General features: G+C 42.6%; 2 protein-coding genes across 10 annotated transcripts; one reads left to right on the top strand and one right to left on the bottom strand.

Moving 5' to 3' along the window:
* Positions 1 to 5,526: 5,526 nt before the first annotated feature.
* On the bottom strand, positions 5,527 to 8,787 carry LOC142492405 (uncharacterized). Its single transcript, XM_075595048.1, has 3 exons — positions 8,486 to 8,787; positions 7,010 to 7,087; positions 5,527 to 6,644 (listed from the first exon to the last, which is right to left on the bottom strand). Exons 1-3 carry the CDS (start codon positions 8,760 to 8,762, stop codon positions 5,527 to 5,529), a joined length of 1,473 nt encoding a protein of 490 aa, XP_075451163.1. The 5' UTR covers positions 8,763 to 8,787.
* Positions 8,788 to 248,997: 240,210 nt separating this feature from the next.
* On the top strand, positions 248,998 to 553,173 carry MLIP (muscular LMNA interacting protein). 9 transcript variants are annotated; one of them, XM_075598163.1, is made up of 13 exons: positions 248,998 to 249,170; positions 368,954 to 369,112; positions 370,524 to 370,919; positions 373,361 to 374,920; positions 376,824 to 376,895; positions 403,820 to 403,888; positions 403,969 to 404,052; positions 404,160 to 404,216; positions 410,927 to 410,971; positions 430,748 to 430,792; positions 447,823 to 447,942; positions 549,009 to 549,135; positions 550,572 to 553,173. In XM_075598163.1, exons 1-12 carry the CDS (start codon positions 249,108 to 249,110, stop codon positions 549,126 to 549,128), a joined length of 2,790 nt encoding a protein of 929 aa, XP_075454278.1. In that variant the 5' UTR covers positions 248,998 to 249,107; the 3' UTR covers positions 549,129 to 549,135; positions 550,572 to 553,173. The 9 variants fall into 9 exon arrangements, with proteins under 9 accessions (XP_075454278.1, XP_075454286.1, XP_075454283.1 ...); XM_075598171.1 differs by lacking the exon at positions 373,361 to 374,920; XM_075598168.1 differs by lacking the exon at positions 447,823 to 447,942.
* Positions 553,174 to 576,716: the final 23,543 nt, after the last annotated feature.

Genomic DNA, 576,716 nt, shown 5'->3' with positions numbered 1-576,716 from the left:
CTATACAAGCCTCAAAAAGTGTCTGATATTATCCTTGCCTGTTGCATTTTGCACAATGTTGCACTCAGGCACAATGTACAGTCAGACCTAGCTGAGCCTGTGGTAGACGAGCATCCCACCCATGTAGCTGCTGAAAATGAACAAACAGCCAGTGGTGGCCAGACACGCCAGAATCTCATCAATTCATTTTTTTCTTGTAAGTACAAACATATATGTTCCAAGTTCTACTTTTATACTTACATTATGTTATCTTAACAATAATGTTTTTTTATATACCCTTCTGGTAGGACACAGATGAATATGGGTTGCACACCTTTCTTCTCTCTGCTGTGTGCACAAAGGGATGTTATTGTTGCACAGGTTATATAATCCCTCTTCAATTTTACTTTAGTTGTGTGTATGTGAATAAAACTGGGGTAACAAAGCACTAATATTTTAGCATTGTGTTGTTCCTTATGCTAACACAATACACATATAATGCCCATACTCATTCATGCTTCTAGTATGCTTACATACAATGTTATTGGTGCAGTGTAACATGTACATCCATATGATGTGTACACCAGCCTGATTTACATTTTGAATGTCATGAAATATACATGGTGTTGCAGATTTAACACCAAATACACACTTTGCTGTGTTGTTTACGGTACTGAAGATGGCATGTCAATGTTTGCAATTTATATATTGTTCCTTTGCATTATAGGTATATCTCCAGTATGACTGATCATGGTATGTATATTTGCTGACATCTCTCATAAGATGTGCCTACATCAATCTTCCTATAATTATTTGAAGTCAAAACCCAACATATTGGTTTAAACACAAATGTTACATATATGTACTTTCTGTATCATGTATATGCATTTAGCTACTCTTGAGCTTTCATGTGCATTGTATTAGAAAATGATTACTCCCATTTCATCACATTTTATGTATGTTTCCTTATAAATTCCATTAATGTAATATAGAGGTGTTTGGAGACAAGGGGATAACTGTAGTTATTTCTTTACTTACGGGAGATCATTCATCACGGATGAAATTGACTGATCATAAAACTCCATGCATGAATGCCTGCAATCACAACAATGCGTACTACATCTTATATTTAGCAATGTTGGTGTTTTGTAATGCTAGGAATTAATAGTCAACATTAATTTAAATTTGTGACATGTGTATGTATAAGTCACACGTGTGTGGATGTGTCCTACATGTACCAAGTGTTAAACTGTTAACAGAGAAGACAAATTTGTCACTAATGTTACTGTCATTTAGCATTTATAATTTACCAATATGACAATGTTGGTAATATTTTTGCAATATAAATCACGTCACTTCATCATTATCATGATGATAATTATCAAGTATTGTCACAATTGTAACGTCAATCACGTGCACATTAGCATAGACACACTTTGTAAGACAACTGTTTGTGTCTGTATCAATTTGTGTAGGATCCATGTATAACACCGACAAATGATAACACCAGCTTTATTATGGTAGCTTATATCATCATATTGACTATACTATGTATTTTTAGAACGTTTAATAAACACAGTAAACTATAGTTAGTTAGGTTAATGAAATATACACAGAAACGTACTTCATTACATGATGTTGATGTCATAATCAGAACATCATGCATTGTAGGGGACCACAACATCTGGCCAATAACATTATTTGCTACAGTCCCAAACCATTTTATCAACATACCCATGTAACAAGAGATTTTTAACAATAAATGGCTAGTTGGTTGTAAGTGTCCTTTACATTGGGAGAAGGAGTGGCTCAGTGAGTAAAGACACACACTGGCACTGAGATTTTGAAGCAGGGGAGTCTGGTTCAATTCCCGGTGTGGGCTCCTTGTGACCTTGGCCAAGTCACTTTATCTCCCTGTGCCTCAGGCGGCCAAAAATAAATTGTAAGTTCCACGGGCCAGGGACCTCAGCCTGAAAAATGTGTCTGTAAAGCGCTGTGTACAACTAGCAGCGCTATACATGAACATGCTCATATTATAATTATTATTATTATTCTTATTATTATTGTTACATAGTTTCGACAGTCATACGTTCCATTACACAATATAATTCACAAATGTGTTAGCAGAGTGGGAATGGTTGTTATATATAAAACACACCATGCCATAAAATGATAGTAGTCATTAAAGAACACTCAATAAAAATTCATGAGGCACTATTTTGCAACATCATTCTGTTAATTAAGTGCTTATGCAATATAGGCATAAGGGTATCACATTTTTAATTGTTTGTTAATAAGCGCTGCAAGCAATATAAAATTAGTTCCATATGTAGTATAGTAGTCGGTGGCTCCTCCTCACAATCATCTCATATAAAGGTAGACTCTTCTGAAATCATACATTGATCCGATTGTATCTTCCCCGACATCTCTGAAATACAGCAAACACATGATGGTCAAATATGGCACCTTACTATATATGTATCCGTGACAACGCATTACACAGCTCTATATGATTGTGTACATACACACGTCACTCACTTATATGTTAGAAGTACAAGTGTACATCAGTATGTAATGTTTCTTTAAATTTGTAGCAGGCATAACTATGTATATGATGTGAACGTTGCCTGTATACTGAAAAATGTGCGCGCACATCTTAGTGTGCGCACGCACTTCACGCTTGGCTGCACTAACTGTTAGCGCATGCGCAAAACAAAGCGTACGTTGTGCGTTCAATACATCTTGAAAATACCATTAAACATAAAATCTTTATTTCAAATACAATGAATACGAAACTACATTCGTTCTAAACGAGTACATCTGTATTCTTTTTAAACAGATGTGTTTGGACAGAAAGGACGGCCGATAACACAATGCGCAAATGCAATACGTGTGACGTCATGTTAAACCAGCGTGAAACGCACGCTAACACTCCTCCCACTCAATTAACATTCAGCTAACGCCCAGTTGACGCCTACAAACACTGAGCCGCACACATGACACACTGCAGTTACCGTTACTATAAGAAAACATGACAGCCAATAGGCTTTGAGGCGCGCACGTCGCTTGGGGGCGGGACTTACATCCGTAATCCTTTTTAAGGACGCCTTGGGCCATGACAAGGGTCCCACGTCATACGTGGTGGACCCGCTTTTAAATGTTGCATGATAACAAAACAGGTATGTGTTAGAGTTATGTTAAAATGTTGCTAATATGGTTAAAGGGATAGGAAAGTACGTATATTTATTCCGTCAGCAATGTGTACTACTCTTTCAGGTTATACTATATTGTATTCGGCAACAATTTCTTTGTGATCGCTACATGTTATGCAGTCTGCAATGTTACGCTGTATCCACGCATTGGAAGGGAAAATGGTGGTTAAAAAAAAAAAAAAAAAAAAAAACATTTAAACGCACAGTCAACGCATAACGGTTGTTATATTTACCATTCTTCTAGAATTAACTGTTCGTCTGGCTGCAACTGGTCGCTCCAGAAATGCAAGGCATTTTCATCCATGCTTGACCCACCCGCTGAATCCAGTATGACACACATCTCCTCCATGAAGCGCTCATAGGAATCGCCACTGCTTTCTTCAAACAATTGGTCGGGAGGTAGGTTCATTTCTTCTGGTTCCCATTCCAATGCATTTTCAGCTGAAAGGCTTGGTACATAATCATAGTACTTTTGTTGTTGTACAATGTGGGTTTCAGGAATGGAGGGTGCAGATATTGCAGCAGGTATCGATTCACACGGAACAGTAGTAGCGGATCCATTGCTATTGGCATTAGGAATAAATATGCCTTTCACAACAATATATGTGCCCTCTTTCAGGGTAAAATGCTTTTCCTTTGCAATCTTCCAGAAACCATAGGTGTGTTCTAGCTTATCCTGCACACGTTCAAAAAAGTCATTAGTTGATAAAGTGAATCTTATTGAGGAATTAAAATTCCGCGCATGCCTACGGTCTTGGTAATAAGGATATTTAGCTCGAATCAAATCATAGATTTGGCGTGTGCTTGCTTTGTGTCCGCGACTGTTTAAAATTGCTTCTGAAACCATGTACTTATAACCTAAGAGGGGATTCATATTGTTAACGAATTCATCAGCCATGTCAGAGTAGCACAAAAGATGTGTGCAGTTCTGTCTTCTTTGCTCATCAAAATGATTCTGCTCAATGGCTAACAAATTCCTGTGTTTCGTTTTCAAGGTCAACAAAAGTAACTACTTTTACTCCTTATTTCAAACGCCAATTGGATGTGTCCTTTTAATTGGTTTAAGTTTTGTGGTTAGTGATAGGCGAATGTGGGAAAAACATGTATCATTTTTTTATCTCGTTTGTGAAAACATTCCTACACTTATTTCAGTAACATTGAGTTTTCTAGAAAAATAACAAAGAGCACTGTGTGAAAATAGTGCTTAGACAGCCATATCAGTAAATACACACACCTGCAAAATGAAATGTTTTTTTCCCACATACATTTCTGTGTGTATTTGAAATTCTGGTTAACTACCTGTCTGCATGAGTTTAAATACGTGTGTATCTATATATATATAAATATATCTCTCTCATAAAAATATATATATATATATAAAGTGTATATTGTACTATATGTATAGTGTGTGTGTGTGTGTGTGTGTATATATGTATATGTATATATATATATATATATATATATATATATATATATATATATATATATATATATATATATAATGTATCTTTTTTTTTTTTTTTTATATTGCAGGAGTACACACAACATATTGATGGCAGTAAGTAGGCCTTGTATGAAACCTATTTAAATGGTGATAAACATGAGTGAATTAAGTAATAAACTTTTGTTTGCACCCAATAATGTTAGAGGCTCACACTTAGTATAGTTGTCAAACATTAGGCCTGTATTATTAAAATAGTGTGTTTTCACAAGGAAGCATGAAGTGTATGTTTTTTGTAAATACATCTATACCAGCTTAGATAGTACTATATATATACACACACACACACACACACACACACACACACACACACAGTGTGTGTCTGTGTGTGTGTGCATATATCAATACATACTACATATATATTAGTATCAATTCAGAGATGTTCTTGAAACAAGAACACATAAATGATTAAAGGACAACATTACAATGGCCACCAAAGGTAAGTAATATTTAACACAAAATCCTGCTGTACACGTACAAGAAAAATGTTTGCAGTTAAATAGGTGCTTTTATAATTGCATGAAAATAATATGCACATGCAATGATTACATCAATTAACACACCCAAATGCAATGTTTTGCTGCAAAGTCAATGGCAGCTTCTCTAAACTTAGCAACTGGCTCCTGGTGGACCATTACTGAACAGACGATTAAAACATAAATATTTATAACACTATTCATTAATTAGGAGTGTTAACATTTCCAAAACTTCACGTGTACAAGAACATACTTGAAAGTTTGGAAACAACACAGTCTTCAGCATACATACAATAGTAATTAGATAATCTGAAGTCAACAAAACAAGGCCAAAGACATATTTTCTGAATTATAACATTTATTTTTTTTGTTCCTTTTGCGAGCGAGTAACAGGCCTGCTTGTTGTCTCTTGAATTTTCCTTTTTCTTTTGCCACCAACTTTAGGCACAACAGAGCCACTTTGAGTGGCCTCTGGCACTTCACGGGCAGGGCTTGTGGCCAGTGACTCACCTACAGGGCTTTTGGGCAGTGACTGTTCACCTACGGGGCTTGTGGCCAGTGACTCACCTACAGGGCTTGTGGCCAGTGACTCACCTACAGGGCTTTTGGGCAGTGATTCACCTACAGGGCTTTTGGGCAGTGATTCACCTACAGGGCTTTTGGGCAGTGATTCACCTACAGGGCTTTTGGGCAGCGATTCACCTACAGGGCTTTTGGGCAGCGATTCACCTACAGGGCTTTTGGGCAGCGATTCACCTACAGGGCTTTTGGGCAGTGACTCACCTACAGGGCTTTTGGGTAGTGACTGTTCACGGACAGGGCTTGTGCCCACTGACACATGTGAGCAAGTTGGTAGACACTGCACAAGTGATGGTTGGTCTGTTTCATGTGTGTCTTGTTTTGTTTTTGTCGCCTCCTTTGTAGGTGTCTGCTGCTGAATTTGTACAGATGGCAGCGGTAGGATGTCATCAGGAACCTGCACAGCAATGTCTGCTACTTGACCGGTAACATTTGGGCCTGGTGAATGAATATCAGATGAATGTGGTGAAAACTGACCTGCATGAACAGATCCTGGCTGTGAGGTGTTGAATTGTGGTACATTAGTCATTCTCCAGTAATTAGCTTGTGTTTGCTGAACAACTAATGCTTCGAATGAGGTGTTGATTTTTTGCAACTGTTTAGGCACTTCAATGAAGACTCTGTGGAGATGTGCCAATTGTGAAACTGTTTCTTCCTGCAGTGCAATCATCCTTTCCAGCACTGTCATCAGGTCAGAATGGCGACGATTTTCTGCTTCCACAATTTTTCCCTCAGAAGCTACAATTGCATCATATGTGGTATTTGCTGGACGTTTTGGCGGTAAAACAGTTTCAATTGGAACCTCTTCATGGTCACTTGCTTGTATTTGTGTGTCTATGGCGGCGGCGGCGGCATCATCATCATCATCATCATCATCAAAATCCTCTTCATCATGTTCTACAAATAAATGTACACATTATTAAATGGCATGTTAATCTCTGCTGTGTTACTATGTAATTGTACTGTGTCATAAGTAACAACTAACATGTTTCCATACGTTTTATAACCTCACATTAAAAACTACCTTGACTTAAGAATAATGTTTGGACTCAGTATGAAATATGAGTGAATGAAAACTTGCTGTAAACTCACAACTCCTACATGAAAGTTAACATCACTAACACAATACAAGTTGGCTTACACTTCATTTTCACTGACACTAAGTAATCCTATTTAAAGAAGATGTGCAAAACAAATAATGAACATGACAACATAACATATAGAAGAGCACATATTATATGGCCACCAACTGATACACTCACCTTCTAGGTGTGTTGAGCTGGCTGACCCAGGTGAAGACACTTGTTCAGTCTCAGGTGACACATGTCCTTCAGGGGCAACTATATATAACAATAACATAAGTTTTACATTTACATGTGTAAATATTGAACAAACAGTTATTGTATGTTCTGTATTTATGAGTACCTAACAGCATCATTTCCTTAACCCAAAATGTGTGTGTGAAAGTGAACATAAATAGTTGTAATAACAATGTACATGCCTGTGTACTTAGAACTTTTGAGTTCCCTAACATAAAACATACTATGTTCCTGCAGTAATGTGTGAGGATAAATAGATTAAATTTGAACATAAAAATCATATGTTGTGTAGTGATATCAGTATCATAATGTACATAACTATCATGAGATGACCATTCACAATGGTTATCATGAAGGTGGTCATATTGCACAAAGTGTTGTTTTTGGTAGAGGATATGTGTGGTACATTAATATAAGATGTGGCACACATGAATGTGGCTGTGACTAAACAAGACAACACATGCAGTGTGTGATAATGTGTCGTTGATAGTAGTAGTTCAACTATAGATATGAGTGAACTAATGTGTGACGTACGGTTTGATAAGTAATGAGTTGTTGGGGCATTTAGTAGCTAAAGTGAAGCTTTCAAATGAGTGTGATTAACTTCAGTTGTGCTAGTCAGGTTGTAAGAACGGTATTCCCTTCCCCAAAAAGCCTAATCAGCCACACCTTTCAATTACTTGAAACAGGTGAAAATGGTGTGAACTAAGTTGACCCTAAAATGAGGCTGTAATTAGTGTGTGTGCTGAACCCCACCCCCTCTGTTGAAGTGTATGCTGTGATGAGATATTAATTGCAGCTGCTTTAACACAATGGTAGATGAGCTAAATAGTCGTGTGCAGTTTTTAAGTTATGAAAACAATGACATAAAATATGATACGTGTGCCTCATTATGCTGTCTGTATATGAGTTAAAGCAAAAATGGACCTTTTCATAAACAACTATAGATGTGTTAGTGCAAGTGATGTTTGTAGGCCGTTGCATGCAATATATTTGATGCATGCTTAAAATAGGCAGTAATGTCATGTTTGTCGGAGTAAAATAAATAAAATACACAATAATATTATACATATTTCTGTTCTGTACCTGTAGCTAGTAATAATTTCTCATTAACATGTGTTACACATGTGTACTACCCTGTTGTTCCCCATCTTCGCTCACCATCAATTGCTTCCACTGCAGCAATGCATTTTGGGAATTCACATGTAAATGAGCACGCAATGGCACGTGCTATATTAGTTACTGCTTTTAGTAGGACTACAACATATATGTCTATTTTGAGATATATATATATACAGAATCAGACATATACATATATAGATGCAGGTATGCTTATATTGTGAAGACAGTATAAAAAGCAGTGTAACTATGCAAAATAACTGTAAGCAACGACACGCCTAGTACAGTAATATTTCTCACCTGGTGGAAATTGTGAGGGGTAAATTCCTATATCACGGTCACCAGGTAAGCCTTCCACGACGACGGGAAGTAATTTTGCCCGAAGCAGCTCCTCCAATGGACTTAATATGAGACGTTGTGGTGTCGGCCCACCTCCAGTGCCAGTAGCATGCACGCGTTGGTGTTGTATTTTCTTTTTCAATTTGGACCTAATATCATCAAATCTCTTGTGACAATTCCGCTTGTCCCTCACATGATTCCCACACGCATTGACACCAATGACTATTGTGTCCCACATTTCTTTTCTGCTTGCTGAACTTGTCCGCCATTGAAAAACATATAAAATATATGAGGTAAATTAATAATAATATAAGCACCAGTTTCCTACACTGCTAGCTGTTCCAAGAGATAGCAAACATGCTGTTTTAGGTGTAATATGTGAAGCACATGAGCATTCACTACTAAACCTATACATGTAAGCAAGCTTGCATTCATATTGTATGCAGTTATGGCAAATTGACCGCCTGTGTTTAGTTGTCCTTGTAAGGCATGATAAAAAGCTGTGTTTCCAGACTAATTAACATAGAAAGATATTGTGAACCCATATTTGCATATGAACAAAACTCAGATGACCTAGGATCACATGTATTTGAATAATAAATGTAAAGGTACACTTACCTAGTAAATGTCCATATATACTGTCATAGTGCTCCAGAATGCCAGTGACAAGAGCTGTATTTTCCTGGTCATTGAAGCGAGGATTACGTGGCTTCTCCACACGTTTCTTCCGAGCAGGTTTAGGGTCAGAGCTTGGCTGGTGCTGACTGGACTCTCCTTCTTCCAATGGAAGAGCCTCCAAAAGCTGCCCACCAGCAAGCACGCCACCACCATCCACCCCATCAGCAACTGCGCCACCAGCAGCACTCCCAGCACCAGCACTCCCACTCCTAGCACCAGCACTCCCACTCCTAGCACCAGCACTCCCACTCCTAGCACCAGCACTCACACTCCTAGCAACAGCACTCACACTCCTAGCACCAGCACTCCCAGCACCAGCACTCCCACTCCCAGCAACAGCACTCACACTCCCAGCAACAGCACTCACACTCCCAGCAACACCACTCGCAGCACCAGCACTCCCACTCCCTGCAACACCACTCTCACTCTCAGCAACATCACTCCCCTGAACAGTACGTTCACTCCGACGCGTACTCGCACGAGTAGCACTCCCACTCCCACCAGCATCACTCTTCCCACGCTTTGCGGGCATACTTCCAGCACTCACAAAAAACAGACAAGAAATGTACAGCCAATCACACGAAACACTTCCACATATAAAACAAGACAAAGATGTAAACAAAACAACAATGGACAAAGCTCACCCAATACACAACAAGTCTCTCAGTCAATATGCAAATGTTCAAACAGCCAGCTCTGTGCGTCTCTCTCTCACTCCCAACAACACAGAGAATGATTAGCAGTACACGTTGCCTTTAAATATGGCGCGCAATCCAATACATGCTTGTTTCGCCTGATTCAGCAAGATTTGTGATTGGGCAACCTAACAGCACCGCGCCACGCACGCCGATACACCTGTGTGTGATCGGCTAATCATCGTGAGAGTGGGCGGATTTGTTTTCGGCTTGATTTGGAATGTATTCGGCACTTACTGCATACGGAGAGGAAAAATCGCCAATAACATGACTAATCGGTAAGATTGCCGATTTCACATAATCGACGCTTACTGCATGAGGCCCTATATGTGCACATACCATGTAGCTAGCATTTGTCTTCATTTTTGTTAGGTCTATGATGATTTTTAAACTTTAACATTAAAACATTTGTTTTTTAATAATGATTCTAATACTTCATCACTGGATGAATTCTATATATTCTACGTAGAACCTACATTCCCCATTACCGAATGGTCACTACTGTATTCAGTAAACATACTGCATATTGTGGTTACCGTATCCATAATTTCCACCACTCATTATCTGGTGCCCACTCTTCTCGTCCTTCCATCATTTAGTCTCTTAGGTCACCGTCCATGTTACCTGGGGTCCTTTAAACACCTTTTCTATAGGGTGTTTACGTTGTTGTATAAGACCAAAGTCCTTAAAAAAAGAAATAAAAGCAAAGGACATTGCAGGTTAACATCAATGATTTTATAAATGCATATATTTAATCATGTTCTTTTTGTCCAGTTTGCCCAGTGGTTTCATGCAGTCCTCACGCATTAAGAGGTAACTCCTGTATCTATTCATGAAGGTTCCAGCTCTTAGGGTGGTCATATTCCTGGAAGGCAGTCAGCAGCACATGGGTGCTGCTTGTCTTCCAGAAGTTAGATGGCTAAAGGAAGACATTTTTCAGGTTGTGGCAACCCTAACTATCCTTGCGGCTGGGGAATGCCAGGGGAAACCGACCTCAACATTCACCAGCCGCAGGGGGAAAAGCCATGGGCAGCTAGTAAGCTAATATTGACCTGTTGCAATTTCCTGCGGCTCTTGCCTTTCCCAGAGCTGCAGGATGTTTTTCTCCTGTGGGTCTGGAGAGGGTTAGTCTATACACAGTACATCTGTAGTAAACCTCATTGTTCTCTCTTTCTGCTGCAACATTACCACAAAAGCCTCTGGGGGTCTGAGGTATATCCGAGGTATGCCTGGGCATATTTACTGTAATCAACTATGGCAGTGTTTCTCAACAAGGTTTCCTAAGAGCCTTTGGTTTTCCCAGGCATTCATAAAGGTTCCCTGTAATTTTCAGTTCATTTTAAAATTGTACCAAATACAGAAGAATTTACAATGCATCTGATCTCAGAAGAGCTATTAGACAGGGTTTGGGTTCCCCAGAATTTCGCTTAGGGTTCCTTAACCAAAAAAAGGTTAGAACCCACTGAACTAGGGGAACAATGTTATGCAGTATATCTCTAGTTCTAATGATAGTGAACACAAAATGGCAACAATTTTGGTTAAGAAATGGCAACGCAACACCCATTGCTGCCATGATAAAATGATAAGACCTACACTGGCATTTGTCTTTCTTTGATTAAGAAAAGAATAGTAGTAAGTATTCCACTCTGGACTAGAAGGAGCTAGTGTCTGAAAGCAAGCTCTTTTTTTCTTCTTCATGGTTTAAAGTGCAAAAAGCAGTTCGGCAAACTACACCATTTCACATGCTCCTTCATTTTCTTTGGGTTTGAATTTAAACGAATAAAGACCCAGTGTTTTCCCACTTATTATATGTCCAGCTGAGAAAAATCACGTGGTTTATAAAGCATTTCCTATTTAGAAAAAGTACAGGCCATATATAAAAGTAATTATGACAACGTTTGGCAATGTCATAATGCCTTAATTATTTTTGTGACGCGTATTTGTTCATTATGTGTCTGAACTTTTAATATGTTGTATGAGAAATTACAAGAATGATTTTTTTTAATACATTATAACTTAGTAGCTTTAAGAAACATAAATCAATGTAGCTTTCCTTTACACGTTATATGCCATAATTCTGTGCAATAATGTTGATTATTCACAAAAGTAACATTGCTTACATGTTTAAATAGCAGTTACTGCCTAGATACACTGAGTTTGCCTTGTTAAATTGCATAAAAGAAAATGATTACAAAAATTACATTAAATAAAATAGGGGGGAGGGGGAGCTGATGATCAACTGGATCTCCACACTAATTTTAGGTAATAGATAAGTGAGTCCTAATGATGGACTGGTGGGTACAAAAGCTGTGAATTGAGAGTGAATAAGCAAAGCACAATGCACAAAGCAAGAGCAAGAGAGAGTGAATAAGCAAAGCACAATGCAGAGCACAGAGAGACTACCAAAGAATTCACTTTGTTGCACACCACCTAATTAAAACCTAACCTTTAATATGGAACTAATAAAACATGTATCACTGTATTAAACGTATGAACATTAATTAAGAAGTAATATAGTGGGACAGGGTGGCCATGAAGCCGACATAAACCCCGGAAGGGTCTTAGAGTAGAAAGTGTATACTTGATGGCCAGGCATCCAAGAAGGGAGCTCACATTCCTACAGTATGAAGGCATTATCATTTCGCTTGACTCATGAATGCGTTTCACGCACTTATTTTGAGCCTTCCGAGATTTACGTCCGCTCCCTGGCCACCCTGTCCCACTATATTACTTTTTAATTACTGTTTATACCTTCAAAACAGCGATACATGTTTTATTAGTTCCATATTAAAGGTTATGTTTTAATTAGGTGGTGTGCAAGGAAGTGAATTATTTGGTAGTCTCTCGGTGCCCTGCAAAAAAATGACATTCAAGTGACATTTTATATAATAAAAAGTAGAAAAATCACCAGCCGTGCGTCTTCTACTACTTGTTACAGGTCAGGGACTCTGATTTGCAGCCACATGTGGTTTGTCATTAAGCAGAAATTAAAATGTTCTTCTAGTGTTTACTATTATTATTGCACAATGTCATTTCTAATGCCTTTCTCTCTGAAATGAATACATATAAGGGAAATGAGTTTGGGGAAATAGAATCCCATAGCTGATTATTTGCTGACTTTTTATTCTGTCCATGGGCCCAATGACTGTAACATGGCATAGGTTTTTGTAATGAAGGTCAATTCAATCTGAATAGGAGATTACGTTTGTAAAAATAAAGGTGACTTCAAATAATTCAATTAAATTATCTCTTGCATTTACACAGACTTGCAGGTGATTTCAGTCCATGTGGTAATCATTACAAAAACATTCATAGCATTTGGCTTATTTCTAGATCTCATAAAGAGAAAGACAGATTAACATTGTCTGGGCTTTAACTATCCCACTTTTGGCAATAGTTTCAGCAACATTTAAATCCTCTTGGTTATGAAGATGATCTGGTAAATTATATTTTCTTGTAATTCATGCATGTTTTAGTTACATTTAAACAACGATTATTTGAAATACTCTTGATTCAAGCTTTTTTTTCTTTTGCTACTTGAAATCATGCAGTAAATAATGTTACATTTGGAATTGTAATAATTCTGTACGTCCTGAGCAGCTACAGTATGAGTGAAAATTAAAAACGTTTCACCATTATCGAAATATTAAGCTTTGTACATTCATGAGAACCTACAGTACAGTATATGAAAATAACCTACAGTACAGTATATGAAAATATCAATCAGTTGATGGGCCCAATCCCATTAGAAAATAGAAGCAAGGGAATTGTGCGAGAATTTTGGGTTAAGGAGCCATAGTAATGGCTTGTAGCCTTTAATGCAGGTTACCCACTTTAAGCTCCTTGTAGCCTTGCACAAGTCACTTTAACTCCATGGCCTCCACTCATTACTATTTAGACTGCAGGCTCTATTGGGCAGAGGATTGTGACTGAAATGTTCTATGTACAGTTTTGCGTACTACCCAGCACAATATAAGAAAACACATTATTAAATGGATTGAGCACATAGAAGAGGTGGTGGAGTATGTTTCATATAGTATGTAACATATAGTTAAACCACATCTAAAACTGATTATAAGGGAAGAAGTTTATGAAAATGTAGAGACCTTGCGGATAGAAATTAGCAGTGGAGGTAAAAGTACAAAGAAAATGTTTATAGGGATATGCTATAAATTAGAGGTACAGAAATTGGGGGGGGAAATGTGGCTCTTACGGAGGCCCCGCGCTCTTCCCATGCTGGGGGAACGCGTGAGGCCTCTGTAAGGCCATTGACTCCGGCAGCTTCTGGCGATGCAGTGGGCGTCTAATGATGTGTCTGGGTCACATGACGTCGTTAAGTCCGAAAACGGCAGAGAAAATGTGAGGGGGCGGAGAGCAGGCAGGGGGAGCAGACAAATAAGTTTGTGTACCCCTGCTATAAATCACCAAATACTGAGATTGAGGAAGCCAAAATACTTTTAGAAACGGAGAAGGCATCAAAACTAGGTCATGTTTGCATAATGGGTGATTTTAATTATCCAGACATAGACTGGGGCAATGAGATTAGCATTACAATGAAAGGAAACAGGGTTTTGGGAGTGCTAACAAACATATACATGACCCAAATTATTGAGGAATCAACCAGGAGATGGGCTGTACTGGATGTAGTGATATCATACAATGTCGAAGTAATAACAAATTTTAGAGTCCAGAAATATTTGGGCAACAGTGATCATAACATGGATTATTTTAAATAAATGATCAAAAACCATATTACTTGGGTTCAACAAAGACTTTAAACTTTAGATAGATTTTAATAAACTGAGGACTAATCTACAAGTAATACATTGGGATGATGTTTTTGCAGTGAATAATGTGGAATATAAATGGGCTAAATAAACAGGTAGGGGGGGAAATGGACAAGAAGAGGCAGGCATTTAGATTCTTAAAGTCAAGGGACGGAGGCATCATATCAGAATTATAAGGAATGTAACAAGAGTTGCAAAAGGGCAATCAAATTAGCAAAAATTGAAAATCAAAAAAAGGATTGCAATAGAAAGTAAGATCGACCTAAAAAAGTTCTTTAAGTGCCTTAATAACAAAAAGATTAGAAAATAAAATATAGGACTCTGTCAATGTGAGATGAGCAAGCACATTATTGGAGATAAGGAAAAAGCAGAGGTATTAAACAAATACTTTGCCACTGTACTTTCTAGGGAAAATCAATTGCAAAAATAGAGCCACAGGTTTAAGCTACACAACTTATCAGTGAACAATTGGTTAACTGAGGAAGAAGTGCATAGGCAGCTTGATAAAATGAAAGTAAATACGGCACCTGGCCCAAATCGCATACATCCAAGGATTCTTAAGGAGTAATTGCTAAGGACTATTTCCACAGTACCACAGCTCAGTACCACAAGATTGGTGTAAAGCAATGGTGCCTATATATAAAAAGGGAGCTAGATCACAAGCAGGGAACTACAGACCTGTTATTCTAACAGCTATAGTGGGGAAGCTACTTGAAGGTTTAGTATGGGATAATATTCAGGAATACCTAATGAATTACAACATTATTGATAAGTCAGCATGGATTTATGAAGGATTAGTCATGCCAAACTAATCTTATTTGTTTCGTTGAGGAGGTAACGAGATATATAGAACAGGGTAATATGGTTGATGTTGTCTACTTAGATTTTGCAAAGGCTTTTGATACGGTCCCACATGATGTTAGTGTACAAAATAAAGCAAATTGGACTTGTAAATATATTTGCACCTGCATTGAAAACTGGTTGAAGGATAGACAACAGAGAGTTGTCGTAAATGGAACCTTTTCAGGTTGGGATAAATTTGTGAGTGGCGTACCTCAAGGATCGGTACTGGAACCCCTGCTTTTTAACTTATTTATTTATGATCTTGAGGTTGGCTTAGGCTACCCTTATAGTGCTGGCAATGCGACGGTCGCTGGAAAATCAAATAGAGATGACTTCCAGCGATCGCGACCAATATGTCGCGCTGTCGCGTCTACTATAAGCGCACACGATGGTGACAAAGCATTTGTTTTGCTTTGATGTCGCGCTGCTGTCGCCGTCGCTGGCACTATAAGCGCAGCCTTAGAGAGCAAAGTCTCCATCTTTGCTGATGACACTAAATTGTGTAAGGTAATGCAATCAAAGCAGGATGTAATTGCTCGCCAAAAGAACTTGGATAGACCAGAAACTTGGGCAGGTAAATGGTAGATGAGGTGTAATACAGATAAATGTAAGGTTATGCATTTGGGAAACAAGAATAAAAACAGGCAACTTACAAATTAAATAGGGATAAATTAGGAGAATCCTTATGGAGAAGGATTTAGGAGTGCTTGTATAAAGCAGGCTTAGCAATAGTGCTCAAAGTCATGCAGTAGCTGCAAACGCAAACAAGATCTTATCTTGCATTTGGAAATGGATGGAAGGGGAATAAACATGATTATTCCCCTCTATAAAGCATTAGTAAGACCACAGCTTGTATATGGAGTACAGCTTTGGGCACCACTCCATAGAAAAGACATTATGTAACTAGAAAAATTGCAGAGAAGAGCCACCAAATTAATAAAGGGGATGGATAATCTGATTTATGAGGAGAGGCTAGCTAAATTAGATTTGTTTACATTAGAAAAGAGGCATCTAAGAAGAGATATGATCACTATATACAAATATATTCGGGGACAGTATAAGGAACTTAAAAAAAAACCTATTCCTCCCACGGACAGTACAAATGACACAGGTCATCCCTTAAGGTTACAGAGCGCCATAGTGGGCGTGAAACATGTGGGAGGAGGAGTTTTGTCATTTTATGTAGTTTTCATTAAAGATTTTTTTAACCTTCAAATCTGGTGAGTTCCCCAACTTCTTTTCATAGCAAGCGGTAGTCCACTGGATCATTTTTTGTTTCCATCCCTTAAGGTTGGAGGAAATGAGATTTCACCAGCAACAAAAGGAAAGGGTTCTTTACAGTAAGGGCAGTTAAAATATGGAATTCATTACTCATAGAGACTGTGATGGCAGATACAATAGATATCTTCAAATGGAAAAGTATACAGGGATATACCAAATAAGGAAAGATGGGAAGGATGATGAACCAGGGAGAAATCTGATTGCCATTATTTGGATTTTCTTTCACATTAGGGGAGCGCAGCTTGCTTACCCAGAGTAACAAGAGATAAACACAACATAGTGTAATGGGTCTTAAACAAACTGGAATATGTGAACTGGGGTTACTGGTCTTACTCACATCTTCCCCAAAATTAAAGGTATTTCCAAAACAATGGCAAATATTTCAGTGTGTGCTGACCGATGAAATACGTTGCCTGGAAGAAAGAGAAAGTGCACTAGTGCAGATGGTAATGCAAAACTCTTTGTAGAATAAAAATGTCTTCAAAAAGCATACTTATAAGATGTAAGGTCTTTTTGGCCTATACCAATATAAACAGAGTAACAGTTTTTTTTACTGGGATTGAGGATAGCTCACTCTCACCACCTCTTCTCACTCAGATGCCGGCATCTCTCAGTCGAGCCCTCGCACTTCCAGGAACACGCTCCCAATGTTCCTCCATTGCAGTGCAGAACAGAAGCATCTTTTACTCGTTCTGGTATAAATGGCTCTCACTCAATGCGTTTAACCGCTTAACAGCTTCGTCAGGAGTGTGTTGTCTCATCAGTCAGCGTATTCTTTTATATCTCATCTCTCTTACTCCTTGGGCAGAAAATAGCTAATGGCACAAGTGCAAGCAATTATTAATTTGCTCCTATTTCAATCATTTCTATCTTTACCATACTGAAGTAAATTAGGTGTCAGAAGATTATAATTTAAAAAAGGGGGTATTAAAACCTGGACGTGCCTGTGTACGCACACACAAAATGTATGTAAAAACCTGCACCCCCAGATCTCTCTGACTCATTTTATGCCATAAATATATTCCATACTTGTCTTCACTTGGTAAAGGTAAAGGAACACATAATACAATAACGACTTAAACATTTTTAGTCCGTGCTTACATCACAGTACTTCAAATAAACATACTTGTATGGAACAGAAATGTGTCTGTTTTCAGTAATAGAGGAAAAACGATACCATTCTGTATAAAAAATGGGAGTAACACTGTAAACGTTTTAAAATAGATGTTCCAAAATTCTAACTAAATAAGAAATACCATGTAGATCTATTAGGGGTTGAAGTTTTTTCCTTCCTGGCACTCTTCCCGCCGTCCCTCCACCCCTCTTCCCTCATTTGCCTTTAGGGCTACTCTACCTGTGATGTGTTGGCGTTACTTGACAAAAAGTGCGAAAAAACATTAGATTTATGCCAACTTCTACCCCGAACAGCTCCACAGGATATAATTTGTTATGTAGTTAGAATTTTGTAAAATCTATTTTAAAACCTATACAATGTTACTCCCACTTTTTAGACACAATGGTGTAGTTTTTCCTCTAATACTGAAAGCAGACACATTTCTGTTCCATACAAGTATATGTATGTTTAAAGCATTGAGTAAGAGACGTTTGGAGCAGAGAGAGAGAAAGATGATTCTGTTTTGCGCTGCAGTGGAGGAATATCTGGGAGCTGTACCCAGACGTGTGAGGGCTCGACTGAGAGACATCGGCATCCGAGTGTGGAGAAGCGGCGAGAGCGAGCTATACTCGATCCCATTGAAAAGCTGATACGCTGTGTATATTGTTATATGCCTAAAAGACCTTACATCTCGTAAGTGTGCATTTTTAATCTATAAAGAATTTTGCACTACAGACTGCACTAGTGCACTTTCTCTTTCTTCCTGACAAGCTATTACATCAGTCAGCACACACTGAAAGATTTGCCACTGTTTTGGAGGTGCCTTTAGCTTTGGAGAAGATGTGAGCCAGACCAGTAGCCCCCAGCTCACATATTCCAGCTTGTTTAAAACCTATTACATTATGTTGAGTTTACATCTTGTCACCCTGGGTTTTGTGTACGTAATGTATTTATTTCGGTTAAAACTGTACATAGAGCACTGTGTATTGCTCACTCATTCTGGAAGGATTGGATAGCCCTATTGGATGCTGCAGTATTAACAGGATGAGCAAAAGGCCTGCAATTTGGGAGATATACAATCCTCTGTTATTTATCCTTTCTAGGAAACTAAAGTACACTCAAGCAATGCGAGTTAAAATGATTTGGACTGATTGAGTACGTAACGTTTTCAAGGAACCAGACAGCTTGCAAATTCACAAAAAGTTTCATCAAATTGTTTAGCCAATTCTATATTTCAAAAATTCAGACAACATCCAGAGCCGGGAAGGGAGAGAGAGAGAATCATCTCTACCCTCTTTCCTTTCTTCTCTCTCCTGCTTGGTGAAGGTTAATACTGTTTGTGTTCAAGCCATTTTCAGGGAAGAAAATGAGCAATTTTACTGGGTTTGTAAACTTTGACTAAAATGTCCCGCATCTCAGGTCATTTGGATATTCAGGGAACATCATGAGGGCAGTCTAAGGGTTAATTTACTTCCCATACAACCTTTCTACTAGTAAAGCAGTGACAGCTGCATTCAGAAATATTAAGGAAATTATATTTGCAGAAAAAGATAGTGCAACATCTACACAAATATTTTTACAGGCACTCAGTTCAGTGCACTGAAAACTATTAGGCTCTGAAAAATAAAAAAAATACAAAACCTAAAGTTGAATAGTAAATTACAGGCCACATACAAATCTGATGCAACATTCTGTACAATCCTAATGTGCGTTTACTATTTTTCTATTTACCAGTTTTCCTTATTGGTCACTTTCATTAATAGATGCGAGGAGTGCATATCCATGTACAGTCACATACAGCATACAACTGCATTTTATTTTGGAGCGAATTAGCTGTTATCATTTTATCCTTTCACAACTTGCACCAGAGAAGGAGAATAACCAATTGCATTAAATATAACATTGTTTCCATCAAGATGACTCAACGAAAAAAAGTAACCTGCCACAGCTCACATGTACTGTAACATATCTCTCTATTAGACATGTTCCTTAAAGGAACATACAAGCTTTTGAGAAAATTATAACTCCCCCATTTTAAGGGGTAATCAAAAAACAACTTGAAAAGTCAAGGAAATATGATGTGTTGCTTTAAAGTATGGTCAGGAAAACTAGGATAGCCCTTAATTGTGTAATATTACATTTGTTTCAATGGGTTTAGTTGAACGCTGTATTGTTCTTGTTTGGTATTTAAGACAGAGGATAATCTGCAATTATTAATTCTGGTTACACATGGGGAGTCAGGCAACATTCCAGACGCCACATTAAAATATAAAGTATCTCAACTAATAGCCTGTCTATTATGCGAAGCCATAATTAACATTTATTTTCTATGTAACTCTTGAATGGCTGTTGGGTGAAAATAAAATTATATTTCCTTGGTTCACCACTGTTGGACAATGACAGTTTATTTATTTATTTTATTTATTTATAAAATGTTTTACCAGGAAGTAATACATTGAGAGTTACCTCTCGTTTTCAAGTATGTCCTGGGCATAGAGTTAAGACAAATAATACATGGTTACAAATACAGTTACATAAATGAACAGGGTATACATTATATACAGTACAAGACATTGCATGCACAGTTAAAGAAAAAAAATATATATATATGTAGCCCTGGTTCCTAGCGAACACAGACCACTACCATATGCTGTATAACCTGTAGGCGCACAGGGCCTGAGCCTCTGCCACGGAGAGCCTGGGGTACGTTTAATACTTATAACTTGGTGCAGCGCCTCCACCTGCGACAGCTTCCGCCCGAGGGGAAGTGGGTCTTCGCAGGACTTATATACCTTAACCACACACACAGCAATATACTGTTATCAATATGCTTTACTTGCAGCAACTATAAACTTTATTAACAGGTGTCCCTCCCTAGAGGAGACACTACTCTCGCGTCCTTCCGAACGCTCACTCTCCCCTCCCCTTCACCGGGTGATCCCACCCCATGTCCAGTTCCCTCTTGGAATACGTTCCCCACCCTCACGTGAGACAGTGAATGTATATGTATGTGACTGCGCAGCCACTGTGTCCTGAGTGAATGATGGTACCGTTGGTGCACTTGACGTTTACCTGCCGGGCACTCCAGTACCCGGTTCTGCTACTATCTTCACAAAGGATCGGTGTGGGCGTAGATGACATCACCGGTAGGTGTCCGGGGCGATCCCACCCAGACACGCTGCCACTTGGTAGCGGGGCCTGATCCCAGACCTCCTAACTGTCCCGGTAGCGATCGGTTAACAATAAGGAAACCGGAACCTGTCTATGGCCAGTCCCTAGTTCAGCTTCACACTACTGGGGCTCAAGGCCTAACTGGGCCAGGGGCATACGGCCTAGGTAGGGGGCGGACTGCCTCCCTATACCGGAGCTCCTTCTCCTTCCTCCTACCGCTCGCTCTGACCCAACGTGCGTGCCACCACTTCCTTTTCCTCCCTACCTCGTACCTGATTGGTCCTCGCACGTCATGGGGCCACGTGGGTCTGCTGGGACCCGTAGTCCCCTAACTCCCCGCCTATCCGAGCTCTCCTCCTTCGCGGGCTTTTGTCACATAGTCTGCGCATGCGCAAACTCCTGCCAGACCAGTTCTGTGCTGGCGCCAAGCTAACATGGCGGCTCCCTCAACGCGGAACCTCCGTTATCGGAGCGTTCCCTAGGTGCAGCATCTCCCACCCCACAACAACAAATGGTGGAAAAGGGATCCCGGCTACATCTAATAGGCTTATGAAACAGTTACAGACCAGATTAAAATGTGAGACAGCCATAGTTTTGAAAGAACTTAAACTGGTGGTGGATGTGAGAGTCTCCGGTAGGTATTACTTCCTCCCCCCCAAATATATATACAGTATAAAACCCCAATACATATAAACCCCCCAAAATCCACATTAAACACCTCCAAATCTATATAAAAAAACCAATGCATTAAAAAAAAATAATATATAAAGATACTCAATACATAAAAAAACCACAAATACATATAAAATAAAATACATGTATAACCTCCCCCAATACATATAACAGCCCCCCAATACATATAAACCTTACCTTGGGGTTGGTCTCAGGTGTCAGGCCTCTGGCTGGGCCCAGTGGCTTTGGGGGGCCTGGCAGCCGGACAAAACAGTTGGGGCCGACCTCTCATGGCTACCGGGCTTCAGCTCTCCCCTAGCTGTGGGCTGCTGTCACGCTGTCCCACGCCAAGCTTCTGACATCCGTGCGCATCAGAATCCGACCCCAGATTACTTACGCTGACGTCATAGGGACAAGTGTGTGCCAACAGCTCGGTATGTCACAGTTAAGGAGTAGCAAGGCCTGCAACTGGGGGACAGCCAGGGCCCACCGGACATGAGAGGTCAGGCCCAACTGCTTTGTCCAGCCTCTGGGCCCCCTCAGACACACCTGTCCCGGCTCTCCTCCACCCTGTCGGCAGCCCTGGTCCTCAGAGATTTCTTTTGATTGGTGACATGACATGTTCCCACACACACCTGTATGGTAAAGACCAAACCCACAAAGTCTCTGATCTCTATACACAGTAGGATGGGGCCTCCCGAACTCACACCTGCAGATCTACCTAATTATTTCAACACCTGATTCTAATTATCCCTTTTAATTTAACCAATAAAACAAGGGTTTTGCTTACTTTTGCACATACCTTGACTGTTAATTACAAATTGTTTGTCTAATTCACACATCATTTTGTTTCAAAAGACATGGAAATGGTTAATATAAACCCAAATGGATATTGAAGAAAAGACTCGTTTTGATCACAAGAAGGTTATGATGGGAAAACTATGAGGTGTCCATAATTATCAATGGGGTTTACAAACTTTTTCTCGCCGCTGTCGATGCGGCCGATAACTCCAAACACATCTCTTTTTAGAATATTGCAAGTTACTGCAATATAACTGCAATAAAAGTAACTCTTGCAGTTTGATTTTGAAAATACGTACAATGATATCATGTCAGTGTTGTGGTCTTGAGTCCCAGACATTCTGTTTACAATTTCAGACCAAGTAGGGCAGGGTTACATGGTTACGAATAGGTCTGGCTTTCCAAATTTATGCACTATTGCCATTGCATGCAGATGGTTTTGCTGCATATATCTTGGTCTTCCTTGAAATGTGGATTGGAAAATAATAATTTTTCCCTCTCTTAAGATCTGATTTCCAGCTCTCGCTTATACCGCATCCAACAGTCCTATTTTTTTCCAAGTGTAGTATGCTGGAAGTGTGGATTTGTTTTACCAGTACACCCAGCTGAGACCATCTGTTTTTGCTCCATTTGAATTGGTATCCTATAAGTACATTCTTTATAGCAGGAATATCCAATCAGTATTTACATATTACACTATGTTTTTTTTTTTTCTCTCCTGTGTGCTATGGGTCGTTTTGCTATCCAATTTTGACTTTTTCTCTCTGGGTGAGAGTCTGGGCCAGCTGCAGGGAGAGTTTAGATAATATTTGTATTGACTGATTTTATGTATATCCTTTAATTTGTGTATTGCAGTTCTGTATTTCTGCCATTTGATAATCTACTGTATATGCATAAAATTGCAATGTGTTTTCAATTCCAAATGCTGGCCACTTTCTCTGCATGGAAATAATGATGGGTAAGCCATTTGGTCACAGTTCCCCTTCACAGGATATATCGTTTTGCAAGTATCACCTTCTAGATAAATACAGCAGACAGACAAGGGAATGGCTCCCTAATTGGGTGCTCTAATGTCCTCCTGGTGAACCGTGCAATGTCTAGTAATATTTATCAATGGTTTCAGTGAGCAGGGTTTCCAGTCCCAGATGAATAAATAATGTCAATAGTTAAATCCCAGCATTTTGTGAAATCACAGGGGAATACATGCCACCATGGGGAAAGAAGCCTTCTAACCTGACCGGTGCCCTGATGGCTCCACCCGGCGGTCCCTCTTTGGGCGGGCTTCACGATCCCCATGGCTTCTCGTAGCAGGGAGTACACATACTCACAGGACTGCTTCCATTCCGGTGTGCTGGTTGTGGGGGAGAAACCTCACTTCTGCTCCGTCGCGTGTGTCCGTCCCGGCGGTAGGATCCAAAATACGAGTGAAGGGACTATGAGCACTGCTAGATAGTATCAGGCTGGAAGCATCGTGCAGTACAAAAAAACTTTATTGCGGCATAACGGCCAAGATTAAAAGGACATGAAGATCAATCCTCTGATGCGTTTCGTCTTTCGACTTTATCAAAGAGTGATGTTTTTGTGGCAGCCAGACCCTACTATAAATAGCTCTATTCTCCCGCGCGTGGGTGGAGATTCCCTCCCCACTGCTGCGTCCTCGCTACAGCTGATGAATACAAAACGTAATTAAGATCTTATCTCTTACGCTGCTAAGGATTAAATGGGGGCTCTGAATACTGACCTAGACCAGGTCATACGCTTGAAACCTCTAAAATGATACATTTGTAGAATGCATACTATATGGTTATACAAGGATACAACTAAACAACATAGTCTCACACTCAGGACAATAATATTCAAAGGATTCAAACACAGATGGTCTGGCTGCCACACCAGACTGACACATGGAGAATGCAAATTTAAAAATAAATAAGAAACAAAAAACATAGAACAGATTGACATCCTCTCATACAGAAGACTGCATGACACAGATGAGTAACAATCTGCAAAAGATATATATACAACCTTAACATCTATTAAACATGCATATAAATGTGCTGAAACATACAGGACTTACAAATAAAGTGATAGTGATCAACCAAAAATAAAGAATATTATAACATGTAGAAACTAAAGAATAATACATTTATTGTTATTAAAAGCTGACTAATTACTAATCAGTCAAAATAATAAAAATCAATATAAACTAAGTGTATATATTGATAATACAAAATAAAACAAAAATACAAAATAAATCCTATGTCTACTAAAACAAGAGTTACGAATAGGAAAAAAGAAAAAAGGACTGTTATAAGATATTATATTGATGAAGAAGGCAGAAAGGGGTGTATATAACTAGTTATTATATATATATTGTATTTAATACTACTAGTGGTGCTATACACAAATGACTTCTAGTCATGTTCATTTGATAATGTACTATGCAGGAAATCATGGACTTTGCTTAACAAAAGTGTTCTATAATATTCAAAACAGCAACAGTAATACAATCAATACGTTTTACATGATATAAAAAATAGCATAAATCTAGAATTGTTGTTCTTATTAAGGAAATCTACAGAAAATGGGCCAATTCCCAATCCACATTGATGCCAAGTGGATGAAGGCTTTCCATACAAAAAATCCAAGACATTTCTCTTTTATTCAGGAGTTTAAGTCTATCTCCACCCCTTCTATTTATTGGCACATGCTCAAGGCCCGAGAAGGAGAAACCCTTTATTCCCCCCATAGGGCACATTGAAAAAAGCCTTTAGGTACATTACTTATGCCCCTAGTGTCTTGTGATGAAAAAAGACTAGGTGACAAGTATGTCGTAAGAGATTTAGCTCTGCGAAACACAAATTAGGCCCCTAAAGCTCAGAATCCCAGAACATGTATACCTAATAAAGAAAAAAGACACATTACATCCGGTTCCGAGACACTTTTCTACGTGCCCTATGGGGGGAATAAAGGTTTTCTCCTTCTCGGGCCTTGAGCATGTGCCAATATCAAACCAGCCCATCTGTGTTTGAATCCTTTGAATATTATTGTCCTGAGTGTGAGACTATGTTGTTTAGTTGTATCCTTGTATAACCATATAGTGTGCATTCTACAAATGTATCATTTTAGAGGTTTCAAGCGTATGACCTGGTCTAGGTCAGTATTCAGAGCCCCCATTTAATCGACAGCAGCGTAAGAGATAAGATCTTAATTACGTTTTGTATTCATCAGCTGTAGCGAGGACGCAGCAGTGGGGAGGGACTATCCACCCACGCGCGGGAGAATAGGACTATTTATAGTAGGGTCTGGCTGCCACAAAAACATCACTCTTTGATAAAGTCGAAAGACGAAACGCGTCAGAGGATTGCTCTTCATGTTCTTTTAATCTTGGCCGTTATGCCGCAATAAAGTTTTTTTGTACTGCACGATGCCTCCAGCCTGATACTATCTAGCAGTGCTCATAGTCCCTTCACTCGTATTCTAGATAAATACAAATGTCCTGTTCAGCAGGAGGTTCACCATCGTCTCCGACAAATATAATTGCAACTTCGGTCTTGGATGTAGGGAAATGATATCTTTGTAGGTGTATTTCAGGATTTAATGACTATATCTCACTTGGTTGTTATTTGTCTAAAAGATGACCTGTCGGCTGAAGTGGTGGATGTTGCTGCCATGTGATCTCACATACCTCTGAAATAAATTAATAATATGTAGAAAAAGCATATTTATATATAAAGAAATTTATTTGCTCAAAGATTCCATTTTAATATTTTATTGCACATGGGAGAAATCATTAGCACGGAACAACATGTTCCTGACATCTTTATCTTTCTTTCCATCAAGGCTGTTCAAAGACTGTACTTTATGTTTTTCTCAATGAAATAATTGGACTACTACTGACTTAATCCCCACCCACTAAATTAGAAGATGACGATGGATTCAGAAGGATGTTAACCCCTGCGGTGGGCGGACTCGGCAGGAGTGACGAGCAAGTGAAGAAACTTCAAAGAAATGAAGCAGTGCCATAATCTCGCGAGATTTCGGCCGAAGGACCAACCAAGTGAGGAGGATCGACGCTGGAACGCGGAAAGAATTGCATGGAACGCACAAGGACGCTTGCGCGTGATGCACTTCCGGGTTCATCCGGAATCAACATGGATCTGCAGCAGCAGTGGGTATTTTTAAGGAAAGTAGTGAGATCAAGTCACAGCCAATCGGAAGCCTAAATATAGGACTGTCAATTGGAACTATGTGTTGATTGCTATTTGTTCAGCTGTTTGGGGTTTATCACTTTATTATTGATTGTGGGGGGTGTGTATATATATCCTATTTCCTGTCTTTGGCATCATTCCTTTTCTCTTGAAAAAGACCTGTGCACGGGCGGCCAGAGGCTCCGTGCTGAGGCTGCTTCCAGTTCTCTGCTGGGTCTGCCTGCAGAGGGGGCGGGGCCTTGCTGCGGGGCCTTCCCTGCACACAGAGAAGCCCTCCTCCTCCTGTCTGTTACCCGCCCGTTTTCAGCAGCACATAGGGGGACCGGAGCAGGTTTAGTTACTCCCTCCACCCACCAGGTGTGTGTGTCTATATATATATGCTCTCCAGGCATTACGTGGTTAACTCCACTTACCACAGGTGCTGTTACTTGATATATATATATATATATATATATATATATATATATTGTGGCAGGACGACCTCGCGGCGGGGTCAGTAAGACGCTAGACACGGTGGGAAACGTTCAACTATAGTGGTTTATTAGCCACAACCAAAATAAATACGGGTGCACTGTCCCTTTAAGAAACTACTTTCTTGCAAATTAAAGCCTAGTCCCGTTAGGGACACTAACTCACTTCTTGAGCCCTTACTAACAGGACAGCCAGCTAATCTGGTCATGCCCAAAACATGCTACACAAACGATAACCAATAAGCATAATAAGAATAAAGTCTTATCAGTTTCAGCTCCAAACAGCAAACAGGAACACGGTTCCGGTGAGCAGGCTGTGTCCAGCCTCGCAGCAATGTTTATCTTTATCCTGGGTTGGGGTCCCAGCTGGTCTCAGCAGCAAAGCTCCTCGCAGGACTGGGGACCAGAGCAGCAGCAGCTGCTACGGCTTCCAAGCCGGGAGAGTTCTCTCCACCTTCCTGTGGAAAAACAAGCTCTCCTTGTGTGAGCAACTTCCTGCTTTTTAAAGCACTTGTTTCACTAATGAGTTCAGCCCCTGTTTAATCAGTCTTCAGCTGTGCTTTCTCTGTCTGAGGAGATTAACACTCAGTGATCTGGCTGCAGCATCTCTCCATTCACTGTCACAGCCTACTGAGTCAGTGACTCTGTCACATATATATATGTGTATATATATATATATATAGATATAAATGTGTATATATATATATATATATATATATATATATGTGTGTATATATATATGTGTGTGTGTGTATATATATATATATGTGTGTGTGTGTATATATATATATGTGTGTATATATATATATATATATATATATATATATATATATATATGTGTGTATATATAAATAAATAGATTTTACCAGATTGGAGTCCGGAAAAAACGAGACAGCACACAGTCCAGTAAGTCCAATAGAACTGTATTCAGTGTAACATGGCACCACCTCCAACGTTTCGATCAACCAAGCGTGACCTTCCTCAGGGACGTGCAATAAGTGAATGCTACTGATCCCCCTTATGTACCCATGCTAATCAAAAATAAAACGAACTCACCCGTGTAAGGACAAGATTGCCCGCGAAACCACGCCGCTGTGACACGCAGGCATGTGTTGGAACGCATAGCCATCTTGGATATGATAATTAGGCTTCTCAGGAGCAACTACGGTGGCCAGTGTAGCACATAGAGCCAATCTAGTGGCGGTTCGCGCATGCGCGAACCTCACGGTGTCCTACGATGACTGCAATGGGCTACACATAGAAATCCCTATGTCTCTACGTCTGTGTTGTGACGGTTCGCGCATGCGCGAACCTCACAGAGCCCCACGATGTATGTAGTGCGTAGTGCATAGAACTCCCTATGTCTCTGAAGCTATCACTATAACGCGCATAAGCGCGCATGCGCAAGGGTTTAACCAAAAAAGTACTGTTATCAGCGGGACACTTGCGCCTACCTTGCCAAAGTAAGGAGGGCTAGTGACAACTGGGGCAGCACTAAAATAAGCTCTGGCATGTTACTACAACGCATACATAGAACCTATAAATTCAAGGTTATAAAAGAGTGAATTATACTACTGTTATGTTATAAACCTACATCCTACCCAAGAAGGCATGCTTTTTTGTGTTATTTCTTTATGTGGCCCTTGTTATGTTATCCTCACGAGGTCACTCCTGGGTGATGGTTTGTGTATCGAGTTGTTGACATTGCTCCACTTCGGGAATTATGGTACATTATGGTGCATTTGATATTGTGGTATATCTATCATGTTGTTTCCACATGTCAGTGATATGTTGCTCTAGGACGGAGTTAGTTGAAGGAGTCCGACTTTTATCGTTGATCCTGTTGGATCTACTCTTGTCTATTAGAGTGGGACATGTTAGATTAACACTTCTTATGCCTAGTGGTACATCTATTTAGCAATAGAATGTTTTGACTATATATTGTATCACTTTGCCGATTTTAGACTGTATTGGTCAATGTAATTATACTATTTATTATAGTTGAGCAGTTAATACATTACACTGTAATTTGATACACATATTTTATAATGATAGTTTTATATTTCTTTTGGGTTACGTAGTTATGTGTTGGAGCATGCCTTCTTGGGTAGGATGTAGGTTTATAACATAACAGTAGTATAATTCACTCTTTTATAACCTTGAATTTATAGATTCTATGTATGCGTTGTAGTAACATGCCAGAGCTTATTTTAGTGCTGCCCCAGTTGTCACTAGCCCTCCTTACTTTGGCTAGGTAGGCGCAAGTGTCCCGCTGATAACAGTACTTTTTTGGTTAAACCCTTGCGCATGCGCGCTTATGCGCGTTATAGTGATAGCTTCAGCGACATAGGGAGTTCTATGCACTACGCACTACATACATCGTGGGGCTCTGTGAGGTTCGCGCTTTCGCGAACCGTCACAACACAGACGTAGAGACATAGGGATTTCTATGTGTAGCCCATTGCAGTTATCGTGGGACACCGCGAGGTTCGCGCATGCGCGAATCGCCACTAGATTGGCTCTATGTGCTACACTGGCCACGGTAGTTGCTCCTGAGAAGCCTAATTATCATATCCAAGATGGCTATGCGTTCCAACACATGCCTGCGTGTCACAGCGGCGTGGTTTCGCGGGCAATCTTGTCCTTACACGGGTGAGTTCGTTTTATTTTTGATTAGCATAGGTACATAAGGGGGATCAGTAGCATTCACTTATTGCACGTCCCTGAGGAAGGTCACGCTTGGTTGATCGAAACGTTGGAGGTGGTGCCATGTTACACTGAATACAGTTCTATTGGACTTACTGGACTGTGTGCTGTCTCGTTTTTTCCGGACTCCAATCTGGTAAAATCTATTTATTTACATGTGCATATGGGACAAGCATCAGCATTTTTTTCATTGTTTACAGTGTGCCTACTGAATGTGATTTTTTCATGTGTGTATATATATATACTATATATATATATATATATGGACTGCAGGGTGTGTGTGTTGGTTGTGTCTGTGTGTGTGTTGTGTCTGTGTTTGTGTTGTGATTGAGTGTGTGGTGTGTGTGTGTGTGTGTGGTGTGTGTGTGTGTGCTGTGCCTGATGGTTGTCTGTCTGTGTGTGTGTTGTGATTAAGTGTGTGTGTGGGTGTTGTGATTGAGTGTTGTGTGTGTTGGTTGTGCTTATGTGAGTGTTGGTTGTGTGTGTTGTGACTGTGTGTGTGCTGTGATTGAGTGTGTGTGTGTTGGTTGTGATTGAGTGTTGATTGTGTGTGTTGTGATTGTGTGGGTGTTGTGATTAAATGCAGCGATGCAGAAACTGAGGGCGGGGGGGTGCCCCGGGCGCGAGATTATTTAGGTGGGGGGCTTGCGGCAAAACCTGGGTGCGCAGGCAAAAAAGATGTGCACGGGTGGCCAAACAGAATAGTGCAGGTGGCGGCCACGTGATACAGAGGTACGGGGGAGGAGCATGCCCCAGCGCTGTGATGTCAAACGCCCCTCCTTCCGGTGTCTGCCCTACAATAGCGCTGTGTTCCTGCTCTCCTCCGCTGGCAACCTGCTTCGCTGCGATCCTCTGCAAGTGAAAGGGTCGGCTGCCACTATATCAATCGTACTATGAATGTACAGAAATAATTTAAAAAAAAGTGTAAACACTTCCCCGCTCGTGCTTGCAAAATTATGCAGGACACCCTGTGCTCATGCTTGGAGAGTTGGTGATGTCACCGCTCTCAGCGGCAGCGTGGACGCAGCCTAATTTTGCAAGCGCGAGCTGTTGAAGTATGTAAGTATTTAGGCTGTGCTTATAGTGCCGGCGACGCGACGTCGCCCGAAAACAAATGCATTGTCGCCGCCGCGTGCGCTTATAGTTATTATTTTTTTTTTTTCAGGGCTGTCGCCTCATGTGACAGCCCCTGAACCAATCAATGGCCTGGTCGCCCATGCCAACGCCGCAAAGCAAAATACAACTTTCGCTAGCGGCGACGGGTGACGTTGCCGTTGCGGGCACTATATGCGAGGCCTTAGACATATTTGTATTTATTGTATACCGTTTAATAACGGCTTTTTTTTCATGTGATTTTGATTACATCAGGCAGGGGGGGCCCGAGAAATTTCATGGATAAAAAAGCGGGGTCGGCATAAAAAGTTTGCCACCCCTATGCTAAGGAACAGTTGATTGTTATTATGTCCTGATATGTAAAACTATGGAATTCAAAGAAGGTGTACTTTCTTTTTCACACTGGTAAATAGTGAGTAAAGGGTGAACGATGTCACCAAAAAGTGAATATAAACTCAATAATAAACATCAAAAACATATGTATAGAAAATGTCAATTGATATTTATTAAGAAATACATATAAGGAAATGGGTGATAAAGACCAACTATGGTACATAACCTTAACACAAAGTAACAAACACAATTGGGGAAATGAAAACTACAGTGAGTACATAAAACAACTAAGTAATAACTCGGTTAGGAATACACAAAGTATAAGTAACAAACAAACCACAGAGGGGGAAGCCAAGATAATGACCAGGGAGAGTTAAAAGCGGAACTGCTGTGATCAGCGCTGATGTTATTGTCCGGACTGCACCTATCAAACAGCTAATGTTTCTCTGCTACAGCTCCACCACCCTTTTTAAATACTCCTGTCCAACATACACAGCCACATTTCTAAAACTCACACCAGAACCAAACTAGACACAGCTGATCTGTTCATCAATGGGAACATATCCCTAGCATCTATTGTGTTATGTTTACATTTTAGCAGCATAGTTACTGTAGTTACCTATCCCTTCAATGACAAATAATAGTAACAATCTCTTTATGCAGTATCACAATCGCTTTCACTACATACTCAAAGTTGTCCCAATGAGAATACTATATTGTAGCAATACTTGCTACAATGTTGCAAGATAATGTCAGTTAGACCAGGGGCGAGCAAACTGGTGGGCGCACCCTTCAGTGGGGGCGCAGGATTTTCTTGGGGGGGGGGGGGACGACACAGACAGTTACAGAGGCTCCGTGATCTTCCCCAAGGCATTTAAATTAAATGCCGGGGGATCGCATGAGGCCTCTGCAACGCTATACTTATCGAGGTTCATCCGGCTTCAGATGATGCGTTGACATGGCAATGCAGCGTCAAATGACATGTTGACACCGTTGCCATGGAAACGAGTACCATGCCGTCACTTCACATGACCTCACTGACGCCGACTGGCATGTAATGGGGGCGCGAGCACCAGGGGAGTGGATGCAGGGGGGAGCAGCATCAGAAGTTTGATCACCCCTGAGTTAGACAATTAGTCAATGAAATTGTACCCCTAGCGCCTACTCTGTTATTCCTCCAGTTCAACAGCATAGTAAAGCGTCTGTTCTTAAAGTGACAGTAACAAACAACAATTTCTATATGCAGTGTCATTGGGATAAACCTTAAGCTCTCAACACTATCTTAATTTAACACCATACTGTACTTTCTTCTTCTCTAATCTAATTCTAATATATCTGCACTTTATAGTTTGCTAGACTTGGAGTATATCATAATACAATCCATAACAGGAACTTACTGCACCGACACACTTTATTCGAGCAAATACCCAGTATGTACCTGGCAGATACCTGGAATGCGCCGCTCCTCACCTCTGACAAGCCCCGTTGCGTTTGCCTTCCCAGCCTGGGTTCATGCCTGGCTGATGGGCGGCTGATCTGTTAAATGATAATGATTAGGATTTAATAGGCTGCAATGCTTCGCGTGTCTACCAGATGGCATAAATTCATGAATTGTAATGCAGTATATATATATATATATATATATATATATACTGTGCAGTATTGCAGTCAGCGGGAATAAAATGCTTCAATCCCTGCCTGGAAAATACCTCAATGCACTCGGGCAGAAAACAGTCACAAACCTCAATACACCCGGGTATACCCGAATTCGTGGGACTAGCCGAGCTCGAATAAAGTGTGTCGCCAGTGTATATCAATATAGCAATATACATACTGTAAGTATCAGCCAAGGGCAGGGACAATTAAACACCACATACTGTAATGTAACAACAATAAATAAATCTAAACATCAAACAAATTCACTTAAGAGAAAATTTTAGGAAGAAATGGAGAGTTACATTGTGGCAGAGCAGTTAACCGCTATCTTTCGGATGGCATCCCTACAGAATTTGGCTCAATAGAGTACATAATATTCTAAGAATCTGACATGATGGTGTAATTCATTTTACTTACCCAGGATTCTTATTCACACGCAAAACTGGCTGCTATACTCACACTTACTACTCGGGGATCATGGAGGCAAGCCCTCAAGCTTCCCAGTGACACTAGGGCTTAAAGTCTACCCAAACCGTATAGACGGACTACCCCATTGGGCTCTCCCAGAATAATGTGACTCACTGTAAGCACCCCATTATGTTTTGCTAATTGAGCCCAAAAGGGGCTTTAGTTTGGAACTAATGAATCTAGAATGTTTCCCTTTGCATCAATAGTCTCTGCCTGTTCCCCCTTCTCAGGGGACAGGGTAAATGTTCAACAACAAAATAACGTAATTGGGAGACATTATGTCTTGCTGACACAAAGTGTCTCGCTACTGGTGATTGTACTTTTCCTAATCCTATATTTGATTTATATTGATACAATCGTTGTTTAAATTGTCTGAAGTTTGTCCCTCGTTCATCATGACACATGGGCATTTCAGAACATAAACTACCTATGAACTGTCACATGTGAAAAAGTCCTGGAAATTAATCAACTTGCCACTTCCAAGCATAGAAATCCCCTCTCATGATGGCATTACAATGGCAGCAGTGGAGACCGGGAAATGTACCTTTTTTGTTAGTAAGTCTCGTTTGTTTAATAGGGATCCCTACTGTAGGTCTGCTTTAATTAAATTGTCCCATATATGGTAGTTCTTGCCCATTTATATGAAAACAGTGAGTAATCTCTAAACAAATGGCTGACGTTGTATCTATCCTTAGTATCTGCTAATGGGCTTTTACTATTCATTTGATATGATTTTACATACTACAGTACATTGAAACAAAGGTATTTTTTGACAACTCAGTTTTGTCTTTTGTCTTTTTCAGAAAGAGTGATTCTCTTGGTAATTTAGCCACCTCAACTTTACATGTATGCAATGAGACTGCATCATACTGTAGCCTCTATTTACCAATTTTGCAATCATTCTGTCTGCATTTTTTATCATATTTTACAGCTGCAGTGGCCGTTATTCGAACACTTCACGCAGTGTATACATCGGAATACCGATGTCATGGCGCGTGATCTCTTCCAACCGTACCACCTTAAGATGCGAGTGCAGAAAATGGCATTTTAGTGTTCTGGATTTTAAACACCTGAAATTAGCACAGTAGCACAGTAGCACAGTAGCACAGTAGCACAGTAGCACAGTAGCACAGTAGCACAGTAGCACAGTAGCACAGTAGCACAGTAGCACAGTAGCACAGTAGCACAGTACTGTGCACATTACAATTCATTCATTTCATTGCAACCAAAGAAACAGAATCCATGAAATTAAAACAAAGCAATTGCGATAAGCGCGGGTGCCTGGGGCGATTGGCCATGTTCATGCCGCATGGAGTAAAGCAGAGCACACAAAAATTTGTTCGAATAATGGCCGCTGCAGCTGTACATCACTTCCTACTCGAGATTCCTCGTGCCCTAAGGAGATGGTTATAGGCTAAACCTCTCCCTGTGCTCCATGGATGAAACTTTTGTGCATGTAATAGGTTATTCCTATCTGTATCTTTACTAAATAAGTCTGTAATCAGACTATCACCCTGCTTAGATATTAACACATCCAGATAGTTAATCTGGTTCAAGCTGTATTCAAGTGTAAATTTGATAGTAGGATGCTTGGCATTGACTTGACGCATCATATCCTCCAAATGGGGGATGCTACCCATCCAAACAAAGAAAATTATGTTACTGTAGTGCCCCCAGTGGAGGATATGTGCATTAATATTCTTATTTTGTAAGAATAAATTATTCTCAATCGTGTACATGAAGATATTCGCATACGATGGGGCCATATGGGCACCTATAGCCGTACTTTGTACTTGCAGATAGAATTGTTTAGCAAATATGAAATAGTTATTGGTTAGAACAATCTGTAAGAGTTCTATCAAAAAATTACACCTATCTTCAGAAATCATAGTGGCACAAAGAGCATCTCTCACAGCTTCAATTCCATCTAAATGGGGATGAATGTATATAATCACTGTACATCTATTGTGCACAGAATATCTAATGGCTCAATCTCCTTAAATCCATCTATAATGGTAATAAAATGTGCAGTATCGTAAATGATGGTATTTAGTGTCTGTACAGTCATCTGAAGGAAACACTCAAGATATTCAGAAATGAGTTGCAATACGCTATCAGATCTTGCCACGATTGGCCTTCCCAGAGGAGCCACCAAATATGTGTGAATCTTGGGAGCACATACATCACAGGGGTGACAGGGTGCTTTTTAATAAAAAAAATCCCTAGTTTTATCATCAATCAAATTGGCATCTCTTGCCTTTAATCCAACCCATTGTATCACCTTTAATATATCCTCAACTGGATCTCGGGGGAAACAACTGTGATTTGGATTAGATATTTGTTTCAACCCCTCAGCTATATATTTCTCTCTATCCATCACTACAGTTTCCCCTCCTTTATCTGCCTTCTTAACTATAATGTTTTAATTTTTTTGTAACGTCTTGAGTGATAGAAATTGTTTACTAGACAGATAGAGATGCACATTTTTTTTAACCACTCTAGATTTCTATTATCATGTGTCACCATATTCATGAATGTTTTAAGTGAGGCATTTTGTATAGGTGGACAGAATGTGCTTTACATTTCATAGAGATATCAAAAAGTTTACAGTTTTAAAAATAAGGCTCTGTATGTGGGACAGGGGTAATTAAAACGGGTCGGTGTTCACTTGTGTAATATTGCACATGACAAATGGGTTACCCCCGAAACATTGTGATGTGTCACTGTAAGTCTGCTATTAAAGCCGCTAAAAGATACTACACTTCTGTTGCAAGTAGTCTGTGAGTGCTGAGGGGATTCATTGAATTTCTTCAAAGCTATATTATATATATATATATATATATATATATATATATATATATATATATATATATATATATATATATATATATATATATATATATATTTGTTTTATTATTTTGCTCATAAGGATTGTCTTCCCATATTTATGAAGCAGTGCTACTCCATAAGATAGTTTCTAGCACATCTTAATAAATATGCCCCCTAATTGCCTATTCACTGCTGCGGCCAAGTTTATTCGAGCATTTGCCCGTTCTTGGCCGCAGCAGTAGCCTGGCGCGCGCCCGAGAGTGACGGGCGCGCGCCGAAGCAGCGGAAGAGCGCCCTCCGATCGGGGCGCTCTCCCTACCGCTGCCGGGTCCGCCGGGTCCCCCGGAACCCCCTGCCGCCGTCCCGCGATCCCTCGGGGAGCCCTGGACGCGCGTGCAGGGGGCGCAGGCTCCCGAAGACGCGTGACCGCGCCGAGGGGCGGCCACTAGCAAGCCGGGAAATCTCCCGGCTTGCGGTACCGGCCACACTTTAATAAAGTGTGTCGGTAGTGTCAAGTGAATGTTCCGTAAGGTATCTTCCAGAGCAACACTACTTCGTAAATAAGGCCCATTCACTTGAATGGTCTGTAAGGTGTCTTTCAGCATAGAAGGTGTCTTATGCAGTGTAAGGATGTGTATACATATATATGTATGGTTCCGCGCTGTCACTGACATAGGAAGCGCCATACTGTTCTTTTGCCAGTAAGGTCACTGAGTAAGAGTCAGGCTGCGCATGCGCGAGGAAAGCGCGCGAACGGCAACCAATCTGGAGAGACTTTGGGGGTTGCACTCTGAACTCTGAACTGTGGGAGAGTCAGCTGAGGCTGGGGACCAATAGGGTGCGAGACTCTGGATAGAGAAAACAGGATGCGTGTGGGCGGTGGGACACACGAGTGAGAGGTGAAGGAGGAAGGTGGCGGAACCTCGTGTGCGCGAGCGGAGGGTCAGTGACCCTTCCGCTTAGGTGAGAGACATTCCCCAGCCCCCAGGAGCATTACCCCTGTCATCGTAGGGTGCCGCTTTTGTAGGGACGGCCGTAGTAGTTAGGGACCCATCCTTTAGTGCGGTTCAGCTGCGGAGTGGCGGACGCCATCTTGGTCTGGCGGACAGACCTCACAGCATCACGGAGTGTCGGCGAAAGGCTGGAGCAACCCTGAGTACCTGTGTGAAGTGGTGTGGTCACCGTAGTGACCGGAAGGTATCTTTAATCAGCAAGTGCACCTACACCGGTCATCAGGCGCTGATCCCGCCTCCCACTAACTAATTGGGGGCACCAGTGTGCCAGCGTACTATGCTGTACAGACACTAGTTACAGGACATACTCCTAGGGAGAGTGGCAGAGCCACCTGTGTACAGGACATTATACCGAACAAGGTGTGGCTGAGCCACTGTGTGTGTGTTTTACATGATGTGCTATATACATAGAGTATAAGGGTTATGATGTGTCATGTATATTCTATAATCGTGCATTTCATATTGCAATAGTAAAAGGTTGCCCGTTGCACAAATCGTTGTATGTTTCTTACTCAGGGCAGATTCTCTAATATGGGGATCCTGGGTAAGTGGAGGCGCTGCACCATGATAGTTAAGGGTATGACCCCAGGCTCTCCCATGGCGGAGGCTCAGAGCTCCTGAACCTACAGGTATATACAGTACACCAGTGGTTCCTTTCAATCCAGGATTCACAAAAAGGGCTACATTTGGAGGCGCTGCTGAGAGACTTAGACCTGGGGTGTCCACTCATTTTTTTTTGTTCGTATTGTGCAACCAAAACACATCATGTCGGTGCCCTCTGCGCTCGAGGTGCGCAAGTGGGCCCAGCGGCGCGGGATTCCCCTAAATCGTGCTTTCGCGCTGGGCCATGTTCCCGCCACAATCTCGTTAGGTACAGTGACCGAGCAAGTACGCAAACTCCCGCTCCTGGACAATGCCCAAGTACAAGATCATTTCTATGACCGCGACCAGGCCTGGCGCCGGGTCTTGTATGCCACTGAACAAGATATATGCCCAGAGGCCTTGCCCCGTATACTGCTGCTGCCCGAGGCCCCCGGGGGTGCGCTGCCCCATAGTCCAGGCGGACGCCCCTGCGCCCCTGGCCACTTCCACCCCACAGAGAGAGCATACAGCCGCAGTAGGTGCCGCGACTGGGGTCACAGACCATTCCCCTGACCGTGGCCTGCAACCGCGCTGGCCAGCAGCCCTGAACCTAGGCTCCTCGGCCACCCCGCCAGGCCTGCGGTCCGGCCTCAACCGACTTAGCTTATCCAGACTAGACACTTACCCCGCAGTCGGGGATAGCCTACCGGGAGACACCTCTATTCCCGCGATAGCAGCCGCTCTCCACAACACAACCCAGTCGCTCCAGTATAGGAAGTTAAAGGCCTTCTCCGGCGAGAAACCCACACCCCAAGGGGAAGTAGGGATAGAGAACTGGTTGGATCACACAGAACAAGTGCTGCCTGAATGGACCTGCACGGACGCGGTCCGGAGACAACGCATCGTTGAGTGCTTGCGGCCCCCCGCGTCCCACATGGTGCACTACTACCGAGATGACAATCCGGAAGCTGATGCAGCAGATCTCATCTACTGTCTGACAAAGGCGTATGGGGCTCCGGTGGATACTTATGCGTTGATGGCCAAATTTCACGCGTTAGCCCAGAAGGAAGGGGAAATGGTATCCGACTTCCTCAGGCGGCTACACCTGGACTTATGGAACCTGGTGAGGAAGGGTGTGGTGCCAAGGATAGAAGCCAATGGACTGCGCACCACTCAGCTGTTGAGGGGGCTCCTGCCCCTACACCCTGTGTCGGTACGGGTTAGTAGCTGTCTAACTCCCGGGCAAGCTTTATCGTTTCACGACCTAATGGATCGGGTCCAAGCGCACGAGACGGTGTTGTTAGGACGTGACCTGGCTCCGGGGAGAAAGCCCCCGCCCGGCAGTAAGGAAGTCAAGAAAGTGGAACCCAAGGCCGACGGACCTGAACCTGGGGACCTCGATCCCGACCACGAGGACGCCAGCACGCCAGTGGCGCCCCGCCCTCGTCTCTCGACTGGGCGAAGCTCACCAAACGGGAAAAGCGAGAATTACCTCAGCCAGATTCAGTGCTACGCGTGCGGGAAGATGGGACATCTGCGTGCCCGTTGCCCCACCTTACGGAAAACGGCCTCCCGGCCCACGCAGTCAATGCCGTGCAAGACTCTGGAGGGTGGAGGAACGTCGCCGCCATCCCCAAGCAGCCGGATCGGCCCCGCCGCCATCATTCGGGTAGTCATCGAAGGCATCTACGCCGCCGCATTACTGGACACGGGATCTCAGGTGACCATCGTATACCGGCCCTTCTACGATCAACACCTCCATCGATTACCGTTACTCTCTGCGGATGCCTTGCGACTGAGGGGATTGAGTCATGAGGATTACCCCATAGACGGCGTAGTAAAGGTGCAGTTAGACATTCCACAGCTGAACACTGGTAAACATCATCCCATGGAAGTGGAGGCCCTAGTGTGCCCTGAACCGCAGGATCACCCCAGTGCACCGATCATCTTGGGCACTAACGCTGACATTGTGCGCGCGGTGTTCCGCATGTATTTGCAAGAGGCGGGAGAAGCCCCGTTGCTGGCCCTGGCCGACTGCCCTGCTCTCCAAGAGGTCTGCGGGAAAATCGCGACAGAAGAAGAGCATGGGACGCTCTATAGTCAAGAGTGGGGACTGACTCAAATTCCCCCGGGGGAAGGAAGGATGATGGTCGCCGCATGCCACTACCCGGATCGACGCCCGGAGGATCAGCTCTTCTCCTTAGAAAGTGTGGCCCAGGATGAGCACCGGCTGGGCTACGAAGTGTTGGCCTCCGTAAAGAAGTGGCCTGGAAAAATCCCTGAGCGCACCTGGGTATACGTGCAAAATATCTCCCCATATCCCATGAGCATTGATCGACGCCAGCCACTAGGCAGAATATACCCCGTGACTCCCGAAGAGAAGAGCGTGACGGGGCGACCCCATAACTATGGTCATACCTCCGGATCCTGGCTAGAATTCGACTTTGGGGATTCTCCGCTCCCCGAGGAGTGGAGGGAAAGGCTGCGGATCGAGTTACAAAAACGCCAACAGGTGTTCTCCACCAGTGACATGGATGTGGGATGCAGCCGCAGTGCCCGCCACACCATCCGAATGAGTGATGCTACTCCCTTCCGGGAACGTTCTCGACGACTCGCCCCCCGGGACGTAGACAAAGTGAGAAGGTTAATCGCCGAAATGGAGAGGGCTGGGATTGTGCAAGGGTCCCGCAGTCCTTACGCCTCGCCCATTGTGGTAGTCCGCAAGAAGAACGGGACCGTACGCTTATGCGTGGACTACCGAACACTGAATAACCGCACCATTCCCAATCAATACACGCTGCCCCGAATCGAAGATTTATTGAACGCTCTGACGGGAAGTACTTGGTTCAGTGTACTCGACCTCCGGTCGGGGTATTACCAGGTACCCATGGGGCAGGAGGACCAAGAAAAGACGGCCTTCATCTGCCCCGTGGGGTTTTATCAGTTCACTCGCATGCCGCAAGGGATCTGCGGGGCACCCGCCACGTTCCAGCGATTAATGGAAAAAACTCTCGGAGACCTGAACCCGCAAGAATGCCTGGTGTACCTGGACGATATTATAGTGTTTGGGCGGACTCTAGAAGAGACTAATTAGAGAGACTAATGAAGGTGTTGGATAGGCTTCAGGGGGAAGGCCTCAAACTATCTCTGGACAAATGTAAATTCTGTCGGTCCTCTGTGACGTATGTGGGCCACATCGTATCGGCTGAAGGGGTGTCCACCGATCCTGGGAAGATAGAAGCGGTGGTGAACTGGCCTAGGCCTCAAAATATTCAAGAGCTGTGGTCGTTTTTGGGATTTTGTGGCTATTATCGGCGGTTCGTGGAAGGCTACTCTAGCAAAGCAAAGCGGCTGAACGATCTTCTAAGGGTGTACCCAGGGGAAACCGAGAGGAAGGGGGTCACGGCGCAGACGCCCTTTGGGGAGAAATGGACCCCAGAATGTGAACAGGCCTTCCTGAATTTAAAGACTAGCCTCACTCAGGCTCCAGTCTTGGCCTATGTGGATCCAGAACGGGAATATGTCCTACATGTCGATGCTAGCCTTAGCGGGCTGGGAGCGGTATTGCATCAGAAGTATGAGACCGGGCTACGTCCTGTGGCCTATGCGAGCTGAAGCTTGACCCTTAGTGAGCAGAACTATCCGGTCCACAAACTGGAATTCTTGGCCCTAAAATGGGCCGTGGTGGACAAGCTGCATGACTACCTGTATGGGGTACAGTTCGAAGTACGTACGGACAACAACCCCATGACCTATATAAATACATCAGCCAAATTGGATGCCACTGGACACCGTTGGTTAGCTGCCCTGGCCAACTATAGGTTCAACCTCAAATACAAACCCGGACCCACCAACATAGGTGCCGATGCTCTATCGCGTCGACCTGGCCTTCAGGCTACCCCTGATGAAGAGGTGTGGGAAGAAATACCGGGCCCCGGGATTCGTGCTCTCTGTTCCGTGGCTGCGATAGTCGACAATCAGGTTGCATTCTCGGAATTACGGGTTGCTGACTCGTTGGGATGCCATTCACGAGCCATTCCTCGGGCCTATCAAGGTCGAGAAGGGATGAATATCACGGAAGACAATATCATCTCATGGAGGGATCTAGTGCATTACCAAACTCAAGACCCCATAGTGGAGATGGCTCGTCAAGCGGTACAACGAGATGATCCTTCTATACTGAAGCAAGCCCCCAAGAACTTGGTGAAACTCCTGTTGAACGAGTTTGGGAAGTTCGAAATGAACAATTGTTTGTTATATCGGGTGATACCATATCATAACCACCCCGATCGGCGTCAGCTGTTTCTACCGGAACGCTTGAGGACCCTAGTCCTTCGGGCCCTTCACGATGACCATGGCCATTTGGGCATTGATAAGACATATGGGCTGCTACAGGATAGGTTCTACTGGCCTAGGATGAGGGAGTCCGTGGAGCAGCATTGTCGAAGGTGTACCCGCTGCCTACAAAGAAAGACACTGCCCACCAGGGCAGCTCCCATGGCACATTTGAAAAGTTCGGGTCCCATGGATCTGGTGTGTATGGACTTTCTCTGTATTGAGCCCGACAGTCGCCCCGTAATGTTCTCGTGATCACTGACCACTACACCAGGTACGCCCAAGCGTTCCCTACGAAAGATCAGAAGGCCGTAACGGTGGCCCGAGTCCTGTGGGAGAAGTATTTCATTCATTATGGATTACCAAATCGTCTTCACTCTGATCAGGGCAGGGACTTTGAGAGTACACTGATAAAGGAACTGCTCACATTACTAAACATTGCCAAGTCGCGGACTACCCCGTACCACCCCGAAGGGGATGCGTTGCCCGAACGGTTCAATCGCACCTTGTTAGACATGTTGGGGACACTGACAAGCCCACAAAAGACGGAGTGGAGTAAGCACGTCGAAGCGTTGGTGCATGCGTATAATTGTACCCGGCATGAGTCCACTGGGTACACCCCGTACTTTTTGATGTTCGGAAGGGAAGCCCGGTTACCGGTGGATGTGCGACTACGGATATCTACCGATGGGGTATCCAATAGGACGCATTTTCGATATGTACAGCGACTGAGGGACAGTTTGCAGCTGGCTTATAAATTGGCTGAACGAACGGCAGCACAATTGAATGCGGGAAATAAAAGACGCTACGATCACAAAGTACGTCACAAGGAAATTCACCCCGGGGATGCGGTCCTCTTACGCAACTTAGGTGTTCCTGGGAAACATAAATTGGCGGACCGGTGGCGAGAAGGTGTGTACGAGGTGGAGTCACAAATGCCTGGCCTTCCAGTGTATCGGATCAAGGACTCCGAAGGCCGCGTAAAAGTGTGGCATAGGAATCATCTACTTCCCATACCTCAAGTAGGGAACAATGAGTTAGAATTATCTGCTACGCCAATAGATGGAGAAGCTGAAATTCCAGAGGATGGCCTAGAGACTGTAAAAATTGCCACCTCTGAAGATCCGATGGAAGGAACCTCTCAAAGGGGCCTTCCGGCTGCAGGGGCATCTCCCGAAGGAGCTACGGGTAAAGAGCCTCTTGGCCCGAACATTGATAATCTGACTCCAGTGAGTCAGTCCCTAGATCCACAAAGCCCATGTTTCACACCCCAAAGAGACTTTAATAATGTTGAAAAACCCTCAAGGGTAGAGATGGAAATACCCGATGAAACTGGATACTCTGTAGAGGAAGCAGAGGAGAATCAACCTAGGCGAAGTCAAAGAACCAGTCAGCCTCCCATGCGAATGGCATACGATCAATTTGGGGCACCCCATTATGAGGCTCGGCAGTGGGCTCGGCATAGAATGCAAGCTATGGTGGTATTGTTCAACGAAATGTGTAACCTGATCTAGGGAAGAGAGGGCGGTGTAAATAAGTTCACATATATGTTGGTTAGGTAGTCCAGCGGGGACGTTGGAATCTGGAGAGGGGAGAATGTAAGGATGTGTATACATATATATGTATGGTTCCGCGCTGTCACTGACATAGGAAGCGCCATACTGTTCTTTTGCCAGTAAGGTCACTGAGTAAGAGTCAGGCTGCGCATGCGCGAGGAAAGCGCGCGAACGGCAACCAATCTGGAGAGACTTTGGGGGTTGCACTCTGAACTCTGAACTGTGGGAGAGTCAGCTGAGGCTGGGGACCAATAGGGTGCGAGACTCTGGATAGAGAAAACAGGATGCGTGTGGGCGGTGGGACACACGAGTGAGAGGTGAAGGAGGAAGGTGGCGGAACCTCGTGTGCGCGAGCGGAGGGTCAGTGACCCTTCCGCTTAGGTGAGAGACATTCTCCAGCCCCCAGGAGCATTACCCCTGTCATCGTAGGGTGCCGCTTTTGTAGGGACGGCCGTAGTAGTTAGGGACCCATCCTTTAGTGCGGCTCAGCTGCGGAGTGGCGGACGCCATCTTGGTCTGGCGGACAGACCTCACAGCATCACGGAGTGTCGGCGAAAGGCTGGAGCAACCCTGAGTACCTGTGTGAAGTGGTGTGGTCACCGTAGTGACCGGAAGGTATCTTTAATCAGCAAGTGCACCTACACCGGTCATCAGGCGCTGATCCCGCCTCCCACTAACTAATTGGGGGCACCAGTGTGCCAGCGTACTATGCTGTACAGACACTAGTTACAGGACATACTCCTAGGGAGAGTGGCAGAGCCACCTGTGTACAGGACATTATACCGAACAAGGTGTGGCTGAGCCACTGTGTGTGTGTTTTACATGATGTGCTATATACATAGAGTATAAGGGTTATGATGTGTCATGTATATTCTATAATCGTGCATTTCATATTGCAATAGTAAAAGGTTGCCCGTTGCACAAATCGTTGTATGTTTCTTACTCAGGGCAGATTCTCTAATATGGGGATCCTGGGTAAGTGGAGGCGCTGCACCATGATAGTTAAGGGTATGACCCCAGGCTCTCCCATGGCGGAGGCTCAGAGCTCCTGAACCAACAGTTATATACAGTACACCAGTAGTTCCTTTCAATCCAGGATTCACAAAAAGGGCTACACAGTAACACTGCTAAGTAAATATGACCCTTAATGACCTATTCTCTTGGATGGACTATCAGGTATCTTCCATCGCAGAAGGTATAGAGACATACAAGCAATGGGGGAGCGTGGGATTAAAAAAACATTTGACAATAAAAAACAATAAAATACAATAAAATTAATGTGGTTACAACAATATTGCTGGGGGTTGGTGAAAATATTAAATACACTTACACGGCCATGTGCAAGCGGACACGGTAATGTGGTTTCTTTAAGCAATTCCAGTCACTCCCAACAACAGGTAATGGTGGTTTAGAGGGTTTTGAAATAAATATATAAATATATCTGTACTCACACGGCCATGTGTGAGTCCTTGCAGGAAATTGGTAACTTTGGGGTTAAATTAACCCATCTGCATCTCCCCCCAGTGTAGACTCTTCTTTGTTTACAACCAACGTGGGGTTCTAACCCCGGTCTTGGGCATCAGATGGGGACTCTCCCCAGTGGTGGTAGTAGGGGGGGGAGTAGGTAGAGAAAGTGAGGCACGTTGTCAGTGGGGTTTAAAACACATTTATTAGTTTTAAAAGCAATTGGTACAACAAGACTCACATACATACATAGTGGTTGGACCCCTGGCCTCCTCGTGCAGTCCAGGATACAGTTTAAGCAGCCGTTATTGCCAATCACGCGTCCGTGATGCAGGAGGAAAAAAAACAAAACTTTTTCTCCTTATCTGCAATGGCTGCCTGGTTGATCCGGCTACGGGAGCCACGTTGGGCCAAATTCAGCAGGAACTTTAGAGCTACGCGTTTCGTCGAATCATCGACTTCCTCAGGCTCATATTCTGACGTGGAGGGGGTCTCTGAGTTTTATAAACCCCCTGTGTAATCAAAGTCTAATTGGGGCGGGCTGTGTTTAATAAAGCCCTAATTACAAAGTTTTTTATTTTTTTTATTTTTATGTTTTTTTTTTTTGTTTTTTTTTTTATAAACGAGATTTACATAATTCATGTTCTGTAATCACACTGTCTTGCCTTTTAGAATTGGTTTAAGTTAAAACATTCTTGTATACTTAAATTAATATCCCTAACCATCAGGGGTTAATAGATGACTGCAATAAAATACATACTTGTTGATTATTTAATGAGATAATTTTATCAGAGTATTGTCAAATTTATTTGTAAACTTCACACACATTTAAACAATTTTATACAAATTCTACTAAAATTAAAATTCACAGGTATTTTGGTTTTAAGACCTCCAATGGGGTCCATCTAATCATATGTCAGAATTGGTCATCTGGTGATAATAGTTCAAAGTGTACTTGCTCCTTGAACCTCAACATTTAGATAAAAAATTCTTACCATGTAGATTTATAAACACATATAAATTAGTTAGAACATTTTGGCTATCAAAAGTGCCCAAATCCTTTAATATAAAAAGTAAATTACCCATCCCCGTCAGGGTTATACATTGGTTAAAAAACAATTATAAATGGATCATACGCAATATGTTCCATTTTAAAAATTAATCACTTTTGTAATAGTCGCACAAAATATTATTATCATTCTAAATCTAAAAGCTATGAACTAAAAATCTAAAAACAAGACTGACAACTAAAAACTAAAACTAAAAAGGGAACTGACGCTGGACAAAGAAAATCTAGGGAACTAAAGGGAGCTGTAACAGAATGGAACTGTAAATGAATGGAACTGTAAAAGAAGAAGGGGAGAGGGGAAATACAATCAAACCCACATCTAATCCAATTTTCTTATGGTTCTAGATAGGGGTAAAAAGTTCCTCCCTCATAACTCTATATAGTTTAATGAATGCCTCAGTAGCCCAGTAAAATTTAATTAAATTTATTCAATTGAAAGCGGCGATATCGAGGTCGACGTTGAGGCCTGAGGGGGACATGGATTTCAAACGGTATATCCAAAACGTCTCCCTCTGCCGTAAACGTCTCAATCTATCACCCCCCCTCCAATTCTCAGGGACCACTTCTAATCCCCTATAAAGTAGTCCTGAGGGGTCCCCCCCATGTTTCTGGATAAAATGAAGGGGCACACTATGGGTGGTCATTCCCCTTCTTATATTGCCCAAGTGTTCCAGTATGCGGGTCCTAAGACTTCTTATGGTCCGGCCCACATACTGGAGTCCACATGGGCATTGGAGCATATATACCACGTATTTGGTTTTGCATGTGATGAATTGTTTGGTCTTGAACCCTTCGTTTGTAACATTTGAGCTGAATTCTATTTTATCAGTCATCGCATGCTTACAGGCCTTGCATTCAAAACACTTAAAAAACCCCATCGGTTTAGGTAACCAGTTATTGTTTTTAATCTCAGTTTCCTTCCTGTATACGCTGGGCACTAATTTGTTTTTAATGTTCTCCGCCCTTCTGAAGATAACACGGGGTGTTTCTGGCAGATAGTCTTTTAATAGTGTATCTTTGCACAGCACGTGCCAATGTTTCATTAAAATCTTTTTAATATTATGGGCCTCGTTGTTATATCTTGTTATGAATGGAACGATGTTATTGGTGGTGTCTCTTTTTTGCTTGGGTACCATCAGTTCTTCTTTATTTAAATTCAGAGCTCTCATATGTGCTTCTGCAATTAAATCCTGTTTATACTGCCTTTCTTCGAATCTGGTTTCCAGAACTCCTGCTTGTTCTCTATATATCTCAACCTCTGAGCAGTTCCGTCTAATTCGTCTGAATTGTCCGAACGGAATATTCTTTAGCCATTTTTGATGGTGGCAACTGCTGTTTAGTAAAAAGTTATTAGCATCAACTTCCTTGAAATAGGTCTTGGTTTTGAGAATATTCTTCTCAATGTAGATGGTTAGGTCAAGGAAGTTGATGCTCTCTGTACTCATCTCTGATGTGAAACTCAGATTAACCTCATTGTTATTAATATAGGTCAAGAAGAGTTTAAGATTTTCCTCGCTCCCCTGCCAAATGATGAGCACATCATCGATGTATCTCTTCCAGAGGACCAGGTTTGCTCCGTATGGGTTTTCCGACCAGATGTTGGTCTCTTCCCAATGTGCCATGAAGGTGTTGGCATAGCTTGGAGCAAACCTGGTCCCCATAGCGGTCCCGCATTTTTGCAAGAACATGGACCCATCAAACCAAAATAGGTTATGAGACAGAATAAACCTTATTCCATCTAGTAGAAAACATTTTTGTTCCTGTGGGACTGATGGGTCTTTCTCCAGCGCAAATGCCACCGCTGCACACCCATCCTCATGCCTTATTGATGTGTACAAAGACGTCACATCACAGGTCACTAATATGTAGTCTTCTTGCCACTTAATTGTTGATAGTATGTTTAGGACTTCTAAAGTGTCCTTTAGATAGGCTTTTGCGCTAGTCGCGTACTTCTGTAAGTATATGTCAACATATTCAGAGAAGTTCTGTGTCAGAGACCCGATACCCGATATAATGGGTCTACCTGGTGGTCTCTGACGGTTTTGGGTAAAAAGTAGAACACTGGTTTTACTGGTTCAGATTTGAAAAGATAGTTGAACTCCTTTTCACCCAAGATCCCTACGTCCCTTGCTTCACTCAAAATCTGTTTTAGTTCCTCCTGGTATGCCTTTGAAGGATCTTGTGTCAACCTCTCGTAGGTTGTCTCATCACCTAGAATACGGAGACACTCAAAGAGGTAATAACTGGTGTCCATAATAACGACACCACCCCCTTTGTCTGCTGATTTAATTGTAATGCTAGTGTCTTCGCTGAGTGTTTTTAGAGCTTGCTTTTCCTCCTTTGTTAAATTTTCTCTATGCTTACCCTTTTTGGATGCAAGTTTTTCAAAATCGTCCATAACAAGTTTGTTAAACACCTCCAGATATTGCCCTTTGCAATGGGCTGGATAGAAGTTCGATTTATTCTTAAGGTTAGAGTGTATGAACACATCCTTGGGGGTAGCTACAATTTCTGATTCCTTCGTTGATTGATCTTGGCTACACCCTGGGGTACTTTTATTTATAAAAAATCTTTTTATCGTTAATTGCCGTAAATATTTTTGTGCATCGATAAAAAGATCGAAGCCACTAGGCCCCCGTGTAGGCGCAAAATTAAGTCCCTTCGCGAGTACCTGTGTTTGCACTTTGTCTAATGTTTTTGAACTTAAGTTAAAAACCCCTTTTAGCGTGCTGCTTTCTTGCTCCCTACATTTTCTTCTTCCTCTCTTCCCTCTCTGTCTCTTTTCCTTCCTTTCCCTTCCGGTGTCTCCGGTACCCCTGGGTCGTCCAGGCAAGAGAACCTGTTTTTTATCTCCACTGTTCCCTGTGGTGCCTGTTCTAAAAAAGAAACCCCAGCTCTGGGGCCTTCTGTGCGTTCCCAAATAGGGTTACTGGGTTCCTCATATTTGGTTCTCATTTCCCTGTGATCTCTTTCTTCTCTCCTATTCTCATACCTTTCCCTCGACAGTACCTCTCTGGAACGTCTTGGTGATCTTTCTCTCCTCGGTGAACGATCCCGCCTTACTGAACGGTCTCGCCTTGGGGAACGTTCCCATCTATAGCTACGGTCATCTCTGGTATACCTGTTATCTCTGTTATATGAATAATGGTCGCCTCCTCCCCTGCTATAGTAATTGGGATATCTTCTTTCTGTCCCCCCTGTGTGATCTTTATCATACCTTGAGGAACCCCCTTTTTTGTAGGTGTTCGCGGGATATTTCTCCCTCCGTCTATCTTCATGCTGAGACCACCAGGTAGACCCATTATATCGGGTATCGGGTCTCTGACACAGAACTTCTCTGAATATGTTGACATATACTTACAGAAGTACGCGACTAGCGCAAAAGCCTATCTAAAGGACACTTTAGAAGTCCTAAACATACTATCAACAATTAAGTGGCAAGAAGACTACATATTAGTGACCTGTGATGTGACGTCTTTGTACACATCAATAAGGCATGAGGATGGGTGTGCAGCGGTGGCATTTGCGCTGGAGAAAGACCCATCAGTCCCACAGGAACAAAAATGTTTTCTACTAGATGGAATAAGGTTTATTCTGTCTCATAACCTATTTTGGTTTGATGGGTCCATGTTCTTGCAAAAATGCGGGACCGCTATGGGGACCAGGTTTGCTCCAAGCTATGCCAACACCTTCATGGCACATTGGGAAGAGACCAACATCTGGTCGGAAAACCCATACGGAGCAAACCTGGTCCTCTGGAAGAGATACATCGATGATGTGCTCATCATTTGGCAGGGGAGCGAGGAAAATCTTAAACTCTTCTTGACCTATATTAATAACAATGAGGTTAATCTGAGTTTCACATCAGAGATGAGTACAGAGAGCATCAACTTCCTTGACCTAACCATCTACATTGAGAAGAATATTCTCAAAACCAAGACCTATTTCAAGGAAGTTGATGCTAATAACTTTTTACTAAACAGCAGTTGCCACCATCAAAAATGGCTAAAGAATATTCCGTTCGGACAATTCAGACGATTTAGACGGAACTGCTCAGAGGTTGAGATATATAGAGAACAAGCAGGAGTTCTGGAAACCAGATTCGAAGAAAGGCAGTATAAACAGGATTTAATTGCAGAAGCACATATGAGAGCTCTGAATTTAAATAAAGAAGAACTGATGGTACCCAAGCAAAAAAGAGACACCACCAATAACATCGTTCCATTCATAACAAGATATAACAACGAGGCCCATAATATTAAAAAGATTTTAATGAAACATTGGCACGTGCTGTGCAAAGATACACTATTAAAAGACTATCTGCCAGAAACACCCCGTGTTATCTTCAGAAGGGCGGAGAACATTAAAAACAAATTAGTGCCCAGCGTATACAGGAAGGAAACTGAGATTAAAAACAATAACTGGTTACCTAAACCGATGGGGTTTTTTAAGTGTTTTGAATGCAAGGCCTGTAAGCATGCGATGACTGATAAAATAGAATTCAGCTCAAATGTTACAAACGAAGGGTTCAAGACCAAACAATTCATCACATGCAAAACCAAATACGTGGTATATATGCTCCAATGCCCATGTGGACTCCAGTATGTGGGCCGGACCATAAGAAGTCTTAGGACCCGCATACTGGAACACTTGGGCAATATAAGAAGGGGAATGACCACCCATAGTGTGCCCCTTCATTTTATCCAGAAACATGGGGGGGACCCCTCAGGACTACTTTATAGGGGATTAGAAGTGGTCCCTGAGAATTGGAGGGGGGGTGATAGATTGAGACGTTTACGGCAGAGGGAGACGTTTTGGATATACCGTTTGAAATCCATGTCCCCCTCAGGCCTCAACGTCGACCTCGATATCGCCGCTTTCAATTGAATAAATTTAATTAAATTTTACTGGGCTACTGAGGCATTCATTAAACTATATAGAGTTATGAGGGAGGAACTTTTTACCCCTATCTAGAACCATAAGAAAATTGGATTAGATGTGGGTTTGATTGTATTTCCCCTCTCCCCTTCTTCTTTTACAGTTCCATTCATTTACAGTTCCATTCTGTTACAGCTCCCTTTAGTTCCCTAGATTTTCTTTGTCCAGCGTCAGTTCCCTTTTTAGTTTTAGTTTTTAGTTGTCAGTCTTGTTTTTAGATTTTTAGTTCATAGCTTTTAGATTTAGAATGATAATAATATTTTGTGCGACTATTACAAAAGTGATTAATTTTTAAAATGGAACATATTGCGTATGATCCATTTATAATTGTTTTTTAACCAATGTATAACCCTGACGGGGATGGGTAATTTACTTTTTATATTAAAGGATTTGGGCACTTTTGATAGCCAAAATGTTCTAACTAATTTATATGTGTTTATAAATCTACATGGTAAGAATTTTTTATCTAAATGTTGAGGTTCAAGGAGCAAGTACACTTTGAACTATTATCACCAGATGACCAATTCTGACATATGATTAGATGGACCCCATTGGAGGTCTTAAAACCAAAATACCTGTGAATTTTAATTTTAGTAGAATTTGTATAAAATTGTTTAAATGTGTGTGAAGTTTACAAATAAATTTGACAATACTCTGATAAAATTATCTCATTAAATAATCAACAAGTATGTATTTTATTGCAGTCATCTATTAACCCCTGATGGTTAGGGATATTAATTTAAGTATACAAGAATGTTTTAACTTAAACCAATTCTAAAAGGCAAGACAGTGTGATTACAGAACATGAATTATGTAAATCTCGTTTATAAAAAAAAAAACAAAAAAAAAAAACATAAAAATAAAAAAAATAAAAAACTTTGTAATTAGGGCTTTATTAAACACAGCCCGCCCCAATTAGACTTTGATTACACAGGGGGTTTATAAAACTCAGAGACCCCCTCCACGTCAGAATATGAGCCTGAGGAAGTCGATGATTCGACGAAACGCGTAGCTCTAAAGTTCCTGCTGAATTTGGCCCAACGTGGCTCCCGTAGCCGGATCAACCAGGCAGCCATTGCAGATAAGGAGAAAAAGTTTTGTTTTTTTTTCCTCCTGCATCACGGACGCGTGATTGGCAATAACGGCTGCTTAAACTGTATCCTGGACTGCACGAGGAGGCCAGGGGTCCAACCACTATGTATGTATGTGAGTCTTGTTGTACCAATTGCTTTTAAAACTAATAAATGTGTTTTAAACCCCACTGACAACGTGCCTCACTTTCTCTACCTACTCCCCCCCCTACTACCACCACTGGGGAGAGTCCCCATCTGATGCCCAAGACCGGGGTTAGAACCCCACGTTGGTTGTAAACAAAGAAGAGTCTACACTGGGGGGAGATGCAGATGGGTTAATTTAACCCCAAAGTTACCAATTTCCTGCAAGGACTCACACATGGCCGTGTGAGTACAGATATATTTATATATTTATTTCAAAACCCTCTAAACCACCATTACCTGTTGTTGGGAGTGACTGGAATTGCTTAAAGAAACCACATTACCGTGTCCGCTTGCACATGGCCGTGTAAGTGTATTTAATATTTTCACCAACCCCCAGCAATATTGTTGTAACCACATTAATTTTATTGTATTTTATTGTTTTTTATTGTCAAATGTTTTTTTTAATCCCACGCTCCCCCATTGCTTGTATGTCTCTATATCTTTAAAAGGGTTCCGGATTAACCCTTCCCTGGGGTTGCAGCAGAGGGGAACTCCATGCTGGCTCAAAGCATCTGTCATAGAGCCGTGGTCTAACTTACTGCCACATTGTAAGCACACCTCATATATTAAGCTTAAGGTAAGCGCCAGGTTTTTTCCTATTATCGCAGAAGGTATGGAATAATACTGATAAATAACTATGTCTCTTCTTGCCTTATTCAATATTCTGTGAAGCGGCTTCTTCAGAGGCAAGGGAACATCTGAATGGGCCCCATTCACTTGACATTTGCAGAGTTTATATGATTCAGTCTTTGGTTCCTGTTAGTATTGCGTCACTTATCCCATTGTTCCATTTGTTTTGACAGCTGTGGCATCACAGAAACTGCAGATGTAGCTGGCGTTATTGCACCGTCTGACGTGCGTTAGTGGGTGCAATAGCACATTAGCCGACCCCTTTTTTGCACTCAGCTAATGCAGACACAATAGTGTCTGTTCCATAGTGTCTGCTCCCCCTGGCACATTCTGTGTGTCCCACTACAACACACAAGCGGGAACATTAATTCCTCATACATCTGTAATGACATATTTTACTAAATGATTTCACTCTAGCACACATGTGGTATTTTGGGTAATATCTTCACATTCACCTTTATCTTTTACATACAGAAGAATGTTTTGGAATCATCACATCAATCACGATGGTCTCGATTTTCTGTACATCTTCTTTGGACTTAATAGGCTTTTAGTGCATTTGTATTGTAGAGGCTACTGAAGAGGAAAACTGTCCTGCGCTCCGGAGTACGCTCACATAAATGTACTAGAGTAGAGGTAGGATCGGGGAGAGAGTAATGGAGGTCCGTCAGGGAGCTATATGTGGTCTTGGAAGGTATGTAGAAGTACTAACCTCCTATTGAAGACCCGCTGAGGATAGCAAGAATCCTATTGACTCTGGGATTCAGGTGAAATGCTGTTAGGGAACTACATGGGATGATGGAGGTAGGTAAAAGTACTCTTACCTCCTATTGCAGACCTACTTTGGTAGCTTGAGTCCCGCTTGCTGTGAGAATCAGAAACTGCTCACGTGGCACGCCACTTACCTATGGGTCACATTAGATGTGGCTTCATTATATACCATCATTGCACATCAGCACGGTCTCACAGCCTTTCGTCACTATTTAGAAGACATATCCACACTATCACAAGCACATAAAACTTTTTTACTTGATGGTATTCATTACCTTCTCACACACAAATATTTTCAGTTCGACCGGCAGTTTTATCTCCAAACACGTGGGACTGCGATGGGCAAATGTTTTGTCCCATCCTACGCCAACCTTTTCATTGGTTGGTGGGAAATGTCCCACATGTTTGGAGACAACAATCCCTTTCGACACAATTTAGTGTTTTATAAATGCCACATTTACAACGTGCTCATTATTTGGAATGGATCTATTCAAGATTTACTTCTCTTTTTTGATTTAGGAGACAACACGCTCAATATACCTTTCACTCACACTCATCACCGACATCACATCCAGTGTTTGAACTTGTATCTCTTTGTAGATCTAGATAAGAATATTCAAAGCGATATTTATCGCAAAGAAAACTCTCGAAACGCTTTGCTACACGCAAAGAGTTGTCACAATAGATCCATTTTTTAAAGGAATTCCAAGAGGAATTACGTTGGAATTGTTCCTCATTGAATAATTATAAAAGCAGATCAATGGACCTGAGGAATCGCTTTTTGCAAAGAGGTTAACGATGACCAAGATTTGTCTGAGGCTTATTTACACGCACTGTCAGTAGATAGGACTGATCTTATTTCAATAGACAATTTTGATACAGATATGGATATCACTTTTCCATCTCACAAGACTACACATGATCCACACTACTTCATTACACAGTATAGCAATCAGGCTGCAGCAATATCTGCCATTGTTAGAAAACATTGACATGTTATTTCTCTTGATCCCACTATACACAAAATGGTATCCTTGGATCCTAAGATAGTATTTAGCAAATCCCAAACACTGGGCAACATGATCTCTCCGAGCATGTTTCAAACTCAGAAATCCAATAGGAATAAAGGTTTCTTCCCACTACTCATAGGTTCACATAAATGTGGTCACTGCAAAATCTGCCCATATGTTAAAAAAGTTAACCTTTGAAAATAGTGATAGGACTATAAAATATTTAATTAAATCCTTTATTACATGCCAAACGAGCTCCTTAGTTTATCCACTTACACGTGGTTATCTGAAACAATATGTGGAATTAACCACCAGGTTACTTAAAATACATATTTTAGAGCACCTAAGATTAATTTCCAACTAAGATACCAACCATCCTGTGTCTAAGCATTTTTTGGAATGTCAATCAGGTTTTTTACAGTCTCTTAAATGCACAGCCTTAGAACATATTCCAATCCCTAGAAGGGGTGGTAATAGGACCAACATTTTATATCAATGGGAGGCATATTGGATATTTACTCTGGGTACACTGCAACCCCATGGTCTAAACTTAGAGCGGGATCTAAACTGCTTTCTCTAAATTAGTAATGGTCTTTATGCATTCCTTAAGTTACTGTTTCATGTTCCTTTGTTTGTTATATTGTACAAAATATAACCAATGTCTAGACATGTATACTTTTAGACATTAGAATCTTTTCTACTAAGATTCTATGATCAAAAGAATAGTTAACCTCTCTTTTGTACAGAGTTATAATTCCATTTTTGATTTGGGTTGATACTGATTTGTATTATATCAGACTAGTCTCAAATTACTTTGATTTTGCTATTCTGTGCAATTTATAGATATCCAATCTTAAGGTTTATACTACTCATTACCTTTTACATATCATTAATTTTTGATGTGTATATTATTAAGATCTTGGTTACATTGGTTATGTTTTTTACATATCTATGTAGCCCCGTGTAATTTTAGGGTTACATGCTTTTCTCCTCCTGTTCAGTAATCCCTGTTAAGAGGGCAGGTTTGCTAGGAGTAATCATGAGGTTTGCCCTCATCCCCTGTTTGGTGTAATGTGTAGTGAAGGAAGTGACATCATGCTCTGTGTCCACTTACAGTGACACAGGGGTGGTGCCTACTGGAGCTATATATTACGCATCACTTCCTAAAGTTAGGAGGTTCTGTGTGATGTGCTGCAGAGAAGAGTTGCAGTGTGTGACTGTCTGACCCAACACAGTGCCAGGGCTCTGGCAAGGATTGTGGTCCTCCCTTAGGGGAGAGGTGGGCAGACTATTCCCCTTACTCTATTAGAGAGTAAGGGAAGAGCAAGGGCAGCTTCTAGGGCCCTGACTAGGAGTGGTGTCCAGGGACTTCCTTGAGGTAGGCAACCTTGAATATGTGCGGATAAAGACCGGCCACTATGATGGGCAGTCTGCCAGTCAAGTTGCCAATAAAGATTGCCCTGTTTGAAAGAACCTTCTTGCCTGAGAGTGGAGTCAATCAGGGAGAAGCTGCACCAAGGGGTTCCCTTCCAGAGACTCCTCCCTGCTGTCGTGGGGACCTGGAAGAGATGGAGGCGCTGTACCAGAAGGGAGTAGTTCTCAGCATTACCTCATGAGCCAGTCCTGGTGTATTCCCCTATACCATCAAGCGGGAGACTCAGGAGTCCTGTAAGCCAGGTGCATCACACTACATTACATGTAACATGGGACAGTTTCCTCACATAGGGGCCAATATGAGATTGGGTGGGGGTACAACCGTTACATTTATATATTGTTAACTTAATACTATGTACGGTACATGCCTTCCTCTTTGAAATTTCATTGAGGCATGAGTTAAACATCAATTGCTCATAAATACAATACAGTTTATTTGTGCTTCAAGCACTATATCTTTAGTGAGTGAAATGTAGATCATATATACAGGTTGGTTATATGTTAATGTCCCTGTATTGAAATAACTGGTGAGCTATTAGCTAATATATTACATTTAATTCACCTCTATGATTACTATCAATATATCCTGACGTATGGATTTATTACTATCTATGAATTAGTAACAGAGGTTGTTTTTTCTTTTTCTTTTTCTTGTTGTCTCAGCCAATGGGATTTAAATTTAATTGATCGAACAAATGTTTATACCTTGTTATACCACGATCAGCTGTGTCTGATGGGGTTTTCTTAAATCACTTACCCAGCACCTGTATAGGTGGTTATTTCCTGTATATCCAGCACTCCTTGAGAAAGTGCAATTATGGGAGGACATAATCTCTTTGAGACTACCACTTTGACATAGGTTCCAATAAAGCCTTCACTATTTTTTCTATACCTGGGTTCCCTGTCTTTCTGATCAAGGATTTCATTACGTGAGTGCCCTGGATCTTCTGTTACAGATGTATTGTAGAGGCTTCCTGATGTTTACAGATTTCAAATATACACATTTGAGAAAATAACAGCTGCCACTTTCTAGCCCAGTATGAGATTGAATGGCACAATTGCACTCTGCATGACATCAGCTAGACATCAGCTGCCACTTTCTAGCCCAGTATCAGATTGAATGGCACAATTGCACTCTGCATGAAATCAGCTAGACAATATTCAGTGCATATTCTAATTTGCAACTAAAGGTGGGGTTGATAAATTTTTTTAAAATAATTATATATATATATATAAATATATATATATACATATATATATATATATATATAATATCTTTTTAGAATTACAGTAATCTGAATCATTCTTCAGCTTTCTATTTTGCGTATGGAGCATTATATTTTTATACTGATTAAAAAACAGATATGAAAAATCTGATATTTGATACTATGGAATATTAATTGTAAAAATGTAGAATTATTATTGAAATAAAAAGTGCAGAGTCAATTGCCTAGATTCTAGTTATTATAGGTAAATGAAAATATAACTTTTGAGCACATTCATGTCTTAGACAGGTCTGCAACACAGCTTTTCATCATTATCTCCTAGCATACAGTTCTTCCTCTGCAGTAAGGGATTCTGGGAAATTACATGCAAATGAGCACACATTTTGCTTCAAATCCATTTTGACATAAACCCCTATAAGCTTATGCCTGCTGCATTACACAGATTTCCAGCGCAGCCTGGGTTTACGTGAATAGCCAGGAAACATACTCATAGGTGGCTGTTTCGATCTTTTGGGTCTCATCAGTGTGATGTTGGTTATACTGGCTTTGCAATTTGAAGCTGGGATATGTTTCAACCACACATTAAAATAAGTCATGGTGGGTAAACAAAAGTGACAAAAATCCCTCCAACGTTTAGTATACAGCAAATGAAATGATCATTTGTGAGCACATCATAATTATTATTGGTGAAACCATTACGTTCCTATAGCAACCTTTTAAGATGTGAGTGTTTAGGAATATACAATGAAACATAATTCAGTGAATGAAACATATGTAAATCTCACAGTAACACACACACACATACATACATACATACATTACACATTATCTTCTAGAAGTAATACAAAGTTTCCCAGGATATGGGCGAGAGATGTCTGAATTATATTGTATAGACCACAATCAGGGCTACTGTAAGAGACATGCAGAAGTACAACCAGGGAGACAGATTTGGGGGAAATTAAACCGTGGCTTTATTCAGTCACTTCAAACAATGCAGAAAACCACAAAAATAAATAAACAACCTATCCCTTTGTAAGACTAGGTCCCCAGTGACCACGGCTGTGCACACAACAGCGTGCGTTCCGCACACAAGGCACAGCCCTCTATGAGGCAGGCCCCAGTCGGCGTGTGTGCGTGCGTGCACAAGCTGTGGTATGCGACCGCCTTGACCAAAAGACAAGATTTTTGTTTCAGGGTGTGGCGGCCGAGCATTGGCTATGCACGGCGGTGGTTCAGCCAATCAGGGCAAACCAGCCGTGTGATGTCATGGCCGCGCCTCTGCCACGCTTTGCTAGGAGTTCACCTGGTCACGCTGCTGCTGAGAACGAGTGCTGCCAGGCACCCAGTTGCTTGCACACTGCCTGCACTGGGGCCTTAGCCTAAGTGCGAGCTCGCTTTACCAGTCTTTACCTGCAGGGCTTTGAGGATAGGCCTCTTTCCAACCTATGGCTAGGGTTGCCAGGTGTCTGGTTTTGAACCCTTTTGCCCCCTGAGTCCGGTATAAAATGAAAGGAAATACTGGACATGTATTACCTCTCTCCGAAAACAGGGTGGCTGCAGGGGAGCTGGCGGCTGGTCAGAGCGGTTGTCGCCATGCCCTATTCTCCCCCAGCTTCTCTCCAGCAGGCTTCTCTCTCCTTGTCTGTCCCATGCCGAGGTGTCTGATAATGACGCGCACCGGGTCCTCGGACGTCAGCGCTTGATGTTAGTTGGGCTCAGATTCCAGTGAGGCCCGGCGCACGTTAGCATCAGACACCTCGGTGTGGGACAGACAGGGGAGAGAAGCCTGCAGCAGGGGAGAGCCGGACATGGCGGCAACTGCTCTGTATTTTGTATATGTATTGGGGAGGTGGGGGTATTTTGAATATGTATTGGTGAGGTGGGGGTATATTCTATATGTATTGGAGAGGTGGGGGTATCATTTATATGTATTGGGGAGGTGGGAGTACATTTTATATGTATTGGGGAGGTGGGGGTATTTTGAATATGTATTGGAGAGGTGGGGGTAAATTTTATATGTATTGGGGAGGTTGGGGGTATATTTTTATATGTTTTCGGGGATGTGAGGTATATTTTTATATGTATTCGGGGGCGTGGGGGTATATTTTTTTTATTTTTATAACTTTGGTTTTATTGGGTGAAATACATCTTACATGGTAACACCCTCCATTATCTCCAAATATATCACCATAATAAAAACTTTCATTTTTGTTTTATACAAACCTTCCAAAATTTTGACGAACTAGACTCACAAGACGAACAGGGGGGGGAAGACATGCCCAATGGTTACTGGGGCAGGGAGGGGGGGGGAAGGGAGGGCTGGGGAAGGGAGAGGAGGAGGGGGGGATGCTCCGTGAACGATCCAAACTGCCGCTGTCAGGTGGGCTTCTTTTTTTTTTTTTTTGTGCTATATGTCGAGGCGGGCCGCGTACTATGCTTCTTTTGCTCTCCCTGAGACCCCACCGGTCACCCCTCCCTCCATTTATCTCCCAAGGCCTGGGTCCCACTCCTGCTCTGGGCTTACGGTCACTAAGCTGTCAAGGATCCCTTTCGTTACCGGAGAATGCATTTACCGGTAATCATTGCAGAATTGTGGTGATATCTATTCCCGGGATGTCTGTCTGTGCCAACCAAGGCTCCCAGACTTTTAGAAAATTTGAGCCGGTGTCGTTGACCAGACCCGTCAACTGTTCCATCCGGCACACAAACCAAATTCTGTGTCTAATCTTTGGGAGAATTGGAATCTCTATTTGTTTCCATACTGCTGCGATCTCGCATCTGGTGGCAGTGGCCAGATGTGGGGGTATATTTTTATATGTATTCGGGGGTGTGGAGGTATATTTTTATATGTATTCGGGGGGTATGGGGGTATATTTTTATATGTATTGTGCAGGTTGTACCTATTACCATTGCATCCAGTATTTTTTGGACAAGCCACCTGGCAACCTTACCTATGACCCAAAAGTCTAAAGAGGTACCTGTAAGCATCGGCTCTTTGTGTCAGGGTCCGTCTTTGTGGCCAGTCTTTTGCGGGTTCCCGGGTTCGCTGCACCCCTGGTATCTTGCTGCCAGCACACAATCCTTCTGTGTGCTCAATATTCTCTCTAAGCAGTTTTCAGCAGGAAGCTTTTCTACATGTCTGATTAGCCAGGTGGAAACTAGTTAATTATCTTTAGCTGCAATTAACCATTCCCTGCTGGATTGCTCAGACCACTAGAGGCTTTCTATTGAAGCCTCATTTAGACAGGGTTAAGTCCCTGTTACAGCTACCAACAGCAATCCCGGGCCCAGAACTAGAGTCTCCAGGTGGGCACTCCTGTTAGCAGCCTTGTGAGATCTCTTCCTCTCTTTCCCCTCTCTTTCCTCTCTCTCCTTTACTTCTACCTCTCTCCCCATTCTTCTCCCTCACTCCCTTCTCTTTCACTCCTCCCCTCATCTCTCACTCTCACTCTCCCCTCTCACTGCCCACCTCCTCTCTTTCTCTCTCACTCTCCCCTCTACTCCTGCCTCTCTAGATGAACAGGATTCAAAACAATCAGGTCAAGGATTCTCATTACACATTGTGTTACATTAAAATATCTACATTACATTTATCATATCACGTGCATCGCAGCAAATGTTATAGGAGACAGAATAGAGAAATGTTTATTCCGGAATTTTGATGTTAAACTAATCAGCATGTCAGTGACCTGCAGATAACATTTGATTATTCTGAACATGTGTAGTCCTAATTGAAACAGGGACATATTTTGTGTGTTTATTTTTTACTCCAAAGTCTCTTCATTTCCACTTACTTTCACAAATATCTATGATAACACCAATCATTTTCTTCTTTGTATTTATTATTATTTATACTTTACAAGAAGCCTCTAATTTGTCATAAACATTAGTGTAGTGCATTACAGTATAAAACTTGATGTGCTTTGAAATGTAGGTAGCCACACTTACTGTGTTCCATGGGAAGCACCAATTGGTTTATGGCCTTGCCAGGTTTTCGGCACCATCGTAAAGTATTGTATGTCTTTATTTATATAGCGCCAAAAGTGTACTCAGCGCTTCACAAAGAATACAGTACAGGGAATTATAATAATACAATAAGCGCAGCAAAATCAGACAATAGAAAAGGAAGTCCCTGCCCCGAAGAGCTTACAATCTAAGTGGTATAATGGGAGACTTACAGAGATATCAGGTGAAGGAATAAGTGCTGTAGTAGGCAGTGCTTGGCCACAATGGGTGGTAGGAGTGACCGTGGGTGTGTATGTCTGGGTACTTGACAACAAGTCATTTATTCTTGTAAACTTGCTGTGAAATATAAGAAATTTAGATCACTTTTTATATAACTTCCATTCATGAATAGGGACTCTGCACATGGTTTTGCAGATATGAGAACAACTCACTAGAACCTTTTATACAAAAACATAGTGAACATTAATTGCAGAATAGACATATCTTGACACATAAAATTCAAATATGTCTCAGTAACTGTTCTAATTCTTCTTATTGCTTAACATAATAATGCCCTAAATTATTGGTAGATGCAAGTAAGGAAACATTGTGGTCAAGTACCTTGATATTGATGCTTAGAGACACAAGCCTGTTACATTTAGGGCAAAGAGAATTTAAAAGAATGAAAATTGTTTTTTTTATATACAGTACAGTACATGTATTCTCAGAAGTAAAACATGAGAGAACCAAAAATCATAACAATAAAAGTATGAGTTAATACAAAAACAATTGCTAGTAACTTAGAAGGTTAGAACGGCTTTAGTCATCTGAATGGAGCAATATCACCAACATAATACACACTTTGCTTTTCCTACTTAATACAGGATTTGCTACTTAATAAGAAACCAACCTTTAAATCACCTAAAATGTTATTAAACGCTAAATGTACAATACTAACAAACATGTTATGCAAAAAAAATCTTATATTCAACTATATTTGTTAAACTAAATCTGAGTTAATTCATATTTAAGGTGTCCCAATACGTACAGTTCCTTGAGTAATTTTAGTGGCATTTCTCAGTGTTTTTTTTATGCGAGTATTATTACATTTTATTTACAATATTTAGTGTGCTCTCACCTGGAGAGGTGTTGCTCATTTTTAAACCACTGCTTTTAAATCCTACTAAATGTTATTCCAAATTGTCTATTATTATGTGGCTTTTTTTTTTCTATGTAGGAATCTAACTGGCTTCCAAAGTATCTCAAACACTGCTCAGGTCATAACTGGAGCCTTCCAGATTTCCAAAGACAATCACGACCAGGAAAGGAGGGCAATCATTCTGTTCCTCTGTGTAAGCCAAGCTCAAACGTAGACAACCAGAAGGAAGGGAGAGTCAGCCCAGAACAGGAAGCAGAGGAAATGGAAGATCAGTATGAGGAGGTAAGCTTCGTTCTTCTGTGAAAGATATCAACTTTTAAATATTTCAGAAACGTGCCCAACATGCAGTTTTTCAAAGGGATAGTCAAAAAGATACTTTACTAAAGTCAACATCAATTATTTGTTAAAGGAAAACCATTTAGAAATTTTAATGAAATATTTTTCATACTTTTTAAAATGTTATTTAGGATTCACTAGTAAATACAAAACACCCCCCAGACCACCTGCATGTTTTACAAGTCTATTCCAGCCTCTAAAACATGGAGCAGTATTTCAATTGCAGGCATTCAGATTCATGTCCTTGAAAATGTGCATATTGAGCATCTTTTACTTTTCAAGATGCATTTTAAATAGAAATCTCTGAAGCTTCAGACTCCTCCATTATCATTGGAATATCTTTCACGTCAGTACACTTATGTGGGTTAATGGTCAAGAGCGGTTTTCGTCATATGAAAAGGTACAGAAAGGGAGCTAATTATTATTGTGGTAATATATATATCTTATCTATAATGTGAGAGAATCATGTTCTCTTAATGATACATTTTGCCTCATTGTGTGATAGAAAACGAACATGAGTACTCTTATTTCAAGATGGATCACAAGTTTGTCTGAAAGATTGCAGGCCGGCCTTTGACACTTTTTCCAACCCCTAGTAAGGAGCAGTGAATGATAGAAGAGAAAGCAGACATTGTGTGTTCTTTTGGAGTTCAATGCAACTATCAAGGCCTTTAAAAACTGGAGAAAAAGACATGCTGACTCGGAACAGAATATTAGAGTAGTTTGTGATTCCCTTTAAGAGTCCAACATGGGAGTTGCTTAATAGATTAAATGATGGTGTACAGAGCATTTGAAACATGATATGTAACTGAATCAATGCAGAATTTCCATGGACCACTTCTCCAGGACTAGTATAACTACTTCATCTTAAAGCTGCAGACAAAGCAATATCCTAAATGAGAAAATACATGCAGCATTTTTGTTTAAACAAAGCTGAATTTTAATGTATTATAAAATAACAAGCATTTTTTTTCTATAGCAACCATTTACAAAGTCACATCCCCTTCCTTTTTTGAAACAGGCTCTGGTACACCCCATTTGAGCCCTGCCCTCTCTCTTGCACCAATTGTCTAGTAATCTTCCACCCACAGAACTTTGCATCTTTGGTGCTCTTCTGCTGCACTAACAGCCATTTACCCCAGAGCCGAATTTTCGCCGGTCGATCACAGGAGAACGGATTGATAGGCATCCTAGCAAATTACTTATCATTGCATGGATTGTATTGATGCACATATTCAAGGGGGAAAAAAACATCAGCTTGGACTGCTGCTTTAAGAGAATATTAAAATAAAAAGCATTAACTTGCCAGTTTGTGGGAAGAGGACTCTGATAGAGCACTTTGGAATCACCTAAGACTAATCTGCAGTCTGCGAGAAGTATTTATTAAAGGCACTGAAAAAAAAATAAAAAAATAGATTTTGATTTTAGAAGATTTATTTTTTGGGAATGGAACAAGTGAAAAGATGAAAATCAAAATAAGATATTGAGAAGATTTCCTTTCTGATATTTGGTTTCAAATGCATTTTTGAAGTTTTGTGAAGTAATGGACAAGTTATTACATACAAGTCCAGAACCACAAAATGGTGCTAAGCTTTAGCGATCACTTACTACCATACATATGAATGAGATTAAAGGTGTAATAACATTTAGCGCCCTTTTGTGGATCTGGTCCTTGGTTCTTTGAAAACATTACACACCTACAACTTTCTGAGGAGTAGGAATTATTATTAATATTATTATTATTGTTATTGTTTATAAAAAGCTTAGCAGTCCTGTGAGATGCTGCTAGTATTTCAATGGTTTGCAAGCAACATTTCAATTGAAGTTTGAAACACTATGGAACTAGACAATTAATGATAATCAAAATCTGCTGAGAAAATATGAATTATTCAATTAGTGGACTTTTACCTGTATAAAGTGTGTGAGGGGACTACCAAAATCTTTAATGCAGACATTATCTAAATGACATCCCTGGGGACAGCTAGATATTTGTTTAAAGAGCACGCATTAAGAGAAAGCATGACATACCCCTGATGAAGTGTAATTCTATGATATGCGTAGTGATGTTTGCTCTGCCTGTAAGTTTCTTGGAAACTTGCAAGAGCAGTTCTGTCTCTTGGAGGCTACACATTGAGGGGTTGCTCATTTACATTGTAGCTGTTTATCTATCCCCCAATCCCCCCTCCTCCATCCCCTATATGAAGTTGACACCGTTACCTATTTCACTATACCACACTATATAGTGCCTTCTACAGTTTTTTGGGATATCATGGTCCGTCTCGTCCATTCTTTTGGATTACGTTTATCCACATATTGTTCACAGGAATTTTAGTAGCACCATTTTTCTAAATGCGTAGGGTTGTTTGCTCTGCCTGTAAGTTTCTTGGAAACTTGTCTAGCCCTTTTTCTGATGCTCTAAAGAGACTACTGGTCACTGCACACCTGTGGCTCCAGGAGATCTGAGCCTCCGCTAGCTGGGAGCCTGGGGTAACACTTATTAGCGCAGCGCCTCCACTTACCCAGGAACCCCATTATGTAAGATTCCCCTGGGCAAGAAACATAACAACACATATGAGTGCAACCAGTTTTACTGTATGCAATAGTAACCTTATTACTTTATCATTGACATCAACCCATAACATATAACCTTATTCTATACGCTTATCACGTTATGCACTAACACAGCTAACTGGTAATGTCTTTTAGAACGGTAGTGGCTCCGCCACGCTCCTACTGAGTATTGTCCTTATAACAGTTGTGGTTCAGCCACGCTCCTTATGAGTATGTCTCTGTCCCGTCACCGCGTGCCCCACACACCGTGTCCTTGCACTAATAGAAAAAATTGTTCTGTGTACTTAGGCCTTTGGCCACTTCACTAGTGTCCCCAAACAGTTACGCCTAAGGCGGGATCAGCGCCTGTTGACTGGTGTTGGTGCACTTGCTGTAAATACCTTCCGGTCACGGTGGTGACCGGTAACAACTTCGAAAAGGATCAGACGAATCCTCGGCCTTCCTTCGATGTCGCACTGTGCAGCTGTCTGGTCCCAAACAGCTTGCCACCACCTTGCTCTGCACACTGGTCCCTAACTGCTATACAGTAAGGTGAAAGATCACTACCACTACAGGGTGTCCCTGCAGCACAGCCTACTGTGACTCAGGGGATACTCCTAAGGGCCTGGGGGGGATAGCTGTCCTATGCAGGCGGGACAAGGACCCCCTGCACTCACACTACCTCCTCCAGCACCTTCCGGATCTCCTCTGACTAGCGTGGTCTCTCCCCCACGCTTCCCTTTCCTCCTCCCATAATTCCAGCCCCCTTATTGGCTCCCCTGTATCAGGTGACTGCCCTAGAGCTCATGGGAGTTGTAGTCCACCAACGGAGCCTTTCCCTTATTGGTCCGTCGTTCGCGTGCTTACACTGCGCATGCGCGACCTCCACGCTCTGTCAGTGCCCTCTGCAAGGTTGCGCAATAACATGGCGGCGCCCTATACTGTCGGGCCACCGCGGAACCTGCACTACTCCCTCCGAGCACACACTACATCCACATGAGATATTAACACACCCCTACATTTTCCCCCCTGCAGAATCCAACGTCCCCGCTTGGGTCACCACTTACGTAACTATACACAAAATGTTATATAATAAAAATGACACAACATAAATGCGATCTTATTTATCAACTCTAGATTAGATTGCACATTTCATTGAACATTGCAGCGACAGATTGCACTCTGCTGCGAGCCCTCTGCTGAGCCTCATAATGGGGTGCCCCGAATCGATCATAAGCCATCCTCATTGGAGGTTGACCAGTTCTTTGGCTTCGGCGAAGTTGCTCTTCAGCTACCTCCTCGGGAGAATAGCAAGTCTCGTTTGGTATTTCCGACTCTGCCCTTGAGGGGCTTGATAGGTCTACAAAGTCTTTTTGGGGCACAAAGCACGGGCTGTGCGGGTCTAGTGGCTGACTCACAGGAGTCAGCGTATCTGTCGTTGGACCAAGGGGCTCTTTATCCGTAGCTCCTTCGGGAGATGCCCCCGCGGTCGAAAAGCCCCTTTGAGAGGTTCCTTCCATAGGATTCTCAGAGGTGGCATTTATTACAGTCTCTGGGCCAACCTCTGCACTTTCAGCTTCTCCATCGATTGAAACAGTGGGCACTTCCGATTCGTTGTCCCCTACTTGAGATATGGGGAGCAGATGGTTCCTATGCCATACCTTTACCCGGCCTTCGGAGTCCTTGATGTGGTATACTGGGAGGCCAGGCATCTGTGATTCCACCTCATACACCCCATCTCTCCACCGATCAGCCAGTTTGTGCTTTCCGGGAATGCCCAGATTACGAAGGAGAACCGCATCCCCCAGGCGGATTTCTTTATGTCGTACCTTATGATCGTAACGCCTTTTGTTACTCGCATTCAATTGCGCCACCGCCTTCTCAGCCAATTTATAGGCCTGCTGCAGGCTGTCTTGTAACCGTTGTACATATCGAAAGTGCGTCCTGTTGGATACCCCATCGGTAGATATCCGCAGTCGCACATCCACGGGTAGCCTAGCTTCTCTCCCAAACATCAAGAAGTACGGAGTATACCCTGTAGACTTGTGTCGAGTACAGTTATAGGCATGCACCAACGTCTCCACATGCTTGCTCCACTCAGTCTTCTGAGAGCCTTTTAATGTCCCCAGCATGTCAAGCAGCGTTCGGTTGAACCGTTCGGGCATAGAATCCCCTTCTGGGTGGTATGGGGTAATTCGTGACTTAGCTATATTTAACAACTTCAGCAGTTCTCTAATGAGAGTACTCTCGAAATCCCTGCCGTGATCAGAGTGTAGTCGGTTCGGTAATCCATAATGAACAAAGTATTTCTCCCACAATACTCTAGCCAATGTCACCGCCCGTTGATCTTTGGTGGGGAACGCTTGGGCGTATCTTGTATAGTGGTCTGTAATCACCGGTAAGTTACCGATGCCCCGGGTGTCCGGCTCGATACACAAGAAATCCATGCACACCAAATCCATGGGGCCAGAGCTTTTCAGATGGGCCATGGGGACAGCCCGAGTGGGAAGTGTCTTCCTCTGCATACAACGAGTACATCGTCGGCAATGCATTTCCACCGATTCTCTCATTTTTGGCCAATAGAACCGGTCCCGAAGTAACCCGAACTTTTTATCAACGCCTAGATGGCCATGGTCATCATGTAGTGCCCAGAGGACCATATTTCTCAGGTTTTGAGGCAAGAATAACTGTCGCCGGTGGGATGATTGTGGTACGGTATGACCCGGTACAGTAGGCAGTTGTCCAGTTCGAATTTCCCGAACTCATTCAGTAGTAGTTTCACCAGTTCTCTGGGGGCTTGCTTAAGGATAGAGGGATTGCCTTGTTGCAGGGCTTGGCGAGCTAGCTCCACTACGGGGTCTTGAATCTGATATTGCACCAATTCTTTCCAGGAAATGATTTTGTCCTCCGTAATGTTCATTCCTTCCGGACGTCAGTACACCCGTGGAACTGACCGGGATTGACACCCTAGTGAATCAGCTAGTCTCAATTCCGAGAATGCCACCTGATAATCTACTACTGCTGCTAGTGAACATAGAGCACGTATGCCAGGCCCCAGAATTTCTTCCCACACCACCTCATCAGTGGTAGGTTGAAGCCCAGGTCTCCGCGACAGGGCGTCGGCCCTATGTTGGTAGGCCTTGGTTTGTATTTAAGGTTGAACCGATAGTTGGCCAGCGCCGCCAACCATCGGTGACTGGTCGCATCCAATTTGGCAGACATGTTGATATAAGTCATAGGGTTGTTATCTGTCCTGACTTCAAACTGTACCCCATACAAGTAATCATGCAGCTTGTCCACTACAGCCCATTTGAGGGCTAGGAACTCCAACTTGTGGACTGGATAATTCTGTTCGCTTGGAGTCAAGCTTTGACTTGCATACGCCACTGGTCGGAGCCCCGTATCGTGTTTCTGGGGTAACACTGCTCCCAAGCCGCTGAAACTGGCATCCACGTGTAGGAGGTATTCTCGATCGGGATCGGCATAGGCCAGTACCGGGGCCTGCGTTAAGCTGGTTTTCAATCTCAAGAAGGCTTGCTCACAAGCAGGGGTCCTCTTCTCTCCAAAGGGTGTTTGTGCAGTGGTAGCTTTCCGGCCTGGGTCTTCAGGATAGATTTTTAAGAGGTTATTCAGGATTTTAGCTTTGCTTGAGTAACCTTCCACGAATCGCTGGTAGTAACCGCAGAACCCCAGGAAGGACCGTAGCTCCTGGACGTTGTTGGGTCTGGGCCATTCACTACCGCCTCTATCTTCCCTGGATCAGTGGATATCCCTTCGGCCGAAACAATGTGGCCCACACAGGTCACCGACGTGCGGCAGAACTTGCATTTGTCTAGGGACAGCTTAAGTCCCTCCTTTTGAAGTTGGTCCAACACCTTTAACAGCCACTCTTCATGCTCCTCCAGCGTCTTCCCGAACACTATAATGTCGTCCATGTACACCAAGCATTCTTGCGGGTTCATGTCTCCCAGCGTCTTTTCCATTAACCTCTGGAAGGTGCCCGGAGCTCCACATATCCCTTGCGACATACGGGTGAACAGGTAGAACCCTAGCGGGCAGATGAAAGCAGTTCTCTCCTGATCTTCCAGGTCCATGGACACCTGATTATACCCTGACCTCAAGTCCAGCACGCTGAACCATTTACTTCCTGTCAAGGCGTTCAGAAGGTCCTCAATGCGTGGCAGTGTGTACTGATCAGGTACCGTGCGATTGTTCAATGTCCTATAGTCAACGCAGAGATGTACGGTCCCATTCTTTTTGCGGACCACCACGATAGGTGAGGTGTAGGGACTGCGTGATCACTGAACAATACCGGCTTCCTCCATCTCTGCTAATAGTCTCCTTACCTCTTCCACATCTCGGCGTGCTATGCGGCGGGAACATTCGCGGAATGGCGCTGTGTCGCTCAATCGAATGATGTGACGGGCGCTGCGACTGCACCCCACATCCATATCACTTATGGAAAACACTCCCCGTCGCTCTTCCAGTTTGGTCTGCAGTCTTCCTCTCCACTCCTCCATCAATGGTGAGTCTCCGAAGTCAAACGCCAACCTTGAGGTTACGGCATGGGCGGTGGCCACCGGGCGGTCACCGGCCGTCTTTCCTTCCAGAGTTACTGGATAGAATCGACCCAACGGTTGTCGGTGGTCAATGCACATGAGGTACGGAGAAAGGTTTTGGACATATACCTGGGTCGGGGCCGGAATTTTCCCCGACCATTTCTTCACTGAAGCCAATACTTCGTAGCCGAGCCGCTGGTCATCATGTGTCGTGCTTTCAAGGAGAATAATTGATCCTCCAGGCGTCTGCCCGGATAATGACAGGCGGCGACCATCATTCTTCCTTCCCCGGGAGGGATCTCGGTCAGCCCCCGTTCTTGACTATACAGCATCCCGTGCTCCTCTTCGGTCGCAATCCTACCACACGCTTCTTGTAGGGCGGGGCAAATGGCTAGCGCCCGCAATGGTAATTCACCCGCTTCCTGCAGGTACATGCGGATCACAGCTTGTACGATGTCTGTATTTGTCCCCATGATTATCGGGGCGCTGGGATGATCCTGAGGTTCAGGGCACACCAATGCTTCCACCTCCATGGGATGATGCTTGCCTGTGTTCAACTGAGGAATGTCCAGGTGTACTGCTGCGACACACTTTATTCGAGCAAATACCCAGTATGTACCTGGCAGATACCTGGAATGCGCCGCTCCTCACCTCAGACAAGCCCCGTTGCGTTTGCCTTCCCAGCCATGGTTCTTGCCTGGCTGACGGGCGGCTGATCTGTTAAATGATAATGATTAGGATTTAATAGGCTGCAATGCTTCGCGTGTCTACCAGATGGCATAAATTCATGAATTGTAATGCAGTATATATATATATATATATATATATATATATACATATATATATATATATATACATATATATATATATATATATATATATATTGTGACAGAAACCAGGGGATGGTAATAAATTCCGTATATAGGGCTCCCAGGATACTAGACAGTTTCTATCCTGTTTGGCCTGGGAGTGCAGCCTTATAATACATACACTCCATCCCACAGTTTGGCAAGCGCTGGAACTGAGGGATGAGAGATCCAGACCAGAGTTTGTCTGCTGCCTGATTTCTGTCACCTGTCATGCTAATTAGGAATCAGGTATGAAAGACTGATTTCCTGTTTGCTCTGGTCTCCCCACAAGAGCCAGGAGGCTGGAAGGCTGCTGAACTACAGAGGGGAGAAGCCTCTTCCCCAAACAGGTTCAATCTTTCTGTTCATTTGTGTAAGACTGCAAAAGTACCGTGTTTTGATGTTGGAAGTGGAAAAGCCACTTCCAACCCTGAGTCAGGGATATCTAAGTTAAGTTATCGCTCAGGTGAGCAGCTTTTGTTTTGATCTGTTTTCTGTTGTATGCACTGTGGCAGTCTCAGTGCCTGGGACTGAATAAACCAGGCATAGCCTGTTTAAAGGAACAGTACGTGACGCCTCATCATTTAACCTACCCTAAAAGACCGTGTTCTAAACAGTCCCGGACAAACGACGGAGCCCCGGAGTAAGCCGTTTGTCACATATGGTGGAGAATGCGGGCAGAGCACTAGGGGGTCTGCGGGTTGAAGAACTTTGAAAAAAAAAAAAAAAAAAAAAAAGTTTTTTTCATCCTCTGCAAACAAGATGGAAGACGTGGTGGGTGCGCTGGTACGCAATGTCGCTGCCCAGAAAGACGCGAATGAAACCCAGCAACAGCTGTTAATAGCCCAGCAAGAAACTAATGCAAACCAGCAGCAGACGAATGCAGCCCATCAACAGCTGCTAATAGCCCAGCAAGAGATTAATGCCAACCAGCAACAGGCGAATGCCAACCAGCAACAGGCGAATGCAAACCAGCAACAGACGAATGAAGCCCTGCAAAACGCGAATGCAAACCAGCAAGAGACAAACCGCTTGCTGAGAGAGGAGCAACAGCGGTTCGCTCAGGGCTTACAGCAGGAACTCGAGATCCTGAGGGGGACTATCAGTAACCTTCCACTGGCAGCGGCAGCCCCAGTACCGAAAATGACCAGGGCAAGCCACTACCTTCAGAAGATGGGACCCTCGGATGATGTGGAAGCCTATCTTCTCACGTTTGAACGCACGGCACAGAGAGAGGGATGGCCAGAAGCTGAGTGGGCTGGTCTAATCGCACCCTTCCTAAGCGGCGAACCCCAGAAGGCTTACTTTGATCTAGAGCCAGCCGAAGCTAACGTCTATGCAAAATTGAAGTTCGAGATCCTCGCCCGCCTCGGCGTAACCACGGCTGTTCGCGCCCAAAGGTTTCACGCATGGTCCTTCACGATGGATAAAGCCACCCGAAGCCAGATGTATGACCTCATCCACCTCGCCCGGAAGTGGCTACAACCCGAGATCAACTCAGCCAGCCACATCGTGGAACGGTTGGTCATGGACCAGTTCTTGAGGAAACTTCCCTCTGCCTTACGCCGTTGGGTCAGTCGGAGTGACCCCCACAATGCGGATGAGCTTGTGGCCCTCGTAGAAAGGTACAATGCAGCAGAAGAGCACCCGCAACCCACAGTCGTGGAGCAACCCCACTACCCGAGGTTCCAGGACTCTTCCAGAGACGGTAAAAGGGTACCGGGGTTAAGGGGCGCTGAAGAGCGGCGACCACCTTCACGCAGCACCAGCAACAGTGGTTCGCACACTAAGGGCAATAGCCAACATGGGGAGCCGGGAAAAGGCTCTAAGTGGGACACAGACTATGTACCTAAATGTGTAAATTGTCATGAGAGGGGCCACACAGCAAAAATCTGCCCACTAAATGATGAGCCCATGCAATGCAACAGCGTGGAACCTTATTCGCTGTTGTCCCAATGTATGGGCCCTAGCCCAGAGGACCCCTTGAATAACCATCTGTGGGCATTTGTAAAGGTTAATGGTAAGAGGGTTCGGGCACTTCTTGACTCTGGGAGCATGGTCACACTAGTGTCCGAATACCTCTTGCCCATTAAGAAGAAACAGGGAAACAGTTCACAAAGAGTGGCAATTTGTTGTATACATGGGGATAATCATGAATATTCCACTGTTGATGTTTTTTTGAAACAGAGTTTGGTTCTTTAGATTTCAAGGTGGGTATTGTACCCAAACTGGCACATGATGTGTTAATAGGGACCGACTTTCCCCATTTTCTAAAAATGTGGTCCCCCGCTCAGAATAGCGCCCAGAGTTCAATAGCGGACCATAATGAAGTATTAGAAGAAACAAATCCTTTCCCTTTTTCAGAAATGGAGGTTGACGAGGGCCCAAATAAGAAGGGGGAAAAGGAGGAGTGCTGTAAAATTCCCTTCCCCATCACTACTTTGGTAGGGAATACCCCAAATCAAGATGTTGAGCAGACACTTACCACCCCAGAACCGGATAAGACCCTCGCTGACATAGAGGTCAGTCCTGGGAGTTTTAAGAAGGCCCAGTGGGAGGACCCCACATTAGCGGTAGCAAGGGGAAATATACGGGACCAGAATAGTACTCCTGGCCAACCAGATAGGTCACTTGCTTACCCCTACTTCGAGGTAGAGAACGACCTAGTATATCGGGTTGATAAAAGGAAATCAGTTACAACTAAACAATTGTTGGTACCACGGACATTCCGTAACGTAGTATTACACCTCGCACATAGTCATCCATTGGGGGGACACCTAGGGGTGGAAAAGACAAAAGAAAAGGTTCTCCGAAGCTTCTATTGGCCTGGGGTTCTGGCAGAAATTACGAATTATTGTTCCTCATGCCCAGAATGTCAGATCACCGCCCCGTTCAGGGCGTACCGCAGCCCATTGGTACCCCTTCCCATAATAGAGGTACCATTTGACCGGATTGCTATGGATCTAGTAGGACCCCTAATAAAGTCTGCTAGGGGACATCAGCATATATTGGTAATATTAGATTATGCCACCCGATATCCGGAGGCAGTTCCCCTACGTAGCACCTCAGCTAAAAACATAGCAAAAGAGTTAGTAGTTCTGTTTTCCCGGGTCGGGATTCCTAAAGAGATTCTATCTGACCAGGGAACACCATTTATGTCCCAAGTAACGAAAGAGCTATGTAAACTCCTAAAAATCAAGCATCTCAGAACCTCAGTCTATCATCCACAAACAGATGGTTTAGTGGAAAGGTTCAATAAAACCTTAAAGAGCATGTTACGGCGGGCGGTTGATAAAGATGGGAAAAACTGGGATTGTTTGTTACCGTACCTGTTATTTGCCATTAGGGAAGTTCCCCAATCATCCACTGGCTTCTCCCCGTTTGAACTATTGTATGGCCGACACCCAAGGGGCTTACTGGATATAGCCAAAGAGACTTGGGAACACGAGGTTACCCCTTACAGAAGTGTAATAGAGCATGTTGCCCAGATGCAGGACCGCATTGCTGCAGTCCTACCCATAGTGAGGGAACACATGGAGAAAGCTCAAGAAGCACAGAGGAATACATATAATAAGGGTGCTAGGGTCAGAATTTTTTCTCCAGGTGATAGGGTACTAGTTCTGGTTCCCACCGTGGAGAGTAAATTCCTTGCTAAATGGCATGGGCCATATGAGGTCTTGGAAAGAGTGGGAGAAGTAAATTATAAGGTAAGACAGCCAGGTAGGAGGAAACCTGAGCAAATTTACCATATAAACCTACTCAAGCCCTGGAAAGATAGAGAAGTCTTGTTAACCCTAGTACCCCCAGGTCCGTCAGAGAATCAAGAAACTGACCCAGAGGTTAGCATAGCTGAAACCCTGTCTGTTCATCAGAAACGAGAGGTTCAGAATTTAGTGAAAAGAAACAAAGAAATCTTCTCTATACGGCCAGGTAGAACTAGCGTAATTGAACATGACCTAGTCTCTGAACCGGGGGTCCGAGTTAACCTTAAACCGTACCGAATCCCAGAGGCCAAAAGAAAGGCTATAAGTTTAGAGGTTAAAAAAATGCTAAAACTAGGTGTAATTGAGGAATCCCAAAGTGGGTGGAACAGCCCTATAGTCTTAGTCCCAAAGCCAGATGGTACAACAAGGTTTTGTAATGACTACCGGAAACTAAACGCGGTGTCAAAATTTGATACTTATCCTATGCCCAGGGTAGATGAACTTGTAGAGAGACTGGGCAAAGCCCGATATCTCACAACCCTAGACCTAACAAAAGGGTACTGGCAGGTTCCCCTCACAGAAAGGGCAAAAGAAAAGACAGCCTTCTCAACCCCAGACGGCCTCTTTCAGTATAAGGTGTTGCCTTTTGGCTTACATGGAGCTCCCGCCACATTCCAAAGAATGATGGATAAAATTTTAAAACCACATGCTCGGTATGCTGCCGCCTACCTGGATGATGTGGTAATCCATAGTGAAGATTGGCAATCCCACCTTCCAAAGGTCCAAGCTGTGCTTGACGCAGTCCGGTCTGCTGGACTAACTGCTAACCCCGCTAAATGCACTATTGGTCTGGAGGAGGCCAAGTATCTGGGATATTCTATTGGCAGAGGTTTACTCAAACCCCAAACACTCAAAGTGGAGGCGATACAAAATTGGCCAAGGCCAGTTACAAAAAAAACAAGTAAGGACCTTTTTGGGGTTAATTGGGTACTATAGAAGGTTTATTCCCAATTTTGCAACTAAGGCAACCCCACTAACTGACCTCACAAAAGCAAGAGGACCGCTAATGGTAAAGTGGTCCCCCGAAACCGAACAGGCCTTTAGAAGCCTGAAAGAAGCTCTCTGTGCCCAACCAGTGTTGGTCACACCTGACTTCTCCAAAGAGTTTGTAGTCCAAACCGACGCATCTGAGGTAGGGCTGGGGGCGGTACTCTCCCAGGAGTCTCAAGGTGAGGAGCACCCCATCCTTTATTTAAGTAGGAAACTAAATCCCCAGGAGAAAAATTACTCCATAGTAGAGAAAGAGTGTCTCGCAATAAAGTGGGCTGTAGAGACGCTCAAATACTACCTGTTGGGGAGAAAATTCCGGTTGGTCACAGATCATGCACCCCTTACCTGGATGTGTCAAAACAGGGAAAAGAATGCTAGAGTGACCAGGTGGTTCCTAAGCCTACAACCCTTTAAATTTTCTGTGGAACACAGGTCAGGGCACAAACATGGCAATGCTGACGGGTTGTCAAGGATGCACTCCCTAATATCCATGGTCGCTCATCCCTCGAGGTCTGAGCTGGGGGGGAGGATATGTGACAGAAACCAGGGGATGGTAATAAATTCCGTATATAGGGCTCCCAGGATACTAGACAGTTTCTATCCTGTTTGGCCTGGGAGTGCAGCCTTATAATACATACACTCCATCCCACAGTTTGGCAAGCGCTGGAACTGAGGGATGAGAGATCCAGACCAGAGTTTGTCTGCTGCCTGATTTCTGTCACCTGTCATGCTAATTAGGAATCAGGTATGAAAGACTGATTTCCTGTTTGCTCTGGTCTCCCCACAAGAGCCAGGAGGCTGGAAGGCTGCTGAACTACAGAGGGGAGAAGCCTCTTCCCCAAACAGGTTCAATCTTTCTGTTCATTTGTGTAAGACTGCAAAAGTACCGTGTTTTGATGTTGGAAGTGGAAAAGCCACTTCCAACCCTGAGTCAGGGATATCTAAGTTAAGTTATCGCTCAGGTGAGCAGCTTTTGTTTTGATCTGTTTTCTGTTGTATGCACTGTGGCAGTCTCAGTGCCTGGGACTGAATAAACCAGGCATAGCCTGTTTAAAGGAACAGTACGTGACGCCTCATCATTTAACCTACCCTAAAAGACCGTGTTCTAAACAGTCCCGGACAAACGACGGAGCCCCGGAGTAAGCCGTTTGTCACAATATATATATATATATATACTCTGCAGTATTGCAGCCAGCGGGAATAAAATGCTTCAATCCCTGCCTGGAAAATAACGCAATGCACTCGGGCAGAAAACAGTCACAAACCTCAATACACCCGAGTATACCCGAATTCGTGGGACTAGCCGAGCTCGAATAAAGTGTGTCGCCAGTGTACCTTCACCACTCCGTCAATAGGATAATCTTCATGACTCAGCCCTCTCAGTCGCAAGGAGTCAGCAGGTAGTAGTGGCAGTCGATGCAAGTGTTGATCGTAGAAGGGCCGATACACTATGGTCACCTGAGACCCAGTATCCATCAGCGCAGAGGTGCAGATGCCTTCAATCACCACCTTGACGATGGCCGCTGGTCCGATTCGACTATTCGTCGAGGACTGGCCCGTTGCTTCGCCGTCCTGCGGAGTACACAGCATGGACTTGGCAGGCCGAGACGGTGTTCTCCGTGGGGAGGGGCAATACGCTCGAATGTGCCCCATTTTTCCACAGGCATAACACTGGAGGTGACTGCGGGAGGCACTGTCTAGGAAGGGCGGAGATGTCCGACCCGACGTAGGGCGCTCTCGGGCGGCTGCAGGCGCCTCCAGGTCCTCTCTTTCCGGGTTCGGATCACCTGGCGCCTCGGCTTTAGCTTTCGACTTCTTGGCGTCTCTGACCGCAACCACCGTCTTCTTTCCCGGGGTTATGTCATGCCCCAGCAGCACAGTCTCATGTGCCTGGACCCGATCCATTAGATCGTCAAACGCCAATGCTTGTCCCGGCACGAGGCAACCGCTGACGCGTACGGACACCGGGTGCAATGGGAGGATCCCCCTCAGTAGCTGGGTGGTGCACAGTCCGTCGGCATCCACCTTCTGGTCCACCCCCTTTCTCACCAGGGTCCACAGATCCAGTTGCAGGCATCTAAGGAAGTCAGACACCATCTCCCTCTTTCTGGGCCAGAGCATGGAACTTGGCCATCAGGGCGAATGCATCCCCAGGAACTCCATACGTCTTGGTAAGGGAGTAAATGATGCCTGCCGTATCAGCATCCGGGTGGTCGTCCCGATAGCAGTGCACCATGTGGGCCGCTGGGGGTCGCAGGCACTCAATTACACGCTGCCTCCGGATGGCATCTGTGCAGGACCATTCAGGAAGTACCTGTTCCGTGTGATCCAGCCACTCTTCGAATCCGACTTCTCCCAGAGGGGTAGGTTTGTCACCAGAAAATGCCTTCAGCTTTCGGTATTGGTGTGACTGCGTGGAGTGGTGAATGGCTTCTGCAAGCACAGGGATGGAGGCATTATCCAACAGACTACTCCCAGCCGGGGAGTAGGCGTCTAGTCTCGACAGGCTGGTTCTACTCAACGTTGGCCTAATGGCTGAGGGGGTGAACGAAGTGCCTAGGCCCATTGCAGCGGGCCATCGGGGGTTCAAACTGCTCTCAGGGGTACGGGAAGGACTGGTCGTGACGGTACTTAATGGGCCAGAGTAGCCCCTCTGTGTTGTGGAGGCAGCCAGGGGTTCGGCGGAATCCACCTGTACTAACGGGCAATGGATGCCGGGAGCGTCGGGCAGAAGTAGTACTGAGGGCAGTGCTTCGGGGCATATATCCCAGTCGGTGACGAATAGTATCTTACGCCAATTCTTCTCCCTGTCATAGTAGTGATCTTGCACTTGGGCAGTGTCCAGGAGAGGGAGTTTCCTGACTTGATCAGTCACCGTGCCCAGGGAGATGTAGCGGGAACGTGTCCCAGGCCGAAGGCACGTGTTAGGGGAATTTCATGCCGCTGGGCCCACTTGCGCACCTCAGGCCGCGAGGGCACAAACATGGCGGGGAAGAAAAATGTCTCACAGTTGAGAAAAAAATATACAGGGCACCCCAGTTCTGAGTCTCTCAGCAGCGCCTCCAAATGTAGCCCTTTTTCTGACGCTCTAAAGAGACTACTGGTCACTGCACATACCTGCGGCTCCAGGAGATCTGAGTCTCCGCTAGCTGGGAGCCTGGGGTAACACTTATTAGCACAGCGCCTCCACTTACCCAGGATCCCGTTATGTAAGATTCCCCTGGGCAAGAAACATAACAACACATATGCGTGCAACCAGTTTTACTGTATGCAATAGTAACCTTATTACTTTATAATTGACATCAACCCATAACATATAACCTTATTCTATACGCTTATCACGTTATGCACTAACACAGCTAACTGGTAATGTCTTTTAGAACGGTAGTGGCTCCGCCACGCTCCTACGGAGTATTGTCCTTATAACAGTAGTGGCTCAGCCACGCTCCTAAAGAGTATGTCTCTGTCCCATCACCGCGTGCCCCACACACCGTGTCCTTGCACTAATAGAAAAGATTGCTCTGTGTACTTAGGCCTTTGGCCACTTCACTAGTGTCCCCAAACAGTTACGCCTAAGGCGGGATCAGCGCCTGTTGACCGGTGTTGGTGCACTTGCTGTAAATACCTTCCGGTCACGGCGGTGACCGGTAACAACTTCGAAAAGGATCAGAAGTATCCTCGGCCTGCCTTCGATGTCGCACTGTGCAGCTGTCTGGTCCCAAACAGCTTGCCACCACCTTGCTCCGCACACTGGTCCCTAACTGCTATTCAGTAAAGTGAAAGATCACTACCACTATAGGGTGTCCCTGCAGCACAGCTACCTACTGTGACTCAGGGGATACTCTTAAGGGCCTGTGGGTAAAGCTGTCCTATGCAGGCGGGACAAGGACCCCCTGCACTCACACTACCTCCTCCAGCACCTTCCGGATCTCCTCTGACTAGCGTGGTCTCTCCCCCGCGCTTCCCTTTCCTCCTCCCGTAATTCCAGCCCCCTCATTGGCTCCCCGGTATCAGATGACTGCCTTAGAGCTCATGGGAGTTGTAGTTCACCAACGGAGCCTTTCCCTTATTGGTCCGTCGTTCGCGTGCTTACACTGCGCATGCGCGACCTCTCCGCTCTGTCAGTGCCCTCTGCAAGGTTGCGCAATACCATGGCGGCGCCCTACACTGTCGGGCCGCGGAACCTGCACTACTCCCTCCGAGCACACACTACATCCACATGAGGTATTAACACACCCCTACACTTGCAAGAGCAGTTCTGTCTCTTGGAGGCTACAGTCCGTCAACCCATGCATTTACTGAGCTGGACTGTGTGGGACGTTTGCTGGTAGTCCCCTGCATTGTTAGCACAAATAGAGAAAGGAACCAGGGACTGTGAGACATCACATTTTATAAGCTATTTTACAATTGTCTTCATGTAAATGCAATACTTACATTGTTCCTGTATGTGCAATAACTTTGTCAATACAATATCACACTATTTGCATTATTTGCATGTTTTATTTGTTATTTTTAATTGATATGTCTTTTATGTTCTATAGAGGCCAGTATCAAAATTAGCTGGTAACCTTTTTGAATCTCAAGACAACATTAGAGATGACAGATGCCCCAGGACAGTTTTTCATGAAAACCACAAGGCTTCAAAACTGAAAATATTTTTGAAGACTAATGGTAATACACAGAACTTTCTCTCAACAAGCAATGTTCCAATGGAAAATAACCACACTGAAGAGCATGCCCAGCGGATATCTGGTGTTACTCAAGCACCACTCAAGGTACCATGTTTAAATACCAGAAAGTATCACATAATGTTGGTACTGCTACATGATGAAAATTGCTTATTTTTGAAAAAATTCTGCAACTTAAGAGTAAACAATAATCAATTTTTTTATTGCTGAAAATGTTCTTTTTCATAAACTTTTCTTCCACACTTGAAACGCAAAATAATTTTCAAGTATAATTGTCATGTTCCTAAGGATGCTGTTTATTGTGTCCAGCTATCATTAAAATCTCTATGAGTTATGTAGCTTTTGTAAAGACAGGTCTCCTCAGACATAGAACAATACACTACCGACACACTTTATTGAAGTGTGGTCGGTACCGCAAGCCGGGAAATCTCCCGGCTTGCTAGTGGCCGCCCCTCGGCGTGCCGCGCGTCATAGACGCGCGGTCACGCGTCATCGGGAGCGTGCGCCCCCTGCACGCGTGTCCAGGGGCTCCCCGAGGGAGCCCTGGTGTCCCGCGATCGCGGGACAGCGGCAGGGGGTTCCGGGGGACCCGGCGGACCCGGCAGCGGTAGGGAGAGCGCCCCGATCGGAGGGCGCTCTTCCGCTGCTTCGGCGCGCGCCCGTCACACTCGGGCGTGCGCCAGGCTACTGCTGCGGCACAGAACGGGCAAATGCTCGAATAAACTGTGCCGCAGCAGTACATACATAGGGGCCTATGCACTTAGCGCCGATAAGCCACTTATTGAAGCCTTTTCACCAAAAAGACCTACTGCTATTCAGTAATCCCCGATAAGTCACAGATAAAAGCCCTTTCTGGCATTTTTTTTCCCAGAGGAAAAAAAAATCGCCAAACGATTGGCGAGAAGCCACTTATCGGCAGGTTTTCAAACCTGTGCAATTCTAGTAGCCCTGAATAGCTTAACAAAGGTAATTGCGACTCTAGAATAGAGATTTCCTCTCAAAATCCTCCCGCCAGGAAAAGTTGGCAGGAAGGTGGGGAGAAGCTGCGATGTGCAGCAAGAGGGGACTTAGAAAAAAAATGAATTTTGCCTGTATCAGATTGATGCCGGGAGTCTCCACAGCTGATATCCATTAGCATCAGCACCGGAGGCCCCTGGCATGAATTCCATGCAGTAAAAATGCATTTACAGGCATCTTCCTTAGCGGCTAACCGCTAAGGCAATGAAGGGGTTAAGTAACAACAGCTGCTTTATTGGTGGCAGATGGGGTGAGTGTGGTAGCACATATGACATCATGTGACTGGATGCCCTTGCATCAGTGACATCATGGCATGGTGATGTCACTGTTGCTCCAGGTTGTCAGAGTCTGTAGCGGAGGAGAGGAAGGACCTGTGTTTCACTTGATGATTTAACAATTGTTTGTAAAATCATTAATGTTGCAATATATATATATATGTGTGTGTGTGTGTGTGTGTGTGTGTGTGTGTGTGTGTGTGTGTGTGTGTGTGTGTGTGTGTGTGTGTGTGTGTGTGTGTATACACACACACACACACATATATTTCAACATTAATGATTTTACAAACAATTGTTAAATCATCAAGTGAAACACAGGTCCTTCCTCTCCTCCGCTACAGACTCTGACAACCTGGAGCAACAGTGACATCACCATGCCATGATGTCACTGATGCAAGGGCATCCAGTCACATGATGTCATATGTGCTACACCTTTGCTAATACAACCAAAGAATAGTCTCACACTATATAGACTAAGAAAATAATAAACATTAACCAGCCAACAAAAGATAAACATTTACTAACTGATAAAATAAATCAAAACAATAAATAAAGGCCCATTAAGAAAATAAATTAGCAATAAACATACTTCTGAACATATAATTGTGCCTTACATGTGTGTGTGTGTGTGGGTGTGGGTGTGTATACACTGTGACAAACGCCCCTCTTTTGTAGCGCTGACGTCTGTCTGGGTTCTCCCCGACACAGTCTTCTAGGGTTATTTATACAAAAAACAGGATCATGCAAAGTATTATGCTGCTTAACTCAGGCTTCTGCCTGCTTTATTTTCATCCAAGTAAGGTACTGCAGCTTTAACAAGTGTAGATTAGAGGTACTCAGATACTTTCATTCAGCAGTTCACTCATTTCAGTGTTACAGTATTTCCCACACTGTTATTTTTAAGAAATAAAACCAAAATCATATAAACAAAATCCTATCCCTTTCAGGGATCTAACTACACATCAGAATCAGTCTCTCTAACAGCTGCTGGCCAACTAACCTGGTTCCCCAGCTTAAAACAATGCTCTCTCATTTAGGGTCACTAGATGCAGCACAGTCTTTTAGCAACAGCAATAACCATTTGTTTTGTCTTATCTGTTCATGGTGGGAACTCGGTCCCAAGTGTCCAGGCAAATCCTCTGGTACTGTGATACTTGGAGGGGCCGTCCACCCCGTAACTGGAAACAGGGGAGCAGCGATACCCCCAGCCTCCAGGCTCTAAGGAGAGAGAGTGAAATGCAAAACCTCTCTGCTCTAAATACCTGTGCATGTGATTAGAAGAGCAGGTGAGGGAGAACTAGAGCCATTGTAATCTGTGGTCTGGATTTTCCATCCAGCTGCCTGAGTTAATGGGAAGCTGTGGAACGGATCATTTTTAACTATTCCTGCACTTTCTGACCTAAAATGGGGCAGAAAGCTGCCTAACATCTTTGGACTATGTCACAACACACACACACACACATATATATATATTTCCCCATCCCCCTTGATTTGTATTTATTTTATCAGTTAGTAAATGTTTATCTTTTGTTGGCTGGTTAATGTTTATTATTTTCTTGGTCTATATAGTGTGAGACTCTTCTTTGGTTGTATTAGCAAAGGTGTAGCACATATGACATCATGTGACTGGATCCCCTTGCATCAGTGACATCATGGTGTGGTGATGTCACTGATGCTCCATAAACATACTGTAGTGTCACAGAGATATTGATTTCAGCTGAGATGGGGGAGGAATTTGCTCCAGTTTACTGCGGTTGTTACTATCAAAATTCAGTAAGAAAGAAACTTAGATAGCATCTAATTTAGGGACACGAGCCCCCAAAATATCATGTTTCTACCTCTCTGTGGATAATTCTGCCACATTAGCTATATATTTTTTATTATTTGTATTATGTTTTGATGTTTTGTGGATTCTTGTTTATATTTTCCATAATTTTTGTATTTCAGTTTTTATTATAATAGAATTGTCCATCAAATATCAATGATTTGTTGTTGTGCTCTCAATGATATTCTTTATCTATACCTCATTTGATGGGTATTGGGGGATAACTACTGTATCTGATACACTAGCACGCTTTGTGTAATATGCTTGTAAATTGTTCACAGTAGGCAAGGGGCTTGAAGGTCTCTCAATAGCACTACTCACATATTCCTCATTATTAAAAGCACGTATCCCAATCTGTAACAATTTCTCCAGCAGTGGTCTGTATGCCAGGCAATCTCAAAAGAACAGAAATAGAGACAACAGTGCAGACTGTCTGTAAACTTCCTTTATTATTCAAAGCAAAATGATAAAATGCACACTTAGTGTGACTAATCTTTAAAACATGTGGTTTGAAGAAGTAGGTACACCCTACCAATAATGTCACAAGTTATTGAGTTGCAAATATTGTATGCACTTTTTTGTCAAACAAACTATTTGTATTCAACGCTACAAAGCTGTAGTGGTTAAACTGAATGAACAAACACTTCAAGTATATGAGGAGGAGGTTAAATGTCAGTAAAGGAAATGTACAAAAGGATATTTACTAGTTGTATTAGTATCTAGCCTTTTAAGTCAGTACTTTGAATAAGCACACATTGCAGCAATGACTGCTATGAGACTTTTTGGAAAGGTCTCTACTAGCTATGCACAGTAGGATGGTGACATTTCTTCTCATTCTTCATGAGAAAATTGATTCAGTTCTACAGTAATACATTTGTTGGAGATTGTTGATGGACTACAATCTTCAAGTCTCGCTATACTGCACCGACACACTTTATTCGAGCAAATACCCGGTATGTACCTGGCAGATACCTGGAATGCGCCGCTCCTCACCTCTGACAAGCCCCGTTGCGTTTGCCTTCCCAGCCTGGGTTCATGCCTGGCTGACGGGCGGCTGATCTGTTAAATGATAATGATTAGGATTTAATAGGCTGCAATGCTTCGCGTGTCTACCAGATGGCATAAATTCATGAATTGTAATGCAGTATATATATATATACTGTGCAGTATTGCAGCCAGCGGGAATAAAATGCTTCAATCCCTGCTTGGAAAATAACCCAATGCACTCGGGCAGAAAACAGTCACAAACCTCAATACACCCGGGTATACCCGAATTCGTGGGACTAGCCAAGCTCGAATAAAGTGTGTCGCCAGTGTAAATGTTCGATTGGATTCACACCAGGACTTTGACTGAGCCCCTCGAGAACATGAATTCTCTTCTTGTTCAACCACTTCAGTGTACAGGTAGTTCTTATTTCCGGTAATTGTTTTTGTTTCCCCTGCTTTGGAGAAGAATTTGTTCTTTGGAAGAACTGGAGAAACATTTCTTCACCAGAGCTTGAGAAGCATTCATCTTTTTGTTTCTTTTCCCCCCCTTTTTCCCCTTTTCTAACTTTTTAGTCACTTAAGACACTGCATATGTTTGTTATATCTATATCGAAGGAAAGAAAATGTAACCAGCAACAAAGGAAAGGGTTCATTACAGCAAGGGCAGATAAAATGTGGAATTCATTACCCATGGAGACTGTGATGGCAGATACAATAGGTTTGTTAAAAAAAAAGGTTGTACATATTTTTAGAAAGGAAAGGTATACAGGGCTACACCAAATAAGTAAACGTTGATCCAGGGAGTAATCAGTCATTATTTGAAGACAGTACACAAACAAACTAACTAAATAATCTCTAATCAAGCGCTAACCTAAACCAAATAATGTGATGTGCTAATTAGAAATAAATAGTGAAAAACAATATTAATTGACCTTAAATTAATCAATTAATGGTGATGTGATCATGTGCAGAAAAGCTGCCAAGGGGAACTTCATAAAACAGATGATCCCAGGACCTGTTGGATAAAATAGCAAACACAAAATATGCGTACGACGGCGCTGATATGATATAATGTCCAAGATATCGTAGTCCAAAAGATAGTCCTTGGGTATAGGACGAAATCTGGAGTGGACTGTTGAAATAACCAAAAGAAGTTCTGGACAGATGAATGGGTCCCTGTGAGGTATCTCCAAGGGTAATCAAGAAATGAATCTTGCTCAGACAGGGGAGAGAATCTGTTCTTGTGCCGTGTCTTCACCTCTATCTTCCACGGACCCCACGTGGTCTGACCGGATGATTTCCCTTCAGATGATCCTAAAAATTCACAGGTTACACCAATGACAGCGACACCCAGTGATAAAGGGAAAAGGACACAGCCTAGTGTAATACGAAACTACACCTTTAATTTAAAAAACAGCAAAACTACCCACACTTACAATGTGTACTTTATGTGGTAGCTGAACAACTCACGGATGCCGTCCGCAACATGCAGTGAAACCAACCGGCTGGCGCGCACGAGAACTCCCACGGCTCGCCGATGATGACGTCAGCGACCGGCGTCTCACCTCCAGCGTCGGGCGGCAACAGGGGCTGAACAGGCCCACACAGTACTAAGCTTCTCCTCCCTACGCGTTTCGTGACGGAACTTCACTTCCTAAGTTTCTCCCCTGTCTGAGCAAGATTAATTTCTTGATTACCCTTGGAGATACCTCACAGGGACCCATTCATCTGTCCAGGACTTCTTTTGGTTATTCCAACTGTCCACTCCAGATTTCGCCCTATACCCAAGGACTATCTTTTGGACTACGATATCTTGGACATTATATCATATCAGCGCCGGGATACGCATATTTTGTGTTTGCTATAATTTGAAGACAGGGAGGAATTTATTTTCCCCCGTATGAGATATAATTGGATGATATTTCACTGTATTTTTTGTTTGCCTTCCTCTGGATCAATATACTGTAAGTACAAATATAGGATAAAGTATCTGTCATCTAAATTTTGCATTGGTTGAACTTGATGGATATGCATTTTTCACCCTCATCTACTATGTGACTAGCTATATATATATATATATACATACATACATACATACATACATAAATACAGGGCTCGACAAATGCACTCGCCTGGGGCGTGTGCATTTTAGCTGCAGGAGACCCATCACTCACCCGTATTCACCTTACGCTCTCTGTGTAGCATAGGAAGAACAGAGCATAGAACAGAGCACCGGCATGCGCAGGATAAGAGGAGATTTGTGGGCTGATGCCTCATCATGTGGACGGGGCACCATCAGGCAAAAGCCACTAGGAGAGTGTTGCAGGGGTGTGTGGCTGTGCATTGTGGCGGTGGGTGACACATGGCGTGTGCTGCTAACGGCATTGTGGGACCGGCAGAGACATGAGGCAGAGGCAGCAACTGGAGCAGGTACTGGGGGAAGGGGATATGGACACACATGTTGTCCCGGGCCAGGATGCCTGGTCAGCACTGACAGTTGTGCTTGACCTCAGCTGTCTCAGCGCCACCAGCTCCGTGTCCAGCTCCCAGGCCTCAGATTATTGCTGCGGCCTCCTATGCAGGCCGAGCCCCCGTGCCGGAAGTTTGGCTCGCGATGTGCAGTAGAGGAGGTGATCTGAGATCCAAGGGGGGGGGGGGGAGGTGATCTGAGATGCAAGGGGGGGTGATCTTAGATGCAAGGGTGGGTGATATGAGATGCAAGGGGGATCTGAGATGCAAGGGGGGGTTATCTGAGATGCAAGGGTGCGTGATATGAGATGCAAGGGGGATCTGAGATGCGGGGGGATCTGAAATGCAAGGAGGGGGTATCTGAGATGCAAGGGGAGGGTGATCTTAGATGCAAGGGGCGTGATCTGAGATGCAAGGGGTTTTATCTGAGATGCAAGGGGGGATCTGAGATGCGGGGGGAGAGGGTGATGTGTGGGGGTGGGGTGGGGGAGATATGTTGGGAGGGGGGGGAGGGTGATATGTAGGGAGGGGGGAGAGGGTGATGTGTGGGGCGGGGGGAGAGGGTGATGTGTGGGGAGGGAGGAGATGTGATATGTGGTGAGGGGGGAAAGGGTGATGTATGGAGAGGGGGGACAGGGTGATGTTTGGGGAGGGGGAAGAGGGTGATTGTGGGGGGTGGGGGGAAGAGGGTGATGTGTGGGGGAAGGGGGGAAGATGGTGATGTGTGAGGGAATGAGGGTGATGTGTGAGGGCATGAGGATGATGTGTGAGGGGGGAGAGGGTCATGTGTGAGGTGCAAGGGGGGAGAGGATGATGGTAAGTGTGTGTGTGTCTGTGTTGGTAGGTGTGTGTGTGTGTGTGTGTGTGTGTGTGTGTGTGTGGGGGCACTGGTATGGGGAGATAGGATGAGGGGAGAGGGAGGGGAGAGGGAGGAGAGAGGATGGAGGGGAGGGTGAAGGGGGAGGGGAGGGTGAAGGGAGAGAGGATGGAGGGGAGAGAGGATGGAGGGGAGATAGGATGGAGGGGAGAGAGGCTGGAGGGGAGAGAGGCTGGAGGGGAGAGAGGAAGGAGAGAGGATGGAGGGGAGAGAGAATGGAGGGGAGGAGAGAGAGGATGTAGGGGAGAGAGAGTATGGATGGGAAAGGGAGGACAAATTGACAAATTACCCAAAAAGCTACTCACCCAACCAGTAAACTACTTGCCACCTGGCCCGCCTCCAATTTGAAAAAGAAATGGAATAAATTCCTAATAAGAAAAATTCTGTATCTCTCCGCACCATTCTTTTTCCATTTTATTGTCTCAAAACAATCTGCCCCGTCTGTAGTGGCACAAGTCTACAATTCTGCATCTCCTCCCTCTCCCCCCTTTTCATTCATATTCTTTCTATCTCTCAAGAAAAGAGCATAAACACATAGCGTAACACATACATTTAATATGGGTGATGGACAAGAGAGGGAAAAGGTTCACATAAATAAAAGCATTTGTGAATGTATCACCGGCACGATAATAGTCCTCCGAGGAGATTCTGCTGCACGGATTCGCTCACGAACAGCTGGCGCGCCTAGATGGTAGAAATGGAGTCCCGTTGTGTAGCGAGCTGAATACTCGCAGCCTCAGTAGCAGCCCTGGACAAGATCCGGCCCGACCGCATCAACCGCGTGATGACGTAATGTCACTTGAAAAAGTCATTACGCATTTCACCGCACAAGGCTGCTTCATCAGAGGATTATGGGTAGAATTGACAGCGACGCCTAAATACCCTCACCGATGCTAAGCAACTTATAAACAAACAGAGATATACTAATTACCAGCGGAGTGGCCAGTGGAAATTGAATGTTAAAAAGGCCTGTAGAGTAGTACCTCAGCACTGCCTCAATACAATGATTATCAGTAGTGGCTAAATGGTTAATACATACAATATACCCAATCAAAATTATATAACTAAATCATATAGTAGAGAATTATAATCCACCATTAATTATGTAAAATACAAAAAACTATAGATAAAAAGTATACATGTAATTAATTATTAGCAGATGCTTTGCAGAGGAACAACACATAAAATCCATAAAAGGCTAACATATGGTCTATAAAAATAGATCCGAAATATATTAATAAAATATTAAACTTTAAACATTAATTAGTGCCTGCTTAATGGGTATTGACTAAATTGAATTATATATATAAAATAACAAACATTTAATTTGAGAAAATATTAAAATAGAATATATATATTCCTTCAAAAACAGTAAAGGAGACATAGGAGAAAGAGCACAGAAATATGCTAATAGGACTACAAGGAGGGTAAAATCAGCAGAGGAAGAAGCTATACTACACTATCGTACTGGTATCAATGCATTCATTGAATCCACCAGGGGCCAAAGTGCCCAACTGGTAGATCCAGAATGTTTCCCATCTACATAATATCCTAAATCTATTGCCTTCTAATGTAAGGGGCGATATTTGTTCCAGTCATGTACACAATATGGGTACTCAGGCAATTAATATTTGGTTTAACCTTGAAGGTGCCACCTTTAGAATATGAAGTAAAACTAGAAGACAGCGCCAGGTTTTTACAGGTAATACAGCGGCCTCGGCCACATCCGTGATTTCCAAATTTGTTCTCCAAGATAGCAGACGAAGTGGAACATCTTTTAGAAATTTTACTGAGTTCAAGTGTCCCCTTAAGACTCCTAGCTTTCCTATATAAAACTGGGACCTTTTGGGGTAATATGGATCCCAGTTGTGGATCACATAGTAATATACTACAGTATTTATTTAAAATTGACTGGATAGCCCTATATGATTGGTTAAATGTAGTCACAAACCTGGTGGCAGACTGATTACTATATATCTGACTGGCTTTGTCATTATATTTTGACTTAGCTACTCATTTATCCTTTGATTGTTTTAATAAAGTCGTACAATCAGTTGCTAAAACCTTATTAAAAGACTCCTCAATCAACTTAAGACTATATCCCTTTTCCACAAACTTTTTGCCTTGAATCTTTGATTGTGAAATGAAATTGCCTTCCTGGGTGCAGTTATGCTTCAACCTATGAAATTGGCCAGTGGGAACATTGTTCAACTACTGGCTATGACGGTTGCTGGAAGCATGTATATAGTTGTTAACAGACTCTGGTTTGAAGTTGGTCTGTGTAGTTATCTTGAATTCTTGATCAACAGCCAACACAAGGTCAAGAAAAACAATTGATGTTGGACTAATACTATATGTAAATTTGTGTCCCAATTGATTGTCATCAAATATTATTCAAAACTGTCTCCTCACCTACCCAAATAATAATAACGTCATCGATTAAACAGCAACAGTACACAAGGCCCGCCCCTAAGTCCCGCATGTTGCCAGATGGAGAGTTCCTCAGAGAACCCCATAAAGAGGTGCGCATAACTGGGGGTGAACCTTGTGCCATGGCCGTTCCACCGATCTGAAGAAAGAAAACATCATTAAACAAAAAATAATTGTGTCTAAGTATGAAATTAACGCCGTTTAACAAAAAATCCTTTTGAATTTGGGGCATAGTTTTGTCCACATCCAGCCAATATTTAATTGCTTTGAGCCCCCCTGGAATGATCAATACACGTATAAAGTGACAATACGTCACATGTTGCCCAAAGAAAAGTGGGTGTCCACTTGATCTCTGAGATGGAGTCAACGACGTGCAGTGTGTCCCCAATATGGGACCTCAATTTGAATACAAATGGTTGAAGATAGTAGTCAACATATTGGGACAAGTTGGACGTCATCGACCCCACCCCAGAGATTATGGCCTTCAAGGGGGATCTAGCATTGATTTGTGCACCTTTGGCAGATGATAATGTTAGATATGAGTCCAATTTAGCTGCGTCTATTTCTTCTGGGATATTCTTGATACACAGATTATTGCGGCGAGATCTGTTTTCGCTATCTTCTGCTTTTTCAATCAGACCATCTACCTGTCTGCGCAAATAGAGTAATTCCTGGTCAGCCCTGTCTGAAATTGATGCACTTTCTCCAGGCTGCATTCCACTGCATCGGTTCTTTCCCTCAATCTAGTCAGTTCTGTTTTGAACTTTCCAGGGATCTGTCCAATTCTGTCTGAAAAGTCTCTTTTAATTCTGTTTTTAGATCTTGCATCGTGGAAAGCATGTCTTGCTTTGTCAGATATATGTGGTGTCTTGTTGTCAGATATATTTTCCTCTGGATAATAAGCAGCTCTTGCGGATAAACCAAATCCAATGTGTAGACCTAATAAGGGAAAAAAAGAAAAGAGCGCAAACCCCATAGCGTAACATGTAAATTTAATATGGGAGATGGACAAGGGAAGGCAAAGGTTCACTCACAAGGTTCACCGAAATAAAAGCATTTGTGAATATATCACCACCACGATAATAGTCCTCCGATTTATGATAGCAATGCTGATGTGGTACATTTCCCCTATAGACCCAAATCGGTATTTTTTATAACATAGTATTGAAGGAATTTGAGAACCTATATATATAATTGAGAATTTTCCCTTTATATTTTACATTTGAGAGTTTTGTGAAATTGCCTCAGTTGTCATCGTGCCACATAAATAATCATATTAGATGTTTATGTTTATTCCTATTGGCGCTACTATCTTTTCTTCTTTTTCATATGTGTATACAGTATATAGTGACAAACGGCTTACTCAGGGGCTCTGCCGTCTGTCCAGGCCTGCTAGAACACTGTCATTTAGGGGGAGTAAAGTGAGGAGACGTAGTGCAATGTTCCTTTAAGCAGACTTCTGCCTGGTTTATTCAGTCCCAGGCACTGGGACTGCAACACTTTGAAAACAAATACAAAAGAAACCCTGCTCATCTGAGCAATAACTAAACACAGGATCACCCTGGCTAGGGTTGCGCGGCTTGCCTGTTTCCACCAACAAAAAAAAGGAACTATACAAGTTAACATAGGATCAGAAGGATTTACCCTTTTTGGATTAATGCTTTCCGCTTCCAGCAGCAATCCTGCCTCCAGGCTCTTGGAGAGAGGGAAGAGGAACCAGGAAACCAGCTTTAAATACCTGTTTTTTGTAATTAGCAAGACTGGTGACAGAAATAAGGCAACAAACTCTTGTCTGCATCCCTCAGTTTCAACACCTGCGAAACTGTGGGAAGGAGGACATCCATTCTGTGGCTGCACTTTCCAGCCTAAACAGGATAGAAGCTGTCCAGGATTCTGGGAGCTCTGCATATTGAATTCATTACCATTCCCTGGTTTCTGTCACATATCCTCCCCAACAGCTCAGACCTAGAGGGGTGAGCGACCATGGATATCAGGGAGTGCATTCTTGACAACCTGTCAGCATTGCCATGTTTCAGCCCTGACTTGTGCTCCGCAGAAAAATTAAAGAGTTGTAGGCTTAGGAACCATCTGGTCACCCTTGTATTCTTCTCTATGTTTTGACGCATCCAAGTGAGGGGTGCGTGATCTGTGACCAACCGGAATTTCCCCCCCAATAGATAGTATTTGAGGGACTCCACAGCCCACTTTATTGCGAGACACTCTTTCTTGACTATGGAGTAATTTTTCTCCTAGGGATTTAGTTTACTACTTAAATAAAGGATGGAGTGCTCTCCATCCTTGGCTTCCTGGGAGGGCAGAGCCCCCAGCCGTACCTCAGAGGCATCGGTTTTGACTAAAATGTCTTTAGAGAAGTCAGGTGAGACCAACACTGGTTGGACACAGAGAGCTACTTTCAGGCTTCTAAAGGCCTGTTCTGTTGTGGGGGACCACTTTACATTTGCAGCCCTCTTGCACTTGTGAGGTCAGTTAGTGAGTTTGCCTTAGTTGCTAAATTGGGAATTAACCGTCTATAGTAGCTAATTAGTCCCAAAAAGGTCCTTACTTGTTTCTTTGTAACTGGCCTTGGCCAATTTTATATACCCTCTACTTTGACTGTTTGGGGTTTAAGTAAACCTCTGCCTCTGGAATACCCTATATACTTGGCCTCCTCCAGACCAATAGTACATTTAGCGGGGTTAGTGGTTAATCTGACAGACCGAACTGAATCAAGCACAACTTGGACCTTTGGAAGGTGGGATTGCTGTTCTTCACTATGAATTACCACATCATCCAGATAGGCGGCAGCGTACCGAGCATGTGGCTTCAAAATTGTATCCATCATTCTTTGGAATGTGGCAGGGGCTCCATGTAGGCCAAAAGGCAACAACCTATACTGAAAGAGGCCACCTGGGGTTGAGAAGGCCATCTTTTCTTTTAACCTTTCTGTGAAGGGAACCTGCCAGTACCTTTTTGTTAGGTCTAGGGTCGTGAGATATTGGGCTTTGCCCAGTCTCTCTACCAGTTCATCAACCCTAGTCATAGGATAAGTACTGCACCGACACACTTTATTCGAGCAAATACCCAGTATGTACCTGGCAGATACCTGGAATGCGCCGCTCCTCACCTCTGACAAGCCCCGTTGCGTTTGCCTTCCCAGCCTGGGTTCATGCCTGGCTGACGGGCGGCTGATCTGTTAAATGATAATGATTAGGATTTAATAGGCTGCAATGCTTCGCGTGTCTACCAGATGGCATAAATTCATGAATTGTAATGCAGTATATATAGATATACTGTGCAGTATTGCAGCCAGCGGGAATAAAATGCTTCAATCCCTGCCTGGAAATAACCCAATATACTGGGGCAGAAAACAGTCACAAACCTCAATACACCCGGGTATACCCGAATTCGTGGGACTAGCCGAGCTCGAATAAAGTGTGTCGCCAGTGTATCACATTTTGACACTGTTTAGTTTGCGGTAGTCATTGCAAAACCTTGTTGTACCATCGGGTTTGGGGACTAAAACTATAGGGCTGTTCCACCCACTTTGGGATTTATCAATTACACCACGTTTAAATTTTTTTTTAAACCTCTATACCTAGGGCTTCCCTGGCTATGTACCCATAATCCCCAGATTGACTGGATTTCAGGGACAGATAAAAACTTGGGGGTCTGCCTCCCATGGCAAATGTCATTCACACTGTTGTCCTGTTGGTACTCTCTTACTACTGTACCTGCACTGGAAGACTTACCCGGTCTCCCAGCCTATTACTCTAACCTGAGGCAGGTTTTTGACAAAGGGCAGGCTGAAGAATTAAATATGCATCGACCTTTTGGTTGTGCTATCGACCTTCTTCCTGGGTTGACTCCTCCTTGTGGACATACGTATCCTCTTTCCGAACCTGAAACCAAGGCGATAAGGACATACATTGAAGAGAACCTGAAGCGGGATGTGGCAAAGAAGGACGGGTCATTGAGGCCTTGTATCGACTACCAGGGTTTGAATTGGATTACTATCAAGAATAGGTATCTTCTCTCTCTGATCATCAAAATGTTTGACCGTATGCGTGGGGCAACCTTTTTTTACTAAACTCGATCTAAGAGGGGCTTATGACCTTATAAGGATAAAATAAGGTGACGAGTGGAAAACTGCTTTCAACACACGCAACGGATACTATGAGTACCTGATGATACCCTTCGGCCTATGCAATAAACTCGCAGTCTTCCATTTCTTTGTGAATGAAATTTTCAGAGACATGTTAGTCTCCTCCGTTACCGTATACTGTACCTTGATGATATCCTCATCAATTCTAAGTCTCTGGAACAACATGTTCATAACAGTGTTCATAAAATGGTCTCATTTGAAATAAATGATCAAAAATCAGATTACTTGGGTTCAACTGTGACGGTGCTTGTCTCAAATCAGGAGGCAGACCCACAGGGCTGAGGTAGGGATGCAAATAAAGGTAGGGTGCAAAATAAATAGAAGATAAATGGTCAGTCTTTAACACATTGTTAGAAAAGCACACTTATCCGTGTATACCCTTGGTAATAAGTATAAAAGAAATAAGTCAAAGCCAATGTGGCTAAATAAACAGGTAGGGGAGGAAATGGAAAAGAAAAGACAGGCATTTAGATTCTTGAAGTGAGAAGGGACGGAGTCATTAAATCAGAATTCTTAGGAATGTAACAAAAATTGCAAAAGTGCAATCAAATAATGCAAAAATGGATAATGAAAAAAGGATTGCAATAAAAAGAAAGATCAACCCTAAAAAGTTCTTTAAGTACTTAATAACAAAAAAAAAATCAGAAAAGAAAATATAGGACCCTTTACGTGTGAGATGGGCAGGCAGATTATTGGAGATAAGGAAAAAGCAGAGGTATTAAACAAATTCGTTGCCTCTGTGGTTACCAGGGAAGAATCAATTTCAATAGTAGTGCCACAGGAGGAAGCCACAACCTCCATATTAATGAACAATTGGTTAACTGAGGAAGAAGTTCATAGGCGACTTGAAAAAAATAAAGTAAATAAGGCACCTGGCCCCGATGGCATACTGTACATCCAAAAGTTCTCAAGGAGTTAAGTTCAGTAATAGCCAAACCATTATATTTAATATTTAAGGACTCCATTTCCACAGGCTCAGTACCACAAGATTGGCGTAAAGCAGATGTGGTGCCTATATTTTAAAAGGGTGCTAGATCACTACCGTGGAATTACAGACCTATAAGCCTGACTTCAATAGTGGGGAAAAATAAATCAACACACAGAATACCGCAAGCTCAGGAAACCCCAAAACATACCATATACTATATATATATAGATATATAGATATATATAGCCCAAAGCTACATCCCAAAGCTACATCCAATATGGCAAAAATACACAGTGAAACACCTATATATTATCTTGAAAAAGGGTCTTTTAGTTAAACCCTTTGGCCAAAGCATTATAAGTCTGCAAGCCACATCAAGGCATGACCAAATTTGCAGGTCCTAACACTACCTGATTAAAATTCTCATTTACCTCTTTGTATACATCTGGCCACGCCCAGCTGGTCTCAGCTGTTTGGAGGTTAGTGGCCCCTCGCCCCCATGTTTAAGCTTGTCCATCCCTACTTTCCAAGTTAGCAGATCTTTTTCATGTTGCTGGGTTTGGACTGATCCAATGTGATCATTCTCCCTCCTAATATAGAGGTAAATGAGAATTTTAATCAGGTAGTGTTAGGACCTGCAAATGTGGTCATGCCTTGATGTGGCTTGCAGGCTTATAATGCTTTGGCCAAAGGGTTTAACTAAATTACCCATTTTCAAGAGAATATATAGGTAATTCACTGTGTATTTTTGTCATATTGGATGTAACTTTGGGGTTTTCTGTCTTTTGTTGTATTCAATAGTGGGGAAACTACTTCAGGGTTTAATACAGGATAATATTCAGGAATACCTAATGGAAAACAAAATTATTAGTAATAGTGAGCAGGGATTTATGAAGGCTAGATCATGCCAAACAAACATTATTTGTTTTTTTGAGGAGGTAAGTAGGAATTTAGACCAGAGTAATGCAGTTGATATGGTCTACTTAGATTTTGCGCACAAGAGGTTTGTGTACAAAATAAAGCAACTTGGACTCATTAAAAATATATGCACCTGGATTGAAAACTGGTTGAATGATAGACAACAGAGGATTGTCATAAATGAAAGATTTTCAGGTTGGCTAGGTTCGTGAGTGGAGTACCTCAGGGATCAGTACTGGGACTCCTGCTTTTTAACTTGTTTATTAATGACCTTGAGGTTGACATCGAGAGCAAAGTCTCCATCTTTGCTGATAAAACTAAATTGTGTAAGGTAGTAGAATCAGAGCAGGATGTAATTTATCTCCATAAGGACTTGGAGAGACTGAAACTTGGGCAGGTAAATGGCAGATGAGGTTTAATACAGATACATATAAGATTATGCATTTGGGAAGCAAGAACGACACAAATTAAATGGGGATTAATTGGGGGAATCCTTGATGGAGAAGGATTTAGTAGTGCTTGTAGACAGCAGGCTTAGCAATAGTGCCCATAGTCATGCAGTAGCTACACCACCCCTTAGAAAATACATAATGGAACCAGAAAGAGTGCAGAGAAGAGCCACCAAATTAATAAGGGGATGGACAATCTAACTTATGAGGAGAGGCTCGCAAAAGTAAATTTATTTACATTAGAAAAGAGGCATCTAAGAGGGGATATGATAACTATATACAAATATATTCGGGGACAATACAAGGAGCTTTCAAAAGAACTATTCATCCCACGGGCAGTACAAAGGACTCGGGCCATCCCTTAAGGTTGGAGGAAAGGAAATTTCACCAGCAACAAAGGATAGGGTTCTTTACAGTAAGGCAGTTAAAATGTGGAATTCATTACCCATGGAGACTGTGATGGCAGATACAATAGATTTGTTAAAAAAAAAAAGGTTGGACATATTTTTGGAAAGGAAAGGTATACATGGATATACCAAATAAGTAAACATGGGAAGGATGTTGATCCAGGAAGTAATCCGATTGCCAATTCTTGGAGCCAGGAAATAATTAATTTTTCTCGTTATGTGAGATATATCATCCAATGATGTCACCGGGGTTTTTTGTTTGCCTTCCTCTGGATCAATAAGTATATATATATATATATATATATATATATATATATATATATATATATATATATATATATATGTATATATAGGAAAAGGTATCTGTTGTCTAAATGTAGCATAGGTTGAACTTGATGAACGCATGTCTTTTTTCAACCTCATCTACTATGTAACATCATTAGCAGGTGAGGGCGGTACTTAAGTATCTCCTGGATAAAAACCTCTTCGCTAAATTTGAGAAGTGCGAGTTTGAGAAATCCCGCCTTTCTTTTCTCGGATAAATCATCTCTGCCTAGTGCTTAGAAATTGATCCTGCCAAGGTTGCTGCCGTTCTGGACTGGCCAGTACTTAAGGGGTTTAAAACCATTCAGAGATTACTGGGCTTCGCAAATTATACAGGAGCTCCAAATCACTGCCATGACAAAAAAACAGGCAGATGACAAGAACTTGTCTCCTCAGGCTCAGGCGGCTTTTCTAAAGCATAAGAAGATCTTTTCCTCGGTACCCATCCTGAAACACCCCGATCTTCCCCATCCTTTCATCATGAAAGTGGATGCCTCTGACGTTCGAGCAGGTGCAGTTGTCACAGAGAAGTGAGTTTCAGGGTCTGTGACATCGGTGTTCCTTTTTCTCAAATAAGTTTTCTCCTGCGGAACACAACTACGATGTGGGCAATCGTGAACTCCTAGCCGTAAATATGGCTCTGAAGGAATGGAGACACCTTCTTGAGGGAATCGCTGTACTAGACACGATCCTTACAGACCATAAGAACTTAGAATACCTCGAGGGGGCACGCACGATAAACACCTGTCAGGCTAGATGGGCACTTTTTTTAGCTGCTTCAATTACATAATCTCCTACCGCTGGGTTACAAGAATGTAAAGGCGGATCCTCTATCACGCCAGTTCTCCATGGATGACACCGATTCTACGGACAAGGGTCTCATCATTCCCGCATCCAGAATTGTGTCAGCAATTACAATTCTTCATCGTATTCAGAAAGCTCAGAACAAGGTGCCCGCTGGAATAACCATTCCCCCATAAAAAATGTTTGGTTCCCCCTTCTTTTCGGCAGGAGGTCCTACATTGGGGACACAAATACAAACTTGCAGGCCACCCAGGGGTTCAGAAAACATGCGAAATTCTTGAGAGGACTTTTTGGTGGCCAGAATTAAAGACAGGTACAGGACTTTATCGTGGTCTCCAGTGTATGTGCCCGAACTAAGTTTACCCGAACACTGCCCTGTGGGCTTCTGCAGCCACTGCCGATATCCTCCAGTCCTTGGATGCACCTATCCATGAACTTTAATGTGGAACTTGCCCCGCTCATGGTATGACAACCATTCTTATTATTGTTGACCGTATCACGAAACAGGCTCATTTCCTACCCCTGAAAAAGCTTTCCTCCTCTTCTGAACTGGCAGACATCATCACCAAGGAGGTATTTTGTCTGCATGGACTGCTTTTACAGATTGTCTCAGACAGGGGGTCGCAATTCATTTTGAAAGTTTGGTAGGCATTCTGCAAGCGATTGGGGATTGATCTTCATTTTTCATCTGCCTACCACCCACAATCCAATGGGTAAACTGAGCGCACCAACCAATCCTTGGAGCAATACCTCAGATGCTATATTAATGAACATCAAAATGATTGGGCATAGCTCCAACCACTGGCAGAGTTTGCCCGCAACAGTCTATCTCATCACTCCATGGGCTGTTCCCCATTTTTCGCAGCATGGGATTACCATCCCCGTACCCTTCTCCTTCATTCTCCAGCAATAGGTGTCCCAGTGGCTTATACCATGGCACAGAACTTGCAGAAGCATGGAACCCCACAGTGCTAATCCTTCCAGGCAAGTTACTGTCCTCAGGGCCACGAGATCTGTATCCACAATGCTGTCGCACTGCAGCCGCACCGGCACAGTGAAAATCACGGCACTGAGGACGATAAGTCTTGCTGCATCTGTATATGGAGCATTATCAACAGATATGAATAAAGCTCTTTGATTGTGCTATAAAAGTTCCTGGTGCTCTTCATTCTAACATCTGCATATCTACAGCCAGCCTGCAAGGACCCTTCAAAAGTATGAAACACTAATCATAGCCATTTACATAGGAAAATATCAAATAGTGACATAAACTCCTTAAGAGCTCGGCAAGGAGAGTTAGAACTATAAATAACTATCGATAAACTATACTGTAACTAACTCATTATAACTATATAACTAGAACTATAGAACTATAACTATTATCAACTATAACTGTAATATTACAATAACCGTATAACTATAATTAATTGGAACTATATAACTAACAATAAAATCTTTGTTATTTTAGTTTCACTCTATAATTCTCTCCACTAACACCCTCCTGTTTCTGCTCACTCACCATGCCAAACACTCAAGCAAATGTATTTTGATCTCATGACCGTTTATATACTTTTGGTTTCACAAAAATGTTCTACACTGGTGTTTTCACAAAATTGGCACTTTTTCGATGCTTTAGTGAATTTTTTTGTGAAAACATAAAATTGACCAGAAGATGTAAAAAATGCATTTTAAAGACATAAACACAAATTTTCAATGCATTCTTTCCTTGTTTATCATTCAAAAATCTCTTGGGTAACATACCCAACTAACATATTACCACAAGAGGTCACATCAATATTTTTTCCTCAGCGCTGAAACTCATCTCTACAACTGCTTATTACTGTTAATAAATATAAGTAGCTTTCACTTAGAGTTTACTCACAAAGCTGTTTTTCTGTTTATAGAAGCTTTAGCACTCCTACAGTAACTTAAAATTTATGAAAAAAAATAAGAGTTAGGATTGTATGAGTCATAGATAAAAAGCAGGAAGGCTGTCATGGGGATAAGAAGAGTGATACATTTAAATATGTTTTTAAGACCAAGTATATTTGAACTAAAAGCATATTTTTTTTATTTAATCCATGAATTTGCAAAAGTGCTATTTTTGGATGATGTGGTTAAAAAGATCCCCTAGTGGGCGAGACGGAAAATATATGGTGAATATAGGTGCTAGTTTGAACCTATACTCATAGCCCCATAGAAATATATGGAGACAGGGTCCAAAGTATACTAACACAGCTAAATAACCTCCCTATAACATAATGCAGAGTAGCAGCATTAAAACACAGGATAGTGCTAAAAATAAAGCATACCCAAGAAAAACATTAATATGTCACACCTGAAATAGTAACCACTATCATGATGGTATAAAGTGGATACAGTAGGCTAGGTGTTTAGTTAGCTAAACATATATGCACAGTGTTAACACATAGATGTTAATGGGTTTAACCGGCTGTATAAGATGTAGGTAGCCTGCAATGAAGGAGGAAATATACAACCTGGTATATGATGCTGCAGGAACAGCAATATGGTAGGAGTCCTGTTTATGCAGCGTTCTTCAGTGTATATCAATAGAAGGAGCTGCGTGTATGTTCCATCGCGTCCCACGTGACCGTTAATGTAATAACGTCACTAGACGTTGACCGTATCACGAAACAGGCTCATTTCCTACCCCTTAAAAAGCTTCCCTCCTCTTCTGAACTGGCAGACATCATCACCAAGGAGGTATTTTGTCTGCATGGACTGCCTTTACAGATTGTCTCAGACAGGGGGTCCCAATTCATTTAGAAAGTTTGGTAGGCATTCTGCTAGCGATTGGGGATTGATCTTCATTTTTTGTCTGCCTACCACCCAACTCTACAAATGCTTATTACTGTTAATAAATATAAGTAGCTTTCACTTAGAGTTTATTCTCAAAGCTGTTTTTCTGTTTCTAGATGCTTTAGCACTCATACAGTAACTCACAATTTATGGGGAAAAAATAAGAGTTAGGATAGTATGAGTCATAGATGAAAAGCAGGATGGCTGTCATGGGGATAAGAAGAGTGATCATTTAAATATGTTTTTAAGACCAAGTATATTTGAACAAAAAGCATATTTTTTTAATTTAATCCATGAATTTGCAAAAGTGCTATTTTTGGATGATGTGGTTAAGATGTGTTCATTTTCAGGACTCCAGTATTTATTACCGGTATATTAAAAAAATTATTCATCATATTTAACACCTTTTTTTGTTAAGCTTACATCATTTAAAAAATGTAGTGCGGTATGTATATGATGTAGATCTATGTGAGTTCAGTATATGCCAGCAACAAGATTCCTACTAATTCTCTCTGATTGCACACTGGCTACTATTTTAAAAGTGCATCAATAAAAATTATTTATATAATAACACTTTACCATTTAAAATAACAAATTCTGGAACTTAAAAAAAAAAAAAATAGTTTCACCAAAAGAAAGAAATGATTTTCAATAAAAAAAGACAATGAAAGTATAGTGCTACAGAGATGATAGCAGAATAATTGATGCATCCTGCCTATAACATGTCTGCTATAGCAAACCAAAGTATTGCTTAATGCAGTGTAATAAATGACAGTTCTGATTTATGTTTTGTTTTAATTTATATGTACTGTACCTTTTACTTCATGGGAGATTTCCACTTCTATGTTGTTCTAACTTCCTCACTTTACTATCACTTATCTAATTGTGATCATTCTAATACCAGATAATCTATTGGTTTGGTTCTTGAATTTAGAAGTGGAAACCTCCTATCACATTTGTTATCTATTGACAATCGCAATACTATTTCAGCTGCTCCACCATCTTAACAACCAGTCCTCTCTCCCATTTGTAACCTTTCCTGCACAGACCTGGTAGCCTCTATATACAACAGTACACTTTCATCCGCCTTAGACAACTCAACTTCTGCCACCACATGTTACCCCCAACGACTTAAGTCACAACCATGGCACACACGCTTTACTCGCTACCTCCAAAAAGGCTCATGAACGTTACTGGAGGAAATCACACTCTGAAGCCAATTTCTTTCACTATAAATTCATTTTCTCCTCCTCCTATAACACTGCCCTTTCTCTTACACAGCAAACCTACTTTTCTTCTCTAAAACGAATTCAGTCCTCTAATCCGCAATGCCTATTTGCTACTTTTAACTCCCTTCTCTACCCAACTGCACCTTCACCCCTTCTGCCCTTATGGCCCAAGACCTTACCAATTACTTCCCAGATAAGATTGAATCCATCAGACATGACATCTCTTCAGGTCATGCTCCACATGGTACCTCCCTAAGCACACCAAAATCGACCCTCATCTCATTTGCTCCGGTGACGGAAGAGGAGGTCTCTGTGCTCCTGTCATAATCCCACCCTACAACCTGCCCCTTAATTCTATTCCCTCACATCTCCTCCACTAACTGTCTGGTACACTAATCCCTACCCTAACTAACCTTTTTAACCTCTCCTCATTTCTGGTACATTCCTATCTTCCTTCAAACATGCACTCATTCTGCCCATTCTAAAGAAACACTCTCTAAATTCAGCCTCTATGTCTAACTACCACCCTATCTACCCTTTTGCCTCCAAGCTACTTGAGCGACTTGTATACAACCGCTTGACTCACTTCCTTTCCTCCAACTCTCTGCTTGACTCTTTCCATCTGGTTTCCGCCCTCTACACTCCACTGAGACAGCACTAAAAAAACAAACTGACCAATTATCTACTCACAGCTAAGTCTAAGGGTAATTTCTCCTTACTAATTATCCTGAATCTCTCTACTGCCTTAAAAATTGTTGATCACCCCCTTCTCCTGCACACCCTAAACTAAATCTATTGGCTTCTGTGATGCAGCCCTCTCCTGGTTCAAGTCTTAACTATTCAAGTGCTCTTTCAGTGTTTCCTTCTCTAGTGTCTCCTCTTCTTCACTGCCTCTTTCCATCAGGGTTCCAAAAGCCCAATGGGGCTTATTTGCTATTAAAGCCACTGACAGTATAATGTGGTCTGTGAGGGCTCTACATGGGATTTACTATAAGACACGCATATTCACTTACCTGTTTATTACTGTATATATTAATACACTGTGGGTTTTTCACTTATTTTGCACAGTCAATTTAGATTTGTTTCAATCGCCTACTCGTGTCACACCAGCCCAGACCCTGATATACTACCAATGACCATATATAGAGCATTTATTAATCAGTCTCTTGGTTCTTTGAGATGACTGAATCTCATTTTAGGTGAAAAAAAGAAAAAGAATGGGCACCATTGGTGTAGAAATGAGGCTGTCAGTAGGTATAAGATGACATTTCTTAATTTAGGCATAATACTGTTGCCAAATTTTTAAAGGACAGTAGCACAAAAATGCTCTGACGCATTTACCCGCCTCGTTAGGCGCTTTATCAAAGAGTGATTTGGTGCGGGAGAATGTGTTTCTATATATAGTTCCTCCCACCAGCCAGGTGCAGCCAACCATGTCAGTATACCATCACTATATCCACGCAATCTGTATACTATTCAAGCACACACATGGGAGTCATCTCCCGTTCTCCTTACCATGAATCTCATTTTAGAAGACATACTTTGCAGTACATTTATCTCCACATCAATGTTACCCAAAAATCAACTACTGTATATTTTTATTCAAGCAGACCTACTTAATATTAAGAAAAAGCTGACATTTATATTATAACATGAGCATGCCCCAGGAACTTTAACTATTAAAGCATTAAAACAAGAAAAGACTGAAGCTAGATGGAGCCTCACTGACCAAGTATCATTATCCTGACATTGGACAAGATATCTTAAATGCTGTGGTTACTCTCACTTTGATATAAATTCCTCTGATGAGATTTCCCCAACTTCTTCACGGTTTGCATACAAAGCAGTCATCAGAGGAAAAGGTATTAGAATAGCTTCATACGAGAAGCAAACACAACAAGAAAACCTTTACTGTCTAAACAATACATCCATACAAATACACCTAAGGTACTGTAAATTGAGGGCTGAATATATAGCAAACACAGAAAAGCTATGAGACTATACAGGTATTACATGACAAAGCAAATAAAGCAGACTTCTTGATAATAAATTATGAAACAAGATAACCAATGTAAATATCAAAAATAAATCTGTTTAACTTAAAGTTGACCCTGTCAATATTAATACAGAGTTTGTATATCATTACACTCCTTTATATAACCAAGTAGATTTGAATATTGATCCTTAACTTGTGATATAGTATTGATTTTCAAACCTTTCAGACTATAATTTGCCTGGCTTGGATATTGAGGCCACGGAGAAACTGGGACTCTCCACCACTTCAGATGAGGTTTTGCAAACAATCCAGGAGCTTGGACCACAAACTTTTATTATAAATAATTTGCACCTCTCCTTGTCCCTCATCTGATTAAGTTATTTAATGATGTTCTTGATGGCTCACATGTTCCAGAAGAGATGCAATTTGTCTTAATTACTGTTGTCCCCAAAAAGGGTAAAGACCCCATAGTGTGGTGTAGCGATAGGATATTTTCTCCTATTAACAGATTGTAAGATTTTAGCTAACATCTGGCCACCAGACTTAATAACTACTGATTCATTTGGACCAGGTCCCTGGAAGGCAAACCTATGATAACATTCGTAGAGTTACTAATCTCATATACCACTGTTATACCTCATCAACGCCTTCGACTTTGCTGGTCCTGGACGCAAAGAAGACCTTTGACTGCATCAGCTGATCTTCCTGTGGCAGGTGCTTAACAGAGTGGGCTGGGGACTCCAATTGATCAGTATCATTAAACTGTTGTATTCAGCTCCATCTGCAATGGTTAAAACCTCCAGCTATATATCTCAATCATTTTCAATATAAGGCGTGATACGACTTTAATAACATTGAATAAAATCACAATTATACCAAAATAACAATTAACGGATCAAAATCTGCAGGACTTAGTATATATATATATATATATATATATATATATATATAAGTATATATATATATATATATATATATATATATATATATATATATATATATGTATGTATGTATGTATGTATGTATGTATGTATGTATGTATGTATGTATGTATGTATGTGTATATATATATATATATATATATATATATTCGGAGGTCTATTAGATCTTTTGAAATATTGGTATACAATTATTTGCAAGGAAAAAGCTTCAAATATCTAGTTGTTTATTTTTTCCAATACATGCTTTTTCACCATCTTAAAAAGGGTTGCAATTATGGTAAAATTGCACTATCCTGGTCTGAAAGTATTGTAGCTCTTAAAATAAATATACTGTACTTCTGCATATTTTGTACTTGTATTGTATTGTACTTTTTCCATGTTCTTCCAATTGATATCCTTATATTAAATATTTTGAAAAATCTATTTCTAACTTTATCTGGAACTGACAAATACCCAGAATTAAGCACTTGGTTTGTACAGATCTTCCCTCCAAGGTGGGTCAGCAGAGCCTTACCTACTTATATTATAAAGTGGCTAGTCTAAGCCACATGATACTATATACTGGTCACTCCCAAAACGACCAAGACCCTGAGTTGATATAGCGAGAAAAGAGTCCAAAAAGATATGTTTGCAATCTCTTATGGATTCCAAAAAAAAAAAAGGCAGACCACAAAAAATATTCTCTCACCCAATAATTGCATATTATTTGGGTATTTTGGACTCATCTTACTCAACTACCAATTTTTGATCGATTCCCTCCTCATTAACCATGACATTTGGTAAACCAAACTTTATACCGGGACTCCAGAAAGGGACTTATAATCACTGGCAACAAGCCAGTACTGTGTCTGCAAAATCAAAGACTTATTCATTGACAAACTAATTAAACCCTTTAGGTCTCGCCATGAACACCACCATTTCCTTCATAAATAGTTTTACCAATATTTACATTTGAGGCATTTTCTCTCATCATCAATTATTAAGTAATATCCACCACACCACTTGCTATATTTGAGACGCTTTATTGTAAGTCATGTTACAGAAAAGGAACTACTGCATTTCCTAATTTTATCTATCACTATATCCAGAGGATTAATTACAGCACGTTTCAAATTGTATGATGTGCTACAACAATTTTATTTTTGATATATTCCACTGCAAGTGCTGCCTTAGTACCTGTTTTCTTTCTTGGCGTTTGTTGTTTTTTTCTGTACATAGTACAAAATATACTAAAATATATATTTTTCAAAAAGGCAATGCTTATTGTGAATTCCAATACCGAAGCAGATCAGGTCACATGGTCAGTGTGTGGTCTGCGTGTGGTCTGCATGTGGTCTGCGTATTGCTATTTTCTCAAAATTCTGGCAAAAATAAAAACATGTGGTGGTCATTTGGCAAAAATGTTGCACCTAATGTAGGTGTATTTTTGTTTTCACTTTAATTGAAGCAAAAACGGCTACCAGCTTTGAGAAATACATTTGAAGATGTTTGCACAACTTTATTCATTACCTTTAATTAACCTTTCAGTATTATCCACCGTATCATTTTGCAAAGCATGTTTTTTTTAATGTAAACTTTGTTTTATTTTGCTCCTTCAATTGATAAATCTTATCCAATTTTGCATTGAATTAGTGTACGTCCTACAGCAGCTAATTTTATGTGCGTAAACAAAAATAACAGGCAACCATTTAATTGAAAATAGAGCAGTCCTGACATATTCTGAGCGCAGCAGGCGAGCATTTCTGTAAACTACCTTCTTGAAGAGTTAGAATACTAGACCATTTTAGTTAACATGGTTTGTAGTGTAGAAAAAAAGTTTGCTTTTCTACTAAAAATAAACTTTATAACAACATTCTGTGGGTCTAGTGTACTTAACCATAAAGTGCCCCTCGTTTCAAGTGTCTGGGCATATCCTGAACATCAACATTTAATTTCACGTAAAAACAGAAACTGATTGCTTGTATGGTAAAAGTGCAAGTGTATTCTCAGTTGTATAAAGTTATTCCATTATATAATAGGTACACACATAAAGTCTTACCTGCCTTTATCTGCTGCAAAATATAGATGCCACTAGGGGCCAGTGTGATCCAATTATTAGCTGAATTGAAGCGACCATTGTAAATACTCTCTGACAGAATGAACATTAAAAAATTGTGTGGCCATAGAAGGTCCTTGGGAATAGGAATGAATTGAGTGAATGAGAAACAATGCAACCCATTCAACCTGAGAGAAAATAGATAAAAGGCAAATAAAGAGCACAACATAAAAGCTAAACTTGGATTCAACTGTGCTAATTGCACTAACAAAGGAGATGACAGGCAGTCACAATGACAAGAACTGTGACAATGTACTTTAGAAGTGTAGGCAAGAATGTTAGTGTTTTTCTCCAGTAGATTACGTGTTGCGTAAACTGCATATTGCAAAGGTTTCATAACCGAAAAACGCTGGACCAAGTTGAGATATGTAAAGACATTTAAAGTTTCCATTAACATTCACAAGTGATGAGGACAAATGTGAGGTTTACTGGCAAAAAAAGTTCCCTTTATTCAGAAAGGAACTGTGTGGTATGTTCCTTCTCAGAATAAACGTAACTTTTAAGCATCACTAAAGCTCTGGGTACCGTTTCATATAAATCTGGGGAAAGTACTGTACTGTGAGTGAGACGCTGGACATGGGATTGCGTGCTGCACTTTCTATATGGTAAAATAGAACAATTCCTGCTCTCTTACCAATTGTGGTTGCCTTTTCTTTGACTGATTCTATGTATTGTTGTGAGTGCGGCGACACAGTTGCGGATCTACAATTTTGGTGCCCTTAGGTCCATTCCTTTTTGCCGCCCCTAAATTTTTTTGTCTTGCCCTCCCCTCAAAAGACATAATACCGCCATTTATTTATGTTATTTATAAAATGTTTTACCAGGAAGTATTACATTGAGAGTTACCTCTCGTTTTTAAGTATGTACTGGGCACAGAGTTATGATGACAAATACATGGTTACAAATACATAGTTACATTAAGTGAGCAGGGTTATACATTATATACAAGACATTGCATGCACAGTATGAGATAATATATGTTATAGGCGTATGTAACAGTTACAGACCAGATTCAAATGTGACAGCTTTAGTTTTGAAAGAACTTGGACTGATGACGACAGTGAGAAACTCTGGTAGATTGTTCCAGTTTTGGGGTGCACGATAAGAGAAGGAGGAGCGGCCGGATACTTTGTTGAACTTTGGGACCATGAGCAGTTTTTTGGAGTCAGATCTCAGATGATAAGTGCTGCATGTGGTAGAGATGAGGAGCCTGTTCAGATAGATGGGTAGCTTGTATAAACACATGAGGAAAGCTAGTAGGTCCCACAAGACAAGACCTACAGAAACTCCAATCTGTTGCACTCTTTAAAGTGGGTACAAAATTATTAAGTTATTGGATAAACAATGGACGAGGAAAAATACTGACAAAAATATATAAAAACACTAAAAAACATTTAGTGGACCATCTCTGGCACAATATAGACCTGATGGTACAAACAAAATATATGTGGGTAAGTAGAATAGTGACATGTAAATGTGAGTCTGATATCTGCCCACAATATAGCTGAACTAAGTACCATCAAAAAGTAGACTGCACAGTAGTATCAAGTATCAAAACACTTCCACCCAGCTGCAGGCACAGCTAGTAATAAGAATAATGGGCAGCAAAAGAATGAAACATGTGAAACAAGCAAAATAGCTGCATGTCATGTAAAACAAATGCCTACAGTACATAAGACTGAGACATTAAAGAGTCAAAAATATGCAAGAGACCTGCAGTATAATTAAATCTCAGACTTGCAATAAAGTCTTGGTCCTATACCCAAAGCAAGCTAACTGTGGTGTCAAATTACACTGCACTAGTATAGCTACAAATAAGCTAAGGGTGAATAGAAGAACAGCAGTGAGTGAATTGAACTCCTAAAATGCTACATGATAGTAACCAAGTGGAAACACTCAAACAGATACAAGTAGCTAGATGCAAAATCCTGGAGAGTGACTAAATGCTACATAAATGCTCAGAGTGTAATAACAATGATGGTGGAAGTAATGAAACCCCCTGCTCCAACATCCATAATACCGCCCTCCCCTCAACACACATAATACCGCCCTCTCCTCAATACACATAAAAAACCTCCCCCAACACACATAATACCGCCCTCCCCTCAAAACACATAATACCGCCTCCCCTCAATACACCTAAAACCGTTCTCACCTCAATACACCAAATTTAATTCATCAGCCTCCCGCAGCACACACAAAATAGCAACCCCTTCGGCACACACTAAATTGACCCCCCTCCTGCAGCACATACAAAATGTAACCCCCGCCTCAGCACACACATTCCCCCCCTGTGCAGCACACACAAATTGCCCCCCTCCTGTGCAGCACACACACAACATGGCACCACCCCTGAGCAGCACAAACACACACACAAACACACACGGCACCCCCCCTGTACAGCACAGACACACAAAAAACATGGCACCCCCCTGCACGGCACACACACAACATGGTACCCCCCTGCAGCACACACAAAACATAGCACCCACCCCTGCAGCACACACCAAATGGAATTCCCCCCCCACACACACACACAAACCAAGGAGGTTACACTGCTGCTGGGTATTTGCAGGTTGCAAATAGAGGTCCAGGAGAGAGGTCCCCCTGCACCCGGATTAAAATTTACAGACACACAGACACACAGAAATGTGTAACTGTCATGCGCTCTGGCTGGCGCTGAATGATTAAACACACTTGGAAAGTGTGAGAGCTGGAGGTAAGACACGGAGAGTATGAGGGGACCACTAGAAAGGTCGATTAATTCAATTAAGCGATTTCTACACCAAGACAAATTTCCCTAGCCAATTCCAGTCTGGGTTTCGTCCCAAACACTCCACCGTAACTACCCTGCTAAAAGTTTGCAATGAAATCCAGTGTGGAATGGAACGGGGACAACTCACTGGTGCAGTATTCCTAGATTTTGCAAAGGCTTTTGACACAGTTGATCATGTTATCCTGCTTAACAAACTCCAGAGCTCTGGAATAGGCAAACATGCTTTAAACTGGTTTCAGTCCTACCTATCAGGAAGATCCCAACATGTGTCCATCTCAGGCTCTAACTCCAACCCCCTGGATATCACCTGTGGTGTCCCGCAAGGCTCTGTTCTGGGGCCCCTACTCTTCTCAGTGTTCATTAATGATCTTCCCACAGCTTGTAAGGAAGCCTCAATACACATGTATGCAGATGACACAATCCTGTATGCACACAGCCATAGTCTCTCTGACCTTCAACACAAACTTCAGTCTGACTTTTTGAGACTCGAAAACTGGATTTCCCAAAACAAACTGTTTTTAAACACTGACAAGACTGTAACAATGGTATTTGGGACCAAGACTAAATTTGTAAAGCTTCCAGTGACTGAGCTCCTGATTAGAACCAATGCTAAAACCACCCTAACACCTGTCACTAGTTTTAAATACCTGGGCTTATGGTTGACTCCCACTTAACATTCGGGATGCACATTGATACCCTGACAACCAAGACCTATGCCAAACTAGGGGTACTTTACAGGAACAAATCCTCCCTAAGTCTCCTGGTCAGAAAGCGTATTGCACAGCAGATGCTAATGCCAATTATTGACTATGGAGACATAGTATATGGCTCGGCTCCTCAAACCCACCTTAGCAAACTTGACACCCTCTACAATTCAATTTGTCGTTTTGTTCTCCAATGCAACTACAACACATATCACTGCGAAATGCTCAAAGAACTAGATTGGTCATCACTAGAGTCTAGGCGCAAAGTTCACCTTTCCTGTCTCACCCTCAAATACTTTCTGGGCAAGCTACCCAGCTACCTCAACAAGCTCCTCACCCCTACCACATGCAGTACCTATCACCTGAGATCAGACTCCAAAAGACTATTCATGGTCCCAAGACTCAACAAAGTATCCGGACGTTCCTCCTTCTCCTTCCGTGCACCCCAAAACTGGAACAACCTACCAGAGACTCTCATATCCACCACCAGCTTAAGTTCTTTCAAATCTAAGGCTGTCTCACACTTTAATCTGGTCTGTAACTGTTTCATACGCTCATAATATATATTTTCTTTAACTGTGCATGCAATGTCTTGTATATAATGTATACCTTGTTCATTTATGTAACTGTATTTGTAACCATGTATTTTGTTTTACTCTGTGCCCAGGACATACTTGAAAACGAGCGGTAACTCTCAATGTATTACTTCCTGGTAAAATATTTTATAAATAAATAAATAATGAGTCACAGATCCCAATTGAAAAGAAAAGAAACAAGAAGAAGGGGGAGGGGGAGGGAAGGGGGAGAGGGGAGAAGGGAGAGAAGGGGGGGAGGAAGAGAAGGGAAAGGAAGGGGGGGGGAAAGGAACTGAAGAATGAAAAGGGGCCAAAGAGAGAAGAAGTATTCATAACATAATAAACAGTATAATATGTATAAAAATACAATATATAAATAAACTTTAGAAAAATGCAATCATAAAAAAAATCTTAGATCCCAATCAACATTCAGTCCATTGGGCTGCAACGTATTACGAGTAAAAATCCAGTGTGCTTCTCTTTGGTGGAGGATTTTAATCCTATCTCCACCCCGTAAGGGTAAAGCAATTTGTTCTATTGCCACACACTGCAATGACCCTGCACAGCCCAATGGACATGAATTAAGATGTCTGGACACAGGATGTAACATGTCATGATTACGGATCAATCTAAGATGCTCTAAGATCCTAATCTTAAGCATACGACTTGTTAGGCCGACGTACTGTTTAGTACAACGGCAAGTCAATAGGTAGATCACATAGTCAGATCGACATGAGATGAAAGACTGTATCTTAAATCTACATGTCCCACCTGAATTGGAGAAATGGGTAGCTTGCAACATGCTTGGACAGACTTTACATCTCCCACATTTATATGAACCAATTAATTTGGGAAAGAACATCCTAGCGGACTGAATGGGTTTAAGCACACTAGGTGACAGTTTGTTACCCAATTTCGGAGCCTTGCGGAACACAATTTGTGGACCTGTACTAACGATTTTAGATAACATGGGATCTAGTGTCAAGGTACCCCAATGTTTGTTAATGATAGATTTGATAGCAGGGGCTTGGTCGCTATAACCTGTGATAAAGAAAGGAACATCTGATCTATCAACTTGTCTAGATTTAGTTGGGGTCATAGAAATTAGAGAATCTCTATTAGTATCAAGGGCTATTTCAAAAGTTCTATTGAGATCTTCCTGCTGATAGCCCCTGGCCAAGAATCTATCTTTCATTTCCTCTGCCCTCTGAACAAAGTCCTCCACGGAGGAACAGTTCCGACGTAAACATAGGAACTGCCCCCGTGGGATACCTCTGATCAGGGGGCGGGAATGACAGCTGTCAGCATGTAATAGTGTGTTCCTAGCATTCTCTTTATGAAATATATCTGATTGGATGCATTTGGAATTGTCCACATATAGTTTAAGATCCAAAAATTATATGTTATTGATATGATAATTATGTGTGAACTTCAAGTCTAATTGATTATCTGACAGGTAGTCAAAGAATGCATGCGCGACTTCTAGGGGTCCCTGCACTACGGAGCGCCTCTTGTGCCAGTTCTCCTACACTAAAATGGCCGCCGCGTCACTTCTGCGCATGCACGAGCCTCCGTGCACGCGCGGACATAACAAAGATGACGGCGCCCTGCTTCCGATGCCACTGGGAGATGCGCTTGCCCCCCGCAACTGCCTTCTCACTGGTGAAGGTAAGGGGAAGAGGAACGGGGAACTGGGGAGCCACAGGGGACCTGGCCACCATATTAGTCCCGATAATTTCATCGGGGCTCTGAAATATCGAACTTATCACAGATCTCATCTCATCCATTGGGGTGGCGAGTTGGGATTGGAGAGTAGGCCATTAAAAAATATTTTTTTTTCCTGCACCGGATTGAAGCCGGGAGTCTTACAGTATGTAAAAAAAAATACATTTACAGGCAGCTTCATTACCTTAGCTGCTAACGCTAAGGCAACGAAGGGGTTAAATACTAGTGCCAGGTTTATTGTGGGTAGCGGGGGTGGGTGAAGGTGGTATTTGGCGCGCGGTGGCCTGGGCATAATGGCAAATCTATCCCTGGCCACAATCTATGGGGTTAAGCACTTCTCCTATTTAAAATATTTTGAATTCATGCGGTGCTATCTTGGGATCATGTTCCTTCTCCATTTTCTGGGTTTACTGGCTTACTAACATAATACTGTAAAATAAGAATGTAACATTGAATCAAACAAGCAAATGATATATACTTTTAGTAGGGTAACAAAAAAGCAATACATACAGTTTTGATGTGTCTATAAACCTGACATATTTGTAGAGAAGTGTGAAATATGTATCTATCTATGTGGGAAAGGTAGCTCTAATTTAATGAAGGAATATTCTACATAAGGTCATTTGAACCTTTTTCTCATCACTAGCTGCAGCTCAAATGATTTATAATCACAGATAGTAGCAATTTCTAGCATATTTTCTTTGCATTGTATCTACTTTTTTGCTGCTTTCCAGTTTCACAAAAATTGAGTTTTTTTTTTAGATCTTTCACTTACCAAATATAATAACTTAAAATGGCCTGAAGCTAAATAGTAAACCTATTAAGAGAGAATATTTAAAATAATACTGTATACTGTGTGAGGGAAAAATGAAAGACATTAAAGAAAATTGTCAGTAGCTATATATACACAGTAGAGAGATGCAAAGATGTCTGTATATGGTAAAATGATTAATATAAAGGAGCCTATGCTAGTAGCCTTCATAACCCACGGATCGAGGCTTTTTAGCTGTTAGTGGCCAAAAATACCTACAACAATTCAGAAAGCCTTGATAAGTGGGCGGCAAAAGCATTAATCACCATTTTTTTATGTCGTCCAAAACACATCGCCAAGTGAGCCGCAATCAGCCCCTTATCGACAGGTTTTGAAACCCGTGCAATTCTAGTAGCCTCGATTAGGTAATCGAGGCTATAAAATGGCGATTTCCTCCCAAATTCCTCCCGCCAGAAAAAGGAGGTGTGAAGCTGGTGAGAAGCTTCTGAGGTGGCGGCAAGAGAGGGGGAGACCAAGTTTATTAACACATTTTTATAACCGGGATCATTAATTGAGCAAAACAAGATGGTAAAATAAATGGTAATTTATTTCACGAAAAGACAGACACAATATAACACAATTCACAAGGTTAACACACTTACTGGGAACGGGGCTAACAGATAAATCCGTTTCTGGAATGAAATTCACCAAGATTACCTTTTTAGAGCATTTTCCAATGACCGGTAGTTACACACAAATGTCCTGGAACTGTTTTCGGCATGCAATGCCAGATGCGACTGCTACGTTCTCAAAAGCGGGACTTAGAAACTTTTCTGAGTTCAAAATCATTGAAGCCGGCTCACGTCTATTCAGTCCAGAGCATCTCTGAATTTGCTGATGTTGGTTTGGCGCTTGGAATCTGTGCTCCTGATTGGCTTCAAGCTACTACCACTAACCTGGGCAGCCTATCAGAGCGTGGGAATTTTCTGCCAGCCAGTCACCGATTTCACGGTATTGTAAAGCCGGGAGGGCACCTTTTCTCAGGTTGTAAAGGGGCATGCGCCAACCTGGCACCTCTGCCTCTTTGCATACCGAGCCCACCCCCTGCCCAGGCTCCACAGACTCTGGGTTCTGGTAAATGGTTGCCGGATAGCCTTGTTTTAGCCCAGGATGTGGGTACTCAAGCAGAACTACAGTACCCTTCCTGTTCTAGCACCTTGGTATCCCTGAGGCTTTCAAGTATGGAGGCTGGCCTGAATCCATGACATGGAAATCCCTCAGTTCATATACACATTAAACTATAACCATTTAATAAAATATATTGTGTCCTGTTTTCTGTGTGCTAAAGGTATAAGTTCCTATTCTGGTGTCAGGGATGGAGTGAGCGTATATATTCCCTACATTCACTCGCCTCATTCTAGGCACACATTAGAAAAAATAACTTTAAAAACTTTTAGACACTTTGATCATGCCCAGCTTTATAACTTAGCTGGAGCATCCCCATAACCCTTACACTAGGGTCAGTGTACCTGGGTATGTATCTGGGTATCTGTCCTATAATGGGGAACCCCGCTACACTAGGGACTCTGCGTATAGCTGCAGATATAATTTAACCCCTCCATGGCCATTTACCTTGGCTGGATGATGCTGCAGCAGAGATCCTGACAGTGAGCCGCAATAACGCTTTCAGAGTCAGAGTTTGGCGGAGTAATGTGCTTGGCTGCATCCAAGAATCTCACCCAATACCTGGATACAACTTTTGGGGTATCCCATAACTCTGGAACCCAATACAAAGACACATTCTGTAAAGACTTTCTCCGACAAACCCACCCTGAAACTTACAGCCTAGAAATCTCCCGATCCCAGCTCCCCAGTAAAGGCAAAAGACAAATAAATCTTTAATGTCGCAAAAGTGGCACACAGTCTCAGCAATGCATTTTTGACATAGGGGTCCCAGAGCTGACACTCTAGGACCCCCACACACGGGTCAGGGGTAACCAGGTGGGCTTGACCTTTATTCATGAGCCCGGTTTACCCCTTCACCGTCAGAAAACAAATGAATTTTTCCTACATCAGATTGCTGCCGGGGGTCTCCGGAGCTGATACCCATTAATATCAGCTCTGAGGAACCCCAGCATCAATCCAATGCAATAAGAATGCATTTTCAGGCAACCTCATTACCTTTGCGGCTAACCGCTAAGGCAATTAAGGCATTAACTAACAGTGCCATATTTATTGTGGGTAGTGGGGGTGGGTGAAGGTGGTATTTGGCCCTTTGTGGGGGAGGTTGTGGGATGAGTTAACCCCTTCATTACCTTAGCGGTTAATATCGCTAAGGTAATGAAGGGGTTAACACCTACCGCTACCCACCCGGTAGGTATAAACACCCACCAAGGGCCAAATGCCAACTTCACCCATCCTCGCTACCCACAATAAACATTCAGAAACACAACAACCCTACTACCCACCTCCTCTACCCCCAACAATCCCCCCAACAATCCCCCCAACATATAATGTACAGTAATGAGCAAAATTACTATTATCTAGATATGGATAATAGCTCATTTGCCCATTCAAAATCAAACATTAGCCAGCCAGCATAAATAAAGTAAATACAACTTCTACTACCCCTGCCATCATGAAGGGGTCCTCATCACCATACTCCAGGTCCATGACCTCCATTGGCAGCAAGAATACAAGAAAAAATACAATCTAATGGACCCTAAACCCTTAATCACCTTAGTGGTTAATAACCTCTATAGTAATTAGGGGGTTAACCCACCCTCCCCCGCTACCCACCCGAGGGGCTTAACCACCCACCCCAGAGCCACTGTACCCTCTTTCCATTGAATGGCACAGTGGTACATCATAGCCATATAATATGGGCATGATAAGCCACTATAGCAGTCAATGGCCAATCTACAAAAAAAAATCATCAAGCCGAAAAATACACAACAATTAAAGAAATACACAAACACAATTGGCTGAATCCTGAACTCTGCCTTCTTCTGCTCTATAACTCACCATTGCCCAGACATAAGAGCATATGTTCCAATCATGAATCCATTCTGGAGGAGGCAAAGGGAAGCAATCAGCACCTGTTTCTGCTCTGGTGTCTTATGTAGATCTGAGCCCAAGTCTTTACAAAAATGATTAGGAAACTAAAATAATTAAAATAAAAAATGTCAACACTTCAGATTTTCAACCCCACTGGTGACTGCCAGCAACAAGGAGTGCCTACTCTGGGATTTAGATATCTTCTTGGTCATCTTCTTGATAGTTCATGTCATCATCATCAACATCCTCATCCTTGTTGGAATTAGAATCCTCTTTAATTTGCTTTTGCGTTGCGTTCTTTTTTATTAAGGGAGCTGTGGTTCATTTAATTGTAGCCCTTTTTCTGACGCTCCCCAAAGAGACTACTGATCACTGTATACAACCTGCGGCTCCAAGAGATCTGAGCCTCCGCTAGCTGGGAGCCTGGGGTGACACTTATAGCGCAGCGCCTCCACTTACCCAGGATCCCCGTGATGTAAGATTCCCCTGGGCAAGAAACATACAACACCTTATGATTGTAACTGGTTTTACTATAATAATGCACGGTAACCTTATCACTCTATAATGCAACGTAGCAATAACACATAACATATATACTTATACTCTAACGCTCGTATAACCTTAGTGGTTTGCCCACTCATCAGGAGTAACATCTCCGTCCCCTCACCGCGTGCCCCACACACCGTGTCCATGTATAGTACTATTGGTACAGGCTCAGTTCTTTAACCACTCGCTCTGTGTTCCTAAAGAGTTTAGCCTGAGGCGGGATCAGCGCCTGTTGACCGGTGTTGGTGCACTTGTTGTTATAGTACCTTCCGGTCACGGTGGTGACCGGTACCTCTTCGCAAACGGTCAGATGAATCAGCGATCTGCCTCCTGGGTTTCAATGTCCAGTCGTCTGGTCCCAGACGACTCACCAGCAAGCCTGCTCCGCACGCTTGTCCCTTTGTCCCTAGCTGTCTACACAGTAAGGGTGATGCTCGCTACCACTATGGTGTCCCTGCAGCACAGCAACCTTCGGTGACTTCAGGGAACACTCCTAGGGGCCTACGGGGTAGCCTGTCCTATGCAGGTGGGTCACTGACCCCATGCACCCACACTACCTCTCCCTTCACCTCCCGGATCCCCTCTGACTAACTCAACCTAAACCTGCAGCAAACACACTGCACTCACACAGTACCTGCAGCAACCACACTGCACTCAACCGGTACCTGCAGCAACCGCACTGCACTCAACCGGTACCTGCAGCAACCCACTGCAACCAACCTGGTACCTGCAGCAACCCACTGCACTCACACACTGTGCCTACTTGTCAGCGCTCACAGCACTGCCAGCCGTGACACTGACAAGACTGCACACTCACACCCAAGGGCAGGGTCCCTAACCTAGGGGCCGTCCCTCAGTACCTACCCACTACCCTGGTGGGGATTGGGGCCTGCCTGGGATCTGAGGAACTACCTTACCTGGTGTAGGAGCCACTTGATCCCTACACCCTGCCTCCCCCTTCCTGCTCCCAGCTTCAACTGCCAAACGTGGTCCCCGCAACATTGTAGCCATCCTCCACAGGAGAAGCTGCAAAACCCTATTTGCTGGCTGGCTGCACGTGATGTGGGTGAAAGGGCAATCCCCAGAGGCTGCTGGGAATTGTAGTCCACTCAGGACCTCTTTAGCATTGGGACCGCGTGCGCTACCCTTACTGCACCTGCGCGATCCTGTAATGGCTACCGCGGTGGTTCTACACATGTGCGACCTCACGCCAACCTTAACATTGCCGCTGGCACTCCTGGCACTGTACAGTGCGTGCGCGACTACACTGCGCAACCGCGAGCAGACACAAGGGCGGCCCCCGCTAGCCGGGTGTGCCGCAGAGCCTCGGAGCGCTCCCTGCTCCGGCCCCCACCTTCTCGGTGTGCCGGCGGGTCCGTCGCTGCCTCCGGCGGCACTCGCAACCGCTAGGCGCGCAGGCAAGGGGGTCTCTGAGGCTGAAAAGCGACCGGGGCTACATAATGAATACCAACTATTCCAGATTTTTGGGAAACAGCTTCTCACGTGCCACTCACTAACAGTGTTGAGAGCAGTGCTAAAAAGTCTTACAGAGTTTTCAATTTGTTTTTGTGAAACCCACGAAAATTTAGATCACACTTTTGGTGACAAAAGTTCTAGCAGTACAGCCCAAACTGTGATCAAAAATCGCTACTGTATTTTGATTTTGTAAAGTGGTGAAATACAGTAGCAGTTTTGCAAATTGAACAATTATAGCTTTTTAAAAGAATTTTGAAAGCAAAAGTAAATTAAATTAGTTCAAGATGCAATGCAATTGAGTTTCAGCATTAAGTTAACTTGTTGCAGTTTTCGATTGGAGTAGACTTTTTCGTAGAAACAAAAACTGTGACATTCGAGTACAAAAATTTCACACATCTCCCGCATTGCTAACTGGCACAAAAAGACAGAGTAGAAAAAGCTGTAGCAGCTAGAAAAGCAAAAGGGCTTGCTGGTCCATCCTCGTGGGGTCTTCATGAAGGTCTTTAAACAGGTTATTAATAATGCTGGTAAATCTTACAGATTCCTGCTATAAACTTTCGGTCTGCTTGTCTAGCTTTTTTCAGTAGGTGGAGGAGGATATACTTGACTTAGGGTAACATTTGTGCTACTTCAAAAGGTTGTAATACAGTGTCATGAGTGTCCACTGCAATGGAGTGAAGAAAACCATTCCCCTTTTAACAAAGATATGATATGGCATGTAACTGGATATGAACCTAACCCAGGTCCTCCCATTTCAGCTCTGTCCCATGCCCCTGAGAATTCCACCTTTAAATTCCAAAAAGGGCTATCTGTCGCCCATATAAACATCCGGAGCCTGCTGCCCAAACTGGACGAACTAAGGGCATGGTGCCTTATGCATAAACCCAAAGCCATCGTTCTTACAGAAACATGGCTATCCCCTAAAACCCCTGATGCAAATATTGCCATTCAGGGATACTCCATTTTTAGGAGAGATAGGTCAAAGAGAGGAGGAGGGGTGTTATTTTATATTGCAGACACATTACAATTTACACTGTTAAATTGCCCACCAAGCCCACCCTCTTTTGAAATCCTATTTGGCAAAATCTGCCTCCCCTTTTCTAAGCCCATCTTGCTTGCTGGCATCTACCGCCCCCCTAACGCCCCTCTACAATCCTTGACTGATATCACCCAATTTCTTGGCTACATTTCCTCTCTGAATGAGAAGAGTGAGCTGCTAGTTCTTGGGGATTTCAACTTCAATTGGCTTGACCCTAAAAACCACAAAATCCAGATACACCTCAAGTCACTTAACTTATCGCAACTCATTTCCCAACCCACACGGATAAACCTGAAATCGCATAACCATTCCTTGCTAGACTGGATTCTCTCCTCAAACCCCAGCAGAATCCAATCCTCTGGCATCCTCCCTGATATTTTCAGTGACCATGCAATAGTGTACTGTGTAAGGAAAATTAAACCGCCCAATTCAAGCCCTAAAGTTCTCCTCACTAGAACATTTAAAAACTTTAACCCACAACAGTTTCTGGATGACCTTACCAAGTGCCCATGGCACAGAATCGATTTAATTCCCGACCCTGATTCAGCGCTCGACTATTTCCAATCCGAGTTCTTAAAACTCTGCGATACCCATGCTCCACTACGCAAAATAAGGGTACGGGGGGCCCACCTTCCATGGGTTACACCTGACCTTATAGCACTCTACCAGTTCAGGGAGGCCTTGTGGAAAAGCTACAAAGTAACTGGCACTACCAAGGATCTCAATCACTACAGATGCTTGCGGAACGTGCACAAGGCAAACAAGGCACGCAAAAGCACAATATTACTCTGACAATCTCCACCAGAATACATCAAACCCAGCTAACTTCTGGAAGGTTATCAACCATATATTCCAGCCTCCTAACCATCAACAACCAAGTAATATCACTAAGGGGGATATTACTCTGACAAACCCCACTGACATTGCAAATGCATTCAATGATTACTTTGTGGGGTGTGCCACTAACTTATTAGCGAAACGCAGCACAAACCCCAAACATGAATCTCATCCTGGGAGTATCCCTACAGTCCCACCCCGTCCCAACACTGCCCACAATTTTCAATTTGGCCCAGTATCTGAAGAGGAGATTATACAAACGCTCCTCAAACTAAAACTAAGCAGCCAATGTGGACCCGACTTACTACAATCTGGGTTCCTACGACTTGGTGCCCCAGCCATTGCCAAACCAATTGCGTCCATAGGCAACTCTATCCTGTCTGCAGGCCATATCCCTAAGACCTGGAAAACTGCCAGAGTTGTCCCAATCTTCAAAAGTGGGGACAAAAACACTGTCTCAAACTACAGGCCAATCTCACTTCTCCCAATTCTATCCAAAGTCATGGAAAAATGTGTCCACTCCCAATTAAGCGATTTCTACACCAAGACAAATTTCCCTAGCCAATTCCAATCTGGATTTCGCCCCAAACACTCCACCGTAACTACCCTGCTAAAAGTTTGCAATGAAATCCAGTGTGGAATGGAACGGGGACAACTCACTGGTGCAGTATTCCTAGACTTTGCAAAGGCTTTTGACACAGTCGATGATGCTATCCTGCTTAACAAACTCCAGAGCTCTGGAATAGGGAAACATGCTTTAAACTGGTTTCAGTCCTACCTATCAGGAAGATCCCAACATGTGTCCATCTCAGGCTCTAACTCCAACTCCCTGGATATCACCTGTGGTGTCCCGCAAGGCTCTGTTCTGGGGCCCCTACTCTTCTCAGTGTTCATTAATGATCTTCCCACAGCTTGTAAGGGAGCCTCAATACACATGTATGCAGATGACACAATCCTTTATGCACACAGTCATAGCCTCTCTGACCTTCAACACATACTTCAGTCTGACTTTTTGAGACTCGAAAACTGGATTTCCCAAAACAAACTGTATTTAAACACTGACAAGACTGTAACAATGGTATTTGGGACCAAGACTAAATTTGTAAAGCTTCCAGTGACTGAGCTCCTGATTAGAACCAATGCTAACACCAACCTAACACCTGTCACTAGTTTTAAATACCTGGGCTTAACTCCCACTTAACATTCGGGATGCACATTGATACCCTGACAACCAAGACCTATGCCAAACTAGGGGTACTTTACAGGAACAAATCCTCCCTAAGTCTCCTGGTCAGAAAGCGTATCGCACAGCAGATGCTAATGCCAATTATTGACTATAGAGACATAGTATATGGCTCGGCTCCTATAACCCACCTTAGCAAACTTGACACCCTCTACAATTCAATTTGTCGTTTTGTTCTCCAATGCAACTACAACACGCATCACTGCGAAATGCTCAAAGAACTAGATTGGTCAACACTGGAGTCTAGGCACAAAGTTCACCTTTCCTGTCTTGCCTTTAAATTCTTCATGGGCAAGCTACCCAGCTACCTGAACAAGCTCCTCACCCCTACCACTTGCAGCACTTATCACCTGAGATCAGACTCCAAAAGACTATTCATGGTCCCAAGGCTCAACAAAGTATCCGGACGTTCCTCCTTCTCCTTCCGTGTACCCCAAAACTGGAACAACCTACCAGAGACTCTCACATCCACCACCAGTTTAAGTTCTTTCAAATCTAAGGCTGTCTCACATTTTAACCTGGTCTGTAACTGTTTCATACGCTCATAATATATATTTTCTTTAACTGTGCACGCAATGTCTTGTATATAATGTATACCCTGTTCATTTATGTAACTGTACTTGTAACCATGTACTATTTGTTTTACTCTGTGCCCAGGACATACTTGAAAACGAGAGGTAACTCTCAATGTATTACTTCCTGGTAAAATATTTTATAAATAAATGTGTGTGTGTGTGTCTTTCACCATTATCACCTAAAGTAGCATGCAGTGCTTCCACTGCAACAAGGGATTCTGGGAAATGACATGTTGCTGCAGTGGAAGCACTGTATGCTAAGTGATAATGGTGAAAGACACACACACACACACACACACACACACACACACACACACGATACGGGGTGCACACTACAGAACCGGTATGAACAGTTGAAAATATACTTAGCAGCAGGGGTGCAGGCGGAGAAAAAGGGAACACCAACAAGTACTACTATACTGTAGTTGTGACAATCGCACTGAACACCTGCCAAAAAACATCCAGCAGAGGCCCTGCTGATGCCATTACTCAACACAAGTCCCACCCATTCAGGAAAAGTTAATATAATTATCAAGACCTGACCATGCAAAAAAAAGTGCAACAAAAAAAATAATAAAAATAAAAACATAACTTAAAAGAAGCAAGACAATGAACATGATGGAAAACCAAATGAAAGCACAGAACCACACATTCAACAAAGGGTTACAATGTGAAATCACTTGACAATACATAAGAGAAGATTAGAGAATAAGCAAAAAATATATTCTACAGAATACTGTATCAACACTGAAAGAGCAGTGTAACAAATTATCATACAAAGTAACTAAGGCTCTAAGTAGACAACCCAACCTTCTAAGCTTCCTGGTCATCATGTCAGCCATACGCACAAAGGAAACAGGATACATAATAATGAGGCTATATTATAAATAATACTTGAGATTAAATAAGAAATCATCTACACAATTGTGTAGAAAACTGCCTCTCTCTTGCAACAATAATAGGCTCAATATTATTGAAATCGTCAGCCTAACCTTAGTCTGTCCTAATTAGCTCCACATATTATTGTCACTACACTATATCTTGTGTATATCTACACTATATCACTGTCTATGTCGTGTTCTGTATGTTCTGATAAAGGTGTGAGTCAAAACACTGAAACGTTGACAAAATTAATAATAAAATGTTTTTATTAAAAGGATCAAGTCTGGTGTGCCATAGCTTTTCCGTGTAATCTTTATATTGATAGAAGCAGTGCCTGTGTACTGTGCTACACCCAGCATGTATCCAACATCATTCAGACTTCTATGCTGTGCATGCTCCTTTTCTATTTTTGAGCATTAACATGGGACCCCTTGTGTTGTCTGAAGACAGCTTATGGCTCGTTCAAGTGATCATATCAAGGATCATATCAGCGGCTGAAGATACCTTACAGACTGTTCAATTAAGTAGGCCTTAAATGAAGGGACATATTTACTAAGCAGTGTGTAAAGGTGTCATGGAATAACTAATTAGTCAATATGGCCTTAAATGCTTATGTTATGACAAATCTAATTTTAGTCTTTGTACTTTTCTATTCTCTCAAGATACCACGGATCATCTTAACACGACCCTCCACTTCGGATGAGGATGCTGATCAATTTACTCAAGACCAAGAAGACTTTGACATTGAAGGGGCTGATATAGCAGATGATCATCTATTCTTGGACTGCTTGAAAAATGCAGTATTCCATTAGCTGATTAGAATATTTCAATTCATGATTTTATGCACTCCTGTTTTATATGATATAGTACAGTACTTGAACCAGTATGCCTTACTAAAAAAATGTAATGCTTTTTGTAAAGCTGCATTGCACTGTAATGCGTGAAGAAATCTTGCCTTCCTAAAACACACAGAAAGGATCGCACAAGCCAGTCTGTTTGATTTAGTAAAATGAACACAATCCACATAAAAAGACACGGATTGATTTATTCAAATAAAAGTCAATCTCTTCCATGCTCATGCCAATTGATGATAGTAAATCTTTCCTAAAGAATTTATACTTCAGCTGGCACAAATAGCACAGATCCACTCTTCCTCTATTTGACTACTCCAGATATACTGAAGCCTATTTACCATACTACCAATATTTGTCGAGAGAAAGGAAAAAAGGAAATACAAAAAAACATTGCGACTAAGCAACACCTATATACAAGACAGACTAAATTATTTAGCATACCGTAGTAGTTTTATTTACTGTAGTATTCAATACTTTAGTGTCCACACCACTAAAAGAAGAAATTTGTATGAGTACACTGCATATATTTAACACTGAATAGGTTTATGAGAACACAGACATGACAATTTAACTAAAATTGATGAATACAATGACCAACATATAGGTCTATCAACTGCTGATGTACTGTACAGATGCAGCGGCCATTATTCGAACAAATCACGGCGCCGTTTTTGTGGGCGCTGCTGTACTCCACGCGGCATTAATGCCGCCAATCTCCCCAGGCACACGTGTTTATCGCGGTTGCTTCATTTGAATTTCATGGATTGTGTGCAATTAAATGCAATGAAATGAATAAATTGTAATGTGTACAGTACTGTGCTACTGTGTCAATTTCAGGTGTTTAAAAGCCAGAACACTAAAATGCCATTTTTTGCACTCGCGTCTAAAGGCGGTACGGTTGGAAAAAATCGTGCGCCATCACATGGGTATTCTGAGGTATACACCGCGTGAAGTGTTTCAACAACGGCCGCTGCATCTGTACTGTACCCATCCAAGCAATGCAAAATCAACAGAAATTCCCTTCATATGGTGAACTTAAAATACTTCCAAATGACTATTTATTTTCATGTTATTTGCACATCATTAATACACATGCGGGGTGGGGGGGGGGGGAGGGTCATTCTTCTGTCAAAACTGTTAGCTTGACAGGATTTGTAAATTGGGTTTGGATCAGAACTGTGTCCTCTGTCAATATTTTAGATCTTAAAAAAGCTGTAAAAGGAAACATTTAAATTGACAAGGGAAGAGATTCAGTTGTCAAATGCAAAGTTTTCAGTAAATTAGATGCTTCGTCTGGATGTTTGGGTTGCTGAAACTGATAGAACAAAGTTTAAAATTATGTACATTAACTCATTTGACGCTATTGTACAGTAAATACAAATACCACTTGTGGTGCATACAGGTCTGTAACCCTGTTTTTCCCCCATTGTCACTTAGCAAACAGTGCTTCCAGGGATTCTAGGTAATGACATGCAAATGAGCACAGGGTGTCACTCTCTACTTCTCGCACATTTTAATATGGTCCCCTATGAGCTTATGCCTGCTGTACTACACAGCTGTATTACACAGCTGAACTGTTTGGATCTCATCAGTACAAGGTTGGTTACTGGCTATTAAACGTGGTGCTTGTATGTGCGTATAACCAAACATTCAAAAAATTATAGTGGCTAAAAAAATAGTGACAAAAAAACTCCACTGTACAGTGTACAGCACATACAAATATCACTTTTTATTGTTCCAATTCTTACATTTGCCTTTAGCATAGTCTAAGCACCAGAGGAATATAACATAAATATACATATAAAAAGTATAGGATATAGGCAGCACTCCAGATGTCAGTCTAAACAACAAAATGGTGAAGATGGTACAAAGGGAACAATGGAAGGACCCTAGGCCCTCCCAAATAACAAACAGAACACCAAACTGGGTTCCCAGCACTCAACAGTAACAAAGAATAAGGACCAAAGGGATAAGCCAAATATATCTGTCAAAGAATGTTCAATCAGCGCTCTGGCTTCCTATAATAATCTTCAAGTAGATTCACTCCGTCCTCTTGCTGCTCCTATTTCGTGAAGGCACCACTCCTCCTGTATTGAAAAATAGAATCACCACAGGGTACATTGTAGTGAAGACAAGAAGGTGTAATAATGACCTATACTGACCAATAAAAAATGAACGTACAGTAATATTGCAACATAACATAACATATATACAAAAGGTGAACAATCAAAAAAAATGCAGAAGGAGGGGGGTTGGGGGAAGGGAAAAGGGGTAGGAAAATAGGGGAATGGAACAAAAAAACAGAAGGGAAATTAATGTGCTGAAAAATAAGGGGGGGAAACATTGCGGGGTGTAAACCCCTTCTTCTGGCCCATTCCCGCAGATCAGGAGGGTCTATGGTACTTCCCTTCAATCTTCCACCCACTGCTCCCTATACAGATGTACTTTAGCACATGTACCCCCACCCTCTAGGAGATACAAGTTGCGGCTACTAGCTGTTGTGGTGCGGCATACCTGTGAGGGTTCAGGAGAGCTGAGTGGTCTGCGATGGGGTGGAGACCAGGACAGGCTTTTGGTGTCATCTTAGGTTCTGGGTTCGGTATCAGCAAGGAGACAGTCCCCTCTGAAGCACATATCTCATACACCACATGCACTGACTCAATCCAGGCAGGTGTAAAAGAGTAACTAAGGGGCTTTATTGCCGTCACTGCATAGATGGTATTACATCAGTGCAGGGTCTCAGATGATCCCAGGCATCTGGATGCTGCTTGCTCATGAGTCTGGAGCCTTGATGATTCAGGCCAGTCAGCCCTGCGGCCTGGCTGGCCTCTCCCACTCACTGGAGGGGAGGAGAGGGAACTCACATCCTCTCCTTAGGAAGGAGGGGAACAGACTGACTAAATTGGGATCTTCCCCTCTGAGGAACCAGGAAGGGGCGGCTCATGGTCTGTACACAGGCCATGAGTCAGCACAATACTTTGTCACTCAGAAAGGAGCATGAGGGGGTTCAAAATCCCACAAAATGGCCTGTCACAGCCTAGACTGCTTAGGGCTTATGTGACGGGGAGAAAGACAGGCAGAATAGACTAACCATGTTGCACAGAATAAAAATGTATAATACACAATATCTGTGTGTAATGTCTAATTAATGTGTAAGCACAAAGAGCAAACTGGAAAAATGCAAACGAAGATAAAGTCACTCAGACATACACTAAAACTAAGCAACCTCACACCCTACCAATACCCTGTAAAATAAATGCTTATATAGAGAAAGCAATCACTATAACTATCAGGAAGACTCAAATTCCTTAATGGGTAACAAAGAATGCATGTCTATTAAAAAAGATCAACAGAACACATCATAACACAAGCCCTCCGGTAACAATACGTGTCCGCAGAGACTCAGCGTTTGTCTGAAAGGGGAGGCCCCTCTCTGCACGGCTGCCGGTATCCTTTTTAAAGTCGACCGTGTCCCGCGACTTCATCAGTAGGCATTCGTTTGCATTTATCCAGTTTGCTCTTTGTGCTTACACAGTATATACCCTGTGGTGATTCTATCTATCAATACAGATATATTTAGCTTATCCCTTTTGTCCCTATTCTTTGTTAGTGTTGAGTGCTGGGAACGCAGTTGGGTGTTCTATAAATATACATGTGATTTATGAACATATTGAGGGTGTCAACATCTCAGTGGATTACATTCTGTACTTTTAGTTACAGTATTTCAGGTTCAACTAAAGACAAAGTATATCTGTAGGCTTTGAAAGGTCTTGGGAGCAACTAATTTAGAGCTGCAAACTTTAAATTAAATAAGGATAAATGCACTTTTGGGGTTACAGAATTAATGTTTATAGGTGATGTTATTTCTATGAAGGTATAAAATCTGACAAAAGAAAAACGTTTCAGACATTAAAATGATGCCTCATTCCAAAAGGTTTTTTTTTAGCAGTTCCTTGGAAAGTTTATTCCTAGTTTAACAACAAAAACAGTGCTACCGATGACACTCTTAAAGAATTAAAATGAATGGTTATGGACTACGGCGCAGAAGGAATCATGGGAAATTTTAAAACAACAATAGGTTCAGGAATTAGTGTTAAAGTTTGATGTACCAGAAATGCCTATTAAAATGTAAGTAGATGCATCACAATCAGGGTTGGGTGTAGTTATTCTCCAAAAGCACAATGATTGTTGCAACCAATGGCTTTTACCTCCAGATCAGGAAATCAGGTATGCACAGATTTAGCTTTTAATAATATTGCTTTAATCAACATATCTATAGCCAGATGGTAGAAATAAAAACAGATCACAACAGCCCCCCCCACCCCCCCACTACCTTATTTGGTGAAACACTACATTATTTCACTTTAAGGATTACAAGAATAATGATAAAATATGATTTAGTTGCAACTTGCCCAGGAAACTATTTTTTTTTACAGCAGAAGCATTTTCCAGACCAATGGCTCCATCAATGCACTGTGGGGACACCTCTGAAACAGAGAAGCAAGCATATGTTTATCTCATTTTTTGTAAACCCAGCTCCCGTAGCATACAACCAACTGCAAAGAATCAGACAGAGAAGGATTACTAAGGATACTTGCAGATATCAATACATGGGTGTCCTAACAAAAAGGGAAACTGCTGCTGGAACTGCAGAAATAATCTTGCAGGGATAAAAAAGCTTTATAAAAGCACTATGACTGTACGACCAATGAGCCTTCGAAAATAATTGCTACTAAACATCCATGAAAGTGTTTTGTAAGTAGAGAAGGGCAAAAAATAGAGCCTGGGTAGTAATGTATTGGCCACAAATTATTCAAGACAATTAATGTGGTGAAAAACTGTTTTCCATGCTTGAAATACAAACCATGACAAAAGGCAGTCACTGAAGCCTCACCCTTTAGCCACATAGACCTTATGAGAAGGAGATGATTTATATACTGTAAAAAAAATACCAAAACCCTGCGCTCTTCCCAAATTGGCTTGCAATTTATTAGGGAAATTCTATGTTTTGATCCTAAGGGCCGGATACATCAAATTGCGGTAACCTAGAAATGTGGTTTCATCTCCCCCAAAAAGTGCATTATTTTTAGAGCGCAACGCATCAATGTTAGACCACCAAAAATATTGCACTTTTTATCGGATGCATTAAAGATATCGTACCCGGTAAAATATAGTTTGGCATTACAATGCCATACAACAAGTTCCAAGAACATATTGGCCATTATACTGTTTACATAAGCAAGATACAGTAAGATACACCAACCTGAAATAAGTGATAACATATTACTTTTAAGACATTACAGTACATATTAACCCCTTAGAAGCCCAAGTGGTTAACTACTCATGGCTTTCCATGACCAGCTGGCTACAAAGGGGTAATATCAATATAAAACTAAACTACCTAAGCCCCCTTGGCCCCCTTTGTGGCTACTAAAGCATTGACATGCGATGCTTTACTAACTGCTAAGGTAATCAAGGGGTCAACCCCTACTAACTCACCCCTCTGGACTAACGGCCAATAGCCAGATTAGCTATATGTGATTAACAGAGCTTTTGACCATTCTCACAATAAAAAATAAAAATATTAGTAAAATGGTAAAATATTAAAAACAAAATATATATTGAAAAACAACATTGCAACCATAAATCCATTGATTGTCACTACGGCTGCATCGGCCCTCTCAATTGTGCCAATCAATGTTGACCCATACTAAACAGTTGATTACTTACCTGGATGAAGGTCGATCTGATCTTCACGGCTGAAGCCAGCTATAAAAAGAAATCAATGAAACACGGGGAAGCATTTAAAAACCTGTCATGTGTGTTAGCAGATTTAGAAGCAGTGTCTAAGGCTCAGATACACAATAGGATGCTAAAACACTTGCTGCCCCTTCCTACAATTAAAGTGTGTAGAATATGAGCACTTTCTTTTTTTATTTTTAAAACATGTTTTCTTCTTTTATATGAGGGATTCTGGATATGGACTAAGGACAAGGGATTTTTCCTCCTAACAGATATGTTTTTGCAAGACTGTAATGTTCACTTATGTGTATCCAATATTACCTTCATAAGCAAAATACTGTCTAAAATGATATTATTAATTCTGATATATGTTTCTGTCAGTGCAATTATTGCACTAGTTCACATTACCATGTTCAGATTCTTTTCTTACTGTGTATTGTAAATGTACATAGGCCAATTCCTTTGGAGATGACATTAATAAATGTTAATTTTTGTTTGACAATGTACAAAACATATTATATTCATATATTCATTAAGAATAAAAAAAAATATACAAACACAGTATCCAGTCCTTTTTCATAAAATAATCTATATACAGTTCAACACTATGTGTCACTTTCTTTGGGAAGAGCATTTGTTACTAATAATGGCTGTGTTTTGTTGTGTGTGTAGCCATATGTTGTAAACTGTTTATGGAAGTAATATTTGTAGTACCATGCATCACGTAATTGTAGTTATATGAATGGCAAATGACTATTGCTATGCAAACTATTAATTATCTTATAAATAATTAACAGAAACATTACCGAACTTGTATGAGATTTTGTCAAATGTAACTTACATGCCATAAAAAAAAACAGCATTATTAATATACAGTTAGGTCCTACAATAATTGGACACTGATACAAGTTTTGTTATTTCTGCTGTGTACCAAAATAAATTCAAGTTACAGTTAAATAATGAATATGGGCTTAAAGTGCAGTCTATCAGCTTTAATTTGAGGGTATTCACATCCAAATTGGAGGAAGGGTTTAGGAATTACATCTCTTTAATAGGTTGCCCCCTCTTTTTCAAGGGACCAAAAGTAATTGGACAATTGACTCACAAGCTGTTTCATGGACAGGTGTAGGCTATTCCTACCTTGCCTTGATAAAGTGCTCTGCGTAGCACGAAACATGTTGGTAAGGTAATGCCTCGCCATTTTTCCCTTTGTGACCATTAAATATTTTAATGGATAACGCACTTTCCTCCTAAACTTTTTTGGAAGTTTCCGATTGTGCTCTGTCATCTCTCTCTTCTTCTGTATCTAAGCAGGTAAAAGTTCTGGAGTTGATTCCAGGTGTGGCATTTGCATTTGGAAGCCGTTGCTGTGAACCCACAACATTCGGTCAAAGGAGCTCTCAATGCAAGTGAAACAGGGCATCCTTAGGCTACAAAAAAAAAAAAGAAGAAAATCCATCAGAGACACAGCAGGAACATTAGGGGTGGCCAAATTAACAGTTTGGTACATTCTGACAAAAAAAAAAAAGAATGCACTGGTGAGATCTGCAACATAAAAAAGCCTGGATGTCCACGGAAGACATCGTAGGATTCTTTCCATGGTAAAGAAAAACCCTTGCACAACATCCAGCCAAGTGAAGAACACTCTCCAGGAGGTAGGCATATCATTATGCAAGTCTACCATAAAGAGAAGACTTAACGAGAGCAAATACAGAAGGTTCACCACACGGTGCAAACCATTCATTAGCCTCAAGAATAGAAAGGCCAGATTAAACTTTGCCAAACAATATCTAAAAAAAGCCAGCCCAGTTCTGGAACAGCATTCTTTGGACAGATGAAACTAAGATCAGCCTATACCAGAATGATGGGAAGAAAAAAGTATGGAGAAGGCTTGGAACGGCTCATGATCCCAAGCATACCACATCATCTGTAAAACATGGTGGAGGCAGTGTGATGGCATGGGCATGCATGGCTTACAATGGCACTGGGTCACTAGTGTTTATTGAGGATGTGACAGAAGACAGAAGCAGCCGAATGAATTCTGAAGTGTATAGGGATATATTGTCTGCTCAGATTCAGCCAAATTCAGCGAAATTGACTGAACGGCACTTCACTTTACAGATGGACAATGACCCAAAACATACTGCAAAAGCAACCCAGGAGTTTTTTAAGGCAAAGAAGTGGAATATTATGCAATGGCTGAGTCAATCACCTGATCTGAACCTTATCGAGCATGCATGTCACTTGCTGAAGATAAAACTTAAGGCAGAAAGACCCACAAACAAACAACAACTGAAGATAGCTGCAGTAAAGGCCTGGCAAAGCATCACAAAGGAGGAAGCCCAGCGTTTGGTAATGTCCATGCATGCCAGACTTCAAGCAGTCATTGCCTGCAAAGGATTCTTGACAAAGTATTAAAAATTAACATTTTATTTATGATTGTGTTAAATTTGTCCAATTACACTTGAGCCCCTGAAATAAGGGGACTGTGTATGAAAATTGTTGCAATTCCTAAACGTTTCATGCAATATTTTTGTTCAACCCCTTGAATTAAAGCTAAAAGTCTGTACTTCAATTGCATCTCGGTTGTTTCATTTCAAATCCATTGTGGTGGTGTACAGAGCCAAAATTATGAAAATTGTGTCTGTGTTCAATTATTTCCGGACCTAACTGTAGATAGAGTAAAACAACGGTATCTTTATTTGTTTCACAGCATATATATTCTAGTGCTTGGAGCAAAACCCAAGGGGCTTGAGGCCCCAAGAGCCCCACTTTAGCTCCCTTACCCCTGATTTGATAAGGGGAATCAGCTCTCACTCCCCTGTGGGAGGGAAGGAAGAAAAAGAACCAGAGCCCTGACCCAATCACAACTAAGTTGAACTGCAGACCCTTTTTATTACCAAGGGAGGGTCCCAAGTCTTAGCCCGGTAGGTGGGTATCACCTCGGCCGTGGGCCCACCCCCCTGTAACTACTGGGGATTTACTTACTACAGCAAGAACACAAGGGATTAACACTAACACTGCATGCACTGATACTAGGCCTTATATGTTAGGGCAGATAATTTTAGTAGCCACGGGCTATAATGCTACATGCTCCCCCTGGTGGAACCCTCTCGACCTCGCATGAGACACCCAATTTATGCACCTTCAATAAATTGGGGAAACAGGAAAAACATAACAGTCTTATAACAAGAATAATGACCTGAATAATAACATGATCCTCCCTACACTGGAGAACCCACACTCAGTACATTAATAATAATGGGCTGGGTCAGGCTCATGTACCATCCTGCTCTCACTATCCGGTACTGTTACCGAATAGCAATGCTTCTGGCCCCTCTCTGAAATATATTCCACCCTATCTAGGTAGATGTTCATGCCTACTTTCCACACTCTTTATTAGGTAGGATACCTAATTTTCCTCATTGTAATAACAAGCAACAATACATATAGCGGGCAGACAGGTAGTCTAAAATGGCGCCTCGGACCGATTTCTCCCTATTAGCCTCAGCTTCTCTCATTAGGGGTTCATTTACATAAGGATAGTCGTATCCATGAGATTTTCTGTAACGCTGCAGCACTATTCTATCAGCCCTACTATTCTTGATGAGATTCTGCCCACAGGCTTGCCCTGGCAGTACCCATAACAGTGGCTCTTTTTGTATAGGCTCATGCTTTACCACCTCCAGACCTGAAGGTGATATCATTCCAAGGGTAATATCTCTACTGCGATCCCTGATAACCTCTTCTCAGGGGTAAACTCCCCTTCTTCCCACCAGTGATCCACTTTATCAGCGTTCATTAGCAGGAACCTGGATCTATTCATATGTGGCACGTACCCCTGGAATAGTGGATCCCACCAGTGTACAACTTCCTCACATTATTATCAGGTAAAACATTATATTCCTCGGTCACAGAACCCTTAGTGGATGATGGCCTAGAAACAACAGATTTACATGACCTCTAGAGGACACAGAATAATCCGACATTCCCCCGGGCACATCATCATCAAACCCACCCCACACTACATTGTCCTTGTAAGAGACGTGTTAAGAGGTATGCAATGGAGACCGTTTAAAGTGAAACTAAAATTAGGCTTTATTGCGCCTGTCCCTTTAACACAGCAAAAAGAAAACCTACTCCACTTTGGAGAATATCTACACATGTAGTCCAGCCCTCTCTAACTGGGTGTTTAGCTAGGCTAATTACCAGCCCCAAATATATATACATTTATACAGATATACAACAGTCCCATAAGAAAGTCTTATCTGTCTCTTATAGCTGTAGGGGAAGACTTCTCTGCTATCCTGGGTCAGCATCCTTGTCTGCTAAGGCAATGTCTGTTCAGGTACAGAGAGGTCTGCTCCCCTTTGTCTTGCTGTCAGCCTGCAGTCTCTTTGCAGCTCAAGACATCTGTCCTTCCTTGGTTCAGCCCCCAATTGCGAGACTCAGGAATCCTCCTTCCTGTCTCAGAACAGGCTATTTCTGAGAGAGCTCTGATTAGGCAGGTGGGGTTGGTTGATTGCAGGTGTGCAATTAACCAGCACACTGCTGGATTAGAGGAACGTTTCTTAACAGGGTTAAGTCCCTGTTACTGTCCTGTTCAGGTTTTGAAGCAATATCAGTGTCCTGGGCAGGGTCCGATGGGGCCTTAAGCCCAGAAATGTGTCCCAATGTCTCAGAATTTTTGCGCCGACTGTGGCCCATTACCATAAGTAATTTGTGGGCAGTTAGGTCCTCGGTTGCCCTACGGTCTCGGGCCTTGTCAACGGCACAGGACTGCAGCAAGAAAAGGTTGGCCATGGCCTTACTCACTGGAGCGGAGGTCACTGCTTCCGTATCTGCCCAGGTGGACGAATCCTTGATGACGACTTCCGGTTGCACTGAAAGGGTGGTGGCAACTGCAGAAAAAGAAGTACCGACCAGTACCTCCAAGATGGACGCCTCCACGGGAACAAGCTGGCTGAAGCACCCTCGTCATTCAGCGGGGCTGTTGCATCCGCGGGAACCATATAGCTGGCGGCAGACTGTAAGTAGCGGACCCGCTCTTGCACCACCAGCGATGGTGAAAAGGGGCCATCTTCCCCGATCACCTCGGCAGGTAAGTTGCACTGGTATTCACAATTAAATTCAGAATCGGGGAAACAGTTTCCTCTTAGCATCAGCTTCCAGAGAGTCCACTCCCTTTTCAGCACTCCATCGGCCATAATCCCGGCAGTAGCCCACGTCCAGGCATCACCGATCAGCATGGCACAGGTCATAGAGGTTCAGCAAACAGCCCTGCTCTTCCCATGGAGAGGCATCGTACATGAGCTTTTGTAGCCCACATATTAGGTCATTGAAGCCCCTTATTTCCATTAGGCTGGGCGCAGGTTGAGGCGGCATCTGTGGCAGGAGGTATGGAACACCACACCTCTTACAGCGGGACTTGGCTTCCAATTCCCCACCAGGGCAGTTGCATAGCGAGCAGACACATTGGAGAAAGTCCTTCCCATTTATTTTCACCACCAGGATTCCTCATGGTAGCACATAACGGATAGCAACTTGTTCAGTCATAGTGTTGCAGAAACAGGGAGCAAGCCTATTGTAGATCTTCACCCCCTCAGTCACCACGTGCATCTGCAGGGTGCAGTAGCTACATCCGGCTATGCCCCTCATGGTGTCACTCCAATCGATGCCTCCTCCCCCTGGTGGATCCAGGAGTCTAGGCACTGAATATGGGCGCGGCTTCAGTTTTTGCACCAAACCAGGCACGTTTTTGCAAAATAAAAGCTTGCATCTTGCATAGCTTACCACGTGGTTCTCCCGTTTTGGCGGTAACCGCTATTGCACGCGCTGTACTGTCGATATATATATATATATATATATATATCACAACAAAAGAAAAAATTGGCGCCAACCTGAACCACTATATATATAGCCTCTAAAAGATATATGTAAAACCTATACTATGCACAGTGGAACAAATACAAAATATATAACTAATACAATAAAACAATAAAAAACATACAAAAGAAAAAAGGAAAATGTCCAGAAAAATGAATAATAAAAAATAATAATACAAATCCTAAAAAATACTCCAATTGCTATCCAAAAGAGTCTCTGCAGCCCGATTGAAGGGAACACCACTTTCTTGAAGATATCTATAAAAACACAGAAAAAACAGGCGCACTCATAGCGTAAAATAGTATAACAATAAAGTTTATGGAATGAAGGATTTAAAAATACACACTCACAAACATAGCTGATTATAAAGCATTTTTGAGTAAAAACTCAGCCCGTCAGACGCAGGAACCCAGTATGGAGGACTTCGCTGTGATGTCCGTGGTATGTCCTACTGCAGTAGCCCCTCTGTGTCCTTGCAGGGACCGAATTGCACGAGGGACGCTGCCTTCACCTTGCTCCGGCGTCACACAGTAAGTTCTCTGATAAAAATCTCGCGAAAATTCGGTGACGTCAGTGAGTATCAACCGGAGAGGATTCACAATGGAACACGGGCTGGATGGCTGGGCGGCTGAGTAAATGCTATCAGCACAGCAAAAGTATGCTGTAGTGCATGAGTGACAGTAATAAAGATAAAAACTGGAAAATATAACCACCACCGCACTCTCTACGCGTTTCGTCTCGAGCGAGACTTCATCAGGAGTAATGGTATAGGTATTGGACGTAGTGATATAGTACGTTAGACCAATCCTCTGAAAAAAAAAATGCTATGTTTGTGAGTGTGTATTTTTAAATCCTTCATTCCATAAACTTTATTGTTATACTATTTTACGCTATGAGTGCGCCTGTTTTTTCTGTGTTTTTATATATATATATACACCCCGTGGGCATCACATCTTTAATATTTTAGTCCCAGATTAAGGCAGGAAATGTAGTATTTCTCTATATGGGGTTTATTATAATATATATAATATATTAACAGGCCCACTGTCCCTTTAAGTCAAAATGAAATCATAAAACCAACTCCTACGCCTCTTAAGAGACTAACTACACACTTGGCTTCAAACCAAACTACCTGGATGGACAGCTAAACTGGTTACCACCTTAAAACAGGTACTATTATAGCTGAACACATATAAAGTCTCTGAACACAGCATAAAAGGGTTTCGCTTATCTGTTATTCCTTTGGTGCAGATGTCCCCGCTTCAGTACAGTCTCGCATCCTTCCTTCCTAGGGGAGCTCGGTCCCACGAGAGTTCAGAGAATCTCCCCTCTTTAAGTTCAATGTTAAGGGTAGGACATCTCCACTTCAGCATGGTCTCTCGTCCTTCCTTCTTCCTGGGATTAACAACCCAGTCAGTCCCAGCAGGCTCCGCGCACCGTCCAGCAAGTTTAGGGGGGTTGTGCCAGCTTCCACAGCTGGGGAGAACTCTTTTCTGTCCCCTTCTCTCTGGGACAGCAGTCAGACTCACTCTCTCTCTCTCTCTCTCTCTCTCTCTTCTCTCTCTCTTCTCTCTCTCTTCTCTCTCTCTCTCTCTCCTCTCTCTCTCTCTCCTTCCTGTGTCTGCCTTAAAACACTTCCTTGATCATTCAGACCAGGCTGATTAACTGCACCTGAGGGTATGTTATTTAGGGGAAATTAACTCCCTGTGCATTGGAAAAGTCCCATAGCTGCCCTATTCCAGCACCTAGAGGACAATGATGGTATCACTATATATATATATATATATATATATATATATATATATATATATATATATATATATATATATATATATATTGTGACAAACGCCCCTCTTTTGTAGCGCTGATGTCTGTCTGGGATCTTCCCGACACAGTCTTCTAGGGTTAATTATACAAATAACAGGATCATACAAAGCATTACATTGCTTAACTCAGGCTTCTGCCTGCTTTATTTTCATCCCAGTAAGGGACTGCAGCTTTAACATATATAGGCAGGACGCACTCAGCTATTAACCTTCAGCGGTTTACTCATATCAGTGTTATAATATTTCACACACTGTTACTTTAAGAAACAGAAATAAATCATATAAACAAAATCCTATCCCATTCAGGGATTTAATTCACAGCAGAATCAGCCTCTCTAACTTCTGCTGGTCCAATTAACCTGGTTCCCCAGCTTAAAACAATGCCCTCTCATTTAGGGTCACTAGATACAGCATTCAGTCTTTAGACACAATAATAAACATTTGTTTGTCTTATGTGTTCGTGGTAGGAACTTGGTCCCAAGTGTCCATGCAAATATTCGGGTACTGCGATACTTGAAGGGGGCGTCCTCCCCGAACTTGGATGCAGGGGAGCAGCAATACCTCCAGCCTCCAGGCTCTAAGAAGAGAGACTGAAATGCAACCCTCTCTGCTCTAAATACCTGTGCTAGGGATTAGGAAAGCAGGCGAGGGAGAACTAGACACATTGTAATCTGTGGTCTGGATTTTCCATCCACCAGCCTGAGTAAATGTGAAGCTGTGGAATGGATCATTTCCCACTATTCCTGCACTTTCTGACCTAAAACGGGGCAGAAAGCTGCCTAACATCTTTGGACTATGTCACATATCCCCTCCCCAGCTCACACCTACTGGGGTGAGCGCCACAGACCTCACTGGGGTGAGCTTCCTACCTGAAATACTTCACTAACTCCCCAGTACAATATTAAGCATTCACATGACACGAATATGAACTTTTTTTCACGGCAATTATGGACAATAGGTTTCGTCATAAGAGACTATACTTGGCAAACATATTTTGTTGCTCTCTATTAGGGAACTATTTTCAAAAAATATATGTCTAGCAACAAATTCTTATAACCCAGGATATGATAAATAAACTCACAAAACCGGACAGTTTCTATCACCTCCCTGGGTTTTTTTCTTTTCTACTCTAGAATATGAACCTCATTATATATTTACCAACCAAAAGGGCCATCAACCCTGTATAGTAATTTGCAGTTTAGCTACATTTTCAACGCAGAGAAACAATATAACATTGCAATATTTACAAAAATGCTTATTCTAGAGGCCTAATATGGCATAACTACACTAGCTTATTTGCAAAGTTAAGTGTCCGTGACCTAGTCCACACGTGTAACATAAAAATTGGTCCGTTCCCAAAAAATGTTTTTTCTTCTTGACTTCCGTTCATTACATCCTCTGACTTCATTTCAACGCCCGCTGCATCATGCAAATTACTGGACTGTTTCTTCAGCAACTGACGAGACACCCGGATCGGATTCTGCTTGGCTCTACACTGTGGTCCAGAGTGGCGAGATCTGGAACTATTCAGGCGCCGTGTTGACCTTCGTTGCTTTTTCTTTTCAATCTTTGATTTCCCTTTTGGGGCCATTACCATGCCTTTGGGTTTTGGAGACCTAGTTGCCTCTGTAGAAACGTAGTCCATATTAACAACGTCATCAGGATCTGTCATCAAGTTTGTGTTTTCAGGAACTGCCACCCACTTGGCTAAAACATCTTCTGTGGTGGCCTGGGTGTGTTCACTAGTTTGATAATCATCTGGACAACGTAAATGAAATTGAGGATCTGGATTTTTGAATCCCATATCAGGGAGAACATTCACGGTATTCGCAGGAGGGTGCCTATCTGTTTCTGGAATAACAGCAGCACAATCAAAGTCAATTCTTTCTCCTTCCTCTTTGTCATCAGTGACGGCATTGAGTTTATGTGTATAGGAACATACAGCTTGCTTGGTTAGGAGGTAGGGTTGATATCCCGACTAAACCACTCTAGCAGCTTCTCCCATGTCCTGTTAGCATCTTTGTTGATGTCCTTCTGTATTTCTTTTTCCCCTCAGCTCGCCTGCTTTATTCCGGCGATTAAACTGACGAATTTTCATCCCTCTGTAGGCAGCCTGTAAGATGATAGTTGCGGCGCGTTTACGCCGATAATTTTCTCTTTCCCTTCTTCCTTGGACAAGAGCTTTGCAGTGCTTCTGAATTATTCTAATGCTTTTCTCCCTTTTCAATATGTTAAGTCCCTCCGTGAGAGAATTCTGTTTTGTGCATACATCTCGCAATTCTGTTCTCAGAGCCTCCATCTCTTCCTGGTGCTGGCTCTGAGTATGCATCAACGCATTCTGTAGTGCTTCCTGCACTTCTAACTTTTCCTGAGTCAACTGTTTCTTCACTTTTTCTGCTTGGTCAGTCAAATCTGAATTTTTCATTTTCAGACTCTCATTTTCTCGCTTTACAGTCTCTAAATTACTCAGGGCAATCTCATGGGTTTGCTTCAACATTCGCAGCTCTGTGTTCAGACCGTGGCCCTCCAGGCGTGAGTGTTGCACTAACAAACACACAAATGCTTATCGCTCTCCAACTATTCAATATAAAGTCTAATTAACTCATGGTGCATAGGGTAAAAACTGATATGAATACATAAATCCAAAGGGGGGGTTGAAGCCCCCAGTGGAGCAAGAAACCCAGGGCTGCACTCACGAGAAATAGGTAAGGGGGACTACACAATGTGTCCCGGGCTAATAGCCCTGTGCTATGCAACCCAAAACAAAAAAGTTTTATTTATATACAAAAGGAGAGGAACATCAGGGGGTGTGGGGTAAGGGGGGAGAAGTGCGTTAAAAAATACGTTAAAAAATATGGTAGGTGGTGACCAGGGCAGAACAAGGTCCCATATATCAGGTATATTCAAGGTGTATGTTGATTCCTAGTATATATAATACTTAGGGAACTGGCTGATATGAGACTTGAATAACCAGGAGAAACAAACAGGGTGTATACTCTGGCAGCTGCAATCAGCTAAAGTACATAGAGGCCAGTCTAACACTAGTGATGTATTTCATTGCTACTAATGTCCCAAATTGACATAAGGGAGCAAAACTAGTGTGTGCCCATGCATCTATATTCAAACCGTAATACTGCTATTAGTAGGGCACATACTGCTGCGGCCAAGTTTATTCGAGCATTTGCCCGTTCTTGGCCGCAGCAGTAGCCTGGCGTGCGCCCGAGGGTGACGGGCGCGCGCCGAAGCAGCGGAAGAGCGCCCTCCGATCGGGGCGCTCTCCCTACTGCTGCCGGGTCCGCCGGGTCCCCCGGAACCCCCTGCCGCCGTCCCGCGATCGCGGGACACCAGGGCTCCCTCGGGGAGCCCTGGACGCGCGTGCAGGGGGCGCAGGCTCCCGAAGACGCGTGACCGCGCGTCTATGACGCGCGGCACGCCGAGGGGCGGCCACTAGCAAGCCGGGAAATCTCCCGGCTTGCGGATCTGGCCGATGCGCAATAAAGCGTGTCGGCAGTGTACAAGTACACAGTTAGTCCCCTTGATAGGGAGCCGCTTGTATTAGTAGCCTCCCGCAAATGCAGTGTGTAGTGCTGTATCACTACATACAGGGCGGTATAACCGGCATGATAAATGCATAAGTCAGAGACAAGGTCTAATACTACCCGTTCCGCTGCGTGACTGTTAGGTGACTTCGATACACCAAAGCTCCTGGCATCATCCTGGTCGCCCCCACCTACGTCAAAGGAATGACGTCATCTAAAACCGACGGGCCGTTTCGCATAGGAACCTATGCTTCGTCAGGGCTTAAAGAGGTAAGGAGACTCACTTCACTAATTCCTTAAGTACCCGTTTTCGTAACAGGAAGTGGATGGTCCCCTGATAGTTAACTCCTTGTTAGCATCCTATTATGGATGCTTAGTGAAAAATGTTCCTCACAAATAGGTTTAAACCAGCTGCAATGTTATGCTGCGCTCTGAGGATCTTGCAGGTTGCTGCAAGAACTGTTATCAAAGAATGATGTGGGAAAGACCCATATTTACCACAGACCCCCATTATCCAGCACATAATTACATGAAATAAATATGCTAACAAACCATGGCTGTTCTAATTGTGTCAGTGTTGATGTGAGCCCAGTACTGGTATAGGACATAAGGAAATGTATGTGTATGAGGTGTAGGAGTGTGAGCCCCTACATGGAACCACCTCTAAAAGTCAATGTGGTTCCAAAAGAGTATATGACTCATACATATGAAATATAAAACATATCCCTGGGTCCCCCATACCAAATTGTGCATTGAACCCCCCCTATGGGCAAGCGGTATAGCGTGACATCTCAGAGGTGATCTAATAGGTCTCATATATTTGTTAGGTGTAAAAGTGTAGGAGTGTAAACCCCTACATGGAGCCACCTCTAAAAGTCAATATGGTTCCAAAAGAGTATATGACTCGATTAAAAATAAATCCCCGGATCCCATAACAGACTAGTTACAAGAGGGGTTCATAGAAATGGAGTATAGATGAAACCCTCGTGGAGACCATCTGGGTACAGTGTTTTCAGTGTGTATATCCACCTGCACTCTGTTTGCATTAAATGGCGATCCCAGTCATCTTTCCTTGGTCCCCGTCTCACATGTTCAATACCACAAAAGGTTAAGGCAGTTAGATTACCATCGTGGGCTACGTTGACATGTTTTGCCACAGGTAGATCTTTACTGTTTCTAATGGACCCTATATGCTCGAGGATCCGTGTTTTGAGTTGTCTGTGGGTTTTCCCCACGTATCTCTTTCCACATTTGCATGAGATAAGATAAATCACCCCCGTGGTGAGGCAATTTATGTATTCCCTGATGTGATATGTTTTGGATTTTGGGCCCAAAAAGGTCTTAGTCCTGGGCATATAGGTACACGCCTTGCATCTACCACATGGGAAGGAACCGATGGGCTTCGTGTCCCCTAACCAAGTTCTTGGTTGATCCCCACGATAGTGACTATGCACTAAAGTGTCTTGGAGATTGCGGGCTCTTCTACAAGTCATTGTGGGATTTTCCTTAAGTACCTGTTTGAGGTCGCCGTCCTCCATTAGGACATGCCAATGTTTGGAGAAGATGTTCCTGATGTTACTCCATTGGTTATTGTATGTACCAATGTACCTGATAATGTCTTTGTCAGTATCATGATTAGTTCTTTGACCCGTCACTAACAATTGTTTTCTTGGCACCTTTCTAGCCTTTTTGTAGGCATTTTTGATGGACCCTTTGCTGTATCCCCTTTGCAGAAAATGTGTGGTCATATCTGCAGCCTGATGATCGAACTCCTCTATATTGGAACAGTTCCGCCGCAATCTTTGGAACTGTCCAATAGGGATACTGTTTATCATTTATCTAGGATGGTGGCTGTCCGCTACCAGGAGGCTATTTGTGGAAGTCGCCTTCCGAAAGATCGTTGTTTCTAGGGTCCCATCATGTTTCTTACTTATGGTTAAGTCTAGAAAGTTGATTTTATGACTATCTACTTCATAAGTAAGTTTCAGGTTGTGGTTGTTGGTATTGAGGACCTTTATGAATTCACCAAGAACTCTTTCTGTTCCACTCCACAACAGTATGACGTCGTCTATATAGCGGGCCAACAGGACTATGTGGCCCGTATATGCGTCCAGAGCCTCGCTGAAGACCACAGTTTCCTCCCACCAGCCTAGGTATAAATTGGCATAGGTGGGAGCACATGTGGTCCCCATCGCAGTGCCCTGGATCTGGTGGTATATTTTGTGGTCAAACAAAAAGAAGTTCTTAGTAAGTACAAATTGTAGTAACTTAAGGGTGAATTCATTATGTAGGTCAAAATTCCTTCCCCTGGATCGCAGAAAATATGATACCGACTGTATACCATATTGATGTGGAATGCTGGTATACAGTCCCTCAACATCACAGGTGAGTGTTGCACCTCTGTGCTGAGCTCGTGAACCTCTTGTAGAGCCTTCCCATACTTCTGTTTTAGGATAGCAATCAATTTGTCAGACTTAATCTGTTTTTCATCCATGGTGGCACCTCTTCCATCTCACTCCGTAAGAGACACTCTGTTTTCTTCAAAGCCTTGTGCTCTTGTAAAGCTGGGAGTATACACCTCTGTAACTCGGCATTCACTTCTCGCTCCTTCATCAATCCCTGCCACAGGACTTCATAATCATGGCGGGCAGCTTGGAGTGCAGAAATGAAAGCCTCTTTATCCTGGATCAAGGATTCAGAATCCCTATGCTCCTCCATTTCCTTTGCCACCGTTCCCATGACAATTTTGCCCGTCACTCCGGTCTGCAGGACATCTCGGCGCTTTTCTGACGCATGTCCTGACAGCGCAGGTTCAAGTTGCTCGGTCACTTCCCCTGTGACTTGAGGAACAGTTTTCTTTTTCTTCTTTCTTTTTGCTTTATTAGCTCCAGAGATATCACTGGTACTGGGAACACACTCACTGGTATCAGCTTCCATCTTGCTTGCACTCACAGGGCGTTGCTTGCTTTTGCAGCTGTTTGTCTTTGAAAATTTGGGGTCACACATCTTCCATGTGACCTACTTCATGACAGGCCCAGTACACTAAATTCATCTGTGGGTACGGCTCTCTTCCAGGGGCCACATACGAGTCGTCGTCATCGTATGGCCTGAAGGGACACTGTTTTTCATGGTTATGTACATTACAAAACAAACATTTCACGTCGGCCATTTTAGAAACCCGGCAGGGACAACTTGCTAGCTGCAATTTTCACTTTCTTCAGAAAACCAAATTTTTAAATTTTTTTTTTGTTTGGGTTCAGGGTGCTATTGCATCCACATTTCGCACATTCTCTGTTTATGCTGGAAGCACAACTGGTTATACACAGTGGGACAGACTTCACTCATAGCATCTGTAATTTTACTTCGGCTGGACGGCCATTTTAAACCCCCGTATTTATTTGCAAACCCACCCTTTTTTGTAGCTCTGACGTTTGTCTGGGATCTTCCCGACACAGTCTTCTAGGGTTAATTATACAAATAACAGGATCATACAAAGCATTACGTTGCTTAACTCAGGCTTCTGCCTGCTTTATTTTCATCCCAATAAGGGACTGCAGCTTTAACATGTGTAGGCAGGACGCACTCAGCTATTATCCTTCAGCGGTTTACTCCTATCAGTGTTATAATATTTCACACACTGTTACTTTAAGAAACAGAAATAAATCATATAAACAAAATCCTATCCCATTCAGGGATCTAACTACACAGCAGAATCAGCCTCTCTAACTTCTGCTGGGCCAACTAACCTGGTTCCCCAGCTTAAAACAATGCCCTCTCCTTTAGGGTCACTAGATACAACATTCAGTCTTTAGACACAGTAATAAACATTTGTTTGTCTTATCTGTTCGTGGTGGGAACTCGGTTCCAAGTGTCCATGCAAATATTCAGGTACTGCGATACTTGAAGGGGGCATCCTCCCCAAACTGGATGCAGAGGAGCAGCAATACCCCCAGCCTCCAAGCTCTAAGAAGAGAGACTGAAATGCAACCCTCTCTGCTCTAAATACCTGTGCTAGGGATTAGGAAAGCAGGTGAGGGAGAACTAGACACATTGTAATCTGTGGTCTGGATTTTCCATCCACCAGCCTGAGTAAATGTGAAGCTATGGAATGGATCATTTTCCACTATTCCTGCACTTTCTGACCTAAAACGGGGCAGAAACCTGCCTAACATCTTTGGACTATGTCACAATATATAATATAATATAATAACTTTGGTACCTGTACCACACAGAATAATGCATATAGTCATACACATGGACGTGCACCGGGTGCACCCATCAACATAGGTATTCCCCAAAGTACCTTATGTCCAAACCCCACCCACGTGTGTTGGAGATAGCGCTATCCCTTGACGTGTTGTTGCACTCTTTATAGATACCTGCCCGGGCTCCAGCCACGGGTGCCGCTATACAACTGGAATTGGATCCGCCTGATCCGACGTGATGTACTCCTACGCGTGGGGTGAATTCCAGCATGGATAATATCACCGCAGCTCTGCACCGTCTGTACCTTGACGGGGATCTGCCGGCCGCCGGTAGGCCGCAGTCACTGCTTGGTGTGGCCTCTGAGAAGATAGTCTCTATAACTGAGGGGTCTGAGCCCAGACCCAGCAATCACGCTGCGCGACACTGGGTGTCTCCTTAACTAAACAAACAGCTAAAGGGGCAGATCTCCTTACGTACGGAATGTCCCTGAAGCAACCACAAACTGGGCAATGGTAACTTATCTGGGGCCTCTGGGGGTAACTAGGCCTTGTTCCAGGGGCTACTGCTCCCTGCACATACACCCTAACTCACCCAGCTCCCAGCTCCAACTCACGTTCTGCAAACCCCGCGAAATGTATCGCTTTCCCTGCTCCCGGGAATCCTGGCCTCTCATTGGCCACTCGGGGACACCTGGTATCTGCCTCCCTTGGCCTCATGGGACTTGTAGTCCCGCGGGGGCTACAGATACATTGGTGCCGCGTGTGTGCTTGTAGTGCGCATGCGCAACTTTGGTAATGGCCGCCGCACCTCCCGAACTTATTCTGCGCATGCGCGACCACTGCGCATGCACGCACATTTACAATGGCGGCCCCCGCTAGCTGGGTGCGCCGCAGAGCCTCAGAGCGCTCCCTGTTCCGGCCCCCACCCTTGCAAGCAGTCGGCGGGTCCGTCGCTGGCTCCGGCGGCACTCGCGACCGCGGGGCGTTCAAGGAGGGGGGTCTCTGGGAACCGCGTAAGGGACCGGGGCTACATATATAATGGAACAGTAGTTGGCACATACTCCTTCTTCGTGGACCGAAACGTTGGTTGCAGTGCCCTGTTTGTTCAATACACGTCTTGGAAATTAAAATTCTGTGTGCTGTCTCTCCTTTACTGGACCTCCATCTGGTAACTACAGTAATATAATTTATAGTATAGATTTCAGCGTGTGGATTAGATTTGGCCTCAAAAGGGCAGAAAAATCCGCGGATCAGATTCAGACAGTTTCACACATATCTAATGGTAAGTATTTCATTCATAAAATGTGGATTATGTTTTATGTTATTGTTTAGTTTCAAGCATATTTTTTTGCTGAGCAAGTGAATTGAAGCCATCAACTAGACTTTGTGGCCACTTTGGGTGTGTGTTTTTTTGGCCCTTTTTTTGTTCGTGTGTTCGCTGTCCATTGGCCAAACACCTAGACCAATGCTGATGAAATGTTGAGGGTACCTTTCTGCCACCCATAACATAGAACTGCCGGAAGTTTCAACCAAATTGGTGCAACCCCCATCTTGGAATAATAATAAATTTTTTAAGTGCAAAAGAATAAATAAACGGTACATCTCATTGACCGCATTCTTGATATAAAACATTAAATATATTATTTTGCAACTTGTACTACATTTTCAGACAATATACTTGAATTGTTTCAGACAAATTAAATATTAAAAATGAAAATAAATTGGTAACCACTGTAACAAACAACACTATAAAACAACCTGTAGATTTACTTTAACATCTCAGTGGCAGTGACAATTATTCACTAGGCGAGAGGTTTTTGATTGGTTTTCCACAATGTCCGTATCTATGTTCATACATCACAGCCTTCTTGAGAATAATGAGTGTGTTGTTTTTGGTTTTCAACTTTCTGTCAGCTTGTTGCGAATGAGATTGTCATTGCTGCATGGAAGTGTTTTGAAGTTTGTGATATTATGTTAAAAGTATTTCTTTTCAAGTCGTAATAATGTGAGAGTTGGTAGTCAGTATTTGCAGTATATTTTTGTCTGTGCCTGTGCAGGTCAGTGTCTGTTCAGGTCAGTGTCTGTGCCTGTGCAGGTCAGTGTCTGTGCAAGTCAGTGTCAGTGTCTGTGCAAGTCAGTGTCAGTGTCTGTGCAGGTCAGTGTCTGTGCAGGTCAGTGTCTGTGTCTGTGCAGGTCAGTGGCTGTGTGGTCTGTGCAGGGTCAGTGGCTGTGCAGGTCTGTCTGTCCAGGTCAGTGCCTCTGTGAGTGTCTGCATAGGTCAGTGTCTGTGTGTCTGTGCAGGTCAGAGAGAGAATGGGGGGTAGAGAGAATGAAGGAGGGTGGAGAGAGAGACTGGACAAGGGAGGGGGGAGAGAGAGAATAGAGGAGGGGATTGAGAGAGAGAAAATGGATGAGTGGAGGAAGAGAGAGAGAGAATGGGGAGATGGGGAGAGAATGGGGGAGAGAAGGGAGAGATTGGGTGGGAAGGGGTAGGAAAAGGAGAGAATGGGGGGAGGGAAGGGAGAGAGAGAATGGGGACAGAAGGAGTGAGAGAATGGGGGAGGAAGGGAGAGAAACGGGGGAAAGGGAAGGGAGAGAGACTGGTGGTGTGAGAGAAAATGGGGGGGGGTGAGGATGAGAGAAAATGGGGGAGGGGAGGGATAGAGGGAATGGGGGAGAAGGTAGACAGAGAATGGGAAGAATACAGGAAAAAACAACCAGGCGCTTACCTTGAGTATTAGATCAAAAAAGGGGTGCTTATAATACAGCAATAAGATATACAATGACTCTCTTGTAGGTGTCTAGAGTCAGCTTTAAAATCCCATCTGCTTCTACCCCAATAACAGGGTTAATCCAGAGCCCTTATACAAATACAAAAACAAACAAGAATAGGGGGAGCATGGGATTAGAGAAAGATGCAATATATATACACATACGGTATGGCACTAACAGAATTCTCATGTGGTGAATAGGGGACAAAATGCATAGGATACTATTGTACTTACACGGCCATGTGTAAGTAGAAATGATAAAGGGTATCTTTAGTAGAACAATTCTAGCCCCTCCAAGCGCTGGTGCAGATAAATCAGTAGAATATATATATATATATATATATATATATATATATATATATATATATATACACTCACATGGCCCAGTGTGAGTAATTACGAAGGATTGGTATATTTGGGGTTAACTTAACCCATCCAAATATATTGGCCGGACGTGGGAGACTGCCCTCGAGACTGACGTCAGCAGGGACTCACTTCCCAGTCTTGGCCGTCAGTCAGGGTCTCTCCCCGGTACCGCAGTGGGGGCGGGGGGGGGGGGAAACAAGTGAGGCGCGGTATCAGTTGAATTAAAAAAAAGGCATTTATTTGGTAGGATAAAAAAAGTGAACTCACATACACATAAAATGCACCCCTGGCCTCCCCACGTAGTCCAGGATCAGGCTTCAGCAACAGTTTGCACCGTTCCCGCGTCCGGGATGCAGGAGGATGGAACTTTCCTGCTTGACTGCAAAGGCTGCTCTGCGAGCTCTATGAGCCTGAGGAAGCCGATTATTCGGCGAAACGCATTGCTCGATCCAGTAGCTGATTGGCTTCCGTAGCCAGATCGCAGAGCAGCCTTTGCAGTCAAGCAGGAAAGTTCCATCCTCCTGCATCCCAGACGCGGTAACGGTGCAAACTGTTGCTGAAGCCTGATCCTGGACTACGTGGGGAGGCCAGGGGTGCATTTTATGTGTATGTTGGTTCACTTTTTTTATCCTACCGAATAAATGCCTTTTTTTTAAATTCAACTGATACCGCGCCTCACTTGTTCCCCCCCCCCCCCCCCACTGCGGTACCGGGGAGAGACCCTGACTGACGGCCAAGACTGGGAAGTGAGTCCCTGCTGACGTCAGGCTCGAGGATAGTCTCCCACGTCCGGCCAATATATTTGGATGGGTTAAGTTAACCCCAAAGATACCAATCCTTCGTAATTACTCACACTGGGCCGTGTGAGTATATATATATATATATATATATATATATATATATATATATATATATATATATATATATATAATTATATATATATATATAATTATATATATATATATTCTACTGATTTACCTGCACCAGCGCTTGGAGGGGCTAGAATTGTTCTACTAAAGATACCCTTTATCATTTCTACTTACACATGGCCGTGTAAGTACAATAGTATCCTATGCATTTTGTCCCCTATTCACCACATGAGAATTCTGTTAGAGAATGGGAAGAGGTAGAATGAATAATACAGCATCAATGGTGACACTATTAGATATCATTATAATATTCATTTTTTAGTTATGTAATTTGTTGTATTAATATTTTTTTTATGTGTCCTGGTTTTTCATTTTCAAAATTTGGTCGCCCTATGTGAGGTGCAGGGGGGGAGAGGGTGATGTGAGGTGCAGTGGGAGGGGGAGAGGGTGATGTGAGGTGCAGGGGGTGGGATGTGTGTGGTGTGCAGGGGAGTATTGTGTGTGTGATGTGGAGGGGGAGTATTATGTGTGAGGGGGAGACATGGGGGTGTGAGAGAGAGGGGGAGTCTCGCAAAGGCCACTGACACTGGGGCCGTGGGGGCAATGGAACAGTTGTCTTGACTCTCAGGAAAGCAGTCTACGGCCCTATCTGGTATGACCACCCTCATCCCCCACAGCACCCCTCATCATCACCCTCATATCTGGGTTGGGGGGGGTGATATGATGATTATCTGTGGGGGGAGGGGGGAGAGAAGATATGATGAGGATGATGATGATGAGGGGTGCTGGGGAAATATGATGATGATGATTTTGATGATGATGATTTTGATGATGATTTTACTCATGCGGCCTAAATCAATTTTCTTTGGAGCAGTTCGGCCCTTCTCACTTTACAAGTTGTGCAGGCCTGCACTATAGCAATAAATGGGAAAGCAAAAAAAAAAAAACAGGCCCAAAATAAACACATTACATAGAAAAATAAACACATTACAAATGCAAATAAACCAATTGATTGGCACAGTGGTATATAATATGGGCATGATTTTACACTATCACAGTCAAAAATAAACAACCACCAACAATATCAAATTCAATCAAAACAATCTCAAAATAAACAACAATAAAAAAGTAAACACAAAAACAATACCAGAAATCAATTAAGCAAATACAAAATAAGCATGAGAATGTAAAATAATTAGACTAAAAATAACCCACAATTAAAAAACAAACACCAAAAAAAAATTGAAAAAAAATTGAAAACATAACAAAAATCTCATAATTAAAAATCAAAACACAAAAGAAGTAGCAGAAATAATTAAAAGCAAACAACCAAAATACATTTTAAAGAAATAAAAGCAAGCATTTGACAAAAAATGCATTGCTTGTCACTGTATGTATAGACCTAAAGGGAAGGAGGAGGAGAAGAAGAAGAAGAAGAAGAAGAAGAAGAAGAAGAAGAAGAAGAAGAAGAAGAAGAAGAAGAAGAAGAAGAAGAAGAAGAAGAAGAAGAAGAAGAAGAAGAAGAAGAAGAAGAAGAAGAAGAAGAAGAAGAAGAAGAAGAAGCAGCAGCAGCAGCAGCAGCAATTGGATTACAATTAACTGATGAAGAAAAGAAACAAGAAGAAAACTCCTTACTGTATCTGAGGACCTGGCTTTTTTGTTCGAGAACTTCCTGAGACCCCGGGAATCGGAGGGTGAAGACATCTAAAGGTAAGAAAAACCATTGAGTTTATGTTATTTTAATTTTGCAGGTTTTTTATTGTATTTTTTTTATTTGTATTTTTTTCATTGCCCATTGATTGCCAAAGTATTTATGTATTTATCTATATTTATATATGAAAAGCAGGATTGCAGACCTGTCTGAGACAGGTGAATGTGCTCACAAGTGATATTTTGTTTTGCTGTACACTGTACGTTGAGGGTTTGTCACTTTTTTACTCACCATAACTTGCATAATGTGTGGTTGCAATATATTTGGCAAATAGAATTACCCAAATACAGGTAACAGGCTTTACATTTGTGTTTTTTTTTAAATTTACGGCAACATCATTTTATATCATTCAATGTGTACCGTTCAATAAAACAACATTACGCTTTCCAAGAATGGACCCTTTCAAATGCTGTCCTACAGTATAGCTTTAAGGCTCTAACAGTAAGGTGTTCCTACAGTATGTGTTCTTGCAACACATTATTCCAGCACTGTTCCCTGTCCCACTGTATGTTGAGAGACAGAAGCAGCTGCATTGAGAATCTAAAACTGTAAGCACAGATAAAGCTTACCTTCCCCCACCCTCTGCTGTGGTGTCAGTTGAAAAGTGAGTATTTTTAGTATCAGTCTGGTAGAGAAGCTTGAGTATATAAAGTTCAAATGACAGTGTTGTCAACCTATATCTTGATCACTGAGAAATCCTAACCCATTTCTAATTCAGCCTCTATTTTCCTAGCACATTTAATCTCATGTTACTATTCAATTAACAACTAAATTGTAAAAAAATCAATATTAGCAGCATTAGTTATATGTAGAGTAACGGGTTTATGTAACAATGTGGTTGCATATCCAACAACTGCTTTCTTATCCCCTTTTCTCTTCTATCTCTATTTCTTTCACTATTTACATTATGCTGTAGTGGTTATACTGTCAGATATTAAGGACATTACAATGTTTACTTCTACGACTTTCTTATTTGTGTATAGCATTTATATGTGTAATTTGTATTTGTATGTGTGTGGTGTGCCAATAATAATTCACAACTACAATCTTTTGCTGGTCTGCTCAGCTCTGAAGTGGTTAAATAACCATTAGCATACATTTGTGATTGCCATAGTAACTATAAGGGAACATAAATTGCTTTGTGTTCTGCTTTTCAAATGTAAATTATCTAAAAAAAAAAAAAAAAACAGAAAAAAGACTGTCACAATGTATTTTAATTTTTTTTCAGTTGTAATCACAGTTCATATTTTCAAGCAGGATAAATGCAAAAGGAAGAACAATATACTGTACTCTGGTACATTTTGTATTGACTACAGTATCTATAATTTTGAGGGCCAGTGAAAATTTTAAATATAATTAAAGATTAAAAGAGGTATTTACTTTGTAATATTTTCTTGCTACAGTATAAACTGATAGTACTGTATCATATTAGTATGTGCGGTTATATTTATATATACAATACAGTGTGCAGTTTTCCATGCTTCTCTGACATAACACGGTCAGTTTGTCACTAAATGGACATGATTCATATGTTGCAGTAAAACGAAAAAAAGTTCACTATTGGAGGATAGGCAGTTATATTGAAATGAGATAGGAACCACCTGCCCCACTGGATTGGTCCTTTTTCATTAACTTCTCTAAATACTTAAGGGGGTTGGGTATCAATGCAAAGCTGCAGTGTCTATTTTAGGACATTCTCATCTGTAATATGAAACTCTGTCCTACCTCCTTCCAACTCCCTTTTTAGGCTGTGTTTGTATTGGAGAGTGGCTGTGCTCTCCAGCGCTGATGCTTGCTGAGGCCTTGGACATGGTCAGCGCTTATGCGCTGACCCGTGCTGAGGCGCGCTCTCACTTACCAAGCGGCTGTTTTTCATGTTCTTGCCCATCAGACAGAGCGTGTGCTCTAGTAGGCGGGGCTTGTGGGCGGAGGCGGGTCGGGAGGCGTACCTGACAGATGTCATTGTGCAGTGACGTCTCCACAGGGTGTGACGTCACAGTGCAGCGACCACGAGGAACCAGCGAGGCACAAAGAAAGTGAGGCAAAGAGGCAAAGAGCCCGACAGCTAGCCTAGTTGTGGCATTAATATTCATTGTGTGTATATATACAGTGGTTGACAAATCACCAAAAAATCTACTCGCCACACAAAAAAATCTACTCGCCACCTAGTACCAAACGTGTGCTGCTTGGGCCAATATTTACTCGCCCGGGGGTTAAATCCACTCGCCCGGGGCGAGCAAATGTATAGGTTTGTCGAACACTGTATATATATATATATAATGCCAATGTCAAGAAAGACCAAGAAGCAGCTATGCTCATCTTTATCACAAACATATTGTGTCCTGTTTTTATGTGTGTGTGGCGTAGTGACGATTGAGTGCAATTCGGTCACTCTGCTTGTTTGCGTGTGTTGGTGTCTGTGTCAGCCATGTGGCCACATCCTATGTCCCTGAAGTTCCTATATAAAAAGAACATACAGTATACATTGAACAACAAAACAGTACAATGTTCTTAAACAGAATATCAATTTTATTTTAAAGTGCAACGCAAAACTGTGTAAAAAATAAACAGTACAAACAAACCCCCCCCGCGCTTGTTCCCCCGAAGGGTTCATTTGCCCCCCCACCCCACAGCAGCCCGTTTGACCCCCCCCCACCCCACAGCAGTCCGTTTGCCCCCCCCACCAGCAGCCGTTTGCCCTCCCAGCAGCAGCAGCCCGTTTGCCCCCACACCCCCCAGCAGCAGCAGCCCATTTGCCCCCCCACCCCAAAGCAGTCCATTTGTCCCCCCACCCCACAGCAGCAGCAGAAGCCTGTTTGCCCCCCCACCCCCCAGCAGCAGCCCGTTTGCCCTCCCCACCCCACAGCAGTCCATTTGCCCCCCACCCCACAGCAGTCCGTTGGCCCCCCAACCCCCACCCCCCACCCCACAGCAGCAGCAGCAGCCCATTTTCCCCCCTACCCCCAAGCAGCAGCAGCAGTCCTTTTGCCCCCTCCCACCCCACAGCAGTCCATTTGCCCCCCCACCCCAGCAGTAGTCCGTTTGCCCCCCACCCCCCAGCAGCAGCAGTCCATTTGCCCCCTCCCACCCCCAGCAGCAGCAGCAGCCCATTTGCCCCCCCACCCCAGCAGTAGTCTGTTTGACCCCCCAGCAGCAGCAGCCCGTTTGCCCTCGCAGCAGCAGCAGCAGCAGCAGCAGCAGCAGCAGCAGCAGCAGCAGCAGCAGCAGCAGTAGCAGCCAGTTTGCCCCCCCACCCCACAGCAGTCCATTTGCCTCCCCACCCCCCACCCCATAGCAGCCCGTTTGCCCCCCAAATCCCAGAAGTAGTCCGTTTGCCCCCCCCCACCCCAGCAGTAGTCCGTTTGCCCCCCCCCCACCTACAGCAGCCCATTTGCCCCCCCATCCCACAGCAGTCTGTTTGCACCCCCACCCCAGCAGTAGTTCGTTTGCCCCCCCACCCCACAGCAGCCCATTTGCCCCCCCACCCCACAGCAATCTGTTTGCCCCCCCACCCCCCAGCAGCAGCAGTCTGTTTGCCCCCCCCACCCCCCAGCAGCAGCAGTCTGTTTGCCCCCCCCACCCCCCAGCAGCAGCAGCCTGTTTGCCCCCCCACCCCAGCAGTAGTCTGTTTGCCCCCCACCCCAGCAGTAGTCTGTTTGCCCCCCACCCCACAGCAGCAGCAGCCCGTTCCCCCCCCCCAGCAGTAGTCTGTTTGCCCCCCACCCCACAGCAGCAGTAGTCCGTTTGTCCCCCCCGCCCCCAACCCAGCTACCTCTCTCTCTGCATATGCTTGAAAATGGCTGCTCTCGATTGTAAGTTAATTTCTGTGCTGCGCTCTGATTGGACGGCAGTGGGTCACGTGACCGAACCTCCTCTCCAGCAAGCACAGAAACACAGATTTGCCTGTAGCTGGAAGCTGAGCGAGGTTCAGCAAGTGTGAGCAAGCAAGCAGAAGCTTTCACTCAGAATGGCACTATAACATATAATGGGTCTCTGAATATATGCTAAGCGCGCCTCAGCAAGCACTACGCCACTATAAACACAGCCTAAGTCTCCTCTAGCACTCTGTCCTACTGTACCTCTTCCCAAACTCCCTCCTGCATCCATCAAAACATCCTCCTCCCTGCGTCTAAACTTTCTTCTTTATCCTCTAACTCCACCCAGGATGCTATAAAACTTTCTCCTCCCTCTTCCAAAAATCATCCCTCTATCCCGCTTCAAAGCTCCCTCCTCCTAAAATCCATCTTCCTAAACTCCCTCCTTCATCCTCCAAATCTCCAGACTCCCTGCTCCTAAACTCCATCCTCCAAAACTTAGTAAAAATTATTGAAGTAATTAAATGCATAAATAATTGCATAAGTAATCAATAATGTATTTCCTTTAAAATATTTGAATATGATCATTATGTTTTTAATTAGTAATCAATTATTAAATTAATGTTTTAATGATGAAAAAATATTGTGTTTAAATAATGTTTTTAACATGATTTGTAGGTTATCATTTTTTTATGCATTTGCAACTATAATGTTAGTTATTCATTTTTAAATAATAGATATTTTAAATAATTAAATTTATTTAATGTAAAAAATGCAATTATGTCTAATTGGACTGATCATTTTTTGAACATATTAAAACATTTTAAAATTAAACATATTTAACGATGTATTCAATTATTCATTAATTACATAATTTTGATGGAAGGAGAAAAGGAGTTTTGTCAGAGGGAGTTTCAGAACAAGGAGCAAGGAGAAGGGTGTTTGGAAACAGGAGGAAGTTTTGAGAGATGGAAGAGAGAGTTTGGGATGATGGGATGGAGTTTAGGGGGTGAAGATGGGTGTATTGAAGCAGAGAGCATATTTCTCTAGATTTGTTCCCTACCATAGTATTTACAGCCTTTGTGTACTCTTGTGTCTAAACAAATACTATTGAATTCCTGAGTTGTTTTAGCCTTCACTATCTCTTTTGGGAAACAATTCCTTTATCGACGGAAAAAGTTCTCATGTTCCCAAAGCTTGCCACCCCCCAGCTTCAGTTCTTGACTTGACTTTTTTTGAAATATGTCCATCTTGCACCTCATTGATTCTATTAATGTATTTGTTTTCATAACAATTTCCATCTTCCTATGTTCTTCCAGGCTGTACAGTGTACATGTTGAGATGTTTTTCTATTTCCCGATATGTTTCATGATGTAGACACAGCACCATCTTAACTAGTGTAGCCATGCTGTAAAATGGTCTGCAGTTTTCTCTCCTGCTGGCAGTAAACCTGGTAAGTTACAGGGATGCCAGCAGTAATCATGGAGGTTTGCCCTCACACCCTGGTGAGGTGCCCTGTGTATGGATGGGAGTGGCTACATACTCCGAGTCCACCGTTAGTGACATCAGAGATGTGCCTGCCTCCTGAGGTATATAAGGCACAGCACTGATCAAAGTTAGTTGTTGGAGTGAGGAACAAGTCTAGGTCGAGACTTGGGAGTGAGTGGCCCACTAGTGCTTTAACTGGTGGCCCCATTCCATGTTAATTAGCATCAAGCTGACAAGGCCATACTGTGTCCAGGGACCTGGCACAGGGGTGATCTCCCCAAGGGGAGAGGGGATTCTACTCCATTGGGAGGGTGTGCCTTTGAAAGGATAGCACAGCAAGATATGTGGCTAAGCTAATCACTGTAAGGGGCAGTTCGCCCGCACCGTAAGCCACAATAAAGACAACCTTGATCCAAGACATTCTCATGTGTGAGTCTGGAGTTAATCTACAGAGGATGGCACCACGGAGGAGTTCTTCATCAGAACCATCCCCTTGCGGACGCAGGGATCCTGATGAGGTGGAGGCGCTGCACTGGATATAGGTAGGACTCATGCACACTACCTCAGCTGCCTGTCTGGGTTGGCAATCCCCACACAACATCATGCGGGAGACTCAGGAGTCCTGTTGCCAACAGGTGCACCACCAGACACGACCATGTAATGGGGACTGGTTAGACCACAGGGGCCAATGTGAGATTGGGTGGGTCAGGCAGGTCAGAAAATCTGTTACACTAGTTTAAGCAAGCACTAACCCGAAATGAGGCACTGACCACTAAACAGAGGTGGGCATGATAGAAAATGATAGAGCTAGGTTGCTCGCTTAGTATGTCAGCTGTCAGGTGGGTGAATTTGGCAAACCATAGAAGGAAGTCAGGGGATGGGGGAATTGTGTTTTATTTGTTGCTTTAGGAGCTGTACCACCTATTGGAAGCGAGCCATCCTGAAGTAGGACAGAGCAAGGAGCACTAAGATTGTTGGTATTCTTGGTGTCAGCTCAGACGTAATCGCATATTTAAGAGGCAATTGCATCTTACTGCGCTAGGATTGCAAGCAATCTGCCGTACTTGAAAACGAGAGTTAACTCTCAATATATTACTTCCGGGTAAAACATTTTTTCTAAATAAATAAATTAGGTGAAAGGGCCTATGTGGTATTTGGAGACTATGGCTGGGTGCAGTCAGGTAAAGCTGCATCAATTATTCAGTTTCTTTCCCTTAAGGGAGTGTGAGGAATTAACGAGATTAACTCCCTCACTATTCCAGGCCCAGCAAGACAACACTCTGGCCTTCCGGTCTGCTAGGGTGTTCTAATTAACTCCTGATTAGAAAAAGGTTAAAAATGCGGCAGGAAACTCCCTGCCATTTCTCCCCCAGCATGCAAGAAAGAAGGTTCAGAAGCCTGCTAGGAGGCAGGGCTTCAGTTCCCAGAAAAGATTACATGGGAACAGCTGGGAGTCACAGCCAGCACCAAAACAAGAAGCCACAGAAGCCTGCAAGGGAGCAGGGGCTTCAGTCCTGAGAAAGGATTACCTGGGAACAGCTGGGACTCACACCCAGTACCCGTACCAATGTTCACCAGACTGCTAAATTAGAAGATTCCCAGAACAATTACTTGGAAATACCTGGGACTCAAAACTAGCACGAAACATAAGGACATTTTATGTTGCTCCAGATTGATGCTGTTTTTCTGTCTTACCTTTGCACTTATGTAGAAAGTATGTTGTACTTTATTTTGGCGAGAAACTACTGTGTTAACTCCTCACTGACCCTACCTACAAAGCTAATCGGTACAGGGTGGTATAGGATTATTGTTAGTGACAGGTCTGGAGTCACAGGTTTTAACAGAGGATAGTGTAAAAGAGGTTGGCAAGATGAAAACAGTAGTTTTTCTCTGTACTATTTTTGCACGTTAAAAAGAAGATTTGGAAAGCTAAATTTGGTAAGAGTTTGTCCCTACTGCTGGGTCTAAGGAAGTGACTTGACCTGATAGAAAGAAAATGGTGAAGTAGTCAAGAAACTATTTTTAGAAAACATTTAGCAGTTTTCTCCATGGTTTTTGTATTTCTGCAAATATTATACACAAAAGAAACCAGAGTTTTGTCTATCATGGTTCAAATACACAGACACATTAAGGAAGCTTATTTAACACCCCTATCTCCCCCCCCCCCCACTGCAGAAGATAGGGTGTACACAAATCAGTCTCTCCTTGCACTGCAGACAGGGTTTCTACCTGCTTCAGTGTAGTGTAGCTTAGTCAGTTGTTACCTTTTAGTCACAGGGCTTCTCTGGTGGATCCAGGCCAAGGCTTGTAGTGAGGAGTAGAATAAGTAGAAAAGAACGCCGCCAGGAACTTTTAACAGAATGCTTGCTTTAGTATCAGCAGGATCAGCATACCAAATATCATAGGACAGGCTTTCAGTATCTCTCTCATGCAGCAGCCCCCCCTGGTCTGCAGTTCCTCCCATGACCCAACTTAATCCTGGATAGGAGTGGAGTAGGCTCAGTCCCAGGTCCCTTCTTAAACCTGGTCTATAGCCCTGCTCCCAGCAGCATGGGAACCTCTGTGCCTGAACCGGGAACCTCTGTGCCAGAACCAGGCACCTAGGACTCACTCCACCAGCCAAGCACAGAACAGACCCTACAGTATCTCTAGGGTTGGTCCCCATCTTATATACCCAGGGGGTGTAAACCTTTCCCCCTCTCGGTCTCTGGGCAAACATGCTGTAGTAAGTCTGTCACCCCACCTGTCATATGACCTACCAGAACTCTCCAGGCCCTGCCAGACAGAGCTCTGGAATAGGGAAACATGCTTTAAACTGGTTTCAGTCCTACCTATCAGGAAGATCCCAACATGTGTCCATCTCAGGCTCTAACTCCAACCCCCTGGATATCACCTGTGGTGTCCCGCAAGGCTCTGTTCTGGGGCCCCTACTCTTCTCAGTGTTCATTAATGATCTTCCCACAGCTTGTAAGGAAGCCTCAATACACATGTATGCAGATGACACAATCCTGTATGCACACAGCCATAGCCTCTCTGACCTTCAACACATACTTCAGTCTGACTTTTTGAGACTCGAAAACTGGATTTCCCAAAACAAACTGTTTTTAAACACTGACAAGACTGTAACAATGGTATTTGGGACCAAGACTAAATTTGTAAAGCTTCCAGTGACTGAGCTCCTGATTAGAACCAACGCTAAAACCACCCTAACACCTGTCACTAGTTTTAAATACCTGGGCTTATGGTTTGACTCCCACTTAACATTCGGGATGCACATTGATACCCTGACAACCAAGACCTATGCCAAACTAGGGGTACTTTACAGGAACAAATCCTCCCTAAGTCTCCTGGTCAGAAAGCGTATTGCACAGCAGATGCTAATGCCAATTATTGACTATGGAGACATAGTATATGGCTCGGCTCCTCAAACCCACCTTAGCAAACTTGACACCCTCTACAATTCAATTTGTCGTTTTGTTCTCCAATGCAACTACAACACACATCACTGCGAAATGCTCAAAGAACTAGATTGGTCATCACTAGAGTCTAGGCGCAAAGTTCACCTTTCCTGTCTCACCCTCAAATACTTTCTGGGCAAGCTACCCAGCTACCTGAACAAGCTCCTCACCCCTACCACATGCAGTACCTATCACCTGAGATCAGACTCCAAAAGACTATTCATGGTCCCAAGACTCAACAAAGTATCCGGACGTTCCTCCTTCTCCTTCCGTGCACCCCAAAACTGGAACAACCTACCAGAGACTCTCATATCCACCACCAGCTTAAGTTCTTTCAAATCTAAGGCTGTCTCACACTTTAATCTGGTCTGTAACTGTTTCATAAGCTCATAATATATATTTTCTTTAACTGTGCATGCAATGTCTTGTATATAAATGTATACCTTGTTCATTTATGTAACTGTATTTGTAACCATGTATTATTTGTTTTACTCTGTGCCCAGGACATACTTGAAAACGAGAGGTAACTCTCAATGTATTACTTCCTGGTAAAATATTTTATAAATAAATAAATAAATAAATAAATGTGCCTGGATATTGCAACAATATAACTTATCGCTCAGACTGCTCACATTCAGGGCCGTGTGCAAGGGGTTTAACCCCCAAACTGCCAGCAGCTGCCATAGCCTACATGCTAAAAGGGGCCTAATTTTAGCAAGGGGGCTACACTTATAAGATTTTCAGGGGTATCAGTGACATGTTTACAAGAGTTGAGTATATATCTGGCTTGATGCTTTGGGTATTTTTGAGTCAGAAGCCTCTTTCACTCAATGCCTTCCTCCTCTCACTCAATCTAACTCCCTCAACATCCCCCCTGATACTCCCCCCCACACACAATTACCCCCCTCCCAATACCCACACACTTCCTCCCTAGAATAGCCAGACAATTCCCCCCACAAAAGCAACACAATCACTCCCCCCACAATAGCAACACAATCCCTCCCCCCGACAGTAGCCACACAATCACTCCCCTAAAAAAGCCACACCCAGAGATGCTGTACTGCTTAGGCCGTGTTCAGGGTGGCTGCTGCGTGACGTGTGCGTGCTTGCATGCGCGCGCATGTCCGTTGCAATTTCAGGTTGTTCGGTGGGAGTGTTCAAACTGAAAACTCCACCGGCGGCAAAGTGCAGCGTTGACGCTGCACATTTTGCTACTACAACCAAAAATGATATTTGGGGCTGCGTCACGTGGTTCAGCGAACCAGCTCCGTGACACATTTGCTCTGCCCCCCGCCGTGACCCCAAACGCCGTGACCCAACTCCTACAGCCAAATCACTGATCGCTGGGCTGCAGCAGCACGCGGGGGAGACACACATGGACGCTCGCGTCCGTAGCAGCCACCCTGAACTCGGCCTAACTCACTTCCAGTTTGCAAGGGCTTTCTGCCTGTGCTCTTCAGTGGAGGTGGATGAGTAAGGTACCCATTCTTTTTGCATTGGTAATGCTCGGAAGAGGCTTGGTTGGGTCTGAATGAGGATGTCATTTTGGGAGTTGGGAATCAAGTAGGTTATATTCTTATGTAATACAGGCATACCCCGCATTAACGTACGCAATGGGACCGGAGCATGTATGTAAAGCGAAAATGTACTTAAAGTGAAGCACTACCTTTTCCCCACTTATCGATGCTTTGTACTGTACTGCAATCATCATACACGTGCATAACTGATGTAAATAACGCATGTGTAACAGGCTCTATACTCTCCCTGCTTGCGCACAGCTTCGGTACAGGTATGAAGCTGGTATTGCTGTTCAGGACGTGCTGACAGGCGCATGCGTGAGCTGCCGTTTGCCTATTGAGCGAGATGTACTTACTCGCGAGTGTACTTAAAGTGAGTGTCCTTAAACCGGGGTATGCCTGTATGCTAGTTTGTGCTTCATGTTTGGGGGGAATTTTTAACATTTGCTCTGTTCTGTATTTTGTTTGTTAAGGGGATTGTGTACTGCAAATATTTGCATGCCGTGTATTGGGTGGAATGTAGAGTAGAACAAATTTGTGAATAATTAGACAAAGTAAAGTTATCTGCAAGCTTTGCAGTGCTACTTGCAAATGCAATAGTAGCAGGGACACAAATAATAAATAGGGGGCAGTAAGTGCAAAGGGAATGCAAGAGAGACAAGAAGTTACCTGAAGATCTGCAGAACTAGAAGCCAGATGAAGGGGAAACAGGAAAAGACACAGCACTAAGTACAAAGGAAAACCTGAGTGCTGACCTGTAAAACAGAAAGTGTGGCAAGCAAATAAACTAACAGACTGGGTGGGGTTTTATATCCAAACTAAGGCTAAGTCTCCGCTGGCTCTGAGCGAGCTCATGCTTGGAGAGCGCTCTAAGCATGCGCACCGGATGTCCTACTGTACGTGGGGGAGCGGGGGAGGTGTGGGGATGGCATTGCGGCCCAGCTGAGTGTGCGGTAAGTATTGATTTTTTGTTTTGCTAAGGGCCGATCGCGGCTGAGCACGTGCACGAGCGCCGCGTGAGCGGGGACTTACTTATATCTATATATGTAAGTCTCCTCCGCAAGCGCCGCCAGCTCAGCCCGGTCAGCGCTAGCGGGGACCTAGCCTAAGATGGCAAATGGCCTCTTGCACCGTTCTGGTTCCTTCTTGGAACCTAAGTTCAAGTTGGCTAAAGTTGTGAGTGGAGTACCTCAAGGATCTGTACTGTGACCCCTGCTTTTTAACGTGTTAATTAATGAATTTGAGGATAACATAGAGAGCAAAGTCTCCCTATTTGCTGATGACAAGAAATTGTGTAAGGTTGTAGAATCAGAGCAGGATGTAATTTCTCTCCAGAAGGACTTGGAGAGATTGGAAACCTGGCAGGTAAATGATAGATGAGGTTTAATACAGATACATGTAAGGTTATGGATTTCGGAAACAAGATTAAACAGACAATGTACAAATTAATTGGGTATAAATTAGAAGAATTGTTGATGGAAAAGGATTTAGGAGTGCTTTTAGACTGCAGCCTTAGCAATAATGCCCAAAGTTAATGCTGTAACTGCAAAGGCAAACACAATCTTATCTTGCATTAAACAGGGAATGGATGGAAGGGAAGTAAACATAATTATGCCCCTCTATAAAGCCTTAGTAAGACCACACCTTGAATAAGGAGTACAGTTTTGGGTACCACTCCATAGAAAAGACATTATGGAACTAGAAAAAGTACAGAGAAGAGCCACCAAATTAATAATGGGGGTGGATAATCTGATTTATGAGTAAGGGCTAGCTAAATTAGATTTGTTTACATTAGAAAAGAGGCATCCAAAGAGGGATATGATGACTATTGTCAATGTTCCAAATTGACAAACGGGGTTCCGTTGATAATAAGTAGTTTATTGTACAGTATCATCATACTCATTCAAAAGTCTACAAGACTCTGCCAGGGAGTCTCCAGGCAGCAACTTTTATACATTTTTGGTTCCTTTGTTCAAAATGTGTTACTAGGCAGATTATACTAACCACTCCTTAATTCTTAAACCAATCATCTTACAGCTCATTAAACCTGGTTAGAACCTGGCCTCAAAACAGCTATGAATAGGTACCTGTACTCACTATCACAAGAATGTGGGTGTTACTTTAGGCACAGTCGTAAATCTACTCAGAAACTAAACTCTAATTCACACCAGACACATTCTTACTCACAAAATGGATACTAGACATAACTGACTTTACAAAATGGAAACTGAACATCACTTTCAATCCTTCTCCAGAGACCCCCCCAGTCCATGTCAGTAATATATCAACAGTATAATAATTTCAGCAATATTATTTTGTCACTATATACAAATATATTCAGGGATGGAGCTTTCAAAAGAACTATTCATCCCACGGGCAGTACAAAGGACTCGGGCCATCCCTTAAGGTTAGAAGAAATGAGATTTCATCAGCAACAAAGGAAAGGGTTCTTTACAATAAGAGTACTTAAAATGTGAAATGAATGACCCATGGAGACTGTGATGGCAGATACAATAGATATCTTAGAAAAAAAAAGGTTGGACATCTTTTTAGAAAGGAAAGGTATACAGGGATATACAAGGATGTTGATCAAGGGAGTCATCTGATTGCCAATATTGGAGTCACAAAATAATTTATTTTAACATTTATGAGATCATTAAATATTTCACTGGGGTATTTTGTTTGCTTTCCTCTTGATCAATACACTGTAAGTACAAAATTAGGATAATGTACCTGTCGTCTAAATTTAGTATAGTTTGAACTTGATGGACGTATTTCTTTTTTCAACCTCATTTACTATGTAACTATGTAACCAGCCCATTTTAAATGTCATTGGCGTAGTAGTATCTATGTTAAGAGTTCCTTTAGGTTGCCAGATTATGTCGAATGCCTCGATCCTTTGTTTAGTGGGACTTTGCCGCACCTGAATTGGGGAATGTGTGGTAATCGTGGGTGCTTGATTGATGACATTATCGTTCACCAGGGTGCTGGGTGGCAACTTTTATGTGAGGGGTGCGAGCTGTGGAAAAGGGTTATACCATGGACTTGATGTGACTAATACCAAATCTTGCTTAATAGCTTGTTGATTTTTAATAAAATCTGTAGCTATTTTCCCCCATACTTGTGTCATGATATTTATGTGAGTTTTCTGGAGGGGACTACTAATGCTTGAGGACAGGGAGGACTCAAAAGGATCAAAGGTCATGGGCTTCCCACACATGCTACAGACAGGTCAGCTGTGTAAAAAAGTTCCTTTAAATTCTAGGCTCCAAATTACCAAGTCATTTGCAATCATTAGCTATCAGTATTGGGGTAATAACAATGTGAGTTAGTTTTTCAAATAGCCAGCAATCAGGACAATGGTCGTGACATTCAGAAAAAATAATTATGTTGTATAATATTCAAATAAATAGTCTGGTAAACGCTTAGTAAATACGGTGTTAACATGTCAATAATCTCTAAATAATAGTACATGATGGAAACATACTACAATGTTGTCATAATAAGTACATTACAGTATAGCAGTGCATACATGTCTTCATGGTAGTGTCTACAAATAGCCAATTTTCACCTTAGGAAAAAGTGAATTCACATGGGTGATTACTGGAACGGTTTCTCTTGTATATATACCAAGTAATTGCAAAGCCTTTCTTTGTCGAGTGGTTCCACTTATGAGGCATACTGTAAACAGTGATCTGCTCTCCCTTGCTAATTCTGGAATGATGTCATTCTCTTCTAGTCTTACTGTAACCTTTTCGCTCTTTTTTTTCATGTGGGTATTAAAAATATATATTTTACTTAAAATAACATTGCTGCAGATAAACAAAATAAGATGCACATTAAAATCTAGCAGGAGAACACAAGGGCCCATATTCTCTAAGAATTGCTACTCCATTAGACACCGTCCATGCTGGAAGACACCTTACAGTGCTTGAAGCTGACTTGTGGAGGAGCACTGCATAGTACAAATAGCCAAATGTCTATTGGGGACTGTATTCTGGTTCTCTGGAGAATGTTACTTTAAAGCTTCGAGCGACAGAGTTCCCCACATTAGAACCAACACTAACACCACCCTAACTCCTGTTACTAGTTTTAAATAACTGGACATATGGCTTGACACCCACTTAACATTTGGAATGCACATTGATACCCTGACAACCAAGACCTATGCCAAACTAGGGGTACTTTACAGGAACAAATCCTCCCTATGTCTCCTGGTCAGAAAACGTATCGCACAGCAGATGCTAATGCCAATTATTGACTATGGAGACATAGTATATGGCTCGGCAACTCAATCCCACCTTAGCAAACTTGACACTCTCTACAATTCAATTTGTCGTTTTGTTCTCCAATGCAAGTATAACACACATCACTGCGAAATGCTCAAAGAACCAGATTGGTCATCACTCGAGTCTAGGCGCAAAGTTCACCTTTCCTGTCTTGCCTTCAAATACTTTCTGGGCAAGCTACCCACCTATCTGAACAAGCTCCTCACCCCTAGCACATGCAGCACTTATCATCTGAGATCTGACTCCAAAAGACTGTTCATGGTCCCAAGGCTCAATAAAGTATCCGGCCGCTCCTCCTTCTCTTACCGTGCACCCCAAAACTGGAACAACCTACTGGAGACTCTCACATCCACCTCCAGTTTAAGTTCTTTCAAAACTAAGGCTGTCTCACATTTTAATCTGGTCTGTAACTGTTACGTAAGCCTATAATATACATCTTCTCTAACTGTGCATGCAATGTATTGTATATAATGTATACCCTGTTCATTTATGTAACTGTATTTGTAACCATGTATTATTTGTCATATTAACTATGCCCAGGACATACTTGAAAATGAGAGGTAACTCTCAATGTATTACTTCCTGGTAAAACATTTTTATAAATACATTTTTTATAACTATTGTCTGTCCACTGTCTCCTCAAGAATTTCCCTTTGCTGCCTCAACCTCAATAAATGTCCAATTTCCTGATTTTCCAAAATGGCTGGCAAGACCAGCAAGACCAGCATCATACATCTTCCTACGCCCCAGTCCCCAACTTATTTTAACCTGCTCATCTAAATATTGAGGATGATACAATCATTAACACATATATATCCTTATGGCCAAGAAACTTCCCCTTTATCCTACACATTCAGTTGCTCGCCTAAAATCCAGGCCTATCTCCCCCCAGGATAACCCATAATTATAATTCAATCACTTACTATGGCTCTCTGTTACTTCTGCAATCTGCTTCTCTCACTTGACTGTTTTTACCAGTCCATACAAATTACTATTGCTACGTTAATTTATCTTGTGCACTCTTATTCCTGTAAATGTTGCACTCCACACAGATGTAGCTGGTATTTCTTCATTGCTGGTGCATTAGAGCTGCACCGAGAACATGCCGTTCTCTATTGGCTCATGGTCAGTTCAAAAGAATGGAGCTGCCACCTGCTAATGCATTATGTTCTTCCTTCCTCATAACAATAATCATTTTCAGGTCAGGCATAATCTCTGAAATTCTCTGCCAAGCATCTTCAGGCTGCTCCTAAATATTCACACATTTAAATGTGCTGAATGAGATAAAATCCCTCTTCCCCTCCAGCCATCACCATCACACCTGGATGCATTGCCAATAGAAGAGCGATATAGCTTCTGGTTGCAGAGTGTGCCGTGTGAACATCTCAATTACAGCAATCTTTCACAGCCCCCTCCCCATTATACTTTGTGTTTTCACTCTCTACTTTTGTTTGTTTATAAAAAGGATTATTAATGTCTTACATAACAATATTACTGTGCTTTGAAATATGTTAACACCTTATAAATAAAGGGTTGTGGTAGTAAATAATAATGTAGAAATACTGTAGTTGTTTGTTAACCACTACTTGCCTTTTGGGGAGTTTTGCAATAATGCAACATTAGAGGATGAAATGAAACTCCTAGACTGGTACAGTAATTAGATTATTAAAATATATGGTATTTCTTTTCTAGAAAACAATTGGAAGAATAAAGGCGATTTTGCAGAAACGTTGAATGCTTTAAAAAGGTAAATGTCATAATTTATCTCAACCCATAAACTGTCCTTATTACAGTATGTACCCTGAACATTCTGAGGGCTGATATTCAAGGGACCATTATGACGATCAGGGTGCTACTTCATGCTATTTTTGCTTATCTATGGGAAGATACCATTCAGTGCTCCAATAGAGTCGTGAAAACCATTGAAACAGGATTGGTATCCCCTCAACACAGTATATTAATGTCATTGAAGGCCTGCCAGTGAACATGCAATCTCTTGGGGTGGCAATTACATGGCTGTGATCCCGATGACATCTACAGTAGTACTGAGGTGATGCTGGTTTCCTGGCAGAAAAAGGGTTTAATGCAAGGTTTTAATCAGTAGAAGACTCTGTGGTCTGTGACGAGTAAGAGCATATTCCTCTGAAGCAGAGATACATTTTTGAGGGAAATAGAACATGAGAGGATTTTGAAAGCAACAAGTAAAATATAATGGCCAGATTTAGCAAGGAAGATAATACAATCTGAAAGCATGAAAAGGAAAACTAAAAAAAAAAAATACGGACAGGTAAAACGATACATGAAACAGTTTGGTTGAAATATAACACAAAAGAAAACAGCAGGAGTCAGGAGCAAGACAGAATAAAAGCTGATTATTGGGCTTTTCTAAGGTTATAAAAATATTAGAGCCGTAGGCAACATTTAAGTTCCACAGGGCAAAAAGGGAAAGCAATAGTCTCTTCACATCAGCAGTCTGTAGGCTTTTCTCCCCAAAACAATGCACAATGCATTGCACACTGTTTTGAAATAGTACAGTAGCAGCATGTGAAATTGATGAATCACTGTAGATGTTTCAAGTACAAAAGGGAAACTTTGTCAGAGACAAGTTCTGTATAGAAAGAATATAGGCATTGCTCTAATAATAATAATAATAATAATAATAATAAAGTCTTCGGATCTGGAGACAGGTCAGAAGCCAAAGCTCGGATAGTATTCTCAGTAAAACTAGGTGTAACGGGTATTACCCCACCCCCAATCGCAGATAGAGTGCAGATAGAGGGGGAACCTCGATGTTACCAGGTGTGGTGCAATATACCTGTTAGGCTGTAAGGAATCCGCTCCACAGTTTACTGGTTGCCTTACCTTGCAGACCGGTGCAGTTCTGGAACAGCTCTCCTGAGGTTTGCTGCAGCCTGGATTCACTCACCAAAGCAATACACACTCCCTCTGGTATCTACTGCAGCTGTGCAACCTATCACTGCAACCTATACTTGCATTCACTCATTGGAGCAGTACAGTTAACACCCCCGCCGGGGATTGGCCCGCTGGCCTTTAAGTATTGCTTTCCCATAATGCTCCTTGCCGAGCATAGTCCTAACTGGATGTCACTACTGTTTTGCCACAAGCTCTCGCTTGTTCTCCTATGCTGATACCAGGTTCCGCCCTGCGTCCTTCAGCTTCCTTCAAGCCGCTTGTTCTCCTATGCTGATACCAGGTTCCGCCCTGCGTCCTTCAGCTTCCTTCAAGCCGCTTGTTCTCCTATGCTGATACGGAGGTTCCGCCCTGCGTCCTTCAGCTTCCTTCAAGCTCCCGCTTGTTCTCCTGTGCTGAAGTGGAGGTTCCGTCCTGCGTCCTTCAGCTTCCTGTTCTCCTGCACTGAAGCGGAGGTTTCCCTGTGTATCTACAGCTTCCTGGTTCCTGGGGCCTACTCTTTCCCTAATCTAGAGAGGCCGTGTCCTGGTTCCTGCACTGTTACAGAGGATTCCCCAGCCGCTCAGGACTCTTGCGCTGTAGCACTGGTGCACCCGTGCAGCAAAGCGGTGTGCTACTCTGGTCTGCCTACCATCTCCTGTGACCAGTACCATGGGCCATGGTCGTCGCTCGCGCAGAGGCCATCCCCGCGCTCCTAAGCTGAAGCGGGGCTCTCCTGACTACCTGTTGCCGAACTCTTGCCTGAACAATGTTTATCCTGATGTCTCCTGCCCTGACCCTGGCTTGTACAACGACGACGCTGTCTTCTCCTATCCTGATCCTGCGATATATGACAACGAACTGCGCAATCCGGATCAGCCTGCGCGGTCTCAGGTCGGTGCTTTTACAACCCCACCTCAGCCTCGCGGTCCGACCCTGGTTTGTGGCGAGCAGAACCCTGACATAGGCTCACCGGAGGTCTGAGCCTCCGCCAGTGGGAACCTGGGGTGAATCCTCTGGAACGATCTTATTTACAGTGCCTCCACCTGTGTAGGATTCTAGGAGTGTAGAATGTTCCGTACACAGGACCCACATACACAGTAAGCACATACACCAAAGTATTTATATAAGAACAGTTTACTGTATAGAAAACAATAAATAACACAACATACATCAACAATATGACATTGACAGTGTCCCTCTATGACACACATAGACACAATTACCCGTCTTTTCAGTGCCTTAACCCCCACACCTTATTCCTCCCCCAACACCATGTACCCAGAGTCCCACGAGTCCACTAAGAGACCCACAACCTATAGGCAGGATCAGCGCCTGATGTACCGGGTGGTTGGTGCACTTAATACGATACCTGCCTAGGCATACGTTCACGCCCGGGTGTAAAGATCTTCACAAAGGGTCGGGCGCAGGAACAGGAATCCACCTCCGCGGTGGGTGGCTCCCGCATGGAGTGATCCACCTTTATAATGTCTCAATCACCGCATGCAACTGGCACCGGTGATATCACATAACACTGTACTGTAGAAAGCAACCCCCCTTTGCACTGAAAGGGGCCTTTCCTGAAACTGCCAAACTAACTGCTGTGCTGCACTGCATGCAACACTGTCTCTTCTTGTCAGAGCACACAGCACGGCAGCCGTGTCAATGACTAGATTCACTCTCAGCTAAGGGCAGGGTCCCTACCTACGGGGCCTTCCCTATGAACTTACCCACTAACCTAGTGGGGAGTGGGGTTAACCTGGGCCTGGGGTATTCTCTGTGGCCTAGTACAGCAGAGCACTGCTCTCTGTACACTACCTTCCCGAATCGCTTCCTGGATCCAACTGACACTCCCTGTCTGCACACAACAATGTATCTTCTTTGCTGCAGGAGAATCTGTAAACCCTAATGGCTTCAATGCAGCAGGTGATAGGGGGGAAAGGGCAGTCCCCAGAGGCTGCTGGGAGTTGTAGTCCACTCAGGACCTCTTTTACATTGGGGCCGCGTGCGCGAACTGTAATGGCCGCCACCGCTGCTAACTGCGCATGTGTGAACTGGAGGATGTCCCTGACTATGGAGCGCCTCTTCTCACTCCCTGTAATGGCTGTCGTGTCGCTTCTGGGGCTATACTGCGCATGCGCGAGCTTCCGCGCATTTGTAAATGCACACAAGATGGCGGCGCCCTGTAGCCGATGTTGCCGGGAGCCCCCGGTGACGCGATCACCCCTGCAACTGCCCTCATGCTGTCGCAGGTAAGAGAGAGAGAACCGAATGTCTGGGGAGCCAGAGGCGACCTGGCTACATTCTCCCCCTAGTGGAAATACTAACGTTCCCGCTTGGAGGACATCACAACATAAGGTTACACAATCAAAATGCAGTGCATAGAAGGTATAAATTAACATATGTATTCTAACATCAATGGTAAATAACATACTCACATCAGTGATACCCGAGGCCAGCTGAGTGTTAGCTGTTTGCTGAGACCAATTGTGGGGTGCCCCTAACTGATAATGTGGGGGTACCTCACTTTTACTTTTGTGAGCCTCTGCTTGGGTAGTCTCCGTTACCAACCCTGGAGTCTCTGTAGACTCTTTGAGATTATGATCGGGTGCTACAGTCTCTGGTTCCAAGTTACTTCCTCCCCCTGGTGGAAGGATCAGCAAGGTGTCTCTGTGCCAGACCCTTACCCGGCCATCTGCGGCATGGATGCAGTAGGCCAGGAGGTCTTGACCTTTTCCCTCGGTCCACCACATGACGAATGAAATGCTCCATGTCGCGCTTAGAGGAGGCAAATTTCACTGGATCACTCACAACACAATCTTTGTCCCTAAGCACTTGAGAGGCTTCCAATGGGAAACGAGTGATTAGCAAAGTCTCTGTACTCAATGTCTTTACCACATCCTGCAGGGGGTAAAGGATTGATACCTTACCACTGCATTGATTCACGGTGGCCAGCAAGTCATCGGGAATGCTGCCAATTCCCACCTCGGTGGTCCGGGAACCTGTCCCCGGCACTTCTAGGGCAGTCCACTCACTTTCTGGAAACTCGGGAGCATTGGATCCCAGTGCTGGGACCAATTGGGTTGGAGCGCACGGGCTCACAGTTCAGTCACAGTAATATTTATGGCAGCACTGGACATCATGATGGGGCTGACTTTCCTCTTCACCTGGACGATAGGCGGTGAGTACTGGTCCACTCGCACCACTGGACAGCAATCTTCAAAGGGGGACACCTCCGCCAGGACGCAATGCCTAGTGGAGCCAATCGCCCTGGTGGCCAGACTTAAGGAGCTACCGTGCTCCGCGGTCACCTGGAAGCTCACACCCGACACCCCTGGGGTAGTCAACTTACCCTTGTCGTCGTTAGGTACTGATCCCAAGCCTACGACCGATGGTGCCATCATAGTAGGCCGGACTGGCCATTGTAGGGCACACAGGCCAACATCAGGGTCCGCTGCAATTGAGGTAGTTGGTTCTTTGTCTGCAGCTTCACTTGAGTGGTCTGCCGGTTGGCGTATCACCACAGGTCGTTGACTACTGTCTTCAGTAGTACAGGATGGGAGTAGGGAAACCTCCGCAAGGGAACAGCGTCGGGGCGCCTCGCATTCACTGGCGGCAATCGGCATGAAGCGGTCCTGCACCGGCGGTACCAGTGTAGCGATCCCCCTTCTCCCTGGGCAGTCACTTTACCCTTCGTTGATTCCGTCATCTGGGGTTCCGTCATCTGGGGTTCCGGTTTTGGAACCGAGTCTGGGACCGGATCCAGAGCCGTCTGTCATCAGGGCTTGGTACTCCTCAAGCGTAGGCAGAAAAGGGCTAGACACAAGATGGTTTGCTCCATTCACAAAGAAAATAGCTCCCCAAACAAGTTCTTTTCCCAGGAATATATAATCAGAGTCCAAACACCTCAAGCTGGTGATCTCGTCAGTGGATACTTTCAGAAACCCTTTAGGCAATGAGTAATAGGAAAGCCCATATCGCCTGTCCTCACTTTATGCAGACACGGGCACAAAATAAATGGTTGACTTACTTTCCTCGCTTGCCATGCCCCTGGTAGCTGAGGTTGTTGTTTACTGCATCCTGTATCTTTCTTATGGGGAACAGCCATTGCTACTGACAGTTCACTGTGCTCACTCCCCCTGGTGGATTTTAAAGGAGGGGCGGCACACTCTTTCAAGGGGTGTTTCTGGCTCTGTGCTGAGTCACTTACATCTCAGGAAGGGGCTCTGATTTTTGCACCAAACCCGGACAGGTTGTTGCAACACTTTTCTGTGCAGGCTGGCAGTCAGCAGCACGTGCGCTCTCCTGACTTGGCGGGAGATGCCATTTTAGGTGTGACTCACTTTTGGCATTCCCTGATGAGAAAACCTCCATTTTGTGCACAGTCCCTTTAACTACGCTAGGGCTCTCTGCATATACAAGGGGATAGCCTTCTAGTGGGGCACCTGGGGCTGATAAAGTCCAAGGGGCATTTTCCCGGCATAATTCCTGACCCGCCAATATCCATAGGCTACTCCACTGGGCAGTGATGTCAAACCTTTGCTCCATCTGCTTCCACCCTTGGTCTAGGCCCAGGAGTTTCTTTAGGGCCTCTCAAATTTCAATCCCGTCCACATGAGTGGGAACGTTCCCTACTACCAGCACGTGACTAGGCAGTGTTTTACGCCAGCAGGCACAAGTATGGACATCATGGATTGAGGGTATGAACATGGTGGGCAATTTGACACAAAAATAAAATAGGTCACCCCAGGTCTGATCTCAGCAGCACCACCAAATGTAATGGGTATTCCCCTACCCCCAATCGCAGATAGAGTACATGAGAGGGGGAACCGATATGTTACCAGGTGTGATGCAATATACCGTTAGGCTCACAGGAGGTCTGAGCCTCCGCCAGTGAGAGCCTGGGGTGAATCCTCTGGAACGATCTTAGTTACAGTGCCTCCACCTGTGTAGGATTCTAGGAGTGTAGAATGTTCCGTACACAGGACCCACATACACAGAAAGCACATACTGTACACCGAAGTATATATATAAGAACAGTTTACTGTTTAGGAAACAATACATAACACAACATACATCAACAATATGACATTGTCTGTGTCCCTCTATGACACTCATAGGCACAACTACCCGTCTTCTCAGAGCCTTAACCCCCACACCTTATTCCTCCCCCAACATCGTGTACCCAGAGTCCCACGAGTCCACTAAGGGACCCAGAACCTATAGGCGGGATCAGCGCCTGATGTACCGGTTTGGTTGGTGCACTTAATACGATACTTGCCCGAGCATACGTCCACGCCTGGGTGTAAAGATCTTCACAAAGGGTCGGACGCAGGAACAGGAATTCGCCTCCGCGGTGGGTTGCTCCCGCATGGAGTAATCCACCTTTATAATGTCTCTCACTGTAGAACTTGTCTGAGCCTAGACGCAGGCCGCAATCACCGCGTGCAACTGGCACCGGTGATATCACATAACACTGTACTGTAGAAAGCAACCCCCCTTTGCACTGAAAGGGGCCTTTCCTGAAACTGCCAAACTAACTGCTGTGCTGCACTGCAAAGCAACACTGTCTCTTGTCAGAGCACACAGCACGGCAGCCGTGTCACTGACTAGACTCACTCTCAGCTAAGGGCAGGGTCCCTACCTAAGGGGCCTTCCCTATGAACTTACCCACTAATCTAGGGGGGAGTGGGGCCTACCTGGGCATGGGGTATTCTCTGTGGCCTAGTACAGCACAGCACAGCACTGCTCTCTGTACACTACCTTCCCCAATCGCTTCCTGGATCCAACTGACACTCCCTGTCTGCACACAACAATGTATCTTCTTTGCTGCAGCAGAATCTTTAAACCCTAATGGCTTCAATGCAGCATGTTATAGGGGTGAAAGGGCAGTCTCCAGAGGCTGCTGGGAGTTGTAGTCCACTCGGGACCTCTTTTACATTAGGGCTGCGTGCGCGAACTGCCGCCGCTGCTGCTAACTGCGCATGTGCGAACTGGGGGATGTCCCTGACTATGGAGCGCTTCTTTCCACTCCCTGTAATGGCCGTCGTGTCGCTTCTGGGGCTATACTGTGCGTGCGCGAGCTTCCACGCATGTGCGAACGCACACAAGATGGCGGCGCCCTGTAGCCGATGTCGCCGGGAGCCCCCGGTGACGTGATTACCCCTGCAACTGCCCCCACGCTGTCGCAGGTAAGAGAGAGAGAGAACCGAATGTCTGGGGAGCCAGAGGGGACCTGGCTACATAGGTAATGCAGACAGGTATAATCATGCAAACTACAGTACATTGGCTGCCAGGCAATAGCTTCATTTGTTAAATCAAACTTTACTCTACTGAGTTTTCAGATTAATGAGTATAGACTGTACACATCAGGATTATCCAGCTATTGACATTGTCTTTTTAAAGTTCTGTAAAGCCTACACATTGATAAGGGGAAATTTTCATGTGTTTAAACTTATGAGAACAAATATCATGTTTTTGGTATGACACATGAATGGGTTTGCATGAAACTCTATGAGTGTCTACATACCTGTACTGTAAGAAGCATATCAAACATTTTCACTTGTTTGAAGCAGCAGCAGCAGCACCACCAAGACATTAGTACAGAAAATGTGCATAAGAATAAATGCTTCATACTCATGTTTTGCTTCAAAACACTTTTTGTGTTTTGGTTTTTGATATGGTTCAAGTTATAAAGACTGTTTCTGTTTTGGATGTGGTTTAAGTTATAAAAATGTTTCTGTTTTTGACGTGGTTTGAGCTCTATAGGATGTTTCTGTTTTTGTTTTTGTTCTACTTTTGCGTACTGTCTATTTGTTTGGTTTTGGTTTAGTATTTTGAAAAAGTATGGCAATAAAAAAAAATAAGCAGGAAAATGCTAAAATAGCATAAAAAAGCATGGGAAATACTTTATATATAAGTAATAAATCATAAACACAATTAGAAAACTTAAATAATGTAATTGCAAAATTTAAAATAAATCAAAAAGATATGGCGAAGAACACCTAAAGATAAGCTATTGGTCTGGTTTTCTGGTTTTGGTCCTAATTTTTTTTTTTAAGTTTTGGTTACAAAAAACTTAACGGTTTGATTTTGGTTTCAGATTTTCTCCTTGATATAACGTAAAAAGGTCATGCTATAGTGTATGATGTTTTATTTATTTTTTTAGCAAAGATAATATTACAATTCACAAAATACAAAGTTATAATGTATAACATATAAGCTATTTATGTGGTGCTGTTAAGTTCTGGGAGAGATACTGTAGCTTGCAGTCAATGCTGTGCTGGGCTTCTTTCCCCTGCATCCGTACATCACCTGGTATTCTTCTCTTTGCTGGTGTTGAGGGGTGCCCCCTGGCTCCTAATTTCTTTGGCCCTTCCAGCATCATAGTCCAGTAAAGAGAGGGCAGTGTTGGGAGTAAATCCTTCAGGGCCAGGTTATGTTATTGCATAAGATGTTAGTTGTGAAAAAGAAAAAATGTGCACAAGCGCTAAAGACTAAAACACCAGTGTGACAATTGCAATATATATATGTAGCCCTTTTTGTGAACGCCTGAACTAAGGGACTACGGTGCATAAACCTGTGGATTCAGGAGCTCTGAGCCTCCGCTTATTGGGAGCCTGGGGGTATACCTTTATCACTTGTGGTGCAGCGCCTCCACTTACCCAGGATCCCCATTATAGAGATTATACCCTGAGCAAGAACCTAACAACAGCAGTATGCAACAGCAACCTTTTTATATCACACATGAATAACAAATGATCTGCAGACTTATCATATAACATTTACATACACACACACAACGTGGCTCGGCCACACCTTATTAGGGATAATGTCCTGTACATAGGTGGCTCTGCCACTCTCCTTAGGAGTATGTCTCATAACCAGTAAAGTATGGTACCATATGCATTCTCTCAGGAAACCCAATTAGTTAGTGGGAGGCGGGATCAGCGCCTGGTGACCTGTGTAGGTGCACTTGTAGATAAGGATACCTTCCGGTCACTACGATGACCTTGACACTCCACAGGGGGTCCTGGTGTTAATCCAGCCTTGCGCCGTCTCTCCCCTCTGCAGCACCGTCAGATGGGAAATCCAAGATGGCGGCCGCAGCTCCGCAGCTCCGCAGCTCCGCAGCTCCGCAGATAAACCTCACTAAAGGGAAACGTCCCTGACGACTATGGGCGTCCTTACAAATACAGCACCCTACGATGGCAGGGGAAAGACTCCTGGGGCTGTGGGCATACCCTACCTAAGCAGACGGGTCACTGACCCTCTGCTCTCGCACACGAGGTTCCGCCAACCTCCTCCTTCACCTCCCTCGCTGCTCTGACCCACCGCCCACACGCCTCCGGTTCCTGCATACACAGTCTCGCATCCCATTGGTCCTCAGCCTCAGCTGACCTTCTCACAGTTCAGAGTTCATAGTTCAAACCCCCTCCAAGTCTCTACTTATGATTACCCTTCGCGCGCTTCCCTCGCGCATGCGCAGCCCAACTGGTACGCAGTAACTTCGCTGGCAAACAGGGACAATATGGCGCTGCCTATGTAATTGACAGCGCGGAACCTTTAATATATATGCACATCCTTACATTCTCCCCCCTCCAGAATCCAGCGTCCCCGCTGGACTACCTAACCACATATATATTTAACTATGTACACAACCCTCTCTTCCTAGATTAGGTTACACATCTCATTAAACAGTACCATCATAGCTTGCATCCTATGCCGAGCCCACTGCTGAGCCTCATAATGGGGTGCCCCAAACTGATCATATGCCATTCGCATGGGAGGTTGACTGTTTCTTTGATTTCGGCGGGGTTGATCCTCCTCTGCTTCCTCTGCAGAGTGCTCAGTCTCAACTGGTATTTCCATCTCTACCCTTGAGGGGTGTTCAGCATTAGCACAGTCTCTTTGGGGTGTAAAACATGGACTTTGTGGGTCTAGAGGCTGACTCGCTGGAGTCAAATGATCAATGTTCGGGCCAAGAGGCTCTTTACCCGTGGCTCCTTCGGGAGATGCCTCCACGGCCGGAAGGCCCCTTTGAGAGGTTCCCTCCATTGTATCCTCAGAGGTGGCAATTTTTACAGTCTCTGAGCCATCCTCTGTGTATTCAACTGCTCCATCTAGGGCAGTGGCTGGGGCTTCCAATTCATCCATCCCTACTTGAGGTATGAGAAGCAGATGATTCCTATGCCACACTTTTACGCGGCCTTCAGAATCCTTGATCCGGTACACAGGAAGACCCGGCATCTGTGACTCCACCTCATACACACCCTCCCGCCACCGGTCTGTCAATTTATGCTTCCCAGGAACACCTAAGTTGCGTAAAAGGACCGCATCTCCGGGGTGAATTTCCTTGTAACGTACTTTGTGGTCATAACGCCTTTTATTCCCCGCATTCAATTGTGCGGTCGTCCGCTCAGCCAATTTGTAGGCCAACTGTAAACTGTCCTTTAGTCGCTGAACGTATCGGAAATGCGTCCTATTGGATACCCCATCGGTAGATATCCGTAGGCGCACATCCACCGGTAACCGGGCCTCTCTTCCGAACATCAAGAAATACGGGGTATACCCAGTGGACTCATGTCGGGTACAATTATACGCATGTACCAATGCTTCGACGTGTTTACTCCACTCCGTCTTTTGCGGGCTCGTCAATGTACCCAACATATCCAACAAGGTGCGATTGAACCGTTCGGGCAAGGCATCCCCTTCGGGGTGGTACGGGGTAGTGCGCGACTTGGCAATATTCAGTAGGATGAGCAACTCCCGTATCAGTGTACTTTCAAAGTCCCGGCCCTGATCGGAGTGAAGACGATTTGGTAACCCATAATGAAGGAAATATTTCTCCCATAGTACTCGGGCTACCGTTACGGCCTTCTGGTCTTTCGTAGGGAACGCTTGGGCGTACCTAGTGTAGTGGTCAGTGATCACAAGAACATTACTAACTCCCCGACGGTCGGGTTCGATACAGAGAAAATCCATACACACCAAATCCATGGGACCCGAACTTTTCAAATGTGCCATAGGAGCCGCCCTGGTAGGCAGTGTCTTCCTTTGTAAACAACGATTACACTTCCGACAATGTTGCTCCACTGACTCCCTCATTCTCGGCCAATAGAACCTATCCTGCAGTAGTCCAAAGGTCTTGTCAATGCCCAGGTGACCATGGTCATCGTGAAGGGCCCGGAGGACTAGGGTTCTCAAACGTTCCGGTAAAAACAACTGACGGCGATCGGGATGGTTATGATAGGAGATCACCCGATATAACAAACAATTGTCCATTTCAAACTTCCCAAACTCATTTAACAGGAGTTTCACCAAGTCTTTGGGGGCCCGCTTCAGTATAGACAGATTATCTTGCTGTACAGCTTGACGGGCTAGCTCCACTATTGGGTCTTGTGTCTGATAATGCACTAGATCCTTCCACGCTATGATATTATCTTCATTGATATTCATCCCGTCTCGACCTTGATAGGCCCGAGGAACAGCCTGCGAATGACATCCCAACGAGTCAACCACCCGTAATTCCGAGAATGCTACGTGGTCATCGACTATCGCCGCTACTGAACAGAGAGCGCGAATCCCGGGGCCCGGTATCTCCTCCCAGACTTCCTCATCAGGGGTTGATTGCAGGCCAGGTCGACGAGACAGAGCGTCGGCACCTATGTTGGTGGGTCCGGGTTTGTATTTAAGGTTGAACCGGTAATTGGCTAGAGCAGCTAACCAACGGTGTCCGGTGGCGTCCAATTTGGCAGACGTATTGATATAGGTCATGGGATTGTTGTCCGTGCGTACTTCGAACGGTACTCCATATAGATAATCGTGCAGCTTGTCCACCACCGCCCATTTTAGCGCCAAAAATTCCAACTTATGGACCGGGTAATTCTGCTCGCTAGGGGTTAAACTTCGGCTCGCGTAGGCCACTGGACGTAGCCCGGTCTCATACTTCTGATGCAAAACCGCTCCTAGCCCGCTGAGGCTAGCATCGACATGTAGGACATAGTCTCGCTCAGGATCCGCGTAGGCCAAGACGGGGGCCTGAGTGAGGCTGGTCTTTAAGTGTTTGAAGGCCTGTTCACATTCTGGAGTCCATGTCTTCCCAAAGGGTGTCTGCGCCGAGCTCCCCTTTCTCCCGGTTTCTCCCGGATACACCTTGAGAAGGTCATTCAGTCTCTTGGCCTTGCTGGAATACCCCTCCACGAACCGCCGATAATAGCCACAAAACCCCAAGAAAGACCGCAGCTCTTGAACATTTTGAGGTCTGGGCCAGTTCACCACCGCCTCGATCTTCCCTGGGTCGGTGGACACCCCATCAGCTGACACAATGTGGCCCACATACGTTACAGAGGGCCGACAGAATTTGCACTTGTCTAACGACAGTTTTAGGCCCTCCCCCTCAAGCCTATCCAGCACCTTCATCAGTCTCTCGGAATGCTCTTCTAGAGTCCGCCCGAACACGATAATGTCGTCCAGGTATACTAAGCACTCTCGCGGGTTAAGGTCTCCGAGGGTTTTTTCCATTAGTCTCTGGAACGTGGCCGGGGCACCGCAGATCCCTTGAGGCATGCGGGTAAACTGGTAAAACCCTAATGGACAGATGAAGGCCGTTTTTTCTTGGTCTTCCTGGCCCATGGGCACTTGATAATACCCGGACCTGAGGTCGAGCACACTGAACCATTTACTCCCGGTCAACGCATTCAGGAGGTCCTCGATTCGGGGCAGTGTATACTGGTCGGGAATAGTACGGTTATTCAGTGTTCTGTAATCCACACATAGACGGACCGTCCCGTTCTTCTTGCGGACTACCACAATGGGTGAGGCGTAAGGGCTCCGAGATTCCTGCACGATGCCAGCCGTTTCCATCTCGTCGATTAATCCCCTCACTTCGTCAACATCCCTGGGGGCAAGCCGGCGGGAGCGCTCCCGGAAGGGGGTAGCGTCGCTCATTCGGATGGTATGGTGGGCACTGCGACTGCACCCCACATCCATATCACCAGTGGAGAACACACCCCTTCGGTCGTGTAGCTCATTCTGCAGCCTCTTCCTCCACTCATCCGGGAGGGGCGAGTCGCCAAAGTCAAATTCCAATGCAGGCTCTGTGGTAGTAGGCGAGCTTCTAGCTAGTCCCGTCGAGACCTTCTCCTCGGAAGTTACAGGGTATATCCTTCCTAGCGTCTGCCGCCAGTCAATAGTCATCGGGTACGGGGATATATTCTGCACATACACCCAGGTGCGCTTCGGGATCTTCTCGGGCCATTCCTTGACCGAGGTTAGTACTTTGTAGCCCAAACGTTGTTCGTCCTGGGCCACACTCTCCACGGTGAAGAGCTGATCCTCCGACCGTCGACGGGGATAATGGCAAGCGGCGACCATCATTCGTCCTTCCCCCGGGGGAATCTGGGTCAGTCCCCATTCTTGGCTGTAGAGGACGCCATGCTCTTCCTCAGTCGCAATTCTACCGCAGACCTCTTGGAGGGTGGGGCAGGCCGCTAAGGCCAGCAGTGGGGCTTCTCCCGCTTCTTGCAAGAACTGGCGAAACACCGTGCGTACTATGTCAGCGTTGGTCCCCAAGATGATTGGGGCGCTGGGGTGGTCCTGAGGTTCGGGGCACACTAAGGCCTCCACTTCCATGGGGTGATGTTTACCCGTATTCAGCTGGAGAATATCTAGCTGCACCTTTATGACTCCGTCTATGGGGTAATCTTCATGACTCAATCCCCGTAGCCGCAGGGCATCCGCCGATAGCAACGGTAGTTGATGTAGGTGTTGGTCGTAGAAGGGCCGGTATACGATCGTTACTTGGGATCCCGTGTCCAACAATGCGGCGGCGTAGATGCCTTCGATAACTACGCGAATAATGGAGGCGGGGCCGATTCGGGAGCCCTGAGGAGGCGGTAATGCCTGGTCATCCTTCAGGGGTTGGCACGGCATTGAATGCGCCGGTCGGGACGACGTTCTCCGTGAGGTGGGGCAGTGGGCCCGCAAGTGTCCCATCTTTCCACATGCATAACACTGTATTTGGCTGAGGTAAGCCTCGTTTCTCCTGGTGGGGGGGCTCCGCCCGGTCGGGGGACGAGGTCTGGGTGTCACGGGGGTAGGGGCATCCTCGGGGTCAGGGTCCCCAGATTCGGGCGCATCGGCTTTGGGTTCCACTTTCTTGGCCTCCTTACCTCCGAGCTGGGGCTTCTTCCCGGTGGCTAGGTCACGCCCCAGCAGCACCGTCTCATGCGCTTGAACCCGGTCCATTAAGTCGTGAAACGACAACGCTTGTCCGGGCGTTAGGCAGCTACTGACCCGCACCGACACGGGGTGTAGGGGTAAGAGGCCCCGCAACAGCTGAGTGGTGCGTAGTCCGTTAGCTTCTATCCTTGGTAATACGCCTTTCCTCACCAGATTCCAGAGGTCCAGGTGTAATCGTCGGAGAAAATCGGACACCATTTCTCCTTCTTTCTGGGCTAACGCATGAAATTTTGACATCAACGTGTACGTGTCCACCGGGGCTCCATAGGCCTTGGTCAGGCAGTAGATAAGATCAGCCGCGTCAGCTTCCGGATTGTCATCTCGATAGTAGTGCACCATGTGGGACGCGGGGGGCCGTAAACACTCAACTATGTGCTGTCTGCGGACCGCGTCCGTACAGGTCCATTCAGGCAGTACCTGTTCGGTATGATCCAACCAGTCCTCTATCCCTACTTCCCCTGGAGGCGTGGGTTTCTCGCCGGAGAAGGCTTTTAACTTCCTGTACTGGAGCGACTGGGTGGTGTTGTGGATAGCGGCGGCTATGGCGGGAATAGAGGTGTCTCCTGGTAAGCTGTCCCCGACTGCAGGGTAAGCGTCCAATCTTGATACGCTAAGGCGGTTGAGGCCAGCCCGCAGGCCGGACGGGGTGGACGAGGAGCCTAGGCTCAGGGTGGCTGGCCAACGAGGGTGTAGGCCACGGTCAGGGGAGTGGTCGGGGCCTCCCGTCGCGGCACCTGCGGTGGGAGCATACTCTCTCCTAGGGGTAGAGGTGGCCAGGGGCGCAGGGGTGTCCGCCTGGACTAGGGGGCAGCGCACCCCCGGGGCCTCAGCCAGCAACAGTACACGGGGCAAGGCCTCGGGGCATATGTCCTGTTCAGTGGCGTACAAGACCCGGCGCCAGGTCTGGTCGCGGTCATAGAAGTGGTCTTGTACTTGGGCATTGTCCAGGAGTGGAAGCTTGCGGACCTGCTCGGTCACGGTGCCTATCGAGATCGTGGCGGGGACATGGCCCAGCGCGAAGACACGGTTCAAGGGAATCCCGTGCCGTTGGGCCCACTTGCGCACCTCGAGCGCCGAGGGCACCGACATGATGTGGGTTGGTAGCACAATAGAGACAAAAAAAATGTGGGGGCACCCCAGGTCTAAGCTCTCAGCAGCGCCTCCAAATGTAGCCCTTTTTGTGAACGCCTGAACTTGGGACTACGGTGCATAAACCTGTGGCTTCAGGAGCTCTGAGCCTCCGCTTATTGGGAGCCTGGGGGTATACCTTTATCACTTGTGGTGCAGCGCCTCCACTTACCCAGGATCCCCATTATAGAGATTATACCCTGAGCAAGAACCTAACAACAGCAGTATGCAACAGCAACCTTTTTATATCACACATGAATAACAAATGATCTGCAGACTTATCATATAACATTTACATACACACACACAACGTGGCTCGGCCACACCTTATTAGGGATAATGTCCTGTACATAGGTGGCTCTGCCACTCTCCTTAGGAGTATGTCTCATAACCAGTAAAGTATGGTACCATATGCATTCTCTCAGGAAACCCAATTAGTTAGTGGGAGGCGGGATCAGCGCCTGGTGACCGGTGTAGGTGCACTTGTAGATAAGGATACCTTCCGGTCACTACGATGACCTTGACACTCCACAGGGGGTCCTGGTGTTAATCCAGCCTTACGCCGTCTCTCCCCTCTGCAGCACCGTCAGATGGGAAATCCAAGATGGCGGCCGCAGCTCCGCAGCTCCGCAGCTCCGCAGCTCCGCAGATAAACCTCACTAAAGGGAAACGTCCCTGACGACTATGGGCGTCCTTACAAATACAGCACCCTACGATGGCAGGGGAAAGACTCCTGGGGCTGTGGGCATACCCTACCTAAGCAGACGGGTCACTGACCCTCTGCTCTCGCACACGAGGTTCCGCCAACCTCCTCCTTCACCTCCCTCGCTGCTCTGACCCACCGCCCACACGCCTCCGGTTCCTGCATACACAGTCTCGCATCCCATTGGTCCTCAGCCTCAGCTGACCTTCTCACAGTTCAGAGTTCATAGTTCAAACCCCCTCCAAGTCTCTACTTATGATTACCCTTCGCGCGCTTCCCTCGCGCATGCGCAGCCCAACTGGTACGCAGTAACTTCGCTGGCAAACAGGGACAATATGGCGCTGCCTATGTAATTGACAGCGCGGAACCTTTAATATATATGCACATCCTTACATTTATATATAAAGGCTGCCTAGTAATACTGTCAGTACTGACAGAGAAAGTGAAAGTGAAAACAAAGAAAAACCTGGCGCCAAAAGTTCATTGGATAATCCTGTACTCCTCAGGGGATCAGCACACTTGCTTGACAGGCCATATAGGGGAAAAAACACAAACAGACACAGATCATAGTGCAACACTGTAGGGTTAAAACAGGTCTACACTAATACACACACTGCACATATAACATAGAGACTCCTAGTGACTATAAAAACTATTTATTAAATAAAAAGAACTATGCCATAAAATGGTTTGGACAAATGAGAACACCGCTGGTCATCCAGATGTGAAAAATCAGAGCCCTACTTACAAGCAGCAAGGCAAATACAGGCAATGCAGCAAAGAGTCTTCCGGCTGCTGCTGATGTCTTTGCAGAGATGTGATTCCTGCTGCACCGTGACTCTCGTGCTGACTCTCCCTCCAGGGGTTAACAGGAACAGTGGCAGTGTTGGAGGCCTGCTTGTGGGGCTCACAGCTCTCCTCCACGTGAGGCTGCTCTCCTCACTTCCTCCTCCGGTTACACAGGCTGTCTCAGCGTGCCTGCACGCGAGTGTGCACGTGCCCTTAAAGGGACAGTACAAGCGTCCTGTATGCCAAGAACTAACGGCTGCAATGGGGCTCAAATGTGACCAAGTGTCCCAAAAAGTCCAATACCAAGCTCAACGTGACTGTGTCACCTGCCCGTGACAGGTGACACAGTCACTTTGAGCTTGCAGGCACGCTGAGACGAGAGTCACGGTGCAGCAGGAATCACATCTCTGCAAAGACATCAGCAGCAGCCGGAAGACTCTTTGCTGCATTGCCTGTATTTGCCTTGCTGCTTGTAAGTAGGGCTATGATTTTTCACATCTGGATGACCAGCGGTGTTCTCATTTGTCCAAACCATTTTATGGCATAGTTCTTTTTATTTAATAAATAGTTTTTATAGTCACTAGGAGTCTCTATGTTATATGTGCAGTGTGTGTATTAGTGTAGACCTGTTTTAACCCTACAGTGTTGCACTATGATCTGTGTCTGTGTTTTTTCCCCTATATGGCCTGTCAAGCAAGTGTGTTGATCCCCTGAGGAGTACAGGATTATCCAATGAACTTTTGGCGCCAGGTTTTTCTTTGTTTTCATAAGATGTTAGTTAATACAGTTCAGGGTTAGCCTGGTACTACAAAGGCCTATGCCTGGTCTTACAAGCGACTCCCTTGGGAAGGGTTGGGGTTTTCCTCTAAATTTAGAGTTAAGTGTTTCTGAGAGCAGTTCTGTGCTGAAATCTCTGCATGGAGGGAGCACAAGAAAAGCTTCTCCTGGATAGGAGTGGCGGAGGCCTTACTCTGTTAGGGGGTGAGGTATTTGAGGAGGGGTGCTTAGGCCCTCAAGCCCTGGATACTACCTTCAAGGGAATGAAGACTGCCATGCCTGTGCTGTACTTAAATAAAGATCCAGTTATATCATCATTGGCATGGGCGTCCGCAGGGGGGGATGGGGGGGTGCTTGCCCCCCCTGGATCACTCGCAGTCCTGGCCGTGCCCAATGAAGTCTCAAAAACAATTCCCCTGCCGGACTCCCCCCCCAAACCTGATTGGCTGGCGCTTTGCCAGGATTTTTTTTTTTGGCTCGCAGCCAGGCTCTGAGCTGTGAAGCCACCATTTCTTCTAGAGCAGGTAAGCAATGTCCCATGTCCTCCATGCTTCTCCCCTGGCCTCCTTTGGCCCCCTCACTGGTCTCCCCACGGCCTCCCCTGGTCCCCCCACGGCCTCCCCTGGTCCCACTAGGGCCTCCAGAGGTGCCCCCATGGCCTCCAGAGGTGCCCCCATGGCCTCCAGAGGCGCCCCCACGGCCTCCCCTGGTCCCCCCCACGGCCTCCCCTGGTCCCCCCACGGCCTCCCCTGGTCCTTCCACGGCCTCCCCTGGTCCCACCAAGGCCTCCCCTGGTCCCCCCACAGCCTCCCCTGGTCCCCCCACGGCCTCCCCTGGTCCCCCCAAGACCTCCCCTGTTCCCCCCACGGCCTCCCCTGGTCCCCCCAAGACCTCCCCTGGTCCCCCCATGGCCTCCCCTGGCCTCCCCTGGCCCCCCCATGGCCTCCCCTGGTCCCCCCACGGCCTCCCCTGGTCCCCCGAAAGCCTCCCCTGGTCCCTCCAAGACCTTCCCTGGTCCCACCATGGCCTCCAGAGGTCCCCCACGGCCTCCCCTGGTCCCCCCACGGCCTCCCCTGGTCCCCCCAAAGCCTCCCCTGGTCCGCCGACGACCTCTCCTGGACCTCCTCTGGCCCCCCACAGCCTCCCCTGGACCTACCCCTATGTCTCCCCTGGTCTCCCCCCTGTCTCCCTGTCTCCCTCTCTCTGTCACCCTGCCTCGCGCTCTCTGTCACCCTGCCTCGCACTCTCTGTCACCCTGCCTCGCTCTCTCTGTCACCCTGCCTCCCTCTCTCTGTCATCCTGCCTCGCTCTCTCTGTCATCCTGCCTCGCTCTCTCTGTCATCCTGCCTCGCTCTCTCTGTCACCCTGCCTCGCTCTCTCTGTCACCCTGCCTCGCTCTGTCACCCTGCCTCCCTCTCTCTATCACCCTGCCTCCCTCTCTCTGTCACCCTGCCTCGCTCTCTCTGTCATCCTTCCTCGCTCTCTCTGTCACCCTGCCTCGCTCTCTCTGTGACCCTGCCTCCCTCTCTCTGTCACCCTGCCTCCCTCTTTCTGTCACCCTGCCTCCCTCTCTCTGTCACCCTGTCTCGCTCTCTCTGTCACCCTGCCACCCTCTATCTGTCACCCTGCCTCGCTCTCTGTCATCCTGCCTCGCTCTCTCTGTCATCCTGCCTCGCTCTCTCTGTCACCCTGCCTCGCTCTCTCTGTCACCCTGCCTCGCTCTCTCTGTCACCCTGCCTCGCTCTCTCTGTCACCCTGCCTCGCTCTCTCTGTCACCCTGCCTCCCTCTCTCTGTCACCCTGCCTCCCTCTCTCTGTCACCCTGCCTCGCTCTCTCTGTCACCCTGCCTCGCTCTCTCTGTCACCCTGCCTCACTCTCTCTGTCATCCTGCCTCGCTCTCTCTGTCATCCTGCCTCGCTCTCTCTGTCACCCGGCCTCGCTCTCTCTGTCACCCTGCCTCCCTCTCTCTGTCATCCTGCCTCTCTCTCTCTGTGTCATCCTGCCTCGCTCTCTCTGTCACCCTGCCTCCCTCTGTCTGTCACCCTGCCTCCCTCTCTCTGTCACCCTGCCTCCCTCTCTCTGTCACCCTGCCTCGCTCTCTCTGTCATCCTATCTCGCTCTCTCTGTCTCACACTCTGGATCTGGATATCTTATTTACCCTATATATCTTAACTGTACCTATACATGTACCTATACTGTACCTACACCAAAATAACCTATACTGCTTTCTTCCAGATCTGACTCTCAAGCTTCACATGGGAGAAAGCGGAATTCCCCCTAACGCAGAAGACTTTCTGCACTTAAGCGCCAGAGTGACATGGCAAGTTCTACAGGCACCCACCAGATCCGGCAACCCTGAGTAGCTGCTCTTTTTTGATGTCATAACTACACTTTCACAATTGCTTTATTAACCTGCTTTCTCAAATTTGCTTGAAAATGCACCATTTGCACACTTTTTTTCAAAATTTTCTCGGGGGGGGGGGGAAACCCCCCTTATGCTGGTCGGGTTCGCTCGCCACGGTGCACTCACCACCACTTTTACGCCGGGCACTGGCCGTTAAAATTATGCCCCCCCCCCCCCCCCCTGAAAAAATTTCTGCGGACGCCCATGATCATTGGTGTGGTCTTTGAAAAGAGTTGCCTGTTAGGACCATCCTGGCTATCTCTGGATCCTCATCAGATGGAGGCGATGCGCTGAATGAAGAATCACCAATTGAAAGCCTGACCTGATGCCTCCCCACAACATTGCGGAGCCCTCAGGCCTTCTGTCACACACATAGATATGCACCAGCACCAGAATACATCAGGTAGCTACATGATCTCACGAAAGGGTGGAGCGGGGGAAACAGGTGCTACACTAATTATTATTATAACATATTACACTGTATACAGTGTCACAGGAGACCAGGTTATTTACAATTTTTTACCAGGATCAATCATTAAGCAAAACAAGGTAATGAAATGAATTGTAGTTTATTCGGCATAAATTTGCTTGCACACAATGATACACAAAATACAGACAAAAAGACACACTTACTTTGGGACTGGGGTCGAAAACTAGACTTTCCTAGGTGCTGGGAACTCTATGGGAGAGTTTTACCCTGACCGAGACATAGCCTGGAATCTCCTGGAACCGAAATCTGCTGGAAAAATCCATACGCCACCGCTACGTTCTGTTCTAAGAACTTGGTCCCTCCTGACCGCGAGTTAGTCTACATTTCCTGGAACTCAAAATGGCATAAAATCCAAGCCGTGACTTCTACGTTCGTTTCTGAGAACTTGGTTCCAAAAAGCTGGACTCTGGCGGGCAGGCTTTTCAGACTCAAAATCGAAGCCAGTTGCTCTGCTATTCTTAAAAAAATGAACTTTAACTGACATCCTCATGCGTCTGTCTATGTCCTGTATTGTACAGCTTCAAATTGGTAATGAGGTGTTATTTGCATTACTTATGGTATTTTGAACTATAACAATATAATTCATGTACAATTTATGAAAGCAGTATGTACTGTATATACTAGAAACCAGGCCAAACGGATCTCATGATACTCTGGAGGTGCTTGTAAATTAGATTAATGTCACGTTAAATAGAATAATGCTGCTTATTGAATCTGGGCCATAGAGTCAACTATTAGGCATGTTGGGCTACATAGGCAGACTTCAGAATATCTGAATATAGAACACACTTGCTTGACAGTGTTATGGTGATACACTTGACCTATTATATGCATATGGTTTATCTTTATATTATTTGTTAAAGTGTTATACAGTATTATGTATCGGATTTTAGCTTGAGAGTTGCTCACCTGACAGCTTCAATTGCATCATGGGAAAAGCAAACAGTGAAAACTGATTAATTGTTTTATTACATCAAGTTTCCTTGATAAATGTATGAATTAATCTTTTGTTTGATTATGGTACAAATAAAATGTTCCTCATTTTTATAATACAAAATTATACATTTGTTTTTTTTTCCCTTCAAAGTTGTAACACCTTTTGTTCTTACTTAGAACATATTATCCTTAGTTAGAAATAAATCCATTATTCCTGACTGAATTAAGTTGTACTAGGAAAAAATATCACATTATTTGTTCATAATTTTTTTTTATATCCAAAACGTTACAAAATCTTGCACATAAGTGTTTTCTTTAAAAAAAAAATCATAGATCTTCTGTTTCTGATTGAAAAAGCAGTTTTCTAAAATAAAACTTATTTTCAGTTCCAAGATTGTCTCTTATGTTGTGGTTTAGAAAGCCTCAGTTCTTGCATAGATCACACAGTTTTTAAGAGAGTCTCTAAATCATCTACCCTTGCATAGGCAGAGTTTGACTGCAAGAAATATAGGAGTATTCTCTATCTTACATATTTTCTGCTGTGTCCTTATAACCTTTTCTAGGGAAATAGCTGTAATGGTATTTCCCACCCTCTTTGAGAGATTCTGCCATTACACAGTGTGTGTCAGGAATCGGCGTTCTCCTCGCTCCCCACACAGAGCACTTCCTCCCCGCAGGGAGCCCCTGGACACACAAAACAATCCTGTCTTACCGGCCTCCACGGCTCCTCGCCCCTGCCGCCGTCGCGGGATCACTCCCCTCGGCGATTCCTCTGCTCAGCGCCGGGCGCGCCCACGCCCTCCTGCACGCACACCTGCACCATCCACTGGCTCGGTTCACACGCGTACACGAGTTACGGAGCACGCTCAGTCTGCACACTCTTATTCCCGTCCCCCGGACCTCAGGCTCCGCCCCCGCACACTGCACGGGCATACTCAGGTTACTAACAAGACTCACCTGGCATGTTATGCCTGCACCAATCTGCAGTGTCTCCCTGTAGCTCTTCCTGTCCCGCCTCCGTTCCTAATTGGACCTTCCTGCTTTATCTAGCTCCTCTCTGCTCTCAGTCTTTGCTCGACATAGTCTCTGTATGGAAGTACTTCAGTATTCTCTCAGTGTTTTCACAGGTTCTGACGCGGCTCGTACGACCACCCCCTCTGGCTCTCGATCTCGGCACTCCTTGGACAACGCTCACTCTGGTAACCCCTTGAACACGGCTTGGACAACGACCTATCTCCACTCTCCACTCCCTGACTTCGGCGAGGCATCCTTCACTCTATCTCTACAACCGGTACCGGCAAGTATTGTCTACCTTACTACACCTGGCCTGGCAACGCTTCATACCACACTCCGGGCACGCTCCCTTTGCTGCGGGTGCATGTATTACCACTTCCCCCTTCAGCTCAGGGGACGGGTCTGGTCTGCGGGCAACACCGGCGTAACATTATGTCGAGCCCACAAGACGCAGACCAGACCGAACTTCAACAGTTTCTCTCCAATCTGCTTCAGCAAAACCAGGCCAAGGTGGATCACATTGTGGCACTTACACGTCAGGTCGCAGTACTCTCAGACAGGGTACCGACCGCGATCCCGCCAGATGTAAGCCCCCACTCCGCAAGCGCAGTTAGCAGCTCAGATGTAAGGATTCCTCCCTCCAAGCCTTATGCAGGTGAACCACAAGATTGTAGGGGTTTCCTAAACCAGTGTGAGGTGCAGTTTGAAATGGCCTCCCATCTCTACAATACTGATCGCAAGAAGGTAGCCTACATTTATAACCTTCTCACTGGCAGCGCCATGGCTTGGGCTTCCCCGGTTTGGGAGCGACGTTCTGACCTTACCCAAGATTACCCGGCATTTAAAGCCGAGTTTCAACGAGTATTCGATTCTCCCGCTCAACGGGAGATGACATCTGTTTCTCTCCTCCAGATCACTCAGGGACGGCGAATGGTGACACAGTATGCTGTGGAATTCCGGACTCTAGCAGTCGAGACTAACTGGGGACAAGAGGCTCTCGTCTCCGTATTCTGGCAAGGCCTGGCAGATCCCATCAAGGACGAACTCTCTCGCCAATCCAGGCCGGATCAATTGGAGGTCCTCATTGATTTGGCTGTCCTTGTGGATCAACGTATCCAGGTACGCCGCTCTGAGCGTCAGCGCACTCGCTTCCATAACATTCAAGTTCCGTTCTCCAGTACTCCCAGCAACACTCCTGCTCCCCCAAGTGCTACCATACCTCTTTGTCCTGCACTGGAGTTGCCAGAGCCAATGCAATTGGGGGTACAACGCATCCGCACACCGATACGGCAGTTCCGCCACGCCGGGGGATTGTGTTTCTACTGCGGATCCATGGAACATCTGGTTCGGGAGTGTCCACTGTGTCCGGGAAACGGGAACGCCCAGTGAGTACAGAGGGGCTCTCTCTGGGTGTAATGTCTCCACGTCCCCTTTGTAAAGGTGAACTCCCTAAAAAACTTACATTTCCAGTCTCCCTTTCAGGCGATAAGTTCAAGACTTCTACCGCCGCTTTCATTGACTCAGGAGCTGGAGGAAACTTCCTGGATCTTGAATTCGCCAGCTTAAACCACATACCACTCGTGAGAAAGAAGGTTCCCATCGCACTCGTCGGTATCGATGGACGTCCTCTTACCCCGGCCCATATCTCCTTAGAGACGGCTCCCTTGCTTCTGTCCTCACATCTGCACAAGGAGATCTTAGTTCTCGATGCCATTCATGCTCCTGGGATACCCATCACCTTGGTCTTCCTTGGCTACAGCTTAACAATCCTCTCATTGACTGGAATTTCTCTGCTCCCATTTCCTGGAGGCCGAGGTCAGGCGAGACTCATCAACTGCTGGCCAATACCTCTGTTCCCGAAGTTATTCTACCTTCCGTTTACCATCAATTCCGGGACGTTTTCAATAAGGTACAGTCAGACCTCTTGCCGCCACACAGGACTTACGATTGTCAGATCGATCTAGTTCCAGGTTACTCCCTACCCAAGTCCAAGACCTACCCCTTGTCATTACCAGAATCTCACGCTATGGATGAATATATCCAGGAGAATCTCAAGAAAGGCTTTATTCGTCACTCCAATTCCCCAGCAGGGGCTGGGTTTTTCTTCGTCAAGAAAAAGGACGGGTCGTTGAGGCCTTGCATCGACTACAGGGGTTTAAACCCCATAACTATTAAAAATCGTTACCCCCTTCCCCTTATTACCGAACTGTTCAATAAATTACAGGGGGCCAAGATTTTTTCCAAGTTGGATCTACGTGGTGTCTATAACCTGGTGCGCATCAGGAAGGGGGATGAATGGAAGACGGCCTTCAACACGCGTAGTGGACACTACGAATATCTGGTAATGCCTTTCGGTTTATGTAATGCTCCCGCTGTCTTCCAGGATTTCATCAACGACGTCTTCGTAAGGTACCCAATATTTTTGTTATTGTATACTTGGATGATATCCTGATTTTTTCCAAAGATCTCCAGGACCATATACGCCACACCTCCTACGTCCTTTCCCATCTCCGTGAACACCATTTGGACGCCAAACTGGAGAAGTGCACCTTTCATCAGACCTCTACTCGTTCCTGGGGTACATCATTTCCGATGAGGGGTTTATGATGGACTCCGGTAAACTTCAAGCAGTCACTGATTGGCCAAGACACAACTCTCTCAAGGCCATACAATGTTTTTTGGGGTTCGCTAATTATTATCGTAAGTTTATACGGAGTTTTTCCACCATTGTGGCACCCCTTACTGCGCTCACCAAAAAAGGAGCTGATCCTTCTGCTTGGTCATCGAGGCCATCTCCGCCTTCGAGACACTCAAGGAAGCCTTTATATCCGCACCTATTCTCCGTTATCCCAACATTGAACTTCCCTTCGTCCTGGAGGTCGACGCTTCTGATTGCGGCGCTGGTGCCGTTCTTTCTCAGAGACCCACGCCCCAAGATAAGTTACATCCCTGTGCATATTTTTCCAAGAAATTCTCATCTGCCGAGAGGAACTATGAAGTGGGTAACAGGGAACTTCTGGCCGTGAAGATGGCTCTTCAAGAGTGGAGACACCTGCTAGAGGGGTCGAAAGAGCCGTTTACTATTCTCACAGACCACAAGAACCTTCTTTATATAGAGAACGCTCGACGCCTTGGTCCACGACAGGCTCGTTGGGCTCTTTTTTTTTCTCGATTCGATTTTCACCTTTCCTATATTCCCGGGACCAAGAACTTAAAGGCAGACGCACTCTCCCGAATACATTCTTCTGAAGAGAGGCCAGAGGAATCTTTGGAGACTATCCTTCCACGAGAGGATTCTTGCCACGTCTACTTTCAAGAATCTTGACAAGATTTTGCACTCCCAGAGACGCATTCCCAAGGACTTGGTCGTTCCCGACAACAAACTCTTTGTACCATCCAAATTTGTTCCAGAGGTCCTGTCTTGGGGTCACTCCTCTAAATCTGCAGGTCATCCAGGTTTTAAGAAGACTACTGATCTCATTCGTCGGAATTTCTGGTGGCCAAGGATGTCTCAAGATATTCTGGAGTTTACCCGCGCATGCCCCACGTGCGCTCAAAGCAAGACTCTCCGTCAAAAGCCTTTCAAGAACGTCACATCCGTTCTCCCCAAAGCCTCTGTCACATGGTCTACTGGAGCCAATCATAGTTGGGATGGAGTTCCAACGCTCTGATTGGCTACTGTACCATGTGAGGCCGGCCATCTTTCAGTTCATGACGTCATCTTAAAGGCAATTGAAGCACAGCCAAATCTGATTGGCTGTGCTTTCATTGCCTTTAAGATGACGTCATCATTTTTTTTTTGTCGGCCAAAACACATGGTTTTCACGGCCCAATCAGGGCCGTGAGACCCATATGACGAAAATGTGACGTCATAGGCCTTTAAAAGCCTATGTCGTCTCATTTTAGGCTTGACGCCGAGGAGGAAGGACCTCCTCTGAAGAAAGAAGACCAGGGCGTGGCGGATGAAGATAAGAAGACCCCGGAAGAAGAAAGAAGACCCCAGAAGAAGACAGAAGAAGACGGAGAAGACCCCACGATGGATTACAAATAGAAAAAAAGAAGATAAAGACACTTGTGGATTGTAATGGATTTTTTATTTTATGGTTACCTGGTTCCTGTTGTTGGATTAGCTGCTCCAGTGGTTCCGGTTCCCCTTGATTGCTGTGACTGGTTCATCTAATGGTAAGTAAAAAAAGAAAATGTATTTTAATTTTATTTTACAGGTTTTTTGGACTTTTTTCCCTGACGTCCATTTTTTTTTAAGTCCATTTATTTGTCCTGAATGTATGTATGTCACTATGGGTATACATACGTACAGGACAAATCAGTGGTTGTATTGTATGTTCATTTTTAATGTGAATAAAGTGTTTTTATTGCTCTTTTATTGCACCTGTATTTATGTCTGTAAACTATAGATGGACATACATACAGGTATAATAAAAACTTGTTGGCTTGCCTTGTTTGGATGTTTTTTTGAATGGTAATTTGCTGCTTTGTGTAAAAATGTGTTGCTAATGTACATTTAATGTTTGCAAATGTCTAGTTAAAGGCTGGTTTCTATTGATTATTTTATTGGCTTATTTTTGGCATATAGATGTTGTTTGATGGTTACTTTGTCATAGATTAATTTACACAATGGTTTGATTGTAGGATTTGAAGTGTGTAATTGAATTGGATTATAATTGATTGGTGATTGGATTAATTGATGGTAAATTAATTGTGATGATGCTTTGTTTTTCTTTAATGATTGTATCTGTATCTTGTTTGGATTAGTGTCTTTGATTTGGAGCATTGTTTGACATAGTATATATGATGCAAAGATTATTTGTATCGTATACACATTGTCAAATTGAGTGTTTGTATTTTGATTTATTAGATATTGATTGAGCTTGGTGATGTTTGATATTGGGAGACATTTGTATTTGGCCATGTACAGTATTTATTTGTATATTGGTTAATCATGCATATACAGAATATATATATATATTATAATATATATATATATATATATATATATATGTATATATACATGATGAAGCCACTGTACAAATAAGTGGGTATCGGGTCAGGGTGGCTTAACCCCTTAATGACTGTAGCGGTTAATAACCGCTAAGGTCATTAAGGGGTTAGGGGACATTAGTTTGGCACTTGTTCTTATTTTGTATATTTTTCAGCCCCCCAGTGTACTGTATGGATGAGGAGGAAGATGCGGCTGGCCTTCATCGTGGGTGCCGAACAAGGGTGAGTACAACATGTATGTAATGTATTTATTGTATTAATGTATATTTAATGGGCAAAAGCATTATTATCCATATTTGGATAATAGTAATTTTGCACATTCATGTAGTGTATGTGTTAGGGGGGTGTATTTAGTTAGAAATATTGTTTAGTATTTTTGTTGGCACAACATTGGTACCGCAGGCCCGCGGGTACCCCAGGACTCCCGCGGGGACCCTGGGATGGCCGCGGAGTCAGCCGTTGACACCCGCGCAACCCACGGCCTCCCTCGGGGACCCCTGCGGGGTCAGCTGGGGACACCGGCTGGCCTGTTCTATTGGTTTTGCGCCTGCAAAAAGGTAAACAAAGAATTTTTTCTAAGTCCAGCTTCTATTATCACCAGCCTTTAGCTGGTGAGCTTTATTCAGCGCAACTTTAACGTACGATCAGTTTGCGTTGCTTAGTGAATCCCGCAGAAGGGCAGGATTCAGAGCAAACAGCTGATCGTACGATAAAAGTTGGACTTAGAAAAAATTCAAAGGAAAAGCCCGTTTTAGAGCGCAAAGTGCCGGCTTAGTGCATAGCACTCGGCGGAACTTCACGTTCTAAAAGCACTTTGCGCTCTTAAAATGACTTATCACTGCTTAGTGCATAGCCCCCTTAGTCCCACCACCTCCCTTGTGACTCCCTGAAGCTGCTGTGGGTGGGGATAACCCATAATAACTCCTTGCAGCCTGTTCTTACCAGGGCTTACTGCCAGGAGGGGGCAGACTGGTAGCCAGAAACCAGTCCTGGCTAGATAGCATAGCAAATAAACTGAAGTAAGCCAGAACACATGGTCAAGAGAGCTGGACATTTTAACTTATTTACAAAATGCGGGAGACATTCTAGAATCTGTATTTAGTAAACCTTGGTAAGGAAGAACAATATTTAACCTTCAGATTGTGTCAAGTCCTGTGGAGAGGCTCCCTGTGATTTTCTATTATTCATCCTGTACCCTGAGGTCCTTGAAGTTTTTCCATGTTTGTGTTGTGGATTCAAATCCTGTGCACATGGATATCCTTCATTTATTTTAATTGTACATTAATATAAGTGAAATATTAATTAATATTGTTGAGGTATGTATGGGTATGCATTATTGTACACCTATACTTTATACAGTCAGTATTACATTACATACCATATAATTAATTGAATGTTAATAAGTGTAAAAACGATACATTTCTAATATTATAACAAGATTTGCATTAGCTGTAGGTTACGTGCATGAAAATCTCTGTTAATAACGCAACCTTAATAACACACCTTCAAGTTTGACCAATGCGCATGTGCAGTGTATTGGAAAACACAGGTAACATAATGATGATGGTTTTGCTTATGGACTTTATTAATGCATACGATTAGCTTTGAGGATCCCCGTTAAATGAAGGAAAAATAATGTCCATTAGCTAATTAGGTAACAACGTTATTTGCCCTCATTTAGGACATTTATGAAGATCTACCCCTTTTTTTCTTGGGAATAAGAGTTTACTATTAGGTATTGCATATAATTATGGCACTTGACTGGGGATATGAACAGCTGCCATGCATTCATTAGATTCTAGAGTGTGTGACTTTAGAGGGTTCAAGAAGCAATGTAATCAATACCAGAAGCAAATATATTTACAAAAAAGGACTGAGATATAATGGTATACTGTATATCGCTTGTTATACCATTATATCTGTCCTTTTTTGAAAATAGTTGACTGGACATTCCTAGAAATTGGGACTTTTTTCAATTATACATTGCAATCTATATTTCATTAAGCTTAATCTAGGTTCAGGCATACAGATTTGTATTTTAAATTGTATTTTTATTTTTTGTATTTTAATAAATGTATATTTTATACTGTGTATCTACGATTTACATGCTGTGTTAAGCCGATGGGCCATTAGTCTGCCGTGGCAAATTTTGAAAGAATTTTTGGGAAATCGCAAAAACCAATTAGATAAATGATCGGAATGGCCGCTGAATCTGTATGAGTTTTGCCACATTCTCGGAGTCTACTGGGCTGCCTAAGGCAAACAGTTTGTAAGCAGGTGCTTATAATTACAAACAACTTCTTCAAGGTACAGGTCTCCTCTAAGACAGAGATTCACAGTAGAGCTCTACTCACAAGCTCATAATGAAGTTCTCCACTTAATGTGACAGCCAAGAACAGTTGAAAGACAACACTTCAGGTCCCATATGGACCTTTCACTGGTCTGTGTTGTACTGGCTGCACAAGCGAGATTCTACACACCTGAAACTCGGAGGAAGAAAATGTTCTGTGTGTGCAAGATCACTAGTGCAAGCCAGCAAGGTGCAGAGCGACCTGTGTGTGTGAGAGACTCCATAGAATGAATCTACCTTCAGTACTCCTATGTGTAAGAAAACCATGTAGATCTAGAGCACTGCACTAGGAATGGCTGCTTAACTGGCTCTGGCAGCACTTATATACAGTGCAGATGTTTCGGGCGTTATTGCATCCGCTGGTGCCTTAGCCCCTACCAATTTTCACATTAGCCACGCCCCTTTATTATAACCTGACCGCACTATACACTGGCGGAAAGTATAACCTGACCGCACTATACACTGACACAGAGAGGTACCTGACCCCTTATTTTTATTGGTATGTTTCATGTACCCATTGAGCCTATGTAACACAGTAGGCTTGAAGATTGCACCAGTAAGGATAAGCTCTAAAAAGGAAGGAAATGTAATTTTATGATTCAGCCTCAGACACAACTTTTTGTGAATTACCTAACAGTTGTTAGGTAGAATGAGAAGGTGGATGTATAGTACTTGACATGCCAAATGGCAGTAAGTATTTTTTGTTTCTCGGTATTATCTGTAGCTGTTAAAGCTTAGAATTCTGTACAGGCATACCCCGCATTAACGTACACAATGGGACCGGAGCATGTATGTAAAGCGAAAATGTACTTAAAGTGAAGCACTACCTTTTTCCCACTTATCGATGCATGTTCTGTACTGCAATCGTCATATACGTGCATAACTGATGTAAATAACACATGTGTAATAGGCTCTATAGTCTCCCCGCTTGCGCACAGCTTGGGAGCTGGTATTGCTGTTCAGGAAGTGCTGACAGGCACATGCGTGAACTGCCGTTTGCCTATTGAGCGAGATGTACTTACTCGCGAGTGTACTTAAAGTGAGTGTCCTTAAACCGGGGTATGCCTGTATATAAACAATTCTCATTACCAATAGACTGGTTTCTCATACAGATACACTTTAACAAGTCCAAATATACAGATGAGGCTGTGCTTGTGGTAATTTGCCTAGTCTCCAAGCGTAGGTTAATTCTGCTGCTCCCACTCACACTCGTGGTATAGAACGCCGACTTCCAGACCTCCTCACACCGGCGGGTGCTTCCGCATCAGGTGATCCGGTGCTGCATGGCTCTCGCGAGATTTCCCTCTGTGGTATTCAGTATTACACTGCCAATGCTCCATTCAGCTCTCGCTAGGAACAGTCTCTCGGCGTCACTCTCCCTGCTCCAATCACGCTGGCCCTACGCGTTTCTCCACTCGGGCTTCATCAGGGGCTGCTATGGTTACCTTTTCCACACCCTGGGTATTTAAACATACCTCTATTGACCGAGAGGTGAGAGTGGGAGAGTGACGCCGAGAGACTGTTCCTAGCGAGAGCTGAACGGAGCATTGGCAGTGTAATACTGAATACCACAGAGGGAAATCTCGCGAGAGCCGTGCAGCACCGGATCACCTGATGCGGAAGCACCCGCCGGTGTGAGGAGGTCTGGAAGTCGGCGTTCTATACCACGAGTGTGAGAGACTCGCTAAACACTCTCTACTGCTCGTTTTTAACTCGTAGAATGTGAGTTAAATACCTTTCTTTTTTATCCTTAGATGTTTTATTTAAAGGTTTTACACATGTTTCTCCTTTTATTCCCTACCCATCCTCTTGTATGAGATCCATATCAAGGTATAGTCTGCTAAAACAGACACAACGCGATTGCTGCAAGGATCCTTAAGGACAAACTCCTCCAAAGACCCAGGAGCCAAGAAATAGACGAACTACAGGAGCTGAGTTCGGGAGTCCCTAAGTGGATTAAAGGCTTTAATTGATCATACTAGTGTAAGTGCATATCTCACCGATTTATATCTGTTTGATTTGATATTCTGCCCTATGATTTTTTTCCTCTTTTTATCTTCTCTTCCCCTGCACATGTGCGCCTAGGTCATTCTTTGCTATACATTCCCAGCGGCGTTGTGGAGCCACAGACCTAATCTGGCTGCAAGTCTGTAGGGTTAGTAGATTGTAAGGGTATATACCTTCTATTGATTGATTGGCTAAGAGTGTGGTTTTTCAATATATTTTAACCATACTCAACATATTGTTTATATCTGCGCTGTTGTTTCTTGTTTATATATATATATATATATATATATATATATATATATATATATATATATATATAAAATAGTTTCAGATAAGGTGTATAATAGCTATTAAAATATATTAAATATTAAAGCTGTTAAAAACAATGTCCTGTTCCTCTGGACAGGTTGGTTTATTTGTGCTCCAAAAGCTGTTTTCAAAATAAATTATGCATGATTTTAGGAATTTTTGCACAACTCTAGTTGACTCAAAAGTCAATTAATTTACTGTATTTTGACCTTAATTGTTTGATAAATTATTGTACAGCCAGGTAACATCCCAACATTTATTCTAGCTTCCTCCACTTGCTTCTATCTTCACATTTGCTTCATATCTATTATTCTTTTATTTTACAGTAATTATTATTTCTGCTTGTATGTTAATATATGAAATGCTATTAGTAGACACAACTCATATACAAATTACATTAAAAATAGGAGCGCTCATTATATAGAATGGACAAATCCACAGAACTCAAAATGTATAAATACAAATTCAGTTTTAATCCATCAGCATACAGAAGTTAAAAAAAAGAGCGATGTTTTGGACCAAGAGGTTCTTTGACCTAACATTCATTATATAAAAATGTACTGCAGCAATGATTTAAACCAATTCAAAATTAAGATACAGCAAAGAATGGGGAAGATTGGATTTTCCTTCCAACTCTCTCGTCCCTGACCTCTGAGGTGACTAATGCAACCACCCACCATAGGCTCTATAAATGCTCAGTATAACAGCAGTCATAGAGAATCGGCAGCATTATCATCTGACTTTAAATTATAACTGGTGGAAAATAGAAGAATAAATGAAAATGTTAACATTTCTTTGTAAATGGTATACAGCAAATAAAAGTACAGTACCACTTGTGGGTACATTTGCATGTCACAGACAGGGTTGCAGACCTATCTTTCCCCATTATCGCTTAGCTAACACTGCAGCAAGGGATTCTTATGTTTTTTAACATGGACTCCTATAAGCTTATGCCTGCTGTATTACGCTGTAAATTATGATATCCTCCAGACTTTTGCTACTGATTCCCTATTATTGCTGTGTCCAGCTTTCTGGTCCACTGGAACTAAAATCATAATACAATAATCATGTTTTTAAAGGCTTCAAGAACAGATGACAAAACAGTTTACACTGAACCTGGACATGGTGTACTATTAAATGTAAAATGTGAAAACCTGAATAGAATCTTTATGGAATTGAAATCAGAACATGCAGAACAATCTCATTTTATTCTCTGTGACCTTTGTGGCGTGGTAATGGCTTCTGACTAAGTTATGTATTACATTTTTTTGTAACCAATTTAAAAGATAAAATGTAAAGAGATACAATATACAGTATAGGACCAGATTTTGAGTTTAGATGTACTGGTAAAAATAGCACTGCCATAGAGAAGATTATGCATCACTATTTCAGAAATGTGACCCCAATTTAGATTTCAGCACAACACAGTCGTAGATTAATTCATTACCACAATCCCGACAGCACTTAAAAAAAAAAAACATAATTCACATCAGTGAAGCATAAGGAGAAGCCTCCAATCTTAATTATAAGCATCAATGAATGGTGAAAACATGCAGTACCAGCACATGGTTTAAAATACATGCAGGGTAATTGTGAGCAGGGTAATGCTATAAATCAATGTCACCTATTTCCACAATCCTGACAAAACCCAACAAACAAGGGGAAAAAAGGGGAAGATAAGCACAGCAAAGGAGCACAGGAACTGAAAGATATCAGTGCTCAAAACAATATAAACCAGAGCAGCTAACTTACTACTAAACACCCAAAATGGAAAGCACAAAAGATGGACGTCCTCTGACGCATGGACCAGATAAATACGATTAAATATATAAAAAGGGGATAAAAAATAGCTGTGTGTCTCTGTACATATATCAATGGTGGCTAAGTAGATCTATGAGAAGCACTCACAAAGAATACGGTATAGATTGTATCATGTTAAAGATGACTATAGGGGGACAGCTCTTCCGAATCTTTCATCAATTTAGTCAGTGCTTAGCTTCATCTTAATCAAAAACATAAGAAATCCCATAGCATAATAACGTTTTATTAAAATAGCTAAAAATAAAATGTGTATATCCACACAAACCTTTCTTGTATTAAAAGCACTAAATACAAGGCTTTTCAGCACATCGTAGGTATTCAAGATCCAAATTGCACCCGCCTACTGGACTATGGTATCAGCCATTGTTTGCCTTTCCTGGCTGTTAGTGATTGGTTTCTACGGAACAAGTCCGATAGAAAATCTCCTTTGTATGCGGGAATGGTAAGTCTGTAGTGTGGTGCGCTCAGTTGTACTTTCAAACTGAGCACTTTCTAATTCAGCGCTCAGCAAAACACCTATGGTGGCCTGTACTGGTCAACCCAACGTGTTTCACTCTTGCTTCTTCGTGGTAACCGCATTGGTGTCCATGGGAGTCCCACTGTGGTACGGTGGAGATGAATGACGAAACTCAGGAGAAAACAGATGCAGCCTGTGATGTGGAGGCAGAGTCTGCATAATGGTGGGGTGATTAGGATTCAATTGGCAATGCGGATAGGGAGATCTGCAATACCCTCCTCCTTATCCAACATGACATATAGCATGTGTTTTAACCATGTGTTGGTATATTTTCACATTCATTGATGCTTACGTAACCCTTATTCCCCCCCCCCCAGACTCATCTGTGGTGTCTAGGGTGCGTGACGGCAGATTACATGCGTAGTGGTGGTGCATACCTGCGTGGAAGAGGAGGGCCTGAGCTTCTCGCATTGTTATTGGGGAGACAGGACCAGGCTTCTGGGGTGGTAGCCTCCATGCTTTCTTAGTGGTGCAGCGCCTCCATCTTCTATACTCCCAGGAATATGGGATAGGACCCGTACAGAAGAACCTCCCTGATCCAGGGGTTGAATGCTCCAAACTCACAACATAGTCTTGGTATAAAAGTATTTTCTCTTTATTGGTCAGATCAGCGACCCCAAATGTAGTGGCGACCAGCAGCCCCAGCAACAACAGCAAAGCCTCGGTATTCACTCTCCCCTCTCCTTTCCTCCAAATCTCTCCTCCGACAGGATGGTCTGGGCTGGGTGTCAATACCACGCAGCCCATCTCAGAGGTTATCCTCTGGGTGGAGACTGGATTCTCCCCATCACCCCCAGCAGCGGGGTGAGGGGCATTGGTCCACCGGGGCTATTGTGCTATCAGCTCTACTCAAAGTGGCTGAGTCTCTCCGCTCCTCTCTCTGCTCCTGTACGGCTGCACAGGTGAGACCGCCGGTCTCCTCCAACTCCTCGGACAGCACAGGACTCGAACTAGCCCAGGAATAACAGACCTGTCACTTACAGGAGCGGCTGCTAAATATAGAGTCAGCCCACCCCTAATGATGTCAGCAGAGCCTCCCCTCTGTCTCGTGCCTGCAGCAGAGTCAGGGGCCTGCGTCTATCACTCAGGGCAGGGCTAGGAAGGGGAAAACCCATGATAACTACTGGTGCCTGCCCTTAACAGGACTTACCACAGTAGGAGGAAGATAGGTATAGCCTGTGCTGTTTACAGGGGGCTACACTCTCCCTATGGTGGAATCCAATGGTCCCCACTTGGACCTAGTTTTAGCAGAGCCATCCTGCGGCGAACAACCTGGGAAACAGCACACAATATGAGACATTGTCATATACATTGCGTAATGAGGTAGTTAATTGACAACACAACCGGTTCTCCCAACATGGAGAACCCTACAGATAATGCTTTGGATCAGGCTTTCTTATTCGCCGCCCATTATGATCCGTGACGGTCACAGCGAACGATTGGACCGGCCAATGCTCAGGACGATAAGTTACACCATGCATGTAGATACATCTACCTATGCTCCATATGCGGACCAATTCGCTTATTTGATCCTCATTATGATATCCTCCCTGACCGAACTTGGTCCGAAGATACTCCTGCACAGCCTCCCTGAGCAACTATCCCTATTCTCTTCTATCTCTCTCATGATGGGCTCAGGCACATAAGGATACTCATATCCGTGGGACTGCCGGTATCTAGCAACTATGGCCCGGTCAGCTCGACTAAGTTTGGTGAGCTTGCGATGCCCCGCCCTGCTTGGCAGTACCCAAAACACAGGCTCTTCCGGAGCTACTTCATCGTACAAGATACTGGGGCATTGGGGTACAATAATTTTCTGTTCTATCTTCCGAAACCGGTGATCTAACTCATCCTCCACCTCCTGCGGAGTGAAAGAACCAGCCGCCCACCAATGGTCTACTACATTGTTCTTAATTAATAGGAACCGTGTACGGTCCATCCTCTCATGGTATCCGGTGTACAAAGGTACCCACCATTTGTCACGGTGCTCGTACTGAGTGGCAGGACTAGGGCGTTCTACCTCCGACTCTACCTGTGATGATACACCGGACGTACTCGCATCAGTAGATCGTGAGCAATCTCTCCTCCCTTTGGCGTTGATATATACCGTAGGATTCATTTTGTGCACCACTTTGCTGGTAGGCCCATCCTCTACTGGAGTGTTGGACCCACGGGCCCTCCCTCTAGCTGCAGGAGAAAACGGCACAGGGTTAGGTTCAGGTATAACACTTGAATACGGTATCTCCCCATCAGAACCCTCATCGCTCAATTCCCAATCCCACAAGTCCTTGGAGTATTTGGGGTATTTACATAGCTTATCCCTGGTAGGTCCCGGTGGCACTACTCGTGACGGGGCAGGGGCAGTGGCCGGGCCGATGGAGCTAGGGGCTGGGGCGGGGGCAACGTTCATGTCATTGTCCAGCAAGCGGGTGATACCACGACCAGTGGACGCTTTCTTGGACGCGCTCTCCGCCATGCGTCTGGCTTCCCTGGAAGGGCCTCGACTCTGTAGGGTAGCCAGGGCAATGGCTGAATCTATGCTTCGGGAGGAGAACACTCCTCCCGGTCTTCTCTTTCCGGTGGAACCGGAACTGACGTCATCAGGGGTGCCCGCAGAATCTCCATCCGCTCCGTGGTCACGCACCGGAAGTGCGTCGAGGACCGGCATGGGCGGTGGCGGAGCTTCTGGGGCACGGCCGGACGAGTAGGCCTCAAGCCTCTCCTTCTTGTCCTCCACGGTCGCTGCTGTCGGCTGGCGGGGGGAAAGGGGGTGGTTGAGTCTCCCTACCGCTCTGCTGCTGTTTGATGACATCGGGCTCCTCTAGGGTCGTTTCGGTCTCCGTCTCCGTTTCCGCCGCACTGGGAGTCATCACAGCCGTGGGACTCTTACGGCCTGCAGCCGCACCAGCGCTCACCGTCGGAAAGTTTCCGGACTCGTCTGCTCCCTCTTGAGGCCTCTGGGGTGGTTCGCCGGTAGGCGCATCGCCACTGAGGTCACGCCAACCTCTTCCTCCGAGGATATCAAGATCGGTTCCTCCGCTAGGGAGTCACCCGGTTCTTCTGCGATACAACCAGTGGGTATAGGAACAAAGTAATCTCGCTTTGGTACCTCCACTGCGGTCGCGCTCTTCTCCGTCGACAGCTCGCTCAGTTCAATAGCGGGCTGGGCCTTGGTTCCTCCCGCTTGGTTAGGACGGATAACCAGAGCAGTCTTGTCTTTGCCTTCCACCAACTCCGTTAATGTTCCCGGAGAGGCACCCCGCGGGGTCTCGATCAACGGCCACGGCTCGTTCGGCCAAAGGTAGTACGTGCCACATTGAAGGCATCGGGCCTTGGTGCTTGGTACCGCACCTGGTATCCCACAGTGGACGCATAAACACCAGAGGTACTCGTGCTCAGCTACCTCCACTACCAGTAAGCCTCCGGGTAGTTGGTAAATTGAAGTGTTCATCTCAGACATGGTTCGCTCAGGGTTGGAACAGCTCCGTGTCTCAGCTCCTTGCTCCTCGAATGCCAGACAGAAGTGAAGCTCCTCGCTATGGCTTCCGATCCCTCCCTTCACTGGGAGGAATCTCCTGATTGGCTCTCATTGGGCCCCCTCCCTCTGGTGGAATCCAGAGGTGGGGCCTTTTCTCCTTTAGTGTGACGTGGCTTGGCTTTCTGACCAGTCACAGCACATGTGGGTGGGATGTCGGCTTTCGCGCCGCTCCACTCCCCCTGCAAGGAATTTGGGTGTGACGCCAGACTCTTGCACATTTCCCGCCACATGTTTCTCACTGTCTCTTTGCACGATTCACGTGCTTGCTCCAGGATTGGCGGGAACCGCCATTTTAGATCGTCTCTCTTGCTCCGCGGAGCACATGTAGGGACGGCCGCCATTTTGGATGCGTCCTCCAAATGTCCATGTGCCCTATTTTCAGTGTCTACTGGTCATCTCGTACCTAAACACTGACTAACCTCCAAATGTGTGCTCTGCATTCTGTTTCCTACTAATATGAGGTGGTTTTATCCCAGGCTCAGCTGAACTCCTCTCCTCGATGCACTGTACTCGGTGTCTACCATGCAATTGCTCTGTGGTGTGTTTGTGTGGGTGATAGCTAGTGTACCTCTCTTCTTTAGGAACGGGCATCTCCTACTTTTGGCCACTCATAGCGCGGACCCTGGGCCATGGTCTCTGGACTCGTTAACAGGCTGACCCCACCAGTTGCCTCACACTATCTGCCTCAAGGGACTCGGACAGCTATAGCTAATCACCCCTCCTTCGCCACCTCCTAAGGGTGCCCAAGGCGTACTGTGCGGGAGTCTACGCTCCCCTGACTACCCTCGGTATGTGCAATTGCGCCCTTCCTTCTCCAACACTTGCACGGGGAGTGCATCTCACTCTTCCCGTTCCACCTTGCTATAAGCCTGACCTGTTCTGGCATATAAATCTCAGCAGCGCCTCCAAATGTAACCCTTATCCCCCCCCCCCAGATTCATCTGTGGTGTCTAGGGTGCGTGAGGGCAGATTACATGCGTAGTGGTGGTGCACACCTGCGTGGAACAGGAGGGCCTGAGCTTCCCGCGTTGTTATTGGGGAGACAGGACCAGGCTTCTGGGGTGGTAAAAACACAAAAAACAGCGCACAACGCTCATAGTGCATTAAAAATTATATAGACATAAACAATTAATAAGGTGAGTATCGTGCGTACATCAAGATGATGTTAAACAAGCATTTTCGGGATAATGTTACCCAAACAAAGCGTGGAAGCCGGATCAGATGTCCTCACACGTATTGGAAGCTGGTTCCTTGGACACCGGTTCCTAATCGGGTAGGTATGGAGTCTTTGAAAGTCCTTGCTCCCACACAGGAATCAACACGTCTGCAGCTCAAACATAAATTGCTGCTTCAAACGGAGCTCCACGCCGGCTGAAATCCTCTCACTCCCCTCCGTTCAGACACTTCCGGATCAGTGACGTCACCGTAGGGTTCTCGCCGGTACTTACACCGGTTTCACTGGATCAGCTCGCCGTAGTGGGGCAATATAGTTGAAGGCAAAGATGCTAGTACACTTTTCCAACACGTTTCGAAACCCGTGGGTTTCTTCATCAGTGAATATACACAGGTGGAAATCGGAGGGTTTTAAATACCCCACGCCAGTGCCTCATTGGTCTATCGGACTACCTTCTCCACCAATGAGAGAATGGCGGGGAGGAGTCAAAAGGCCCGGACTACACGTATTACCAGTTGTCATTGACAACATAACAAAAACAAAATTAACTTTATTAACAAGCGGAAACTCAAACACAAATTACATTATACAACCACGATAGGTGATTCTAAAACGAAAAGAGGGATATTAGTGCATAGAAAAAATAAAAAATGAACAACCTATTCAAAAACGCATCAGATAGTGATACGCTTTATATTCACCCTCAAGTCAGTAGAGATCACATAGTTCTATAAAAGAAGCACAAAAATAGAGCAAAAACTCATATTAATAACTATTTGTAAAAAAACACTATTTGTAGAAAAACACTATATAATACATATCAAAATACATTATAAAATAAATATAAATAAAAGGACTTAGAGGTAGAAATTGAAATTCATAGATGTTAAAAGATTTTAAAATTTATATATTTATATATCAGATATAGACCACAAAAAACATGAGGATAAATCAATAGAGAGACCAAATATCTATATCCTCATTTAAACCCCCTGGATACAAGGTATTTAGTTTGTGTATCCAGAAGGTTTCTTGCCTAGATAGTTCTTTGACTCTGTCACCCCCCCTTCTATTTATTGGTATATATTTAATACCGTTAAATAATAGAGAGGAGGGATCACTGTTATGGCATTGTGCATAATGTTTGGATAGGCTGTGTTTCATATACCCTATTCTAATGTTGCGCAGATGTTCCTGAATGCGCACTTTTAGTGGACGCTTAGTACGTCCCACATATAATAGGCCACACGGACACTCTATTACGTAAACTATATGATCTGAGTTACAATAAATACAATCTTTTATGTCATGGACTTCTCCAGTTTTTGTACACATAAATGTTTTCTTATCAGGGTGCAAATGCTTGCATACTGAGCACTTACCACATTTAAAATTCCCAATGGGTTTGTTGTTCAACCATTTTTTATCCCCACTCTGATGTTCTTTTAGTTTTATATCACTTGGGGATAGTATGTTTTTTAAATTCTTTGCTTTTCTATATTTAAATTTCAGGAATTTTGAGATGTGAGCACCCAGCAGCGAGTCATTTGAGAGAATTGACCAATGTTTTTTTATTATTTTCTCAATTTGCCCCGTCATCGAGTTAAAATCTGTGATAAAAGACACATTACATTTTCCCTCATTCTCCTGTAAACTCTTTCTTTTTTTTGCTCTTTGGTAATAACATTGTTTTTCTTTCTATTTTCCTCACTTTTTCCAGGTCTAAATATTCAATTTTTCAAGGCGATAACCCCTCTCTAAGAATCTCAAAGTTAGTTTCTTAGCCTGTTCTTCGAAGTCTAAATCCGAGCTGCAATTTTTTCTCAGTCTGTAGTATTGGCCACTTGGTATGTTTCTTATCCACGTATTCTTGTGATTACTTGTGGCTAAATGGAGGTTGTTTGAATCAACCTCTTTGAAATATGTTTTTGTCACCAACTTCCCTTCGTCAGAGACCACAAGGCTAAGATCTAAGAAGTGTATTTCTTTATTATTATCTATATGTGTAATGGTTAGATTCCTATTGTTATTGTTAATATATTGTATAAAGTGGCCAACTGAACACTGGTCGCCGTCCCATATGCATAGAATATCGTCTATGAAACGACGCCATAAAATAATGTTTGTTTTAAAGGGATTATTGTTATATATATATAATCATTTTCCCATCCTCCCATATACAGGTTTGCGAAACTGGGGGCAAACCTAGTGCCCATCGCAGTTCCGCAAACCTGTAGGAAATATTCATCCAAAAACATAAAATAATTATGCTTTAGTATATAATTTATTGAATCCAAAACAAATTTTCTATTAAGAGGATGTAAGTCTACATCATCCAGTAGAAACGAATGAACGGCTGTGAGGCCTTCCGCATGTGGGATGTTAGTGTATAGGGCCTGCACATCACATGTGAGCCACCTATATGTGTCCTTCCACTCAAAACCTTCCAGCAAATTTAGCACTGATGTTGAGTCTCTCAAATATGAAGGAAGTTTTGCCACATAGGGTTGGAGGAAGTAATCGACATATTGGGACAGATTAGCTGTTAGACTCTGAATTCCCGAAATGATCAGTCTACCGGGCGGATTCGTTAGACTTTTATGTGTTTTTGGGAGGTGATAAAAAATAGCGATTCTTGGGCAGCTGGAATACAGGAAATCATATTCACTTTTTCCAATGACATTGGTGGTGAGGGCTTCATCTAGAAGGCCTTTCAATAGAATCAAAAATTCCCCAGTGGGATCTTTTTTTAGTCTTTTATATGAGGAGGTGTCGTTTAGGAGTCGTAGGGCCTCCCCCTCATAATCCTTCCTATTCTGTAACACGACACCTCCCCCTTTATCAGCTTGCCTGATAATCAGATCTTTGTTTTGTTGTAAAAGTTTTAGAGCTAATGTCTCGTTTTTATTTAAATTATGTCTAATGTCACCACTCCTAACATTATTAGTTAAAAAATTAAAATCTTTATTGACCATATTAAAAAATGTCTCTATGTGATGGCCTTTAGAGTGTGCAGGGTAAAATTTGGATATCCATCTAAAGTGGGTATGTGTACAGGCTTGTTCATTGTTCACAATCTCTGTCTGAAGAGTTATAGGTGGATCAGAACTATTCTCAGTTCCCACATTTGGTAAAATATTTTCCAAATCAGATTTAATAAAGTGTCTCTTCAGAGTGAGGTTGCGAACAAACTTCTGGAGATCTGTGTATAGTTGAAATGCACTTGGGCCACATGAACGTGAGAAAGTAAGGCCCCTGTCTAAAACTTTCTTTTGGTCATCTGTCAAGATGACCGTAGACAGATTAAAGATCCCTCTGGGAGATGGTGTTTTCAGGCCATCTCGCAGTCTCTTTTCTTTAGATCTGGCCCCCCCTTTTGTTCCTCTCCTGATAAAACCCTTTTCCTTCTTTCTTTTATTTCCGGTTTTTGTGCAGAACCCTGGCCCTCTTCCTTCCTTAGGGGATCTATATGCCTGTTCTTGACTGAGTCTAAAAAACCCGATGGAGAGGGTTGAGCTATACCTAGGACTTGGTTTAAAAGCTCTTTGATTAAAATTTGAATCATTTCTTTCATACTCTCTTTGTCCATATTTAAAATTTGGAATGTAATTTTTCCCTTTGTAATTGGGATTTCTAAAATGTCCCTCATGTCTAGGGTGAGGCGAATACCCATTATTCGATGCAAAGCCTCTTCTATCATCATACATTTGGGTATCCCTGCCCCTCTCATTCCAATTTTCCCAACCTCTCTGATTGGGATGGGAAATACACTTCTTAGATCTTAGCCTTGTGGTCTCTGATGAAGGGAAGTTGGTGACAAAAACATATTTCAAAGAGGTTGATTCAAACAACCTCCTTTTAGCCACAAGTAATCACAAGAATACGTGGATAAGAAACATACCAAGTGGCCAATACTACAGACTGAGAAAAAATTGCAGCTCGGATTTAGACTTCGAAGAACAGGCTAAGAAACTAACTTTGAGATTCTTAGAGGGGTTATCGCCTTGAAAAATTGAATAATGACCTGGAAAAAGTGAGGAAAATAGAAAGAAAAACAATGTTATTACCAAAGAGCAAAAAAAAGAAAGAGTTTACAGGAGAATGAGGGAAAATGTAATGTGTCTTTTATCACAGATTTTAACTCGAGGGCAAATTGAGGGCAAATTGAGAAAATAATAAAAAAAACTTTGGTCAATTCTCTCAAATGACTCGCTGCTGGGTGCTCACATCTCAAAATTCCCGAAATTTATATATAGAAAAGCAAAGAATTTAAAAAACATACTATCCCCAAGTGATATAAAACTAAAAGAACATCAGAGTGGGGATAAAAAATGGTTGAACAACAAACCCATTGGGAATTTTAAATGTGGTAAGTGCTCAGTATGCAAGCATTTGCACCCTGATAAGAAAACATTTATGTGTACAAAAACTGGAGAAGTCCATGACATAAAAGATTGTATTTATTGTAACTCAGATCATATAGTTTACGTAATAGAGTGTCCGTGTGGCCTATTATATGTGGGACGCACTAAGCGTCCACTAAAAGTGCGCATTCAGGAACATCTGCGCAACATTAGAATAGGGTATATGAAACACAGCCTATCCAAACATTATGCACAATGCCATAACAGTGATCCCTCCTCTCTATTATTTAATTGTATTAAATATATACCAAGAAATAGAAGGGGGGGTGACAGAGTCAAAGAACTATCTAGGCAAGAAACCTTCTGGATACACAAACTAAATACCTTGTATCCAGGGGGTTTAAATGAGGATATAGATATTTGGTCTCTCTATTGATTTATCCTCATGTTTTTTGTGGTCTATATCTGATATATAAATATATACATTTTAAAATCTTTTAACATCTATGAATTTCAATTTCTACCTCTAAGTCCTTTTATTTATATTTATTTTATAATGTATTTTGATATGTATTATATAGTGTTTTTCTACAAATAGTGTTTTTTACAAATAGTTATTAATATGAGTTTTTGCTCTATTTTTGTGCTTCTTTTATAGAACTATGTGATCTCTACTGACTTGAGGGTGAATATAAAGCGTATCACTATCTGATGCGTTTTTGAATAGGTTGATCATTTTTTATTTTTTCTATGCACTAATATCCCTCTTTTCGTTTTAGAATCACCTATCGCGGTTGTATAATGTAATTTGTGTTTGAGTTTCCGCTTGTTAATAAAGTTAATTTTGTTTTTGTTATGTTGTCAATGACAACTGGTAATACGTGTAGTCCGGGCCTTTTGACTCCTCCCCGCCATTCTCTCATTGGTGGAGAAGGTAGTCCGATAGACCAATGAGGCACTGGCGTGGGGTATTTAAAACCCTCCGATTTCCACCTGTGTATATTCACTGATGAAGAAACCCACGGGTTTCGAAACGTGTTGGAAAAGTGTACTAGCATCTTTGCCTTCAACTATATTGCCCCACTACGGCGAGCTGATCCAGTGAAACCGGCGCAAGTGCCGGCGAGAACCCTACGGTGACGTCACTGATCCGGAAGTGTCTGAATGGAGGGGAGAGAGAGGATTTCAGCCGGCGTGGAGCTCCGTTTGAAGCAGCAATTTATGTTTGAGCTGCAGACGTGTTGATTCCTGTGTGGGAGCAAGGACTTTCAAAGACTCCATACCTACCCGATTAGGAACCGGTGTCCAAGGAACCAGCTTCCAATACGTGAGGACATCTGATCCGGCTTCCACGCGGTGTTTGGGTAACATTATCCCTAAAAATGCTTGTTTAACATCATCTTGATGTACGCACGATACTCACCTTATTAATTGTTTATGTCAATATAATTTTTAATGCACTATGAGCGTTGTGCGCTGTGTTTTTTGTGTTTTTATCTGCTAGTTCTAGGGGGTTTCTGAGCCATCCCTATACCGCAGCTGCAGACGCTCTGACTTGTTCATTTAAGGTCACGTATATCACCTTATATATTCATCACTTTACGTATATATTATATTAGTTGCGCACTTATTTCCCTATTTATTCACTTCTTTGCTCTGTTTGGTGCTGCACTTTATACTTATATATTCTTTTGTTAAGTCACTCCTTCCGGACCATGGTTTGGAGCCTGGTAGATTGCCGGAAAAAACACGATGAAAATTTTGATTCTCTATTTTCAGAGGAACACACTGTAGTTCCTGATAAGGGAAATGTAAAGGGGTCTATTGAACAACATTTTAAGGTTTTACAACAATTACTCCATTACGAAAGTAAAATACACCTTGAAAAAAGAACCATACAAAAATATGTTGAGTGTGATAGAGTCCCTAGGGGCCTGCGGTTTCGCAAATCACCTACTTTCGGTAAGGATAATGAACATTTTTTAAAAGAGTGGAATAGAATTTTGGATGACTGCTCAATATCACTAATGAAGCTTTTTATCTATGAAAGAACAAAAACATTAAAAACCATGGATAAAGAGATCTGAGATGTGATTAAATTGCTCGAGCCCTTAGTAATCGAATATGATTGCTCAGAGCTAGAGCATGACCTCCGCATGAAACTTGAACATGCGAAGGAAGAAACTCTAAAAAAGAAGCACGGAACGTTTTTTAGGGATAAAGCTCACTACGATAACAACAGACAGAGGAATTTGGCAAAAGATCCAGATAGAAGCAGATCTTTAAAAACAAATCCCAAAGGAGGGGGTGGTAGAGACTCCTCCCAATCCCAAAATAGAAGTATTGATCAGCAAAGACATTTAAAATCTCATCCCAATCAGAGAGGTTGGGAAAATTAGAATGAGAGGGGCAGGGATACCCAAATGTATGATTATAGAAGAGGCTTTGCATCGAATAATGGGTATTCGCCTCACCCTAGACATGAGGGACATTTTAGAAATCCCAATTACAAAGGGAAAAATTACATTCCAAATTTTAAATATGGACAAAGAGAGTATGAAAGAAATGATTCAAATTTTAATCAAAGAGCTTTTAAACCAAGTCCTAGGTATAGATCACCCGCTCAACCCTCTCCATCGGGTTTTTTAGACTCAGTCAAGAACAGGCATATAGATCCCCTAAGGAAGGAAGAGGGCCAGGGTTCTGCACAAAAACCAGAAATAAAAGAAAGAAGGAAAAGGGTTTTATCAGCAGAGGAACAAGAGGGGGGGGCCAGATCTAAAGAAAAGAGACTGCGAGATGGCCTGAAAACACCATCTCCCAGAGGGATCTTTAATCTGTCTACGGTCATCTTGACAGATGACCAAAAGAAAGTTTTAGACAGGGGCCTTACTTTCTCACGTTGATGTGGCCCAAGTGCATTTCAACTATACACAGATCTCCAGAAGTTTGTTCGCAACCTCACTCTGAAGAGACACTTTATTAAATCTGATTTGGAAAATATTTTACCAAATGTGGGAACTGAGAATAGTTCTGATCCACCTATAACTCTTCAGACAGAGATTGTGAACAATGAACAAGCCTGTACACATACCCACTTTAGATGGATATCCAAATTTTACCCTGCACACTCTAAAGGCCATCACATAGAGACATTTTTTAATATGGTCAATAAAGATTTTAATTTTTTAACTAATAATGTTAGGAGTGGTGACATTAGACATAATTTAAATAAAAACGAGACATTAGCTCTAAAACTTTTACAACAAAACAAAGATCTGATTATCAGGCAAGCTGATAAAGGGGGAGGTGTCGTGTTACAGAATAGGAAGGATTATGAGGGGGAGGCCCTACGACTCCTAAACGACACCTCATCATATAAAAGACTAAAAAAAGATCCCACTGGGGAATTTTTGATTCTATTGAAAGGCCTTCTAGATGAAGCCCTCACCACCAAAGTCATTGAAAAAAGTGAATATGATTTCCTGTATTCCAGCTGCCCAAGAATCGCTATTTTTTATCACCTCCCAAAAACACATAAAAGTCTAACGAATCCGCCCGGTAGACCGATCATTTCGGGAATTCAGAGTCTAACAGCTAATCTGTCCCAATATGTCGATTACTTCCTCCAACCCTATGTGGCAAAACTTCCTTCATATTTGAGAGACTCAACATCAGTGCTAAATTTGCTGGAAGGTTTTGAGTGGAAGGACACATATAGGTGGCTCACATGTGATGTGCAGGCCCTATACACTAACATCCCACATGCGGAAGGCCTCACAGCCGTTCATTCGTTTCTACTGGATGATGTAGACTTACATCCTCTTAATAGAAAATTTGTCTTGGATTCAATAAATTATATACTAAAGCATAATTATTTTATGTTTTTGGATGAATATTTCCTACAGGTTTGCGGAACTGTGATGGGCACTAGGTTTGCCCCCAGTTTCGCAAACCTGTATATGGGAGGATGGGAAAATGATTATATATATATAACAATAATCCCTTTAAAACAAACATTATTTTATGGCGTCGTTTCATAGACGATATTCTATGCATATGGGACGGCGACCAGTGTTCAGTTGGCCACGTTATGCAATATATTAACAATAACGATAGGAATCTAACCTTTACACATATAGATAATAATAAAGAAATACACTTCTTAGATCTTAGCCTTGTGGTCTCTGATGAAGGGAAGTTGGTGACAAAAACATATTTCAAAGAGGTTGATTCAAACAACCTCCATTTAGCCACAAGTAATCACAAGAATACGTGGATAAGAAACATACCAAGTGGCCAATACTACAGACTGAGAAAAAATTGCAGCTCGGATTTAGACTTCGAAGAACAGGCTAAGAAACTAACTTTGAGATTCTTAGAGAGGGGTTATCGCCTTGAAAAATTGAATAATGACCTGGAAAAAGTGAGGAAAATAGAAAGAAAAACAATGTTATTACCAAAGAGCAAAAAAAAGAAAGAGTTTACAGGAGAATGAGGGAAAATGTAATGTGTCTTTTATCACAGATTTTAACTCGATGACGGGGCAAATTGAGAAAATAATAAAAAAACATTGGTCAATTCTCTCAAATGACTCGCTGCTGGGTGCTCACATCTCAAAATTCCTGAAATTTATATATAGAAAAGCAAAGAATTTAAAAAACATACTATCCCCAAGTGCTATAAAACTAAAAGAACATCAGAGTGGGGATAAAAAATGGTTGAACAACAAACCCATTGGGAATTTTAAATGTGGTAAGTGCTCAGTATGCAAGCATTTGCACCCTGATAAGAAAACATTTATGTGTACAAAAACTGGAGAAGTCCATGACATAAAAGATTTTATTTATTGTAACTCAGATCATATAGTTTACGTAATAGAGTGTCCGTGTGGCCTATTATATGTGGGACGTACTAAGCGTCCACTAAAAGTGCGCATTCAGGAACATCTGCGCAACATTAGAATAGGGTATATGAAACACAGCCTATCCAAACATTATGCACAATGCCATAACAGTGATCCCTCCTCTCTATTATTTAACGGTATTAAATATATACCAAGAAATAGAAGGGGGGGTGACAGAGTCAAAGAACTATCTAGGCAAGAAACCTTCTGGATACACAAACTAAATACCTTGTATCCAGGGGGTTTAAATGAGGATATAGATATTTGGTCTCTCTATTGATTTATCCTCATGTTTTTTGTGGTCTATATCTGATATATAAATATATAAATTTTTAAAATCTTTTAACATCTATGAATTTCAATTTCTACCTCTAAGTCCTTTTATTTATATTTATTTTATAATGTATTTTGATATGTATTGTATAGTGTTTTTCTACAAATAGTGTTTTTTACAAATAGTTATTAATATGAGTTTTTGCTCTATTTTCGTGCTTCTTTTATAGAACTATGTGATCTCTACTGACTTGAGGGTGAATATAAAGCGTATAACTATCTGATGCGTTTTTGAATAGGTTGTTCATTTTTTATTTTTTCTATGCACTAATATCCCTCTTCTCGTTTTAGAATCACCTATCGTGGTTGTATAATGTAATTTGTGTTTGAGTTTCCGCTTGTTAATAAAGTTAATTTTGTTTTTGTTATGTTGTCAATGACAACTGGTAATACGTGTAGTCCGGGCCTTTTGACTCCTCCCCGCCATTCTCTCATTGGTGGAGAAGGTAGTCCAATAGACCAATGAGGCACTGGCGTGGGGTATTTAAAACCCTCCGATTTCCACGAGTGTATATTCCCTGATGAAGAAACCCACGGGTTTCGAAACGCGTTGGAAAAGTGTACTAGCATCTTTGCCTTCAACTATATTGCCCCACTACGGCGAGCTGATCCAGTGAAACCGGCGCAAGTACCGGCGAGAACCCTACGGTGACGTCACTGATCCGGAAGTGTCTGAATGGAGGGGAGAGAGAGGATTTCAGCCGGCGTGGAGCTCCGTTTGAAGCAGCAATTTATGTTTGAGCTGCAGACGTGTTGATTTCTGTGTGGGAGCAAGGACTTTCAAAGACTCCATACCTACCCGATTAGGAACTGGTGTCCAAGGAACCAGCTTCCAATACGTGTGAGGACATCTGATCCGGCTTCCACGCGGTGTTTGGGTAACATTATCCCGAAAATGCTTGTTTAACATCATCTTGATGTACGCACGATACTCACCTTATTAATTGTTTATGTCAATATAATTTTTAATGCACTATGAGCGTTGTGCGCTGTGTTTTTTGTGTTTTTATCTGCTAGTTCTAGGGGGTTTCTGAGCCATCCCTATACCGCAGCTGCAGACGCTCTGACTTGTTAATTTAAGGTCACGTATATCACCTTATATATTCATCACTTCACGTATATATTATATTAGTTGCGCACTTATTTCCCTATTTATTCACTTCTGGGGTGGTAGCCTCCATGCTTTCTTAGTGGTGCAGCGCCTCTATCTTCTATACTCCCAGGAATATGGGATAGGACCCGTACAGAAGAACCTCCCTGGCCCAGGGGTTGAATACTCCAAACTCACAACACAGTCTTGGTATAAAAGTATATTCTCTTTATTGGTCAGATCAGCGACCCCAAATGTAGTGGCGACCAGCAGCCCCAACAACAACAGCAAAACCTCTGTATTCACTCTCCCCTCTCCTTTCCTCCAAATCTCTCCTCCAACAGGATGGTCTGGGCTGGGTGTCAATACCACGCAGCCCATCTCAGAGGTTATCCTCTGGGTGGAGACTGGATTCTCCCCATCACCCCCAGCAGCGGGGTGAGGGGTATTGGTCCACCAGGGCTTTTGTGCTATCAGCTCTACTCAAAGTGGCTGAGTCTCTCCGCTCCTCTCTCTGCTCCTGTACGGCGGCACAGGTGAGACCGCCTGTCTCCTCCAACTCCTTGGACAGCACAGGACTCGAACTATCCCAGGAATAACAGAACTGTCACTTACAGGAGCGGCTGCTAAATATAGAGTCAACCCCACCCCTAATGATGTCAGCAGAGCCTCCCCTCTGTCTCGTGCCTGCAGCAGAGTCAGGGGCCTGCGTCTATCACTCAGGGCAGGGCTAGGAAGGGGGAAAACCCATGATAACTACTGGTGCCTGCCCTTAACAGGACTTACCACAGTAGGAGGAAGATAGGTATAGCCCGTGCTGTTTACAGGGGGCTACACTTATGATTAAAATGGGAAGCTTCCCCTTGTGCTTCACTAATGTCAATTACTTTTCTTTTTTTAGTACTGTGGGTGTTGTGGTAATGAGCATATTTTGTGAGGATTTGGGAGATCCTCTTGCCGTGTGCACCTTGATGAGATTTAAGGTTGATTGGGTTGGGCTGATTAACTGTCTATTTGTGTATAGAGTCTTAGATTAGATTAGCACCATTAACTATGCATCATTTTCACATTTTGAACAAATTTTCATTTCTGGGTTTTTGTGTCTGTACAGAATAATTACATAGCGTTCCTTCAGGAAATCAGTTCACACCCTATACATTTCACTTTTGGGGGCAACCCTTCACTCGGCAACAATTCTGCATAGCAGAAGCAAGCACTGCAACATCGTGATGGAGGAAAAAGCAGCCAGCAAGCTGAAAAGAAAGCACAACTGTAGCATAGAGGACATCTAAGTGCTCATTGAGTACAATACATTCTGGAGCATTGAGAAAAGCTATTTATAGATGCCTCCATGAAAACTTCAGGGACTGGCAAAGATCCACTATGGAAGGCTGCATGCAAAAAAAGGTAATGCTATAGCTCCAACCTCAACATACTGTTGAATAGCTCAAGAAAAGATGACACGACTTCAGGTGGAGGCTCAAAGTAAAGTTTGTTGATTTCTTCAAACATGCCTGAGGGACAGAAGGATGTTAATCCGCTAATGTGTAGTAAATACAAGCGGTAGGATCCATTGATACTGTAGTTGTGCTGCTGAGGAAAGTAAGCCAAAATGTATTTTACACACTTTATACATATACTGCACTTTCTCATTAGTCACACATCTAGATAGCACCATCATGCATTGCTACAGTCTTATTAACCCACACTGCAACACTCTCACTCTTGCAATGCAAGGTTTACAGTATAATCTGTATTGCACTACATCACATGCAAATCATGTCCTCAGAATCAAACACAGGCTTGATTTTGGTGCAGTACAGTATATCCCTATTATCAACAAGGAACATCAGCATTTACATGTAGCACCATGTTGTTTTTCCATAGCCTGGAATATAAGTCCTGGTAATAGCAGGCAGTGCTAGGGTTAATAAGTCACAAGGTGTGAGATCACATCCCCTCATGTTTCAATAATGTAGCAACTTACAGGCACGTCTGGGCCTGGAAGGTGCTGGGACCACATGACAGGATGAGGGCCTTGCTAGATTTGATTCTGCCCAGTTAATAGGGCTGACTAGCCTGACTCCCCCTACTGCATAAAGATGAGTGGTTACTCAAAATTAAGGAGTTGTTCCAGTCCAGCCATGGGCTAGGGACCAGTTCCAGTGCAGTGCTACTTGGGAGTCAGTGCAGCCTGTTCTGCCTGACCCCTTAGGGGGTAAGGGGGGAGTTCATCCCTATCACCAGGGTTTAAGATGACTCCTCCTAAGGACTGTGAGTTTTCCCCAAAGGGGGTGGGGGAAACATATCCTCAGTCCAGTCCAGTCCTACCCATGGGGGTAGTGAGAGATATATGCAGGGACCTGTCCTGATGGATTCTGCAAAGATGCCATGCAACCAATAAACAGTTCTATTGAAAAGTTTCTGGCGCCCTGCTCTATCATTCCTCACAACAGCCTTGGCCTGAGCCCACATGGAAGAAGACCTGAGAGAACAGAAAGGTAAAGCCCACTGAGCTAACACTCTATGAGCAGGTCTAAACCTTGTCAGGGAGAGTGAATAAAGACATTAAATCGCTGTACACCCTATCTCTGGGAGTCGGGGGGGGGGGGGGGGGGATAGGGGTGTTACATACATATGTCTTTATTTATATAGCACCAAATGTGTACTCATTGCTTCACAAAGAATACAGTACAGGGAATTATAATAATACAAAAAGTGCAGCAAAATCAGACAATAGGAAAGGAAATCCCTGCCCCGAAGAGCTTACAATCTAAGATAATAACTTATCTAACATATAACAATATTACCAAAATCAACATCATTGTTCTCGCTATTGGCTGAGAAAACATTAGTGACACCTGAAATGGAAACTTCAACATATCAGATGGCTCAAACAGATACAAGTACCTCCTGAACCTGGGACCAATGCAAGAAGAACATATGCAAGTCGGTGTCAGTACAGACACACAACCTGTACATGACATTTTAGCTCTTAATTACTTTATTCTAAAAGTCTAAAAGAGAATATCCTTGTTGATGCCTGGAGATGTGTTTTTTTCTATCCGGAAAGGTTTCACTTATTTCTCACCCCCTCACTGAACGTATTCCCGAATGGACTACATATTTATTGACCATTGTCTCCTGATACAAATCAATTAATCACAAATGAATTATATAACTTGGTCAGACAATGCAAGTACAGTATTGAGGTCACCTTAAAAGGTCTGGTGATATCGCTTGCATAATTTACCTGGAAATTTAATAATTTGCTACTGAAGGTTACTGATTTTGTTTCAGATTTAAATACAGGTATCTTCAGATTCTTTAAAATATTAACACACCAGGAATCTCCCCTGCGACACTTTGGGTAATGGACAAGGCATATGTTAGAAGAGAAGTGAGTGGAAAGAAAGAATCCCTATTGTGTGACACTAGAAAAGAGTACATCCTAATTAAAACTCACTCGCCCCTGAAGAATCTCCGTCAAGGAGGGAAACGCGTAGGGCGTTTTGGCGTGGTGACGTCAGCGCGAGGGAACTGAGAGAGACGGGTAGTATTAACATTTTGTGCTTGTGGTCTCTGCTGGTGCTCCTTTTAAATGCGATCGTGTCCAGGGTTAACTGGCTCTACTCGCTCAGTGGTTTTTTGCTACAGCCTGCCTCTATACTGTGATATATTGTGTTACTCTGTCCTGTAGCTAGCAGGGATTTTGTAGCAATTAGTTGCGATTCCATGTATGCTCCATCTCACTACTGCTAGTCTGCCAGCATCTGCTACACACTGAAACCCATTCATGCACTTATGGTTCAATGACATGTTAAAAGGTTATGTGTGCAGGGATCTTTACTAAGGACAATTATTTACAGTATTGATTATTTGTTGACGGCTTACTTTACAACCACAGTAAAAATCTGTTTACTGCTTTAATACCTAGCAGAGTGTCTAGCATCAGCTTATTCTGGTCTTTTATTATTTAATAGCTTGCCGTATATACTATCTGTGTAGAGTGATTGTTAAATGTCATTGGGCGCAGAATCAATCCACGTACCACCAACCTGTTATTGAGTTGCACATACAGTGATTATATCTACCAGTTTCAATATGGTAGGTTACATCTATTAGCCATAACATCATATTTATTAAACTTAGGACTAGCACACTGATTTGGGCTATTTATCAATACAGGTTGGGTGCTCGGTACGCTATGCCACATGACACACAATACACATACACAGGGCAAGCATTTTTTGAGCTTTCCCAGCTGAGTAACCCACTCTCTCATCAAGGCCTAATAGGTATCACTGCTTTTGATCTGTATAATTAAGCATCAGTATATCAGACTATATACCTTGGCCATCTATCATCTCCTCATTCCCTCCCGCCACTGTACATTATATGTATTTATTATTATCACTTTGTGTTAAGAACTTATTTTATCTCCATTAATAATTAAATGTTAAGTTTTAAAAGCCTAGGAGTGCACTACGAAATGAGCTTCTAGTTGTTAAGTGGTAGCAATAAATATGCCTTCACTTCTCAGCTGAAACCTAATTTTTATTATATGCTTGTTAAAATAAACTGTTTGGAGAAGACCACATGACAAACAAAATGAAGCCAGTTACGGTGAAACGTACGTAGGGTATGTCTGACGTCACCGTCACGTGACGTCGGCTCATCGGTGAGGTGTGGGCTGTATACTGTCTGAGTGCTTCGCAGACTGCGTCCGTGGGCAGCAAGAGCACTCAGACCCTTGGGTTAGTCTCTCTTATCTCCACAGTTATTATAGCTTGTCCTGCATTAGACTGGATCTATTTATATTGACAGATGTGTGTATGGTTGTTTCATTTCAGCCACCATTACATTCAGTCTGATTTTGCTTTCAGCAGACAAGCCTATATATAGCTATATATACCACATCCACCTACATTGGTTACAGGGGATTTGAGATACATTATCACTGTAAGTACTCACACTTATCCTTGATATAGAGACCACCCATATCTAATATAGGGTTCATTAAGGTTTAATTAAGAGGTATACATATAAAACACCTCCATTAAACACCCTACCACACCTCTCCGTCCTTTTAATTATTTTTGTTGTCATGTGGTTTTCTCCAAACAGTTTATTTTAACAAGTATTGTGGCAGGATGGTCGTGGTAAGTGAGGAGACAACACGTCTTTTCCGGTGAAATAATGCTGATGGGTTTACTTGTCCAAAAACGGTAACTAAACAATGGGTACACTGTCCCTTTAAAATTGAAATGAAACAAAATCCTAACCCCGGTCGGGGTACTAGCTAAACAAAAGTGCAGGCTAACTATCTGGCTGGCTAGCTAACCTATTCCAGCCCAATAAAGTACAGCAAACGCAGTTGGCTCCTTACCTGGGAGCTTTATTCTTCCCTCTTGGGACAGGATCGCTTTGGGCAGCTTGTGTCTGTCTTAACACTCCTCTGTCTTCCCTCTATGCCTCAGAGAGAGACTGCCACCCCAGAGGTATTTCCTCTTCCTGTTTTTAAAGCAGGTGAAGGAGCTTAATTCAAATCACCTGTGGTCTGCTTGACAAGCTGAGTTAACCCCTCGTTTACTGGATAGCATGCATACTGCCATCTCCTATTCACATACACGGAGTCAATGACCCTGTCACATATCCCCCTTTCCAGCGTAACATTACTGAGTGGAGCGGCCCGTGCACCGAGACTGTGCACCCTAGAGAGTGCATCAGCATTACCGTGCAGTATGCCTGGCCGATGTTGGATCGTAAAGTTAAAAGGTTGTAACGACAGGAACCAACGGGTAACTCTCGAGTTCTTTTCTTTATTTCTGTGCATCCACTGTAGTGGTGCGTGATCTGTTATGAGTGTAAAAGACCTGCCTAAAAGGTAATATTTCAATGTGTCTGTTGCCCACTTTACGGCCAGACACTCTTTTTCCACTGTGGCATATCTTTGTTCGCGGGGACACAATTTGCGACTTAAATAGAGGACCGGGTGTTCCTCTTCTCCTACAAACTGGGACAGTACAGCTCCGAGACCTACTTCGGAGGTGTCCGTTTGCAAAAAAAACTCCTTTTTAAAATCCGGGGATACCAAGACTGGGTGACTACAGAGCGTTGTGCGTAGGTCTACAAATGCGGTCTCCGCATTCCCGTTCCATTTTACAACATCAGGTGCCTTTGCCTTTACTAGATCTGAAAGCTGTGCAGCCCGGGTTGCAAAATGGGGTATAAATCGCCTGTAGTAACCTACAATGCCCAAAAACATCCTAACCTGGTTTTTTTTAAGGGGACGGGGCCAACTCTCAATGGCCTCAACTTTATTGAGCTGGGGTTTTACTGTCCCCCTTCCCACAACATAGCCAAGATATTTTGCCTCTGCTAGGCCGACTGAACATTTAGCTGGATTGGCTGTAAGACCCGCCTCCCGAAAGGTTCTTAACACTGCTTCAACCTTTACTAGATGTGAGTCCCAATCTGGACTATGAATTACTACATCGTCTAAGTACGCTGAGGCGTAGTTCGAGTGTGGGTGTATCAACTTATTCATCAACCTTTGGAAGGTTGCAGGCGCCCCATGAAGACCAAAGGGTAAAACAGTATATTGAAATAGACCATCAGGTGTGGAGAAGGCCGTTTTCTCTTTTGCTGACCTCGTTAAGGGGATTTGCCAATAACCCTTTGTAAGATCTAAAGTGGTTAGAAAACGTGCCCTCGCCAACTTCTCAATTAACTCGTCTACCGTGGCATAGGATAGGCATCAAACTTCGAGACTTCGTTTACTTTTCTGAAGTCGTTACAGAACCGTATTGTCCCATCTGGCTTAGGTACCAAGACAATAGGGCTGGACCATTGACTATGGGACTCCTCAATTATGCCTAGATCTAGCATTTTCTTTACCTCTGACTGATTAGCCCCTCTTCTAGCTTCTGGGATTCTATAAGGTCTTATCTTAATGACTACCCCAGGCTTGGTGACGATATCATGAGAAACCATCCTAGTTTTCCCTGGTACGCTGCAAAAGACATCTCTGTTGCTCTTTACCAAATCTACAGCTTCTCTGTGTTGTTCAGGCGTAAGTTATGCCGATATTTGAACAAGTGGTTCCTCCCCTTTCCTGGATTCGTTAGCTACTACGGACAGACATACCTCTCTATCCTTCCAGGCTTTTAATAGATTTATGTGATAGATCTGCTCTACCTTCCTCCGGTCTGGCTGTCAAATTTTATAATTCACCGGGCCAACCTGTTCTAGAACCTCATATGGCCCCTGCCAATGTGATAACAGCTTGCTCTCGGCCGTGGGAACAAGGACCATTACTCGATCCCCTGGTCGGAAGTTACGAACCGTAGCCTGTCTGTTGTAAAGGTTCCGTTGGGCCCTCTGTGCCTCTTCTAGATGCTGTCTGACTATGGGGGTAATATGCGCAATACGGTCTTTCAAATCTTCCACAAATTGGACGACATTTTTCCCTGGCACAGCTTGTTGCTCCCACTCTTCTTTGAGGCTATCCAGAATCCCTCTAGGCGTCTCCCATACAGGAGTTCAAATGGGGAAAACCCCATAGAGGCCTGTGGTACCTCTCAGATAGCAAACAAGAGATAAGGCAACAAGGTGTCCCAGTTCTTCCCATCACTAGCGACCACCTTTCTCAACATCATCTTCAACGTCTTATTAAATCATTCTACCAGTCCGTCCGTTTGCGGATGGTACACAGAGGTTCTTAGGGACTGTATTTTTAGCTCTACACATAAGTCTCGCATAAGCTTAGATGTAAACGGGGTACCCTGATCTGTCAAAATTTCTTTCGGTATCCCGAGTCGGGAAAATACCTGTAACAATTCCTTAGCTATAGCTTTGGAGGAAGTGTTACGTAAAGGTAGTGCCTCTGGATATCGAGTGGCATAGTCTAGGATCACCAGAATGTACTGATGACCCTTAGCAGATTTTTCCAAGGGACCCACTATATCCATGGCAATCCTCTCAAATCTGATCTCAATAATAGGCATAGGGATCAATGGTGCCCTCAAACTTGGTCGGGGGGCTGTCAACTGACACTCGGGACAAGAGGCACAGAATCTCTTTACTGCATTATATATCCCTGGCCAGTAAAACCTTTTTTAGGATTCTTTGCTGTGTCTTACTGTATCTACGCCCAGATGACCCCCCAACAAATGAGAGTGTGCTAGCTCTAGGACCTTCCTCACTAAGGAACTGGGTACCAACAATTTTTCTATTTCTTGGCCCTCCTCTTGGCTCACATGGTATAACAAATCATTCTTAATATAGAAATATGGATAGGATTCCTTTGTGGTTCCTTCTACCGGGACCCCATTAACTTCTACCGCCTGGCTAAACCCATTTTTCAACTGGGGATCATTAGCCTGTTCTCTACCAAAGTTAGTTAGGGACAATTCTAGATTTCCAAAACCTTCCTCATCGGGAGTTTCGTCGGTTACCTCCACGGGTACCTCATATACCTGAGCCTCAACAGGACCTGTCTCGGACAACTCTTCTCCCTCTGGTCTCTCTCCGTTAGGAGTAGTGACCAGTGCTAACTGGGGTGTGGGTGTACCTCTTTTTTTTTCGGTCCTACGTTCTCGTTTTGACTTAGGGGTTTTAGACACCTCGGTGACTAATTCGGGGTCTGTAAACGGAAAAAGCTCATCTGGAGTAGGATTGTTCAAGGTGAGCTGTCCTTTGATCAGGGTGTCAAAACCAGGGAAATTACAGCCTAACACTAGGGAATGGGGTAATTTGGTACAATGGCTGCCATAGTTTCGATGACTTGCCCCTCGACGTTTACTTTTATCAGAGTCGTGGTGTACGGAAGCGTACACCCATGTACACATAATACCCGCAACTTCTCACCCTGGGGTAACCGGAGAGGCTTAACCAACTTCCCAGATACCAAGTTAATATTGCTCCCTGAGTCTACCAGTGCGGAGACTGGTTTTCCATTTAACATCACCGTGGTGAGGAAGTTGTGGGTACGTTTTCCCTCGTGGGTCATACCCACCACTCCACAAAATTCAGATTTCACAGAACCATATGCACACTCCATTGGCTCAGATAACTGTGGGCAGTGAGCCTTAATATGCCCCGTCTCCCCACACTCAAAACAAACAATTGGTCCAGTTCGTTCTTGAAACCCTTTCTGAAATTTAGAGTTTCTGTCCCTATCCGGGTTTTCTTCCACCCGTTCAAATCGTGTGAACGGTCGTGTGTCCTGGCGCCAGCGCTGGCCTCTACTGGTCGTGTTGGGACGTGGGTTGTAGTTGGTGCGAGTGGGGCGTGACAGTTCACGGGTAGCCAGAAACTGCTCCACTGCGCCTACCATGGCATCACAAGAGAGGGGATCTCCCTGTCCCACCCACTGTTGAAGGTCCTGGGGTAATGCTCGAATGAAGCGGTCCAACACCACCATCTCCAGGATCCGTGCCGGGCTATGTTCCTCTGGTTTTAGCCACTTGGTCGCTATGTGAATGTAATCCCTTGACTGGGATCTGGGCGGCTTCTGTTCCTGGTATTTCCACTTATGGAACCTCTGTGCACAAACTGCGGGAGTCACACCAATCCTTGCAAGGATTTCGCTTTTCAGACAGTCATAGTCTGCTGCGGCTTCTTCGTCAAGGTCACAATACGCTTTTTGGGCTTCCCCCAGTAGAAAGGGTGCGATAATCCCAGCCCATTTGGAGCGGGCCCACCTTTCCCGGGAAGCGATTCGCTCAAAGGACCTGAGGTATCCCTCAACGTCATCGTGCGGCGTCTTTTTCTGTAGGTACTCATTCGCCTGGACAGGCCGTGGCGGGGCCGTACTTGACAAGCCCATTTTAATCTGGGTCAGCTGCTCAATCAGCTGCTTCTGTGTGTCTGCAACAACATCAAGCTGGGCTGCAAATAACCGGTTCGTCTCGCGTTGTGCAGCCGTGCTGTCCTGTCCCTGTTTGTTAGCTTCTTGCTGGACAGCGGTGCTGTGTACTAAGGCCTTCACAACGTCCTCCATAGTGGCAGCTACCGTGTGGACAGTTTCCACCAGACGCAATCTGTAGCTCCGCCCCTTTTACAGGGTGTTCGACATCCCACTTCTGACACCACGTGTGGCAGGATGGTCGTGGTAAGTGAGGAGACAACACGTCTTTTCCGGTGAAATAATGCTGATGGGTTTATTTGTCCAAAAACGGTAACTAAACAATGGGTACACTGTCCCTTTAAAATTGAAACGAAACAAAATCCTAACCCCGGTCGGGGTACTAGCTAAACAAAAGTGCAGGCTAACTATTTGGCTGGCTAGCTAACCTATTCCAGCCCAATAAAGTATAGCAAACGCAGTTGGCTCCTTACCTGGGAGCTTTATTCTTCCCTCTTGGGACAGGATCGCTTTGGGCAGCTTGTGTCTGTCTTAACACTCCTCTGTCTTCCCTCTATGCCTCAGAGAGAGACTGCCGCCCCAGAGGTATTTCCTCTTCCTGTTTTTAAAGCAGGTGAAGGAGCTTAATTCAAATCACCTGTGGTCTGCTTGACAAGCTGAGTTAACCCCTCGTTTACTGGATAGCATGCATACTGCCATCTCCTATTCACATACACGGAGTCAATGACCCTGTCACAGTATATAATAAAAATTAAGTTTTAATTAGGGTGTACTCTTTTCTAGTGCCACACAATAGGGATTCTTTCTTTCCACTCACTTGTCATTACCCCATTCCCTGTGAGCACCACCCTCTGATCCACTGTTTGGCTACTTTTCCCTCCCCTTGCTTGAGCAGAGTATATTCTGCAGCTTTCATTTGCATGCAGATCCCCTTTTCTGTTACTATGTTAGAAGAGATTTGATTTGGATAGCTTCACTCAGGAAAAATTGACAGACTCAAAAAGATGAACTGACAAGGGCCCTAGCTAATCTTGAGTCCATAGATAAACAGAGATGCTCTCCCCAATGAACAAATCAAATCTCCATAGCTAGGCATGAGTTTAACTTAATTGATCAGACCAAAAAAGTCCTTTACTGGACTGGTCAGTGGAGGTACGAGAAAGGGAATAAAACAGACACCCCTCCAGCCCACTGATTACAAAATAGACAAGATCAGAGTAGTATCTAGAGATGGCCTACCAGTCCAAATCCATTTCCTGTAATTTCCCTGAATATTTAGAGCAAATATCCCCCCCAAAACAATATAGTCTGTGTATTGGGCACTAAAAAATCCATGCAGATTAATCGAAATCCGCCATTTAATACAATCCGGACGGATTGTTAAGAATTCGAGCAGTAGATTCCATGGTCCATTTCAGGTTGGTTTAGCTTGTCTTGTCTATCTATATAATGCAAATAGGGAAAGGGGGGAAGGGGTGGTGTAAGCTCTTTCACCAGTTTGTGATAGTTGAGCTTAAAGTGAACATATTACCGATATATTGCCGAAGCAAGTAAAGAGCCCTATAGCCCCTAGCGCACTCAATTCTTCAGTACAACGAATGGTCTAAATGTAACATTTATTGGGTCTCTAATATAAAATAAGGGGAGGACAAACAGATACACAGTGGTCACCATGTTATAAATTACACAAATCAACGCAATAACAAGGAGGATTGGGTCACAGTGGCGCCAATGTTTGCGATTCTGAACTGGGTGTTAATGAACCCCCCAATATTTCTAGAGGGGCACAAATGCTGATGGCTAAGGACTGCTAGAGCCCTAGGCTATATATAGTGTGGAGCGGGATAGAGTCGTGCAATTTAGTAACCTATTCTAGGTAGGTATATTTGCTCATGTGACCTGAACCGAATACTGTATGTGTTCGGATATCAATATTGAGTTTGTGGCACTAACTGCTTATATCCCAATTAGATATGAAACCTATATGTTTATATAGTAAACATTAGCCAATAAAGATCCACAAACAGTCCTGCTAGTTAATGACACAGTCCGCTGATATATATGGGCGGACAATGGGTCATCAGCTAATGTGATGTGAATTGCAGGACTTATAAGGTTTGTAGGACCCTATCAACCTCACCTTGTAATTATTAAAATAATAGATGGTAAGTGCCGCTTGAGATATATATCAAATACTCCTTGTATTGGAGATAATAATAATTATAAGGATGTCACCACAGTCTTAGTTTCGCTGTTGAAACATAATTCTGTGTAATAACTTCACCACTTCTAAAAGTGGTTGCAGCTGCAAGGATTCAAGTGTTACTAACTGCAATAATATTCTAAAACTTGGGGTGCTGGTCTACTTAAACAGCATTGGCATAACCCTAGATAGAAACAACTATCTATATCAGCGGTGCGCAAACTGGGAGGTGCGACCCCCGGGGGGATACGAGACTGCCTGTGGGGGGGTGCGCGGTTTAAAGAGGTCCTGCGTGCTTCCTGAAGGCACATAAATTAAGTGCCGGGGGAGCTGCAGGACTTCTGAAAACCTTTACTTACCTTGGCTCCACATGCGTCGCCATGGCAACGCTGCGCCAAATGATGTCGCAAGGTCATGTGACATCACGTTGCTATGGCAACGTGATGTTATGACGCCGGAGCCAACGCCAGTGAGGATGACGGGGGCGGGGGGTGAGGTGACCGCCGGCAGGGGGCGTAGGGAAAAAAGTTTTCACCCCCCATATCTATATAATGGCCAGTATGTTGGTCTTTATATACATACTGTAGGAAAGACAGGGCAAATGCCAGCCTGGACTAGTTGAAAAATTATTTGCAGTATTTCTGCCTTTCATTCCACTTCGATAAATATCAGAACTTGGTGTATGGCCGTTTTTACCTAATAATGCAGTATTATGCATCTTTTTTCTCAGATCCGATGCTGTTAACGGATCCAATAAAAAGTGTTTTATTTTTGGCAGTGCATCATTGATGTATTGCGCGATAAAAATAAGACACTTCTAGGTTACATGAACAAAAATCCACAGAGGGGATAGAGGGAAAGGGGTGCTTATAAATGGTGCACAACCTTTAAACCATGTTGGCCACTAAAAGTGCTGCTAATGTAGCTACAGTGGGTCCCTATGACCCATTGGAGTAGACAGGTTTTATGGCAAAGGCAGTGAGAGGGACATATATTATCATGTAAAGTAAAAACATGGAGAACAGTGATACGTGTACGTAAAATTCCATCTTTATTAGGTACTGAGTAAAATTAAAAAACTGTATATAGGCGCCTAGCCAGTCCGGGACAGTTCGGTCTCTTCGCTGCTCAGCTACCAGGCTCCAGGAGAGTTTCCATGGCTGTTGGTCCTTCACTACTCTAGTCCGCTCTAGCATAGGAATCTCTCTTCCTCCCTTCCCTGATTGAATAGGTGTTCCCCCCCCTCCCTCAGAGGGATTTGGGAGCTATTTGCTATGACAGCCAGGACTTACTGATTAGTCCCTACTATCATCTGAACCTGGGGATTTCTACGGGGATCCCACTCCCACCTGGCTTTAATTTCACTGACTGGATATCATCTATGTTGTTTTTGGAACAAGGAGATACATACCTGCCCATTATGAGACTGTTTTAATGGGACCCTACCCCCACTTAGCATTATCCCTGTTCATAGGGATATTATTTGTTCACCTGTGGTGGTTTTACCTGTGGCATCCCCTGTTAAGGAACCACATTGTCCCCACCCTCTTTGAAGCCATTAAGCCCATTTACACTTACAATTGGATTAGCTATTCCCCGGACTAACTTCCACTTAGTATTGCTACTTAGGGTATCATCCTCCATTTAATGTGGTTTTCATTTTTATTAGATGTTCAAACAGTTAAGCACTACTGATATATTTGTTTTTTATTTTACTCAGTACCTAATGAAGATGACATTTTACGTACACTCATAACACAATACAGTATTACTGTTCTCAATGTTTTTCCTACATACAATAATAATATATGTCCTTCTCACTGCCTTCGCCATTATACCTGTCTACTCCTATGGGTCATAGGCACTCACTGTAGGTACATTAGTAGCACTTTTTGTGGCACACATGGTTCAAAGGTTGTGCACAATTTATAAGGAACCTTTCCTCTTTATCCCTCTGTGAATTTTTGTTCATCCCCCCCCCCCTCACCCCATGTTCCCTTAGGTTGCATCTTTTGAGGCCACACTGAACACTACAGGTGCAGCCATGAGTATTCTAACACTTGCCTTGGAAAATCTGGGGCAATCTCTCAGTAATGCTGCAACATTTCTGTGACATTTCTGCAGAAAGACTAATGGCCCATTGGATTAACACAGCGGGGGTCCCTGGCAGTCCCATTAAAACTGACCAGGGATCCCTGCTGTGTTAATCCGATGGGCCATTAGTCTTTCTGCAGAAATGTCAGAGAAATGTTGCAGCATTACTGGGAGAATGCCCCAGATTTTTCAAAGCAGTGTTAGACTACTCGTAGCTGCATCTGTACAATTATCAGTATCTTTTGCTGATCGGTGGACACTTCTACGTTTATATAAATACTTTTAGGTTACAGCAGTTTGATGTATCCAGGCCATTGTTTAGAGAAGTAAGAGGTGGTTAATGAAATCAGATCCCTCCTGAGTGGCCAAATTATAATGATATAGAACACACAGGGACATTTTATATTCTGAAAAAGTGCCTGATGAGATAAAATCAACTACCCTGGTGGGATGGCAATTTTCTGCTTCTACTCCAAGGAGATGAGCAACCCCTTCGCTTTATAAAACAAATTTGAAGGAAAATCTCTCCACTGCAAACAGGAGTTTTCTTTTACTTTGTAAAACAGACCTGAAAGAAAAACAGGTGCTACTGAAATCAGTACAGTCTTTGATCCCGTATGATGTTACAAAGGGTCCCTTTCAAATATGGAAGTGTTTGAAGGTTGGGTGTGAAGGTTTGAAATGAATGAAGAAGTTGCATGCCAAGCTCTCCTTTTATGGCTATCCCAACATATAGCCAATAAAATGGAAGAGGTGACTTGACCCACTGAGGGAAGGTCAAATACCAATATGACACAGGGGCAGAAATTACAAATGGTAGTTAAGGGGGCAACAGGTGTCTCCCAGCTGGGACACACATTCTTTGACTCTTTCCAAATCTCTCTGCAAGATGATTTAGAAGCTTCTGCTACTGGTTGGGAAAATGTTTGAAAGATTAATTATGGAAAAGGAACAATAAAAATTGTGTGAGGATTATAACAGACTACTAAAAGTACTGGAATTTGATAAAGGTAGGAGGGTGATGGTTTTGGGTCCCCCATATATATCAGCAGCTGCCAAAATGTTAGTGACTGTGGGATTAGTTAAAAAAGGAGGTACAGTTGCAAAACAATAGTTGTTTGACTATGAGGAACAGGCTCATGGAATTCATATGACCAAGGCTATAGGGGAAGGGGGCTATGGCAGAGGAGTGAAAAGTGGTTAGGGAGAGTCACAACAGTCCCCTCATGGTCATGTTTTACCTTTTACCATCGTAACAAGCCTGGTCACATGAAAAGGGATTGGAGAAAAAGTATCCCGGGGTTAGAACAAGGAGCTGATCCTAAGGATAACACCCCTCTGTACTCAGTAAAGGGAATGAGAATGGGTTTTATTCTCAGCAGAATAGAGATATACTCCACAGCTCCCCTCTTGACTAAAACATTCTTATGGCCTGGCCAAGCAAGCTATGGCGGCCATGGTAGAAGGTGATGGTACATATGGCTCCAATTTCAATTTTGGAGATGTGCAATGGGGAGGGACTGGTAATGATTCAGCATAGAGGTGTGTTCCTCATACCACTCTGTCGTTTGTCACTAAAATCTCCTTGACAAATGACGGAAGATCTCACCTTTAATGAAGTGATAGAGCTCAACAACAGGACTCTCAATTAAAGCTCCAGTCCAGGCCAAAACAACAATATTTGTCAGTTTTAACAGTCACCAAACAATGGTTAGTTTATGCCCCTCTGTTGAAAATTTGTTACCAGAAATTAAAATTACTGTTCCCTTGTGGAAAGCCACATGATATTGCACTCTCTACAAGCAGATGTAATGAGAAAGTTGGAATGGATTCTAGATATCCCCATCAGGTTGTATGGGGTACAGGGATTCCTAGTAAAATTATTCTAGCAATTTAAGGACCAGTTTATATCCCTGTAGATGCCTTCAGAGAAGAATGAAAGGAAGGCATGTACCCAATCTTGCAACAATTGATTCAGAAATTTCCAAATTTGTGGTTGAAATCAAAAACTGATAGGGAGAGGATGGAAGTTAAGGTCCATATAGGTCCTCCCTAAGTCTGCTGGTCAGAAAGCGTATTGCACAATAGATGTTAATGCCAATTATCGACTATGGGGACATAGTATACAGCTCTGCATCCCAAACCCACCTTAGCAACTAAAATTGTTGTTCAAAAATGTAAAGTCTTTGTTGAACCCACATAATGATTTTGGATCATTTATTTCAAATGAGACCATGTTATGATCACAGTTTTCCAAATGTTCCTGGACTTGAATATTTGTTATTACATTTACATGATTTGATATTACTAATCCAATAATACCCCTCTCCTGGTTAGTCTATGTCTGTATAATTAAAATCATCCATTATGCAAACATTGCATAGTTATGATGCCTTCTCCATTTGCAAAAGTACACTGGCTTCCTCAATCTCACAGATATTTGGTGGCCCATAGCCTATCCCTACAAACATTTTCTTTGTAATTTTACCTCCACTGCTAATTTCAATCCACACGGTCTCTACATTTTCATCATTCCCTTCAAAAACATCAACCAATATAATAAGTTTTAGATCCGGTTTAACATATAAACATACTCCAACGCCTCTTCTATTTGCTCAATCCTTCTGAAAAAGGTAATAACCCTCTAAAGTAACTGCCCAGTCATTAGTTTAATCCCACCATATTTCAGTAATGCCTTTGATATCATACTGCTCCCTTGCAGCTATTAATTCAAGCTCCCCCAATTTATCTGTCAGGTTTCTTGCATTAGCAAGCATGAATTTTAGTTTTTTTTTTCAGTCTGTGCTTTTACCTTATCTGCTCCTTTCTACTCCAATTGGATTTAGTCTTTAGACGTTTTCAAGTATTATTTGTATTTAATATGGATGTCTCCCTGCTTACTGTGACAGGGCTGCTTGTACAATTTTGTTTAAGAAAGTAAAATGCAATTTTTTTTCTTGCAATCAGTGCACTGTCTTTTCTTTTTCTGTTTCCTTTTTTCTAGATCCAGCTATCGTTTCACTATTTTTCCCACAACATTTCTAACTTTTCATTTGGTGTCCTGAAGGTAGTGAAATAAATGCAGGAATTGTTTATTTTCTTGTTACACAGTACTTAATATTTTACCCATGCTAGATGCAATTCTAAAACAAGAAACAAAAGGAGTTCTACTTGGCGTGGCTAATTGTATAAAACAAGTGTAACGGGTATTCCACCCCACCCAATCTCATATATAGTGTGGGTGAGTAGAACATGTAGTGTTACCGGTGTGGTGCGTATACCTGTCAGGCTCACAGGAGGTCTGAGCCTCCGCTAATGAGAGCCTGGGGTGAATCCTCTGGAACGAATCTTCTTTCAGCGCCTCCACCTATGTATTATTCTAGGGAAATGTAGAATGACCCTAACATAGGAACCCACTCAGAAACCAGATACACCAGTATTAGGGATAACAGGTTTACTGAATGAACAAACAGTAATAAGGACAACTATTACATCATCTCTTGTACCATCACAACAGTATAACATCCCCACACGGTGCCCACAGCCCAACCCTTGTCCCGTGGTCAGCGCTGCCACTATGTGTTAATAGAATGTTATGATCTGTTGGTGCACTTGTAGAGTACCTGCCGAGTGCTCCTGCACTCGGGCCTGCAACTACTTCTCAAAGGATCTGTCGACCTGGATCCCGTCTGATCCGGTGCTGTGAATCTTTGCTTGGGGTCCGCCAGGGGTGATCCCACCCGAGAGATAGTCTTTATCTTTGAACACCGACTTGAGCCCAAGTCGCCTTATGGGAACTGCAGCATCCGCTGATCCCTATCTAACCTTGGCGCTACATGACAGGGTCCCTAACCTAGGGCCTGTCCCTGATGTACCACAACCTGAGGTGACTTGGGGAAAACTCCTAGGGCCTGCGGGGTTAATAACCTACCCCCCTCCCCTACTACCCCAAGTCCAGAAACCTCACTAACCACTAGCTCCTAACTCACTAATCCTAACACTAACACGCCTGCAGCCGACACAGTTCTCACAGTCAGCCTGCAGACAATAACACACGCTGCACACACACTGCACTCAGTACACGCAGCGTCACATACAACACTCAACACAGCAACCTGGAACCCGCAGCAAACACACTGCCCACACTGTGCCTATTTGCCAGTGCGCACAGCACTACCCGTTGTGGCACTGCCAAACCTGCACCTTACATACACTAAGGGTGACCTCCCTATCTAGGGCCGTCCCTTATCAGTTACCCACTAACCTGGTGGGGAGTTGGGGCCTACCTGGAGGGTGAGGGTACCTATCTGGATGCAGGAGCTGCACTCACTCCCTGCATCCTTCCTTCCCCTTCTGCTCCGCTGCTCCAACTGACGTGACTCATGCAAAGCCCGGGAAATGTATCTCTTTCCTCCAGGGCAGTCCTGCAGCCTTATTGGCTCCTATGAGGCACCTGGTGCCTCCCTCGCTATGCTCCATGGGAGTTGTAGTCCCGAGGCCCCTACAATAACATTGGGGCAGCGTGCGCTCCTCCCCTCTGCCTACACTAACTCCTAATGGGCGCCGCAACCCTTCCTGAGCTGTCCCTACTCTCGCGCGACTCTCCTGCGCTTTCCCTGCCCTCACGCAACTGCTCCCTGGCGCTAGGGTTCTCCCTGCGCATGCACGACTATTTCGGGCCGCCGGGGACTCACTGCGCATGCGCGACTTGAAGCGCAATGGCGGCGCCCTGCTCTGCGGCCGCCGGGACCTTAGAGACGCGATCGCGGCCTTAGCAACGGCCCGATCGCGTCCCAGGCAACCGGCCGCAGGCAGGAGAAGCCGCGCTGCTCCCTGCTCCAGCCCCCACCCTTGGAAGCAGCCGTCGGGTTTTTCATTACCCGCGATCGAGCTGCACCAGGGAAGGGGGGTCTCCAGGAGCCATGGGAGCTCCAGGCTATAACTCCCCCTGGTGGAACTCCAACGTCCTCGCTTGGATAGCAGTTGTAATCTTGCACAAACATTACATTGTGAAAATGCAGTACACAGAATACACAACACATGTCAAATTTATACTTCAGGTTACATTGCACTTCACACCAATAACCCGAAGCGTGCTGAGACCATTTGTGGGGTGCCCCTAACTGAACATGTGGGGGTACCTCACTTTTGCGTCCGTGAGCCTCCCCCAGAAAAATTTCTTGGAGAGCACACTCTAAGGCGACAGCTACTGGCTCTTCGCTACTTCCTCCCCCTGGTGGAAGGAGTAGCACAGTGTCTCTTAATTGGGCCTTTACCCGGTCATCCGCGGCAGGGATGCGGTAGACCAGGAGGCCAGGACCTTTCCCGCGGTCCACCTCCTGGCGAATGGCACGCTCCTTTTTGGGCGTAAAGGAGGCCAGTTTCCCTGGATCGTCCTTTACACAGTCCTTGTCCCTACGGACTTGCGAGGCTTCCACTGAGAAGCAAGCACTGGGAAATGTCTCAGTTTCACCTGGCAGGGGGGAAAAAGTAGACACCTTACCCCTTCGGTGATTCATGGTGGCCAACAGGTCCTCGGGGACGCTGTCAGTTCCCACCTTGGTGGTATCGGGACCTGCCCCCAACTCTTCTGGGACAGTCCGCTCACTGACTCGAACTTCGGGAGCGTTGGATCCCAGTCCTGGGACCACTTGTGTCGGAGCACACGGGCTCACACTCCGCTCAGGAACCGTAGCTTTGGCCTTCTTCGCGGCCACCTCCATCGGAGTCTGTGGGGAACAAGGGGGTTCCTTACCACTCGGCTGGCTGGCGATGGGCTTCCCTTCTTCCGGAAGGATCGGCGGTAGACACTGGTCCACTCTCTTCTCTGGACAGCTACCTTCTAATGAGGACACCTCCACCAGGACGCGATGCAGAGGGGAGCCCTTCGCCCGGGCGATCAGACTTAAGGAGCCATCGTGCTCCGCGGTCACCTGGAGGCTCACCCCCGACACCCCTGGGGCAGTCGACTCACCCTTGTCGGCGTTAGGTACTGGTCCCACGCCTAGGACCGATGGTACCTCTGTAGTAGGTCTGACTGACCATCGTAGGGCACGCGGGCCCACAGCAGGGTCCGCAACATCGGGATACACCTTTTCCAGGGTACACGGACCCACAGCAGACTCTGTATCCTCTGCATCACCGCTGGGGTGGTTCGCCGGTAGGCGCATCGCCACCGATGGGACTTCCACCTCTTCCCCGGAAGATATCATGACAGTATCCTCCGCAAGGTAGTCACCAGATTCTTCTGTAATACAGCCAGTGGTTGTGGGTACGAAGCTGGCGTGCTCCGGTACCTCCACTGCGGCCGCGCTCTTCTCCGCCAAGGGTTCACTTGGCTCCTTAGCTGGCTCTGTAGGCTGGGGTACAATAGGCATCAAGAAAATTGCACCGCAACAATCACATCTGGGCTCCCACGCCAGTGCTCCCCTAGAACAGTCACAGGTGGGGCTAAAGCACTGTGTACACGGCTCCCCATCTACCTCGGTGATCCTGAAGTCTAGTGGCACTTGGGACATGACGGCTCCCTCGTCATAGGCTTCTTGCAAGCAGGGGCACAGTAGCATAAGGAGATCTATTCCTGGCGCTCGCCAGGGCACATACACATTAGGATGTATCCCTTGACAGTCTATCTCATCCTCATGCATCATCTCATCCTCAGAGATCAGAGTGTCTATCACAGCGTCCACGTATGGTTGAAGATAACCGTGCTTGCTCCCCCTGGTGGAATCTAAAGGAAGGGCATTTTTTACAAGGGAGTGGTTTTCGCTCTGCACTGAGTCACTCACATCACAGGGGAGGGGCTCTGATTTTCGCGCCAAACCCGGACAGAATGTTGCGACATCTTTCTGTGCAGGCTTGCAGTCAGCAGCACGTGCGCTCTCCTGATTTGGCGGGAGACGCCATTTTGCTGGGTCGGCATAGACTAGGGGGTACCCTTCTGAGGGGCCCCCGGGCATTAACAGTGCGGACGGTGCCTCTGCCAGGCATATATCCTCAGTGTGAGTTACAACAAAAAGTATGGTTTTCCATGTGGACGTGGGATCTTGTTCCTCCTCTAAGACACATGCCCACGGCCACCCAGGAATTTTACACATACCCTCCCTGACCTTCATTGCGGGTATACTAGCGGGTATGCCCCCTACCGCCACTACCTGGCCAGGCTCCATATACTGCCTCAACGCCCAGGCAAGGACCTCGTCTCCGGACTTTACAAACATAGCGACAAAAATAGGAACGGGACAATTTAGAAAAAATGGACAGGGCACCCCAGGTGTATCTCAGCAGCGCCTCCAAATGGAACGGGTATTCCACCCCACCCAATCTCATATGTAGTGTGGGTGAGTAGAACATGCGGTGTTACCGGTGTGGTGCGTATACCTGTCAGGCTCACAGGAGGTCTGAGCCTCCGCTAATGAGAGCCTGGGGTGAATCCTCTGGAACGAATCTTCTTTCAGTGCCTCCACCTATGTATTATTCTAGGGAAATGTAGAATGACCCTAACATAGGAACCCACTCAGAAACCAGATACACCAGTATTAGGGATAACAGGTTTACTGAATGAACAAACAGTAATAAGGACAACTATTACATCATCTCTAGTACCATCACAACAGTATAACATCCCCACACGGTGCCCACAGCCCAACCCTTGTCCCGTGGTCAGCGCTGCCACTATGTGTTAATAGAATGTTATGATCTGTTGGTGCACTTGTAGAGTACCTGCCGAGTGCTCCTGCACTCGGTCCTGCAACTACTTCTCAAAGGATCTGTCGACCTGGATCCCGTCTGATCCGGTGCTGTGAATCTTTGCTTGGGGTCCGCCAGGGGTGATCCCACCCGAGAGATAGTCTTTATCTTTGAACACCGACTTGAGCCCAAGTCGCCTTATGGGAACTGCAGCATCCGCTGATCCCTATCTAACCTTGGCGCTACATGACAGGGTCCCTAACCTAGGGCCTGTCCCTGATGTACCGCAACCTGAGGTGACTTGGGGAAAACTCCTAGGGCCTGCGGGGTTAATAACCTACCCCCCTCCCCTACTACCCCAAGTCCAGAAACCTCACTAACCACTAGCTCCTAACTCACTAATCCTAACACTAACACGCCTGCAGCCGACACAGTTCTCACAGTCAGCCTGCAGACAATAACACACGCTGCACACACACTGCACTCAGTACACGCAGCGTCACATACAACACTCAACACAGCAACCTGGAACCCGCAGCAAACACACTGCCCACACTGTGCCTATTTGCCAGTGCGCACAGCACTACCCGCTGTGGCACTGCCAAACCTGCACCTTACATACACTAAGGGTGACCTCCCTATCTAGGGCCGTCCCTTATCAGTTACCCACTAACCTGGTGGGGAGTTGGGGCCTACCTGGAGGGTGAGGGTGCCTATCTGGATGCAGGAGCTGCACTCACTCCCTGCATCCTTCCTTCCCCTTCTGCTCCACTGCTCCAACTGACGTGACTCATGCAAAGCCCGGGAAATGTATCTCTTTCCTCCAGGGCAGTCCTGCAGCCTTATTGGCTCCTATGAGGCACCTGGTGCCTCCCTCGCTATGCTCCATGGGAGTTGTAGTCCCGAGGCCCCTACAATAACATTGGGGCCGCGTGCGCTCCTCCCCTCTGCCTACACTAACTCCTAATGGTCGCCGCAACCCTTCCTGAGCTGTCCCTACTCTCGCACGACTCTCCTGCGCTTTCCCTGCCCTCACGCAACTGCTCCCTGGCGCTAGGGTTCTCCCTGCGCATGCGCGACTATTTCGGGCCGCCGGGGACTCACTGCGCATGCGCGACTTGAAGCGCAATGGCGGCGCCCTGCTCTGCGGCCGCCGGGACCTTAGAGACGCGATCGCGGCCTTAGCAACGGCCCGATCGCGTCCCCGGCAACCGGCCGCAGGCAGGAGAAGCCGCGCTGCTCCCTGCTCCAGCCCCCACCCTTGGAAGCAGCCGTCGGGTTTTTCATTACCCGCGATCGAGTATCGCCATATTACCATGGGAGCTCCAGGCTATACAAGAAACAAAGAAGAACAGAGCAACATCCAATGTGACAAAAATACACAGTGAAATACCTATACCTCTTGAAAAAAGGGTAATTTAATTAACCCTTTGGCCAAAGCGTGTAAGCCTGCGAGCCACTTTCATGGCATGACCATAATATCGCAGGTCCTAACACTAACTGATTAAAATCCTTATTTACCTCTATAATTAGAGGAAGGATGGTCCCGTCCATGTAAGCAGGTTTTCTTTTCATGCAGCTGGTTGTGACAGGTTTAAAGCCAGGACCATCCTTCCTCTAATTATAGAGGTAAATTAGGATTTTAACCAGTTAGTGTTAGGACTTGCGATATTATGGTCATGCCTTGAAAGTAGCTCACAGGCTACTTTCACAACGCTTTCCCCAAAGGGTTAACTAAATGACCTTTTTTTCAAGAGATATATAGGTATTTCACTGTGTATTTTTGTCACATTGGATGTTGCTCTGGACTTCTTTGTTTCTTGTTTTATACAATTAGCCACGCCCAGTAGCACTCCTTTTGACACTTATATACATATATATATATATATATATATATATATATATATATATATATATATATATATATTGTGGTAATTTTTTTTTTCTAAGAGCTTGCTGGGTATCTGTGTGTTTAGATGCAATTATAGTAGGAATAAATGAAGGGGGGTTAATTCACAGGTATAAAGATGGACAAATCCTTATCTGGGATATATCAGGATTTGTTAAAGTAGTTTAGTGTTTGCTGTTTATTGGGCAATATATGTTAAAAGGAAGGGGAGTTCCCTTCCTGCAATTCCATACATGGTGGATTATACCGTTGCAGGTGTTTAAATTAAGGCAGGTGATACTGCAATGGTTTGAATTCTCACTTTATAAGTGTACAATAAGTTGCAGGTGGTATTTATAATATTCACTTATGTTTGGCTATAGGGTACTGTATACTTAATGCAAAGTTTATTATGGTTTCTAATTTGATTATGTTTTGAAATGTTTCCCCTGTGTATTTGGCTAAATTTGGTTTAGTTCTGGAATGAACCAGGTGTCTGTTACTATTTAAGGAGGGATCTGTGCGTGTGGGCCCTGCAAGTTCCAGAATCTGCCACTCCTGCTTCCTTAAAGTGCTGTTTCATGAAAGTCCAAATAAAGGAAGGGGGTTATGAGCTTAAAGAAACCCTGCAATCCATAAGGTACTTTAAACCAGGTTTTTCTAGTTTGCTTCTTTAAATTTTTTTTTTTTTTTGTGATCCGATTACTTCTGGATCTCAAGCCAGAAACTGTGAAAGGAATAAACCTGTCCTGGTATATCAACTAATGCTTGTCGCTGTCTGACTTACTGACTTTTTCTTGCAAGTACACAGCCTCCGACACTTTCCAAACTCTCACTTGCTCCCATTCTACCTCCCTGACCGCTAGCAACTATATTTCTCCATTCCTACCTATTCTGTCTAGTTCATTATCAGTTTTGTGTCCCTCCCCCCTCCCTAGTTTAAAATCTCCTCCAACCTATTTAACATCCGCCCCCAGCACAAAATATCCTCTCATTGAGGTGCAATCCATCCCTACCAAAAAGATCCCAAACCCTTCTTCCTTCACTACTTTCTTAGCCATGCATTAACCTCCCTAATCCCCCTGTCTCCTTGGGTAGCGCATAGCACTGGTAGTATTTCAGAAAATAGAACCTTGGAGGTTCTTGCCTTAAGCTTGAGGCCTAGATCCCTGAAATCATTTTTTTGGACCCTCCATCTTTTTGTAACTGTGCCATTGGTGCCAACATGTATGAAGACTGCCCCTGTCCCAGCCCCTCCCAATAATCTGTCTACTCGATTCACAATGTGCTTCTTGGAGACAACACACTGTTCAGATCATGCCAACAGATTCCCCTATCTACGTCCTAATAATGGAGTCCCCTACCACCACAACCTTTCTTGGTCTCTGAGTATCCCGAATCCCCTCTGTGTGGGAGCTACTATTCCCCTGGCTGCTAGAGGAATCAAACTCCCCCAGGCTTGCCCTGTCACTCCCAATATCTTCACTCAATCTGGCCAATTTATGGTGATGGGTCAGCTTCTGTTATAAAGAGGGACCCGCACACCAATCAGATGTGTTAGGTAAACAATCAACTAAACCACACCCACTACAGGCTTAATCAGGCAGGAGAGAATAAAAAGATTAGTTACAGACTTTCAATTCCCACACAATTAAAATTAAATAAACCCAGTGAACACTCCCCAAGTTCAGCCACTCCTGCTAGTATACACAGCAGAGCACTTCTGGTTCTGACTCCAGAAGTAATACAGACAGAACTTGAAATCCGTGTGATTTAAAAAAAATAATAATAATATATATATATATATATATATATATATATGGAGAAGTCAAATGGTTTGTTATTGTCACAGCTGGCAGATGGTAATGTTTACATTGCACGGGTCAAGGATGAATCAAAGATCCGGTTTAAGTAAGTGGGAAGGCATTGCTAGGCTGTGCTTAGGTGGCTGGTATGGTGATGTTCTTCTGGTTTGGATGGTGGTATATTATACATTCCCTGCTTTACTGGTACAGCCATTGGGTTTTTGAGCATCATACTGCACCGACACACTTTATTCGAGCAAATACCCAGTATGTACCTGGCAGATACCTGGAATGCGCCGCTCCTCACCTCTGACAAGCCCCGTTGCGTTTGCCTTCCCAGCCTGGGTTCATGCCTCTCTGACGGGCGGCTGATCTGTTAAATGATAATGATTAGGATTTAATAGGCTGCAATGCTTCGCGTGTCTACCAGATGGCATAAATTCATGAATTGTAATGCAGTATATATATATATATATATATACTGTGCAGTATTGCAGCCAGCGGGAATAAAATGCTTCAATCCCTGCCTGGAAAATACCTCAATGCACTCGGGCAGAAAACAGTCACAAACCTCAATACACCCGAGTATACCCGAATTCGTGGGACTAGCCGAGCTCGAATAAAGTGTGTCGCCAGTGTAGGTGACGCAGGTGGATCATCACAGGTTGGTGCATTCTGATGCTGCTATTTGGTTTATGTTGTTTTAATAAGTGCTGTGGCCATATTACCATTTTACCCAAAATTTGGAATCTGTGTCTTTTTTGGTGTAGGGAGGTGGTCTATGTACCGTGGGATAAGTCGAGACCTTCTGATGTCATGTGTTTTGGTTTATAATATGCCCATCTCCTGACCATAAAAACCTCACCATCACAGTCACCCTGGTCCTTTCTTGACTGGACAGTAATAACTCTCTCTACATAGGAATGCAACCTACTTTTTTTCTACATTCCAGGTGATCCAGAACTCAGCAGCCTGACTTATCAGGGGCACCAGAAAGTTTGACCATATCACCCTTCAATTGAGTAAACTTCACTGGTTGCCTACCAAGTAAAGAGCAACGTTTAAACTTCTCACCATGGTACACTGGGCGCTCCATGACACAGGACCCCTCTGCCTTCAAACAAAATGTAAGTTCCACAGACCTTTCAATCTACAATCCCAATACCGTCAACTTATAAAAGTCCTCAGATTCAAACTCACTAGACGAGCTGGTCGTGACCCTTCAGTTCTGGAACCGGGGAAAGGAATTCACTCCCCATATCCATCAGAAACATTAACAACCATCCCACTTTTACAAAAACGGCTCAAGACTTTGCTCTTTTAAATCTCCTTTCCAACCCAGATAGATCCTTCACTCCACCTTTTTGGAGTTTTTAAAAAGCACATATGAGCAGGGATCACTCTGTGTATGCACTATACAAGACATTGAGATAGATAGATAGATAGATAGATAGATAGATAGATAGATAGATACTGCACCGACACACTTTATTCGAGCAAATACCCAGTATGTACCTGGCAGATACCTGGAATGCGCCGCTCCTCACCTCTGACAAGCCCCGTTGCGTTTGCCTTCCCAGCCTGGGTTCATGCCTGGCTGACGGGCGGCTGATCTGTTAAATGATAATGATTAGGATTTAATAGGCTGCAATGCTTCGCGTGTCTACCAGATGGCATAAATTCATGAATTGTAATGCAGTATATATATATATATATATATATATATATATATATATATACTGTGCAGTATTGCAGCCAGCGGGAATAAAATGCTTCAATCCCTGCTTGGAAAATACCTCAATGCACTCGGGCAGAAAACAGTCACAAACCTCAATACACCCGGGTATACCCGAATTCGTGGGACTAGCCGAGCTCGAATAAAGTGTGTCGCCAGTGTAGATAGATAGATAGATAGATAGATAGATAGATACATTGATAGATACATAGATAGATACATAGATAGATACATAGATAGATAGAGGCTTCATTTTCTATTTATACAGATACTGTACATCATCCAACAGGGAGAAGATTAAATAATACCTAATGTTAATGTTTGGGAGGCAGATTTGTCATGGGCGCTTAACCCTCAGGTTTGGATAGACATTTTGGAAGCCATTATGAAAGTATTTATCAATACAATAATCATAGAAACTGGCAATAAAATGCTGTCAAATAATCAGTGGACAAAATTTGCCACAGTGCTTCGGAGGATTTGGATTCACATCTGGTGGACATGCTCCATGTTGGACCCTCTTTGTGTTCCCATTTTCGTTTCTGTAACCTCTCTCCCCTCTCAGTCATTGGAAAAATATGTAACAAACTTCAGTAAAAAAAAAGACAAATTGCAATGTACCAAAATGAGTAATACATTTCCAAAATAAATCATTCTGTCTCAACTGAAACATGTAGTGCAATAGTTCATTACATAAGCATTCTTTGCTACATTTATTGCTAAGAAATAGAAAGAAGAAAACAACAAGGATTCCAAAACCTGTCAGAATATTGCTTTACTTCACAGAGGTGACAAAATCCCAACAAAAATAATGAGTGCAACAGTAAATTACATTACAATTGATAGAAAATGACTCATTAACAGTTAAGCAGAATAATTTTAAGCTTTAATGTCTACAGGGGAAATCTCTAATCTACAGTATTTAAGGCCCATATTCACTAAGCTATGTGAAATAAGAACTCATAATGGGATGCTACCTAAAATAGGAACAGATTTGAATGCAGTATTCTTAAAGCTAATATGTGTAAAATGAACATCCAAACTACAGGGTATATATCATTTGCGTAGAAGGAAAGGAGCACAGCCTCCGCATTAATAGAGCAAAAATAGGTAGGGCAACTCCAGATATAGTAAAATTTTTGTTTATTGCACAATCAGCTTAGCAGTGGATAAGTAGGAAACGCACCAATGCGTTTCATCCAATAGGACTTTATCAAGACACCTTGATAAAGTCCTATTGGATGAAACACGTTGGTGCGTTTCCTACTTTTCCTCTGCTAAGCTGATTGCGTTTCCTACTTTTCCACTGCTAAGCTGACTGTGCAATAAACACAATTTTTTACTATATCTGGAGTTGCTCTACCTATTTTTGCTCTATTGATGTGGAGGCTGTGCTCCTTTCCTTCTACACATCCTGATCTCTACCATTGAGTACTGCACGCCGGAGAGTTCGTCCTGTCTGGATATCACTGTCAGGTAAAGGGCATCAGCCCCTCTGTATTTACCTTCTCAGTGCCTGCTTGCTTATTTGTCACACCCTATGGGGTAGGTAGTACTTTACCAGGGGACCTACCTCTTTGGTAGCCAGGTGGGCACCACTAGATCCCCAAATCTCCCTAGGGTGACTTCTGTAATTATACAGTCATTCTGGACATTGGAACTATACTCTGCATATATTGTATTCATAAATTGAGCACATATTTGTAAAGCACCAATCACCAAATAACCTATATATCATTTGCGTAGGCTTATGGTCACGTTATTGTAGCATAACATTGCATTTTGCCAATCGTGGCATTTCTCCTATATGGGCTCCCTGAAATAGGGCTTTTGCTGTAGTGGAGAGAAAGAGTAGAGGGAAATATCGCTATATTATTTAAATTACACCTCACTGTGGTGTTATATTGATCCAGACACTGCAAAAGCTGTATTTCAGTACCTGGATAGGAGAAACACCAAATTTAGATATAACTTAAAAAAACTTAACATTAAGTCCCTGTGTTAATTCTAGCAGACTTTTAGAACATGCGATATTATGTCAAATGCATAATACTGTATGCCCATCATTTGCATATCACGTGCATGTTAAAATCTGTCCGACAGATTCGGAATCCAAATTTGCAAACGGAATCAGAGTCTGGATTCTCTCTTTCTATCTCTCTCTCTTTTCCTCTCTACCAGCCCCTTCTCTCACCAGAAAGTGTGTGAAACAGGCAGGAAGTGAGAGTTGCTATATAAAAATACGAATTCTGCATAATCCATGGAAAGGATTTCGGTTGCGGATCCCGTAGAATCCACATGGCAAGACCGCACTGCCGGATTTCGAGGATTCAACTCGAGTAAAGATGACAACTTCCAAATCCTTGTTTTATGACGCTTATCAGATTAGACTACAGGCGTACCCCGCTTTAAGTACACTCACTTTAAGTGCACTCGCGAGTAAGTACATATCGCCCAATAGGCAAACGGCAGCTCACGCATGCGCCTGTCAGCACGTCTTGAACAGCAATACCGGCTCCCTACCTGTACCGAAGCTGTGCACAAGCGGGGAGACTATAGAGCCTGTTACAAATGCGTTATTTACATCAGTTATGCACGTATATTACGATTACAGTACAGTACATGCATCGATAAGTGGGAAAAGGGAGTGCTTCACTTTAAGTACATTTTCGCTTTACATACATGCTCCGGTCCCATTGCGTATGTTAATGCGGGGTATGCCTGTACTAAACACAAGGGAAATCGACGGAACAGATACCGACATCTGAAAACGTGACCATAAGTTAGTATAAAAAGTATAGAAATATACAGTATAATCATCTGAAATAACAAAATGACTATTTTTATCATTCAATATTTATATTGCAATGGCAACATACAGTACAGTATTCAGCACTTTTCTTGCAGTACAGGAGAATAAATACACTACAGCGACAAGAGATGTGTATAAAAAATGAATTCATAAAATACGAGATAAGCGGAATCCCTTACCCAAGTCAGAGACCACAAAAAAGGTACTGTAAGAGTAAATAAATGAGTAGAATACTGTGTAATGGTCAGGCCTGGTAAGGATGATGGCAATATACTTTAATGCTCAGTTATCCAGACCATTAAATATTAACTCCCTCAATGTGTGTCAAGAGGTTTGTAGCATCTGCTTAGTAAGCCATGCTCAAGTCACTTCTACACTTCAAAATATTAAATGTACAACTCACTGCTTGAGCTCAATTTCAAGACTGTTAGGGATTTGTGAAAAAATGTTTATGGGTGAGGAAGGAAAAATTACTCCTGCACCATTATTTGTTCTTGAACAAATAAAATCTATACTGTAGTAGAGATAAATATTTTAGCATAGAAGAAGTTATGTATTTCTTTTAAATTGTTTAAGATACTTTTTGGCTGTGATACATTTTAATGGACCAACATATAAACCGTAAGGTTTCAAGACTGTAGTGGTCTCTTCATCAGATGTCATATAATGTTAGTCCATTAAAAAGTGTCATTGCCCACTAACCCCTTCCATTTTAAAAATGTTTTAAATTATGATTCTGGAAGTAAACTTCGCCTTTGTGATTTGACATGCTATAACTAACACCAATTGCATACTCATTGCATTTTCTATGTATTTCTAACTTTAAATGCAGACTGAAGTTTTTTTTTTATACCATCCTAAACTCCACAACATAATTATAACCGCAGGTTTGTGAACAAGGCAGTTAGTTAGTGTGTACATTTTATTATTAAGTAAATCAGAATAGCACACTGGAAATGTAATTGTTAATATTATTTTGTAATATAAATTAGCCTTGAAATAGTCAGCCTGGCAAAACATGAATTGTTATCCAATCCAGCTGCCTGCTTTTCCAGGGAGTACTATTTGTGAATTTTGTAGATCTATAAATGGAAAGATGAGTTAACAAGAAGTTATCTGCAGGACAGACTGGGAGAGTTGTGCTGCAGCTTGAAAAGAACCGTGATATCCAGCAAGTCAGAAGATGGTATTATTTTACTTAGGATCTATCTCTGGAACATGGAATTAGAAAAGTATGAAACTGAAACCCCATCAAACAAGGTTTTAGGAAAGAAGATTATGGTAAGACAGATAACATTTTACATAAGAAACATGTATACATTTATTGAGATAAGCAAAACAGCTGCTGTAGTTTATGAGAGTTATTTTGTGTGTTCTTGTCGGTGACCTTGCTTTTTCAGTTCACTGGTTTACACAAAGTGCTTGGACTGCATTAATAGAAAAAAAAATGGAATAAGTTTACCAAGGTTTTACAATGCAATTTGATTGGCTAATCGTAGGTTATTATCATGTATTTGTTATATTGTTTTTCTAACACGCTGGCCGAAGTTGGCTGTTTAACGTAGACATAACAAAGAATAATACAGTTCTTAACTAATGCAGCAGACTAGAGATTGTGATGACAGAAAGTAAACTGGATAACAGGCTAGGAAGGCTTGAACATGTAGAAAATAGATCATTAAGGATTACATTTTACTTTCAAATACTGCATGAAGTGCTATGAATTAATGTAGAACCATCAAATATAACATGCATCATAATGTTATTTACTTACACACATTGATGAGGTAATAAGTTAAGGTTAACGAAAGGTGCTATTGACTTTCACTGAAAATACATGTTATGACCTTCTCTGGGAAAAATAAGTGCATCTGTAGTTGTTTTTGCAGCTGTTATTCAAAAAAAAAAGGTTGCCACCCACCGTACTTTCACTTGTAAGTGTTGTGGAGTCTTGATGGAATAATAATATCAAGGTTATATAACAGTTTTTTTTTTTACAAATACAAATAAAATACATTTGCAGGTTTAGATCTTTCCATTAAAAAGTGTTTGATAACACAACAAGATATTATAATCTAAGACAGCGCAGATGAAAAAATATGATTAAACTGGGCATTGAAAGTGTAGTGGCAAATGTCTTGAGAAATAACATTAGGTAGCACCATACAAAATATGTAATGAATAGGGAGCACTCACGATACCAAAGTCCTATCGGTTGCTCCTGAATCAAGTACCCAAGCGGAACTTCTATACTGTAGGAAACAAATATCCAGGCATTCCAGCGGTCTTGGTGAAAAAAATAAATATTTATTTGAGCAGGATCCATGTTTCGGTCAAACCTGGGACAAAGGTCACTGGGGTGCTTGGATGTATTTTTCCTTGCACCGTAGAAAATATACATACTCGTCGATCATCATAAGAAACAATGTTATTTAATTTGATAGTAAACTCAAAATGCATACGACGTCTCTTTAATCAAATTGAGAGCATTATTTGATGTAATAATATGACATGGGCCCAGGTTGACAAAATGGTGTTAAGCTTTGGCGCGCCTTAACTCCTATTCATTTAAATTATAGTTATGGAGTGCTAGCACCCTTAGTAAATTTGGGTAAAACTGGTTATTGTACCATCAATGAGATGAAAAATCTGATTTACTACTGAATGTTTTCTACAAGTGCTCATTGTGACCAGTAGTACTGCAAATAATTGTTGTCCATTTGTTTCCAGCATGTACTCATTGTATGTTCTGTACCAGACACTCAAACATCTGCCATATGAATAGAGGTACATTTTAGTTCCTCTATCATTGTGATATACAGGAGTACATATGATGTATATTTGTGATATATATAGTACAGCGAGTACCTATTACGAGGGCACTTTAACATACAATTTACTAATGAAATATCGATGTTTTATTCATTTATGTGGAATTATTAATACACTAACTTTAACTCAACGCTAAATACATCTGCTCTGTTATAATACCAAAACACACCAACCTTCTCACCCCCCTGTACTCTATGTCTCCACTTACCCTTCCTTATAGAATGTTAGCTCCTTACCTACTGTAACAATGTACTGTATAGTATGTATGTATGTATGTCTTTATTTATATAGCACCATTAATGTACATAGCGCTTCACAACAGTAATACAAGTGACAGTCATATAAATAACAAATAATACAAATAACACATAAAAGGGTAGAAGTGCTTCAGACATAAAAGGGATATTTAAGAAAAGGAGTCCCTGCTCCGAAGAGCTTACAATCTAATTGGTAAGGAGGAAGAATGTACAGAGACAGTAGGAGGGTGTTATGGTAAGTGCGTCTGCAGGGGGCCAAGGTTTATGTATGAGATGTAGTATCAACCACGGAGCTATCATATGCTTCGTTAAGCAGGTGTGTTTTAAGGTGGTCTTAAAGGTGGATACATGCTTAAGGTTTAAGGTGATAATGTTTATTATGTTATTGTCTTATGTCCTCCAACCCTATTGTACTGCGCTATGGAATATGTTGGCAAGTTATACATAAATGATAATAATAATATTGTAACGGGTTTCCCCCCCCCCAATCGCAGATACAGTGTGAGTGTGCAGGGAACATATAGTGTTACTTGGTGTTGGTGCTATACCTGTTGGCTCACAGGAGGGCTGAGCTTCCGCCACGGGGAACCTGGGGTAATTATACTAGGGGTACTTACTTACAATGATGCAGCGCCTCCACCTGCAATGGCTCCCACCAAAGGGGGAGTGGTTCCTCGCAGGACAAACACAATAATCACATAGACAGCATGTATATTAACCATAACCTTTTACTAACATGCAAGACCACCATATCATATCATAATAACTTGTGTCCCTCTCACGAGGAGACACTAACCGCGACGTCTCGCAGGACGCTTCCCCAACACCAGGTGATCCCACCCAGTGTCCAAAGAACCCCACCCAATGTCCCGCACTCTGGCAGAGAGAGTCAATGGGTGACTGCGCAGTCACTATTTACGCTAAAGGCCCGGTGGTGAACTTATGACTGTAGGTACCTGCCAAGCACTCCGGTGCTCGGGTCAGCAACACTTCACAAAGGATCAGTCGGGCGATGACTCCTTCTGATCCTCCAACCGAACTCCGGGCACGCGGACTGCCAGGGCGGTCCCACTCTGGAATAGTCTCTGTGGACCCCAACGTGGGTCCGAACCGCTTCACAGGAACAGCAGCCTCCGCTGTGTCCCTATCTAATCTAAGTGGCACGCGCTATACTATAGGCCGTCCCTATAGCACAGCAACCTGTAATGGCTTTGGGCAACCTCCTAGGGGCCTACAGGGGTTAATGACCTGTCCCACTCCCCTAACTACCCAAGTCCCCTCAGCCTCACTAACACCTAACGAGTCCCAGCGCCTACAGCAGCAAGCTGTAGCTCACTGGATGCTGGCAGCCAACGTGCTGCGCAGCAAAGTGCCTGCCTGTCAGACCTCACAGCACTGACAGCCGTGACTCTGACAAGGCAGAACTCTAACACTAAGGGCAGCGTCCCTATCTTGGGCCTCCCTCAGCACTTACCCACTAACCTAGTGGGGGGTTGGGGCCTACCTGGGGTATGGGTACCTATGGGGCTGCAGGAGCTGCACTCGCTCCCCGCACCCTTCCTTCCCTCACAGCTCCCCTGCTCCAACTGACTATCCTGAGTGACAGGGTCCCTCTCTCTAGGGCAGTCCCTGGCAACACTCTCTCTCTTGGGGTAACTAGCTACCTCAGACCCTGGGGGTGCTGGCCTAGTACAGGGAGTCCCTGACTCCTGTACCCTACCTCTTTCCCTGGGCTGCTCCGGTCTCTGACTGCCTAACGTGCTCCAAGCCCGCCAAATGTATCCACTTGCCTGCCTGGAGATCCTAAGCCCTATTGGCTCCCTGGTGTCACAAGGGTCATACAGAGGCTCATGGGATCTGTAGTCCCTGCTCAGAGCCTTCCCTGAATGGCTAGGGGTTCGCTGGCTTTTTCCTACCTCTCCTGCACCTGCGCAAGCTGTTTGGGACTGCCTCAACCTTTCCCTGACTAACCTCACTCGCGCGCGACTTCGCCATTACTCTGGGGCTCTACCTGCGCAGGCGCAACCACTGCGCATGCGCGAACTAAAGGGGCAATGGCGGCGCCCTTACCGCCCGGCTCTGGGAGCGCCGGGAGCCCTGTGACGCGCGTGCAGCCTTGGCAACCGGCCGCATGCGTCCCCGGCAACCCCCGAGCCGCGACCTGACCGCCCTCTCCCCTGCCGTCGCCGAACGGAGCCGCCATTGGACGCGGCGGCACCCGCGATCGGCAGCCAGGTGAGGGGGGCACTGGCAGGCTGGGAAGACCTGGCTACAATAATAATAATAATAATAATAATAAATACAGTACCTTTTTCAGATCTACTTTTATTTCCATGTAGTAACTATGGCATCAATCCCCATCTGTTTTAATCAGGTGAAGGTTGTAAGTTTCATCCAATAGGAGTAGGAGATGAAAAATTGATTCATGCACAGGCAGAAATAGATACAATAGGTGCAGCTGGTACAGATGTAGCAGAAGTTATTACTCCAGTTAACACACAACATAATGAGTTAAATAACAAATCAGTTATCTCCTTAACCCTTTGGGTGCCCAAGACATAGCCATAACGTCATAGGGTCTGGAACTCCAGGGCCCCATGACATAGCGGCTTTATTATACCCTGAGAGTGCTCATTTTTCGAGGGGGGGGGGGGAGATTGTGAGTGCAGGACACAATTTGTAGTGCAGAGAGATGGAAGAGGACTCTGTTTCTGTGTCTGCCGTGATCACATGACTGCTTTCTTGAGGGATCATGTGGTTATGGTTTGCCAGAGGGGCTGTCACACTCTGGTGCCTCTGCCCCTCTGGTACTCAAGGGGTAAACCATTGTTCTCAATAGCACTGCTGTTAAATAACACTCTGGCATATGTGGATAATAGTTATTTGGCCCATTACTATTACTGTATATGTTAGAGTGCGGGGGGTTTATTTATTTAAAAGTTTTTATGTGTGTTTTAATTATTTTTTGGGGGCACAGACTTGATACTGCAGGCAAGCAGGGACATCTGCGGGGAACACCCAAGGGCCACCGCCAGCCTATAGTGTCATTGCTGTGCATACCAAAAATGTTAGGGACCTTAAGGGGTTGTTGGTGTGTATATATATATATATACAGTATATATATTAGAAAAAGAGGAAAGCGCCCGATCCATGTGTAAAATCCAATAATAAAGGTTTAATGACACGAACAAAGACAAATGCACAGTCACACTTTGCCAGTAAAATAAGAGCGTTGTATGGGACAAGCCCATGTGCCAGCAAGTACCGGACTGTGGTAAGTTCGTTCCGTCCCGCTGTGTGAACAGTAAGGCTTCACTGCTGCTGGTGAAGCAGCAGTGAAGCCTTAGGCTAAGGCCCCGCTCCCTCAGTCAGCGCGCCCACACTGCAGACAGGCGGTGCGCTGACAGGCACAGACGCGATATGCGGTCTGTAGGGAGCTGGGAGCCGGAGCGGGAGGGGGGGGCGTGGTTTGAGCGGAGGGACCCGCTACTCCCCCTCCCTCCACGGGCTCGGTCTCCCGGGCTGCAGGAGGGAGCTGCTGCAGGCTGCTGGAAGGTAAGCAGCTCCCGCTCCCTCCCCCTTCCCCACAAATGCCCTCCTCACATACACTGACACACACACACACCAACACCTACCTTGTGGAGGAAGCTGTCTGACAGCTCCCGCTCCCGCCCCCTCCGCTGATAGGCTCATCAGCGCACCACGTGATGCGTCACCGCTCGGGATCATAATTTTGTTGCATCCCCTGGCAGCTGATGCGTCACAGCACGTTGTGAGCCATACAGCGAGGGGGGACTGGGACCGGCTAGGAAAGGATAACCCTGCTGGTGAGAAACGCGCACACTGCCGCGCGCACGGCCGGACGCAGCGGGACCAAAGCCATACTGTTCACACAGCGGGACAGAACGAACTTACCACAGTATGGTACATGCTGGCACATGGGCTTGTCCCATACAATGCTCTTATTTTACTGGCAAAGTGTGACTGTGCATTTGTCTTTTTTCGTGTCATTAAACCTTTATTATTGGATTTTACTCATGGATCAGGCGCTTTTCCTCTTTTTCTTTTTCTAATAGGTATCTGCTTGGAGGTTGTTGACCCCAAGGAAGAAGCTGCCCGAACCACAATATTCCTACAAGGTTATCCTACATCAAAGACACAGGACATTTTATCTCCTTTTTGTTCATTTGGACATTATTTTTTGAACAATATATTTTTTTCACAACTTAGACAATTTTTTATTTTATTATGTCATTTTTTACATATGTCATTTTTATCTATAGCACATTTTTTTACATATTTTTGTGTCATCATATTTTTATTATATCCACCGTCGTAGTCTATACCATTTAATACATTTGTATTGTTTGTTCACAGGCATCTGTGCTGGGTGTGTTATATTTTGGTAGATCAGTTTCAGTGTCACAGCAATTTGGGTGTATGCTACAGTATCACAGGCGCTGTCTATAATTCTTTGTTCTCAATATATATATATATATATATATATATATATATATATATATATATATATATATATATATATATATATATATATATATATATATATATATATATATATATAGTGACAAACGCCCCTCTTTTGTAGCGCTGATGTCTGTCTGGGTTCTTCCCAACACAGTCTTCTAGGGTTAATTATACAACAAACAGGATCATGCAAAGTATTATATTGCTTAACTCAGGCTTCTGCCTGCTTTATTTTCATCCAAGTAAGGGACTGCAGCTTTAACATTTGTAGGCAAGAGGCACTCAGATATTTCATTCAGCGGTTTACTCATATCAGTGTTATAGCATTTCACACAGTGTCACTTTTAAGAAATAAAAACCAAATCATATAAAGAAATCCTATCCCTTTCAGGGATGTAACTACACATCAGAATCAGCCCCTAACTGCTGCTGGCCAACTAACCTGGTTCCCCAGCTTAAAACAATGCCCTCTCATTTAGGGTCACTAGATACAGCACAGTCTTTTAGCAACAGCAATAAACATTTGTTTTGTCTTATCTGTTCGTGGTGGGAACTCGGTCCCAAGTGTCCAGGCAAATCCTCTGGTACTGTGATACTTGGAGGGGCCGTCCACCCCGTAACTTGAAACAAGGGAGCAGCGATACCCCCAGCCTCCAGGCTCTAAGGAGAGAGAGTGAAATGCAAAACCTTTCTGCTCTAAATACCTGTGCATGTGATTAGAAGAGCAGTTGAGGGAGAACTAGAGCCATTGTAATCTGTGGTCTGGATTTTCCATCCAGCTGCCTGAGTTAATGGGAAGCTGTGGAACGGATCATTTTTAACTATTCCTGCACTTTCTGACCTAAAATGGGGCAGAAAGCTGCCTAACATCTTTGCACTATGTCACATATCCCCCTCCCCAGCTCACACCTACTGGGGGGAGCGGCCATGGACCTCACTGGGGTGAGCGTCCTACCTGAAATAGTGGAGCTAACTCCTCAGTACAATATTAAGTATTCACATGACACGAATATGAACTTTTACCACGGCAATTATGGACAATAGGTTTCGTCATAAGAGACTATACTTGGCAAACATATTTTGTTGCTCTCTATTAGGGAACTATTTTGAAAAATAAGTGTCTAGCACATATTCTTACAACCCAGGATATGCTAAATATATTCACAAACCCAGACAATTTCTATTACCTCTCTGGGTTTTTCTACTCTAGAATATGAACCTCATTATATATTTACCAACCGAAAAGGGCATTTTTTTTTCTATATTGTAAGCTACCAATGTTTTTTTTTTTTTTCTTATACTACAGCCTTGTAATCTTAAGGGCCATCAACCCTGTATATTAGTTTGTAGTTTAGCTACATTTTCAACACAGAGAACCAATATAATATTGTAATATTGACAAAATGCTTATTCTAGAGGCTTAATATACCTTAACTACAATAGCTTATTTGCATAGTTAAGTGTCCGTGACATAGTCCACACGTGTAAATAAAAAAAAATCGGTCAGTTCCCCCAAACTTTTTTTTTTTCTTGACTTCCAGTCCATTGCATCTTCTGACTTCATTTCAACACCCGCTGCAGCCTGCAAATGACTGTACTGTTTCTTCAGCCACTGACGAGACCCTCGGACCGGATTCTCCTTGACTCCACAGTGTGGTCCAGAGTGTTGAGATCTGGAACTATTCAGGCGCCGTGTTGACCTTCGTTGCTTTTTCCTTTCAATCTTTGATTTCCCTTTTGTGGCCATTACCAGGCCTTTGGGTTTTGGAGACCTAGTTGCCTCTGTACAAACGTAGTCCATATTAACAACGTCATCAGGATCTGTCAACAAGTTTGTGTTTTCAGGAACTGCCACCCACTTGGCTAAAACATCTTTTTTGTTGGCCTGGGTGTGTTCACTAGTTTGATAATCTTCTGGACAATGTAAATGAAATTGAGGATCTGGATTTTTGAATCCCAGATCAGGGAGTAAATTCTCAGTATTCTCAGGAGGGTGCCTATCTGTTTCTGGAATAACAGCAGCACAATCAAAGTCAATTCTTTCTCCTTCCTCTTTGTTATCAGTGAGGGCATTGAGTTTACTTTCCCTGGTCTCCTTTTGTGACCGTGTCTCTTTTAGCCTTGGAATCTCTTTCTCCAACTTCATCTTTATAGCAAATCGTAATATTGCAACAGCATTGAAGATACACGTATAAGGAACGTACAGCTTGCTTGGTTAGGAGGTAGGATTGATAGCCCGACTGAACCACTTCAGCAGCTACTCTCATGTCCTGGTAGCGTCTTTGTTGCTGTCCTTCTGTATTTCTTTTTCCACTCAGTGCGGCTGCTAATTCAACTTCTTTGGAGTTGAGTCGCGATTCCATGTCTGTTATCTGTTTCAGAGCAAGATTTAACTCTGTTTCCTTTTCTCTATTCTTGACCTGCAGCTGCAGGTTCTACTCTCGGGTCTTGTCCAGCTTCAGCTGCAGCCAGGCCCCCTCATTTGCCGTGTGGTCCAGCTGCTTGTGGATATCGGCCATCTCGCTTTCATAGCACAATGTCAGGCAGACCACCTGACGGACGGACACCTCCTCCCTTTCGGTGCACTGTATCTCACGCTCAGCCATCTGCTTCTGTAGCTCTTCTTGCATTTCTAACTTTTCCTGGATCAATTGCTTCTCCACTTTTCCTGCTTGGTGAAGCTTCTTATCACCTTCACTGATCTGGTCAGTCAAGTCTGAATTTTTCTGTGTCAGAATTACATTCTCTCTCTTTACAGTCTCTAAATTACTCAGGGCATTCTCACAGGTTTCTTTCAATATTCCCAGCTCTGTGTTCAGACCGTGGCCCTCCAGGCGTGAGTTTTGCACCTCTGTGCTGAGCGCGTGAACCTCTTGTAGAGCGTTCCCGTATTTCTGTTTTAGGATAGCAATCACGGTGTTGGCCTTTTCCAGACTAGTCGTCACCTCTTCCAGCTCACTCTGTAAAAGAGACTCTGTTTTCTTCAAAGCCTCGTGCTCTTGTAAAGCTGGGAGTATACACCTCTGTAACTCGGTGTTCGCTTCTCGCTCCTTATTGTTAGCTTCTTGCTCCTTCTTCCAACATTCTCGCTCCTTCATCAATCCCTGCCGCAGGACTTCATAATCATGGCGGGCAGCTTGGAGTGCAGAAACCAAAGCCTCTCTATCCTGATCAACGATTCAGCTTCCCTTTGCTCCTCCTTTTCCTTTGTCACTGTTCCTGTGACAATTCTGCCGGTCACTCCAGCCTGCAGCACATCTCGGCGCCTTTCTGACGCATGTCCTGACAGTGCAGGTTCAAGTGGCTCGGTCACTTCCCCTGTAACTTGAGGAACAGTTTTCTTTTTCTTCTTCTTTCTCTTTGCTTTATTAGCTCCAGAGATATCAGTGGTACTGGGCACACACTCACTGGTATCAGCTTCCACATCTTGCTTGCACTCACAGGGCGTTGCTTGCTTTTGCAGCTGTTTGTCTTTGAAAATTTTGGGGCACACATCTTCCATGTGACCTACTTCACGACAGGCCCAGCATACTAAATTCATCGGTGGGTACGGCTCTCCTCCAGGGGCCACATACGAGTCGTCAGCATCATCATCGTATGGCCTGAAGGGACACTGTTTTTCATGATTATGTACATTACAAAACAAACATTTCACGTCGGCCATTTTAGAAACCCAGCAGGGACAATTTGCTAGCTGCAATTTCACTCACTTCAGCAACTTACATACAGCACTTGCTAGCTGAAAATTCACTCACTTCAGCAAAAGGCATTAGCTTTACAAACAGCACTTGCTAGATGCAACTTTTTCTTTTTTTTTTCTTCAGCAAAACATTTTGGTTTTCTGTTTGGGTTCAGGGTGCTATTGCATCCACACTTCGCACATTCTCTGTGTATGCTAGAAGCACAACTGATATACACAGTGGGACAGACTTCACTCATAGCATCTGTACTTTATCTTCGGCTGGGCGGCCATTTTAAACCCCCGCATTTATTTGCAAACCCACAGACCTTTTAGTGTCGACCCGCATTCTCCACCATATGTGACAAACGTACCTCTTTTGTAGCGCTGACGTCTATCTGGGTTCTTCCCGACACAGTCTTCTAGGGTTAATTATACAACAAACAGGATCATTCAAAGTATTATATTGCTTAACTCAGGCTTCTGCCTGCTTTATTTTCATCCAAGTAAGGGACTGCAGCTTTAACATGTGTAGGCAAGAGGCACTCAGATATTTTCATTCAGCGGTTTACTCATATCAGTGTTATAGCATTTCACACAGTGTCACTTTTAAGAAATAAAAACCAAATCATATAAAGAAATCCTATCCCTTTCAGGGATCTAACTACACATCAGAATCAGCCCCTAACTGCTGCTGGCCAACTAACCTGGTTCCCCAGCTTAAAACAATGCCCTCTCATTTAGGGTCACTAGATACAGCACAGTCTTTTAGCAACAGCAATAAACATTTGTTTTGTCTTATCTGTTCGTGGTGGGAACTCGGTCCCAAGTGTCTAGGCAAATCCTCTGGTACTGTGATGCTTGGAAGGGCCGTCCACCCCGTAACTGGAAACAGGGGAGCAGCGATATCCCCAGCCTCCAAGCTCTAAGGAGAGAGAGTTAAATGCAAAACCTCTCTGCTCTAAATACCTGTGCATGTGATTAGAAGAGCAGGTGAGGGAGAACAAGAGCCATTGTAATCAGTGGTCTGGATTTTCCATCCAGCTGCCTGAGTTAATGGGAAGCTGTGGAACGGATCATTTTGAACTATTCCTGCACTTTTTGACCTAAAATGGGGCAGAAAGCTGCCTAACATCTTTGGACTATGTCACAATATATATATATATATATAAAGGAAAAAACACTACTGCGCTAGCCGGAATACCAGACAACAAGGGTGATGATTGCACACAAATAAATGTCCACAGGAAAACACTAGTACCAGTGTGTACAAGGTGACTGCTAAGGACAAAACATAAATAAACATACAACACAAACAAATGAGAGGGAAAGGGTTAATGAAAGGGGGAAGGGAATGGGGAAGGGGAAGGGAATGGGGAAGGGGAAGGAAAAGGGTTAAAAAGCCCCAAGAGATGTGGTGAATAAATAAAATGAAAAATAAAAGTGTCTTTCAACAGCTACTGGGTGTCGCTGCCAGTCTTCAGGAAAAAAACACCTTCCTCTTGATCTGTAGAACGAAAAGAAGACAGCGCGGCTCCCATAGCATAATACTGAAATGTAATAATGAAAATCAACGTGCAGATGAATCACAGACACTTACATTGTGCAAAATGAAATAAGACAATGAATGAAGTCTTTACAGTCACCCGATGGAGCCTCCGTGAATAAATACCGTGTGTGGTGTCCAACACACTCCTGTCGTGGATGCCAGGAGGGTGCGCACCCCTGAGGAAGTCGCATATCGAAGTAGCTAGCATTGGACTTTTATCGTACACAACTCATATTTTGAGCAGTTCTTTCTTTTGCTCGCTTTGGAGCCAGTCCGTCTTTCATCACGCTTGGAACCCTGATGCAGGAAGTCTGACTGCCGTGACAGCATCCTATTGTATCGGTGGACACATACTCTCGCGGGATTTACAACCAGGGGGAGACCGGGTGCACTCGCACCCTCCTGGCATCCACGACAGGAGTGTGTTGGACACCACACACGGTATTTATTCACGGAGGCTCATCGGGTGATTGTAAAGACTTCATTCATTGTCTTATTTCATTTTGCACAATGTAAGTGTCCGTGATTCATCTGCACGTTTATTTTCATTATTAAACTACAGTATTATGCTATGGGAGCCGCGCTGTCTTCTTTTCGTTATATATATATATATATATATACAGGTATATATATATATATATATATATATATACACACATATGTACATATATACATATATACAGTTAGGTCCGGAAATAATTGGACACTGACACAATTTTCAGAATTTTGGCTCTGTACGCCACCACAATGGATTTGAAGTGAAACAACTGAGATGCAATAGAAGTGCAGACTTTCAGCTTTAATTCAAGGGGTTGAAAAAAAATATTGTATGAAACGTTTAGGAATTGCAACCATTTTCATACACAGTCCCCTTATTTTAGGGGCTCAAATTTAATTGGACAAATTAACACAATCATAAATAAAATGTTCATTTTTAATACTTTGTCGAGAATCCTTTGCAGGCAATGACTGCTTGAAGTCTGGAACGCATGGACATCACCAAACTCTGGGTTTCCTCCTTTGTGATACTTTGCCAGGCCTTTACTGCAGCTGTCTGCAGTTGTTGTTTGTTCGTGGGACCTGCCTAAGTTTTGTCTTCAGCAACTGAAATGCATGCTCGTTCGGGTGGAGATCAGGTGATTGACTCGACCATTGCAGAATATTCCACTTCTTTGCCTTAAAAAAACTCCTGGGTTGCTTTCGCAGTATATTTTGGGTCATTGTCCATCTGTAAAGTGAAGCGCCGTCTAATCAACTTCGCTAAATTTGGCTGAATCTGAGCAGACAATATATCCCTATACACTTCAGAATTCACCCGGCTACTTCTGTCTTATGTCACATCATCAATAAATACTAGTGACCCAGTGCCATTGTAAGCCATGTATGCCCATGCCATCACACTGCCTCCACTGTGTTTTACAGATGATGTGGTATGCTTTGGATCATGAGCCGTTCCAAGCCTTCTCCATACTTTTTTCTTCCCACCATTCTGGTACAGGTTGATATTGGTTTCATCTGTCCAAAGAATTCTGTTCTAGAACTGGGCTGACTGTTGTAGATATTGTTTGATATTGTCTGGCCTTTCTATTCTTGAGGCTTATGAATGGTTTGCACCTAGTGGTGAACCCTCTGTATTTGCTCTCGTGAAGTCTTCTCTTTATGGTAGACTTGGATAACGATATGCCTACCTCCTGGAGAGTGTTCTTCACTTGGCTGGATATTGTGAAGGGGTTTTTCTTTACCATGGAAAGGATCCTACGATCATCCACCACTGTTGTCTTCCATGGACGTCCAGGCATTTTTGTGTTGCAGAGCTCACCAGTGCATTCTTTTTTTCTCAGAATGTTCCAAACTGTTGATTTGGCCACTCCTAATGTTCCTGGAACTAGTCACCATGGCTACCAGGGATGCAAATTCCCTACATGTGGACTGATATAGCTCTGTTTACTTTTTCAGTTCTCTGCTGCTTTTCCTGCTAAGGCTATGACAGCTTTAGTGCGACGGCAGATCATGAGGGGTTGATCATGGGTCATGATTATCAGCTCTGGAGCCCCCCGGCATCAATCTGACCCAGGAAAAGGGCCTGATTTTTTCTATGTCCTGTATCGCCGCTCAGCGCCAGCTTTTTGCCAACTTTTCTTGGCGGAGCGATTTGGAGAAAATTTTCTCCATTCTAGAGCGGCGATCAGCGCCGAGATGCTGATCGGCGCTAGTAGAATACAGCGGGATTTAAAACTGGCGAGATATTGCTTCTTGCCACCCGCGCGGCGAGTTTTATTTTCTGCCAAAAAATAACGGCGGATTTTGCTCATCTCGCCAGCAAAGCAAATGTAAGTGGCTGTCTGCAGTTTCTTTGTGGTCGCAGTTTATGTGTGAGTGTGTCAGTAGCTGCGTGTGTGCTGTGCTGTTGTATATCTGTGTAGAGGTGCTGTGTGTGTGTGTGTGTGTGTGTATAGAGCTCCAGTGTGTGTGTGTGTGTCAGTGTCAGCAGCAGTGTTTATGGGTGTAGCGTGTGTGTAGCAGCTGAGTTTGAGTGTGTAGAGCTGCTTTGTTGTGTGTGTGTGTGTGTGTAGAGCTGCTGTGTTGTGTGTGTGTGTAGAGCTGCTGTGTTGTGTGTGTTTGTGTAGAGCTGCTGTGTTGTGTGTGTGTGTGTAGAGGTGCTGTGTTGTGTGTGTAGAGGTGAGTAGAGGTGCTGTGTTGTGTGTGTAGATGTGTTGTGTTGTGAGTGTAGAGGAGGTGCTGTGTTGTGTGTCTAGAGCTCCAGTGTGTGTGTGCGTGTAGAGCTGCAGTGTTGTGTGTGGTGTGCTGTTGTGTGTGTGTGTGTGTGTGTAGCAGCAGTTTGGGTGTGTTGAGCTGCTGTGTGTGTGTGTGTACACAGAGGGGGCGGCAGTGTGTGATATAGATATCTGCAGTGTAAAATGAGGGGATTCTCTTTTTACATCACTTATGTGAATTGCAGTTTTTTCTCTGAGTGCTGTGGGTATTATTTCTATTTGTGTACTCCCCAATTCCTCTTCCTGTCCTTAAGGTGCTTTCATGTATTTACCATTTTATTTTAATAAAAAAATCTAACTATACAAAAGTGTCTATTATTTATGAAATAAGCCTACGTTTAGCCTATAAAGTATTAAACCCCTCAGAACAGGGCATTTTTGGCCAGTAATGCCCTGTTCTTCGGGGATTATTACTTAATTAGAACACTTTGAGCCTTATTCAGAGAGGGTTCATAAAATAAATCGCCAGGGAATTTAAAATGTTTTTTTTTGGGGCGTTGCTATCACGGTATTCAGAAAGGCTCGAATACCAGTGATAGCAAAATTCCCAAAACGGGCAAGTTGCTGCCAGTGAGAGCATCAAGCCTCTGAAAAGGCAAAAAACAGCGATTCATTTCTGCTGCAGAGAGAGCTGCTCTGAGAGAGCCGCCTCTCCCAGCTGAAATGTTGCCCGAAAATTATTTATTTAAATATACATTTCTTTAATAGTGTAGAGGTGCAGGGGGTCTCCGGAGCTGAACCACGTTGGTTTTATGTCCGGGGACCCCCTGCTTCCCGAGATACAGGCCCCATTATGGGGTGCCGGTATCTCCTATGCAAGGAAATGTCCCGGTCACGTGTAAAGTTACAAAACAGGAACAGCCATGTTTAATAAAACATGTATGTAACATAGAGGTAATAAATCTGTAGCTATTCCAGATTATAATCTATTTGGAAGTGGCAATGTAGGAAGAAAGGGAGTAGGAGTTGCCCTTTATGTGAGGAACTGTGTAAGATACTTTAATGCAAGGTTCTGGGGAAAACACTGAGACACTTTGGATAACCCCAAAGGCTAGTGAGACGGCTATTCTTCATACTGGGATGATCTGCAGACCTTAAGGACAGGAAGAGGAATTGGGGAGTACACAAATAGAAATAATACCCACAGCACTCAGAGAAAAAACTGCAATTCACATAAGTGATGTAAAAAGAGAATCCCCTCATTTTAATGGTAAACCAACAAATAGTTAGACAATATGCACAAGGTAATACTGAAAAACAGAGTCCAACATTCCCATACTAACAGAGGAAACCCAACACTATGGGAAAGAAAAGGAAAAACAGGGTACGCAGAAAACACACAAAGGCAACAAAATATCTGATCCAATGTCAAAGCTAAATAAGCATGAACTATAGCAGCTAAAAATATCTACTTAGAAAGTATCCAAAAATAAGGGGTAGGGGGAGGGCAAGTATTGGCACTGTAGGCTTCTTCAGCCCCTTTCCCACCTGAGAATGATACATCCTTTTTGCATGATCCTCTGGTTTGTCCAAAATCAGCATCTGCTGAGCTCTCCTGTTGCTCAGCTTCGCCCCTCACCATCTCACCAACTCCCAGTGCAAGTTTAGGCCTCAGAGGGAGACGTTTCCCAGCAGGAAACGCAGGGAGAGCCAGAGGAGTTCTTTATTTTAAAAATAACAGGCCAGGAATATCACTACACAGCGCCTAATTCAGGATGGGGCTCTATGGCACTCATCAATGGCACAGGGCAGATCATACAGTCAGTTGCAACACAGCACAACTGCTACCTAAATAAATCCTCCTAATAACAACCCAAATCTCACATTGGCCACATGCTTGAACAAAGATCTTGAGACATTGACACTTTTTTTTTTGACACAACACCCGCTAAATGTTTTCATATGGAGTCTGAAAAATGTGGTATCCACTTTCTCGAACAACGTTGCTGAAAATATATTTTGCATTTCTTGACTTCCATCCGGAGGGTAACTCTCGTTGCATCTATAAGGACTTCTTAATCATAGCATTTCTTATCAGAGCTATCTGGAAAATATCCAAAAAAGTGTAGTTTCAGCGCAATACATGGGACTAGGCATTTGAGCACCAACCCGTTTCCTATTTACAAATTCTTATCTGAAAAATAAACAGTTAAATGAATCATTCAAATAATTGCACAATAATATTTGTATTCAATATTTGACATGCTTATAAGCAAATAGACAAGTATCAATGATGACCCTGCATTCATATGTTACATGGAAATAACCAATGTTGGATATGAGTCAGACTTTCAGAGAGTATTTTTAGATGGAATCTTGTTTGTGACATAGTTGCATCTCTTTCCAACAAGATGTAGTTGTTAATGATTGAGTTCCTGCAGCACTTGCTAATAAAAAAAATACATTTATATTTGCGTATTAATTGCTGCAGTATATTCTTTTGCTTAAAAATGATGACGGTTTTAGACCTGAGCAAAACACTGACAGAAAAGATATATTTTTGCCCATGCTTAATATGGGTTACAAAGCCAGAGTGATGTTTTGGTCTCCCAGTTACCATAATAATAATAATAATTGTGGTTGACGGGACTCCTGGACCGTGCTAGCCCCGCGTAAATCTCTGAGATCAGACCCTTCCGGTATGTGCCTACCATACACATCTTTTCAAAAGACGTTGGACCTTCAAATTTGGATGTTTGGGAAATTGTTAGGAGAAAGTGTCTGATCTGAAGATAACCATAAAGTGGGAGTTTCAAGGGGAGGCGTCAACCACAATTATATGATGAAATGGGCTGAAGACCTCAATCTTGATATAGACAGAGATGAATGGGAGGATATTTGGGAAGCAGCAGCCAAAACTTCTATTTGCACTACTACTAAGGAAAATATATATAAAATTCTATATCAATGGTACTTAATCCCGAGTAGGCTGAGCCGGATCTTCCCTGGCCTGTCTGACCTCTGTTGGAGGGGGTGCGGCCAGAGAGGAGATATGGTGCATATATGGTGGACATGCCCAAAGATCCAGACTTTCTGGAATATGATATGCTCATTGCTTGAGGAGACGGTAGGAGTTGAGATCCGGATGGACCCGCTGATATGCCTACTCGCGAAACCCATCGAAGATATCTCTGTCCCTCTTAAAAAATTGGCTTCGTTCATCCTGACTGCGGCTCGCTGCTCAATAGCAGCTAATTGGAAAAAGATTAAACCCCCTTCGAAGCAAATGGTCCTTCGCAAGGTAAGCGAGGTCAAGCTTATGGAATACCTATCGGCGCTCCTGAAACAGAATATAGTACAATATGAGAAAGTTTGGGCACAGTGGCCTTATAATTAAAGAGATTAAAAATGAGATATGGTTTCCCCGTTCCTATCCCCTCTCTCCCCTCTTCTTCTGTTTTTCTCTCTTTTCCCCCTCTTTCTCTCTGTCTATCCTTTACAGTACTAATATAAGGGGTTTGATCTAAGATCCTCCTATAACTGTTAATTCTCCCGGACGGGGATCTACATAATAGAATCTAAATGCATAGGAGGTTACAAAATACTAGGAGCAGATCAACTCTTCTTGATCAATCAACTTTGAGATGCTTCGGGTTGTTCACTTTTAAATGTATATGTTAATTAAGTTTAATGTCTATAAACAACCATGTGATGTGAATGTACCCCTGTCAGAAAACAATAAAAATGTTTGAAACATAATAATAATAATAATAATAATAATAATAGAATGTTCTTGCATAGTGCTACTAGCTTTACAGAGACATTTTGCAGGCACAGGTCCCTGCCCTGTGGAATTTACAATCTATGTTTTTGGTGCCTAAGGCACAAGGAGATAAGGTGACTTGCCCAAGGTCACAAGGGGCTGACCCTGGGGATTGAACCAGGTTCCCCTGCTTCAAGATCAGTGCCAGTCAGTGTCTTTGCTGTTTTATTCTTCAAAACACCAACGTTTGTGTCAATGTTTAAAAGTGTGATGTTCTGACACTGTACAGTATATGTCAAGATGATACTATCGCTGAAGGATATACAATTCACAGATGCATTTTCTGGCGGTTAGATAAGGTATTCTGTCAAACTATTATCTTAAGGCATGTACTGTATATAATTTCTCTAGTATAGTAAATGTTCAGATAAAAATGAATAAAAACTCTATAATTCATTCCACAAAGAAAGCAACCACACAATTTATAATGAGGATTTATCACAAAGCTATAAATACAGTATAATGCAGAGTCATAATAAACTACAGTATGTCAGTTTTCCAAATATAATATAATGAATTATTTGGAATTTGTAAGTGCTTAGTCTAATAAATGAGATGGGAAAGATTTACGGGGAGAGAGAGAGATACAATCATAAAAACAAGAAACTTAAAATCATTACAAAAAAGAAATAGGTTGAGAATCACCTTGAGATTCTGTTTTGGAACTAGATAATTTTCAGTTTGTGGTTTACAGAAATGTAAAGGTTTTGGAATGTAAGGTTTATGTTAGTTTAGCCCCGTTTACCCCACCCCTAAGTGAGATCAGGGGGTGGTGACTGTAATTAGCTACTGGTGCTGCCCTTTTACCTGTTTGGCTCGCAGGAGCCTAAGCCTCTGCCGCTGGGAGCCTGGGGTGAATTACTCTTACTACTAGTATATGGTGCAGTGCCCCCACCTGTGAGAGATCCCAGCAGAGTGGGAGAAGCCCCTCACAGGACACTCTTGCAATGAACCACACAGCTTGGTAAAATAGAAAATGGCTTTACTGAACATAACATATCTCTTAACACTCTAATGTAATGACTATGGTAATATCTTATCACTCTACCCACTAAAGACAACTATCCACACACTTCGCAGGGCTTTGTACCCCACACCATGTCCACAGTACCCCAAAGTCCCAAGTGTTCTGCAACCCACCCCTTAGGTGTGATCAGTGCCTGTTTGATACCGGTAATGGTGGTGCACTTGGTGACTGTACCTGCCAGGTATGTTCACACCCGGTATGATGAAACTTCACAAAGGATCCGCTGATCCCGCGATGAATCCGCCTCCGCGTAAGATGGTGTCCCGCCGGACGCTCCCACCATGAAGACATTCTCTTTCCTGAAGAGGTCTGTTCCCAGACCAAACTTGTCAGGCCACGTGCACACAGCTGTGTCCCTGAATATATTAGAATACCCCTGACTGCTGAGGGGATCCGATCCCTATCTAGGGCATGTCCCTGTAACAGCTCCAACCTTTCAATGACTGGGGCCTTGCTGGGCCTAGGGGATTACGGGCCTAGTGCACTGGGTCCCTGACCCCTGCACACACAACCTCCCCTGTCTGTGTCCCAGCTTCATCTCCTCACACACACACAGCAAACAACAAAGTAAGTATTCCCTGCTGCAGAGAGTCCTAGAGCCCTATTGGCTGTAATGAGTCACCTGTGCTCCAGCCCCTGGGGCTGCTGGGAGTTGTAGTCCCTTGGAGAGCTCTTTTGCATTGGGCCGCGTGCGCTATGTATCCTGCGCAAGTGCGACATTGTAATGGCCGCCGCTAGCACTATCTGCTCCTGCGCAATCTATAATGGCCACCGGGATTCCACACACTGACTGCGCATGCTCAAACCTCGCACCAACCCCAACATGGCCGCCGAACACCTTCTGCACACGCGACACTCCGCGCATGCGCGGAAACACCAAACATGGTGGCGCCCTGCCGCAGCTGCCACCGGGAGACCCCGGTGACGCGCTCACCCCCGCAGCATACCCGCGAAGCTGGAGGTAAGGGGGAAGGGAACCTGGAGTCAGGGAGACCGCAGGGACCCTGGCTACATTAGGTTCAGATACCTCACACAATCTTGCCCTTGTATACTGTACTTCTATACATATAGTTTTTTTTATATGTTATGATTCTATAAATTATTATAAATATGACAATAGTTATGTCTGTTTTAATGTGCATCATTTAGTTTATTTAGAAATGTGGTAAATTTCAAGCTACAGTAGGTGGGACAAGGAAGTGAAAAATGAACTTAACTGAGGAAGTTACATGTTCAGCCAGAATGTGTCAAGCAGCAGATAATATATATATTTTTGCTTTTCAATATTTTTTATTTTACTTGTGTTTATGATATAATTTTATCACTGCTTACGGGAACACCATCTAAGTCAAAAGTATGCCCTTACTGAAGGTCAAAGAATATTATTTTCTTAGCTGTAATTCAGATGTTAGATCTGTTTTAATAAATATGTTTCTACAGTTACACTTTAAAATGTGCATATATGCCGCCTTAAATGCAGGGTTGCCACCTCTTGGGGTTTGACCCAGAGACTCTGGGTTTTGGGTACTTACCTCCGGGCTACGGGTTTAGCCCGTCAATCTCCAGGTGATGGCAAGGTGCGGCGTGCTGCGGTGGCGTCTCCTTCATTCTTCGGTGTTCTTCTGCAATTTGCCCTCTATCTGCAGTGAACATGGCTGCGCGCAACGGGACGCTACGTTACGTCATGGTGCTATGAGGCGTCATGTTGCCATGGCAACACGGCGTTATTTGAAGCCGCGCAGTCATGTTCACTGCGGTTGGAGGGGCAGTTGCAGCAGGATCCCAGGAAACGCCGCCACCGCAGCACGCCACCAAGTAATGGAATTTTAAAAAAAAATATCTGGGTTGGCCATCAGTTGAAAGTGGCAACCCTGCTTAAATGGTAAAGAAAATCCACAAATAATTAGGAGTTTTACTTTCATAAAACACATACTGCACAAGGCAACGGTCATACAGTATATAGATTTATATCTGTAAAAATACACTACCTACAAATATAATAGGGAAAAAAATGGCCTAATATTGAAAATGACTTTCAATTAAAATTTGTTTTATGAATTTTAGTGAATGAAAATGAACTGAGAATGGCATTTTTTTAAATTAAATTCTACAAGTATTGTTGTGAATGCTATGAATGTACTATCTAATATCTTATTAAAGTGTCTTGTAGTCAAATTAATTGCATGGTTTGTAAATACTGTACACAGAATTAGGACAACTTTGAAAATGCATCCCCATTCCCTGTAATCCATATAAAATGCCTTTTTTTTTAAACTGTTCTCTGTAAGTGTAGAAGACAAATACAGAATTATGTTATTTCAAATTCAATTCTCTCCTTGTTTTACGATGTATAGTGTACAAAGCAAAAACAGATTTAAATGCTAATGTGTTTTACAATGATTTTAATCAAATGTTTGAAACTCTAGCCTCTCCTAAACATTTGCAAACACCATTAACTTTCAAGCAAACCATTACAACATTAACAAATACTTTGAAAGCAATGCCATCGTACATTGAATGTAAAAAAAAAGTAAAACAGTTCATACAGTACAGTGTGATCGGTCAGTTTAGTGAGAATGCAGTTAAATGCATTCTATTGTATTGACTTGTAAGAATGCATTATCATTTTTTATCATTACCATAGTATCCATTCATTTGTTGAAAATAACAGTTGACCCCACTAGCATTTTATTTTAAATCTGCTTTAAAAGCAATCTTGACAATAGACTCCAGCAACTCCCCAGAGCCACAGATGCATGAAAAATTAACTGAGCATTGATCATAAAGATGATAAAACATATTGATGGATAAGAATTGCGGGTTGAGCATTGTTAAACTACAGTAAATCCAATGGGCTTATCCATGAAAAATTATTGAATGTTTATAAACTGTGGAAACATGACTTGTCGGTGCAATGTTTGTTCCTGACTCTGCAGTTCTATATGTATGCAAAATGAGATATTCACTTAACGGCAAGATATCCCCCAGAATGTCACAGCCAGAGATTCAGCCTACCTCTCTTTCCTCTCCTGTTCTGCAAGTTTGCAGGAGAGGATTTCTGCCTGACTTTCTGGGTGGTATTGAATCAATTTGGGTAAAAAGTGCATATGCAAAGGTTATGTCAAACTGGGATTTTTGTTCATAGATAACTGATGAATACTGTGAGATCCCAGATTTTGGGGGGACGATTTTGCATTGAAAATATTAATGTTTAATGAACAGCCCCCCCAAGAGTCAGTTTCTTACTGTTTGTAGCATTTATTTCCATCAATATTTGCACTTTAAGATACATTCTCTAAAATGTCTCAGATTTTGTCTTGCATCGGCAAGTGAGTTGGGGAGATTATTTTGAAATGGGGAAGGTGTTGCTCTGCCCATTTGCATGTATAAAAATGTTCTCCTGCTAATTATGCAGATTTTCTTTTTCATGTACTGTAACCATTAAAATTCTCCAGGACTGAGGTTTCATTAATCTGTTTGCTCAAGAGATTAGAGTTAGATGTTAAAAACGCAAATAACAAGTTCTATCCATTTTTCTCTGTGGCCAGATGACCCAAATTAAAAGGTTTCCATTGTGTTATGAAAAAAATTGCATCATCGTAATTAAAATTCCTTACTGTCCAAGGAGATGGCTCACAGTCTATTAAGAGATGGGCCATAGTGTAAATCAAAGCAAGCCGACATGTTATTCAAAGAGTAATTAGCTCTATCGTAGTCTCCACTAGATAACAATTGTATCATTTAGCCAATAAAATGTATTACCCTACTGTACATCTGTTTTTATTTTTTATGGGTAACAATTTTATTGGATAATAACTTTAATTGAGTTACACACTGAAAATATACAATATGGCACTAACTTAATTTACTTTGCCACATAATCAAAAACATAGAAGACATTAATAATTGGATTTGGTATTGCAAAATATAATACATAAATAAAACAGAATTTTGATGGAAAGAAACCCCATGGGAAACGCAAGGTTTGTTTTCCTATGAAGTGACAGTTGTATCATGTGAACAAAGTTTGGAATGTAATAGAGGAACAAAGTTCATCAATAGTGCTCAAAATGACTATAGAGGAATGGTTATGATAATGTCCATGTAGGATTTCTTGATTGAAGATGTAGTAATGCAGGCGTCTGATATAAATGTGAGTGATGAGTGTATAGGTGAGCGTTGTGTATAAGACATATATATTGAGGTCCTAGGGGTGCTGTGAGTGGAGAATGATTAGCTCCACCACATTACTCCTAATGAGGACAATGTCACACACGCTTGCAACCACCTTAGTAATACACCTTCCAAAGTAGAAAAGGATAAAAAACTCACATGAGGAAAGCCTGTCTTCTTCTTGTAGATGGCGTGCATCCGTGATAACGATGAATAGATGAGTATACTGCAGGAAGCAGTGTGTCAGGGCACAGCCAAGGATGATCAGGATAACAGCTGGTGTTAAAAGGTAATCTTTATTCGAACATCATGGTGCAGACAAAAAAATGGAGGGTAGCTCTTACGCGTTTCACGCCTAAATGGCGCTTCGTCAGAGAGTAAAAATGTTATGCTGGGACCCCCTTAATATAGTGCTTCTGATTACTGTTCAAATTATTCACAGCCGCGGCTCCGTTGGCCGGAAGTGACGAAACCGGAAATTGGAAACCGGAAGTGACGCGACGGACTCCATGCAGTGAATGATTGTTTACAAGCTAAACTTGTAGTCATGGAGACCGCAGCGTCATCCCTCGGTGTCAATGAGGGAAAGTGTTACTCACAGGCTGGAGCCAGCATTATCACCCCACCATGCAGAGAAAAAGAAAAATACATCAACGGTGTTGGTTTTAAAAACAATAGCTAAAGCATATCAACTATGCATGAACTGAAGGACTCTGTAGTTGACAAATAAAATGTTGCCCATAATATATGATTGCATTAATGTTATTAGAGCTTTTTTAGAGCTTTATAGAGCTTTTTGGAATTATTGCAGATCTATAAAGAAATAATGTATTAATGACAAATCTATGATCTCTAGTTGTTTTTTTGTATGCAATCTTGCAATCATATATAATGACACATGTGATGAAAAACTGAGCAAACATATTAAATCAATGGAACAAGACTTAATGACACAAAAACAAAAAAAGTATGAACGAGACAAAACAGACTATATACACAATCAAGTTTATATGTGGCAAAAACCTAATCAATATAGAAACTCATTTAAAAATAAAAATCAAAAAAGATACCAACAGAAAGACAGAGACCATTTCAACAAATCTACACCGAACAAGTCCATCTTAAAAAACAAAGTTGACAACTCTAGTATGTCCGACATCTCAGACAATGAAGGACGTCCATCATCAGTTTCTTTTTCTAATGACACAGACACAGAGAGGTATACACATGGGAATAGCGACCAGGAATCTAGACCATCCACTTCATATACCAGGAGATATGAGTCCTCCACTTCATACCAATCCAAGGCCCCAAAAAACTATTCAAAAGAACAAGGCGCTCGGCCAAAAGAAAAAAGTCAGAAGGAAAAGAAAAGAAAGATGGACATTTGAATCCAAAAGAGAATAATGTCATTAATATATCAGGGACAGTCCTTAACCCAGATGAGATGGATTTGTTGAACAAAGGGTTAAACTTTGCGCCGAATGACAACTTTGACCTGTTTTCTACTGTAATTGATGTACAAAGATTTATAAGAAAATTATTGTTAAAGAAATGGTTTAGTAGTAGGTCGGAGGCTGTGCGTCCCTCGTCTCCGCCTCAGGCTCTCGAGGCTTCTCCTCGGGAGCCCCGGGTGGACATGATGGGCGTACACTTTTTTGACTTCAATGAACTTACCATTGTTCAAGATCTAAATGACCTGTTAGCGGAACATGAAGAAATAGAATCAGAAGATGTTAGTTTATTCCTTACGCATACAAAACACTCAGGGTTAAAAAACCGATCATCATTTTGTCCAACATACAACAAGGGGCCTTACCTAGAGACCTTCGAGAAATTAGTTGAACGTGACTTACAGACTCTAGCCCAGGGGTACACTTTTTCCAACATAAAATCTGACAATTTGACCACAACAGAACGGAACACTCTTTTTCAGCTTAAACACAATAACACACTAATTATAAAAAATGCTTATAAGGGTGGTGCAGTTGTAGTAATGTCTAAAGATAATTACTATAAAGAATCAATAAGACAATTAAATGACAGTAATTCTTACTGCAAGTTGGAAAAAGACCCCACATCACTGTTCCTTGGAGAGTTACAAACACTTATTGATCTTGGCAGAGAGTTGCGGGTTTTATCAATTCAAGAATCTCAATATCTATTCAACCGTTTTCCCACTGTGCCTATTTTTCACCATCTCCCAAAGATCCACAAGTCCCTGGACAATCCGCCAGGCAGACCAATAATTTCTAGCATTGGATCTTTGGGAGATGGTGTATCTAGGTACGTGGATGTATATCTACAACCACTAGTGGTGGTTCTTCCTTCCTATATCAGAGATTCCACACAACTATTAAATATGTTACAGAAGATCACTTGGCGTCATAATTACACTTGGGTTACACTAGATGTATCATCTTTATACACAATTATCAGTCACCATCTTGGTATCTTAGCTGTCACTCATTTCCTTAATTTATCAAATTTACACACTGCACAAATCACTTTTTTGTTGGATTGTATAATATTTTTATTACAGCACAATTATTTCCTTTTTGATCAACACTTCTATCTTCAAAAACAGGGCACTGCTATGGGTACTTCTTTTGCTCCTTCTTATGCAAATCTTTTTATGGGTTTCTGGGAAAACAAACACATTTTCGGTGACACCAACCCTTATCGTAAGAATATTATATTTTACCGCCGTTACATAGACGACCTTATTCTGATATGGGAGGGAGACCACGACACACTGGGGGCCTTCATCAACTATTTGAACGATAATACTTTTAATTTAAAATTCACATCTTCAATAAATATCAATCATATAGACTTTTTGGATATAAAACTATTCATTGATGTGAATTGTACAATTCAAACGAATCTATTTCGAAAAACCAATGCCCGCAATTCTCTTCTAAGAGCAAATAGTAGTCATCCAAGACCCCTGCTAAGAGGCATACCCAAAGGCCAATATCTCCGACTGAGAAGACTTTGTTCTACTGAAGAAGCCTTCATACAACAGTCGGAGATATTGAGTGAGAGGTTCAGAAACAGAGGGTATCTGGAACAAGATATCCACTCTGCTTTCATACAGTAGCGACATACTTTATTAAAGTAAATGCCGGCGGCATGCCGGGATCTACCCCAGCTGCCGCCAGTCAGAAACGCGCGCCGCCGCGTTTCCCCCACGCACCCCCCCTCCACATCGCGCGCAATTACCCCCCCAAAGACACCCCGAACCCGGCTTCTACTCTGCCCCTCTGCTTCCCCGCACCCCCGCTTACCTAGATTTGAACTCCAGGGGTGTCGGGGAAGCCTGGGGAAGCCGGGGAAGACGGGGAAGCCGGGCGCGCTTGTGACCGTGACGTCACAGTGCGCCGCCACGCGCCGCGGCTACCCGCTTCCCAGCCTCATTCAGCCAGCGGCATTTGCTCGAATAAGAGCTGCCGCTGCTGTACATGCATTACAATCAAATCGCTTGGATCTTCTAAAGAATCCAAAACGGAGGAAAAATACCACGAATACCACGATTGCAGAATCTGAATCTGAAACCCCGCTCTTCATCACCACCTTTAGCAATCAAGCCATAAAAATAAAAAATATTATAGAAAAACATTGGAGGGTTCTGCAGTTAGACAGAGGACTAAAATCAGTCACAAACAACCTACCGAAATTTGTATACAAAAAGGCAAAAACCATAGGATATCATTTATCTCCAAGTTTATTTTCTGCAGGACAAAACACATCTCAAGATAGTCTCCCAAAAGGTTTTCACAAATGTGGCAAATGCACATATTGTAAATATGCAACACCATTATCCTCAGTCACCAGTAAACATACTAATCAAAAATACAAGTTAAAACATTTCATGACATGTTCTACTAATTATGTTGTATATAAACTTAATTGTGCCTGTGGCAGTACCTACATTGGGAGGACAATTAGACCTTTAAAAATAAGAATTTCAGAGCACTTACGATCTATAAAAAAGAAAGATCCTAACTTACCAGTGTCTAAACACTTCATAAATTGTCCAAGAGGCTCCATTGATACTTTCACATTTAGTGCTCTAGAGCATATCCCAAAACATAGAAGAGGAGGTAATAGAGAGAACATACTGAACCAGAGAGAAATGTTCTGGATTTATACCCTCGGGTCCCTGGCACCCGGGGGTATAAACACGGACTGGGAGCTAAAACATTTTTTGTGAAATATATTTCTCTGTTTCTGTCAATAATTCAATTCATATAATTCCAATGTATATATAGAGAAACTAATATGTGTATATGTAATATACCATCAACTGTACATTGACTCCTATGTATGCTTTTCATATATATTGTGTTTATGCTCTCGAATCATTATTGAAAACAACTATAATATTATGTAAAAACATGAAGAATCCATTGATTTAATATTACCATTAAGTTGTTTTTTAATATCTGTAAAAATATTAATTAGATATGTACAACTGTTGCAAATGTACTTTTTCATGTAAAACTTGGCATCTATTTTACCAACATATGAACCCATTATATATGATTGCAAGATTGCATACAAAAAAACAACTAGAGATCATAGATTTGTCATTAATACATTATTTCTTTATAGATCTGCAATAATTCCAAAAAGCTCTATAAAGCTCTAAAAAAGCTCTAATAACATTAATGCAATCATATATTATGGGCAACATTTTATTTGTCAACTACAGAGTCCTTCAGTTCATGCATAGTTGATATGCTTTAGCTATTGTTTTTAAAACCAACACCGTTGATGTATTTTTCTTTTTCTCTGCATGGTGGGGTGATAATGCTGGCTCCAGCCTGTGAGTAACACTTTCCCTCATTGACACCGAGGGATGACGCTGCGGTCTCCATGACTACAAGTTTAGCTTGTAAACAATCATTCACTGCATGGAGTCCGTCGCGTCACTTCCGGTTTCCAATTTCCGGTTTCGTCACTTCCGGCCAACGGAGCCGCGGCTGTGAATAATTTGAACAGTAATCAGAAGCACTATATTAAGGGGGTCCCAGCATAACATTTTTACTCTCTGACGAAGCGCCATTTAGGCGTGAAACGCGTAAGAGCTACCCTCCATTTTTTTGTCTGCACCATGATGTTCGAATAAAGATTACCTTTTAACACCAGCTGTTATCCTGATCATCCTTGGCTGTGCCCTGACACACTGCTTCCTGCAGTATACTCATCTATTCAAAGTTTGGAATGTACTCTAACCACCAATAATGGAATGACCTTTATTTCTTTCTGTACTCAGATCAAAATTTAAATATTATCTTTACTAACTAATGTATTTACTAGAGCTATGTTCATCTGTTCCCACTAAATCGTCTTACTTGCACATGTTCTAATAAATAAGACCCTGTATGTCATGTAGACTGTTATAACAGTTCTTATGATGATTACTGTTTGCACTGAAGGAATGATGAAACAGATTTTTGATCATCAGGGGAACTCTAAAAATGATTTTAGCTTTTTAGATTGATGCAAAAGTTTTTCACAAAGCTATAATTAGTGAGTAAGTATAGTATTGCATGAAAAACATGCAGCGACATGTAGCGTGGTATCCCCGGCTACTATTCTACCCAATGGGCTGGCAGTAAATCCCGGTATTTACAGGCTTGCCAGTAGTTGGTATGGGGTTTCCCCCTTCACATTTGGTACTGCACTTGAGTGACAGCAGAGGGTGGTACATCCTGTTATAGCTGGGGTGCCCGTCTTCTCGCTGTACTTAAGGACAGGACCGCCCTAAATTTGGAGGTTGTTCCTTCCCTCCGAGGAAGGCAGGTCACATGACTGGGAGCCTGATATTGGGGCCTACCAATGTGCTTATCCCTACGGGGAGGAGTGAGTGTGGACCAATACCTCTGCCTCCGCTAGGGAGGTGGGGAAGAGCTAGGCCGGCTGCGGGTGCCCTTGGCCTGCAGTGACGGTCCAGGGACCATCTTCAGTGATAACTGAGCCAAGAGACTGCATCCAGCAGTAGACTGCTGAGTACCTGTTGTGTTACTGCAGACCGTATTAATAAACCTTTCCTGTTTGCAATATACCTCCACCCTGGTGTGTGATCTAACTGGGGGGAGAGGTAATCAGTTCTACCGTGGGAGATCATCTCCATTTCCCTGGATGGAGATAGGTAGGAAAACAAAGCACTACTCGCACCAAAGGTTGAAAAAATGAATGAAGTCAAGTAGAGTGAGTACCCACAAAAAATTACAATTTATTGGATCCAATTAATAAAGCTGCATAATGGGGCAAACAAACCCCCACCTAATAGTCAATCCATTTCCCTGGAGCCTACAGCAGATGGAGGCGCTGCACTGCTAAGTATTATGTGGGGTATGAACCCCAGAAGCCTGTTTCTGTGTCCCCAAGTCATCGTAGACGACTCAGCCCTCCTGTTGCAAGCAGGTATATGCACCATACATCCTGTAATGCCCCCTATCTGTGATGGGGGGGGGGGGGACACCATTACATACAGTAGAAAAAAACGTAAGACATGACTTTCTGTTTTAGAGAGAGAAAAGCTTGATGTCCTAAAAAAGGCGCCATCCATATTTGCCAAGGAAGCTCAAAAAAATATATAGGATTCTGTAAGAAATTCAAATGCAACTTTTAAAAACAAATTACTTTAATACAGTAACTGTAACATATATATATATATATATATATATATATATATATATATATATATATATATATATATATATATATATATATATATATATATATATATAATTCAATTATGTTTAGTGATCAATATATAAACTAGTGCTGTGCTGTTCAATCACATCTTCAGGGACTCCCAGCCAGAGCAGATCTCAAAAATAACTGATCAACAAGCAACACACACTTGAATATATTTAGCATTAAGAAATACAACCATCAGTACATATATGGAAAGATATGTCAATCGAAGGAAAGTTGTTTTTAGGTGCAATATTTTTTTTGGTTGCTTGCTACATAAGATAATTGTAAGTCATGTTTTGTACATGCGGACAATTCTTTTGCCACTACGCCATGGGATACTTTCCCTGGGGTGGGTGGTTAGGCCTCTCGGGGGCTGTGGTGGTGGGGGTTTAACCCCTTCCTTACCTTAACGGTTAGCTACTAAGGTAATGAAGGGGGGTTATTAATGTATTTTAATATTGCTGTTTTTTTTATTATAGCTTAATATTGAGTTGCCAACAGTGACAATCAATCATTTTATGTTTAAAATGTATTTTTAATGTTCTTTTTTTGTGCTAAATATGTGTATTTTATTTTGGTTAATGCTCAAAACCACTGTTAGCAAGATTTGGCTAATTGGGATATTGAGCAGTTGGGGGTATGTTTATTTGGGGTAGGGCTGGTGGATGGCAAGGGAATTAGTAACCCAAGGGGACTTGGCTACATAATGATGAATACACCATCTCAGAAAGCAGAATTATATAAGTTCGTTGTTTAAACCTTTTGAGCCAACTATGTCAAGTGGTGGATCCCCCTTGCTTCTCTTCTAAGGCCACATTTATAGTTGGGGACCGAGTCATCTCGTGATCCTCAAACTAAAGGCATTACCTCTATGAGTGAACAAATAGAAAAAACAAATAAGTGCGCACTAAAATATATACTTAATACAAAGTGTTAATTGTGATGTCAATTTAAATCAAAAAAACACACCCCACCATGTGGAAAAGGTAAATAAATATATACCAATGTAGATGAGCGTCTGCTGCTGTGTAAAGGGTAGCCCAAGACCCTAGAATCTAGTAACAAAAAAAACAAACAAAGCGCACAACACTCATCGTGAAAAATGTAATAAACTATGTTTATATATAAGGTGTTTCAAGGTTATGCGTACATCAAGGTAGATTAATCAAGCATAGAGCCACAGAGTGGCAGTTACCAGCGTCTGTAACCAGGAACCACCAGAGCTTCACTCTGTATCAGAGTTTATACCATTCAAAACCATATGATTGGTTAACAATTTAGTAGTATCAACGAATCACTGTGCACCATGGTAATGCAGTACAGCTGCAAAATCAGAGCTGCCTTTTTACCCCTGAAGAAGTGGCCTGTTGAGCTACGAAACGCCGCGTAGGAGAGATACCATTCAACCTATATATTTTTATTATTCATGTTCCAAGGTGTATTTTATTGTTGTCAAACGGTTTGCTGAACACCGAGTTGATTTCCTCTTCTGCGCATGTGCCGCGCTGTTGCCTGCCTCTGTGGTTGCCAAGTGAGGTCTGAATCATTACTGGCAGACGCTGTTACTCAAAGCAGAGCAGGCGCTCTGACGTCACAGAAGGGCCCGCGGGACCACGCCGTCACGCTTCCTGACTGATCGGGAATCACAGTGTGGTCTGCAGAGGAACCTGTGTACTACTTGCGAGCAAAGGACAACCACTCCCCAGGATCCACTAAGCGCATTGACGCTATTTACAGGACATTGAGACTGTGGCAGAGTCATCAATTATCTGGCATTTCACCTACCTGTAGGTGGAAAGGAGAGTGAAGCTCTGGTGGTTCCTGGTTGCAGACGCTGGTAACTGCCACTCTGTGGCTCTATGCTTGATTAATCTACCTTGATGTACGCATAACCTTGAAACACCTTATATATAAACATAGTTTATTACATTTTTCACGATGAGTGTTGTGCGCTTTGTTTGTTTTTTTTTATTACCTCTATGAGGCAGGCTATAGAGCTTGCATGCACACGCTGGAGCCAACTGCGGTTCTCCAGCCAATGTTCAATTTTGTATTTGTGACGCGATGGCCGGGACATGTGCACGGTTCAACCAAAGAGGGCGAACCGCGCACGTGACGTCACATGCTATGTGTGTATATCGTGTGAGCGATAGGCGTGTGTGACGTCACATGCTATGTCGCGTGTGTGCGCAAACTAACTAAAAGCGAAGCCTTAGGAGCAATATGTCAAAGTATCCTCCACTTGCTTGCTTTTTGTATTCCAGGGTTGATAGCTGTGTCCTTTTTCAACAGTGTCTCATAACTGGTTTGCTTGATTGACCTCCAAAAAGGAACCCTAAAACTTGAACGGTTCTCATTCATGTGTTCCCTAAAACTTGTTTTGGTATTACCTATATTATTTATTTGTAAAATTGTAGCTAGGTCCCGCCTGCCTGTCGACCCCCCCTCACCTTGCTGGCGATCGCGGGTGCCGCCGAGCCCCATGGCGGACCCGTCGGCCGGGTGCAAGAGTGGGGGCGGATAGGAGCTTGTGTGGGGGTTGCGGGGGACGCGTGCGGCCTGTTGCTAAGGCCGCAGTCACATCGCGAGGGCTCCCGGCGGCTCCCGGTGCAGGGCGCCGCCATGTTGGATTGCGCATGCATGCGCAGTGGGGATTTCGGCGTGGTGATGCCAGGTAGCCAATAGGGCTGTAGTATCTCCCTGCAGGGGAGATTGGATACATTTGGCACGCTGAGCCCACGCTAGTCGGCATCAGGAGCAGCTAGGGGTGCAGGAGTCAGTGACTCCCTGCAGTAGGCCAGCAGCCCCCTAGGCCCCAGATAGCCCTGAGTCACCAGTAGTATTGAGTGTTGTAGGGACAGGCCTCAGGTTAGGGACCCTGCCCCTTACTAACCAGAGTCAGTTAGGGACACAGCGGACGCTGCACGTCCATCCAGAGGTTTGGGGTCAGACCTCCGCTGCCGCTGCAGCAGCCATCCGGGTGGGATCGCCCCCGACGGTAGTTCCTGTATTCGTCAGCCTTCGGATCCTTTGTGAAGCTCCTTGGCAGGCCCGGGCACTGGAGTGCTCGGCAGGTAAGCATCACCAAGTGCACCAACGATCCTACATATATTATATTCATACGGGACTAGTGGCTGCACAGTCACACATACAATCTCCCTTTAAGGGTGCAGGACATATTGTGTGGGGTTATGGACACGAGGTGGGATCACCCGGTGTAGGTGGGAGCGTCGTGCGAGACGCAGTAGTTAGTGTCTCCTCTAGAGATGGACACCTGTTGATATATGAATAAGTATATGCTATACAGTAAAGTCATTGGTTATTTTACATGCGGTGTGTGGAGTGATATATATATATTTGTCCTGCGCGGAACCACTCCTCCTCTGGCGGGAGCCATCGCAGGTGGAGGCGTTGCACCACGAGATTGTGTTATATGTATGTACCCCAGGCTCCCCGAGAGCCACACAGGTTTACACAGCAGGTAGTAGCATCTGTATTCACAGGGAATACCCGTTACATTTGGAGGCGCTGCTGAGATTCAGTCCTGGGGTGCCCTACTCAGTAGTTCACGTAGTATCCTATCAGTCAGCATGTCTGTGCTCACGCCCCAACAAGTGGCTGACTGGGCCGAAAAGCTAGGAGAGCTCCTGCAACACGTAGTCGCCGTAGATGGGGTACCTGCCGATGTATCCAAGTTTGCTGTCTGCAGCACAGTAAGGACATTACCTGGTCTGTCAGGCGCCCGCCTCATCAGCAAGCACTACAACATTGACCGGCAAGAGAACACCCTATTGCTGGCCACCGAACAAGCTATACCCCCTGATAGAGCCCCACTAGTAGTGTATCTACCAGAGACATTACCGCAAGGGTGCCCTCTAATTTACCCTGGAACCGTTTCCAGTCACGTAACTTCCCTTACCAGACATGCGGGTTGGTTAGACAAAGATATGGCTACCAGTACTCCCATCAGATCAGACATATCTCTACCCCGAGTGACCTTCTCTTCTGATGCTAGGCAAGGGGCCACCAGCTGGGCTGGTAGCCCGCCAACATCACCGGTCCCTAACTGGTTAGTGAACAGCTTCACCCCAACCTCTAACAGTCAGGGAGCGGGAATCGCAGGTTCCTCAGACAGTGGCGGCTCCATGCTAGGAGTGACATTCCCGCAGCTTGTGGAAGCAATAACTACGTCCGCCCAAGCCCAAAATTACAGGAAGTTGAAGGCGTTTTCAGGAATGGTTCCTGTCCCCGCAGGCGAGAAAAGCATCGAGTCTTGGAAGGAACACACCCTCAAGGTGATCGATGAATGGCCCTGCTCTGAAACGGTGAGACGTCAGAGAATCCTGGAAAGCCTCCGACCCCCAGCAGCCACCATGGTCAGTGCACAGCGTGACCAAGACCCTGATCTCTCTGCTCATCAGATGGTAGACTTGTTGGTCCAGATCTATGGCAAAGATGAAGAGGAGAGTGAGCTGTGGTTCAAATATTACAGTCTCCGACAGAAGGAGAAGGAAGACCTGTCAGATTTAATTCAACGAATCCAGTTAGTCCTGTGAAAATTGCGAACTTGCGGCCTCATCCTAGCCTCAGAGATGGACGAATACCGGCGCAAGCAGTTCCTCCGAGGGGCCATTCGCACACATCACATAGTGATCATGATCAGGTGCTCACTAATGAAGGGGCCTCCCCCTACCTTCATGGACATTTTGGGGATCATTAAAGGGCATGAAGCCTATACCAAGCTGCATACAGGCACCAAGGTCAAAGGTCCCCCTGCGAGTGACATCCCGGGAGTCTCCGCTCGCCGGATCAAGAAACCTGTCAAAGAGGAAGAGGAGCCACCCAAGTCACCCTCAACGAAAGGCCGGACTTCGGGGAGATCCTCCCCCACTTACCCAAGACAACTGGATCCTAAAGATATCGTCTGCTATGGCTGTGGACAGAAAGGCCATTTCTCCAGAGAGTGCCCTGATGGAGTCACCCAAGAAAAGAAAACGTCCAGTAAAGAAAGCCCGGCTAGGTCCATAATCTGTTGGATACAGACCACAGAAGCCAAGACAGCCGAGGCCACCCCTGCGCCTCCCGAAGCTCCTACTGACCTAAGCCCAGACGATGGAACTCCGGCCGGGGATGGTTACTGTCAGGTAGGCCCCTCTGCCATCGTGCGTGTGGTAGTAGAAGGAGTCTATGCCTCTGCTTTACTGGACACCGGGTCCCAAGTGACCATAATATACCAACAATTCTACGACCAACACCTTAAGCACTGTCCCCTGCGGTCGGCGGAACATATGAAGGTGAGGGGGTTGAGCAATGAAGATTACCCCATCAATGGGATTGTGAGAATTCAACTGGAGATACTTCAATTGAATACCGGTAAGAAACATCCCATGCATGTGGATGCAATGGTATGCCCGAAGCCTCAAGGACAGTGTCAGTACCCGGTCATCTTGGGAACAAATACGGATATAGTGCGAGCCGTAATCAGAGCCTACCTGAAAGAGACCAATGAATTGCCAATGGCCAATTCACTCCTTGACCCTGTACTGAGAGAGGAGTGCAACAGAGTATATGCCTTAGAGCGTCATGGGGACCTCTACAATCGTCAACGCGGACTGACGACCATTTTACCAGGGGGAGTGCAACGCATGGCCGTCTGGTGCTGTTATACGGATGGAGATGACACAGATCATCTGTTCTCTCTGGAGAATGCCCCTGAGTAAGAGACCCAGAGAGGGTATAGGGTAATACCCAAAGTGAGAGAGTGGACGACCAGAATTCCTCTACGAACCTACGTGTATGTTCAAAATATCTCTTCATTTCCGATGGACATTGATGTAGGATAAAGTCTGGGCAGCATATATCCCGTCAGCCCGGTAGAAACAGTGCCCCAGATGAACGCCACTGCAGTGGGTGAGCAGTTAGTCGATCTGGACTTCAACTTCGGAGACTCAACGCTGCCAACTGAGTGGAAGGATCGACTGACGGCCAAGCTGAATGAAAGAAGGACAGTATTTTCCACTAGCGAGATGGATGTGGGCCACAGTCGCAGCGCCCAACACACCATTAGGTTGAGTGACGCCACTCCGTTCCGTGAACGCTCTCGTCGCATCGCCCCCAGGGATGTGGACGATGTAAGGAACGTCCTGAAGGAAATGGAGACCACTGGGATATTGACGGAGTCTCGGAGTCCTTATGCATCACCATAGTGGTGGTAAGGAAGAAGAATGGATCTGTAAGATTGTGCGTCGATTATCGAACTCTGAATAATCGTACGGTACCCGATCAATACAACCTCCCTCGCATTGAAGAAATCCTGAATGCTCTAACCGGGAGCCAATGGTTTAGTGTGCTCGACTTGCGATTTGGGTACTACCAGGTACCTATGAGTGAAAAGGACCAGGAAAAGACAGCCTTCGTCTGCCCCCTGGGCTTCTACCAATTTACGCGTATGCCCTAAGGTATATGTGGAGCTCCTGCTACCTTCCAGCGACTGATGGAGAAAACAATCGGGGACATGAACCCTCAGGAGTGTCTTGTCTACCTGGATGACATCATTGTCTTCGGGAAGACCCTAGAAGAGCACGAAGAGAGGCTGCTGAAGGTGATAGACCGTCTTGGAATAGAAGGATTGAAGTTATCCCTCGACAGGTGTCGGTTTTGTCACACCTCGGTGACCTACGTGGGACACATCGTGTCTGCTCAAGGAATTGCTACCGATCCAGCCAAAGTAGAAGCTGTAGTGAACTGGCCATTTCCCGAGAATGTCACGGAACTGCGATCATTCCTGGGTTTCTGTGGGTATTACCGTCGCTTCGTGGAAGGGTACTCTAGTCGAGCTAAACCCCTGAACAATCTGCTGAAGATATACCCCGAAGATACCGGAAGGAAGGCCACGTCAGCCCGTCAACCGTTTGGCGATAAGTGGACGTCCGAGTGTGAACGGGCCTTCCTGAACTTGAAGAAAAGCCTGACTGAAGCACCAGTGCTTGCGTATGCTGATCCAGAACAACCATACGTTCTGCATGTGGATGCCAGTCTCAATGGACTGGGCGCTGTCCTGCATCAGAAGCACCCCGAGGGTCTTCGGCCTTTAGCCTACATCAGCCGCATTCTGACACCCAGTGAACAGAAATACCCTGTACACAAGCTAGAGTTCCTGGCTCTCAAATGGGCTTTCACAGAGAAACTTCATGATTACCTCTATGGTGTTACTTTTGAGGTGAGGACGGATAACAATCCCCTCACGTACATCAATACTTCCGCCAAGTTGGATGCAGCAGGGCACCGATGGCTGGCAACCCTATGTAACTACAGATTCTCTCTGAAGTACAAGCAGGGGCCTTTGAACATTGGAGCTGACGCTCTATCACGACGACCAGGTTTAAGTGCTACTCCCAATGATGATGAATGGGAAGAGATCCCCGGGCCAGGGATGCGAGCAATGTGTAGCATAGCGGCCGTCATCAATGATCAAGTGGCCTTCTCCGAACTACGAGTTGCAGATTCGTTAGGATGCCAGACGCAGGCTATTCCATCCGCTTACTGAGATCCCAAAGGAATGAACATAACCCATGACAAAGTCATAAGATGGAAAGACTTAGTGGACTATTAAATGAGAGATCCAGTAATCAGCATCATTCGGCAAGCTGTTCAAAGAAAGAATCCAGCTCTACTGAAGAGTTCTCCCCGAGACCTGATCGCGTTGCTAATGCGTGAGGTGGACAAGTTCTAGATAGTGATTGCTTGCTCTATAGGGTAGTCCAATATCATAACCACCCTGATAGGCGACAACTGGTTCTACCCCAAAACTTGAGATATATGTGTTGAAGTCTCTACATGATGAACATGGGCACCTCGGTGTAGAGAAGACTTTTGGGTTAGTCCGAGACCGTTTCTTCTGGCCCAAGATGCGAGAAACGGTGGAACAACACTGCCACCGTTGTTCCCGGTTTGTCCAGCGCAAGACTTAGCCTACCAGAGCAGCACCCATGGCCCATCTCAAGAGTTCTGGTCCAATGGACCTGGTGTGTATGGACTTTTTGTGTATTGAACCCGATACCTGAGGAATCTGTAACGTGCTGGTCATCACGGACCATTACACCCGGTATGCTCAGGCCTTCCCCACAAAAGACCAGAAAGCCATCACAGTCGCAAAAATACTATGGGAGAAGTTCTTCGTTCACTACGGTCTTCCAAACCGACTTCACTCCGACCAAGGGCGAGATTTTGAGAGCACTCTGATCCGAGAATTACTCAAAATGCTGAACATCGCCAAATCCCGGACGACTCCATACCACCCCAAAGGAGACGCTTTGCCTGAACGATTCAACAGGACCTTGTTGGACATGCTCGGAACCCTGAAGGGTGCGCAGAAAACGGAATGGAGTCGACACGTAGAAGCTTTGGTACACGCGTACAACTGTACTCGCAATGAGTCCACTGGATTCTCCCCATACTTCCTCATGTTTGGGCGGGAGGCAAGACTCCCAATAGATGTGCGTCTTCGAGTATCAACGGATGGGATACACAATGCTACCCATTTCAAGTATGTGAAAAGACTAAAGGACAGTTTGCAGCAAGCATACCAACAGGCTGAGAAGTCTACAGCTAAACTGAATGCTGGCAATAAGAGACGATATGACAATAAAGTCAAGTATAGGGAGCTACATCCTGGGGATGCTGTGTTGCTTCGTAATCTGGGATTCCGGAAAACATAAACTGGCGGATCGATGGAGAGACGGCGTATATGAGATAGAGTTACAGATGCCCGGCCTCCCGGTCTATCGCATCAAAGACACTGACGGCCGGGTAAAGGTTTGGCATCGTAATCACCTTCTCCCCATCCCCCAAGTGGGAGACGAAGAAGCAGAAATACTAGCCACACCGCTCAACGGTGAGTCCGACAATATCAGAGATGGGTCAAGAGACTGTAAATGACGAAACCCACTCTGAAACTCCTGAATACCCTATGGAAGGATCCTCTCAAAGGGACTATTCCACAGAAGGGGCATCTCCTGGAGGAGCTACGGGTAAAGGGCCCCGTAGGCCAACGCCTACTAAGGTGGCACCAACAGGCCAGCCTTTGAATCCACAGAGCCCGTGCTTTGTGCCAAACAGAGACTGTTCAGAGACATTTCTCCCCTCAAGGGAAGAGGCTGAGCCTCAGAACTGTACTTAGTACTCCGCAGAGGGAGTTCCTGAAGAACAGCTCCGTAGGAGCCAAAGAGTCAGGTACCCTCCAAATCGGGTAACCTATGATCAAATTGGGGCACCCCATTATGAGGCTCAGCAGTGGTCTCGGAGCAAAATCCAATCTGTGATTGTGATGCTCACCGAATTGTGCAACATCGTATAAAGTAAATGCGAATGTGCTAAGTTATATAATTGAACTGCATTTTTATTATATAACTGATGTATGTAGTTTTGAAGTTATGTGTCCCAAGCGAGGACGTTGTTTTTTTTTACCAGGGGGAGGATGTAGCCAGGTCCCCCCTGCCTATTGCCCCCCCCTCACCTTGCTGGTGATTGCGGGTGCCGCCGAGCCCCATGGCGGACCCGTCGGCCGGGTGCAAGAGTGGGGGCGGATAGGAGCTTGTGTGGGGGTTGCGGGGGACGCGTGCGGCCTGTTGCTAAGGCCGCAGTCGCATCGCGAGGGCTCCCGGCGGCTCCCGGTGCAGGGCGCCGCCATGTTGGATTGCGCACACATGCGCAGTGGGGATTTCGGCACGGTGACCAGACGGGATGTTCGCGCATGCGCAAAGGAAGTGCACGCGAGGTGGTCAATGGGAGAATAGCTCCCAAGAAGAATACAGTCCCCAGGGTGCACAGGGGCAGAGTCAGGTGACGCCAGGTAGCCAATAGGGCTGTAGGATCTCCCTGCAGGGGAGATTGGATACATTTGGCGCACTGAGCCCACGCTAGTCGGCGTCAGGAGCAGCTAGGGGAAGGAGGTAGGGTGCAGGAGTCAGTGACTCCCTGCACTAGGCCAGCAGCCCCCAGGCCCCAGATAGCCCTGAGTCACCAGTAGTATTGAGTGTTGTAGGGACAGGCCCAGGTTAGGGAATCTGCCCCTTACTATCCAGAGTCAGTTAGGGACACAGCGGACGCTGCACGTCCATCCAGAGGTTTGGGCTCAGACCTCCGCTGCAGCAGCCATCCGGGTGGGATCGCCCGGGACGGTAGTTCCCGTATTCGTCAGCCTTCGGATCCTTTGTGAAGCTCCTTGGCAGGCCCGGGCACTGGAGTGCTCGGCAGGTAACTATCACCAAGTGCACCAACGATCCTACATATATTATATTCATACGGGACTAGTGGCTGCGCAGTCACACATACCATCTCCCTTTAAGGGTGCAGGACATATTGTGTGGGGTTATTGGACACGAGGTGGGATCACCCGGTGAAAGTGGGAGCGTCGTGCGAGACGCAGTAGTTAGTGTCTCCTCTAGAGAGGGACACCTGTTGATATATGAATAAGTATATGCTATACAGTAAAGTCATTGGTTATTTTACATGCGGTGTGTGGAGTGATATATATATATATATATATATATATATATATATATATATTTGTCCTGCACGGAACCACTCCTCCTCTGGCGGGAGCCATCGCAGGTGGAGGCGTTGCACCACGAGATTGTGTTATATGTATGTACCCCAGGCTCCCCGATCGGAAACTTAGGCTCCTGAGAACCACACAGGTACAGTATACATAGCAGGTAGTAGCGTCTGTATTCACAGGGAATACCCGTTACAGAATGTTTTACCAGGAAGTTTTACATTGTGAGTTACCTCTCGTTTTCAAGTATGTCCTGGGCATATAGTTATGATGACAATACATGGTTACATTAAATAAAAAGGGTTATACATTATAAAGACATTGCATGAAAATTAAATATAATATATGTTATGGCAGTATATAACTGTTAAATACCAGATTAAGATGTGAGACAGGCTTAGTTTTGAAAGAATTTAGACTGGTGGCGAATTTGAGTGTGTCAGGTAGATTGTTTCAGTTGTGAGGTGTACGGTAACAGAATGAGGTTCTTTGTTGAATTTTGGGACTGTGAACAGCGTTTTGGAGTCAGATTGGTGATAAGTGCAGCATGTGGTAGGGGTGATGAGTTTGTTCAGATAGGCGGATAGTTTGCCAAAAAAGTATTTGAACGCAAAACAGGGAAAATTAAATTTGCGCCTAGACTCAAGTGATAGATAAACTAATTCTTTGAGCATTTCACAGTGATGTGTGTTGTAGTTACATTGTAGCACAAAGTGGCATATTGAGATGTAGAGGATGTCTACTTTGCTATGGTAAATTTGGGGTGCTGTTCAATGTCTTGTATATAATGTATACCCTGTTCATTTATGTAACTGTATTTGTAACCATGTATTATTTGTCTTAACTCTGTGCCCAGGACATACTTGAAAACGAGAGGTAACTCTCAATGTATTACTTCCTGGTAAAATATTTTATAAATAAATATACTATGTCCTCATAATCTATCATTGATATTAGCATCTGCTGTGCAATGTGCTTTGGCTTAGAGAGGATTTGTTCCTATAAAGTACAGTGGCGACAAAGTTTATTCGAGCAAAAGCCGCCGGTTGACCGGGACTTACTCCGGCTGGTGCTGAGAATAGTCAGCGCGCCAGCCGCATCCAGCCGCGTCCCCTCCGTTCCCCCCCCCTCCAATCCGCGCACAATTTATACACCTTCCCGACCCCCTAGCTGCTCCTGCTGTGCCCCTCTGCTTCCCCGCTCCCCGCTTACCTCACTTCAAACCTTCAGGGGAGTCGGGGAAGCCGGGGAAGCCGGGGAAGCCGGGCGCGCACGTGACTGTGACGTCACCGACGTCACGCGAACGAGCCGCTTCTCAACGCTTCTCCACGCTGCCGCCACGCATCCTGCCGTGCGGCTTTTGCTCGAATAAACTTTGTCGGAGCAGTACGCCTAGTTTGGCATAGGTTCTGGATGTCAGAGTATCAATGTGCAACCCAAATGTTAAATGAGAGTAAAACTATATGCCCAGATATTTAAAACTAGTTACAGGGGCTTGAATTGTTAGGAGTTGTTTCAGATTTCTAGCTCTGTCATTGGTAGGTTTAGGAGTTTAACCTTGGTCCCAAATAACATTGTTACAGACTTGTCTGTGTTTAAAAACAGTTTGTTTTGGGAAATTCAGTTTTCAAAATCTAGAAAAATCAGATTGAAGTACAGTAGGGTCCTGTTTCTCGGCATTTCGCTTCTTGGCGATTCACCAATACGGCGGTACCGAGAAGGGGGCCGCCATGTCTGCGCATGCAGATGTAGCCATGCCCCCCTTTTATCACCAGGCGGCAGGAGGGGGACAGCTATAGGGTCACCTCCGGGAGCTGCTGCTGTGAGGCAGAGGGACGACAGGGTCGCCGGGAAGCTTCGGGCGGACACCAGTAAGAGTGCCGCCATTTTTAATTGCCACGCAGATGCACCGATGGGTCGTGCATGCGCAGAAAGGATAGGAGTGCACGGTGGCCATCTTGCTCCACCTCACACATGTGCAGGAGTCAGAATAACGGCGGACATTACACTCGGGGCTCCACAAGGGAACTACAGCTCCCAGGAGCCCATGGGGCTGTTATGAGGTGATGTGCCTCAGCCAATATGGTTGCTAGGATCTTGGCAGTGAGATAGATACATTTGGTGTGCTGAGAGGGACTACGCCAGTCAGAGACAGGACAGAGAAGGGGAAGGTAGGATCTAAGTGTAAGTGGCACTTAGACAAGGCCAGAGTAGCCCGCCTTCGATCCTAGATAGGCCCCAGTCAAGTGAGCTTGTGGTTGCTTCAGGGAAGGCCCTAGATAGGGACGCTTCCTCATAGTACTGTTTAGTGTCAGGGACACAGTGATGTCACCGTGAGGTGATTATGGCCTGTGGTCTGGGACCAGACCACCTATGTACAGAGACTCTTAAAGGTGACCATCCAATGCAGAGGTGGACGCCATCGCTGATGTCCTGGATCAGCGGATCACCATCATTAAGTCGTCTGCACCGTGTACTGGAGTACTCGGCAGGTACCTCACAAAGTGCACCAATAACTCACGGAGTAGCGCTACTCCCTACACTTCTCGGTGGCCCCGGACATTGGGGAAAAGGACATCAGGGTATTGGTGCCTAGCACCTAATGTACTTTGGGGACACTCATTGGTGGTACTGAGTTGGGGGGTTGTTATACTTTGTGGTACAGGGTACTGTTATGTTTCATAGTAAAGGTTGTTATTATATATACAGATGTGTGTGTATTAATGGTATTGTTCCTGGGAGGGGAAAAAAAGAGTGGTGCAATTAGCGCTAGAAGCTAAACAATATATGTGTAGTGCAAATTGGTGAAAAACACTTAGAAAAACCCAGCACTTACTAGGCAAGGCTGCCAGGAATTAAATTACCCAAAACACAGTAAAAAAATACACAACAAAGAACAATACAAACCGGCGCCTAAAATGTCCAAATTCAGTCTGATAAAGTCCAAATGAAGAAAACTCCAAAGCTGTGCTTTAACTTCTGTACTTCCAATGTTGGATGAATCCACAGCCAATTGACTCGTGATATATGAAATAAAGAAAAAGAAATAATATTGCCATACTGTTGATCAAACAAACATGTAACACAAACACAGGACAAACAACCACTAAAACAATAGACAATAAAAGCAAGGCTGAAAAAGAAGAGCTAATTTATTGCAATAAAAGATAAAAATAACAAATAAGAACAATAAGCAGATAACTGGTCCAGTCTGTTTAAAACTGGAATCCGACTCACAAGATTCTGTGAGTAAAATCACAGTATACTGCAGTCTTAGGAACAGCTTCTCCTCTGGTGGCGTCAGGCTGTTCTCCTGAAACTCTCCGACGCTTTCACACTCCTCTGGATCCTAGGGTCCGTCGCTGGAGGTGAACCGATGCTTGAGGCTATTATTCCTGCTGCTACCATACACTGAACGCTGGTGCGGCGCCTGCATGTGTTCTTGATAAAAGACTCTTACATTCTGACCTTACGCGTTTTGTGCGCATGCGCACTTCATCAGAGGGAACAATAGCACTGGGCTATGGACACAGTTATAGCTAGTAACGGTGGTTATGATTGGAGCAAATGTAAAGCTACCAATCCTTACTACGAGCTCAATAATTGGCTCAACTACCGGTCCATCACACCCAGGGCTAGAAAGACAGCCTCGCTTTTAACACTTGATACACTGGGACCTTACAACATGGAAATACAACGACTACACAGAATACATAATACATGCACATATATAAAAGAGTTATTACTCAACATATAACATAAAACATTATACTTTAAAAATTGTATAGTTTATAAACAATCCTTAGTTTAAAAATTAAACACATCTTAAACATAATCTCATGTACCTCTAAAAATGTATATATACATATTCTAACCTTATTATGAGAGTTTAAATAACACTGTAACTATATAAATATTATTTTATTTAAAAAAACCTCCCAACTCAAAGTCAATATTCAGGCTATTTGGAGAGAGGGTTTTCAACTCATAGATCCAGTAAGCTTCGTAGATTTTATTACTGTCGGTCCAGGGTACTCTAACGGGCAGCTAGGAGCTATTTTCGAAAAGTACAAAGTCCTTTAAATCTAATGTGACTTCAAAAGTGTACTCTATCAAATCGTTTATAAATTGCCATTCCATATATGTAATATATTTATTACAATGCCCCTGTGGTCTTCAATATGTAGGCAGAACAGTTATCAAAGGAGTATTTATGAACATATCTATAATATTAAAAAAGGATTATTAACGTACAGTGTTTCTCATCACTTTCACACACATCATAATCAGAACCCACTAGGGTTGAAATGTCAGGCAATTGAACTGGTGTCGGCAAATTGGAGAGGGGGGGACTAACTCAATTGGGCCATTAGGCATGAAGCTTACTGGATCTATGAGTTGAATACCCTCTCTCCAAATGGCCTGAATATTGACTTTGAATTGGGAATTTTTTTTTAAATAAAATAATATTTATATATTTACAGTGTTATTTAAACTCCCATAATAAGGTTAGAATATGTATATATACATTTTTAGAGGTATATGAGATTATGTTTAAGATGTGTTTAATTTTTAAACTAAGGATTGTTTATAAACTATACAATTTTTAAAGTATAATGTTTTATGTTATATGTTGAGTAATAACTCTTTTATATATGTGCATGTTTTATGTATTCCGTGTAGTCGTTGTATTTCCATGTTGTAAGGTCCCAGTGTATCAAGTGTTAAAAGCGAGGCTGTCTTTCTAGCCCTGGGTGTGATGGACCGGTAGTTGAGCCAATTATTGAGCTCGTAGTAAGGATTGGTAGCTTTACATTTGCTCCAATCATAACCACTGTTACTAGCTATAACTGTGTCCATAGCCCAGTGCTATTGTTTCCCCTAATGAAGTGCGCATTTGCACGAAACACGTAGGGTCAGCGTGTAAGAGTCTTTTATCAAGAACACATTCAGGCGACGCACCAGCGTTCAGTGCATGGTAGCAGCAGGAATAGGAGCCTCAAGCATCGGTTCACCTCCAGCGACGGACCCTAGGATCCAGAGGAGTGTGAAAGCGTCGGAGAATTTCAGGAGAACAGCCTGACGCCACCAGAGGAGAAGCTGATCCTAAGACTGGAGTACACTGTGATTTTACTCACAGAATCTTGTGAGTGGGATTCCAGTTTTAAACAGACTGGACCAGTTGCCTGCTTATTGTTCTTATTTGTTATTTTTATCTTTTATTGTAATAAATTAGCTCTTCTTTTTCAGCCTTGCTTTTATTGTCTATTGTTTTAATGGTTGTTTGTCCTGTGTTTGTGTTACATGTTTGTTTGATCAACAGTATGGCAATATTATTTCTTTTTCTTTATTTTATTTCATATATCACGAGTCAATTGGCTGTGGATTCATCCAACATTGGAAGTACAGAAGTTAAAGCACAGCTTTGGAGTTTTCTTCATTTGGACTTTATCAGACTGATTTTGGACATTTTAGGCGCCGGTTTGTATTGTTCTTTGTTCCTGGGAGGGGCTTATCCTGCTGCGTCAGGATCCTTTTCAGGTGGAGGCGCTGCACTGAGGTGGATATCCAATCACCCCAGACTTCCAGTGGTGGATGATCTGGCCTTCTGTGAGCCAACAGGTAACGGCAGTACCAGTAGTCTCTTTAGTAGGGGGAAAGAGGGCTACACACAAGGGGGACGGCAGAGTTCACATATGCGCAGAAGCAGGACGGCTGAGTTCGCACATGCGTAGAATGGGGGAGTGGCCGAGCTCGCGCATGCGCAGAAAGGGGGACTGCAAGTCCGCGCATGCGCACAAGGGTAGGAGCCGCCGTAGATGGCCAGTTCTGCTTTTCGATAATTTTCACTTTGCGACGGGCCATGGAACAGAATCCACCATATGAGCAGGGCCCTACTGTACATGTCCAAGGTCAGAGTGGCTATGGCTGTGTGCATATAAGACTGTGTCATCCGCTTACATGTGCATTAAAGCTCCCTTACAAGAGCATTAATGAAGTATGAAAGGGGTAGGGGCCCCAGAGCAGAGCCTTGCAGGACACTGCAGGTTACATCCAAGGGGTTGGAGTTAGAGTCTGAGATAGACACATGTTGGGTATCTGATAAATAGTAATCAAACTAGTTTATAGCTTGTTCCCCTATTCCAGAGCACTGGAGCATGTTTAACAAGATAGTGTAATCAATAGTTCCAAAAGCCTTTGCAAAATCTAGGAATATTGCACCAATAAATTGTTCCAGTTCCATTTCACACCGGATCTCATTGCAAACTTTTAGGAGAGTAGTTACCGAGGAGTTTTTGGGGCAAAAGCCAGATTGGAGTTGTCTAAGGAGTTGTCTGTAGTAATCGCATAATTGGGAGTGGGCACATTTTCTATGACTCTGGATAATATTGGGAGAAGAGAGATTGGCCTGTAGTTTTTGTCCCCACTTTTGAAGATTGGGACAACTCGGACACTTTTCCACGTCTTTGGGATATGGCCTGCAGACAGAATAGAGTTGATTAGGGAAGCAAGCAGTATGGCAATGGCTGGGGCACTGAGTCATAGGAACTTTGATAGCATTAGTTCAGGTCTATATTGGCTGTTTAGTTTTAATTGGAGTAGCACATGTCTAATCTCCTCTTCAGATAATGGGACAAATTGAAAATTGTGGGCAGTGTTGGGAGAGAGTTGGGCTATAGGGATTCTCCCAGATTGACCTTCATGTTTGTAGTTTGAGTTGCACTTTGATCATAGGGAAGTAGCACACACCACAAAGTATTCATGGAATGCGTTTGCAATTTCAGTGTTATTTGTCAGAGTAATATCCTTCTTTATGATATTAGATGGTTGTTGATGGCTAGATGGCTGGAATATATTGTTGATAACCTTCCAGAAGTTAGCTGGATTTGATGTATTTTGGTGAAAATTATCAGAGTAATATTGGGCTTTGAGTATCTTGTTGCCTTATGTATGTATTCCACAGACATCTGCAGTTATTAAGATCCTTAGTAGTGCCATTTACTTTTTATCTTTTTCACAAATCATCCTTAAAACGGTAAAGCACAATTAGATCTGTTGTAACCCACCAAAGGTGCCCCCCCCAGACCCCCCTACCCATTCTGTGTAGCTTAGTGTGTGTGTCAGAGAGTTTTAAGATTTCTGTTTGGAAACAATCAATCACAGAATCCATGTGAAGTATCAAATTGATTCTGTACCAAGGGCATATAGTAAAATCAGCCAGACACTGTTGTGGGTTAAAGTTTGTACACTGGCGACACACTTTATTCGAGCTTGGCTAGTCCCACGAATTCGGGTATACCCGGGTGTATTGAGGTTTGTGACTGTTTTCTGCCCGAGTGCATTGAGTTATTTTCCAAGCAGGGATTGAAGCATTTTATTCCCGCTGGCTGCAATACTGCACAGTATATATATATATACTGCATTACAATTCATGAATTTATGCCATCTGGTAGACACGCGAAGCATTGCAGCCTATTAAATCCTAATCATTATCATTTAACAGATCAGCCGCCCATCAGCCAGGCATGAACCCAGGCTGGGAAGGCAAATGCAACGGGGCTTGTTAGAGGTGAGGAGTGGCGCATTCCAGGTATCTGCCAGGTACATACCGGGTATTTGCTCGAATAAAGTGTGTCGGTGCAGTAAATGTATTTTATTTATTTAATTATAAAAATGTTTTCCCAGAAAGAAATACATTGAGTCACCTCTCGTTTTCACGTACTGTATGTCCTGCACATAGAGTTATGATGACAAATACATGGTTACAAATAATACAGTAGTTACAAGTGAATATGGATATACATTATATATATATATATAAAAAACATTGCATGCACAGTTAAAGATAATATATGTTATCGGCGTATGTAACAGTGTTGTAGTAGAACTTAAGGGCTTGATTTGAGTGGCCTGATTTTCCTTATACAGCACACTATTGCATGGTCACTGAAAATGTTATGTAGGATACCTGAGGATTGGATTCAGTTGGGACAAGAGGATAGAATCCATTCCAGCAAGGAATGGTTATGAGATTTTAGGTTTGTTTGTGTGGGTTAGAAAATTAGTTGGGTTAGGTTTAGTGACTTGACTTGTCTGGATTTTGTTGTTTTTAGGGTCAAGCCAATTGCGGTTGAAATCCCCAACAGCTAACAGCTCACTTTTCCCATTCAGAGAGGAAATCGAGCCAAGAAACTGAGTGATATCAGCGAAGGAATTGAAGTGGGACTTAAGTTGGGTGGTAGATGTCAGAAATACGAACAGGCTTAGAGAAGGGGAGGAAAGGGATTGGGGGCAATTTAGTAAGGTAAATTTGTAAGGAGTCTTCAATATAAAGTCAAAAGAAAATATAAAAAGAAAGGCGCAAAATGGGCAATGAATAAAACCAATTTTATAGATAAAACAAGTTATAACATAATTAAAGCATAAATCAAAGCATGAATGCAAGCAAACAGCAGAAAAGCGGTTTAAGTGAGCCAACTGAGACTATCACCCAGGAGGCGACTTCACTACTTAGCAACTGAGCACTGCAGTACAAAATCGGCACAGCTATAACACCAACCCCCCTTCAACCATCCGACACCACCCGACGGGGACAGGCTTGGAACTCTGTGGGAGAATACCATTGTCTTGAACTGTCATCTCTGACACATCGGCAGCAGTACCAGTGATATCAGGCAAAGTCCCCTTTTTTTGTGTTCTTTATCATCATTTTTATTATTTATTCTTTCATTATTTGCTTGCATTCATGCTTTGATTTATGCTTTAATTATGTTATAACATTTTTTATCTATAAAATTGGTTTTATTCATTGCCCATTTTGCGCCTTTCTTTTTATATTTTCTCTTTGAGGTTTTGGCTACATTATGGATTGGGTATCCTTACTTTGAGAGGCTGCACCATTTCTGCATGTGAATAAGACATTGGACTCTGAACACAAAGACTTAATCAATATTTCATCATATTCAATTGCATTTTTTCAAATATATACATATATATTTTGTCTTTTTGCACACTTTACTGATCTAAGCCCCATATGTGAAGCTCCTCGTTGGTTCATGTCACTTTCTTTACCACGCTAGTGGTTTATTGTTTCACATTGTGTTTTACCCTTTCACTTTTTTATTCTATTGTTTTATTGTATTGTATTGTATGTCTTTATTTATATAGCACCATTAATGTACATAGCGCTTCACAGTAGTAATACATGTGGTAATCAAATAAATAACAGATAATATAAATAACAGATCATGGGAATAAGTATTTTAGACATAAAAGTAACATTAAGGAAGAGGAGTCCCTGCCCAGAGGAGCTTACAGTCTAATTGGTAGTTAGGGAGAACGTACAGATTCAGTAGGAGGGAGTTCTGGTAAGTGCGTCTGCAGGGGGCCAAGCCTTATGTATCATGTGTTCAGAATATCCACAGTTCTATTCATATGCTTCTTTAAGCAAGTGGGTCTTAAGGTGGGTCTTAAAGATGGATAGAGAGGGTGCTAGTCGGGTACTGAGGGCAAAGGCATTCCAGAGGTGTGGGGCAGTCAGTGAAAAAGGTTTAAGGCAGGAGAGGGCTTCAGATACAAAGGGGGTAGAAAGAAGACATCCTTGAGAAGAACGCAAGAGTCTGGATGGTGCATAACGAGAAATTAGGGCTGAGATGTAAGGATGGCAGAAGAGTGTAAAGCTTTAAAAGTGAGGAGAAGAATGGAGTGTGAGATGTTGGATTTGATGGGAAGCCATGAGAGGGATCACATGAGGGGAGATGCTGAGACAGATCTAGGAAAGAGTAGAGTGATTCTGGCAGCAGCGTTTAGGATAGATTGTAGGGGATTGGATGGCTGCGACATCGATCTTCTTTTTTCTTTTTTTTTTCTAGATTGTAGGGGAGACAGGTGAGAGGCAGGAAGGCCGGACAGCAGAAGGTTACAGTAATCAAGACGGGAGAGAATAAGGGCCTGAGTCAGAGTTTTAGCTGTCGAGCAACAGAGGAAACGGCGTATCTTTGTTATATTGTGGAGGAAAAAACGACATGTTTTAGATATGTTTTGAATGTGAGGGGCGAATGTGAGAGAGGAGTCGAGTGTGACCCCTAGGCAGCATGCTTGGGCTACTGGGTGAATGATCGTAGTTCCAACAATAATGTGGAAGGAGGAAGTAGGGCCAGGTTTGGGAGGAAATATGAGGAGCTCTGTTTTAGCCATGTTGAGTTTAAGGCGGCGGAGGGCCATCCAGGATGATATAGCAGAGAAACATTCAGAAACTTTGGTTTGTACAGCAGGTGTAAGGTTGGGTGTTGAAAAGTACATTTGTATGTCATCAGCATAGAGGTGATATTTAAACCCAAAAGATGTTATTAGGTTACCTAGAGAGAGAGTGTAGGAGAGGCAGCTGAGGGTGGTTTGAGTAGAGTATCAAAGACAGAGAACAGTTGGTGTGGGTTAGACTTGTACATGTTGATTTGTGAAGAAAAGTAGGCTTGTTTAGCTTGCGAGAGGGCAGAGTTGAAACAGGAAAGCATAAATTTGTAGTGAAGGAAGTCTGAGAGAGTATGAGATTTCCTCCAGAGGCGTTCAGAGGAACGAGTGGAGGAATGCAGCATGCGCGTGTGGGAATTTTGCCAGGGTCTAGGGTCCAGGGTCTTATTGTTAAATATCAATTTTTTTTTTATTACAACAAAATTAAGTGGGTATTAATTTCTGGTTGATTTTCACTCAGAATCCAAGGTAACCACACCTTCTGAAAATCTGTGTAGGTGTCGTTATTAAGACTAACCAGTTTTTCCATGTAGCAAATCTGCCAGACTTTATTTTTAACTTTGGGAATTGAGGGAATAATTGTTTGTTTCCATACTGCCGCTAATTCGCGTCTTGCGGCTGAAGATATGTGGCACAGTAATTTCTTTTCATGTCTCGTGAGGAGGTAATATGGTTTGTTTAAAAGAAATAACCAGGGATCCATTGGTAGGTCCAAACCGAAAAACCTTTGTGATCACATTTTGATTTCCAGCCAATAAGCTGCTATGAGTGGGCATCCCCACCACATATGTATAAATGTGGCTTGTGCTCCACATCCTTTCGGACATATAGTTTTGGTACTCTGGGCTGAATTTAGCTAGTCTCATGGGGGTTAAATACCACCTCATCATAACTTTATAGGCATTTTCTCTGATTGTGATACACATTGATGATGTGGCAACTTTTTTAAAAATATCATTCCAGTCTTCCATGTCTAATACCTTCCTCAGGTCTCCTCCCATTGTAGCATATATTTCAGTTTTTGATTCATTTGTGGAGGAGGGCTAACAAAGTATCCATACAATTTAGATATCAGTCCAGATGTGTTACTATCTGCTAGACAAAGTGACTCAAATCTAGTTAGCAATTCGGGGGGTCAGATTTTGTTATAAAAGGCTTTCAATTGAAGGTATTGGAGGAATTGATTGTTTGGGATAGCCTTTTCTATGTGGAAATATTCAAATGGTCTGTGAAATCCTTCTGAACCTACATCTTTTAATCTTGTGATACCTGCTATTTTCCAGTCTATAAACCCATTACGGCCTATTCCTGGACCAAATTCTGGGTTATCATATAGTTGTGTCATAAGTGTATTCCGTGTTGTAAGAAAGTGTCCATTTGCCACTGAGTTCCATAATTATATAATTATATAATAATAGGGTTTTATTGTTAACTTCAACCGCTGCAATTATTGCCTATGGTTATAGCCCCACCCCTATTCCAGGTTTAATATCCTTCACCCCCCAGTGTTCCTTTACAGTCACTAGATACTAAGCATACTGTAGTGTGTTGGATCTGGTTTTTTAAGTGCACCCATTTTTTGTATTTGCGTTCCCTTCAATATAATGTAACACCTCTCCTCCTATCTTAGATCTATCTTTCTTAGAAATAGAGTATCCCTGAATGCTGATAGTTGCATAAACAAGCTATATAATATATATATATATATATATATATATATATATATATATATATATATATATATATATATATATATATATATATAAAATAAACTTGTCTCCTTAGGGCAAGTCGCTAATGGGGGTTTGCGCTTACTTGAAGTGTCCTCTTGTCTGATATGGGATTTTTGTCTATGTGTGTGATGTTTCTCGTAAGGGTGGTATCTGTCCAGGCCCCTAAAAAATCCATAGTTTCTAAAATAATATTGCCTTGTTTATTATTAGTACATGTTCCATCAATAATATCGGTCTCACTGCCTGAAGAGGATCTAACCGTGTTGTAATAGACAATAGGCCTATGTCTACTGTAAGTAGGCATCTCATAGCTGGCTCAGTAAGCCTCTGTAGTCAGCGTTTACTTTATGTAATGTTTCGCTTTTGAAAGCAATACTATCTTCTTTATATTTACAAAGATTGGTGTCAAGTTTTGCCAGGCCTGGTTTTTATCAGCATAAGTGGTTCAATACTGTGTAATTCAAATCAATCAATGTCCTTTTTGACTTTAGATTATTCTTTCCCAACTGGGTCTACTGCTAAGTCCATGAGGTCAAGGGAACATTTATTCAAAATATTGCACCACTTGCAGCAGAATTCAGGATTTGTCCTGCCAATGGTACGTATATATTTAACTCTGAAACCTCTGGGTATACATCATTCTCTATAATTATCCGAAACTGACGAACTCCATGCTGCCAAAGACAGAGGTCATTACACTCTGCTCATATTACTCGACCTCTCTGCAGTATTCGACACCGTGGACCACCCTCTTCTCCTTCACATTCTCCATACTCTTGGTATTCGGAATAAAGCTCTATCCTGGATCTCCTCTTACCTCCCCCATCGTACTTTCAGTGTCTCTTTTGCCAACACCTCCTCCTCTATTGATCTATCTGTGGGGGTAACCAAGGGCTCTGTCCTGGGACCCCATCTCTTTTCTCTTTACACACTCTCTCTAGGTGACCTAATAACATCTTTTGGGTTTAATTATCACCTCTATGCTGATGACACACAAATTTACCTTTCAACCCCTGACCTTACACCTGCTATACAGACCAAAGTTTCTGAATGCCTCTCTGTAATATCATCCTGGATGGCCATCCGCCGACTGAAACTTAACATGGCAAAAACAGAGATCCTTATACTTCCTCCCAAACCTGGCCCTACTACCTCTTTCCACATTACTATTGGAAATATGATCATTCACCCAGTACCCCAAGTACGCTGCCTAGGGGGTTACACTTGATTCCTCTCTCTCATTCTCCTCTCATATTCAAAACGTTTCTAAAACTTGTCGCTTTTTCCTCCGCAATATCACAAAGATACACCCTTTCCTCTGTTACTCGACTGCTAAAACTCTGACTCAGGCCCTCATTCTCTCATGTCTCGATTACTGCAACCTCCTGCTGTCTCGCCTTCCTGCCTCTCGCCTGTCTCCCTACAATCTATCCTAAACAATGCTGCCAGAATCACTCTACTCTTTCCTAAATCTGTCTCCGCATCTCCCCTCCTGAAATCCCTCTCTTGGCTTTTGATCAAATCCCGTATGTCACACTCAATTCTCCTCCTCACTTTTAAAGCTTTACATTCTTCTGCCCTTCCTTACATCTCAGCCCTAATTTCTCGCTATGCACCATCCCGACTCTTGCGTTCTTCTCAAGGATGCCTTCTTTCTACCCCTTTGTATCTAATGCTCTCTCCCGCCTTAAACCTTTCTCACTTTCTGCCCCACACCTCTGGAATGCCCTTCCCCTCAATACCCGACTAGCACCCTCTCTATCCACCTTTAAGACCCACCTTAAGACACATCTACTTAAAGATGCATATGAATAGCACTGTGGATAATCCTGAACACATGATACATAAAGCTTGACCCCCTGCAGACGTACTTACCTGAATTCCCTCCTACTGTCTCTATAGGTTCTCCTTACCTACCAATTAGATTGTAAGCGCCTCGGAGCAGGGACTCCTCTTCCTTAATGTTACTTTTATGTCTGAAGCACCTATTCCCACGACCTGATTTATATTATTTGTTATTTATATGATATGTATTACTACTGTGAAGCGCTATGTACATTTATGGCGCTATATAAATAAAGACATACATACATACATCCGAAAGAGTAGTGCCATGTAGCAATTCTATTTCTTTCTTTTCCAGTTTAAGACATATATGGTAACTGTCTATAACCTTAGATTGGCCTGCTACTTCACTAAAAGTACTCATACAAAGAATCTTACTAATGTCTAAATCAGTATAGGAAAGGGCATCCGTTCGCTCTGAATTGGCACACACGAAGCATTCCATAATATTAAGCAATGCACAAACACACCAAAAAATTACAATAAACTTACTATAAAAAACGTTTCCAGTGATAAGGAAGTTATAAACATGATAAGGACGTTATAAACATAGTACTTCATTGAAAAGCATAGACATTTTTTACTCTACAATTTTGGAAAAAATAGACAATGTCCATAACCACACGCTGGGTGCATCCTATTGTTAGTAGCATATAAATAATGAATAAAATTAGCAATTGTTGCTGCCACGGGTTCTCGCAAAACCAGACAAGTAACCAGACAGGTAAGGTATTTGATTAAAAAAAATGCAGAGGATCGTCACTCCAGGGAACTGGTGCTAAAAGTTAATATTTTATTACATATAGTCAAACATATCATCAACTTTGCGGTCCCAACATGGACCTTTTTCAAGATAAAAATACAGTGATCTTATTGTAATATATATATCCTCACCAGACGCCCGTATAACAAAGGGGGGAGGAGCGAGCCAGGAAGCGGCTGGTGGGGAATGGCGCCAAAAATCCCAGAAGTGATAATCTATGCAACACTTATTAGCAGATTTCTTTTTGGGACAAAACAGAATACCGTGTTTTCATTCAATATTTTATTGCTCACAATTTAAAACTATTGTGGGATAAAACTTCCAATAAGGACTAGATGAGCTTCTATTGTAGTGGCTCGCAAGTTTTATCTTTTGTGAACTGAAAAGTTTGTCCAGTTTATAAAAATGTAAAAAAACATTAAAAACAAACAAACAAAAAAAAATTAGAGGATGAGCTTCTCTTTGGGTCTTGGCTCAAATATAGCTTGGATGTGAAAATTAGTTCCAAAGTTTAAACTTACTGTATGAGAAAACGTCCACGTTCATGCAATTCGGATTTAGTATTCACCAACAGGTTCATCCTTAGCTGGGCATATACAAGGGATGGCCAATTTCAGTCCTCAAGAGCCATCCATAGGTCAGGTTTTCAGGATATCCCTGCTTCAGCACAAGTGGCTGTCCCTTGAGGATGGGAGTTGACCACTCCTGATATACAAGCTCTTCACTGTGCACATCAACTGAGTTAGTGTAATAAAAACATGCTTTTTATTTTTCACTTCACAAATCCATTGATTTAAAATCGTTGCAATAGACGAAAAAGGCAATAGCCAGTATTGCTGTTCAGGACGTGCTAACAGGCGCATGCGTGAGCTGCCGTTTGCCTATTGGGCGATATGTACTTACTCGCGAGTGTACTTAAAGTGAGTGTCCTTAAACCGGGGTATGCCTGTAATGCCTGTAATCATAGGCACCACAGGTAAGACTGACACAGCTCCCAATGTAATCGATTTGTCAAGGGAGAATAACTGAGGGTGTTACAACAGGATATTATATAGGAAAGAAAAATAAGAACCATGAAATATTAATGACAAAATTTAAGTGCCTAATTTTGAAATACATCTTGATTCTTGTAAAAGTATCATTAATGTATCCCCTTCATGCTTTAAAGTGCATGGTTCTGAATTATGCAATTCCATATAATGTTTAGCCATCACATAGTCTAAACTTGTATCCTTGATTGCTTTGGCAAACTGAGAGATTCTGAGATATAATTTTCTTAGCATTCTTCCGACATATTTAAAGCCACATGAGCACCATAATAAGTACATAATATAGTCACTTTGGCAGTTAATAAAATGCCTCACAGTGTATTCGTTTGCATTCTTTTGTTGAGCTGTAAAAGATAACAATTTATCACTATCTTTACACACAATATTATTTTAGAATGTGTATGCCCTGCATCAGGGTGGCTGTGTGCTAGTTGCTCTTTAACATATTTTCCCTTTCTATATGTACATCTCTGGATTTTTGGTACACATGCTGCTAAATCTTGATCACACACTATAACAGTAATTATTAATGTATAGTCTCATCTGATTTAAAGGTGGAGTAATAAATACTGTATAAATAAATCTAACTTCCTTATTGATATCCTTTTATTTCTTTTTAATGGTGTTAAAAGAGTCTGTCTCTGGGTAGTTTTAGGTCTACAAAATGCTGTCTCCACTGCCAACTTTTCATATCCTCTGTGGAGAAACTTATTTCTCAAGCTTGTCTGCGGATTCCGCACATTTGTTTGCTAAAGTGCACAAACTGTCCAGTTGGTATACCCCTAATAATAGGCTTAAAGTGATTGCTACCTGCTCTGAGGATGGAATGTGTTGCTATTGTTTTAGTGGAAGTTTTACACTGTTTACATGTTATGAGAAACAAAAAAGGTTAAGTCCCCAAAAATATAATTTTGTCTTATCAAAATGTGCAGTATATTTTTAATTAAACATGTTTTCATTGGGACAATTGGTCGACCTGGGGGATTGTGTCAATCTTTATGGACATTTGGTAGCATTTATTATGTTGGTACAATGCAATACTGTACAGTAAGAAATGTTTATTCAGCCTCTGTAAGTAAACCTTGGTTGCCAAAGAAAGACACTTTCTTACCCAATTTTTCCTTATACAACTTCGTTAGGTCAAAAATCTATCTTTTATAGTAATTTGAATTTCTTTAATGCTCCAACACAATATTACCGTCTATGGACTTGATTACTACTGTAGTTGCTTATTTATTGACAAACCCACAACCACAGTGCTCGAAGGCTGCAGCTCTAGCTGTGTGATACTGTACATCAGCTGCTGGGCAGCTCCACTGTTTCAGCATACTTCTGAGCTCCACAGGATTACTTGACCAGCATGCTGCTGCCCCAACCCTGAGCTTCCTTTAAAGCTGCCTGTTTCCTGCTCCTTGGTTCAGCCATATTCAGACACAGAATGTGGTTTAAAAAAATAAAATAAAAATCTTTCAGAATAATCACCAAATCCCACACGAAAGTAATCTCAACAGGCTAGTAGACCAGTATCATAGGGGAAAGCTGTGTACAAGCTTTTTACATCTATGACTGCAAGTATTTCATCCCCTTGTAAGGAAATTTAGAGCCTTAATTCTCCACTGGAAATCTGAGGTATATTGCATGTACTCAGGGTTGTCACCTCTCCGGGTTTGACCTGGAGACTCCGAGTTTTGGGCACTTACCTCCGGGCCACGGGTTGCCATCGTCAATCTCTGGGTTGCGGCAGGGTGTGGTGTGGTGCTGCGGCATCTCTGGCACTTTCCGTTATGCTCTTGCAATTTCTTCCCTGCAACTGCAGTGAACATGGCTGCGCGGCGTGAAATGACGCTGCGCTGCCATTGCAACCAGACGCTATGTGATGTCATGCAGCTACCCGCGTCACGTTGCCATGGCAATGAGGCACCACTTAGCGGCATGACGTCACATAGTGTCCGGTTGCCATGGCAACGCGGCGTCGCTTGATGCCGCACAGACATATTCACTGCAGTTGGAGGGGGAAATTGCAGCCGGATGCCGGGGCACGCCACCACACCACCACGCCACACAAAGTAAGGGATTTTTTTTTCTCTGGGTTCGCCTTCACTATAAGGTGGCAACCCTGTATGTACTGTAGGAAGAAGCTTTGGTGAGGAATAGATTAAGAATACCATTAGTGAAGATGGCTAATTTTAATTTTAAGTGTCAGTCACAGTCAGGCAACCTTTTGGTTTAACTGGGCTTTTTAAACATGTTGGGCAGTATGTAGACTACTGAAGGGATAGGAACTTTGTGTAAGAGAAAATCTTTTTGTTTGGCAGTGTTCAGGTCTGCAAGCGAAGGATTCTGTAGGTTACACATGACCTAACCCATCTAGATATTCTAGTAGTTGGATCTGTATTAAATGGTTTGTTGTTTCTGGTATCAGAGAGTTTATTTACTGTTAATATTTTCCCTGTTCATTGTTATGATTGATGTTCCCTGTCATATGATACTCCTTTGCCAGCGGGCTTGATCAATTGAGGTGTTTAATATGCAGATTCTCAAAAGAGAAGAAAGAGTACTACTGTAAAATCAAAATTCTCTGTTGTTCATTATCTAAAATTCTGTGAGAAATGTTGAAGATTAAGTTGCCCTCTGTGATCTGGTCTGTATTCTGGATTGTATGTGGTGTATTATTTTTCCTCCTCCACTTCAGTCTTATAAAGTGATTAAGGGGCCATTAGATTTTATTTTCTTATTGTGCTGTTGCTGTTGATGTCCATGGAGGACAAGGACGGTGATGAGTGAGGATGAAGACAGCCTTCATCCTGGCAGGGGTAAATGCCATTTTAATTTACTTTATGCTGCCGATTTATGTTTTATTATAAATGGGGAAATGCACTAGCACAGGGGCTAATCGGGTGTTTTGGGGAAAGGCATTCCAGAGGTGTGGGGCAGTCAGTGAGAAAGGTGTAAGGTGGGAAAGGGCTTTAGATACAAAGGGAGTAGAAAGAACAAATCCTTGAGTGGAATGCAATAATCGGGATGGTGCATAGTGAGAAATTACGGCTGAGATGTAAGGAGGGGCAGAAAAGTGTAAAGCTTTAAAACTGAGGAGTAGAATTGAGTGTGAGATGCGGGATTTGATAGGAAGCTAGGAGAGTCATTTCAGCAGGAGAGACACAGACAGATTTAGGAAAGAGTAGAGTGATTCTGGCAGCAGTGTTTAGGGTAGATTGTAGGGGGGACAGACGAGAGGTAGGAAGGCCGGACAGGAGGAGTTTACTGTAATCGAGACAGAAGAGAATGAGGGTCTGTGTCAGAGTTTTAGCAGTCGAGCGACAGAGGAAAGGTCGTATCTTTGTAATATAGTGGTGGAAAGAGCTACAGGTTTTAGATACGTTTTGAATGTGAGAGGAAAATGTGAGAGAGGAGTTGAGTGCGACCCCTAGGCAGCGTGATTGGGTTACTGGGTGTATGACAGAACTTCTAACAGTAATGTGGAAGGAGGTAGTGGGACCAGGTTTGGGATGAAATACACTACCGACACATTTTATTGAAGTGTGGTCGGTACCGCAAGCCGGGAAATCTCCCGGCTTGCTAGTGGCTGCCCCTCGGCGTGCCGCGCGTCATAGACGCGCGGTCACGCGTCATCGGGAGCGTGCGCCCCCTGCACGCGTGTTCAGGGGCTCCCCGAGGGAGCCCTGGTGTCCCGCGATCGCGGGACAGCGGCAGGGGGTTCCGGGGGACCCGGCGGACCCGGCAGCGGTAGGGAGAGCGCCCCGATCGGAGGGCGCTCTTCCGCTGCTTCGGCGCGCGCCCGTCACACTCGGGCGCGCGCCAGGCTACTGCTGCGGCACAGAACGGGCAAATGCTCGAATAAACTGTGCCGCAGCAGTATGAGGAGTTCTGTTATTGACATGTTGAGTTTAAGTCGGCGGAGGGCCATCCAGGATGATATCGCAGAGAGACATTCAGATACTTTGGTCTGTACAGCAGGTGTAAGGTCAGGGGTTGAAAGGTACATTTGTGTGTCATCAGCATAGAGGTGATATTTGAACCCAAGAGATGTGATTAGGTCACTTAGAGAGAGTGTGTACAGAGAAAAGAGGAGAGATCCCAGGACAGAGCCCAATGAGGTTTTGAAACTATTTGCACTATGATTTAATCTATGTAGATCTCTAGTGTTGGTCTTCTAAAAAGTATAACAGCCTACAAGAATTGTTTAAGTAACACACTCTACCTTTCTACTTTTTTTCTTATTGAACATTATCTTTCCCCAACATTCCTCTTATTATACAGCAACTATAAGTGTCGAGTGAAATTAAAGTGTGTTTGTAAAATGACACATTTCCTTTTGATTACATAATAGCCATGTTGTGTTTCAGAACTAAAAATACATTCTGCAATCTTGTTATGATATGAAGACATTGCTTAATCCTTTTATGCAATAGTGTCTTGTCCGGTGGCTGAATCTACTAATACAGTTTGAGGAATAGAATTGTGACTGAGTTATGTGAGCATTTTCAAGTAACAAAGACCATCATTGGCATTTATGAATGGCATGGACTTGTGGAAACAGAAAGTAGTTGTCTCAAAGTTGGAGACCTTTTAACAGTTGTCAATAGACTCACAGTTAGGCGCAAATAGAATTTTGTTTATGAATACAATTATGTTTCTGAATAGGAAAATGGAAATGTATTCACCAAGGTCAGTTTTCTGAAATAAGCATTACACATCTAACTGACTGAATAGTTTCTTTTTACATTCATTGAATGTTTTTTCAGTATTCAAAGGACAAGGTGAATTCCATTTAAGGTTTACAAACATAATCACATATATCTGATACCGGTATTCAGGTATAAATACTGTGAAAAACTTGATTTTTGGTGAAAATATATCTAATAATTTAATCTCATAATTATTTCTTAAACTAATTTAACAATTTTTAAACGGGAAATTCTGATTAAAAAGTAAATTACGAGGAGGCGCATGCGCGAAGGCGAAGTGGATGGAAGCTTGAGTCAAAAGCTCCGTCCCTGCCAGCGCATTATTTGAATAACATAACCAGACCTGCATCGGCAATCAACTTTATTCGAACAGTAACTGCCGTCGGAACAACCCAAGATGCTGACACAGACCAAGCGGGGGAGAAACCCCCCCCTACTGACAGACGTCTATGCAAAATCGGGGAAGTCAAGGGCGGGAAGCAGAGAGCCCCAAGATGCCGGCTCAGGCTCCGAAATTGAGCATTCAGAACGGAGTGACACCCCCAAAGATAAAACCTCAGCCACAAGAGAAGACATCAAAGATTTCTGCAACCAAATGAAATCTTTCTTCAAAAGAGAGCTTTGGGAAATGAGGAAGGAGGTAGATAGGCTGGGGGAAAGGACAAATGTGGTAGAAAACAAAATGGATGACACTATTAAGTCTCTACAAAAAAATGTCAAGACCACGAACATACTCAGCGCAAAAGTGGGAGAAATAGGGGACAAGATTGAGGACATGGAAAACAGAGAGAGGAGGAACAACTTGAGGCTAAGGGGGGTCCCGCAGTCAATATCAGACGAGGATGACTTAATGTCAAAATGGCTGAAACAGCTAATCCTGATAAGGCTGAGAATGAGAGGTGCCTGGACAGATGCCACCGAGCGCTGCGATCCAGGCCACAGCCCTCTGACCCCCCAAGAGATATCATCCTGAGGTTTCACCATTATAAAACAAAAGAGAGGGTCTCCCAGATTGCGAGAGCAGCAAAAAATTTGGACTATGAAGGAGTGAAATTCCAGGTCTTCCAGGACCTGGCGCCATCTACCCTGGCAAGGAGAAAGAGCTTTTACCCGGTGACCAGAGCCCTGAGAGAGAGATAAATAAAATTAAGGAGGCTCCGGATGGAAGGGCTAGTTGAGGGAGGCAGCTCACATAAGTTCTCATTCGTTAGTTTAGTTAAGAGGGATAGATAAGAGATTAGGTTTTAGAGCTAAAATAGGTTAAAGGATATTAAAAGATAGTATAAAAGTAGATACAAGAGCAGTAATATAGAGGGGTTTATATAGAGGAAGGGTAGAGGGATTATACTAGAGAAAGTATACTACAATATATCTTTATATAAACACACACTTCAATAAAACTAATGCTCCGAGGTTTTTTTGATAAACAATTTCGGCAAGTTCTGCTGGTCTCAGCCCTAGGGAAAATGAAGGGGTGGCGATTCTTCTCAATAATAGATTTCCATTTAGGGTCAAAGAAACCAAAAGAGACAAAAATGGCAGATTTATAATCACCGTAGGTAAGATGTACGAACAATATTTAACACTAGCCACAATATATGCCCCGTGTGAGAATGACCCAGACTTCTTCACTAAGTTTTTGGGGGTACTACACAGGGTGGCAAAAGGAAACATTATTTTAGCAGAGGATTTTAACATGGTCCTAGGTGCAGGAGTTGACAGCTCCAACAGAGGGAAAATGTCTCATAGCAAAACCCTTAGAGCTCTGAGTCTAGGGCTTCGAACCAACCAACTTATAGATGTCTGGAGGGAGCAGCACCCCGGGCAGAGAGCATATTCCTTTTTCTCTCAGCCCCACGGCACATATAGCAGAATCGACTACCTATTTGTCTCTTGTAGAATGGTTCCAAAGGTCTCTCACTCAGAGATCCACGATATTTCATGGTCTGACCATGCACCTATAGAGCTGAAGTGCGAGCAAATTCACTTGACCCGCCCAGGAGCGAATTGGAAGCTTAATGAATCAATCCTAAGGAACCCAGAGACCCTGTTAGTAGTGCCGGAGGAATTGGATCGGTTCTTTAAGATAAATGACGGTAGTGTGCAAAATTACTCCACATTATGGGAAGCCCATAAAGCGACCTTGAGAGGTTTCTTGATTGGCTTATCAGCTGCAAAAAAAAGGGAAAGAATCGCTGAAATCACAAAACTCCAGGCTGATTTGAAACCTCTCACAGATCGCCATAAACTCACTAATAGCCCCTTAATCCTTAAAAAACTGCAGGACACAAGGATTAAATTAAACCTTGTGCTGACTTCCCAGGCAGAGAAAGCATTGAGCTGGTCAAGGAGAAAATACTATGAGAGGGCAAACAGACCAGATACTATGATGGCAACTAAATTAAGAAATCCTCAAACGAATTATAATATTCAGGGGATACACTCCTCCGCTGGATCAATTACAGCTAATCCTAAACAAATAGTTGAGGAATTTAAGAGCTTCTATGAGGTACTGTACAATGGTGAGAAAGTATTATTGAACCGTAAAACAGAGAAAGCACGTCGAGAATTTCTCGAATCCTCCAACCTGCCAAGGATGGGGGATCTGGAAAGAGAGGTGATGGGGGCAAAATTTACGATAGAGGAATTAACACAGGTGGTTAAGGAGTTGAAAGCATCTAAGGCCCCGGGGCCGGACGTTTTTTCAAATCTTTACTATAAAAAGTTCTTGAAACTTCTGCCCCCATATCTCCTTAAGATGTTTAATGCGATCCTTGAAAGAGCGCCTTTCCCTGAACAAATGCTACAAGCGTCTATCTCTGCAATTCACAAACCAGGCAAGGACCCTCTAGATTGTAAGAGTTACAGACCAATTTCACTAATTAATTCGGATATTAAAATATATGCTAAATTATTGGCCAACAGATTAAGTTACATCTTGCGTAGGCTCATACATCCAGATCAGGTTGGGTTTATCAAGGATTGTCAAGTAGCTGATAATATCCGACGAATAATTGATCTGATAGAGGTAGCCAAAGTTAACAAAATAGAAAGTATGATGTTGAGCCTAGACGCTGAAAAAGCTTTTGATAGGATTGACTGGCCATATCTAAAAGACACGCTTGGGCACTTTGGCTTTTGGGAAAAGGTGAGGAATGCAATCATGGCCCTACAGTATATACAAATCCAGCAGCTAGAGTAATTCATCAAAGCTTCCCATCCGGGTTGTTCCAGATTAAGAGCAGGACGAGACAGGGATGCCCTCTTTCACCCCTGTTGTTTGCCCTATGCATAGAACCGCTGGCTGCATAAATTCGGTACAATTCCAATATTGCGGGTATAGAGATCAACTCGCAGACACACAAAATAGCGCTATATGCAGATGACATTATGTTAGCCATTACTAAACCCCTCACCTCCTTGCCGAATCTGCTAGACTTGCTGGGGAACATTAAACGAATCTCCGGCTTAAAGATAAATCAGGCCAAATCTGAAGCCCTAAGCATTATCCTACCCAAACACATGGAAAACTAATTGAACTCAATTTTAATTTTAATTGGCAAACTAAAAATATCAAATACCTAGGCGTTCGCATCACTAAGGAGTGTAAGAACCTATACGAGGTGAACTTCCCTGAACTGATTCATACATTGAAAATATATCTTCGGGATGGGGCTCATATAAAATATCATGGATTGGGATGATATACAGCCTCAAGATGAACTTGCTCCCACGCATTTTATATCTCTTTCAAACATTACCGATACCCTTAAAGATGCGTGAGATCGGTTCACTTCAATAGCGATGTCCGAGTTTGTTTGGGGAGGTAAAAGACCGAGAGTAAACAAAACAATTATGAATAAATCCACCCTGACGGGAGGCCTAGCGGTACCTTGTCTGTTTTCCTACTATAAGGCGGCACAATTATGCCAAATTATCCAGTGGCAGAGTGAACCAGGATTGAAAAGATGGGTTGCCCTGGAAAGAGGTTGCTGCTCCCCATTGGAGTTAAGAAATATGATATGGATACCTTAAAAAGCGCTTAAAGCAATAAAGAAGCCGCTTTCCTCAGTGGCCAATTCTCTCAGGATCTGGAAAAGATGTAAGTTTAAGCACACACTGACCACTAGAAATTCTGCTGTGACCCCCATTTGGGGAAACCCGGACTTCGCGCCTGGCCTGGATAGAGGTAACTTTACAATTTGGCAGCAGAAAGGCTTTAATAACTTTCGAGATCTGGAGGGGATTAGAAATATTAAAACATTTGACTAAATCAAAGTAGACAAAGACATCCCTAACTCTGAATTCTTTAGATACCTCCCGATCCGTGCGTTTTATAACAAAATTGCCCCCATCCCCCCACTGACGTAATTCGAAAGGCTCTGTATTGTGAAATCCGATATGAAGGGACTCATATCGCAAATGTACAGAGAGGTAGTCGATTCTGCATCAGGGAATAGTCCCAAACTAAAATATATGAGACAATGGGAGGCGGAACTAGGAGAGGAAATAGATGAGGAAAGCTGGACAAAAATAGTCACGGCTGCCGCCAAGTCCTCAATATGCACAACGTTAAAGGAGAACGCATATAAAGTCCTGATGAGGTGGTACCTGACCCCACTCAAATTATCGAGATTTGTACCAGGTTACTCCCCATTGTGCTCGCGACAATGCGGAGAAACAACAAATCTGTTACACATTGCCGGGAATCTCTAAAGCAGCTAACAAGCTGATTGCACATTTTGCAACTGCTACGAGATACGAGATCGCAGCAGTGTGGAAACAATCTGAAATCCCAAGTATCCCAAAAATTTGGAACAGAATTTGGTTTGTGTGTCAAATGGAAAAACTAACAAGCTTGGTTAATGACACAGGAGAAAATTATCTAAAAGTCTGGACACCTTGGTTGGCCCAGACGGACATCCCCGGGATCAAGGTATCCACAATTTGGCATTGATTGAAGTAAATGCGTTCTCCTTTAACCTGAAGCAATTAGAATGCGAGGAAACTTACAGTTAAATATGGGATATCTAGAGTCCAATCTAGGCTTGGAACCTCCATGGAGTGGAAGAGACCGCTGCGACACAGTCAACCCCCCCCTCTCTCCCCCCACCCCTCCTGTTTTTTTTCTTTTTTTCTTTCTTAATTTTCTTTTGTTTTATTAGTCATGTTTGTACATTTGCAGTTTATTTTCATAAATATAATGTTGTTATATACAAGATTGAGACGTGTTAGCTAAAGAGGTTAAGTATCACAGAATATGTAATGCCAGCAATGTTGTATGTGAAGCTGTGATAACACTTAAAAAAAGGAAGAGAAAAAAAGAAAGGGGGACCCCTTAGGGGGATCCTCATGAGCTCAATGTATGTTTGCTTTGTTGAAAATGAATAAAATGTAAGTTAAAAAAAAAAAAAGTAAATTACAATATTTTCTTTCTTCAGATCATGCAGTTTACTGTAAATGGCAATAAGGTTGACACTTTTACTCTGTACCACTTTGCCCCAATATATCAAAGCTCATTACATCAGTTTACTCTGATTGTTCTTGGCAGTAATCTCAGGAGAGTTAGGAGTGATGAATCAAAATTAGCATCTAAAACTGGAGTCATAGTTACATAGTTACATAGTAGATGAGGTTGAAAAAAGACATAGGTCCATCAAGTTCAACCTATGCTAAATGTAGACTCGATTTAGAGTCGTTTTCCTTCTGTTGGACCTAGAGTCATCAAACTCGATACACTATTTTAAGGTGACCTGCGATGTAGTAATTACAGTAACTCCACCAATAAATACAGGTTAATGACACAACGCGATACAATGGAGGAGGGGAATTCTATTTTTCTACCTAAGGGTAATGTAATATAAATGATAGAAAACCGTATGGTAGAAAATGTATACCACAGCTACCAAAGGGGTTATTATGTAAGTTAAACTACACTGCATACCCCCCTTGGCTACCTAAGTAACTAGTAAGGCATTGTCATGTTCCCGGGGCAACTACCCCCAACAATCAGCCCCTCTATAGTAAGGGTCAATAGCCACATTAGCCAAATGTGGATAATATGACATTTGTACAATAGATAAATACAGTACAATAAATATATACATTACCGTTAGAAATATAAAATATAAACATTATTACATATATATTTTTAAACATTAATCCATTGAGTGCCAGTGGGGTAAACCACAGTATGTTCACTCAATGAGACCCTAGGTAGTCACATTGGCACTTAATAGTAGCCTGTACAAAGAGATTGACACGTACCACATTCAGGATGGAGGCCGTCCTCGTCTTCATGACCAATAGCGCCCCCTCCACCCCGCCCTAGCCAGAATTAAGCCTAGAAACTGGCCATATCATAAAAAAACATAAAGCAATCTAAATTCTGTCCTGTTGCTCAATTTGTAATCCAATTGTCAGATGGCATAAATGTAACCCACACCGATCCCTGGGCCTGCAATAGGGACCCTCAACTTCACCCTATGCCCTTGATCCATTGATTGAAGAGTCTTCCTAAGTGAGTGTTTCTTTATTCTTCTTTCTTCTCTTCTTTTCAACATCTTATTTATTCAGTCTTCAGCCACTTGATGTGGCCTCTCGGGTGACTTCTGGTCTTCTATGAGGGCCCTGGTCTTTTAAAGTAACTAGCACATTGCTGTACAATGTGATTCTTAACATTTATAATGACATCACAAATTTTCAAATCATGCTGCCCATGGTTTAAAAATGTGTGATGTCATTAGAAATGGAGGGAATCACTTTGTACAGCAGTCAATACGATTGCTTGCATTAGCGGTTAGTAAGGCATTGCCAGTTTGGAAGCCAAAGAGGGAAGGTAGTATAGTTTTATTTAAATTGTAATCCCTTAGGGGTCTATTCAGTAAGTGCCGAAAAAGTGCAATCGCCAAGGGTTGCCGATAGGCCTTATTTTGGCGATTTGCCCTCGCAGTATTCAGTAAGGGCCGAATCCATGCCGATCCCTGCCGAATCACTGCGAAAGCAAAACAGCCGATGAGCCTGTGCCAAAACAGCCTGGCTCCTGATAACCTGACGATAAGCCGTTTCTGCCGATATGTGTTTGCAGCAGAGAGAGACCAGCCGCTCTCTCAGCGCAAACATCGGCAAAATATAAATTATTTATAAACAACTTTGACTCCTAGTTTACATGTGCAGGGGGTCTCCGGAGCTGAGCCGCATTGGTTTCAGGTCCGGGGACCCCCTGCTTCCCGAGATACAGGCCCCTTTATGAGTATTTTATCTGAGAGGTTGCCAAACATGTTAATAAATGTCAACGAGGGGACTTGAAAGCAATATCCTTTGTGGGAATAGATCAATTTTCCCCGGGAATCAGAAAGGGGGACTGGGATACTGAACTGCTGAAGATTGAGTCAAGATGGATATATACTCTAGGAACACTAAGTACATCTGGACTGAATGAAGGGTTTGTATTCAGCCCCTTCATCTGACCATATCTCTGCCTCTCGTAACACTATTCTGTATGTAATTCTGGACAACAATTATCCATCAATTTACATTACAGCATCTAGTCAGCCTCCTCTATAGCCAAAACACAAAACAAAATAAACAAATGAATAATGACATCCAGACATTTTGAGTGTACTGATTATTTATTTATGATTGATATTACATCATTCAGGTATAGTTTTAAATATAGCTATACCACACTTATTTCACAGTGACCAACCATCACTACAGATTAATGAACATTAAAATCATTATACGTCTAACTCTGTATATGTGAGCACTTGCTACAGTAGTTGCTCACTGCATACTGATACATTTTTGCCACAGATACCCAGTCCCTGCTGCCCTTTTGACTGACATATACAGTATCAAGTGCAGTGGGGGCTTTTGGGTCTGGCTACTACAAGTTGCTAATTGTATCAGACCACTAACAATGTATTTCTTGCAATGAGGACTTATCCTCTGCTCTGATCCAGCAACCATAGGGTTAATTCGTTTTAACAGCCATACCTACGGTGACTATATAACCTATCAGTCACACACAGGGACCTCCCCCTACGTGCCCTGAAGAAGCGTTCACTCGTGAAACGCGCGCGTCGGCAACTTACCTACTCCAAACGCGGGAAGCATTTCATTTGAAATCAGCAATCACTGACACTGCTCTCAGCTGTGGTATTCAGAGCGCCCCGCGTGCGGTTGAAACTTTGCTCCTGCGTGTTCATATAACACTGCAGGATCTCTCTGAACATAGGGACCGTGCGTGTACTCACCTTATAGTTAGGCTTGTCCTCGAGCATATCAGCGCTGATATACCAATGATCAGCGCTGATATAGGGGACAATGCATTGTCAGATATCTGTATTGTGTGTTCTATCTGCCCTTTGTGTATGATCTTACTTACCTGCTGATCAGGGGGCCCGTGTGGGCTATCAGTATACTCTGACCTGCCTGCCACCGGCTGAGCCTGAATCAGCTGTTCTATGCCGGTATGTGAGAAGCACATTCCAGCTGTCGGCTGATTTCACTGATCCTCAGTGTAACCCTTAGGACTATTAGCCCTTACTGATTGAAACCATTACCCTATTAAGGGAGCTCTATTTGGAGAATGGTTACTTCTACCTGCTATTTGGTTTTACGGGGCTAAAAGGGGTTAAACTCCTTGTTCAAGGATCTCTGTCCGTGAATAACCTCACTGATCAGCCACCTGTGTGTGCTCCCCTTGCATATTACCCTTTAAACACTTCCCTGACAGGGTGGTTGTATATGGGTCCTGGTATATACTATTATTACCTTTGCAGATATTCATACCATTATCTGTTCATACTGTACCTCTAGCACAGTTCTGACTGCACATTGTTGGGTGAGCAGATTCCCCAACTAACATTTCCCCGTATAAGGGGGTCTGTGTGGGTAAATGATATACACTCCGTGTATCACTGCTGCCAATAGAACAGAATATAACAAACCATATATATCTAGTGCAGAGGATATATATATGAGCAGCTGCCTGTGACTCTATTTAGGATGTTTCAATATTCCCTTCATTAGTCCCATAGCCAAGTTACATCTTGTCTACACTTCTAGAGCAATAAGGCATACTCAAGGTACCCCTAGAAGGTGTCCACATAAATCACTATATTGATTCTATACTTGCAGACCTTTGCCTTATTTGGCTCTAGGGGCTATATTCACGGAACGCCTCATTAGGTATTACCCTTATGGTAGGCAGCTTCCAGTGTTTGAATGGGACCACAACATCAGTCACACGTCCACAGATAGTCACATACTGTACAGATATCTACTTTGCCTTGCTTAGATGTTATACATGTACACCACATATATGTCACCATTGATTCAGAGCGCCTATATATACACGCTCTAAGAATATACATGTACATTAGGACTGACATCCTGTGTGGTGGGTACATCACGGACTTATCTCCATACCTATAGGAGGCTATATACATAGCACCAGATCCTAAATATCTATCCAATATTAAGAATTAATATGGATGAAGAGCAAGAAGTAGTTAGTGAACAGATCACAACCACATTTCTGGGGCATGATCAGGAGCGGAGGCCGCTATGTCCAGTCCCTTGCAGCGTGTCCGGAGTCTCTCCGCCGCTGCTGTGCCCCCCTAGCCTCCCGTTCCGTGTGTCCTCGGGGGGGGAATGCTGTGGTAGCGCTCCTCGGCGGCCATCTTGGTGAGGGGCTGCGTCAGCAGCAAGCGCCTTCGCTTCCTCCCTCTACTGCACAGGCGCCAGGGATCCAGTTCTCGCGAGAAGACGGCATGGATGATGACGTCACTGGGCAAGCCCGCGAAGATCAGTGATGTTCCCGCACGCTTCGGGGAAGGAGCAAGGGAAGATGGCCGCCGGTCCAAAAACGTGAGTAGGACCTGCCGCGTTGTAGGGCGCCGATTCTCCTCTCTAGGGACTGGTGAGGGCTGCGGAAGAGGTATCATACGGTCCAAAGGTCATTAGGGGCAGTGTTGGGGTTGTTCTAGACATCAGATGCCGGTGGTTGCGGATAGCGGAGGGTCTTCCATGCAGGGCTCAGTATATCCGTCGTGGGTTAGATCATGAGGGCGCGGGAGCGCCATCTTTAGCCGCCGCGTTGCGTTCTGGTAACTGAGGCCATTGCTCTCCGTTTTGCTAGCGTGGCAGGTGACAGATCCTGATACACTTGAAATTTTATTTTCTCAAACTCCACCACCTTCAGTTCCCTTGCTATTTGGCATGTTTCTTCTTTGGTGCGGTAACAGTGGAATCTAAGCACCACGTCCCTCGGGGGTTCTCCTTGCTGAGGTCTTTCCCTCAGCGCCCGGTGGCATCTGTCCAGATCCAGGTCTCTGGCAGCCATGTCTGGGAATATATGTTCCAGCCACCTCGAGGTGAATTCCTCTGGGTCTGTTATAGCTTCTGGGACCCCTCTCAGCCGTATGTTACAGCGCCGGTCGCGGTTCTCTGCGTCCTCAATTTTATCTTCTAGGGAAGTGACCTGTGCCTTTAAGGCGGATATTTGAGTCTGCGTTTGTGCTGTGGATGTAGCTGTCTCATCTGCCCTGGATTCCAAAGCGGCCGTACGCTCCCCTATTGCATCCACATCCTTCCGAAGTGCCCAAAGTTCAGACTTAAACCATTGTTTCATATTGCTGCAAAACTCCTTCATGTCCTTACGTCTCATTACAGCCATATCGTCTGGTTCTTCAGGTGAGGAGTCCAATTCTGGGTCTGCTGATGCTGTCAGCACTGGAGACTCAGGTATGTCAGCCCTGGCAGCCTCTTTGCTCTTAAAATAAGTAGATACCGACTGTGTTTTTTTCCTTAAAGTCTTAGTTGATGCCATCTCTGTATATTTAGACACGTTCTGCAGGTTCTGGATTATGCAGATGCTGTGTTTTTGCTGGAGTTAGATCGTTTTGAAACGCCGGAGGGGATGGAGCTCACACTCTAAGCTGCCATTCACCTCCCTGTCATGCACGCCTCTCCTGTACTCTACATGTTTTGACCTGCTGTACTGTACTTAAATAAAGGAGATGTTGTTGTGTGTTTTTTAACTTGTATTTATACAGAAATGTTTTAATTTGCTGTACACACACACAGGACCTGCACAATTCCAGTCCATGGGGGCCGCAAACAGGCACGGTTTTCAAAGGTTACCCTGAAATCCCGCCCTGTTTTCTGCCCTCATTGACTGTACTGGTGCAGACTGTTTTGCACACCATCCCACTGTACAGTATATGTTTTGACTTGCCGTTCTTTAATAAAGGAGATGTTGCGTTTTGTTTATTTTATGAATAAAGAATGTGTTTTTAAAACGTGACTGTAAACCATACTGACTGACATAAATGTTTTCACAAATGTAGCAGTAAACCATACACCTGTTGATGTTTTGAATTGCTGTGCACTTAAAATGTTTCTACATTGTACAGTATTTGTAAATAAATGTTTTTGTACTTACTCCATCAATAAAAGAACATGTTGATTTGTTTTACATTGTTCCATTGGCTCCTTTGCTACTGTAACAAAATACAGTGTTTCTAGAATGTCGAGGCATACTGCACTGTATACTGTAGGCATGCTCAGTATAAGAGTAGTAAAAAAAAAATAGAAGACACGTACTGTACTGTACTGTATGTATTGGCACTGTAATACATGTAGAATAAATGCATAGTTTTTATTTTTTCGGGTTTATTACACAGTATACTGTATATAAAAAAGTATTGTATACTGTACGGCCGGAAAACATCAGCATACTGTTTCAGGTACAGTATTCTATCCTAATCAATAACAATGGCCACTAAACTGTAGACTCCTGTATGTGGCTTTTAAAATCCGATTCAGCAATGTGCAGGCATTGTTACACAAAGTGATATTAGCCATAGAAATCCCTCCATTAGCCGTTTTCTTTTCTGAGGAAAAACAAAAAGAAAAGTTTTACTGTAATGGTCAGCCCCCTAAAGAAGTGCCCAGCCAGTCCCACCAATAATTTTCTCGGGGGGGCGTCTCCTGTTCACATGCGCACGCGCCTACCGTCGATTTAATGACACGCATATGCGTTTCAAGAAGATTCCAATGCGCATGCACCTAGCGTTCCACCAATTGTTCAGTATCTCCAGTACAGTACTGTAGAAGCCGCTCAGCCAATGATATTGCTTACAGGAGAATCGCTTGACTTTCGAATCGCACCGATATTGATACTGCATTGTCAAAATAAAAAAAACCACAGAAAATAATACGGCAACAATACTAACAATACTCACCATAGAATTTCCCATTCAGCTGGCGCCGGTGCCGGTCCACTGCCAGTCCAGTGTTCTTGATCATCCACGTCGATAGTTTGCAGCGGGACTAGTCCACCTGTAGTCAGCTGATGAGGCTGGAAATTGCTTAGGTACATGCAAGTTTGATCGAAACTGCACGCGAAATCCGGCTCAGGCTTGCTGGATAGACAGCAAGGGTTGTCACTGACGGTGGGACCGTCATTGGAAGCCGTTGCTGGTGTATTGGTTGGCTGCGACTGTCGTTTCTTAGTTGGTTTTAACACGACCCTTCGCCTTTTGCGTCATCATGATCATAGATACAGGAAAAAGCCGGTGATACACACCAATACCCTTCAACAAATTGTGGCTCAATACGATAAAAACAGGGATCGCTACATAACCTTTTCCTTATTGCACGCTTCCACGTATGAGGAGCTGGTGAAAATTTGTAAAAGTCATAGTTTTCGATAAAATACTGATAAATTTGAACAACTGTTGCCATCTTATCCTCTGTTGCATTAATCACGACCCATATCAAATACGCGTAACTTCTGTCGGGTTTTTGGAAAGCGGGCTGCACATGAACACTCATGGCGGGCGGGTCTCTGGAGAATACTGTAACCGAAAAAGGTCTTTGTCTTTCTTTAATATGAAAAGCCTAAATTGATACATTTTTGCAACCTCTTCCTTCAGTCTCAAGGCCAAGTTACAATAGCACACTGTGGTATCTTTTTTACACGAAACACCTGCAAGTCGACACATTACTGAAGCGCATGCGCATTACAATTCATGAATATCTGCCATCTGTCGGACACGCGAAGAATTGCAACCTATTAAATCCAAACCATTCTCAATAAACGCATCAACCGCGCGTCAACTGCGCATGACCCGTGGCTGAGAACGCAAAATGAATGGGGCATGCTTCAGGTGAAGTGCGTCGCATTCCAGGAAAAAGCCAGGGAAAAAACGGTGATGTGTTAGACTCAGATGCGCTGCAGCAGTACGAGGAGCATACAACCAGGTAAGAATTCATCAGGGGGATGAGTGGAAGACAGCCTTTAACACGGGACAGAAATTATGAGTACCTAGTGATGCCTTTCAGTCTTTGTATTGCGACCGCAGTGTTACAGGACTTTGTAAACAACGTTTTTAGAGATCTTCTCGATCAATATGTTTTAATCTACCTGGATGACATACTGATCTTTTCCAAGACCGCACGGGAACATCTGGGACATGCTCAAACGATTACGGGAGAATCATCTATTCGCCAAATCGGAGAAATGCCACTTCCATCAGACTACAACGCCCTTTTTGGGGTACATCATCTCCGACACTGGTCTTGCCATGGACCCAGCTAAAGTGAAGGCAGTGGTGGATTGAAATCGCCTCATGACTCTCAAAGCCGTATAACAGTTCTTAGGTTTTGCTATTATCGGAGATTCATCCAAGATTTTTCCTCCATTCTAGCACCTATTACGGCACTGACACAAAAAGGAGCCAATCCTGCGCTTTGGTCCTCTGCAGCCATTCAGGCATTTGAAAGACTGAAGAAAGCTAAATTCAAAATGTGGGCTCAGTGCGGGAAGATGATATTGATGCCTAGCGCATCACCTTGAGGTTACCTGCTCAGCACCAAACTTCTCTTGGGTCACCATCCTGGATTTATTATTGTCTCTGATCACATGACCATGGCCTGGTTCCGAGAGGAAATGATACAGTGTAACAGAGACCTTCCCCAGTAACAAGGGGGGCTGCTGCTTCACACACTGGGTTAACAGTTAACAGCGTTAATGCACTGTTATTTTTATTAATATTAACACATCTTCATAAATGGCAAAATTGCTCCACACATCTGTTTCAGATCCTCTTCTTTTTTGACTTACGTTTTGCATTTTTCATTTAAAGCTGCAGTTCAGTCTTTTTTTTTTTTAATTTATTTTTTTACTTCAATAGTTTCATGTGTGCAATCTCTAATTACCTAAAGAACTGTATACTGTAGCTGCAGGTCAATTCGTTCTCCATTTATTGATAGGCGAAATTTGGTGACATAATTAGTGAAGGGATCTGTTTTTCTTCTGATCAGTCTCTCAGTGGAAGCTCATGAATATTCATGAGCACTCCAGCACTGACATGTGCTAGAGGGAGGGCAGGGCTGACAAAGGGGTGTGCCAGGGCTTGTGACAGGACATGAAGGGGCAGTGCCTTAGCAAATGGCTGTTAAAATAGAATACAAGAAATTGGTCTTTCAAAGTTGTTTTTTTTAAAACAGAAAATGCTAAAAGTATTTTTTCTTACTACAAAACTGATTTATTAAAAAAAAAACACACATGCAGGATATTGAGTGAACTGCAGCTTTAACTGGCAACTACAATATCAACTACTGTACATGTTGTGGCCATCTTATCTTACAGCACGCTAGCAAACTACTGTCTTCAAGGCCACTCAGTTTGGCACTCAGCTGCACAATTATAACATTTATAGAAAGCAAAAAAACTGTTAAAATTGTCCTTTTCGTTATTTAAAGATGGTAAATTACTTTTATTGTAGATCTTTTAGAAATGTATAAAATTAATCAAAATAATTTACCATAAAACATTCATTACTTTTTGTAGGCCTCCTTTTTTTGTCGGCCCTAGGCATAGTGCTTATAGTGCCAAACCATAACTCTAGCCTGTCCCCTCTCCCTATTTCCCATAGTCTCTATATCTTTCTCGCTTTCTTTCTCTCTCTCTCACTCTATTTCTGCCTTTCTCTCTCTCTCTCTAAAGGCCTAGATGAAATAGTTAATTGTGCCTTTTGAATTTAGTGAGATTGGCCAATTTTCCATAATGTGTGGATTTGGGTGCGACAAGTTCAACATCTCTAGTTTTCATGTATCTTGTGAGTGATTATATGCTACATTTTTTCGAATACTGTATGTAATAACCGTGGGGTTTGAGCTTTTTGTGTTTTCTGTTGCACCCCGAAATTGTCATGTTTTATGGTATTTCATTTTTATTATTTTTTAACAGCATACTAAAGTTGTAAACATTAGAAAAAAATAGTGGTGATACATCACTGTCAAAAAAACTTTGGTCTTAAATAAACTTTTTATATTAAGACCACAAACCTTTAAACACCCCTCTCCTGCTATAATCAAATGGTCATTCTAACAGGCAGTAACAGGAGTTACTGTGTCAATGACATCTTGAAATGTGACAGTCGAATCACAGAGAGATTAAGAAAACTGAACATGACAGCACATAGGGGAAATTCAAGTCCACTCATTTGTATAATTTACTTTGATTATTTCATTGATACTTGGCCCTTTCTTGATGTATTAAACACAGTTATAACCTCACATGATAACATTAAAATGACATTTTTTTCTTAAAGCAGCAATCCTGCAGTCCTTTTTAAAATGCTAAAAAAAATGTTGTTATAGTTTGGAAAAAGGAGGTCTCCGGAGCTAAACCACATTAATTTCAGTTCCAGGGACCCCCTGCTTCCCGAAACACATACCTCTGTAGTGCGTGCAGATAGCAGCTCCTGCTGGGCTGTGTGGGCTATCGAAATGGCGGCTTAAATATTCCACGTCAAGCAGGCAAATAGGAATCAGTGACATCATCCCTTGTGGCTTCCTATTGGCACGCGTGATCAGGACCTTAAAACCTGCAGAGCTGCTACTGGCATTACCTACGGAGGTAAGTTTCTTAGGTCGGAGGGTCCCCGGAGCTGAAATGAATGGGAGAAAATAAAACGAAACATATTTTGCTCCTTTAATTGGTATGTAGCTTGTCTTTCAATGTTCAGTTCTATTGATAGGTTTCTGTTATCCTCAGTATGTCGAAGGAAGGATTTAAACAGTTGAACATGTTGATTACCTTTTACACAGTGAAAGAAACCTAACCGAGAAAGGACATTTTGTTCAGAGGTGGTTTGCTTTTTTTGAGTGAATGAGTTCATGTAAAAACATAATGAGATAAAGAGATTATTAAAATAATGTAACAACATAAACTGTCTAATGTTAAAGGTTAAAAAATACCCAGATGCTCAATGCCCCAGAATCTCAGAATGCAAATGCAGCTACAAAGTAGACAAATTTTTCTGACCCAGTTGATTCCACTGTCCTTTGTGAAAGTTGCAGATGCACTGTGGTTTGGGTCATTATCTTGGAAGAACGATGACGAGATGGGAAGTTCTCTGAAATGTATGGCCTGAGCTAGAATTATTCATGATACCTGGTGATATAATAAAATATTGTACACTGTCAGATGACAAAAAGGGACACGCACATTAGTATAGTTACTGTACACAACACAAAAACAAATGAAGTTACACTCACAGATAAGAAGAGGTCCTGGGCTGAGTATAGAGACTTCCCATAAACACAATGATCTTCTCCACACTCACACTAACAAGTATAATGATTCGGTGTTGAAGTAGTCAAGTATATATTTACTTTATCAAAATATGGATACACAGAAATAGACACATCTCAAAAAGAAAAATATGTAAACAAACACAGCATGAAAAGAAGCCTAATATAAGTGAAAATAAAGTCCAAAATGTATAACCAAGAAAAAGAGAAAGTTACTAATAAATCGAAAAAAGGGTGCAACGTTAACATTTCAGGGTACTGGCCTATTCCTCTGGCCTATGCCTTCGTTTGTAAAATAAAAAAAAACGTAGTACATCCCTTTGGTAAGAAACTTCTCAAAATCCAGTTTAGAGATCGCTTCAGATGCTACCCGACAAAGCGCCGCTCGAGAGATCAAAGTTAAAGAATACCGCTGCAACTGTCATCCGGTGCAGCGCTAATCAGAAGGTTCATCTGGTTTAACTTCTGTACTTTAATGGAATATTTATCCGATACAAGCCAGATATACTGGCAGAGAAGGTGACTTGCTGACACGGAACAACAGATGATTACGATGGCTCCCATAGTCCAATGTTCTTAGTGGAATTGAGGTCACATTCAGGAAACAGCGTTGCCGGTTGTCATAGTGGTAGTAATCAGCGTCCGTCAGCCTCAAATCCCAGTCAGAGCAGGCTCCGGATGTGTTTATAGATGGAGAAAATACAAAAGACAAAACTATCAATAACTGAAATGGATTTTTAGGCAAGTAGAGAACAATGTGCCCTTGGCTATAGGAATTAATCAGTTTAAATACAGAATGTGTGTAAATTCAGTCCCTTGACAGCACGCAGAGTGCTCGTGCTAATCAGATCTACAAATGGACAATAATGTTGTCCATTTTGTGGGTAATGGTCCCTGATATTCTGGGGACATGAAAAGATCAACACATTCATTGGGACAGAGGTAGAACACGAAATGCCTTTATTCAATGCCTCTATGATGGGTAGAGGTGAGTACAGACCCAATATGGTGAGGGAGAGGACCCCCAGATAATGTCAGATATGTAGGAATGCAACCAGATGCATATTTGGGCAAGCCAAGGTCAGTCAGTAAAGAGTGGAAGACTGTCAAGAAAATGTGCAGAAGACACACAAGGATTAAACAAGTATACATCCCAAATTACCCTAGCAAAATACCACACAATGTCTCACACCACCAAAAATATTAAAACCACTGTTTAGAGTTTTAACATATACAGTTGGTTATACATTGGTGGTGCTGATTGCAAGATTTGAACCTTTAGTGGATGCTTAGGTCTCAGTTTCAAGGATAAATGAGGCTTTTTGCGAAATGCCATAGTGGAGAATTGTTCCAAGACAATAGATGTTTCATTACTCTTTTAATTTTGTTAACATATCTGTGTTGGTGTGGACTCTGCAATAATAAAGAAATGTGGCAAGAACAGATTTATTTTATGATACTAATGTACATTACTTGGTATACGATATGTAGAGACAAACTGTAGTGTACCTCAAACGTCCAAAAGGTTTAGCTCAAATCTCGTCTCATTTTTCTGATGCTGGACTCAAACACTGGAATATCATTCTTTTTGCCACAGAATATTCTTAACCTCTACAGCAGGTAATTCAACATTTCCAGGCTGATCTTATCCATCAGCCAAATAGCTTCACTGTGAATAAACAAAATAATTGGCAGATTATAAAGAGAACAGAGGCAGAACTGACTCATGACAGGAAGAACAGTGTTTTGTACACTGTAATGCAATGTACTGTAATGTTATGACCTTGCGGACCATCCTATGAACCTTTTTCTTCTCTTCAGCAGGATACCTAATGCAACAGAGTGTCCGCTGAATGCCCACGAAATTGTATTTTCGTGGTTGTGAATCCTGTTGTACATCTGCATTATTTTCAGACTTGCTTCTCTATTTATTTATTTGGGCATTGTTAGTATTACAAATATACATTTTATTGTTTACTAAGGTTTGATAATGCTAATTTTATACAAGTGTACTGTAGCAGAAAACAAGAGTCCCCCTTTTGACACCTTGTCATAATAGACATCCAATCACAAGTTCATGCGGAACATAGATTTACACCTTTTAAAATATGACGGTTGCCCCAATCAATGTGACCATTAGACATCCAAACATATTCTTAATCGCTAGCACTAGTATGACTGCATCAGCTGTACAGTATACAGTATAATGATCCCTTAAAAAATTGATTGGCATACAATACATTGTAAAGGCAGTTCTAGATCAGAACTATTTTGTGCATCACTCTTTTCCATCTACTGCTTCACATCAAGTTTCTACGGACACAAGAACCTTCTCAAGGCTTTACCAGTTGCAGCAATTCAGACCCTAAGAAGGCACGGGATACTCGATGACAATGTCAGATGATCCATCATCCCAAAAAAGCAGCACTGGCCAGAATTCAGCTAGGAAAGAAAACCCAGTTTGGTCGACAAAAGTTTAAGGGCAGACTGTGGAATCAATGAAGAAATAGAAGAAACAAACAAAACCATTGCAATCAAACATTACAGGAAAGTTGCTTCTGCAAGTACAGCTTTGTACCTTGATGTTATGATACTGGGTTTAATATAGAAAAGTGTTGACAATAAACAAGAAAAAACCTTACAAAACATCTCTTTTCTGTATTTTTTTATAAAAACGTGCAGATACAAGGTCAACACAGATTATGTGTGGGCCTGCCCCAACCAAACCCGGACACATCTAACTCCACACCGGACCCGGCTCACCCCTCCTTGGACTGAGCTCACCACACCTGGGACCAAGAGCACCCCACTTCAGACCCAGCTTAACTCACCTTGAACTAAGTGCACCCGACCTCAAATCCAGCACAACCCACCACATAGGAAGAGCTCCACTCTAAGTTTTACTGGTGCTTGTTCATGAATAGCACTGTATTGTCAAGTGGTATTCTGTTTGACAAATATTCTGATGGTAGGCCTTGCCCACCTATGGCCAAACCTGCCACTGATCGTGTACAGGGACCTGAGCATGACCTTGTAGAAAAAAATGGACCTCATGTTAGATACAGTACATGGTCTCTATATACTATAGACTATTGCAAGAGAGAGCCCCATGTGTCTCAAAGGAATCTCCAGATGGCGGAAATTAATTACAGAGAATCCAGCTTAATCAGCTATGATAACATTGTGGCTCTGACTCCTCATCCTCCTGAGTCAAACCTGCGAGAAAGTGGCATCCTGAAACAGTTTTTTGTTCCAGCTTGCTGCTGGAAAAAAAAAACCTACTGGAAGGGAACAAGCCCAGCTGATATTCTCCAGATGCGTCATGTGTTTCTGCAGACCTGACTGATCCACTGAGAGGTGCTGCAGTTGGAGAGGATCCAGACTACAGCAGACTAGCTGATTCGTTTCAGCAGCTAGCTGCTTTCTTTTGGACCCTCCTGAGTGTCTTACATGCCTGATACCCACATATGTTTGTGAGTTTTAAATTATATTACTTTTTCTGTCAGGTAAACTGGTTTGCACTATGTACTTTCCTCTCTTATTTATTAGGTGATTCTGGAAAGACACTACATCCATATAGACCTATAGAAAAGGGTTGTTTTCATAAAGCTGGGGAAAACTGTGACATTTGTGAGTAAATCAACTATAATATTCTCCTAAAAATAATGTTTTTAAACTTTACTGCACCTTTTGTATTTTTTCTGTTTATCCTTACACATAACCCTGGGAGGATTTGTACCCTTTTCTACGTCTGCAATGGGGATCCTCTACCTGACAGCACTCTGTCCATAATACCAAGGAACAAATTGGAAGGATATTCTGTATGCTGCGCTGCATGGGACAACCACATAGATTTGCCCAGTTGGGTTTCCCGCATCATATGCCTTTCAAGATTTATTCTGATTGGGTCAGAAAAGTGAACTTAATGGCTTGTATAGTAAGAAGGCTTTATGGATAAATTTGAAGGATGCTATTTTGGATGCTATTTTAGATGCTCTTCGAATGCAGTACAAACCCACTGCTGCAGAACTAAAGAACATCAAAGACACAATATATTAACTATTAAGGCATCTGAAACCAGATTTATCTTTTTTTTCTAATTACTGCTGTGTTGTATTTAGTCCTCTCCATAAAATAGCAGTGGTAGGGCATTTAAGTTACGCAATTAAATCGTGGATAAATGTGCTGATATTTGTCTTTTGTCAAGAATAGACATTTCTCTCTTGGATGCCTCTGTCAGCATTTATTTGGAGTAAAACAAATTGAACTCGACCACCTGACTGAAAAATGTACTACAGTGGATATATATCAAAATGACACAAATAAGTTGTTGATGTAGTGCCAGTCTTTTCTCAAATGTCAAATTGTTAAGGTTTCAAATGTATAAAATGTTATTTAAAATCTATGTATTAACCATTGTAGTTAAAGGAGCCCGCCCATTCTTTTTATTCAAAAATATACTGAATAAGCATAATATATTTAAAAAAAATACTTTGAAATGTTTTGTGACTACTGTCACGTACGGCACACCTGGGAGCATGTGACCTGCATATGGGACAAGGGTTAATACACAGCTTGCAAGCTGGCCCACTTTTCCCCTTCACAAAGGTCCCTCAAATGAACAATATCTCCCCTCAATCCATCCCAATATACCATCTGTCATGAACAGCACACAAGTGAGCACATGACTTGGATATACAACCAGGGTTAATACACACGGCTACTATAGCCAACTCGCCTTTCTCCTCCACGGTACTTTCAATTAGTTAATATTAACCACTTACTCAATTACAATCATATATATTAGCAACCACCACCCAAGAAATATGCTAAATATGTAATTAATATATATCTACCAGGATCTCAGGTCTGTTTATTATTTTTAAAAAATATGCACTTAACACACACGAATCTGGTGTAACAAAATGTGTCTGAAAATGTAGCTTACCAAATGCATAAGAGCTTTGTCCGGGGCCCTCTCTCACCAGTCAACTTTTGTTATGCACCTTTGTTTTAATCTTTATATTTACATTAGAATTAATTTGAATGTTTTACCCTTAGCTGAGCCGTTTTGGAGGAGTCGCTTTGTCTCCTGCTGCGCATCTTCTCCTCTTGCCCCTTCTCTCCAGTAAAAGCCCTGTGTTGTGTGTATAGGAGTAATGCCCAGATGTTAAATAATGTCCTGTGATTTGAAGAAATCGTAGCTTTATCCTGAAATAACCCTATGCCAATGAGCTACTGTAAATAACAACCGCTATTTTGTCCTAGCGTTCTCAGGGAATATAAGGTTACCCCCCATTCGTGAATTAGGTAAGATCATAGTATTTGCCCTGTGAATAGCTTAGTGAATATGGGCCATAGAGCAGTAGTAGGCAGGCAATATTGAGGCACAGCCATCAACATTTTAGACTACACCAATGTATATGCCTACAATTACATCTTTAATAAAATGTATGCATCATTTCTATCTTCAAAGATACCTGCTTATCTCTGCAGACCAGGGGTTGGCAACTCTAGTCCTCAAGGGCCACCAACAGGTCTGGTTTTCAGGGCATCCCACTTCAGCACAGGTGGCTCAATGAGTGGACCAGTCAATGTCTGAGTCACTTGTGCTGAAGCAGGGATATCCTGAAAACCTGTTGGTGGCCCATGAGGACTGGAGTTGCCCACCCCTGCTTTAGACCCATACTCTTAAAAAGATCTACAAATCGATTAAACTACAAAGACAGAGACCATTAATATTATCCATAATTAACCCTAATGAACATATTAGCATAGTAACAGGTTCAAGGAAAGCATAGAATTTCACAGAATTCACAGAACATTTGTACGCATTTAGCGTAGGAACCTGCTATTGAGACTTACCTTGACGTTGGTTAGCAGGCTTGCCATTATTTGATCAACGGATGCAACCAAAAGTCTCCTTTGTCTTACAGACTTAGGTTTCACTATGTACATTTATTTCCCCATCTATTGTTAGCCCAATGGGAGAAGCGCAGGGATTCACTTTCTGTTTTAAAATAATAGGTACTGTACAGACATAGCCAACCTTATTGCAATCATTAATGATTCAACGTTTAAAGAAAAATGCATTAAATGATGCCTGGTAGTGCATTATTGAAATCGTCAACATTTGTTTCAGTAGTGCGGCATTAAATCATGTGTAACGGGTTTCCCCCCCCCACCCCTCTCAATCTCACATTGGCCCGGGTACTTTTATAACCAACCCCCATTACGTGTGTGTTTGGTGGTGCACCTGTAGGCAACAGAACTCCTGAGTCTCCCGCTTGATGTTAGTAGGGGATATCCAACAGAACAGGTATCTGAGGTAGTGGGTGCGAGTTCAACTTACATCATGTGCAGCGCCTCCACCTCATCAGGATCTGTGCTTCCGTAGGGAGATGGTCCTGGTGAGGAACTCCTTCTTGGTGGTGCCATCCACTGCTGAGTAATTTCACACTCACACAGTGGGGGTATCGTTAACAAGGTCATCTTTATTGTAGACTGTGATGTAGCAGACTGCCACATGCAGCTGCCGACTCTAGCCGCACATCTCTCCGTGCTGTCCCTTCGCCAGGTACGCCCTCCTGAATTGAAGTGGGGTTCCCCCTTCTCCTAGGGAGACCCTCTCTGTGCCAGGTCCCTGGACACAGAGTGGCTAGACAGAGTGGCTGATTGGTCAACCTGGACCGCTAGTTACTTCACTAGGGTCACAAAGTGTTCCTACAATCCCTTATGCAGGCCATACAACTTCCTAGCAGCATTCCACAGCTGCCAGAACACTACTAGAACACCGACTTCCACTAGAACAGCAGTGTAACTAACTGTGTTGTGCCTTATATACTTCAGGAGGCAGTCGCATCCCTGATGTCACTATCCAGGGACTCAGAGCATACAGCCACTCCCCTCCATACACAGGGCACCTCACCATTGGATGAGGGAAAACCTCTATAACTACTGCTGGCATACCTGTTCTTACCAGGACTTACTGCCAACAGAGAGGAAAGCAATATACCATTATTATGCATGGCTATATACTCCCCCTGGTGAATCCCCACCGACCCGGCTGGGTCCTAAATTTGGTGTACCTTGCTCCAGGAAACACTGAAAAAGAACACACAAACTTAGCATTTAAATATTGTCACATCCTCATAATAATGACAGAACATCCGCTCACTGACCAGCAGTAAGCATTAAAGAAAAAGGCAGACCACTCGTTAACGGACCTAATAGTAGTGCCGAGGCTCTGGTTTCTTCACTTCCCGCCCCGCTGCATCATGAACGGTTACACTATACTCTCGTGGCAATCCCCGCTCATTACAGTATACCACCTTGTGCATATACACGGTGCGCCCTATCTTCCAGACCCGCATGAGTTGGGAGAACCTCTGCTCAGCCTGAACTCCCTTAATGGCTCCTCCCTTATTAACTATGTAATATTCAATATCATTTCGGAGCCACCTCTCTCGATTCTCTTCTATTTCCCTCATTAAAGGTTCGGGGACATAGGGGTATTCGAGCCCATGTGACCTCTTATATTTGGCTGCAATAGCCCGTTCAGCTTGGCAAGTCCTGGTCAATTTAGTTTGCCCAGCCTTTCCCGGCAACACCCATGACAGGGGCTCATCTAACTCCACCGGAACATCTAATCCTTCCGATCCTTTTGGGGTAATAAGGCCCCCTTGTATGCGGTCCCATCTTACCCTTAGTGCCCTAAGGTATGCCTCATCATCAAAATCTCCGGGAGCCCACCAGTGATCAACCACCCCCTCCCTTTCTAGGAGAAAATGGGTGCGGTCAAGCCAGGCGACATACCCCTCGTATAATGGTGCCCACCACCTAGTTTCCCGTACCTCCTCGGAGTTAGGTTCTAGTGGCTCCTCCTCATCATCAGGCCCACCTGAGGATACCCCTGAAGTACCCTCAGATCGCATAACCCTTCCCTTACTTTGTGACCAATGTCCGCCCTCACGACTCAGCGCGCTAACAATCGAACCTTGTGGTGAAATCCTCCCTCCACCCTCCGATCCATCATCAGAAGTTCCCCAGTCCAGGCTTCCAGTCCGTTCTGTGATAGGACCCCGGGAATCCCCTGACATACCCAGACTAGAAGTAGACCCAAAGGAACAGGTGACAGGGACAGGGGCTTGAACTAGGGCCTTGGGGCTAACCCTGGGAATGGACGGGGTTGGGGGACGGGACTGGACGGAAGGTGCCGGCAGGGTCACGGCCTGCTCCTCCGCAACACCAGACTCACGTTCGCCACAATGTTCGCTCTGTCCTTCGGTAGTGGATCCTCTTGTTCTCCGATTCGAGCACCCACTCCGTCTGCTGTCCGTAGGGGATCGACTCCCACTGCTCGAGCGTAGAGGCGCAATTGCCTCCCACTCGACACCGCTCAGGTCGTCCGGAACTGCCTCGGGATCCGCACGTGCTGCGACGCCATCTTGGGTTGTGTCCCCAAGCGAGACCTCTTCCTCCACGAGGATATCCGGCAACGCCTTTCTGCTGTGCGGTCCAGCTTGACCCTGGTTCCGCTCTTCGCTCACCTCCACCTCCGGAATCTGTGGCGAGCACAGAGTTAACCTACTGCTCCGCAGGGTCGGAGTAGATCGACCTCCTTCCGACCTGTTAGTCACCACGGCAGTGGGACTCCGGCGATCGGGTTGTCGCAGCACTGGAGACACTCGGCTCCGTGTCTCCACACCACGGGGAATGGCATCTCGCCACGGAATACCAGTAGCATGGTACTCCTCTAGCAAGTCCTGTGCCTCTGCCAGCCTGGCACACTCCTCATCCGAGGACTCTATTTTACAGTTCGGTCGGGGTATTCCAGTAGGGGACCATCCATGGGCTCCTTTCCGGTCACCTCTACGATGACTGGGTTTCTCCGGCTTGAGAACCCGGTCAGGTTCCTGCTCCGCGGGATCAGCATTCTCCCTCCACAAGGCACCTGGAAGCTCCGCTGCCAACGTCGGGGTAGGATGTCTCATCCCTACAGTTTGTACTGGCACAAAAGTCGTCATGGGCTACATGTACTGCAGGCTACAGTGAGGGCATCGAGCCTCACTGCCCACGGCTCCACCAGGCAGTCTGCACTGCAGGCAGAGACAGACCACTGTCTCCACACCCTCTACTCGGATGATCAGGAAGCCTCCTGGAGCCGAATAGGGATGGGTAGAGATCAAGGGACTCTGTTCCATTTTCTCCGCTTGCTCAGCCATGGTCACCAACGGGAGCACTCGTCCTAGTGGTCTGTAGTGATCAATGGCTCTTCGCAACTGAAGTGCAGGGGATGGTTTAGCTGTCCTTCCCCCCACTTCCTCCATCAGCATCCGGTGGAACTTTAGACCACTCCCCCTGGTTGAAACTAGGGGGATGTCTCGCCGCTTTGTAGGCTGACCCAGCACAGGGGCTGAGTGAGTCATAGTCCATGAGGGCGCGGCTTCAGCTTTCGCGCCAAACTCCCCAACTGGGTGGAGTTTTCTCGTTGCCGCCAATCCTGGCCAACAATTTGCAAACTGCAGAGTTGCAAGGCTTTCTGCAGCTGGCCCACGCGGTGTCCCGGGAACGCGGGAACCGCCATTTTGGTAAGTACTGTCCTTTTTTGTATTTGAGGTAGCGTCTGGCTGTTTGTTAATTGGTGTGTAACAAAGTCCATTTCGTTCCTCCCATCTCGCAAGGCTGTCGTCCTCACTATTCTCAGGGGTATCATCCCTAGAACATAGGCATGACAAACACGGCGCAGCCACGGCTTTCACGCCATTCCATAGCAAACACACAAGAGTCTCTCCTGTAGCTTGTTCTCCTTCCTCTTCCCGACATCCTGGACCTTCTGCTCCTTGCAGATCCTCCATTCCGATGGTCACTTCTTGCTCACGGTATACTGGATTACTGTACATGGAGCTCCGCTCTGTGGGGCAGCTACCACATCCGTACAATAAACATGCCTTGTGCTCCACCTCGTGTACCTAACATACGTCTAACTCGTGTCTGCACTACCTCAGGCTAGGCTCACTCTCTCAGTGTCTACTGTATCTCCTTCCTCCCAGTCTGTGCTCCCCTTGGTAAGTGATCTGGAATGGCTAGAGTACTCTGGGGCTTCCATGCAGTACTTGGGCGTCTACCTCTCTTAGTCAGCCTAGTGCAGACCCTCTCCAGGACACCTGACCTAGTTAACAAGCTCTCCCTTCTGGCGTCATACCCCTAGCGCGACCTCAAGGTGACTCGGACAGCTATAGCCCCTCTCCAGATCCACTCACTCCTCTCAGGTTCCCAGGCTACTCCTGCGGTTCCATCCCAACGCAGCACAAAGTGGCAGTATACACTTTCCCTGTTTCCTAGCGTGTGCCTAGCAAAAGCCTGTCCTGTTGATAGGTATATATATATCTCAGCAGCGCCTCCAATTGTAACGGGTTTCCCCCCCCCCCCAATCTCACATTGGCCCGGGTACTTTTATAACCAACCCCCATTACGTGTGTGTTTGGTGGTGCACCTGTAGGCAACAGAACTCCTGAGTCTCCCGCTTGATGTTATTAGGGGATATCCAACAGAACAGGTATCTGAGGTAGTGGGTGCGAGTTCAACTTACATCATGTGCAGCGCCTCCACCTCATCAGGATCTGTGCTTCCGTAGGGAGATGGTCCTGGTGAGGAACTCCTTCTTGGTGGTGCCATCCACTGCTGAGTAATTTCACACTCACACAGTGGGGGTATCGTTAACAAGGTCATCTTTATTGTAGACGGTGATGTAGCAGACTGCCACATGCAGCTGCCGACTCTAGCCGCACATCTCTCCGTGCTGTCCCTTCGCCAGGTACGCCCTCCTGAATTGAAGTGGGGTTCCCCCTTCTCCTAGGGAGACCCTCTCTGTGCCAGGTCCCTGGACACAGAGTGGCTAGACAGGCTGATTGGTCAACCTGGACCGCTAGTTACTTCACTAGGGTCACAAAGTGTTCCTACAATCCCTTATGCAGGCCATACAACTTCCTAGCAGCATTCCACAGCTGCCAGAACACTACTAGAACACCGACTTCCACTAGAACAGCAGTGTAACTAACTGTGTTGTGCCTTATATACTTCAGGAGGCAGTCGCATCCCTGATGTCACTATCCAGGGACTCAGTGCATACAGCCACTCCCCTCCATACACAGGGCACCTCACCATTGGATGAGGGAAAACCTCTATAACTACTGCTGGCATACCTGTTCTTACCAGGACTTACTGCCAACAGAGAGGAAAGCAATATACCATTATTATGCATGGCTATACATGTGTTAAATGATATGCCTGTTTTGAAGCAGAGTATTGTGTTTACAGGTGCTATAACCTTGGCTTCATCAGTATGTAGAGTGGCAATTTGTGTTTGAATGAAAAAAAATTCATCCACGGAAATGCAAAAAAATCCTTGCAGGTCGAATGAATATGGAGACTAAGAACTCTGTACCTACTGTACACCAAAGTAAAGTTGTTATACAATTTGTTGTCATGATTCTCCCTTTCTACGTAACTATTATGTAGGATATTTGCTCAACTTTCCTTTCCAAAAAAAAAAATGCTTTTTAACCACAAATTTAAAAGGAAAAACATTTTATAAAACGTTATGAGTTTCTTTAAAAAAACAAACAAAAAAACAAAAAACAATGTCATTATAGTTACCTTAAATATGCAATCTCTGCTTCATTCTCTCCCTTTTCTGAGCCCCTAACAAGACCACAGTAAAAGCAATATGTGCAAGATATGCATGTTATATATTGTGTCTTTCAAAACTGTGAATTACGGTAAAAAAATGGGAAACTCATAAAGAACTATTAAACGGTAAGGAAAGTGTTTCATAGCTCAGTTTTGTTTTCTTTTGTTAAGTGGAATGATATCTTTCAGATGCGAGACATTATACTGTTTGACTTTGATGTTTATTAGGTTAATTACTTGTAAGCAAGTAAAAAAAAAAGTCAGCATTGATTATCAGTCCTCTCAGAAACATTTAGAGAGCATGTGTCAGGCAAGTGAACAAAAGGCAAATCATTTTTCTGCACAAAGCATAAATCATTAGTGCTGCATTATATTAATTAAATATAAGCCTCACTGCTAATATGGCATGAGTATAAATGAGTCGTATAATTAACTTTTTCTACATGAATTTTACATTGCTCAATCATGAAGGCGTATTGGTTATTATTATTTCACCCTTGAAATGTATTTTGTGGTTTCTTAAATAAATAATAATTAAATAAGAGGTCACTGCAAAATATGTGAATCATGATCAATGTAAAGCATATTTTATAAACCTATTCATTTCTGACCTTTATTCTCCAGATTTTAAAATGTTTTCCTTGGGTAAAGAGAAACAATATCACATGTATTCTCTCTTTTATTCATACTGTATTCAGCTAGCAATTGAACTGTGGCATTGACTTCTCTTAGAATTTCTTAGCTCAATCACGACGACAAAATCCTATCATGGGAGCTCTAAATGCATTTTTCCAACAATTTTCAGAGCAATTCAATTGCATCTGTGCAAGAGGGCATTCTACAGAAAAAGCAATTTCTGGGTAGTGATCATATCAATGTTCAAAGGGATGTGCATTTGTAAAACCTGTTGCAAACAGCATTTGTCAATGTTAAATCAATATATTTTTGAATGCAGAAAAAGGAGACTAGATTAAAGCAAAACAAACAAAATAGGTTACTCCTCTGGAGAATATTGTTACACTTCTAACATTCACTATTTGTTTTTTGAGTAACTTTTTTGTTCATTTATTAGACTACAGTACAATTCATTTCAAAATACTTATTTTGTAGCAGGAGTTCGGTATTTTTCCTTTCACCTTAGTAGTTGAGAGAATAGCAAAGCAAAGTTACTAATCAGAAAAAGGGAAATATGACAAGCCCTCCAAGTGATATTTAGTTTAAGGCTGGATGAACCTTTATTTCTAGCAGTGGTCTACTTGGTAAGGTAAAAATAGTGACACTTCTGCAATAATAGTAATAGAGGGATAGTGGTTGACGTGATGCCTCAATTCTTCCTTGTTTGTAAGTGTTTTCCTTCCTTTGTTAAAAATAAAAGGACATAAAAATATCAATGTCTGTGACTTTTCTTTCTCCCGTGTCGTTTGAAAAGTCAATGAAGTGAAACAGCATTTCTGATTTATGATTGTGCTTTTCTGTTTCCCGTGGGTAAATTTTTAAAGGCAGAATTCATCCTTTCTAATCATAGGCTCTAAATTGTTTAAAATGTCCTTATACATCAGTGGAGAGTTACAAAATGAAATCTAAAATAAAATGATAAAGATGTCCTTACTGTCTCGGTCCAGAGACAGACACATTTTCATTTGCGATGTCATTTCCATGACTAGAATTCTTAAATGCTTTGGCCTTTATCGCTAATCCATTTGACTTCTAGCTCTTCAGTTCCAGATGGTATCAGCAAATACAGACTTTCAGATGGCAGGCGTCTAGTGAGAAAAAAACCACAAGTCAGATCAACTAGTAATTAATAAAAAGAAAAGCCTTTTTAATAAAAAGACGCATCAAACAGCAAGGTTATAAAGTACAACTGCATCTGCTCAGACAGGGAGGAACAACGTAAAAAAAAAAAAACTTCAGAGGGACTTTAATTAACCAGGGCTACAACCGCAGGATTACAGACCCATACAAACCTCTGGGAGTATAAACAAAAACAGAAAACTGTGTTCCACTAGATGTCACTAGTGAAAGCTAAACTCACATACAGTAGATGTAACAGCCATCATTACCCCATTCATGTTGGTTAAAGCCAGGCCCCCCCGTGGCTGCTGCGGTGTGCGCGCCACACAACACAGCACAGCCCTCTATTGGGCAGGCCCCAGTGGCCGTGTGTGGGTGTGGGCGCGCAAAGCGCTGTGACACGGACGCTAGCAGGGAAGACGAGAATTTTGGCTTCCCGTGCCGCAACACAGTCACGTGCTCGGCGGGCAGCCAATGGCAGGGCAGATATGCCCCGCCATGGCCAGGCCCCCCATCGCTCCCCTGCAGACCGCTGATCGCGGCTGTAGTCTGTGCACGCGGTGCAAGGCCGCCAGGCGCGCATTCAGCAGGGGGGACTGGGGCCGTAGCTTAACACAAGAAATAATGCGGCCAATAACTATTGTTTTGAATGGAGCCGCAGTATTTCTTGTGGTAAATTTTGCAGTAGCTCTGAACTGGTGCAATAACGTCCGCTAAATCTGTACAAACTACAGTAGAGGATATGCAGTAAATACCACAAACACGTTAACACTCCAAAATAACGGTATGTCGTCTTTTTCCTGCGGGAATTGGATTGCTGTCTGTCTAATTACAGAGTAAACGACACGAGTCACCTTACTAAAGGGAAACTTCCAAACCCAGAGGGACAAAGACATGAGAAACTTATGCAAAACGGTGAAACTTTTCATACAGCGGTATATCGGCACAAGTAATTAATGTCATGTTATCCTCTATGAAAACAATCCACCAGTCATTGTTTTAGATTTTGCGAACATGCTATGTTTTACCTTCCTCTACATGTATATTGCATTAGAGACTTTTTTTTACACCTACTGTATGTCTCGGACACATTTCTGAGAGACTCCATTACAGATGATTTTTGACACACCTCTATAACTACAGTATATACTGCAACTCCCCTGTATTTTCTTTTGGAATACTGTACGGCATTGTTTTATATACCTGTATGCATTTTTAATTGACTGATCTACTATATTGTTTTCAGTATAAATATATCGTACCATATTAGCTTCTATTATAACATGCCCGAAGACGGGACCAGAGTGGTTCTGAACGCTTGCTCTCTATGCCAATCAGTTAGACATTAAAGGTATCACTTTTATGTTACTTTTGTTCTTTCGTTGTTAAAGGTAATCATTTTTATTTAGTCGCATGTACCAGAATCAATAACATGGGGGGGGGGGGGGGGTGAAGGGGGGGTACAGAATGAAGAAAACATACTAATAATAAATGAAAATTCCAAATGATAAGCAAGTCAACATCAGAATACCACTCCATTCAAATCACTAGGAGATTCTGGGGGCGATTCACTAAGCAGTGATAACTGCTTTGAAGTACGATAAATGGCTTTTAAGACGATACTGCCTGCTGCACGATTCACTAAGCAGTGATAACAGTGCTTTATCGGCTGCAAAAGGCATTTTTTCTGCCCCCCCTACAAAATGGAAAATAAAATACGTCCAATCAGACAAAAAACGGCAAACGCGCCATTTTTTGCCAGTCAGAGCGATTCACTAAGCAGTGGTAAGTGAATCATACTTTAAAAGCACGCCAGATTTTAGCACCAGCTAAAAGCTGACGCAAAAGAAAGGGAGTCATGAATAAAATGATTGTTTACGTTTTTTTCACCACACCATGAATACAACAGGCCGACGGGTGTCCCCGGGTGATCCCTGCGGGAGTTCGGGGCCCTCGGTGGATTTAAGAGTTAAGTAATGCAAAAACTTTAATACAATCTTCTTCAACCAACATCTTCTTGTTGAATCTTTTACAGGTTCAAATGTTAAATAATTGTGAAATTGTTATTTAGAAAAGAAATAGATGCATGAATTGCATCATGGGGGCGCAAACTTTTTTCCTGCACCCCCCTGCCGGTGGTTCCCGTCTCTCTGCGCCCTCCCTCCCATCCCCACTTAACTCGGCTCTGGCGTCGGCGGTGTCATTTGCCATGGCAACGCGTCCAAGAAGCCGTCGGAGCCAAGGTAAGTCAGGTCTACAGAGGCCTTTGCCGCTCCCCTGGCACTGAATTTAAGTCCCTTAGGGAAGCGCGCAGGGCCTCTGTAAACCCCACACCCCCCCGCAGTCAGTCTTGTGCCCCCCTCCCTGAATTACATTACATTACCTTACAGTATCGCTGGAATTGTTCCTACACGAACATGAATTAGGCTTATTGTTATGATGCTAGTTAGATTGAATACATTTATACTCTCCCATTTAACAAACAAACAAACTGCAGTGTATAAAGTTACTGAGTTTGTCTATACATGCAATACCCAAAAGCTTAATCTGAATAAAGGCTCAAAGCCAATACATCCAATAATTACTGCAGCACTATGCTACTTGCACCCACTGCCACATTACGCAGAGTCTTACCTGTGATCAAGTATATCCCCATACACTTTCCTGCCTAGTTGAATGAATAAAGCCATTTTTTACACACACACACACACACACACACACACACACACACACACACACACACACACACACACACACACACACACACACACACACACACACACACACACACACACACACACACACACACACACACACACTAACTCTCCTCCGCTGCGTGGGGGTGCCCCCGGGTTCCCTGATCGCGGCGGCCATTTTTGTTCTCCACTATTCAATGCTTTATTGCTACCTACACACGGAGATAGACAGGCACACAGACAGACACACCACCACCACCCCTTCCCCGCGTTATGGCTGACCCATGGTGTCAGATCCCCAGCACCCTGCTCCAGGTAAGTCCTGCATGGGGGTGCCGCCGGGTCCCCTGATCGCGGCGGCCATTTAAAAAAAAATCCGTGATCACGGTCATAACGCGGTCGTATAGGTTTGACCCGAGCACCGTGTAATAACGGGGCTCAGCTGTATATATTTGAAACATTAGGGGAATACAGCGGACTGTTAATAAGAGTAAGGATACAAGTGTTTTTGTAGAGTTTTAGTAGGTTTGCTTTGGAAGCAATCTACTCCATTCATGTTAGAGCGGTCTAGGACATTTGGCTATCGCCAAATCACCACGGCGCTTTTCCACCAGAACTACTGCCCGCCAGTCACCTCACCTCAATCTCATTAAGTGATCAGTTCAATAGATGTACAGAATAGTAAAATGGTAAATTAGGGCTATGGCAGAGTTTATTTACCAGTTTTAAACTCATAGGGACTATTGCTATGAATTGAAAAAGGTCAGGAGAAAAAAAAATCATTATTTCTTTTTTTTCACTTTAGTTTTTATTAAGTTTTCAAACAGTTGTGTGGGGGGGGGGAGATACATAAATCAAAAGAGGGCGGGGTAGGAATGGTTCAACATTCCTGACGAGCACATTTCACATAGTAAAAGTACATAATACATGGCCACTGGCAAAATTAATCGTTTTACACCTATATACTGTATAAACATCAACATCCTTTCAGATCAATTCTGTTTATTATTATTATTTTTTTATTTATTAAAGTAAACTCAGCTTGCAATTGAAATATAATCGCTAAAACGATCAGCCTTATAGAATCTAACCCTCAGCTGTGACAAAATTAAATATTAAAAAAAAGGAAATGATAACTACTGTACATTTTCTTTATATATCTTAAGTACAAACAAATACATATTACACGTGTGTGTGTGTGTAAATATATATATATATATATATATATATATATATATATATATATATAAAAACGATATACAATCTTGTGTGTACGATATATATTATATATAGTGATCTGCACAGTGACCAGCTGTCGAAACGTGCCCCCATAATTTTCTCCCCTCCAACTTCCCCCCTTTGTTGCTGTGCATTCAGACGGGGGAGGGCATGGAAATCAGCAGCTTGTGTCCCCATTTGCTGACTTTGCACCAGAATTAATATTTATCAGTGAAATTCTAGTACACTAGGTACCTGCTTAAATGGAGTTTACCTTGACAGGGTTAGCAGACTTAATTATTTTTTTTATCACAAAGTGCAACCAAACGACGCCTTTGTTATTCGACTGACAATAATAATAGCATGTTCTTGTATAGCGCTGCTAGTTTTACGTAGCGCTTTACAGAGACATTTTACAGGCACAGGTCCCTGCCCCGTAGAGCTTACAATCTATAATTTTGGTGTCTGAGGCACAGGGAGATAAAGTGACTTGCCCAAGGTCACAAGGAGCCGACACCGGGAATTGAACTCAGTGACAGTGAGTGTCCTTACTCACTGAGCCGCTCCTTCTCCCTAATCAAGTATCAACATGTATAATTTCCCTGATATATTGCAAGTTAATTTTGTAGGAGGGCAGGGTTTTTGTATTTGTTTTACTTAAACCAATGTATAGCAAATCTTTGATTATTTTAATGACCTGGCCGGTGGCAACAACACTTGGCAGCAAAAAGGTTAATTTGCAACTGTTCAAAAGAATAATATCCATTACAAAACAATAATCAGCTCGTGTGCGAGCCCAACATTTATGGTTAATTTTAAATGTTACATTATTACAAAAGGGCACTTTGCAAATATTTCCCAATTGCATAATATAAATTCCTTTTAAACCCACACAAACCTACTCACTGAATAAATGTCTATAGAATTCATTCAAATTCCAGAACATGTAAATCTTTTTACGTGATCTCACTAAGTCTGTTTTCTGTGTACGTTTGCATATTTTCAACAAAACAGGCAATGACCAAACCGATTCACTTGGTCTCCTCCGTTCAAAACAGGTGAGTAGCATTAAAAATGTTTTGCAATTGTTATATCAAAATCAAACATGACCTTTTTAATTTCATGCAGCGGAAGAACACACACGAGTTTACGTTTATTTGAAATACATTTTCAATGCGTGCAGTGCTGTATTTAGTAAGCATTTTTAGCAACTGCTACAGTATATGACTTATTTCAGTCTACTGTGCTGTTAAATTAAAGTGGGTTATTCATTAAACTTTGATAGTGTTCATTGGAGCAAGATTGCACAGAAACTCTCCTTAACGTCAAACCCCTATGGCTTTGCTTACCGTTTTCACTTAAATTCTGTTGGCTGCTTCTATTTGAGTATTGAACTACGTCTAATATGGTGTATGTAGGTACTTGGATTTATGCATTTTTTCCTCCATAAAAGTATAAAAGTAAATGAGAAATTCATCCCTACCCAAAATAAGTTTGAATGAGAGAGAAAGTATTAGAAGTCGATCATTGCTTATTAAAATATTTGTTGCTATACAGTTTCTGTTTAGATGTTTTCCTTTTTTGACCCACTTAACAATTTTAGTGCCAGAGGAATCTAGAACACATTACTTACTGTTGCGGCCCCTTTTATTCTCCTATATCCCCAAATTTTTTCGGGCATGTTTTCCGAATGTCACGCACTTTGCCGCACTCATGGCGAGACAGCGCTAATAGCGCTAATACAATGAAACGCCGGCGGCGCCTAAAAATACCGGAACATGCCGTATCTGCCCGCGGTTCTAAAAGTTGCGCCGAAATGGCCGCACGAGGCTTAAGGCAGCCGCCACTGTACCAATGTGTTGCAGACCCCATAAAGCACTGAAGTGGTTAAAAGTAAGATCAAAGGTCTAATATTATATAGCAAATGTCTAAGCCATGATTATGTATCCCTTCTTCCCCAAGTACTCACTGTGATTTTCAGGAGATTCTACTGTAGATAAAGATTGACATTTACCATTTATGAATGTCTTTCTATATGGATTTTACAAAATGTTTAATACAAAACTGATAGTTACACAGGTGTATGATTATTACTTAGTACACGCAGATTATTATTTTATAATAGAAAGCCTCTTTTATTGGTGAATACACAATATATGCGGTTTCACACTTCATTGTGAAATAATTCGCTGTTTTGTTCCCAGATGTGAATATGAATAACTAGGGACTTACCATTATCTTTGTTATGGTGTAGTGCCATCGCTATAAATAATTTATACAAGGTCATATATCAATACAGAACTCAATCTTATTTATCTAAATCCTTTTTGTGGCAGATAGGATTGTTTGAGCTGCTTTTAAATAGGGTTCATTATAAATCCATGTGTAGACAGATGATAAAAAGGTAGGATCAAGTGACATCTGTCATCTCTTATTTGAGATTCTACTGTAATTAAAGTTTAAATGAGTTATCTGTGCTTCCTACTATGCAGATTATTATAAATAGATACCCTACAGACTCGTTTTTCTTGTACCAGCCTAAAATACAAAGACTAATCTGGACAAAATTGTATTGCTTTTGATGATCTCCAGTATATATCCACTTTAATATTTTTTGAAAGTAATAGAGATAACATATTTTATTTTTCTAGAAATAAAGTATATGTGCAGTGATAGTAACAGTCCATGATCAGATCACATCTGAAATAACATGCTGCAGTGTATGGATTTAGAAACAATTGCTACTGTATGTGTTTCTCATCAGCACATCAGCTATTCTTAAAATGCTCTGGTTGCAATTTTCATTTTATCCAAAATATTAAATTGGGTACATTTCTTAAACATTTTAATAAATGTAGAATTTTATAATAACACACAATGCATTAAATTTAAATGAACTACAATCAAGTATATCATTCTAATTGTTATAAATGACCATATTACATTTTAAGCTATTGTAGTAAAGTGCAATATACAGTATACTATCAATGTAACAGGCTTTAAGGTGACAGCTAAATGAATGGACATTTGCAATGGACTGTGAATCAGGTTGATATTCATACCAAAATATAGTGTAGTTATGTATATCTTTCTTTGTATTGCGCCATCCATAAACATGGCACTTCACAGCAGTAATACACATTACGTAGTAATAAAAGACACAATGGGGGCAAGTGCTTTAAGACAAAAATAACACTGGGAAAAGGAGTCCCTGCCATGAAGATGATGCCATGAAGTGGTAAAATAAAAGACAGAAATGCCCAACGCGACATCCAATGTGACAAAATATATACTGCAATACTTCAGTGACGATATTCTCGTACGCAAGGGTCATTTAGTTAAACCCTTTGGCCAAAGTGTTATAAGGCTAAAGACACGTCACGGCATACCCAATTTGCAGGTCCTAACACTACCTGATAAAATTCCCTTTCACCATTGCTGGATGGAGAATGACCACGTTGGGTCTGTCATAACAGTATAGTGGTAAAGTGAACACAGGCGCAAACAAATAAAAAGTGGACACTGATAATAAGTGACTAATTAAATACTTAAATAAGTGAAAATGTGATAAAGTTTGTTAAGTAAATACAGTTTCACCCCCTGCTCTGGAACCTACTGGTAGTCTTCACTCTTCCCCCACAGTAACAACAAAACACACAAAATCCACGGGGAGCATAGGGAGGAAACAAAAATAAATTTAAGTGCAGCAAAATGGCAACGTGGAAAAAGCCTTCAATTGACTTGGCTCTAATGAATTGACTACTTACAAGATGTAAGAGTCAAATAGGCAGGGTATACTCAAACAGTCAGTGGTAGGTGGATGATGCAGTTGTCATCAGAGTGGATCAGGTCCTCAGGATGACGTACCCCAATGTTGAGAGAAAAACTGGCATAGCACAGATCACTCGAGATAAAAAAGTTTTATAACAATAAAATATTATACTCATATTCTAACAATAAAAAACGGGCATATCACACTGCATTAGTGTAGGAAGACTTTAGCCAGCTGGCTCACCGTCCCGCAACGTTCCCCCACTCCTCCGCCTCAGTGTATACATACTGCAATATTTCAGTGCTGATATTCTCGTAAGCAAGGGTCATTTAGTTAAACCCTTTGGCCAAAGCGTTATAAACCTGAAGCCACGTCACGGCATACCCAATTTGCACATCCTAACATACCTGATAAAATTCTCTTTTACCTCTGCTGGAGGGAGAATGACCACATTGGGTCATAACAGGAACATGAAAAAACTGGTACTTGAAAGTTGGGCGGGGTGAGTTAAAAACCTTGGGGGGGGGGGGAGTAGGAGAGGCTAGTAACATACAAAAAACTGATACCAATTGAAAATCAAAATCAATAAACACATAATATCCCAGCAAGCTCAAGAGCCTTCTTGAGCTTGCTGGAATATTTTGTGAATCTAAGTGGTAAATAAGAAGAACTTACCGTAGGAGGGTTTTCTGGTAAGTTCATCTGCAAGGAGTCAATGTCTGTTCATATGACATGTATAGTGTCAGCAAGAGACCTACCCATATGCTTCATTAGACAATGTCTGACCATATAACCTGTACCGCCGGCCGACGAGCCAACAAGGGCGCCAAGTCCTTCTTAATGGACTCTATTAGGTCAACCGACCGCACCACCGCTACGTTGTTCCCGCCTGCGTGAATGAGCAGAATCTGCAGCGTCCTATCCCTGGCCAGCACCAAAAGCCACGGGAGCAGCTGGCACCATCGTAGCCCCCCTCCCCCCCACCAGAACACCCTCACCTGACCGACGTACAAACCAGACGAGGAGCAGCTGGGTTGCTTCCCTAATTGGGTAGCTTTCCAGCCATGGGTTCAGATTTTTGATGACTATTGGGGATGGCGCCTTCCTGTCCAGCCCTCCACCCCGCCCTCCTCGAACGGCATCCCCCGCTCTTAAAACATTTTGTGTGGAGATGCGCCCCTCCTTAGTTAGTGCACTGGTGCTTGAAGCAGCAGGTACTGTATGAACACTGGCCCTCGTTTAAAGCCCAGCAAACCCCAGCCTGACTACCTCTGAGCCTGCCCGAGCTGACCGCCGGGTATCCCCCAAGACCCGCTTTGAAAGGGCCCCGGCTTATTCGACACGGCAATCCAATCAATCGAAAGGTCCATCTCTTTCATGTTCTATGAAACTTTACCTTTGTGCAAATCCATTTTTTGCCTAAACTTTACATCAGAAATCCACCAGCCCATACCGCCGTGCCTCTGGTGGGCATGCCCAATCATATCCAAGTACTTTAAAAGGGCTGAACATAAGTGGGGGGCCTTCCCCCCGATTACCCCAGCCAGGAATCTGAATGCGCGGGACCAATGGGCAAATGTGCGCGGGAAGAGACGTCTCTCAACGTCGTCTTTCCTAGCGTCCCCTTTCTTAGATGATTGCGCCAGCACTTCCCTATAATCTGGTAGGAGGGATAGAAGCTCCATGTATTCCCCTGCCAAGATTTTTTCCCTCTCTTCCTTGGTCAAATGCGCACCTAATGCATTGGCAATACATATGCCTGCATCTGATAAAGCCTCGTCGGAGACCACCCCCGCTCCCGCCGATGATGGAGCGGCTGCAGTGCCAAGGACCCGGCCGTGGTTGAAGCTGGGTTGAGAATTACCGGGGACAGGCCGGTGGCTGCCGGGGCGGGGATGGGATCTTCCTGGGGAGGGCTGACACCTGTTTGGGCTAGGGCTTGCTCTGTTACTGCAGCCCCAACGCCACTAGGGGCACTTTGTATGACCAGCCCTGTTCCGATCTGGGCGTGGATCCCTGCGGCTATGCTGTGCCTCCCCCCAAGCTTCTGCAGCTCCTAATGCTGTGCCAGTAGCCCCTACTCTCACCGTCATCCCAAAAGAGACCGATGCCTGAGGCTCTAAAGCCTTCCGCATGACTATCAATGCTGCTGTGAAATTCGCTTTCCCCGCTGCGCTATATGCCACCAGATCCAGGGCCTGCACCGATTCTGGAGCTGCAGTCCATAAGCTCACTGCGCCACTTGGGATTCCTCCCCCTGCTGACTCGTCTACGTGCTGGGCATTGTGAGCTGCGCGGTCCTCTGTGACACTATGCAACTTTTAAACATGCTTATCCTGTCTCGCAACGACCCGGCGACTAGGCCGCGACCGGATCCGCTGCAACAGAAGAACAAGACGGCTCACCCACGGCAAGGTATGGGACATACAGCGTTGTCTCCGCAGGCGGTAGACGGACTCCTCCGACATCATCTGGAACAGTGGATCAGGTGGAAGACTCCGGAGCCTCCGCATCCTCTGGAACGGACGCCTCTGGACCAGAACTCGTCTGGGCTGGGCAGGTAAGTGATGGTCTTTCCTCCACAGGTCCCGCATAGTATAAATCTTCATATAGGGGACACACCTCCACCAGGACGCGATGACAGGGTGAGCCAATCACCTGGTTGACCATACTTAAGAAGCCGCCATGCTCCGCGATCACCGGGGACCCACTCCCGACACCCCTGGGGCAGTCCACTTACCCCTCAAACGAGGCTGAATGGTCGGGGTAATGGCTCACGCTGGCGATAGGCACATCTCTGCAGGCACTGGGCTAGCTGGCCGCAGATAATAAGTGCCATACTGTTGGCACCGCACTTCCAGGGCCGAAAGGCCCTCCAGGCAGGAGACAATGGGCACATAAACAATGTAGATGGTAGCTTCCTCCCACTCTTACCACAAGGCAGCTGCCTGGGAAAGAGTAGTTAGTTGCCTCCAGATCAGCAATTTCGGTAGACAGCCACCCAAGTACAGTAAAGCCTCATGTGTAGTAAGTAGCTCTTCTCTTTTGCTCTGCTCTCAGTAGAATTGCTCTGGGGTCCGCTCTGCAGACTCCTCCCATCCCTCACAACAGCCTCGATTGGCTGCTCCTCAACAGCTCCTCCCCTGGGTGACTCTCAGAGGTGGGGCTAAGATCACTAGCTTGAATTCTAGGCCAATCAGCTCACCTGGTGGTACCCTCCGCTTGGTGCCGAAAACTTGCAACTAAGATTTGCAACTTTGTGCAATTTTGCACTACAGCCCACGTGGTCCCGTTTTCTTGGCGGGAGCGCCATCTTGGACTTCAGTACACACATAGGTCTCCACCGCCGCGTGGTGGATGGCATCTTTAGAATCTGGAACAAGCCCTAACCGCAGGCTAGAGCTCTGCCCCTGGAACATGTACTAACCCCAGGCTAATACCATGTTCAAGAATACACATACACAAACTGCTGGAGCAGGGTATCCACATTCCCTGGTATCTTGCCCTCAGGGTCCGCCCCAACTATCAAACAATTCTTGCTGATGAAGGGTATCCACGTTCCCTGGTATCTTGCCCTCAGGGTACGCTCCAACACAGTCTCTTTTTGGCAAGGGTCTGGGCTGATCCCCTCCCTGGAGCTGCATCAGAGAGAGACTCCCCCCTTCCTTAACTCGGTTGGGTGCCCAAGGTCCCTGGTGTAGCCTCAGGGGCCTGGCCACTTTCTGATGCTTGCTTTTTGCTGCTGCTATCTGCTTCTGTCTGCTGTCTGCTGCACTTAAAAGCCTGTCCTGTCCCATTTCAGCCACGCCTCCAAATGTAACACATGTCCCCCCCACAACCTCACTTAGGGACCAGTGTATGGGAGTAGGCGCATTACCACGATTGTATGGTGCTCTACCTGTAGGTTTGCAGGAGGTCTGAGTTGTCTGCCAGATGGTAAAGAGACAGGAACAGGACTGGCTCGCACAGGTCTCTGGGTTCTTCATGGTGGTGTCAGCGCCTCCAGTGGTGATGGAACCCATGGAGTGTAGGCGTCAGCCCCCATCACTGCACAATTACCTCCCTCCTGCCCAGGAACTGACACCAGAGGCAGAGGTATCTTGAAGTGTACTTTATTGCAGGGCATTCTGCATCAGCTCTTCTAGCAGCATATATCACACTCCACTTGCCCCAGGCTGTCTAGATGGTGCACCTTCATCAATAGTGCTCTAATCCAGGTGGTCTTTAGGCTAGCAAGCCTAAAGTGAGCAAGCTTGCCCCACCATAGGGAAGACTCACAGCTCCCACCTCACTCCCTGCGGAGCAGGGGAGGACCACTCTCTCCCTCCACACTCCCTGAGGACTCAGAGGAATTCTCTCCCTAACTTTAGGCTAATCCCCTAGAAACCTCTGGAAGGGGCGAGCTCATGGACTGTACCCACCTACAAGGGGCTGTAAACAGGCCATGAGGCACCACGTACCTTCCTTCACTTTCTAGAGAAGCAGAAGGGGGGTCATTGGCCCATAGATTAACCTGCTGAGGCCTGGATCTCAACAGGACTTACATAGCAGATACACTGTCTGGAGAGAAACAGGTACAGATGGACATACCCTGTTATACATATAAAACCTTTTAAATATAGGAATGATCGTGGCAGAGAAAAAGAGCAAAAGGAGAAAAGAGGGAACACAAAAATAAAATATACTGATTTTAAAATTTATTGAAATTTGTGTGTTCAGAATTTAAATTTTGCAATAGTAGAGATGTGTATGAAGTTGTAAAAATAAGCTTTTGCTGTTGGAATGACTTTAAAAGCATCATTTAGTTAAAAGCACATCAATTAAAGTTAATCTATGAAGATACTGTACATTCCATCTACAGTGTTTGGTTTGTGAAGCATCAAGCAATAAGAAAACATTCTTTTAAGTAGGTATTAATGGGCAGACTGGTATATTACTGATATACTCCATGCTTTTCATACAGCCTCTTTGATGTATAGCCTGCTATGTCTGACATAGCATTGTCTATAAAAACTAGACCATACTGCAACAAATAGCAACAAACAACATGTCATATCATATAAATCAAACAATCAAACATATGCAATACACAATGGATAAGTTGCAGAATCTGTTCAGTCTGCTAGAGGAAGATTTAGCATTGACATTTTAAGGTGTTATGCCATTCTGAAAACACTGTAAAAAGGAAAAACACATGTCTAATTATTCACAGATAAATATTGATAAAGAAAAGGATGGAAGGAGAATGGGTTGGTTTCTGTGTCAGATAGTAAATATTTAGTGGAACTTTCTGTTGTTTTTTTTATAATGCAGTATCCCTTTAATACAGTAAATATTTATATCAGCCTTTAACACCACAGTTTGTTATTTTGCATATAGTATATGGAAATCGTTATACCCTTTGCAGCATTTGTCATTTTTTTCTTAATCTCTTAGCAAGCCTTCTAAATCAATGTGAGATTCTGTAATTTTGCATGGTCACTGTTTTAATAAAGAAAATAAAGACCTTAATAATAATGTAAACCCCCCCTAAATAGTAACTAGCAATACTGGTATATGCTGGGCCCCACTCTGGTTTCTATGGGGATCCATACATCACAGAGGAGTATTTAAGGAGGAGGAACAGTTCTGAAAGGTGAGGTTCCCGGAGGTCCAGAGGAGTGGAGCCTTGGGGAGTGTAGATGGGTATGTTAATAAAGTGATAGCATAGACCAGGCCCTCCTGTTTATTATGTTGAACATAACCCTGCCCCCCCCCCCCAATCGCATGTCGGGTACCCTAGGGGAAATGGTGTACTGGTTACTTGGGTGTATGTGGTGCAAACCTGCTGGCAACAGGGGGCCCTGAGTCTCCCACGGTGATATGTGGGATGTCATCAGGACTGGCTTTCGAGGTATGGCTGAGTCATACTCACTCATGGTACAGCGCCTCCATCTCCAACAGATCCCCAGCGTAGTAGGGAGGAATCTCTGAAGGAGAACCTCTTTGTGCAACTTCTCCCTGAATGATTCCAGGCTCAGGCAAGAATGTATCTTTAACATAGAAATACTTTATTTCCTCCGCCTTCAATGGCAGACTGCCCATCATGCAGCCCGGTCACTTAGCCGCTCATCACAGGGTTGTCACCCGAAGGAAGTCCCTGGACACAACTCCTAGTCAGGGCCCTAAAAGCTGTCCATGCTCTTCTCTTACTCCCTGGTGGAGTAAAAAGAATAGTATCCAGCACCACTCCCAGAGGGAGGGCCGCCTGCAAGAGCCCTGGCAGCTTGCTGGGACAGACTAGCCTCTCTCAAGGGTGGAGTGGCACTGCTAAATTCAGGAAATGCTATGCAATAAGTAACTCTAATAGGCACCACCCCTGTGTCACTGTAATTGGACACAGAGCCTGATGACACTATCTTCACTGCCTTACTGCACAGCATAGATGTGTGTAGGAAAAACCCATGATTACTCCTGGCAACCTGCCCATACCAGGGATTATTGCACAGGAGGAGAAAGAACTATAGCCCCAAAACTACCCAGGGCTACATGTAGATAGGGCCAGTACCCCTTACGTAAAGACCCCCTAAAGATGGAAAAAAGAGTCATGTACAGTTTTAGTAAAATGAATACGACACGCCATATGGGGTCTCAAGAAAAGAGGGCCCCCAGCTGCCTGACGATCATCTTTATCCGTGGATCAGCACAAAAGTTTCTCATCAGTCTGTGTGGAAGTGGCAGTGCCCAAATACAGACAGCAAGGTTTTGGGTCAAGCACAATGAGACCTATCAGGATTTTCCATAGGAGCCCAGAATAGTCAGTTGACTATCTAAAGGGTTACAAAGAGACAAAGAGGGCCAGGTCCCACAAGTACCGAAGCAATGACGTCAGAGTAACTTCATCTAAGTGTTAAGAGTGGGCATAGATGGAAGAGATGTATTCATGTATGTCTTTGTATAAAACTCTGTACGATGTCAAGGTATGTATGAGTGGTTCCCAAGTTGGGGACATGAATAAATTATGGTTGTACTATAAAAGTTCCTGGAGCCCATTTTTTCACAACCTTGCTAACCCATTGCCCAGCCACCCCACTGCCAGCACCCTGAGTCAAAGTATACCATGCAGAGTAGTCATATAAATACCACACCGATGTATCTCCCTAGGAAGTCAGGCAGGGATGGTTACAGTAAAAAAAATGCAATGTTTTTGCTTTTAATTTGCATTCAATATGCTTTTGTTTTTTTCTTGTTCCCAATAATGTTAATAAAGGGGAAAGGGGAGGGGAATGGGTGCTCTCGCATCAGCCTTAAACAAATATATGATAAGGTGCAATAGGGACAAATAATATAATAATAAGTGAACAGAATAACAGAATCCCTTTGAATGCACTCAATATTAGTATGTTGATGTTGATAACATTGATAAAAACACTTTAATAATTAATAAATACAAATAAATAAAAAGATTGGTATTTGAAAATCTATGGCCAATCTAGCGACATAACATGAACATGTACAAATATTAAACATAAATTAAGAAATATAACAGATGGGTGAGTACATCCAATTGTATGTATAGTAGGGCCCCTCAGAGTATGCTCTGACTAAGGCTGTGTCCCCGCTGGCGCTGAGCTCGCTTGGCGCTCTTACCTTCTTCAATGTGGATCATCACATCCCTTCTCCTGCTGTAATCACGCGCTCATGCGCGTGCACACACGCTCTCCCAAGCGTTGTGCTTGGGGAGACAAGGGAGAGATACTTTCATGCTGAGAGCAGGGTCACATGACACTGCTCTGACCAATGTGAAGAGAGGGCGTGTTCTAATTACACACCAAACACAACATGACATTTTTAGCCGAGAGGGAGCAGAGAGAAGTGGAAGGGGTGTGGGGGGCGGGGGGTCAAACGGAGTGCTGCTGCTGCTGCTTTGTGTGTGGGGGGGGGCAAACGGAGTGCTGCTGCTGTGGGGGGGGGTCAAATGGAGTGCAGCTGCTGTGGGTGGGGGGGCAAACGGAGTGCTGCTGCTGTGTGTGGGGGTGGGCAAACAGAGTGCTGCTGCTGCTGTGTGATGGGGGGGCAAACGGACTGGTGTGGTGGGAGAGAGAAGGGGGGGAGAAGGGAGTGAGAGAGAGAGATAGAAAGAGGGGAAGGGTGAGAGAGAGGGGAAGGGTGAGAGAAAGGGGAGAGAAAGCAAGGGCGGACAGAATCGAGGGGAGGAGAGAGGGGGAGGGTCAGGAGAGAGAGGGGGGAGGGTCGTGAGAGAGAGGGGGGATGGCCGGGAGAGAGAGGGGGGCCAGGAGAGAGAGCGCAGGGGAGCACAGGGGAGGGCAGGGGGAGAGAGAGAGAGCACAGGGGGGAGGGGGGGGGCGTGGGAGATCAGGGGGGTGTGGGAGAGAGAGAGCAATGGGGGAGAGAGAGCAATGGGGGGGATAGAGAGCAATGGGGGAGAGAGAGCACAATGGGGAGAGAGAGAGAGAGAGCAATGGGGGAGAGAGAGAGAGCAATGGGGAAGAGAGAGATAGCAATGGGGGGAGAGAGAGAGCAATGGGGGGAGAGAGAAATAGCAATGGGGAGAGAGAGAGAGAGCAATGGGGGGAGAGGGAGCAATGGGGGGAGAGAGAGAAAGAGAGCGCAATGAGGGGGAGGGAAAGTGCAATGGGGGGATGAGAGAGAGAGAGAGAGAGAGAGAGAGACATAAACACACAGAAACACAGACAGCCCCTATGCAGCCAATGACACCCCCCCTCCCGTAATAGCCATGCCCCCTCCCGTAATATCCACGCCCCTCCTGTAATAGCCACGCCCCCTCCCATAATAACCACGCCCCCCGCTCCTGCTCTAAAAATGTTGCAGGACAGCGATCGCTCATGCTTGGAGAGCTGGTGACGTCACTGCTCTCCAAGCATGAGCGAGCTTTGCGGCAGCGTGGACTAAGCCTAAGGCCTGGGACCCGGTGCGCCCGGCGGCGCGGGTGGCCACATGCGAGTTCCCCACCAGCAGGGGAATCCTGCGGAGCCGGTCCCGGTCCCCCCTGGCTGCACAGCTTACTACACGCTGTGGCGCATCAGCCGCTATGGGATACAAGAGAATGGTGATCCCTAGCGTTGACGCATCACGTGGTGTGGCTGTGAGCCAATGGGGAGGGGAGGCTTCGGGAGGAGGAGAGGCTTCGGGGAGCGGGGAGGAGTGTGGAGTGAAAGCAGCGTGAGTGCCTGTCTGTGTGTGTGTCTGAGTGCCTGTCTGTGTGTGTGTCTGAGTGCGTGCGTGCCTGTCTGTGTGTGTTTATGTGTGTGCCTGTTTGCGTGAGTGCCTGCCTCTGTCTGTGTGTGTGTATGAGTGCCTGCATGTGTGTGTGTGCCTGTCTGTGTGTATGTGTGTGTGTGTGTGTTGCTTTACTTACCTTCAATCAGCAGCCCGAGCCGTGGAGGGGGGGGGGAGAGTAGCGGGTCCCTCCGCTCAAGCCACGCCCCCCCTCCCGCTCAAACCTCCCACTCCCGCCCACCTCCCGCTCCGGCTCCCGTTCCCTACAGACTGCATATCGCGGTCTGTGTATGTCAGCGCCCCGCCTGTCTGCAGTGCGGGCGCGCTGACTCTGGGAGCAGGGCCTTAGCCTAATGTAGGTAGACCGGGCACCATAATAATTAGTAGTGCCTATTATGGCTAGGGGGGCTGCTTGATAATTACCTGTTGTGACATTTAACTTGGTATCTCACAGAATATTTACTTCATATGTAACACGTCCCCCCCCCCCCCCAAACCTCACTTAGGGACGAGTGTATGGGAGTGTTTGCATTACCACGACTGTATGGTGCTCTACCTGTAGGTTTGCAGGAGATCTGAGTTTTATTTATTTATTTATTTATAAAATATTTTACCAGGAAGTAATACATTGAGAGTTACCTCTCGTTTTCAAGTATGTCCTGGGCACAGAGTTAAGACAAATAATACATGGTTACAAATAGTTACATAAATGAACAGGTATACATTATATACAAGACATTGCATGCACAGTTAAAGATAATAAATATTATGGGCGTATGAAACAGTTACAGACCAGGTTAAAATGTGTGACAGCCTTAGATTTGAAAGAACAAACTGGTGGTGATGTGAGAGTCTCTGGTAGGTTGTTCCAGTTTTGGGGTGCACGGAAGGAGAAGGAGGAACGTCCGGATACTTTGTTGAGCCTTGGGATCATGAACAGTCTTTTGGAGTCTGATCTCAGGTGATAGGTGCTGCATGTGGTAGGGGTGAGGAGCTTGTTCATGTAGCTGTGTAGCTTGCCATAAAGAATTTGAAGGCAAGACAGGAAAGGTGAACTTTGCGCCTAGACTCGAGTGATGACCAATCTAGTTCTTTGAGCATTTCGCAGTGATGTGTGTTATAGTTGCATTGGAGAACAAAACGACAAATTGAATTGTAGAGGGAGTCAAGTTTGCTAAGGTGGGTTTGAGGTGCCGAGCCATATACTATGTCTCCATAGTCAATAATTGGCATTAACATCTGCTGTGTGATACGCTTTCTGACCAGGAGACTTAGGGAGGATTTGTTCCTGTAAAGTACCCCTAGTTTGGCATAGGTCTTGGTTGTCAGGGTATCAATGTGCATTCCGAATGTTAAGTGGGAGTCCAACCACATGCCCAGGTATTTAAAACTAGTAACAGTAGTTAGGGTGGTGTTAGTGTTGTCTGCCAGACGGTAAAGAGACAGGAACAGGACTGGCTCGCACAGGTCTCTGGGTTCTTCATGGTGGTGTCAGCGCCTCCAGCGGTGATGGAACCCACGGAGTGTGGGTGTCAGCCCCCATCACTGCACAATGACTTCCCTCCTGCCCAGGAACTGACACTAGAGGCAGAAGTATCTTGAAGTGTACTTTATTGCAGGACATTCTGAATCAGCTCTTCTAGCAGCACATATATATACCACCTGTATTAGAGCACTATTGATTAAGGTGCACCATCTAGACAGCTTGGGGCAAGTATATATATATATATATATATATATATATATATATATATATATATATACTTGCCCCAAGCTGTCTAGATGGTGCACCTTAATCAATAGTGCTCTAATCCAGGTGGTCTTTAGGCTAGCCAACCTAAAGTGAGCAAGCTTGCCCCACCATAGGGAAGACTCACAGCTCCCACTTCGCTGTCTGAGGAGCAGGGGAGGACCACTCTCTCCCTCCTCACTCCCCGAGGACTCATAGAAACTCTCTCTCTAATTTTAGGCTACTCCCCTAGAAACCTCTGGAAGGGGCAAGCTCATGGTCTGTACCCACCTACAAGGGGCTGTACACAGGCCATTAGGCACCACCTACCTTCCTTCACTTTCTAGAGAAGCAGAAGGGGGGTCATTGGCCCATAGATTAACCTGCTAAGGCCTGGATCTTAACAGGACTTACATAGCAGATATAATATGTGGAGGGAAACAGGTACACATGGACATACCCTGTTATACATATAAAACCTTCTAAATATAAGAAGGATCATGGCAGAGAAAATGAGCAAAAGGAGAAAAGAGGGAACACAAAATTAAAATATAGTGATTTTAAAATTCATTGAAATTTATGTATTCAGAATTTATGTTTTGCAATATTAGAGATGTGTATGAAGTTGTAAAAATAAGTTGGAATGACTTTAAAAGCATCCTTTAGTTAAAAGCACATCAATAAAAGTTAATCTATGAAGATACTGTACATTCCATCTACAGTGTTAGGTTTGTGAAGCAATAAGAAAACATTATTTTAAGTAGGTATTAATGGGCAGACTGGTAAATTACTGATATACTCCATGCTTTTCATACAGTCTCCTTGATGTATAGCCCTCTCAGCCTGACATAGAATTGTCTATGAAAACTAGACCACACTGCAACAAATACAGTAGCAGCAAACAACATGTCATATCATATAAATCAACCAAAAAAACATACAGTATACAATACACAATGGATAAGTTGCAGAATCTGTTCAGTCTGCTAGAGGAAGATTTAGCATTGACATTTTAAGGTGTTATGCCATTCTGAAAACACTGTAAAAAGGAAAAACACATGTCTAATTATTCACAGATACATATTGATAAAGAAAAGGATGGAAGGAGAATGGAAGAGCTGAAAGTCCAGACCCAAAGATACAGTAGGGTCTGGTATGGTGTAGTCAGTGCTCACAATGTGAGTTACTGTAGCATTGTTTTTGTTTTTTTTCCTTTAACTGTTTTTGCTCAACACAAGCTTTTATTTATGTTAAAGGTTTAGCTAATAAACAGCTTATATTGTTTCCCCAAACCAATTCTCCCTATTTTTACCTCTGCACACATCTCCTACAGAGCACTTCTGTTTTTTAACCAGTTTTAACTGCACTGTAGCTCATACATAGCACATTTAGTGCTTCTAACATTTTAACCTTTTAGGCATTGCAAGTATGCTACAGTATACACCCCATGCAGTTGGCTTCAGCATTTTTTCCCTTTCTCATCTCTATGCAGTTGAAGAAGTACATAAGACCGTATAATATTGGTAGTGTAGGACCTACTGAAATGGGTTTACTATGATGTAATTGTAGGCTTAAAATATGTTGGCCAAAGTATTGAACTAAATTCTGTATATTTATGTGGAAAGAATACAGATAAAATATATAGTAATGTACTAAATGATTTGTCAAATTGGATGTAACATTGGAGACATTTTGTCACTTGAAGTATAGGTTAGGTCACACATCCAGTAGTACTCCAAATTACACAAATATGTGTGTGTGTATACAATGTGGTGGGTTTGGACATTGCTAAGACTGTGTACACCTACAGATGTAAGCAATGACATTGCAACTCATTGCTACCCACTGTGCTGTGCAGGTGAAATGGTGTGATAGCCCCATACAGTATCTCACACGCACCTAATGCATAACAATGGCCACTTCTCCCGCAGTTTGTTGTGTATGTCTCACTGCAACGTGCCTCTGGTTGAAATAACATTGGCTACATCTATATAATTATCTACACATTGTTTGTTCAGAAATATATAAATATATCTATATAGTTCTAGTTTGAAAGTCACTTCATGAAACCTGTTCCAACATTGTGCAACCTTTAAAAAATATATATGAATAAATAGTACACAGTGTGGAATTTGTAAATATAAATAGAGCCATCTCCAGAAAGCTACAGATCCGATGATATGTGCAGTTTACAGCAAACCGTTACCTCCCAATTTTTTATTATCTGGCCATGTGAGGCTTGCTGGAAAATTGTGGCCGTCAGCTGAAAATTGTTTTTTTGTTTTTTTACATTGTGTAATATAGGGCAACAAATTGTATAGGAAAAAAAATGTTTTTCAAGTCACATTTAGGATTATTTGAGAACAGGAAATTACATTTAATTTTAGGGCTATTTGTTAAATGTGAGATATATTGCTTGGTCCTTTTAGCATAGTGCACAGTTGTACTACCACCTGGTCTTGAAGAGTAAGGTTGTTGGAGGTTCTTATATATCTTTTAATAGTTTAGCCTGTTTTTTTTTAATGTTTTTAATTGTTGCACAAAATCTTTCAATGATTCACATGTCTCTTCTTCAGATGTATTGTGATCCTTCTATCTATACTGGTGGTTCTAGAAGACGCCTAAAAAGACAAACAATCTTCAGCAATTTGGCCTGGCTGGGTGTGTGGATAGGTTGTTTTTTGTTGTCTTCAATCACTTTCCCGGAACTCTTTCTTTATGCAGCCCTGTAGCAGGGAAATTGGTGAGGTTGCATGATGCCATTGCAAGAAGTGAGCTGATGGCACTTCATGGCTGGTGTCATATGACTTCATCAGTCTGCCAGCAGCAAGGCTGATAACAGAAAGAATCCACAGGGACAAGAACTAGCAGGGAAAGATTCATAATCATGTACAATGGCCAGACTGGAGTATGGCTGCGCTTATAGTGCCGGCGATGCGTCCGTCGCGTGAAAACAAATGCATTGTCGCCGTCGTTGCCGCTTATAGTGCACGCGACGGCGACAAAGCGACAAAGCGACAGTGCTACCAAAAATCTGCTAGTCACTGATATTTGATTTTTACTGCGACGGTCTCCCCTTGCGGCAAATCGGGAGCTTCTCCGTGCCTCTGCCCTCCCCTTTTGTGATGTCAGTGGCCTTGTAGCCAGCGATGTCGCCTAAACTTAAAATATAACTTTCACAATGGCGACGGCGACTGGTGACGTCATCGGTCGCGTCGCTGGCACTATAAGCACGGCCTTAGGATGCCAAGGGAACGTTATAGAGGAAGAAAAAATTGGGGCATCAAAGGTGGACTTAAGAAAAGATAGAGAAGGGAGGGCCTAAGGAGAGATGTACCATAGAGAAGGGAGCAAAATTAGGAAGCGAGTCATAAGTACATGAAGAGATTTTTTTGCAGTGTTCGATACACAGTTAATCCCTTCAAGTCTGTTAATTCCTGGTGCTCTGCACTGAAGAGGTTAACTCTGCTACTGATGGAACAATATTATATTTCGAGATGCGAAACTATCCAATTTTTACTGTCTTTTCCCCCCTAATTTTGTTTCCTTTCGTAATATTTCGCCAAGCCTTATAAAGGGCTAAACAAAATTGCAAAAATTGCACATTTCCACAATGAAGAGAAAACACTAGGGTTAGGGAGTGATCACAATACCACACCAATTGAAACAAAATAATGAGTGAATATATGGTAATGAAAAAAGTGGGTGCAAACTGTGAACTGAAAAGTGAATCAGAAAAAGGGAGGGAAGGAAAACACAAAATGGATGTGTCTCCTAAAAGAATTCACTATACTGCACTCCTACTTGATTTAAAATTTAACTTTTAATATATTTACATAAAACATATGTTACCAAAACGTCGTGTATTGTGCATTAAAAATAAATTAAATTAACAAGACCAAGCGTCCGTGTCAGTGAATGTGCGTTGGAATGGTCTCAAACAGCGAATTGTAGTTGAGATAGCAGGACACAAGACGCTAATAGTCAGGGTATAAACCCCTCTGGGGCACCTATGAGACCAGGTACATGTATATATATAAATATAACTAACAAACTCAGTGAATGATTGTATCGTGAAAATACTGCAGTCCTGCTTGGACTTATAAACCACAGAGCACTTAGGGATGTTAGTTAGAAGTGTATTACCATCCACTAGGTATAGAAGTGCAACTGATAGTGTGATAATGGAGGGTAAATGATTCACAGCATAGTGAAGCAATTGTTCACAGCATTTTGGTCAGTGAGTCATTATACAGCACACTCCAAATGAACATGTCATATAGAAAGCAGGAAGGCTTGCGCACTGAGTGTTAGTAAAGGTAACCAATTTAGATCTACATAGATAGAGCCAGGAGAACACAGAACACTACATAAAAGCAGCTCCAAGTAGGAGACTGACAACATTGCGCGTCCAACGCGCGTTTCCCTCCAGCAAAGGAGCTTCCTCAGGGACAAATTTGCTGGGGGGAGGAAGAATGAACCCTTATATACCCAAACAGTACCTTGATTACAGATTGAACAATTGCCAGCTGGTGCACATGCGCAGTTGGTCAGCTACCAAACTAAACCCATCAAACTTCAAAAATGCTAATTAAAACCTCTGGGTCAGTTCCCACACATTCAACAACAATAGTGCTGAATTTGTATGTTAATTCGAGCGTTTTTTGGGCTTCTATAATAGTGTGGCATAAATCGGCGAAATTAGAGTCCAATGCGCATGCACGTGGACTCTGAGAATCCAACAAACCAAAGTAGAGCATATTGCGCATGCGTGGGCACTAGAGTAAAAGTTACTAGATCAGAGTCTACGCAGTGCGCATGCGCGAAGACTTAAAGGCTCTAGCCCGATGCCCGTGCGACTGCGCATGCACGGAGGCTCCAAAGTAACTCATATAACCGCGCATGTGTAAGAGACTGAGGCAACAGTACTGCCATAGTCCAGGCATATTGCGCATGCGTTCGGACTCCAAAATTATATGGCTTGCTGCTGTCTGAGGTCACGCGCAATGCGCATGCGTCGGGACTTAGAAAATTTCGTCAAAAATAGAAATGTTCATATCGCGCATGCGTGGGCACTTACAAATATTTAGCCTTATTAATAAACAGTGTGATTTTGATTGTTCAATCGATCTGTCCTCATTCAATATGGTTGGAAATGCTCATGATATACATCTAAGCCATAAAGGGTACATATAGAGCTTTGGATGTATAGATAGTAGATAATCTTTAAAAGCTCATACCCTAGATGTTGGCAAGTAAAAGGGGTGTTATTTAATATGTGACAGATAATAATCAGTTAATAGTGGGTAAGGGTCTACAGTACCTTATGGAAATATTTTGTGCAGAGTATAATTGCAGAGATTAAATTGTATATACTCCCCCATAGTGATATACTGCTCAATGTGTCAGGCTTGGAGGTAGTGATAGGATGAATAAAGAAAATAAAAAACCAATTTATGTATATGTATATAGCAATTTTTGCGTGGTATTTTTATTGTGTAATTACTATTCTACACACATATAGCATACATAACGACTAAGCCCAACGCTGGGTTTAGAACTTTGGTAATATAGTCATTAATATGGTGGTAATATTCTAATATCTTTCAATATCAAATGCTGGGAAACAACACAATGGGCATGGAGAATGGTGTGGCTGCTCGTATATAGAAGTATATATAGCGTATGAGTAGACCATTTAAATACAACAGGAGAACACAGGATAGATAACAGAGTCTAACCAGGAGAACCTTCCTGATCAAATAAAGGGTGTATAAGTAAACCCCTCATTGAGTCCATTGGGGCTCCTGGTTTTTAATTTGAAAATCCATTCTGCTTCAATCCGAAGCAGGGATTGGTCAATATTGCCCCCTCTCATGGGACATTTCAGCTGGTAAATGCCCATGAATTTGATGGCATTGGTATCGCCATTGTGGTATTGTGTCACATGTCTGGCAACAGATGTTTCAGCAGAGTGTTTAATGGAATTAATGTGTTCCAAAACACGTCTGCGTAGTTGTCTAGTTGTTTTTCCAACGTATCTCTTACCACATTCGCATGTGATAAGATATATAACGTTGGGAGTCCGACAGTTGATGAAACTGTCCACAGAAAAATGTGATGTGTTGTCATGATTGGCGAATACTTTGCCCACATTTATGTGTCTGCATGCTTTGCACCCTTGGCAGCGGTACATGCCCTTCACAGGGCTCAACCAAGTTGTGTTTCTGGAACGTTGAAAATGGCTGTTCACTAATGAGTCCCGTAGGTTTTTGGACCGCCTGCTGGTGATCATGGGTCTAGGGCCTATAACCTGTGCCAAATCATCATCGGCCTGTAAGAGATGCCAATGTCTGGCGAATATCTTTTTAATGGCCCACCAACGTTTGTTAAAGGTGCCAATGACTCTAATTGTTCTGTCCTTAGATTTTGTCTTGTTTCTAGACAGGAGGGAAGCCCTATCGCAATGTAGTGCCCGATGGTAAGCCTTATTCAATGTTTTGATGTGATAGCCACGGTTGAGGAATCTAGACCGAAGTTCTTTAGATTGTACTATAAATTCTTCAGTCGTGGAGCAATTCCTCCGAAGTCGGAGATACTGACCTATGGGGATGCCACTTATGAGGCTTCTAGGGTGCTGGCTCTGAGCTAGTAACAGACTGTTAGTCGCTGTGCTTTTCCTATAAACCTTTGTTTGGATGTTACGTTCACCATCAATATATATGTTCAGATCTAAGAATGTTATTGAGGTGGTACTAAGCACAGTCGTGAGCCTCAAATTCAGAGTATTAGTATTTAATTTCTCCACAAACTCATGGAGTAGTTGAGTGGAACCTTCCCATAGGAGCAGAATGTCATCTATGTACCTGATCCACATAGAAATGTGGTCAGTGTACACAGAGTAATCCTCATTAAAAACGTGGATACGCTCCCACCAGCCCAGGTATAAGTTGGCATACGTAGGGGCACAAGCAGTGCCCATAGCGGTACCCTGGGTCTGGTGGTAATAAAGCCCGTCAAAAACAAAGTAATTATGTGTTAGAACATAATTCAGTAGATCAAGGACGAAAGAGTTGTGTCTGTTGAATCTACGGTCCCTGGTCGACAGAAAGTATTGGACAGCAATGAAGTCATAGTTTTAATAAAACTCTTTAAGACCAGACTCTAAAGGGCTTTTGATGGAGAAGAGAGAGAAGGGACAGAGGAGGAAGTTAGACTTCACAAACTGCTTGTGAACTTGTGATTAAAAATGTTGGCCATTAACATTGTATTGTACGGCAAAACTGATGAAGAGACTTGTGTAACCATAACTGTTTGTTTACAATTATATTTATGATTTATGATAAATCCCCCCGTGGCCATATGGGGGATTTTTAAACCCAAATACTGTATGAATGGAGAGGATCAAAAGCTGTGTTGTAAAATGTTACTAGAAATGTAGTTTGTCTCAAAAATAAAGCACTCACTCAACCACAACACGTGGGAGTTAACTTCACACCTTTATGTAGACATCCAGATTAAGATACAGTATGTCTTCCAGAAATATCGTCCATAATTGCTAAATAATGGCTCATTAAACTGTATGGCAGTGTCACTAAACATACAGATGTAACAGACAGTATTATCCCTGTTAACAAAAGTTAACACAAAAAACACACAGCAAATATTGTATGCGTTGAAGAGAACACATGTTTTACCATTGATTTCAGCGAAGCAGCTGTATTTTCTGATATAAATATTGCGGTAGAGTTAATGCATCACATTGCGCTAATAGGTGCAATAACATCTACTACTTTACATCTGTACAACATGCAGGAGACTGCAGAAAGGATAACTTCTAGTTACAAAAGATAACTATAACATTTAACCTTTAAAGATCATTACCTCTTCTGAGATGAGTGAATCAGAGGATCAGTATCCCTTTTAAATGCTAGAAACTGCCATGCAGTTTGACCTCCTGGCGTTTGCCAATAAATCCTAAGGGGCCTTGACTATTCTCCAGTTTATCAAAGCAGTTCATATTTTTCTGCTACTTTAAAAAAAATAAAGATGGCCGTCAGGGTCATGATACAGGATTCTGAAATGTCATCCCTCGTTGGAATTGCAGCTTCTCATTCTCACATGGGAGTAAGAGAGACATGGAGGCCATATTTATTTCCCAACTAGATTGTTGTGAAGCTGTCATACGCTCTATACTGTAGCTAGGATTAACATCAAAGAGACCACTGCAATTTTTATAATAATATAGTAGAAGAATAATTAATTGATTACTAAATTACAAATATTATCAATCAAATATGTTTTGAAAGGTATATTTCATGTAGGCAAAACAATGAGATGTCAGCTATTAATGTTAACTATTTTTAACTATGTACGTATTTATAATATTAGCTATTTTTAATACTGTAGCTGTGATTAATACTTTGGAAATGAGAGGCAACATTGCTTAGAAAGGGGAATACATTGTAATGTAAGCTTTATTATTCCTACTGATAACTCCATTGTATGCTTGTAATTTGTGGAACGTCAACCCTACCCACTGGAATGTTTATGAGCCAAGAGGACACAAAGAACTGTTTGTTCACAGCTGCATTGAATCTAAACCTCCGTAGTGTACATTTGCGTTGCCCCAAAGGCAGACAGGTTTTGGTGCAGCCGAAGGGCAGCCAAAGGGTGTGAGCCGTTTGCTGCCTTTGGCTGATGTTTGGCGATGTTAAAGTGATGTTAAAGCTGCTCTATTTCAATCTGAAACTCACAAGCCTTTTATCCCCTGAACCCAATTTTCCAACTCTATCTGTCCATGAAATGTCTGTGAACTGACTGTTTAGCTCTGTTCTTTTAATGTAACCATGTATTTTTTTTATAACGCTGTGCCCAGGACATACTTGAAAACGAGACGTAACTCTCAATGTATTACTTCCTGGTAAAACATTTTTATAACTAAAAATGATAACTGCTTTATTTTGCATGAATTTCCATAGGATTCAATGGCAGTAATGATACAGAATATCCCACCATATCATGACTGCGGAATCAATAACTCTTGCTACTGTACATTTGTATGTGTTTTTCAGAGATAAAGCGACTAATGAGAAATGGGAGAGTATGCGCTAGAGGGCTTATAATTTAAGGCTTGGATGCACTAAACTCTTTTAAACCACTTAACATGATGTTAACCTAAGTTAATATTACATTAAGAATAATGTAAAGACCATAAAGGACATTGGGGATTATGATTTGCAAGTGAGACGTTATCAGAGCATTTCCTATCCACTTATTCACCACATCATTTGTCATAGCTAAATTTGCCGTTACTCCCACCCAGACACTGGAATAGGAATTTTGCAGGTCCTGGATTGGGTGTAACACCATAATAAGGCATGATTTAAATAATATAGCATTATTCCCCAGCATTATTTTTCTGTCCTCTACTGTTTCTCCCCACTCGAGATTATAACCTATTTCTGAGTCAAAGAGAATGCAATGTTGTGCAATAATAATGTGACATTATGCCTCTTCTAATGAGATGTACAATAGTATGGACATTGTTGTTTTATTCACATCTAGTTCGTTTTGTGGATACCATGTTAACTCGGGGTACATAATATCTGTTCCTGTTTGAGGTAATGCTATGTTATGTTCCCTGATTTTATAGAGCTTAGTGCATCTAGGACAAAGCGGGAAGTGAGAGAAAAAGAAATATAAATGATTATATGTAAAAGCAAATCATATAGCAGTGCAGGTGCCAGTTATTTATGAATACTTGTCAAAAAATAATGATCATTAGTAGACATGGAGAAGTGTCATCTTCACCTTTCAACATTTATATTTTCCAGTATATTCTCAGAAGAATTAAAGGTTTTTGATGAAAATCTGCATTGAATTCTTAGTACAGTATTTGCTTATATAACATTAACTTAATCATAGTGTCAGGGGAGCTAACCATCATATGCCAGGGATATCTATTACAATATATTTGATGTGACATTTGCAACTAATTAACTGAGCATAGTTCAGATACTGAAAATATGTTATAAATGTGTACTTTTAATATTTGATGTTCACATTTCAGAACACTTGTAAAATGTATCGTCTTTGTGACAATATATCATAAGCAGAAATATTAAAACAATCATTTTTTACGTTTTTACTTAGATTTCGCCCGTTGAACCTGGAACCCAACCTCTGACCTTTTCTTTTGTGCCAATCATTGGAACACTTCCCACCCAGGTGCAGGTTGGAAAGGACTCTACATTTATTCCCAAAATTGTAAAGACATTGGTCAGTTGTAGAAAAGAAGAAATGACACACAAGGTAATCTGGAAACTGATTGTCATGTCATAATTAAGAGACCTCCTCTCCTCTAGAATGATAAAGCCCTAAGAAGATCTGCACACACCTTTTATATTCTTTTATGTCTTTATTTCACTATTAGATCCCCATTCCATAGCATGTCAAGAAACGTATTAGTGCTGGAGAAGGGATTCAAGTCCATTCACTTGAATCACATGAAAGTCTCCCCAAGCACGGGAAAGTAGATTTACAGCACATTGAATAAAAGCTTTAGTCTTTAATTTATCGAGTATTTTTAATTACATTTTCTCACAATAACTATTTAGCTTACATCATACGTTGCATATTTTTTTAGCAGCATAAAATATAAGCATTTAAAAACAAACCAGGATCTATACGTGTGTTAATAGTACACTAAAGCATTGTCCGAATGTAGTGCTAATAAAATAATTATATAATATATTGGACCTGAAGGCTATAGCAAATAAATAGACCAAAACAGCAATATAGAAAAATATCAAACTATATTAAAGACAAGATATAGCAAAAATCAAATTCAAATATAATCACATTTTTAACAATAAACATTAAATAGTATACAAAATAATGTAAAGACCCTAGGCAAAAAATATACTTAACACAAGAGTCAATACCCAGGCATAAAAAGATGGCTTTGACATAAAATTCCTTTGTATCAAGTCTTTTACTGTTTATTGTTTTTTTTTTATGAAAATGACACTGGTACAGTATACTGTAAGTATTCATCTTAAATGCAATGTAAACTGAGAGATGGGGACATTTTAAATCACTAATCTAATGCCTTTGGTTTAAAACTGCATTTTCAAGGTGCAGTCCCTCCTTGCTCAATAAGAACTAATAACAGTGACATGTTCAATAGGTTAAATCTAGGAGATTAGCATAATTTGTAAACAAGGAAGACAAGTGTAAATATAAACCATGTATAAAATGGTTTTTGAAGCAAAAAGTGGCACTGTGTGCTCATTTGCATGTCATTTCCCAGAATCCCTTGCTGCAGTGGAAGTGCTGTGTGCTGGGTGCAGACCTGCCTAAGACATGCAAATGAGCATACAGTATATTTACATATTTACATTCTTTATTTTAAATTTCTTTAAGAAAAGTGGGGGACAAGTGTAAATATTTGAATGCAATTTTTCCATTTTTATTATCTCCATGATAACAAATGTTGTTTTTATTATATTTACCTAATGTAATTTGTTGTAAAACTGTTTCTTGCAAAACAATAGCCTTGCCCTGTCTTAACTTTTAATCAACCACAAATCAGCAGTATAGAAGACAGGCTGCAAATATGTTTAGTAGACATAAGAAAACATGCTAATATATTTGTAATTGTTACTAATATTATTCCATGCAGCATTTACAGTGTTTACGTTACAAACAATCTCTTTGGCAGCCTGAACAATATCCTGAACACGTCTCAGAAAAAAGCATCGTTGGGGAAGATGAAGGTTCATTAGACCCTTTTTGTCCCACATCTACCATTGAACACATTTTTCCAGGAAAAGAAGTGTCCTCAAGTAATTTTGAGGATATGATGCAAAATGACCTTTTCATAGCAGAATTTGTGCTTGTAATGGACTCTGATGAAGGTGAAGATGACATAATGAAGAAAACAGATGAAATACTGTCTTTTGAAGAAGAAGGTTATGAATCCAGTGGCACGCAAGTATCAGCTACACCAGAGCCTAAGGGAAATCTAGCAGAAGTAAATGTTAACGAGATATGTGTCCCTGAAGCACAACATAGTGACTTCTTGAATTATATCGATTGTCCAGAAAAAGAACTGCAGGTAAAGTATCTGAAAATACCATATTAGGGTTACTAAGAGACTACACATGACTGTAAAATAATATCTCCATGGCCTATACATTTAGCATTCTTTGCACAGTATACAGTAGTTGGCCTAACCTTGCTTAGCTTGATCTTATTTTAAGGGTCAATTCCTATTAGGACCAAAGTGAATTGATTCCAATGACATGTTCAAGGGGTCTCATCTAGGTAGTTACCCAAATCTGACACCTACTGTATATTTATTTTTTTAAATTGGATTTGGGATGGGCTTGATTTCCTCGGCTACTCCCTTGTGTGTGAGATATCACTGTTTTCAGCAAGTACTTATACAGCCAGAGTCCTGTCTTACACTTCCTTTTAACTTAATTATTTCTCTTATAACACCAGGGTGTGCTAAGAGTAAATAAAACATTTGATAGACAAACACTTCATCATTCAGAGTTCCCTAAGAAATTCAATGAGTCGACTAAGTGGATTGCACTTTTAATGTATATTAACCAGTTTTTCTCAACTATTTAGGGTTTATTTAAGATTTGTTAGCTTTTTTATTGTTCATAAATGTAGACTTAATACTTAAGCATTGTGTAGCTGGGTTCTGAAGTGTAGGATTAAAGCACGTTTTGTCAATCTTTACCTAACAATACTTACCCATTTGTCCATTTAGGAATTTTAAATATGTTAAAAAAATTACAGTGTAGCACCTCTTCCCCTCCCCCCCTGCAGGAGATCTGGTATCTACAGGGTGTGCTCTGGTGCTGTTTAGAACACCTGTGGTCTTCCAGGAGGTCTGAGGCCTCCGCTTGTTGAATTGGGAGCAGCAACAGGGCAGGTGTTTTCTTCTGGTGCAGCGCCTCCATCCTATGAGGGTCTTGGCAGAGATAGGATAGGTTCCCACAGGCACATACTCCCCCCCAGTAACAGGCTCACACCAGCTGCTGTATAACTGGGTCTTTATTGATGGTATTCAGTCATCCTCCACAGTCCCTGGAGAAGACCAAAGAGGCTTGAAGCCCCAAGAGCCCGTCCTTAGCTACCTCACCCCCTGATGGGGCAAGGGGGATCACTTCCACTCCACTGAGGGAGGGAAGACAAACACTACCACAATTTGGTAGAGTGCCAGATTTTATACTCGAGGGAGGGGCTTGTAACCCTGCCCCATATCAGGGCAGGTCAAGGTACTGACAGGCATCACACCATCTGCATGTGACCCAGTCAGTACCCTCCCCAGGTATGACATTCCAAACTGCCGGTAAGCCTGCCCCTGGATATGACAACAATGTAGCTATCCAGGCTGCAACTGCGGGCTAGGCCCTGTGCAGGAGTTTAACCCCAACACTGCCTGCTCCTATCTGGACTTATAGTGTTGAGGCCAGTGAAAAGGCGATAGCCAGGGGCACTAGGCTACAATAGTAAAAACTGTAGTTTGTATTTTCAAAGAATAGTTGTGGGTATTTTCTGTTGAATGGGTGAAGGGGTTTAAAATTATTTTTTATTCTGTGTTCTTTATGTTAGCTGCCTTGAACCAAACATTTTGCAACAGAGTTAGAGCCTGAAGCCAGTTATTCAAGTTGTAACTTATAGAGTATTTATCTTTAGTCAGCTCAACTACAGATACCCTTTTTTTAAATATAGAAATATCCAGAAAGGAATTTTAAAATGTCAACAATCTTACCATTATTCTTTCCTTGAAATCATTGAAATAATGGTGTCATTTCAAGTAAATAAATAATGCACTCATATTAATATTTTATTAAATTGGACAGTATACCACATGGCGTTTTGGTATGTGTAATATGTGCCAGGAAGATAATACAACCTCTCTCTGGTGTTGTATACCGTAGGACTTATCTATATTATCTAACCTTACATGTTTATGTACAAGATAAGGCAGCTACAGGGATTTCTATAAAAGTACAGCAGCACATCACCAGTTTCCCTAATACTGTGTGTTCAGCAAGGGCTTGTCCAGCCATATTAGCATTACTCACACAGTTTTAGTCATGTTTACTGTATATTCTCCACTATCTACAGCAAAGCAATCTTTATTTTGCCGTAGTGTCTATTACATTTATTAGTTTATTAATAATGTTTAAAAACAAAGTCAAATATAGTATGTTGTTTAGGAGGCACTAACGAAAAACATAAGTGTATGTTCCTTAACCATTATGTTAGACAGTAAAACAAATAAGCTTCATTTCATTCTTTTGTATTTTGAAATTACAATATATAGACAAATGTGCAGGATAGATGGGCCATGTTGTTCTTATCTGCCATCAATTTCCGGCTAAATTACTGCCTTTCGGAATAATCATTGGTCAGGTAGAGCTACTGTATTAAAAAAAAAAATCCACCAACTGGCAAATGCATAAACTGTTTAGGACACAGAATCATAGTTTTTTCTTAAAGGCAATTTTTAATGTTTCTTTATTTTTTCTCCAGCCATATTCAACTGTGCCAACTGCTGTTCCTATTAATTTTAAACCACAAGATATGAACTTAATATGCTCAACTAATCGAAGTGTAAAACATAGCAGGAAACCCATATGCTATGTCTCTGAAAAGCACGAAAATTTCACATACTTTCAAAATACCACAACTTGCTTTGCCCCTGCAAATACACAGGAAGAACAGACTTCAGAGAGAAGTTCACAAACATCTAAGTCCATTAACATGCAAAGTACAAATGCTCCAAGCTCTATAATCAATACACAACTAACAGCATCACCTGCTCGAGTTAGTGGCATAACGCAATCCTCACATTTTCTAAATGATACAGAGAACCAAAATCCATATGCTCCGGCTTCTCCTGTTGATACTTGTGCAAGGTCAAATGCATTGTCACCTTTACCAGTACGGATCATAACACATTCTCTTTGTCGAAGCCCCAGCCCACTACAATCACCATTTTATGGTTCATCTTCAACCATATGCAGTACAAACGATCCTTGCAGCCCAGTGTCTCCTACTTCAAGGTCAGAAATTGGTTCACCTGTGTCATCTCGCCTTTCATTTCTAACTTCTTTACTAAAATCTGGGAAATCAAGACCGTTTTCTCCTAATTTCTATCAATTTAATCTTGCTTGTAAACCAGATCTTCCAATATCATCACTTCTTCAGAAAACGACTTTAGCATCTACTATACCTAGAAAGTCCTTTTCATGTTTTAATCTTGATAATCCAGAAGAATCAAAGATGGCACAGTTTCAGAAACAGGCTAAATATGAATCTAAAATGTTACCTTCAGTTTCAGAGTCAAATATCTTACATGCTGATCCCTTATTAAAAAAAAGGCCTAATAGCACACTTTCGCCAGACTCAATACACTTTAAGACATCTGCAAATCTTCTGGCTACTCAACAGACAGTTGTGTCTCCATCTTTACTATTACAGCACAAGATTTCAACTCCTCCCTACTCTACTAGAGAAAGTATATCACCACTTAATGTTAAACCCCCTCTAAAGAAAGACACACATAAGCCCTTAAAAAAATATTCAGTTCTTGGGAAGTCAAGAAAAGTTTCATTGTTCCCATCTGCTATTTCACCTAATTGGTCACATTCTCGTTCTTATCCCTCCAATCAAAGACAAAATATTTCATCAAATTCTAAGAAATATACTGTTCCTACTGACCATTTTGGATCAACCACTTATACATTAAGGGAACCTTCAGTTCAGAACCGTTTTGAAAATATCAGTTGGGGTTCTTCCCCCTCTTTGAGCATAATAGACCAGCATCCTTTTTCACGTCCTGATTCCAAGCCACTTCAAATGCTCTTCAATAAAGATATACATTCAATATTGAAGAATTCCACATCATTGTACACCAATTACAGATCTCATTCCAACTCACTCAGTCTTGAGGAATTGCCAAGAACATATGAGCCAAAGTGTACTTCACCTGATAATATTCAGCTAACTCCAAGGTCACGCCTGTCAAGATCCAGTGAACTGTCCTCAACACAGTCCTTATCACAGTGTTCTGACCCTGACAATAAAAAGGTATCCCTTTTCAGCAGACGCATGTACATGCATTAAAATTGCATTAATATAACTCTAATGGATTATGTTTTCTGCATGTTATTATCATATCAACATTTGTTTCTAATATGTTTTCGCAAGTTCAGATATGCAGTTAAATAAAAGTATTTAAAATGGTGATGAGTGAACATCTAATACAGTTGCATTGCTCTAAATTGCACCAGTTTGCTTTGATACACAGGCTGACTGCCTCTGTATGTGTACTGTAAAGGCATGATGTTGCTGAGTTTTAGCATGTTATAGTCATGCTGACCCACTTTTGCTGGAAAGGAAGGCAGTATACAGCATAATAGATAGATAAAGTGCAATAAATAAATAAAAAATGTGCCATGGCCTTTGGATGTGAGCAAATCTAAAATTTTAGGTACATTGTGTAACTTGAAAGAGGGACTAAGCAAAAATGTGGTGTTACATTTGAAATAAAAGAGACATTAAATACAGACACATTGGGAGCCCACATCAAATAGCATCTGGTTCCCTTTTTGGAGTTACACTTGCAGAATTTTGGAGGGCAATTTATTTGCTTACATTACTGTACATGGCGTCTAATTACCAATGTGTGAAAGCCATGATTGCTTGTTGGATAAAACTTTTTTATTATAACTTTAACACTTGGAAAATACATTTCTGTATATCTTTAAATTCACGGCACTGTTTCCTTATCAATTGATTACCTATGACATACTTAATAATTAGTTTAACAAAAATGTTTATTTTGAAAAGCACAAATTTAAAACATAGCAATTTTTTTTTATTTCTCTGATGTATATTGGTGGGTTTTGAGTTACATTTAAACACTATAGATTGCTGAGCTGTGGTCTTAAAGTCCAAACAGTGTGTGCATTACATCTGTCCTTCCATCTGTACATTGCAAGTCCTTCACAATGGTTTACATCCTCCTTGTGTCAGTTTGGTGTTCAAGCGTAACCATATAATGCAGTATGTTTAGTAGAGATATGCTATGGTTTAAAAAATAGTTTTGTTATATTTTTTTGCTTACATTTTGTTCTTTTGCGGAAGAGACAATGCTTAAAATGTTCACATTTTCTTCAGTTTGTGCAAGAATTGCAAAAAATGGCAGAATACAAAGGGTCATGTAACTTAAATGTACGGTTATGTGACCTAAGAATATACTGTTAATGTTTGGGCCCAAAAATGATTTTCATAGTAAAAAAAGGCAACTTTTGCCTGGTCCATGAACTTCAGCGGGAATTGTGTGCATTGCTACCATACATACAGTATTAGCAGTTTGGTGACATTTTCTTTTGACTTTTTTCTTACTTACTGTACTTACCTAACTATATCTGAGTTGCAACCTGCCTCAAGCTTCACCATACGTCTAGCAATGGATTGAGTTGGATTGTGAGACCCAAAGAGTAAAACCTTTGAATCATAATGGGATTTGATATGTTGATGTTCTCACAATAACGATGAAGCTCACAGTAAAGATTGGTAGCAGTTGATAACACTATTATTTTAAGACATGGCAAGCTGTTTTTGCTGTAACCTGTAGAATAATCTCTAATAAAACATGCAACCTTAAAGTTTATTCATTGCAATATCACCACACTATCTTCATAATTGAGAAGACATGGTACTAACTGGAAGCATTAAACAATGATAGCCTAGAATACTGTTTACTTCTTACCTCCAAATTATTTGCTTTGAGTTTGATTGCATGTTTATAAAAAAAATGCAAAGCAACTAAAACAGAGATAAGTAACACAAATGAGTGAAATCAGAGCAAAAATTAAAACAATATTTACAAGAAGGCAAAAATTACAGTAATTAACGCAATTAGTAAAATAATTGTTTAAGATGAACTATGTTTCCTAATTCTTTTTTTATTATGCCTTTTTGTTAGTCATACAAGATCAAGTCAAGCTACAAGGCGTTTGCAGCAATTCCTACAAATACATTGCTTATGGATCAGAAGGTTAGTGTTAATTTATAAACACAGGTCTTGGTGAAGTGATGCGTATTTGTTTTATTTGCCAACAGCACTATAATAGAATGTTGCTGAAATTCGTAATAAAAATGAGCTGTGCTTTCTGACACACTGCGTTTGGTTCTCCAGTGCTATTAATACTCAATTTTACTTTCGCATATAATATGTATTGGATTAGGAACAGTGTATACAATGACCCAGTTATTATGGCTGCTAGTGCTAACACAATAATACCCAGGCTGGTACTCATAGACTGTTTTTAATACACATTAGTCCAGAATGGCTGGAACTAAAATCCTTCAATAGTCATATCTGTTTTTTTTCAAGAAGCTACAGATTTTTTTTTATTTTATGAATTCTGAATGGGAGCGTCTTTTTAGTAAGAGATTTGGGAAAACACAGAGCAAAAAGAGCACCATAGTGCGTTAAAGTCTTTAATAGTAAAAATATATTTAGAAAAAAGTGCGTACATGCGTGCAACACGGAAGAGAATATTTCCCATAATTCATTTTTTTAACGTATTTTATGAAATGTACCATGTCTTCAGTGGAGTAACTCAGTCCCATGGCCTAGTTTTGTTTTATAGTAGCTCATTAGAGCCATTTGGTTGAGTTAGCATGTTTAAAAAATGTATTATTATACGATATCTAACATACTGTAGCAAGTGTATAAATAATAAAACAAATAACCAGTGACAGATATATACTGTAGCTAAAATATCTACTTCAAAGAAAAAAACTAAATAATATAGAAACCCTATACATGGGTTGGTAGGAGGATGGCTAAATACGTCAAATTGTTTGGATGGAGATGAGGGCTCGTTATCTTTTGTGGAAATTCTCATCAATAATTAATTTAATTTAAAATATAGATGTCAACAACATACAGAATTGATTCATCTTTAAGACCTCAATATTTACATTCAACATAACTAGATTTGTTCTAGTACTCACTTTAAAACACCAAATGTTAGCTCCAGTAACCATGACAAAAGCAGGATTAACAATATCCCATATTGTAAATGTAAGATTAAAATGTAACTGTAAAGATTAACCTTGGAATATTTTAAAATGGGACCAGTGGTGGAACTATCATTCCACTAAACTCTGCAAAGCAGGGGGCGCTGGAAGTTGGGTCCGACAAGAGGTCAGGCCCAACTTCAGAGTCCGGCTGCTGTGGTCTTTGCTTGCTGTGGGCCCGGGTCTCTGATTGCTGTGGGGCCCAGCTTCACTTCGCCCCCAACACCTGTTTCCAGATTGGTGCCGAAAGTGGTCCACATTTGGCCCACGTGACCCAAGCTTCAAAGACACTGGCACGCAGGCCTCCCCCCACCACACAGGTACAATTATTATGGTGGTGGTGGGGGGGTTATTGAGGGTGAGAGAGGAGGAGGGTGATTGAGTGTGAGAGAAGGGGAAAGTAATTCAGTGTTAGAAAGAGGAGGGTAATTGAGTGTTAGAGAGTGGGGATGGGTTAAGTGTGAGAGGGGGTGTATTGAGTGAGAGAGGGTGGATTGAGTGTGAAAAAGAGGGGGGATTGAGTGTGAGAAGGGAAGATTGGGTGTGAGAGAGCGAGGGATTGAATGTGAAATAGAGGGGTGTTTGAGTATGGGAGAGGGGGATTGAGTTTGAAAGAGAGGGGGTGTTGAGTGGGAAAAGGGAAGGATTGAATGTGAGAGTGAGGTGGATTGAGTGTGAAAGGGGGTGGATTGAGTGTGAGAGGGGGATTGAATGGGAAAAAGAGGGGATTGAGTGTGAAAGAGGGTGGATTTAGTGTGAGAGAGAGGCTGGGATTGAGCGTGAGAGGGGTGGTGTATTAAGTAGGAAAGAAGGGAGTGTAATTGAGCGCTCCTAGTGACAATCAATGTGTATGAATGTACAAATCGTGAATAGAACACATGTATTGAAAAAATAAGTGGTGAACCATAAAATAAACAAGTGATATCACGTGTATATAAATTTGGAAAATTCCTACAGCAATATATACAACCTCATTTTCACCACAAATAGTGCAAGTGCTCATGTGATAAACAAATGTAAAGCAGCTCTGAGTTTAACCCTCTTTAGACCATTCCAGGATCTACTGTAAGCAAGTATTTTTCTTTTCTTCCAGGTGAGGGGAGCACAGATGGTTCACAGCAAATGTGGAAAATAAAATTAAAAGAACATAGTGCGACCAATATAGTGAAGTGTCTTAATTAATAGAAGGTGATAATAATCCACTCACCTATTCTTCTTTGAATTAAAGCATGTTAGAGATACATACTGTACTATCTCTTACGGGAGCTGTATAGGGACAGGATATCAGGATATCAATGCCGATCTTCTCAAGGTAGTGTATTACAAATACTTTCTCTCTCCGACATAAGTAAAAAGGGAAACTCTCATGGTATGAGTATAGTATGTCCACTTTTGTATTCTGAATCACAGTATGTTGTAATCATAGTACACTAACATTTTGTACATAAGAACCAAACGTTGTACGAATGCTGAGGATTTCAACTGGTGTCTGTCTCCGGCGTGCGTCTCTCCTTCCAAGATCCTCCGTCACTTCCGGTGACGACTCGTCTCTGGGTGGGACTGGTGGAAGACGCGCTAGGACCTTAGCCTGGACTCCTCTGCACTGCTAGGACTGGATGCGGACAAGATTCAACGTGTTTCGCTAAATTGCTTCTTCAGGAATTAACGGACGTGATGGAGGATCTTGGAAGGAGAGACGCACGCTGGAGACAGACGCCGGATGAAATCCTCAGCACTCGTACATAGTTTGGCTCTTATGTATAAAATGTGAGTGTACTATGATTACAACATACTGTGATTCAGAATACAAAAGTGGACATACTATACTCATACCATGAGAATTTCCCTTTTTACTTATGTCGGAGAGAGAAAGTATTTGTAATACACTACCTTGAGAAGATCGTCATTGATATCCTGATATCCTGTCCCTATTAGCTCTTGTTTCTAACATGCTTTAATTCCATGAAGAATATGTGATTGAATTAGGCTGCGCTTATACTCCGGTGACGCGACCGATGGCGTCACCCGACGCCCTCGCCATTGCGATAGTTGTAATGTAAGTTTAGGTGATGTCACTGGCTGCAAGGCCAGTGACGTCAGAAAGGGGGAAGCCAGATGGACGGAGAACTTCTATGATTGGCCACAAGGGGAGACCGTCGCAGGAAAAATCAAATAACAGTGACTACCAGATTTTTGGTAGCACTGTCGCTTTGTCGTGCCGTCGCATGCACTATAAGCGCCGACGACGGCGACAATGCATTTGTTTTGACGTGACTTTGTGTCACCGTCGCATCGCCGACACTATAAGCGCAGGCTTAGGCTTCTGTCCCAGTCAGCACTGCAACACGTGCGTCCAGCGAGGGGGCGGCGCGTGCACAGTGCTTCACTGCAGATCGCGGTCTTGGGAGAGAGGGAGAGATTGCGACGGGAGATGGTGTGGTGAGGGTCTTGCGGGGGCGTAGCCATGACCTCACGCGGCTGGTTCGCCCTCATTGGCTGAACTGCCGGCGGGGGCGTTGCCACGCCTCCATCGCGCGTTCCAAATACAATTTTTTTGTATTTGAGAGAACACGTTGTAGAGCACCTGCACCTTCCGCATGGAGGTAGGGACTGGGACCGGACTGATTGGAGGGCGGTGCTTGTGCGCACAGTGCATGCGGAGGCGTGACTGTAGAACGCATTGGGACCGCAGCCTTATTATCACCTTTTATTAATTAAGACATTTCACTTTATTGGTCGCACTATGTTATTTTAATTTTATTTTCCACATATGCTGTGAACCATCTGCGCTCCCCTCACCTGGTGTATTGAGTGTAAGATAGGGGGAGTGTATGAGAGTGGGGGATTGAGTATAAGAGCGAGGGAGTGAAGTGTGATATAGAGGGGGGATTGAGTGTGAGATAGAGAAGGGATTGATTTAGATGGTGGATTGAGTGTGTGTCAGGGGATGATTGAGTATGTGAGAGAGGGGAGATTGAATGTGAGGGAGAAGGGGATTGAGTGATATACAGTAGAAGAGGGGAGATTAGGACTGAATGCAGCGGATGATAGAGGGGGGGCTTTACATTTGTTTTGGAGGGGGGTAAAAAAATTGTAGTTACACCACTGAATTGGACTGTATTCTGGGACCTGTTCTAGCAACTGTACTAAACCTAAAATCTGCCTGACCACTACTGCCCCAGTGACAGTGGACTATCGCTGTGTGGGTTCTGATCCAGAATCATGGAACCCCACAGTGATCTGACTGCAGTATGGTTTCCGATGCTGTGATTTTTAACCCAAGACAGTAAGTCCTTCTACATTTGTCCATTGTTTCCATTTTATTTTTCTCTTTTTCTTTGATACATTTTATGTACAGTATATTCACATAAAGAGTTGCCACTTAATTATAATGTTAAATAGATGATTGGTGACCATTCATTTTGGTAGGATCAGTATGTTTCTCCAACAAAAAATGAACTATATTCTATGAAAATGAAATGTTTATACATACTGTACTGTATATAGTGTGTATAAGCAGGATGCACATTTTTCATTCTAAATTTATATTTTACTTAGTCTATTCTTTCAACTAGAGCATATAGAATTGTTTAGCTATAGATCAGTCACTGGGTATTTGTTTAATTAATATGCTATTGCTATATGAGTTTTGTATAATAATAATAATAATTTTTTGAACATTTTAAATCAATCAATAGGCCCTAGTGAGCCATTAAAAAAAGGGCTGAGTTAACCTCCCTGATGAAGTAGTACAATGCACAAAATGTTTAATTTTTTTAAATAAATAAATAAAAATAAGGCATTTTTGGAAATATTAACTTCTGTAATGCACACAACTGTGGAGCTACCCTTGTCCCTTTTGTCCCCAACTTGGAAGGACAGAAACTGCTGTAGATGAATATGGGACACTGGGGAGGTTCCCCTGCTGCAGTTAACACGAGTTCCAACTGAGAACAGTATTCTGATGCAGAATGTTGCCAAGAACCCTCAGTTCTGTGCCATATAATCGTCTGTCCTGCTGTGGTCAGAGGGTGAGTTCGGTGTTGAAAGAATAAAAAACATTCACATGTGGGGTTATTCTTGACATTATCTATTTTTTTCGTGTATTTTTACTATTAAAAAGTTTATTCCCTATGGTGCTCTTTTTGTGTTTTCTTTTTCTTATATCTCAATTTTAAAGGCTTGATTTATAGTACCTTAAAAAGAGCTGTGGGCACAAAAATGCATTTTTTTTAAAGAATCCTCCCTTAGTGAGATAAGATAATATTTATTTCCAATGAAAGAGTTTGAGATGTGCAAATTTCAATGGCAGATTTGGATCCGCACAGATCGTCCGGTTCCTTTGGTCCGTGGTTTTATCTCAAATAGGGGGATTCACGTTTTGTGGATTTTTTCAAATTATTATTACCAGTGCAATCATTGGATACCATCCATTCACAATTTGCAGAATCCAATCCGTGGATTCAGCAATCTGTTGGCAGATTTTTAAGAATCTGTCACCGGATTGCTGAATCCGTGGATTGGATTCTATAAATGGATTATATCCAATGATGGATTTTGATGAATCCACACAGATTAAAACCGACCAAATCCATCCTCGGATTTTGGGGGGGAAATACAAGAAAATCCAGGAAACAAATTTCTTTATGAACATTTGTTTAGTAGCACATGTCACAGGAGACCAGTACTTTTATAATTTTTACCATTCGGTATCAATTCACTAGGCAGAACAAGGTAGTGGAAAAAAATTAGGTTTATTCTGGTGAGACCAGCAGACATACAAATGATACACAAAATACAGAGGAATATACACTTATCGGGGGCTCTGGGGGGAGAACAGGAAAAAAAATGTGTACAGATGTACATGCACCTAAGTGCATCAGGGGTGCGCTGGGCATACAGTAGTTTAAGCTATTCTACATAAGTTGTTGCAAAATACATATATGTATCTGAGGAGTTTATATAAATGACTAGATGTGACCCTTAGACTCACTGACCAGAGGAACAACAAGAAACACAATGGATCAAAAACAAAAACAATATAAATTCAAGTATAGTCAAATGACCACATGCATGATGCAAATAACCACTGATAGCACTATCCCTTAGGCTATACTTATAGTGACGGCGATGGTGACGTCAGACTACGGTCGCTGGAAAAATCAAATTGAGATGACTTCCAGCGATCATGACCAAGCCGTCGCTCCGTTGCGCCGTCGCGCTTACTATAAGCGCAACTGACGGCGGCAATGCATTTATTGTGATGTCACATCACTGTCACAGTTGCCGGCACTATAAGCACAGCCTTAGAGATGCAGACCAATAGCTTGCACAGATATAGGCACCTTATTTGTTCCCTGAGTGTAAGTGAATATGATTACACCCAAAAGTATGTTAAATATATATGTATATTAAAGTAAGGATAAATATTCTGCGTACATCAGGGAGCTAGAACATAAACATTGAGTGTGCACAGCACACAAGTTACCACTCGGCAGCTGAGGGTTCAGGAGTCAGGAGCTGGTTCCTTAGGCAAGCGTTTCAGGTAACAGCTGTGGATTTTCTCCTTCATATAAACACCCGGACACAAAATCACCGCCTCTATGGAAACCTTCCCTCTGGTCAGGTGGAACACGGAAAATCTGAACGTTCTACAGCCTGCAGTCACACTCTGAGGATCCCCAGATTGAGCAGTGAGGACTTAAACAATCCAAAGTGTTCTCAGACCGGCACTGCCTCAGATGGAGGCAGACTCTCTTACAGCAATGGCTCCAGCTTGGGATACCGTCGCTCCGTCGTGGCGCGCTGTATAATGACGTCACAGTCGTGGTTTTTCGGTAACCAAAACACAGGGATGGAAAATAGTCTCTAGACTCCCTGATGAAGTAGTGTTTACTACGAAACGCGTAGGATTATATCTTTATCTATGTGTAGTAGGTTTTTTTGCTATATCCTGAACATTGGGCGCTCTAGAGACTATTTTCCATCCCTGTGTTTTGGTTACCGAAAAACCACGACTGTGACGTCATTATACAGCACTCCACGACGGAGCGAGGGTATCCCAAGCCGGAGCCATTGCTGTAAGAGAGTCTGCCTCCGTCTGAGGCAGTGCCGGTCTGAGAACACTTTGGATCGTTTAAGTCCTCACTGCTCAATCTGGGGACCCTCAGAGTGTGACTGCAGGCTGTAGAACGTTCGGATTTTCCGTGTTCCACCTGACCAGAGGGAAGGTTTCCATAGAGGCGGTGATTTCGTGTCGGGGTGTTTATATGAAGGAGAAAATCCACAGCTGTTACCTGAGACGCTTGCCTAAGGAACCAGCTCCTGACTCCTGAACCCTCAGCTGCCGAGTGGTAACTTGTGTGCTGTGCACACTCAATGTTTATGTTCTAGCTCCCTGATGTACGCAGAATATTTATCCTTACTTTAATATACATATATATTTAACATACTTCACTATTTGCGTTTTGCGCTGTTTTTTGTTTCCGTTTCCTTAGTGCTTAGGGGGGTGCCGAGCCACCCCCTGGTTTATAGCTGCAGACGTCTTCATATACTACACTTCACGGTTATGTATTCATTTTTATTTCACACTGTGGTAATATGTGGTTTTACTATTTAGTTTAAATTAGAAGGGTATATGTTATTACACATTTGATCACTGTTATCACCATTAGAGTTTAGTTAGTTGCGCACTTTTTTTTCTATACTCTCCACGGGTGCCTTCAATTCGTGTTCAGCGTCCTTAGAGATGCTACATCCCTCAGCTCCTTCCTGGTCTGACATCACTGACCGGAAGTAACGTGTCCTCGTCAACGATCCAGCTTGTGTTTCAGCTTTCAATGTCTCTTTGCTCAGTGTAGGTGAGGAGTGAAACACTGGGGAAGGGGTGGGGGGGTAGGAGACACTAGCCTTAACTAGGTGTAGGCGCCTGCTTCAGAAGACTTACCCTGTCCTCTCCTGGTCCAGAAACTTCACGGTACCTTTCTTCGGGAAGATACCTGGCTATACCCACTAACCGCGAGCAAAGCGTAAAATAGAACTTGGCCGCAAAATGCAGGACTTAGTCTCAGCTAAATCGTAAAGATATCTGGGGAGCTCCCTGCAACAAGTGATTCGCTATAAACAGATGCTGATTAGAATGGTGTTACCCAATCACTAATTAAAGGTGAACGTTTAGAAACATAAGGCAAACTCAAAGAAAAAAAGTGGTAATATACTGGCCCAAATCTTTGGTGCTGCTCAAACCAGCAAAAGATCTTCCCTGGATCCTCAAATGACAAGTATGAATGGAATCCGGTGAGTGCAAAGAAAAATGATACATGCAATGAAATTCATGCACCTTTAATCACCATAAAACTGATCATCATAGATCACAATGAACAGAAAACTTCCAAGTGTGATGAGGGGAGAGCGAGAGGGAAAGGGGAGGGGGGAAGGAATAGCAAATGGAATGGTGGCAAAGGGTGATAAAATATCAAAATATATAACACTCATACGGCCATGTAATTCTACGCTTTTATTGGGGGTTTAAAATATGCATATGTAAGCACCTCTGTACACATTTTAAGAAAATAGGAAAATAAACACATTTTGGGAACACATCGCGAGGTTAAATCTCCAATGAAGGCGTAGAATTGCGTTTATTGCAAACCTGAATCACATGAGGACAATTATCAGAACCAATTATGCAACAGAACATTACTAGGTATATATAGACCGTCGGATCCACAAAGCCCACAGGAACCTGACGAAGCATTTATTTGCGAAACGCGTTGTTCCAGTGTGGGACGTGGAGGAGTTTTGACCGTTGTTGTCTACTATAGTCTCCGGAGGTGTCCTGTGTACAGTCCCACTATCCGGACGTGGGAGCAGGGATTAACTGCAGTGGGACATCGGTAGAAGCTGTGTGAAGCCGGAGTGAATGTTTTTTAATGTGAGCGTGCAGCTATTTTCTTTTAATGAATAAATTGTATTTGCATGAACTTTGGCTGTTTTACGTCCATTGGGAATGCATTGAGAGGACGAAGGAGGGCTGTGGTTACACCATAGGGCAGGATAAGTGATCCAGTAGAACAGAGTTAAACAGACCAGATTACTGTCTCATCAGTCACTCGCACATGGCCATGTGAGTGTTATATATTTTGAAATGTTATCACCCTTTGCCACTGTTCCATTTGCTATTCCTTCCCCCCCCCCCTCAACTCATCACGCTCAGAAGTTTTATGTTCATTGTGATCTATTATGATCAGTTTTATGGTGATGCATGATTTTCATTGCATGTATCATTTTTCTTTGCACTCACCAGATTCCATTCATACTTAGGCTGAGTCCCTGCTGGCGCTGAGCTCGCTATGCGCTTGGCGCGCTTACCTTCTGCAATGTTGATCGTGACATCCCCTCTCCCGCTGTGCTCGGGCGCTCATGTGCGTGCACACACGCTCTCCCAAGCGTTGTGCTTGGGGAGACAAGGGAGAGATACTTTCATGCTGAGAGCAGGGTCACATGACCCTGCTCTGACCAATGGGAAGAGAGGGTGTTTTACTGTCACACAAAACACAACATGAAATTTTTAGCCGAGAGGGAGCAGAGAGAAGTGAGTACTGCTGCTGGGGTGGGTGGGGGGGGGAGTGGACAAATGGGCTGCTGCTGGGGTGGGGGAGCAAACAGGCTGCTGCTGGGGTGCAGGGGCAAACGGGCTGGTGTGGTGTGGGGTGGCAAAAAGGACTGGTGTGGGGGGGGAAAACGGACTGGTGTGGTGTGGTGTGGGGTGGTGGGGCAAAACGGACTGGTGTGGTGTGGGGGGGGGCAAACAAAGTGGTGTGTGGGGGGCAAACAAAGTGGTGTGGTGTGGGGGGGGGCAAACGAAGTGAGGGGGGAAGGAGAGAAGGGGCAATAAAGGAGTGAAGGGGGGGAGAAAGGAGAGAAGGGGGAGAAAGGAGAGAAGAGGGGGAGAAAGGAGAGAAGAGGGGGAGAAAGGAGAGAAGAGGGGGGAGAAAGGAGAGAAGGGGGGAGAAAGTAGAGAGGGGGCGAGAAAGGAGAGAGGGGTGTAGAAAGGAGAGAGGGGGAGAAAGGAGAGAGGGGGAGAAAGGAAGAAGGGGGGAAAGGAGAGAAGGGGGGAGAAAGGAGAGAGGGGAAGGGAGAACAAGGGGGGAGAGAGGAGGGAAGGGGGAGAGAGCAATGGGGGGGAGAAGGAGGAGAGAGAGAGAGAGAGAGAGAGAGAGAGAGAGAGAGAGAGAGAGAGAGAGAGAGAGAGAGAGCAATGGGGGGAGAGAGAGCAATGGGGGAAAGAGAGAAGGGAGAAAGGAGGGAAGGGGGTAGAGAGAAAATGGACACACACAAAGCCCTTATTCAGCCAATGACAAGCCCCCTCCCCTAATAGCCATGTCCCCCACTCCTGCTCTAAAAATGTTGCAGGACAGCGATCGCTCATGCTTGGAGAGCTGGTGACATCACCGCTCTCCAAGCATGAGCGATCTCAGCGGCAGCATGGACTCAGCTTAAGTCTCAACTAGGCAGGCTTCTCCTCTAAAAACAAAGCCGGTTGCTCTGCTATTCGCAACAGAGCAACTTTGAAATCGTCTGGTTCTCTGATCGGCCAGTCCCCTTACATAGACCTCGGTGTTCTATGTCTAACATGGAGCAAGGGCTGGCGACCAATCAGACAACGGATCGTAACTCAGCCAGCCAATCAGAATGGTGATCATCTGGCAGCTGATGTCAGAGGAGGGGGTGTGTTGAGCCGGTCCGAAAATATGGGTGAGCGGGAAATATGAATTTGCTAATTGGAATTGTACTTACGAGCAGCAGCTTCCCCCAGCCAGATCATTGCCTCCTGCTGGGCAGGCTCCACCAGGTCTGGCAGTCCAAGTGTCTTCCCTGTGGGAAGCACTTGTTCTCCGGACCCAGTACTCTGCCCTTCCCTGCTTACCAAACTGTTCCGACACCTCTGGACTTCCCTTCTCCCCTTTTATCCACCATCTCTATGCAGACATCCCGGCACCTACTTATATGCTCAGTCTCACTGTAAAGAGATTATTACATACTGTATATAACATAATAAACTGCTTTATTAAACTTAGTAACCTTTGGGGAACATTATACATGTGGGGTTCAATGGGACTGGGATACTTGGGGTTGAAAACCAGGATTCTGGGGGACACTGTGTAGCCCCAGTGTAATTCACCTCACGTACGCGGAGAGACTGTCTGCACATGGGGGAGAATTATGGGATCACCGGTAACTTTGTCCCCCGAACTCCTACACAGAATCTAAATACATTTTGACCCAAATATCCCACTTGAACTCCCACTTCCGAAATCCCATGTTTATTGCATAACAGGAAAAGGTATCACACATTCAGGACACGCTTTTGGTGATACATACAGTGTCCCTGGCTTATGGTGCTACTCAGCTACCAGTGACCCACGATTTTCAGAAGTACAGTAACCAGGCGGATTTCATCTTTATTATGAAGACTGACTAACCCCTTACCGCCACAGCGCACTCTTATTGGTTTAATTCTATTTTTAGTAAGGAATGCTAGATAGGGGTTCAATATAAAATATGTTAAATATCTGTTAGGATTGAGTTATAACTTTATTAATGAATCTTTAATTGATATGCTTGTTGATTATTCCTAAAATAACACAATAGATTGAAGGTAGAATGAATGAAGGTTGAAGGCAGACGCACTTACAGTACCAGAATGCCCTACTACTGTCGCTTCCTACCTACCAATTAGATTGGAAGCTCTTCGGAGCAGGGACTCCTTTTCCTAAATGTTACTTTTATGTCTGAAGCACTTATTCCCATTATGTGTTATTTATAGGTTTTGTTATTTATATGATTGTCGTGTGTATTACTACTGTAAAGCGCTATGTACATTAATGGCACTAAATAAATAAAAACAAACATACTGTACATACATACATACTGTACATACATACATACATACATACATACATACATACATACAGTACATAGTTAAACTGGAACATTTTCCTCCGGCAGAAGTGCATTACGTTACTTTGCTCCAATGTTGCCCTGTGTACACCAGCTTTAAATTTGAGGAATCTCAATGTATCGTTTATTTTTCCTTTAATATCTGCCAAAACATCGAGCAGAACTGAAGTGATGTAAATCTCTCTGGCAAACAGTCTGCCCCAAGATGTAAGAAACTGTGTGAACAGAAATGGAGCAATGTGTCAGAACACCTTTATCTTTGAGATTATATAGTACATGGGCTGCAGTTAATGCAAGAAATGTGCTACGCAAAAAAAAAAAAACCCATTGGTCTAAGTTATCAATGTTTGACGGCTGCAAATCTAGGACAAAAATACTGCAGCAGATAAGTAAAGAACAAAAACCAAGCCATTCATTTTAATTGAATGTTTTTCCTTGAGAAATGTGGTGCACGTTTTTGCTCCAGTTTTGTAGCCGGAGATGTTATTGTGGACGTGCGGTACAAAGATGCTCTAAAGCTCATCCCCAGCTTCTATTAAGCATGCAACCCAAAGTACAACATTTCCAAAAGGATGTCACTACACAGCCTTCTGCTAGAAGTAGCAAGTGACTGCTAATCACTGCGCTATGTAGGGCGCCAGTCCTTGCCCTTAATTAGGGAAGTCAGCACACCTGGGTCTGAATTAGTTCCCCTGCAATGTCAAGAGTTCCGGAAATCCATGATTGGCTCAAACCTACATATCTTCCAGCTGTATGCCAGAGTGACTGGATTAATTTCCCTATTACAGTCATCGTGAAATAGATTAGACTGTTAGTGGCGTTTGACACGTAAAAGATAACAACTTTGCATATGATCACGAAGCTGAAACTTTTGTTTCAGAGTTTTGGACTAAGTTCACATATTACATTATGCTTTGGAATTTCTTCTTTTGAACTCATTTTTTTTTAATTTGTATGTAGCCAGGTCTCCTTTTTCCCCACTGACCCCCCTCCTTCTTCCGCATACAGCCGCCGCGCACGAGGGCGTGAAGGGGCAGGTGCGCGAGTAGCGCGTTACTGTGGAGTGCGGGCCGGTTGCCGGGGACGCGATCGGGCCGTCGCTAAGGCCGCGGTCGCGTCTCTAAGGTCCCGGCGGCCGGCGAAGAGGGCGCCGCCATTACCCGGCCACTCGCGCATGCGCAGTGATCGCGCATGCGCAGTGATCGCGCATGCGCAAGTGAGCCCCCAGAGCCAGGACAGAATCGCGCGAGAGTAGGGACAGGGATAGAAAGGTTGCGGCGGCCATTAGGGATTAGTGCAGGCGCAGGAGAGGCGCGCGCACGGCCCCTATGTGTTTCTAGGCTCCATGGGACTACAACTCCCATGGGGCATAGCGAGACAGGCACCAGGTGCCTCATAGGAGGCAATAGGGCTGCAGGATTACACTGGGCCAGAAAGAGATACATTTGGCGGGCTTTCAGCTGCGTGAGCAGTCAGAGACCGGAGCAGCCCAGGGAAGGAGGTAGGGTACAGGAGTCAGGGACTCCCTGTACTATTTATTTATTTATTTATAAAATATTTTACCAGGAAGTAATACATTGAGAGTTACCTCTCGTTTTCAAGTATGTCCTGGGCACAGAGTAAAACAAAATAATACATGGTTACAAATACAGTTACATAAATGAACAAGGTATACATTATATACAAGACATTGCATGCATAGTTAAAGAAAATATATATTATGAGCGTATGAAACAGTTACAGACCAGATTAAATTGTGAGACAGCCTTAGATTTGAAAGAACTTAAGCTGGTGGTGGATATGAGAGTCTCTGGTAGGTTGTTCCAGTTTTGGGGTGCACGGAAGGAGAAGGAGGAACGTCCGGATACTTTGTTGAGTCTTGGGACCATGAATAGTCTTTTGGAGTCTGATCTCAGGTGATAGGTACTGCATGTGGTAGGGGTGAGGAGCTTGTTCAGGTAGCTGGGTAGCTTGCCCAGAAAGTATTTGAGGGTGAGACAGGAAAGGTGAACTTTGCGCCTAGACTCTAGTGATGACCAATCTAGTTCTTTGAGCATTTCGCAGTGATGTGTGTTGTAGTTGCATTGGAGAACAAAACGACAAATTGAATTGTAGAGGGTGTCAAGTTTGCTAAGGTGGGTTTGAGGAGCCGAGCCATATACTATGTCTCCATAGTCAATAATTGGCATTAGCATCTGCTGTGCAATACGCTTTCTGACCAGGAGACTTAGGGAGGATTTGTTACTGTAAAGTACCCCTAGTTTGGCATAGGTCTTGGTTGTCAGGGTATCAATGTGCATCCCGAATGTTAAGTGGGAGTCAAACCATAAGCCCAGGTATTTAAAACTAGTGACAGGTGTTAGGGTGGTGGTAGGGTACTAGGCCAGCACCCCCAGGGCCCGAGATAGCTCAGCTCCCCAGTGAAGTGAGTGTTGCCAGGGACAGCCCTCAGGTTAGGGACCCTGCCACTTACATTAGTGGGAGCTGGGAAAGAAAGGTTACAGAGAATTGGAGTCAGGGAGCTGTGAGGGAAGGAAGGGTGCGGGGAGCGAGTGCAGCTCCTGCCCCACATAGGTACCCACACCCCAGGTAGGCCCCAACTCCCCACTAGCTTAGTGGGTAAATGTTTAGGGAGGCCCTAGATAGGGACGCTGCCCTTAGTGTAGAATGCTGCCTTGTCAGAGTCACGGCTGTTAGTGCTGTGAGGTCTGACAGGCAGGCACCTTGTTGCGCAGCACGTTGGCTGCAACATCCAGTGAGCTACAGCTTGCTGCTGTAGGCACTGGGACTCGTTAAGTGTTATTAAGCATAGTCAGGCTGGGAAGAGTTAGGGGAGTGGGACAGGTCATTAACCCCTGTTAGGCCGCTAGGAGTTTTCCCCAAAGCCACTTTAGGTTGCGGTACCACAGGGACAGGCCCTAGGTTAGGGTTCCTGTCACGTTAGAGCCAAGTGTTAGTTAGGGACTCAGCGGACGCTGCGGTCCCTGTGAAGCGGTTCGGACCCACGTTGGGGTCCGCAGAGACTATTCCAGAGGGAGACCGCCCTGGCGGTCCGCGTACAAAGGAGTTCGGTTGGAGGATCAGATGGATTCATCACACGTCTGACCCTTTGTGAAGCCAGTTGCTGATCCGAGTACCAGAGTGTTCGGCAGGTACCATACAGTCATAAGTGCACCAACGGGCCCTTAGTGTAACTGTGACTGCGCAGTCACCCACGTTCTCTCCAAGAGTGCGGGACATTGGGTGGGATTTTCGGGACACTGGGTGGGATCACCTGGTGTTGGGGAAGCGTCCTGCGCGACGCAGTAGGTGTCTCCTCTAGAGAGGGACACAGGTTATATTATGGTATTGCAGTGATATGTTGTTTGCATGTTAGTAAAGTCCTTAGTTATTATACCTCACCGTGAATGTTATTATTGATTGTCCTGCGAGGAACCACTCCCCCTCTGGTGGGAGCCATCGCAGGTGGAGGAGCTGAATTGAGTAAGTGGTTACCCCTAGTATAATTGCCCCAGGTTCCCCGTGGCGGAAGCTCAGCCCTCCTGCGAGCCAACAGGTAATGCACCACACCTATGATAACACCGTATGTTCCTTGCACCCACATCAGATTTGCGATTGGGGGGGGGGGGTTTACATGTACTTTAAATTTCTTTACATTTTTAAACAAGAGAATCACAACCTAAGCGAAAGTCCGATGCCTGAGTTATAGATACCTATAATATGTACTGTACATTTTTATGTCCTGTATCTATGGCAGTGTCTGAAGTTTCAACTAATTCAAGCGGCAGGGAGATTGATGGTTAATAATCAGCAGGGTAGGGGGATTTAACACCATGTGGTTACACATTCTGTATATACTGTATACAAATAAATCCATAAATACACATTTTTTGGTCAATAGGATCTTTACATATAGTAAACTTGCCATTGTTACCATAATTTGGAGGAGTAACTCATTTAAAAGCTCCTGTATCCTACACTAGGACATAAGTTCATTAAAGGGTGCTATTATTTAGCACAGCCAGGGAGAGGGAGTGGCTCTGTGAATAAAGACACTGACTGGCACTGAGCTTGAAGCAGGGAAGCCTAATGCCCATACAATTGAATGGAAGTTTAGATGTGCTAACGTTTAGCGTCCTTTTAGTGAAGATGGGCCTAAAGCATATATATAGCAAATATATTTGATCTGTTTTTATGTGGCAAATGTGTGGGATGTCTGCAATTAATATCTACTGTTATAGATATTTGTTCTACTTTAGGTCTGATACCTTTCAATTAACTAGTATGAGACTCCTTAATAGGTTAAATCCCAATGTTCGTATTTCACAGGGTTGCTTTTTCATGTGTACTATGTGGTTTTGATTATCTGTGAATAACTCCCATGTTGGTCCATTTAAATGTCTCACAGCCTACAATAAATGTACATTTCTCCAACTGATGCTAATTGTTAATCACATTCTTGTATGCACAGTTTATGTGTAACACATGTTCCCCCACCCTATGGGAGATTTCACGGCTACACTGTGTTGTGTGGAGCATTCCTGCTGGCTCACAGTTGATCTGAGTCTCCTGCTGTGTTGTGGAGGGGAACAGGACAGGCTTCTGGGGTAGTAACTGGTTCTTTCTCATGGTGACAGAACCTCCATCTCTTGCAGGACCCAGGGATGTGGGGACAATACCTACAGGAGAACTTACTTCCCCTCCCCTTGATAGATTGCAGTCTGAGCCAGAAAGATATATTTGAACAGAATCCCTTTATTCATAAACACTACAGATGATCAGCATACACAGCTCAAACAGTGAGTACAGGCAGTTCTTGGGGCTTCACCCAAAGATGTACCCTGGACCTCCACTCCAGGCCAAGGGGCCCTGAAGCAGCCCTTGCTCCCTGGCAGAGTAAGGGGTATAGTTTCCCATCAACTCCCCTAAGGGAGGGAATACAGATTGGCAGAGCCCTGCACAATTGTTGTGGGTAGACCAGCCTCTCTTAAGCAGGTAGAGGCACTGATTACATTTAGCAGTGCAGCTCCTTAAATACAAGGGAAGCAGGTACCAGGTCTGAATCCCTGATTGGCCTAGTCTCACTGAAGCTGCTGTGGGTGGGGAACTCCTGGCAAGCCTGCTCTTACCGGGGCTTACTGCCAGGAGGGGGAAAACAGGTAGCCAAAGAAACCAGTCCTGGCTACATATGTCCCTATTTATATAGCGCCCACAATGCACTCAATTATTATGAGAGACAATATAGGGAATTATAATACTATAAGTGCAACAAGCAAAATAAGAAAATAGGAAATAAAATCCCTTCCCCGGAGAGCTTACAATCTAAGTGGTATGTTGGGAGACTTACAGAGACAGCAGGTGAATGAGTAAGTGCAGTAGATGGTAGTACTTGACCACAATGGTTGGTAGGAGCGACTGTGGGTGGGCAGTGAGGAGAAAAAGATTTAAGGTGACAGAGAGAGCAGTAGATGTGTAAGGGCAAGAAAGGAGCAAAACGCAGGAGATGAGCAGGGACTTAGAGATCAAACCTGATATATAGGGAGGAGCAGATGAGTGGAGAGCCTTGATCATAAGAAGGAGAACTTGGTATAGTAGGTAACAAATCTATGTAAGTACCAGCACTCACTGTTTAATAGCCTGTATGAAGACAGTAATCAAACCCTGTGGTCTGCTCCTTGTGCTCATGTGGAGTGCTGAGGCAACTCCACACGAGCACAAGGAGCAGACCACAGGGTTTGATTACTGTCTTCATACAGGCTATTAGACAGTGAGTGCTGGTACTTACGTAGATTTGTTAGTATTATACAGGGGAATAAGGGTCCTCTTTGGTTCCGTGCACCCTGCAATTGCATTAATTTAACATCATCAGAGTGCTGTCTATCGTCCCCGTTTTACCCTTGGTATAGTAGGTGATCTGAAATTTGATTGGAATCGAGGAGAGAAATTTAAACATTGCATGAGCAGGGACCGTTCTGGGAGAAAGTGAAATGATTCTAGCAGCAGAATTCTGGATATTTTGGATTGCTGTGGGGATTCAAGAATTCTAATGAATGATAATGGTGTTATATAAAGTATCTGTTTCTAAAAGACTTCAATATATGTATCATGTAACTGTTTATGCAAACAAAAATGAGCTATATACTAAAAAACACTTCAACTCAGATAATATAGTCACTCACAAGCAATTATTTCATTTTTATTACCTACTTTAGGTTGGTGTTATGGTTTTGGTGACTCATGGAGTAAAAGGTGGCGAGACATGGAGTGCATTGGGTTGAGGAACTTTTATTTAAAAGAGAGAAGAAATATCATTATTTTCCAAAATGTCAAGGAAACAGCCAGTGTTTCGTGTGTATAGAAACTTTGAAGGAAATTATTATTCTAAAACTAAGCTACAGTACATTCCTAAAGGTATTTCTTCTACCTCAATCAGTCTAAATCATTATTGCAACTTTGATTATTTTTTTTAATTACCTACTGTCTTTTTTGTACATCATGTCAGTGGTTGGTTTTATGTTGGATGTTGGAGGGAAATTGATGCAAAAGGGAAACAAAAACGTGAAAGGCGTAAACACTGAAATTGCCTGACCGTGGCCAGACTCTTAATACCTTCTATTTCAGTATTGTATCTAAACAGAGTTAAGGAACCATTCTAGACATACATACTCTACATGTTTTCTGTATTAACACATCTAAATATGTCATGTTCATAATTCAACATAGTAAAATACAACAATCTCAATAATTACATTTGAATTTGGATAGCATATTTGACTTGTTCAAAGTTATACAATAAGCTTGATTGAGGGCAGCAAAACTATTCACATTATCTCTTGATTAATATTGTCTACAGGTCAAATGAACGTGCTAATGAAAGCACTGGCACAGATATATTTTCAGTGACATAAAGTAATAAACACTTATTTGTATTAATACAAAATAATCAGTCCTGAATCTCAAGACAGAGCAGCCAAAGCTATTTATCTAGAGTTAAATCTTCGGTTAAGATGAACTGCCTGGTCAATAGTTGCTATTCTGTGATCAATATGTACTGCACGCAGCCCTGAAAATACTATTAGCTTTGCCACAGTCGAGAGTCTGGCACATTTCTGGTCTGTACAAATGTATCAGAGAACACATCCAGGCGTTCAGCCAACGTTCCAGTTAGGGAGGCAAGAGGGGAGGCCCGCTCCTAGGGGACTCCCGCACATCTCTGGAGAGCTTTCTCATAATAAAAGTAACTTTCCACTCTGTATCCTGTTCCCAGTAAAATTAACTACATTTAAGCATATCTTTAAGAGACAAAAGTTAACTCATCATGAACCTACGGTAGGCCATCAGAAACACAAGAATCACCATTCTCATTACAAGGGCTATATTTACTATCCAGTCTTCTGCCATAAGGCACCTTCTATTGACTTCAATGGGCTAAACAGTGTCTCCAAGCACCTTTATCTCTTCATTAAAAAGTTTACAAACTATGTGGCAAGGTTGGAATCATGTAGTGTATAACAGCTCTTTTTTCTATATAAGATATATAACAAAAGAAAAATAATAAAACAAATTAAGTGTTATTACAACATTGAACTCCAGTCATCAACAAACTCATCATTTTCCTTTAATTTACTGTGGAAATGTCCTGATATGGTACTATTTTCTCTGCCAGTAATGTTTTTGTTCAGATTTGGATACAGCTGAAATCCCCTCTTCAAACACAACTTGGATACCCTGAATGGGAGGTCTCGTTGTGTATGCCCAGTATCAGGTAGTGAGTGATCTGAATGTCCCTCATTTAGGAGATATTGAGATTTTATTTTTATCAACATATCTGCTACTTTGATACATCTCTATAATATCTCCGTGACAGCAATGTCCATGGTTGGGACGCCAGGAGAGAGGTTGCCACTTGGCCATATTCTTTAACAGAAAAACAAAATGACAACTTTAATGTGTCCAAAACAGACAGCTTCTCACTTTGCCATATACCATTAGACCTCCTGTGTCAGTGTATATAATAAAGTAAAACCAGAGAGGATTGCTGCTAGTAATTTGTATGTTGTAAGGGTTTTGATTAACTTCTACCTACAGTGTGATAAAAAAGTAGGTTTCTTGTCTAACCAAGATATTGTCCCCATTGGTGATCTTTGGTATACAGCAGTGGTGCGCAAATGTTTTCCCCTAGGCCCCCCTGCCTGCTCTCCCCCTTGTTCGCACCTCCCCCCCTTACCTTGTCGCCGGTGCAAATGTGAAGTTGCATTGTCATGGCGACACAACACCCGAAGCCGTTGGAGACAAGGTAAGGGTACTTACAGAGGCCTCACGCGGTGCCCTGGCATTTAGTTTAAGCTTTGTGGGGCCTCTGTAAGCACCGCCCCCTCTCCCCACCTCAGAAAATCTTGCTTCCGCAGTTTGCACACCCCTGGTGTACAGTATTGTTTATAAATCTGTTGATATTGCTTATTTGTATTCCAAATATCATAAATTGTTATGAAACAAAGGGGCCTATTCACAAAGCCATGATAAGTCGTTTAATTGATGATAATTGCCCTTATTGCGCAATACTGCGTGCTCTGCTACTCACTAAACAGTGATAACACTGCAGTATCGCGCTATAATGGATTTTTTTATGACGTTAACAGCCAGAGGCAAAAAAGTCTTCCGACCGGCCAAAAAAAGCCAAAATCGCTTTTTTTTTGCCAGTAATAGCTGTTCACTAAACAGTGATAAGCTTATCAAACGTTAAAATCTTATTTTTTTTCTGCACAGGATTGATACCAGAGACCGGCGGGCACTCCCCGGAGACCTGTGAGGACCCCATGCGTCTCCGGTGGGTGTCCACGGGTGTCTGGGGGTCTCCAGGTGGTCCCCGTGGGTGTCCAGGAAAGGAGACAGTTATGAGCAAAGCACAAGAGATGAGCAGGGTTTTAGAGATCAAACCTGATATATAGGGAGAAGCAGATGAGTGGAGAGCCATGATCATAAGAACTTGGTACAATAGGTGATCTGAAACTTGATGGGAAGTGAGGAGGGAGATGTAAGGATTACATAGGACACAAGGATTACACTGTTCTGGGAGAAAGTGAAATGATTATAGCAGCAGAATTTTGGATTGTTTGGATTGCTGTGGGGATTCAAGAATTCTAGTATGTCTTTATTTATATAACGACATTAATGTACATAGCGCTTCACAGCAGTAATATACGTGACAATCATATAAATAACAAATAATATAAATAACATATGAAGGGCAGAAGTGCTTCAGAAATAAAAGTAACATTTAGGAAAATGAGTCCCTGCTAATTTGTTGGTAGGAAGAACGTACAGGGACAGTAGGTGGGCGTTCTGGTAAGTACGTCTGCAAGGGGCCAAGGTTAATGTATGAGGTGTTAATTATCAGCCATGGAGCTACTCATATGCTTCCTTAAGCAGGTGTGTTTCTAGGTGGGTCTTAAATGTGAATAGAGAAGTTGCTAGTCTGATATTGAGGGGAAGGGCATTCCAGAGATGTGGAGCAGTCAGTGAGAAGGTTTTAAGGCGGGAGAGGGCTTTATATACAAAAGGGGTAGAAAGAAGACATCCTTGAGCCGAACGTAAGAGTCAGGATGGTGCATAGCGAGAAATTAGGGCTGAGATGTAAGGAGGAGCAAAAGAGTATAAAGCATTAAAAGTGAGGAGGAGAATTGAATGTGTGATACAGGATTTGATAGGAAGCCAGGAGAGTGATTTCAGCAGGGGAGACGCTGAGAAAGATTTCGGAAATAGTAGAGTGATTCTGGTAGCAGCGTTTAGAATAGATTGTAGGAGAGACAGATGAGAGGCAGGAAAGCCAGACAGCAGGAGGTTACAGTAATTGAGACAGGAGAGAATGAGGGCCTAAGTCAGAATTTTAGCAGTCGAGCAACAGAGGAAAGGGCGTATCTTGGTAATATTGCTGAGGAAAAAATGACAGTGTTATGCTACCTTTATAATGTTAGAAGAGAATGTGAGAGAGGAGTCAAGTGTGACACCTAGGCAGCGTGCTCTGTTTTTGCCATTTCAATTTTAAGTCGGCGGAGCATCATCCAGGATGATATAGCCGAGAGATATTCAGAAATTTTATTCTGTACAGCAGGTGTAAGGTCAGGGGTAGAAAGGTACATTTGTGTGTCATCAGCATAGAGGTGATATTTGAACCCAAGAAATGTGATTAAGTCACCTAGAGATAGTGTGTAAAGAGAAAAGAGAAGGGGTCACAGGACAGAGCCCTGGGGTACCCCCACAGAGAGGTTGATAGAGGAGGATGAGGTGTTAGCAAAAGAGACACTGAAAGTACGATGGCAGAGGTTAGAGGAGATCCAGCATAGATGCTTGTTACGAATACCAAAGTATGGAGGATGTGAAAGAGAAGAGGGTGGTCCACAATATCAAATGCTGCAGAGAGGTCAAGTAATGTGAGCAGAGTGTAATTACCTCTGTCTTTGGCAGCATGGAGGTCATTAGTTATTTTAGTGAGGGCTGTTTCAGTGGAGTGAGCAGTGGGGAAGCCAGATTGTAGAGGGTCTAGGAGAGAATAGGTGTTGAGAAAATGGAGCAAGTGAGAGAATACAAGACGTTCAAGGAGTTTAGAGCAAAAGGCAGGAGGGAGACAGGTCGGTAGTAAGAAAGACAGGTAGTGTCAAGCTTGCTGTTTTTGTGTAATGGTATAAATGTTGCATGTTTGAAGGAAGAGGGAAAGATATCAGAGTAGAGGGTGGAGTTAAAAATGTGTGTGAGCGTAAGGATTCTAGTAGGAGCAAGCGGTTTTAGGAGATGGGAGGCAATGGGGTCAAGGGGGCAGGTGGTAGAGGGAGAAGAGGAGATCAGCAACGACACATCCTCCTCTGTAATACCGGATAAAGAGTCAAGGAATGCAGGAAGAGAGTTAGGAAGAGGTGTAGGATGGGAGGAGTATACAGAGGGGATGGCCTGACTTATGGATTTCAACTTTTCCTTGAAATAATCGACAAAGTCATGAGGTGAGATGGAGGACGAAGAACAGCAGCAGCGGGTGGTCTGATTAGGGAGTCAAAGATAGAGAAGATTTGGCGTGGGTTAGACTTGTGTGTGTTGATTAGTGAAGAAAAGTAGGTTTGTTTAGCTTGAGAGAGGGACGATTTTAAACAGATTGCAAAAAATTGTAGTGAAGGAAGTCTGTGAGATTGTGAGATTTCTTCCAGAGGCATTCAGAGGAACGAGTGCAGGAACGCAGCATTCACATGTGGGAATTTAGCCAGGGCCTGGGGTTCAAATGGCGAGAGCGGCAGAGAGAAAGCGGAGCATCTAGATCAAGAAAGGAGGATAGTGCAGAGTTGTAGTTCCTGACCAGTTTGTCAGGGTCTGGAGCAGAACTGAGAGAGGAGAGGTAGGAGTATAAAGTGGAAACAAAAACTGGTAGGTTAATAGAGCGCAGGTCTCTGCAGAGATGAGGGGTAGATGAAGGTGGAGAAGGGGAGAACTCTGAGAGAAAATTAGATGAGGTGATGGTCAGAGAGCGAAAAGGGGAAATGGAGAAATCAGAGAGAGAAATGTTTTTAGTGAAAACAGGTCTAGGGAGTGGCCATCCTTGTGGGTGCTGGCTGCAGTCCACTGTTAAAGGCCAAAAGAAGAGGTTAGAGAGAAAATGCGGGAAGTCCAACGGAGAGAGGAGTTATCAATATGGCAGTTGAAGTCCCAACGAAATGAACAGGGGAGTCTGAGGAAAGAGAGCCAGGATTCAAAGTGAGAGAAAGACAAAAGGGGGATGAGTAGAGGTAGGTGGGTGATAGATGACCGCCACATGGACAGGGAGAGGAAAGAAGAGTTGGACAGTGTGAGCATCAAAGGAGGGAAAAGCAAGAGAGGGAGGAATAGGAAGGGTACGGTAGCGGCAGATAGATGAGAGCAGGAGCCCAATGCCTCCAACCCTGCCATCAAGGCGCGAAGTGTGGGAGAAAGAAAGGCCACCATAAGAGAGGGCAGCTTCCAGAGCAGAGTCAGATTGAGTGAGCCAAGTCTCAGTTATAGCAAATTAGAGCAGAGAGTGAGTGAAAAAGAAGTCATTAATGAATTATAATGGTGCTATATAACGTTTCTGTTTCTAAAAGACTTCAATATTTGTATCATGTAACTGTTTATGTAAACAAAATGAGCTATGCACTAAAAACACTTCAACTCAGATAATATAGTCACTCACAAGCAATTATTTCATTTTTATTACCTTATTTAGGCTGGTATTATGGTTTTGGTGACTCATGGACTCATGGAGTAAAAGGCGGCGAGACAGGGAGGGTTGGGGAACTTTTATTAAAAAGAGAGAAGAACAAATATAATTATTTTCCACTAAATGTCAAGGAAACAGCCAGTGTTCCGTGAGTTTAGAAACATTGAAGGAAATTATTATTCTAAAACTAAGCCTTAAGTACTCTAAGTATTCTAAGTACATTCCTTAACTTATTTCTTCTACCTCAATCAGTCTAAATTATTACGGCAACTTGGATTATTTTTTTAAATTACATACTGCCCTTTTTTGTACATTATGTCAGTGGTTGGTTTTATGTTGGATAAGTTGAAAGGAAATTGATGCAAAAGGGAAAGAAACGTGAAAGGAGTAAACACTGAAATTGCCTGACCGTGGCCAGAATCTTAATATCTACTATTTCAGTATTGTATTTAAACAGAGTTAAGGAACCTGTGAGAAATATGTATACAAACACTTTACTTACTTTAAAAAAACAAAAAACTTTCTATGACAAAAACTGTACAAAAGTGCAGTATCTGAAAATATATTTGAGGCAAATCATTTCACAAAAGTATTTCTTTTAAAGAATAACTGAATTTGATTTCACTAAACCATTTTCATTCCTCTTGGTACAATGTAACTTTTAGAGATCTTTCTACTAATATTTTATCATTCTAGGCACCCGCTACTTGTTTTCTGTATTAACACTTCTTAATATGTAATGTGCATAATTCAACATAGTAAAATACAACAATCTCAATAATTACATTTTAATTTGGATTGCATATTTGAGTTGTACAAAGTGATACAATAAACTTGATTGAGGGCAACACAACTACAGTATGCACCTTATCTCTTGATTAATATTGTCTACAAGTCAGACTAATGTGCTAAGGAATGAACTGGCACAGACTTCTGTACACTTCAGTAATAACATACTGTATCTATAATGAAATATATGTTCAGTGACATACAGTAATAAACACAGTCCTAAATTCCAATGTGTTGTTAGAAACATTTATTTGTATTACCGTATTTCCTCGATTCTAAGACACACCTTTTTTCTCATTTCGCATGGCTGAAATAGGAATGCGTCTTACAAACGATGTACTTAAAAAAAAATCAGATAGGGGGTACTGCTGGAGATGCCAGCTGGGGATCTTCAGTGTGCAGGAACAGCATGGCTGTGATTAATAGCATGGCTGCGATCTTGCCCCCCCCCCTCCCCATGGTGCAGAGAGATCAGCAGGAGATGCCGGCCAGGGATCTTCACAGGCTCCGATCACGGCCCCCCTCCATGAGGTGCAGAGACATCAACTGGAGATGCCTGCCAGGGATCTTGATATTGCCCGCAGCCCCCCCCCCACCCCCTGTCGAATCTCTGTGTGAACTGCAGGAGGTGCAGAGGGAGCTTATGTGTCTGTGTGTGTGCCTGTATGTGTGTTTCTCTGTGTTTGTCTGTGTGTGTTTGTGTGTCTCTGTGTGTGTTTGTGTGTGTCTCTCTGTGTGTGTGATTCTCTGTGTGTGTCTGTGGGTGTGTGTGCGTTGTCTGTGTTTGTGTGTGTGTGCCTGTGTGTGTGTGTCCCTCCATTCTCTCCCTCCCCCCTTCCCTCCATTCTCTCCTTCCCCCTTCCCTCCCTTCCAACCTTCCCCTCCATTCTCTCCCTCCCGCTTCCCTTCATTCTCTCCCTCCACTCCATTCTCTCCCTACCCCCTTCTCTCCTTCCCCCCATCCATTCTCTCTCCGCTCATCTGATACTGTCTCTCTCTCCCCATTGTGTCTGCCTCTCTCTCCCCATTCTGTCTGTCTGTCTCCCCCATTCTGTGTCTGCCTCACTCTATCCACTCTGTGTCTGTCCCTCTCTCTCCCCATTCTGCCTGTCCCTCTCTCTCCCCATTCTGTCTGTCCCTCTCTCCCCATTCTGTACTTGTCCCTCTCTCCCCATTCTGTGTCTGTCCCTCTCTCCCCATTCTGTGTCTGCCTCTCTCCCCATTGGTTATTGAAGGGTCATGTGACCCTGCTGAGCGCTTGGAAATCAAATTTCCATGTTTCCAAGCACTGAGCCTTGGAGAGCGTACGTACGCGAGTGCCGCGTGAGTGTGGCCGTAGTAGCTGAAGTGATCTCACCAAGCGTGTTCAGCGGCAGCGTGGCCACAGCATACAGTTGTAGTGCAGTCTAGTGTGGTGACATCACAGGTTACCATGGTTACAGGGGATATTATGGGCCCCTTAACCTACTCCCACTCTTGATGACAGAATGGGCACTTTCTGGAAGGTGGGCGGAGTCAAACTGGCAGTTGCACTAACTGCAACATTTACTTATAGGTTATTGCTTATTGCAATACCAACCAAAATTATAAACAAACAATAATTGAAATCCCACAAGGGGGTTACACTTACTATGATAATTCTCATATAATGGGACATACAAGGTATGCAATAGAAAAAAACTATTCAAAATATCCATGCTCCAGTGTGCTGTGAAATATACATTTACATTTGATTAAATATACTCTTAAAGAATTTGTGCAAATGTGTTTTGATCTTTATATAAGCAACACATATTTGCTATAAATTACATTGCTTCTGATTTGAATCATTCAGATGTGTACATTATCATACACAGAAGTGACATCCATACATCCTCCAGTCATAACTTGGAGAATAAGAGTAATAGCAATTTATTTTTCTCCAGGCAACAGATGAACCAGAAATAAATGAAGCAAATACTACACTTGAAGAAAAAATGGAAACACATTCTGAGGTGATAACATAATTTTTTATTTTATTTTTTCAAATCATGAAAGTTCATAACAAGATATTCACTTGCTTTTACTTTTCCAGGTGTATTCTCCTGCACAACTAAGACAAGAAACTGAAGACATTTGTGCTGCTATTGATAAAGTTCTACATGACCCTCTGCCCATGGTAATTGTTTTAATAAAACCATGACAGTATGAGAATTGTCTATTGTACCTATGATAATTCTTCCAACTAACAAAATTCTATTTTACATTTTAATACCATTCTGTCAGCAAGGTAATTCTCCATCAAGATCTTCAATTATGAAGTTGGATTCTAAAACAGGCAAAGTAAGTGCACCACAAAATGTCGTTTATGAAAGCAAAAGTGAGAAAGAGTGCTAATAAATAATCTGCACAATATTCAAGGAATGTACTAGAGAAAGCACCTTTTTTCATTAAAAAGGGTTGGGAAAGCATACAAACCACTAACAGCGCATTGCTTGGAACAAAAATTGTACTCGATAAACAATGTAAGGACAACTATAGAGAATCAAATCAGAGATTATGCTAGGTCAGAACATATAAAAATGGCCAGACAATGATGGTACTTTTCAGCCACCAACTTCTATGTTCTTTGAAATCGATGCTGCAGAAACATTATGTAGATTATTTACTTGTCTCAACTGGAAATTGTGCCTACTAGTTCTTGACTGATGTGAAGTAATGAAAGCCGCTTCCTATTCAATATCTCAAAGATGATACTGCAGTCACAATTTACTGTATGTACATAGTGGGTTTATACAATCTATTTTATTTCCGTGACCTACAGTACATATGCACACAGAAACCACAATTCCTATGTGCATATTTCTTTAGGAATTGTTTTAGTGTTATTATTTATTGTAACATTGTAAAATATCACCTGCAATTCAACTATCAACCATCTCTGTTTATAAATACTATTGAAGTGTTCTGCAGAATGTTCTTAACAATTACTTTATTAAACTTTATATATTTGAATTTCACCCTCTTTATATTTCTCCCACTTTTACATAATTGACTAATAACAAGACCAAACAGAACCCTGGGTGACTCAACTGTAGAGACTGGTTATTTAAAAATAAATATATCACACTTCATGGGGTTTACTGTTTCAAGGGATTATGTACAGTACATGACAAGGTACAGCATTTTCATTGAAACCTAATGCACGCAATGTTTGCTCTTTGATAAATCTGGTGCAGTCATTTTTCACAAGTTTTTCTCAAGTTTTTCAACAAGGAGACTTTAGTAAATTACCCCCTAAGTACATAGATTCAATTCATATATTCTGAAATTGATTAAAGAGGTTAAGGCAATAAAACATCTGCAACATTATTGCTATTGCATCCATTATACTTTAAGCATTTGACCGTAATAGCAATGATCATATTTGCTGCTTTTACTTTTAATTCACATAACAATATAAGTACACAGATTCCCAACAAGCTCTGAGAAACCCCAACCATTACCACATAATATATATATGCATTTAAGTGTTAAAAGGAGTGCTAAAGGAGTGCTAGTGGGCGTGGCTAAATGTATACAACAAAAAACAAACAAAGATGCCCAAAGCTACTTCCAATGTGACAAAAATACACAGTGCAATACCTATTTATCTATTGTAAAAAGCTAATTTAGTTCAACTCTTTGGCCAAAACGTCTTAAGCCTGCTGCCACTTACAATGCATGACTGTTAGCAGGTCCTAACACTCACCTGGGTTAAAATTCTTATTTATCTGTATAATTACAGGAAGAATGATCACATTGGATCTGTCGTAACCTGGCAAAATGATACTAACCTGCCAACTTGGAAAGTGGGGTGGGGAAAGCTTAAACCTTGGGGGGGAGTGGCCACTACCTTCAAATAAGCAGGTTACGACAGATTCAATGTGATCATTCTTCCTGTAATTATACAGGTATAACCCATCGATCCCCACCCGGTCGCAGATTGGACCCCCTAAGGTGTTCTATGTTCTGGCTATATTTCTCTGTGTGGTGCATACCTGCTGGCAACAGGAGGGCCTGAGTCTCCCACGATGACATGGGGGACAACAGGAACAGGTTACTGGGGTGAATGCCTTCATTCTCGTTCAATGGTGCAGCACCTCCATCTGTAGTAAACCCCAGGAATGAGAAGTGGAATCCCTACCACAGAAATCCCCCTCCCAGGGATGAGAGATCCCAGTCTCACACAAGGTTCTCTTTAAACAGCAGACTCCTTTATTACTCCGTCTCCCGCAGCAGCAGACAGGTACAGTTGATCTCAATGCCACCGGTTGTTCTCCTTAGTGATGGTCCCTGCCGCCACTCTGGACCAAAGGGCATCCAGAGTGGGGCTAGCTCTTCCCTCACCCCTTAAGCAGGGTGAGAGGTATTTAGTCCACCTCACTATACTCTATCAGCCCTACTCATGAGCTGCTCACTCCTCTCCTCCCTAACACTAACTCCAAACTCCTGACTCACTGTCAGACTCGCTCTCTAAATAGGAAATACACTGCTCTTTATGATCTCAGCAGGCACCGCCCCTGTGTCTCTTGATTGGACACATGGTCAGGTGACCTACCTCCACCATTCAGGGCAAGTGCTTGAAGTGGGGGAAACCCATGATAACTCCTGGCAACCTGCCCTTAGCAGGGATTATACCAGGAGGAGGATAGAACTATAGCCCCATTTCTTACCAGGGCGACACACGTAAATAAGAATTTTAACCCAGGTGAGTGTTAGGACCTGCTAACGGTCATGCCTTGTAAGTGGAAGCAGGCTTAAGACGCTTTGGCCAAAGGGTTAAACTAAATGACCCTTTTACAAGATATATACAGTAGGTATTGCACTGTGTATTTTTGTCACATTGGAAGTAGCTTTGGGCATCTTTGTTTGTTTGTTTTTGTACACATAACAATATACCATAAAAACATAATCTATATATATTTTTGTGTGTTTTATGCATTTGCTTAAACAATATGGCCAATATTCACTAAACAGTACTAAGCTTTAACCCACTTTATGGGCCATTAAAATAAATGATTTGTAAGTAAACAAACATTTCCCCAAACATAAAAGGGTAAATGTTTGGGTTTTCCAATTGTTTGAATTTTGTAATATTCTGCAAAAATATTGCCTAACCTGAAGCAAATCCTTAAACTATTTACAGATCATAACCCTACCTTAAAGGAAACATTTGTAAGACAGATATGCCAGTCACCTTAGCTTGCTACAAAACAATTCTGATAACTGCTATGATTGATCGATGAACTAAAAGTTTCTGCTGGTAAAATATTTCTGATATTTCGTAAATTCGGAATTTCCTGAAAATAACAGATATCATTCACAAATATAATGAGCACTTCCTATTTATTTTACATATAAATAAAAATATATTATTTTGTAATGCCATCAACATTTTGTTCCTTTGCTTTCAGACTAGTTGTTAAAATTACTTGATAAATTATACAAGGAAACAAATGAATTTGTAACAGAAGACCATTCTTGATTTGTTATTTAAAACTAAATAGACAAAAAGAGCAAGTAAAGAAAAATTAATTTACACAGTAAATTGATGTGTAAAATAGTATCTGGGCATCTATTCTGTTCAGTGTTTCTACTTTCCAGGTTTTCCTGGTATAGAAATCACATTTCCTTGTAGAATTTCTCCATCTAAAAAGACAATAATGAGTAGATTTAACAAGATTTAACTTGTAGGAGGAAAATATATACTGTACCTCTCTCTGTGTGATTTCATTCTATCTGACTGTTGTCCTGCAGTTAATAAACCTGATGCAGGTAGTGTGTGAGTCTCTCTCCCCTCTGGGTAGGATAACTTAAAATGAGTGACATGGAAGTGCTAACCCCATTTTATCATGGTGATATATAATTAATATATTCTTTGACGTAGCCAGGACTGTAAGGGAGTATTTACTAATTGGCCCCCTGCTCTTCTCACGTTATACCTCTTGCTTGGTGAATGAATACAATCCTTTGGATTTCAGTATCATCTCTACGCTGATGACACCCACATCTACCTTTCCTCCCCTGACCTCCCCCCTCTCTCTTGTCTCGTGTCACTAACTGTCTATCAACAAACTCCTCCTGAATGTCCCACCATTATCTCAAGCTTGAATGAAAACAACAAAACGAGCACAAAAAAATACTGTGAATATAAATAAGATACTTATAGTCCCAATTTAAAGATGTAGGCAGAAACTGGTGGGTGCAGCAGAGGGTGATAAGTGGGTTCTTCAACCACTAGGGATGGCGTAGAGTAGGAGGATCCAATGCGCACTCACATCCAGATGATATAAAAATAAAAATAAGAGAGAAAACACAATAGTGTAATTCTGTATATTCGATATAGAACAAATAGAGAGAGAACCCTATATAGCACTCGGGTTCACGCTCTGATGATGGGTGAGTGATTTAAAACATATTCTTTATTAATGACATATATTAAAATAGTAGATGTTGGAGCAACGTACTGGAGGTAGGTTGATCCTGGATATTAGTAGCCGTGTTGGCTCCGGATCAGATGGTAGATGGTACATACGACCACTGATAATCACTATATATCTGTTCCTAGTGTCTATCAGCATCTACATATCACACTTACCACCTTATTAAAGGATTTATGCAGACCCTTCTACTATGTGATATGTCTTCTCAGTACCTATTTTAGCACACCCAGCAGCACACACCTATCACACAGGTCCACATCAGGATCTCTGTGCTGTTCTGTTACCAGTGTTCCAATATAGTTATATCTGGTATATTAGCTACCATCTGATCCGGAGCCAACACGGCTACTAATATCCAGGATCAACCTACCTCCAGTACGTTGCTCCAACATCTACTATTTTAATATATGTCATTAATAAAGAATATGTTTTAAATCACTCACCCATCATCAGAGCGTGAACCCGAGTGCTATATAGGGTTCTCTCTCTATTTGTTCACTACTGTATTACACCCTAAGCACCGTTCATCATTTCACCTTACTATTGTGGCTGCAGCAGGGGTCCCCCTATCACCCCAACCTATTCGATATAGATAAAGATGGTAATGCACTCACATTTAGTAAGGTAATACAGGCATCTCGGTTAATCAGTTTAACCAAACTGTAGTAGAGAAACATCAGGATACTTCTTATATGGTCTCTGACGGCAGGATATTCCCAATTTCTCCCAGGCTCGCAGGCAGCAGGATATTATGTGGATATAGAGAAATAAACACACATAGTGTAATACTGTATATATAGATATAAATTCTGTAACCATATAGTGTATCAACTCACATTGTGTGTATAGGTAATACGCCTTTAGGTTGTTAAAGTAACCAACTTTTGATGTCGTCTTTGTGAGACAGCCTGCTGAGACCGGGAGTTCTGGGTACCCAAGCTTCTGTCTCAGTGGTGTAGTTCAGCATCTCCAGCCAGTGTGTCCCGATGCTTGGATGGTAATCAGACAAGTAGAGGTTTCCCATCTGCATAGCACTGTCAGTGGAGTAGCGAGAAGTCCATCTTTATCTATATCGAATATGTACAGAATTACACTATTGTGTTTTCTCTCTTGTTTTTATTTTTATATCATCTGGATGTGAGTGCGCCTTGGATCCTCCTACTCTACATTATCTCAAGCTTAACATATCCAAAACAGAATGAATACTCTTTCTCCTTTTCCACTTTCACACCTACACCCAAACTCTCCGTCACAGTTAATAATACCACAATCTCATCAACGCACCACACATGCTGCCTAGGGGTAATCCTTGATTCCTCCATCTCCTTCACGCCTCACATTCAAGCCCCCACTAAGTCCTTCCTTCTTCACCTTCATAATATTGCTAGGATATGCCCTTTTCTCACTCACAGCACAACTAAAATCCCAATTCACTCACACCCAGTCCCGTTTTGACTACTGCAACCTTCTCCTAGTTTGTATTCCCCTTGTCCAACTGTCCCAACTTTAATCCATCCAAAATGCTGTTGCAAGACTCATCTACCTCACTCACCGCTCCACCTCTGTTGCTCCACTATGAAAATTTCTAAACTGGCTTCCCATATCCTCTAGAATTAAATTTAAAACCATTGTTCTGACATACAAAGCTCTCAATGAAGCTGTTCCCCCATACATCTAAGAGCTCATCCCCAAATATATCCTTAAACGCCCCCCCCCCCATTCTGCCCATGACATCTGCCTCTCCTCCTGCCATATTACCTCGTCTCACTCCCATCTACACAACTTTTCTCATGCTGCTCCCTTTCTCTGGAATTACCACATACCATCAGACTCTCTCCCAGCTTTCAGACACTCAAAAACTCTCTATAGACTCACCTTTTTAAAGAAGCCTATCTGGCTTACTCCTACCCACCAACCCTATGCGTAGCAGCTGTTTGTTTGGACCAAATTCCATACTATATAACCACCCCCCCCCCAACATCCACAAACCCAGATCTTAATGAATCCAGAGATGCGACTGTACCATACTCAATCCTGAGGCATACTCTTCTCCTGCAATTAGCAGCCACTTTACCCTTTGTTTTAACATTGCTAAATTGTAAGCTCTCATGAGCAGGGCCATCATCACCTTCTGTATCAGTTTGCTCCTGTCTGTCCTTACTTGTATATCATTCAGTTTATGTAATTGATTTCACCCTGTACACCCACTGTACTGGACTGCGAACTATGTTGGCACTTTACAAATGAAGGATAATAAAAAATAATACTTATGCATTGCACCCCAGAACCAACTACCACCACACAAAGTGCTGCGTACTGCAGAGGTGACCTGGCATTGTACCAATACAGTGGGCATTGACACACAGTGAAGGGGTGGGAGGGGGGTGACCCATATGCATCACCTTGAAAATTGTGCAATGGTTATAGGAGAAGTTAGGGAGGGGTTAACAAATGTATGAATGGAATGTATCAATGTATTACATTTTGTGTCATTAACAATTAACTAGCTTAAAATATTATTTATTATTAACCAGGTTTGTGTACTTGTGTTTTCATTTGTGTATACAGATGCCAAAGCCTCTGCCAAAATCAGCAGGAAGAGAAACCAAATATGTAAGTTCTTCAAAAGTGATATTAAGATACCAACATACAAAATCAAGATTTACAGATGGTGATACAGATTTCTACATATTTTACCTATTTTTCTCAAATAAAAAAAGATAGAATATTTATATTGCTCAAATTCCATTAAGTTCAATAGATTTTTTTTTTCTTCATAATTATGGTTCTATTTTGTCAATGGGTACTCTATTAAATTGGATATCTCGGAATACCCCCCACTCTCCCTCTACCATCCCCACTGCCTCTCATCCTCTTCATCTCTCCCTCTGTCTCTCATCCCCTCTTTCTCGCCATCTCTCATTTGTTTTCTGTCTCTCTCATTCCCTCATTCCCCCTCTCCCTCTCTCTCCCTCTCTCTCCCTCTCTCTCCCTCTCTCTCCCTCTCTCCCTCTCTCCCTCTCTCCCTCTCTCCCTCTCTCCCTTCAACCCATATTTTAGGGAAAATTATTCTCGGACGAAATAAAAATGTTGCCCTAATTTTCTGGACTTAAACGTTCTAACAAGCATTTTTAAAGTTCCAGCTAAACAAAGGCAAAATGAATGTGGGCAGGTTTTCATGTACCTTTAGAGTCAGAGACACTCAGTAACTAATCCAGTTGAAATAAAAAAAATTATCCAATTGATAAACATTGCTAAAAAAAAATTGAAACTCAAAATCGTTGTATTTTTATAGCCCCCAAAAATGCAATAAAAAGTATCTGGTACAACAATGAATAATCCTCAATATTGACTGACGTCTTCATCTACTCCGTTGTGTATAGATCACTTTAGTGAAACTATTCATTTTATTTAGATTTGGTAAGGGGTATGAGCCCCCAATCAGGTCTCAGCTGTCCCAAGCATAGGGATTGATATCAGCCTGTATGTTTGTAATCCATGTGCTGAAAAGCATACATAAGTGCTGGGGAGACTGAATCAGACAGTCTGGACAAGGTATAATAGTACCAATAATGCTGAAAGGCTAACTCAGAACTCTATATATGCCATAGAGATACTGAGTAGATCCCCAGCAAAAAACGAGGGTACATACCATGTCTGCCAGTGTCAGTCTCCCTTCGCAGCACAGCTCTGTCTCAGCTGGATGCGTGCATCACGCTGGGTATAGTGAGGGAGGAGGGTGTTCCCGGAGGTCCAATTACGGTGCACTGCTCAACAAACGATGGGGGCTGCAGCCAGTTGAAGTTAAAACAATGATTTATTGAAGTGGTCAGAACGAAGTACATGGTGACTTTGACGCGTTTCAGGACATAGTGTCCCTTTATCAAAAAGTAGATTTGCATCTGCCTGCTACTCCATTACATAGTGCAAGCTCTGCCCCCAACAATGACGTCACTGAGCTCGAAAACTCGCGAGACTCAGTCCCCATCGTTTGTTGAGCAGTGCACCGCAATTGGACCTCCGGGACCACCCTCCCCTATTCATTTTATTTATCTTCATCTTTATTTTTTTCTTCTTTCTTCATATCTAACAACCTTCCTCACATTTCCTCACTGAGGTGTGTATGGGGGGGGGAGGAGGGGGGGCTTTATATAGGGCCTGTCATCATGTCATACCCCATGTAAAGAGGTTGCATGATGAAGTAATACATCTGATTACATGTATTATCACCATTGTTGATAATGTCGGATGTTGGGGGATTTATTTTCCAACTTTATGTAATTGATTCCTGGCTGGAACCTTGTGTCAATGTTCACCATGGACCTTGACAAATGTTCCCTAACATCTGGCTTCATCAATAACCCTTTTCTGTCCTTAGAACGTTTCAAACGTTGCAAATGAATGGCCCTTCGGACATTTAAAAATATAATTGTGTTTCCTCTTGGAGCAGGTGGGGGGGGGGGGGCATGTAATAGGCGAACGAGTCCCAATCCCTTCCGCGGAAATTTCCCGGGATTCCCTTTCAAAACCGTTCAACAGGGTAAAATCTGCAGACGGATTGTTTCAATTTCAATGTATGCGGATTCGTTAAAATCCCCCTATATGTCTTGGTTGTGCGGCTTTAAAATACTCCCCCTCAGGGATTAATCTAAATCCTTTCCACTTTAGATTGGATTTATCTTAAATCTGTCAATGTAATGTAAGAAAATAGTATGACATATTACTCCGTCATAACCGTTTTTTTTTTTTTAAACCACTGCCAGATTTGGCATAAAAAATTACAAGAGTAACATAATTTTTGCAATTTGTTTTAGAATATCTACAGTGAGCACAATTTTTTCTATCATCAATCAAATAAATGCTATGCACATTCCTTACACGACTATTAATTAAATAGAGTACAGTATTTAGACAAGGAATGTGTGTCAATCATTTTGTATGTTGCCTAGTTTCACTGTTGCAACTGGTTTAAACCATTATCACCTGCCACATACCCAACCACTATTGCCTTGGGACTGGGAGGGAGGGTTGGAGATAGAAACCGCTCTATCACGTCATCAGGACTCGGAGCTGTGTAGGTCTTTTTTTATCAAAACTATGTATAGCCATGTCCCCCTTCCGTTGCGGACCCCCCCCCTCCTCGCACTCACTGCGGCCGTTCGCGGAGAGGTGTGGAGGCATGTGCGCGAGCAGCGCGCTATCGTAGGGATGCGGCCGGTTGCCGGGGACGCGTGCGGGCCGTTGCTAAGGCCGCGGTCACGTTGCAAAGGTCCCGGTGGCTCGCGGTGCAGGACGCCGCCATGGCAAGTTGCGTTGCGCATGCGCAGTGATAAGCGCGCGAACGCTAGCCTACCAGGGAAGGCTCTTGGAAAGGACTACAAGTCCCATGAGCCTCTGAGCGCCCTACGTGACGCCAGGGAGCCAATAGGGCTAGAGTATCTCCCTGCACAGAGGGATTGATACATTTCGCGGGCTCTGAGCACGCTAGTCAGCCGGCGCCAGGAACAGCTAGGGGAAGGAGGTAGGGTGCAGGAGTCAGTGACTCCCTGCACTAGGCCAGCAGCCCCCTAGGCCCCAGATAGCCCTGAGCCACCAATAGTTTGAGTGTTGTAGGGACAGGCCCCAGGTTAGGGATCCTGCCCCTTACTATTAGTGTTAGTTAAGGACTCAGCAGACGCTGCGCATCCGTTCCGAGGGTTGTGCGCAGATCTTCGTTGTTGCTGCAAAGGCCATCCGGGTGGGATAGCCCCGGAAGGTAGTTCCTGTGTTCATCCGTCATCGGATCCTTTGCGAAGCTCCGTTGCAGGACCGAGCACTGGAGTGCTCGGCAGGTAACCCTCAACAAGTGCACCAACGATCCTACATATATTATTATTACGGGACTAGTGGCTGCACAGTCACACATATCCTCTCCCTTTAAGGGTGCGGGATATATTGTGTGGGGTTATTGGACACGGGGTGGGATCACCCGGTGTAGGTGGGAGCGTCCTCCTCTAGAGTGGGACATCTGTTGATTTATGAATAAGTATATGCTATGCAGTAAAGTCAGTTCTGTTTTACAACTGTTTGCTTAATGTGATTTTTTCCTGTGAGGGCCTCCTCCCACTCCGTTGGGATCCCTCCCAGGTGGAGGCATTGCACCACGAGATCGTATTATATATATATATGTACCCCAGGCTCCCCAAGCGGAGGCTTAGGCTCCTGAGAGCCACACAGGTTACACAGCAGGTAGTAGCATCTGTATTCACAGGGAATACCCATTACATATGCATAATACATTTTCATGGCTATTGAACGTGTTCTTAATGCAGACGCTGTCTGTATTTTTTACATATAACATGGACATTATGATTGGTGGGTGGCTGCCAGGTGACAATTGTTAATTCTGACAGAGCTATGAAGAACGGGTGTAGAACTTCCTGCCTGGCACAGCACAGATGGTACAGCACAGATGGCTTGTTTGGGACACCTCTACTACTACTTGTTAAATATTAAAATAGGACTGACAAAATTGCTTGTTTCGGCAATAAGCTAAAGATGTGGATGACTGTATGGTGGTTCGTGAGTTATCATATGAGAGAGGGTAAGATCACGTAAGTAACTGCAGGATTGCCAAGGAGATAATAAACGCTGCAATGTGTGCCGGCCAGTCACGGTAATTCCTGCTCCAATAGCGTTGATTAAAATGTAAGAATTGTAAGAAAAATGTACGACGTATTAATCCGTCATAAGAATTTTTTTAAAACTGCCATCAGATTCATCTGTCGTTAAACAGAACAGGTTAGTGATATGCGCTCCAACATTTATATCCAGTCTTGATTCAGTAGCAGTATAAGTCCTTTATAAAGATGCAAAGGATAGGTAACTGGGGCTAGTGAGGTATACAAGCAATGACCATAACACTTCAGTAACTGTATAATAGGTATCTCTGTCCCTGAAGGTTAATGGCTGAGATTGAAAAAAATCAGACCTAAAACCTCCTGTGTATCTGTGTAAAGTTTTGTGTCTTTGGAAAAAATATTAGGGCTTCCCCGAGCCAACATTGCATGTGTGGGCAGGCCGCTCTGACGTGTGAGAGTTCCGTCGTTCTCCCGGTATGTGACGCACTCGTGTCATTTTTGTTTACCCTGTGGGGCTATGGGCGGGCTCCCGGGACCAGCTCGAATCGATAGGTCTGTCTTCCTCACTACTGTTTCACAGGGGGGAAGGAGACCACGAGCGGGCTGGTTGGGGGTGGGCCCGTTACCTTAGCCTCTACTGGGAAGATGCGGATGGGTTGCTATGCCGGGGGCGGGAGGGCAGCGCTAGTACGCGTCAGGACACGTGACGTCATTGCGCATTGGTGCGCATGCACGGCAGTACGCGTGACGTCATTTGCGTGGAGGCATCTATCAGTATGTAATTTTGGCGCGAATTGGAATAGCCTGTAGGGTATTTAAAGGGTGACATAGGGTGAATATATCACTCCTTGATAAAGTACCACTAGGTACGAAATGCGTAGGAGGGTACTTACCTCCGTTTTTTAATATGGACCAATAAAAATGATTTTTTACTAACAATTTTCGTTTAGGACCCACTTTATTTCTGGCTGTGCGTTGGCGTGTTTTTCCTTTGGACTTCATCTGTTGTTAAAATTTACAACCAGAGTAACATCATTTTTTTAATTATATTTTTTACATTGTCTACAGTGAGCACATTATTTTCTGCCATCAATCAAATAAATGCTATGCACATTCCTAAAACATGACTATTAATTAAATAGAGTATCTAGAAAAGTGTGTTAATCATTTTGTATGTTGCTTAGTTTCACTGTTGCAACTAGTTTAAACCATTAACCCCCACCACATACCCAACCACTTGTGTCCTGGGAGTGGGAGGGAGTGGGAGTAAGCAACTGCTCTATCACATTATGTCATTTTATAAATAAAATATCAGGACGTGGAGCTGTATGGATCTGTTATCAAAACTATACATAATACATTTTCATGTCTATTGAACGTGTTCCTGATGCAGACAAGCCAAGGAGATAATTAAACTGGCACTGTTGCCTGCCTGCCATGGTAATTCCAGCTCCAATAGCATTGATTAAAACTAGGTACTAATTAGTTGCTCTGACTCGTGTCGGCTGTCCCCATGGATTACCCAAAAATCCAATAGCAGGTCAGCATTACATTTCAGAAAAGCAGATTACCCTTTTTGAGACTGATCCTTGGACCAAAGCGACCGGCCGATCCAGATCCAAATCTGCAAAAACCTTTTGCCCATCTCTAGGCCTGAGTCTCACCAGATGCATCTGTGTCAGCAGGGGGCTCCATGCAGTCTTCCCTTGGCTCCTCTGTTTCTGAGTGATGAGGTCATCACTTGGCCATAGAGAATATGAGATCACAAGAGTGCATGCAGCCCTGTGCTACAGGAGCACAGCAGAGATCACTACTCCACAGATCATGAGTACAGGTAGGGACCATGTATGGTGCAATCAGTGGGGGTAGTTATGTGGATAGGGTCCATCCTTGAGTTCTGTTTCCAGTCAGAGGCGAAGGTGATTTTAAAGTTTTGAGGGAGAGGAACTCAGTTTTATGTTTGTAAGTATATGTATATAAAATGACAGGTTATATATTGTGTAATATGACAAAAATGTAGATACCGAAGTCATATTACATACGGCTTTGCACAGAATACCATCAATCCCAATATGTTTGAGATTGATGAAGTTAAATGACCAAATCTACATTTGGCACCAAATACCTAATAAAAGGTTCTGTAAAAAACTTTTCTGTAAAAAATGATGTTTGGGTGACTAGAATGTACCAAAATCCTGGAACATAAATCTCTTGGTCACATATGGGTCTTGGCGGTAAAGGGGTGGAAACGGGGTAAAACAAGTTATCTGATTGTTTGCTTTATCATGTGACCTCTTTGCATGTGGTGTGCAATGGGGAAAGGCCATGTATAAGGGGTGAGGGGCGGTTGTATTATACTGTACTTGTATAGTGATGGCTGGTCCAGTTATCTCTCTACCTTCCCTGTCATGCGTAACGATGCGCTCACAACAAACAAGGCGTGACCGCGAGGCCGAGGTGGGGATTTGATAAACGCCAATCCACAGCCGCGAGGGTGCGTCTGGAGTGTAGATAGGTTGATGTAGCTGGGTCGGGGTAGGAGAGGTCAGGATGGTCAGTGATACTTGCCGAAGTCTGGATTGGAGAGGTGCGGACCGTCATGGGTAAGCCAGGGTCAGGAGCGGAGAGGTACAGATCGTCGTTGGTAAGCTGGGTCAAGAGCGGAGAAGAGCAGAATCCAAAAAGCAAACAAGCTCAGGCCAGAACAAGGACAAGACAGGCAAGGCTCAGACAGGAGGCAGAACTGCAGTGAACATGTGCTACAGATGCATACAGAAGATAACAGCAGAACCATACAATTCTTCATAAAGTGTTAAATGCTTTGAGAGTAATCATATATGTATAATTGCATTTATATTGCGCCAACAATGGAGAGGGAAAGGGGGGGAGGAGGGAGATATTTGGGAAATAAGCTGGTAGCCATTGTTAGTGTGTTGTGGTGGTATTTTAATTTTCAAATACAAATAGTTATAGCGACAGTTGCAAGTATATTATCAATGTATGTATTTTAATTTTATGTTATCTGTTTATGTTAGGGCATTGTTTTTGAGTGTATTAATGTTGTGTGTGTGTTGTGTGCACCTGTGACAGGCCAATTAGTAATTGCCTGATAATAGTAATGTTATAGGGTATATATAAACCAGCCATGCCCCCTATTGGCTATGCCCCTGAGGAAGTGGGGTAATCTCACGAAACGCGTAGGGTTGAAGGTAATTCAATTGATTGCCAGCTATCAGTAGATATCTCCAGAGTTCGGAACTATTTTGCACATAGTGCCAAGGCGAAACACATCCGCTTATGCGCGCGCATTGTAGCTACTGCCGGGTGGAGCTTAGCACTGAGCTGCTATCCCTCCGTGTATGCGCACACGAATTTGAATAGGAATGTACGGCCGACACACAGAGCAGCACGTGGAGGTGGAGTGACAGCGGTGGGTTCCGCATCAGTGGTGGTCCGCACGGCCGTGGGACAGTCTTTCACCGGTGAAGACTTCAGCCCCTGAGAGTGGACATTACCCGTGGAGTTACTACTTGCTGTGCCTACCTGTATTTGGCTTCTTGTGAGTAGGGTTTCAATTTTGCCCATCTGGAGCAGCAATCATTGTTTACCTTTATGTGTATGTCACAATTTTTATTAAATCAGTCTGTTACACAGTAGTTGGTTAATTGCAGGTTTTTTAGTCTTTGTATGTTTGTCCATACAGTATATGGGTGTCTATTTGTAAGTTATAGTTTGTTTACCAGCAGTTCCTGAGTTTGTTATAAGTGTTGTTTTATGTTTATGTGTCATTATTTAGTTTTATAGATTTTATGGTTTTAGTATCCTATACAGTTATTTACTATGATCGGTTTCTGGTTTTCTTTTCTCATGTGGTAAGACAACTATCAAGAATCATCAGAGGATTTCTAGTTCAACAGGACTGGTTCATGCCATATGGTCAGGACATTCACTGTATTATTGACTTATTGAGGCGCCGGTATATTTCTTTATATGTGTTGTGGTGTAGGTAATGTATATGTGTCTTGGGTAGGTGGAAGAGGTTAATCCCTAGCTGTTAGTAAGATATTGCATGACAATGCCTTACTAGCTTTTACAGAATAAAATGGTAGATAGTGATGATTAATTAAGGTATCAGGATTATTGACCCATTAGTTAGCATTACATTTGCATACAAATTTGCATTCAGATGAATGTCTGTTGTTTTTTTGCCCCTTAACCTATTCATACTGTAATTTATTTTTCGCAAAAAAAAACTGTAGCACACGCTTTATAGTAAATAAGGTACTTTGTGACCTGTCATACATTTGACTAACAACATGCATTTTGTGAAGCTTTGACAAGTGATGTATAAATGCACATGATATGTTGTATATTGACACAATTCAATATTTAATGCTTGCTTCTATATCAAGTGTGAGAGTTTTACTAAATTTGACGTCAAATAAAAATACTGTACCACTTATAAGCACTCATGTGTCAGGCAGATTAACAAACCTGCCTTTCTTCATTATCTCTTAGAATAAAGTGCTTGCATTGCAGCTAGGGATTCTGGGTAATGACATTTTTTTTTTTTTAAATATTTTTTCCTTTATTGGTGTCGGACAGCAGATTGGTACATGTTACATACATTGATAAGCGAATCAGCACAGGAATACAGCTTGATACATGTACAAAGTTTGGGTAAAGTTGGTGATACACAATAGTCCATTTTCCAGTTTTCAGTGGTGAAAAAGAGGGGGGATGACGAAGGAGGGGTGGATAGTTGGGAACGACTTGGACAAAGAGAGGGGAAGGGGGGGGGGCAGAGATGGGGGGGAGTTTGAGGGTAGGAGGTCGGTCCTATGGTACTGTGACTGTGATGGTCAGGGAGTCTGATCCTGGCCAAGGTTCCCATGTCGAGTAGAATTGCGGCATTTTTTGCTTCAGCATTGCCGTTAATCTTTCCATACCCATAATTCCGTTTACCCTAGTGATTACCGTTCTTCTGGATGGGGCTTTGATTTTCTTCCAGGCTGCTGCTATGCAGCATCTGGCGGCCGTCAGGATCGCTGCCATGAGCCTGGTTATAGGGGGGGGAAGGTCATCGACTGGTTTTCCCAGCACATAGGAACGAAATCAGGGGAGCATCAGTACCTGGAAAAAATGTATACAAACTACCATAGTGTATACTGCTAATAAACAAAACATATAATACGGTAGGGCTCCAAGGAGCAACAGGGTGCTAGATTAAGGAATATAGTCCATAAACAGCATATGAATAGGGAGAACGATATCCCAGAAGAGAGACAACAGAGTCAAGGATAAAAAGCCATATAAAATTTATCCGGAAATGGTAAAAGTCCATGGTAAATGGTAAAAGTCAAGGCTTACAAGATACCAGAGTATAACAGGCGTAAATTTCCCAGCACATAGGTCAGAGGGTCTAGGGGTATCTCTACATCCAGGGTCTCGGTTAGCAGGCCCTGGATCCGGGTCCAGAATTTTTGGATCACCGGGCATGTCCACCAAATGTGGGACATGTCCCCCCTTTGACCACATCCCCTCCAGCAGTCGTCAGGAGTAGCTGGGTAGATCTGGTTCAGTCTGCTCGGGGTCAGGTACCAGTGGAATAATATTTTGTAAATATTTTCTTTTGTGATGGAACAAATTGAAGTTTTGGAGGCTGCCTCCCAGAAATCCTCCCAGTCCTCTATATCTATGTTGGTGTTTAGGTCTTGGCACCACCTTTGCATATATGCGTGATTAGGGGTGGGTTGGGCCGCCTCTAATGTTTTATATATCCCAGAGATGAGGCCTCTTTGGAACTCGCCTCTGAGGCAGAGGGTCTCAAATCTGGAGCACGGCGGGAATTTTAAGCTAGGGGATAGGGTTCTTAAGAAGTGACGAATCTGTAGGTATTGGAATATAGGAAGATCAGGGGACGTTAATTTGATTCGCAGTTCTCGGAGGGGCATGACCTCATCGCCTTCCAGCAAGTCCGCAACCACTCTGATGTTTAGGCCTTGAAATTGGCTGAATTGGGGTCGGGATCAACCGGGCGGGAAATCCGGGTTCCCGAATAGAGGGGTCAATTGAGAGGGGGTTGAAGCTAGGCCATATTTCCCTTTGGTTTTCAACCATGTCGACCACGTGCATCTCATTGCTACAAGGCTGAGTCTCGTGGGCCTCCTAGCCTTGTGGACGTGAGTCCAAAGCAGGGCTGAGAGGGGAGTCGGGGACGCGTGGAAAGTCTCTATCTCTAGCCAGCAATTGGAGGCCGGGGGGTTGTTCCAAACCACCGCCTGTCTCAGTTGTGCTGCCCGATAGTATCGGATCACGTCCGGCGCCCCCAGACCCCCTCTTGTCCTCGACGCCAAGAGTACCGACCGTGGGACCCTGGCTCTCCGTTGTTGCCAAATGAAGCGCAGAATATGGGACTGAATATTCCTTAGATCTGCTACTGGGACGGGGACAGGGAGGGTCTGAAAATAGTAAAGCAAGCGGGGGAGGATATTCATTTTAGTGGATATTATCCTGCCAAACCATGATATTTGGTGGGACTGCCAAGTCTCGAGGTCTCTTATGATTTGACGAAAGAGGGGAGGGTAATTGGATTGGTATAGCGAGCCATATGAGCTCGCTATTTTAACCCCTAAATACTTAATATGGGAGCTATTCCATCTATACTTAAATTTCTTTTGTAGGGATGTCCATACGGGGTTCGGCAGTGATATGTTGAGAGCCTCTGACTTGTCTGTATTGACTTTGTAGTCTGAGAGGTGGCCAAATTGGTCTAACAGTTTTTCTAGGTTGGGGAGGGAAGTGAGGGGGTCTGATAGGGTAAGGATGATGTCGTCGGCAAACAGGGAGATTTTATACTCCCTGTCTCCGACTAGGATTCCCTTTACGGATGGGTCAGTTCTGATTCTGGTGGCTAGGGGCTCTATGGACAGGGCGAAGAGTAAAGGGGAAAGGGGGCAACCTTGTCTAGTACCGTTTTGGATTTTTATTGGAATGGATCGGCCACCCGGGAGTTTTAATAAGGCCGTGGGGTTGGTATAGAGGGCTCGGACTCCTTCAAGGAATGGGCCTGAGAAGCCGAACTGGCGCATCGTCTGGTCAAGGAAGGACCATTTGATCCGGTCAAAGGCCTTCTCTGCGTCGAGGCTGAGTATCAAGGCCTGGGACTGTTTGAGGTGCACGTGGTCTATAATATCAATAATTTTGCGGGTGTTGTCAGAGGCCTGTCTTCCTGACACAAATCCCACCTGGTCTATATGAATTAGTCTTGGGAGAATAGGGTTCAGTCTGTTTGCTAGGATTTTGCTGAAAAGTTTGAGGTCAGTGTTCAATAGGGAAATGGGGCGGTAACTGCCACATTGAAGTGGGTCCCTGCCCTCTTTATGTATGATCGCCAAGTTGGCTGCTGACATAGTGCCTGGTATCTGTTCTCCTTGGAGAAATGAGTTAAACATTTCTAGGAGGTAGGGGGACAGGGATTTTGCTAATTTTTTATAGTAACCATTGGTAAAGCCATCCAGTCTTGGCGTCTTTGCTATTTTGAGTGAGGATATTGCATTATCTAGCTCTTCTTGGGTTATGCTCTGGTTTAAGTACTCAAGTTCTTCTTGTGAGAGGGAGGGGAGGTTGCATTGGGTTAGATAGTCGGAGGTGCTCTTATCATTAGTGTCTGACTGATTGATGGGGTGGAGGTTGTAGAGATCGGTATAGAACTCTGCAAATTCACGGGCGATATCTTTCTCATTATATGAGATTTGAGCACTTTTGGTTCTGATCTTTGTTATCTGGGCCTTTGTCCTAATGCCTCTTAATTTTGAGGCCAGGAGTTTGTCCGCTTTGTTACCCCTATCATAGAACTGCTGTTAGGTCCATTTCAGGGCTCTCTCTACCTCGTCAAGTTGGAGTATTTTTAGATCGGATCTCGCTTTCTCAAGGGTTCTAAACACCTTTTTCGATTGGGATTGTTTATGCAGTTGCTCTAGCGTTATGATTTTTTTGGTTAGTTCTTTCTGGGCTTTCTGTTTTATTTTTTTCCTATAGGAGGCTAGTGATATGAGTTCCCCTCTTATAGTGGCTTTGTGCGCTTCCCAGAGCATTGTTGCTGCAGGGACCGAGCCTTTGTTTAGCTGGAAAAAGGTGTGCAGTTTTTGTTTAATTATCTTGATCACTTGTGGGTCATTGAGAAGCGAGTCGCTGAGTTTCCAGGAATATACTGTTGTCTTGACGAAAGGCAGAGAGAGGGTGAGTATGATAGGGGCATGGTCAGACCAGGTTATTGGGCCTATGTCGGAGTGGGAGGATGCCTGGAGTACATTGTTGGTGCCCAGAAACTAATCGATCCGCGAGTAAGACTGATGGGGGGCTGAGTAGAAGGAATAGTCTCTCTGGCCCACATGCTGGGTCCGCCAAATGTCTGTCAGCGAATACTCTCTAAGAATATTCTGGAACTTTTGGGCCTTTTTCTGTAGTTGGCTAGAGTATGGGGCCGCTGTCTGCCCTGATCTATCCTGGTCCGGGTCAAGGACCATATTTGCGTCACCGACGAGGAGGAGGGAGGAAAGCGTCGGGTGGTCAAGGGTACTAAGAAGGTTCTGGAGGAATTGGGTCTGGTTTGCGTTCGGGGCGTAGATGTTGAGGATGGCTATGGGGGAGCCTGACAGTGTGCCTTTGAGGAGTATATATCGTCCCTGCAGATCTTTGGTTACTTGTGTGAGGGCAAATGGGGTGTTGTTTTTAATCAGAATAGCTACCCCTCTTTTTTTGTTGGGGGAGGATGCAAAGAATGCTTGGGGATATGTGTGCTTAAATGTGTTAGGAGGGTCAGCGGTGTTGAAGTGGGTTTCTTGGATACATATTATGTCTCCTTTGGTCTTTTTAAATTCTTGGAGGGCTAGTTTGCGTTTGCGTGTTGAGTTAAGTCCCTTAACATTCAGGGAAATGATCTTTATTGACGCCATTTTTAGAGGGAGCGAGAGGGGGGGAGAGGGGGGTGGGGGGGGAGGGGGGAGGGAGGGGGTGGGGTGGAAGGGAGGGGGGGGAGGGGAGGGGGGGTGGGGAGGAGGTAGGGGGGGAGGAAAAAGAGGAGGGGGATGGAGGGGGAGAGGAGGGAGGGGAGGGGGAGGGGGTGGAGGGGAGAGGGGAGGAGGGGGTGGAGGGGAGAGGGGAGGGGAGAGGGGAGGGGAGAGGGGAGGGGGGGAGGGAGGGGGGGAACTTAACATATACATCGTCCGCATGAGGTTCACACATTACTCTCGGGAGGAGTACTTTTCCTAGACTGAATCTTCGCCTAAACTTTATGGTCATTTTCTATACATTCAGTATTGGCGCATATATTCAAACAGAGTGAAACAGGTTTGTCAGACATAGTAACTTTGCCCTGGGGGGAGAGAGGAGGGGGTGAGGGTAGGTGGGGGGGATGAGGGGGGGGAGGGGGGAGGGGAAGAGGGGGGAGAGGGGAGGAAAGGGGGTGGGGGGGGAGGAGGGGGGAGGGGGGATGGGGGGGAGGGGGCGGGGGGGGAGGAGGGGGGGAGGGGGGATGGGGCGGGGGGGGTGGGGAGGGGGGGGGAAGGGGAGGGGGGTTGGGGAGGGGGGGGGAGAGGAGGGAGGGGGGGGAGGGGAGAGGAAGGGGGGTGGGGGGGAGGGGGGGAGGGGAGAGGGGGGGAGGGAAGGGGGGGGAACTTAACATATACATCGTCTGCATGGGGTTTACACATTACTCTCGGGGGGAGTACTTTTCCCTAGACTGAATCTTCGCCTAAACTTTATAGTCATTTTCTATACATTCAGTATTGGCGCATATATTCATACAGAGTGAAACAGATTGGTCAGACATAGTATCTTTGCCCTGGGGGGAGAGGGGAGGGGTGAGGGTAGGTGGGGGGATGAGGGGGGAGAGGTTGGGAGGGGTGGGGGGGGGGGAGAAGAGGGGGGGGAGGAAATGAGGGGGGGGAAGTAAGGGGGGGGGAGCACAGTATTTACATCACCAGCATGAAATTGTAACATTGCCTTCTGGGGGAGATCTTTTCCCCAGTCGTGATATCGCATATAGATTGTGGGTATCCTTTAAATAATCAGTAATGGAGTATGTCTCAATATAGAGTGAAATCGGTTGGTCAAACATATCCAGCATGGGGAGGGGAGGGGGGGAGGGGGGGAGGGGTGGGGAGTAGAGGTGGGAGGGGAGGGGGGAGGGGTGGGGGGGAGGGGGCGGGGGAGGGGTGGGAGGGGAGGGGTGATAGGGGAGGGGGGGGAGGGGGGGGAAGGGATGGAAGGGGGAGGGGAGGTGCATTTTATTTATAACATCCTTCATTATTTGGGGGACACTTCTAAGGGGAGCTCCCTCTTAGCTCTGGATCATGCTTAAAGTGTGTCATTGTACCTTGATTAGACATAAGCGACTTATACATTACTAACACGGTTTTGTTTGGGAGGTAATGGGTTGCATTTCCCTTTGTTACCCGGGGGGGAAAAGAAAAAAAAAGGAGGAGAGAAAAGAAAAAAAAAAAGAAAAAAGGGGGGTGGGGGGGGGGGGTTGCCAGCGTTCGTTCATACAACCTGATTATTGTGAATGGGGGGGGGGGGCGGGGGTTACCCGCAGCAGTCCTTGGGTGGTTGAGTCTGTTAGGATAGTCCCTGGATCTCTGGCCTCGGAGCTGGACCTCCCCTGGTTGGGGGTTAGTGGCAGGTTCTTATCTCGCGAGGACGTGGAGAACGGGGATATGGAGCAGCGCGGATGCTGATCCCCATCCCTGGAGCTCGGGACCCAGTGGGTGTTGTCCTTTGGTTCCTGCGGCATCGGGTGGGAACATGGGGGTGAGTAGGCTGGTTACTCCGGTTAACGGGAGGGGAGGGGGGTGGGGCAGAGGGGGGCGAGGAGGGAGTGGAGGCCGGGGAGGGGGGGAGGGAAAGGAGAGGGACAGTAGTGGGGAGGGGGAGAGGGGGGGGGGGTCCGGCAAGAGTCTCTGGAAGGAGAGGTCTGTTGGAGGAGTCCCTGGTTCTCCGGTCATGGGGAACGGGCCTCCTCGAGTTGGGGCCCGTGCTGTTGTCTTGCTCGTAGCGATCAAGAGAGGGCGACTTCTGAGGAGCTTGCAGGGAGGCCTGGGTACTGGAGTCTTTCGCCGGTGCCTGGAACTCAGTGGGAGCAGCTGCAGAGAGGTAAATAGGGGGGGGGGTACGGGAGAGGGGAGAGAGTGGGGTGGGGGGGAGGGTGTGGTGGGGGGTGGCGGGGGTTTGCAAGCAGCTGTGTCATTGCCTACAGGGCCTACGGGGCCTTTCGCATCTTGGGGGATTTTGGCGGCAGGCGCCTGCTTCAAACTTTTAGGGTCCCTGGATCTGTGTGGTGTGTCTGTGAGGGAGACTTGCGAGTTCTTGAATCCCAGCAGGCAGTAGGGACATCTTGGTTCACCGGAGTCGTTGACTAGCCAGTCTCTCCGATGCTCGGGGGGTTTCTTGGGGGGCCGTCTCTGAAGTTGCCTCCGTGCGGGGGCGGTTGTTCTTTGGTGGAGGGAGAGGGATCCCCAGAGCTTTTAGGAAGTCCTTTGAGTCTTCAGGTGTGGATACTGTATAGTGGCGGCCATTGCGGAGCACCACCAACTTGAATGGGAACCCCCAGCGGTATTTAACCCCTTGGTCCCTGAGGTATGAGGTAAGTGGGCGCATCGCGTTTCTCTTGCTGATTGTTAGTTGGGATAGGTCATTAAATAGTTGAATCTGTACGCCGTCCATTGATACGGAGCGCAGATCCCTGGCGGCCATCATGATGCGTTCCTTTGCAGAATAAGCGTGCATTCTAAGCACCACATCTCTGTGACGGTTGGGATCTGCTGACTTTGGGCCTAGAGCTCTGTGGGCTCGGTCAGTGTGTAAGTCATGGTCTGATAGGTCGGGGACAAGCTGTAGGAAGAGCCTGCGGAGGTAAGGTTGTAATTCCTCATGCGTGATGTCTTCAGGGATATTTTTAAGGCGGATATTCTGCCTTCTTTCCCTGTTTTCAAGATCCTCTAATTTGTTCTGTAAGTCGCGGATCGCATCCCCGCATCTCAGCACTTCATCGTGGGTCTCTGCTTGTTCATTTGATATTCCCTCCACTTTTCCCTCTAAGTCTTCTGTCCGCTCCGTTAGCGCTCCTACCTCGGCGCGTATGATCTGGAGGGCTTTTTGCGTGTCTTCTTGGACCCCCCTCCTCATTTTGGTGATGAGTGAGTCAAAAAATTCTTTATTTAGAACGGGGGGATCTGCGTCAATCGGGCTCTGCCGGCCGCTTGGCGCCTCGTGCTCTGGATCTTCCTCGGCGCCATCTTGCCCATCTGGGCTGATATCAGCCAGACGCTGTGCTGGCGGGAAAAACTTGGTTACCGAGTATTGATTTTTCTTTTGAGACTTCCCTGTCATCTCAGCAGTGTTAGGGCTTGGTCTGGAGACTAAATTCGGGAGGTTTGGGGTGGGGGAAAAGCTTATTCTAATAGCTTTAGCTGTGAGGGTGCCAGGAGCTCTCTCACTAGCAGACCATCGGCTGTGACGTCACCGGAAGTCTCTCTGGGTAATGACATTTAAACAGAGCCATCGACAGAGGGGAGAGCCGGGACAAGTTTTCAGTGCCAGCGGCTGTGTGGGGTCCAACCAGCCAGCACTGGAAATTCTGCATTCAGCTGCCATGCCTGTGGTTGCCGCCAGGCCCCAGCTCCCAACTTTCCTCAGCTGCTGCTGCCTCCTCTACCCACGGTAGACTTCTTTCTCTCGCTGGTTCCTGCCGGAAGCTGAAAGAACCCGGATGTCAGGCCCAGCTTCTGGCGCACACTGGTGGGAGAGAGAGGCTCAGCATGGGAAGAGGCGGCAGCAGCTGGGGAGAGCCTGGGCCTGATGGTGGAAAGTAGATGTAAGTTGTAATTGTATGTGTGTGGGGGAGCAAACTGTAATTGGGAGGGGGAGCTAATTGTCTTTGTTGGGTAATGGTAATTGTAATTGTATCTAATAATAATAGCATGTTCTTGTATAGCGCTGATTGTTTTACGTAGTGCTTTACAGAGACATTTTGCAGGCACAGGTCCCTGCCCCGTGGAGCTTACAATCTATGTTTTTGGTACCTGAGGCACAGGGAGATAAAGTGACTTTCCCAAGGTCACAAGGAGCTGACACTGGGAATTGAACCAGCTTCCCCTGCTTCAAACTCAGTGCCAGTCAGTGGCTTGACTCACTGAGCCACTCCTTCTCCCTGGGGGGGTAGTGGTGTTTGTAGCTGGGGCGTAGTATGGGGTGTTTTTATCTGGGGGGTAGTAGTGCTGTTTGTATCTTGGAGGTAGTGTTTTTTGTATCTTGGGGGGCTATTTGTATCTGGGGGTGTGTGTAGTGGTGTCTGTAAGTCTGTATCTGGGGTAGTGTTGTCTGTATCTGGGGGGGAGGGGTGTAGTAGTTTCTGTATCTGGGGGGTGTAGTGGTATTTGTATTTGGGAGGGTAGTATTTTATTGGGGGGAGGTATTGTGTGAGTATTGGGGGGAGCTATGTGGGCAGTGTGGGAGGGGGAATGTTTTGGGTATTGGGTTGAATTGTGTGTGTGTGGCCAGGAGAGGAGGGGCAAGTTAGTATGAGGAGGGGGGAGGCTAGAGGGGGCAGGATTGAGTGAGAGGGGGTAATTGTGTGATAGCAGAGGAGGGAGAGAAGAAAATGAGGGGGAATAGTGAGTGAGGAAAAGAGGGAGAGAGTGAGAGACAAAGGGAGGAGTGAAATTCAGGTGTGAAAGGGGAGGGCTCACAAGGCCACTGACACGGGGGGCTGTGGGTGATGGTGCAGATCCAGGGGGGGGTGAAGGCGGGGGGGGAAGCTATCTCCGGACAAAGCTCTAGTCTTGGGCTGCAGGAAATCTGTCGGCAGCCCTGCATGCAAATGAGCACTCAGTGTTCAACTGTGTGCTTCTTATCCATTTTAATATGGATCCCTATAAGCTTATGCCTGCCGTATTACAAGGTTTTTCCAGCACAGCATGGGTTAAAGATGTCCTTTGCCAGTAAATTAGGTTTTATTTGCTGTAAACTGTACAGTGGAGGGTTTGTGTTACTTTTTTATTCACCATAACTTACTTAGTGTGTACATTTGACAAATATTATACCATCTGAGACTTGTTACATTAATACGATGCATCCCCAATGTTCTACTTTTGGATTGCATTGATGCAAACTAACTTCAATATGCTCATATCCATTTTATAACTCCTTCCTGACATCTTCTGTTGACACTCCCTAAAATACAAGGTGCTTTGATACAGTACATTAGTGAAAAGTGGTACAAACTAACTTTAACTATTTGCATCAATTATCCTCCTAAATTTAGTATATTATAATTATATATTTGATAAAGAAAACACATTGGAATTTTTTATATTTCCAATATGATGTTGTTTTGTTTCACTTAGATTACCACCATAGAGACTTTGATATGAAACCCTCAATATGTCAAATTTACTAATGGATTCTACTGTATGTACCAATAAAAAACTGCTATCATTCTGTGGGGGACAAATTGCACCAGATGTAGAAAAATAATCCAATTACTTTCAAAGAAGATATTTTGGCATCAGTTGAATTCATGTTGCCCCAGAATTGTACAAATTTTGCCCCAAAGAAATGTTGACAGACAGTATTTTTTGAGTGCATCTGATTGAATGTAATTGAATACCATAATCAAAAATCAGGTGAGTTCCCAACGTTCTTCTGGATCAATATAAAGTTGATTTAATCATCATCAGATTGGGTAAAAAAAATAAAAATTATGGGCTTAAATAAAATGTAACAAATACTATACTTAATCCAAATCAACCAAGCAAGGTTCTAAATATACTGTACTACATTTAATGTAGGCAATCATTCCTAGGACCAAAGTGAACTAATTGCATCAACATGTTTAAGAGCTTACATCTGGATGATTGATGCTTTTTTTAAACCCAAATCTAACATCTCTAAGTATTGCTAAATAGCTTGTAAAAGTGGTGCGTAAACATGGTGAAGTGAGGCTTGGGGTTTGTCTCTATCCCTTGGCTAATCCATTTAGTGTGATTTCATCATTATGTGTTCAGCAAGTGCTTATACTGTGCAGCAAGAACTCATTCTCCTTTCACTACACTTTATTGTCACTTTGATAAAGACAGGCAGGGATAAGGCTAAAGAAAACACTTGGTTGACAAACACTTGCCCCTTCAGAGGCTCCTCATAAATTCAACTTGCAATTAACTTTCTAAAAAATTAAATCAGAAAGATATTTTTCATTAGCATGGTTACATTTGTTTAGGGAAACCAACTACACTTTTCAAGCTACAGTTGGCTGTTGTCTTGACAGCTACGTGGGCTTGCATCTTTAAATACATACTGTACGTTTTTCGTAAAACCTCTAAATGAGTGTAAGTATATATAGAAATTTCCATGTGATATATATATATATATATATATATGTATATATATATATATATATATATATAGCAAATGGAAATATTACTGTGTGCTCATTTGCATGGCTAAGACATGTGTATAAAGTAACAAAGTAGTATCATATATATATAATATCTGTGGTTCTATCTTTATCTGATACTACTTTGTTACTTTACAGCGGACTCTATACTCATTGTTTTCTTTAATGGCATGTAGCACAGTTGCACTCTTACAAATTCTTCATTCAGATCTGCATTTTTTGTTAAGTAGTTTTTTAGTGATTAAGTTATCATTTATGTTGCTCACTCTTATCACTAAATTGCTTCCTCATACACAGCTGATTTCTCTTCCCCAGGCTTCCATACAACCAACAATGGCAGCAAAGGCTAACAGTCAACCGGTAAGTACAGTATACAGTAGTTGTAAATCTGACCATGTATTTCACTTCTTTATATGACAAAAAAAATAATAATAGAGTTCTTTCCCACTCAAAGTGCCACCTAGAAAGGTATACTTTTCTTGTTACAGTATATGTTTGATCTGTATTTTACCAGTTTTCTATTTTAAACTCACTTAATGATATTGAACAAATTATTTTATCTCTCTGTGCACCAGCTTACCCAATGACAATTGATTTATTCATTGTTTAATAATAACATGGCTAAAAATGTATTTTTCCTTTGACAGCTGCCATATTAAAATTGAGATGAACTATGCATAATACAGCTCAACCCCCTTATAACGCTGTGCTTGGTGTCCAAAGAATCACATTGTGTTATAAGCGGATCGCGTTAGAAATAATGTATAATTGTATGCATTGTACAATAAAGTATTTAAGATACCAATAATCATGTTGTAAAGTATTCGTAAATATGAAAATTGGGAGCCACGCTTACTGTACATCACGTTATAAGCGGATTCGCGTTGTAACAGATCGCGTGTATATATTATGACATTCCCTGGGATTCACGAAGTGCTGATATGGGTTATTAAACTCTGATCCGGTGTTACATATACATACTGTATACAGTATATATATATATTGTATATATATATATCTATATCTATATATATATATATATATATATATATATAACCCCTTAATCACCTTAGCGGTTAGTAACCTCTAGAGTAATTAAGGGGTTAACCCACCCTCCCCCATTACTCACCCGGGAGACCTAACCACCCTCCCCACTACCCACCCGGGAGGCCAATAGTCTATTACAGAATATTATATACAATCACACTTATTATTAAATCTTGCTAATTAAGTGTTGAAATATTTGCCAAATGTCTACTAGGGAACCTTCCTAGAAAATCCCTAAAAACTTGATAAAAATATGTTATCTTCTGTTATAGACATTTTCTGAGGTGATTGATTTTCCTCAAGTAAATAATATTCTGTAATAGACTATTGGTCTTTTGAAATCATCATGTTCCTGTTTTGTGAAATTAACATATACCTAATCTTTTCACATTCAAGTGTTTATTGTTCTTTGGAGTATTCAAATTTTGACCTTTCCCCCTTCCTGTTGGATAAACCTTAGATCACATATGACCATTATTGATTCCATACTTAGGGGATTCTCCCCTTCTCTTTTTTTATTTTAGGGTTAATTTCTGGTCTATGTGCTTAGTAATCTTAAAGGAAAGAGGGGATAAATGATTAAGTAACATTTAACAATTATGTATGAATCTATTTTTGTGCCCTCCTGGTCTTGCAAATGTTCTGTGTGCAACTGTGCTATTTTTGTCAATTTTTAATATTCATGCCATCTAGGACATACTGTAGTTAAAATTCCCCATGGGAGTTAATGTATTATTATCTCTCTCACAATTTTGATTAATAGCACTTTATACATATGTTTGTTTTTAATTTTAAGCTGTAATTGTTATTAATATTCTTTTTTTAAGTTTATTATTAATGTTAGTCCTTATGTAGAATGTTTGTTCTCTATATTTTGTTGTTTTTTATCTTTGCACTAAGGTTTAAGAAGCCCTTTTTTGTTGTTCTGGACGTTTTTAAATGTCAGTTTAATAAAGTTACAATTGTTCCAGAAGTCAGTGCACCAATCAGAGCGCACTACCTCTTTGCCCATACTCATTACCTTGTATTTGCAGACATGTGAGGTCTAATAAAGTTTAGTGAATTGATGTGATCCCAATGGCCAATTGGGACACATCTAATAGGTGCAACGTTCTGATTGGTCGTGACGTCACGTGATAGCACGATAAGTGCTGTATTATAAATTGGGGCTTTATGGGTTGTTCTGTACACCTTGATAAAGGGCATTTTTGCCTGAAACGTGTTGGTGGACCCCTGCTGCGGCCTAGGGGGGACCCTTTTGTCCACTTTTTATGAAATAAATCTTTTTGTTGTTGCTAAAAAACATGAGCCTCCTTCTGTTACTTTGGGCAGTGCACTGCCTTATTTTTCTACTTATATTAACTTCATATCCTGAACTTGCCACTGTAACCGACTCAAATCCCTGATTCATTTCCCTCACTAATCTACTGGATGCTACTTTCCCTCAAGTATTCCCCCTGCATGTATAATCAAATGCAACACAGCAAGGCACTCTTCAGTGCTTCAGAGAAAATGATTTCTGGTCTTCATGGAAATAAATCCTCAGAAATCGGAACGGGGGGGTGAATGGAACGGGGGGATCGGGGCAGAGGGGGGGGAAATTGGATTGGCTTCAGGGATCCAATCCGTGATTGGTTCCCTTGCATGCCACGTGACACTGCACTCGCCGAAACCACAAGCTCCTTGTAGCTCCGGCTGGCTGACGCGTCACAGCACACAGTCCGCCACGCCGGAAGGAGCCAGCGGGGACATCAACAACAGAGGCAAGCAGCTGGTGGTCCGCGGCCGCGCGCGCCGCCAGCCGCAGTGTGACCAAAGCCTTAGGTACCTTCACTCCTTCCATCCACTCAATCAGGGACAAATACTATGCTCCTATTAATGTATAATAATTTTGCCCTTAGCCCCTTGCTCCACTTCTTAGCTTGCCTCTTCTGCTTGTCTGCTGCCACTCATGGCAGAGTACTGCCACCAGGAAGTGCAGTCTTATTTAGCAGGCTGAAGTGAGAGAACACAGTGCAACAAAGTGCAAAAAGGGTGGCGCAGTGATAAAAGGCAAAAATAGTGCCGTCAATTTGTGAATATATCATAAAAACTTTAAATAAAGTGCAAAAATATGTAATCATATAGTGACTAAAGTATTATGTGAAAAATAGAGAATAGGAATTGCAGCTCAAAACCCTTTAAGTGTCATACGAAATAAGATGTCATCAGATTGCGATACTCCCCGCTACCGCCGTCCCAGACCTCTCCATCTCAGCTCAGGTTTCGGACAGTGCTGAGCTGAGACGGAGAGGTCTGGGAAGGAGGAAGCGGGGAGTAACCCAATCTGATGACATCAGCATTTTATGTGTCTTATTTCGTATGACACTGTGTAAGTGTTAATTTTTAAATTGCTTCTATAAAATCATTTCTTTTACTGGATTACGCTATGGATGTTCTTTCTCTCCTTACCCGGACTGGTGAATATCCCTGAATGATACCGTATGCTCTCCTATTTGATTGAAGTTCCTGCATTCCACACACCAAGTCAAGCTCATTGCCACTGATCTCTGAAACGCCTTATTTAGATTGACACTACATTGAACCTGCGCTCCCACACACCTTGAGGTTATTTAGCAGGCTGCCAGTAACCAAAATGGCCAAATTGAGCAGAAAGGGCAGGCAACGTGGAAAACCCGAACTGGAAGCAAAACCCGGCACGGAACAAGCAGAATCCTTACAGTACCGCCTCTTTAGGAGAGACCTCCGGGCGATCTAAGCCGGTTTAACAGGAAATTTCTGATGAAACGTCCGGACCAGGTTTAGGGCATGGACATCCCTGGATTTGATCCAAGAATTCTCATCAGGTCCATAACCCTTCCAATGGACCAGGTACTGTAACCCACCACAGGATTTACGGGAATCCAGTGTCTGGCGTACTTCAAATTCCTCCTGACCATTCACCAAGAATGGTCTAGGAGAAGGGAGAATAGGAGGAGAGAAGGTGTTCTGGACGAATGGCTTGAGGAGGGATACAGGGAACACAGGAGGTATTCTTAAGTTATCCGGAAGTTCCAGTTTGAACACCACTGGGTTGACCTGTTTCAGAATTTGGAAGGTCCAATGAACTTGGGCCCGTTTGGAGGAAGGCAGTTTCATCCATATATTTTTTGTAGCCAGCCACTTGAAACGGGGGAGGTGGTCGTCGATGGTTATCTGCCTGGGTTTTTTGCTGGAGGGCCGCTTTGATCCACTGCCGGAACTCCGGAGAGAGGACTGGAAAGAGGAAGGGCAGCAGGGTGGTAACCGTAGGCACAAAAGAACGGAGATTCCAGTTTGGAATCATGTTTCATATAATTGCGGGAAAACTTGGCCCATGGGAGCAGATCAACCCAGTCGTACTGTAGTTAAGATATAAAACATCGTAGGAATTGTTCTAAGGACTGATTGACCCTTTCCATGAGTCTATTGGATTGGAGGTGGTATGAAGAAGAAAAATGAATGGAGATGCCCATTCTTTGACAGAAGGCCTTCCAAAATCTTGAGACTAATTGGGATCTGGGGTCCGAGACTATATCTGTAAGGACTCCATTAAGGTGAAACATCTCCTTAATAAAATATCTCTGATTAGTTCTGAAGCTGTGGGTAGCTTCCTGAGAGGAATGAAATGGGCTTGACATGTCAAGCGATTGACTACTACCAGTATGATAGTCAAACCCCTGGAGGGTGGCAGTTCCACGATAAAATCCATGGATAAGTGGGTCCATGGATGGGTGTAAGGGTTGGATCAGCCCACAGGGTAATGTCCACGGCACCTTAGTCTGGGCTCATATAACGCAGGCTGCTAAAATGTCTTTCACTTCTTTGCAGATCTCTGGCCACCAAAAGAATTGTTCAAGGAAATCAATGTCTTCCTGACCCCTGAATAACCAGCTGTCTTGGAGTTATGACCCCATTGCAATACCTGACTTCAAAATTGGGGAGGGACAAATAATTTGGATGAATGAGTGGACGTTGACCTGGAATGTACTGTCTGGGCCAGAAGTGAGGATGAAACTGCAGAAATTATATGAGAAGATGGAATTATGGGCCCATGCTCTATATCCTTGGCATAGTCTGGAGAGAATTGCCTGGATAGAGCATCTGCTTTGACGTTCTTGGATTCTGTATGATAGGAGATCACAAAGTTGAACCGAGTGAAGAAGAGAGCCCACCTTGCCTGACGCGTCCCAAGTCTCTCTGCTCCTTCAATGTATTTGAGGTTCTTGTGATCAGTAAGGATTGTGATCGGATAAGTTGTCCCCTCAAGCAAATGTCTCCATTCTTCTAGAGCCATTTTCATTGCCAGAAGTTCCCGATTCCCAGCATCATAATATCTTTCTGCGGCAGAATTTGTTTTAGAAAAGAAGGCACAGTGGTGAAGTTTCCCATGAAAATCCTTCCCTTGAGAGAAAATGTCTCCGGCTACCAGATCAGATGCGCCCACTTCAATCACAAAGGGTTTCGTATGATCTGGATGGATCAGCACAGGTACGGACAAAAAGGCGGACTTGAGCTTCGCGAAAGCCAGAAGAGCCTCAGAGGGCCATATCTCAGGGTTCACCCCTTTCCTAGTAAGAGCCGTAATGGGTGCAACCACCTTGGAGAAATTCCTGATAAATCATTGGTAGTAGTTGGCAAACCCAAGAAATCATTGAGTTGGTTTGAGGCCTGTCGGAATAGACCAATACAGCACTGCCAATACTTTCGCACAATCCATGTCAAACCTAAGGAAATAGATTAAATACCCAGGGAAGGAAATCTTCTTCTGTTCGAACTGACATTTCTCAAGCTTGGCAAAGAGGGAGTGGGCCCGTAGTCTTTGTCGGACCAGTATAACTTTTGTCCGATGTTCAGAGAAAGAACTGGAATAAATAAGGATATCATCCAGATATACCACGAGAAATTGGTCGAGTAGAGCCCTGAAAATCTTATTGATGAAAAAATGTTAATACGGCCGGGGCATTGCATAACCCGAATGGAATGACCAGATATTTGTAGTAGCCATGACGGGTATTAAAGGCTGTCTTCCACTCATCACCCTCTCTGATCCGAATTAATTGTAAGCTCCTCGAAGATCCAGTTTGGTGAAGATCATAGCCTTGCGTAAGCGGTCGAACAGTTAAGGAAAGAGGGCCTCTGTAATCGATACATGGCCTGAGAGAACCGTCTTTTTTGGAAACAAAGAGGAAACCCACACCAGCGGGGGAACTTGATTTGCGAATAAATCCACACTGACGTGTCTCCGAAATGCATTCCCACATAGCCTTGGTTTCTGGTGCCGAAAGGGGGTAAGTGCGGCTTCGAGGAGGGATGGCCCCTGGGAGCATGTCGATTTGCACAATCATAAGGTCAGTGTGGCAGCATGATGAGATAGTCTCTGTAAGTAGCCGAACCTCGGAGATATTGCGAGACACCGGAAGGCAAGATCCATGGTAATGCTGTCACTTGATTGGTTGCTCAATCGATTTTAGGGTTGTGGTGCCGCAACCAGGGAAGTCCTAGGACCACTGGAATCGAGGGAGAGCAAATGACATAGAATTACAGTGTCTCTTTGTGAAGTGTCCCAATCGTAACTAGCAAAGGATTAGTCTTGAAGGTGATGGTTCAAGGTACCAGACGTCTTCCATCAATGGCCACTACATTAATGGACTCTCCCTAGTAAAGAGAGGAAGGGAGTGGAGTTCCGCAAATGTGTGTTCAATGAAATTCCCTGTGGTTCCTGAATCCACAAAAGCCTGAGTGAAGATGAGGCTGTTCCCCAGGAGAGTGAAACTAGCAGGAGCAGCCATGAAGGTTGAGATGGGGAAGGAATAGAAGGAATGCCCAGAAAATATTCCTCGATCTTAACTTGGCACTGGAGCTTTCCTGATTTAGGACGATTTCGGGTGTGTGCTAAATTATTGGGGTTTTTGAGGACTGGTCTCGCTCGGTCTGTCGTTCTCGCATCCGGAGATCTATTCTGATAGCAATTAATTCCTTCAGATCCTTGGTCGTGTCCCGGCAAGTCAGTTTGTCCTTTAAACACTCAGAAAGCCCCTGCCAAAATGCTGTCATCAGAGTTTAATTGTTGAAGTCCATCTCCGCAGCAAGGGTTCGGAATTCAATGGCATACTGGACCACAGTACGGGTTCCTTGCCGGATTAGAAGGAGCAAAAGCAGAGGACCCATGACCGGGTGCGTCAAACACTCTATTGAATTCTTGGAGAAAGGCAGTGGCGTCCTTAACCAGTGGGGATTCCTTTTCCCAGAGATGGGATGCCCAGGCCAAAGCCTCGTCTGTCAGTAGGGAAATTACGTAGGCTACCCTGGATCGATGGGTGCACAATATGGAGGGTTGGAGTTCGAACTGAATCGAACACTGGTTCAAAAATCCTCTACAAGTCATAGGGTTCCCTCCATAACGTAAAGGTGTCGGGATCCGTGGTTCCCTGGGCATAGGGGATGATTGAGCTGGCGCTGGAAACACTGCTAGCAATGGCGGTGCAGGGGTAGAACCCACCTGGAGTGTATCCAGCCGGGTGAAAATGTCCTGAAGGTGGCTAGAAATGAGTGCCACCTGTTGGTTTTGCTGGGCTTTTTGGTCTGGTTTTATTTAGTGAAGATAAGAGGAATTGCACTAAAACGTATTTTAAAACAGTTGACTCTAACAGTTACCTTGACTATAAAAAGTAATCATTCAAAAGCATGGGAAAATAATATACCCTACAGACCATGAGGGTACAAAGAAACTGTACAAAAAAAAACAGATTTTGAGGAACAAGCCATAACACTTAAAAATACATTTTTACAGTAAGGTTACAAAAGTGATAAGATAGACGAGGCCATGGGTAAAGTTAGAGAGCAAGAAAGATTGGTACTACTGGAACCCAAGGTAATTTTGTGGTCAAGAGAAAAAGAACAGGAAAATTGTATTTTTATTACAAAATAAAATGGGGCTTCTAATAACATCAAAAAAGTTATCCAAAACATTGGGATATCATCCCTAATGACCCTGTTTTAAGCGATATAATCAATAAGAAAACTATGGCTATTTTTAAACGAGCAAAGAATCTTAAAAATATCCTGGCACCCAGCCAACTGATGAAAAAGAAAATGAATCAGCCAAAGAACATTACCAATAGAGATACCTGGCTCCCCTTGCGCCCGGCAGGCTGTTGCAAGTGTGGTCGTATAAATTGCTTGACATTCAAACATATCTATAAATCAGAAAACATTATTTGTTTGCTGTGCCTCTGGTCAATCTGATTGGTCCGTCGGTCTGTCACTCCGCCTCTGGCCAATCTGATTGGTCCGTGGCCCGCCCCCACCCCCGCACGCCTCTCATTGGCCTGCGTTGTTCGCTGACCACTCCTACCCCTCTGGCACACTCTCAGAAAAATCACTGCCTCACCGACTGCTCTCACCTCCCCTGCGGACTAGACACCACCTCAGGTACCATGCGCTGCCGCGTGCCCCCACGCCCCCAACACCACCCCCCCTCATCCTTGCACACTACTCACACCATCCGGCCCTGTGTGTCACGCAGAGCGTCGGGTACCGCGTCAACCCCCCCCGCTCCAGCCCCCCCTAACCAACACTGCCCAGTGCAGTCACCCGCCAGCACACCATACACTGTCCGGTCACACCCCCCCCTCACGCACACCATCCGCTGCTGAAACCCAAATGCCACCCCCACCCCCCAAACAACTGCCACCACCACCCCCCCCTCACCCTTACCGTACACCCACCGGTGCCACCGCTACTTACACTCTGTCATCCGTCCAGCGACCCCCCCTCCCTCACGGCACCTCACCACTGCACATTACTCACCATCCGGTCACACACACCTCCCTCCCGCACACACTCCACAATGTGTGGTGCACTGCCCCTATTGACCAGGCTGGAGCCGCAGATTAAGTTACCCGGAGGAGAGTGTTAGGGGGTGAGGACATGGCTGGAGCAGAGCATCCGGTGCTTTTGAGGGTAACAGCAAGAAAGGTGTAGCAAGATGGCTGGCGTGGGGATTCTGATTCAGTCTCGGGTGTGGGTGTAGTAAGATGGCGGAAGCCCCGCAAGTCCACCAGCTGTGAGAGGAGGAGGGTCCGCTGCTCAGCTTCTCTCCATCCCCCTTCTGTATGTTTGCTTCCCCTTCCCTGTGTTCCGCTGACTGAGAACTGCCGAGGCCGGAGGAGGAGAGGAGACCCGGGATCATGGAGGGTAAATCCCCAAGATTCACAACCCTCCCCCATCCACCCAAGATTCACATCCCCCACCCACCCAAGATTCACACCCCCTACCCACCCACCCACCCACCCAAGATTCACACCCCCCCACCCAAGATTCACACCCCCACCCACCCAAGATTCACACCAACCCAAGATTCACACACCCCCACCCACCCAAGATTCACACCCACCCACCCACGATTCACACACCCCCACCCACCCAAGATTCACACTCCTCGCTGGGTCTTTCAGCTAGTATTGAATAAAAACAAATGTTTTACATCAAAAGTTATAGGCAAAAAAATCCCAATTAAGGAATTTATAAACTGCAATAAAATGTATGTAATTTATATGTTGACCTACAATAGTGGCCTACAATATATAGGACGGACAAAAAGAAGCTATAAAGAAAGATTAGTAGAACACAGGAGAAACATTATGAAGGGTTTCCTTGGTTATGAGGTCTTGAGACATTTTCTAAATGTCCATAATAAAATTCATAATGAGAACTCTGTCATAGGTTTAGAGCACATCTGTACAGGATCCATGAGAGGAGATAGACTTCTCTGGTTGAGAAACAGGAAACATATTGGATATTTAAATTGCAGACTTTATAACCTGGAGGGCTAAATAAGATTTAGACCTTTTAGCATTCCAATAAGTAGACTGTAGAACTGCTTTTGTACTTTTAGACATGTCCCCTTTTTTTAGATAACACATGTAGTTTTGTTAATTTATTTTAATTTACATGATCTTAGATCTGTCTTTCCGGTTTAAATGTTCAATTGGTATTTGAACACGTACTGACCTTTGATGGAAGATTGGGGATCATGTGGTCAGAACACAACCCCCCATATTTTCCACCCCCTAGTGTAAATTTGAATGGACACACCATTCCTAGGAATTTTGTCTAGGCAAAATAAGAACCATATAATATGTTATGTTAAGTTTTTATTTTTAAGTTTTTACACCCTTCATGATCATTTTTATATTATATTTATTATCCAAATTGTATTCTACCACTGTGTTTTATAACCATTATTCCCCCATTGAAGAAAGTTTTTCATATATATATTTATAAATATATATTTTTTATACAAACATATTTATATATATTTATTATATTTATGTTTTCCTACCCAATTCATTATTCACAATCCAAATGTTTATTTTTTACCCAGCAAAACAACAAAAATCCCATGATTTATACATTTGCTACCATATGAATCACTATCTATCACCATAATTTAAATACCAACTGGTTTATGCAACCGAAGAAACAAAAAATGTATTGATATTACATGATAGGTACAAAATGTATGACTTTACTAGTAGTACCCAATTGTTAGGTGTACTCAAACTCAATAGGGAAAGACAATAATTTTTTCTTGCATATTCTTTAAATCAATTATGTATTTAACGATCACAGTGGAAAATGCTAATGTATACATCCTGCAATTATCTTTAAAAATCAGCAAAGATTGCATAGCAATTTTAATTAATTGAAAATTAAACAAAGAAGAAAACATTTTAAAAGGCCCTTGAAATAAGATTACAAGAATGAGTCATTTACTGTTTTTTTTATATGTAACAGAAAACATTATTTTTACTGTAGGCTTATTCCGTTATGACTAACAGCACACCAGGGGTTAAAAGGCCCTTTAGGGGTAATTCACACCGGACATCATTTTTTTCATCTGATGGGGTGTATTTAAGCAGAGGAGGTAAGCCTGTTCAGTATCCCTGAAGAAGCCAATCACGTTGGTGAAACACATAGGAGGAGGAGCCTACTGAGCGTCACCAAGTATTGAACATTTCAGCAAACGCTGCTTTTGAGCCCTGCCAGCTCAATTCGGGACTGTACCTGCTAGCCTCGGGATACCTTCAATTACACACGGACGAGCGTCACATCCAAAGTCCAACGTTACTTCCGGGTTTCACGGAGGAGAGGAGTAAGAGCCAGCCAGCCGCAGCAGTCAAAGCAGCACGAGCCAGGACAAAGGGGTCAACTGAGGATCACTCCCATGAGACAACTACGCCGGCACAACAGCTTAGCAGAGCAGAGAAGATCAGCGTGCCACCCCTCCCCTTCCCACCTTTGACAGAGAAGATCCAGTGAATGAGTGTGACAAGGAAGGTCTATCAAACACCCATATTAGGCACATCTGCAGCAGCCCCAACATTCAGGCAACGTCTTTGGTTATATTTTTTCGTATAAACGTTTTTTCATTGCATTATTGTTTACTGGTGTATGTATCACCTTTGCCATTTTTCCTATATAAAGGCACTTTTATTCACTGCTTTTTTGCGCCTCTCTATTTTTCTTTTTGAGGTTAAGGTTGTTTGCATGCCTTGAAATAAGAGATGCATTGCTCATTATGAGAATCAGGGAGTGTGTAAGTTGCAAAGTAGGGCAAATCCAGTGAAAATAAGGGCTCGGAACCAGGGAAAATAAGTCCCATTGTTTTCTATGGCATTCGTTTTCTTTGATAAATGTTGTGCTATTTTTAACAAAAAAAATGTCCTCAGTTTTGGTCATACCAATCTTCTAATCAATTAAAATTATTCCAAGCTAAGATTTGTGGCACAGTGGGGTGTGCATAGATCATAGAGAAGATGTGTACCATGTTATTAATTTGATTGATGGGGACATAGAGATCATTATGACATTCATTGTAATGTTTTTTTTAGCAACATGTACTATTCTAGTGAGGTCTTTTACAGGTTTTGCATGCTGTACAATCACTGCTACAAGTCTTTTTCCATTAATGTGTGCAACACAGATAATGTGTCTTAGTCATCCATGTTAACTGGATTGGTGCCTTCTGGATACTTCAGTTATAGGACTATGAAAGCTTGAAAATCCCCCGAGTGTTTAGACAGCATCTATTATATGTAACTTAAAAAAAATAAGTTATGCACTCTCAAACAGGTGAATGCATCAAATCAGAATGTTCAGATATAGACCATTATGTGCCACCAATGGTACACTATTGGGCCTATTCTGGTAGCTACAAAGTTGTCATTGTCAAATCGCATGTTTCTGTATGTGTAGCCGAGTCCCCTACACTGCCTCCGGTGCAGGGATCTGCCCGACTATCGCCGGAGTTCCGGCGATCGGGAGTGTGGGGGCGGCCATGTTGTTAGTCATGCATGTGTAGGGTCAGGTGTGTGGCAACCATCTTAGAATGGCTCAGCATATGCAGCAACAGGACTACATGTCCAAGAATCCTCAGGTGGGAGGGAAATACCACAGGGGACTGTCCCAGCCAATTTGACTCTGGCAGGAGGAGGAACAGGATATCTGTGTCACGGTAGACCAGGACTTTTACCACCATTTATATTTAAGGGATCAGTCACAGGGAAAAACACATTAAGTGAAATAAAATGAGGTTTATTTTGGATAAATCCTCGGAAACACACAAGAATACAAAATACAAAAATATACCACACTTACAGGTGTCTGGGGGATGAAATCTACCTTTCCTAGGTGCAAAGACCCACTTCAAATGGGTTTCCCCTGTCCACTTGTAAGGAATCCGCTCCTGGGTTTTGCTGAAACCTTGTCCTTACAGAACCTTGCAGCTTCTAGGAAACTCCCCCTTGAATCTGCAATCAAGAATCACCAGCTTCTGCAATTAGACTGCAGCCTGCTTCTTGCTGCCTCCTATGCAGCTCTGTCTCATTGGCTGTCTGTTCTATTTAACTCCTGCCCCACCCACCAGGAAGTTGCTGAACATAGACTTTCTCTAGTAACTGTGTTTGCCACAGCCTGTGTTTGGCCAGCCTGGCCTTCTTGTCATTGTTCTCAGTTACTGGAAGACTCCGCCGCGCACCCGCCGCGGTTACCCTGAAGCCTCAGTGTTTCTTGTCCTGTCTGCAGTACCTGTTCCCTGCTTCCAGTCCTGCAGAGGCCTGCATCGGTGTTCCTGTTACTTGCTGCATATTCTCCTTGTAGAGGCTTGCATCGTTGTTCCTGTTACCTGCTGCAATCTGCTGCTTCCAGTGGCTTCCATTACTCACAGCTGTACCCAGATAGGGAGTGCTGTTTTGTGCTGAAGCACTGGATCCCCCGTTCCTGTTCCTTTCTACGTTGGAGCACCTTCGCTCAAGCGTCCTGTTGCCGAACCCCAGCATGGATCTCATTTACCCAGTCTTCTCCTATCCTGACCCCGGCTTGTCCATGGATTATCCTGCCTTCTCCTGTCCTGACCCAGCTTTGTTTGACCATGGAATTAACAACCGGGATCAGGCTTCGTGGTCTAAGGTCGGTGTATATCTATCCCCACCTCAGCCCCGCGGTCCGGTCCAGGTTTGTGGTCAGCACGTACGTTACACCGCTTTTCTGCTCCCGGATATCAAACTGCTGCACACAGCAGCCCCTCTGAAATGTATCTCCACACTCCTTCCCAGAGATGGACTTCATCAAACTCCACACTCCTTCCCAGAGGTGGACTTCTGAAGGACTTCACATTCCCTCCCAGAGTGTCTCTCATTCTGAGGGTAACTAACTTCTCTGATCAGCAGTGCCTCTTTTTATACATCTTGCTGGCCATGCTTTAACATTGAACAATGGCAGCCAACCAAGAGATACAGTGCCTGGGGCTCTGATCAGATAACTGATTCCTTTAACTAATCCCCCACCTTTGTTCTGATCTATTTCTATGGAGATTTCAACTGAGTGAATTACTTAGTCTTTCTCCCTAGAAATAACAATAACAGTGGAATATCTCATTTACGTTCTTGCATGCAGTGCTATTTGATATTATTCTATATGATTATTGCATATTGCAGTTACGAATCCTCTTAATATTATCTTCCGGTCATTAAATAAGATAGCATTATTTCTGTCATTTGCTTATCCGGTCGGATTATGGATAGAATTGCTATGGTGTTTATTATTATGTGTTGTGGCGAATCAGCCAAAGGTGAACAGTGCTTTAGTTTCTTTCAGAACCAATAGGAGGAGGTTGGATGCTATATTAAGTGTAGGTAGAGTAGATACGAATACATTCCTGATAATGATACAGTAGGCTTGACCTAGCGAAACGCATTGAGTGGAGAAAGGAGAAAGAAGGAGAAAACCGCTCCAACCAGAGAGAAGTGACGTCAGAGTACTGCAGCGAGCTGAGTGTCACTCCCAGCGCCAATTTCGAAGGAGACACATGGCGGACACAGGCAGCAAAGATGCACAATGGGACCCAGCAGCGGACAAAAGAAGAGACTGCTTGTATCAAGTAAAGATACCTTTACGTGCCTGAGTGGCAGAACTAAAATGTGAGTGTGCCCTCAGGGGGGATTTTTTATGCATGTATTGTTTATTAAAGTATCTTTTAAAACATACTGCACTATTAGTCCTCTATCTGCTTCTACCCTACTCTGCCCTACCTACCATCATCAGCAACATTCATCACTGCAAGAGCCAGGGAAAACCAGGAACACTGTTAACCCACAGTGGTCTTCTGTCTCCAACAAACTCCCTCACCTTCCGTGTACCTGTCTTCCTGTAGGAATCTGGCTTTTCCATCGTTACAGGTTGAGATATTGTGACCGCTTTTAATTTTCCATTTTTATATATCACTATATATAATTTATTGTATACTACTCCTGTTTAAAGATACCCTTCAGCCTTACTGTATAGTGTTAATATTGCTCTTTGTTTTGTTTCATTTTACATTACCACTAGGTGGTTCTGTTGGACGGTTTGGGTGAGCGCCAATTAACCTACTTTTTGTACTCATACCCTCTACAGAATGTCTCCTACAAAGAGTCAAAGAAATTCAGTGGCAAAATGATAACATATAGGTAAATTGCACATTTTAAACACTAAAGTGACTACAATGTAGCAGTAGTGGAAGCCTCAGTGAGGTCTATCTGTTGTCAGTGATAAAAAGCGCTTTTCGTCAATTTTTTTTACAAGAAAAAAGAAGCCACTTATCGACAGGATTTCAACTCGTGTAATTCTCGTAGATCCGATTAGCTTATTGAGGCTAATCGCGGCTCTAGAATAGAGATTTCCTCTCAAAATCCTCCCTCCAGGAAAAGTTTTCAGGAAGGTGGTGAGAAGCTGGCAATAAGTGGCGAGAGGGGACTTAGCAAAATAAATGCATTTTTCCTGCATTAGATTTATGCCGGGAGTCTCCAGAGCTGATACCCATTAATATCAGCACCGGAGACCCCCATCATGAATCCCATGCAATAAAAAATGCATTTATAGGCAACTTCATTACCTTAGCGGCTAACCACTAAGGTAATGAAGGGGTTAATGAACAACAGCAGCTTTATTGGGGGCAGAGGGGGTGAGTGAAGCAGGTACCTGGGCCTTCACTCAACCCCTCTGCCCCCAATAAACATTACAATATGTACAAACCACAATACACAACGTGCCCCCACTTAAATGCATTTTTTATTTTTTTATATACAGGATTGATACCAGAGGCCAGTTGGGGTCTCTGGGTGGTCCCTGCGAATGTCTGTGGGCCTCCAGGTGGTCTCTGTGGGTGTCTGGGGGCCCCACAGATGTCCCCGGGGGTCCCTGTTGGTGTCCGGGCCTCCACAGGTGTCCCCGTGTGGTTGCTGCGGGTGTCTGGGGGCCCTCGGGTGGTCTCCGTGGGTTTCTGTGGGCTTTCGGGAGGTCCCTGTGGGTGTCTGGGGGCACTCACATGGTCCCCATGGATGTCCGGGGTCATCAGGTGGTCCCTGTGGGTGTCATGGAGTCCTCAGGTGGACCCGTGACTGTCCAGGGGTCCCATCTGGCCTGCGTATATATATGCATACAGTCAAATAAATACACCCCTTCCCCCGAACCTCCGAATACATACAGTACAGTAATGGGCAAAATTACTATTATCCAGATATGGATAAAAGTGGGCTCATTTGCGCATTATGAAATAAAACATTAGCCAGCCAGCATAAATAAAGTAAATAAACCTTTCTACTTACCCCTGCCATCATACAGGGCTTCCTCATCATCATACTCCAGGTCCATGTCCTCCGATGTCAGAAAGAATACATGATCAAATATAATCAAATGGCCACTAACCCCTTAATCACCTTAGCGGTTAATAACTGCTATTGTAATTAAAGGGTTGACCCCCATCCCACAATACCCACCCAGGAGGCCTAAGCACCAACACCAGACCAATTATACCCAACCTGTACCCATTGATTGGCACAGTAGTGTATCATACCCATATAATATGGGCATGATAAGCCACTATATCACTCAATGGTCCTCTCCAAAATCAAGTTTAACTTTGCTTTCACTGTGTCCCTGTAAGTCTGCTGTGGAACAGGTGTTATAAATCCACATGAAATTGCCAACATGCTTCTGACTGAGCTGGATCCGGGGTGAGGTGAGCAGGGACCATGTGTCAAATAGAATTGTTCCAGCCTTTTTGGTTTGGTGTTTTTTCATAGAATGGTTATGTCTTAACAATATACAGATAGATCTCAGATAGAGATGCACTCTTATCTGTCCCAACTTTAATGACACAATATATCATATAGGCATAACGGCAAGTCAGACTTGTGTGGCATGTTTTGAGACAGATTTGGTTAATTCATAAGGGTTTTTAATAAAGTGTGAAACTACAACACGAGATGTACTGTACAAGGTCAAATCAGACAAAAAGACGTGTACATTTTATCTCCTATTCAGACACCGGTGAGGTTACTACTGAACTGTATTGTAACATTCAGAGTATCATAGGCAAAGATATTCAGTGTGCCAGAAGCTAGCCGTGAACTGAACTGCAGCAACATGTAAATAATGACACAAATAATTTTCTCTGACCACGGACGAATTGCGTGCGCCTCAGCGTGGCTCAGTCATGGCGAATTGCAGACAATAATGTGTTCATGCCACACTTCAAGGCGCTCCACCCCAAAGTAAATGATGCTACATCTGTGCTTTCAGTTCTAGGACTATAATTGCCTTCTTTACCATTATGATCAGTAGTCATTTTCCTTGTAATTATGTTACAGCAAGGTTTTCAGCAGAAATAGCATCCTATTTAAAATGGTTTTCTGCTGAAATGAAGCTACTATTAATACTTGTTTACTATTACTGTATTTGTTTGCTCCTCTTTCTCTCAATAATTTTTTGTTATTATTTAGACCAAGCCTGGGATGATTCGCCGTCTACCATTAAAAGTGAATTTAACCAAGAAGAAAGAAGATAACTCTAATCGTTTCAAATATTTTGCTACATCGTCATCCAGAAGAGAGACTGATTATGTAAGTCCTGGTAATGTTACTTTTCCATATGCACTTGTTTTGCATGATAATTACATAATTGAGTATATAGTTTGAATCTCAGGTTATATGAATGGCATAAACATAAAATGTAGTGTACTGTATGCAATAGTTTTCCTTTTCACACATTTTTTTATCAATTGACATGAAAAAAACCCTGTTGCTTGGTACGCATCATCCTCGTGGCGTTAGCAGAGAGTTCCTTAGCACGAGTGCCTTATTGACAGAGATGGGGATCCCAACGGTGGCGGGATAACCCCTCACAGGAACCAATACATAGTAAAGAATAATACACCACACAATGTAATAACTAAGGTTTACTGTATACAAATACTAACACATACAATAATGGCATTAACTGTACCCACAGTATACACCCAATGACCCAACACGTGGTGGTTCCCCCAAAGTACTGAGGGTGCTATGGCGCCAATACCCCTGGTGTCCTGTCCCAGCAATTCCCACAAAAAGGTGAGGTAGTGCTACCCCCTGTGGATGTAGGTGCACATGGGGTACCTGCCTGGGTACTCCAGTACCCAGGTGCTGCTTGGTGCAGTGATTTGGAGCGGGTCCTACGCAGCGGGGCCTCCAACACAAATCCCTTCTGTCCTAAGGGGTCCAGATCCTCCTTGCCATGTGATCTCCAGCCAGAGGGTCTCACAAAATGTCTATGGAGCCTGTAACCTGGTTCCAGGCTGCAGGGTACCCCATGGCCATCTGGTCACCGGTGCAACAGTACTGGTAAGGGGAAGAGTCCCTAAATGGGACCTTCCCTACAATACTACTTCGCTAGTGTCTCAGGCCCTGTCTGGGGCCAAGGTTCAGAATTCTGGCGTAGTCCAGAGGCTACTGGTAGCATGGACGTATCAGTCCTCTCTGCCGCATCTGGAAGACTGACTCGCGGGCTTTCCACGTGCAGAAGATATCCTGTTCCTCCCAGTGCTCGCATTCCATTGGCTGGTACAGTCCCATGTGCTGCAGTCCCTCCCTCTAGGGATTCTGGAACTTGTAGTCTCGCGACTGCTTATGAGGAGCTATCCTAAGATGGCCGCTGCCTCCTGCACTGCGCATGCAGGATTGCAAAAATCCTGATCGTGCGGAGCTCCAGGGAATCACTGAACACCTTCCCTGCACCGGAGGCAGGGTAGGGGGGACTTGGCTACATCCACACCCTGGTGGAGACCTCAACGTTCCCACTTGAGAACACATACTGCACCGACACACTTTATTCGAGCAAATACCCAGTATGTACCTGGCAGATACCTGGAATGCACCGCTCCTCACCTCTGACAAGCCCCGTTGCGTTTGCCTTCCCAGCCTGGGTTCATGCCTGGCTGACGGGCGGCTGATCTGTTTAATGATAATGATTAGGATTTAATAGGCTGCAATGCTTCGCGTGTCTACCAGATGGCATAAATTCATGAATTGTAATGCAGTATATATATATATACTGTGCAGTATTGCAGCCAGCGGGAATAAAATGCTTCAATCCCTGCCTGGAAAATAACCCAATGCACTCGGGCAGAAAACAGTCACAAACCTCAATACACCCTGGTATACCCGAATTCGTGGGACTAGCCGAGCTCGAATAAAGTGTGTCGCCAGTGTATACAAACTCTTATATAATTAAAAATACAGTTCATCATACAACGTTACTTTGTACAATACATCTAAACCAAATTGAACAGTTCAGTGAGCATGGTCATTACAGAGGCAAACCTGCTCTGAGACAGCAGCTGAGACTCATAGTGAGATGCCCCTAACAAATCATACGCCATTCTCGTGGGAGGGTGTCTCACTCTTTGACTCCAACAAGTCTCTTCTCCGACATCTTCTTGGGTTGTGAGGCTACCATCTCATAAAGTGTGCCTCTTGAGCTACATAATCTCTAGTGGTAATGAAACCCGGACTTCTTGGGTTGAGCGGTCAGCTTCTTGAAGCCGCTAGGGAGGGCTATTCACTACCTATACTGGTGGTGTCCACCAATCTCCATTTGCCATGGAAGAAGTTCTTTCTAAAGGATCCTGATTGTCTTCCATTACAGCACTTGGAATGCCGCTGGAATCTTCCTGTTCACTTGAAGGCATTATTGACGATGGTTCAGTTTTAGTTTCCCCGACTTGGGGAATAGGTAGCAAGATTCCGATGCCAGACCTTTACCCTTCCCTCTGAACTTCGGATGTGATACAAGGAGGTCCGGCATCTGTGACTCTACCTCAAAGGGAGCTTCTCACCAGTGGTCAGCTTACTTGTGCTTCCAGGCTATTCCTAATTTCCGCAAGAGAACTGCGTCTCCCTGCCGAAGTTCCCGGTGGCATACCTTATGGTCATACTTCTGCTTATTTTCGTTCAGCTTGGCGGTGGCTTTTTCCGCCAACTGATATGTTCTACGGAGGTTATCCTGGAGCCTTGGCACATATTTGTAGTGTGTCATGTTCGGAACACCATCGGTGAATTCTCTGAGACAAATGTCTACATGTAGTCGCGCCTCTCTACCGCAAATCATAAAATAGGGTGTGTACCCGGTGAATTAATTCCTGATGCAATTGTAGGGATGCACTAAAGGCTCACCATGCTTTCTCCATCTAGACTTCTCAGAGTCTTTCAGAGGGCCCAACATGTCCAGTAGTGTTTGGTTGAACCTTTCCGGAAGAGCATCTCCTTCAGGGTTGTAGGGAGCACAGGCAGAATACACTAGTAAAACACATTCCTCTTGAGGGACAGTGGAATGTTCTCGTAAAAAACAGTCTTGTTTCTTCCAAATGCACTCCATCCCATCTTCATTCTCCTATTGATCATCCATTGATACTTTCTGGCCAAGGTAGACATAATTTTCAACTTCTGGTTCAATTTATTTAGATCTTTGTAGAGTTAACAGATTTGTTAAATATGCCCATATATTTGATATAATATGTGTGCATTTTGGACCCAATAAACTACTTTTATGTGATTATCTCCTTTGCTGTGCCGATATATTGGATGTATAGGTATCTTGTACCTACGTGTAGTCATAAATATAGGATAAACGAAAAATGACTGCAAACAAGTGATGAAACCACTTCAGCGATATCTCAACTGACGTAGGCTGGGCTTGTGTTTGTCTATTGTCTTTGCACAGAGGACTGAAAATTTGTGGTGAGAAATTGCTGAAGTGATTTAATGCATTGTTTGCAGTCGGTTTTCATTTATCCTGCATGCTGATTAGGGGGTCATTTGATGGGGCTACCATGACGGACTAGCACAGGGAACTAACTAAATTGTTGATGACCTGCCTGTGTGCCTGTGTGCCTGTGTGCCTAGGTAATCTCTTTATGTTTCCCTAAGGTTGTCATAAATATAGACTGAAGCGAGTAGGAAGTTTAAGAGAGTTATTAATTCCCATCTGTGCTTTAGGGGATGCAAATCTTTACTTTCAAAGCATGGAGGCTCGTCAACAAGATCAAAGCAAATTCAATTAATATGGTGCAGTAAGATTTTAGGATAAGTTCTCTGCCTATGAGGCAACTACTGTAATAATTCACATAACATTGCTTATGTGAGAAGACATTCTATAGCCTCAACAGGTTTATCAGTTGTCAGCAGATCTGTGCAAGAAACATCTTCTCATAAATAAACACAACATCTAGGAAATAAAAGTTAGTTAAAGGCAACATAAAAATAATTATTTTTGTTTATTCTGCTAAGAAAGCAAAAGTGTATATATACTGTATGTGTGCATATATATATATATATATATATATATATATATATATATATATATATATATATATATATATATATATGAGTCCAGTTGCGATAGTTCAGGATAAATGAGTTCTTCAGTATTAGGTGATACCTTTTTTATTTGGACTAACAATTTATGTAATAGGACAAGCTTTCGAGAGTTCTCCTTTCTTCTTCAGGTCACAATACTGATATGCAAAGGAATATATGGCCAAAACAGTGTAGAAAAAAAACATATGTACTGTATGTAGCCCTTTTTCTGACGCCTCCCAAAGGGACTACTGGTCACTGTACACAACCTGCGGCTCCAGGAGATCTGAGCCTCCGCTAGCTGGGAGCCTGGGGTAACTATTCTTGTGCAGCGCCTCTACTTACCCAGGATCCCCATTATGTAAGATTCCCCTGGGGAAGAAACATACCACCACAGTGCGTGCAACCAAGTTTTACTATGCAATCATACCTTATACTCTATATGACATCACACATAACATATTCTTATACTATAATGCTAGTCTTGGCAGAAATACCTAACACCGTTATAACTGCTACGGTCCTTATACTATAGTGGCTCGGCCACACCTCTAGGGAATGTTGTCCTGTACAATAGTGGCTCAGCCACGCTCTTATAGAGTATTGTCCTTGTATTGTATTATGTGGTATAGGCTCAGTCCTCTAGCCACTCGCTAGTGTCCCTAAAGAGTTTAGCCTAAGGCGGGATCAGCGCCTGATGACCGGTGTTGGTGCACTTGTTGTTACAATATACCTTCCGGTCACGGCGGTGACCGGTACCTCTTCACAAAGGATCCGATGCCTCCGACCCTTGACCTCAAGATGTCGCGGTGTCCAGCCGTCTGGTCCCAGATGACTGCAACCGGCCGCAACTCTGTGCTTTGTCCCTAACTAATGTATAGTAGGGTGACAATCACTTCCACTACAGGGCGTCCCTGCAGTACAGCAGCCTACTGTGACTCAGGGGATGCTCCTATGGGCCTGAGGGGATAGCTGGCCTATGCAGGCGGGTCACGGACCCCCTGCACTCACACTACCTCCTTCAGCTCTGTCCAGATCTCCTCTGACTAGCATGGTCTCTCCCCCACGCTTCCCTTTCCTGCTCCCGTCATCCTAGCCTTCTGATTCGTTCTTTACATCAGGTGACTGCCCAGGAGCTCATGGGAGTTGTATTTTCTCCATGGAGCCTCTCTGCCTTAATCTGCACAGACACACAGCTATTACATCAGCCACTGCCTGTCTCACTCTGCTCTGACACACTGCAACACTGTTGCAGACACTCCACAGGCCTCTCACTGAACAAACACCACCTGAACACACATCCTTACATGTAGATAAAGTAGGGTGTTAAAAGTGTTTGAAGCCAGGGGAGGATGACGAGGAAAGGTATGGAGGGGAGGGGGAGGGATGCAAGGAGGGGGGGGGAGAGAAAGTGTGGATAAGAATAGAGGCAATAAGGATATTATTCCTCATCACCCTCCCCTGGCTTCAAACACTTTTAACACCCTACAGTACATATCTGGTTTTTTTTTCTACACTGTTTTAGCCATAGATTCTTTTGTATATCAGTATTGCTTTACCCGAAGAAGAGAGGAGAACTCTCGAAAGCTTGTCCTATGACATAGATTGTTAGTCCAAATAAAAGATGTATCACCTAATACTGAAGAACTAATTTATTCTATATATATATATATATATATATAGATATAATAAGGAATGAATAGATGATACCGTTCTATGGCTAACAAAATGCTTTTATTTGTGCGAGCTTTCGAGATGCACTGATCCCTTCTTCCGGCGATGTTACAATGAGTAAAGCAAGCAAGGGTTTTACTTAAAAACAGTGCATCTTGGAATGTTATCTGTGACTGAAAACTATCCCTCCCCCCTGTGCAGTATGCTATTTATGACTTGAGGTGTTAAATAGTCCCTGAATGTTAGTGATATAAGAGTGTGTGTGTGTGTGTGTGTGTGTGTGTGTGTGTGTGTGTGTGTATGTATGCACATATAAATATATATAGCTCTTACAGTGTATATAGTGCTTTACAAAAGGTGTGTGTGGAGTTAGAGTGTCTATCAATGGTGTGGGTAGGTGTGGAAATGTAAGAGGGTGTTGCATTACTAAAAGTGTTTGTAGATACTATGTGGTCCCTGTCGGTATATAGGGATGGAATTAAATAGAGTATTAGTATGTGTAAGAGACAGCTGTGTGTGCATACATATAGCGCAGTATGTAAAAACATTGCCTTTAGCACTCATGGGAAGAGAGTTCTCTTGTGTCAGTAGTGACTCATGAAATTGCGGTTTTGGTTTAGGCCACCGCTAAGTGTCCCGAACAGTTGCATAAAATTGTATTCATGCAACCATCTCTCTTTTGATGTTCTAAGATTATCTTTGAGTATGACCACCTTCAGATAGTTCATCTTATGGCCAGAGTCAGAGAAATATTTGCTAACAGGACTGTCTCTTGTTCTGCGTTTGATGCTGTGGCGATGCAGATTCATTCTATTGCTTAGCTCCTGTCCTGTCTCACTTATGTAGTAGCAGCCCCTGTGCATTTCATTCACATGATGAGGTACAGAATGTTGCTGGAGGAACAGGTGAACCTTCCTCTGATTTTGTACTCCAGATTCCTGTGTGGTATTTGTATTGTGCCCGATGTGTGGAGCATTGCACAGGTTTTGCATCTTGCGTCCTTGCATGGTCTTGTCCCGCATTCAGTTGTACTGTTGAATACTTTACTCCTCACCATCTTTTTCTTGAGATTATGAGGTTGGCTGTATGATAATAGGGGTGTTTCAGGGAAGACCTGTTGCATTATTGTATCTTCCTGGAGAATGGGTTGTAGTTCCCTGACGATCTTGCGTAGGGCTTCTAGGTGTGGATTATATGTTACCACCAAGATCACTTCTTGGTATTCTGGTGGTTTGTGGATTTGCTGGTCTACAATTCTGTGGTTGTATCTACGGTTTATGAAATCTGATCTCTCCGCTGGCTTCTGTCTGCTGTGTCGGAGCATATCCGGGTGTATCGTATGGCTTGACTGTAGATGGTTGCATGCTTAGTATGTGTCGGGTGGAAGCTGTTGTCTCTCAAATAGCTGGCTCTGTCTGTAGGTTTGCGGTATACAGAAGTCTGTAGTTGGTTGTTCTTTATAGTAATTGTGGTGTCTATGAAATATACTTTGTCCAGGGAATTGGTGAGTTTGAGGTTGATGGTCGGGTGGAATGTATTTAAGTTCTCATGGAACTTTAGGAGGTCCTGTTCACCAAAGGTCCAAATCAGGAAGATGTCATCGATGTACCGAAGGTATGCAAGGGGTTTCAAGTGACAGGTGGAAAGAAAGCCACTTTCCAGTTTTTCACAGAACATATTTCATACTGTGGCACCATCTGAGTGCCCATAGCGGTCCCGGTTATCTGGAGGTATGTGTCATTTCCAAATGTGAAGTAGTTATGAGTCACAATAAATATGATGCATTTGGTCACTGTTTCTGTGAGTGACTCCTGCGGTCCCAGAAAATATCTGCAGGCTGAAAACCCATCTTTGTGGGGGATGTTTGTGTAAAGTGATTCTACATCCATGGTTGCTAGTAGTGTTCCTGTTGGGAGGGGTCCAATGTCATTAAGTTTGTTAAGCAGGTCGGTGGTATCCTGGATATAGCTGGGTGCGTTCCTGACAAGTGGTTTTAGAATGCTTTCCCCCCAGACAGAAATATCCTCAGTGAGTGTGCCAAATCCAGAGATAATAGGGCATCCAGGGTCACCCTCTTTGTGAATTTTAGGGAGCATGTAGAATGTGCCAGGTTTTGGGTTAGCTGGTATCAGGTCCAGAATTTGTTCTCTTGTGGGAATCGGGAGTGTTTTAATGATCCTGTTGAGTTCTCTCATGTATTTTTTTTTGTTGGATCCTCCTGCAGTTTGGTGTAATACTTTGCATCAGAGAGATGTCTGTGCGCTTCTCGCCGGAAGAAGAGATCAATGTATCTTGAAAGCTCGCACAAATAAAAGCATTTCGTTAGCCACAGAACGGTATCGTCTATTCATTTTCGATTATTAAGCTCGGCTAACACAGTACTAATATATATATATATATTTAGCATAGAAAGAAACCAAAGGCACTCCGTAATAAAAGTCACTGATGTGGGTGCATATCCTATAATGGAATATGAGCAATATGATACCGTTAGGGAACGAAATCAGCAGGCAGCACTCCAGAATTGATCAAACAAGTGTATTGAATGAATAGACACAGAACCGACGTTTCGGTCCACGAGTGGGACCTTTCTCAAGGTGGTGCTTGTATGTATATGTATATATATATACTGTATATATATGTATATATATAGTGACACTGTGTGCTCATTTGCATGTCATTTCCCAGAATCCCTTGCTGCAGTGGAAGTGCTGTATGCTGGGTGATAATGGGGAAAGGCGGGGTTGCAGACCTGCCTAAGACATGCAGATGAGCATACAGCTATATTTGCATATATATATATATATATATATATAAAATCAGAAAGGGCATAATAGTATCTGTCAAGTAATAATGCCATTATAATCTTTGTTATTCAAGCGTTCAGTCTGACCCATAAAGATGTTTCCATTCCTGCATTTTCTTTAACTATCACTTGTAATGATATGAACTGTGCAGATACTTTTAGTGATGAGATACATATTGTCTCAGAAGTAACAATCAAACTGGGCAACGGAGTCTACAAATGCAGATACTCAGTGTAATACAATAATTTATTATAATAACATAGCAATATTCTTGATACGGTTCTGAAAAAATAATATACTGTAATTAACAAATTCTTAAGGAAAGTGTAATAGGAACTAGTCAACATATTGAAGAAAAGCTGCAAATCTTGATTTTTAAGTAACACAAAGTTTATTATGTTATAAAAAATATATATTGGAAATTCTATTTTGCTCACATCTAAACAAACATTAGAATTATTGGATGCCTAAAGGAAATAAAAATGTAGCTGGTAAGTTACTTTGATTAATTACTGAAATGAGAGAACTAAACAAAGCAATGCAAGATTTAAAGGTTTATTCGAGTGATAACTCAACAACTACCATATAGGGGAATGTTTGTAACAGAGAAATGTATTAGTAACAGACTAACTAGTTAATGAAGCCCATCTATTCTTTCTCCATTGTGGTTTATTTATACCGTAATAATAGGTTTTATTTTTTTTAATGCTTGGTTTAGCATGCTGAAAATATGCCCAATGTTTCCTATACATTTTTCTTCATACACCATCCCTTGTGAATGCTTAAATATATTTGTGAAGCAGAAAGTGAGTGAACAATTTTAATTTGATAAGAATTCGAATAGTAAATAGTACTGACCAACATCAGCAATATTCTGACATTTTAGGCCATTTGAAGCCTGAAAAGTGAATGTCTTAGTTTTCATAACTATTTATACCTAACTGGTGAAGTAAAGTATCTTGATGGGAGTTATGTGGTTTATTTACAAATGCTAAAAAATGGGCCCAAATGTAAAGATTTCTTGAAATGGTCTGATGTTTTCTCAATGCAATTTAGTAAATGTTTTCTCATTTGTATTCAGCCAAAATCATGTTGTGTCCACCTGCAAAGTCTGCATTACCAAATAGCCAAAATGACCAAAATGCTCATTTGGTGATCCACTCGAAATGCAACAATATGAGCAATAATCTTTATTTGTTATTAAGGATACTGTGTTTGGATACTTTTTTACTGCTGGGAATTACCTGGTACTCTATAAGCAGCACACATTTCTCCAGCTGCTAAAATGTACCTTTATGATGATGAAAAGACAGAAATATAATTGGACTTTAAAGATAACGTTAGTACATGATCCCAAATGCAAATCTATTGCAAAATTCAGATTTAGCATAGAACATATCACATGAATAAAGACTGCATGTACATTACAGGTAAAATAAGTTTAAACACTACAGCAACAAATATTTGCCCTTACTTTTTATTAATTATTATCAGTTGTTTAACCAAAAAAGGACCTCTAAATCTATATTAACTCACTAGTATTTTGACAATTGTATAAAACTAGGATTTACTGTAGATGCACTAAGCTCTGTTAGGCTTCTTAACCAATGCTAACTTCATATTAATATAATAGTAATGCCATATTTACCAACATCCATGTTTGAGCACAGCATTAACTATAATGAGAATTATTGATAATGAGATGCATATGAGGCGCTATATAATTTACTTTCTACTAAACCCTTTAAAGTTAATACAAGAACTTAACGTTACTTTATCTATTGTATGTGACAGCTAAACTTGTCAGTACTCCCTTCCAGACCAATATACTGTAGGGCTTTTTACAGTGCTAGGATGGGTGCAACGCCACAGTTATACATAACTTAATTAACATAGCATTATTTTCTTGTATTATTTCGCTCTGCTCTCTAGAGATAAGTGAAGTTTTTGTTAAAGCTTGAATCCGCTGTGAAAATGGCATTTGCTCGCAAGTTCAACTTTCCACAAATTCATCCTTAAAAATTAACTTCACATGACTTTAAAAAAGCCATGCAGCTACAGAAAGAGAGACTTAAGTTATGTATATGTAGCCAGGTCACCTTTTTCTCCCTGCGACCCCCCCGGGAACCTCCGTGGCCCGGAGCGATGTCGGGTGCTGCCGGAGGCAAGCGGCACACCCGACGGCCATTCCGGAGTGTGGGGGCCGAGGAGGGAGCAGCGCGTCTTCCCCTGCAGGTTGCCGGTTGCCGGGGACGCGATCGGGCCGTTGCTATGGCCGCGGTCACGTCGCTAAGGTCCCGGCGGCTCGGTAATCCTGGCGGTGCCATTGCTCTGCACGTTGCGCATGCGCAGGGGATATTAAGAGCCAGAGGCCCCCGAGCAGCTCGCGCATGCGCGGAGGGAACTTCAGGGGCAAGGAAGAATCGCGCGAGAGGTAGGGAGACAGTGAGGCGGCCATTAGCTGCTCGCGCATGCACAGGAGAGGCACGCACGCGGTCCCTATGTGCTTTTAGGCTCCATGGGACTACAACTCCCATGGGGCATAGCGAGACAGGCACCAGGTGCCTGATAGGAGCCAATAGGGCTGTAGGACTGCCCTGGAGGGAGATAGATACATTTGGCGGGCTGGAGCTGCGTGTCAGTCAGGAAGTCAGAGTTAGGAGCCCAAGGAAGGAGGTAGGGTGCAGGAGCCGGAGACTCCCTGCACTAGGCCAGCGGCCCTAAGGCCCTAGTTAACCCTGTATTACCCCAGGTTAGTGAGTGTTGCCAGGGATAGCCTCGGAGAGGGACCCTGTCACTCATGGTAGTCAGAGCTGGGGAATAGCCAGGGATAAAGGGGGCTGAGGATAGTCTGCAGAGCGTTGCGGCAGGCGTTTAGGTGAATTAGTGGCACGAGACAGCTGGGGGGTTCATAGCGGTAACCAGTCAAGGGAGACATAGCCCAGGGTCCGTGTTGCGAGTGGCGAGGCGCTGGGGGGGTTCATAGCGGTAACCAATCCGGGGAGCCATTGCCCAGGGCGGCGTTGCGCGTAGTACGAGGCAACTGGGGGGGTTCATAGCGGTAACCAATCCGGGGAGCCATGGCCCAGGGCCCGTATTATGAGTAGGGTGGGTACAAGACCTACCTATATAGTATAGGCAACCCCGAATGCCCTAGGAGTTGACCCTTAAGCCACTTAAGGATGCTGTGCTATAGGGACGGCCTATAGTGCAGGGTGTGTCACGTTGCTGTATCGTTAGAGAGGGACTCAGCGGATGCTGTAGTTCCAGTGACGGAGTTCGGACCCACGTTGGGGTCCACGGAGAATATCACCTGGAAAGGATCAGACGGAGGCATCGCGCGTCTGACCCTTTTAGAAGAGTGTTGCGGGCCCGAGCATCGGAGTGCTCGGAAGGTATTTCTACACATGTGCACCAACAGGCCTAATAGATAACTTAGTGACTGCGCAGTCACCCACGATCTCCGTAGGAGTACGGGACATTGGGTGGGGGTTACAGGACACTGGGTGGGAACACCAGACATTGGGCAGAAGGTGCTCCAGTATTGCATAAGGTTATGATGGTATGTAATGTGTTATATGTTCATAAGTAAAGTCCTTAGTTATTATATAATCACTGTGTGTGAGGTTTCTGATTGGGTTCCTATGTAGGGTCATTCTACACTTCCATAGAATCCTACATAAGTGGAGGCGCTGAAAGAAGATCCGTTCCAGAGGATTCACCCCAGGCTCTCATTAGCGGAGGCTCAGACCTCCTGTGAGGTAGGGTGCAGGAGCCGGAGACTCCCTGCACTAGGCCAGCGGCCATAAGGCCCTAGTTAACCCTGTATACGCACTACACCGGTAACACCACATGTTCTACTCACCCACACTATATATGAGATTGGGTGGGGTGGAATACCCGTTACATTTGGAGGCGCTGCTGAGAGAGACCTGGGGTGCCCTGTTCTTTTTTTTTTAAATTGTCCAAGTCCTATTTTTTTTCCCACCATGGTTGTCAAATCCGGACACGAGGTCCTCGCCTGGGCCTTGAGGATAAATAATCTTAGTCCCCGCCGTGTGGTGGCCTTAGAAGGCATTCCCGCCAATATATCTGAAGATGAGATCTATGAGCATATGCGTAAAATCCCTGGATGGCAGCAAGCTCTTCTTATAGACTTAGAGCTAGCTTCCACGTCCCCGTGGAGATCGCGGCTTTTTGTCGTGTCATCCTCAAGGGATATATGCCCGTCCGAGTCACCGTCCATGTTATTTATGCCCGGGTGTCCCCCTGAGGGTTACCCTTTAGTATACGCTGACCCCGCGCCATGGCAACTTCCTCTAAGTGAGATGCGTGCACGTGATACCGCTCCCAAGGCGCAGAATGATTTTGCAGAAAACCATCCGGGATTGGCGGGAAAACCAGAGCCCCGCCCCCGTAATGTGAGTGACTCAGTGCAGAGCCAGAGCCACTCAGTGATAGAGCACACCCCTCCTTTAAATTCCACCAGGGGGAGTGAGCACAGTGAACAGCCATTAGACCCGTCTGTTCACCAGGAGGAGGAGGAAGGCATTGTCGTAGACATGGAATATTTTCTTTCTGAGCAGGAAACCGAGATAGACTGTCAAGGGATACACCCTAGTGTGTATGTGGCCTGGCGCACGCCCGGAGTAGATTCTCTTCTCTTCATATGCTCCTGCCTGCAAGAGGCCCACACTCAGGGAGTCAACGTGGCTCAGGGACCCCTCGACTTCAGGACCGTCGAGGTGGAAGGAGAAATGGGCATACAGTGTTTTAGCCCCACGTGCGGCTGTTCTAGAGAGACATTGACATGGTGGTCCTACTGTGAATGTTGCGGTGTGCGGTTACTGAGGTCTATTGTGCCCCAGCATGCAGAAGTTTCCAGTGAAGAGGTTGAAGTTCCATCGGTGGCGATGCGCTTACCGGTGAACCACCCCAACGATGATACAGAGGAGACAGAGGAATCACAGGGTAAGGTGTCTATACCCCCACCTTCTTCTAGTGAATCCAGCGACCCATCACTTGTGGTGATGCGCCTGCCGGCGGACCACTTTAGTGACACCAATGAACACACTATTTCGGCGAATGCAGAGCCTGCTGTGGGCCCGTGGGCCCTAGAGGAAGTGTGTCCCGATGTTGCGGACCCTGCTGTGGGCCTGTGTGCCCTACAATGGTCAGTCCGACCTACTACAGAGGTACCATCGGTCCTAGGCGTGGGACCAGTACCTACAGACGACCAGGGTGAGTCGACTGCCCCAGGGGTGTCGGGGGTGAGCCTCCAGGTGACCGCGGAGCACGATGGCTCCTTAAGTCTGGTCACCCGGGCGAAGGGCTCCCCTCTGCATCGCGTCCTGGTGGAGGTGTCCTCATTAGAAGGTAGCTGTCCAGAGATGAGAGTGGACCAGTGTCTACCGTCGATCCTTCCAGAAGAAGGGAAGCCCATCGTCAGCCAGCAGAGTGGTAAGGAACCCCCTTGTTCCCCACCGACTCCGATGGAGGTGGCCGTGAAGAAGGCCAAAGCTACGGTTCCTGAGCAGAGTGTGAGCCCGTGTGCTCCGACGCAAGTGGTCCCAGGACTGGGATCCAACGCTCCTGAGTTTTCAGCGCGTAAGTGGACTGCCCCAGAAGTGCCGGGGGCAGGTCCCGATACCACCAAGGTGGGAACTGACAGCGTCCCCGAGGACCTGTTGGCCACCGTGAATCACCGCAGGGGTAAGGTGTCTACTTTTTCCCCCCTGCCAGGTGAAACCGAGACATTGTCCAGTGCTCGCTTCTCAGTGGAAGCCTCACGAAAATATGAGGACAAAGACTGTGTGGAGAGAGATTCAGGGAAAGCTGCCTCCTTTAAGCCCAAAAAGGAGCGCCCCCTTCCTCAGGTAGTGGACCGCGGGAAAGGTCCTGGCCTCCTGGTCTACCGCATCCAAGCCGCGGATGACCGGGTAAAGGCCTGCTTAAAGGACGATGTGCTACTCCTCCCACCAGGGGGAGGAAGTAGCGAGGAACCAGTGACTGTTGGCCTCCGGTGTGTTCTTCAGGAAATTTTTCTGGGGGAGGCTCACGGACGCAAAAGTGAGGTACCCCCATCTGATCAGTTAGGGGCACCCCACAAATGGTCTCAGCAAGCAGCTGATACTCAGCTGGCCTCGGGTAATAATGGGTGTGATGTGTCAGGTTTCATGGATGTTGCAGCCGATCTGTTAAGTGTACGGGTTATGCCATGCCATTTTTCACTGTGTAAAATTGTGCCATGTGATGTCGTTCCCCAAGCGAGGGCGTTGGGTGTTTCACCAGGGGGAGAGTGTAGCCAGGTCACCTTTTTCTCCCTGCGACCCCCCCGGGAACCTCCGTGGCCCGGAGCGATGTCGGGTGCTGCCGGAGGCAAGCGGCAGACCCGACGGCCATTCCGGAGTGTGGGGGCCGAGGAGGGAGCAGCGCGTCTTCCCCTGCAGGTTTCCGGTTGCCGGGGACACGATCGGGCCGTTGCTATGGCTGCGGTCGCGTTGCTAAGGTCCCGGCGGCTCGGTAATCCTGGCGGCGCCATTGCTCTGCGCGTTGCGCATGCGCAGGGGATATTAAGAGCCAGAGGCCCCCGAGCAGCTCGCGCATGCGCGGAGGGAACTTCAGGGGCAAGGAAGAATCGCGCGAGAGGTAGGGAGACAGTGAGGCGGCCATTAGCTGCTCGCGCATGCGCAGGAGAGGCACGCACGCGGTCCCTATGTGCTTTTAGGCTCCATGGGACTACAACTCCCATGGGGCATAGCGAGACAGGCACCAGGTGCCTGATAGGAGCCAATAGGGCTGTAGGACTGCCCTGGAGGGAGATAGATACATTTGGCGGGCTGGAGCTGCGTGTCAGTCAGGAAGTCAGAGTTAGGAGCCCAAGGAAGGAGTTAGGGTGCAGGAGCCGGAGACTCCCTGCACTAGGCCAGCGGCCCTAAGGCCCTAGTTAACCCTGTATTACCCCAGGTTAGTGAGTGTTGCCAGGGATAGTCTCAGAGAGGGACCCTGTCACTCATGGTAGTCAGAGCTGGGGAATAGCCAGGGATAAAGGGGGCTGAGGTTAGTCTGCAGAGCGTTGCGGCAGGCATTTAGGTGAATTAGTGGCACGAGACAGCTGGGGGGTTCATAGCGGTAACCAGTCCGGGGAGCCATAGCCCAGGGTCCGTGTTGCGAGTGGCGAGGCGCTGGGGGGGTTCATAGCGGTAACCAATCCGGGGAGCCATTGCCCAGGGCGGCGTTGCGCGTAGTACGAGGCAACTGGGGGGGTTCATAGCGGTAACCAATCCGGGGAGCCATGGCCCAGGGCCCGTATTATGAGTAGGGTGGGTACAAGACCTACCTATATAGGATAGGCAACCCCGAATGCCCTAGGAGTTGACCCTTAAGCCACTTAAGAATGCTGTGCTATAGGGACGGCCTATAGTGCAGGGTGTGTCACGTTGCTGTATCGTTAGAGAGGGACTCAGCGGATGCTGTGGTTCCAGTGATGGAGTTCGGACCCACGTTGGGGTCCACGGAGAATATCACCTGGAAAGGATCAGACGGAGGCATCGCGCGTCTGACCCTTTTAGAAGAGTGTTGCGGGCCCGAGCATCGGAGTGCTCGGAAGGTATTTCTACACATGTGCACCAACAGGCCTAATAGATAACTTAGTGACTGCGCAGTCACCCACGATCTCCGTAGGAGTACGGGACATTGGGTGGGGGTTACAGGACACTGAGTGGGAACACCAGACATTGGGCAGAAGGTGCTCCAGTATTGCATAAGGTTATGATGGTATGTAATGTGTTATATGTTCATAAGTAAAGTCCTTAGTTATTATATAATCACTGTGTGTGAGGTTTCTGATTGGGTTCCTATGTAGGGTCATTCTACACTTCCATAGAATCCTACATAGGTGGAGGTGCTGAAAGAAGATCCGTTCCAGAGGATTCACCCCAGGCTCTCATTAGCGGAGGCTCAGACCTCCTGTGAGCCTGCAGGTATACGCACCACACCGGTAACACCACATGTTCTACTCACCCACACTATATATGAGATTGGGTGGGGTGGAATACCCGTTACATATATATATATCTACCCAAACATAGCTTTATAATGAACAAAACTTTTCATGTCTGCCTGTAACCAAGTCAAGGTATAGACCCTTTTAGCTGGTCCTAGAATGCAATATTATACTTTGTCTTTTGTATTTCTTGCACTGCATAGAGAAAATACAGTAGGGAAGATAAGAATAATATAACCAATAGCATTCGATGCACAACATGTATGCGGTGCCTACAGGTTTATAATTTAAGAGCACTACATGTGCTATGTTTTAGCTATAGTGAATATATATATATCTGGTTAAAAAATAGGTGTCCTAATAAATATAGTGAAAAAAAAATCTAAATTATATACTTCCTACACTAATTGCCATAGTTAAGGTCATCGCCACCTTTCTCCTTGGGGAAGAAGTCTCTCAATAGACTACTACATTCATACAGGTATGTGTGTATTTGGATCTGTTGATTAAATAGAAGCGGGGTGGGTGAGATTAAAATAAGGAGAAGGGGTCACAGACCCAATGAAAAAAAATTTAGTATTAGAAGCTCGACAAAAAAAAAAGTTATTTTTTTCTTAGTTTCGAACTTTATTAGTGCACTAAAAATGCAGGATGAAAAAACTATTATTGAGAAATGTATGAAAGCAATCAGAAATATACTATTTATTACTACATGATACAGATGCAGCAGCCGTTATCCGAACATTTTGCGGGCTGTATTCCTTTGCATACCCGGTCATGGTGCGTGATTTCTTGAAATTTCCCCGCGTTAAGACACAAGTTTACTAGTGTTTTTATCGAGTGCAGAAAATTGCATTTTAGCATTGTCTGCAATACCGTTGTGAAACTCAAGTGGGCAATCGCGAGTTGTTGTCTTAAAAAATCTAATTGTAATTCAACCTCTCTTCCATTCCCGTACAATACTTCAAGTGTATGTGTAATTGTAATTTGAAGATTAAAAATATGAGTTCATACTGCTGCGGCCGAGTTTATTCGAGCATTTGCCCATTCTCGGCCGCAGCAGTAACCTGGCGCGCTGGAGGGTGCCAGGTCCGCCGGGTCCCCCTGAACCCCCTGCCGCCGTCCCCCACATCGCGGGACACCAGGGCTCCCTCGGGGAGCCCTGGACGCGCGTGCAGGGGGTGCAGGCACCCGATGACGCGTGACCGCGCATCGGTGACGCGCGGCACGCCGAGGGGATGCCACTAGCAAGCCGGGAAATCTCCCGGCTTGCGGAAACGGCCGCACTTCAATAAAACGTGTCGCCAGTGTATACAGTTCATGGAAAATAAGTTCTTTCTGATGCTCCTTAGCTTTTAGCCATATAAAAATTCTCGAACTGTAGAAGATGTAAGCAAAAAGTATTTTTAACGAATTAAATGTTTAATTTGTATAGGATAATAAAGTTTATGCTAAATTGGAACCTTGTTGAAACGCATATGCATGTCATCACATTTCTGCGCATGCGTGTATGACAAATTGGAACCTTGTTGAAACGCATATACGTGTCATCACATTTCTGCACATGCATGTATATCAAATTGGAACCTTGTTGAAACGCATACTGTATGCGTGTCATCACATTTCTGTGCTATGTGAGGAATGTACAGTGCAGGATCTGCTATACAGGAGTGCAGTTCTGCTGGTAGTGTATATACTGTAACTAGTAAAGACTATATTTATTTTCTAGATTTATATAGTAGTGTACATACTGTACTGTAAGTTTACTTAAGCACTAAAAGCAAAGCAAATTAATTTCATTACTGTACAGTAAGATACCGTGCAGTGCATTTCCTCATGGAATCGCTAGATATCTGTTGTACAGTAGTCTGTTGTACAGTAGTACTGCTCTTAGTGTATGCACAGTACAGTGCCGTACTGTATATAGTAAAAACACTGTTTATGTGCTACAGTTATACTGTAGTTATATACTGTAGTACTGTATACTGTACAGTGTCTCAATGAGACATTTTTATATATTTAAAAGCATTTAGAACTTTACATTACAGTATGTACTGGATTTTAAAGATTTTTATAGTGTACTGTAGGTTAAAGCTTAACAGAATTTAGGTATACTATATTTAAACTACTGTACATCAGTACTTTATTTTTTATAGTACTATTTAAGCACTAAAAGCAACTTAATTTCAAGATTGATATACTGTATACGGTACTGTATTGAATGTCAGATATTTATATATATTTAAATCCCTTTACAACTTTATGTAAAGTACGGTGTAGTACTGTACCTGTACTACTGTAAGTGTGTAAACAGTAAAACATTGACACACCCAAAAATGATATGTAAAGAATGAAAAAAAAAAATATTTCTGGATAACAAAGGAAACATGCATAATACAATAATACAATGTCGCCTCTTCTTCCAAATTTACAATCTTGTCTTTTTCTTCTTCTCAATGGATGGTGCTTCTTGGACATCTTGGTCTGTAAAGAAATAGACAATATTATATATTTGCAATCGCACCGTACATCATTCAATACAGATTTTTGGGGTGTTTTGGGGAGAAAGGACATGACATGGGGAAAAGTACAATATGACTTCAGTGCCTTGCATCTTCTACTTTTAAGGGGAGTTGGAGGAGAGAAAACATGCATATAATGTGCTACTGCACTTTACAGTAGGACTAGAGGTTTTAAAGTACCTTAGGTTTTGGGGCATTTGGGGGGAAAGGGCCGGACATGGGGAACGGTACATTATGACTACAGTGCCTTGTATCTTCTGCTTTTGGGGGGGGGGGGGAAGGTTGGAGGAGACAAAGAATGCATGACATGGGCTACAGCACTTTACAATAGGACTAGAGGTTTACAGTACCTTAGGGTTTGGGGGGAAGGGACATGGCATGCATGGATTTGAGCACTGTGTCTTACCTGGCAGTATTGCTGGGAGAGTTTCCTGCACCATTGAGGAGGGGGGGGGGGTTCCTACACGTTGTCTTTGCCCAGCTCCAGACATGCAAAATATAAAACAAGCAATAAACAATGAAATTTAAAAAAAAATCAACTGCTTTTTTAAGATTAAATACATTGGCGGTGCATCTTTTTTTGTAAATAAAGTTATAGCTAGTAGTCATCCAACAAGTCGATGGACATCCAGGGAAGAGCCTTTGTATGCCTCAAAAGGCTATTGATGCTGTCTCTCACGGTTTTCATAAGAAGACTGATATCTTTAAAATTGTACTTCACTTCCTCCATAATTGTTCTCCTTAAATTTGCTGGAAGTGCCTTCTTGTATTTATTGCCTTCATAATTGACATTTTGGGTCCACTCACTGTACAGCTCAAAACTGATGTGGTGATTAAAGATGAACTGGGCATATATATGGGTTATACCACCAGATCTGCTCTTGTATTTCTCCCGGACATTCTGGGACAGGTCTCTCTGGGTGATGTCTGGGAGCTGTACCGTTCTGGGTGCTGGAGTGGGTATGCTTCTGGCAGCGGGCGGGGATAGATGGTCGGGGAGGATGCTTTCCTCCTGTTGTGGCCTAGCACTTACCGGGGTTGTCATATTCTCCAACAGAAAGGTATACATGTATTCTGGAGACGTAGAGGGTGAGCGTGGGGGAGCCTGTGATGTGCTTGGTGTTGACACCGTGGAGGTCAAATCCAGGAATTGAGAGGGTGCACAGGGGGTATGCGTTTCCTCCACGGGAGAATAACCAAAATGTTTAATCTTGGTGTACACAATACTGTGATGATCCTGCAGGATTAAAGTTGAAATAAATCATTTGAACTGTTGTAAAATACAATAAAGGTTATGATTTCCTTCATACTGTACCGTGTGTGTGATATTTCCATAAACAGTATGATACTGTAAGCAGACCAAGCCTACCCAAAGTTGAAGTTATTGAATAGAATTCCCACACCCCGCCAAAAAAATGACAGTATGCAACCTCATAGAGTAATAAAAATGTAGCGATTTTATAAATGTAAAAATTGATATAATAATGAATAAAAATGCATACTGTAACAAAGTTTTCCTTAAAATTACTCATTTATTAAGGCCTGCTCGAGGAAAAAAATATGACTTCATTTTTTTTTTTACTTGAAAATCCAATTAGCAGTGTAGTCATTCAAGACCATTTACTGTAGACTGCAGGACTTCTCACGCATGCGCATGCGTGTGAAACCCGGCCAAGAACAAAAGGCACAAACACACTGTTACTTTCTTGTTTAAGGTCCCATGGCCCGGGGGAATGGGGGTGTTGATAAGGAGCCAAATGCCTTTTGCTTGGTTTACAGATGGGAGATGTGGTGGAAGGCGCAACCCCGTAAATTGTTTCATCTGCGTGTAATTCTGGGTTGACCGTGCAGGATTACACTTGAAAGAAATCATTTCTTTCTGTTTGAATGTCCTGGATCGGCTGAGGGAGATGTTAATAACAAGTCAAATGCATTGTCCTTGGCTTTGGGGGGGAAGTGTGACTAAAAGGTTTCATCTTGGTGTACATAATGCTTTGATGAGCATGCAGGATTACAGTTGAAATAAATCATTGGAAATGTTGTATAATATAAACAAAAATTTTCAGTCCCTTGAAGAGTCATAGAGAAATAAAAACGTAGTAATTTTATAAATGTCTTTGCTTAGTGGGGTTTGGAGGGAGGTGAGATGCAACTCAATTGGTCTGTTTTACAGTACTGCACGGATGATCGTGAAAGATTAGAAAACAACTGTTTGAACTGTTTTCAAATGTAGTTATTTTCTAACTCTTAACATTGATTAAATATGTTAAAGAAAAGCATCACTTAATGTTTTCATTAACTATGAAGTGGAATAAAAGCAATCAACATCTCTGTGTGAAATTGTATTACAGGTTATGACATGTTATTGAATCAAAGAGCATAGTATGTTGTCCAAAATAATACTGTAGCATGAAGCTACTGAAGTAATACTGACTGTATAAAAGTAAAAAAGGCAATGTTTAAAAAAAACCTATATCAGAGTTTCATCTAACTTCATCCTTATCTTTTGATGCTCGATTTCAAACTTTTGTTATTGGGGAAAAAAGGATGCTATAAATTCAGGTAGTGTCGTGTGCATGCGTCAAATCACACTCAAGTGCGCATGTGTACAGTACAAGCATTGACTGGTTATGGCAGGCATACAATACCTTTATGCGGCATCACATGACGCCACAGGGTCATGTGACATCATGCCACGTGACCCGCAGCATCATTTGACGCGTTGTTGCCATGGACACGAGTGACGCAGGCAGAGTCAAGGTAAGTTTAGAGTTGCAGACAGAGGCCTCACACAATCCCCCGGCATTTAATTTAAATGCCTCAAGGAAAAGTGCAGGGCCTCTGCAACCACCTGCACCCCCCCACATTGCACACAGGGTCATGTGATGTCACATTGCCATGGTAATGTGATGCTGGGTTACCACAACAATACATTGCTGAAGAGACGGTACTATAAGTGGATTACGGAGGCTTTGCACGATCCCCCGGCATTTAATTTAAATAGATTTTCAAATTGGAGCGGAGCGCTGGGTGACTCAGGATTATGAAAAAGAAAAATAAATACAATAGTGCAGATGGTAATGATATAAAAATATAATAAAATGTTCTCTGTAGTAGTGGTACTCACAGATTGCACTATCAAATATAAGCGTATCAGAGACCCTTCTCTCTCTGATGGGAGCCCTTTAATGGAAATCCCTCAGAGTGGTATGCTGATACTGGAAGCTTGTATTATGGTGGTTCAGTTATCCTCCCAGGGGTATGTAAAAGTGAAAGAGAGAACACACAATAGAGTAGTATAGTCTAAAATTGTATTGGCAGCAATCGATAATCATATGTATAATACACTCACATTTTGTAATAAAATTTGGTTCGTGGGAGAGGACAGCTGTGAATGGAGAACGCCGGTTGTTCCTGGAGCGGAGGAGCCCTTCCGCATACGTCACTGGTACCTTCGTCACGTCCTGTGGTGTCGTAAGTCAGGGCGGAAGAGGCTGCCTGGTGTGTCCGTCTCCTACTGGTTTGCCAGCAGTTGTCTCCCGGTTTCCTCAGCACAATCACCTCCCACAGCGAATCGATTCAACGCGTTTCGCTGTGGCTTCTTCAGGAATCGAATAGGTTAACCCCATAGGTCCTCCCTTATATATATAGTCCATCATAGAGCTAATTGGGGGGTCCTATCAGCTGATTACAATATTACATATCATTGGTAATGACGGTGTGTGTCAGTTATTTTAAACAGTGCAAGCAATATAAAAAGTTCATATTCTCCAATACAATTAATACAATTTCTATTACAACAGATAAAACAATAAGATTTTAATTCATAATATTTAAAACAAAAGATGATGTAAAAAGAAGTATATAAAAAGATATATGAAAAATATATGGAAAACGACGCAATGAGTGACGGAGTTCTAAAATGGATGAGGAAGATAAACAAAATTAGAAGCAAATACTTTCTATAATATTATTGAAATACAAACATCACATTCTCTTAATGAAATTATATTAAGAACTTTGATATTAAAATTACCATAATAAAAACACCATAATGTAGTTAAAAACACATATTATATAAGAACAATATTATAAAAGACAATATTTTAAGAATGATGATGTTAATTAAGAACGTGTGTGCAAACTATTATATTAAGAAGGCACCAATGTCTATGTCAACATTCAGACCCTTTGGTCTGAGGGTCTGTAACTTATGAATCCAAAAGGTTTCCCTTTTTGCTAGAGTGTTTAATCTATTGCCCCCCCTCCAATGTACTGGGACATGTTCAATACCTTTAAAAGTTGCAAAATTGGGATTTGATTGATGACACATATAAAAATGTTTGGAGACATTGTGTGTTAAAATACCCTTCTTAATATTTAAAATATGCTCTAAAATCCGTACTTTTAGAGGCCTTGAGGTACGTCCTATGTATTGGAGACCACAAGGACACTCTAAAAGGTAGATGACAAAGTCAGTTTTACAATTGATGTACCCCTCAATTTTAAAAATTTCACTAGTAGTGTGAGATTTAAAATTGAATTTGTCCTTGTGTTTATGCGTGCATGCTTTGCATGCATAACAACCATAGAAACCTTTTGGTTTATCTAGCCATGTACTGGGTTCTTCATTTTTTTTCCTCTTCAGGAAGGTGGTCGATGCTAATTTGCTCTTAAGATTTGGAGCTTTTTTAAAAATGACAACAGGTTTGTCAGGTATATGATCTTTTAAAATCACATCATTTTGAAGGATATGCCAATGTTTACGTATTATATTTTTGATCTGTGATGCTTCTCTATTGTACTGAGTAAGAATGATTTGAAGACTTTATTAATAAAAGGAAAAGAGCAGGGAATTTTAAATGAAGGAGAATTTAAATATCTCTGGAGAGAAAATGCAAAGCTCCCGCTCTTTTACCTTCTCCCAAAAATTCATAAAGATCCAGTAAACCCACCAGGTAGACCTATTATATCAGGTATTGAGTCTTTAACAAGTAATTTATCACATTATATCGATTGCCATTTACAAAAACATGTCAGTTTACTCAAATCTTATATTAAAGACACTACTGATGTAATTAATATTCTAGAAAACATTTCATGGAGAGAAGAATACATTTTAGTAACAGCAGATGTTACTTCTCTATATACTTCTATTGTACACAATGACGGACTTAGGGCCATTGACAGAATATTGAGAGCTGACATCGAAATGGAAGATGAACAGATTAATTTCCTTCTTGAATCTATTGCATTTATTCTGGAAAAAAACTATTTTTGGTTTAATGACACATATTATTTGCAACAACAAGGTACCGCAATGGGGACGAGGTTCGCACCAAGTTACGCGAATCTATTTATGGGAATCTGGGAGGACGATTATATATGGTCCAACCAGGAATTTGGTGCGAACCTCGTCTCATGGAGTCGTTTTATAGATGATATCCTGTTCATATGGAGAGGCAGTGTAGAAGAACTTGAAGCTTTTTTCACACATATGGGAGAGAACAATTTGAATCTAAAATTTACTACCAATTGGAGTAAAAAAGAGGTAGAATTCTTGGACTTAACCATTTATGTTGAAAATAATTTGATAAAAACGAAAACATTTTTTAAAAAAGTGGATAGCAACAACTTCATATTAGAAAGCAGCTGCCATAATCCAGAGTGGATTCGTAATATCCCGTATGGTCAGTTAAGACGAATCAAAAGAAACTGTACTGATGAACAGATATATCACGATCAATCTAAGGTCCTGTTGAATAAATTCAAGGAAAGGAGATATAACTCAAATACTATCGATAAAGCTGTCACTAGAGCAGACACTGTAGACCGCAAAGAAATATTAAGTAAAAAAGATAAGAATACAAGCAAAAATGTCAATTTTAATATGGCTTTTCTTACTCAGTACAATAGAGAAGCATCACAGATCAAAAATATAATACGTAAACATTGGCATATCCTTCAAAATGATGTGATTTTAAAAGATCATATACCTGACAAACCTGTTGTCATTTTTAAAAAAGCTCCAAATCTTAAGAGCAAATTAGCATCGACCACCTTCCTGAAGAGGAAAAAAAATGAAGAACCCAGTACATGGCTAGATAAACCAAAAGGTTTCTATGGTTGTTATGCATGCAAAGCATGCACGCATAAACACAAGGACAAATTCAATTTTAAATCTCACACTACTAGTGAAATTTTTAAAATTGAGGGGTACATCAATTGTAAAACTGACTTTGTCATCTACCTTTTAGAGTGTCCTTGTGGTCTCCAATACATAGGACGTACCTCAAGGCCTCTAAAAGTACGGATTTTAGAGCATATTTTAAATATTAAGAAGGGTATTTTAACACACAATGTCTCCAAACATTTTTATATGTGTCATCAATCAAATCCCAATTTTGCAACTTTTAAAGGTATTGAACATGTCCCAGTACATTGGAGGGGGGGCAATAGATTAAACACTCTAGCAAAAAGGGAAACCTTTTGGATTCATAAGTTACAGACCCTCAGTCCAAAGGGTCTGAATGTTGACATAGACATTGGTGCCTTCTTAATATAATAGTTTGCACACACGTTCTTAATTAACATCATCATTCTTAAAATATTGTCTTTTATAATATTGTTCTTATATAATATGTGTTTTTAACTACATTATGGTGTTTTTATTATGGTAATTTTAATATCAAAGTTCTTAATATAATTTCATTAAGAGAATGTGATGTTTGTATTTCAATAATATTATAGAAAGTATTTGCTTCTAATTTTGTTTATCTTCCTCATCCATTTTAGAACTCCGTCACTCATTGCGTCGTTTTCCATATATTTTTCATATATCTTTTTATATACTTCTTTTTACATCATCTTTTGTTTTAAATATTATGAATTAAAATCTTATTGTTTTATCTGTTGTAATAGAAATTGTATTAATTGTATTGGAGAATATGAACTTTTTATATTGCTTGCACTGTTTAAAATAACTGACACACACCGTCATTACCAATGATATGTAATATTGTAATCAGCTGATAGGACCCCCCAATTAGCTCTATGATGGACTATATATATAAGGGAGGACCTATGGGGTTAACCTATTCGATTCCTGAAGAAGCCACAGCGAAACGCGTTGAATCGATTCGCTGTGGGAGGTGATTGTGCTGAGGAAACCGGGAGACAACTGCTGGCAAACCAGTAGGAGACGGACACACCAGGCAGCCTCTTCCGCCCTGACTTACGACACCACAGGACGTGACGAAGGTACCAGTGACGTATGCGGAAGGGCTCCTCCGCTCCAGGAACAACCGGCGTTCTCCATTCACAGCTGTCCTCTCCCACGAACCAAATTTTATTACAAAATGTGAGTGTATTATACATATGATTATCGATTGCTGCCAATACAATTTTAGACTATACTACTCTATTGTGTGTTCTCTCTTTCACTTTTACATACCCCTGGGAGGATAACTGAACCACCATAATACAAGCTTCCAGTATCAGCATACCACTCTGAGGGATTTCCATTAAAGGGCTCCCATCAGAGAGAGAAGGGTCTCTGATACGCTTATATTTGATAGTGCAATCTGTGAGTACCACTACTACAGAGAACATTTTATTATATTTTTATATCATTACCATCTGCACTATTGTATTTATTTTTCTTTTTCATAATCCTGAGTCACCCAGCGCTCCGCTCCAATTTGAAAATCTACACAAGAACCATCTGGACCTGAACAGTCCATCCTAAGGGTGTAGAGCTGCTTTTTTATTCATTGTATTGCACTTTAATATTTATATAATTTTTCATACACTGGTGAAGGTCACTAAACACAATTTTGTGCACTGATTATTAATTATACATCACTGTCACGTATATTATATAGTTATTTAATTATTCACTTTGAGAAGCGCCCGTTTTTTATATTTTTTTCTTGTACATTTAATTTAAATGCCTGGCAGGAGAGCGCAGGTTCTGTATAAGTGCCGCTTCCCCGCCCCATAGAATCTAGCGCGCACCCAGGGTAATTAAAGTCACTACTATATAGTACATTATATTTACAATACTTTCATTAATAACCTTTGCTAACTGGGTGGAGATGAGCCAATGTCAGAGGTGTATTGTGCGTACAAGCGGAAGTCACTGATGTAGTCCGCATTATATTTATCTTCATTATATACGTTGCCAATGGGATGGAGATGATCCAATATCAGGGGTGTACAGCATTGTGCGTAACAGCCGGGATCACTCATGTAATCAGCATTATACAGTAGTTGACAGGTGCCTGCTGAAGCTGGTATTGAGGTGGGGCCAGGTAGCAAGGATTGCTGCTCACCAGGTTTTCAGTCATGGTTGTCCTGTTATTGCAATAGTAATGGGAAGACGGTTTGGGTACGCTGGAGGGTAAACCTGAATGTACTGTACGAATCTTAAATGGATGAAACCTGACCTTTCTTCTTTTGCAGACGCCATGAGCAAACATACTGGCAAAAGCAGGGAGCACAGACCAATATCCTCTTGTACAGGTATCAGAGGAGGGGCTGTGCGAAAAAAGCAATCCTCATTAGTTAATGTTTTCCTTACCAAATGCTTCCAGCCATGTTTATTTGGTGAAAATTTGAAGAAGTCATATTTTTCAATCATAGAGTCGTAAATCTCTGCTAAAGTCGCCTTCCTATCTGTTCCAGCATTAATTGCAGAAAATATGAGAAATGCATAACTGCGTTGTGGTTTGGTATAAGGACTTGACATGATGTCCATTCAACAAGCGCAGGGATAGCAATGTAGAATAACGGGACAAGCATTGTGTATACTGTGGAGATTTTAATTATGAAACGCCTAAATTTGATAACGTCTTCAGCGATCAAGGTCACTTTACAATGGATGATTGCAGTGGCCACTCTTTTTATTTAGTTTTTAAACACCTGCAAATTGACTAAACACAACTCGCTGGTTGCGCTGTGCAAAGGGATTCACTTTTGCCATCTGGCGGAAACACGCAGAACTACACACAAAAAAATCACAATAACAGTAATCCCGGAAAATCAACAACGGTAAACATGTGTGGGATTGACAGCCTGCACAGAAGATTTACGAGTGAATGCCGCGTGGAATACAGCAAACTTTATGAAAACGGCACAGAGAAATGTTCGGATAACGGCCGCTGCATCTGTACGTATCATATTAGTCATGCAATAGGCCATTCCTAATATATATTATAATTTTCTATACAGTAGTTCACTAGAGTTTATTCTTGTTACCTTCTATAAAACTAAATTTGTCCTATAAGAAAGTAATTGTTCTGTTTTTGTTCCATATCTCCTCACTATCAGGCCCAAGCAAAGTATATTGCCCATCTTAACCTAAGTTTACCAGCTCTGATCAATCCTTATCACTTCTGTTTTTGCATTCCAATGTCCTACTTAAATATATTGCTACATACCAAGCGAGGGGCACTCTAAAATAAAACATGTTAGAAAAATAGTTCTAGTGTAAGCTCTTTACAAAGCATTAACTTTATTGCATTTAAAGTTTTAACAACATATGGTGAAGTAGACAGAATAGCAGCATGTAAGATACTACATTATGCATTTAGTTAACTCTCTCCTATCCACAATGAACAGAAAACGTAATCAAGGCTTTGAAGAGAACTGGAAAAAATATCATGAAATATACAGTACAATACGGAAGCTGATTCAATAAAGTCTGATAGTGCTGATTCGCAACATGGAAAATCCTATTTATTGAATAAGCCCCACAGAGTACCTGCTATTTTTGATTGAGGTTACTAAGTGGTTCATAATTAAATAAAGTGTGAATTTGCAATAAATTATAAAGTTTGTGTGATCATTGCTGAATTGTAATGTTGTCTTTTAGTAATCATAGTGGTGCTATTTTACATAATGTAAATGTTTCCTAAAAAGAAAAAAACTGTTGTACAAATCTACTGATCAGCACAGACGATCACACTAATCTTGCCTCAGTTACTAGCTTTAAATCTTTGAGTATTTGGCTTTGCTCCCATCTAGCATTTGGTTTGCATGCTGATAACCTGACATGCAAAATCTATTCCAAACTGTGTGCACTTTATGGAAATAAATCCTGTCTAAGTCTCTTGGTGAGAAAGTGCATTTATCAGCAGATGCTAATGCCAATGATTAAATATGGGGACATACAGCACCCCAAATTGACCTTATGTACAGCTGTACAGCAAGATCCTTGGTTCGTTTATGTTTGTACAGTATGTATATCTTTATTTATATAGCGCCAAAAGTGTACTCAGTGCTTCCCAAAGAATACAATACAGGGAATTATAATAATACAATAAGCACAGAAAAATCAGACAATAGGAAAGGAAATCCCTGCAATCTAAGTGGTAAGATGGATGACATACAGAGGCAGCAGGTGGAACAATAAGTGCTGTAGATGGCAGTGCTTGGCCACAATGGTTGGTACGAGTGACTGTGGGACAATAGCCATGAGTGCAGGCTATTGGGATGCTTGATTTGTGTGTCGAGTTTTAAGGTTAGTAGAGGTACTGTATAGTTGTGGTGAGCGCAGAAAACAATGGGAATGAATATAAAAACACTCAATTAGTGATAAAGCATGAATAAAATAACCATGAAATATACAGTAAATAAAATAGAGAAAACTGATTAGGGTAATGACGGGGATGAAAACTGATGAAATAAAATAGAGAAAACTGACATATGAAGATCAATGGAGGATCCTTTCCTGGTTGAGCTGCAATTCTGTAAAGTGCCAGTATAATATTGTTATCTGGTTTTATATTGATATTTGATACTGACTTTATTTATTAGACCCACCATCAATTGGTTGCTATTTGTTAGGGGAGCTCTGCAGTTACACCTTAAATGACTTTTAAGGTTAGTCAGTATTACATCAGATAGGTTAACACCATTAGCAGGGGAAGAGGTGGCAGGGAAGCGTGTGTATATGGCTGGGTAACGACAGCATCCACCATTGCCCCTTGAATCCAGATACAAAACACATTTTTCTTGTCTTACCTTTCTGAATAAGTTACTAAATTATCTGAATAGATTTCCCACAACACTTATCACTTAAAATCTGCCTCCAGAAGAATGCCTATGGTTCCAAGGTTTATTAAACAATTGTTTTCTCTTATCTTACTAGTAACATCACTTCTGGAAAAATTTACCGGAGTCTCTCAAAACAGCCTCCTGTTTAAGATTTTTGAAGACTTCAGCTGTTTCATACTTTTAAATATACATACTCCTTACATACTGTTTATGTTCTGTAACTGTGACATACAGTATACTGTAATGTTGTCAACATATTTCGTGCTCAGGACATACTTGAAAATGAGAGGTAACCCTCAATGTAACATATTTTATTATATATAATACCTTTTTCAAAGCACTCACATCCAATTGGAAAGGATATATATATATATATATATATATATATATATATATATATATATATCACAACAAGAGAAAAAATATTAGCGCCAACCTATCACTATATAATATCTCTATAAATATAAAAGGTGATTGTAAAAATAAAAGTAAAAATAATACAGATAAGAATAAAAAACCTATGCTAAGCACAGTGGATAGAATAAAAATTAATGTCCAGAAAAATATATATAAAAAATATATACAAATCCCAAGATATTCCAATTGCTATCCAAAAGAGTCTCTGCAGCCCGAATGAAGGGAACACAGAAAAAACAGGCGCACTCATAGCGTAAAATTGTATAACAATAAATTTATGGAATAAGGGATAAAAATACACACTCACAAACAGAGCTGAATAAAATGCATTTTTGAGTACAACTCAGCCCGTTCAGACGCAGGAACCCAAAGAGGAGGACTTCGGTGTGATGTCCGCGGTGTGTCTTGCCACAATAGCCCCTCTATGTCCCAGCAGGGACCGAAAGCCACGAGGGACGCCGCCTTCCCCTTGCTCCGGCGCTACACAGAGCATACACTGAATCAAATCTCGCGTGAGCTCAAAGACGTCAGCGAGGTTTCAGCCGGAGAGAGTTCACAGTGTAAACAGGAACTTGAATGTCTGAATGGCTGGTAGCAAAATGCTAGCAACGCAGCAAAAGTGCAATATATGCAAATGAGTGTCAGTATAAAATATACAAACTGGACAGTAGGCTCCACAGCAATCTCTACGCGTTTCGTCTCGAACGAGACTTCATCAGGAATTATTAGCATAGGCATTAAACACAGTTATATAGTACATAAGACCAATCAGAGCATAGAAGACAGAGGATTAGTTATGAGATACACATGTGTATCTACTAATGTTTGTCCCATAGGGGATATTTCCTCCCTTTGTCGATGGGCGGGTGTTGGTATCCTTTCTCTAAAAAAGAAATAACAGAAGGAGATGTTTTATTTTTAGGTGAAAAATCTACTGGTTCCAGATTCGACCTAGTTTTTGGTTTTGCTCCTTCATTTTGACTTTTCATAGATAGGTCACTATTAGTAGATACTAATTCTAGATTACGCAGTGGAGAAAATTTATTAGAGACTGGACAGTTAATGACAGAAACTGTGGGTTCAGGTGAATGATCTTTAGATCTTGCCATAGCTTTTTCTCCAGGAATGGACTTAGATTTAGAATTATCCTGAGAACTTGTTTTCATAATCTTTTCATATGATCTTGATCTATATCTATTATAATCCCTGCTGTTACTTCTATACTTAGATCTATTGGATTTCCCATAATTGCCAGATTTATAATAGTCACCTTTTTTTCTCCAGTCCCTCACTCTGTCATTTGCGTAATCATCCTTGTCTCTTGCATATTTATTTCTCTTTCTCTCCACTATTTCATCTTCAAATTTAATAACACTTTTGTTTACAGCCTCATCTAATACTACAAATTCCTCTGAATGTTCAAAAGGTTTAATGGAGCACTGGATCTCCTCAATCTCTTTTTTCAGAGTCTTTAATTTGTCCTTTCTATATGTGATTGACATTTTAATTAAAGAGACTGAGCAAGTTTCCAGTGCCTCATTCCAATTTCTGGAAAATTCATCATCTGTTTCAAAAGTTGGTTTCTTAGAAATTCTAAGCCCTCTAGGAATAATGTTTTTCTCTAGATAATTTTGTAGAGAAAGCAAGTCTAACCAATGACGCATTTCATCCTTGGTCAATTTTTCCAATACATCAAAATTGTTTTTCAAATCAACATCATTCTCTTTTTCAGAAACCGGTATGACATTCTACTTAATCTTTTTGGTTAACCTTTTTGGTTAACTTGTGTGCTTAATTTTTGTTTTACAATTGTGATATATAATTAATGCACTAGTTGAAGCGCTTAATACTATATGCAATAATATATTTGGTCCTTAGGATTAAAATTGTGAATCCGTATCTATGTGTGCTTTGGCATATATGGGGGTTAATCCAACCCTATTACTCATCATGTGTATCTCATTACTAATCCTCTGTCTTCTATGCTCTGATTGGTCTTATGTACTATATAACTGTGTTTAATGCCTATGCTATTAACTCCTGATGAAGTCTCGTTCGAGACGAAACGCGTAGAGATTGCTGTGGAGCCTACTGTCCAGTTTGTATATTTTATACTGACACTCATTTGCATATATTGCACTTTTGCTGCGTTGCTAGCATTTTGCTACCAGCCATTCAGACATTCAAGTTCCTGTTTACACTGTGAACTCTCTCCGGCTGAAACCTCGCTGACGTCATCGAGCTCACGCGAGATTTGATTCAGTGTATGCTCTGTGTAGCGCCGGAGCAAGGGGAAGGCGGCGTCCCTCGTGGCTTTCGGTCCCTGCTGGGACATAGAGGGGCTATTGTGGCAAGACACACTGCGGACATCACACCGAAGTCCTCCTCTTTGGGTTCCTGCGTCTGAACGGGCTGAGTTGTACTCAAAAATGCATTTTATTCAGCTCTGTTTGTGAGTGTGTATTTTTATCCCTTATTCCATAAATTTATTGTTATACAATTTTACGCTATGAGTGCGCCTGTTTTTTCTGTGTTTTTGTAGATATATATATATATATATATACCATAATACTGAGTTAAGTTATGGTGAGTAAAAAAAGTGACAAAAACCCTCCACAGGAAAGCAAATATGCAAATACAACTGTATGCTCATCTGCATGTCTTAGGCAGGTCTGCAACCCCGCCTTTCCCCATTATCACCCAGCATACAGCACTTCCACTGCAGCAAGGGATTCTGGGAAATGACATGCAAATGAGCACACAGTGTCACCTTTTGCCTCAAAAACCATTTTTAACATGGTTCCCTATAGGCTTAAGCTTGCTGCATGGTCACAGCTTTGAGCACAGCCAGGGTTAAGGTGCATACCCAGAAAACCACCCACAGAAAGCTGTTTCGACCTTGATGGGTCTCATCTATATATATATATATATATATATATATATATATATATATATATATATATATATATATATATATATATATAGCAAATGGATATATTACTGTATGCTCATTTGCATGTCTTAGACAGGTCTGCAACCCCGCCTTTCACCATTATCACCCAGCACACAGCACTTCCACTGCAGCAAGGGATTATGGGAAATGACATGCAAACAAGCACACAGTGCCACTTTTTTCTTCAAAACCATTCAACATGGTTTCCTTATAGGCTTAAGCTTGCTGCATGGTCACAGCTTTGAGCACAGCCAGGGTTAAGATGCATAGCCAGCAAACCCACCCACAGACAGACTGTTTCGACCTTAATGGAGCAAAAAGTGGCACTGTGTGCTTGTTTGCATGTCATTTCCAAGAATCCCTTGCTGCAGTGGAAGTGCTGTGTGCTGGGTGATAATGGTGAAAGGCGGGGTTGCAGACCTGTCTAAGACATGCAAATGAGGATACAGTGATATATCCATTTGCTATATGCTTTGTTGTGGAGGGTTTTTGTCACTTTTTTTACCCACCATAACTTAACTGAGTGTGTGTATATATATGTGTATAAGCACCCCCCTGAGGAAGGTCCTGCCAGGACCGAAACATTGGGTTTATAGTGTGCTGTTTTGTCACTGCTAATACATGTCTTTTTGCTATATCTGAGTGTTGCTGCTTTTGTGCCTTCTCTTATGGGAAGACAGGGTTTCTATAGATATATATATATATATATATATATGTCCTTTCCGATTGGATGTGTGTGCTTTGAAAAAGGTATTTTTTTTTATAAACGTCTTATTCCAGATCTGCAAATACAGTTGGAATAAGCAAGCCCACATTTGTTGACAACTAGCTGAATCCTATCAGCTCCATTAAGTGCAAAAGGCTAAACCGTTTCAAACAACTCGTATTTTTTTTCTCGCCACCTCAAACAATGCAACATAGATGTGGAGGAAGGTGATGCAGGGGGGGGAGGAGGGGGAATGGGGTGGGGGAGACACAAAGCGCCTTTAGGAAAGGTAAAGGTACATTAGGGCTGATGCAGAGAAACTGTGTCACGTGATTGATAGTGATGTCAGAGGTCACAGGGATGGGACTTAAAAGGCATAAAGAGAGTGTAAGGACTGCAATGGCTACAATAAGACTACATAGTCTATTTAACCGGCACAATTCTCAATGTAGTTTTACAGCAAGAAAAGAGCTTTTGCAGTACTGTAGCTAATTTGCTACACAGCATTCAGCAAGCAGCTGAGTATCATATCATCGAATATAAACTCTGTAAACAACCTCAGAGATGTCAATAAGAATACTTACATTGCGGCTATCTTCGGCCGTTTTCGTCCGGTTTTCCCGCACCTCGGGCGCTTTCAATAATAAGCGCCATTAGCGCTTATCTATTGAAGAGGCCGTCGCGTGCGAAACTCCGTTTCAAATCAGAGAAAAGCCCCGCGGTTGGCCCACATTTAACCTCTTCTACTACTGAGCTAATCAGATATTAACTCATGCATGTTTTGAAACATCAGAAACTTAATAATTCATCTATCTGAATAACCACTGTAGTAGTTGATCATTGCTCACTGAGAGTCAAAGGAGCAAAAACAACTCTACAATGCTATATAGCCATTTTCAACTATAATAACATATTTTTTCCGGGAATTGTTCTTTTCAGATACATTCCATTTAAATGTGCAATTCTCATCTAAGTCAAGCTATTGGATTCAGTTGTTGACTTTCCTGTGATAACCCCTCTCCTCCTCCCCCCCCCCCCATTACCATTACCATTACGTAACTCTAAATTACATGGAACCACTTTCATACTCTTAGACAGGGTGTAATTGGACAGTCAGAGTGCACTTTATGAAAGTGTATCTTTCTATATCTCTCTTAATCTCAATATTATTTTTAACCCTAAATGTAGCACCTGTCCATGTGGCATAATTCAATATCCTTGACCGGTAACACCACTAATTCTCTAAACTTTCAACTAACTAGTTCCTCATATCCATTTTCATGCCCTTTTTTATACTCTTGAGACATTTTTAACGTGGCATTGGTTATGTCGTACATAAAGGTGGCATCGTCTAGTATCTGAAATTTGGGGTTTGCTGGACATGGAGAGAGGGAGACACATGAAGATAACTCTGTCTGAACAAAACTGAACACAGATAGAGAGAAACCTCGCTCAACTCTTAGGGAGCTGTATGAGAAATTGTGCACTACCTGGGATATATGGAGAATACAAACAGAAATGTACCAGAGCGTACAATGAATAAAGAAGTCTTGAGAGTGCACTATCAACATAATTACAAAATATTAATAAGTAATAATACTTATCATTTTATTACTCACAGTTAAAATAAATACAGCAATTATACATAGATCAGTACTCCCAAACCACAGTGAAACTAAAAGGATGGTCGTCCCCAGATTATACAGAAATGTTTAATTAAGGCATTGGTGGCATTAACCAGGTACAGCTCAACCCCGTTACAACGCGATCCGTTACAACGCGAATCCGCTTATAACGCGATGCAAGCGTGGCTCCCAATTTTCGTATTTATGAATACATACAACACGATTATTGGTATCTTAAATACTTTATTGTACAATGCATACAATTGTACATTATTTCTAACGCGATCCGCTTATAACGAGATGTGATTCTTTGGACCCCAAGCACAGCGTTATAAGGGGGTTGAGCTGTATTATGCACTACTAAGGGCAGTAGGCCTGGGTCAAGCAAAGCACAATTGCTCGGCCTATTCCCATTATGAGCAAGTTTGGCTCAAGGTCTCTTAAGATCAGTGAAACAAAATATAAATATACTGATCTGTATTAGGATGTGAATAATACTGTATGTATCATTTTCTTTTTGATAGCAACGGTGTGGATATTTGTTTTTAGAGCAATGGTTTTAGTAGTTATTCTCACTATGGAATTCGTAGAGCAAATGGACACTCTCCCAGTAAGGGGAATAAAAAGGGAAGTGTCTGTTTGATGTATGATATGTAGCATAAACCCTTTATATTAGAGGGCTACTTGTCCTGTATATAAAGGAGATTAAATGGCTCTATTATACCTCCCTATTAGTGAGTAGGTACTCTGACTTGCCTCACCCAGTAATAAGAATGGTTATATTAAACGGCTCGTAGTCATGTACAGTATGTGAGAAGGATTTTTGTGCAGCTCTAGTGTCCCTCCTTCCTAGGAGAGCAGGTACACTGACCTGCCTGTCAAGCGCACAGTGGAGTGTCGTTAACATGACCCCCCTTTATGCTTTCTGTCGCTGAGGCACACTTCTGCTATTAATTCTCCAAGAGCAAATGTGAAATGTCATTTCTGTCAGGATTTAAATTATTCTAAGTAGCCTCATTAGTGGCATTCTGGAAAATACGAATGTAAGTTTATTTTTGGCAAAAAATTAGAATCATAATTACTGATTAATTGGGGAAGAGCTAGGGAAATAATTAGAAAGCGATTTTACAGTATGCTGCACACGTTTTGTATAATTGAAGACATTATATATATTTCAAAGCTAATACTACAAGTAATGATTTATCAAATCCTTAATGCACCTGCCAATGTTTTGGCTCAATCAACTGTCACGTACTGCCACATTTCCCCAAGACTTCGCAAACAAAATCTACAACTCATGACCATGGAAGAAATGAATTCTCAAATAGATTACTCTGTATCAAACAGCAAATTTTGGTTTATATCCTAAAAATCAGTCATAAACATACTGGCTCTTCTCAAATGTACAAGATGAGAAATTGAATCAGAGGATTGCACTTCAAAGATGTATGGAAAAAAGGGTTTTGTTTGTCATGAGCATACTGTATACAGTAGAGGCAACGTTTATTCTAACATTTGCCGTAAACTAGCCAGGTTACATTCTGGGTATGTGCTGGGTATGTGCTGGGTATGTTCTGGGCTAGTTTGAGGCACGTTTAAGGCATTTCTGCATTGACTAACAACCCATAGGATTAACATAGCAGGGATCCCTGGCAGTCCAATTCAGTTTGAATGGGACTGCCAGGGACCCCCGCTGTTAATCTGATAGGCCATTAATCAATGCAAAAATGCTGGGGCTAGTTTAAGGAAAGTTTAAGGCATGTATTCAGAATGTACCTGGGTGTACCTGGGTCTTTTGGGGAATTACCACTGGTTTTTGTTAGAATAATCGCTGCCTCTACTGTACAGTAAATAGTATTGGCATACACTCATGGCAAACAAGTATACAGTAAATGCATATACAGTACAGTAAAAGGTTAAACTGAGAAATACGTTTGTGGATATTAGGATTATTTTTTCTGTGTAGACTGTGAATCAAATTTCTCTGCAACTTGCTCAGATTTATTAGACCTTTTATTTTTTTATCTTTTGAAGCATTATCCTTTTCTACAAAGCATGGCCTGCATTTTTTTTATTTGTTGATTTCTTTCAAACATCCTCTACTTTTTAAAATAGTGTAATTTGAGTCCAATATAAATGTTAAAGTTTTTATTTGCATATATTTGCTTTACTTAGAGCAGCAGACAAATCTAAAACTTTGAATACTGTATTTATGGTGATCTAATTATATTGTCTGTTAATTAGATTGTAGCTCTCTTACGATATTTCAACTAAATTATTAGTTTTCTAGCTATTAAACATTTGTATTACCATATTTTGAATCCATAATATTTTTTTTTAACTTTAAGTGGAAGGTTATTTTAATAAGTAGAGTCTGCATACTTTAGAAACTTCTACAATTCTAATTGTTTTATATATACTTATTTTAATATTAGACATATCTCCCTCACTCTTCTCTTTGTCCTCTCAGCTGTACATATTAGGGTTCCTTAGTATTTCCTGCTGTAGATCAAGGGAGCGCAAACTTTTGCTGCTGCGCCCCCTGTCTGGATGCTGGCACCCCCCCTCCCTACATTTAACCTGTGTCAAATGACGCTGCAGGGTCATGTGATGTCACATCATGTGACCCGCTGCATCATTTGATGCATGTGATGTCACATGACACCGCAGTGTCATTTGACGCCGCGTTGCCATGGTAACATGTCTCAGAGAGTCTGAATCTAGGTAAGTATAGCGTTGCAGAGGCCTCACACGATACCCCGGCATTTAATTTAAATGCCTTGGGAAGAGCACGGGGCCTCTACAACCACCCGCAACCCCCCCAGAAAAAGCTCCTGTTCCCCCTGGTTTGCGCACCGCTGCTGTCGATCATGCACCATTTTAGTAACCCTTCTATGCACAATCTCTCATTTATTTATGTCCTTCTGCAGATATGGTCTCCAGAATTGAACACAATACTCTAGGTGAGGTCTCACCAATTATCCCTAAAGTGTCATTACCACCCCTCTCTTTCTGCTGAGAATACCTCTCCCTGTAAAATGTATCCTGCTGGATTTGTCCATTGCTTTGTTATATTGCTTATTTCTTCAAAAGCCATGGGGCAGCATGGGTGATATGCAAAAAAAGAAATAAACACAACTAAGTGAAGATGTTTGAAGCAGGTGTTTAAATTAGGAAATCTTGGCTCCTATGTGATGCCTACGCACAGTGGCATATTAATCGGGGCACATCAGAAATCCTTGTGACAGGGACACAACCATGACACCGCGGACGATACGTAAGGAAGAGGGGACAGTGAGAAACTCACAATGTCAGAGCACTACACATTACACTGTGTTACATGTTTTTATTGATTGCACAAATTGTGAGTGCATTTCCTATTCATTTTAACATATAAAGTTTATATTTTTTGGAGCTATGCAATGGTCCCCTTTTTCTTTCATACACTGAGGTACCAACCACCTGGATCCTGAGGTGCAGACCATGAAGATTTCTGATGTGCCCTGATTAATATGCCACTCTGTGAGTAGGCATCACTTAGGAGCCAAGATTTCATAATTTAAACATGTGATTCAAACATCTACACTTAGTTGTGTTTTTTTTTTTTTTTTTGCATGATACTACATGCTAATGGCATACTGTATGCAAAGTTTTTTACATTTCTCACACCACAAAAAAAAAGGATTTCCATAAGACCTAAACTGATTAAAGCTCTATCATTGAAGTATCTCAGATGCTGTAAAGCACCACTTTCACAGCATACTTTAGAGCTCTACTGCTCACAACTGTAGTTAATCATACTGATGGGGTTTGCACACAAAGGAACACACCTGATATCTCTGGGAGATATGCTAATAAACTATGCACAATTTAGGTTGGGGAGTGTCCACCACAAGTATGATTAGCAACAGGTGTAAGCAGTGAGCAGCAGAGCTCAAAAGTATGCTGTTCGGCCTGACACAAGTATACTTTGCAAATTCTATTAGCATATCTCCCAGTTACAGTATCTAAGGTGTGTCCCTTTTTGAGCATGGGTATGTCTCCAAACTGTTATTTGGAGGGAGGTTTGAGGGGATATATATTGGGACACTGCAAAAAAAAAAAAAAGTCTATCTACCTCTCCCTATTTGAAAACCTCATATTTCAGGGTCTGGATGAAGCCAACACCACCATTAGGTGACTAACGCATTGTTAAATCCCTGCACTATAATGGATCTCTGTGGATAGGCGCTGTTACAGGCAACACCTCTTGTGCATATCATTAGCACTAACATCCATTATACCAGAGGTATAATTGCTGGGATGTCCACTCCTGGGAAGATTGGCAATTGTCTTGAATGTTTTCCACTTTTGAATAATCTTTCTCGCTGTAGAATGATGGACTTTAAATAGTTTGGAAATGGCCTTATAACCCTTCCCAGATTGATGGGCAGCAACAATTGCTTCTCTAAGATCATTGCTGATGTCTTTCCTCCTTGGCATTGTGTTAACACCCACCTGAATGCTCCAGACCAGCAAACTGCTAAAACTTTGGCTTTTATAGAGGTGGTCACACTTGCTGATGATCAATTAATCAAGGGCATTTGATTAGCAGCACCTGTCTGCTACTTAACATCTTAATTCCTATGGAAGCAGTAAGGGTGTACTTAGCTTTTCACACATGGCTTCTCCATTTTGGCTTTATTTTTGTTAAATAAATCATGACACGGTGTGATATATCATGTGTTGTTTTTCATCTGAGGTTGCATTTACCTAATTTTTAGACCTGATAAGGAACAGATGATTGTTATTATGTCCTGATATGTAAAACCATGGAATTCAAAGAGGGTGTACTTTCTTTTTCACATGACTGTATATACAGCTGTGGCCGCCTTTATCCTTATGCGGCCGTAGCAGCGCAACTCTGATAACCGCGGGCAGATGCAGTATATTTTTTTTTTCCGGAATATGTTTCGGTATTGTTGCGCTCATAATATTAGCATATTATTAGCGCTGTCTGCAATACTGCAATACCGTCTAAAAACTCAGTTGGGCGTTCGCGAGCTGTTGTCTTCAAAGTCTAATACTGTAGCAGTTCAACCTACGTCAGTACACAGTCTGCGTGTGCGCGCGCATTAATTGTAAATTTGCATATTTATACATGTATCGATCCCCTGACAAAGTCCTTAGTGACGAAACGCGTAGGGCGTTTCCCAAAGAGGCGAGTTTGTGGCTGACATTACTGCACGAACGGAGAGAGTACCTTGGAGCTGTTGCTATTTTGCTTGGGACTGCGGTCGCTTCTGGTTTTGCAGTTGCCTGCTGATGAGCAGTGAGAACTGTGGGAGGTGTATCTGGAGGGAGTCTCTGACCGTGTTGCTGATTATTACATCATCTGGCTGCGGTGGCTCCAGTGCACCTTGCTGAACCAACGGATACACCAGAGGTGGCACCGACGGGACAGGCTAATATATTCCCTTCACAGCTTCAAGGCGATTGAGTATATCTCATAAATGCTATTATTTTACTCTGTTTGTGAGTGCGCTTTTTATATTTTACAATCCCATAAATACTGTTTTATACTTTATCACACTAGGAGTGCGCCTGTTTTTTCTTCTTGTTTGCTGCAGATATCCTTGGGATTTGGTGATCCTTATATACGGGCAGCAAAACTCCAGTGGACTAAGTACATTTTTTGGAATTTCAACTGACATCTGGTTTTTATTTTATTTTTATGTTTCATATTTTTTATTTTTGCTGTAGATTTCAGTTGTTTTTATCACAAATTCGCCCTTTTGGGGATTCTTTGGTCAATAGCCTTGTTAACTCTATCTGATTTACACAGCTGATTTATCCTTATCAAGCTTCCTAAGGTGCTACTCCAATTTGTTTGAGAGATATATATATATATATATATATATATATATATATATATATATATATGAATTAATGAGAAAAGAAAAAAGAAAAGTGTCCCTCTAAAAGCACTCAAGCAAATATAATAATGAAAAAATGTTTTTTCATGAACATGGAGAACACAAAAAAGATACAAAGTTAAAACAATCCCCATGGGATCCCTGTAGCTATAAAACATACAAATTGACAGAAAAATACTGTAGTCCTTAATAAATGTATAAGAACAGATTAATACTGCTCAAGAGGAGAGAAGTAGTAAACTCCTGAGATATATGTAAAGACCGGCCGGACAAAAACATATTAATTGAAGCTGTGTGCTGTAAACTATTGACTGCTAATAATAATTGCCAATACAGTACCACCTAGGTTATCAAGGAAACAAATAAATAACAAGGGGTCACCACTGATAAGATGGAAAAATCACTGTGTATACTTGCAGATCATCATGAAAAAATTGTCATTGTGATAAAGTCCTGAGATGGTATGTGAGGCAAGAGATCTGTAGTGTTGTAGCATAGAGAGTTCACAGCCGATAAGGGGGATCCACGGGGAGTACACACAAAGACAAGCCCGACGCAGCGTTTCATATCCATTGCTTCTTCTAGGGGCTTAATGAAATGGCGTCCAATTGAGGTTTAAATACACAAAATCAATTTGCGTAGTCCAGTAAGGTTGCGAGCAGAGGGCATGAACAGCTGATTCTAAAGATGCAAATTATCACTGCATAATACTCGAGTGATCTAACCAGCTCAAAATGTAAACATGATTTCTGTTGGTTCATTGTCAAACATTGCTCCAATCAGAGAAGCCCACACATTGCATTGTGCTTGATGTCTCGGGAGTGGACCAGCAGAAAGCAGTGAATATGTAATGAGCTATTAGAGATCATAGCATGTCAGCATGGTGAAGCACATGATCACAGCAAGGTATCCGCCGCCCATCGTGTCATCAAGGGAGGTTTCTATTCAGGATGTACACAAAGCCTTGCTTGATCTGCATTAGGCCCGGGCCATAGAGGGGTGAGGAGATCCGAGCCGCGCTGGTGCTGAGGCTCGCCTGCTGAAATCTGCGCGATTTCATGCCCATGCAGGCTAGCCAGCGGGCACGATCGGAGGCGGGGGGAGACTGAGGGAGGCGGGGCAGTGACGTCGCTGGGCCAATCGCCCACGACGCACTGACGTCGACGTCACAGCGCCGACGTCACGGCGCCGTGACGTTGACCCTGCTGTGCTGTGATTAAAGGTTTTCAGCCGACAGCGCGCTGAAAAACAGCTTGGCGCTCAGCTGAAAACTCCAACTCGTCAGCACGTCTGCGGACGCTCGCGTGAGCCCCCTCTCAAGGCATCCTCATTGAGGATGCAGGGGCTCAGCACGGAGCGTCCGCACGGCTCAGCACGGCCTGTCCTTCTATGGACTCGGCCTTTACCCAGTTAGCACCATAGAGTTTGCGATGTCCACATCACATGATTGCATCAATATCCTGGACAAGGTGACGAGGCAGACAGTTCAGCACTGCCAGGAACTCTCCCACGGGGATCCCCTTGATTTGATGTGGTGGATGACTGCCACTTGCGTGGAGAATATATATATATATATATATATATATATATATATATATATATATATATATATATATATATATATATATATACAGTAGTACAACCAACCTGAGTGGGTTTATTGGCTTTGCATCTTATCCCAGGCTATGTTTAAAAGCTGTTTTTAAAGCAGCATGCATTGGCTTAAGGGTTTAACCATGTAATGTGGTCTTGAGACAAAAGGTGGCACTGTGTGCTCATTTGCATGTCATTTCCCAGAATCCCTTGCTCCAGTGGAAGTACTGTAGGCTGAGTGATAATGGTTAAGAGCAGGGTTGCAGACCTGTCTATGACATGCAAATGAGCATACACTAATATTTCCATTTGAGATATATATATATATATATATATATATATATATATATATATATATATACCATAATACTGAGTTAAGTTATGGTGTGTAAAAAAAGTGACAAAAACCCTCCACAGGAAAGCAAATATGCAAATATAACTGTATGCTCATCTGCATGTCTTAGGCAGGTCTGCATATGTATATATACGTGAAACCAAAGCTTCATATTGCAAAGCCAGTATAACCAACCTCACACTGATGAGACCCATTAAGGTCTAAACAGCTGTCTGTGGGTGGTTTTACTGGTTATGTATCTTATCCCAGGCTGTGCTCAAAAGCTGTGCAATGCAGCAAGCATAAGCTTATAGGGGAACCATGTTGAATGGTTTTGAAGTAAAAGGTGGCACTGTATACTCATTTGCATGTCATTTCGCAGAATCTCTTGCTGCAGTGGATGTACTGTATGCTGGGTGATAATGGTGAAAGGCAGTGTTTCAGACCTGTCTAAGACATGCAAATGAGCACACAGTAATATTTCCATTATATTTATATATATATATATATATATATATCTATATCATATTTCACGTTTTGCAGCTTTAATTGTTACATTTCTCTACTCTCCCGGCATCAAAACCAATGGGGAAAAACAGCAGCAAATACCTCAGTGGAAGACATTTGCTTTCAATTGTATTCCTTTGCTTGGACAATCCTGATGCTATTGTATGTACCAGTTTTTCTCCTGTGATGCAGCTGGGATGCTTCAATTTGTAGACCACTTGGTTTTTACAGGAAAACTTAACTTAATAAAGAAAACAAACATTCTACAAATTAGGTAATACCAACTCTAGCCAATATATATTCAATATATTAAATGCATAACAAAATTGTATATAATCAAGAAATATAAACTGCATAAAAGAGCAGGTTTTGGGGACCTAAAGCACCTTCTAAAACCTAACTATACACAATATTAAACATACCCGAGCTGCAATAACCATTTTCTATTTGTTGTGTAGAATGGTTTTCCTCAATTGTGTCTGTATTAATTTTATTTCTTAGCATTGTGGGCATTTTGATATATCTAGCACATAAATCTAATGCATTTCATCATCTACACAATATCATCAGGACATGTAAGGCATTTTGTTCTCCTGAATTTACCTTAATAGTCACTATACTGTGATTAATTTTACGTAAATTAAATGCTCAATGTTGTGTCTCATTAAATATCCCTGCTGACTGTTTAGTTCAAAAGGTTACTCTGCAAAACCAGTGTAGGGACATGTCTCACAGCAACATCGTTTTCTCAGGTTATAACAAGGCAAATACTGTATTTCTCATTAGCATGTGGTGCAATGATCACTCGGTGTAAAAGGTACACGTATCTCCCAAGGTTAACAGCAACAGACACATAACAGAACAAATGACTGCAGACCAATTAACTCTCATCACAGTAGCCATTTATCATTAGCACAATAGGATGGAATTCATTTTGTATATATAGTTTGCACAATGCTTAGCTACGTGCCCACCCACATGCCCCAAATCAAACATAATGCATACGGATTGTCATGGATTTAACAAAATGTATGTCTTCTCAGATTTCCATCGGTGAGTGTAAAAATGCTTTTTGTTTGAGGGGTGTGTGTCACAATATATTTGCATACTCCTACCTAAAACATAATAAAAACAATTGGCACCATATGCATTTTCACCCTATACTGTAAAACAAAACCAGTTTATAAATCATTTATTAGATTAATGAAAGCTAAAACAACCAAATGCAGATTACAGAGAGAGGATGGGTAAAATCCTAATAGCTTACAAATGTAAACATGCAAAATAACATAAACTAAGGCCAATAATTAAATGGACTGCATTAGGGAGAACAATGATATATATTTAACTGATATATTACATGACGATGGGCACAGAAAATAACTGCATTTGTTGGCCTTAAGTATAATAGTTACAGCAATTATAATAAGATACAATTAAAAGTATTGGTAACTGAAATATTGATTAATAAGTAATGAGTTACTGATTAATTTTGGTGCCAATTATTAAAAGTCTAATATAGAATTATACTAATTAAAATATACCACCAATAACACACTGGGCATAATTTGCATGAAAATGAGGATCTGATAATAATGTAGTTGTTATTCGCCAGGGAAACTTGGCAAGAAAAGCACATTGTTTTACTTTTGTGCATTATTTGTAAAAATAAATAATAATAATTATATATATACACATTTATATATAATCATATAAAATGTTATATGGCCAGCACTATTCCAATGTCTCACAAACCCAGGGTGTCGATGCAGGATGGATCTCATTTGGTCAGTATAGCAGGCAAAGAGTGAAGGCAAAACGGAGTCACGAGCAGAGGTCATGGCAAGCAGTGAAGAAACATCATCAGGGTCACTAGCAGAGGTCAGACGAAGGCCACGAAGTAAGCAGGAACAGTGCTGCGACACAAGAACAGGACTGGAACAAGGAACAGGACTGAGGCATGAGAGCAGGACTGGAAAGCAGGAACAGGATTGGGACAAACCAAACTATAAGTAACAACCTTTATTCACAAATTACTAAGTACAAACAAAACAAGATACAGGGAAAACATGGGACAAACAATCAGAAATTAGGCATGAGTCAGGCAAGGGCAAGTAAGGGTTGGAATCAATCAAGACAAAGACAAAGACTAGACAGAAACAGGAAACTTATGAAGACAGAGAATCAGACAGAAGACAGGTGAAGAGAGGATACTAATAGAAACAAGAGGAAACAGCAGAGAGGGATCTCAGTCAGGTCAGGAGCTGCAGCATTCCTGGTGGAGTTGTATCGGAACTGCAGACCAGAACATAGGATAAACCTGACATAATGTAAATATTTATTCACCTTACTCCTATTTAGGACAAAACAAAAAAGATAACCCCTCCAAAAGCGCTAACCTACACTAAAATAATTGGTGCTAACAGTGCTGTGCTAAAACAATAATGTGCTGAAACAATATAAACTGCTAATGCAACATAAATGAATAACAAAGTGCTGTGAATTAAGCAGCTAGGCGACAATAAAGACAGGTTATTCCAAACCTGATAATAAACAGTGAACAAACAATAATAAAGTCCCCAGCGCTAAAGTCCAAGATACCGTGATCTTGTAAGGCAGTCTCTGGTCTTTAAGATGGTATTTGGTCTTTGGTATAGATGCTCCAGATGGGATAGTGTCCTTGATGTAGATGGATACACCGTCTGGAATAACAGATAAAAGACACACCTGATTGCGCAGCGTATTTCAGCAATCAGAGCCCTATCTGAGACTGAGAAGAATCCTACTCACATAAAAAACGCCAATATGTTCAATTGAGAGGATCTGTATTGGCTCCCCTTCTCCTCCGCTCCTCACACGAACCCCACGTGGAGACTGCTTAATGGCGGCGACCTCAATCCTCAATGGCGTCAGGGATGATCTCGTTACGGCACCCCACCGATATGCGACAGGAATGGGCACAATATAGTATAGTATGAAGTGACCTTTATTATCTAAAACACTGCAAATAGTATTAAAATACACTCACATGGTGCAATAGTGGATCGTATTGCTCAAAATGCCGTCCGCAGCTTGCAATTCCTAATGCCACGACGGAGAGGATCACTGCACACTGACACGCTGTCGACTAGGCGTGTGACGTCAGTGCTACTGGAAACTCTCCCTGAGGCCGGACTACAGATGCTGGGATGGCTCAAAAGACTAAGCTCCTCCTCCCTACGCGTTTCGTGACACGTGGTCACTTCGTCAGGGGGAGGTGGAGCTTAGTTCGTAATACCTTTTATACAGACCCAAATAGAGAGATCCTCCTACTGGGGGTGGGGCTTAGCTGAAATGTGTGACCAAGGAGGAATCAGCTCTGATAATGACAGCGCGATCGGGGTTATTTCCTGGACATTAACATGCGCATGCACTCACATAATAAAAGGAAAAGACAAGACTTATATAATGCTGAGAACAATACTTACAAAGATTGGAATAAGAACAAATAAAATGATAATAATCACATATAAACGGCCATGGATTACCATGGTGCAATACACATGACATATAAAAGCAATTCATAATGCTAAAATATCCCACTACACTGGACTGGAATATATTTAAGAGTCCTTCAAAAAGGCTGCAAGGTCAAATTCAATGTTAAGGCCTAGGGGGGACAAGGTCTTAAGTGTGTATATCCAATAACTTTCTCTTCTAGAGACTGTATTGAGCCTGTCCCCCCCACGCCAGCTACTTTTTGGATTGTCAATCCCTATACAAACTAGACCTTCTGGACTCTGGTGATGATGTTGTCTGAAATGATTTGAGACACTATGGGTCTCGAAGCCCCTCTTAATGTTGTAAACGTGTTCAGCGAACCGCCGTTTGAGGGGTCTCCCCGTGCGGCCCACATATTGTAGGCCGCACGGGCATTCCAGCAAATAAACGCAGAAGTTGGTTTTACAATTGATGAAAGTCTTGATATTAAAGCTTTTTCCTGTCACATTAGATTTAAAAGTCTTTGTTTTTTTGCTGTGTTTACATCCGATACAGCTATGACATATGTAGTAGCCTTTAAGATCATTTAGCCATGTGACATGGTGATCTCTTAGGCTATCTAACGGACAGCTAGGTGATAGGGAGGATTTCAAATTCTTTGCTCTTTTAAACACTATTTTAGGTTTACTGGGTAGTATACTCTTGAGGATTGGATCTCTTTGGAGAATGCCCCAATGTTTGATCAGCGTCTTGGATATAACTGGAGCTATACCACTGTACTGTGTGATAAAGAACGTAAACTGTGCCTGACCGTTCCCAGTCATCCGTCCCTTTCCACACAGCAAGGACGCTCGGTCAATGAAATCGACAGAATGTAAAAATTTCTATGAGCAGCTATACGATGGGAAGAAGGTCATACACAACAATAATATGAGAAAGGCCCTATAAGGTTTTTTAGCAGAAACAGACTTGCCTAATCCAAGTGATTAAACAACTGAAGCCCTCAAAGGCTTCTGGCCCAGATGGCTTTTCAAATCTATATTACAAAAAAATTGTCAATTTACTAGCCCCACATTTACTCCGCATGTATAATGCAATACTATGAGGGGCCTCTTTCCGGGAACAATATCCCTGATACGTAAGCAAGGGAAGGATCCGACTAACTACAAGAGTTATTGGCCAATCTCTTTTATCAATTCGGACATTAAAATATACTCAAAATTGTTAGCTAACAGAATAGGCCGGATCCTGCCCAGACTGATCCACACGGACTAGGTGGGTTTTATATCAGGTAGACAAGTGGCTGACAATACAAGGCGCATAGTAGATTTGATTGAATTGGCAAACACTAAGCAGATTCCTGCTATGGTACTAAGTTTAGACGCAGAAAAAGCGTTTGACAGAATAGATTGGCCATATCTCAATTCCACGCTTGGGGCATTTGGGTTTGGGAGTAGAATTACGAAGGCTATAGCAGCATTATACAACAATCCGGCTGCCAAGGTGACTTACCAGGGGTTTCTATCAGACCTTTTTAAGCTAAGAAGTGGTAATAGACAGGGGTGCCCACTCTTCCCTTTACTCTTTGCTATGTGCATGGAACCCTTGGCAACAGGACACGGAAGAGCCTAGACATATCAGGGCCCAAATTAATAAACAGACACATAAGGTTGCCCTATATGCGGATGACGTGATCTTGACCTTGCCGAGATCTCTCACCTCAATGCCACTCATCCTGGTGGTTCCGACGGCCATCTTGGATTGACCTCGTGGCCTTGGTAGTTGGGCCTCTTTTAGGGGCAGGAGACGGGTGTCTGATGTAAGGAGCTGCACACACCTCTCTCCTCTGCCGCCGTCCTAACCCGCTGTCTCCGGTAAGCCTGAAAGGGGCAGCGGGCTAGAAGGGGGGAGAAAAACAGGCCTGGAAGGAGGGGGGGGGAAAGCGGGCCTGGAAGGGAGGATCAGTGGCCCCAGGCCCCCTTGCTCTTATACAGGCCGACCCCAACTCAGTTAAGCCCCAGGGGCATTTGGCAACTCAAGGTCCCTCCAATAGATGCGGGGTAAAGACGGCCACTCCTGTCACATACCAAGGCACCTCCGCCCCACGCCTCACAGGCCCGTGGTGGCTATCTCATTCCAGGGTCGGATCTGATCGGGCCCAGATCAAGGCTCGCACACCCACCTGCTGCTGCCCGGAGCTGGTCTTATTCTCCAGGGGGGAACTCTCCGCTCTCAAATCTATGCACCAGGGAGTGAGATTGCCGGCCCAGACTAGTGGTTGTTTCGGGGGTATGGCAGCAAGACCACCGCTCCAGACCTAGCGCCTACCCCACGGTCAGACTGTGGTTTAGATCGGGTGCTCTGCGTCTCTTCTTGCCTGCCAGTGGTGGATCCTGCTTCCCGGGGGAACACCGCAGGTCTCCAGCCACCCAACGAGGGTTTGATTCCCCTCTCTCTAGAGGTAACGCCGGCTGCTCTAGCACCACTTATTCTTGAGGTTCTTAATGTTGATTGTTTTTTACTTCTTTTTCATCAGTTCTCTTCTTTCCAGCTTGTCATGCAGAAGCAATCCGTGATCACTCCTTGTGTCAAAATGGTTAAGGAATTTTCAGTCTTCAATCATTTTTTCCTTGTTAGGATATAGTTAATTTCATTCTTAACTCGATTGGGTCCATTCCATGTTCATTTTCTATTTGGATTCTTCTTGAAGACTGAATACATGATGTAGAAGTTTCACATTCTGCAAATTCTACCAATCTGTCCCCAAGTTCATTCCTGTTACCTTAACCATACTTATCAACTAATGCTTCATCCTTCTGATGGGCACCTATCTTTGCATTGAAATTTCCCATAATGATCTTGAAGTTACAATTTCCTTTGTTGTTGAGTGGTATATATATGTTTTTATATCTTTATTTATATATACTTACAGTATGTGCAATATTTTGAAATAAGTGTGTACTTGTATAATATTTCAACTACCATCTTATGAATTCAATTGAATAATTATATTTAATCAAAACATGCTTAGCACTGCTATTTGAAGTAATTTTGCTCTTTGTATAGAAAAACATTTTAAAAAATCATGTTTCCTTGAAATTTATCATTTAGAAACTAAAATAAAGAAAACCTTGTTATCTGTTTTTAATCATGGCAGATATTACTATTATTGATTTATCAGTCCGAGAGCATGCTCTAATATAAAAAAAAAACGACATTCATACAAGTAAAGATTACACAATTATTGCTTAGCTGTTGATTAGATGTCAACAAGCACAAGAGAAAGCAGAGGTCCCTAATGTATGCGTTTCAGTGGAAAAACATGCAACATTACAGATATAGCTAGTCATCTTTGTTTTAGCTGGGGAAAGCCAAGCGATCCCAGTCATGGCTTACCCTGGCTGGAGGGAATCCTACTGTAGGTGCTGGTGATCCTATTCAGAAGTAATGGACCACAGGAGCTATGCCAAAGAATGCCATGGCTGTCATTTTCACTGAATCCGTGGCTTTTTGTTTTTTAAGCCGTGGCTTCAACAAACGTGTAACTGGCTGTACAGTATGTTATTGTTCTTTGAAGAGACACTAGCTTAACATAACATTAAGTTTGGTTAACATCACGTTAAGTGACTTTTCTGAGCTTTGGGGATCTTGGCCACAGTGCTATTTAGTTTTGCGAGTAAACTGGAACTATCGCTATAGTATGTTTAACTCAATTGACTTAATGTAATTAAAACAGCAATCTGTGCTACTCAAACAACTTAGCATTTATGTTGTTATAACATTGCCAGAGCCAGGGCTTCCTCTGGAAAATAAATGCTTTATTTTGATCTCTATGGGACCACTGTTTCCCAGAGATAATAGGATTAGATAATAGTCAGCCTCACTCCAACGGCCAAAAAACCCCCCTGTAGTATGAGAAAAAGAAGAGTGGCCTCCAAGGCCCTTCAGAAGGCTTCACTATGCTGGACATAAATCGTGAGCTACTGAATTAATCACAAACTGCTTGGCTCTTCTTTTTCTCATTCTCCTGCATTATTCCAGAGAGTTCAGCACCTGCAATTATTCCTGTTTAAAATTACTGAGTGCACTTGTATTAACTTATCAATTAAAAAAACTGGCCTCATCTAGAGAAGATTTTGCTGTTTTCCATTGAACAATGTAACTGCTTGTGTGCTTTTTTAAATCATTGATTGTATTCATTTGTTGCAAAGTAATGGTAGAAGCCTTTTGTAGCATTGAAGAGTTTTCCATTTTAAAGCTGCAATTCAAGCAATATCCTACATGTGTTTTTTTTTTTTTAAATAAATCAGTTCTGTACTATGAGAAAATACTTGTAGCATTTAAAATTGAAAACATGTTTTAAAGACATGTTTAATGTTTCTAATGTAGGAAGTATTTCCAAAGTGAAAGCCCCCTTCCCCTTTTGATAGGCTCTGGTTCTTGAGCCCCGTCCTCTCTCTAGCAGTGCACCAATTGTATCTAGTAACTACCCAGTCAATCATATTCCAGAGCTACATTTCCCATGATGCTGAATTAAATAACCCTGAGCAAAGCAATTGATTTCAGGAGAACGGATCGATCTGCAGCTTAGATAATCACTTGTCAGTGTACAGATTGTATTGATGCACATATTGAATGGGATATATATATATATATATATATATATATCCCATTATATATATATATGTAGCCCATGGACCCGGGGGCAATCGCAGATCAGCCCCCCTACACTGTACTAGGGCCTTGCTACATGTCTGAGTGTGGTGCATACCTGCTGGCAACAGGAGGGCCTGAGTCTCCCGCGATGGTATGGGGGATGACAGGATCAGGTTTCTGGGGTGAACAAAGAAGAAAGAAATATGGTGCGCAGCTATTAGACCATTTAACTGAAACCCACTTAAAGTGATATTGTGTGATAAGTGAATAAATGAATACAACCCTTAGTTCTTAGGGTGTATAAACATACAATCTCTGTAAATACAGTGCCAGCTGCAGCTGTTAGAAGGTCATGGTGGCTCAGCACTCCGACAGCACTACAGACAGAAAACACAAAAAAAAGCGCAAACCGCATAGTGAAGTATATCAAATTATATTGTTTCGTATAAAAAGGTAAGTATTAGGCGTACACTAAGTAAAAAGGACAAGCGCATTGAGTGCTAAAAGCACAACGAGTTACCACTCAGCAATGGACATCAGGCAACACTGGATACCGCGGCAACATGGATTCATGAGGTCATCATCACGTTCTCGGTACAGGATACTGCAAGAATCGAATCGATCCGGTGGAGCTGGCTCTTTTGGAGGAAGATCCCTCCCAGTGTCGGCAAGCGTGCTCTCGTCGGACTTCCGGGTCGCGTCCAAATGACGTCACAGCGACGTGCGTCAGTGTCCTTGTGGTACACGTTGGACGTGGAGTCCAATAGGTAACAGAGTCCCGGTGCACCAATCCAATGAGGATAGAAAGTCGCAGCACCAACAATTCAGTAAGCCACCATGCAGTACAGTACAAATAACAAGGGCTAAAATCGGACAGTAAAAACAACTAATCCTACGCGTTTCGTAGCACACGCTACTTCATCAGGGATTAGTTTGACAATGAATGCTGTCTGCATTAAGTACACCTCCCTCCTTTCGTATTGGACAATATTTAGATGATAACCGCCAATAGGGCTAATACTAGGAAAGGGGTGGAGGGGAGGAGGAGTTACTAAAGCAGACCAACAGCTCACTGACAATCAAACACATTACACACATCATTTTATTAACATAAAAAAGATACAAGCCTAAAATGAAGAGAGAACAATGTAAATAACATAATCTTAATCTAAAAAACGGCAAACAAATTTTAAAACAGAAAGAATAAAATACCAGAAACATAATCAAATTAGAGAGAGAAAGAAAACCCCTAATAAATCAATACAGAGCCCAGACATCTATGTCCTCATTTAACCCTTTAGGGGACATTGTATTAAGCTTAAATATCCAGAACGTTTCTTGAGTGGAGAGTTTTTTTTTTAACTCTGTCACCCTTTCTCTATCACAAGGTATTTGTTGGATACCCCTAAATTTCAGACCTGTAGGATCCTTCCTATGATGTAATAGAAAATGTCTAGAAACACTATGTTTCTCATATCCACTTCTGATGTTTCTGATGTGTTCCTGACTGTGGATTTTTAGGCAGCGCTTGGTTCTGCCTACATACTGTAAACCACATCCACATTCAATAACATAAACCACAAACATTGATGTACAAAGTATAAAATCATCCACTGAAAATATTTCATTGTTGCTTTTAGAAATTATTTGTTTCCTGTCTGGATGCATATTTTTGCAAATGGAACACTTCCCACAAACATGATTGCCACTAGGTTTACCACTTAACCAATTAGTGGAGGTTTTATTTGTGACACTCCTGCCAATATCACTAGGGACTTAGACATTTTTCAGGTTTTTAGCCCTTCTATAAACAAATTTGGGTGATTTCACAAGATGAGAGCCTAATACCACATCAAATTACACAAAATACCCCAGTATTTACCAATGATATCCTCAATGTTTTTCTGAGCTGCGTTATAGTTTGTGATAAAAGGCACATTAATCTCACTACTCGTGTTAATTTCTTTCCTCTTTTTAGGTAACAGCATAGAATCACGATTCATGCTCCTAACTTTTATAAGTTCTTTCTTTAAGATGTGTGCTGAGTACCCTCTCTCAATAAACTTGTTCATGAGTTTTCCTGCTGGTTGATCAAAAACATCAATATTATTGCAATTTCTCCTCAGTCTTGTGAATTGTCCCCCCGGTATATTACGTATCCAGGAGGCTTTATGGTTGCTATTAGCCATTCATTGTCAAACTATACCCTGATTAAGTAGCGTGTGCTACGAAACGCGTAGGATTAGTTGTTTTTACTGTCCGATTTTAGCCCTTGTTATTTGTGCTGTACTGCATGGTGGCTTATTGAATTGTTGGTGCTGCGACTTTCTATCCTCATTGGATTGGTGCACCAGGACTCTGTTACCTATTGGACTCACTCCACGTCCAACGTGTATCACAAGGACCCTGACGCACGTCGCTGTGACGTCATTTGGACGCAAACAGGGTGAGAGGAATTGGTCCACCTCCCTGACTATACTTCCATCAGCTCTACTCATAGGCTGCTGGTATCTCCTTCTCCAACTGAACACTCACTAACTACTCAGTCACAGAGTCCTCTGCGACTGAACACACTAGCCAGACTCACTCTAAGATTCACTCTAAGACTCACTCTAAGACTCCCACTAAATAGGCAGTGCCCTGCTCTTTATGATTTCAGCAGGCCCCTCCCCTGTGTCTCTTGCCTTAGACATAGGGTCAGGTGACCAACCTCCACCACTCAGAGCAGTGCTTGAAGTGGGGGAAACCCATGATAACTTCTGGCAGCCTGCCCTTACCAGGACTTATACCAGAAGGAGGAAAGATCTATAGCCCAATTTCTTACCAGGGTTACATATATATATATATATATATATATATATATATATATATATATATATATATATATATATATATATATATTTAAGTGGCAGCTTGAACTGCAGCTTTAAATGTAGATATCTAAGTTACTACTGTACCTTACCTGACAGACATAATGGAAAGCTTCCAACGGTTGAGAATATCAACAATATCAAAATTGAACTGCATAGATAAGCTCTTTAGTGTCTCCTTTTGTAATTATTTGAAGGCAGCCCGCTGTTAATTGAAAGTACCCAATTCCATTTGGACAGAAAAAAAGATTTTGGTGGTGTTTAAAAATTGTAATTCTCACTTGGTTAAATTCAATTTACTGAAGTGGAAGTCTAACAAAAGATATAATCACACCTATGGGGAACAAATATATATATTCACTGCACTTCTCCGTGTAAGGAGCATGCTGCTGGTGAAAAGATTGGCCATACATACTGTATGTGAAAAAACAGAGTGAATCCCTGCGCTTCTCCCATTGGGCTAAAAATAAATGGGGAAATAAATATACATAGTGAAACATAAGTCTGTAAGACAAAGGAGACTTTTGGTTACATCCTTTGATCAAATAATGACAAGTCTGCAAACCAACATCAAGGTAAGTCTCAAAGCAGGTCCCTATGCTAAATGCATACAAATGTTCTGTGAAATATACCCTGAAGCGATTAATAAACTAAGCATAAGCTTATGTAACTTAGTGCAGTGAAAAACTGGTATATACCAGTAAAGAAACTTACATGTAGGCAAGTAAAGTGGAAAGTGAATTTATATCGACCTTACTAGGAGATTATATACTTGTCAAATGCTTGTCAAATAAATGTGTATAGAGGCAATTTTGGAAAGCTGGCAACTCCTACGAAAAAAAAAAAAAAAATACTGAAAATAATAAATAGATAAAAGGATGACAAAAACACTCATATTATATGCTATAGCAAAATTGCAATATTTCATTTTAAATTATTATTTTGACAGCAAACAATGTGAATAGCAATAACTAATTAGAAACAAAGGCAAACGAGGCATATCATGTTCAAGAATAAATGTTCACCAACTCTAAATAAGATGCTGCATTACACAATAATTCTAAATTCAACATTTCTTTTCTTCTTCTTTTCTTCTTCTTTTCTTCTTTTCTTCTTTCTTCTTCTTCTTTATATTACCTGGCACACATTTGCTAATCAGGTATACAGCATACTGTATTATGCCATGTGGATTTTAGAAAAGCAAACTGTAAATTGACTGCTTTATTTGTTACATTTTAAATCATTTAAAGACTGAATCTAAATCTAATTGAAAGATTACAGATAATCTAGATGTAAAGACTGCGCAGTATAACATTTAAATTAAAAATGTCCTTTATTGCATTATCATATGTAATGTATTGCAGTTCACTGAAATGTATTAAAATGACCAACTAATAAGGACGTTATTGATTCAATGTTGTTAAAATGACGAGAGATTGTGTATTATAAGCTAAATATACAGTACAATGTAAGTGATAGGGTCATATCTGTTTTGCACTACAGTAATAGTTAAGAAAATGTTTATGTATACTGTATGTATATACTTCTTTGAATATAAAAACACTTCCCTGAAGTTGAAAAGATGTGGCCTATGGAAAATATAAAGATATAGTACAACTGTTCATATTTGCATAATTAAAAATGTATACATTTGTTTATGTCTGCTCGATAATGTGTAGGCTAGATGGTATAGATGGAGCAGGCGTTATTACCTCGTTAATGCTAGTAACAGAAGAAATAACGCAGAAAATATTGCATTCGTTAAAAATATTACGTACGTGTTACCATTGTTTTAATGGAGCCTCAGTATTTCTTCGGATAAATAAAGTGATAGAGGTAACGCAGCCCATTGCATTAATTAAGGCCTGTAATTGTGTGTATGTGACAGTTTCCATACAAATCAGTCTCACTTTCCCAACATTCCCGATAACCTATCACCTGCATTTTTCTGCATCTTTGTTACTCCACGCACATTGTAGTCGTTTTTTTTGTTTCCTCAATGGAAATAAGTTAAGACAAAGCTATTTAGAATTTGCATACCATGGGCAAACAGATGAAAAATAATTTGATTCATTGAAGGAAATTCACTAACTTCTACACTGCAACCCTGTGTTATCTGCCATTCAAGTCAGTGGCAGTAAACACAGGATCACAGTTCGTAAACCTGTACTTGAGACTAGTCAATCTCCCACATTTCAGTGGTACAATTATGCAAAAAAAAATAGTTTTTCTCATTCTTATAAAGGAAATACATTATTGTAAATATGAAAATGCTCTTTATACAACTGTTAAATTAATCAACAGAGCAATCAGATGTAGCAATAGTTATTATTCCTGCTGATGTATTATTATATTCTATGATATTCTGCATTATCAATACTATTGAATCCTATGGAAACTCTGTGATATTCTGCATTATAATACAACATTTTGCATTATCAATAGGTAAAATAAAACTTGCTACATCTGTACACCTCTAGAATTAGCTTATAATTCACTGTAATCCATTTCTTTAAGCAAGTGTACAGCACTTTTAAAGGTTTAATACTTACTTGAGTGCTGTTTGGTTGTAGCCATGCATGCAAAAGCAACAACAACTAAAAACCAATGGACAGAATGACCCACAATGCACCATTCAGCCATTGGGTGCAGAGGGTGGTTACAACCAACATTAGCAAAGGGATGTTTACACTTTTGCCATAAAAATCTTACATTATTTTGGTGTATATTTTGAGGAGAATTCTGGTAAATTAAATATACTTTTGTTTAACTTTCTGGAACTTATATTTGTAAGGCTGCGTCCATAGGACTGCAGCCGTGCGGAGGCGCGCGGCGGCTGAGGGAAAGCAGGTGCTTTACCTGGCCTTGGTCCGCGCTCCGTCCCGGGGCGTGTCGGGGGGGGGGGCTGTGATGTCATGGAGCTGGTTCGCCCTCATTGGGAGAACCGCTCACGTGACCGGCCCTGCGCTCCCGTGAGCGCCAAATCTAAAAATTTAATAAGACACACGCTTCCGCACGCTTGCGGAAGCGTGCGCGAGCCCCTGCTAAAGCCGCTCTCATTGCGGCTGCAGGGGCTCACTGCCGAGCAGCAGCGCGCCTCAGTACCAGTCAGCGCCTAAGCGCTGACCATGGCCGAGGCCTTAGTCACCTAGAAGGAGCGGCTCAGTGAGTAAAGATGCTGACTCTGGCATTGAGTTTGAGCAGGAGAATCTGGTTCAATTTCCAGGGTCGGCTCCTTGTGACCTTGGCCAAGTCACTTTATCTCCCTGTGCCTCAGGCACCAAAAATATAGATTGTAAGCTCCACGGTGCAGGGTGGGGCGCCACTGTGTCTGCAAAATGTCTGTAAAGCGCTATGTAAAACTAGCAGCACTATACAAAAACAAATAATAATCTAATTAATATTAATAAACCATGGGATTTTGATGCAGCACTATTTTCTTGTGAAAATATAATTAAACAATGAACCATCTGTACCACAACATATTATATTTACCATGCAAAGGTTTACCATGTACTTTGACCATTTGTATGAAAGAAACAAGGAATATTTAGTTTCATGTTTGTGGGCTATGGCAGAGATTTATTTTGAAACTAAGATTGAATTCTTAAAGCATGAGTGCACCTTTGAAAGAAATAGGGCACTGTCAATGTCAATCAAATATTGCTCCATAATCTGAAATAATATATCTGTGTTGGCTTGTGAAAAAAAGTGTGCATGTGCCTGGTGAACAATTTTACTTAAATATGAAAATACCCTTGCCTGACCGTGACTGAGCAATATTTATAAATAGACCCTAAAGTGCCCTTGGCTTAGCACCACTTAATAAAACTAGTATTTTTCAGCTCAGGGGACCACTTGCTTCCAGATATACTTATCTCTGTAGTTGATGCTGGTAGCCACCCCAGGGTTCACTATATGTCTTCTTTTGGAAGCTCCTGGACTCTGCAGGCCAATAGGAAGTTGTTACGTCGTCCGCTGCGGCTTCCTATTGCCTCATGTGTGCTTCCTTTCCCTTTAACATGACGTCACAAAAAGCAACATGGCTGCCGTGACATGGTACTTCAGCCAGTCCAATTGGGAGATGTATATCCCCAATCTGATTGGTTGTAGTAGACCACGTGACAGAGTAATTTCTGGGAAAGGATGTGACGTCATCCAAACAGAGTTACACGGTCTACTACAACCAATCAAATTGGGGATATACATCTCCCAATCAGATTGGCTGAAGTACCATGTGACGACAGCCATGTTGATTTTTGTGACGTAATGCTAAAGGGAAAGGAAACACAGCCATTTTGATTATCTGTCTTCACTCCCTTTACATGATGTCACATAAAAAAAAGGCACATGATTTTCACAGCCAACCAGATGGCGTGTGAACCATTTGCACTCAAATGTGGCGTCACAGGCCTATAAAAACCTGTGCACTCTCTTTGACGGCAAGAAACCAAGGAGGAAGGACCTCCTCCACCAATAGGACTACAATGTGTTACAGAAAGAAGAAGACAGAAGAAGACAGAACACCCCAAAATGGATTACAATTAATAGATGAAGATAAAGAAAGAAGAAAAGACTTTGGATTTTACCTGTGGCCATTGCTGTTTGGTATCGTGGATTGGTTCGAGAGCTTCCGGAGACCCTTGGAATCGGGTGTGAAGCATCCAAAGGTAAGAAAAAACATTGAATGTATGTTATTTTTCTTTTACAGTTTTTTACATTGTATTTTTATTCTCATGTACAGAATTTTTTGGGATTGCCCATTGGTTGCAAATGTATATATGTATGGCCCTTTAGTGTAATACATACATACATACATACATACAGTGACAAACAATGGTTTTTTTGTGCAAATGCTTGCTTTTATGTATTTTAAATGTATTTTGGTACTTTGTTTTTTCTTTTTTAGGGTTTTTTATTTTGTGTTTTGATTTTGTTTAATGGCATTTTTGGTGGTGTTTTCTATGGATGATTTCAGGGTTTCTTTGGTGTTTGCTTTATAATAGTGGATTATTTTGGCTAATTTTAATTTGAATGATGGTATTTATTTGGAGCTTTCTTTATTTATTGATGGATTTGTTTTGCTGTTTTTAATTGTTAATTCTGCTGTTTAATTGGTACAGCTCAACCCCGTTATAGCGTGATCCGCTATAACGTGGATCCGCTTAAAACGCGGTTTGAGCGTGGACCCCTGTTTGGATTACATTGGATATTGTTTGTGGTTGTTTTTTTAGATTGACCATTGACTGGCATAGTGTTAAATCATGCCCATATTATATCTGCTTGATGTATGTACCCACTGTGCCAATCAATTGTTTTATTGACATTTGTTATGTGTTTACTTTGCTATGTACAGTAATGTGTTTTATTTTGGGCCTGTTTTTTGTTTACTTCACCATTTATTGCTATAGTGGAAAATCAGGCCCAAATTACAGTATTATGTACCACTGTAACAATGAATGGGTGGAGGGTGGTTGTAGTTGCCTGGGGAGGGCTGTTAGGCCTCCTGGGTGTGTAGTGGGGGATGGTGGGTTAATCCCTTAATTACTCTAGCGGTTATTAACCGCTAAGGTGATCAAGGGGTTAGGGAACATTACATTGTATTTTTTATTGTACTGTATTGTTTGTGGACATGGACTTGGATGAGGGTGAGGACGGGGAACCCCGAGGGCCCACCCTGAACACCTACGGGGTCCACATGAGGACCCCCAGACACCTGTGGGGACCACCCAAGGACCCCCAGACATCCGTGGGGAACACCAGGAGGCCCGCGGAGACAACCCGAGGACCCTGGGCACCCATGGGAACCACCCGGGGACACCCGCCGGCCTCTTGTATTAATTCTGTGCTTGAAAAACATAAAGAATGCTTTTATTCATGTCTCCATCTCTTTTGCGCCAGCCTTTAGCTGGTGAAAAGAAATGCTGATTTTTTCAGTACAATTCACTTATCACTGCTTTGTGAATCATGCTGGCTGGCAAAAAACAGCGGGTTTGCCATTTTTTGCCTGATCGGCCAACTTTTTTTACAGATTTTTTTGGGGTGAAAACAACCCTTTAAAGAGCGATACTGCACTGTTATCACTGCTTTGTGAATCGTGCAGCAGGCAGCATCGGTCTTAAAAGCCATTTATCTCACTTAAAAGCAGTTATCACTGCTTAGTGCATAGACACCTCAGTGCATTGTGTCAAGTAACCCTTTAGGATCTTCTCAATTCAAACACCCTGATGGGTTAAAGACATTTATAATCCAGGTACTCTAAGTACAAATAAAGGTTGCAACATTCAGCAGTTATAAATTCAGTCTGGCATGCGATTAGGCGACTTATGTCAATGGCACCAACACAATTTGCACAGTGATAATTTTACACAACCTTCGTTTACACAGTCATTAGAAAGTCAATTAATCCATCAACACGTTATTCTTTAGTTACCTCACACTACTTCTCCTGGTGATCAAATTGCATCAAAATATTAAGTATCATTCATACAGGCCACAACACTCAGTCGCATTTTTCTTTTTGTGGACACTAGATTAAGTAGCACGGCACACACGGATCAATATCAAGTTCAAAATAACTTCGGTTACAATAATGAAAATGATAGGATGAATAATAAAATCAAAAAAAGCAATTACAATTGGACTAATGCCAAAAAGATTCTCAAACATGACTGTAAGAGATGTGTGCAGAGGTACATATAAGGGAGACCGATTTGGGTGAAAATTATATCTTGGCTTTATTGAGCCTGTTCCTTTATCCAGGCAGAACATACAAAAACAACAAAATAACAAACCCCTATCCCTTTGTAAGGGCTAACTTACTTACCCAGACTCTATCTGCAGGACTGGAGGGATATTGCCATTACCAGCCTATCAACCCAAAGTCTCAGGAAGTACCTTAAGCAACTGGCCCTCTATGTCAGTCTCTAGCAGGTTTCCTGTGTCCAGGAAAATATAGGTCTCTGTGTGTCTTCATCTCAGCACAGCTTTTCTGCTCAAGACAGTGTCTGTGTGCAGGCTTCTCTGCTCTCCTTCTGTGAGCTAAGGAATATCTCTCCTGTGTCTCACATTAGGCTTTTTACAGAGCTATCATTAGTCCAAGTGGAGACAAGTTAATTGAGTGGCTGCAATTGACAATCTCTTTTGGATTCTGTGAGGCTGCTTTATTTAAACAGGGTTATGTCCCTGTTTAATACCTCCCCTGTTTGTGGGAAGCTCGGGCTTGCCATGGCTAAAGCCCATCCTTCCACTCTCACTCAAGATATCTCTGCGGTTTGAATGAGAGTGGATAGAAGAAGAGAACTCTGAGTCTGCTGGATTGGAGCCCTTTCTCAAGGTCAGAAATGTCTCCTCAAGAAGGTGCTTGAGCTCAGCACTCTTCAGTCTCTCGAGGAGAACTTTTTCCAAGCACAGTCTTTCTTCTGACCGCTTGGTCACGTATTTTCCCTGCGTCGGGCAATCCTTTCTTCCCTGAGTTTAGGGTGACCATCTGCATCGGGTTCTGTAGCCATATTCATGGGTGGTTCAAGCTGGGTGGACTTTTTATCCATACCGATTGACTCCTGTGGCATCTGTTTGGTTGTTACCTAGTGTTGTACCTGTAGAGGCGTGAACACTGAAACAGTTCTGCGTCAATCTAGCCAAAGACTGTATCTTTTTAGCGGCTATTTTCATTATGGGGAATATGGCTTGTGCCATGGGGCCACAGGACCATGACTGTATTGGTATTGCGCTTCTCAGTCGGTTCTTCTTTCCTGACTTGTGTTGAAAGCCGATCGTAATACTAAGATGGCATTGCGGGATGCGCTTATAGCAACGCACAGCTTGCTTGGTTGTGATGTAGAACCTACATCTGGATTGAATCACACCAGCAGCTTCCTTCATTTTTTTGTAGTATCTTTGCTGCAGACACTTCCTAACATTTGACTGGAGTAAAATTACACACTGCTTCAAATGTTCATAATTCTTTCTTTTACGTTCGATAATCCATATAGATTGGAGAAGGCAGGCTGCATAATTCTGGCTATTTTGCCCACGAGTTTTCATTCCTCTGTAGGCAGCCTGTATGGTGCACACTGCAGAGCGTTTTCGCAGATACATTTCTCATTCCAACCTTGCTCGGACAAGAGCTTTATAGTACTCTGCTGCTTTCCCCCCTTTTTAAGAAGTTTAGCTCATCAGCGAGAGAATCCTGTTTCTGTAGCTTGCTCTGAGTGTGCATCAATGCATTCTTCATTATATTTTGGAGCTCTGCGGATTTCTTCGCTCAGGCCGCAGCTGCTTGTCTCAGTTTCTGGACCTTCTTGTGCTCCCTCTTGTACAGAGGGCCTCTAAGCTTGGCCTCTAGTGATGCTCAGGGTAGCCTTCAGTTTCTCATGCTGCTTTGCGGGGACCCACAGGGTAATCAGATGTTCTATAAGGGATCTGTTCGAAGCCTAAGATGGCTGCTGCCATGAAGTGACATCATCCTCACTTAAGCTATCGGGACCAGTTCGCTCCCTGGCAAATCCTGCTCTCAGTTCCCAACAGGAAGTGACTTCAATCCCACTGAAGCAAGTGTGGCCATATTACTTCATGGCAAATCCTGCCCTTACCACCCTGACAGGAAGTAAGGCTCTCTCTGGCTCTTATTGCCAGCAGCTGCCTCTGGCCTTTAAATAGCAGGCAGTTGCAACTTGTCTTTGCTCGTGCAAAGTAGTCCAGTACTCTGTGCCTTTGACCCTGTTTGTCTTGACTCCTGCCTGGACCGGATTACCTCCTGCTTTGTTCCTGTTCTTCCCTCCTTGTTCCTGTCTTGTGCCAGTCTGGTTCCCCCTGCGTTGTTCCTGTTGTTTCAGTCTGGTTCCTCCATCCTTGGTTGTTCCTGAGTCCGTTACTAAGTACATTCCTGAGTCTTCCCCTTGCCTCTACCTACTCCCTACATCTGCCCTGCGTGTCCGTATCCTGTCCTGCAGACAGCAGCGTTACACATTGCACAAGCCATGCAATGGACCCACAGAGGTAGGGAACACAGATTCCCCCTTCCCACCTTGGATCGTCCGGAGGTCTCTCCTGAAGGGAGGGGCGCTATGGAGCTGTTGGCGTGCCAGCGCCCACTTTCAGTGCCTTGCACCCTGGATGTTCCTCTCCTGGATGCCTGCCTTTCCACTTTTGTTCCTGGTTATTGCTTGCTTTGTCCTGCCTGAACTTCCACATGGACCCCTGCTTGTCCTCTTCTTGCTATCTGGATATTGGGACATTTCTCCCTCCATTAGTGAGGTATAGAAAACAGTTGTGGTTAGTGTAGGACCTGCTGAAGAGGGTTTACGTGGTAGCAGGCTTATAATCCTTTGGCCTAAGCATTTAACAAAAGAACCCCTACTTGTATATAGTGCGGCTTCTCACTTCCACCCTTACTGAAGATTCAGCTTTCTTTGCGGTTACTGGCACTCTGCCTTTAAGGAGGCTGGGTCTTTGCCGACAGATTCTACTCTCTGTCAAACCTAGTAGGATTGCGGGATCTGCGAGCTGTGCAGACTGTTTAGCACAAGCTTACCATAAGCATACACCGTACGCTATACTCCGGCTCATTATCCATTATTTCTACTCTGATACACCCATTTAAAGAGGTGTTCAAGCATTGCCACAGGGCAATGCTCTTTGAGCTTTTTGCTTTTCATTGACTGCACTATAAGCCATTCTCTCACCGTCACATACCCAAGGATTAGCTTCCATGCATAGTATTTACATACGCAAGCAGCGATGTACTCACAGTGAGATTGATACTACTATGCATGTGCCACGTAATTAATAACTCTACCGGAAGATAGATCGATGTTAAAACTATAGCAAAAACCTGTCCCGGTCTCTCTTTCCTCGGTACTCTGCTTTCGCATAGCTTTGATCTAAAAATCAATACACACACTGGGTAACGGTGACGTATACACATGAAAAAAAAATGATCTTCGGTTAGAAAGATTTTTAAGTTACAACATACGTTAGTAAAGAACACACTGAGATATATCTATATCAAAGTGTCAACTACAATGGCAGAAGAATATCTAAGTGATCCTGATGTATGAAGAGGAACTCTAAAAATAAGGTTTTACTTACCTTGTTTCTCTCCCGGACACTGTGTACATGGTCACGAACGGGACTCAGCTAAAATATGAACAACGCATGCGCAGTGAAGTCCTAAGAGAGGCATTACAAACTGCATTACAAGTTACTTCCTCACGGCCCACACTAAAGTTTCTGTTTTCTCACACAGTACATATAAACAACAGGAACGGGAGGGCAATGCTTTTAGTGCTTTTGTCCCAATAAACTGTATACATAAAGACTTTGTTTTTGGGTCGTTCCCCTCCTTCTGACTCCTAATAGAACAACCCCCTTTCTTGAGGTGACCCAGCACATACGGGTAGGGGTCACGTACCTGAGGCGACTTGAACATCACTGCCCATTTGGTATACCCTGAATATACTCTTTGAAGGGTAGAACTGCGCTAAAACAAAAGCTAAAAAATAAAAGCTAAAACCTGTCCTGTTTTCTACATGAGGCACGCTGCCAGAAAATGAAAAATAACCTTTATAGAGGACTACAGTGAGGTATATATAGTGAGTACTGTGATTAGAGGGAATGAGACAAATTTAAACCAAATAAACACTGACATTTTTTGTATATACTTCCCCACACTGTATCACAGTAATCAAGTACACACACTAGATACCTGTAGAACCTTGAACTGATACATGAATATAGGTTTCTGCCAATAATCATGCATTTGAAGAGAGAAATATATGAGACTAAGAACACTATATTGGTATAGTTACCATCATTTATTTATAAGCACATTTATAAGGTGACAAAGAGCAGTACAAATAGACATATCTATGTCCACGTTTTAATATTGCATATTAATGCGAATAAACTTGATTTTAAATACACTTTCCCCCGTTTTTTGCTAACTCTGACCATTTATATTATAACGGTCTGCTGTGCGCCACAACAGGGATCCCACTTCTTTAGCAGCCGGCAGATTTTCTTACTGCAGGGATCACTTTTTCTCTTTGGCAATCTGTAGGTGCATATGCAGACCTTGCAGTTGGTTCTGCAGTAGGTGCTCTGCTGTGTGTGTTGCTCCAATGCTTCTAACTTTTCATCTTTCAGCCTTGTATTTTCTCTTCTTACAGTCTATATAATATTCAGGGCCTCCTTGTAGTCCTCCTTCCATTTACGCACTTCTGAGTTGAGACTCCTGGTCTCCTGGCAGGAGACTTCTATCTCTAGGTTGAGGGTGTGAAGCACCTTCTGTGAGACTTTAAGATCCATACTTAAACTGTAGACAGCTTTTTGAGAGATGTCCAGCTCCTCAGCGAGACTGTGAAGTTCCTTTTTAGAGACTTCCAGTTCTGTCCGGATACTGTTGACCTCCTGGTGTGAATATACATTATACTGAAAAAACTAATGCCTACTGTATAATAGCCTCCAGTAAATATCATAATGTTCTTAATGATTTCTTCTGTATATATCTATCTTCATAAAGCAAGCTTCAGTAACATAATCTATTCACTCATTATCTCAGATGAGGGTTGAAGCACAAGGAGTCAATTTAGCATCATTCATCTGATCACGCAAAGCAGTAACCTTTTCAACCAACTCATTCCTCTCTTTCATCAGCTTTCCAAATAGAATTCACTCACCATTCTTACCAGCACCTCTTCCCATACCATAATCTCTGAATCTACTTGCTTCAAACCTCCTTATTAATGGGGATAGGAGAGGGTTAATAAATAAATAGTTATAAATAGGACCTAATTATTTGGTGAGTTGAATAATAACTGTTTCATTACTGGGGGTCATGCCAGGGACAATTCGATTTGGGTAGTGTTACCCAGTAGCAGTCATACATCTAGGTTCCAGCAGCGGTGTGAATAATAGCAGAAGAGCGTCGGCCATGTGCTCAAGATCACTGAAGGGTAGGGATGCCACTTAATAACACTGTGGCCTAGCTTCCCTTTAAGAGCATTGTTGTTTTTTTAATTGAAAGGGAGAAGAGTGACGCTCTAGGACCAGCATGGGTCAAGGAAGCACCTGCATTACCACTGTGTAGCATGTTGGCCCTGCCCCCTCCATCCACCAGTTCACAAGGGAGGCTAAGGATAAAGTGAGTGCCCTCAGGCAAAACCTTATAAGGGGTGATAACACAGGAAATGCCTTTAACTTTGTGGTCGAACAGTGAAGCATCTCCTCCCTCCATTCTTCTTGGGTTTTTTTTCTTGTCTGTTATTACTATTTTGCTATATAAAAGGAAAACGACATCATATTCAAAATATAACATTTAAAAAAATTGAGAATTTTAAGTGGACATTAATAATTTATTTCAATTTGTTGAAGTGTGTATAATTTGTCATAACTTGGAGAAGCTGGATTGCCAGGCTGGGGCCCACTTATTTGGCGAGTTGAACAGTTGGGATACCATAGGTGTGAAAACTGAAACAGTTCTGCGTCAATCTAGCCATTATCAGTAAAACATCTGCTGGTGATTATAAGCTGAGGCAACATGGGTTCAAGATCACTGATTGGTAGCATGGCAAGGTCATCTGCTTGTCCATATCATTTAATAAAGCAATGGCCCTTTTTGAACAAAGAAGCCTTGTGCATTTATGTCATTCAAAGGAGGCAGCAGGGTCTCTGGGCCTTACACAGGTTATGTATATTAAAGATCATACTCGTTCTATCTGAACAACATATTTCTGTCGAAAGTGATGGTTCTCAATTATATGACCTTGATTGACATTTAAGGTTGCCACGTGACTCTCCAAAAATACTGGACACAATGGTGAAAGGTGTCATGTGCGCGAGGCACACACACCCTTCTTACCTCTCCACTCTATGCTGTTTCCTCCTATTCTTGGCCCCACCCCTAGGCTCCTTACACCACCTCCTGATTGGCTGCTGTTGGGTCATGCAGTCAATCAGGATGGAGGAAGCTGCCTCACCCCCCTAGCAACAGCCCTGCTCTCTTCCTGCTCAGGGAAATCCTGCGCCCCCCCAAGTCGGTCAGGTTACTATGTCCAGAGAGGTAACACCGACACACACCTGTCAAGTATTACATCTCATTTTTTACGGCACAGAGTGTCCAAATACAGGACAGTCCGGTTTAATACTAGACACCTGGCAACCCTAGTGAATGACACAACATCAGAATTGTGTCGTGCCCAAATGGCAGCACAATAACAAACACTTTAGATATGTACTGTAGTATAGAATGAGCTAATCATTCAGATTTCCAGTCTGTTCTTTCTATTCCTTTATAACTGAGAAGATGCAGGGGCATATGCATTAATTTGCATACATATGCATATGATTAATATTTTAAATATCTTTTTTTTCCATCAATATATTAACTACAAGTGAAATTATTAAAATAAATAATTTAATTTTGTGAACGTATGCTACATATGCTGAATGTAAGATGTGCATTTTATGTAACACATGCGAATAGTTATTTGTTTATATAATTACACATAATTGTTGTATTATTAGTACTGCACTCTGATGGTTGTTATATTTAATCTCTATCTGGGTACGTACCATACCGCGCATTACTGCTGCATGTTGGAATGTTTAAGTGTTTTAAAATGAGTCACTACTGTATATATAAAGTACAATCTATCATGAACGAATAAAAAGGTTAATGTATAGTTACTTACAGTATATCCTGTGTTTGTGCATTGAATCTAAAAATCTATGAAATGGGATTGAGTTGAAATTGAATGAACCGAGGGCATATTAATGTATATTTACTTATAAAGTATGTGTTGTTACTGTATGTATTCAAAATTGCATGTAATGGAGTTTAGTTGAAATTGAGATAAAAATCTGTACAGAATGCATTAGTCCCATAAAGTTTATTTGTATTCTGTTTATATAGATTGAACAGCAATAAATACTGTCACTTTCTGTTCTTCAGTGAGTACAGTATCAGTGAAAAGTCATGGCAACCAACTGCAATTATTCTGAATGAAATATACTATGTGTAGCGGGTGTACCCCTGGGGTACTATAACTACTGGTATTGCTGTCACCTGTGAGGCTAACAGGAGGCCTGAACCTCCGCCACTGGGAGCCTGGGGTATACTTACACACGGTGCAGCGCCTCCACTGATGAGGGATCCCAACGGGGTGGGAGTGTGCCCTCACCAGAACAACCTTACAGTAAATACACACAATGGGAATAAACAGTATTTACTGAGCATGTACTGTAACTTTGGTAAAACTCTCATTGTATAACATCATTACATAATGACATTATTATTATCAGGGTACCACCCCACATGTCAATCATGGCATTACTTCACATATCAATCATTGCATCACCCTTTGTCCTTGGTGTACCAATGTGCCAGGGCACTTAACCTCTGAGTGTCCACAAGCTATAAAGTTAATGTGAGTGTGAGGGATAGCGCTTCCCTGTGTTGGTGCACTTATACTACCTCCCTGGTCATAGTCGTAACCAGGATAATCCTTTGATGATCAACAGCTCCGCAACGTGATCCCACGGCGTGATGCACTGCTCTGTGCAGGACTGAGTACACCGTCTGACTCCCCAGGGGAGGGATCCCCAGCCGGAGGATCCTTTGCAAACAGTCTCTGCTATGGAGTCAGATACTCTTTCAGATACACGCTGTATTGACAGTCAGGCACTGTCCTGCAGCATCTCTCTCTCTAGAGTATAGTGAAGGAGTCCCTGTCTTAAGGCAGTTCCCTATACCATACAGTAATTCTCTACAGTGTCTCAGGGGACAAACTGGGCCCTGGGGGTATACCTCTGGCCTAGTCCCTGGAGCACTGCTCCGTGGACACTACCTGCACCTTCAGTGTCCAGGTCTTGACTGCTCACTTACTGTCCCAGCAGGCAGTAGTCTTTCCTTCCTTCAGAAGCAATCCAGCCATCCCATTGGCTATCATGTGTCACCAGGCAGCTTTCTCCTTAAGCCTCATGGGAGTTGTAGTCTCTCTGCTGCACAATTACCATTGAGGCCGCTTGCGCATAGGACACTGTGCATGCATGACTCTAATGGCCACCACAAGGTGCCCTTTGCCTGCCTTACTCGGCAAAGACCCCTAACTTGCCCTCGCCACTTCTGCGCATGCGCAATTCTGCAATCATGCGCGTGCACGCCCAACATGGTGGCTCCCTACGGCAGGAGCCACCGGCGACTACGTCGTCCTGCCGCAACATCCCCACAAGTGAGGGTAAGGAGGGGGAAAAACCGGGAGCGCGAGGGGACCGGAGGGGACATGGCTATATCCTCCCCCTGGTGGAAACCTCAACGACACACAACATTATATAATAAAAATGCAGTTTTCTGTTTATAACTTAACGATCAACTTTAAATGAGATTGTACATTTCTACAAACATATTTATCACAGAGGCTAGCTTAGCTTTTGCTTACTGCTGAGACTGATAGTGAGGTGCCCCTAATGAATCATAAGCCACTCTAGTGGGAGGGCGTCTCACTCACTGGCTTCTGCGAGTCTCAGTCTCCATCTCTTCATCTCGTGAGAGACCATCATAGGCTTGAGGCCTGGGCTCTCGGGTAGAGGGTGAACCAATTTGGGCAAAGTCTCTAGGAACTTGAAAATTGTCTCTTTGTAGCACAAAACTTGGGCTATGAGGCCTTAACTGTTGACTTGGTGACTCGCCTGTTACCGGTACTGGAGGAGCAGGCCCTTTACCCATTGCTCCTTCGGGAAGTGCCCACCAATCACTGTTGGAAGTTCCTTCCAGATGATCTTGAATCATCTCAGCTGTTGAACTTGAATTCTCCATAGTCTCTTCAGGCTCACTATCGCTTACTAATGTTTCTGCTTCTGGGTCACTTTCTCCCAGTTGTGGGATAGGCAACAAACGGTTTTGGTGCCAGACCTTTACCCTGACATTCACATCGCGTATACGATAGACAGGGAGGTCCGGCATTTGGAACTCTACTTGGAAGGGTCCCTCTCTCCATTGATCAGCCAGCTTGTGCTTGCCGAGAATTCCTAAATTGCGTAAGAGAACGGCGTCTGCAGGTCGTAACTCCTGATAGCGTACTTTGTGTTCATACCTCCTTCTATTATTGGCATGTAGTTTAGCTGCGGCTCTTTCTGCTAGCTGATAGGCATGGTGTAGACTATCTTGCAATCCTCTCACATATCGATAATGGGCCATATTGGGTACCCCATCAGAAGATACCCGCAGGCGGATATCAACCGGCACTCTGGCTTCTCTCCCAAACAGCAAAGGATGAAGAGGAGCACAGCAGCGTTTCCCAGCAATTCCCAGCTAGTGTAGCGCCTTTCCATATTAATTTTTTATATATGAGTCTGAGGTGCTTATTATCATCATTCTGACCATCCTGTTTATTGTAAAATTGTCTGATGAATATATATATATTTTTCTTTTTACATTATGTATTCACATTACGATGTTTTCTATATACATATTTGTGTTAGCATATAAATCCATCATCAAGGGCTCTAGTGAATTTTTAAATAATATTAACACTATGGAGAAGACATTTTCTCTTAATAATATTTGCTATACCCATGTATTAAGCTTTAATATGGTAGACTGCTCTTGCTACATTTAGTATGCATGAATGAATTATATTTATATACATTTTTCTTCTTTTTTTCTTAGTTTTTTCTTTATTTAATATTTTCTCCTAAACGAATTATTAATTCTGATTCTGTTTTTTTATTATTTCTGTGCATCTTTTATATTGGTTGTTGGGAACGTTGCAGCAATATACTGACCATTTTTCGGTACATTATCTACTGAATTAATTTTGTTTATAGTACTTACACTATATGTTCCCTGCACTAATATATTGAGAGTGGGAATGAGAGTTCCCTATTCCCTTAGAATTTCCTTATGTATACTTGGATGAGGATTGTCAACCTGTATGTGTACATACTCATGTTTTGGATGTTGGTATTCATATTTTCTTACTACAGTACATGCGGACAGTTCTCTCCCAGTTCACATAATAAGTATTATATTTATTCTACTTCACTTTGCTTTTTGTTTATTTTTGTTTATTATTGTTCCTTTTTTCTTTTCTTTTTTTAAGGGTATGAGTTAAATCATGTATCCATTAATTTTGCTCGTAAGATTCTTCTTTTTCTTTGTTGAAATATGTATTTTTAACAATGTATTGATTAAAGTTTTGTTATTCAATGTTGTGATTCCAACAGCCAATCACGGCGCTTTATGTATTCTCTCCATTATGAGCGCGAGTAGTATTGAACCGCGCGTCATAGTTGCAACGAGGTTAACAGTCGCATGGAGATGATGTCACAGATGCCGTGATTTTGGCGCGAATTACTTGTGGATATAAAGATACACCTCTGAGCTTCTCACTACACCTTGAGAAAGTCCTTTACGGACGAAACACGTAGGTGCGTTCCTACCATTGTTTTTTTTAAACTGACCAATAAATTACTCTATTTATAACTTATCCCTATTTTGAGTTACCCTCATTTTTTGGCGCTACACTAGCTGGGAATTGCTGGGAAACACTGCTGTGCTCCTCTTCATCCTTTGCTGTTCGTATCTACCTCCAGAGGACTGCACGCTGGAACTGAGCCATTAACTAAGGACACCACAAAGGAAGGTAAAGGGCATAGCCCATCTTTTCTTACCATCCACTGCTGGACTTATTTGAGTTACTCCTCAGGTGTGAGTATACTGTTATTAGGAGACCTATTTTGGGGTACCCGCGTGGGCACCACCAGGTCTCTAGTTTCTCACCCTGGGATGTTATGATACAATACTCTATGTCCTGGAGCTTGGATCCACTATTGGAAATGGAATCTATTTACATTTATTGAGCTATTCATGGTGATGCACCAATACACTGCTCTATTCTCTCCCAAACATCATGAAGTACGGCGTGTACCCTGTGGACCCGTGCCGAGTGCAATTGTAGGCATGCACCAAGGCCTCCACATGTTTGCTCCATTCTCCTTTTTGGAATCTTTCAGCATGCCTATCATGTCCAGCAATGTTCTATTAAATCTTTCAGGGAGCGCATCTCCCTCTGGATGGTAGGGGGTTTCTGAATATTTAACAGTGTTAGAAATTCTTTGATCAGCTTGCTCTCGAAATCTCGTCCTTGGTCGGAGTGCATCCTGTTTGGTAGACCATAGTGCACAAAATACTTCTCCCACAGAACTTTGGCCATGGTGGTAGCTTTCTGAACTTTAGTTGGGAATGCTTGGGCATAGCGAGTATAGTGGTTTGTCACACCTAGCACGTTGCCTATGCCTTTTGAGTCTGGCTCTATACACAAGAAATCCATGCATTCCAAATCCATCGGACCAGAGCTTTTGAGGTGACCCATTGGGACTGCACGGGTGGGCAGTGTCTTTGTATACATCGTATGCACTTCTGGCAATGTTGTTCCACTAACTCTTGCATTTATGCCAGAAGAATCGATCTCTTACTAATCCGAGAGTCTTATCTACTCCCAGGTGTCCATGATTGTCATGCAAGGATCGTAAGACAAGTCGTTGTAGATGCCTAGGCAGGAACAATTGGCGTTGATAAGGATGATTGTGGTATGGATCAATCCGATAAAGGAGGCCGTTGTCAATTTCAAATTTTTCCCATTCTCTCATGAGGATTGCAAATATGTCTTTAGGGACCGTTCTCATCATAGAGGGATCATTCTGGTGGTGAGCTTCACGAACCGTGATAGCCACTGGATCACTGATTTGAGCTAGGACCATTTCCTTCCAAGTGAAGATGACATTTTGAGTAAGACCCATGCCATCAGGGTGGCAGTATGCATTCGGAAGGGCTTGGGGTTGACATCCTAATGATTCCACTACTTGCAACTCTGAGAACGCATCTTATCTTCCACTATCGCTGCGGTAGAACACATCACTTTCATTCCTGGTCCGGGAATCTCTTCCCAAGGCCCGTCATCAGACATGATGCTCAGTCCTGGTCTTCTAGACAGCGCGTCTGCTCCTATGTTAAGAGGCCCAGGCTTGTACTTTATGGTGAACTGGTAGTTGCACAGTGCGGCCAACCACCTATGACCAGTGACATCCAGCTTAGCTGTTTTTAAGATGTAAGTCAATGGGTTGTTGTCTGTTCTCACTTCGAAGGAGACCTCGTACAGATAATCGTGGAGTTTATCCACTATGGCCCACTTGAGTGCGAGGAATTCTAACTTGTGAACCGGATAGTTCTTCACACTAGGAGTTAAGCTTCAGCTCACATATGCCACTGGACGCAGACCATCTGGATACTTCTGATGTAACACCACTCCCAGCCCACTGAAGCTAGCATCTACATGCAAGACATAGGGTTTCTCCGGGTCAGCATAGGCCAGTACAGGAGCTTCCGTCAGTCTTTTCTTCAGTCCCAGAAACGCCTTCTCGCAGTCAGAGGTACATTTATCTCCAAAAGGTGTCCTAGGAGGTGTAGCTTTCTGTCAAGGCTCCTCAGAGTAGATCTTAAGTAGATAATTGAGAGTCTTGGTCTTGCTAGAGTATCCTTCGACGAATCTTCTGTAATGCCACAGAACTCTAAGAACGATCGTAACGTCATCATATTGTCAGGTCTTGGCCAGTTAACCACAGCTTCTACCTTGGCCGGATCGGTGGCCACTCCTTCGGCAGAAACTATATAGCCCACATAGGAGACGGACGTTCGGCAAAACCGGCACTTATCTATTGATACCTTCAGGCCTTCCTTACCCAATCTATCCAACACCTTTAGGAGACGGGCCTCATGTTCTTTGAGGGTCTTCCCGAACACGATTATGTCATCCAGATAGATGAGACTCTCGCGAGGGTTCATGTCCCCGATCGTCTTCTCCATCAGCCTCTGGAACGTTGCAGGAGCACCACAAATACCTTGAGGCATCCGGGTGAACTGGAAAAACCCCAGAGGGCAGATGAAGGCCATTTTCTCCTGGTTAGATGGTCTCATGGGGACATGATAGTAGCCTGAGCATAGGTCCAACATGCTAAACCACTGGTTGCCCGACAGCGCATTAAGGATCTCCTCGATCCGGGTTAGTGTGTACTGATCGGGAATGGTACATTGATTCAAAGTGCGATAGTCAACGCACAGGCGGACGGATCCGTTCTTCTTCCTTACTATCACTATTGGAGAAGCGTAGGGACTTAGTGACTCCGTCACTATGCCTGCCGTTTCCATCTCGTTAATGACATTCCTTACATCATCCACGTCCCTGGGTGCAATTCGCCTGGACTTCTCCTGGAATGGGGTGGCATCGTTCAATCTGATTGTGTGTTGGGCGTTACGGCTACAGCCCACATCCAACTCACTAGTAGAGAACACTTCTCGGTGTTCTTCCAGCTGTGCACTCAACCACTTCTTCCACTCTTCAGAGATAGTTGAATCTCCAAAGTCAAACTGCAACCCTTCTGGCTCTTTCTGGGCGGTGGCAGCCTGGACATGTACTACTGTCTCCACGGTTGTCACCGGGTATATCCTGCCCAGTCTCTGTCCAAATTCAAACGGCACTGGATGTAGGGAGACATTTTGCATGGATATTGTAATTTTCTCAGGAATAGCTGTTGTCCATGCCCTCATCTCCGGCACCATCTTGTACCATCTCCTAAGATCATCTTCATGGGTGGTCTCAAGAGAGAACAAGTTGTCTGCAGTGTCTCGGCCCCAGTATCGGACCACGGCGGTCATGTGTTTCCCTCCCCCTGGTGGAATCTCTATCAGCCCCTTTTCGTGATTGAAGATCTCCCCGTATTCTTCCTGGGAAGTGAACCGTAAGCATTCGTCCTTGAGGGCGGGAGGGAGCCGCAGCCTAGACAGAGGTAGTTCACCAGTCTCCTGAAGAAAGGATCGGATCATTGACATTACTACGTCAGCGTTCGTTCCCAATATGATGGGAGCACTTGGGTACTCTTGAGGCTCGGGGCAGACCAGGGCTTCCAATCTCATTGGGTGAGTCCGATTGGTGTTCAACTGTGATATGTTGATCTACACGGCTATCACTCCATCGATGGGATAATCCTCCTTACTGAGGCCCCACAACTTCATCTGTTTAGCTGACTGTAGGGGCAGATGGCTAAGGTGTTGGTTGTAGAAGGTTCGATAGATAATGGTCACCAGCGGTGTCCATCAAAGCTGAGCCTTCCATGACGACTCTTATTATAGTAGTGGGTCCTACCCGGTAGTATTCATCCAGGGGAGGGATTCTTCCGTGGGGGCTTCCATCTCTTCTTCGTCATCCGCTGGTAGTGCGGGAAAGGAAGTGCAGCATGACCTGGTTCACCACAGTTCAAGCAACGGAAATTGGTGCGGGATCTTGAACTGCCAGGGGACTGGGGAGGAGACCCAGGCACCTCAGCGGTGTGTGTGTCTTTTCCACTCTTGCTGCCCTTTTCTCTGGCCAATCCCTTGCGGGAGTCTTTGCTCTTCAGGAAGTAGGTAATCGGTTATACGTAGCCTGCGTTGTGGACTTCCCGGGTGAGTGCAACAAAGTATAGGCTTCATGCACCTTCACCTGTTGTAGCATTCCTGTGAAGGTGGGAGGGTTCCCTTGCATAAGAGTGCTGCGTATCATGTTGGCTATGGGGTGAGTTGGGCTTGAGCCCTGTAAATACTGCCTTCGGAGAGCCTCATCCATCCCGGAGATGGTGATCAACTTACGATTGAGTAAGATCCCTAGAACCATTTGAATGCGGTGGATGAAGGCTGACAACTCTTCTCCCTCTTTCTGGTAGAGAGTTTAGTATCTTGTCCAAAGGGTACCTTCATCTTCCGGCGACCCATAGGCTTCCAACAGAATATTCACTAGCATCCGAGGCATCAACTCGTGGTATTGTTCCAGATGAATACTCACAATGGTCGAGGTGGTGGCCTGAGACACTCCATGATGCGCTGCCTCTTTACGGCATCTGTGCAGGACCATTCATCCAATACTTTTAGAGTATGCTCCTTCCAGACGTCTATCCCTTCCTCGCCCAGGGGCATTGGGAGGACCCCAGAGAAGGCTTTGAGCTTGCGATAATCTTGTGACTGAGATGACAGGGTCAATGCTTCCACTAATTGGGGTAAGGTCACCCCCATTTCGGAGCCTTCACTAGTAACACGAGTGTCACTGATGTTTCTGGGCCGCGCCACGGAATTGGGAGCCGGCGTAGGGGGTGGACTTTCGGCCCAGCTATCCACTCCAGTGAGAGCACTCGGGGTAAAGGAGACTTTGGGAGGTAGTGGGTCTATCCTGTTAGGGGTACTGGACACCAGGGCAGTAGGCTGCCACGCACTAGTGGAAGGTTCTTTGAGAACCGGTTGGTCGGAAGGGAGTCTACTGATATAAATAGGTCCCAGATTTCAGGTAATTCTGAGTATATGAGGGGGTAGCCCTCTAACGGAGCCTCGGGGGCTTGTAAACTGGATGGGGCTATTTCTTGGCATATGTCTTGCCCCACAGTTAATAATATGGTACTCCATTGAAAGGTAGTGTCAAACTCTCGGCCCCATACCCTCACTTTATCTAGGCCCAAGAGCTTCTTCAGGATTTCCCGGATGTCACTTTCCTCTACTACAGCTGGGACACTCCCTACTGCTACCACGTAACTGGGTGGTTCTCGTACCTTGAAGGCCCAAGCATGGACCTCCTGCCTTGACGGGGTTAACATGGTTATAGTAACATCACATCTTTACCTACTGAACAGGGCACCCCAGGTCTGAAACTCAGCAGCACCTCCAAATGTAGCGGGTGTACCCCTGGGGTACTATATCTACTGATGCTGCTGTCACCAGTGAGGCTAACAGGAGGCCTGAACCTCCGCCACTGGGAGCCTGGGGTATACTTACACATGGTGCAGCGCCCCCACTGATGAGGGATCCCAACGTGGTGGGAGTGTGCCCTCACCAGAACAACCATAGAGTAAATACACACAATGGAAATAAACAGTATTTACTAAGCATGTACTGTAACTTCGGTAAAACTCTCATTGCATAACATCATTACATCATTATTATCAGGGTACCACCCCACATGTCAATCATGGCATTACTTCACATATCAATCATTGCATCACCCTTTGTCCTTGGTGTAACAATGTGCCAGGGGACTTAACCTCTGAGTGTCCACCAGCTATAAATTTAATGTGAGTGTGAGGGATAGCGCTTCCCTGTGTTGGGGCACTTATACTACCTGCCTGGTCATAGTCCTGACCAGGATAATCCTTTGATGATCAACAGCTCCGCAACGTGATCCCACGGCGCGACGCGCTGCTCCTTGCAGGACTGAGTACACCGTCTGACTCCCCAGGGGAGGGATCCCCAGCTGGATGATCCTTTGCGAACAGTCTCTGCTATGGAGTCTGTGGGCGGACGCTCACAGAGGTATGCAAGGGAGACTCGTTATTGTGAAATTAAATAAGGCTTTTTATTGCGCCTGTTTCCTTAACATCAGGAAACTATCCAAACAAGGGGTAAACAAAGCTTCTATTCACTTGGGAGTATTTCTAGTGAAATACTATGCAGTTCACAACTCCCTTAGATAAGCATGTCTCCAAGCCCCAAAACATATAGCATGAAATAAGCAGATATAAGAAGTCTCTTAAATGAAAGTCTTATCTGTTCCATGTGGTTTGGAGGGAAAATCTTCTCTGTCCCTGGTTCAGCTCCCTTTTCCTCAGGGTGTGTCAGCATTCAGGTTTAGAAGTTTTCCCTGTGTCTTGAAAGCAGCTCTGCTGTGTCTTCTGGCAGGGCTCAAGACAAGTTGTGAGAGTCAAAGATAATCTCTGCTCTGTCTCCAAGTTCAGCTCAGGTATGAGCTAAGGAGTCTCTCTTCCTGTCTCAAAAGACAGGCTTTTGTAAGAAATCTAATCAGGCAGGTGGTGTTTGTTAATTGACTACCAGCAGTTAACCACCACACTGCTGGATTAGAGGCACATTACTTGAACAGGGATAACTCCCCTGTTACAGAGTCAAATACTCTTTCAGCTACACGCTGTACTGACAGTCAGCACTGTCCTGCAGCATCTCTCTATATGAGTATAGTGAAGGAGTCCCTGTCTTAAGGCAGTTCCCTATACCATACAGTAATTCTCTACAGTGTCTCAGGGGACTAACTGGGCCCTGGGGGTATACCTCTGATCTAATCCCTGGAGCACTGCTTCATGGACACTACCTGCACCTTCAGTGTCCAGGTCTTGACTCCTCACTTCCTGTCCCAGCAGGCAGTAGTCTTTACTTCCTTCAGAAGCAATCCAGCTATCCCATTGGTTATCATGTGTCACCAGGCAGCTTTCTCCCTAAGCCTCATGGGAGTTGTAGCCTCTCTGCTGCACAATTACCATTGAGACCGCGTGCACATAGGACACTGCGCATGCCTTACTCGGCAAGGACCCCTAACTTGCCCTCGCCACTTCTGCACATGCGCAACTCTGCGATCGTGCACGCGGACGTCCAACATGGCGGTGCCCTACGACGGGAGCCACCGGCGACTCCGTCGCCCTGCCGCAACATCCCCACAAGTGAGGGTAAGGATGGGGAAAAAGCGGGAGCGCGGGGGACCTGGCTACATATGTCTACTGAATTTATTTATGTTTTTGCAGTTACACATACCAGGAACATAACATAACGCTAAAGCTAAATACAACTTCTTTCGGCATCTACAGTACAGTACAGGCATACCCCGCATTAATGTACACAATGTATTTAAAGCGAAAATGTAGTTAAAGTGAAGCACTACCTTTTTTCCACTTATTGATGCATGTACTGTACCGCAATCGTCCTATACGTGCATAACTAATGTAACTAACACATTTGTAACAGACTCTATAGTCTCCCCACTTGTGCACAGCTTCGGTACAGGTAGGGAGCCGGTATTGATGTTCAGGATGTGCAGACAGGCGCATGCGCGAGCTGCCATTTGCCTATTGGGCGATATGTCCTTACTCGCGAGTGTACTTATACCGGGGTATGCCTGTAAATACTATACTTTACACAAGTTATTGTCACTTGTGAAAATTTGTACAGACTTTAAGGTACAGACTTTAAGGTCCAGACAAGCAATTTAAATAAAACATGCATCATGCATGTACTTAATATCCTTGCTTAAATCCAAATTAATTAGGCTGTATTTAGTTATTTCTTATTTTAGTTAATGCAGCAAAACGTGAAATCTTATGGGGATATTTTTAAAATCAGTTCTGTAATATAGATAATAGTGACTGTTTTTTTTTATTTTTATTCAACTCTTAATGTCATTTGTAATGAATTTTAAAGCACCATTTGACTTCTGTAGTTTGAACCCACCTCCCAAAGAGTGCAAGATCTTTGCAACACCTTCCGGTTTGGAATAATTTGTTGCAAATATTTCCAGCAGTTTGAGCTGTAAACTGAAACAATAGATAATGTCACCATGGTAAAATAATGGTGCAATGTAGCTGCTGAGTTAAACTGACTGAAGCAGCCATTATGTGAGGCACACAATCAGTGTTTTGACAGATTTATAAAAAGAGCACCAAACGATCGCCAGCTTAGGTAATAATGTAGAATTATACATTGTCACATGCTTAACATATACAAATAATAAAAACAGAAAAGAAAAGTTGGAAACAAGTATTGCTGCTCTAAAGTCCATACAAGCAAGTGAAGTTCATTCACATGGGTAGAAGTGCACCAGTGAGAGCAAATATTCTTCATCTTTCATAATGAGAACAATAAAATGCACCCTAAGCAGGTCAGGCAAACCTTGAGGGAGAGAGAAACGCGGTACAAGTGGGGGTCCCCATTTTGTTTGCTAGCCTCAAGGAATGGCACCCAAGCTTCAATGACATAAACAGAGGAGGTCATTTGTTGGAGAGTATAGGCCTGCACCGACATGCATCCATGCTACCTCTGAGAAGGCGGGTACCCATGAAATCACTCAGGAACAATTTGGACAATTAGGGGAGGGCGAACAGAGAATTCTGTCTCAGGGCGAGGACCGGATTGACTATTAACAGAGGGCCTCGAGAGATCTGCCTATTCGGCTTGCCCTGCAGCTAGGCCTTATCCGGACCAACTTTACTAGAAGGAAGGGTCTGTAAAATATGTAGCTTTACAATGCTGATGTGGGCAAATTCATGTGTTGAACTTTAAAAGCAAGTTACCCTGTTTATGTATGATGTCATTTATGTAGTGCCTTCTCTGTCTCTTTTCCTGTTTATTGACCTTTCTGAGGCAGGGCCTGCAAGATGGGGCCTGAAGCACATTACGTGATTATCAGGCTATCTGTTGTGTAAAATTGTTGTGCTCAACGTAATCTAATTTCAAGAAAAAAGGGTTACCTCCAACCACAAATATAAGATCTATGCATTGAATGTTAAAATTACACGTTATTTGGTAACTGTACAAAAAGACGTGTTCTATAAAATGCTTTCTTCTCTGCCTCCTTCCAATTGATGGGGCTTTTTTTAGTCTTGGTCTGCAAGATGGGGTCTAAAGTACATTGAGGGTTTACCAGGTTACCTGTTATAATTTTTGCTGCCCTACTTAATATATGTTAAACTTAATAATGGTTACCCCCAAGATGCACATTCATGTTAATAACTATCAGTAGAGGTAGAGAGGGGGGGGGGGGGAAGGGAAAATTAATGTTTATATACAGTAGGGTAATCTAACTTATTCGTATTGCTACTCATCTTAGTTACAAGAATACACATTTCTGAGTAATAAGGTGATACTGTGTATATACCTTGGCCTGCTGTGCAACCATACTGGGATTCCTCCCTTGCCTTTAGTACTGAACCAGTTTAAATGCAAGACCAAGGAACACAGCTATGTTTCCTCTAGTCACTGGTGTACACCATCATTTCTAACAATTTCATCTGGGTTATGGATAATACCCATATAGATTTAGTTTCAATGCCCTGTCCCCTTATAGTTCAGTTTGGTAGATGGTCGATAGAACTATTGAGTACTGATTTATTGACATTCCTCTACTAATGTCAAGAAAGGGGTGAATATGGAATCTTGATCCCTACCAAGGGCCAACTTGCTGCTTTAGATGCCAAAGCTATGCTGCTTTAGATGCCCAAGAAAGGGCTGCCTGTTTTGAAATTTCCCCTTTCAATGGTAACTCACTGTGATGGTCAGGGGTAAACTCCCTGCATTGAAGATGAGCTGGGAGCTTTGGGAGTCCCTGACTTCAAAGGGCATCCAGTGGCTTTGTTGCCAAGGTGTCTGGAGATATTCAGGACTATCAAGCTGCAGAGACATAAGGAGTGGGGATGGGCCAGATAACATTAAGTATCTGCCATCAACCCCTCCTATCGGTTAGCCAGGGGTGAGCAAACTTTTTATGCCGAGCCCCCCTTTTCATCAATAACATTTCTCGCCCCCCCCCCCCCTGCCTGATGTAATCAAAATCACATGAAAAAAAAAAACCTTTATGAAACGGTATACAATGTAAATCCAAATATGTCTAAATACTTATATATTTCAACAGCTCGCGCTTGCAAAATTAGGCTGCGTCCACGCTCCCGCTGAGAGCGGTGACATCACCAACTCTCCAAGCATGAGCACAGGGTGTCCTGCATAATTTTGCAAGCGTGGATCGGGGCTATTTATGTGTGTGTTTGTGTGTGGCTGTGTGTGTGTGTATTGACTGCTGCTGAGCGCGCTTCAAAGTCAATTTTGTTTGTCTCCCCTAGCGCCAAGCCTAAGAGAGCGTACGTGCACAAAGGCAATACTTTTGGGGGGGCATTCATCCACTTTTTTGCTACCTCCCTTCCCTCTCCCCCCCCTTTTTTTTTCTTCCTTCCCCTCCCTGCTCTTTGGCTTGCTATCCCTATTGTCACCCAAACTCCTACCTACAGTATTATTTTTTTTTTTCCGTTTTCAATGTTGTGATTTCACAGTTTTTTTACATTATTTCTGTAAATTCATAGTATGATTGATATAGTGGCAGCCGACCCTTTCACTTGCAGAGGATCGCAGCGAAGCAGGTTGCCAGCGGAGGAGAGCAGGAACACAGCGCTATTGCAGGGCAGACACCGGAAGGAGGGGCGTTTGACTTCACCGCGCTCGGGCATGCTCCTCCCCGTACCTCCGAAGCCCCCGCGCGTGCGCACACACACCATCACGTGGCCGCCACCTGCACTATCCTGTTCAGCTACCCACACACATCTTCGGCTGCCTGCCCACGCACATCTTCTTGGTTCCCCGCCACAGATTTTTCGCCCTCCCACGCACAGCGTCTGCCGGCCCGCGCACCCAGTTTTTGCCGCACGCTGCCTGCGCCCCCTAAATAATCTTGCACTTCCTTGCCCCCCCAGTTTGCGCACCACTGCATTCAATCACAACACACATACTCAATCACAACACACACTCCCAATCACAACACACACTCTCTCTCAATCAATCACCACACACACACTCAATCAATCACCACACACACTCAATCACCAACCACACACACACACACACACACACACACACACACACACACACACACACACACACACACACACACACACACACACACACACACACACACACAAAATCATCACACACACACAATCAATCACCACAAACACACTCAATCACCACACACACACACACACACACACACACACACACACACACAATCACCACACACAGAGACAACACACACATAATCATAAATCACACAATTTTACCTGGCTCGGGGGGCGACATTCTCCAATCCCCCAAACCCCCACACTGCTGAAAACTGGTGCGGGAAAAAGACTAGGAAGAGAAGGAGGGCTTGTCTGTGTGCAGAGAGAAGCCCCACCCCCTCTGCAAGACACAGAGAAGCAGTCTCAGCACAGAGTTTCTGGCCGCCCGTGCACAGCTCTGTCCGCCCCCAGGTTTCTCCGCACGCAGCCCGCGCCCCCCCCTAAATAATCTTGCACCCCCCAAGAGGGCGCGCCCCTCAGTTTGCACACCGCTGGGTTAGACAACGCCCAGCCATTTAGCCCTAGACTAGGTGTTGCCATGGGGGGGGGGGGGGGCACTCCTGCTTCCTCCCAGAGTTCCTTGCATGTTTGTGATGGGAATGCAAACCCTATAAAGAGGCAGGTTGCCATAACCCCAATGTGGTAGAGTGTTCGCGGTTCGTAGTTGGTGGGTCGTGACTAATCCAGCAAGGATTACTCTTGTATACTTCACCCTGTTATTTTACCGTAAGTGTTATTTTTAAGTGTCATTTGTGTTACAGTGTTGTGTTTGCCTGAAAGGGAATAAATCTTCAGTTTATTTTATCATTTTGTCCTGTTCAATAAGTGCCCAGTATATTCGGCGTGAATTAGGTCTGGTCTACCATGACACTCACTCATTAAAAATCTGGTATGAGGTGAGACTAAGGCCGAGTCCATAGACGGACAGGTCGCGCTGAGCCGTGCGGACGCTCAGCGCTGAGCCCCTGCATCCTCAATGAGAATGCCTTGAGAGGGGGCTCACGCGAGCGTCCGCAGGCGTGCGGAGGCTTTGGAGTTTTCAGCCGAGCGCAAAGCTGTTTTTCAGCGTGCTGTCGGCTGAAAACATCCAATCAGCCTGAAGCAGCGTCAACGTCACGGCGCCGTGACGTCGGCGCCGTGACGTTGACGTCAGTGCGTCGCGGGCGATTGGCCCAGCGGCGCCACTGCCCCGCCTCCAACCACCTCCCCCCGGCTCCCTTCGCGCATGCTGGCTCGCCGGCAAGTCCATGGAATCGTGCTGACTTAAGCAGGCGAGCCTCAGCGTTAGCGCGCCTCCGCTCTCCTCACCCCTCTATGGCCCGGGCCTAAAGCATAACCTCTCAAATAATTCCCTCATGCCGAGTCTGTATAAAAACCTGAAATTCACACCAGGGTCACATCCCTCAGGAGTTCGGGAGATGGAGGTTGGGCAGAATCACAAGAATCTAGCAGTTATGGCTTGATAAGGGTGTTGAACCTTTTGGCTTAATGTTCAGAGAACTGGATTTGCCATAGTCTGAGTTAATTAGATTTCTTCAACTCAGGTCAATTGCAAACTCATTAAACCCCTTCTTAGACCTCACAAATTTTGAGAATCTCTGTATGACATAGATAAACCAAAGGGTCTAATATCTCACCTATATTGAATTTTATCTGCCTCGGAGTCCCTGTTAAAACCTTGATTCATGACTAATTGGGAAGAGGACCTATAAACAGAAATAAATCTGGAGGAATGGGAGGAGATTTTTGTAGGAGTAGCAAAAAGCTCACTATACATAGTCATAAAATGCATTTACACTGCTACATCAGTGGTACCTTAAAGAAATAGCTGTCTCCATCTTTCCTCTCTGTGTGTCCCAAAGTGCCTCTATGAAAAACATTTGATGTCTCTTATATTTAAGATGTACATTAAAGAAAAATAATTTATTTTAAACCTGAAAAATTGCCCACCACTAAAATAAGTTAAAGTACTATATAAAAAAACGTTAAAGTTGTTGTACTTTTCAATAGGCTCACTGCAGGCATTGACAAAGATATTCACTGTGCCATCTGCCGGATACATAATGAATTGCAAATAAATATATAAACTCCACAAAACCCCAGTATGTGATTTCGTTGGCTGCTCGTTGCCGGACCGGTACACAAAGTAACCACCCGGCTGGAATCTCGTGACTTGCAACGGTACTGAAGACAGCAAGTCTTGCTACTGTACATCTGTACGTTGTGATACCTTTAGATAGTACTTTCAGACTTGAATCAGATGAGGTTTTGAATGCTCTGAACACTATCATTTAATCTATAAGAGACTCTAATGATGGTCACTAAAAAGTATCCCAACCTGCAACCAATGTGCAGCCTCAGAAACAGATATCAAATTCCATACAATTAGAAACACATACTATTTACATAAAGTGAATACAGTTGTACTGTATGTCAACCAAAAACCTGGACATTTATCCACTGGTAGATACACACCTCTACTGCAAAAAAAAAACCTTCATATAATATTACATTAATTAGAAAAGAAATATTAGATTTATACACAAATGGTCACCAAATATAAATAGCCCACCACCAAAATGAATAATCTGTAACGCAATATTAAATTGTGATGATACAGTAGTTAAAATGTTAGTGTTTAGAATATATAAGAAAGTATTTTATTGTAACAATTTGTATTCTGTTTTTTTGCTTACATAGAATAATCAAAAATATTAATGGCGTCTTTTTTAAAGTTTTTTTGCGATCCCATGTGCCTTACTGACTTTACATTTGTAATTAGTTTTATATTTCATCTCTACTAAAAATGTTTTACCTTAATTACAAAATTGGCTTATTTTCAGAAGCTTTTAATTAAAACTGTCTGTCTGGTTCTGATTATATGTTCTGTTTTACTTTAACATTATAGTTTATCTACACATTTGTAATACGATTTATATCCCGTTTCTAAACAAACGCAGTTTCTGAAACTGAATGTGAAATACAGATGTAGCCGATCTTATAGTTCTCGGCACCACTGGTGAAACACCGAAAAAATGAGGTGCTGGGGGAGGTGGCTTCTGCAATGGCACTGTGGGGCTTCCTTACGGGCCGCAATTTGTGTTGTCATGGGTCTCGTGTGGTTGCGACGCTGGGAACCATAAAATTGACTACATCTGTAGTGGGCAGTAACTGGTTTAGTAAATAACCACAAACAGTATGCAGTTTATTCCCTATTATAAAAAACAGAGAGGCCCAGCGCAACATACCAAGTGAATCTTCCCTATTTTGATTTTCAGATATCTATGTATAATTCTTTTGGAATTCTCTGCTACAGTTTTTTTCATAAAATGTGCAACTTCCTGACAAGTTTATAAGTTTTAGCATAGACCACGCAATACAGTAAATTACCATTCATTGCCCATGGACTGTATCTGATTGATTAAGCCTATAATTTCCAATCAGATTTTCATAAAAACCCTTCTGGCCCTTATTAATATTTAAACAAAAGTGCAGTGTGGTTTTTTTAACCCACAAATATCGTTACATGGGGTAAAAAGTGTTGAATTGGAAGGATAAGTCACTCTGCTGTTTTCAGTGCTCGAAGCAGAAGACATCCAGAGCAAGTGTACTAGCAAGTCATGAAGGCTGTTGTAAGTAATGGATTCATTGTAACCCCACGGTCCAAATTCCGTTGCCTATTTGTAATTCAAGGCCTGGGGGTTTAGGCCCCCTGGAATGAATCAAAGCAAGGGCAGATACCAAACCATAAAAAAATATATATCATACAAAACAAAAACATTGTAATCCAAGACTCCATGGCCTTTTTGTAAAACAAGGCCTGATAGTTTATTTGTAATCTAAGGCCCAGTGGTCTATCGGTAATCCAAGGCTATCTGGGCGGTGAAAATGAATATTCATTGAAGCTCTGGTTCCTCTCTTGGTTGAAGAATCTTCTCTAGAGTATTTCTTGAAAATCTTTAGTCTATCTTTCTTTCCAGATGGGCACTCACCCTTGACTTAGGGTGTTATGTAAAGTCAGGCGCATATATATTACACACACCCATGAACAAAGTACCTGCTACAGACCCAAAAGACCAATGGTACCACAATCAGTGAATATAAAGTTAGGTCCGGAAATAATTGGACACCGATACAAGTTTTGTTATTTCGGCTTTGTACCAACATAAATTCAAGTTACAGTTAAATAATGAATATGGGCTTAAAGAGCAGTCTATCAGCTTTAATTTGAGGGTATTCACATCCAAATTGGAGGAAGGGTTTAGGAATTACATCTCTTTAATATGTAACCTCCTCTTTTTCAAGGGACCAAAAGTAATTGGACAATTGACTCAAAAGCTGATTCATGGACTGGTGTGGGCAATTCAACATTATTTCATCATCAATTAAGCAGGTAAAAGGTCTGGAGTTGATTCCAGGTGTGGCATTCACACTTGGAAGCTGTTGCTGTGAACCCACAACATGCGGTCAAAGGAGCTCTCAATGCAAGTGAAACAGGACATCCTTAGGCGGCAAAAAAAAATCCATCAGAGAGATACTGTAGCAGGAACATTAGGAGTGGCCAAATCAACAGTTTGGTACATTCTGAGAAAAAAAGAATGCACTGGTGAGCTTTGCAGTACAAAAAGGCCTGGACGTCCATGGAAGACAACAGTGGTGGATGATCATATGATACTTTCCATGGTAAAGAAAAACCCCTTCACAACATCCAGCCAAGTGAAGAACACTCTCCAGGAGGTAGGCATATCATTATCCAAGTCTACCATAAAAAAAAGACTTCACGAGAGCAAATACAGAGAGTTCACCACAAGGTGCAAACCATTCATAAGTCTCAAGAATAGAAAGGCCAGATTAGACTTTTCCAAAAAGTATCTAAAAAAGCCAGCCCAGTTCTGAACAGCATTCTTTGGACAGATGAAACTAAGATCAACCTGTAGCAGAAAGATGGGAAGAAAAAAGTATGGAGAAGGCTTGGAACGGCTCATGATCCGAAGCATACCACATCATCTATAAAACATGGTGGATTCAGTGTGATGGCATGGGCATGCATGGCTTACAATGGCACTGGGTCACTAGTGTTTATTGATGATGTGACACAAGACAGAAGCAGCCGGATGAATTCTGAAGTGTATTGGGATATATTGTCTGCTCAGATTCAGCCAAATTCAGCAAAGTTTATTGGACGGCGCTTCACTTTACATATGGACAATGACCCAAAACATACTGCGAAAGCAACCCAGGAGTTTTTAAGGCAAAGAAGTGGAATATTCTGCAATGGCCGAGTCAATCACCTGATCTTAACCTGATCGAGCATGCATTTCACTTGCTGAAGACAAAGGGCCTTATGCAGAGAGCATCGTTATTTCGAAATTCGCCATTTTTTGTACAATTTCGCGCAGAAACCGGCAGAAAATGGCGAGTTCCGAAAAACGCTCCATTTTGTTTTTTCAATTGCTAAAACTCGCCTCGCGGCTGGCGAGAACCTCCATCTCGCCATTTTTAAAACTCTCCGAATGCAGAGAGGTGCGAACGGCATAAAGCGGCTGTTCGCGCCAAAAAATGCCGCGATTCGCGCATTTTTGCCGCGCCAGGAAAAGATGGCAAGATGGCGCTCGCCGCCTATAGTAAAGGGGAAAAAAAGGCGCGAATTTGTTTTTACACGTTTCTGAAGCGCGCATCTCGCCAATTTAAACTCGCCACACGCATCCATGTTAAACATAGCAGAATTCGCACTTTTCTGCATATGGAGAATAAAACTCTCCAAAAAAGCTACTTTTTATGAAATTCGCCAATTTTAAAATTCTATGCTCTCTGCATAAGGCCCAAAACTTAAGGCAGAAAGACCCACGAACAAACAACAACTGAAGACAGCTGCAGTAAAGGCCTGGCAAAGCATCACAAATGAGGAAACTCTGCGTTTTGTGATGTCCATGAGTTCCAGAGTGCAAGCAGTCATTGCCTGCAAAGGATTCTCGACAAAGTATTAAAAATGAACATTTTATTTATGATTGTGTTAATTTGTCCAATTACATTTGAGCCCCTGAAATAAGGGCACTGTATTTGAAAATGGTTGCAATTCCTAAACGTTTCATACGATATTTTTTTTCAACCCCTTGAATTAAAGCTGAAAGTCTGCACTTCTATTGCATCTCGGTTGTTTCATTTGAAATCCATTGTGGTGGCATACAGAGCCAAAATTATGAAAATTGTGTCAGTGTCCAATTATTTCCGTACCTAACTGCAAGCTATATACATAAAGCTACTGACGGTGCTTGGGATATGAACACCTAAAGAGAAAGAATCCCACAATAGAACTCTGGTATACCAAAAAGATAAACAATCTTATTGTAATATCACATACATTTTGAAACAGTCTCCAGTGCCTCACATAACAAAGAATCCCTAATTGCTAGTGCACATAATAAACCTTGTACTGAATGGGAATTGGTTCTATTGTGAATCCCTATTATTCAAAAATAGAGAGTAATGAGGCATGCAAGCAGCCTCATACCCCTTAGACTGGCCGGTCCAATATAGAAGATGGTGGAATAGGACAAACCCACAGTAAACATTTGGCATAAGAGATAACACAACCTCAGGGTCAGTGCAGACAAGGAAAATACAGCAGCACTAATGAGTTAATACAAGCAGCCCATAAACAGCCAATATGTCAAATGCAAAAAATGGCTGTATGGAGCAGTTCAAATGAACTCACTGTACCACATAGGTATACATTGTGAGAAAAGTCCTGGAAGCCACAATAGAGCATGAATAAAAATAGAAGTAAGATGATACTTAGGCAAAAAATGGCACCCGGGAACTGGAAATGGCTGCTGATGTAGCTAGAGCCAAACACGTGTGCTCAGCCTTGTATACCGCAGGGTGAAGTTCGCGGTAATCAGACAATGTTGTGAGGGACAATTGGAGAGGACAAAGACACATAGGCAGCCCCGACGTACGTTTTGCCGTCATGCTTCTTCGGGGGGCTTAACAAGGAAGTGGCAAGTGGGTCCATATATACCCCACCTCCACATGACGTCAGGACACATTTAAAAACGCGCAGTGCGGGACCATCACAGCTGATGTTATTAACCGATCCAGATTGGTAGTGGTGTACTGTGACAACAGCTGATCTGCATATTTTAAATAAAGAAATGCAAATGACACAAAACAAAACCAATAAAACTCAGGAGATATGATACAAATACTTTGAAGATGACAAAGAATTAAAGTTAAAGTGTTAGATGTTACAAAACACAGGACATAAAACTGAAATTATTATTACACTAACTTCAACTCCTTAGCCACGCTGTTGCAAAAATAGGAAGAAAGAAAAAATCACATATTACCCATTACTTATGTGCCCAGAAAGAGTACAAAGTGATTGCACGCCGAAGAATTCATTTTTACTGATTCCCTTTTCAGTTCACAGTTTGCACCCACCTTATAATTATCAATTGGATTTGTTAATGTATTATTTATCATTTCAATTAGTATGGTTTAGTTGATCACTTCCTAATCTCCCTCCTTTTGTAATGTGCTCAGAAAGATATATACATTTTTGACACTTTATAGTCATGTTGAAAAATTACCTAAATCCAGAAATTAAATATAGATAGATATAAATGTTTGAATACAGATAACTTCTCATATATCCATTTATATGTGATCTTGTTTCATGGTATGTTAACTGACTCACATATAGCAGAACACATGACTACTTCACAACATGATGTTACTGAGCAGTTTAAAGTGTGCATCATTGTGTTTAGAAATCCCCATTAAACAAAAAACAAATCAATTTAGACAGCGCTATAAAAGTGAATTGCAATACATCAAAAGAAACCCTGTTGTTCAAGGGTTCTTTTTGGTAATTTGACTGACCAGCAATAATAGCAAATGATTAGAAATGAGATAATACTAATTATCATATATAATACGCTATAAAATTATATGTATAACCATGTTGTTCATAAGCAATTGGCCATGTGAGCAAACAATAAAAATGCACAAAAATATATAATAAAAGAAAAAATATATAAATGATAAGTCGAAACAATCATATAAAATGTCCGATACCACTGTGACCCAAATGGGTTAAAATTGATAAGTCCTTTTGAATAGGCGCTCGATCCTAGTGTGAAACCAGAGGATAACATTTTTAGTAAATTGGACATTTAACAATTAAAAATTCACAAACATCCGTGAAAAGTAAGCATGGTATGAGTAAACTTATGCACCGGAACACTGCTCGCTCAGTCTTGGGGTATGCACCTCTAGAACTCCCTATTGATGTAACCACTTGGAAAGTCCTCCAGCAACCCGCAGATGTAAAGTGAAGTTCCTATTCCTGAGGTTCGCAGCACTCATGGGCAGATTACTGCCTCCTTCTCTGGCATCTGAATTCGTACTCGCACAGCTTTTGTAGCTTGCTCACAACACGTGACCCTACACGTTTCTTCCGTCTCAGCGGATTTCATCGGGGATGAACTCTATCATGCTCAGGTGTCTTATATACTGTACAAGAGTCCAATCAAAGGAGTCATTGCTAATTATAAGCTCTAACAATGTATTATATTGGTCCCTTCGTAAACTGGGACTAAGCTTAATCTTAGCTACAAAACACAGAATCTTATATAGAGGACATGTTCTAAAAAATTAAATAAATTACCATATATATGCAATTTTAATTATAAACCATATGAACCAAGGTAAATATACAATGTTAACCCAGGTTACATGGATAATTATAGAAAAAACAAAATACAAAGATAAATGAATATATTGAAATATATATATATATATATATATACACACACACACACATACAATACCTGAATTTATATAAATTTGAATTTACTCAAATTGAAGGACCTGAATATATGTATTTGGAAATGAAGCTAATTTTGTGGGAAATCCTAACTTATATTTTTGCTATATTGATCTTGATGGTATTCATCAAATAATCTATTTTCATACTTTTTTCAATATTGATCAAATTATATAATATATAATGTATGATTTATCTTTAATAGAAGGAAAGAAAGAAAGAAACAGAACCTGAAAGTCCTAACCAGTGAGTCAAATGGCCAATCGCCAATCCATCCTTCACTGTCACAACAATATATTAAATCTTATTTTTAATACTGATGATATAGACAAAATATATTGTAAATATGTGCAAGTGTTCAATGTTTTTTTTGTCATTTCTCATATACATATGTATTTAATATATAGTATTGTTTCACATTGCTATTTTGTAGATTTAAACATTTGCCTACAGCCGTAACATCCACCCTTGCTAATTAATATTGCTGTTACCTATTCCTATTGAGGGGAAATTAGGTGTACAGGGAGGTTTGATGGTAGAGGAATGAATATTGATAGTAGGGGCTCCGGGGAAGAATGTTAGGCTTCCTTGATGGGATACAGTGCAGAGTTTGTTTTCCCCTTGTATGTGTAACGGAGTGCTCACCACAAACAGGGTACGATCGCGGGACCAAGGTGGGGATTGTGAAGACACCAACCTCCAGCCGCGAGGATGTGTCCGGAGCGTAGATTGGTTGTGGGTAGCCGGGTCGAGGTTATAGTCGTAGAAGGTACTTGCCGTGATCAGGATTGGAGAGATGCGGATTGTCGTTGGTAAAGCCAGGGTCAGGATTGGAGAGGTGCGGATCATCGTTGGTAAAGCCGGGGTCAGGAGCAGAGATGTTCGGAGTCCAGGTACTATCCAAGGTCAGACATGGAGAAACACAGGAACTAAGATACAGGGTACAAGACAGGGAGGCAGGGAGGCAGGGATGCAGTAAGCACTTTATACAGATTGAAGTCTTTTGCTCAGCCATTTGACAAGGGGCTGGCTGAGCATATATACTAGCAGGAACCAATAGAATGCCTGTAGGGAGGAGGAAACAAAAAACAAGGGGAGCGCGAATCTATAATAAGTATGCAGAATAAAAATCTAAATAAAATCAAATCAAAAGGCAGACTGGTTAGCGGTGTAGCTAGACTTACCTCACACCTCAGTGATGCACAAGGGTTAGAAACTGAACCTCAGTCAATGCACAAGGTTGCCCCCTACTGTATCACCACTCCTGTTTGCCTTGTGTATGGAGCCATTGGCAGCCAATATATGTAATAACCCGAGCATATCCGGGATTCAGATCAAAGATCAAACATATACGATCGCACTGTTCGCTGATGGTGTATTTATCTCGGTTTCCAAGCCCTAATTTTTTCTCCACCTTCTCAGTATTCAATAAAATATCGGGATTTAAAATAAACAACAGTAAATCAGAGGCCCTGAAAATGAAACTGTGAAATTATTAGAGTTAAACTTCGATTTTATATGGCAACGGTGGCCTTCAAACACCTACAGTAGGAGTATATATTACAAATAATTACAACACCCTATAACGGGAAAACTACTCAAGACTATTGGGAGCTGTTAGGGACGAGATAGGGGCATGGACTGACCACAACGCCTCATAGATAGGCAGAATTCAATGTATAAAAATGAACGTCTTACCGTGCCTCCTATATTTGTTTCAGACATTGCCGATCCCAGTGTCAGAGAATGAGATAAGGGACCTACAAGGCCTTATCCCCAAATTCATATGGAGAAAAAAGAGGCCCACAATTAAGAGGCAAATAATCACGATTCCAAATAAGGCAGGGGGGCTGGCCCTCCTGCCCCTGATATCATATTATAAGGCTGTCCAGTTAAGTCAACTGGTTCTGTGGCACTCACACCCTTCTGGCAGTGTGGTGGATAGAGCTTGAATCATCTTTATCCTACCCAGCCAAACTCCATAATGTCCTATGGCTCCCAAACAGAAGTAAAAAAACAAGAAGCTACCCAGAGCAGACAACTATAAACCATGCCCTAAAACTATGGGGGTTCATGAGAACAAGATTCTCTACCTCAGGCCCGAAATCTCTGATATTCCACCTGTTTGGCATCCCAGGATTTGCCTCGGGACAGGAGGAGGGGAGCTTCGCGGCCTGGTTGGGGGCAGGAATTGTAAGGCTCCGAAACATGGGTCCAGATTTGAAACCCAAATCGTTTGAATCACTTCAGATGAACAACAATATTCCCAGCAAGGAATTTTTCCACTATTTACAACTTAAATCTTTTTATATTAAAACAGGCCCGAACAAGGTTTGAGTCGCCGTGCCTGAATGACACAGGGACCCCGGGCATCATCTCCCTGCTATATGGCATGGTGATAGGCTCTCCCCCAATAACCAATAAAAAACTAAAATATATGTCCCAATGGGACCAAGATTTGGAGGTTGTACTGAACGAGGAGGACTGGGACGACATTCTCCTGGTGGTGGCCAAGTCCTCGATCTCCACCACCATTAGGGAAAATGTGTACAAGGTGTTGATGTGGTGGTACCTCAATTCCCTTAGGATCTCGTGGTTTGTTTCTGGGGTACCCCTCAATGTGCCCCAAGGGATGCGGAGGCCAGGCATCATTTACACACATATTGTGGTCATGCCCTCTGGTGGCCTCCCTGTGGAGGAAGGTAAGACAATGGATTCATAGAATCCTCCAGATCAACATCACCATGGATCCCTGGCTCTTTTTGCTAAACAGACACCTGGGAACCGTGTCCAGACAGGAGAAAAGGTTAACCACCCACATTGCCACAGCCACCCATTGTGAACTGGCCTCAGTCTGGAAACAGGCTGGTATCCCCTCCGTTCCCAAAATCATGAACAGGCTAGGATTTATATGCAACATGGAAAAACTAACGGGGCTAGCAAATGACTCCTGCTGGGAATTTCTTAAGGTATGGTAGCCCTGGATCCTCTGAATGGGAGCCTGGGGCCTAAACGAAAGATCCATTTTGCTCTAAAAGACATGGGACTTGTTCTTATAATATGAAAGGTTGATTCAGTGGCTTACAACTTGATGTATTTCAATGATGGTATCCCGCCCCCCCCCCCCCTTTGTCTAGACGAAGCGCCCTTTGAGGCGTGAAACGTGTAGAGGGAGGATATGGAGATTGCCTGTCCTTTTTGTGTGTATCAATAAAGCCTTCATTCTGACCTTGGTATTCACATCTTGGCCAGTTTGCTGTTGCTGCTCTGGATGCCTTTCTGCTTCTTTCCCCTAATATGACCCGTTGTGAGAGTGAGCGCCATGTTATGCCCTTTAAAGTACTGCACTGTAGATTACCAACCTTATTTTAATTTTTTCATGTTTTCCATGCAGACTACAAAGTATCTAATCAGAATAAAAATTGATCGTAACAGTTTTTAGATAAGGTTCTTTGAGGTTGACTAACGTCACTTAGGGAGAGGGGCTTAGCAGCTATACAGATGTAGTAGCATTTATTGTCTCTGAACTGGGGCAGACAGCAGGACGTGACAGTGACTTCCCCAGCACCAAAGGATAATCGCTGTCTGAGGTGTGATCTGGAGGCCTGGACCCCCCCCAAAGTGCAACCGTGGCAGACACTGTCTCTGGAACTGCAGCTATTTATTTTTTTTGCTCTCTCTAAAAGCCACGGCACCAGAAACAGTATGTCTTGACACATACAGTAGTTATTTCTATATTTAGATCTTGGGCTCATAGATTAGGCATAAAATATACCGTTTAAGACATCAGTGAGCAAGGAAAAGACCAGAGAAGCAAAAACAGAAATCATACTGTACTCGAGAGGTTAAACAGACATCCTACTGTACAAGAGAGGTTAAACAAACACCATACTGAATTAGAGAGGTTAAACAGACACCCTACTCTACTAGAGGTTAAACAGACACCCTACTGAACTAGAGAGGTTAAACAGACACCCTACTGTACTAGAGGTTAAACAGACACCCTACTGAACTAGAGAGGTTAAACAGACACCCTACTCTACTAGAGGTTTAACAGACACCCTACTGAACTAGAGAGGTTAAACAGACACCCTACTGTACTAGAGACGTTAAATAGGCACCCTACTGTACTAGAGACGTTAAACAGACATCCTACAGTGCTAGAGAGGTTAAATGGGCACCCTACTCTACTAGAGAGGTTAAACAGACATCCTACAGTGCTCGAGAGGTTAAATGAGCACCCTACTGTACTTGAGAGGTTAAAAACCCATTCTATTGCAGAGTATTGTGAATACATGTACAAATTAAGCAAAGTGACCTTCCTGATTGTGGTGCAAACTCTTCTCACTAATATTCTGCAACAAAGTACATTCATTTAACACGTTTCCTTCATTTGGTGGAGGTGCAAACAAATGCAATTTTCAGTAACTGCTATTGTTTTTTTGAATTGTCAGAATTCCAAGTAACTTCAGATGAGAAACAGATTCATGCGTTATATCAATGAAATATTTTGCCATGACCTTTCTATCATCTGATTTTGTTATATATAGAACAAGGACAGAAAAAAATATAAATTACTCCTTTAGTAGAACAGTTGATAAATGACAAAAACAATATCAAATTAATCTAGCTAAAAAACGAGGGCAGAACCGATATAAAAAATAGTAGCAGATTTATTCAATAAAAATAAACCCCATGACCATGACCTTATTAATAGGGGCTGTTTATCAAACTCTCTGCTGTAAAACAAGTGCATAGAAGAAGATGAAGTCAGCACTCATGTGGACATTTTAGACAAGTGTTTTATTGAGGCAAATTGATGTTTCAGTCCTTCACAAGGACCATTGTCACGACCTTTTTTCATTGTGAGGGACCGAAAAAGCAATATGCGTCAATAAAACCCTTGTCAAAAATACCCACACGAGTGCTGACTTCATCTTTCTTTATGACACTTACTGTGTGAATTCTCCTTCCCTTCGAAACTGTGCATAGAACAGGAAACATGAATGAAAACACAAGCATTTACACTTTTAATAAATCTGGTGTAGTTGTGAAGCTTTTCAAAATAGACTACAGGCATACCCCCCATTAACGTACGCAATGGGACCGGAGCATGTATGTAAAGCGAAAATGTACTTAAAGTGAAGCACTAACTTTTTTCCACTTATCGATGCATGTACTGTAATCGTCATATACGTGCATAACTGATGTAAATAACACATTTGTAACAGGCTCTATAGTCTCCCCGCTTGCGCACAGCTTCGGTACAGGTAGGGAGCCGGTATTGCTGTTCAGGACGTGCTGACAGGCGCATGCGCGAGCTGCCATTTGCCTATTGGGCGATATGTCCTTACTCGCGAGTGTACTTAAAGTGAGTGTCCTTAAACCGGGGTATGCCTGTATAAAGTTTTCTAGCTGCAAAACTGAGGGAAGCTTGTGCGAAAAACTGCACAAGATTTATTTTGGAAAAAATAACCTAATTTTTAACAATTTTATTTTTTCCTATACTGATGTTGGTGCCAGTTTTGCAACAGGGACACTTTAATAAATACTCACCTTAGTTATTGTTAATGTGACTACTTCTATGGCTGATAAACTCCCAGAACCTTTTAACCTTGTGTTATACTTGTTGCATTGGCGGTCTCCTTGAGACAGTTTGGGCCTTATTCCGTAAGCTGTGATAGCGCTGATCCATTGCTATCACATGGAAAGTCCCGTTGATTTCCATGTGGTTTTCCAGCAATGGTGCCAGATTGACGCTACTCACACTTTACACAATAAATGCTTATGTCTCTTTCTATAATTTCCTACGGTACATTCCTTTTGACTGGGAAATTTTAGTTTGGAGATACTTTGACTGTCTAAGCGCACCAGAGAAGCAAGGTGACCTGCTGCAAAGTAGTTTGGGGTTAGAGATGGGTGAATCAGCTCAAATCCGTTTCCAAGATTTTCGTGGATTTTCTCCCCAAAATCCATTTTGCAGTGGGAAATCCGCAAACGGATTTGGATGTTTTTAGTCCGCGTAGATACATCAAAAAACGCGATTGCCTACAATCCATTGAAAGATTCTTAAAATGTTTTGGCAATAATAATGACAAATCTGCTAAATGCGAATCTCCCTTTTTAACATTGATCCGCTGAAATCCACGGACCACAGGAACCGGCCGACCTACTGCGGATCCAAATCCACCAAAAGAATGTGCCCATCTCTATTTGGAATCTTGATTCATTCTCAAATAAGCGGCCTCATAGGCTCTGAAATGGATTTAGAGATGTACTTTATCCTTAGCAATGCATGTTGTGTATCCTCATTGTATATACTGTATATACATACTTCTTTTTCACTTCATCTTTGTGTATACCTATACCTTATTTTGCTATCATAATAAACGTCAAAAAGATGCCTGCTGAGTTGCAATGCTTTTTTAACAATTCCTTTCATGCCTTATTTGAAAATGTTCTGTGTCAGAGATATACAGAAGGCTTATTAGCAATAATGAATCAATTGCCAATCTGGATGCTGATACACCCAGTCCACTTGGCGTTTAGTAAATATAGTCAATCCACTGTAGTCTATATAGCTCAAAGCTCGACAATAAAGCATGCAAGTAGTTTTTTCCTCAGTTGGAAACTTTATTTCTGCACTAAAAACAAAGGGGAACAACAGGATGAAGAATTTTCCGAAGAAATGTCTGAAAAAATATCGAACTTAAACACAATTCATTACTACATGACCCATGTCATATTTGTCACGCATATAGGCCACACACTCTAATCAATATTAATATTTCAATGGTTCATTAGAGGCCACTCCTGTACCTTCTATTACAACTGGATGCTTCCTGTAGGAAAATAATTGGTCTGTTATTGTACTTTGTCTACAAAACTCTCTGAGATAACAAAAATATAGTCACCAGCTTCCCATCTCTATACCAGCTTTTTCTCTGCTGTGTTCACATTCCATTTTCCCACTGAGTGTTCATAAAGCATAAACTGTGGAGGGAGTACAACAAACCCTTAGGGCTGGCATGTGGAAAGAACAAATGATGTGTGCATTTAGTGTAGCAACCCAAATGCTGCAATGCTTTATGAATTTATTGATGATGAAAGTTTTTGCATTACACTTAATAGCTGTCTGTGATTAGGTTTACTGGCTATGCACTTCTTTAACCGGGCTGTGCTTTAAACTGTGTAATATGGCAGGAATACGCTTATAGGGGTCCATGTTAAAATGGGTAAGAAGCAAAAACTGACAATGTGAGTGTTCATTTGCATATATTTCCCAGAATCTTTAGCTGCAGTGGGAGCTTTTTATCCTAGGAAATAATGGTGAAAAGCAGGGTCTGTCTGAGACATGTGAATGTGCTCAAAAGTTATATTTTTATTTGCTGTATACATTACATTTAAAATAACAGAAAAACATGATTTTACAATTACATTTACAGTCAATTATAATAACACTGTAATTATAAGTGTAACGGGTATTCCCCCACCCAATCACAAATAGGGTCTCCTAGGGGAATTGCTACTCTGGTTACAAGGCATAATAGTGTGGCACACCTGCTGGCTTACAGGACTTCTGAGTCTCCCGCTTGATGGTATTATTGGGGAAGTTCAGGACAGGCTTCTGGAGACATACCCAGTACGTACTCACGGTGACAGTGCCTCCATCTATTGCAGGCCCCAGGATATGGGATTGAATCCCTGGAATAGAACGTCCCACTCAGGGATGTTCAGTCTCACAACCGCTTCTTTATAATCAGGAACACTTTATTTCCTCTGCAGCACACTGTACAACATACACAGTCACAGCAGTACTTCTCAGGAGTTCTCCCTCAGGATGACACTGGCCTTTCACTCCCAGTTAGGGCCCTGGAAGCAGGCCTAGCTCTTCCACTACCCCCTATCAGAGTAGTGGGAACAGTCTACCAGCCTCTCCCAGAGGGAGGGCCTCAAGCCTGCCAGGTCCCTGACAGCTCGGTTAGGTAAGACTCAGCTCCTCTCAGGGTAGGAGCAACTGACTCAATACAGGAAATACAGATCATTAAGACAGATACAACAAGAGCCCGCCCCTGTCCCTTATTGGACACAGGCCTGACTGCACTGCTTTCTCTGCTTCACTGATCTGCAGTGAGTGGGGAGAACCCATCTTAACTCCTGGCAAACCTGCCCTTACCAGGGATTATTGCACAGAAGGAGGACAGAAAAATAGCCCCAAACCTACCAGGGCTATATAAGTGTACAATTAGAATGTAATTAGATACTTTTTTTTTTTACAATTGATTAAGATTATAGAGTATCCCAGCAATTGAATCATCACAATAAGGGTGCTCTGTGGGAAAAGCGTGGGTAAAAACACTGCCTTGGTCATTAAATTGTGAATAACAGTGATGTGCAAAACCTTCACAAAAGGCTTAACTCTGCCCACTTTGCAGTTTCCATTAAGAAAATGACAATAGTTTCAGAAAATAATGACCAGAATCCATAGGACCCTGATGTGCAACGTTGCATGCTCAACGTGCAGTTCTCATTAGTCGTGTGACCGGGGTTTTGTAGATAAAACTTACAACATTTTGCAAAGTTTCTAAATATTTTGGGAATAAGGGTGACATTTTGCACCCTTTCTTAATAAATATAGCACCCGCAAAATGTTAAAAAAAAAATTGCAAAATTAGAGCAAACATTTGTGAATTAAAATGTGATCAGTTTTCACATCTCTGATCATGAGCATTCTTTTGCTTTTCAAGTTAATTGTGTTTATTGACAATATTTTAAAATAATACCAGGAAAGATGCATTACCATATTTTTTTGAGTTATGTTAGTTTGTTGGGTTTCATTTTGATTTGTTTATAGTGATGACTATTATTTCTATTCTTTTCTTCTGTAGGTTGTTAGCTCAGTATTAGGCTCCTGTGAACCTAACCAACCATGCCATGGAAATAAAAAGATGGATACAAAAATGGACAACGAAAAAGATCTTGAACAGCAACATAACGTCTTCAAATAACAAAGAAGTAATCTTTTTTTTTTAATGAAATTCACTAACATATTGCTGACTAGTAAAAGAAAGAGGTATCATTTGTTTGCGACTCCATATCCAGAACAGGAGAGAAACTAAAGTATTGTACAATAAAACTAAAAGGAAATTAGAACTGGGGACCTTTTATAGCAACGCAGAGAAAGTATGTTTTGATGTACAGTACTGCCTCCTTTTTAGGAGCATAGTTCCATTATATACAGATGCAGCCACCAGTATCCGATCACTTGCCTGGGTAAAAACTATGGCGTCTCACAGTAAATGCCTCAACATTTCATGAGATTCCTAAAAGCCAATCAGATTAACACAGCAGGGGCCCTACAGTCCTATTCAGTTTGAATGGGATTGCAGGGACCCCCCTACCCCCCGCTGTGTTAATCCAGTGGGCATTAGGAGTCTCACAGAAATGTTGAGACATGTTGAGGCATTTACTGTGAGATTGCCCCAGATTTCCCAAGGCAAGTAATCAAATACTGGTGGCTACATCTGTATAACAAACAGTTTCTTTTACGTGCTGTAAAATATTAGCTGTATGCTACTCCAAGTCTAGCAGATTTATTGGCACAAATAAAAGGGAAAAAGAAGGGAGCACTGTGATTCAGAATTTGATACATTTTATTACTGTATACTGTAATATGTGCACCATTTGACTGCTCTCCAACTCCTTCTGACACTATTCCCAAGTGATAATCTGGTGCATATGAGGCCAAATTGAAGTGCAGTACTTACTTTGATTTGGCACAGGATAAAAATGGCCCAGTTTTGCTCCAAATTTGACTTAATATGTAGAGCCGGATTCAATAAATTCCATTAACATCATTTCATGTTCACCAAAATGTATCGCTCTGCTGTGATAAATTTAGATTTTTTTCCAAAAAAAGATTTATATCTGCTCTTCTTAATTGTGATAAACTTTTCATTTGCGTGAACCGGAGAGTTACACATATTGTATCTCGAGTGAAGTTATTGAAAACCATAAGTCATAGGTAAATACAGTATCTAAAGAATTAAGTTATTTTTTTTTTTTAAATGAGTGATAAATATCACTTAGCTTGCGAATGCTGAGAGAGATTTTCCTAGCACAGAGTTAGTGAGGAACACATAGGAATTAAATAGGTGTATGAGAATATAATTTTATTGGGATTTCTGTGATCTATTCATTTTTCTTTTAAGTGATAGTCTTTTATTATGGCTCTAGTTGTCTGTGAGTGAGTAAGTGGGGGACCCTTGAGAAAAACGTGGTAATTTGGAATATTTTACTGTTATTTGTTCCCATATTTTACCTTCCATAACTCTAAAGGTTAATGCTTTTCTAAAGAATTACAAAACTCATAAGAACATAAGATCTGCAGATAACTATGTATGGTAGATTGACATGTTTATTTGAATACACAATTTAATATTCTTTTGCAGGAAAGAAGCGGGAAGAGGAGTTATCTGGGTTTGGCTCTGGTTTTCTATACAATAATCACAATGATTTTGTCCCATAGGAAATGGAAAATGTATTCATCATCATCATCATCATCAATATGGGAAGGTTCTTCTGATTGTAATATATTTTGTTAGTGCCAAACAATCATGTAATCATATAATCATATATAAAATGTATTATACTGCTAATACATTATTAATATATTTTTTATTTAAAGGAAGTGTACTTTAATAATAATGCAATCTTTAGAGAAATTGTCTGCAAATGTTAAAGTGTGGAGCTTACTTCTTGAAGGGACAACAATTAATGAATTAATGCCACTTACCAGTGTTCTGATGAACATAATCCTTGGTTCATTAGATTGTTCTATCAGAGTGTACTTTGCAAGTAGATATACTGTAATAGACTTTAAAAAAATCTCATTGTTTTCTGAATGCAATTCCTTTTGTTGTACCAACATGTACCACAAAAGTGACATCACAATCATATCATCGCTGAAGAGCAATCACATCATTGTGACTTGCTGTGGGGGCCAGGACGCTCCACTGTTGTGGTTCTTCTGACACTGAAAGAGTTAATGAAGCAATACCATGTAGAACCAAACTGAATAAATGGCAATGCTTAGTTTGTTGATACTGTACATCTCAGAGTCAGTAGTCAATGCCTATATAAATAAATACGAGCAAACATATTAAACATCTCTCCCTATCCCTCTCTCTCTCTACCCTCCTCTCTCTCCCTCCCACCTCTCCGCCCCCTTTCTCTCTCCCTCTCTCTTCCCGTCTCTGATCAGCTGAAAGTCTATTAATTTAGCTGCTGCTGCTGCTGCTGCTGCTGCTGCTGCTGCTGCTGACAACGTTCAGCATTTATTTGTAGGAGTACTATACAGTGGCTGAACAATAGAGAAGTCAGTAGAAGATGCCATTCAAAGAAGTAATTGCGTGGTATCTAAACCTTAAATACAATAATGTCAATGAAGATTGTTCATGCTGGTACAACAACAAAAAAATGACAATTCAAATACATTTATCTACAGTGTACAACATGTCAATGGTACAATCCTTTATTTGTCACAAGTGTTTTCCAAATCACATTGCTGCTGTTGTAGACAGTGCCATGACTGCTAAGGTGAATAAAAGGGAAAGATGTGAAAGAATCATGAGATAGGACTGCATCAGTTAAGGATATTTCAATTGTGACCTGATGAATATACGTGGCATTCAACCTTTTTACTATTGACATGACTTTCTACTGTGCCTTACAATACATTCAATTGATGTAGATTAAATATTATTCTATGTATTCTTACATGTGTGATACTACATTTGTATACTTTGGAATAATTTCAGTTACTTTTACGAAGCAGGATGCCACAGATGTATGCAGAGCTAACTATCTTAGAATTAAATATGTTTTAAGAAAATATTATTCATTTCGTATTTCATTTATGTTTTACTGGCTTATCTGCTACTTCTTTTTATATACAGGGGTAAAATAGCCCATGACTGCTGGAGTTTAATTAAAGTTGCACTCCCATGTACGGTATACAATGTTTTTACCATATCTTGATCAAGAGGAAGGCTGCCGAGTCCACATATTGTTGTCAAAATCAAAGCTTAACTTTCTCAATACTATATATTAAACTTTTGCATAGTCTTAAAAATAATAGACATGGTATAGACATCACTACTTGCTGTTAGAACATACAGTACAGTATACAACTCGACTCGGTTGACTTGTGCCATAAAGTATTATTTCTTTGAAGTGAGCTGTTCTCGTCTCAAGCAAAGTGAAGATAATTTTGCAGAACATATAAATATGAGCCATAGGCTATTACCAATACATTCTGCAATAAAATATCACATCCCGGAATTAACCAGTGAGAGCTCTCCTTTATGAAACCCTATGTCCAAATCCTGTGTAGGTGAGATTAAAGATTTATAATTTTACTTATTCAATTTAGAAATTGTGTTCAAACATGCTTCAGAAAAACTGATCTGTACTGGATCTGCACCAATTTTTATGTTAACCTGCAAAGATTGCCAAGGAAATTGTGTTGACAGACATACATAAAGTTTTCATGGAAATTCAATATTCATAAAGCATTATTTTTCATCACAAATAATTTTGTGCTTTCAACAGAGGAAAGGGAAGATAAGATTTACAGCATGCGCAACATTAGAAATGCAAAGTAAAGTCACACGCAGTACTGATTAATAATTAAATTGTTGATTCAAATGCTATTCCGCAGTTCTTAAGATAATTTAGCAACAACATTGTGTTAAATTGAATGTAACAACTTTGAAGGAGGTTCACTAATCACTGTTATGGGTTAACTCACTGATTCCAAGGGACTGCAGTGTTAACCTATATAATAGAGCTTAGTGAATCTTCCCATTTACTTTATATTTAGTTGAGACCAACCAGCATCTTGGGAATTCCTAGCATGTTCATTGACTTGAATGAGAATTGTAGGTGAGCCATTATATTATGTAACAAATATTTTCAAAATGCTGGCCTCCAGTATGGCTAATGGCATGGTTCACAACAAAGTACAAAAAGGAGGAGCGCAGGGAAAACAGCTTTGTTAGAGAAATATTTCTAATTTATTTAACATACGATATCAATAAAAACTTACAATAAGTTCAGACACATGGATGGCTTACTCCCCTCACACCACCGCCGATCATGAAACGAGATCCACGGCGTATCCTCTCGTCCGTTTGACCCGGACCACTACATGGTCGCCAAAACGGAAGCAGACCAGGGCACACTTCCCAGGGTACCTTGCAAATCCCGCGAGAGCTGCTGCATAGCTAGAGCAGCACTCTCTTGAATCACAAGGGGGAGGAATCTATGCCTTGTCCTAGAGGTGCTGTCACACAACGTACTAGGTTGTGGACACTCCAAGAACACTCTACACGTTTCGTGCTATTTAGCGCTTCTTCAGGAGTGGAATCTTGCACTCTGGGATGTGTCCCATTTATATAGAAAAAAATATTTTGATTGGCCCAGACAATTTGGCTTAAAAACAATGATTCGACAATTGCTCTAATGCACACAGGTGGTTAATGTTATCTAAAAAGGACAACTACAATACAACATACATAAATACAATATTACAACCTTACAAGAAATGTTGAATAAAAATGACAACAATTAAGATTAACAAGTTATACATCACATTAAAACTCACACTAAAATATACAAACAATTAAAAATAGTCTCACATGAAAAAACTGCATACCCAAAGATGATCTATATTCAATGATCCATAAAACCCCTTAATCACTACAAGGACTAAAAGGACCTTATATAGAGCTGTTTGGAAAATTAGTACAAAAAGAGTTTCAGTTGCTGTGTAGTAATAATCGGTACTATGTGGTCAATTATAATCGTACAGATCAGGAAAGACGGGCTCTAAAGGATTTAAACCAGAATGGGGATTTAATAATCCGACAAGCCGACATGGGTGGAGGCACGGTTTTACAAAATTGAGCAGATTATCTGAAAGAAGCCAACCGAATTCTGAATGATGGGGTATCATATCAAAAGTCAGGAAAAGATCCAAGTACTGAGTATTCTAGCATTCTGAAACAACTTTTGATTTATGCAAAGACAGCAGGAATTCTCAGTTAAAAGGAATTCCAATTTGTTCATAATAACCATCCCCGTGTGACAATAATGTACCATATTCCCAAGATCCATAAGACATTAGAAGATCTCCCAGGCCATCCCATTGTGTCTGGTATTGACTCTATCACTGCTAATTTATCACGTTATGTTGATACATTTTTGGTACCACTTACTGTATCTCCATGCTTCCATCATACCTTTATTTTACCTTTAAATTCACTTCGCAATATTATTTGGCACTTTATATGGGCCAGTTTAGATGTTAGTTCTCTATATATATATGTATACAACATAGTTTGGGCATAAAATCAGTCGCACATTTTTTACATTGACAAAACACATTATGGAGTGCACAACAGGAATTTATTATTGATAGCATTATGTTTATTTTGCATCATAATGATTTTCAGTTTGATGGTGATTACTATATCCAGACCAATGGGAGAGTGATGGGTATGTATTTTGCCCCCAATTATGCAGGTCTGTTTATGGGTGTATGGGAAGAGGAGTACGTATGGATAAACAACAGATTTAGTCAATATGTAGTGTATTATGGCAGATATATTGACAATATTCTGATTATTTGGTCCGGGTCAAGACAGACCTGAAGGAGTTTACCCAATTTCTAAACAATGATTAGAATAACGTCCTTAGTGGAGATATTGACCCTATAGAAATTAACTTGTTGGATCTTCATGGTCACATCTTAATACATCTTGAGAGTAGTTTTCAAATTTTGTATAAAAGTTGAGTCATTTTAGCTATTTTATTAGTTTTAGACTACTTTTATCATAGTTATTCCCTTTTCATTTTCTCTATCTAGCTCTCCTTCTTCCTACCCTCTCCCTTCCCCTTTACCCTCCTCTCCCCTTCTTTCCCCATCCTCCCAAATTTTAGCCCACCTCCTTTACCATTTCCATTCACTTTTATGGCCACTTTTCCTATTCCTTTCACTCTTTCACAGTTCACAGTTCAACTGTGCTATTCTTTGCTCTCCCATCATCCTCTTTTCATTTATACACTTCTATCCATCACATTCACACTCCCTGTGGGCCCTCATACCAGGAATTTCCATTTTTCCCTTTTCTATCCCCCCCCCCCTTCGTTTCCCGCTGTTTCCTACCCCTTCTTTTCCTCCCTCTTTCCCCCCTTTTCTTTCCCTGAATTCTCATTTTCCCTTGCAATAATGAATGGTCAATCATAATAAGGTTGACTTGAAGGGAAATTTGATGAATTTTAATTCACTTAAATAATTTTTAGTCTCATGCCCTAGGTTATTATTAGCATATTAAGTTGTAGTAAATAGGAGTTTTTATGGATCATTGAATATAGATCCTCTTTGGGTATGCAGTTTTTTCATGTGATGCTATTTTTAAGAGTTTGTATATTTTAGTAATTTTTAGGAGTTTTAATATGATGTATAGCTTGTTAATCTTAATTGTTGTCATTTTTATTCAACATTTCTTGTAAGGTTGTAATATTGTATTTATGTATGTTGTATTGTAGTTGTCCTTTTTAGATAATATTAACCACCTGTGTGCATTAGAGCGATTGTCCAATCATTGTTTTTAAGCCACATTGTCTGGGCCAATAGAATTATTTTTGTCCATATAAATGGGACACATCCCAGAGTGCAAGATTCCGCTCCTGAAGAAGCGCTAAATAGCACGAAACACGTAGAGGGTTCTTGGAGTGTCTATAACATAGTATGTTGTGTGACAGTACGTCTAGGACATGGCATAGATTCTTCTCCTGGTGATTTAAGAGAGCGCTGCTCTAGCAAGGCAGCAGCTCTCGCGGGATTTGCAGGGTACCCGGTGAAGTCTGCCCTGGTCTGCTTCCGGTTTGGTGACTGTGTGGTGGTCTGGGTCGAACGGACTAGAGGATGCACCGTGGACCTTGTTTCATGATCGGTAGTGTGAGGGGAATAAGCCATCCATGTGTCTGAACTTATTGTAAGTTTTTATTGATATCGTATGTTAAATAAATTAGAAATATTTCTCTAACAAAGCTGTTTTCCCTGCGCTCCTCCTTTTTGTACTTTGCCTGTTTTGCCCCTGGAGAGTTTTGGAGCAGCGGGAACAGCTTGACCCAGAAAGAAGCAGATGATCTCTGATCAGCGCGGTCTCAATCTCTTTTGGAATTATGGTTCACAACAGCTATATCACATACATTATATGCTATTGCGACATTGTAACATTAACAATATTTCAAGAATGTAAATGTGGAAATGTGGAAATGGAATAAAGTGTAAAACAAAACAAGTCATTACTTTCTTGTTCTTTCATTTTAAAAATATACAAGATGAAATACCATAAAACACACACAATATATATATATATATATATCAAGAAAACAATATGAAGTAGCGCCGCTAAATAACCAGTTAATTATAAATATTAATTATAAATTATTAGTAGGAGAGACAATAGCTGATTGGATAGGCTTGAAGGGGCAGCTAGATAGGGCTAATACACTATGATAAAACTTTTAAAATTTACAAATGGCAATGCAATCTCCTGACAAAAAACCCTAAAGGAAAAAATAAAAAAATCTAAAAAATGTATTTATTAATAAAAAATAGAAAAAATTGTCAAAAGATAAAAATATAAAAAAACCTTCAATACATAAAGTCCTGTTCCAGTGGAAATGTCCTTGGTTTCTTGCAGCCCGTTTCAAAGGGATCACCAGTCCCTAGTGATATCTGGAAAAAAGAACAAAAAAGAAACAGGCGCACACCTAGTGCATTACCACAATAAAAATGTATTGGATGAACATAAAATCTAACAAATGGCCACTCACAAGGATACAGCAAATAAAAGCATGTATGAGATAGGCTCTCATGTGCCTTGCAGCTCAATCACCAGCGTCCGTCCGCAATCAGTGGCGTCGTCACGTGGATCAGCCTCGCGAACCGGAACCGGAAGAGGGGTCTTTCACCTTCAGTGCTCCACCAAATCGGTCCCTCCGGGAAACAGGCACCCCAGATGTATAATTGTATAAGGTAGCAAGCCGGGAGAGCAGCACACGGGAGCCAAGAGTTCTCAGTCAACCTGCATCAGTGTTTGTGGGCAAATGGCGGCCAGACTCTAGCCACGCCCTACGCGTTTCGTCATCAAATGGCGACTTCTTCAGGGGCTACCCTTCAAGCATATGTCCTTAGTATTTATAGGGAGGTGAACAGCAAGTAGCCAATAAAGGATAAATGAATTTAAAACAATCAATTGAATCAATTACACATATATGTATAATTAGAACAAGTAAAATCAATTTCTAAATATTCTGGGGACCCCATCGATGTCCAAAGAGTAACATGCAAACTATATATTGAAACAACATAACTGATGTTCTGAATGTGCTTGATATTACTGATGATGTGAATACAATTAGTAAGTGGAATACAACAGGCTAAATCAATAGACAAACAGCACTATAAGGTGCATAGTAATTAAATATAAGGATTAATTGCATTCAGACATTCTAGAGAGTATAATTGAATAGAACTATTTATATGTTTAGTAGAGTCAGATCTATTGCACTTGATTATTAGTGACATCTCAACTAAGGAGAACACAAATGAATGAACCATAGTATATGGACAGCTATATAAATTAGCAATAAACATTTTCATTTAAATCAATGACACCCAATAAAATAGCAAATAGTTACCTGGTATGTTATCAGGGTATTAACCCATTATTGGAATGTCAGTGAGGAGTCAGAGGAGGTAAATGAGATGGATCCAAAAGCAAGGACAGATAAAACGAAGGCGACAGTGACTTAAACTAATATAAAAGTATTAAGCAATTTAATATGAGTGCTGTGTTCTAATAAATATGAAAATGGATTATGTGTTGTGTGCATCAATGTGAATAATAGATAATAAAGTGTATGTGAGTGATGTGAAAATCGAAATAATGAAAAATTAGTGAATTATGTATATACTAAAATATGTAATGAAATGAAAATAATGAAATAATGAAAAAATAAAAAATGAAAGAAAATAAAATAAAAATGAAAAATAAATATAATTGAAAATGAAAATGAAAATGAAAATAAAAATAAAAATAAATATAGAAAATAAAAAATAAAAAATAAAAAATAAAATAAAATAAAAATAAAAATAAATAAATAAAGAATAAATATTTTATATAATGAATACAAAAACTAATTAGAATATTGACCATTTGTGGAGATGAATCGTAACAGACACGAAAGCTAACTGACCCCTTGAATGAATGAATAGGAACACAATGACCAGACAGAAGACCATAGCCCAGAGGGAATGCTAAGCATTCAAACCAGACCCATTAGAGGTGTTCAAACTATGGTAATAATGTCAATATGGTCATTGTGTCCCTTAGGATAGGTTGTATCTAAAATGTACATCCAATATGTTTCTCGGGTACATAGCTTCTGAAAGCGATCACCTCCCATATATGAGGGGGGGATGAATTCAATACCCATGACAGAAAGGGATTTGGGATTTTTGTTGTGACTAGTACAAAAGTGACGGGAGAGGCTGTGTGTTTGACACCCATTAATAATGTTCCGCCGGTGCTCTAAGAACCGTGTACTAAGGGCTCTAGATGTACGGCCTATATATTGTGTGCCACATTCACATGAGATAAGATACACAACGTATTCTGTTAAACAATTTATATGGTCTTTTATTTCATATGATGTACCATTTGAATGTGATGTGAACTTGTTAGATTTTGTCAAATGTTTACAGGTTAAACACCGGCCTCTTCCACAACTAACATTTCCCTCCCTTAGAGCCATATTCTGATTGGTAATCTTCTTGGTTTTAAGTTTACTTGGTGCCAGTATTGTTTTAATGCTCCTCGCCTTTCTGAATACAGTTGGAGCATATTCTGGTAGTAGGTGACCAATAACAGGATCGTTGCATATAATTTTCCAATGACAATTTAAAATATTTCTAATTTGGTGAGCAGATTGATTAAATTGTGTAATGAATTTTGGTGCATTATTTGATTTATATTCCTTTTTTCTGCTTATACACAATGATTCAGATTTATTTTTTGATTTTTCCAAAAGTGTCTCTCTTTTAATAAGACCTGCATCCTGAAAAGCTTTGTTAACAACAGAGGCATCATAACCCTTTTCCAAAAACTTCTTTGATAGATCTATCCCCTGTGATGCAAAGTCAGATTCCTCTGAGCAGTTGCGCCTGATTCTGTAAAACTGGCTCTTGGGCACGTTATTTAGCCACTTTTTATAGTGGTTACTGCCATAATGTAAATAGCTGTTGGCTGACACTGATTTGAAGTGTGTTCTTGTTTGAATCTGATTTTCTGTGCCAATGAATAGTTCTAAATCCAGAAAGACAATTGTGCTAGGGTGTACAGTATGTGTAAATTTAAGGCCCATCTCATTGATGTTAAAGGATGACAGAATCTCCTCCAGGATATCCCTATCACCGTCCCAAATAAAGATAATATCATCTATGAAACGGCCATAGTATACCAGACCACCCCTCAGACTAGCATTCTCCCAAACATGGGTTCTCTCCCACAGACCCATGTAGAGATTAGCATAGCTGGGGGCAAATCTGGTACCTATAGCCGTTCCACAGATTTGTAAATAATATGTGTCTTCAAATAAAAAGTAGTTGTGACTTAAAATAAATTGAATGCATGCCAAAAGAAAAGTTTTTTGTGAAGGGTGAAGATTGGTGTCTAATTCAAAAAAGTGATTAATAGCCTGGATACCTTTGGTGTGATCAATACAAGTGTAAAGTGAGGATACATCGCATGTAATCTAGTGAAAGGTATCCTTCCAAGTAATATCAGAGGTGGAATCGATGACATGCAACGTGTCCCTAATATATGATTTTAGATTTATGACATACGGTTGTAAATAATAGTCAATGTATTGGGACAAGTTCGACGTCATCGATCCCACCCCCGATATTATAGGCCTCCCTGGTGGATTAACTTTATCTTTGTGCAATTTTGGCAGGTGATAAAATATAGGTGTCCTAGGGTGTTTGGTGAATAAAAAGTTTTTCTCTAAGTTGGTGATAATCCCTTTACTGAGTGCTTCCTGGAGGAGATTCTGAAATTCTATCTGGTAGCCCATAACTGGGTCTTCATCTAGTGTGGTATAGGATACAGAATCATGTAAAAGGCGATGGGCTTCGCATATATAGTCAACGCGATCCTGTAAAACAATAGCACCACCCTTGTCTGCTTGGCGGACTATAAGATCAAAATTGTTCTTTATATCCAACATGGTTATAGTCTCTTCTTTGGTTAGATTGCTATGTTTTAGTTCTAGATTGTTTTGGCACAACTTCTCAAGGTCCCCAAGAACCAATGTATAAAAAGTATCGATAAAGTTCCCCTTTGAATGATAGGGGAAGTATACCGATTTAGGGGCAAAAGGTGATGGCCTATATAATGTGTTGCTCACAGGGTCAGTTTGTGAGGATGGATTATGATCTATAAGTAAGCTCATATCCTCCTCATGAGTAGTGATGTCCAATAATGGATTCTCAAATAGTTGGTCATCATGTACTAATCTTTTATTTAGAGGGTCTACCAATGTATTAAATTTGGCTGGTATTTGTGTACTATTGTCACTGGTATTATTTCCTGATTCTACCAAGAAAGACGTAAGGGCATTAATACACTCTATTTCTTGGGTATTGAAAATGGGTTGTTGTGTCTGTTCCCCTTTGAGTGTAAAGTGTCGCATAAGTGTCAGCTTACGGATGTACCGATTCAAATCCACAAATAAATCAAACCTATTGGGAGTGCTACTAGGAGAAAAAGATAAACCTTTGGCTAATAATGATATGTGATATGGAGTTAGTGAGTGTGAAGATAAGTTATAAATACCATAATTGGTAGGTGCAGCCTCCATCAACTTCATTTTCTTCTGTCCTTGCTTTTTTGCTCCTCCTCTGACTCCCCTGAATCTCGTTTTCTTCGGGGTAGTGGTTGGGCTTGTTTTTCCCAAAGTGGGTATTTCTTCTCCCTTTCTCTTTGTTCTAAAAAAGAGGCAGTTTTGTATGTTTTATTGGGTGAAATTGTATTACCAGTATTGCTGTTGGATCCCTTGTGAGATGTTTTGGATCTTGCCCCCTCCCTCACCGCCCCCGCACCCTGCTCTTGGATGTCTAAATTGTCCTCACAATCAACTCTTAATACAGAGTATTGATTGGAAGTGGAGCAGTTAGCGGTGGGTGTTTCTGGTAGGGGGCAAGATCTATCACGTGTATCTTTCTTATCCAACCGTGCTTCTTTTATCAGTGTGATTATTTCATTTTTCTCTTTTTCATTAGAAATTGGTTTCTTGTAATGTTTGTTCCCTCTATTTTCTTCTCTATAACCGGAATGGGAACGACCATATCTATGGTGTTTATTGAAATCTTTGTTTCTTTTCCAATTTCTAACTCTGTTATTAGCATAGTCATCCTTATCACGTTTGAGTTTGTTTGTTTTTCTCTCTATAATTTCTTTTTCAAATGAAACTACTCTTTTATGTACTTGTTCGTCTAATGAAATGAATTCTTCCTTGCCTTCAAATGGCTTAATAGTTGTCTGAACCTGGGCTATCTCTCTCCCCAAGACCTCCAATCTCTCTTCTCTATAGGAGATTAAGAGCTTGATGAGAGAGATAGAGCAGTCTTCCAATATGGTATTCCAACTGGCTGTAAATGTCTCATTTGCCTCAAAAGTTGTTTTTTTTGTTATCCTAAGCCCTCTCGGGACCAATTTGATATCCAAATAATTTTGGAGTGAGAGCAGATCCAGCCAGTTTTTCATCTCATCTTTGGTATAATTTTCCAACTCTTGGAAATTATTTTTCAAATCAACATAGTTCTCTTGAACTACAATGGGGTCCTCATCAACAATATTGGCAAATCTGTTCCTCCTAGCTAAACGTTCCTCACTGGATTGCATCATTTTCACAAATCACAAAAAGAATATAAAAATAAAAACAAAATAGTCAAATAATGACAATTAATGTTAAAATGAAAAATGTGCATATATAAATAACAGGGAAATAAATGGCTGCTAACTTCTAAGTGAAAATAGACAACAAGAAAACAATATGAAGTAGCGCCGCTAAATAACCAGTTAATTATAAATATTAATTATAAATTATTAGTAGGAGAGACAATAGCTGATTGGATAGGCTTGAAGGGGCAGCTAGATAGGGCTAATACACTATGATAAAACTTTTAAAATTTACAAATGGCAATGCAATCTCCTGACAAAAAACCCTAAAGGAAAAAATAAAAAATCTAAAAAATGTATTTATTAATAAAAAATAGAAAAAATTGTCAAAAGATAAAAATATAAAAAAACCTTCAATACATAAAGTCCTGTTCCAGTGGAAATGTCCTTGGTTTCTTGCAGCCCGTTTCAAAGGGATCACCAGTCCCTAGTGATATCTGGAAAAAAGAACAAAAAAGAAACAGGCGCACACCTAGTGCATTACCACAATAAAAATGTATTGGATGAACATAAAATCTAACAAATGGCCACTCACAAGGATACAGCAAATAAAAGCATGTATGAGATAGGCTCTCATGTGCCTTGCAGCTCAATCACCAGCGTCCGTCCGCAATCAGTGGCGTCGTCACGTGGATCAGCCTCGCGAACCGGAACCGGAAGAGGGGTCTTTCACCTTCAGTGCTCCACCAAATCGGTCCCTCCGGGAAACAGGCACCCCAGATGTATAATTGTATAAGGTAGCAAGCCGGGAGAGCAGCACACGGGAGCCAAGAGTTCTCAGTCAACCTGCATCAGTGTTTGTGGGCAAATGGCGGCCGGACTCTAGCCACGCCCTACGCGTTTCGTCATCAAATGGCGACTTCTTCAGGGGCTACCCTTCAAGCATATGTCCTTAGTATTTATAGGGAGGTGAACAGCAAGTAGCCAATAAAGGATAAATGAATTTAAAACAATCAATTGAATCAATTACACATATATGTATAATTAGAACAAGTAAAATCAATTTCTAAATATTCTGGGGACCCCATCGATGTCCAAAGAGTAACATGCAAACTATATATTGAAACAACATAACTGATGTTCTGAATGTGCTTGATATTACTGATGATGTGAATACAATTAGTAAGTGGAATACAACAGGCTAAATCAATAGACAAACAGCACTATAAGGTGCATAGTAATTAAATATAAGGATTAATTGCATTCAGACATTCTAGAGAGTATAATTGAATAGAACTATTTATATGTTTAGTAGAGTCAGATCTATTGCACTTGATTATTAGTGACATCTCAACTAAGGAGAACACAAATGAATGAACCATAGTATATGGACAGCTATATAAATTAGCAATAAACATTTTCATTTAAATCAATGACACCCAATAAAATAGCAAATAGTTACCTGGTATGTTATCAGGGTATTAACCCATTATTGGAATGTCAGTGAGGAGTCAGAGGAGGTAAATGAGATGGATCCAAAAGCAAGGACAGATAAAACGAAGGCGACAGTGACTTAAACTAATACTGCACCGACACACTTTATTCGAGCAAATACCCAGTATGTACCTGGCAGATACCTGGAATGCGCCGCTCCTCACCTCTGACAAGCCCCGTTGTGTTTGCCTTCCCAGCCTGGGTTCATGCCTGGCTGACGGGCGGCTGATCTGTTAAATGATAATGATTAGGATTTAATAGGCTGCAATGCTTCGCGTGTCTACCACATGGCATAAATTCATGAATTGTAATGCAGTATATATATATATACTGTGCAGTATTGCAGCCAGCGGGAATAAAATGCTTCAATCCCTGCCTGGAAAATAACCCAATGCACTCGGGCAGAAAACAGTCACAAACCTCAATACACCCGGGTATACCCGAATTCGTGGGACTAGCCGAGCTCGAATAAAGTGTGTCGCCAGTGTATAAAAGTATTAAGCAATTTAATATGAGTGCTGTGTTCTAATAAATATGAAAATGGATTATGTGTTGTGTGCATCAATGTGAATAATAGATAATAAAGTGTATGTGAGTGATGTGAAAATCGAAATAATGAAAAATTAGTGAATTATGTATATACTAAAATATGTAATGAAATGAAAATAATGAAATAATGAAAAAATAAAAAATGAAAGAAAATAAAATAAAAATGAAAAATAAATATAATTGAAAATGAAAATGAAAATGAAAATAAAAATAAAAATAAATATAGAAAATAAAAAATAAAAAATAAAAAAATAAAATAAAATAAAAATAAAAATAAATAAATAAAGAATAAATATTTTATATAATGAATACAAAAACTAATTAGAATATTGACCATTTGTGGAGATGAATCGTAACAGACACGAAAGCTGACTGACCCCTTGAATGAATGAATAGGAACACAATGACCAGACAGAAGACCATAGCCCAGAGGGAATGCTAAGCATTCAAACCAGACCCATTAGAGGTGTTCAAACTATGGTACTAATGTCAATATGGTCATTGTGTCCCTTAGGATAGGTTGTATCTAAAATGTACATCCAATATGTTTCTCGGGTACATAGCTTCTGAAAGCGATCACCTCCCATATATGAGGGGGGGATGAATTCAATACCCATGACAGAAAGGGATTTGGGATTTTTGTTGTGACTAGTACAAAAGTGACGGGAGAGGCTGTGTGTTTGACACCCATTAATAATGTTCCGCCGGTGCTCTAAGAACCGTGTACTTAGGGCTCTAGATGTACGGCCTATATATTGTGTGCCACGTTCACATGAGATAAGATACACAACGTATTCTGTTAAACAATTTATATGGTCTTTTATTTCATATGATGTACCATTTGAATGTGATGTGAACTTGTTAGATTTTGTCAAATGTTTACAGGTTAAACACCGGCCTCTTCCACAACTAACATTTCCCTCCCTTAGAGCCATATTCTGATTGGTAATCTTCTTGGTTTTAAGTTTACTTGGTGCCAGTATTGTTTTAATGCTCCTCGCCTTTCTGAATACAGTTGGAGCATATTCTGGTAGTAGGTGACCAATAACAGGATCGTTGCATATAATTTTCCAATGACAATTTAAAATATTTCTAATTTGGTGAGCAGATTGATTAAATTGTGTAATGAATTTTGGTGCATTATTTGATTTATATTCCTTTTTTCTGCTTATACACAATGATTCAGATTTATTTTTTGATTTTTCCAAAAGTGTCTCTCTTTTAATAAGACCTGCATCCTGAAAAGCTTTGTTAACAACAGAGGCATCATAACCCTTTTCCAAAAACTTCTTTGATAGATCTATCCCCTGTGATGCAAAGTCAGAGTCCTCTGAGCAGTTGCGCCTGATTCTGTAAAACTGGCTCTTGGGCACGTTATTTAGCCACTTTTTATAGTGGTTACTGCCATAATGTAAATAGCTGTTGGCTGACACTGATTTGAAGTGTGTTCTTGTTTGAATCTGATTTTCTGTGCCAATGAATAGTTCTAAATCCAGAAAGACAATTGTGCTAGGGTGTACAGTATGTGTAAATTTAAGGCCCATCTCATTGATGTTAAAGGATGACAGAATCTCCTCCATGATATCCCTATCACCGTCCCAAATAAAGATAATATCATCTATGAAACGGCCATAGTATACCAGACCACCCCTCAGACTAGCATTCTCCCAAACATGGGTTCTCTCCCACAGACCCATGTAGAGATTAGCATAGCTGGGGGCAAATCTGGACCTATAGCCGTTCCACAGATTTGTAAATAATATGTGTCTTCAAATAAAAAGTAGTTGTGACTTAAAATAAATTGAATGCATGCCAAAAGAAAAGTTTTTTGTGAAGGGTGAAGATTGGTGTCTAATTCAAAAAAGTGATTAATAGCCTGGATACCTTTGGTGTGATCAATACAAGTGTAAAGTGAGGATACATCGCATGTAATCCAGTGAAAGGTATCCTTCCAAGTAATATCAGAGGTGGAATCGATGACATGCAACGTGTCCCTAATATATGATTTTAGATTTATGACATACGGTTGTAAATAATAGTCAATGTATTGGGACAAGTTCGACGTCATCGATCCCACCCCCGATATTATAGGCCTCCCTGGTGGATTAACTTTATCTTTGTGCAATTTTGGCAGGTGATAAAATATAGGTGTCCTAGGGTGTTTGGTGAATAAAAAGTTTTTCTCTAAGTTGGTGATAATCCCTTTACTGAGTGCTTCCTGGAGGAGATTCTGAAATTCTATCTGGTAGCCCATAACTGGGTCTTCATCTAGTGTGGTATAGGATACAGAATCATGTAAAAGGCGATGGGCTTCGCATATATAGTCAACGCGATCCTGTAAAACAATAGCACCACCCTTGTCTGCTTGGCGGACTATAAGATCAAAATTGTTCTTTATATCCAACATGGTTATAGTCTCTTCTTTGGTTAGATTGCTATGTTTTAGTTCTAGATTGTTTTGGCACAACTTCTCAAGGTCCCCAAGAACCAATGTATAAAAAGTATCGATAAAGTTCCCCTTTGAATGATAGGGGAAGTATACCGATTTAGGGGCAAAAGGTGATGGCCTATATAATGTGTTGCTCACAGGGTCAGTTTGTGAGGATGGATTATGATCTATAAGTAAGCTCATATCCTCCTCATGAGTAGTGATGTCCAATAATGGATTCTCAAATAGTTGGTCATCATGTACTAATCTTTTATTTAGAGGGTCTACCAATGTATTAAATTTGGCTGGTATTTGTGTACTATTGTCACTGGTATTATTTCCTGATTCTACCAAGAAAGACGTAAGGGCATTAATACACTCTATTTCTTGGGTATTGAAAATGGGTTGTTGTGTCTGTTCCCCTTTGAGTGTAAAGTGTCGCATAAGTGTTAGCTTACGGATGTACCGATTCAAATCCACAAATAAATCAAACCTATTGGGAGTGCTACTAGGAGAAAAAGATAAACCTTTGGCTAATAATGATATGTGATATGGAGTTAGTGAGTGTGAAGATAAGTTATAAATACCATAATTGGTAGGTGCAGCCTCCATCAACTTCATTTTCTTCTGTCCTTGCTTTTTTGCTCCTCCTCTGACTCCCCTGAATCTCGTTTTCTTCGGGGTAGTGGTTGGGCTTGTTTTTCCCAAAGTGGGTATTTCTTCTCCCTTTCTCTTTGTTCTAAAAAAGAGGCAGTTTTGTGTGTTTTATTGGGTGAAATTGTATTACCACTATTGCTGTTGGATCCCTTGTGAGATGTTTTGGATCTTGCCCCCTCCCTCACCGCCCCCGCACCCTGCTCTTGGATGTCTAAATTGTCCTCACAATCAACTCTTAATACAGAGTATTGATTGGAAGTGGAGCAGTTAGCGGTGGGTGTTTCTGGTAGGGGGCAAGATCTATCACGTGTATCTTTCTTATCCAACCGTGCTTCTTTTATCAGTGTGATTATTTCATTTTTCTCTTTTTCATTAGAAATTGGTTTCTTGTAATGTTTGTTCCCTCTATTTTCTTCTCTATAACCGGAATGGGAACGACCATATCTATGGTGTTTATTGAAATCTTTGTTTCTTTTCCAATTTCTAACTCTGTTATTAGCATAGTCATCCTTATCACGTTTGAGTTTGTTTGTTTTTCTCTCTATAATTTCTTTTTCAAATGAAACTACTCTTTTATGTACTTGTTCGTCTAATGAAATGAATTCTTCCTTGCCTTCAAATGGCTTAATAGTTGTCTGAACCTGGGCTATCTCTCTCCCCAAGACCTCCAATCTCTCTTCTCTATAGGAGATTAAGAGCTTGATGAGAGAGATAGAGCAGTCTTCCAATATGGTATTCCAACTGGCTGTAAATGTCTCATTTGCCTCAAAAGTTGTTTTTTTTGTTATCCTAAGTCCTCTCGGGACCAATTTGATATCCAAATAATTTTGGAGTGAGAGCAGATCCAGCCAGTTTTTCATCTCATCTTTGGTATAATTTTCCAACTCTTGGAAATTATTTTTCAAATCAACATAGTTCTCTTGAACTACAATGGGGTCCTCATCAACAATATTGGCAAATCTGTTCCTCCTAGCTAAACGTTCCTCACTGGATTGCATCATTTTCACAAATCACAAAAAGAATATAAAAATAAAAACAAAATAGTCAAATAATGACAATTAATGTTAAAATGAAAAATGTGCATATATAAATAACAGGGAAATAAATGGCTGCTAACTTCTAAGTGAAAATAGACAACAAGAAAACAATATGAAGTAGCGCCGCTAAATAACCAGTTAATTATAAATATTAATTATAAATTATTAGTAGGAGAGACAATAGCTGATTGGATAGGCTTGAAGGGGCAGCTAGATAGGGCTAATACACTATGATAAAACTTTTAAAATTTACAAATGGCAATGCAATCTCCTGACAAAAAACCCTAAAGGAAAAAATAAAAAATCTAAAAAATGTATTTATTAATAAAAAATAGAAAAAATTGTCAAAAGATAAAAATATAAAAAAACCTTCAATACATAAAGTCCTGTTCCAGTGGAAATGTCCTTGGTTTCTTGCAGCCCGTTTCAAAGGGATCACCAGTCCCTAGTGATATCTGGAAAAAAGAACAAAAAAGAAACAGGCGCACACCTAGTGCATTACCACAATAAAAATGTATTGGATGAACATAAAATCTAACAAATGGCCACTCACAAGGATACAGCAAATAAAAGCATGTATGAGATAGGCTCTCATGTGCCTTGCAGCTCAATCACCAGCGTCCGTCCGCAATCAGTGGCGTCGTCACGTGGATCAGCCTCGCGAACCGGAACCGGAAGAGGGGTCTTTCACCTTCAGTGCTCCACCAAATCGGTCCCTCCGGGAAACAGGCACCCCAGATGTATAATTGTATAAGGTAGCAAGCCGGGAGAGCAGCACACGGGAGCCAAGAGTTCTCAGTCAACCTGCATCAGTGTTTGTGGGCAAATGGCGGCCGGACTCTAGCCACGCCCTACGCGTTTCGTCATCAAATGGCGACTTCTTCAGGGGATACCCTTCAAGCATATGTCCTTAGTATTTATAGGGAGGTGAACAGCAAGTAGCCAATAAAGGATAAATGAATTTAAAACAATCAATTGAATCAATTACACATATATGTATAATTAGAACAAGTAAAATCAATTTCTAAATATTCTGGGGACCCCATCGATGTCCAAAGAGTAACATGCAAACTATATATTGAAACAACATAACTGATGTTCTGAATGTGCTTGATATTACTGATGATGTGAATACAATTAGTAAGTGGAATACAACAGGCTAAATCAATAGACAAACAGCACTATAAGGTGCATAGTAATTAAATATAAGGATTAATTGCATTCAGACATTCTAGAGAGTATAATTGAATAGAACTATTTATATGTTTAGTAGAGTCAGATCTATTGCACTTGATTATTAGTGACATCTCAACTAAGGAGAACACAAATGAATGAACCATAGTATATGGACAGCTATATAAATTAGCAATAAACATTTTCATTTAAATCAATGACACCCAATAAAATAGCAAATAGTTACCTGGTATGTTATCAGGGTATTAACCCATTATTGGAATGTCAGTGAGGAGTCAGAGGAGGTAAATGAGATGGATCCAAAAGCAAGGACAGATAAAACGAAGGCGACAGTGACTTAAACTAATATAAAAGTATTAAGCAATTTAATATGAGTGCTGTGTTCTAATAAATATGAAAATGGATTATGTGTTGTGTGCATCAATGTGAATAATAGATAATAAAGTGTATGTGAGTGATGTGAAAATCGAAATAATGAAAAATTAGTGAATTATGTATATACTAAAATATGTAATGAAATGAAAATAATGAAATAATGAAAAAATAAAAAATGAAAGAAAATAAAATAAAAATGAAAAATAAATATAATTGAAAATGAAAATGAAAATGAAAATAAAAATAAAAATAAATATAGAAAATAAAAAATAAAAAATAAAAAATAAAATAAAATAAAAATAAAAATAAATAAATAAAGAATAAATATTTTATATAATGAATACAAAAACTAATTAGAATATTGACCATTTGTGGAGATGAATCGTAACAGACACGAAAGCTGACTGACCCCTTGAATGAATGAATAGGAACACAATGACCAGACAGAAGACCATAGCCCAGAGGGAATGCTAAGCATTCAAACCAGACCCATTAGAGGTGTTCAAACTATGGTACTAATGTCAATATGGTCATTGTGTCCCTTAGGATAGGTTGTATCTAAAATGTACATCCAATATGTTTCTCGGGTACATAGCTTCTGAAAGCGATCACCTCCCATATATGAGGGGGGGATGAATTCAATACCCATGACAGAAAGGGATTTGGGATTTTTGTTGTGACTAGTACAAAAGTGACGGGAGAGGCTGTGTGTTTGACACCCATTAATAATGTTCCGCCGGTGCTCTAAGAACCGTGTACTAAGGGCTCTAGATGTACGGCCTATATATTGTGTGCCACATTCACATGAGATAAGATACACAACGTATTCTGTTAAACAATTTATATGGTCTTTTATTTCATATGATGTACCATTTGAATGTGATGTGAACTTGTTAGATTTTGTCAAATGTTTACAGGTTAAACACCGGCCTCTTCCACAACTAACATTTCCCTCCCTTAGAGCCATATTCTGATTGGTAATCTTCTTGGTTTTAAGTTTACTTGGTGCCAGTATTGTTTTAATGCTCCTCGCCTTTCTGAATACAGTTGGAGCATATTCTGGTAGTAGGTGACCAATAACAGGATCGTTGCATATAATTTTCCAATGACAATTTAAAATATTTCTAATTTGGTGAGCAGATTGATTAAATTGTGTAATGAATTTTGGTGCATTATTTGATTTATATTCCTTTTTTCTGCTTATACACAATGATTCAGATTTATTTTTTGATTTTTCCAAAAGTGTCTCTCTTTTAATAAGACCTGCATCCTGAAAAGCTTTGTTAACAACAGAGGCATCATAACCCTTTTCCAAAAACTTCTTTGATAGATCTATCCCCTGTGATGCAAAGTCAGATTCCTCTGAGCAGTTGCGCCTGATTCTGTAAAACTGGCTCTTGGGCACGTTATTTAGCCACTTTTTATAGTGGTTACTGCCATAATGTAAATAGCTGTTGGCTGACACTGATTTGAAGTGTGTTCTTGTTTGAATCTGATTTTCTGTGCCAATGAATAGTTCTAAATCCAGAAAGACAATTGTGCTAGGGTGTACAGTATGTGTAAATTTAAGGCCCATCTCATTGATGTTAAAGGATGACAGAATCTCCTCCAGGATATCCCTATCACCGTCCCAAATAAAGATAATATCATCTATGAAACGGCCATAGTATACCAGACCACCCCTCAGACTAGCATTCTCCCAAACATGGGTTCTCTCCCACAGACCCATGTAGAGATTAGCATAGCTGGGGGCAAATCTGGTACCTATAGCCGTTCCACAGATTTGTAAATAATATGTGTCTTCAAATAAAAAGTAGTTGTGACTTAAAATAAATTGAATGCATGCCAAAAGAAAAGTTTTTTGTGAAGGGTGAAGATTGGTGTCTAATTCAAAAAAGTGATTAATAGCCTGGATACCTTTGGTGTGATCAATACAAGTGTAAAGTGAGGATACATCGCATGTAATCCAGTGAAAGGTATCCTTCCAAGTAATATCAGAGGTGGAATCGATGACATGCAACGTGTCCCTAATATATGATTTTAGATTTATGACATACGGTTGTAAATAATAGTCAATGTATTGGGACAAGTTCGACGTCATCGATCCCACCCCCGATATTATAGGCCTCCCTGGTGGATTAACTTTATCTTTGTGCAATTTTGGCAGGTGATAAAATATAGGTGTCCTAGGGTGTTTGGTGAATAAAAAGTTTTTCTCTAAGTTGGTGATAATCCCTTTACTGAGTGCTTCCTGGAGGAGATTCTGAAATTCTATCTGGTAGCCCATAACTGGGTCTTCATCTAGTGTGGTATAGGATACAGAATCATGTAAAAGGCGATGGGCTTCGCATATATAGTCAACGCGATCCTGTAAAACAATAGCACCACCCTTGTCTGCTTGGCGGACTATAAGATCAAAATTGTTCTTTATATCCAACATGGTTATAGTCTCTTCTTTGGTTAGATTGCTATGTTTTAGTTCTAGATTGTTTTGGCACAACTTCTCAAGGTCCCCAAGAACCAATGTATAAAAAGTATCGATAAAGTTCCCCTTTGAATGATAGGGGAAGTATACCGATTTAGGGGCAAAAGGTGATGGCCTATATAATGTGTTGCTCACAGGGTCAGTTTGTGAGGATGGATTATGATCTATAAGTAAGCTCATATCCTCCTCATGAGTAGTGATGTCCAATAATGGATTCTCAAATAGTTGGTCATCATGTACTAATCTTTTATTTAGAGGGTCTACCAATGTATTAAATTTGGCTGGTATTTGTGTACTATTGTCACTGGTATTATTTCCTGATTCTACCAAGAAAGACGTAAGGGCATTAATACACTCTATTTCTTGGGTATTGAAAATGGGTTGTTGTGTCTGTTCCCCTTTGAGTGTAAAGTGTCGCATAAGTGTCAGCTTACGGATGTACCGATTCAAATCCACAAATAAATCAAACCTATTGGGAGTGCTACTAGGAGAAAAAGATAAACCTTTGGCTAATAATGATATGTGATATGGAGTTAGTGAGTGTGAAGATAAGTTATAAATACCATAATTGGTAGGTGCAGCCTCCATCAACTTCATTTTCTTCTGTCCTTGCTTTTTTGCTCCTCCTCTGACTCCCCTGAATCTCGTTTTCTTCGGGGTAGTGGTTGGGCTTGTTTTTCCCAAAGTGGGTATTTCTTCTCCCTTTCTCTTTGTTCTAAAAAAGAGGCAGTTTTGTGTGTTTTATTGGGTGAAATTGTATTACCAGTATTGCTGTTGGATCCCTTGTGAGATGTTTTGGATCTTGCCCCCTCCCTCACCGCCCCCGCACCCTGCTCTTGGATGTCTAAATTGTCCTCACAATCAACTCTTAATACAGAGTATTGATTGGAAGTGGAGCAGTTAGCGGTGGGTGTTTCTGGTAGGGGGCAAGATCTATCACGTGTATCTTTCTTATCCAACCGTGCTTCTTTTATCAGTGTGATTATTTCATTTTTCTCTTTTTCATTAGAAATTGGTTTCTTGTAATGTTTGTTCCCTCTATTTTCTTCTCTATAACCGGAATGGGAACGACCATATCTATGGTGTTTATTGAAATCTTTGTTTCTTTTCCAATTTCTAACTCTGTTATTAGCATAGTCATCCTTATCACGTTTGAGTTTGTTTGTTTTTCTCTCTATAATTTCTTTTTCAAATGAAACTACTCTTTTATGTACTTGTTCGTCTAATGAAATGAATTCTTCCTTGCCTTCAAATGGCTTAATAGTTGTCTGAACCTGGGCTATCTCTCTCCCCAAGACCTCCAATCTCTCTTCTCTATAGGAGATTAAGAGCTTGATGAGAGAGATAGAGCAGTCTTCCAATATGGTATTCCAACTGGCTGTAAATGTCTCATTTGCCTCAAAAGTTGTTTTTTTTGTTATCCTAAGTCCTCTCGGGACCAATTTGATATCCAAATAATTTTGGAGTGAGAGCAGATCCAGCCAGTTTTTCATCTCATCTTTGGTATAATTTTCCAACTCTTGGAAATTATTTTTCAAATCAACATAGTTCTCTTGAACTACAATGGGGTCCTCATCAACAATATTGGCAAATCTGTTCCTCCTAGCTAAACGTTCCTCACTGGATTGCATCATTTTCACAAATCACAAAAAGAATATAAAAATAAAAACAAAATAGTCAAATAATGACAATTAATGTTAAAATGAAAAATGTGCATATATAAATAACAGGGAAATAAATGGCTGCTAACTTCTAAGTGAAAATAGACAACAAGAAAACAATATGAAGTAGCGCCGCTAAATAACCAGTTAATTATAAATATTAATTATAAATTATTAGTAGGAGAGACAATAGCTGATTGGATAGGCTTGAAGGGGCAGCTAGATAGGGCTAATACACTATGATAAAACTTTTAAAATTTACAAATGGCAATGCAATCTCCTGACAAAAAACCCTAAAGGAAAAAATAAAAAATCTAAAAAATGTATTTATTAATAAAAAATAGAAAAAATTGTCAAAAGATAAAAATATAAAAAAACCTTCAATACATAAAGTCCTGTTCCAGTGGAAATGTCCTTGGTTTCTTGCAGCCCGTTTCAAAGGGATCACCAGTCCCTAGTGATATCTGGAAAAAAGAACAAAAAAGAAACAGGCGCACACCTAGTGCATTACCACAATAAAAATGTATTGGATGAACATAAAATCTAACAAATGGCCACTCACAAGGATACAGCAAATAAAAGCATGTATGAGATAGGCTCTCATGTGCCTTGCAGCTCAATCACCAGCGTCCGTCCGCAATCAGTGGCGTCGTCACGTGGATCAGCCTCGCGAACCGGAACCGGAAGAGGGGTCTTTCACCTTCAGTGCTCCACCAAATCGGTCCCTCCGGGAAACAGGCACCCCAGATGTATAATTGTATAAGGTAGCAAGCCGGGAGAGCAGCACACGGGAGCCAAGAGTTCTCAGTCAACCTGCATCAGTGTTTGTGGGCAAATGGCGGCCGGACTCTAGCCACGCCCTACGCGTTTCGTCATCAAATGGCGACTTCTTCAGGGGCTACCCTTCAAGCATATGTCCTTAGTATTTATAGGGAGGTGAACAGCAAGTAGCCAATAAAGGATAAATGAATTTAAAACAATCAATTGAATCAATTACACATATATGTATAATTAGAACAAGTAAAATCAATTTCTAAATATTCTGGGGACCCCATCGATGTCCAAAGAGTAACATGCAAACTATATATTGAAACAACATAACTGATGTTCTGAATGTGCTTGATATTACTGATGATGTGAATACAATTAGTAAGTGGAATACAACAGGCTAAATCAATAGACAAACAGCACTATAAGGTGCATAGTAATTAAATATAAGGATTAATTGCATTCAGACATTCTAGAGAGTATAATTGAATAGAACTATTTATATGTTTAGTAGAGTCAGATCTATTGCACTTGATTATTAGTGACATCTCAACTAAGGAGAACACAAATGAATGAACCATAGTATATGGACAGCTATATAAATTAGCAATAAACATTTTCATTTAAATCAATGACACCCAATAAAATAGCAAATAGTTACCTGGTATGTTATCAGGGTATTAACCCATTATTGGAATGTCAGTGAGGAGTCAGAGGAGGTAAATGAGATGGATCCAAAAGCAAGGACAGATAAAACGAAGGCGACAGTGACTTAAACTAATATAAAAGTATTAAGCAATTTAATATGAGTGCTGTGTTCTAATAAATATGAAAATGGATTATGTGTTGTGTGCATCAATGTGAATAATAGATAATAAAGTGTATGTGAGTGATGTGAAAATCGAAATAATGAAAAATTAGTGAATTATGTATATACTAAAATATGTAATGAAATGAAAATAATGAAATAATGAAAAAATAAAAAATGAAAGAAAATAAAATAAAAATGAAAAATAAATATAATTGAAAATGAAAATGAAAATGAAAATAAAAATAAAAATAAATATAGAAAATAAAAAATAAAAAATAAAAAATAAAATAAAATAAAAATAAAAATAAATAAATAAAGAATAAATATTTTATATAATGAATACAAAAACTAATTAGAATATTGACCATTTGTGGAGATGAATCGTAACAGACACGAAAGCTGACTGACCCCTTGAATGAATGAATAGGAACACAATGACCAGACAGAAGACCATAGCCCAGAGGGAATGCTAAGCATTCAAACCAGACCCATTAGAGGTGTTCAAACTATGGTACTAATGTCAATATGGTCATTGTGTCCCTTAGGATAGGTTGTATCTAAAATGTACATCCAATATGTTTCTCGGGTACATAGCTTCTGAAAGCGATCACCTCCCATATATGAGGGGGGGATGAATTCAATACCCATGACAGAAAGGGATTTGGGATTTTTGTTGTGACTAGTACAAAAGTGACGGGAGAGGCTGTGTGTTTGACACCCATTAATAATGTTCCGCCGGTGCTCTAAGAACCGTGTACTAAGGGCTCTAGATGTACGGCCTATATATTGTGTGCCACATTCACATGAGATAAGATACACAACGTATTCTGTTAAACAATTTATATGGTCTTTTATTTCATATGATGTACCATTTGAATGTGATGTGAACTTGTTAGATTTTGTCAAATGTTTACAGGTTAAACACCGGCCTCTTCCACAACTAACATTTCCCTCCCTTAGAGCCATATTCTGATTGGTAATCTTCTTGGTTTTAAGTTTACTTGGTGCCAGTATTGTTTAAATGCTCCTCGCCTTTCTGAATACAGTTGGAGCATATTCTGGTAGTAGGTGACCAATAACAGGATAATTGCATATAATTT

Source organism: Ascaphus truei, chromosome 4 (genome assembly GCF_040206685.1).
Source record: "Ascaphus truei isolate aAscTru1 chromosome 4, aAscTru1.hap1, whole genome shotgun sequence".
Taxonomy (NCBI): Eukaryota; Metazoa; Chordata; class Amphibia; order Anura; family Ascaphidae; genus Ascaphus; species Ascaphus truei.
This window is presented reverse-complemented; position numbering and strand designations above follow the sequence as displayed.

Excerpts from the sequence above, each read along its gene's own strand:
- LOC142492405 (XM_075595048.1), bottom strand. The coding sequence starts at position 8,762 with ATGTGGGACACAATAGTCATTGGTGTCAATGCGTGTGGGAATCATGTG. Across the intron at positions 7,088-8,485 it reads CCCCTCACAATTTCCACCAG|TTGCCCCTGAAGGACATGTG; the intron begins GTGAGAAATATT and ends TGTTATATATAG. Across the intron at positions 6,645-7,009 it reads CAGCTCAACACACCTAGAAG|AACATGATGAAGAGGATTTT; the intron begins GTGAGTGTATCA and ends ATTTATTTGTAG.
- MLIP (XM_075598163.1), top strand. The coding sequence starts at position 249,108 with ATGGAATTAGAAAAGTATGAAACTGAAACCCCATCAAACAAGGTTTTA. Across the intron at positions 369,113-370,523 it reads AAGAAGAAATGACACACAAG|CCTGAACAATATCCTGAACA; the intron begins GTAATCTGGAAA and ends TCTCTTTGGCAG. Across the intron at positions 404,217-410,926 it reads TGGATTCTAAAACAGGCAAA|ATGCCAAAGCCTCTGCCAAA; the intron begins GTAAGTGCACCA and ends TTGTGTATACAG.